Source organism: Columba livia, chromosome 10 (assembly GCF_036013475.1).
Source record: "Columba livia isolate bColLiv1 breed racing homer chromosome 10, bColLiv1.pat.W.v2, whole genome shotgun sequence".
NCBI lineage: Eukaryota > Metazoa > Chordata > Aves > Columbiformes > Columbidae > Columba > Columba livia.
In genome coordinates this window covers 16,474,958-16,898,979 of record NC_088611.1, presented here as the reverse complement: position 1 = coordinate 16,898,979, position 424,022 = coordinate 16,474,958, and the positions used below count along the sequence as shown (strand labels likewise).

At 40.8% G+C, this 424,022-nt stretch overlaps 1 protein-coding gene across 1 annotated transcript; it reads left to right on the top strand.

The window, feature by feature from the left end:
- The first annotated feature begins 3,871 nt into the window (after window positions 1-3,871).
- Window positions 3,872-405,317, top strand: PTPRG (protein tyrosine phosphatase receptor type G). The gene is made up of 29 exons (XM_065075568.1): window positions 3,872-4,388; window positions 92,549-92,653; window positions 219,068-219,247; window positions 224,266-224,414; window positions 268,474-268,569; window positions 294,626-294,692; window positions 305,752-305,909; window positions 310,686-310,878; window positions 324,325-324,509; window positions 326,518-326,626; window positions 328,308-328,357; window positions 330,733-331,528; window positions 339,463-339,595; window positions 366,260-366,351; window positions 378,654-378,745; window positions 388,925-389,021; window positions 390,680-390,762; window positions 390,990-391,124; window positions 391,359-391,493; window positions 391,894-392,066; window positions 392,936-393,071; window positions 393,407-393,553; window positions 394,719-394,812; window positions 396,064-396,140; window positions 396,568-396,696; window positions 399,005-399,151; window positions 399,948-400,090; window positions 403,180-403,315; window positions 404,048-405,317. Exons 1-29 carry the CDS (start codon window positions 4,304-4,306, stop codon window positions 404,192-404,194), a joined length of 4,269 nt encoding a protein of 1,422 aa, XP_064931640.1. The 5' UTR covers window positions 3,872-4,303; the 3' UTR covers window positions 404,195-405,317.
- The last annotated feature ends 18,705 nt before the right edge of the window (window positions 405,318-424,022 follow it).

Below are 424,022 nucleotides of genomic sequence, written 5' to 3'. Positions count from 1 at the left end.
TCCTTTTTGTCCTTTCTATACAAAGCTAGACAGGAACTAGGGCTGCTGAATTAACCTGGACATTACTTCTAATATGAACTGTAGCTGTTTCTTGGAGACTTCATGTTGATTTATCCTTTCAGGGATGGATCCTCAGCTGGTACTTCCCCCACAGGCCAACCATGCCGGTGAGGCTGGCTGGATGTAAATCAGTGAAAACTCATCCCTTTCTTTCTAAACATAGAAAAGTGTAACTTCCTGTATCCGATTTCTTCTTTGATTTTTTATTTCCGCAATCCTTTATATAGTCATTATAGATGTTAAGAAGCCTGTTTTGGGAATGATTAATGCTATTAATATTTTTCTAATTCAATAAACCCTCTCATCTTTGAACTCCTTGCAATATTTTTCTGCTTTCCTCAGCTTTCCACTAATTCAAACATATGACAAATGCGAGTCTTAGTTTCAGTTTTCTATTATTTCTCATGTCTGATCAAATAAATTAAGAGACTTTCATTTCTTTCCCAGGAGTGAGGCCCATATGTTGATGAAGGCAGCATAAAAATACTACCTGTTCAAACAGAAGGAAAAAAAAAAGGTAGAAGTTATCTTTATTCACTGTTCCATGCAAACCAGAGATGCTAATCCTATTCCTTTCCCCTTGACAGCGCCTACTGTGTTTAACAGTAAATGTTGCAAGATTTGCAGAACACCCATCAATCTGATTTTACTGCACTGTATTCCAATGTCCATTTACAATCTCTTCATACAGCAGCAGTTATTTTAACCACACCACAGGACTTCAGTCACTAGGAAAGAAGCAGCTGTCCTATCTAACGCACACGCTCCCCGGGCACACGGCACCAGCCCGGCAGAGCAGCGTGCTGCTAATGCAGTTTTCTCTGTTTGGATAGTTAAAGATACAACTCCAGGCCAATTTGTACCTGTGTATTGTTGATAGACAGTGTGCCGCAGGCACAGAGATACTGCAGGAAATGGATTCTCATTTAACCGTGTTTAATTTTGTTGTCTGGATCTCCATCATGCGTCTTTCCATTTCCCTGCCCACCCAAATCGCTAATGTGAAATACAGCTACTTCCGCCGCTGCAGCTCCTAAACCGATGTGTGATGATGCAATGATTGATTTGTCACTCCAGGAAAAGTGGGTCATGGTACATGCTGTACCACAGCACGCTGAACCAAGCCGTCCGTGCCGACATTGGGGTTTTACAGATTTGTTTTTAGAACTTCAGACCTGAGGGGACTACTGTGAATATCCAGCCTGAACACTTCTGGTTTGTGATGGGAGCACTGTCACTCGAAAGGCTTCCTTAGCAGCTTATAGGGATCTGAAGTCACTATTCTGCTTATGTATTTTACATCTTACTTGTATGTTTGCTCCGAGGATGGAAAATATAGAATTCCTCCAGTTTCAAGGTATGGAGGCAGTTTCAGATTTGTAATTTTCCAGGATAGGAAACCCTAAGCTAATGTAAAATATATTTAAAATATACAATGATGTAATTAACAGCTTTTTCAAATAATTTTGAATTAGTGAGAAAAATACTCATGTAAACTGCTCTTTGAAAAAAAAAATCTATTACTTTTATTCTTCTTTTATGAGACTGCAAGTGTTTCATAAATTTTCTCATGTAATGAGACCTGTTGAACCTCACTTTAAAATTGCCTCTTACGATACCAGTGAGCATCATTTCAAGAATTGTCTCAGTACTGGAGGAGAACTTGCCCACCTATCTGTTGCATTCCATCAGTAAAGTAAGGGATTGATTGCTGAAAGGGGAATATTTTGCAGGTTTTTCTGGCGCTCAGTAAGTAACTGAGCACAGATGTCACTGCAGAATCCAAAAGGTCAAGGCAGGTGGGGATTTATTTTTCTGGTTTTCATAGGAACAAAAAATTCAGGGAAATTTAGCTCTTAAATTTTTATCTTTGTTTTTATGAGAGCTGAAACCAACCTCCAAACCCCACCTTCTTTTGGGAAATGATTTAATGAACAATAAGTTGGATAAGAACTTTCGTCAGGGCCTATAAATTTTTTGCTTTGATTTAGATAAATCCTTCTGCAAGTGCCTCCCCCACTCTTTGCACAGCCCAAAGGGTGGTGCCCTGGAGGGCAGAGAACATCTAATCAGGTCCTTCAATCCTCACACTGGTAAAATCCCTATTGGGATAAACAGTTTGCCTAGTTAGGACTGCACTTATAACTTAAACTGTAATTTTTGGCAGGCACAACCTGGGATGTGGAAAGTCAAAGGAAAGCCTATGAAAATGCAATGCCTCCCAATTAGGGGGCCTTTGTCTGCAGGGTGATCTACTCATTTGGCACCCTGTGCTGCATGGGGTAAACCTGGATGAACGCAAAGCCACAGCCTCCTCCAGAAAAGTCAGAGCACAGCAGTGGTGAGTACCCAAGCCCTGAGGGCTCTGGTGATCCCACAGTTGAGGCAGCAGGAGAGAAAATCACTGCCATTCCACTGAATAAATATGACTTCTTCTGAATTTTCCTGCTCTGTTCCTCCTCCTCCTGCTGCCCATCCCTCCTCTGGAAACACCACAGATGTGGAAGGTTCACAGGTAAGCAAAGAGGAGATGGTCACAGCAAATGACAGAACCAGAGCTGAGCACAGCACGCGCTGATAAACCCCTGCCAAATGCTTTCCGTTCTGAAACAGAATCCCCATAATGGAAATAATTACCAAAGTAACAGACAAAAACTACTTCTGAATGAAATTTAAGCTTCAGCAGACCACAGCACTGGCAGGAAATACCAAGTATAAGCAACTGTCTCTTCATCCTGAATTCACACCATTTTCTGTTTCTGTTTCCTGTGCAAAGTTATCAATCACTCAGGAACTGCTGTCGGGGGGGGGGGCGGGCTGTGGGTCCAGATTTGGATGCAGAGTGCCTTGGGACAGGCTCAACCTGACTCTGCAAAAATAACAGACAACTATCTCACTTTGAGGGGGCTCTCTGGAAATATGTAGTTATGATGCACAATACTGGGAGAAAAGCCAGCGGTTTTGTGGGGGACCTCTGGCAATACCCAGAATGATACATATTACTGGGGAAGAAAAAAGCTGTGTGATTTTGGAGGAGGTAGAGGGGGTCTCTTGCAACACCCGGTATAGTATTGGGGGGGAAAAGAGCTGCATGTTTTTTGGAGGACCTCTGGCAGCATCCAAAATGATGCCTAGTAGTGGGGGAGAAAAAATACTGTATTATTTCGGTGGGAATTGCTGTCGATTCCGGTGGGAATTTCTGTCAGTTTCGGTGGGAATTTCTGTCACAGCTTTAAACAAACAAGCGGTAGGATTTTGTGGGGGAACCTCTGGCAATACGAGGTGTGATCCACAGTATTGAAGGGGACGGAGGAGAACTATAGGATTTCGGGGGGCAGACGGACACCTCTGGCAATACACAGAATGATACACACAACTCGGGGGGGGCATGGAGAAAACGGACACCCAACACCAAGCCCCGTCCCCCCGCAGCATGCACCGAGGGCGGCGTAATGGCACAAGTAACTTCACAAAGAGACCGCTTGGTTAAGAGCTAAAAATCCCAAATTCCAAACGGCGAATTTCCTCGGCTCAGTGACACGTTTATCCCCCAAACCCGGCACTGTAACACCCCATTCCGCAGGCAAAGGGGCGGACGCGGAGAGTGAGCGGGGCAGCGCTCCGGTGCGTGCACGCGAGCGAACGCGCGCGCCCGCCCCCGCGCCGCGGCCGCTTTAAGGGCGGCGGGGACGCGCCGCCGGGGCTCCCGGCGCGCCGCCGCCTCTCCTCCTCTCCTCCTCTCCTCGCCGCCGCGCCGCGCTCCCTCTCCCTCGCCCCGCTTTAAAGTCTCCGCCAGGATCCGGGCTCGCCCGCCACTTCCTGTACGGCAGGATGGAGCGCGCCGGGGCCCCGGCTGACCGCCGCCCGCCCGCCCGTGCGCGGAGGCGGCTCTGAGCGCCCCGTCCGCGGCATGCCGCGCGCCCCGCCGCCGCTGCCCGCCTGAGCCGCGCAGCTCCGCGCCCCGCCGCGCTGTGCCGCGCTGTGCCGCGCGGGGGTCCCCGCGCCCCGCCGGCGCGTGTCTCTTTCACCCCCCCCAGCCCCACGGTTCTGGGGTTATTTTCCCCGTTGAGGAGGCGAGCGGGAGCCCCCCGCTTTCTCCCGCAGGAAGAGGGGTGCGGGGAGAAACTTATTTTCAACAAGTTTGGGGTTTTTATTTTCTTATTTTCTTTTTTATTTTTTGTTGCCATCCCCCTGCGTGTTGATTATTTTAGCCCCTCTCCCCTTTCGATGTGCGGCTTTGGACATGCGGAGGCTACTGCAACCGTGTTGGTGGATCTTTTTCTTGAAAATCACCAGCTCCGTGCTCCATGATGTGGTGTGCTTCCCCGGTAAGTGAGCGCGGCGCTTGGTGGGGGGGGGGGGGGTGGTCCCGGTGCCTCCGCCACGCGTGTCCGCGATCCCCCGGAGGGTGCCGGCAGGGCACCCCGTGAGTGCGGAGGATGCACTCGGGAGCGCGGGGGCCCCTTTCCATGGGTGACCCCAACGTTGGGTGTCCCCCGGCTCCGCAGCACTCTCCCGGCTGCGGGCAGCGCTGCCCGCGAGTGGGGCCGTCCGCAGTGCATGAGCTCGGTTCCGCGCTCCTGGTGCTGTGTCCCCTCTCTTCGGTGCACTGCAGCCCCCCACGGCGTGGGGCGGGCGAAGGGGGGGGTCCTTGTGCGCGGCCCTTCCTTCTCGGGGCTGTCTGGGGGCTTCCGTTGTGCTGCGGGACTGCCGCCCGCCGCCCCGAAGGCAGCGTGACTCCGGCTTCGATCCCTTGTTGTAGCCCCCTGTCCCTTGCCAAAAACTTAAGTTGTGCGCGGGTCCCTGCGTTCCACACCCCACTCGTGTCCGCGGTGGGTGTCTCGCCGTGCCGGCGCGCTGACCTTGGCAGGGCAGGGGGGCGCGGGGCTGCGCTCCCGCTCCGCATCCGCGTCTGGCTCTGTGCAACCACCGCCCCCCCCACCCTGTGGGAAAGGGGTTATGCGGGCGCGGGGTACCCAGCGCCCACCGTGCTTTCCACCCCCGCTTTGCACCCCATGGCTTGTGCATCGCTCCTCGCCCGCCCACCGAAACGCAGGGGCAGTGTATAATGGGTCCGGGTGGTCTCTCGCCCCGCGGTGGGACCCGTGTGTCCTCCCCCCGCCCTGGCAGCGCCCCCGGCCCGGGGGGAACTTGCAGCGCCCGCGCGGGGCTCCGGCTCCCGCCTGCCCCGCAGAGCCCCGGACCGGCCGCCAGGGGCGCTCTCGCGCCGCCAGCGCCCCCGCGGGGCCGCGCACGGGCCCCGCCTGCCCCAGCCCCCGGGAGCGGCCCCGGGGGGTGGCTGTGCCGTGACCCCCCTCACCAGATCTGCGGACCTTCCCGCGAGCGGCCTGGCAGCCCCGCGCGCCCCCCGAGTGCTTTATTTATTCATTCATTCACTTTTTTCTTGGGCTCCCCCCCCTGCTGGTAGCGGTGGGCGGGGGGGTCACACGGTGGGGGTGAGGGCAGAGCGACCCCCCTCGTCCCGCTGCTTCCCCGACCTGCTGTTGCTGCAGCCCGGGTCTCTGGCTGCATTCAGGTGTGCAAGTGTGAAAAGAAAGCAGCAAATTCTAGAAGCCTTACAGAACTTCCACTTCTGTTTATTTTTTGTTTATTTTTTTCTCTTTTTTTCCGAAAATACAGGTTTTTTTATTAACCCCAAACAGGCAGATAAGCAGATAGATCCATTATATCCCAGTCCTTCCAGCAGCTTCTTACATAGTAAAATTATTTGAAGCAAAAAGAAAATAAGTTGGAGAGAGGGTTAATACCTCTGCAGCTCTTGAAGAAACATTTATCTTCTTTGTATTGATTTCTTCTCAATTTCAGCCCTCAGAGTGAAGCCTTTCTCTCTGGTTCTGATATATATTGTACAGTAATTACATCTAGAAGGCAGGCTCCAGGAATGCTTCAGGAAAACAAGCTATGATGTAGGTTTAATATGACAGTATTGTACAACTTGCTGATTTAGATCAGTGGTGTTTGAACCAGATAATATTTGCATTGTGGTTTGAATATAAAGACGAGTGCAAGCAGAGAGTAGTAGATCTATGGACATTTGCTGTGTGTAGGTAAACTCTTCAATATGTAAAACAGCTGTGTAATACTTGGGAATGTTTCAGGGCTGTTCATTGCTCAAGATTTGCTTGGAAAGCAAGCTATTTTCCAGCAGGGCTTTTATGCATTTAGTTTTCGTACAGACCTCCCATGTTAGACCTCAGTGACTTGCTTACTCTTTTATGCCGTCTTCTGAAAAGCAGTAATATCTGGTGTGCGTGCGTGCACAGGGCTGGTAAGTGAAAGATCCTGATAAGCAGGGACTCCAGACTCTGATCCGGTACATCAGAGATGCCCGAGGCAGAAAAGCTGCAGGGAGGATCTGGGTGGACTAGAACAGGACATGGGTGATGACAACATCCAATGGCAGATCATCAGAATTTGTGTTGGCGGGGAATCCCGGCCAGATTTAACCATTTAGTGTCTACCACAAAGGTTTCAGTACCTTTTCATAGCATTTTCTAGAGAGGATTAGAGAGTGAAGGCTTTTGTTACTTAGCATGTTAATTTACAAACATCTTTCTTCCTTCTCCCCACTTCATATCTAGGTCTCTTTAAATAAAAGAGAGGTGACTATTTGTGTTCTCCCCTGCGAATCACTTCACTTTGTGAAAAAACACAAAGGCTATTTTTTCTTTGTTCAGGAACAATAAATGAACCGTGTAGAAAATAAGGCTTTGCAGTATTCCTTTGTTAAGAGGATGGTAATAGGTTTTCACTGCTTAAGTAGTTATTTTTGTTGCCGTTCCTTTGGTTGCAGTAAGAGGAAGGAGTCGAACAAAAAATATGTGGGCAAGGTTTTGCTCTTTCTGCAGTGTTAAGTTTAGTGCATTTCTCTGTGGGCTTGTCACTCGTAATTGCATTGCTTAATAAATCATCTTAAGACAAGGCGAGAGAGGTTGTTTCCATGGGGTGTGTTTGCTCATTAATCTAAATTCACAGTACCAAAAATTACCAGGAGATAAATATTAACATTTATGCAATATCCTTTCTATGTAGTTCCTCAGTGCTTAGTCAAGAGAGGGTAAATACTTTTTTTTGTGAAGGAAAAAGTAGTTCTTAGCTGTTGCTGTGACAATCCTGTCATCTAAGGAGCGAGAATTGTTAGCATTCTCTTAGGCTAGATGCATAAATGAAAGTAATTTTCCTGAGTGTAGATTAGCTGTTTGGTAATGGATCAAATTGATGCTGAGCTGGTAACTGGCTATAAATGGATTTTGGGTTTTGAGTCTCCATAGTTCTGAGTTGAGAGTTAATTTTCCTTATAAGTGTCTTCTGCTTGGAGTAAAAAATATGCTAGGAGCTTTTCCCTATGACCTAATCAAATGCTACTTCAGATATTTTTAAAGGTACAGAGAAGAGTGGTTTTGTTTATTAAACATTTTACGCAGGAAGGTGCGTTGTGCATGTAGAGAAATCCTGAATGTACAGGAGAGGGCCCTCCAAGACTTTATTTAGTCCTGTGGCTTTTATGAAGATGACACTTCTTACATTTTAATTATCTCTTATTTTCTGTGCCTTTTAAAAATATGCTTTATGTTACGGGAAGTTGCTAACGGAGTCCTTGCAGATACAGAATGTCAAGCGAGCCTTTCCGGGCTGCAGGAGTTGAGCTCTGTACACCTCTGGGGGAGGAACCCAGGGAGAGCTTTGCCAACCCTTAGCAGGGTTACAGCAGCTGCTTTGTGGTTGACAGAGCCTGGACGCAGCTTCCAAAAGTCTTCAGGTGGTGACAGGAGCTGCCTGCACTAGCAAAGGCTTCTCAAGTTGGGGAGGGAAAAAGGTATCATGGAAGGAAGGGATTTCATTATGTTCTGAAAACAAAGGAACACAATCTGAGGGTAACTGGAGTTCCCCCAGTCATACTGGGGTGTTTGCAATGTCTGCGAAGCCTGGATTCAGGCTGGGGAAGCTGCTTTGCTTGGAAGAGCGAGGAGGGTTTTTGCCTGTGTGTAGGATTTCTATTAGTGCTCTCCCATCTGCTATCTCCTCTCCTTTTTGTCTAGGAAATGGGGATGAAAGGAGTTTTGGTCCTGTTCAGAAAATGGATGTCTTGGTCAGAGCAGTGAGGCAGTTCTGTGACTCCAGCACAGAGATGTCACTTCGTTCATCTGTCCCTCCCTCATCCATGCGAGAAACCTGTGCTGGACAAACAGGTCCTGCTTGGTACCGTAAAAATCACCAAAAAACACCTGTTGATTTCAGCAGGGTGATATTTTCACTCTCCAGTTTCTGCATCTTTGCAGGGTTAAGTGTCTGAAGTTGTGTACGTGCACTTACTTAAAGCTGTACTGTTAACAAGTTGTGCAAATTTAGTAGCTGGAGTTTGTTTCCAGTTACAGAAAAGACAGATAAGAGTGAGGATTCTATCCATCCTATGATCAGTGCTCAAGACTAACACAGAGTTTTCTGAAATTAAATGTTATTAATGTTGACTCTAATTTCAATGTTCAAGTTTCATTGTTAAATTAAAGAAATGACTTCAAACTATTAATCTCAACTGTCTTTGGAAAAAATGCTAATCATTTAGTTGCTGCTTCTTAGCAGCCAAATGAACATGTGGCATGATGTGCTCTGAAGCCTGAGGGTATAGTAATAGCACTGCACTTTAGCTAATATATAAGTTTAATCTGAGAAATTATGCAAAAATGAGACTAATTTCTGTTTGCCTAAGTTACTGTGCTTCCATGTTTAAAGACCAGAGTTACTCCTGTGTGTTGATGAAATTGTAATTATTTATATTTACATGCCATGCTATTTAAAGTTTTATTCAAAAACAACAATTTAAAGTATTCCAGGAAGCGGAATCTCATCAGACAAATGTTCTTAAAAGATATGGAGTCATCTGAGGGTGCAGATAACCACCAGATGGATTAATTTGTGGCTCTATACATCCCTTCTGGAGGATATATCCCTTCAGCTTGCTGTTTTAGGTGCATAAATATCTTTACAATTTTTTTCCTTCTTCATGAGGTAAACTCCTGTCAATGTTTCTTTCAAGTGAAAATTATTGACCTACATCTTCTTACTCCAGATTGACGGGAGTGTGACTTCGATTGCCAGAGTTACTCCCTGGAAGAACTGGCCTTTGTCAGCTTTGGAGGGATGCATAGGGGCTGGAAAGCAAAGCAGAGAAGGAAGATGGATTTTAACACCCACTTTGGTACTAAGCAGAGGAATGTGGGGTGTGGGCAACTGAGATGCCCAGCTAAAGAATAACATTTGATGAAAGCAACTGGTTTTGATATGTGTGTGCCAATAAACCATTGGAGAGAAAAGCAATCACAGAGAAATGATCCTTGGTTGCTGTTAATTTTTCTGTTACTCAACATCCTGTGGTAGTGCTGATGATCATGTTATCCGTGTTGTAGGCTACAGATATGCATCTGCATGACTTGCCCTGGGGAAAGTCAAACTGGCTTATTGCTTTTAATGCTGTTAACGTGTGGTACGGCTCTCCAAAGTGATCATGCCTTACTTAGGTGAGGACAGGTGTACTCTTAGATGAATCAGGGCTACATTGGTCATCTCGTCAAGTGCTTGCCTTTCAATGTACGGTTGCCTTGTTGAGCAGAGCTGCCAGGGCAAAATATATTCCTGGTTTATGCCTCGAGCTGTCACATTTGTACCCTACGCAGAGGCTCTTCCCACCCAGAAACTGAACAGATGAACGAGGGTGCAGACTGTGAGCACAACAGTGAAGATACTGCGATGGTCCATGCGTTCTGGGCCCCTCAGTTCAGGAAAGACATTGAAGTGCTGGAGCGGGTCCAGAGAAGAGCAACACGACTGGTGAAGGGACTTGAACGTAAGACCTATGGGGAGAGGCTGAGGGAGCTGGGCTTGTTTAGTCTAGAGAAGAGGAGGCTTAGAGGTGACCTCATCACTCTCTATAACTACCTGAAGGGAAGTTATAGCCAGGTGGGGATTGGTCTCTTCTCCCAGGCAGTCAGCAATAGGACAAGGGGGCATGGGCTTAAACTCTGCCGGGGAAATTTAGGCTGGATATTAGAACGAAATTCTTTACAGAGAGAGTGGTCAGGCATTGGAATGGCTGCCCAGGGAGGTGGTGGACTCACCGTCCCTGGAGGTTTTTAAACTGAGATTGGACATGGCACTTAGTGCCATGATCTAGTAAACGGACTAGAGTTGGACCAAGGGTTGGACTCGATGATCTCTGAGGTCTTTTCCAACCCTGTCGATTCTGTAATTCTGTATTGCTGTTCTTGTTTCATGTTTCCTTTTTGATTGCTAGTAGTATTAATGAGAAGCTGAAGGGAACAGGGGTAGTGAATAAACTTCCCAGCTGACTGGAGGGAGGACACAGGGCAGTGAGGAAACTTACGCAGTTTGTGCAATCACTGTAAGATGTTTTTATTGCACTGAATGGGCTCAGCTTACAGCAATTTGAAATAGTCTTCAAGTGAACTATAGTTAAAGTAAAATCAGTTAAAACCAAACAAGGCCATGTACTTTTTTTTTAATGTGGTTTTATTATGCATCTCTAAGTTTGCTTGGGAGTTGAAGTACCAGTGTTCTTTAATTATCAAGTCATTTGAATAATGATGAACCATTTTCTGGAACTTAAAACTTGACCACATCGTGCACCTGCCAGCAGTACTGACACATAAAATCTCAATTTATGTGTGTGTTGCAGTTTTTCTATGCATAAATGCTGCAGTGATGCTCGAATATGTTTATCCTGTGCCAGTGCCCGCTTTGAGAGACTTTGCATTCATACCATGGAGGCCTTTCTAAAAGAAAATCTAGGTGTTTTCAGACTTGCATGCTTAGCTTAGGAAAGCTGCTTTGAAAAATCCTTTTCTCTGCTTGCAGGCATGTAATGAATGAGACCTTGAGCCTTGAAGAGCTGCATTGGTATTTAGGAGCCAAATGTGGGATGTTATTTGGTCTTGTGGCAGCTGTTTTGTTCTCTTCTTTGAAATAAAATGTGCTTGTCTCCCTGACAGAGTGCTGTTCAAGTTCTTCTGTTGGGATTTGGTTTATTCTGCTGACAGTGAAGGAAAGCTATCTGATAATTCCTCGCAGGCAAAGCGGACAGTTGTTCAGTTTTCCTGCACTTCACTCTTTCCATCTTCTGGCCTTGCAGGAGGCTTGTAAGCGACATACAAAGTGCTATAATGCTTGCCTTAATCAAAGCAGCACCTTGCTCTTTCCTTACTCCTATAGAATCATCTACCGTGTGGATTATTGTTTTGTAGCAGTCTGAAGTGTTAGACTTGGAGTTCCTTGGTCAGTCTGGCAGACTGGTTGGAAAGCAGTGTTAGGTGTCCCAGAGTGGGAAAGGACTTCACCATAGCAAATGCTGATCACTGGATAAGCAGGATACTAACGTGGAAGCGCTTGTGCCAATGCACTGGACAGGCTGGTTTTCTACTGCAGAGGTAAATGGAAACAGTTGTGTCCTGAACCTTGTGCTGATCCTGAATAGTAAGCAAGCTACTTTCTTTGGGCATTGTTTCATTTCTTTAAAGCAAAGATGGCTGTGAAGTTACTCCTGCACTGTTAAGCACCAGTGGCTGCCTTTGTGTCAGTTTGGTGTGTTCCTCTTAAATCTTGCTCTTTTTAAAATTCTTCTTCCTCCCATTAAGGATTAAAAAACCCCCTAATTTTATATTTTAGGAGGTGGTCAAGTTGGTGATATACATCTCAAAATAAGTAAATCTTGGCTAGGAGTTTTATAATCAAGTGTAGTGATTTATTTATTTGTTTATGTTAAATGGCTGTATTTTTATAAGCATCTCAGTGTAGTGGGCTCAGCAGGAGACTGTTGTGTGCCTCTGTCCCCCACCCCCTGAAAATTACAAGCAGAGACAAAAAAAGATACTTAGTAGCTTTCAAATAATTAGTACGGATCTACTTTGCTATTACAAGTGAGTTTAGGGATTAAATTTGCAATAGACTTTCACTGGTATTTATATTCCTAAAGTGCTTTTAGATTTCTGGAGATTGTGGTATAGATTTCCTGCTGTCCAAGTAGAAATGAGGGTTTGTGTGGCATGACTGTATCTTAAATGTTGCATCCATTTAGTGCAAAGGCAGAGAGAACCAGTATGTTTCCTCTTGTTGGCCTCCATGCTACCTGTAACCAGTTATTATTCTTATAGTGCAGTAGCTTGTGTATTTTGTATTTAAATTCGTGCTTAAAATACAACTAAAATTTGCCTGTTGACAGCAGTTGCATCATACTTTAATTGGTGAGAATTGCTAATGGAGTGTTCAGGTTCTAAAATTAGTTGTTTATTTTTCCTTTCTTCTTTGCCCAAGGGTTTTGCATCAGATTATATGGCTTCTATATAACTGTTTGTGTTCTGAAGCAACACCTTTGTGCAGTTTTAGCTATTAACACAAGTGTTAAAAGTACGGGCTCGGTGGCAGTATTTTCAGAAACTGTGACTTTTTAAATTGTTTCTTACTACATTGTTTATGCATTGTAAAGTGCCTCTCTTTTGTTTACTGTGAATTAATTCATTGTTATCTTGGTAAACCTGGGGTGCAAAATGTGCAAGTTTATAACATTATAATTTTGGCATAATGGGCAGGTCCTCAGCTGCTGCAAGTTGTCACAGCCACAATGGATTCTACTGTTTGTGTGGCAGCTTTCATCAGGTGAGGATTTGCACCATAACCCTGATCATCACATTGTTATGAAAAACTCCTGTGCGTGTTCTTTTCAGTATTTCCATAGGCTGGATTTGTCTCAAGGGTGCACGGTTTTGATGTTGTCTTTATGCTCCTTGGAGGGTTCTTCTTTTACTGTGTGGTAAAATGCAAACCCATGTCATTGTGTGATTCTGCTTGCTGTGAAGCAGAGGTGTCCACACCTTCCACTAACACTCTGGCTTTTTGGAGGACATTAGCCATGTGCATCAGTCCTTGGAATTGTTCTGTTGCATTGTACTTAGTTTTTTGACCATAACTGTGGCTGTTGCAAAGGTATTTGCAAGGTGTTTTGTCAAAAGCTGTCAGTTGTTTTTTTAAAATGAATGATGTTTGCCCATTTTGAAGCAATACTCAGCTTATTTTCCTTGAATAAAGTAGTTACCAAAATAAATAAGCCACCAAAATGTGGCTGTTTGAATTATTCCCTGTAGCTGTAAAGCTCAAACTGCACATACACAGCCACTTCAACAACTGTTTTGTATGCTTCACTTTTCTTTACTAGTTTAAAGCACCCTCTGATATTTTCTTACTGTGAGAATACTTGCATGTTACAATAAAACCATGTCACAATGTCCTGATTAACTCAATGACCTGAACTCCACAAGCCCTTTACTGTCAGATTTTATCCAGTCCTTGAATAATTTTGGTAGCAATCTTTTTTTGCTTGTTCTCAAATTTTTTTTTCCAACTTATTTTTAGAAAAGTGCAGACCAGAACTGAACACTGGTCTTATTCTTATCATATATGTGCAATGCTATTGCAAACAAAGCTTGTCCAAGGATTTTCAGTGGCCTATTTTTCTGCCACAGTAAGAAAGCTCATGTTGATTGTTTGCCTAGTATGACATCTAGAGCATTACTGGAGTCAGTACTGGACAAAATAGTCTGTTCAGTGGATGTGGCCTGGATCACCAGTTCAAAGGGTTTTTGAACCTTGTTAAAATAAAGTCTTTGAATGTATCTCATTTTTTATGTGACTGGAATACTGCTATAATTGCAATTTTAGCTAAAGAAAGAAAGGCAGGCCTGTCTGACTTATGTCCTCTGCTATCTAACTTAGATGCATCATTTGTTATGGTTTTGTTTGTTTCCTTTTGTAGCCCAACAGTTTTTAAGGGAGCAGCAATCAGTGCATCCCATAATGGTCCAGGTTCTTGTTGTAGACTTATCTAAAATGGTTATCTTAGGGTTTGACTTCTGTTAAGCGTTGTAAATGGAAAGCTTTGCACAGCTTCACATCATGACTGTGACCTCCTGGTCACATTTAACACCCTTGCATGATCATATCAATGTGGCTCACACTTGAGCTCACTGGAAATTTGGAATGGGGATTATTATTTGGGTGTAACCCCAAGGAGGCAATAGATTTCTTAGGAGTGTGGTTGGTTTGTTTGTTTTTTCTTCCCCCCCAAGTCCATTCCCTCACCCCATTATTGTTACTCACGCTGCTGTTTTCGGTAGAAAGCGTTTCTTGCGGTGTCCTAATTTTCTTCTGCTTCTGGATGCAGGTGGGTGGACTCAATATAGAGGTAGCTGCAAGAATGCAGAAGATCTGTTTTGTTCCTGTGACTCTGCTCCCATTAGGGTGGCCTCCCTTGGATGCTTTTAGCTTTCCACTTTGTTTGTGTTTGTTTTGGGCAAACTTGTACATCAAATGAGGAAAAACAATCCCTTCTCCCCCAGCTAATATCATCCTGTCTGGGAAGAGGCTGATGTCTGTGCAGGTAGGTGAGAAAGTGAAGAGATCCTTATGGCTAAAGTAGAGAGGGAGTCCAATCTTTAATATATAAGAGCCTTTACCAAAAAACCACTGAGAAGACGGGAGGGGTGAAGCGTCTCTGCGGCTGCTGCAGCCTGAGGGATGGGGAGCACGATGTCCAATGTTATTACCTGCTAGAGCGTGAAGCCAGCAAGTAATGGTAATACAAATGTATTTTAATTTGTAACCTGGCCTTCTGTATCAAGATTGGACTGCTTCTGTTGTCTTGCACATGTGCATCACTTGGGGAAACATGCTGATAGTACTTAACATTTAATTGCTTCTCTTGATTTTATTTGTAAATTAGAATCTAGAGGATCTGTAAGGAAAAAAACAACAGTGGAGCTTAATTGGACAACATTTTAGAGTAAGAGGGAAAAAAGAAACACAACAAAAGGACATGTAGCCTTCCAGATTTTGGAGCTGAGACAAACGTGAACTTACTTATTGATCCATACATATAATATAATATTTTAACTACTGTCTAAACTCGAGGTCATCTTGATACTAGATTGCTTAAGAATCTGTCTATCTTATCACATCTTGTACTCATTTATAGTTGTTTCCATTTCTGGCTTTGCTGGAGAGACAGCTAGTGTTTCAACCTAAATTAAAATCAATAAGAAGCAATTTTGTTTGTTTTTTAACTACTAGAGCAGGCTTTTTTTTTTTTTTAAAGTGAAGCTATGTATGTTCAGCTAAGTCACTTGGTTCTTTCCATCAAGATAATTGCCAAAACTCATTAATTCCTAATTTTTGCACATGTAGGAATGAATTTATTTTCCAGTGTACCTAACAAAATGTCAAATATGATTTAAAAATAAACATTTATTTTAAATCATCACTGAGAAATAGATGCAGTAAAGAATACTTGGCAGTTGGAAGTAGTTTAAAAACATCTTGAGAGGAAGCGGATGCTTGGGGGCCCTGGTGAAAGCTGTTGACCCAGGGGTCCTGCACTGGCAGGGTAGCACAGGCTTCCCCTGGTGTGTTTGGGCAACGTTCTGTTGGGATGGCTTCCAGTGGAAAAAGCAGAGTCTGGGTGTCTGGGCCCTCAGACCTTGGCTTGGGTATATCAGCATCACACCAATTTGAGTAAGAAGCTCTTGTCATGATGTCAGCTGGCTTTTACCACACAGCCAGCAGGTTGCCAGCAATAACAATTAACCTGGGTCAAATTCAACATGGAATTCTGATTGAAGCAATGTTGGTGCTTCCTACATAACGCAATGGTGCAGCATAACATAATATTAGAGTAAATAGCTGAAGGTAATGATCTGATTAAGTGTCTAAAATAGGATGTGTTGCTGCTCTGGTGAGTTGATCACAGGGTTCAGCAAATCATCCTCTAGTTGCAGTACAAGCTGCCCAAATGCAGAGATGGACACATTACTGTGCAATCATTGCCCTCTATGTTCATGCAGGTTCAATCTTCACAGGCAAAGGCTTTCTCTCACTGACATAGTTGGAAGAAATTGTTTGTGTTTTTAAGAAACGGTGTTTCCAGAAAGGGTAGACAATCTGCAATGGTATAGAACCTTGGCTCTTCCATGGAAGTTTTTGGTAAGGTGTTTGCTCTGCCTCTTCTGGGTTCAGTTCAGCATCTAGCAATGTTGTTCCAGTTTTTATATGAGCATTTGTATTCTTGTGCAAGGTGAAAATTTAGTCCCTGGAAAAGTGAAGGCCAGTATTTTTGTAAGGTGATTCTTTTGAGTTGCCATGATTTTACTTCTCATAATTTCAGAAATGTTTAAGAATTTTTAGAGTTCTTAATTCTGATTACAAGAACCTTTTGGATGGTCTAAATCTCATTTCCTGTTTAATTGTTCTTTGAAGTTTCTCACTATTATGAGCTACTGGTAACTTCAGTCTTTTGGGTTCAGTTTTCTCTCACCTTTTCTTTTGCTTCCACTTGCTTTGATTCAGATACGTTAATGAATCAAGGAAGGGGGCAAGCCAAGGGCAAAAAGAGGCAGATCTGGCTACCCTGGTATCAAAGCAAGAGTGTGTTCCCTTAAATAAACTGCTACTGCAGTGTTTTGTAGGAACAAAACATAATTAGTAACTAGATGACACTGATGGAGAGTCATCCTTCGAGGCAGCTTAAGAGTTGTGTGTTAATTGCTTGAATTTGATATCAAAACATCAAACCATTTCTTTTTAACTAATCACTTGAAACCACACAGAAATTTATGTGGCGAGAAGCCAGCTGTGTTTAAAAATACATGAGCGGACCTGGTACACGGTGACCCAGGAATATAAGGTAAAAGTGACTTGTCCATACGCTAGTGACGCCTACCATAAGTGAATCCCGAGCCATAGTTCAATGTGAGGAGTAATACATTACAGCACAAACAGATTCTGTGTCAGAAAGGTAATTAATACCTCATGTCAAACACTATCTGCATGTACTCCTTTCTCTATTTCATGTTATTAAGCAGTGTGACCTTTTCTCTTTCAAGGTGAAAACCAACTTAGGAAGAAAATTAACTTATTTTTCATTGGGTCTGAGGAGTAGTTTCACAGTAGTCTTGATGACACCTTGATGCTTTACAGTTTTGATTGCTATCTTGATCAACGACTCTTCATTTCTGTAGTTTGAGGTTGCATTCCCTTATTTACTGCTGTATTTGGGAGACATCAGGCATTTTGGGTGCAGACTGTGTCTACGGAGCCAGACAAGTCTTGTAAGACATATGCTGTCAATGGGTAACAACTCCAGCTTGTCTCATTTGCACTCTATTAGTACCAAGTTTGCTTGCTAAATAATTCTGTTCTGATCTTCATCTTCAGTTTTTAATTTACATGACAGTTGTGCTTTCTGTTGAACTGAGACTATGAGCATCCACTGTAATAAAGCAGTGCTCTCTTTCTTTGCAAGACTGGATATTTCTAAGCTACATACACTGGATATGAGAGACAGGACTTATAGTTTGATTTGTCTTTTTGCTTCTGTTTGAGAAAGAGAGGCTGTCCTGGAGTTTGCATTTGGTTGCATTCCTTGGAAATGTTGAAGCACAGGGGCCTTATGTAGAGCATTCTTCCTTGATGAGCTGGAAATCAAGTACATTGTTTTGGTTAACACCATGTCTGTTATCACTGACTGTCTGGGACATACAATACTGAGTGAAATAAAGGATCAAAGCTAGTAGCACTGTCTTGTCAGCCCTGGAGAGCTGATGAATTGTTCAGTGCTTCCTTTGGTGCATTTCAGTGATTTCTACCGTGATCGATACAAGCAGCATCAACAAAAACTGGACTCTTCTGTTAGCTCTCATACTTGCAAGTAAAGTGGAGAAAGCTTGATTTGTTTTGCTGCTTAAGCCCTTGCTGGCCTAACACGTGCTGTATGAGAGGCCTGTTTACCTCTTTGTGTTTTACTGTGCAACTCTGCTGTCCTACCTTTCAGGACAACACTTCAGTGGTGTCAAGCTGGTTGTGAAGGAGTGGATGCTGTGATATGGTCCATCTATCTATCTGTCTATCTCTCCAGAGATCTTTCAGCTGGACTATAAGGGTTACATACTGTTAGTGTCTTTAATATTTGTAGCCTCTCTCTGAAAGAGCTTGGAGTGCGGAATTGTCTATTATTCAGAACTATCAATACCGTTAGAGAGCTGCTTTGCCATCTTGTTCTTTCATCTCGGCTGTCTTCCACTGATGAATTCTTCTGATGGTCACTGGCCTTTGTGGTTATTCTGGTGGTCTTTACCATGTGGGTTCCTGAGCCATCCTCCTTGCTGCAAAACCAAAATACAGAAAGAGCTGTAGTACAGCCTTTTTCAGCAGTACATTGTCTTTGCTGGAGGCATTTGCCTCTCACCTGCCTGAATGCTCCCATTTGGACTGGGGGCTCCTTTGTTTGCCCCATCCCTCTCTGGTGTAGTTGGGCTCTTATGCATTGCCATCCAGGTCTTATGTTGGCTTCAAGCAGGAGTTGCTGGTGCCTGAATGCACAAACTGAGGCCAGCTGTGGCATTCATCCCCTTGTTGCTAAGTGGTTGGAACAATCCTCTGGACACTGGGAACTGATCTCTTAGATATTTTGTATTTCACCCTTATTGGTACGTAGGATGCTGTGATGGTCTAGGATCAGTCTTCTGCTCTGTCTAGTCTGTTGAGCACTTTGGAGGTGTTATTTTGCATTTGACTTGCTATGTGTTACTATATATATATTTATGTATGAATACTACTGCTTTTAAAACCTGGCATAATAGTAATTAAGCTTAGGAGTTATGTACCTGAGTAGCTTTCTTCCGTTAGTAAAGCAGTTAGTAGGTGGATTAGAATGAATATTCAGCAGATGTTTTAGTGGTAGAGTAGAACTGACTTCAGACTGGGGATTTATAATGTATGTCTGAAACCATGCTTATAGACAAAATTGTGAAATGAGATGTTCTTTTTTTTTTTAAAGAATAGTCTGGTCCAAAGAACAGGTGAGGTTACCTTATAGGGTAGGAAACTTCTTTGGTAGCTGATACTGAAGTCAGATGGCCTTGTGATTCCTTTGGCTGAAGTGTGTTTAGCTAATGCTTTTTTTGTAAACTTTGAAGCCAGAGTTACATGTAGGCATATAGAAACTCATAAATTAATTTTGCACCAGAGTTGAAGTGGTATGGAGAAAGGCTAAATTAAATAGTAACAAGTAATTAATTATACAGGACTGTTGCTTTTGCTCTGGAAAAAACCCTCCCTGTTCAGCTCAGTAGAGATTTCTACCTTGAGTGTGATGGCGCAAAATCAGATGAAATCTGACTAGTAGAGTGATTTATTGCAATGTTGACAAGAAAAAACTGTCTACTACAGGATGCATTGATGGAGGACAATGATAGTTCATTGCAGTTTCTTCCCTGAAAAGCTACAGTGGCATTGATGTTTTATTGTTTACATGTTGCTTCATCAGTTTGGGCAGTTTGTGTCATGGAGGGGAAATGTGTGGAGATTGTTTTCAAACACTGATGTCTACAGACACATTTTTTCAATGAGGAAAACCAGTGAAAAACCAAGCTATTTGTACAATGGTCTTCACAGTTAGATTGCTCCCTTTTCTTGACTATACTCCATTTTATCAACTATATATTTTTTTAGCATTTCAAGAAAAAGACCAAAAAGGCAATAGAAACAGTGGTAACAGTCTATATAAAACATGTATCAGTGTTCTAAAAATCAGTTTAATTTTAGCACATATTTTTATGTAACCTTCAGCTATATTTTTCTTTGCCACTTTTTCCCCAGCTCAGCTGTTTTCCGTTCCATGCCAGGAGTGTTTGTGAAGCTCAGAATTCTCACCGTGCAACACATGAAAATTCTACAAGTGACAATTATAAGGGATTTGGATGGTATAACATACCTGATCATAGGTGATTTGCCCAAGGCATAAAATACTTGAAGAGATAAGATAATTTTGAGGAAAAAAACACCTGATTCTGGGGGACTGTGAATTGTATAGTCTTAAACTTGACAGTTTCTAGTGTCCTGGTTTGAACCTTTGAAGAAATGTAGACCTTTAAGAGCTATGGGATGTGTTGCCCCTAAAGACCTTGATGTCTCCTGGTGTTCCAGAATCCCTGAGAAGGGCACCAATGGACTGGGCCATAGCTATTTTTGAAATGACAAAGCTGGACAAACATGCTAAAAATACCTTCTTAGGTTGGCTTGTGTGTAACCAGCACTTCTGGGATGGCAGTCTGTATTTTCATCACTTCCAGGATGTTGAACCAGCTTGAATTGCTGGAGCTTTTGGTACTGGAGTTGGATTTGACAGCTACAGAAAAGCTGAATGTGATACTCTGTCTTCCTTACAATGGAGGGCAGTGTGAACACATTGCACCTGTGACTGGCAAACTGAACTCCTTTGTTCTCCTTCGACCAAAGTCACTCCTGATTGAGAAGCATTTAAATTTAATTAGACTTGAACGGTTTGGACCATGTTCATCACAATGTACCCATACACACAGTCTGTCCCAGCTCCTTATTTTCCTGTATCTCTTGTGATGCTTAAAACATTGCAGTGAAAGGAGACACTCCAGAAGGCATCCAGTTGTTTCCTTGCATTCTGTGACATGGATTGTTTTGGTCAGGGAAATACCATGACGTGTCTCATTGCATTCTCCCAGCTGTGTGAGGGTGGTTTGAGGGCTCTGGTTTGGTTAATGTGGGAGCTCGGCTGACTGAAGATGTGTGTTTGGATGAGACGTTCTGAGGAGGTGGTGGTGCTTTCTCCCTCCTAGACTCTGGCTCAGCAAGATGCTGATGAAGTTATTGGATGGTACTTTCAAGACTTGCTGCACAAGGACAAGCAATTACATGCCCAGGCCTATGAAGTCCAGCTTGCTGAAGCTGGCATGGCTTTTCTTGCAGTTGGGGCGAAGGAGGAGGTGAAGTCCGGTGCTGTAGTTTGGTGGGCTCAACTGAATTTAGGTGCCGAATGGCAAGAATTCCCCCTACTTTGATCTCTGTGGAGACAACGAGTGAAGGAGCAGCCAGGGTACTGTGGAGCTCTTTGCATTGTGGCAGAGAGGAGGACTTTTCTGGTAGGGAATTTGGGGTGTGTTGCCATGCTGTCAGTGAGTTAGGCTGCCAGAAAGCTGCCTTGGCTTGGGAGTTATACCTGCAGGCATCACTCGAGCTGATCTCTCTCCTTGAGACTGAAGACAAGAAGTGTGTGTTGCACAGCAACACAGGTATCTGTTTGAGGGTGTCTAAGATGCTTGTGAGGACTCTGTGGTATGTATGTGTACACTGTTTATGAGGCTGAGAGACATCCTTAAGGGTCCTAATGTCTGATGGTGCTGAGTTTGAGTGCCTTGACAATGAGGAAGAGATGGTATATATTCCACAGATAAACTATTTTTTCCTTTAAAGGCTTGAATTCACTTTGGATGCACTTATCGGACCATGCTGCGCTTCAGAAAAAAGCCGTTCCTCAGTGGTATTTGAGTTTCTCTGACCTAGAGGGCATTACAGCTATACCTTCACCCTTTGAGCTTCTGTAAGGCTGGCTTCAGGATAAATCTGGTTTGCTCTTGTACTTCATGATCATGAAGTCAGTGTTGATACTGAGCTGGTGGAATTTTTCAGAGGACAAATAGCAGTACTCTCTCTATTTCTCTTTGATCAGATAGCTCTCTTCTGAGAGGCTGGGAGCTGGTAAAGTGATGTGCAGTGGCTGAGACAGATCAAAAAGGATACATCCACTAATTACTGAATAGTTTCTGAAAAAGCAATTATTTTTTGGTGTCTAAAATAAATTGTGTCTGGGTGATGGTATTGGTATGCTGCTGATCATGCAACAACCATCTCTGCAAGCCGGAGTTTTCATTTAAAAAGGCATTATTGTCTGTTAAATATTTGGGCATTCATACTCCCTTTGGGTTGATCAACTATTTGAAATGAATTATCTCACAGTGCTGTCACAATTAAAGAACGGCATGCTCAGGTGAGAGGGTTTATCTGTTTCATAGATTGGAGAGTTATGTTCAGTGAAAATGAACATCCTCCCAAGGTTAAATTATCTATTTAAGGCTCCTCCAATTACAATGTTGGATAGAAGGATATTTTTTTTTTAATGTGGATAAGAGCAGAGGGCAAATGACATAATTGGAGGGGGAGAGAGAGACTTAATACGTGCTTGCTTCTAGAAGAGTGAGAGGGATAAGGAGAAAACAATGCCAGGGAACTGCCTTCAGACATCTTAGTCTTTTTGGGTTGCCTTAATCTCAAGCAGTCTTTAGAGGTTGGGAAAGAAGAAAGAGTTAGTATTTGTGTAAAAGCTTCCTGTGACTTCTCCCAGGTGAGCTATGTAGGGCTTCATGCCATCTGCCATTGTTGTAAGATAAAGTGAAAAAAGCAACCCTTATACTGGGATATAGAAATAGTCTACTTTTTGCTCTCATATAGCACAGAAGAACATATTAGCTGGTGATTTGAATTGACATATTCCTTTGTGCACAAGTTATAGCAACTTAAATGAAAATTACACTCATAGTGAGAGAATGCACTCTGTTTAAATTAGATAAGGAGATTGTGACAGAAAAAGATTATTGAATAAAGGGGTTTTTAAACTAGCCAGTGAAATAAATGTATGGATTCAAACTTTGTCTTGCCAGAATTTATTAATAAAACACAATGAGGTTTTTGGAATACAATGAAGACCTCTTCCTTTGAAGGTTACAGTGTAATTTGTGTAATTGTGTTTGTGTAATTTGACTTCCAAGATATGTCCTTGTAATTTGGTAAACTGCAGATCTTGCTCCAATCTATTGCATTTTTCTTGTGCCTTGTATTGACGCATCTAATTGCCTCATAAGTGTATACTCAGTTTAAAGCCATTGCACTGCCCTCTGGACCTTGAAATATTCACCTTGTGGTCTGTAATGATAATCTCTATATGGATCTTATCTGTGGAGCAGCTGGCCACCTTTTCTTGCTTCCTTACTAAGCATACACAGCTAGCTGCTGTTTTGAATAACCTCATTTTATCATCGTACAGCTGAAGAAAACTTGCTGGATGATGCCTTGATTTCTCCCAGGTGCAGGATGCCCTCTCTGGGCAGGGAAGCCAGGACACAGCAGTTGGGGCATCCTCTTGGAAGGAGCTGGGAGAAGCCCAGTGTTGTACTGGCCAGCACCGTCTTGGCTGGTCCTTAAGTGAAAATGTTTCCTGCTGGCATTGGGCAGAAGAGCAGCTTTGGGCCAGGCAGTGATCAGTGTTGATAAGATGTGTATGTCATTATGAATACAATGTCCTGATGAAACTCTCCCGTTAAATGTTTTTTAAATTCTTAAGTTTTCTCAATACAAAATGGGTGCTGAAACATCTAGGCAAGACTCGGGAAAAAGCTGCCGTTTTATTCCTACTTTGTGCTGAGCTCCTTTGAAATCAACAGAAAATGTGGGCAAACAATTTATATTCTAAGGAATTAATATCATGTGTTGTGTTTGTTCACCTGGAGAATCTGAGGTGAGAATGCTCTTGGCTGATGAAGCAGGGAGAAGTTTTAAATCAGGGATGGAAGCTCAAAACACTGCAAAGGGAGGTAAAACCAAATGGGATAAGACATTCCTGGGAGAGGGTTGATGGCGGAGAGGCATGTTGAGGAGCTGAGTCACTGGAACTGTAGGTGTAGGAAAAGCTGATTTAAAGAAGCATTTTTATCATGTTGCAGTAATTTCTCCTTTGGCTTTACACAGCGGGGTGTGAAGAAATGGCTGTTAAAACCATTGGAGATGTAAAGTGTCTTTTTAAGTGTTAAAATTGCACAGAATGAAAAATAAGATATTTAGGACAGATACCTCTTCACTTATGTATTAATTTTTAAATGAACAGTGTGAGACTTGAAAAGAAATTGCACCATTTACAACTTATTTCTGTGTCCTTGAATTGAAATATTATGTATAGAGTTCAGAGCAGAAGACATTGAGTAAGTTATACAAGCTTAATAAAAATAAACCTACACATGCCTTTGCATAAAGGGGGTGGAAATCAAAGGACTAACAAATTTGCATAGATAACATTTGAATTGTTAATTCATATTGCACTTCATTGCAAGGATGTCATTTTTAATTAAGAATAAAATGTGGTAGATATTTTAAATGGGAAATGATTATAATTGCAGATGGAAATTGAGGTAATGAGAACTGGTTTAATTAATTGTTAAAACTTAAAGTTTTTGTTTTTTGTTTATAAACTTGTGGTCTGTGGACACCGACATTTGTTTTGTAGACATGTGTATTTAAACATACAATGATTGTGGCATGAAACGTTGGCAGCAAACACAGTTTTAGTCTGAGTTGTATTTGTTACTTGAAAGGGTCTGTTTGTATGGATGGACTTTGAGTATCTTCAGTAGACAGACTTTGCTGTTTATGGGATTGGTGTGAAATTACGGTGTCAAGTCTATTCCCAAATATCCTTTTTAAACCATATTTGTTTTTTGCTATGAGTATCATAGACGGTGGTGATACTTCATTGGTGAAAAACAAGGTGTTGTTTGTACCAAATGACAGTGGTTTTTAGAGAGAGGGGAGCTGTGGGGTGACACACAATTTCTCAGTATGCACTTAATTTTTTTTCTTGTTAAAAATTGTCAAGGTCTCTTAAGATTTCCAAACATGTTTGGGGAAATGCAGCATTAAAACCTACAAAACTTTTTCCTATTCAGATAGATGCGACGCATAAGATCAAGAACAGTATTTGTGTAGAGTCCTTAGAAATAGAGGGTGTTTCTGCCATTTGAGAGCTTGGTAAACTTATTTACCAAGCTTAGAGCTTTGCATCCGAAAACGATATTGAAGTGAACAAAATTAGTGTTGCCACTTATGTTGAGAACCATGTATGAAGTCTCTGTCATCTCTGGTTGCAGAGGGACTTGGAGAGAACTGCAATTAGCACTAATTGGAATTGCGTCTGAATTTTCTCTGTTGATGTGAGAATGGACCCTCGAAGTGACTGGCAGGAACTACCTGCCTGTGCTAATTCCCTGAAGAGCTGCTCTGTTGCATCGCAGCACATCAGAAATGAAACAAGTGTTTACCAGAAGCGACCAGCTCACATGCCCACATTATCCATGCAGCACAGATGCTGAAATTTAATGCAAGTTAACACAGTGGGCTGGGTACTCATAGCTGTAATAAAGATGCACTAGATTGTTTTTTGCTAAGAAGCCTGGAGTTTTGATTCCTGCAGATACCATTGCTCTGTTGTGATGCTCTGCAGAATGGGTTGGCATATCAACAAGTTGTGTAACCTTTTCATTATGAGTGGTGTGCCTATTTATTTGTTCTCTTTTTTTTTTTTGTCTTTTCACGTGGAAAGCAGTGTTTCAGCTGAAATCCAGCTTGTGTTACCTGTGTTGGTCATGGGAAAAAATTTTACCAAAGTAGATAAAAACCATATATGCAGAAAGACATATCTTTGCTTGGTTTTGTTGCCCCTGGGTAAATGAAATAGAAACCTTAGAAGTAAACTAATATTCAGTAAAATGATAAAAGAATTTACTTGAATGACAACGTAGTATTTTTTTTCCTCTGAAGCACACAACCAGAGATATGAAGTATGGTAATGTCACTAGGGTAATATACAGCTGATAGCAGTGCATTCATTTGCATTTCTTCCCCTTACCTTGTGTTTCTTTTTTTCCCTGAAGCACATGTGTTGGGAATTGAAAATGCAGTTTGCCTATTATACACTGGCAGTAATATTTCAATTTTTTATGTAAAAAATGAGGCCACCAACACGAGCAGCCACTGATGTATGGGGCTATTGATGGGAATTGAATTTGCAAAGGGAAAATGGGATTTGGTTGTAGTCTGAAATGATAATGATGTAGCCCAAATGGATTTGTAATGGTCATTCATTCATTTTTTTTTCCCTGCGATTTTGTGGTTTGACAAAACATATTTATGCAGGTGACTATGAAAGTAGCATAGGTTCACTCTGAGTGGGCGTTAATAGCTAATGGCAAATAATAAGTATGCAAAGTCTGAGTTGAGCCTGTTCCCACAGACTTCATTAGGTGAAGGAACGGATGCTGAGATTTATTTTCCTGAGAGAGGGGAAAAATAGTTGGGGTAGTGCTTCGTTGTGAGATTTAAGAACTAAGAATTCATGTCAAGGTATATTTTTATTAAGTATGTATGGTTGTGTAGTATCAACATAGAGAATACTTTGTGGCAAAACAAATGTTAGACACACTTTGTACAAGGTCTAGCTAGATAAGCCAAGACTTTGCCCTGAGGAGTTTCCAGTCTAACTGTGATCAAACTAATGTGCATTACGTTGAGGTGCTGTGTTAGATGCTTCTGTTCTGTAAGCTGTCGCTGTACCCATGTGACATTGTCACCCCGAACCTGGAGTCTGAATTTTCTCTATATCTTAGGTGCAGTTTTATGGGCCTTATGATAACTTTACTGTTGGTCTGATTTCAGTGGAGCTCTGTCTTCCATCTTGTGAAAGTGAGGGGAGAATGATATGCCAGTGTTCATACGGTCAGAACAAACCGGTGGTGACAGGAAAATGATAATTGCATGGTCTAGATGGATTTCTGGCTTTGTTTGTCTTTTTTTTTCCTTCTTTTTTTGGACCAGTGAACGTCCCACTTGTAAACTGCCTTCTAGTTTATCTGCAGTATAATCTTTGTTAAACACTGTGTAATTTAAAAGCATGAACAGAAATAATTACCAAGTATGGGAAGAGTGTTTCTGGTTTTATAAATGTATTCCTTGTTATAAGTTTTCCATTTAAAGTCAATACACCCAGAGGTTCAGATGCAAAGGTTGAAACACATGCCCATGTAAAGGAACTTGCTCTTGACCTGTAGACAACAAAAAAGGAGCGTGCAGGGGAAAAATGGTGCTGGTTTACCTGAAGTTAATATTGTGCCTGTTTTCATCTTGCTGCTGATTAAAGCACGAGCTTTCAGAGAAAGATCTCGGCTTAACGTTCTGAAGCCAGGCTGTGCTGCAGTCCTTGAGGGGCTGTCCTGGGGGTGAGCAGGGACTCGCAGATCTGCTGATGTGCGGCATGAAACCGCCTCTTGTGATCTGAATCACTTCAGTGTTTCCTGCAGTGTAACTTCAGCTATTTTGGCTACAGGCCTCACTGATTTTGTAATTTTTGGTTTTTTTTGGTAAGCAGTCCATGAATGGTCCTGATGCAGAAAGGCCGGGAGCATCATAAGTCTGTTTCTTTTAATTGGCTTTGCTGTCCTGATAAGCTAATGGCAGAAAGAGCCAGGCAGCTCAGAGGGCTGTGAGTGGTGTTTCATTTGTTTAAATGTTGGCATTTGCAAACTGCTGGTTTGTTTTAGAACTGAGCAAGACTAATGTGGGCTGGGTTAGTGAGACATCCCGTTTGTGTGAACTGTTTGGGGCAGAGACTGTGTCTGTGCAGACAGTGTGTCCCTGTGTGTCCTGGGCTCATCACGCTGCAGACATCTCCAGAGCTTTTGAGTGCTGTGGCAACATAAATAGCATTAAGGGACTTTTTTTTCTCTGTCTCCTTCCTTTGTGAAGAGTGGCAGTTTCCTCTCCTGGTCTGTTGTTTTGGTCCATTTTGCACAATGATAAAGAAAAAGCTGTAAATACCAAGACATACCCGTCACTCTAATAGTCACCTTTGAATCCAGGAAACCCATGCTGGGTTTGTCCTTATAGGAGTGCTTAAAGAATAAGGTCTGAACGAATTGGAGAGTTTTGTTTTGACTATGAAATTGCTAAACATTTCCCCTCTGAATTTTCTAATGTTTAAGTAAAACTAGATTTGCCAATGGTTCCTTTAAAAATACTATTGTACCTTTTAAATGTCTTGCATTGGTTCTAATGGAGTATACTTCCTGTGAGAGATTTAATCTCATTTTTTGTCTATTTAGGGCTGGCTGCTAAACAAGCAGATTCCTTCTTATTATATAGTAATTCACATTTGTGATGAGTCTAGAGCTATCTGGATTGTGCTGTAATTTGCACATTTAATGAACATGATCTTAGGGGAGGTGGACCCCTAAAGTTACTTTGGAAACACTAGGAGAGACATATACTTTATTATTTTAAGTTTCATACTCTGTGATTGCCCAGCTAGGTGTGTTGGGTTCCAACTGTCAGTACCCTTGGTTTAATTCTGTGTTCCTTCTACATTGGTTCAACAGCCCATTTTCACCTCTAGGCTTTAGCTCTGGAATGTACGTGAACTTAACTCTTAAGTGTGTGATTGAATTGGAGCCAGAATGGTCAAGTGAGAAGTTTCTTACTAAACAAGTAGATTATTGTTCTTTTAAATATTTTTACAAAAACTGTAAGTAAATTCTTTCTCAAGACATGTAGCTAATTGTACTGCTCCGTGGTTCCCTTCTATTTTAACAAAATAAATCTTTGTTGCTGTAATAATTTGCTGTATGCCTCAAATGCCCTTTCACACACTGCAAAGGGAAGGAAATTGATGTGCCATTACAACTAAATTTGCTCAGAACTCTCCAAGTCTGTTTTGTTCTGAGGTGGGTTGTGTTCAGTCTTCTGTCTCCCGCAATTCAGTAGAGGTTCGCAGTGCTACAGCTCCCTTCTGAAGTGTTTTGGTGGTGCTGTGTTAATAAGATGGAATTCACAAGTGTAACCCAGCAATGTTCTGGTTGATCAGCAAAAGTATTTTTTTTATAGTGTATCTATGGATGTGCAGACATTTGTTCTGAATACTTTTATTCAATGGCTCAGGGTTCAGTTATTTTACTGGAAGTAGCAAGTATTTTTTTTTTGTCTTTTCCTTACTTAGCACCCACATAAAACATTATGCTCATGAAACATTTATGGTAGCAATCCATTAACAGGAAGACAAAGGTTTTCCTCTAAAGAGGATTGCCAAAATGTCTTGCTGAAATGAAACCTGTTCTCCAGCTGTTTTGTATGCATTATTGCTGCCTCTTACTGAAAGTTTAAAAGGTCTGTGTGATGTAATGCAATGATACCTTTGTGTGCAAAGCTGCTTGGAAGCAATCTGAGTCAACAGGAAAGCAATATCTTCTTAAAGCTTGTGACTTATATTAGTTTTGTGATCTCAGGTATGAAGGAGATAAAAAGGGCAAGGGTTTACTGTAGATTCTCTTGAAGGCATGTAGAGTTCTTGAAGTAGCAATAAATGGCAGATTAAAATTGATCTCACCGAGACTTCCAATGTTAACCAGTGTTATGGAAGTAAATGACTTCAGCTTTTTGGCCGCTTCATCAAACGGATCATGTTGTATCGTGCTGTCAAGAAACTGCTTTACCTGATAATTTCAGCTACTGAAAGAGCCTTTCCAGAGTATCTCTAGAATAGTAAGCTTAAAACTATAATGAATGATTGAATGACTATTTGTGTGTATATACACACACATCATTTTAATGGAAGAGATAATGTTCCTGAAGACAAGATTAAGGATTCAGAGGAGCATTAAAAGCAGAAATATTATTTCTAAGTGAAAGAGAGATGAGAATTTATTATTAAAATGTTAAAATAATAATTAACACTGATAGGAAATTGTAGAAGAAAAACTGTCTCATTCAGCTGGTATAGATGAGCCGTTTTAAAACCACAATATGCCATGAATCACTTCCTCAAAGTGACAGGATCTCTTGGTGCATTGTTACCAGTGTTGGTTCTGTTGACTTGGGTGCTTTTTCAGTGAAAGAAAGGGAGAAATGTGTCTATATATATTTATATCTATATATAATTTTTACAGTGGAGGGCAACTGACTTCACAACTGCTCGATGAACATGGTGATAGGCCTAAAATAGGCAGCTGTTTGAATACAGAACCTGCACAGAGAGCGTTGATCAAATTTACCATCAGCCAAAATAAGCACATTTCTGCTGAAGTCAGTGGAGTTGTGCCTATTTTCACTCCTTAAGAAAGTGGCAGACGGTTTGCTTTTCATGTGCAGATATGAACTGTAATAAGTGTCTGGAGCTGTATGAAGAGTATGGGGGGACATTCTTGGTGTTCTCTGCTGCTGCAGTATCATTTAATTGCTTCACGGTTTGCTATTAATTCGTGCATACTGAAATAGTTACATGGAGAAGGGAAGTTTTTAAGAAATAAACATGAAGGATTTTTATGAACATTTTTCCAGTTTGGTTTAGTTTTAGTTTCTTATGGATGTGAGGACTGTAAGAGATGCTCTAATAGCCATGCATCGTCTATTATTACCTCAAGAACTGTTTCCAGCACTTTTGTCCTTCACAGAAACACTCAAAGGTTTAATCTTGTTGTCCTGGCAATTGCTCAGAGAGCCCTGAATGAAAGTTTTTTTATAAAAAGTATGATATACTACGTAGGTTATGTGTTTTGCCAGGCTGTTTAGTTTCCAGAGGAAAGAAACAAAATTTTGTGAGTTCCCAAGTGCTTAAAATGTCCAAAATCTGATAGAGGAGTGATTGGTTTTCTAGTGAAGGATAGAACTTAGTATAATATATTCCATGGACGAATAAAGCTATTCTATTTTTGTTCTGCCACACTAGTGTTAAATTCATGAAATGCAAATCTGAGGCGTACGTACTGTGCATATTTGCCTTAACCCTGGAAAGGAATAGAAGTTTATTACTAAGCACAGAACAATTTTTCAAGGTGTCGGTTTACATTCCTTTTGCTTACTAATGAACTATGGAAATTGCTTACTAATGAGCTATAGAGATGGAGATTCTGCCTTCTCCCAGGTATGAAAGTGTTCTCTACACAGTGAGTAAAATGACTTGTTATAGGTGTTGGAGAATATGGCTGTTGGGCATCTTGCTTTTATGTTCTGTGGGGCAAAACTTCAGCTCCCAGCCTTGCTATTGCTGTCTGCACTTTTATCGTAATAGTTCTGGAAATCAAAGGTGGTTTATCATCAATGCATAAATCTGTAGCACTCCAATAAGCAGGGCCTTGCATATAGAAATAAAATGCCAAGAGATACTGAATCAAAACTGAACTCAGGTGATTTAGGTTTGCATGGAAATGCTGCATTTCTAAGCATTTGCTATACATTGATCCTTGTGTGATGTTTGAGAACAGCTGAGGTACTCTATATGTTAGTCTAGTTTATTTTAGTGCTTGAGCACAAAAACTATGAGATAGGATTAGGGGCATCTGTAGCAGGAGGTAGAATGCAGGTTACTCTAGCCATTTGCAAGTCTGCTGCAGATATAGAAGACCTTTATTGGGTAAGAGCATTTCCAGTTCCATATGTGAATTTCAAGTTCCATGAGCTTGAAGCCGGGAAGTTTATATGCAAAGAAAATGTTAAACATTAGAGATATTGTATGTCAGTATATCCACATGCATATAGTAACATGCAGAGGCTTTAGAAGTGTTGTTATTTCTGTACTTAGGAAGAGCCATGAAGAATGTACTGATTGGGAGGAAAATGTAAACAGAAATAGCTTGAAACCATTTAAAATGCTTTGTTATGCAACCTCCAAACCCAAATGTTCTTTTCAGAGAAACAATAATGTATGTTTTCAAAATAAGTCTTGGTTTAAAGGGTCTGGAAGGTATGAATAAGAAAAAAGAGAAACTGACAGGAAAAAATATCAACAAGACAGTAGCAGAAACAGCAGCTGATAAAGGAAGATAAGTGTCAATGAAGAATTACTGGTCAACTGATTTATGTTTAGAGAAGAAATATTTTGAATGAAGTGAGACAAACCAAATATGAAATGTTATGAATGAGGATGTTAAGTTTTGCCAGTATCCACTCATCTATATCATATTAAATGAATGTCTCTTTTGTAGTAAGAAGGGAGCCAGATGCTGTGTTCTCACATATATATTGCAATAATAATAACGTAACTTTTCTTCAGTAAGTAAAGAGGACATTAAACAATCACTATCAAGGTTAAACATTTCTAGATAACAGTTCATACCCCCAAAATATTAAAGATGTCTAATATGTTTCAGGATGCTGGGAAGCATGAGGGAATTAGAGAAAACCATTATTTTTAGGTGGCTAAAATATGGGTGAACCAAGGACAGTGTGTTGGTCTGAAATCCATTGCAGGCAAAATCGGGAAAAGCGGGTGTGGGAAGCAATGAATGGTATGACTAAAATGCAGAAACATAATTCATGGTGACCACTGCTGTTTTATGGGGACCAGTCAGGCTTTCTGCAGTGGAGCTTCAAGTTTGACTGAAGCACAATGATATAATATACTTTGATTTCTATAAGACATTTGATGTAGTTGTGTGTGACAGCTTAGCTTCAAGAGAATGGGGTAGAAGGGGAACAGTAGCTAAAATTGGGCAAAATCAGTCTTGAAATAAAGCAAAAAAAGCTTAGTCTGTGAATCCCCACTGCATTGTAACTGAGGTTGGGTGCTGGCCCAACAGCACTCTGCAGTATTCCTGGCATAGCAGGATCACATTCGTTCTCTAGAAATGGCGATTAACAGGTACTTTTTTCCCCCTCTTACGTGAGTAGAAAGAGCCAGTGCAACAGGAAGCGACGTCCGTTGTGAACACCATCGGTTTGTTTGTTTTGCCAGTGTAATACTGTCAAAGCTTTATTGAATGAGCCGACTTCAAGCTGTTGATGTAGTTCAGACCTTGGCAGCTCTCTAATCTCCTTGAAGCTTTAGTGTTTGATTGCATTCGTTTGCCCTGCAAATAGTCAACTGTGTAAGTTATCTCAAAGTGGGAATATATCTAAAGCCTGTATTTATAATGGACAAGGTTCACGAGAGTGCAGAGACCTTGTAAAGCACACATGAGCTCGTTTTTGAATATGCTGTGAAATCTTGAGTTCTGCTTCCTGAAACCTATCAAACCGTGTAGTTACAAGAATCCTTTGGACACTTAACTTTAATTATTTAATGGTATGTGAAATTACTGTCTGTTGTTGGCAGGTCACTGCTGTAGTTTTAGGTTGGTATTACATGGTGGTGCGCTACCTGCTGGATTTGGTCATTATTGGAGGAGTGAACGATGATATACGTCAAGTGAATTATTTTTTTTGTATTTTATTAGATGGTTGTTTGAATTTGGTTGTAACTTTCATGTTTTGTCATCTGTATCCAACAAACATTCCTTTGCAGGTTTTGGTAGGGCAAGGAGTTTGGGGAAACAAATGCATGTAGTCTGTTCCTCATCAAGAAACCATTTACTTTCAAATACGTGATAGTCCAGGTACAATGCAACTACTGCTGCTGTTCAGGCTATGTAAATAGTTTCATTCCAAATGGCCTTTCCTAGGCATTATATCTTCTTTGGGGTACCAATTTGACAAATATGTGCTTAGTGTAGAATAACATCGAGAATTTGAGTAAAAATATATTGGCTTCTTTTTGAGACTATAGAAAAATAGACTATCTGTTTTAAGAAATGCAAGCTTTTTTGCTTTCTTTTTGTTATGAATATGCAAGCTTCTTAGTGGTTAAAGCTGCTTTGGAGGGGAGAGGAAATGGTAGGAAAGACTCTCCTCTACTTCATGGGAAAGCATTCAAGCAAGGATGTTTGTCCTCCCTTTCCTACCCACAGTTTCTTTTGTGGGGTGGTTTGTTTTGTTTTGTTTTTTAACTATTGTCATTCTGGAAGTAGTGGCTGAGCAATGTTCACTTGAAAGCTTTCTGTTCTAGAACCAGTGGCAGGTAGCAGCAGTCTGTGAAAGGAAAAGAATGTGGCTATTAAGTCCTCTGCTTATGCCTTCTTAAGACTCTTGAGAAACAAGAAAACAATTAAAACCAACCAAACACAACCCCATAGATGTTGACTGTCCAGGAGTCTTGATTACCCTGTATCCAATCAACACAGGCTCTAGCAGTTCTTACTGCAAATTTATTGTTTAGTGTCCTGAAGGAGAGGAGTGAATGGATGCTCTTTCTTTAGGGTCTGTCACTATGTAGTTCTGTGTAGTTTTTGCCTGAGATTTCGTTGCTCTGACTTGTGCTGGGTATTCACTCTTAGCTCTCTCTACAGTCTTCTATGCTGTGTTGGCACAAGTATTCTCCATGCCAGGGCAGTGATCAGATTTTGGGGAGAAACACCAAAATCTCCAGAAAATGCATGATTTTCCAGCTGTATTTCTAACTATGTGGTATCTTGCACAGCTGTTTGAACTGCTGTGTTGAAACAGTGAGGGAATTAACTACTGGAAAGGTGTGGGAGGATGTCTGCTTCCAAAAGTCTAAATGTAGCATGCTGTTAAATTTCTGTGGTGGTTTCTCATTCAGCTCTAGTAGGTCACAAAGCTGCTAATCAGTAGTACAAGCTGGTGATGATGGGTTGAGTTCTGAACACTTTTTTAATTTGGTTGATGCAGTATGCCGAAAATTGAAGGATACAGTAAAAGGCCTAGTGGTGGAATGAATGAGGAAAGGAAAGAAGAATTTGGGGTGATTTCGTGAACTCAAGGGCTCTTTAGTTGTCAAATAGGAACTTGTTTTATGTTTTAGAACCAAATGACAATCACTTGGTTACTCAGGGTCATTGGATCTGCCGAGGTCACTCAATGTGGCACTGAAGGAAATATTCAGTGTTTGAAGACTGGTTCACCGTATCAGATTGTACAAAGGAATTGTTTTCCCATTGAGAATATTTTCATAGAGCACTGAGCATTTAAGTTTGTTCTTCATGCTTCCTTGTAGTGCCTTTAGAAATTCCTTCTCTTCAAGCAATATGTAGATATGTCAAAATTCAACGTATGGGGTGATAAAACTAATAGAAAAGAAGCTGAAAAGAAGCTGCAATGTGAGGTCTGTCAAGGATGAGCTTTCTAAAATGCAGCACAACTTGAAACAGGTTTAGAATGCCCTGCTAGAATATTCCTTTCTACAGGTATAAAACTCGTAGGTAGTTTAGGATGTGGTGGTGTGTTCTTCAGTGCTCTCATTCCAATTATGCATTGATTTTGGCATGAATATTTTGAAAATATATAATTCGATAATTCATCTAAAGTCTAAAGTATCATGCAAATATAGCAAGCTAAAAAGTCCCTTTTGTCCAAATTGCTTTAATGTTGCCGCTTGAACATTTCAATCTGTGGCCTTAAAATAGCTTTTAACTATAGCTGTCTGAATGGAATATATAAATAAATAAATGCACTCTTCCTTTCCCAGAGAGGCAGGAAGGGTGTGTATGAGTTTAACTGTTTCATAATTATTTCTCAGATGAGTTACTAACACAAAACAATACTTCCCCTCTGCCCCGTACCAGGTTTGAAAGAAACACTGATTTCTCAGTGGGACACGTGGTTGTATCCTGATGTAGTTAAACACTTATTTTAAAATTCATGTTTCCCCCATGCAAGTAGAAGTTCAAATTAACACTAAAAGTTTGAAACAGCAAGTACAGAAATGCATAAAGCCCTCAGGGGGGCTGTTATATACATATATATATTAACCTAGTTCAGAATTGCAGTCCCATTGGTCAGCAGCTCATGATGCCGATGTGCAGGCCCTTCTCCTGCGTGGCTCCTTTTCTCTCATTGCTTTTCCATTCCTCAGAACTACTGAAGTAAATTGCTCTCACAACATGTGAATTTCTACTGCTTAAAAACAAACTAAGTGAACATGAAACGTTTATTTCAGTTTTGCAACCCCAATTTATCTGATAACTTTCTCCTTTCTTCCTTTTTCTCTTCTTTCTGAATGTTCAAGGTTTGTTATCACAGACGACTTAAATTCCTTTTCCTCCTAATAATCTCTTGCTTGCACACGCAAGATAAGTCATATGTGGTTTTGCTGGATTACTAAATTGACAAAGCACCAGAATAAACAGCAATGTGTTGCGAGTAGAATTAGCTGATGTTTAACGTCCTTTTTAATTTATTCAGGTTCTATAACTCTGCTTGGCTTTAGTAAAAGCAGCCCAGTTGCTTGTTTCAGATCATTCTGTGGCATACACACCAAGTACACTAACCAATCAAGATGAATGCTGAGAGTAATCAGGAGCGCCTAAAACCAGAATATATTCAGGATTTTTTCGGCAGACATCCAGGAAGAACCTGCTCAGTAATCCCTAAATGTGTAATCCTTTTTACGTGTCAACTTTGTTAGAACACATTAGTGTCAAATGTTAAGTGTAACATTTTAGTGTGATTGTTCAACAAAACTGCAACTGTAAAGATAATGTGGTGAGAGTGGGGAAAAATCTCTGAAATCTTTTGGAGAGTAACTGAATTAGCTTTATTAACTGTTCTCCATCAGCCTCTAAATGCTAGCGGCTTTACAGTTGCGTGTGTGTAGGTTGAAGACGTTTCACCTTGAACCTAATGATGACTGCATGAGACCTCATCTGGTTTGAACTAACCAATGATGAGGGTGTGTTCTTTTGGGTTTTCTTGTTAATCTGTTAATCCACATTGGCAATATTTCTATTGGAAATTCAACTAGTTAATGGAGTTGCTTCGTTGCTAAAGGCTTCAGTTACAAGAATGTCGCTTTCCAGTACAGTGCAAGGAAACTGGTGGAGTTAAAGCTGTTATGAAACTTTTGAACTGTATACTTTCAGCTTTGTGTTTTTTTTCAGAAGGGCTGGGGGGGGAAGCAGCTCTTTTCAGACCTGCAGACTTTTCCTTTCCTTGTAATTTTAAACCCATTTCCTCCCCTTTTCCTTCCTGTGTGGCTGGGTGGGGAGAGAGCCTGTGACAGGTGTCCATACCAGACTGGGGCAGCCAGGGGCCGTAGTCGCTTGGGCAGTTGTTGTTCTGTACTTCTGTTGTACTCATTTCTTTCTGTCCCTTCACTAATTTACTTGGTAGTACCGAACCTGTATCTGGGCTGGATTATTGACAGTTTTCCCAAGATTTGTATAGGTTGGGGATAACTCTACCATCCTCCCAGCCCGTAGTGTCTCTTCAGTGAGTTGACCAGTTAGTGTGCTGGCAGCTGTTAGATAGGCACAGAATCTTTAAAATCAGCAGGAATTAATATAAATTGAATCTTGCTTGGATTTAAGCAGCACATTAGATTCAGCCTCTTTATCCTTAATACTACATCCCCCAGCTCTGGCCAGACACTGTAAATCTGCAAGTTGCTCCGACTGCCTTGTGTAGATACTGAAATACCCCAGCCTTTTCTCTTCAATTTATCAGTGTCTTGACATTAAATATTTCAAGTGGGTTTTGTTGAACAGAGTGTGCCTTTTTTGTGTGTTCTTCTTAAAGGTTATTTCTTGTTGGAGTGGAATCGAAGGTTGGGAGTTCTTAGCAGATGTTATGATTAAATCTGACTGGTTGTAGGCTCCTTCCTCCCCCAGCTCCCGGATGTAACGTTTGGGATGATGAATAGCAGAACTTGTAAGTGATGTTGGTAGCTCTAATTGTTCAGATTTTTGTGTGTGTACATGCATAAATTCTCCCCTGTGAGCAAAAGCTGTGCTGCAAAACTGATGTCTCATATCTGGCTTGTAACTGTATTTATTGTCAGTAAGTCCCCTTCATATGGGAGCATCCTGATAATTGTGAATGAATAGTTTGATACATGACTTCAGTAGCCTCAGCTGAAGATAAATCACATAAAGGATGTGTGTTAAGTCTTTTCTGTATGTCTGGACAAATTTTATGTGCTTACACATTTCAGATAGATTTTGTTCTTTTTAAGTGCAGGAACTAGATGTTACTAAATCTTACCTCCAGAACAGTTCTCCTTATTTCTTCGTCTTCTTTCAGTGAAATTGCCTGCTATCAGGCTAGCGTTGACCCAGTCGTCTAATATGTGCCTTTTTTGCCTCCGGCTCTTCAGCCTTCGATTTGTAAAAGCATTGTTAAATGGAGCTCACGCTGTTCATTCAGTTTCTCTCATTGTGCAGTTTGTCAGTTCCATGCTCGCTGCCCTTGTGTAAGGACCTTTCTCAGCTTTTCCCCAAGGGAGGCTGGATGTTTTCCACAGATGCCTTTTGGGAATCATGTTGGGATTGTCTCGCAGTGAAGGGCTAGGCAGAGGAGTCTCTCTCAATCAGCGCACCACAATTGAGAGTGCTGTTGTGGAGCACCTGGAGTACAAAGCCCTTGTTTTTCAGCCAGGCTTGTTATTCAGGAGCTGAGTGGCAGCTCTTCTGCCAGCAGCAGAAATGCACCTTTAGCATCTGAGCTGACACAGAAACTGCTTTACCAGAGTTGGCCTTTCGCACGAGCGGGGTAAAACAAACCATACATGGAATTTAGAACATTTCTGTTGGCTACTGATTACTTAGTATCATTTAGTTTTGTTATTCCCAGGTAAAAACACTGTAGTGAATTCAAGCAGCTGCTTTATTTACATAGCAGAGAGCCTGGGAACTGAGTTAAGTCCCATCCCACTTGAACATATCTTTCTCCACTCAGATATCTGTATCGTGCCAGCACTGGGACAAAGTGGATTGTTGTGGCAGTGCTGGTCTGGAGAGGTTTGTGTTTGACACCCTCTGGATGTTACACCAGAGTTTACCTACTGGGAATGTGGATAGTGGAGATGTGCTGAGGAAGAGCAACTGAGAATGGCCCAAGAGCCCAGCTGTTCCTCAGCTTGCTGCTGATAATATTTCAGGTTTCTGCTAGACAATTAACTGTTTAGAAATGGTTATTAGAGGTGCTCACATAATACTACTTTGTACCATTTTTCACAGATGTTTCATGTAAGTCTGAGTAGTCTACCAACTGCTAATAAATTTGATCATCTTCCATGTACCTTAATATGTCTAAAGTCTGCAGGATATTGCAGAAAAATACATTTTTTTTCTTTGATATAATATTTAACTTCAGGTTTTAGCAGCACTGCTGTGTAATGAAAATGAAATCAATGCCCCTATATCTCAACCCTAGAAATAAACATTATTACTATACTTAAAACAAGATTTCATGTGTGCGTGAGTGTGTGTATAAAAGCTTGTATGTTCAGATCAGGTGAAAACTGGGCTTGGCTTCCAAAGAAAGCCCAGAACTTCCAGATTCTCAAAATGGAGTCAGAATCTGCTCTGTGCATTCATAACATCTAAGCCTACACAGGTTTATTTGCCTCAACTGTTTGGTTCTTTTTTTAGTTCTTAGACTGTTAACAATTTGTTTTCAATGATAATTGCACTTTTTTTACTGTGATGCGAGAACGTACCAGTATCTCCCACGTGAGTGTAGGTCAGTAGGTCTGTTGGTCAATGATATGAAGCAACCACAAAAGAAAGCGAGCGAGTGTTTCTTCGTTCATGAAGTCCCTGGTCTTCTCCTGCCATACACATCAGGGGGGTGAGCAGAGCAACAAGTATCATTATTGTACCTCATTACTTTTTAAAATTGGTTTTATTTTATGTAGAACCAGCTAAGCTGTTTGCAGCCACTGCAGTGAGTTTCTAGTGCCAGCAGAGATTTGTTGGGTGATCTCTGTGGAGCAGAAACCTTTAGTTATGTTATGTATAAAGTACTATATCCTCCCAGTGGAAGGGATGATTTGGGGCCGAAGTCCATTATTTCTGGACCAGTTTCATTTAAAGCTACTAGTTCATCTTTGAACTGCTGTTCATTGTTTGGTGGCTTTACAAAGGAGCAGCTAAGGCTTATTGAAACTTAAAAATCAATTAAAAAAAAATTCCTGCATTGCTATATATCCGTTTGTGACCTCAAAGTGGAGAAGGCACACAAATGCCAGATTGATTCCATTTTCATCTTGGATAAATATTGATACTGAAGTATGCTTTACAAAAATCTGCTGAAATTCCTAGAAATAATACCTACTTCCAAGAGATTGTTAGTGCCCTGACCCAGCTGAAGAGAAAGTATATTAAAGTATTATTAACATAGGAAAAAATTAACTGGCTGAGTACAGTGGGTTCCAATGTCATCTCTTTGTCTGGAGGAGCACTGAGAAGGCTGCTAATGTGACTTAAACACTGCTGCTGATAGTTCTGGGGCTGACAGTCCGAACGGAGCAGGATGTTTTCAGTTGTCAGGATGACAGTAGACTCAACATTTAATTGTCTGTTTATACAGCAACAATCTATATTTAGTAATCTTGAATCCTAGTTAACAACCAATACTGCTTAAAAGGAAAACATTAAAAAAAGAAAAGGAAGAAAAAGCTCTGTGTCTGACAAATACAATAGGCCATAGTCTGGTGCCTTACTGAACTAGGATGGGGCAGGTACAGCTGGAGCAGGGTCAGACCTGCTAATCCATGAACTGCCTCAAGTAGAGATAAAATAGCACACAAAGACCCTGAATTATAAAGCAAGATTCCCAGCTAGGAATGATGATCCTGTTACTTATCACTAAAGTATTTGTCCAGCTTCTAATTTTAATAATTCTAGAAAAGTCATATGTTACTACTTTTAGTCATGAAGTGTTTATTAAATGGAAAACATAGTATCAAACTGAGTTTTTTGTTGCCTTCAATGCATCCAGGGTTTCATTTGGTTCTTGGTACTTTCTTAAAAAGCTGTTAAGAAACAACAATAGTCTCTACTGATAGACATGAATCTCCCTTGTACTGCACATGCAGCCTCAAAACAAGCTGCCATTTTAGTGAGACAGAACGACTGATCTTGGTAAAAGCATGGCCAGGACCTTTCCATGTCAATGCTTCAGTGGGGGCTGCATAAAATGGTTCTGTTCTTTAGGATGCAGAGGACATGTGCTTCTGGGAACATCTGGCTGGCTGTTTAGAAGACGCCAGTGATCTAAGAGTTTGAATGAGACATCCTTTGGGGTAAATCTGTACTTGTTATTCCTTTAATATTAATAGAATGAGACAATGCATGAAATCCTGGCTCCAGCAGCCTGGATGGCAGAACTCCCACTGATTTCAATATGCCTGGGTTTTTCCTTCTGTGTCTTAGTTGCTGTGACTTTTTTTCCCCCGTCAATGTTGCAATGGAATGTTCAAGGAAAGGAGAAGAGCAGGCAAACTCCACGTAATTTAAACTGTCACCCGGCAGTCATCCTGCACGGCAGCTGAAGGAATGGGACACGCTGGTGGTCACAGGCCTTGACGGTGAACTGAGACCCACAGAGACCTCTCCAAGAGTACACTTAATCAATGTTCCTCCAGAGAGCTTTGTCATTCTTGTTTGCCTATTGCTTTTGCCACTGTAAATTAGAAATTACTCTACTGAAGTTGAAGTAACTAAATCAGCATTCAGTGAGAAGAGAATGATGCTTGTGCCTTTTGATTTTAAACAAATAAATATAACAAAACCTTAGTTTTTCTCTAACACAGTTCTTTGAAAAATAGCATGTCTGGTAATTTGCAACTGAGAACAAATATTTTCCTTTTAAACTGAATGACATGTTTAACTTCATCTCCTTCAGACTATGAAGTATTGTCAAAACTGAAGTTAAACGACCAGTGACATTTACTGGTGACCTTGTTAAACATACTGTGAGTGGTTGTTGACTTGGTGAGTCCTTCGAGATCTTGCCTTCCTTACCTTCAGGGAACTCAAAAAGAGTTTTCCAGTATGTGGCAATCAAGAGTCTATAAAGGCTATTTTAATCACAAAATACACTCAGTGCTTTTTTGTGGTAGCCACATGTGAAGGATCTGGCCATGCTTGAGAATTACTGCTGTGGATACAAAGCTAAATAGTTTGAGGTGTTTGGTTTCATCTGTTGTGCCATTGAGTTAATGAACTCTTGACTAGACCTGCTGGGCTTTGTACTGCTGTGCAATTTATGGAATTGCTTATTGCTCCAAGTAAATGTAAGCTGGCTGGAAAAAAAAAATGTTATATTAACTTAGCACTGTTGAAAATAATACAAGGTGCAAAGGTAATTTGACCTCTGATTTCCCTTGGAGCATAAATTCAGGAACCTGTACTGTGCTGCTTTGGTCTTTTGTGTTTGTGTAGGAACTTTGCACATCTAAGCTTCTAATCTTTGCTGGAAACTATATTAAAATACCAGTACAAGTGTTTTAAAAACTCGTTCACATAAGAACAGTGATTCAGCTGTCTAAAGTTTCTTTTTGTGTGTGTGTGAGGAACGTAGTGGCAATCACTCAATGGTAACACTTACTCTAATGATGCAGATAAATTGTGCTTGCTCTTCTCTCTTTATATACATTTATATTTCTTCCCTGCTGTGCACAATTTTAGCGCCTGATTTATCAACCTCAATTACCGGGGTAGAGCTTGATCTTTCTTCCTGAATCACTTCTATATGCAGCCAGATGGGTGCATTGGCTGCCATGTTTTTTAAAAACCAAAAACACTCAGCAGCCCATCTGGAATCTCGGTTGGCGTTGGCTAAAGCCAGTATCGAGCAGAGATTCCAGATAAGTGCCAGCAGCAACACATTTCTCACTTTAAAAAAAAAAAAATACGTCATTTTCTTTCAGTTCTTGAGTTGAAACTTAAGGTGGAATCAAAAACCGTGTTAGTTCCAAAAATACAAATGCATTGCAATGTTAATACAGATGCTTTCTGAAATATTCAGGAACCGTTCTGCAAATGTGCTGAGAATCCTGCAGCTACTGAAAGAGGCTGTAGTTATGCTGCACTTGATAACTGTATTGCAGCATATTCAGACATTTGCATTGTATGGGCTTCCACACGGAATATATTAGTCCAGCAGGGAATCTGATTATAACTTTGGGTAGCTTTCCCAAAGTAAAAATTATTATTTTCAAGTGAGGTGGAGCGTGTTTGAAAAATCTGACCTTCCCTTTTAGCTGTGTAAGTAGTTGTTCAGTGGGGAGCTAGAAGTTTCTTTCTGCTCCCCAAGTTACTGATGGCATATGCACAATTTAAGTTGATAAAATAAGCAGTGCGTGCATGGGAAGTAAGAATGTAGGCAGAAAGCAAAAACAAGAAAATCACCCCTGGTATCTTTCATTTAGAGCAAATATCTTAAATTTATCTTGGATTCCATGTGAGTGGAAAAAAAGGTGCATGCCTGGATTTTTGAATATTTTTTAGGAAATACTGTTTGACTATAGTTAATTGCTGCAAAAAGACATGTGGATAGAGTGGGTAACTCTCCAGGATCTAGATTTTTTTTTTTTCTGCAGGTTTTACTCTTATTTTTAATGTGAAGTAAAATGGGAAGCTTTGTTTTGTGACTCTGGAGCAAAACTGACCATTCTGAGTAGGAAATCTGCCTAGCAATAGAGGGAATGCAAGGCAATTCTGTACTATCAAAGCACAATTACTGTTGTAATTACTGCTGTTACTGTAATTCTGCTTTTGGACATCACCAGAGTGTTTCAGCATGGATTTGGGGTAAAGAGATAGTAGAGCAATTTAGCGTAGTATATAGTTATTTTGATCTGAATTTGGATTCTTTAGTGTAGTCATACCCTTAAAAACCAGGCTTTTTTCCTCTGAACTTAACGTTTGCTTTTGGATGGTAATACTCAACCCAAAACCAACCAAAAAAACCCAAAAAAGAAATTCTGGTTTTCTTTCCTCCTTAAAGCTTGATGCTTAATTCTAAGTTGTTCCAGCTTTATATCCAATTTGTCAACAAGGAGTTTAAATCTGTGAATATGTATTCTTTGAGTACATTGCAAAGCCTTATTATCATGTGCTAGGGGTTTTTAAGTTGTTTCTATTTTCATCCATGGTGAAGTATTTGGAGACTGTACGCTAACACAAGAGCCATAATAAAGTTAGCTTTATTTACATGCAAGTTACAGGGTATAAAATCCAAGTTAATTCATACTGTTTTGCTGCATTAACTTCTCTCCATCCTCTTTAGGATGTGAGAGTATTTTTTGTTTCTTTGGATGAAAATTTACTTGTGCCTTTTAGATGATAGAGAATAGATGGCAGTGGAGACAAACACTTAGTCTGCTTCATGGAACAATGCTGAAACCAGTGCTACACACCTCTTGGATTATGCTAACAATTTTGAAATTTTTTTGAGCATTGGCTTCCAGTACATCAGCTCGAAATCCTCCCCAGGCTGTCCTTGTACAGACTTTTCATTGGAAGTATGTGCATCTCAGTGAAATACAATAGCTAATACTGTGTAACTTGATTGTGTAGACTGGACTGCTGTGTTCAGTGGAATGACTGGTGGAGAGGAGATGACCTGAGAGAAGATGCTCTGTCATAGGGCTCAGTGGCCCATACTGGGAAGTGGTGGGTGTCCTTGGTAGGTTAAGGAATATGCCTCCTGTGAGTGCTTTCTTGCCTACCTTCTTTCACTTTTTCCACATAAAGTGGGCACAACATGTTCATTGAATACTTAAGGAGGCACTGGTTAAGGGTGGAGGGGCTCGATTTCTGTTTGGAAAGGGAAGTTTAGATGTTGTGGACAGACTTGAGTCTTCAGTCACTGGCTGGTTTTGTGAGTGCTGTGCTTGGGCAGACTGGTGTGAGATGTGATACTGGAAGTTCTGGTGTCCTGTGAAATAGGCTGGGCTGCTGGGTCAGTTCGTAATAGAAGTGATTTCTGCCTGGTTATTGCAAACCAAGTAAAGCTTGGAGGATTATGGACTGAGCTTTTGAAACGTGTCTGCCTTGCTATCGAAGTGTGCCACTGATGTGAGACAGTTCCCTAGCCACAAAATATTTTATTGTAATTGTCAAAATTACAGTTTTAAACAGTACTACAGAATGCGATAACCCCATATCTATTTACAGTTTCATTTAATGTTCTTTGTAGTTCGTCCATTTAGAGTGGTATTTGTCTTGTACAGCAGTGGAGAAAGACATTTGAAATTAGGGTGACATGACTATGAAACATGAGAACTGGCTGGTGCTTTGGGAATACAGATAGCGCCAGAATCTTCCACCTTGTGTTTTGAACTTTCCAGGTTGTGTTTCTTTAAAACTGGAATTACTGTGAACAGCCAGAAAATGCTAAAGCTTCAGCATAATGATGTGTGGGTGTGGTGGCAGGAACTGTTATTTCCCTTGAGAATATTTGTCATCCTTTGAATAAGATCAGAAATAGATTTGAGCACTCGCTACTATAAGATTTTTCTTCTTGGTATTTATTTTATTCTTTTGTTAGATGCTGTTCACCTTATTGTTTCCTCCTCTTCCCAATACCTCTTATCCTTTCTGCGTGTTTAGTCTCCAGCTTGTCCTGTCTGCCTTGTGGGTTATGACCTGTCTTGGCCAGGAACCAGTGAATTCCTGGAAGGGAAGCAGAGCCGTTTGTTCTTCCTCCTGCACCTTGCACAGTGGGGCCTGGAGCTTGCCAGGGCGCTCCCAGGCATCGCTCTAATGCAATGGTAAATATTCCTGCCTACTCTTTGGCTGTATTTCTCATCTTCTAGCTTAAAAGTAAAAGAAAACTAAAACAAAGTGCCTACCCAGAAACAGCTCCATACACTCAAACTAGGAAATAACCCCATACACGTATCCTTTCCGAACAGGGATTGAGTCGGTTCACTTGAGAAACTTCCTGAAGAACAATCCTGTTGTTACCACCAGCCTCAGCATCCGAAGAGATGTGGAGGGTGCAGTCTTAGCTGAGAGTCTGTAACCTCTAAAACCTCATCAACCAGGCTGTCTTGGGTGTTACTGGGGAAAATTTTGCTCCCAACTTCTGGCTGGAAGGAAAAAGGAGAGGGGCTGCTCTCAAATTGTTTTTCTTAATCTGTTCTGGAAAGCTAGTCTTAAACCATGTGTACACTGCTCAATCAGTGTTCTGGGCACAATTCTGCCACATAAGCATAGATGAGTGCACACTACCTTTTGAAATGCTGTAGGATATTTGAGACAAGGCCTCACGGTCAGCAGATCTGACCCAGGACATATGAGATACCCAGGTCCTTCTGGAGCAGCTTCTAGAGCCCCGCTGAGTTCTCTTAGAGCATCTCAGATGGCGTGTGAATGACAATCTACATAGTTCCATTGTTTTCTGCCCACAATATACATGCAGTATCTGGATTGTGTGTTGATGGAGACAGGAAATATCTTCATCTGTATTTCAGAATGAAGCTGGCACAGCTTGGGTACCACATAAACAAAACTGGATCTCATCATACATAGCTCTCTTTTTTTTTTTTGTACCGCTATCAGCATTTCATAAAGGAGAAAAGCATCTTGTATCAAGCCCAGCTCTCTGCTGCTTCGTTGATGGAATCTGGGTGGCAATGGGCCATTAACTCAAGGCATAATCTTGGTTAATACTGCAGCTTGATTTTTCACTGTTCAGGAAGTACTATCAATATATACATGTTTTTACTGGCCTCTTCTGTTTACATGGACGTTTTTTTCTTGCCCATGGCAAGTTGCTCTAAGAACTTTCTCAAGTATCTGTATTTTTGGTGCCTCTTCTTTATTTTTGTTACAGGGAAGGAATATTCTTTGTGCTTTATCTCTGGCAGAATTGTTAAAAATGGGGCTGTGAGCTTAATTTTTTGCTTGTAGCAAGCTTCTTGCTCTCAGGTAGAAATCCTTGTTCTTGTGTATATAAATATATATGTGTGTGTGCGTGTGTATGTATATCTCTACCTTGTGTTTGTTGTGGTTTTGGTGTTGTGGCTTGTTATTTTTTCTTAAAGTGTCCCCAAGGAATTTAGAATATGTAGCAGTTAATCACGTCCTATTTTTCTATGCAATTGCAGCTTTGCAACTTGGCAATTTTTTTTGTGTATAGACTCCCACCACACTTTTGTAGTGGTGTTTTGAGAGACGGAATGTGTGTGTGTTTGTATTTGGTAGCAGGAGTTTACAAGACCCATAAGTGGCTACTTTGCATGTCTGAAATTGGAATGATCCCTTGCATTAGTGTGATTATTTGCCTGTAGAAAACCTGGACTTGTTGTGACAACTGCCATCCTGTGTAGACACAATGATGTGCCTTTTGTTTAGAATTGCTCTCTGTCTGTTCAATAATTAGTAGATGGAAGAACACTTCTAAACCATGTTTTTTTAAATGTAAAAACTTAGAACAATCAATAGACACACATTAGCATGGAAGTCAGATCTGTAATGCACAGCAGATATAGCCAGCTCCCAGGCAGCATAGGAATGCCTAATAAATAAGCTCAAATCCCTGGGAAAATTATGCTGTGTTTGAGGGGATATGTGTTATCTCCTTTTATCAGCCTGTGATCTGCTGTTGTTGTGCTCTCTACATGAGATTAGTAATAGTGGGATTAGTAATAACATACTATAACTAGGTGAAGGGAAGGGAGACACCGCATGCTAAGGCTGCACGGTTCCTCCAAGAGGAAGGGTGATTTGAGTGGTTAGAGAGCAGCTGCTTATACTGTGTTTGTGGGGATTGTTTTGAGGGCACAGAGGACAGCTGTAGTGGTATGTTCTGTTGCCTTTGTTAGTACTAGACATATATTTTTGCTGGTTGAATATGTTGTAATAAAACTCATAATAGGCTTGTTTTGAATGGCCAGGTGTTTGGTCCTTTTCCTCTTCTACAAGATGCTGTAATTTTAAATTGCTACTTTCCCCAAGGATTTTGGGAGGGAATAAGTTCTTCCTGAAGGCTTTGTTCTTGGCCCCTTTGCTCTTCACCTTGATCTTCAGGTAATTTCTTCAACTCATAGCTGAATCAATGATAGCTGAGGCTATCATGTCTCTGTGCAGATGATTTGCTAAAGTGTCACATTTGTCTTCTGCAGAGCTTCTGCGTTTTGATCTTGTATATTGGCTTATCTCTATAAAACGCCTTACAAATGTCTTCTCAGAGGAAATAGAGTGTTACAGAAGCTTCAATACCTTCTTTGGCTCAGGACCACACCAGGCAGGTTATTCTGAATTTCCTCCATCTCTCCAGGGTATTTCCTTGTTCAGGCTTTTCTCTGCTAACCTGTTCTGATTAATATATATTAAGTAAATTTGTCTTCTCAGTCACACTCATTATGCCTGTTGGTCCAGCCAAAAACACCTCTACTAACCTCCTTGTCCCTGAAATTCCTTTATCAGAAATCCCCTGTAAACTTCTCATCGAGTTATTATATCTGATGGATACTTTTTGTCAGTCTTGAAAGCTATACATAACTGTGACCCTCTCTATTTAGCTTCACTTGCCAGGCTTTCCAAGGTCTCTTGTCACTTCTGCTCTGCTACTTGCTTGTCAGATGTTTCGTGATCCATCTTTGTGCCACCTTCTCTGTGGCTCCCTGTGTGTTAATTTGTGACCTCCCTGCATTCATCTGCACAGGTCCCAATCCTGTCTGCTTTCTAAGTCCCTTCTGAAGACCTGTGTGTACCATGCTGCGCAGTGAACCGAGCTGACAGATGTACAAATTGCTGACTGTTCCCTGAACCACGGTTCAGAACAGTGTTTGGAAAATGCCTCCTATCTATATTTGCTGGCAGCACCCACAAGCAATAATACTTGAAGTGGAAATCAGTCTGACTTCTTGGTACAACTTCTCCACTTGTAACTCCCTGGCATGGATGGCTGAATCATCTTCATCTAAATAGACAGTACTGCGAACAGATGGTAAATAATTTACAAAAAGTGATGCTATGAGCAGGCCTGAGATTGAACTTCATGTCATATCTTTCTTACTGTCATAGATTGCGGCTCTGAATTACAGCAGACTATACTCCATTTATAAGATGAATTCTAAATCATTTAAGAGTAAATGAGACAAAGCTGAATTTCTTGAATTAGGCTAATAACAGGCAATGATCCCCCAGAACAAAGGGCTATGAAGGACCTGAAAAGTATTGCCAGAAATTCATCTTCTGCCACTACCCAGAAGCTCAGGTCCAAAGTAATGCTGAAGCTGCTTATCATTTTCACTTCAGCCGTTCCACTGACATGTTCAAACCCAGCACTAGATGCCGTGTCAGAAAGTTTCCTGATGTTTGAAGAAACAGCAATAACTGTGAATTCAGGAAGATGCTGCAGGAGGAATAAATTCAATTATTATAGAACTAGGGGAGCATATTGGTAACTGTGTGCTTTAGGACTGTTTACCAACGGTGATACCTGTGTAAACTTGGGGTGGCTTTGATAGCGGTCCCCACTGTCCAGGATCCAATTCAAGAGAAATGAATGCCAGCATTCAAGAGAAGTGCAGTGGTCCCCAGTCCTGGGTAAGTTACAAACCCGGTCCTGGTTGTAATACGTGACTGAAGGTACTAAATGATGTTATTCCTCAGTTTATTACGGTTAATCTTGTAAACATATTTAGCTTCTTTGTTGTTGGGTTTGTTTTTGTTTTTACCCCCATACCCTTGCACTAGTTAACTGAACTGTGGTTCTCTCTGAACTGTTTTAGGGGAAACACAGAGAATTAGTGCTTGTTTGATGTTTTACTCCAGTATATAGAGCACTAATTATCTTTCATTCCTCATGTGATTCCTTTGAAAGCAGAACCAGGATAAAAATGAAGGGATGCTTTGACAGCCAGCAATGCACATTTGCAAGTAACCAGTTGAATGCTGCATCATTTCAGTGTTGTATTTTCAACATGCAAAATTCTTGCTAGGGAGAAGGTGGTGTGGGCCAGTATAACAGACCTTGGAGGAAAAAGGGAAAAAAAAAATAGGTACCTTTTATGGCTTGAAGGTGTTGCAATTCTTTTGAAAAATTCCCTGTTCTAGAAGAGACCGTTATTGACCTTTGGAGGATTCCGCCATTGCTTTTCTCCTAATGTAGACACCTTTTCCAACTGAGATCTCATTTTTGGCAGTGTCTGTGGATCTGTTGACAAGACTTAGTGGAACCATTGCTTAATTCTGTGGCTTGTAGCACAGCCTGCCCAGACTAGCTGTGCTGTGCACCGATACCTGCGGTTGCCCTAAATAACTGCAGTTTTGCTGACCTTTGGGTATGTGTACAATAGGAACCGTGTAACCCCTTGAACAGGTGCTTTCTTACTTACAGAGCCACAACAGTCCAGAGAGAAAATAGTTGCTAATGTTTGCTAGACACATACTTAGTCCAGATGGTATCTGATGTACTATAGTCCGTGTTTAGCTTTAAGATATAATACAGGAGGGAGTTTAGTGGTGATTGATATGTGAAATGTCTTAGATTAAGCTCTGGATTATACACTTCTTTTAGATTCTTTCATAAATATTCTTTGAACTTGCTCTCTTTAATCAAAAAAAGTCAGTGGTAAGGCTGTTCTGCAGTAGTAACAACAGTTCTCCTCATTAGTCATGAAGACAGACTTAGATTTCAGTCAAACTGATGAGTAGAAATTTTGTTTGGAATATCAAAGTAGTGATAATGTGGAAGTTTTATCACAGCAGTGGGTGATTTTATTTTTTTCTCTTTAGTCAGTCTTGTGGTTAATGGTACAACTTAGACGATGGTTCCTGCAGAAACAGAAAATGGGTATAATTCTGCCAAATGAGAAGTTACATGATTCATTACAAGGACCCTTAATTTGCCTTATTAATTTTTTAGGAGTAATTTGTGAAATCTATTAAGCATGGTAGTCTTGCTGAAAACCTAGTGTGATCTCAAAATTGCAAAAATTCTCAGAATTATTTTTGAGATGAGTGCTATCCTGTGCTAAAAATATGTTGCACTACTGCAATCATTTCTTAGCTGGATTCACTCCATCACACAAGCTCTTTATCTGAAATTGCTATAAGCCATAACATAAAGCTTTTTACTTGCACACATCTAATTGAGGGAATATTTATTTGGTGCATATTAAATTCAAACTGGCCTACTTCTGAAGGAATATTTATTACTTAAAGTCTCAGTACTTTGAAGAGAGAAGTTTTAGAACAGCTCTTATTCATATGACAAAGTTAATTAGAAACTTGTATTTTAGTTCCTGTAATATTTGAAAGGCAGTGGTGTAGTGTTTGACAGATAGATACAGTAAATCATGATTTGTTGACAAAATTAAACTGTAAATGAAAATTTAACTTTTATTGGGTGCATTTTGAAACCGTTTACAGGATACGCATGGAACTTCACAGACAAATCTGGTGTGTTATAGCTTAGAGCTTATAGCACAGCAATGTCTATTCTGGCTTTTACAGCTTGATATCATGCATTATGGATACATCATAAAATGGGGACATGTTCCCTGTTGTTGGCTTGGGGAAGCAGTGTGGCCGGCAATCCCCATACCTTCTTATAAACTCTTGATTTTTATGCGTACAGAACAATGTCAGGAACCAAACTGTCAAGAACTAAAGCTGTGTCTCAAATATTCATTAAATACAAACGAACCCCTTAGCTCTCACTATGGCCATAAAGCTGTGCTTGTGATTTTTAGTTAATCTTGTAGCTCAAGACCTGGCTCCTTCCACTGGGGATTCACCAGCTTAGTGCAATCACAGCCACTCGTCTTCTCCTCCATAAGCCCCTCTGAAGCAGGACTATACGTGTATTTTGATGCAACCATTTCCAGTAAACTGTGCTCTCTTGCTGATGATGAAGATCAAACTTAGGTACTAGAAATCAGCAGTAATGAACAGCAATTATTGGGCTGAGGCAGTTGTAGTTATATGCAGCACATGTTTAAAAATAGGTGAGAGAAGTAATTCATTGATCGTTACGTAATATTGCAAAAATTTTGATGTTGCATGTCTTATGTGTCTGTGTAGTTGTGTCGCAATGAGCTTTTTGTGCCTTATAAAGGGTTATGCTTAAGCATTAGAGCTACTTGCTCTATGATTACAGCTCTCCTTCACAGAACCAAGAGCTTTTAACCTGGAGTGCACTAAATCCCAACCAGTGTGCTCGGGATGTTACTCGTTCATGGCGGGGTGGGCTTGGAGGAAGTCTTGGTGCAGCTCGTGTGAGGGTTGCATTTCAAATAGATCACTTGTGAATATTTTGGCTAATTTATTTATTTTGCTTGTGATGTTTCTAAAATTGGTCAAAGTTTAAAACATATTCTTTTGCTTCTACTGGAGTTCCTAGAGAATAATTGTTTTTGCTGACCTGGACAGACCTCAGGCTTCCACTCAAAGGATTCTACTTGATCTAGGCATGTATAGACACATATGTGCAACTGTGTGTGTTTTTTCGAGAACACTCTGTTTCTACTTTGTGTTTCTGTGCTGTGTGCAAAATGTCTGAGGTGTTGTGTAAAGTCAAAGCAAGTTACAGATCACACAGTATCAGCAAACAATTTGAAATTGGATGTTATGTCTTTGACTCTGCTGAGATGCAGCGGAGAGAATAACAATACTCTTAGCTCCTTTTGCTCAAAATTATATGAAAACTATTTCATATTATTTAAAGTACAAAAGCAAATACAAATCTTGACCCACTTATGAACTAATACAGGCCAAGGAAGAGATGACTATTGAGACAGTATCTGCTCAAACGATCCAAAGTCTTGACCTTCTGTCAAAGAGTTCTGGAGTGTAGAGGTGCACCTTATACTCTGAATGACTTCTAAATTATTAAGAGGTCATTAATGTATGTTGGAAGTTTTTGAGACTGATTTTAAATATAAATGCAACAATTCAAAATTTAATGGGAAATAGGACATGAAACCAAAGTGAAGGTTATAGTAAATGAAAGGCAGTTTTGGAAAGAAGGGGTGCAACAAAAACACCAAGAAAATTGGACACTAGTGAGAGTTTGTGCAAGATTGTTTAGACTTTTTGCTCCTGTGTTTTCTTGTATATTTTTCTTCCTCTGACTTAGTAATCGACAGTGTAGTCATATAACTCTAGAACCATCAAGTGCTAGAGAACCTGCTCTAGAACCACCACCCTCTTAGAAGTATATGGTACTCCAGAAATCTTGCTGTGTTCAGTGGGATTATTTGTGATGTAAGGTAGTATGTAATACAGGGAAGGGGCATCACAATCTGTCTCTCTAAATTAGCAATCTGTTACAAAGATCAAATTAAAATTAAGGTCGGATTTCCATTCTCCCTTGCACGTATTTGGCTGACATGCAAGTCAACAAGAGTTCTGTGTTCGATGCAAGATGCAATTTGGCCCTAAATTAATTTCATTAGTAAAACTGAAACTCAAACATGGTGTGAATGAGACATCTGTTAGTCTGCTGATTCATGTCTAAAGAGAAATGTCATAAGGAATTTTAGAATGTGATACTGCATATGAGGCAGCTGCTCTGACGTCGCGGATCAGTCTGTTTCAAATGAAGTCTTAAACAATAAACCTTCTGTGATTCTTTTTTGTTGTGGATATATGTCTTTAAAATGCAGAAAAATTAACGTGTAACAGTGAAAATGAGATAGGAAGGCAATGAAAGAAGCATGGAAGCTTTCCATTAGTGCTGACCCATTAAGCGCAGGTAAATTGTCACTGTCCTTGTAACTTAACTCCCCTTAAATCCTCTTGATGCTTTTCTTCTCCACCTTTCCCATGAAGAGAAGGATTAAGTTAGGTGTGGCAACATACAGTAGTAAAGAAATCATGTACGTGGGAAAAACTAGCTTTAAATGACAGCCTGTTACCCTCCTGTCTGAACTGGCATTTCATCTGCTTTTTCCATTTAATTTCATTGGATGTATTTTGTGCTGGTGCTTTTTTTCTTGCTGGAAATATATTTGCTTCTATTGAATACTCACATAATCGCAAACTTTCACTAATGGTGACAAAATGTTATTTATTTATGTTTATTTGTTTTTTATTGGCTTTTATGGCATCTGTTTCCTTTGGCGTGTGAGCTTCCCTGCTACTAAAACTGGGATTTCAGGAACATGAGCTGAAACTGCAGTGGAATTACACTTAAAATTCCCCCACTTTTCTTTTTTTCCCTTTGTTTGTGGGAACCTGGCTATGCAGGGATGGCAGGGCATGTAGCATGTCTCTTTGAGTGTGAAATAAGCACTAGGAAGACAAGAATGTCAGAGCAATAACACTCCTGTTTTCATGCAAATTTCCCGGGAGTATGAGAGGCATATTGTAGATGATACATTAACAGGCTTGTCTGTAAATAGAATGTTGGTTTTTTATCAAAGTTTTCCTTGGGGCAGCAGTGACTGTTCAATGCAACATTAATGGATGCATTCTCTTGATAGAATAACAAGAATTTGGAGACTGAAAGAGATATGACACTTGCCTCCTGCCAGATTTTGCATATCTTTTGTTTTTTCTCTAAATATATACCTAGATTTGAGGGCTTACTGTCTCATAGCAAGGGAAAACCCTCGTATCTGCAGCGCTGGTCACCTCTTTTAGAAGTCTTCTACTGTAAGTTTGAGAGACTGTGTGTAATGAGAGCAGTAAGTGGATGTGGAGTGTCTTCTGAACATCGCTCTGGTGATGGAAATATAATAGAGAGCCTGTACATTAATGCAGTTCCTATTGCCCACAAGTACTGTCCATTGGATCTGTTCTGCTTCATCATGCAGAAGTTTCATGGCTGCCTGAGAGCCCATGGGGCAGTGAAGAGCTGTACTGCAAGCAGTGGTAGAAATGAAAAGCAAATGCAAAATACCATTTGGCCTTATTTTGAAGAGTGAAGTATATTTACTCTCCTCCTTGGCCCCAAGGGTAGTTGTCTTCTTCCTCCTCCTCCATATGATTTGGTAATTCAAAGAATTTAATTCTGCTTAGCAAAATATTTTACTATTTGTCTAGTCATCCTTCATATTCTTTGTCCTTGCTCTCCTTTTATACCTGTTGTCAAGATCAGGAGCTTTAAAGGGTGCCTCTTTTCTTATTCAAGAAGGCACTGCAAATCAGTTTGGGCACTAAAACTCACCCTTTCACTCATCTTTTATTCCTTCTGTGTTGTCATTGCAGCACCCTGTGATACGTATGGTCTCTGATCAGATTGTAGCAAGGCTATGTAGAATTATGTTTTAGCCTCAGCAGATTTCACTGGCTGTGATTTGGCACAATTTCTGTCTGGGTTATACATGATTCCCAGGTCTCTCCGTGGCAGAGGAGCAAGAAATGTTTTGTATTTTGACAGGTCTTTTGTTTTTTAATTTATTTACTGGGATGAAGTTGTAAAATTGTCTGGGTGATGGTGGCGTAAGTTAGCACATCGCTAGGAAACCTAGATTGCCACAGTAGTGTTCCAGGGACATGAGCTATTCAAGCCTAGCAAATGTGTTTTCTGCTCTTCCAGGTGATTTACTTTCCACTGAAGCCATCCTACTCCACTTAATTTAAATACACGTTTTAGCAGAACCTAGAATTTGAGTCCTTTCTTCTTTTTTCCTTTTTCTGCCCCAAGCAGATTCTCTAAGTGCCAGGCAGTTGAGCCTTTCTCTGATCCAATGAATATTTAAATATTTTATACAAATATTTGCAATAGATTAATTGAGAACAAGTGAGCAAACAAGAATAATTCCATATGCTGATGCTTGCTATAGTTTACTGGTAGTGGGGAAACATCGCTGGAGTTCCAGCACATGCCTTTGCAAGTACTTGTTAGGCAGAGTGAGTAGCTTTGTGACTGCCTGCCCTTTGAATATTCTGTAGCTCAGTAGTGTAAGGGCACTCGTTGAGTAGGAGATCCGGATCTGCCACAAAGGAGGTTTAAACCTGCTAGTCTCCAGGTGAATAATTGCTTATTTAAATTTGACTTAAGTTAATGCACACTTTTTGGTCCTTAAAACTGCATTTTTGTCTTTTTAATTCTTGGAGGTATGAGGAAGAGTGATTTTAGTGCTGAAAAGGACCATTTTAGACCTTATCAGCTTATACTACAAGAGTCACCTGTACTTCTGAGGCCTTCTGTACTTCTGCGTAAGCCTGGAAGAGCCTGAACAGAGTCAAATGCCATTGTAGCCATTAGTTTCTTTGCAATAACTCCTTTCTTTCTGAAGTAGTAAGAGGGAAATAAAAGAAATTAAATCGAAAAGGAGTGTCTAAACTTTTTGTATTGTTTTACATGCTTGGCTGCTGCAAAAGGAATAATTTATGTTACTGCTTGATGTTCTAGTATGTAGGTGTGTTTAAATGTCAGTCTCTTGTCAAGCAACCACTTCTGGCTAGTACCAAACTGTTAAGTTAAAGAGTGAACAAAAAGACTTTTGAGGAAAAGGTAATGGAGCAAAGTTCTCGTTTGTGTGGGATTTTGTTCTACTTGGTTCTTTTATAAAGCCCTGAGATAACTGATCAAAGAGAGTGCATGGCAGAGCACACTGCAATAGGCCACAGGGCTTTTTGTCTCAGAAGGTATCTCAGTTATGGAAGAAAATTGCTTGTCCTTGTTGCCAATCATTATTCTTCATTTGATGACAGGGTAGAATCTTCTGTATTTTTCATTCTAGTCTTGGTGTTTCAGGATTGAAACCTCTTATCTTATTGTCTATTAATTATTCTTGTTAATGGAGGTGAATGTAGACAATTCTCAGCAAATAAGCAACATACCTCCATGAACAAGCAAATCTGGCAGTCATCATCCCGGCAATGCTGCAGGAAACAATAAAACATAACAGTAAGCACATTACTCTTTCTGCATACCCTTGAATTGAAATCAGTGGCTCAGACTCATCAGTCACTGAAAGAAGGTGCTAATACAATATGTTTATCTTCTGTTATATCAGAAACTTAAAACCTTTTTCTTCTGAAAACTGTCTATTTATCTTGGATGAAACTAACAGTAATTCTGAACTGTTTTGCCAAGATGGGGGTGGGAAATGACAGACATAGCAAAAACCCTTCCCAAACCTAATCTCTAATTTGGTAGATGTCATCAAACTGGAAGAGAGGTCAGAGCTGGCAAGTTTTGAAACATTGTCTTTTGAAGCTTAACTAAATATTTTCTTCTAAAGCTAACTATTCCCCAGTCCGGAGTTAAACCTTGCCTTCAGCCAAAAGCAGAATTGCAATAACACACTTCTACAAAGCCGAAGCAGCTGCCCTGGTAAAGGAGTGGAGATTTTGTCCTTGATTTTCTCCTCTGACCACCCTCCGGAAAAGTAATCCAGAACATTCCTCGTATCTTAACACTTCAGCTCACTCATTAAGAACCGAACTATCCAATAAGTAGTCAGTTGTATGTTGATAAACCATGGTATCTCTTCAGAGGACAATGAGCAGGACTCCCCAGTTGAAGCGAGAAACATTGGATTTCTGCTCTCAGCTCTTTTTCTGGATCTCCGGTAGAGTTGCTTGACCTTCATGAGTTTATTGAAGGGAGCTTAGTCAGTAATTTTTAAGCATCTGTCAAGGTGGAGCAACTTAGATTCAGGTGGTAGAGCTTCTTCATTTGAATTAAAAAATAATGAAAAACTGATCCCTTTTTTTTAATTAGATGAATAAAAGCCTGAAGAATTTTTAGGTCAATGCTTGTAAGAAAACTTGTTTGGCACAGAGTATTAGTAAATGATAAGAACTGTTCACTGAGACTGCCTTTGAATGCCTTCAGCACTCTTATATAACAGATGAGAGTATTACAGAAACAGTTGAGGTATTATATTAATATTAGGCAGTATATGATGTAATCTCACAAATCAATTGGTAAAATGGCTTGCAAATAAGAAAGCTTAACTTCCTTATCTCTGGTAAGAGCCTTGAAGCTGTTGACTCAAATCCATGTCAGTGTGGGAATTGAGCTATGAAAGGTCTAGTGATACAGAGCAAGAATGGAGTATTTTGCACTGCAGTTCAGTTTTGTCCCAGTTTTATATTAACATTTGGTAGTCTGGTGCATCAGGAACAGCCTTCTAGAACCAGCAGTGAGTTCTGATGCTCCTGGATTTGCCTCATTTGCTTTTTTTTTCTTTCATGCCTTACTATTTGAGAGATCTGTCAGACAGCAGAAAACAAATCTAATGAGGAATGGTTGAAGGAGCTGGGGCTGTTCAGCCTGGAGAACAGGAGCTGAGGGGAGAACTTATCGCTGTCTACAACTGCCTGAAAGGAGGTTGGAGCATGGAGGGTGTTGGTCTCTTCTCCCAAGTAGCAAGTGATAGGACAAGAAGAAATGGCCTCAGGTTGTGCCAGGGGAGGTTTAGATAAGTTATTAGGATAATTTCTTCACCAAAAGGGTTGTCAGGTATTGGAACAAGCTGCCCAGGGCAGTGGTGGAGTCACCATCTCTGGAGGGGGTTAAAAGACACATAGATGAGGTTCTTAGGGACATGGTGCTGGAGTTAGGTTATGGTTGGACTTGATGATCCTGAGGATCTCTTCCAAATGAAATAATTCTGGAAATGCGTTGCTGTGCATTGTTTTGATGCTTTGAAGGTCGGTATGCTTAAACAAAATGGGAAAGCTAATGAGAAGCTCAGGTCGTCTGGATGGTGAGGATTCAGCTTTGCTCAGGATCTTGCCTGGTGCACAAACTCAGCTCTTCAGACCGAAGGCTTTGCAGGTCCCGTGGCACAGCCAGCTCAGGGTGCGTGGCTGAGTTCTCCCTGAGCCAGGAGCTTTACCATGTTTGTTCTGCTGGTTGGTTGTGCTGCTGCTGGTTAGAATTAGCCTAGAAAACCATGACACCGAGAGGGCTTTCTGAAGGGAATTAAAACATGATTTTGAGTTTGACTAAGCCAAGCATTTGCTGGAGCAATTACAGAGCACGCACTCAGCAGACAGTCTTTGTGCAGCGTAGGGCTGATCTTCTTGCCAAACTGGGGGAAGAAAGCAGCAGCACCTACATAGAGTGGGAAAGCAGCTGTTATTACCCATAGGTACAATTGAAAAAGATATGAGGGAGATGACAGATGTAAAGAGAACTTATGTCCTAGTAGGGTCAGTTATATTTAGATGCCTGGTATATTTCTGTTTTGAAATGGCTTTTTGAGAAATAGCAGCCTTAAAAGGACAACCAAAGCCTAGCTGAACAACATGCTGGGTGATTATTAGTATTGGTTTTTTTTTACATCAAACCTTTAAGACAGGATAAGATTTACTCCACAGAGGAAGAATGGCTGAATAAACGTGTAGAAGCTTAAAGGTACTGAGGTTTCAAATAATCAGTGTGCAGTGTCCAGTGATGTCAGCTGAAATTTATGAAACAGCTCTGTAAATTTAGTCAGAATGGAATTTAACCTAAATTGTAATTGCAGAGCTGGGGCTTTTGCAGAGGCAGTTGCCTCTGACAGGTTTGTACCAAAGTTTGAGGCTCTGTGGTGGTTTCTCTGTGTGTGGGTGTTTTCTTGTTGTGTTTTGGCTTTATTTTCTTTTACTCACCCATGATGCTGCCCCTTGTAATTCATCAGCTGTTGAATCTAAACCTCCAGTGAATATTGCCAAACCTTTTCAACAAGTCCTTCAATCCCTTACCTTCTCCCTGGCCTTGTTGACCTAAACTGAGCACTTACACAACTGCATGATGTGGTCCTGTGTTCCTGCTCCCCTCTGGCACCTTCACCTATTACCTTTTCTTTTAAAGCACAGGAGTAGTTCCTTGGGAGGGCACCTGAGTGTCTCTGTAGCTGCGTAAACCCGAGCCTGGCGGATTTCTGGTTATGGGCAGGGCCAGTGAGCTTTGATTTTTGAGAACAAGTTTTATTTGCTAGTGAAATAACTAGTAGGAAACAAAAACCAAACAAACAAATCAACTGATAGAACAAAAATAAGTGGCAAAGTATTAGAAAAATGGTATTAGGAGAGAAAATGGTTGATGCATCTGTGTTCTTTCCTTGCCAATTTAATATTTTGGTGTAGATAGTTTTGCTTTTTGTTTGTTTTTTTTCCCCATAATGACGAATTCTTGGCACTTGCATAATGGTGTGGGGTTTCTTTTGTTTGTTCACTTTAATGTAGGGTTAGCCTGGTTTTATTTAGTTAGTGATTTTTCTTTTTAATTTATGTGCCACCAAATTTAGGCTGTGTGAGACTCTCAGAGTTAAAGAACCTTCCCCTCCTCTCTCACCACTCTGGTACGTCCTTACTTGCTGCCTTAGGTCTCTTGATTAGTAAGAGCCTGTTGGTTTTGTTTCTTTCCTCCTGTCCATCCCATCAGTACTCCCACAACTCCCTGTCTGTCCATTGGAGAAAAGCCTTTGTGTGCAACCAGCCAGGTGTGTGCAGCACTTAGTTTTCCATCTTTTCCAATATAAACTACCAGTAGAGATTCAACGTGTTTCTGTTCTCCCTGCACCCCTCTATGTCCAACTAATATTTTGCTGGTTCTGTGCTCAGTTTTATTTACCACATGTGGCTGTTTCTTTCTAAGTCATGGAGACAAGTTTGGGCCACCCTTAGTGCCAAAGTTGTTGCATGTTCTCCTGGGAAGTCCCTGGTGTGGTGTTTCTGATGCTACATCGCGCTTTTCCCATGTGTCAGTGCAGAAGGATTCATTGCAGATGAACAGGACAGGGGGATGTGCAGGAAGCTGTTCCAGGGTTTCATGGTCTACTGTGGATTGACTCCTTTGTATTGCTTGAGCCAATGCTTGTGATATTTAATCAGAAACCTACAGTACTGCTTCCCTGAAAGCCCTGGTTCCTGGAGACATGGGATTATACACAAAGGCTCTCTGGGTTTTTTGTATTTCTGTCTGGGTTGTTCGCCTTTTAGTAGAAGTAGATCCCTTGTTCCTTAGAGCTTTAGAGAAAAGCTTAAAAAATGTCACCCAGTAAGGTTCAAAACCTGAAGGGGAAATTAAAAAAAACTGTATTTCTGTATAAAAACACAAAAGAATCCTCCTGTGACTGTTTTAAGCTGTTTGTGAAAGGTCGGGGATGTAGTATAAAATGGGAGGTAAGTGTGGAGCAGAACCTGCAGATTTCTATCATCTTGTATTGCTTTACTCTTTTTCCCAAAAGAAAAACGAGAGGGGAGAAATAACAAAGAAACCTTTGAGGTGAAGTGTTGTTGAGGAGTGTATTGTGCACATGCTAAATAGACACAAAAAACCCCAAACCAAACAAAAACCTGAAAAATAACAAAACCAACTTATTCCTCTGCAAACATCTGCTGCTCTTCTTTTTAAGTAGCTTTAAAATCATGAGCTAGATAGTGAGGAGGGTAGAATCTCTGCCTGCTTCTAGCTCAGAAATGAATATTTAGTCATGTAGAAAGGGTTTATGAAAGCAGATTCCCTTTTCAAAGATGATTGTCACAGTAGCTTAAATTGTCTGCCAAGCATCATAATAGAGTTTTACTACTGTAGGAAAACAAAAGCAAAAGATAAGCTTAACTCACTGAAACAAAAAGAGAACAAAGGGAGAAAAACATCAAAACAGCAAAAAGTCTCATTGATGACAAGGGAGCAAAGTGATTTCCATGCAAGCAACAACTTGAAAGGGGCTCCTAAAATAAGGTTAATACACTGAACAAAAATTCAGAGGTGTTTCCATTCAGCAACAGGGCTGGGATACTGTGGTAACCAGTGTGGGGAAATGGGCTTGTGGGCTCTGGAGCAAACGACCTTCTGTTGTCTGACGAGGGGTTCTGAAGGCAGCAACTGGGGCCGCATGCCCACCCAAAAAGTCTTGTCAGACAGAGAAGGAAGGAGATTCCTGAGTGGGAGGAATCAGTAAGCGATGCAGACATAGCCCAAACCAATTTCTGATAACTTCAGCTGGATCACTTGGCAAATCTTGCTCTTTTTCTGTTTTCAGTTGGTACTAAGGGAATGGTATAAGAAATTATTTTCCTTTCAAGGAGAAAGGAGATGTTTCCCTTTGAGATAAGCAGTTACGAGGCACTAGCACTATGAGAAAGCTGGAGCTCACTACCAGTCTTAAAATGTCACATAGTTTTTTCTAGTTCTTGCAGTCCCTAAGGCTTTGTATTTTGTTTTCATTTCTTAAATTGTTATAAATATTCATTTTTGGATATTAAGTGAATGAGTGAATATCAACCAGGTCAATAATTCCTGGGACTGTAAGACATACTGTCTGTTGGGATGTAGCAAGCTCTCTTAATTTCCAGAAATGGAGCCCTGGTCCTACATGCACTTAGACATTGAGGCTTCCTGTAGTGAATATTTGTGTGTCTAGGCTTGAACACAGGATGTGAATCTGTGTGTTACAGTATTAGGATGAAGTATGGAAAGACTTGCCAAGACCTCACTGCAGTGTGCTACCGAACACCTTGTGAGCTCTGCTTTGCGTATGAAAATGGGGAAGGATATATTGTACAAAGGTTTAAAAATAGCTTGACCACACTATTTTTCATCTTGTGTTTGTGGTGGGATTTTTTTTGTTGCTTTGTTTTTAAGTTTGCAAACTACATGTAGAAAGAAATGACTGAGGCTCACACCAAGTTTTTCTGCCTGCACTGCCCCTTGGAGTCAGTGGTGATGCTACAAGTAGGCAAATTGGATGGTTGAACTTCATTTTTAGACTTGTATAATTAATTTGTGTCTCTCTTTGGAAAGGTATCACCAACATCTATTGCAGAGCAGTGACCTTAAGCCTGCTGCTGCCCTTCTCTTTTGGCTGCATGAAGGACAGAGATAAGGATTGATCAGGTGGCACCTCCATACGGTGGGGCCATGGGTGAGCTGGAGCACCTGTGTGCCCCAGGCTGCTCCTGGGAGACTTCTGTTAGCTGCCTTACTTTGGCCATTTGTCCTTCATTTAAATTTTCAGTGTAACTTTATAACCAACTTACATCTGTGCTACAGTCATCGTGGCTTGCTAGTGCAGATGGATGTCAAGCCAATCTAACTTTTTATACAGGAGGATAATGTGCTTTGCAGATAAAGGAGAAGCAGCTGTTTACACATCTAGACTTCAGTATCTTGCTATGGAACTACTGGTAGGTGTTGAATGCAAACCTGGCTGGACTTATTGTTTTTTTGGGTTTTTTTTCCAGAAATGTATGGGGTAAAATACTGAGCATGGCTTGGAAAAGGTCTGTCCTGGCACCAGTTCTGTTCATTCTGTTCAGTATTTTCATTTCTGGAATGATTTGGATAATGCAGAAGGGAGTGTACTTATTGAGGTTGCAGATGACGTGAAGCTGGCACAGGATATAAATACATCACATAGTCTTAAAAATTTTGGATGTGACTCATTGAATATAAATGTAGGAACAATGACTTGTATTTGTGTAGAAGGCTTGCAAAAAAAAACCCCAAACCACCAACATCTGGATTTGTGGTATGTCACAAGCTGATCCTGAGTCAGCAATGCCATTGCTCTAACACTTTTCACAGAAATCAAAACTCCCTGTTGTGAGAAATGCAGTGGGCACGTTGGCTGTGGTACCTGCAGGTCACCTGGCTTCGTCCTTCTGCATTGTGCTGTTCCTGGGGCCCCTGCTACGTTATTGTGGCTGGTTTGGGACACTGAACTTAAAGGGAAGGTGAGGTGACTAAGTTGAGGCTGTTTACCTTGCAGAAGTTTGCCAGGAGGTGAGATAATAGGCTTCAAGAGAAATATGTGTTCTCTCTATTCCTGGTGGAAGAAATATGTGTTCTCTCTATTCCTGGTGGAAGAAGCTTAAATGTAATCAAGTGTCAGGTACCAGGAAAAGCCAAATAAGTCTGGGAAGATTTGGGCTAAATACCTTGAGAGCCCGTGGGGTCTCTTTGTCAGCTTTTAACAACCGGCAGGTGAGGTCTGTTAGGTTTATGGTGAACTTGGTGTGTTTTGGCTGTTTGCTGTGGATTACAGTTGCTATTGCAGCCCTGTTGAATCACTGCCTTTCTGGCAATGAAAGCCACATTAGAAGTGCTTAGTGTGTCCTGTGCCTCCTGGACGAGTGCTTGCTAAGCCTGTTCCCTTGGGAGCTCGAGGAACCGTGCTGTGAATGTTGGGCAAACTAAAATGAGGGAGTACATGTTTTATTTCTCTATATCCATTCTTTTGTCTAATCCCAATACAAACAATTGTGTTGAAAGACTTTATAAAATCTGTTTCTCTTTGCTCCCAATGTTGTGCGTATCCAAGGACATCACGGTGAGTCTGTATTTAAGTGCTGGAGCACTGAGAAGGGTGTACTTGTGTCTGTGTGGTGTGTGTGATAGACAGCGCTTGTCTTGTGAACTTCTCATTGCTGAGATTGGCGCTGCAAAGGTGCGGGAGGGAACTCTTATCCACTGCAAGAAGGCTTGTCTAGGGGCAATACATGAGTTGATTACCTACCTGCTCATGGTTTGCTGCCTCTTGTTCCTGGAAAGGGTTGTCAGGCATTGGAACAGGCTGCCCAGGGCAGTGCTGGAGTCACCATCCCTGGAGGGGTTTAAAAGGTGTTTAGATGAGGTTCTTAGGGACATGGGTTAATGCTAGATTTGGGTTATGGTTGGACTCAATGGTCCTGAGGGTCTCTTCCAACCAAAATGATTCTATGATTTAAGGTTGGGTTCCCCACTCGAACTCACAGACAGCTGTACCAGCCCAAGTGGGTTTTTTGAGCAGGGAGAGGAATGAATGGAGTAGGAGGGCTTGAAGGATGCCTGAATTTCTAGTTCTGCCAGAAAAAGCACGGCTTGCTGCAGCACAGCGGCTCCCGCACCCCCAGCAAATGGCTCAAGCACAACAGCTTTGGAAGCTGTCAGCTTCAGGTGTGCCACAGAGCCTGTGTGTAGCAGGCAGGTATTATTGTCTGTCAAGGAGCAAACATGTAATTTGTATTGTCACCTATGCAAGCAATAAATTGCATGCTGTTATAGTCTTGAAGGAAGACATTTAAAGTCATCTAAACTTTAATGGAAACAAGATTTCAATTATTGTTGTAATGATAAGGATGAAAGTTTTCTAGTTTATCTAGAAAAAGCCCTGTTCTTTAATGAACCTCAGTAATTAGAAATGTACTAGTCTATAACTGAATTTCTAATGAATAATCTATACATGTAGCAGCTTCTGTCTTCTTTCCCCTTGTCCTTTATAAAAAGTTCCCAGTGAGCTATGTGTTTCCCACTGTGCACTCATCGAGCGCACTACTGTCTTGCCATATGGTTGCCTTCCTCTAGCAATTAATAGGATTGTATGCAAAGGCCCCTGAATCTTTGGGGACTATATATTTGCTTGTGGTCTTGTCAGAACATGCAGCATTTCGATAGGCAATTTCTCACGTTTATGTCCACTGAATAACAAGTTGCCCAAAAGACAGCATAGTTAACGTAATTGCGCAGAACTTAAACAGAGCAATTTGGTTTACTCAATTAAAAAAAATAGAGTGGATATGTCTTTTCAAGCTTCTTGGGTCATTTTCTAGAACTGTTTTTTTATGGCTGGATGCATGTTTCATGGGTGCATGTAATCCGCTTCTTGGCAAATGCATTTACAAGGACATTATTCACAGGACATTTTTTCCCTGCATTATTTAAAAATTAATATGACACCAAATAAGTAAACTTGAAGGAATCAACTAACATAGATAGAGATGTAGTAAGGGAAGGAGGAGAAAGATTATGGAAACAATAGTCAAAGGACTCTATTTTAAAAAGGTATTAAATAGCAGTGTATTGATATTGCTAACCAGTGCACCTTTACCCCATTTACATGAGCACTGAAGCATTTGAAGAGTGTTTTAGATAATTTCCACACAGGCTTTTCTTCAGAGACGAAAAATATAGGCACCTTTTCAGAACAAATTTTGTCGGAATTGTCACTGCTTTGGGCTGCTGGAGCCTACTCGCGTGACATTTGGAAGTGGCCATGCATGATTTCCCCTGCTCACGGCTCTAGTTCCGTGCCAGGGCAGCGGTTCTGTGCTGAGACCCCCAGCACTCGGGGTTTGAGCTGCCCTGTGTCACCTCTGCCCTGTCTGTGTCACTGCAATATGTGTTTCACTGGGCTCCCAGTTTTTGTAGGGGTTTCCAGGGAGTGACTGGTGGTTGAATCTGCCCTGGGCTCAGCGAGACAAGTGTTGTGTTCTTGTGTCAATGGGGCATGGGGTGCTCTTGTGGAAGAAGGAGTTTCAAGGGTGAAAATATGGTTTGATTGCTTTAATGGATACTGAATAATTTGGGCCAGCTTCTGAGTTTGTGACAATTCTGAACAAGCCTTTTGCTTTATAACTATTTGGACTGTAAACCTGTGGAAGGTGGAGCATGACCCCACCTGTATATAGTGTGGTGTCTAGTGAAAAAAGGACTTGTTTTCTGCATGTCTCTGAGAATAATATTAAGTATTATTTCTCGGGGATATCTTTTTGGTTGGTGTTTATTCCTGCCAAAAGAAATAGGGTGTGGGGAAGATGTATTGCATTTCCTGCACAGAAATCTTAACAGCATTGTGGACATAGTGGGCTGACAAAGCTGACACTCCAAGGAAGTCAGTAGGTATTATAGTGCACTGCTATTGTGGTGACTTAAGAGCTCACTTACCTGCCGAGGAATTCGGGAGGTTGTTCAAACCTTATTTTCCTTCAGCATATCAGGAAGGGGAGGCAGAGAGAGGATGATGGCAACTAATCCTCTTGTGATGCTAGAGATGATGGTTTTACTAAATCTGTTAAGTTTCTGTGGGTCTGCCTGCAAACTGGCTTAGGGCAAGGGATTACGGAGCTTGTAACAAGGATCAGATGCAGAGTTGCAAGGGACTGCCACCGTGTCCTCGCCGTAGAGTCTTCTAAGGTCATGTCAGCACGTCTGCTTTACGTGCATGCCTTGATTCCAGGATACCTTCTAAGCATCTTGGGGAAAAGTTCTCCCCACTCTAACAGCTTAAATCTGAAAGGTCAGTATCTGTATTTGTGTGGGGTTTTTTTACTTCTTTTCCCTTGCCTCCCCTCATTTCACCCTGGAATGGAATGCCCCATGAACATCAGATAGGTTTGAGCAGATACAAAGGATGCCGGGTTCATTTCTGTCTAAAAACCTGTTGAAACTACATCAGAAAATTTGGCCAGGGGTTTTAATACAGAAAATGCAGCTGTCACTCTGTTGTTGCTGTTAAAGATGCTTATATGATCTGACAGCGCTAATGAGTGGGTAACATCAGCTATGTCTAAAAAGCTATTGCACAAGAAAAATGTCTTAAATTTCATGACCACGGACACGTTTTGGCATTTTAGTTCCCCTAAGGAGGAGGGAAGCTTATTTATTTTAGAGTAACCCAAACAAATTTCGAATAACTGATCAGCTTGTGTTCATTTCTCATTAAATTGTCTTTAGGTAAAATGAACAGTGACTGTACCTGGACTTGAAGTAACTAGAGTGCTGTGGTGCTCCAAGAAAGGTTGATCTGTTTATAAAATGTGTCTGGTACAGGAAGATCAAACAGCAAATGAGTGAATAGCAGCTGTACTAATAAATTTTGGGCTTTCTATTTGGCACGTGAGTAGGTGGGGAGGCGTCGGCCCCCCTTCTATTGTGGCTAATTACATTTCCCACATGACATTTCTCTCTCCTTGACATATCCCATCATTCGCATCAGTGATGATTGTCACCAGCCCCCCTGGCGTCTCCTGTGCTTGTTAGAGAGATGAAGCCATTTGTTTAGGGAAAAAAATCCCAAGTGTTGGTTGTTTGTGTTTTTGGTTGTGGTTGTTGTTTTTTTTCCCACTGTCCTATTTTTCTCACCAACTTAGTTGAGATACTCTGTTAGGTTTTTATTCTTATAAACAAGCTTATTCTCCAGATAGGCTTTTCCCAGATGTCCCAGCCCTATTAGATACCTTGGTTTCCATGTGTTTGTTACCTGCGAGAAGAGTGTGTTTGACATGGTATTTAAAACACATTTATATTCCATACTTAATAGAATACAGCTGTTCTGTGTATTGAGTTTGAGCTGGTGAAGCTTTTTTTGAGTAGGCATTCTCTACATGTCTAGTTGTCCAAACAGAAATATTCTGTGTACATAATGTATTAAAAAATGTCACCAGCTTCTTGTCTTCTGGAGGACAAGAAGGCTTTTATCATTTTAAAGGCCTCTCAAGGAAATGAAACAATACAATTGTACTGGTTTATTTATATTGCTGCTGTCGTACCAGTATTCCATTTAAATGGGTTTATTCCAGAATAAGAATCCACATGGAGGTAACAGCAGTACTAGTAGCCATTCCAGGAACTGCTACAACCAAAATGAACACAGTGAAGCTTCCTGGGAGGATGTTGACCTTTCGCTCTGGTACGAGGTGACCATTCTGCCTCATCTTACTCTGTGTAAAGTCTCATAGGAATGGGATCAAGATTGTGACTTGCAGGAGGGTGCTGCTTACTTTCTGTGGCTTCAACATGAACATTGCTGCTGAACATCATCCAGATAAAGTCTCTGATCTTGTTTTTATTAATGAAAATAATTTTTCCCATGAAGTTGTCAAACGATGTCGAAAAGTTGTTTTACCTTTGCTTAGGCACTGCTGTGCCAGCAAATGTTCAGTTTCTGCCTCTCTAATTGCCTTTTAAACTCCTCCCCAATAACTAACTCTCACCTTGTTAAATATTCTAGGAGATTTGAAGTTTCATGGTGTTTTTACCTCACAGCTCAGGACTGAAACTTGGCCAAGGAATGGAAAATTAGATTTAGATGTGGGAAAAGGCTATTAGTGAGGATCCTTGTGTTATCTGTGAGCTGAAGAAGGGCATAGGAAATTATACAGAATTATTTAGGCTGGTTGATATTGAGGAGCAGTGGAAGGAGTGTCAGGGAGACCTGGCAGTGGGAGGGCAGCAGCGTGGTGGGTACAGTCTGGGGCATTCAGCATGGGAAGAATTAGACCTATGGCTGAACCTGGCTGAGTGCTGGATTAGCTGTGGTCTCATGGGAAGAGAAGACTTGGCCATTAAGGTGAGCTGCTCAGCGTAACATGGTGGTGAATGCTAGATGGCAATTATTGATTCGGGTCTCAGAAACTGGTGTATATATTGGATTTCAGAAGTGATGTGTTGGGCTGTCGGAGAGGAGCAGACAGTTTCTGCTTTTCCCCTGACAAGCGGATTCAGTTGTAAGACCAGCAATTGCAAAGCATTAAGCGTGAATGGATCTACCTGCCTGGGGCAATGAGGGTGCTGCTCTTCTGGAGGGTCTGCTTGTCTGAGTGGGAAGAAACTCTTCTGAGGTTAAAAAAACCAAAGCAGAACTTAAAACCTTTTTAAGTCTTTGTCCTTTGCCAAAGGCACTGCTGAAAAGTACAGTAAAGGAAGATGAGGGAATGTCATACATATTTCTCTATGTATGTATGTATAAAAATACATAGCTATATTTATGTGGGGGATGGCAGAGGGGAATTTGAAAAGGTTACTACTCTTGAAAGCTGGCAACAGATACTATGTGGTCCCATCTCTTGGATAGGTGAACTGATATCAGGTGAGCGCCCAGCCTCTAATTGAAGAACATACTCCTGAAAAAGGTCTGTCAAACTTCTCTTGTACTGAAGTGTAAGATACACAAGATATCACATATCTGACTTAATGTTGTTGGTTTTTTTTTTGATTCTTTGTTAAACAGAAATACTGCAATAGTGCTTTAAATCTGTCTGACATTGGGCTCAGGTTCCCAAAGGAGCTGTGCAGCTAGTCAAAACCTTGTTGGACTTACATGGCGGTGCCTGATACTCTATCAGGATGGTGTACTTTGACCAAGTTCTAGAAATGAGTTACAAGTTAACCTGGAACTTCACAAGCAGGTTCCATGATAGCAGTGGTGCCCCTGGCTGTAATATATTGGTGGCCCCAGGGACTCAAGATTTAGTTAATGAAAAACTCTGATGTTGCCCTCGTTTCCTCAGCTTGCACTGAATGGAAAATCCTCCAGGATTTTTAAAGAGATGACAGCAAAGGCTGGTAGATACAAAGGTAGAGGGACTGGAGGTATGAAAGCAAGCCCAAGCTGCTCTTGCAGTCTGTGACATTTTACATAATAGGAAGGCACACCAGTGAAATATCATTCAACTGTAATGCAATAAACTTTAACTGAAGTATAACAATGGTTTGGGGAATTCTACTCTTATTGGTATAAATCTGGTGATTTCAGCAGGGTTATTCTGATCCAAAATCGTGCAGTTTAAAAAAGCTGTGGTCCTCTCTTTAGAGCTCTGCATATCAGAGCACTTAGGATGAAATCACATCCTTGTTGAAGTCAATGGCAATGCTCCCACATTTTTTTATGGTGTCAGATTTCATCCATTGCAAATTGCCGAACATTATAGAATTCAGTCAGATGTAATCAAAATATAAATGCAAATTGATATAATCTCATAATGTAGCAAATACAGGGGGAGTATCTTGCTAGTGGTGGTGTGAAAGTCACATCTGTGCATATTTTTAATGCACCTATGCTGTGATGAACAGATTTAGATACCATGTCATTATGATCACAGGGGAGATACATTTGCACTGTCATTGACTGATTGCCTCTGCTTATTTCTTCTTCTTTCATAGCAAGAAATCTAGGGATCATGATGGACAAGGCTGAAAAAATAATCTAGCTATTTGTGCTGTGGTTTTGCATGCTGGTGACCTTCCCTCCACCGCCTGCATGTCAGATGTGCTGCTGGATGGTGAGAGGCAGTGGAGCCTCGTTCTTCAAGGAAACCGAGGGAGGGGAGAACAAGCACCTCTCCATTATCAGGGAGTTACTGTGGTGGTAAAATTACGGAGTGCTGATTAAGTATTGGCTGCTTCAGAGCCCTGTGTAGATCTTCTAAAATCAGTGTTATATTGGATAGTGTTTTGAGGTAATATCTTGAAATACAGGAAGTACTTCCCAGAAGCTTTTGAAAACTCAACCTGATTTTCACAATGCTTTCCAGAGAAAAACTTCATAGGAGAGTGAGTGCTGATGATGGGATTTAGGTGATTTACTTAGTACAATCAGGCAATTCACTGATTAAATAGTTCTTGAACCTTTAAGATAATCATAAGTTAAAAAAGCAGAGCTGCTATTTTAAAACTCAGCCTTTAAAAATATTGAGGGGGAAGACAACCACTTCCACATCATCTGAGTCAGCCTGGGAACCTTTGTTATTCAACATGATTCATTTTAACGAATGCGGCTTGTGAATCAGAATGGGGCTGGGGTGGTGAAGAGGGGGAAAAGTATCCCAGTTTGTCTTCCAAGCAATAATCTTCCCTTGAAAGCTGGTTCTTTCCTCTCCTTCCCTGCTAACGTAATGGGATGTAGCAGTGGATGAAAAGGATGAATAAACTAGTTGGTGGAGTGGGAGACAAGTGGACAGTGATGAGGTAGTTTTGGAAATGGTTGTGGAGTTGCAGAACTGTCAAGTATTCTAAAAAAAATGGGAACAGTGTGTTTCTTCAGTGTGAACCAAAAGGCTTATATTGATTCTGAGGAGGAGCACAGGTGGGGTCTGCAGGCAGTTCTGGGTAAAATGAGCTATATATTTGTGGTCCATTATTTGGGAAGCTTTGATTAACAGCTCTCCATGTGGTTTTGGAATCTGTTCAGCATTTCTTGTCACCAACTATTATGGGACTGAGGAGAATGTCCCTGCTGTTAGGGCAGCCGTAAAAGCAAATGTGAGGTAAGTATTTCAGGTAGCATGGTGAGTCTCTTCCCCTAGGGTTTTGAATTAAAATTTCTCTGTGATTGGATATGGTGGTCAGAGGAGAAAAGTCTAGAAGACTTTCTCAAAAGAGCTAATTCATCATGCTGATGCCTGTTACAGTGTGACATGAGATTCCTTTTATGCTGTATCACCGTGACTAGAGGTGTTCCCTTCCTTTGTAGTGGTGGCTGGAAGCTAACCAGGAGATATGAGCTTATGTCTCATTTATGTAATGTAAAGCCTAAGTGCTACTGTGGGGCCTTTTAATAGTTAACTGCTTCTGTGTCAACATATTAAGCTGCAGGGTGTCCCCTAGGTGTTGTAAATTATTCTAATGACAAATTTAAAAATATTTTGTAGGAGTGTACCTGCACCAGCAGGATGGAGAGTGGGGAGAAGGAGGAAAAGAAAGGCTGTGGGTTTTTGCCTGGGCTTGTAATAAAACCTGTATAATTGAATATGTAGTAAATGAGAGCATCCTCTAAGGAGAGTTGATGAGCAGAATGACAATTTAAGCTATGCAGTTCAAGCTTAAAACCATGAACAAGAGCAGTAAACATACCTGGTATTAGGTAGCCAGATCACAGAAAGTTTAAGACTTAATAAAAATGAGCAATGTTCTTTCTTTGGGAACACATAAAAGAACGGTCTCGATTCCTGTAGCGTTGTATCATGTCCTTTCTGTGTCCTTAATCAGCTGCAGCAGAGGCTTGGAGTTCAATACATATTGACTTAGAGCATATGCTGAAGTCTAAACTACTTGGGTTTCAAAACTTCAGTTGTCAGGAGTAGCATACAAATCTGGGTTAAGCTCTCTGTTCTTTTAAAGTTACTTCTGCAGTGTAGTCACACTTTTAATTCTAACATATTAAACTTTGAGATGTTTAAAAATCCATGCATCCCTACCAATGAGCAGCATATTGGAAGAGCAAGCGTGTAACTTATTACAGAACTCTGCCTTTAGAACGGCTTTGCCTATGTCTATTAATCTCAGTAACATTATATACACAAAATATATTGATAAAACGTTAATGACTTAACTTAATGCCAATAAAAGCAGGAAATGAGGGTGTAGGAGTTCAAAGTGTAGCGTTCTTTAGCCTTCAGTCTTTCTGGTTGGTTTATTTGTTTGCTTACTGATTACATATCATTTTTTTAATTCCCCCCCTTCCTCGCATTGCTCCAGACTGTACGCAGAAGCACACGTTGTGCCCAGATTCTAAAGTAGCTATTCACACATCAGAGGATGAGAAATGCTTTCAGATTGGCCAGTGCACAAATGTTTGGATATTCTGATCTCCTTTGGCAATTTGTTCTGTTCTCTGGGCACCTTCTGTGCAGGTTGCCTGTTGCACCACTGCTTCAGCCAACAGTCGGTGCCTGCCCTGCCCTTCCTGGCAATGGCAAATTGAGTTGTCTCACCGCATGACAATCACTTCTTGCTTTATTTAAAAGGTACCTGGTACCTTCACAGGTTTTCCACTGGGAGTAAGAGCACACCAAGTTGAATGATCTTATTTTGGAGCTTCTCAGAATATCTATACCTATGATCAGTAAAACCAACAGCAAACACTTTTAAATGGCTGCTGAGCCAAATTTTGCTGCTGGAACCTGCACAGCACTGTGAAACCTGATAGATTTCTGTAGCTGGAACTCAGAGAGAAATGAAGTTTGGTAAGGTATTAAGTCTTCCAAGTATTTCAATTAAAACTTAAATCTGAACTCTGCAGCGCATCAAATGGACAGAGGAGAAACAGAGCAACAAAAATCAATATAAAAAATAGTTCATGCTAATGACATTTAACAGCCGTGCCCTGCGGTGTGTTCTCATTCGGGGAGGAGGCAACCGTATCAGCTATTGAAATCTTACATAAAGTGTGAAATGAAGAATGTGTGCTGGAGGGCATCAATATAAATCTCCTATATTTTAATTTTTTCCCCTCGTAATTAAACCAAACAAAGCTTATGGTGATCCTCTTGAGATTTTTCTTGAGAAGAAGGGAAAAATGAACTGAATCTAGAATCTGTATATTGAAGGTTAATTCTAATAAATCAGAAAGCAAAGATCTTGTAATGGGAAAGTATTTTCTGCAGTCACCCAATTAGATGTTAGAAGCTGGATAATGGAATAATTGTAGTTAGTCAATTGCTACAAAGTCGTAAATAGCTAGAGTACAACTAAGACTCCAAGGCAGTAAAATGCCAGTGGTAAAATAATAAAACCATTATTTCAATAATAATCTCAAGTTAATTAGAATAAGGCAGTGCAGTGTATTTTTAATACTAGACAAAAACAATTAGCATAGTACTTAGTAACAACAATAACCTTATTATCTGAAAGACAGAATAGGATTAATACAGCACTAAAGCCTTGAAAACCCTATGTCAACAGAGGAACACAGAGGGAAGAGTAATTTGTCAATAGCCCAAGCCCCAGCACAAGTTATAGAACCTTCCACCTCCAAGGAAAGGAAAACTTGGTTGTAGCAGATGTATAGCTGAGTTTCTTAATAAGAATGTGGTCTTTGTGCCAAATGTTTATTTGTGTGGATTCATTCTTCACAAAGTGTCTTGAGTCTGTTCTGATTATTCCTCCTTTTTTTTTTTTTTTTTTTTTCTTGGCAAGATTAAGACATGATATATCCCCACGTGCCTGGCTGAGTACAAAATAACTAAAAGTTAAGGCTAGAGGGATTATTTAAATTACAGTTTGACCTCCTGCAAAGCACGAAATGGAGAATTCTGCTGAATTCTGCGCTGTTACTCCTGTGTTATCAGGCTGACATTGGAAGCAGTTGTGTTGTAGATGCCTCAAGTTTCGGGACCACTTTACACGTGCACCGTCGGTGTTCTGACCCCATCACTTCCTAATGATAGGGCAAAAAACCTGCAGTATATTTTGTTGCAGTTGCTCTGATAGAGATCTGGAAGGCTGAGGTTACTTTTAGCATTCAAAACAAGCATCATCCTATGGCTACAGCAAACTTTCCATGGGGATGTGCAAACATGACCTTTTTACTTGCGGTCAAGAACAAAATGCTGATTTCTTTTTTTTTTTTTTGTTCTAAAAATCTTTATAGTTGCTTTCAGGATGATCCACTGAATGTTACGGCATTTTTATTTTGGTGCTTTTGTCCCTTGTTGGGTTCTTGGATAGTTACATTTTCAGGCTCTGAGATGGAGGAAATAATCTCCTGCTCACCCTGACCTGCACTGTTACTCAGGAGGAAGGTGGGGTAGTGCTTCTCCATGAGGGCAAACAGTGTCTAGCAGTAGTTTTTGCATTGGTTCAAGTCCTCTAAGTTTCACTGTCTCCCTGCCTCTGGTTTGCATTTAGCTTCAGGCTAATCTTGGATCAAGAGGCTGGTCAGCCTGTCTTCTCACCACCACCCTCCTTTTGAAATTTTAGGAAGGCTTTAAAGTCTGTGCTTAAGTATGTCCAGACGCTATCCTTGCAGGGCAGGATAGTTTGCAGTTTTTGTGCTGAAATCTCCTTTCAGTGGTGCCCAACGATAAGATGAGGGGCAACGGGCACAGGTTGAAGCACAGGAGGTTCCATCTGAATATGAGGAGAAACTTGTTTACTGTGAGGTGCCAGAGCCTGGACCAGGCTGCCCAGAGTGGGTGTGGAGTCTCCTTCTCTGGAGACATTCAAACCTGCCTGGGTGTGACCCTGTGTGATCTGCTCTGGTGAACCAGCTTGAGCAGGTGGGTTGGACTGGGTGATCTCCAGAGGTCCCTTCAACCCCAGCCATGCTGTGATTCTGTGGTTATTGTGGAAGATCACAGGGGAGAGGTTTTCTGCTTGTGCTGCCTGACGTGTTGCTCAGCGAAGGCAACAACGAAGGTCTTGCTGGCACAAAGGGCTGGGAGGTGCATTTGGCTCCCCTGCTGGGACACCCAACAAAAGCTAATCCACACTGTTCATTACTAAATGCTATAGTGCAGCTGTCTCATGATAAAGACTGTCAGCTCAGCTGAGCCAGAAGTGGTGACCTGAATGGGAAAAGCCTTGAAGAGTTGTGTAGAGAAGGGATGGGGAAGGGACACCAGGTGACTGAGAACATACAGATCTCCTGACTTGAAAGCTGCTTCTCATTGTGGTATAAATCAGGAGCATTGGATGTCTGTGGGCTAGCTACAATACTTAATTCTTCCTAGCAAATCTTGGTCTTTCTGTAATATGTTTTACACATGCTTGCATTCTGGCAGATTTGCTCATTAATATTGGTAAAAGAAAGGCAGTGGTTTTGGAGAAACTTGGCTGTTCAGAGAAATACCAAGCATTCCTGCATAGCTACACATATCTGGATTATATCTGCCACATTGCAATAATATTTTGCAATTTAAGCCCTAAGACAAATTTGGGAACTGCAGCATAGCCAATAAAATAAAAAGTTGCTTGGTGTGGATAATTATGGCACTGATCTTGCATTACATTTGAACCTACATGAGACCCTGCTGACTTGAAAATGTTAGTTATTTCCTTTTCTTGTAATGCATGTTGCACTGCTTTGGTCTAGCATACTGGCCAAAAAAAAGGGCCATGGATTTGTTCCACTGTGTCTATTCCTATTTTGCAGTACAGCTATTTGATAGTGACGAAGTAGTTTGTGTTCTGAAACCATCTAGGAGAGGCACTGTAGGAAGAAATGCTCTAAAAGCATAACTTCAGTTTATTAGAATGGGGTCTTAGCATTTTATTCCTTTTTATTATAATGTATGATTTTGCTGTGAGTTGTGCATTCCTCTTGGGTTTTATCACTGGGAATAACAGCTGACATTTGGTTGGGGAGCGTGGGCTAGTGGAGGACATTAGGAAACTTCCCTATTTTCTGTCAGGACAGTTTCCTCTTTAGATAAAATAAGAATCCTAATGAGATGTGTCATGTGATTAATTTGTAGCATTTTACCTCCTGTTAATTATAACTTACCGTCTGGGGAATCAGTAAGAGGGCAAAGTCTCACGTACAATCAAGCATTTGAAAGAATCAAAATATATAAGCTAATTCCCACAAACCTATCTCAAAAGAGAGAGGCATCTCCCAAAGGCCCTTTACACGATGGGAAAGCTCTTATTTTCAGCAACATCCTAATGTCTGTGTGTTGCTTGAGATTGTCACGATGCTGTCAGCCGCTGCAGACATATGGCTCCAGTTGATTTGTCCTGACAATAACAGTTACCAGCACTCATTTCTCCACGCTAGGAATGAGGCACATCTGTTATAAATTTGTTGACTGTCAAGGACCAGTAAAGACCTATCTGAAAAACATCCTTTTTTGTCTCATACTTTCCCTACCCTCCCCACCCCCTATTAAGCACGGCTGTGGCCTGCTGTCCAAGACCCTGGCTATTTAAAGGTCATTTCCATGGTATGGTGTACATCATGGACATTGATTTTCATCAGTAATATATTGCTGTGACAAAATAATTCCTGAGCACACTTGCTCATTTTATTCTGGGAATTCTCTGTTGTTCAGAGAGGGTTCTGCGGCTGGTTTGGCTTCTCCTCAAAGACAGTAATTCTGCCCTTTAGTCCCATCTCAGACTATAGATGATTATTGTAGTGTGTACTTTTGCCTTTGAACAGCTGACAGAGGTTTATTTTATGTTGAGTCTGGGCTAGAAGAAACCTGCCAACTATAGTGGGACCTTACAGAAGAAAAGGTGTAATCTTTTACAATATGGCAAATATACACACAAGTGCTTTTCTTGCTTGTAGGTAAGTGTTATAAGGGAATATGCAGCATAAGGTTATCCCCCTGCCACCCAAACCCCCTGTGTTTCATGTGTGTATTCTATCAGTTTCTTCTGTGCTTAAATACCTGAATGCACTTTCTGAACTAGTGCAGTTGTTGAACTTCTGTCATCACCCTGTGTTTAACTTCTGAAGGACAAATCTCTGCAACTGCCTGAATGGAATATTCCACTGGCGTTCAGGTCTGATCCTGCATTTTAATCCTGATTTGGCTGATGGCCATCAGATGATACTGAGTAATGATTTCTCCTCTCTGCACCTCTCTTTTTCCAATGCTGACCACTTTTGCAATGGTATCTAACATTGTACAGGACTTCTTTAGAGCAGTTTTATCTAGCTGTGACGGAAGACTTTCCACGTGGTGAGAAGTGTGAGCCGTGTGGAATACAGCGATGCTTAAACATTTCTAGAGAAGCGTGGGCCAGGTTTTGAAGTGCTACATGGGACTGCTTTTTGGGTTCTGCTTTGCTGCCCAAGCAGTAGAGTAAAACAAACTCTAAGGCCTTTTGCTACTATTTCCCAGTCTGTAAGCCACACTGTGTTCCCATTGCTTGCATCCACCAGAGGCAGAAAATGTGCATATCTAAGAGATAGGGGAAGTTGACCTCTTGGTGCTGCAGGCGAGACGTGCCTTCGGTCCAGGTGGAAGAGGCAGTAGGATGGATGGGCACTGCAGGTATTTTGCTGCTGCTTTGATGGGCTTGATGGCTGTGTACTTCACCTGGCATGATGGCTGTGATAATCCAGAGCAACAGCTCTACCTGTTACCCTCTGCTTCAGCTGGAGAACATGCACCTTGGCTTAGGACCTTTGCCCTTAGACTATGCGAAGATGCACGTTTGGCTGTCTGGTATCGATGAGGCTTAACAAAGTTTAGTTTTGCGTTTTCTCTGAGTTTGCAAAAAAATGGTTAAGTTTCCTTCCTTCTCATTCACTAGCTGAAGCTGGAATTCATAACCCTGCATCAGAAATATTAATTTAAAAGAAAAATCCTTTTCCTCCATTTTAAATTAAATTTAAAATGAAGGAAGACATCTCTATTCCTCCCGTGGTAATCTTTCTTTTGTTTTTAATACAATGTATTATAACATCATAAATAGAAATGTAATCTTATTAAAAGACATGCAGCAAGTGCTACTTTATTAGAAACTTTCTTAAAAGAATAATTTACCAAGTTGAAATATTAATGCAGCTGGCTGGAAATTGCAGATTTTTACTAGGGCATTGTCATTTTTTAAAAAAGCAAATTAAAGTAGATATATTTGAAAGAATTCAAACTTCTGATTGTGCAAATCTTTTACTAGCATGTTGTGGCACCACTGTATATTTTAAATAATATTTTTTCAATTAAAAACCCTCTTTAATTTAAAATTTATTGAAATATAAATTAAAAAAATATATCTGCCCCCTTTTTCCCCAGTAATTGTAATCTGCATTGTTTGTAGGTGGAGTAGGATCAAAATTATTGTAGTCTCGTTTTGACTGTCAATTGACTTTTGTATATTACAAATAAACTTCCATCAACCCAAGGCCCTTGCCTGTGAATGACATAGTGTATGTGTAACACCTTCTCACTTATTGAATTCTAAAGGGCATGAATGCGGAGTGTGCTGAATATCTCAGCTGTGTTAGACATTAGTGGCAATTAAGAACTTGCAGCCCTTTCAAGGATTTTTCTCCCTGACTTGACATATTCCTTTACTGTGTCCTGAGAAGCACCTTTTTCCTTTCCTTACCTATACAGAAAATAACAAATAGTTATTGATTACTTGTTACTTAATGGGCTCTAATAAATCTACACTTACAGTAAAATTTTCAAATGAAGTGTTTCCAGATTAATTGGGGCTCAGCTCATTTGCGGTTAACACTGCTCTGCTGCAGTGGAGTGGCTAAAAATTGCAAAAGCAGCCTCCTACTCTGGGTCTTCTTTTTTTAAGTTATTATAATATTTAGGCTTGTGTGAGTCAGGTTATTGATAAGTAAGTAATCAGTGCTATGACAGATTCATGAAGTGTACTTTGCAATACCGGTCTATGTGATGTTTCTATGCGATTTAGCCTGTGTTTGGGCTCTCTCCCCATCATCTCCCATCTGCTATGGCCATGCTTCTCTGCAGCCGTGGCTTCACGTTGCTTGTCCTTCTGCTCCAGCTACCTGGGGCCAGAAGAGGCTGTTGTGTTCCTGTCCCAAAATATTTGATTTTTCTTGACTGCCGTGAGCAGTGTGTTTTGTCCTGCTGACCTGTCAGACCTACCACCTGAATGTGTTCTTCAAGCCAGACCTTTCTCAGTGCAGCCAGGCTGTGTCTGAGTGTTTCACGTCCTTCCTGCACAACAGCTCTAAGCAATAGTTGTCCTTCTCCATCCACCCAGCTACGTACCTCCTCAGGGTTTTGTCCCTGAGCAGTTTTAATGACCTTTGCTGGTCTTGTGTCCATTTAAAAAGCTGCTGGGAAGGCTGGTTTTCAAGCCTGTCTTTGAGTCTGGGACCTCCTTCCTCTATGGCACCCACCTCCTTCACATTCCCTGCGTCTCAGTTGTGTCACACACGTCCTGATTGCAACTCTGGCCTGTTGATGCCCGTCAATTGTGAAGCTTCAGCCTCTGTGTCTCTTTTCTGTGCATTCTGTGTTTTTTGGGGGTGAAAATTAGGATTGTTTGCTGGGATTTTTGTGGGCATTGGGTGGTTGTGTGTTGAACTTCCAAAATCCTCGCAAGTCCTAGTAGCAGTCTTAATAGGATAATGGCTAGAGCCAGCTCTGCCAGAAGCTAAGCTTCTTGCAGTTTCTTGGTATTTCAGCAGATCTACTTATACTAACTTCTTATCTCATATTTATATCTTTTGGTTCCTTTCAGAGCAGTGCGATAATGAGGAATATACTCCATGTGAGCAAAGACGGTCTCTGTATGTGCTGTGTTAACATGGATAATGTCACTTGCCGAATGTGCTCTACATCAGTCTTTAGTTTTCTGCAACTTTAAATCTAATCATGTACAGTAGATGATATTTTACTAATCATTGTCAAGTTTTTTTTTTTATAGCTATTTCAAGTCCTGTGTTCAAATCGGATTTGGTTGTCAGTTGGCAAGTAGCTTGAGTATATAGATGCTTCTTTGTAATACATCAGTGTGTTCATCAGAGAGAACTACAATGTCAAGAGTCCTTTTCCCCCCGCCCTGAAATTTTGATGCATGTTTTTTTGAAGAAGTCATGAAAGGATTTAAATCCAAAGCTGAAAAGCCTGACTGGAACTGATTGCTTTGAGCTTCTTGTTTACCAAATACAGATTGGGGGTTCAAAAAAGAAAGACAGGAACGTGAGGTTTTCGTAGGAATAGTCTTACTTTTGATTTCTCTAGTGAAGGCTGTGGTCTATACGGAGAATGTAAAAAATAATAACAATAAAAGCATATTTAATGGTGACAACTTTTTTGGTGGAAAACTTTTTTTAATAGTCTGTGCAGTATTGTCAGAAGTTCTTTATAGTTGTAAGATGCAGGTTTGCAGGTCCGTTTCATGGGTAGGACAAATACTGTCACAGAACAAGCACTGATAGGCTGTCAGTGTTGAATGTATTCATTATTTAAAAAGTAATTTCCTTATTATAATGCATTTTTAAATTGTTTAGTGTAAGAGAGAATATCTGTTGTGATATTAATATCTCCTTTTTGTGCACAAACTAGAACATAGGATATTGCCATAAAGAAATCTTTTCAACATTGCATAAAAGGATGAATCTGTTTTTTAACACTGACTCTGGCTATACAGGAGATGGAATATTGTTACACTTCACAGTGAAAGCATAAAAGAAGTAGTCTAAAATATGGAAATAGCAACTGTGGAACACAGACACACACTTTGGAATTAATTTGCCTGGGGAAAGTTATTTTCTTGAGTAATTAAACTTTCTGTGGGTATTGAGGACCTTGCTGGGGCTTTTTGAGTCAAGTGGGGACTAAGTACAAAGCTGTATTGTAATTAAATAGGCAAACCAATCTGTCTGGGAAGGGAGAAACCTGCAGCAGTCAACAACCTTGCTTGTCTGCAGGTAGGCTGAAGTCTTTGTGAAGATTCTTATGATCCTTAAGAAAACAATTACATTTGTCAGGCTGCGGGCTGTACACTAGATCCATCTTCAACTGCACAGTGCTTTTGTTGTGTTTTTTAGTAATTTAAGTGCTTGTAATAACTGTAGGATTATTAACACTGGAAACTGGGGAATGCTGCAGCGTGGTTGAGACTGGAGTAGGAAGGGAGTGATGTTCTGTGCCTGAGCCTTCCCAAGAAGGGCTGCTCTGGGGAATCGGAAGCTTGGGCAGCTTTCTTCTGCCCCTGCCCAGCTGACTTCTCTCCTGTTGGCCTGGCAATGTGGGACCTGTTCAAACTGGTGGGGAAGGCTGTATCCCTCTCTGCTCGTGATCACTTAGACTATGGTCTCTGTTCTCAGCCAGAGGTGACCTGCAGTGGCACTCGAGCAAAGCGTGTGTTGTTCCCAGCACTTGTGTGCACTGAGCGTCTCCTCTCAAACCTGGCTCTTGCTTAGAAGATGGTGTGCATCTGAGGTTCTGCCGTGCCCACCGCAAGGTGAAAGCATCCCTTTGTTCCTTATGGAGCTCTTCTTTTCCTCTTTCACTCTTGTGCTGTGAGAGCACTTCTTGTCTGAAGATCAGCAATTCTGAGTGCTCTAAAAACTTACTCTTTATGAGGCCTGTTAAGAAAATTTATGTATGAAACAAGGAGGTAGAGAATGGACGCAGCATTTGAGACTGGAGAGGTTATGAGCATGAGCACGCCAAGGCACGGCCAGGCAGGACTGAGCAGCCTGTGCTTGGCTGTCCGGGCTGGCATAGAACAGGGCACAAGGTTGGTGTTAAAGATGCTTTGATTCATTCCACAAGTAATGTGTGATCCTGGATTGTCCCTTCCTTCCCCGCACCAGGTCTTAGTTATTTGGTTAAGAGTGATTTTTTATTTTTTTTTTTCCTTTTGGGTTTTTGTTGAGTAATGGGCCTCAAACAGCATGTGGCACTGCAGTGACAGTCTTGCCAAAGACTGTCTAAAACTGAGTTATTGCTTCCAGTATCTCTGTGCATGTGCCCCAGGATAGCAATTGCCTTTTTCTGCAGTGGTATTGCAGTATGAACTTTCATCTAATTCATTATCCACCCTAATGCCCAAGTCTTTCTGCATTACTGCTTTCTAAACAGCAGTCTCTCACTTCATTCCTGCACTGATTATTATTTCTCCCCAACTGCATTGCCTTCCATCCATCTTCAGTGGAATGTCTCACATCAGCCCATTTCGCTGAGCTTGCCAGACAGCTGAATATTTTTGAGGCATTCCCGCTTGCTTCTCCTCCTTCTGGTTTAGCATCATTTACATTTACTGAGTGTGGCATTACTTGTGTCCTCCAGATGGTTAAATTGGTTGTATAGGAAAGAAGTGACCCTGTGGCTTTTCAGACTGTGCTGCATACCATCGCTCTATGATTACAAAGTGTGCGCCATTGCTGGCAATTTTTATCTATTTACTTCATCTGAGCTCTATTACTGCTTTTTTGTTCTTGCTGCCAAAGGCCTTAGTGCTCTTGCTCTCAGTAGTATGAGGTTTTGTGTCGAGATCTTTATTGCATTCTCCGGAGACGAATGACCAAGGAACCAAGTATTAGTTTTGGACACTAAACAGCACCAGACTCTCCTGCTGGGAAATTTCCAGAAAAATTCTTGCCTGGGTGAAAAACTAATGTGGAACTGAACAGCAAAGATGGAAGTTTGATTCATTTTACAGATCAGCTCTGTAGTATTTATAGTGTCTCTTCCCTTTGAACAATGCAACTTATTGGAAGGAGAGAGTTCTCAAAATGGTAGGTCACGTTTTTGGGGCATATATCTCTAACAACTTGTTCAGTCAGCGCAAAAAAAATCTCTATTTATCTCACTCTCCACTTTAGATTTATATTTTGGGAAATAAATGTGGATGAAACCCTTTGCTACAAAATCTGTATGTAATGCAAGCTGTCAGCATGTAGATCATAAGCCAAATTAAATACATTTTTACACAAATAAAAATGAATGCTTGTTTTCTTGGTTCTACTCAGCTTTTAAGTTTGATCCTAAAATAATTTTTGTGGATCTGGCTGGAATTGCTGTTGCATGCTGGAGGCACTAAATCTGGCTACCTGAGCACTACTCATCTGTTTCAGTGCAAATATCAAGTTACTTCTGCTCGGTTTGGGGGAACATGCTGGTTTATGCCCTTCCATCTTTCCTCCAGGAGATTGTGCAGCAATAGATGGCGAGACCTGACTGCAAACTGAGAGGAAGATATTTCACAGTGGGACCATAGCATTTCTCCTTTTTTTTTTTAAATAGTTCTTTATTGAGCTTTCCACCTTCTGCATTAATTTGAGAGCCTGAACCAAATAACCAGGAAGAGATTGATGTGTCCTCACTTTATTTCCCACAGTCAATAAACTGTTAAATGGGCCAAAGGACAGGGGTTAAAAAAAAATCATTTTGTATAAAGAATGAGGGATTTTTATTCACTGACAGAGCCCCTGTCTCTGAAGACTTTATAATGGGGCAAGTTTGATGCTGCACAGTGGGAGCAGCTCTGTTGGCTTGATAAAGTGCCTCAGTGTTCTGTGTGTGAAGGAAATCAGTGCTGTGCCCTGCATTTTCTGCTGGATGAATGCTGGGCTTGCTGCTCCTTTGGTGTTGGAGGCAAGTGGGTTTGAAGGGATGCCTCCAACTGAGGCCATCATGCGGTGTTGACGCCAGACTCTAGCCCAGGAGAGATCTGGCATGGTCTTATGCAAGAGCAAAGAAGTTCCTGCTTCGTAGATATATGCTTATCTTTACTGATACAACTCAAAGATGGCTTTAATGGGATGATGACATGAGTAAATGAAGTGTAGGCTACCTACGGGGAAGCATGAGTAGATCTGGCAAGATGGCAGCCCAGCTGGACAGAAGTTGTGCACGGAGCAGGTCTGCATCACAAGATCCTTGCTATGGTTATTTGGATGAGTCTAGTAAATATATATATATCTGTGTGTATATATATATATATATATATATATATATATATATATATATATATATATTTGTATATTTTTTAAACCAAGATACTTTTTGTTATGTGACTTTGGGAATCTGTTTTGAAAACACAGTAAGGCTGCACTAAGACAAACACACATAGTGGATACAAGCAAATTATTTCCAGAGCAGAGGGGTGGAACTGGTGATTTCGTGTGAGTTTGTGTGTTTTTGTGAGTACTGCTGGGTTTAGTGAAATGAAAATGGTATGACTCTGCATTAAGCTCGGAATTGAAGGTACAAAATACTCCATTAAGGTCACATTTATTTGCTAGTCAGAGGCTGCTCTTAAAACAGCTGCGGCATGCAGCAGTGTTAGAAAACCCTGAAGGTTTAGGTACTTGCAATAAGGCAGGAAGTGAAATAAAGCCCCCTTTTGTCGTTGCTAACGCATCATACAAACAAGTCTCCGTTTTGTATGTGTGGTTTATCCATTTCCCACATAAACCATGCCATGAATGAGGAGACCAAGATGGCTCCTTCTCAGTGCGCCTCTGCTGATGGATTCAAGTCCCTTCTGTACAAATACACTGCTTTGCCTTGGATCGCAGCTTGGTTTGTTTTCAAGCCTGCGCTTGGGGAAATAGTGCAAAGAGAGAGGAGCTGTGTGTGAGCAGTCATTCTGCACTGATGCCTGGGTTTTAATTGCCTTGGTTCACTCTGACCGTGCTACCTTAGATACCAGAGAATTGAGTTTATCTGTTTTCTCCCCAATATCTGCCGTGATTCAGTCAGCACTGGCCAAGAGAGCATCAGCTTTCCTGTGGAGGTGAGACTTACTTATGAACCTCTGTTCTGAAGTTTTATTCCTGTGCTTGCATCATACACTGTTATGAATATAATTCAGAGGTGACATGACCCTTCTGAAGGACAGTATGGAGAGGTGATGAACAAGGATGAGGATTCCTCCTTTTAAGAAATGCAGATAATGATGGTTAACAGAAATCTGAGGGACTGTGAAGGATGCACAGACCAGGAGTTTTCAAGGTTAGAGTTTTCAGGTGCTCCCAATTATTTTTCTGTCCGACTACTCAAATCAGAAGCGTCTAAAAGGAGTCAGATTTTTAGGATGTAATGTGCATTAGTTGTCTTTAAGGTATCTCAACTTGGATGCCTGAATACCAGTCCGTTTGAAAACTTTGTATTAAAGGTGAATGTGGTATATTTCAGCATGCAGGGAAGTGTCAGGGTGGGTCCATGTTTTACTTTGGGTTTGAATCAAACAGCTGGATTTGATATGATTGGGGTTCCCAGTGATGGGGGATGATAGTTTCTGAAGCAGAGGTCCTCAAACATCATTGCCACAGCTGTTACAATCACACGCTGTTTGCAGCATGACACAAATAGCAGCCCCTCCATCCTGGGAGAGAAATGCAGTTGTCTGGGCTACTTTTTTCTGCTCAACATTTCTGCATTTTGTTAGGGGAAAAGATAACAGACTTTTTTTTTTTTTCATGATATCTTGCTCACACATGGGTAGATTTGAGCTCATGTACTGTGGCCTGAGAACCTTGGTCTGAGAGAGTTCCCAAGTTCTCTGGCAGAAGCTTTCCTGCAGGGTGCCCTCCTCCTGGAAGGGCTGATGTTGCAGTTGGTTTAATTTGTATGTTTTTATCTTGAGATGGAAGTTGTTGGCACTGTTGGTTATCTGGCTGACTTTGCTAATTCCTAGTGGAAGTGCTGCAGGTGATGCCAGTTGACATCAATGGTCCAAATTCACCAGCTATGTCATATCTTGCACAGCTGGTGCCAGCAGAGTGTAAGCCACGAAAAGGCCAAATCAAAGCCCTTTCTAATCATCCGGCAGCATCTGTCTCTTCCTGGCCTCCCAAGCTGCTTTTTCTGAGTCCCCTTAATGGGGCATCATTAATGCAACTTGAAGTTGCCTTGCTGTCTTGCTAATGAGCTTTGCTCATCTTGCTTATGAAGCCAGGCAGGCTGAGAAGGATGCCTGGGCACTCGTGACAGAGGAGCCAGGTTTGCTTTTCTTGGGGAGGACATTTGCTGCGCTGGAGAGCAGCTCATAGCACTGGGCGTTGCGGGGCACTTTGCGTCCTTGTTCTGGTTTGGTATCTGGCTAGCTCTGAAGTGGAAGACTTTCCTGCCACCCTTAAACTCCATCCCTTGTAATGTAAGGAAAAGACTGCACTGTAAATCTGTTTTCTGTTGCTTATCTACGTCAGCTCTAATGCTTTGGGACTTGCATTGTGGTGATACATTGGAGTAATACAAAATTGTATTATGCTTAACTTGCTGGCTTTGAACTCAGCAGGTTACCAAGGGTTAATGCACCCAGTGACTGCTGTATTCATGTTTGGGATAAGGGCTTTTAATTCTGCTAGTTAATTTAATCCCCACAGTTTGACAGTGTGTTCCCTGGACTATTTTTCATCTTTGAATTGCAGTCTGCTGGTTAGTTCCTGTAAAGGCCTGCTGTGCTCTGCATTTATGTTCTTGTTCTTAGGATTTGTGCTGTTATCACATCATCTATCAGAGAATGAATGGTGTGAAAAGTCCCCATGTCACTTTTAGGACTAGATCTGTGGATTGTGATCATACAGGAATTAAGGGGCTGCCTGGGTGAGTGTCATCTGGGAAAGGGATATATAGTGCTTGGCAGATGTCGCATCCGGGTTTCTGTTGTTTCACTTAGTTGTGAGAAACTTGTGATTTGTAACCCTCATATTTCTTTAATGGAACGGTGTGAAAATTACGTGTGCATTCATAGGAGAATGGATTTTGTCTTTTATCTTATAATCAGAAGAAATCTCTGTAGCATAATCAAAGGAAGAAGTCTCATTCAGGATAGAATTTGTTGATGCTGTAGACCACCATATGTTATTTTAACTTTCATCCTTCTTTGGCAAGATATAAAATAATCTGCAAAATATGGGAATCTATGGCTGAGGAGTCTGCTTAAAAGTAATACACTCTCAAAATGGATTAGCTGTGCCTGAAATATTTCTAGATTTATTTGCTGTCAAAGGGTGGTAAAATATTTAAGGCAAATAGCCTAGTTTTGTTTAGCAAGTTTTCCATGAAGGAGCTTAAAGAGATGGATTTAACCATTATTTATTTTAATAGTATAAAACCACTTTAATTGTTTATTATTATTAATTTATTTCATATCATTATTTTTTCCTCCTCACTTTTTCCCTTCTGGCCCATTTGACAACATTTATCTTAAGAAGTTGCCCAGGAGCCTAAATTCTTTTCAGCAGAGCGTGTGTTACAGTGCGTAGCGTTGCAGTGTATTCAGCTCACCTGCCTCTCTTTAGCGCAATCCAATTAAAATACAGTAAATACACAGAGATCAAGATGCTGCTTTTTTCAGTGAGACTTGCTTGGAGCTTTAGGCTTGCAGATGGCTAAGTGTCTTGGCTCACTGATCTCTTAAACTCCACTTAAGAGATGATACAAAAGCCCTTTGGGTAATATTTCTGTGCCCCCTCCCCCTTTTAAAATGCAGCGTTGTGCAGTCTTTGAGAAAATAGTGGGTTTCTTGTTTTTGAAAAGTTTCCGTTGTACAGGTACTGATTTGATAAAGAACTATTTGCTAGCATTCCTTATGATTTAGTGTTTTTTGATATACACTAACAGGAGTTTATTTTTAACCCACCTCCTTTAAGTGTTTTCATAGTGTGTCATTACTCCAGATTCCAATAGTCAAGACTCTTGCCTCCCAAGTCTGGCTTGTTTTCCAGCCGCAGCACTAGGTTGAACTACATCAGTTAAGAAGCATGTCCACATTACGGCTAAGACTAAAACTGATTCTACTGCCAGTATAGTCCACAGTGGCAAGTCACAGAAAGATTATGAGCTGAGCAACGTGTGTACCTTTGACTTTGTACCATTCTTATCATAACAGCTGAAAACAGATTTGCGTGCAAGCCTTGTCTTCAAAGAAGGCTTAAAAGAATCTGAGTTTGGCACACGATCTAGTTAATTTGCCATCGTAACTAATAATTTCACCATTCAGACATAAAGTATCGACCTTAAAGGATTTTTCTTACATAGCTGATGGCTTGATACCTTTTAAACACTAATGCCGAGGGTATAATCTCTCTGAATAGTATAATAGCTTTATATTTAAGGTAGATTGGGGATAAAATTTTGTGTTTGCATGTGAACTATGAATACCAGTAGGGTATTCAGGCAGGAATTACCTTATCGTACCTTTGAGGGCACTTATCAAATAATTTTTATTGGAAAGTTAATACATCGAGACAGAGGGAATGGAAAGCTGATCAGAATGCTAAGGCGGATCGCAGCATTGCATTGCTTTTGCTGTCTGCAGATATGCGGCATGGGTTGATTCATTTAGCACATCATCTAAAATCATGTAGCTTTCAGTACCGATGAAAATTATATGAAATTGTGTGTAAGAGATTCCTCCATGTTAGCTGTGAAGAATCTTCTGTTCCTCGCAGGACTCGGATGGGCGCAGCACAGCTCTGCTGGCTGCAGGTGTTCCGCTCCATTGACACCAATGCTGCACCGGCTGCCAGGGGAGTTGCTCAGGATTTAATTTCACGCTTGTGTATCTAAGTGTAAGATCGGTCCCCTTCTCTTTCAATCGTGTATCTGCAAGTCTCACACCATATATTAGGGTATTCATTACTCCTCTGCCATCAGCGTTGGCATGATGAATTAAATAAGCCTTGCAGGGCAAGGGCTTCTGCTGTCCCTCCTCGTGCTCTTTGCCTCCTGCTCTGTGTGTGCCTGTGTTTCACCCCACCCCTCTATTTTGGCTGCACCGTTTTCAGCCTTCCTGCAGCATGTTCCTGCCCCTCCTATTGTCCCCATTTCCACTTCCCCAGCTTTTCCAGGGTTCTCACAAGAGAGGAGCCTCCCCGTGTTTGCTCCATGCCGGACCCGTCGGTCTAATTGCTGGCTTTTCTCCAGCATCCAGTTCTGCAGGAGTGGAGCAGGAAACCACTTGGCTGCTCGCTGTTCCTGAGCTGTTAACTGTCTCCCAGCTGAAAAAGACTTGTGGAAACCTGTGGTGATTGGTACTAATGTAACTTTCCCAAAAGATTTTCTCCAAAGCTTGTTTGGATGTTAGAAATGCTGAAGATGTTGGTTGAGTTTGAGTACCTTATATGTATAGCTTCTGAAACCGTGGAATGTTTCAGAAAAATTGATAAATATACTCTAATGGCTGGGGCTGAACAAAATATTTTAGCTGTAGGTATTTTCAGTGAAAGGAGCAGACTGAGCAACACATAGGTGCTGGTTAAATTTTGATTTGTGGTGTCAAGTTGTTTTAGTTGGAATGCACATGTTCAGCCCCCCTCATTCCCCAAATCTGGAAGAAGTAACAATTCTGCCTGAAATGTAAGATGGTTTTGATAAAACACTTTGTTTTTCTGAAATAACTTGACTTGAATGCTTTGGCTCTTCCAGACTTTTATCCGAAAAGCCGCTGTGTGCTCTGTTCTCTACCTTGTCCCTCTTCAGTATGAGAGAGCCCATTGACCCCAGTTGACACCACAGAACAAAAGCACCATGAAATTGAGTCTGTGATTTCCTGATGACTTTACCAGTATAAGATATTGCCAACAATAGCTATTTGTTCCCACACTGTGTTGTTGGAGTGTTTGTGTGGCTTCGCGCAGGAATACGTGGCTGTATGGGCTGGGGAACTGAGCCAGCTTAGGGAAGAAGGTGGTGTCATGATTTTAAACAGAGACAGACCATTACCTTTCTAGTTCACAGCATGGCCAGAGATCTTGACCTGTCATCCTTTTCCCAGAGTTTCTGCAGCTATCCAGTAAACATATATCTTCTCTAAATTGCTAATGACTACTGAATTATTGCATGTTTGCAAGGAAACTATCAACATTAATGCTGGGCTGCCTAACAGTGGTGCAGGATTTTATTTAGAACAGGATGTTCCAATTTGTTTCTTTTTTCAGTCTTACAGAATATATTTAGGGATATAAGCAGTGAGTTCCTTCCCACAGTTCTCTTGACAAATACTTGAGGTCCCATCTTGGTTTGTAGCATCCTTTTTGGTGGAAATAAATTTGTGTGCAGCTTTGGTTCTTCACCATTTTTAAGTATAGATGAATGTATAAATCTATTAAGTGTTTATGCAGAAAACTAAAACTGCATAATTTCACAGGAATGTCAGGTTTTTAATTGCATAAATAAGATGCTGACTGAAGCAAATGTTCAATTTCACATTGAAGTTAGGCATTCATAAAGGCTTGGATTTGCATAACTTAATTTTCTGCACAGAGGATACTGCAAATCAATGGTATGATTCATAGCCATGCCGTGATTGCCATGTGGCTTTTTGACGATTCAGACTCAGAGTACAAAGGGTTTTACAACTTCAGACGTTTTGCACTGACTCAGAGCCTTTTACCTTCAAGAAAAACAGATTATTTAAACATTTTCTTTCTTCTGATGGTAATGATGGCACACAGAGGGGCTCACTGAACAGATACCTGCAGGAGGACTTATTCCTTGGAGGAGGCAGGGTGGAATCTTCCTTTTACCTGCAGGAATCAATTTTTCTGGGCAACAAACCCCCACAACTATTTGCCTCCTCTATGTAGAGGATGCTCAGAAGGAAGCTGCTGTTGTCTTGCATTTTGTAATAGGGAGGGACTTTAAGTGTATTTCTCAGCATGCATGACTTTGAAGTGAATAATTGGGCTGCTTTTTTCTGATAGCCTTTCCAGCCATCAACTGAGGTATTTCTGTGTTCTCTTCCTTGGGATTTTCATGGTCTCTGATCTTTGAGGTGTGGGTGTGTTGTGTTTGGGGTTTTTTGTGTGTTTTCCCAAGAGGGTTTGGGTCTCCACATCCCTCACCTATTCTTGCCCACTTAAATGAGTGCTTGTTCCTTCCCAACCAGTTAGATGTATTAGGGTAAATCAGAAAAAGAAAAAAAAAAAAAAAAAAAAAAAAGGAAAAGAAAAAAACCAAGGTTATGTGTTATACCGTCGCTTACAAATCCTGCTAGCATGATGTGTTCCAGTGCTTCTAGTTTGCATCCTGGAGTGAATTAGCATTTAGAAAGTTGCCAAGAAATCTGCAGAACTCATTCAAATCAGAGGGTCGTAATAAATGGTACAATTAGTACCTTTGCTCACACAAGAGAATATTTGGCAGGGGCAAACCTGTAATGCCTTTCCTGAGATTGCATGAATTTTCCTGCCTCTTCTGGATTCCAAAATCTGCCCAAGTCCGTGATCCACGTTGCAAAGTGAAGGTTGTCTATAGATATGGGTAGCCCTCAGACACAGCATGTTCTCTGCTACCATGGCACAAAGGGGTGTCACCCAGAAACTCTTCTATAAGGAAAGAAAGGCAAATTCTGAGTTACTGGTGCTTGATGTTCAATGAAGTTCTGTTACCAGCTTAGTTTCAGCGCAGCTGTAATTTGTCAGGGAGTAGAAGGGAATACAGTACTCGGTAACTGCATGCGGGTAGCAGCGCTTTACATGGTTTTCTAAATCTTTAATTTTAATTATTCAGCTAGTTTCTTACTGATCATATTAGTGGTTTGGGAGCAGTTGGACTTAAATTTCCATAAACCAGTGCTGTGCCTGCTTGTTATTCTCATTCCATATCTGCAGATCTAATGTTTTTTTTGGTCTGTGTTTATTATAGCACAATAGCTTTTGGCTGCGGTGCTCTGAGAAAGTTAGTTTAATTTATTACAGAATCTTTACTGACATTTGTGAATCCACACACCTCTGGTTTAGTTCAGTCACATGCATAAAAACAGTAAACAACATTTGTACATAAAAGCCCCAAACTAGCCATGACCTCATGGAAGCTATGCATTTCTTTGCAAGAAAATAAAAATAAATATTGAGGTATAAAAGAGAAATGCTGGGATGCAAAGCAGGATGCATTCTTTTCTGTTTTGGTTGATGAATTTAATTCCTTTTAGCTTGTAAAGTTGTACAACAATTTTTTCATTACTGGCCTCTCCCTTTCGTACCGTAAGGCATTGGGATTGCACGTGGGATACTTTTTCTGATAAACACACCCTTCCCCTGGCTAGAAAGCTGTTCTATGGGCTGCCTTGCTCCAGTGAATCGTGTGAGGCGATGCTGCACCAGCGTTGCCCATGTTTAGGCTTTGACCCAGGGAGTCTGCAGGCTGCATGGGGAGGAGATTCATTTGGTCTTGACCGAAACTGCCCTAGGTGCGATTTCCAGATGTGGTTTAAAATAGGTGCAGTTACCAAAACCAAGATAACACCATAACAGCGTATTCCACATGCTTCCATCTGTTTTCTTTTAAGGATATTGATAATTTGTGTTGAGCTACCATTAGTAGTTTGGTAGTCACTAGCAAAATAACCCAACTTTTGGGTCTAGACAGAGAAAGTTTAGTCATGTCACGGCTCATACTTGTTTGCTTCTGTATATCAGAATATGTTTATGGAAATTACTGGAGTTATGCAGGCATGTGCCAGATGACAATAGTGGCATCAGTGAGTCCTGGCTTGTCTGAGTCATCTTTGGATGTTCCAGGGGTGAGGAACATGCCAGTTGATTTTTTTTTAAGTAACGCCAAGTTTGTAGTCTCTGCTCAGCAAAGGTTTAAACTTCACAGTGTAAAGTCCAGGGAGTAAATACCACTTTTCTAACAATGCCCGCTTCTTCTCTTCACAGCTCTGACTGAAGGTTATGTTGGCTCGCTGCATGAAAACAGACATGGGAGTTCTGTGCAGATACGGAGGCGAAAAGCTTCAGGGGATCCTTACTGGGCATACTCAGGTGAGTTGACTTCTTCAGAGGCCTGAAACGTCTCCAAAATCAAATTGTTTACTTGCTTTTTGTTTCTGCTACACTCAGAAATAGTTTCAATTAGCTTTACAGTGTATTTTCTTTTGCCAGCTCCTTTGCAAAGTCCCTCTACACACATGCTCTCCTTTCTTGCATTCCTGCCATTTATCTGCAGGATTTGCCTTATTACTCTGCTCCTTCTCACACTCTTCTTTTAGTTTTTCAACATGCCTTGAAAAAGGAATATTCCCACAAACTTTTCCTTACACTCCTTGTCCAACCAGTACATTCCCGAGCTCACCATTTGCTACCCTATCGAGTTTTCTAGAAAGACTGTGAGCATCCATATATACATCCAGATAAAAGAAAACCTATAAATTTTACAATTATTTCTTTGCATGCATGTGTATTTGTGGTTGTGTATAAGGACAACAACAAGACCTGTCAGTGCAGCATCACAGCAGGATGTGTGATGCTGAGAAGGTAGGATATTGGGAGAGTATCTTGTTTGTCCCACTGCTCTTGTAAGTCTTATGGAAAACCTGATGTGTCTGCACAATTTTGAAATGCCACAAATCAAAATTTACTTTGGAATTATGTCTTTGTATGGTTTGACAGTTGGTTCAGGTCTAGAAGATTCCAGGTAGGTATTTGAAGTTGTTAAAAAACCCACCAACTTGAAGTCATGTTGATAATCTATGTCCTCTGTGGAAGAATGTGTAATATGTAGAAAGTTTTTATGAAGACTTCAAACATCGTAACAAACTTGTGGAAGATCTGAGATGCATTTCAAATATTTGGTGCTCAGCCAAGAGGCATGTTGTGCAGGTCCAGTTTTAGCTGAAGAAGTTCTTTCTAAGAAGTCTGAATACTGATACCAGATAAACAGACAAATGTTAATTTTAACTACCAACTCCTCTCTTTGATACAGACCATAATTTTAATTGAATACGAATTATAGGTAAGCTTAGAGTTGGGGTTTTTTTCCATTAATACACAAAGTACCAGACGTCACAAGTTTTCTCGATTAGATCTCAAAATACAAGCTGTCTCATTTGCAAATGAGGTCACACAAGTGAAATACATCTAAACATTTTGGTAATGTAGGACAAATGACTGGTTTTTGTTTCTGTTACTGAAAAATGTATTTGAAATATTCGTTATGGGCAGTTAAATCAAGATGTTTTAAAAAAAGGTGAAACACTGGTGGAATTATTCTGTTGTCATGTGTCAAAACTCTTTGCCTGAGCTACTGAACCTTTTTTTTAAACTTGTCCTGCTTTATAAAAAAAAAAAGACCCCAAAACAAACAAAGCAACAAAACCCCACAAACTTGCCACCCATCAGTTTATGCATAGACAGTTTTCCTAATTTTATTTTTGTGATTGGTGTTCTTCCTTTATGAGTAATATCACTTGTTCACCCCTCCAAAACAGCTTTTACCACCCACGAATCCTTTTAGATTTATGTCAAAATAAAATATGTAGTCCTCATGTGTAATTATACGTTACCTTTTGGGGTTTTGCATCCTTTTGTCTATTGATAAATCTCCTGCTTCTATGAGGAAAATAGCCAATCTGTTTTTCAGAGAACAGATAGTGACTTCTCAGCTGTCAATCACATGCCATTCTACCTGATTAGTGCTCTCTAATTGGAACCTTTTTGTCACTGTTGCTTATAAAAGGAGTAAATTAGGAGATGAAAAAGGTGGGAATGATATATTTACCAGCACTTGTCAAGAAGACAGAAGAGGGTACAATATCGTTTTCTCAGGATGCTTTGTCAGGCTACTGTTTGAATGGAGTGACTTGAGATGCCATTCCAGGGGGATGTGGTTCGGGACCAAATATTCCAGCTGCAAGAATTCCTGCCAAAGGTTTAGTGACATGAAATACTGGTGTGAGCAAACAGATTTGGTACTTAGTGTCCTGGCTGTATGGGTTGTGCGTGTCCTGCATCTGAGCAAGCCCATCCTGGAGGGGGATGGAGGTCTGGGCTCCTCCTGAGCCCTCTTGCGGTCTCTAACCTGGAAGGAGGAGCCAGGGCCACGTGCTAAGTGTGGATGCTGAGATGCAGGCAATAATTTGAGTTGTGTCTGAGAGGGAGAAGGCAAAGGTAAGTAGAAGCTTGGTAAAGACATGGTTATTTGAAAGGAATTTTCCAGTGTTGATGCTCTGTCCTGTAGGAGTTTCAGCATTGCCAGCGTTTCATTGAGAAAGCGAGGAAAATAAGATGAGCAATTAGGTGGGGAAAGGAGCCTGTGCTCTGTTAGAAATTCAGTGTTTCTACAGGCGCTGCTGCTTTGTCCTAGCTTTTTATATGCAGAAGTTTCTTTCTCTTTCCTCCCCTCACTTGGTTCTTTCCAGCTCCATGCAGGATTTTCAGCCAGTTCAGCTTGTCTTACTTGTTATCTTCTGTCCCTATTTGCTCACTAAGGGAATGAGAGGTGACGAAAATGCCTAGCTGCTGTGTTTAGGTTCAAGATGGGAAGAAATGGTGGGTGACAGAGCCCAGATGCCAGACAGATGTTTGTTTCTAGCAGAGCACAGTGAGGAGGATGATGATTGTGTTATCTGATTCTTTCTCCTTGCTTCCTCGTTCCCTAGAATATTTCCCAGGAACCCTGAGCAGGGCTTGGCTAAGCAGTTTATGTACTAACAATGTTTGTCCTGAGGGTAGGGTTTTGGACATGACTAGGAAGTTTACATCAAATGAGCCTACAGAGAGTGGAAACTTTACTCTGCAGTAAGCAATTAGCCTGTGTCAATGAATTCCAAGCTCTTTTACAGGCATTATCTGGTAGGCTGCTTCCCTTCCTTATCCTCAGATGGTTAGGCCAGCTCCCCTCTGCTTAGTTGTACAACATCTGCTGGTCCGGCCCCAGCAATTATGGTCAGGGAAGAAAGTTCTGCTAGACTGTGCTGCTGAATCTAAAGTTTCTTCCAGGGGAGTTTGCCAACTGGATAGATAAGACCAGGACAACTTCTGGCAGCCGTCAGTAGGCAGGCTTCTGTTGAACCCAAGTATTGACCAGCTCACTGATGTCTCTGCTGGGCCTATAGTAGGCTGAACTATGGCTTTATATTGATTTCATTTGAGCTGTACTGATTTATAGCAGTGGAGGCTTCTCAACATTTATGTCTGTGCCTGCCTGCTTGCAGAGCTTCTGTATTTTTGGGCTTAAGTGTTCTGTAGTAAATCCTGAAGCGGGGATGGAGAGGTCTGGAAGCAGGCAGCCAGTTGTGGTTTTCCTGCCTGGAGGTGGAAAAAAAAGGGCACAGCCATATTGCAGCGAGCCCTCAAGTCTTTATCTTCCACAGAATATATCTGTCCTATATTGTGCTTTCAGAGTAATTCCTCTGCAGCCTGTAGGAAACTCTTCCGCTGCTTCATGCTCTTGTGGAGGGTGGTCTAGGGATTGATTTGAACTCTAGAAATCAGGAATTTCCCTGGTTTTGTAAGTGATCTGTAGAATTACCAGGTACTGCCTGGGAATATTACTCCTCTCACACACAAGATTTTAGAGAGGTCTTGTAAACATTTGTATAAGGCACCTACCTACCTAAATGACCCTGTGAACTTTGGTGCCCTGTGCTCATACTACGTGTGCCCTGGATGAAGCCGTGGAGCTCTACCACAGAGCTCTCGCTTCTCTCTCTGATTGTAAAAGAAAGGATTTTAAAGCCTTATAAAATAAGCCTGTTGTGTACAGAAGAAAATCTGACTATAGCATTTATTCCAATTCAGAAATAAAACTCACAAAAATAAAGACTAGATAATTAAATGAAGAAGGCCATTTCAAATGGGTTGTGTCAAAAAGACAGAAGGAAACACAATCAGCCTTTCAGAAGAAACTTTGTTAAGTCTATGCTAGCAGCTCTTTAAACCAATTTCAGAAGTGAGCAAACACTGAAAACAGAAGACTAACTTGTCTTTAAATAGGAACTGCAAGACGTAACAGAAACTGAGATCTCCTAGATGTTCATTTTAGGATTTTTCGGGAAGCTCAAACTACACTTCTAGGGGGATTTCTCTGCTCAGTGTGTATTTGTGTATGTTTTGGCAAAGTATTTATTCCATGATCGTGTCCTATGGTTTGCCAAAGACTTCCGAAATTGCAACTGACCATGTTATTTGCAGTGCAATGTGGAATAGGCACAGCACAGTGAAAGCAAGAATTAAGTGTGGATCCTAAATTTGCTTCAGTGCAGTCTTTTCACAGCTGTCTCTTCTGTTAGGCTAATCACTGAATGGATACATTTGAAATGATTTTTAGCACATCCTTATAATTGCCACAGAACTCTGTGGGCTTCTAATACCTGTAACAGTGAGGGCTAGTAGTTCAGGTATCTTGTCATCACTGTGGGAATATTTTTGTAAATGTATGAGCTGTTTATAAAACAAAACAAACTTGAAATCCTACAGCAATATGCAATTGAAACATCTACCAGATCAAGGGCTTTCTGACTTGCCCTCCCATGTGTAATGTGAGTCTTCACAGAGCATAATATTGCAGACATTTAAAGTTGCCTCTCAGTATCAAGTGTTGCATCTGTCAGTGCTGAGAACACTCTGCTGGTGACCTAAGAAGACCCTATTTTGCCTTGCAATAGCCCAAAAAATGGGTAGTAAGAGGGTCAGGACTTTAGGAGGAATTTACGGTATGAGACGCTGACGCAGATGCTTGTATCTTAAGTGATAGTAGCTCTGAATGGCCTATACCTACTCATGTCTGTTTTTCTGAGACGCTAGTATGTAAAATTAATATGACAATCACTGCATGAGATTGTGGAAAACCAGTGGCTATGGGGAAATATGCTCCTTCTCTTACTCAAATCGGGAAACTCCTCCTAGAGCCTTCACATATAAGATGTGATGTCTGATCATTCCCAGTATTAACACATGATCAATGGGTGTGGGATGGGAGGTTATGCTGTCCTGGGGCAGGATGTTGTAGGCAATGGTGCTTTTGTCACTGGAGTTTCCATGTTGAGCTCTGATGCTGGGACTGGTGTACCCTGCTCTCTTGATGAGTGTTCTGCTAATCAACCTCAGTGTTGCAAGCCAACTTACTAAATAAATACTTCTAAGTAACCAAAACCATTTGGGCTTCCTGGAGAACAAAAAAGCAGACACTGGCCAACGACATATACATGTTCTTTTTACTCATTTAGCAATGGCTTTGTAAAGAAAACCCTATGCAGAAAATGCACACAGTTTTCTCTTTAATCTTATGGTGTATCCAGGCATCTCTTTTCTCTTTATACCTTTGATCTGTCACTTTCTGTGTGATGCTTCTTTTCTTTACGCGTGTCCTTACTGATGTTTTTTCTGTGTAAAATGTTGGATCCTTTCTCTCTAAGATTCTGTGCAGTTACCATGAACATTAATAGAAGTTAATAGAAGCAAAATAGGCTTCACAAGAGTAGGGATGACCCTGTGAGTGGGGGAAAGTGTCCATTAAGAACAGGAACTGTGGCCATGCTGTCATGCTAGTGGACACTATCAATATGTGAATGCTTTGTCCTACAACACTTAAGAGGTTATTGCTGTCTTTTAAGGTGCTATTATTTAAAATATAACCGGTTGTGAATATAAGAATTGAATGTTCTTCTCAAAAGCAATTGCTGGCATTAAAACAGGAAAGATCAGTAAAGGTTATTTCCTGAAAGAATAGCAAATGGTGTTAACTGTGATGAAATGTAACTTGGTGATGTCCTTTGTAAATGTGTGAATTTCTCTCTCTTTGCTTAGATTGTTCTCATTAATAAGCTGCTAATGCGAATTGGACAGGAAATAATCAGCACATAGTAAGGGAAAGCATCAAGACTTATTGAACTGAGAGGTAACTAATGGCCTATTTGCCATGGTCAGTATTTCACTCTTTCTGTCCCTCGGAATAATAAATCTTGATATTGACCAAAACTCTGGCATACTGCGTGCATGGTTATCATTCCACTGTAAAAGTAGTCACCTCTCTTAAATGCAGGGTGGTCAAAATGAGCATGTTCTGTCTCTCTCTCTTCTTCACTCTTTCAAGATGACTTTCTAAAGAGGAACTAAGCTGAGAGAACTAGGAAAAATATTCACATTAATATCTAATCTGATCAGTAAACTGAGCTTTGAATATTTTATCTGTGTTCATCAGAGACGGATGTTGGTCTTCACTGAACCCTGCTGAAACCAGCTGTGATGCGTTCATTTCCATGTGCAATCTTATTAGAGTAACAGTTGTTCTAGAAATCAATGCTGCACTCTTTCATAAGAGAAACATAGAAAACCGTAGCTTCAGAGTTTGTAGTTACTGTCAAAGCATGAACCCTGATTTTTAAAGTGCACAGCTAAAGCAAATGGTACTGCTGTGTGTTTTCTCAAACAGACAATGCCATCTGTATATTTTGATTGTTTGTATTCTGATACTACTGGGTCATGAGTCTTCATGTCCATGAGCAAGGAACGCTACAAATGTCTTGTCTGCAGAATCCGTACCAAAATGTGTGCTTGCTAGGAGAATGTCAAGGAGAATGCTGTTTATCTTTCTTTAGCTTTTTTGCATTGTGAAGTAAGAAATACAAAATACTATTTTTTTGGTGTTGTTATGAGAATGAAGAAACAAGTTTTCAAATTCCCATCCCTAAGAGCAGGATATATCTTCCTAACCGTAAGCTGGTGTGAATGAGGAATTCACTATCACATGTCTGTGGCAAGTATTTGTAATAACATTAACAGTCTAGTAAGGAGAGCCAGCCTTGCCAGCAGCAGTCCAAGTAGTCTGCATCATTCTTACGAAGCCATATTGCTGGGGAACACAGCTCTGATTGAGAGTCTTGTCACTTACTTTGTTTGTCTATTGGCATGTTTCTAAATAATCTGCTAAGAAAACCTCAGATAGTAATTTAGTTTCTACTTAGACACAGACACGATTTCCTTATTGAATACCATTAATACTGTTTTCTCTCTATTCTTTCCATCTTTTCTTGTGTGCCACACTTACAGTTTACTCCAAGTACTGTCATAGTCAGTCCTGGTATCCAGTCTGTAATGAAATGGTTGACTGAATTTTTAAATGTTGGACATGGTAATGGTAAAATTGCCTTCTATTTTTTTTTTCTTTTGGCAAGGTTTTTTCTGTAAGTTGATTGTTCCCTCAACTTTCATTCTTTCATGAGGTGTTTCCCTACCACAGCACAAAAGTATAAAATAACTGTATCAGATGCTAGATGAAATCTTCAGAGCTTCAGATACAGTTGTTCCAATACTGCGTCGAAGGATTTTTACTTTGCACTGCTGCAATCACAGCTCTGTCTATCTGTGCTGAAATGAGTAAGTACAAAGAGCTGCTTTTGCTGGGGAGGGGAGACTTCTCACTTCTTTAAGCGTACTGTGCTTTTTGTTGCATTTTCTTTCAATGTGAACACTGGGACATTTGTAAGAAACCTCTGGAATGACAACAACCAGTGCACTGTTTCATAAAACTGGAAGTATGCTGAAGTGCAGCAAAAAGTTGTCAATTTAGCATTTCTAGGCATTGAAATAGGAAACACTATAAAATATTTCAGGCTCTTCAGACATAAAAACATGTGAAATGGCTATATATTAAACATACAAAAGAAAGATGGAGTATTTGGGTAGCAGCTGTGATACAAGCTCAGCAAATGGACTGGAGAATATACAGAAGGTTGGAGTCTGTTGCCTTGAGGTTCTTGAATGATTGCATTGAATTTCCAATATTGATTTCATATGTATGTATGTAATTGAACATACATAGGAGAATAAGAATGGGGAAAAAAGGATGCGAACAGCAAGGGTACTGCCGTGAGAAACAAAGCAAGCAGGGAAGCTCTGAATGGCCTTGTAGTGTGTGGCTACAAAAAAAAAAAGAGTAGCTTGGCACAAACATTATTGCAGTAGTCCAAGCACGAAATAGTCAAGGAATGAATCAGAATTCTAGTTGCATGATATAAGTGGAGTCTTTGTATGAAAGGGCTGAACAAGGCCAGTTCTGCAGTTGATGCAGTAGATGTAGAATTATTTCTGTTATTTTGAGATGTCAGATGGTTGCTGTATGTCATTCCCAGCCACTTTTCAGAAGATAATCTTCTTTTCAATATCTCTGCCCCAGGAATTGCCCCATCCCTCCCCTTTCCCAGAAAGTGTCTCCATCTTGCAGAATGCGGCATTGAAGACTTGCAGCTTTTAATCATTATGTTCCTTGGAAAAAACAGCTCCTGCCTGCAAGAGGAGTTCACCCACCACTCCGGGTGTCCCTGCAAAGGGAGGAGAAGGCGGTAGCAGAGCTGCCTTCCCAACAGTGCCTGCCAGTGCTGCAGCATCTGCCCTGCGTGGGTAGAGGTGCCCCATGTTTCTTCTATGTTGAATGTCACGTGCCTGTTAGGGAGAGGTAGAATTAAAGACTCTCATTATGTATGTTCTGAGGTGTTTTGGTACTGCAGTATGAGTGCTCAGCAATTAAGCAAGTTCTAATGTTTACAGTATCTCTGAGGTAGATGTGTTTACCTGGTGGGAACTGAAGGACAGGGCAGTTTAAGTAACTTCTTTGATATACCCCATGTGGCGTAGATCAAAGTTGGAAATTCAGCCTGAGTCGTAGTGCTGTGCACTTTCTTAGGCCACACAGCCAACCTTATCAAATGCTAATTGAGGAGATCTTGGTTGCCTTGGAGACTGTCTCTTCTTGGGGGAGACCATGTCGGTACCACAGATGTTGTGAAGCTCCTGAGCTAACAGGAGGCCTCCCTGAAGGTGATCCAGCTATGGAGCTTAATTCTTCCTTCAGCAGCAAACTGTGGTGGCTGCTCTCTTGAAGCTCTTGGTCTGTTTGTTTGGTACTCTGTTTTTTCCAGTGGAGTTGGGACAATGTTTGGCTTGAGTAAGACGACATTCTTTTCCTAGTCAATGCATTGACCATTTGACTCTGAATTACTAAGTTTTTTATTAAAGACTGCATGTGCCCAAAGAGTTGGATAGGCACACTTTTAACCATCAAATTAAATAAATATGAAATCCTGCAATGGAGTGCAGAGCTGTGCATATAAATTACATCTTTAAACAGCACTTGAATGATTTTATGGAAATGTTTTTAACTCTCCTCTGAACTCCTAAGGGTCATCTCTGTAGCCTTCCTGTCTGAGGGAGGCTATTGGCACTGGAATGATTTATTGAAGAGGTATATTACTCTCTGGTATGAAAGTAATGAAAGCCTTATTGAGGACCTGAGTATCAAGCTTCTGGTTTTGTAGAGCTGGAAAAGCAAGTGGGTTTAATTCAATTGAACCCTGAATGAATGTTTCCTAACTATGTGTTCCCACCCGCTTCCACCTCTTGACACTGCCCAGTTCTGAGGTGAGTGGGATTGTGGGTTGATAATGTTTTCAGGGCAGTTAGTGAGATGACTGATTAATTCATGAAGAATTAGGAGCCTTGTGTCCCTGTTGCAGAGAAATGAAGATTCCAACTTGAACTGACACAGTAAGGACTGGTGGGCATTGCTAACTCATGGAGTCCTTATGGTTGAACCCTCAGTAGGGTGAGATACCTTCGAGACACATAACTGCTTTAAAAATACCTAAGTTGGCTGACTTGACCAGCAAGCAAATCTTCCACCAGAGGAGTCTTTGCTACAGTGAGTTTTAGGTCTTTTATATTTCTCCATCTCAAAGAAAATCCTGCCTTTTGCCTTCTGAATGGTACTGCTGAGTTTAACCTAAGCCAGTCTGTTCTATCCATGGCTGAAGTAAACCCTCCCTCCTTTACATTTCATTTTGAATGCAGTCTTACTTCATGCATGTTTGCTCCACACTGCTATAGGATTACGGCCTTGCAGGCACGTATGCAGATACATGTCTAACCTAGCATAGCTGCTCTAAGGTAAGATCATGTTGTAATCACGGTTGTAAAGACCAGGAAGGCACGAGAGGCTGGTGCCGTGTCTCAGATTACCCAAGTGTGCCTGAACTGAGCTTTCTGAAGCTGGCCTGTACTGCTATTTTTTTTTTTACCATGCTGTAATTAGAGTATTCATACCAACATCTAAGTTGTCCAGCTGCCAGAAAGCTCACGAGGAGCTTGTTTCATGTGGGGCTCTTTATTTCTGACTCACTTCCGAGACTTTCTCAACTGTCTTGATGTATATGAATTTCCTCAGAAATAAACTCAAGAGGAAGTGTCCCTACAGTTGCGTGTGTCAAGGTGATGAGTATTGGCTTGTGGACTGCAGTTCCTATTGCTTTTCCTGTGTGGAACAGTGGGGAAAAAAGTCTCCTGTGTCCTTCCCAACTCACTCGTAATACATTCACACCTAGAGCTGAGGTGACAAAGGTCCCTTACGTGTTGATCATGTGCTTTTGTACTGTGCTGGACCAGGACCTCGCAGGACTCCTTTGGTGTGTTTCACATCATCTGGTCCTTGAGCACTGGGGTTAATCCCATGTGCCGAGCTCCTGTACAAACAAACGGGTAAGTGGATGCACTCAGAATGAAGAATTGAATGTAACATGATTGGCCTTGCATTTGTGTGAATATATATTTCTCAAGTACAGAATTAAGATTTACCCTGAAGTAACAATGGCAGTGAAGTCATGGAGAGTCTAGATCACTTCACGTTCAGTTTTACATGCTGTCTTTTGCTCCCGAGGTGTGGTGGTGTGTCTCAGGCTGCCGCTGAAGCCTTCTGGCCCCTTGGGGTATGAAAAGCCATTTTACATGCAGATGCTAGTCTGCTCCTAACCAGAGGCGACATGAACTATTCAGATAGATTCCAACTTGGAAGCTTCTGTGGCACTTCAGATGATGGTTTTAATTTGTAGTTCTGTTGCTGGAGATTTGAAATTGAGACACTTATCTACATGATACAATCTTCTCATATGGTGGTCTCTGTGCAAGGGGATTTGCCATGTGAACGTAAGTTTGCAGTGAGAATTGGATGTGACTCAAAGAAGGGTTCAGTGTATGTAGTTCAGTTACTCTTTATATCACACAAGGGCTTCCCAGATATCTGCAGGACTTAATTTCTCTCACTACAAACACAGAAGAGTTACCTCTACCTTAAATTTGTACAGGCCATCTGAGAGATGGCTTGGTGTTAAATGCATGAATGGCTGGAGCAGGATGTAATGAGGTGAGGAGTATGAACTGGCGAAAGTACTGAGAGCCTTCTCTTTCTCTGCTGCTAAAACAAAACAGAGATGTGTAGCTCTATGGGTAGCTAAGGGCTTCATATTTCTGTGAAAAGTCTCCAAGGTCTATGAAGCTTTGAGCTTTTCGTGGCCTGCCTCAGTTCCCTCTGGTGACATGCTTCACAAAACTGGTGGCCCTGCTGTAAGATCACCCACTTCTCTCAGGTCTGGTCAGAGTTAGACAGCAGGTTTGAAAGTGGTGGGGGAGGGAAGAGGAATTGGTAGACCAGATGCAGCAGAAGGCTCGAATCCATAAGCCTGTTTCTGCAGGAAACTAGGCTAATCTGTTATGGGCCCCAGTTCAAAATTGCAGGCTCCCATGAGTAGCTTTTCAGAGTATGTGCCAGTTAAGTCCCGCTTCTGCAAGGAAGTCCTTGCAGTTTCAGCAGATGAGTTCTTCAGACTGGAGAACATCTGGGTAGCTCAAATGATCCAAATATTAGTCACAATTATGTCTTGTTGTGCTTAGTGAAGTATAACTCTTCGAGGAAACAGTCCAAGCCCCTGAAACCTTTCCATTTGTGTCCTTCCATGGTCTTGATCATACGTGCCCATGAAGGTGTTCTGCACAGCAGCCCTTGGAAGAGTGCATGTTAGACAACCATCCAACCTTCTGTTTGGCATTAAGAGAAGACCTGAAATTAGGGAAGGTGGTTGTGGTGTGGTACCTGGACATGCATTGCATCTTGTGATTTCGGTATGAACTGGGGTGCAGAGTATGGTAAACATTTTTCAGCTTTTTCCCCTAAAGTACTATTGGAAACTGCAATAAAAAGTAACTGCTGGGAAAGTAGTTTTGCTGAGTTATGCTATTTTGGAAATGCATAATACTCCATAGGCTTTTAAGTGATACTGGGCATATTTGACATTCTTTGATGTTAATTTCCTGGCATATGGACATCTCGACTTATTAAAATAAATAAGTACTTTCAAATTTAATGAAATGATGGAGGAAATGGCCTTTTTTCACATTCACGTCCGCTTCGCTGGATAATTTAATGTTTTAAAATGTAAGTTCATATTAAAGTTTAAAATTCAAGTATTGGTTTTTGAAATTCTGTAATAAAAAGGATTTGCTGTAGGAGAGATGTATGAATTAGTGCGCATGATAACACGATTAACAAAGTCTAGCTGGTGATTTCTTCTGTACAAAACGCTGGCTGTAAATCCTCCTGCTAAAATCTGCAGTGCTGGTCTGGTGGTGGGATCTGCTGGTACCAGGGGCTGTTCCTTTCCTGGGGCAGTGCTCTGTAGCCTCTTGGACTTGCCAGTTACCTGTATTCCACAGTTGAAGGTACGTCCATGGAAGAGGTCTCATATTTTGTTCATTTTGTCTTTTTTTTCCCACCTAATACTGCATTTTACTGTCTCTCAGAGCTTACATAGTAAGCTGCTTGGAGCAGAGACTGTCATTTGTTTATGTTGGCTAGCAACAGAATCTTTATATCTTCTTTTATACTAGATTTGTATATTTGTTTCCAAGGTCTTTGCATCTAGTGAGAAGGAATTCTTCATAGCCTTAGGTGTTACTGTGTTATTAGTAAGTATAAGAAATGCACTTTGGTCCTCTCTTCTGTGCTGAGGGAGGGTAAGAATTCCCTGGAGGATAAGTAATGCTTGATTTAATTGACTGGATATAAATATTTGAGTCCTAAATATTTAATGGAGATCATTGTGTTTGAATGTAGGCATGTGCAGATGATGGAAGTGTACTGTGTGTCTCACATTTCATGAGAGGCTGCTTATGTGCTGTGTTGAAGCCAAGGATGGCTTTATTTCATTTCGAGGAAGACTGGAAACCGAAGAACTTATTTTCAGGGAGAAAAATGGCAAGGGACCCGAATGAAAAACCCACTCAGCTGAAGCAGAGGTGACAAAGTTCACTGTGATTATATTGATTTTAAATTACTGTGTAGAGCTGGGACTAGCCTATGTCTAGTCCTCCTCATGATGAGAAGAAGAAAGGGAGAAGGCATGAATACTCGTCTTTCCCCTGCTTCCAAATATTGTGTTACCAGTGTGATAACTGAGAGCAGTCTTGTCCTCCTGAAGTTCCCAACATGCAAAGGCGTTCTGGTATCCTCAGTGCACTGAGTTGAAAGGGGTAAGAGGCACAGTGAGACTAAAATGTGGTGTTTGGGGGTTTTTTTGTTTGTTTTATTTTTCCCTTAGCGGCCTACCCCTGCACACTGGCTGCCTGAACTGGAGAAGCACATGGTGCCCTGTTAGATGTGTAGCAGATGCCTCCAGTCTGTGTGCACCCCCAGCTCCACCAGAGATGACATTAACAGGAAACAGAGCACGTCTGAGTTGGATGCGTTTTTGCATCAAAACTGCTGCATTGCCTATACCACAAATTATAACTAAGCTAGAATTAATAGCAATTAACAGCACCAATATTCAGCTAGTAGAACTTTCACAGAAAAGTCACTACTGTTTAACTTTGTGTAGTTCGCATTAGTTTCACTGTCAATGAGAAAATTATTCAGTCAATAATAGTTAATGTTTTATTTTAGACCAGTCTTACCTATTTTAGTATCTAGTGTGCCTTTTGGGAAAAAGAACCAAGAGCAAATAAAGCTAATTGCAAGAGAAGTTTTATACGTTATTGTAATGAAACTCTTAGTTGCTGCATGACTCAAAGAGCACAGAAAAATGTCTTGTACCTGCGCTAAATCCAGCTAAGTTGTGAAGGAAGATGTTGTGTCTCCTTGTTTGGTGTGATGGAGAGAATGCCGGAGGCACTCGGGTAAGGAGGATGACTATTTCTGTTTCTTCCCCGTGGTTTTTCAGCAACCTGACATAATGTGCATGCCTGGGCCTATGCCAAGCAGAGATACAGCCTCCAAGTGAGACTTTATTACTACAGTCTTAGATGATTAATTCTGTACCAAATTGTATGGACCTGATTAACCCAGAACACAGCAATAATGCTGTTTTAAAGACCTTTAGTGCATCCATTACTTCTGTTTCCAGTGTACTTCTTCACGAGGAAAATATTTGTTTCTTACCATCAAATCTTCAGGTAGACTCTGGGCCATAAAAATCACCCTGAGCTCGCAGTGCCTTGTGCATTCGTTATGTTTAACTTTGACTTCATTGAGGTGATGTCTGAGATATCCTTACTTGTAGCGGTTTTGTAAGGCCAGAGATTTTTGTCTCTTTATTCTGTCCATCTTTTGCAAATCACTGAATTTTAATGCCTTTATCTAAAAGCATTTTTTGGGCTCTGCTTGTCTCTCAGAAACCCTCTGTTTGTTAAATCACTCTTGAGGTTTTGCATAATTCAAGTCTTTAAAAAATAAAAATAAGTTTTCCTATTATTCCTGGGGAGGCATTGTATCCTTAACAACATCCTCTGGCTTGTCTGAGGAAAGCAAATACACCCCCTTATGCCAATGGCAGTATAAAAACACAGTCTCATATTATTTCTGTAGGATCATGACTTCTGTGACCCTGTGCAGTGGAATGTTTGCATGAATAAATAACATGAAAATGTGCTGCTGGCTGAATTTCCCTACGCTGGCGGAGCAGTGATGGTGTGAAGCAGGGAGCACCCAGTCAGGCACTTGCGCTTCTGGAAAGAAGCATGTTTGCCAAGCCTGGAAATATGGGTGTGCAAATCCTTTATCTGTACAACATGTGTAGCCCAGTTGTCACCTGTGTAGCCTCATCAGAAGGCTCTTGTCCTGAGCAGAGGTTTTGTAGCTGGTAGACAGACAAGTCAGACTTCATATAGGCCTCATTGATGTCTTTCGAGATGAGGGCGCTTCGCAGGGCCAGCTGAAGTGACCTTTGTTTGCCAGCACCTGGCAGTTCTGCTTTCTGCTGCTTTTCAGCTTAGGTCAGACTTGAGCTGGAGGTGATAGACCTGGGTCTCATTATCTGTTCTCATCAACCCTCAATTTCCTTGCCTCTGCACATCTTTCTTCTTGAATATCCATAACAAGGCAGAGCTCTCCAGCCAGCTGTGCTGTTCAGTCTCTCCTGCAAACACTTTTTTGAATAATTGTGCCCTTTCTCCCCAAGACTCACTTTCACAAAAGGATATATTGCCGACTCTTTAGATACTAGATCCCATTATCTTGATGCAAAGAGATAGTCTCCCTTGAGCAAGGAAAATTATTTTTAATCAATGAAACTATAAATGCCATTCCTGTATGGTTTTGAACCAAAGTACTGGAAACAATCTGACAGTGTCCTGCCAGCCAGTGCCTCTGAGAGGTTTCTCAAGCGAACTGCGTACCTGGAGGCTGACAGGGAAAGCTTACTGCTAAAACAAAATCAGTTCCAAAAAGTCAGGTTTTGGCTCCCTGGAAGCCCATATTTTTGCAGCCACCTGCCTTGACTGCTTCCTGGCGTGATTTAAACCCGTGCAGTCTGCCAACGCGTGCTGATAGAGCTTGTTTTAGGGTAGGCTGGGCTGTGGGACCATGTCAAGATGTACTCTAGGATTATTTCACTCCCTCTACTACGTGGAGGTGGGCAAAACCCCAAAATCCTGAGTTGAAACTCCGTGTGGATCATATGGAACTGTTAGACTGTAGATTTAAGCGGCACATAGATCGAGCTGTCAGAAACTGGGTCACTTAATAAAACGACAGATAAAGGAAGAAGCATCTCCCACAGGCAACTTCTATAAGCAGAGTTTTATTACATACCGACCTGCAGGACAATCAGACAAGGATTTTGATTTATGAGATAACGCTTACCTTTAAAATACTGAAAGGAGGATTCAGGAGAAGGTTACTCTTAGATTAATTAGTGTTGATAGAATTGACACAGGTGTAATGTAACATTGTCATGACAGATGGAAGTCACCAGACAGGCAGCCAGTGAACATGTTTGTTTAGTTTTGTGCTCACCTGATCTCATTTCTTTTACAGGTAACTCAAGAACAAACCCGTTTCAATGTGAAATGAGGTTTATTGTGTTTAAAGCTCTGATAAAGAACTAAATATTGAAGCTTTTATATAGGAAATGCATTATAAATTAATTAAAATGAAGTTATTCCTTTGACAGTTTTTGTCCTAATATTCATTGAACCCAGTTGGGGTTTTTTTACCGAATATGGATATTAAAGCAAAGCCAGTTGATGGAAAAGAGGAATATATATTCTGCAGCACTAAAATAGATTGAGAGTGTTGTCTTCAATGGCTTAAGAAGGCACTTTGAGACCTTACTGTATGAATAAATTCTGCAGACTTAAAGCTTTTTTTGCTTGTTTAATCCAAAATGATACCAGTGTCTCCTACAGAAATTGATAATGCAGAGAAAGTGTAGGACTTCATTTTCAGGGAGATGAATTTGGATGAATAAATGTTACTGGAAGGGAGAATTTAGAAGAAATCTTAATAGAAATCTCCAATTAGTTGAATGGTTGGTTATCTGTGACAAGATGTAATATTTACTAGACACTGGAAGCTGCATGAGTACTTAACAGAGAAAAAGGTAAAATGAGATTAAGGTTTGTGTACTGTCTGTTGCAAAACCTGGGCAATCTTTGCAAGGCTTTATGGTTTAAATACATTTTTGAGAAAATATTTAAAGTAAGGTATTAGTGAAGCATAATATTATGAAAATGATAGTGTTTGGGTACCTTGTTAAAATTGTTTGTCCAACAGCCGTTTTAGTGCACTTGGCTCTGATAAGCAAGGCTGGCAGTATTGGGATCTTATATTTTTGTTAGTATAGATAGCTCTGTGGAAATGAAGAATAAAATCTATCTCTTTCAGTGCATAAATAAGAACAAATCGAAACAAACTGAAAGCTACATGATAAGTGGTATGAAGCATGACCCAATAAACTCCTTTCATCAAATACTTCAAGTTTAAAAAAATAATTAATGAAATTCTACAAGAAGTAATTGTATGCAAATTACAAGTTCTTTTCTTAGTTCTAGAGATGGCTTGAATCTAGAATTGTTAGGTGTGAGGATCAGTCAAAGTGGCATTAACTCATTTGTAATTGCAGAGGGAATTTTATGATGTAAAATGTCTGTATGTGGCTGAAAATGCCAAAGGAAAAAAACCCACCAAACAAGATAGCTCTTGAAACTGAGTGCTACATGTGAAATATGGCTCTTTATCCATCACTTGCAGTTTTCCAGGTGATCTGCAAAACATCTGTCAGTCCACAAGCAGTGACATTTTCTCCTGTTCATATTGTGGTGCAAGGTTAATTTGGGGTTTTGTCACCTCTTCTGAAGCCAGTTAATATCAGACAGAATTACCCATCTGGGTGTAGCATGTCCCCCTGATTTTGCATCTTGAGTTTTGTTTCTCAGTAGGAGGTAGAGATCTGTGGTGATTTATGTTCTACAATCTTGATAATAATATTTGTCACCTGCTGAAAACAGAGGACATGCAGACTTCTGTCGTACCCTGGCATGGCTGGGAACTGAAGCAGCGAAGGAATGTTTAACCAAATAAATGAAATGCTGCAAGGCCAGAGGCATGTGATAAAGGGCCACTGGAACAAAACTGGGGGATGGAAGTAAACCAGAGTTGCATCTTCTTTTACTATATTTGGCTTATTTCAGTGTTGAATTGTGGATGTTCCTACTTTATGTACCAGTTGGGAAGTGTGCCGGAAGATGCTCCTGCAAAGGCCTCAAGTGTGTGCTGTCTATACCGTTGTATCTGCTGTGCAAACATTAGAGAGGGAGGGGAAAGGGATGATATTTTATTTTTTTTTTTTTTTTTTTCCCTTTTCTAGAAGACTCGGAGAAGAAAATAAGAGGCCACTGACTTGGTGGCCAATAACTGATCATCACCTGGTGCTCCCACGAGAGCCGAGCAGGGGATTAGCATTTCCCTGTGCTCCCCCTGCTACTCCTGCCCTCAATCTGAATTTTTTTTCCAGCCCCGTTTGTGATGAAAATGCAACAGTCTGGCATGAATGAACACTGATATAGATCTGTCTAAGCTCCTTTCTCACTTCAAACTCGGTGATAGTTAAGACAGGATTATAAAGCAGCAAGAAAATTCAGCTCAGAAGTCTTGAAATCAAAGCAGTTCAGTAAAACTAAGGTATTCTCAAACCTTTGTGCCAATTAACACCGGGCTGTGACAGGAGAGTCTCTTTTACTTCATAAAAATTCTAACTTGTGCTTATTCGGGTGGGTGGATTTAAGTAGGGGGAACCTATAAGACTTCCTTTTGATTAGCTTTCCCCAGGCGTTACGTCAGATCAAGCAACGCTTGACAGCTGGATTTTTATCACTTCAAAGAAGAAAATATTTAGCATGATACAGATATTAGATGCCCGTGCTGATGCTGTTAACTGTGCTGAGGACAAGCTTTTTTTCAGCCAAAGAAGTGTCTCACTGGGGGTGTTTCGTGCAGAACAGAAGCATTTTAAATTTTGAAAAAATTTATATGGATTTTGGTTCAAATCCGACTTGTGTAGAGTAAATTCATGAGCTCAAATTTGCAGTCACTTAAGCAATCACAAAATTTAATTCATATCAATAATTCTTTGAAAATCACGTGAATTACTCTGCATGTATGCTCTTAATAAGGTCAGGACACTGGTGTCCAACTATGCATGAAATAAATCAGAATACTGTTGTTATCCTTTTCAACCTTGTTTAAAAATTATTGATTCAACCCAAGTAGTGTCATTACTGATACAGTAGGTGTGGACTTTTTCCATTTTAAAACTGAACATGGCATGGCATAATTAATTTTTTTAATTCTATTTCTTCCAGAGAGAGAGAGAGATAGTTGGCTGCTCTTACAAAACCAAAATCAAATTACAATGTTTTCCAACTACCTAGGATACTCTGAGAGTAATGGCGCCACAATATACAGAGCTCACTCTATGGGCAGCTGAAATTTCCTCAGCCAACTCCACGGTGAAATTAAACATCCTTTTAACAACTCTTAAGAACAGCACAAAACAGATCAGTATGGGAAGTGAAGAATATTAAACGTCACTAAAAGTTTTAGGTGGACAAAGTGTCATTACTGAAATTGAAATTGTCAGGCTCCTGGGATTAATATCCCTGTACTTACAAAAATTGCTGCAACGTCAATGACCACAAGTAGTCACGACCTCAGTTCTATTTGGAGAGATTTTAAAGGTCTTCTACTGACCTTAAAAACCCAATTTCCAACGTTTTAGATAAGCCCATTATTGCAAAGATAGGAACACCAAAGAATCCCGTACTGGAGCAACAATTAGGTGCCTTAGTTCAAGATTACATTTCCAGCTGTGGCCAGTGGTTTGTGCTTGTGATTTTTTTATTAAATAAGAATAACACTACCTGACTGCAGGCTTCGAATTGCCTCTGTATGCCGCTACTTTGTGTGGTGTTAAAGCTGCCAGCAGATCAGAGTTTGCAGAGAGAAGGAGCTGTTGCCATGGGAATTTTGAAAGCTGTCGTTGTTCCACCCTTTGCTCGCAATTGTGGAGAAACGTGACTCGCTGGAGCAAATTCTTCCTGGGGTATAACTCTGCTCGCAGTGCCCAGATGTGCAGCAGATGTGGAGTCTGGGATAGCTGGAGAGGTGGGCAAGAACGGGAACGTTTTATTTTCCCCTGCCCAGAGCACTAGCAGGGTTTGCAAGCTACCAGACTGATATGGAAATTCACTACTACTCAGGTTATTAGGGCATCTTATTCTTTCCCCATGGCCTGTGCTTCTGCGACAGCCTCAGAGAGGAGGTTTTCAAAGGAGTTCTCTGTTTCTATAGAAAACAGGTGTGAAAATTAATAACTCTTTCATAAAGGTCAGCCTGAGCGGGATGCTGAATTGACATTTATGCCTTTCAGAAGTTCCTCTGAGTTGTTGCTTTTTTACACATTTGGAGAAACTTACAGGCCACTAAGTAATTTTTGTTTTATTGTTTTGTTTACTTGTCTTGTTTTGATTATAGCACCTATTCAGTACCTCTCTGGGCAATACTGTTATAGCCAGCTGTTCTTGTTGTTGAAACCCAGATATTCCTGGCAAAATTCTCCTTCAGTCTGACACTTCACTATCTCTTCCCAAGCTGGAGATGAATGAATACTCTTGGAAAGTCTGCTAAGATTCTTTAGCCCTCTATTTTCTGTGCTGTCTAAGAATTTAATCCAATAACCATATCTAGTGGCTGTGTCAGGCTTTTGGATCAGACCCAAAGCATGCCAAAAAAAAAGAAGTTTTGATGTTTATGAGAAACAGCCTTCCTTGGCAGCGGAATATTGCACATAAGTTTGGGTCTATCCCACTAATTTCTTGCATGCCTTTGTGCTCAGAAGAGATAGACTGCTGCTTTTCCTTCCCTGTCACCTCTAGTGTCCTGACCAAGTGAGGGTTTTACTTCATATTGTTCCTTCCTCTGCGCTCCCACTTTTCACTTCTTTCCTTTCCCAGTTTGCTTGCTGGCACTGAATGTATAAAGTAGTGATGCATGGAAGTGACTCCCCAGTTTTTATTTAAACCCTGAGAACTTCTTGCAGATCTTTTTTTAACCTGTGTCACCAGAGTGCGACTGGATGTCATCATGAGGCTGTTCACTACAAGTCTGGTCCCTGGCTGTTCCATTTTCTGTGACTTTATGGCTGGATGGAAGTTTTGGGCTCACTGTCAATGCATCCTACATTTGAATACAGAAACCAAAAGAAATCTGAATCTGTTTCCTCGTTCTGCTGCTTCTTTCTTGATCTACAAATTATTCCTGGGCAATGAGATAAAGCAGGTGAAGCGCCTTATCTTACATTTATCTGTGAGAAAAGGTAGAGCTCTGCCTGTGAAAACATCTGCTGGGAACACACATGTGTTTCTGAAAAAATCAGTGCCTGATCTGCTAATTTTCTGCATGTACTTCTTATTTGCCCGTTTATGTTCCCCCAAGTGAAGGACGACTTCTTCACTGAGGGCTGTTTTTCCTCAGTTATCAGAGCACAAAATAAAGCAGCTGTTTATACCAATTTCTTTCGTACTGTAAGGATCATTTAGTATGCAGGAGACCAAAAACTTCACATGGACCACAAGAAATCATGTGAGTCTAATGATGCCATTTAACAGACAGTGTTTTTCTTGGCATAAATTAAGACCCTTTAGAAAAAGGTTATAAAAATTGGAAGAAGCCTTTTTGTCTGAGGAAGATGCTGAAAAAGAGAGGAGTGGATTAAGGAAGACAGTTTCCTAGTTTTAAGGGCTGATAAATTTCTTGCTCAGCTGAAGATTTATGTTGCCACACACTGAAGTTCAAGAATTGCTGTAGTTTTCTGAGTTGAGATTAAGTTCCTGTGCGTATGGAAAGGCATTAAGTAGAAGAGCTTTTTAGCCTAGATTCCTGTATTTTAGGGCATTGACTTTTAGCTCTTGGGAGACGCCACTGCGGAGGAGACACAGTGTCTCAATTAAAAGAACTTTTCAGAAAGCAGTTAGGAAGAACTCATGTTTCTAATAGAGACATGCAAACTATATGCTAAGAAGGTTGATTAAAATGGCCACCCACCTAAACCTGACGACTAGAGCTCTGCAGTGCTGAATTCTTAAAGGGAAATCCCTCTCTTGAGTTCATGTTCTTTCTTTTTATAATTAAAATACACTGACATTTCCCTTGGTTTCTGTTCCCTTTTTCACTGGGCTGTCTAGGATTTCATAAGATTTCCTATTGCTATTGTATGTGGTACCTTCCTTACAAGGCAATCCTGAAATTCTCTTTTCTTCTGCTGTTATTCAGAACAAAGTTTGACTGATTGACTGATTTGTTTTTAATGGTAAGGCCCCAGAATCCCATTGCCTATCTTTCTGCATCAATTAGCTCTCTGCTTACCAGGAGGTACTATTACTTTCAGTATGTCTCCAGAACTTGTAAAAAGATAATTGTTAACCTAGATGCCAATAGGACTTCAGTGAAGTCTTGTTTAGAGCCCAAAGGTTTCAGCAGTAATCGATTTGATAAAATAATGGCTTCTGTTCCCACGTGGATATATTTCTGCTTGTTCAGGCACTGTTTTTTGGATGGAGGGAAATGATCATCAGAACTCTAGCCCTTAGAAGAAGGCTGCTGAAAGCAGTTGTGGCTTGTTCCCTGTAGCTTGCGTCTTTGAATTCTTAGGATTCTGGAAGGGAAACAGAAGCAAAAATTTCGTTATTCTGTCAGTATTCTTGCGATGCTTGTCAGAGCATTTTATGCCATGCCTGCCCATCCAATCCCTTGTGTTTTGCAGACTTCTTTTTATTAGGTTTTCACTGTTTAAACTTTAGATGGATGTAGTTGCTGGCTGTTTTAAGCATGTTTAAAAACCTGGCAAAAAAGTCTCTCTAATTGGCACCTAAATGTTGGTGCAAATCTCCTGCATAGCCTTTTAGGTATGTCTCTGTGTTGCCACAGCAGCCTGCTGGTGTTAAACAATTAACAGCAGTGGCCTGCACAGGTAGGACGGCTTGGGAAGCCAAGGGGATGTGCAGCTCTATTTAAGTGCTATATTGGCAGATCCCCCTGTATTAAGTGGTGATGCTGCTGCTCCTTTCCTCTTTTAACTCTTAAATTGCTGACAGAGTTTAATAATTCACGGCTGCTCATTTGCAAGCAGTTGGTATTGTTCTGAGGGTGCTTTTACATTGTTTTGGCTTTTTGGTTTTAAATTCATTCATTGTAGTTCAGAAAGATAAAACAGCCACTTCTATCTAAATGCAGAAGAATGTGTCAGTTTCTGTAGGAAACAACTTGTCTGCCTTTTAATTGGACCAAGGGGAAAAGTGAGTATGTTGAGACATGCTACCAGGTTGGGAACTTACTAGAAGATTTGAGGGCAGCAAACTGAGGAAGGAGGCTTTTCTCAGCTCCTTGATCCTCCGTTTGCCTGTAACGTGTTGGGAAAATGTTCCATTTAACCTGTTCCCTTTGCCCCTTCTCTTAATCTAGTTTTTTTCATTTGAGACTTGCTCAGGAGAACACGACATACTCTCAAGTTCAAGATTTTTCAGTGAGGAGCAGGTAATGCTAATGGTACCCAGATTTCGGTCTTTGTCAGAACAGCTGAGCTTCCTGATCCACAATCAGGTGTGGCAGGAGGAACAGGAATCAGTCACACACCGGGCACTTCTCTGCTTGACTGCTCAGGGTCAAATCACAACCACAGGCTACAGAGTTCTTGCAGATTTTTTAATAGCACAAATGTATTTTTACAAATTTTACTAATACATCCTAGTTTCTTTTGACTTCAATATTGTATGGAAAACTTACCCTCACAGTGTTGATTTCTGTGATGTGATGTAGAAGAATTTAACAGTTTGAAAATGAACGAATTTAAAATTGGATAGTTGAAGGTCAGAACCCTATAGTGATAACTCAGCTAATGTAATATTCATACCTTGGTCTAAAATAGTGTTGTATATCAATATGTTGTCCCTGTCTACCATGATTATATAGGGTAGAAATGCATTTGTGCACTGACAAATATCTAAGGGAGAAAGAGAGAGGGCATTATACAGCCAATATATAGGGAAATTCAGGAGTGAGGTACCTGAAAGAATTCATAGGCCATGAACCATTATTCTCTTCTTACTAAAGCAAACTATATCATTTAAGCATTAACTGCTGTCAATACTTGCCACAATAGAATTGCTTGGACCATCCTTCAGTTGTTTCTGTGAATGAAATTAATGCCTCTTTAAAAAAAAAAAAAAATGCACTGAACTACAAGGGGGAAAATACCCAATTTATTTTTAGTGTGCTTAGGTCTCTAATAAAAAATGTGTCCTAAAGACTGAAAGTAGTTGCTGTCCCTCCAATACGGATGGATCAAGTCAAGTGCAATGAATGATATGGATACACTAACACCAACTACTAGCTTAATACGTGTCAGCATTCAATCTGTTCCTGGTCTGAGAAGCAAAAATTAACGCATGCATATTTTACATGGCAGAGGGTCTGCTTTGTGCTGCTAAGAACTTCTTGGACATGGGTTCATTGGATGCTATTTCTGTCTTTTCTGAGCTGTGGTGCATGGCTAGGGAAATTTTCAAGTTACAGTGTACAAAAGCTTGATTATTCTTTGTCATTTGGTGTATTGTGTCCAGTTCTGAGCTTCCCAGTATAAGAAGGATAAGGAATTACTGGAGGGAATCCAGCAGAGGGCTGTGAAGGTGATGAGGGGCTTAGAGGATCTTTCTTGTGAGGAGAAGCTGAGTGAGCTGTGTCTGTTCAGCCTGGAGAATAGAAGGCTGAGAAAGGGATCTTATCAATGCTGATAAATATCTCAAGGGGGAGTGTCAAGAGGATGGACCAGACTCCTGTCATTGGTGCCCAACAATAGGATGAGGGGCGATCAGCACAGACGGAAATGCAGGAGGTTCTGTCTGAATATGAGGAGAAACTTCTTTACTTTGAGGTGCCAGAGCCCTGGCCCAGGCTGCCCAGAGCAGCTGTGGAGTCTCCTTCTCTGGAGACATTCAAACCCCCCTGGACACATTCCTGTGTGATCTGCTGTGGTGAACCTGCATTAGCAGGTGGGTTGGACTGGATGATCTTCAGAGGTCCCGTCCAGCCCCAACCAGTCTGTGATACTGTAATCCTGAAAAAAATAAATAATGTATTAAGTTTTGTGAGTTGTTGTCCATCAGTTGGATGATCTGCCCCCTTGGTTTTAAGAAGCATCATGCCTTGCTCTAGGGAGGCATAAGATAAGACTAAAAGGACAGGGTTGGCTTGGATCCTTTGATTAGTAGATCAAGAATGAGTAGCCACTGCAGATGTATTTGCAAACATTTACTTGAGGAAAAACATATTAAAATTAACATTAATCTGCAAACTCCAGTGAATTGCTTACCAAGTAGACTTAGCTCCTGAATTAATTGCAAGCACTCAAGCTATCGCTGGCTAAATGAACCTCTTGTATGCATTTGCACTGTCCTACTCTGAAAAGAGCATTTTGTCCTTTGCGCTGTATCACAAGCAAAGGCCTGAACTGTAGAGTTGAAATCTCTTGAGAGAGGAGGTGTAGTGGTTCACTGAGTGAATGTGGATCAGGGTTTGGTATCCCCCACTTGGTATGCTGCTGAATATACAAGGCAAAAGGTGAACTTATGTTGAGGTGGTTTGTGTGTGGTGTTGCCTTTTCTTTTTTACTTTATGTACCATTCCCATAGATGCATTGCAAACCACATTAATATGGCCATTGCCAGGCTAAAAATGATTTCTCTCTGCTCTCTTGACAAAAAAGGCTAGCCTGTAGGAGCTAATCCACTGGATGAATAGGAGATGATTTCTTTTTTTTTTTCCTGGCTTTCAAAAGAGCACTTTTTACAGGAACATATGGTGGAGGATCTTTTGCAAAGGAGGACAAGCACTTATATGCAAAATGAGAGCTGAAAAAAAGAATTTCTTCAAACTTGTTAGACAAACCAATTTATAAATACAAGTGTTCTTCCTCTGTTCCTGTTAGCAGATTTCTCAAGAGTCAAGAAAATTGATCAAAAGTAAACTTACTTAAGAGGATATCTAAATAGATATTGATTTATTTTTTTTTTTAAATGCGTTTTGTATTTTGCACAGTTTTGTAGTTTATAAGCCCTTTTAACTCATGAAATGGAGGAAAACTCATTGTGATATTTGACAGGTGGTTGCAATAATGATCAAATGCCTGTCACTTGTAATAGTGCAGCATTAAGGGGGGGACAGGTTTTTGTGCTTTCATGCCATTGCTGAGACTAGTACAGAATTTCATTTTTTTGTATGAATATGTTGAAAAAACTATTTGAAGTCCTATATTTTGTGTCCAACTAGAGTAAAATGGTGTGTTTTCTTTGAAAAAAAGGATAGTCAGCTGCTTTAAAAACAACATTTGAAATCATCATAATTTCTGGGTGTTTATCTTCTGGATTTATATAAACAAACCTCTATCTGTTAAAAAGCTATTTCCTTGTACAGCAAAGACAGAAGTCAAATAAAAATGAGAACAACAGATTTGTTAAAATGTCCTTTTCAGATTCTGGTGACCGGTAGAGAAGGAAGAAATGAGTAGCTTTGCCCCAGGCTCCCCGGTTTGCCAGCTTAGCGTGTCCATGACGTACACGCTTTTGCTCCAAGCCATGGGAAAGCTGTGGACGTGGTTTTGGATAGCTCAGTGTTTTGATTGCCTTGGTGTAGGCTCAGACGTAAGGAGTTGTCATCTTCCTGTTTGTTCATTTGTTTTTAAATGGTTAACAGATGTCCATCCCAGGCTTAGGCAAGTTGTATAGATAACTAAACATATGAGGTTCATCATACACACGGTGTAGCTGAAAGATAGATCTCAATAGGTGGCAGGTCTATGCTCTGTGACACTGGGAGATGCTCATTACAGCCCAACAGGGAAAAGTTCACTGAAAGTAAGAAACCCTTAGAATAAGGAGATTCCTTCTTCCACTTACTGTAAGGAATGAGAGTTCACACTCTATCACCAGTGGGATCTGTCTCATGTGGCTGTGTTGGATGGAGATCAATAGTGTCCTGTCTTTGACTTTTCTGTTCTTACTTAGTGTAAACAAAACTCATTTGTAATTGCAGCATAGGGAGAAAACTGATATGCAGTCAGGAGCTGGGTCTTTGGTGTGACCAGCCTGGTGGTGCTCTCCTAATGCCTCTGACCCTACAGCAAGGATCCCCACAGTGGAGACTTAGTCTCAGCAGTAGAAGATCACGACCCACCCATCATCACGATCCTCACATCCCAGACACCATTGTCATCCCTGTAGTGGAAGCTGAATGTTCCACTCCTGTTAGTGGGCTGTCTGTAGCTGGCGGGGCAGCTGAGAACTCCTGCAGGCTGACTTTGTGAATGAGACTTTTATAACACCAAGTATGGTTGATGTTTTTTGTCTCTGTTGTCAAACAGGAGAAAAAAATAAATAAACAAGGCCCAAAAAACTAATCTTGTGAATTTCTGGTTGGCATTTTCAATAGGGAGAGAGCAGCAAAGTGGTAGATAATAAGTTCTTAATGGATTTTTTTTAAACTTTTTTTGGCTTGTTTTTTGTTAAATGCAGGCTGAAAAGTCATTGCTGTAAATGTATTTGAGAGCCATGAGAGATAACAGATAATTTTCTTTTACGTAAAGCTTTAATGTTTTCTTTTTCCTTAAGTAAATAACACCTTGCTGAGCTGTATTTAAGTGTGCCAATTTCTCCCTGTTAAGAAGACTGTGAAGGTGTTAATTACAGTGAGCAAACTAGTTATTAATGATATTTTTACATTCTTGTCATCTCTTGGTGGCTAAAGGAGGACAGGGGGAAGAGATGCTGCATTTGGAATATAGGTTCCTTTCTACCAGCAGAAAAAGGATAGCAAGAACAGGGAGGATGTCAGATTTTTCTGTAAGGGTTAAAGGAGCTGGCATTCATGCATGGATGGCTGGTTGATAGAAGTTCTGAAGAGTTGCCTTTACTGCCTTTCACTTAAGCGATCCGTGAACTAAAGTGTCCCCAAGTAGGATATGACACAACAACCTGTGACTTGCTCATTAAAGGCTCATATTAAGGCCTGTCTGGGAGCTCTCTAATGCCAGATCACCGAGACTGTGGACCGGAACGGTGCCTTTAGAGCTCCTATGATCCTTAATGGTAATGCCTCAGTATCTGGCTCATGGGCAGAATATACAGCATAACTGTCCTGTGGGGTTGTTAAAGACTGTTCTCAGAGACCCCTTAAGATGAAGATGATGGATACAATGGGCTTAAAGTGGTTACTGGTCTTTGTGTCAGTAATCTTCATCAGGTGGCAGTTGGAGCCATGAGTTGATAGGCTTTATTGTAGCATATTAATGCTATATGTGTAACTAAAATTCCTGCAAGTGAAATATGGCCAGCCTAGGAGGTCTCTGAAAGACTTATCTGTATGTTTAGCTTATATTGCTGCTACATCAAACCTTGGTGTGACTGTATCTTGAGTCCTCTCTGCAATTCTGGTCTTTGCACTTCAATAAAGGTATAGTACAAAGAAGGGTAATAAAAAGGAACAGACCTGTGGACAAGAGCTTATGGCGATTGCCAGAGATGCACCTTTTACTACTCCTGATCCACCATGCTTTTGTGTAGCTCCTAAATAGCTCCTCTAGTTGCTGCTGCTGGAGAGATGTCAATGGGCTGGCTGGGCATCGCACTGACCTGCCAGGACATCTCTTCTGTCTGTACAGCCCATTAAAGACTGTTGTGCTGGAACCCTGTCACACTAAGATTTGACCAAAGCCAAATGAGAAGAAACAGCAGGGAGCTACTTATGTTTGAACATTAGGCTGCTTTGATCATCTATTTCATCTCAGTATTTTTGAAGATATAGTTGTATGGTCAGCAAATGTGTCTGGCAATGTCATTTCATGCTGATGGAGCATAGGATACAGACTGATTTTACTAATAGGCCTTTTTCTGTGAAGAGATGCAACAGAAATTGGCTACAATAAGTTATTCAGCTCAGAACAAAGATATATGGCACTGTTTTTATGTACGTGTGTTTTTTAAGGAATTCTATTGTATTACAGAAGGATTAAATGTGCATAGAGTACAGATGGGTTTGGGGACCTTTGAGCTTTGAGGGCAGTGTGTTTTGTGTGTGTTTTTTTGATTGGTTGTGGGTTTTGTTTTTTTTGTTTTTTTTTTTTTTTTCCACAGGATAACACCATGGGTTTGTAGCATATACACATTAGAAGGAGCAAGGACAATCACTTACCTGCAAGTGTAAAGCTGCATTTCTGTCATATTTATGCTGTTGGTGTGTGTAAACTGCCCTGTGTATGTATAAGGAAAAACTCTCCAAATTGCTTCATATTCAGCAGTTCCTCAGGCCACAGCTAGGTGCTAGTACTGAAGGAACAACTGAGCTAAAAGCTGTTGTCACAAAGTGAATATTGGGAGTCTTGAACCTGGCTTGTCCAAGTCCCAAGTGTTGGGATGGGCTGGGTGAAGCTCTGAAGGAATGAACTGTGTTTGGCACAACAATCGACTCGGGCAGTGATGCTACTGAGGCTAAAGCACTAAAAGGGGGTGGACGTGTCTGTGAACTGTGAGGGTGGATGCTCATACTGGCAGAAGTTTAATAGAAATACGTATCAAAAGGGATTTTGAGGACTGTGGTCCTTAGTCTTGATTTCCTTATTTAAAACATAATGAAGAACTATGTTGTACTTCAGTATTAGGTGTAACTGTGTTGCTTCAGGATCAGTGTTGGACAGCCAGTCTCTTCACTTTTTTCTTTTTCCCTTTGTTTTTGTTTTTCCCTCGTCCCGCAGAGTTTTCAGATGTTTTCTCAGTGTATTGTATTTTCTTCCTACTTTTAGGTTTGTTTGGTTGGTTGGGTTTTTTTTCTGTTTTGGATCTATATGAGTTAGGCATGTGTATTGTTTATTTTGTGCTGCTGTTACTGCATGGTAACTGGTTTTGATCCCTCTTATTTTCTTAAAGATAGTTATTGTTTTGATAGTTGTTTGGGTTTAGTTAGAGGTTGTTTAGCTCTAGCCCTTCCTGAGAGACTGTGGGTCAAACCTTTAGCTGGGTAAAATCAATGTAATCAATAGAGCACTGCTGATACACATCAGTGCAGATGAGCCCTTGAGTAACATCAGCTCCACAGAATCCTACTCGAACCTTTTCTTTATTTCCCAGTTCAGCTTTTGGAAGGCGTTTATGGTCACAAAACACTTGTTTTCTTTCTGCAAACCCTGTGGTTTTCAAAGGATAGAGCAAGCAGAACTCAATTAAGAATGATAGCTTCTCATTAGACATGCCAGAAATGTACCCTTTTTTTCTGTACAAATAAATTGAAGCTTGGAATATTTTGTAGGAAGAATTGTCATCTTTTCCCCAATGACTGAATATATTAGTTCACAAGTCCCATATTCCAGGCGTTAGCCATTTGCCATTTCATGACACTCTTTCAAACAATGGTAGTAGCTGTTTATGAGGAGTATAATTAGGAAAAAAATCTGATGCCTTTTTGCCTTTGCCTTGGCAATAAATCCCATATACGTTTGTGGGAACAAGGAGAGCCAGCAATACTTGGCCAGCCAATTTCTCAGAACATCAACCAGCAAATGTTCCTTCTGCAATTGGTGTTCCACTGACCACAATTTAAAACCACTGGTTTAAATACCTGACCCAACTACCGCTAAAGAGGCAACAAGAAAGCTACCGGTGGAGCTCAGCAGTGGTGACTTTCAGGCTCCTTCTCTAACCTTTATATATGCTGCCTCTGTGTGTCAAGAGACAGTAATACATCTTCCTAAAATAGATGGCTGCAGGATGTGCTGGTAAATTGGGTGACTGACAACATGAGCAAAATCTGCAAGAGATTTTCAATGAATTTGGGAGATATATCTTCTTTTTTAAATGTGCATTGTCTGCAAAGGAAGCTCTTAGGGTGGAAAGGGAGGATCTCTCAAAATATCACAGTAATTATGATTTGTTCTTGATGAAAAGCCTCTTCACTAATGGGTGGATACCCTGCATGGTTCCTCTGTGTAGCACACCCACTACCTGTCCCTGTTTCAAATAGGAAAAGCTTAAAACAAAGAAGGGAAGAGCATTGATTACCAGGAAATTGCAACACCTAATGAAGGAACAGCAGAAGAGCATTTTATTAGAAATTTCTCTTTCTGACTGTGATGCCACGTGTCACAATGTGGAGTCGAGTCCTTCATGTACAGTTGCTCCTGGGGTGGACTGGACAGAAGTTGAGCAGGTCTCTTTTCGTGAGGGTCATATGCCAGATGAGGTGACTTGGCATGAAAGGAGCAAAAAAAGCTAAGTTGAGGGATGTGAAAGATATAGACAACATATGAAATATTTGTTTTGCATTGGTAAATTCTGGGTTCCCCCCTTGCAGTATCCTCCAAAGTCCTTACAAGAAGCAGGGCCGTTGTTTTCCCCAAATACTTGTCGTTTTGAGTACCTCTCGATACACTTTGTACATGCGCGTGGAAATTTGGGGAGGAAAGTTATATCTCCTCTACGTGCCTTCTCTTTCTGTCTCAAACTGGCCTGTTGTTAAGTTTCCACAACATTTTTTAGAAATCCTGTATTTTCCCTCAGTTTGTCATGACCAGTAGTCGAGGTTACATTGTTACCAGTGAAGGAGCATGGTTACACCACTTATGTGATAGCTTAAGAAATTAGGATATGTCCATGAGTTATGATTTATTAAAAGCAGTCCAGTCTAATGCATAGTTGTATAAAACTCAATGCAACATTCTCTTGAATGTTTATAAGGCATTGTATTCATTGGAGGCTGCTGGTGGACCTTGCTCGGCTCATCCCTGAAATCTAAATCCTTTGTGTATTTCAGCAACTAATGTGCAAATAACAACTAAGTGTTTACCTTATGGATATAAGCCTGGTGGTTTTGCTGTTCTAGAACATTTTTTCCCTTGGTTCAACTTTTAGTTTTGGTTTTAAGTGGAATCACACATTAAAGACATTTTTCAGCTTCAGAGAAACTATGTATTTCAATCTGCAAAACAGTATCCTATCTTACATCTCAGGCAATCTTTGAAGATACCCTTGATTTAATTCATTAGTACCTTTAAGGAAATAGAGAAGAGGCTACTCTCAGTACTTTTTAAAAAAAAAGTATAATTACCTAGTCATATACACATAGGAAAATTTCAGAACCTTCAGGGTGATAAATGATCCAATGTATAATACTTGATAATTGGTGTAGAAGTAGGGGCCTGACTTTAAAGAGTTTTATGTCAAAATTGTTAGGAAAACAGGAATAACAATGTTATTTTTTAAAAAGTCTTATACTTTAAGAGAAATACATTTGTTTACATATTTTAAAATACTCTTTAGAGCTCTTTTTAGTGTCTGAGTGTGCATTACAGACCTGCCGAGATTCTCTCTGCAGTTACACGTTCACTTGTTAATGACTTTGTCTTAATCAATACTTTCTCAAATGGAGACGCTCAAATATTCCAAGAGTCACCTTAGAAAACCTCTGGCAGATAAATAATTAAATGACCCACTGGCTGCCTTCCTGTGTGCAAAGAACTTCTGGTAGAAGCCTAATTGTTTGATTTCAAAAATCAAAACCTGCCAACCTCTTGAAAAAAGGCAGTTTTAGCTGTTTGAAGAATCTAATTTCTTATAAAAGGTCATTGTAGTGATGGGCTGTTGAGTGAAATAAGAGATACTTTTATTCTTTAAATTGTAGAATAGGGAAAAGAAGTGGAATGGAGGGGGGGAAATGTTGAAAACTCGTACATAAAATCTCATCTCGTCAGGTCGCTAACTAGGAGCTTGATCCTGGAATTGCTCAAGTGTTTGTACAAGTTTGCTAGTGTCAGTTGTGTCAGCTGCATTATGCATGTGCATACATATTTGAAAGGTGAGACACATGGAATCTGAATCTGTTTCCTTTATTGCCCTGACATTAGCTTCAGCAGTAACAGGAGAGGCTGAGTGGTGGAGTTAATTGTCTCTCTCCTGAATGTCCTTCTGACCAGTGGATCTTCTTCCTCGACTATTTTGAACTTGCAGAAATAGCTTGGACATGGTGATAGGATGTGTGTTAAGCTTCAGAAATGTGCATATTAATTTGGTAATGAAACAAGTTAATGTTTGTCATTGTTACTTGTTAGACTGATGTATAATCTATCTAGACAGAAGTCTGCATCTTTGGGAGCCAGTGCTTGAGGATGACAGCTGCCGGCACAGAGGAAGGATGGAAACTGGGGTCTCAAATTCTTTATCATTGAGAAAAAACACTTGCCAGCACTGGTCTGTTAGTAGTCTCTTTATATTAGCTATGTCCTGTAGTTTGTAAATCATTGCAGGCCTAACCAGATGAGCTTAGTCACCCCGGAGAGTAGATTGGGAATTTAATTGTTGTGTATATTTGATTGAATGTTAAGGTTACTTGGAAAATGTGGTGGCTGGTTCCTTGAGGAAGCACGGTGTGCAAGTCTAGATTGATTTTAGGCAACATCTGACACAACATTCGGCTTGAGAATTATATGAGTACAATTCCTGCTACTTTGAGGCTGTTCTGAATACCATAGGGCTCTGCTGTCACAGTCTGGACTTCAGGTACCATGTAAGCTGGTGGGATCTCTTAACTATGTCCAGCTCATGTGGGTGATGGTCAGATCTGCAGCACCGTGCTGGTAATGTCTTTCCCATCAAGAATGCTTGTAGTGGGTCAGGTAGTCAACTGTGCTAGGGTGAAAATAAGGCATGTTTGGGATTTACTGGAGAACCGTCGCAAAGTGGTGGGTTGCTGTGGAGTTTGGTGGGATCAGCACGGGTAAGCTTAGCACAGAATCTTGATGAATGGGGGTGATTCAGCTGATACTAGTAAGTATGTGTTAGCAGAACTGAGGTTCTTCGCCCCCTTTGTGTTGGATTAGTTTTTAATTTTGATTACCAGTTTTGAACTTCTTCATTCATGTCTGTTTTCATCATGTATAATATAGTACAAACACTGTCTTTGCTTTACATTGAAGAGCAAAATAAGTGTCTCAGATTTCTGGAGAAATTAAAATAATAATATTGTGTAATATCTGGAAGTAAAATAATTTGACAGTCAGTTAAGGAGAAAGAAAGAAAGAAATATCTGAGAATGAATAAAGGATCACATCACTCTGAGTTTTGGATGTAAATGTAGTTGATGAGAAAATTCTGAAATTCATCAGGGTACTAAGACTAGGAAGAATTCAATTCTTTTACTTTTAGAATCACAGTTTGTATGTCATAAGATGATGTGTGATCCTCCTCCCTTTGACATATCCCCTTTCTTGTGCACCTCAAAAAATGGCTGTGAGGTTGCTTTCTCTGTTCAGCTGCCAGATTTCTCAGATAAACTGCACTTTTATCTAGCTAGTTTATACCTTCATGGTTTAGTTCCCTGCGGATATCATATGAGCATACTGGCTATGGCAGCTGAATATGTAAGCTGATATTTGTGAACTTACAGAGGTTGGAGAAACCTGAAGTCCATCCACGCACAAGATCTGCAAAGCTCTCAGTTCCAATATTTCTGCCATTACCAAGAAAGCAGTTGCATCAGACGTTTCCTTCTCCCCCAGCCAAGAAGATTCTACTTTAAATAGAGCTGAAACTTGAAAAGGGAGAAATGCTTTCGAAGTCTCATGTCCACTTGTCTGCAGCAGTTTTGTTCTGTGCAGAAGCTCCCACATCCTACAGTGATGAGCTGCAGTAGCAAAGCTTGTGACGGGGATGCATAAATAAATGTTACTTTTTTCTGCTACTTTTAATAAAGAGGAATGGCACTTAATATTTAAATCACAAAGATTCACTTTGTATGAGTTTGATTTTTGAATTCTGTCATCCATGTTATGCAGAAATGTAGTTGCTGTTCAAGGAGAACAGTTTGGCAGGTACAAGTTGCATTCAATGTACCCTCTAAAGCTTCCCAGAGCAGTGCTTTGGTTCAAAATTCAGCAAATAATGCTCAAAAGATCCCCCAGAACATGCCTTAGGGGAGCTTTATGCTTAAAGCTGGCATCAGGTTTGTTTCACACCCTTTGAATCTGACATTTGATCCTTATGAGCATATTTATCACTTGGCAACTGCTTGTCATTGCTTGTAGGAGCAAATATTCTCCATCAGGACGCGGCAGAAGCACCAGACTCTGTCCCATTCCTCTCTGTGATGGGCCTGCAGATGAATATTTTTCCCTAAACTGCAATTCTGGCTTTGAAAGGTGCTCACTTTGAGGCTGTAGTGTAGTCCTGTGCAATTAGTGATTCATCTAGAGCACCAGTAGTAGCAGAGACACACGTAAGAACCATCTCTCTGCTTCCTTAGTGACTTTCACCACTGCTTTAGGACTAGGTTTCATATGTTCTCTTCTGAGACTATTTAGGTAGCACAGGATTTTCCTGCCCTGTCTTTAGCTTATTTATTCCCTTAGGTACTTATGTGGAAGTAAAAGGATCTTTGCACACCTGATAATCCCATAACAGAGGTGAAAGATGCCTGAAAACTTTCCTTCCTCCTACTGATGTCTTTCCCAACCCTCCAGTGAGGTTGAAAGTATTCAGATTCTGGCAGTGCTCTCAGCTCTAATCCTCGAAAAGCCCAATCTTTTGGGAGACAGGTATTAAAAATTGTACTATGGAGAGGAAGGAATTAAAAAATAATCCTCTGATTTTCCTTTTGAGTTCTTCTCTAATTCTTTTTGGGTGGTATTTCGTCAGCTTTTCTGTGAAAGCTGAAGGGTTGACTTTTATTTCTCTCACCCCATTTTCTATCTGGATGTTGATAAGGTCGTCCCGTAACCACAAGATCCCAGAAGCTGGCACATATCTACCAGCTACGTTTCTGAAATGTGGCATGAAATACCTTCCGTTAGCTTCATTTGCTGTCACAAGCTTGAAGAAGAATTACTCAAATCCTAAGGTGGCCAGCTCACGGCCATGACCGCTGTCTGTCTTGCATTTGGGCAAATGATGGCCCTCAGACCATGTCTTATGGGGAAGCTCCACTGTACAAAACTCTGGGTGGACTTCTCCACAGCTGCAAGCCCAGGAGGGAGAGGATCAGGCTGCTCTGCTTCTCCTGCCATGGCTGGGCAGGGCCTGGAAGGACCTGCTGGTGTTGTGTGCGCCCCACAGGTCAGCATCATCAGCCTGTGTCCACTGATGTTCTCACAAAAATAGTCTAAGAGGCATAATTTGTAGTGTGGAGGGAGAGTTTAGGTACAGAAGGCTCTGGTTCTCTGGTTTTCTACTGGTTGTTCCCCTCATGGAACGTTCAGGGCTTTTTGCCTCTTCCTAAGCAGATTTTTCTTCTTTCTTTGGAAGCCTTCCAGGAAAAAATGCAAATAGAGCAGCATGATGGAGTGCATGGTAACACTGATTAGTTTTATTCTGGAAATGCCATACACACAATCTCAGCTAATCATTATATGTATTTTCAAAAAAAAATATATATATATGCTGTTTGTCTGTAAGGAGAAGGGTTTATTCCTCTAGAAAATTAATTTTAATTCCTTATACTTAATGAAAAAGGTGGCATACAGTCACAGATTTAATTAAAGGTATAGCAGGCTTTGTCAATCAAGGGAGGCAGAATTATACTTTGGCCACCTTCCAAAATGGCAAATGCTTAAAAATCAAAACCCAAAAAAACTTCCCTAAAGTGTGTTAACACACCTTGACCATTATAATTATGTGTTTGTGGTTTTGTTTCTTGTTTTTTTTTTTTTTTCTTTCTTCTGCCAATAAGAGGATATCATACTGCAAATCAGATCTAACAGTTTCTAGTCATCACTTGCTTGCAGCTTTTACATCTTCATCTGTTGCTCTGTGTAGCTTTAATTAAGCATTAGGTCCATCTCGTAAGGAGGAAAGCCTTCCATAAAGTAACATGTAGGGAACAGTATTATAATATTTCTTTCATTTCAGTAGCTTTTACTTCTTGACAGTGTAAGAGGTGCATAAAAATAATGGCAAGTCTTCAAGGAAGTACGTGTATTGTTATTATAATAATTGAATTTTGTTTACCTGACCTTCCAATTAGTCAAATGTGGATTCTTGTTTGTATCCTGATTACCTGATCTCAGTGGATTTAGCTGGTTCATGAACAGATGCAGTTGAAAAAAAGAAAAGCAACCCCCTCAAAATTGGTTTCCTACGCCCACCAGCTTGTAAAAGCAAATAAGATTTCAGAGTGATATTAATGGATAGTAACAGAGTCAGAATAATTGGTACCCTCCTGGCTGTGATTAGGATTCAGAGGAGTTACTTAACAACCACTGGTTTTTAAGTATGAATTCTGATTAATAAGAGAGACCTCTTTCTCTTGTCTGCTGTGCCTGTTACTAACACACTTTGCAGTTGTGGCACTCTGAAATTATATATTTCCTTTTATGCACTGTCATATCTTGAATTGTAATAAACTGTGAGAAGTTTTGAGCAGTGCGTGTCAGTGTGACCCTTGATGTTTTATTATTATTTTCATGTATTTATTTGCTTTTGCCTTTGTGATTGCGGATTACACTGGTACTGTTCAAATCTGCTGTCTCTTGTTGTAAGAGACACTGAGATAAAGGTTCTTGATTACCTTTAGCAATAAACATCCTTAACAGAGTGATGGTTATGTAAACACATGGATGCTATAAGTGATTTCATTGTACCCAGTGAGTCATTATGCATAAAATGTTAATGTCACGAAAGTAACTTAAGAAATAAACTTTATTGGGATGGGGGTTTTTGTTTGTTTTGGTTTTATGGAGGTTATGTAGCTCAGGAGAAGTGTTGGAGCTTTGACAGCAGTCCTGGACATGTGTGACGCATTAATCCCAAGCTGGCTGCCATGTTCACTGCTCTCCTTGCCGTTACCGTTTGGTGCATGTCAGTCTTCATTAAATGACTATTTTAGGAATCTCCAGCCATTCCCAGGCTGCAGCTAATTACGAGAATTCTAGTGCTAGGAGTGCAGGAGGTCAGATGCTGTTTTATGAAGTGCAGTTATGTGTCCAGCAACCCTCCAGCTGCTGCTCAAATGTGTTGTGCTGTTCTGGAAATCTGCGTGAAATGAGGAGAATGAAAGACTCTGTCAGTGCATTTCATCTGTTGTTTTATTCCTGGGACATCAGGCAGTGTTGGACAGAGCAGGGAGTGCTGGCAGATTTGCCCGTTCATAAGATTTCTTGGTGGTCTGGAGGGCCAGAACTGTTTCTGCATCTTGGGTTTTTAGAATTAGGTTTTGAGAATGTTTGAGGAAAAAGTGCAGCATGGCAAATGGATGTTTCTGGGGTTTGCATCAGTGTGGTAAAATTTCCTGTAAAAAGAGCGAAGCAGTGGATTTTTCATACCTTTTGAACTTGCTAACAGGTTTTCATGTAAATTTAAAAATTTCCCTACTGATGTCAGCAACAGATATTTCAGAACTTACCAGGTCAGTAACAAGCAAGAAGTACTTACTTAATAATAAAGTATTAATATTTATGAGAATTGCATATTTATTCAGGGATCTCAAATCGTATTACAGATTAAATGAATTACTGCACACACCACGGGCTTGAGGTATAGAGAGGTTAAATCAAACGCAAGTCATCCAGGCTTGGAGCTGCTGAGGTTCTTTAGGGAGTGCAATCCACATCCTGAGTGTTTGCAGGCGCTTTGTGGAATCGGGTTTGGTGAGTCATTGGCAAGGCCGGGGACTGAGCATTGCAGACCTGTCTCCCAGGCCTGTGCTTTAACCAGTAGATCATACTGCTGCACCTTACTTCAGCTTCTTTCAGTGCTCAGCTGAACTTTGAGCTACCCCAAGCAGAAAGTCAATTTGCCATTGTCAGACCTCCCTATTCTACATCTCTAGTTGATCAAACAGCGAATTCTACTCCAGATGTAACCACGTTGCGTTAGGGAGCTTTTATTTCTAAGAGGGACTGGAAATGAAAGGCTCACTCACCCAAATCATGTAGAGATGACTCAGATAGCAAACTTTTTAAATCCTCAGGCTTTTTTTTTTTTTTTAATCCGTGAACAAACTCCAAAAGGGATATCAAGAGACTTGGACTGAAAGAAAAGTGTGTGAGCCATTCAGACTACCATTAAAAGCTGGTGGTGTGCCAGCTCGTGGTCAGGCACTGTTCTTCACACCGTAATTTATTTTACTCCTAAAACAAATCACCCCTACTAATGGCAAACAAAAAAAGCTTCTTTCTTCCAGATTTTGATTGTTGAATGAAAGGATTTGGGAATAAGCAAACCTAACCCACTTGAATTTCATGGCATGCCACCTTCATTGGAGAAAATTGTTGTGTGTGTTTTTTACAGCCCGGGATTTTTTTTGTCTCTCTGTTAACTTTTCCACTGTATGCTTGTGTTGCTGTAACTATGTCAGTAATATCAGAGTAATAACACGGAACCTAATCCCAGTGTATTATCCACATCTCACCTGGGCATTCTGGCCCTGACTTTTGAAGTGGGTAATTGACTCATCCTCAGCTGTGTGAGTAAACAAGTATTTGTGGTGATCATAAATCCCATTGAACTAAGGGGGCTGCTCACACCCTTGCAGTTGAAGCACATACTAAGAAGGATTTATTCGCATGGGGGGCCAGAGGAATCTGTCCTCTCAGCTTTGCTCACGTTACAAACTACAAACTGAGTTCACTAAATAAATTAATTTAATTAGGATCCATGTTTGATGGTATATTTTAAAGCAGAGCATGGCTGAGACATTCAAGCTCTTGAAAATATAGATTTGTAAAACAATAGTGAAGGCTTGGAAACCTTGCAAGACTTGGAGTATGTAGAAATTGTGTATGAAATTAGTTTTTTGAGTCCAAAAATATGCCTCTGGCTGTGTTGCCCGGCAATATTCTGAAAGGCGATTGACCTGAACTTTTTCTACATTATTGTTTTGCTCCAGAGAACCATCAGAAGCTTTGCGTGGATGTTTCAGCTCCTATCTTTTAGCAAAGATTTGAAAACCAAGTGAATACGCTTGTTAAATAAGGGTTTTCTGCAGAAGGATGTTATGAGGAATTTTAAGCAAGGTACAGATTAAAGTAATTTAAAATTCTGAATAAGAACTGTGTATCTTTGTATGCGTGGTGTTGGCATTGTTTTGATCCTTTGTACACATGTAATTTACTCCCACACATAAGCCATTTGTGCTGCTCTTTGCCCTTTGGGAGTGGTTTAAAATGATCTTAATGTAAATGAGAGCCCTACCCTAAGGTGCACACTTTGCCAGCCTGCTCTCTGCATTTTATTGCCTGAGGCTTATTGCAATCAACGTGGTTGCAAAGTGTGTATTGGGTTGCAGCTCTGACCCCTAAAACTGTACTTCTAAGAGTTCTGCAAAAAACAACCTCTCAGCACGGCACTTCATTACTTCTGCAAATATTTTTTTTAGCAAATGAAAGGAGGATCCTTTGTAGCCTCCAAGGAATCTTTCCATGGATCAACCAGACAGGGAATGGAAATTGGGTATTGTATGCGTTAGAGTTAGTTGTTCAAAGATTCATTACTCTTATATTGTGTGGAAGAATACTTTTCGAAACCTTGGAAGGTTTTGGGGTTTATTTTCTTTAACTTGCCCATGGCTTTCAGGTGTCAGAGAGATTTAATGGCCTTTTTTTTCGAGTCCTCAAATCTGCTGACAAGTAAAACACTTTCTGGCTGATCTGCCACATGAAAAAATAATTTAGCCTATGTCCCTGTTGCTTTTCCCCTGATACTTTTACACCTTGATTTAAGAAAAGCAGGGGGAGGAGGTTGGGGTAGAGGCCTTTCTAGAACAAGAAATAATTTGTGCATTCAGTGCAGTAATATGTGTGTCCTACAAAATGCCATGTTTTGGTTTTACTGATGGATGCAGAGCCAGGTTTCTCAGCTGGGGTCTGAACTAGAGTGAGCAATATCCCGCTGCAGGTCCTTGGATCAGTGAGGCTCTCGGATCTCTTTGCCTGGAAAACCAGAGCATCCTGAAATTTAGTTCTTGTTGAACGAATCAGAGTTTCAATCAGAGAATTTTCAGTGTACCAGTTTTTCCAGGTTGTGGTGGTGTGGGTTTTGTTGTTGTTGTTTGTTGTATTTTGGTTTTTGTCGGTTGGTTTTTCTCTACAGTGCCTACAGGACGGAGAGGTTGTTTTTTGGTAGAAGCTAACAAGATTGCCATGGTGACCCCTCCTATTGAACGTCAAATCACTGGAGCCACTCTTGGCTTCTATTTTTTTGCTGGTATCATTTGACCCTCAGAAAGGGATGGCAGCATTGGCAACAGCTTCTTTGTAGCTGGATCCAACCTTTTCCTTCTGACTTGCAATTTATCTGACTGGATGCTCTAGGGTAACTGCCACGTGCTTCTTACTGACAAACAAGTAAACATATTGGGGCTAAGGTGTCACGTAAGAGATGCCAACCCACTGCAATAAGTAGAAGGGGTTTTTTTGGCTCTGCCGTAGGCATTGTAGGGGTGAGCTGTGAAAGTGTCAAGTGCACCTGAGCTGTTGCCTGGCCTGGGTACCTTCGGCAGAAGCTGTTGCCATTGCAGCCATCCCTTTTTGCAGGATAAACCATACTGGAAATGTACACTCAGACTCCTGAAGTTCTGGTGCTTTAAAGCTGAGTGTTGTGACAGCTGCCTTCTCAGCAGCAAGACCAGGCTTTAGTGGCTCAATATGGAGCTGAAGTCTCCGTGTTTTGGGCAAATGCTCCTGTTCCTTTGAACCTCCTGTTATAACACCATTTGCAGAGAAGTGCAGAAGGGAAGTCAGGTGAAAAGGTTTTTGAAAGCCTTTCCATTAATTACACATCAAAAATTTGTTTTGCTTCAAAAAAACCCACGAAAGTTATGAGAAAAAGCCAGTTGTGTACACTTGTGTGCATATACATACACATATATAGGGATGCTATGTGGATATAGAATAACTTACATGCATATGCTACATAGAGATAGAAAATGTTATATGTAGCTACCAGACAGTTTTATAATTGAACATTGTTTTTGTACTATTTCCACAGAGAACCAGATAAAGATGTGCCTAACAGAAAGTAAGCTCTAGTTTTCTTTGTGGTAGGGTTTTTTTTTTTAATAGAGCTTGCTTTGCCTCTAGCTGTAAAGCTTAAAATTTAAATTGCTGCAGGCTTCCTTGATTTCCATGGTTGGAATAAATGCTCTGTATCGTTTTTCTATTCATGTCATTACTCCCAGTAATCACCACACTCATCCTGGCACGCTGTGTAGTATGCTCAGTTGAATATCTCTGACTTTCAGGAGCTTTCGTTGCTGGCTGTTGTTTGTTTCTGAAGCTGCACAATGACATAGTCTATTGGGCTAATTTGATAGTTCGCACTCCAGTTGCTGTGAGTTACAACCTGTGTTTTCTGTTTGCTGTGTAAATGAAGGACTGAAATTTACAGGGAACCGTTTGCTCCTCTGGTCTCTTCATCTGAATTTACAGATTGTGATTAATGGTCTAAGTTTGGTGAAAGTTCAAAACTTTCACCCCTTTTCTCCTCCCTCCCCACCTCTGTAAACGTTAATTGCTACTGCTGCATATTCAGCAGAGACCTGGGATGGAAGTGCCGGAGAGTTAATTTCCTGGTGAATACTGGAGCCTGCAGCTGCTCAGACTCTCTGCCTGTGATCAGATTTGTGCACTCAAGCGTTCATGTCCTTGCGTTCACTTGGTGACCAGTTAATTCCCCTTGCATACGTCTGGCTGGAGGTGTTCGTCGTGCACGGGGCAAATTGTCCTCCACAAAAACCACACGGCTGGAGGCCAGCAGGGCTTGCAAGATTATACTTCATGCTGCTTTAAGTGCAAGCGGTATTGTGAGAGTGAACACATGCAATGAGGTATGTTGGTGAGAGAAAATTTGATCCTAAAGGCTTTGAAAAATCCTTCCAGATTTTTAATATGATTTGAAAAAGTTAGTTGTCCATCTACCCCGTACTCCTGCATTGCCACAAAGGGCTCAGATTGTGGCATAGGTAGCAGAAGCGCCCAGTAAGGTGGGGTGTTCAGGGAGCCAGGACAGCTGGCAGATTTGTAAGTTAAATTGATATGGTTGAAGGGGAGATTATTTTCTTCATGCCGCCAAAAGGGCGAACAGGCAGCAACACTGCAGACACTTCTGCTTACTTCGTACTGAATGAAGGTAGATAGATAGAAAATGTATTTTAGTATATTAACTTTCTGTGGCAGCGATTTACTTCACAAAAATGTCTCAATCCCTTTATTTTGCTAGGAACACTTGAGAAAGTACAGTGCTTCTCAGGGTGAGGAGACATTTTAGACTGTGGCTTTTGCTTTTGTGAGAGTTATCATAGTTAGGACGATCCGTCCATTCGCAGTGTCAGAATGACTCTGCATTTGCCGTGCTTACTGGGTTTGAACTTGTATTAAAGTCTTTCATACTCTTCAGAAATGATGTTTTATTTAGAAAATTGACCAGCAAGTGAGAACTGTACTGGCTTAACCTGCCCTTCTGGTGGTGGTGGGAGGGAAAGAAAACCTTTTGCGGAGGTGGTTTGCTTGCTTGATACCGTTTCTAATACAGCCACTGAGAACTGACATCTTAGGAGTTTCCTGACCTGGCTCACTAATTACTGTTTCTATTATGATCCTGAGATCCACATAATGACTGATGAGGGAAGTGAAAATAAAGGCAAATATGCCACTTGTACCCTGTTTATTTTTTAGTAGATGAGGCAAACAGTTTTGTGCCCCGCTTACCATAACCAGATAAATGGTTTAAAACAAATATATGCATGTATCTACATGTATGCACACATGCATATATATTCATCCTTAGGTTTATGAGTTTAATCCATAGCAGTACAGGGGGTCTTTATCAAGGAAACTAATTTTAAATAATTATATTTAAAGAGTAATACAGGGGAAGTCATGCACAGCAACGAAGCAGAAAGCCTCAGTGTGTTTTGTAGCTCTGTAATAGCTATTATTTATCACAAATGTGCCGTCTGTTTGTTCACACTGAGTAATGAATGACCTTTCTGTTTCCACAGCTAGACCTGTGCAGGCTTCAGCTGATGGGGGTGCAGTGCAGTAGCTGTTTATCATGCTTCACTTATCCTGATCACTGGTTTAAGCTGCACCACCAGGGAAATATCTTGGACTTGTGTTAAGGTTCAGAAAAGGAGCTCTTATGGGGTTAACAACTAAGAAAAGCAGTTATTTTCTGTCTCTGGCTGCTGTAATTCAAAATTGACTTTGTTGGAATTTGAATCAAATTACTGCCAATATTGTCATAAGCAAATTTATCAACCAAGGGCTTGTTTACTGTGCCTTAGCAATGCGGGGCCTGTTCTGTTGACTTTTTTGGTGATTCCTTTGTAAAGCTTCAGTTCCTTACGTTGATAAATGGGATGGAATATATATATGAGAACAAGGTAGCTCAGAAGAAGTAATGCATATACTTTATAGCACAGAAAAAGGTATACAAAGAAGTTAAATTTTTAGCTCCTCATACTGTTCAGAAATGAATCGTGAACAACCAAAAAGATTGTACTTGGGAGGGCAGGGGAGAGTTTAGCTCGTGGTGGGAGGGTGAAGTAACTGAACCTTTCTTAGGAACAATCAAGGTCTCCTATTTTGTTCTTGCAGATTGCACCAATTAGTTATGTTTTACTGATGCAATCCCTGGATGTCAGAAGTCAGTCTTTTCCCATATGGCATATTAAAAAGTAAAATGCATTATTAATGCTTGAGATGGGACCTCTGGAACTGTGGTATAAAGTGTTAAATGACATTAATTTAGACAATAATACTATCATCACACTGTTTTATAAGCCAATAACCCAGCTCTTGTTCCCCCTAGTAGTTTATCTCAAGGAGGGAAGTGGATTATTGCCTTATAAAATAGGCACAATGAAGTTGGTGTCATTATGCTGCTATTATTACAAATGTTTCAGATCCACTAAACAAGAGGTAGCTGAACAAAAGTAGAGAGGGATGGAAGACTGCAACAGAGCTGCATTTACCCTGTGCTCTGTATGTGAACTAACAACTCCAGGCAACATTTCACATGTGCAAAGACATGGAGGATGATGTCTTCTCCACTGTAAGAACGTGACCCAGGAGACACTCACACTAATTTCAACACAGACCATTGAATTGGAAAGGTTACTGAAAGAATTTTGGTCCCGAGGCTGCGCTTGCACTTGCAGCAGCGTGCATGGTCTGGGCTGAATTTGTGCAGATAATAAAGAAACTTTTTACTACCTGCCTGTTGGCAAAGCTGTATCACCCAGCTTGTTCCTGGAAAGCTTTTGTTATTTCAAATAACACTCGCAGCCTTGGACCAGCAAATTCCAGATTCTGCAGGGTGTTCCCGAAGGACATTGAGGCTGAGACCAGCAAATTCAGCGCCTGAAGCTGAGGTGTTGGTGATGAGGAGGAAAGCTGATTCTTACCCTTGGTCCTTGTTCTGGGACTCAGGGAGCTGGCTGGGTGCTGTTGTGGATCCTGCTGCTGAAGGGATGAGGCACATGGTGAATTCTTCAGGGGGAGGAATTCACTTTTCAAGGTACAAACCACTCCTCTGTTTTCTGGCAGACGAGCAGTGTGTGGTTTGGCACAAACTGCCTCGTAGCAGTGCTTTTCGCATGTGAAATTAATGGTCTCTATGCTCATTTGATCTTGAACTCCTTTTCAGTAAAAGCTTTTCAATAAAAACCTTTACAGTATTCAGTAAGATAAGTGGTAAGACAGCAGCATTCGATTATCTAACCTTCCCTGTTATTTGGAACACGGTCATGTCCCCTGACATTAGTTAATTACTCTGAAAATTACCTCGGTTATCCAAAACCTCAACTCTCCACACACATCCTGTGTCTCTGTGACATTCAGATACTCAAGGTTATTCTATATTAGCATAAATATCTGACCAGCTCCCAGGAACTAAACAGACAGATTTTGGCTCTTATTTCATCTATGTGTATTTCTGCCAACCTCAACAAGTCTGCTGTTTTATATTGATCAGTTTAACCTGGTGATTTTTGTGTTGTACTTAAAGCCTCTCTGTGCCACCTATTGCAGAAAACCATAGTATTATACTGTCTTCACCTCATTTTGTGTAACATCTGGTACAGAGCCCTTTTTCCTTTATTTGTCAAGAAAAACCTAATAATTTTCTTTAGCCACATTTAAAGTTAAATTATATTGCTGCCACTGCTGCAAAAGTATCTAGCAGAGCTGGTTCAAGAACAAGAAACTTAAAAGTATTAGGTATTCTAAGTGTCTTTTAATGTTTCACTTTTCCTTTGACTGTTATTTGGAATTAGTTTTTGCCTTGTTTTTAAATAAATGCGTTGGATAATGTGACTAGTCCTTATTTTTAACATTTTATATGTTTCTGTATTCAAAAACATTATTAAAAAGATGAATGGTATGAATGTACATCTAGGAAACATTTCACGTAGTATACAATTTCCTCTACTTCTGAGTCAGAAGAAATGGGGAATTAAAAAGGAACAGGGCTGATTTTTCTCTTACTAGTTTTGGGCTCAGGAGGGTTGTACATTTTGCAGTTTACCAACACGTTACTCAGGTTGGGTGAGGTGGTTTCCACAAAGCAAAATACCCTGTATGCTTTTTAGGTTTCACCATAAATTACTCAAGAGGAAGTAACATGCAAGATTTGTGGGAGAACACAAAGCATTATATTGATACATCTGGCGTTGTGAGGAGATGGAGAGATGATTTAGAGTAACATAGATTAAATATGTATTTTTAAACCTCAGTATGATTTGAGTGAATGCTTTATTTCTTTCCCCATAAGTGATTGCAACAGTGAAAATACATATTTACTAGGAAGAGTCATGCTGCTGGTGGTTTGGTTTATTGGGATATTTTAGTTTTATTTATTCTGTTCCCTGCTCACACCCAAACCACTTGGAGTTAGAGGTGCCTCTTATTGTGAAGGTCACACCCTATGTGTGCAATTATGCTTTGAATAAATGTATCTTGATTATTAAATGCATCTTGATTGTTATTTTTCTGCTACTGGAATAAATAATGAACTGGTAATCCATAAATCTGTTGACTTAACAGCAGTTAATAAGTGTTTTATGTGGATGAACTGGGTTGTCCTACAAGTGATGCTTAAGTATATAACTCTGGAAGTGGTTTTGTTTCAAATGAATTAAAGTGGAGCTGCCACGTCCCTGCTTGTTTTGATTCTTTGTAATGTCTCAGCAAAAGAGCTGAATTCTTTCAAAGATACATGCCTTGAAAGAGGGGCAAGCATCTAATTAGGTTCAGAAATGCACTTTCACATTCTTGATCATAGCTATTTTAAAAAATTGTTTGAAATCAAGGGAGCTTGTAGATAAGGGTATGTAGTGATACTTATGTTGTAATTTCAGAAGCAGGGTGGTGTTACAATCCTTGTCAGAATACAAAGAATGTATTTACCATTGGATTTTGTCTCCGTACAATTGTTCCCTGCCAACAGGCTGCTCACTGCCATGTACCTCTGTCTCCTTTCTCACAAATGGGTTCGCAGAGGGTGGGAGCCATAGCTTTCGCTGTTCTGCCTTGTGGGCTGTTGCAGAGATACCCTCCCTAAATGTGGAGCTGAAGGTGTGGGTGTCCCTCCTGCTCTCTGGGAGACCATCAGTGCTGTCCCAGTGCTGGTACAAGGGAGCAGGACTGATCCTTGGCTGCTCCATGACACCTGGGCTTCAATTGGCAGTGGTGGTACAGACTTGTATTAACAAAACAAGTCGTGAACCAGGGTACTGAGGCCTGGGCTCCTGTCCCATTTTGCCATTTCTTCCTACATCCAGCTGAGAGAGGGTGCAATAACATCTTAAACCTTGCAGAAGGACAACAGTCAGAGCACAGCTTTGATTTTTTGCATTGCAGTGATTAATAGCGAGGATGTTCCAGCCCTTGGCCTGCTGCAGAGCAAAGAACCTCCTCCTTGCTCATTCCAGAGCTGAGCACACAAGTTCAGTTTTTCATTGCTGGACAGCAGACATTAAACATGTCATGTTTTCTGCTATTCCTACTTGGTCTGTGCAGTGAAAGGTGAGAAGGTGGTAGGGATTGGAAGTTGTTTCACTGAACTATCAGAATAGATGAGGAACAAGGTGAATTCCTGCTGTGGTTCTCTTTGGGAAATATCAGTTATAAGCAGCTTAGTCTTGGTCATAAGCACCATAGAATGGGATCTGTTACTGTAGTAGAACCAGAAAGGATTATCTTACCAAAACCAGTGTAAAAAACAGTACCTTTCTTTTATGTGAGGGCAATGCAATGAAGCTGCTGTGTAAGATTTCAAATACCAAAATACGATAATTTCTACCACCTAGCAAAAACACTATGGAAAAAGGTACTCTCCTAAGATAAATGATGTATTATGTTTTGGTTTTCTGTTTGTGGTGGTTTTTTTTTTTTTTTTTTTTTTTTTTTCCTCTAAAGCAATTTCTCAATTTATTGGAACTCTTCATCTCTCTGGGTAGGTGGTGTCTATTAATGTCTTAATTGGGACGAGTTTTTAACTCTGATCAACAGTGTTGTTGATAACTAAAACATGCATGACTGAATAGGTAAGCTCCAGGAAGACGAGTTCTATTCCCTCAGCCTCCATGCCTTTCTTTACATTGACTTCAGGACACCCACACACAAGCTTGCTGATGAGAAGCCATTAGATGGGCTAATGGGGCATTGAACTAACCTGAGGCAATGTACGTAGGGAACTGCTTCTCTCTTAACATCTTATTAGAACTCTGTCAAGTATAACAAGAGACTAGAGGTAATTAAGCTAAAAATGCAAATAAACATGGTGTGATCATTTTTATGCCAAGTGACCAGCTAAAAATAAGTATCTGCTTGGCATACTTTGTTTCCATGGAGCAGGGTAAATACAAGCTTGCTGCTTATGGCACGGTCATGGTCTCCTGCTGTGGCCCAGATTGAAAGGTGAAGATTCACCATATTTATCCTTTCAGCCGGTGTCTGGGGTCCTGTTACAAGAAAGAGAAAAGGATGGACGATTTGGTAGGTTGCTCAAGTAGTCTTCCCACGTTGGACCACTAGTTCACCTGCAGGAGAAGGAGGACAACTGTTATCTGTGCTGGCTCTGTGGGGACAGTAAAAATGAATTGGTGGCTCTACTCCAGCTTTTAATAGAGGAACTTGCTTTAATTGTGCCTTTTTGTAGACTCTGTAGAGAAGGAGCATTTGGCAGAACACAGAGGATTAACTGTTCTTCTACCACTGGAAGTGAGTAACTCTGAGAGGGCATGAGCGGTGTTGGAGGCAAGACTGCCATGCAACAGCTTGTATTCCAAGCTCAGAATCAGTTGAGAGCAAAATCAATCCATCGCTTTTCACAGGCAATGTAGCACTTTTTTTGAAGGCTTTTCTCATGGCCCCTGGTTCTCCATAAACCAATGGAAGCTTTGCTGTGTCCATGGATCTGGAATTCAAGATCTTTAATTTTGGTCATCCAACAGCTATTGATGGAGCTGAATGATACTCACCTTGCAAGCTCCTTTTGGCAGTGACTTCATATGCTGCACATGTTCACAGACTCATGTCTTCTCATCAGATATTTCGGGTTTACAGTGCAAAGCCCATGGTGTGCTAGTTTCTTATTGCATTGGTTTCAAAGAAGAGCAAGCAGTCTTCCTGGTAGCTCAGACCTTTCTTGAGCAATTGAAAGATCTGTGCAATTTTTCCTAAAAGCAAGCTTTTTTCTCAAGCTTGCCAATTTGTTATTTGGGCAAGTTGTGTTTACATTAATTTTTATTTTCTCAGAAGGGTTTTTTATTCGGCAAATGACTAGTACAAGTTCACGGTAGAAATTTGCTTGATGCCAAGTGCCCCTTACTCCTCTTGGCTTTAAAACGACTTATGGATATTAAGCTTCTTGCAGGATCATGCACCATCATTTATTTTACACAACAGTCTGTTTTACATAATAAGATTTACAACATCAAAGACAGCAAGAATGTTCTTTTTAAGAAAAAGAGTGTGAACCCTTTACACGCTTAGGACAAACATTCATATCCTGTATGTATTTCTCACATAGTGGAATGCCTGCTATTTAACAGCGTCTAGGGATATAAATGAAAGCTGACAACAGAAATATCCCAGACATACCTCTTTTGTAAATACCTTTAACTTCTTTTAGCTGCCTGTCTTTGGGCTTTCCTTTGTCACAATAAAAGCCAGAATGTTAAAACTACTTTGTTTACAGGATTTCTAGAATGCTCCAAGTCATTTCTGTGCGTGGTGGAAACCCAATAAAGATGTATGAGAGCACTGTCAAAAATGCACTGAGGGAAGGATACCTGGTGTGTTTTTAGCCTTTCAGTGAAACAGTTGCATTCCTATTCACTCAAATTCAGGCAGGACCAAGCCCTGTCCTTTACAGCTTTTGCCTGAGGAAGGAGCTGTGGAGGACAAACCATGTTTCTTTAATCTTGTGGCTCATGCCAGAAGGGCAGAGGCACCCCCGAGAAGGATTTAGAGAGCAAGGTGGGGACATCTGCTCTGAATTGCCCTAGTGAACACAGACCGTGTCTGATCCATTGGTTAGGTAATATTTTCTTGCGTGTTAGTGTGGGGGGAGGTGGAAACAATACAAGAAGATGAGTAAGATGCTTACAGGTGAAGTGATTAAATGCACATAGTGTTAGATCCTTGTCTTATTCTCAGAAGGAAGATGGTGACATACAAAGGGTAGAAGAGGTGGACTTGTAACTTCCATGTACAAAGAAGTAACTTCCAGGAAAGGGCCACTACACACTGCAGGGATTTTTGTACGTTATTTAAAGAGCTGTTCAGTGAGTAAATTACATACTGGGAGTAACAGGTTAAAGTTACGTGCCAAAGTCTGACCAGTTGATTAAAACAAATCATTTGCAATGTATTGGTCTCTGAAAATTTTAGACTCCCCATTGACTGTAGTCCTTTAAAGACCTTTGCTGTTTCAGTGTCCTCTGTCGTGCTTCTCATAACCTTGTGAAATGGGCTGGCTCTGCAACCTGAACAGACTTTCTGGCAGCTACAGTATCCCAGAATTGTGCATTTTGGGATTTCATAGCCTGAACAGATCCATGGCAAGCAAGATCTTTACATTTTTTTCAATTTATTTACTTTTAAAAAATTCCTTAATGGTTAAAACCATTTCTATGCAAGAAACCGCTTATTCTTGTTATGTTGCATATAGTTATAGGGTTAACTAATTTTGCTAAGACCTACAATATGCTTTTAAATATACTCTGGAGAAAAATTTTGCCATAGCAGGAAATGAGGAAGATGAACTAATTGGTTGTCTTTTTCACTGGGTTTACAATTCATTTTTATGGTGCTCTGTCTTTATGAAATCATATGAAATTGTCCTTGTTTGCAAGAATCTTTTAAAATGTTTTGGAATTCTTATTTGCAAGCCATGTTTCAGCTATAAATACATCAGCAGATTAGAATTTCATTGCTGCGGTTTTTCATAACTCCTTCAAGCACAATCTTCATGCAAATGGAGTAATCCCTTCGCTTTGCAGTCTCTAGGTCAAAACTGGAGGAATGTTTGTAGGGACCTGACTGCCTTTTTTAGCTGGCTCCTATAGAAGAACAGACAGACAGTCATTGGAACAGCTCGTGACATATGTTTGGCAGCAAAATTACCCCTGATTCCAAGTTCCAGATTATACTTCTCAGCTATGGCTGGCCCTCTTCCTGGGCACTCATTAGCTTTTCTTTTAGTCATTTTACACCCTGTAGAGGCAGTCTTCTGCTGCTGAGATTTTCCTGTTTTTTTTTTAATTGCAGAAGATCTGATCTCTCCTGTGTAGTGGTATGAATGTGCTGGGGTTTCCTTTAGGTCAATCAAAGGGTATATATATTCATTTTTTCTTAATGAAGGGGGAAGTGTGAGGTGGGGAGGACAGTTATGAGAAATGTCAAGTGTGGCCTGAGTCTTACCTTGCATGCATGTTTATGTGCTTCTGTGCTTGGCAGAACCATCTCATCCGCTGTCTCAAACACCTGTGTACGTGGACCGATTGTTTTGTGCCTGAACAGCAGGTTTCTCTAGGACCGTTTGGGTGGTGGCCGCTTCTCAGACTTGGGGTCATCTTCCATTCCTGGCTGCAGCATCCTGTGTTTCTGCAGAACAGCATCAGAATGACAAAAACCACCTCCAACATTTAAAAGAAGAGAATAAATAGCAACAAGAGAAACCTCAGAATGCAGAGAGATGACTGGCTGGGGTAATTTAAAATAAAAAATAGCTCTTGTCTAGCAGGTCCTTTATAACACATAGTTACTGTCCAGAATATCTCAGGAAACCATTTTGTATTCTGCTAGTGTAAACCTAGATAGCAGTTTTATCTTCAAAGATTAGGAGTTATTTGGGAAAGTTTCATTTCATTGTTGCATTTAAAATGGAACATTCCTGCTGCTTTGTCATCTAACTGTGCTGTATATTAACCTAATTACTTTAGTGAAGCTGCGTTAAACAAATATTACCCAGACTGCATATTTAAGTCTACTTATGGCACCAAGATAAAAATCCCGTCATCCCATGTTATAAGCACTTCCATTCTCTTCACTTGACTCCCCCCAAAAATGTTTAGGTTCTTAGGTTTTTTGTGTTCTTTGAAGAATATGAAAGTTTTACACTTCAGACAAGCCCATTTCCTTTTTTAATGGGAAAAGCTCCAAGCATTTCTTTTCAAACAGAACAAGAAAGATTATTTTTACAGACTTCTGTTGAGCAGTTTTGGACAACACCCTGTAACAGGAAACCATGGCTTCTCCGAAATTTCTTCAAGATGAAAACAGATAACATTCCTGTTTTAAATTACTAGCCGCAATTAATGATTTGAGGTTGTGATAGTAATTTATAAGTTGCTTTACCCTTTTACCCTTTTCATATGAATGAGTTCAGTCTATTGTCCAACTTGAAGTTTGTTATTGAACATATGGTATTTGAACTTGCAGGTTTTTTTATTACAAAAAATGGCTAAGACCACCAACTCCTTATGTAAAAACAACATTGGAGCAGTTGTAGTGTTTGGCTAGTGTTGAGAGTAGTGGATTTAAGCATAAGTTAGAAAGAAGGTAAGATCTTCAGTTATAGGAGATAGTGTGAGCCCTTAAAGAAGTGATGGAATTAAAGGAACAAATATTCACAGTTGTATTGTGTAAAAATATTTTGAATTTCCTCCTGAATATTTTGATTATGTATCTGCAGATGAGTGTAGGTCAAAAAATATTTCAGGAATGCAAACAGAACAGAACCTCAACTTGACAAACTAAATGTAACCACAACTTTACAAAATAGCAAAGCGTTTTTTGCACATGGAATTATTCAGTGTGCTCTGAGGAAGGATAGAAATAATTTCTAAAAACTTGAGTTTGTATCGGAGAAGTAATAATCACTAAGTACACATAATGCTCACTGATAGAAACAGCCGTCCAAGTGGTGTTGCATGGGCAGAGCACCTCATATTTCTTCATTCTGTTCTGGGTGTTGAGGACTGTGGGTGACTAGACAGGAACTAAGACTGAAACTTCTGTCTTAGCTCAATAGGATGACAAATAATTTCGTGACGCCTTTTTTTTCTTAGCCCATACAGTAGAACAACATGAGTCAGCACTTGAGCCAAATTCCTAGTATCTGCCAAGTTTAGACTAGCCATTTTAGTCAAAGTGGATGCTTTTGATGATGAAGTGTCAGGTCAAGATTGCAGGACATGCACTGAATGATTTGAAGATAAAAGTGCTATTATTGAAAATCTTATGGACTGAGGAGTTAGAAGAGTTTGTACTGTTTTATTAATCAGAGGCTGTTAGCTGTATCCAACAGGCCCAAGACAGCCAGAAACATCTTAGTAAGAACCATTTCTGGAGGAAGCGGAACATTATCTATTGAACTTTGCCTCCAGTATGTTCTTGGTTCCTTTCATTCCATGGAAGACTTGTAAGAAGAGTCCCTACTTTCTATTAGTTTAAAAAACAAAATGAAACACACACCCCTGCACCACCCCACCCCCCAAAAAAAGTGTTATATCGTTTTTAGATAAACATGTTTTTAAAAATAGCATATTTTTTTGCTGATTTCTGGAGTTCCAAAACGTTATGCTAACCTCTTTTCCCTTTTCTCTTCTTCTACTCTTGTTTATTTGAACGATGAGTACGAAGCAGAAAATAGCTTTCTGGCAGTAAATGCTCTCTGCCATTGGGAAGTATTTGATGGTTAAGTTAAGAATGAAAAATATGGGGTTGGAAAATGTGGTGGTTGAGCTGCTGTGCTGGCTGAACTCCTTCCCGGATGGCCAGACATGTGTCTTGCTGCCATAGATTTATGCTATGGTGTTTCTGCACAAGGGGGAAGGGAAGAAAAGACTATTCTAAATAGGGAAGGGAAAAGCTTTGAAATGGAGAAGCTGTCTTTGGTTTTTAGATGCTTTCTGAAGTCATCGTTCATTTGTTGCCTTTTAAAAGACACCACCACTGAGTAACAGAGTAAGACCTTACAGATTACCTCGCACTTGCCCTTCCTTCTGCAGAGTTCATTGCTGTACCAGAGTTTTCTTCTCGCATGTTTGTAGAGCATCTAGCCCATGGAAGCTCAATGCCAACTGAGTTATATATACTACACTATATTAATAATATTAATGCTATGCTACCACATCTGTTATGTTTTCTGTACTATGGAATTACCCTCTTAGCCAGATAAGTGACTTAAGTGCCTGCTTTCCTCTTCTCATTCTCTGTGAAAGCAAGACTCATTTCACTGCTCACTAGCTCAGGAAAAGGGCTTTGAACATGAATTCCTTTTGCAATGGCCACAGTGGGACAGTACTTGCATACGAGTGTAGTTTGCATTGCTGTCTGAGGACACTTTCAAGGCTTAAGCACTTCAGGAGCCACCAAAGCAATTTATGCACTGGGCAGCCAAATGCATTCTTTCCTGCACCCTGCTGGGTAACATATCTCCCAGTAAAACAGAAATCCTGGGTATTGCCCCACCTTCCTCCCACAATCTCAGCTATGCTTATTGCTTATGAAATCAGCTTTCCAGCTAGAGATATCTGCAGAAGTGACCATGGCTTGGATGGCCATACTCTTCACTGCGTAAAGTGGTTGGATGGCTGTGCTGAGAGCTATAAAATGGTGATGGTCTCACATGCCTGTGCAACCTGACCCATGGAAGAAACTCGTACATAATTACAAATGTCAGCTTAGAAAACCACTTTTGTTTATTTGTTACTAAATACAGAGTTTAATTGCCATGGTAAACTAGTTATGCGTTCTAGTAGTAAAGTGCAGCTTATTTTTAAACTGAAACTGACTTCCATGAATAATATCCTTCCTACAGCCTGTTTGCAGTGCTGTTGCTGAGCAGCTGGAGGAAAAAAGAATGTGCTATTTCCCATAAATAACTGCTGCGCTAACAGGAGCTCTACTAAAAACAGAGATATGGTGGGGCAAATGATAATATGGATGCCTACACATTGATTTTTTCATTTGATAGGAGGAAAGTAACGATGACATTAGAAGATTTGGCAAAAGGAAAATAAATATAAAGGCAGCAATTGGTTTACATGGAAATAGTGTCTTCTTATCACATAGATACTTGATATTTTATAAGAAGAGATGCCAAGCTAGTACTTAAAGCATGTACAGCATGATTTACATAGAGGGGCCTAGTGACTGGTACTGTTTTAGAAAGAAAATGCATATGGTTTTAATATGTTAAAATTTGTCTTCAGCAGCAGAATGGTTTTTAAATACTATTGCCTTTTTCTCTCTGTAAACCGATCTCATTTCCCGAATTCTACAAGATCTAGCCATATGGCTTCCTCATTATCTGACCCACTGTGTATTGTTAGCCTACCTTTCTCGAAAGAAGGGGAGAAAAATAAATTCCGTATTTAGTTTTGAGTAGTTACTCATTCCCTGTTTGAAGTCAGATTCTGGTTTAATTTTTATTTCTTGGTGTGGTTCTTGGTCCTGCCGGCTTGTACTCTGTTAGCGCCTGCTGATGGTTGCCAGCTCAGTGTGGAGGAAACATGTGCATTGCTTGGGGAGTCCTTTTTTTTTGCTTGGTGGCTAAACTTTGGAATTTTTTCGCCCTTTGTGCAGCAGAGGGACATACACTTTTTCTGTGGCTTGAACACTGGTTCAAGAGCTGCAGCCTATAGCCTGGCCAGCCTTGGGAGGGGTCCTTGTGCAGAGGTGCGTGTTTGTTTTTGGGAGCTTGGTCCTAGAAACTCTCCTGACTGAGAGGTTTCCTTTGGACCTCTCTGCAGGGACAAGGCAATGACAGCAATTGCCCATACTGAAGGCTGTATTAACCTCCTTTGCTCCCCTGTAGTGCAGGGAAGGGGAGAGTGACGGCTGCGATATGAACCCTTCAGAGCGGCTGGTGGTCAGGAGTGGGAGGTATGGGTCTCTATAAATGAGGGTTTATAGAGAAATCTAGAAGTCTCCTCTGCTTTATTCACAGAATCACAGAATGTCAGGGGTTGGAAGGGACCTCAAAAGATCATCCCGTCCAATCCCCCTGCCGGAGCAGGAACACCCAGATGAGGTTACACAGGAAGGTGTCCAGGCGGTTTTGAATGTCTCCAGAGTAGGTGACTCCACAACTTCCCTGGGCAGCCTGGTCCAGTGTCTGTTACCCTAACTGAGAAGAAGTTTCTTTTCAAATTTAAGTGGAATCTCTTGTGTTCCAGTTTGAACCCATTACCCCTTGTCCTATCATTGGTTGTCCACCTGAATGTCTTGAAAATTCAGGTACTACTTAGAAGCTGCTTGGAAGGACTGAGCGTGCTGGGTTGGGCGGGAGCATCACAGTGTGTAGTACAGGCAGAGCCATTTTTGTCTCTGCATATCCAGGTTCTGTTCCACACAAACTGGAAAGGCCTTTATGGCCATGAGAAAGTACACAAGTCAAGGACTGGGGTAAGTTAGTAAAATCCATTAATCCAAATTAACCTTTGAACACCTCACATTTACTGAATGCAGGTTTTTAAATGGCAGCAGACAGCGGTAAATGATCTTATTTAATATCTCTGGGCTTCAGTGAATGTGAAACATTAGTATGAAATCTCCTTATTGTTACAATAAATATCTGGTTTAGCCTGATAAGAGGTGAGATGGTTCATAAAATGCTGGATGAGTAAGCCTAAAGAATCTGTTTAATTGAATCTTCTTTCTTACAACATCAGAGTAGTCAAAAATAGAGGTCTGGGGAATTGTGGTAAAATGCTGCTTTGGCGTTTTCTCATTGTTGGGCTGGGCGGGTGATGATCCTGCTTTGGGTCCCCATGAAACCAATTGTAGGCAAGTCACTCGTAACAGCAAACGATGCATTTTCATATAAAGCTTGACTGTATGAAAATGTGCGTGTGTGGGTTGGGAGGCACATAGCTTAATTTCATAGGTCAAATAAGGAAGCGAGGTTGAATTTAACTGCAGTGTTTGAAGTAGCAGGAAATGTGTTTCTTAATGTCACCATTTTTCCTTTTCTTTTAGAAACTCTGTGTTATATTGCATAGGGAACACTTAACACTTGTGTCTCTGAGTCCCTGTTGTTTACTGATGTGACCTTTTATATAGCTCTCAAATGTGGTGGAGTTTTTTTTTTGCCATCTAAAATGAAGCTGAAATTTAAATTTCCTGTACCACTCACTTGGCATGGTTTGGTTTTGCACAAGCTGAACAAGTATCCCTGCCTCGAGTGAGTAATCTGCTGGAGCTAGTTATATGAGAAAAGGCTCTGAGAAAGCTTAGTACACGCTACTTTAAAATACTGTGTTGCATATACGAGACCTTTATTTTAGGTGACAAAAAATAAGATAGAAGCACCAAAAAAAGTGATAAGCTTTTATGTTATTTACAAAATGTAAGCTCTTCAAAGCAAGTTAAGAAGTAGTTAAGAGGATCATAAATCTCATGCCTAGGTAGTAAATACCCACATTATATGTACCAAATACAAAGAAATGCTTATTTCTTCACACAGAGGTCTGAGCTCTGACCTAGAGATTTCTGAGTATTCTTAGAACTTACATCTCAGTTTATGTCATGATCTTACCATTTCCTGCCATGCTGCAGCCTTCTCATCATCTGGGAAGAATCATGTCAAGTTGTCAAACAGACTAATTGGTTTAATATTTTGCAATTCTTTCACTTGAAAACTGATTCTTAGCCAGTGATAAAATCACTTTTGTTTTAAATGTTAGTGTCTTTGGCAGAGAGAAGTATTAGATACTTTGATAGGATTTTCAGAATCGCCCATGGGTTTTGGACATTTAATTCCCATTAATATCTGAGAGGTTCTTCGCTTCCCTCAGGACACTTTCAAAATCTCAGCCTTTGTAAACCTTCTGGTAATGGCTGGTTTTAAGATCTTTTCAGTTTCAACTTAACGGCAAATCTCTTTCTCACCCAATGTCACAACTATAAAAGGAACAGGGGGCTTTCCTTGGAGTTCTGGATGAGGGAGGCAGCCAACACAAGCACAAACGGGATCACAGTGACAACCTCGCCAAGATCCTGTTGTCTCTTTGGGAGGGAGCTGTGTTTGCTTTTGCAGCACTGTGGGCAGACGGTACATCTTCTCCTCCAAACAAGCTGTTTCCCACCGGGACCCGGTGCTTGTGAGCCAGTGAGGACAACTGTGGCTCCCACTCATGTGCTGCTCCTTCACATCTCCCCATGCGGGGAGCCAGGCAGATGTTCTTGGTAGCGTTGCTAAAATATGGTGGTTTAAGAACTGGGGTAGATCTCCTCTCCTTTCATTTGTTATATTTCATGTCTTGGCGGATGAGCCTATAATAGGACGCTCAGCTGGAAGGCTGCAGCTCTGCTCGGAGGGGATTAGGGAAAGGCTGGTATTAGCTGCAAAACATTTCTTGTGGTTTTGTTCAGAAACACAAAGCTTGAGGAGCTTAGTATACTCTGGGTTAAAACTAGTAAGTGAATTCAGAGGCAGACAATATGGCCTGTGAAATCTGGGCTGATGAATGTGAGAAAGCAGAATGTGTAAAACAATGGGGCTGGAAGGCTGGGAGCCCAGCTGTGCAGCCTTAGGCGAGCCTGGGAGTTGTGATACACGTGATGAAGCAGCCTGGTCCAGTAGGGAAATTCTGCCTGCAAACTTCACTTCTGCCCTGAAATCATCAGCCTTCATCTCTGGATTGCTAACATTTCTTGGCTCAATGGTTTGACTTGTCAGTAGCAAAAGATAACGTGAGAAAAAACATTTTGCAATTCATGTTGTTCCTTTGCGTTTGTTCAAAATGTCTGCTGGGCAAGGGAGAGAAAGTCTTTTTCCAAAGTTTAAGAAAGGGAAACACAGCAGATTGGCCCTGGGTCATGCTGTATAGTCTGGCTGTGTCAAGCGTTAGCAGTAATCCTCCTGGAGTTACTCTGGAATGCCTTGAAGCTCCTGAATGGTTTCCTTAACGGGCCTTTTCCTCATCACAAGGAAGGGTGGAGAGACAAAAATGACCTTTGACGTGATCTCGTCAAACCAGGCATTGCAAAATATGAGTCGCTGTTGATCAGAGACACCACTGTAAAAATCAAGGGCATCCAATACGCCGTCTTAATTTTTCCGACTTGCGTTTGTCTTCTGTTAATAAAGTCCTGTCCTTTGTCTTCAAAAGCACTGGAAAGACGTGCAACATAAAAGGAATGATCATGGGGCCACCAAAGAATCTCGTCTTTGTTGTTGTTTATACCAAAGTATTATGTTATGCTATTGGCAAAGTAATTTTCAGCTCCAAGTGAGACAAGATCAGTCACAGTGGTTTTCACAAGATTGATGTGAAGAGCTAGAGTGGTGCTAATTAATAAGAGATGGGGAGAGCGTGTGCCTGCATACTCAATTAGTGTAACACTTCCTAAAGTGGAAGGGAGCTCTGCTATACAGTAATACTATAGGAAAGCCTGAAGGGTGCAGAGATACAGTTCGTAATGAGCCACCTTAACCCGTTACTTGAACACTTGCACACCCAGACACTATTGAATGGTGAGCACAGAGTGATTTTCTGTTGTAGGTACTGCAGTGCTGGGAATCGCCAAAAACACTTGAAAGGCAGCATTTCCTTTTATTTAGAGGTTGTTATATAACTAGGCTCCTTAATTATATTTTTACTTAAACAGAAAGAGGAATGGGTGTTTGTTACAGTAAATCATCTTTGACATAAACAGTACTTAGTTGCAGCTGGTTTTCACTGTTCTTTGAAATCCAGTCTCTTTTAAGAAAAACTGCAGGTTGTGATAGCTGCTACAACACTATAAATAAGAATAAAATGGTAGTTTCAGCTTTGTTCCAATACTCCGCATGTAAGCTTGGAAAATGGATGGAAATGATGGAAAATTATCTCCACCTACAAAAAAAAATATAGATGGTATGACAGAATACTGTCATTTGATACCTAAATTCATTTCACTCTTAAAGTCTACTATTTATGCTTGTTTGTTCTTATATTATCGCAAAGTTTTTTTTTCTTGCCTATAGGCAGAATAACCTGTAAGCCATTGTGATCTGAAGTAGCAAAGATTTCTGTTAAGTCTTTGAAAATAAAGTGATTTAGTGGTATAGCAGCTTTAATTTTATCCAGATTTGTAGTTTACATCGGGCGCAGCTGTTGAGTAAACCTGCAGAATGAATTAGAAACGGATTAATGAAGCTCTAAGACAAATACATTAGAATATTTTAAACAGCTCTCAAGGAAACAGTTTTGTTTAATTTTAGTCATGTAATGGCTTTATAGTTTAAGCAAAATAAAGTAAAACAATAGACTCAAATTCTAAATTGACAGCCAATGTATAATTTTTTTCCACAGGCTTTTGAAGTACGCAAACCCGTATAATTATTTTCTGACTAGTGAAATTGATTCATATGGTTCATGAGGGAAAGAAGCCCTCCCTAACAAATACAGTCTGTGGCAGCTGGCCTGATACCTGCTATGCCACTCCAATGGCTATAAAACCAGAGATAACGGTCCAATTTCATTTGTAGTTATGCTGCTATAAATCTAGAGTAAGTTCATTGGTCTGATTCCAGCGTTAGAAACCTAAGTTACTTTTCCTCCCCCAGTCTCTGTCATTTCAGGCCACGTTCTATGCAATATAGCGTGGATGAAATGTGTCTCGTATCTTTGATGTCTTAAGTCAGAAATAGGTCACTGATATTTGATTCTTCAGGGGAAAAAATACTTGGTTCAGCAGCCAGACAAGGGGAGAAGAGGGATGATCTGATATACTTAAGAAATCCTCAAGCTGATTATATGCCTTATTCAAGTTTCTGCCACATTTCTGCTGAAACAGGCCTTGAAAACATAAACTTCTGATGCTTCTGGGTTTGTGGAGGAACCTGGGAACTAGTTGCTATCTTAGTCTTTGGGTTGCTATCATCGTTGGAGCATGTGTTACTCCTGTAGCATGGCTAACACAACAGGAGCTGCCTAGCAAATTTAAGGAAGTGCCAGCAGGTTTACTTATCTTAATCATACTGCTGTAGTTAAACTGCTGCACATCTCTTATAGTTCAGAATACCCTCCTTTTTGCAGTTTAGCTGAAGTGTTACTACCCGAGAATTTAATTTGGCAGGAGGAAAATTGTACCTGTATGGAAGTGGTGGACTCCCACTGACAGACACATGCTTGCCGAGTTGCTCTGGAGCTGTTTGCTTGAAGTAGGACTGTTGAAGCTGGCTAGAGATGGATTTATTCTTTATTCTGCTTATTTGTGGTGTTTACTTGCTTTACAATCGAACCTATTCCTGTAAAAAGTTGAGAAGGGATCAGGAATGCTTAGCAAAAGCACAGGTACTTGGCAACCTGGATAGAACAGTGTTTGTAAGAAATAATTATTCTTGTCTTGCACTCAAGGCACACAAGGGACGTTCTTCACCCAAACAAACATGTCAAACTGAGCTTAGCCCATCCTTGAGGTTTGAAAAGCCTGTGCATGTAGTTAAACTCTAGTGCAGTGGAACAAGTCTCTGGTTGACTTCCTGGGGTAGATTGTTATTTTGAAAATGCTACTGAACTTACAGAGTATTTGTAGGAATTTGTCTGCTCTTTGTTGTGTTGCTTGAAATTTCATACCCTGTGGCCACTGAGCTTGGCTGATCTGCCTCAGAGTTACCTGCTCTACACCCTGCAGAAACACCTGGAGCGGCATATAGATTTTTTTCTCTCACTGCAATGACTTGACTGTGCTTAAAGGCTGTATGAGTAAAAATAAATAAAATTCAAGCCATTGAAAGACAATAAATAGCATCCCTGCTACAGGTACAAAATGATACTGCTGTACCTCAGTCATGCAGTTGTGCAGCAGAAAATGCTTTTTAGACAAAAACATGGTCTTTCACAAGCCAGAATATATTTTTTCTGCTGCTGTGTGATTTCATGGTCTAGTCAAAAAAAGCACCCAATTTTTCTCTTAGACCATAATTTCTCTTTGTTCCTACTTTGCTGAGTGCTGTAATCAATCCCAATTATCTCCATGTCTCTAGATTTTATTTGGAAGGATGGTATCATGCCATACCTAAAACTATTGAGGTTACCAATTAAAGAAAATACTGCAGAGTGGGTTACCATATTAGGAACCTTTGTTCAGAATATTTTTGCAAAGATAATCTGAGTTATTAACTAGCTGAACAGGGACTCAAGTTTTGTCATTAAATGCAGCTGACTGAAAATTGAGTTAAGTCTTCTAATTATATGGACAAACAGCCCTGGAAGCTGTTTCTGTTCAAGCCATTGTTCTCTGATCAAAAGGAGTTTGTGATAGAGTTGTATTTTTTATGAGATGGGAAATGTGAGTTGTATGAAATGTGCTACTTTAATGTCATCTGTTATGTATTGATGTTTTCAAACTTCTCAGAATGCAACATGATCCTATAGGAGCTTATAATGATAGATTGTTTGGTTGTGTGTTTGTTGTGGGTTTTTTTGGTTGTTTTGGTTTTTTGCTTTGTTTTATTTTGTTTGTTTTGGTTTTGTGGGGTGTTTGTTTTTGTTCTTTTTTGTATAGAAATCACATTTTTCTTGTGGTTTTGTCACTGCCTTAACTTTAACCTTCATGTTAGCGGTGCCATTCTGTTGTTTTCAGTTACTTATGTGAACTGGGGTGATGTTTTATCCCCCTTTCCAAAGGAGCAAACAATAACTTCCCATGAATGCAACCCTTCAGGGAGGAAACACTGCAGGCCTTTTAATCTGTGAGAGGAGGAATGAAAGCCAGCACTGGGAAGCTGACGTCTCACAAATAAAAAAGATGCACAGTTGTGGAGCATTGGTACGAGCCAGTGGGACATTTCTGAAGTTCCTGAGGTCTTATGTCACCTCTCCAGGAGCTAAAGTGTCAGGGTCCTGGACGTGTGTTTTGCTGATGGATGCACCGAAGGATGACTGTGCAGCAGTGCTGTGACATGGAAGAACTAGGAAACACGCTGCAAAGTTACCTCTGCTCATTCAGTGCAGAACAGAGCTGGGTATCTCTTACCAGCTCTTTTAAGTCTTAGGGAGCAGAGTTCCTGTTCAGGACCATTTGTTTGTGAAGCCCTTGAGCTGATAAGCCTCCTTATTAACCAGTAGCTCTAGGTTATCTAATCCAGACACGTGAGCTGCCTGCCTGGTGGGACTGCTGATGTCCTGGACCAAAGGTAGTGGTTTTCTTTGGGATTTTTCTTTGGTCGCCAGCTGGTGGGAAGCTTGACTGAAAAGCACAAATTAAAATCTGAAGCGAGTCTTAATGGAAGGGCCAAGCAGATGGAGATCAGCATGGAGACTGGTAAACGGGATGGTAAGACATAAGACACAACGTTTACTGTTGCCCTCAGGCTGCATCTGTTGCTGGAAATAAAACTTGGGGTTGTCATTATTTTAACTCACCAAATATATATGAGCTGAGCAAAAAAGCATTTCTTATATCTCTAAGCATTTTCATGATAATGCATCTTTTGTTTCTGCATAAGGACACAACCCTCTAGCTGCAACCTCATAATGCAGACACCAAACACAGGAAGGAATTGCGGGTATTCACACCCGTATTCAACATCATACATTTGCTGCTAATCGTTGATAAACTGTGTGCCAGGCCAGCTGTACAGTTTAATTTCTGCCCTCTGTTTGAAAATAACGTGACTATGCATGTTGAGTCATATTTCAGATACTTTATTGACAGTAACTTTTTATAACCTTATACCACTGGCTATGTTTAAGTGGTTTATCATTGGCTGTATATCTACAAAATAAATTAAACACAGTTATTTATAACAAAATGACTCTAAGTAAAGCTGTGAAGTGATTATGGTATTTTTCATAAGCAAAGGATTTGGAAACCACTATGGTTTCCATTTTTGCAAGTGAATTAGTATAATTATGTGTTTTAGTGACTAAAATAAAAAACAAATTGCGAAGCATGTTTTTATTCTATTAATAAGCTTGGCTAAAATGCTGATTCTTCAAATGCATTCTACTAGGTAAGAAGTATGAGGTTAATAATAAGATAGAAGCCATTCATCACCTCTAGTTCAAAAGCCTTGTTGATTTGTTGATTTTAACTTTTTTTGATGGATTTCCTTTTATTGTTTCATTAGGTTTGTTAGGTTTTGATTTTTTTTCAGTTTTAGAATGGAATAGTGGAGAAAGCACCATGTAGATGTAACTATACAAATATAGTCCTGTTTTAAACTGACTAAAAATTTCTAAATTAGTTCTTTGAGTTACAGTTTATTCCTGTTCATTCCTTGCAGTACAAAGTACAAATCACCTGTACAACATTTTAAGCTTTCAACTTTAGCAGCTATGATTTGAAACTATTTTCCCCATCTGTTTTAATGAATATTTTTGCTCACGCTTTTAATTTGGAAAAGTATGGTAGAGAAATGTTAAACACAGGTCAAATGCAGCAAGGATGATGTATAAAGGTGTGTTTCGATGGAGGCAAAGCTGCCTGTAGGTATAAGGTCCTTTCTTGCACTGGGACCTTGACCTTGAGTCTCTTCTCTGCTTCCTGTCCTGGTTCTCATGTTGGTAAAATGGATTCTCGCTTATCTCTCTGAACTCCTCTGAGCTTGTCAGGGGGAAAGTGGTGGATATTTTATGAGTGAAGTATGTAAGGATAAGACACCTGGGAAGTGGTGTAGTGTCCACTGAAACTGATGGATGTCTTTCCTCTAAAACAGAGGTTGAATTGGGAGCTTAGACACACAGCCAGCCCTGGGCAGGAGTTCTGCACAATCCACCATGTGTGTCCGTGTGTGCTGATGGTCTGATTGTGTTAGAAAAAAAATGGGCTTTTATATGAGCTGTGGTTAACAAAATGTTTCTAACTATTAGATTTTTATTACATAAACTCTTTTCTGCTTTTGATTAGTGGCTGGGTGTAAAGACTTAGTTTTTATGTGTCTGTGTCCTTTTGTAATTTTATATGGAAACAGTCAAAACCTGAAGGGATTCTGCACTGTTGTATATTGGATCAGTCATGATGGCCTTAATTTCATCAGTAATTAAAAACAAAGTTAACTTGGTACTTGATTGAGATGTAAGTATGTTGCTAATTCAACATTTCCCTCTCTAGAACAGTAAAGTTTTGGACGTTTGCTTTCTAGCAGCATTTCACAGTCATTCCAAGAAGTTTAATCTTTAATCCTTGGGGTTTTTTTTAAAGTTGTTTTGTTTTGTTTTCATTCAATAAACTGATTTTGACTTGAGCATACAGGTGGCAAGATTCACTGTGTTTACTGTGTGTCGTGCAGTGAGCTGTGCAACTTTTTGTAAGCTTTTTTTGGGGGTCAGCATCCTGAAGTAGATGGTTGCAAGTGGTTGTATAGTGAACTCGACAGAGCTGCATTGTTGCATAGGGGACTGGATGCCAATGTGTTCCTATTTGTATAAATTCTAGAGGTACTGAAAGTATTGTGTAGTTTGAGTCCCTGTGTAAGATAGGCATGAAAACCTATCCAGTACTTCCAAAGCCAAGAAGTTCTTGCTAATGTTTGTCCTTTGCATAAGCGCAGTTTTTATCTACAGGCTGACTTTAGGACAGCTTGGTTAATTCCCCTTGCTCCAGGTTAAGCTGATTTCTGCCCCAACCACTTGGGGGTAGGTTAAAATTGGGTGTTTTCCAGGAGCTCTTAAAGCCACCAGCCAGCCAGTGCTCCAGGAGCCTGGAGGGCTGGCAAATTAATTTCTGCCCTATCGAAATGGAAAACAAATAATTGCTACAGGATGGCGGTGCATTGTAGTATAAGTAATAAATTAACGGTAAATTATATTTATACTGAAACAAGGAGGCACCATGTATCTTTGGTGATTTATACACACAATCTGCCAAGTTACTCAGCTAATATTAATTTGTGGGAGACGTCAGCCTTGCTCTGCAAGATAATTTAGATTATTCCTTGTATGATTCTAATGCATTCGCATGAAGCTGTGGAAACAATAAAAGCATTAATGAAGGACTTAAAAATGTGAATGCTTATGGGAAGGAAAAGCCCCATACATCCCTGAATAAATATTGTTCCTTACATTCAGATTTCTCTCTTTATTCTTATTTCTATTCTAGTGTATTTTCTATAGCTTTCTAGCCTTTGTTCATCACTATGGTATTTGAATACTTCCAGGTAGTCCATTAAGTAGCATGTTCATCAGATCATTATACCCTGTCACTGAGGAGAGGATTAAACAGTGATATTGTATCTATTAATCTGGGAAACTGTGCTTCAATTACAGCAGACTGGAGAATGGATGAAGAGATGAGTTTTATTGGTGTATGGCTTTGATAGAATATAGGTGTTTTACTTAATTTGGTATTTTTTCCTAATGTATTTGTCTTAATAAAAAATTGAAAGTCCACATACTGCTATAGGGGAATTACCTGTTTCTTATTAGGTAATTATCAAATGACATATAATAGTCATCTAAAGAAAAGAATGTTAGAACCTGTCTGTTTATTCAAGAAGAAAAAAAACAAATAAAAAACCAAGCAACAACAAAACCCAACTCAAACCTTATTTAAAAACTACCATGCAAGTAAGCAGTCAACCTCCAAGGAAGAGGTGAGGCATAGAAAAATTACTGAAATATATTTAGGTAAAAATGTATCTGCTGTAGAGGAAAACAAACCAGAAAATTCCATCTTCTGGTAGTTAAAAAGGACAAAATTGCATCTTTCAACACCTGAGATTGGAGGGGACATAAATGAACATCAACCAAATTTATGATAAAATATTAAAGAAATATTTTAAACTATTCCCATGCAGCATTCGCACTTCACTGCAGGTCTGTGCACAGAGACATGAAAGACTATGTAGTTAAATTCTATTAGCTTGCTGGAGCTAGATAGGAAAATTGAGAAGTTACGTAAAGGTTTTCAAACACAGATGTTGCGTCCGGGTAGGAGAAAAGACTGTTGGGAATGGTGATGTGGAAGGGTTCTATAAATTTTTAATTGACCAAATTCATTCCTTTTTTAAAATCTTTTGACTACATAATTGAGAGGAGAGGTTTCCAGAGAAACAAAGATTTAATGAAACTTACATGTTAAGATACTTGTCTTCATCAAGTTATGCATTTTTCATTTATCTTTATTTTAAAAGCAATCATTTAAAACCTAGAAGGGGAGAAACTAGGGAAACTTGTACATTGAGCTGAGACAACTTTGTGGCCAGAGTTTTCCAGGTGGCATTAATAAGATCAAGATTCTAACAGCAGCTGAAGGGTTTTAAATGTGTGTTCTGGGAGGGCTGTTGGTAGAGCAGAAGGGGTATTGACAGTGGAGCTGCACCCGCTTGGATGTGACTCTTCCAGAATTCACAAGGTACAAGTTTAAAATAGGAGATTGTCCCACAGGCTTAATGCTCCCCAGACTGGAAAGGGAACTGGTATCACACTCAGGGTCGTGGTACCTGGGTTTGGTGTCCCTGCTCTGTTCCCTGCACCTTGTGTCATTGGAAATACGGGAGCCAGGGGGTGATGTGAGGAAAAGCAAAAGTAAATGTGAAATGTCCTTTTGGGTTAAAATAACACCGTGGGGAAAATGCAGAGATTGCTTCCTGAATGCTTCAGAGTGTGAATTTTTCTCATAAATGGAATGAGATTTAGTGAGTGTGTTATATGTGCCTGCTTTGCAATAGAAACAAAGCTATATGAAGAACAAAGTGCAAGCTTAGAAAATGCATTAATTCAGCGTACTGCTGTACTATCTGTTTCTTGACACTTGTAATTTGTTTATCTTCTGTTTTTACTAGAACAATTAGCTCACCCTCACTCGTCTCTCTAAAAGTGTTGCTGATGAGCAGTTAATTATGAAATCACTTTATCAGTTTTTTAAATGCAGTTTGTTGATTGACCGATGACAACATACTAATAATTACCTGTAACTTTCTGATTTATCTTGTTTTACAGTAAGCTACATTTAATAATAGCAACCTTGCTTTGCCTCCAACCCTCTAGAGACTTAAGTAATAATTACTTGCAGATGCAGCTCATTTGTGCCCTGATTCACACCCGGTCAGGCCTTTCACATTTTTGTGTTCCATCTTTAAGCAAAACAATATGTTGCTAGAGAACAGAATATGAAAGAGAATTACTGAAGGATTTGTGTATGAATGCTGCCTCCAGGGACAAGGGCTTTGCTTCATAAGCTCTGGAGAGGCTTCCTCAGGGGATCCCTGCTGGCTCAAGGTAATAGGGGCTGCCTACCTTCTTCTAGGTGATTTTTTTTTTAGCTTAAAACTTGAAAAATTGCTTTCAACCAGTACCACAACCTGAAGTGCAGATCTGGTGGCTTAATTTTTCAGGCTGATGCTTCGGTCCACCTGTCTGTCCTCCCAAAAATCTGTTCGTCCTCTGGCAAGGCTCCTGAATGTGATGGGGCAGGAAAAGCAGGGTTGGGAGCATTGAATGCACTGCAATTTGAGAAGTTTCACGAAAGCAGAAGCCACAGTAGAGAAAGGCAGCTCTGTTAATGCCTCTCCCTGAACAGAATGGTGCTGCGGGGACTGCGCTATTGTTAGACATCAGCGAATCCCCCGGGGAAACAGCTGTTGAAGTGCCTTGACTCAGGAAATGGGGGAACCTTAAATCGGATTACACACACTATTAGACACTGGCGAAGCTAACTGCGAGACAGAAAATCCATTGGAAACCCAACTTGTATTTGTTTTGCTGCCCAGCTTCCCATTGTGTGTGCAAGGGTCTGTTCTTAGGAGACGCCGAACACCTTTAGCTAATGGAGAGTCTGATCATTGCTGTTCACTTGCCTTCAGTCTCTCCTGGCTCTTAGGGGGATTTAAAGGGTTTTATGTTGCATAACTGAACCTCTTCTGAGTAGGCATTAGTGAGGGGGACATAGGAAATCATCCTCTGACAGGTTTTAGTCATGAAATTTCGAAAGTGCTTTTGCGTGTGTGTGCCGACTAAGGAAAGCTCCATATATTTGGACCCATTGTCTTTGGGTAGCAATGAAAAAGATAACTGACCACTTGGTTTTCTGGGAAAGAAAGGGGCATTATCAGGGAAGGTACTGGAAAAGTTAATTAGAATACTAAATGAGCAAATATTTTACTGTCATTACTTAAGCTTTCCTAGGAAAAGAGATAACTTTACATTAATTGCCTAGCAGAGAAATGGTGGAGGATTATGACAAATGAATATGTAGGGTACAGGATGAACATTCAGATACCAGAGAAATAAGGCAAAACAAATAATATTAATAACAATAATTTGTGAATGTATATGTGTCGGAAGTAGTTGAAAAATGTTTCAAAAAATTAATTGATCTTGTATGTGTATGCATGCACATGCAATTTTTTTATTGGATTAGTAGGGACATCTTTCAGAATTATGAAATACAAGCTGTATTCTCCAATACTGAGAGCTCTTATAATTGCCAGAAGTACAATAAATGTCCCTATCATTCTCTGGGTTTAATCTCAGCATAATTAGCTCCTTGCACAATAGAGTGTTTAATTTGAATGGCTGCCAAGGCTCATTAAGTTAGAGAAGTAGTTCCCGAGATCTCTGCTGTTAAAATTGGGACTCTCATATAAGAGAATTTTCACTGGAGGTGTTACAGGCTTCTTTTTGATATACCAGTATTAATTTTAGGCAAGAAACTAAATATTTAAACAGATATTGATACGTCTTTCTACCAGGTGCTAGAAGTTGGACTTCACACCTTGTTCAGAAATGTATCTGCAATCTAGCAGATCTTTCAGAGCAAACTGGGACAAAACCAGTGTGCAATTAGTACTGCCTTGAACAGTGAAAAGGAATATTTTTTTAGGAGTGTATCTTCATTTTTGCTGGTGATAGTTGCAAAATAATTACTCTTCTTGATTTGGAGAATAGGAACCCTTCCAGTGAATATTGTTGTGATTTATTTGTAATAACGAAATCCTTCCATCAAATATTTTCCCTCATATTAAACACCAATTCAGTATGAATTCTTAACTCTGATTATCTCTGTTCTGCTTCTCCGAGTTGTTTTCCCACTGCAGAAAACCATTTCCAATGCGTGTAGCTGGCAGTGGCACTACAGTGCTGACTGAAGGTAATTGTGTTCCTCGTGTTACCTGCCAATTACCTGTGACTCATTCATATTGTCACCTAAATTAAAGCAATGCTAGACTGCATCATCTTGATGGATCTCATATTTCTGTTTTTTTTTCAGACTGAAATACTAACGGTGCTACTTCATGTCACTTCTAGACTGTTTGAAACTAGATGTCAAAGGCTGCACCAAAAATGTTTGAAAAATATTGAAAGCCAATCAGGCTGTTTGCAGAGTTTGAGGCTGGTTTGGTGCAGAATTACATGCTGCTTTACACCATTGGGACCTCATCTGTGTTGCCAGTTGCTTAAGGTGTAAATACAAGGTGATATGAAGGGAAAAAGCCCCTAAAAAAAACAACTGACATGTCTGTGGACCCTGTTATTTTTCTCTGAGTTTGGATATTTTGTTTCTGAAGCCTGATCTTTTTTTGATTTATAGAGCAGGCACTGCACATTCCTTTATCATGTGCTTTGTGATAGTCTCAGGACAGTAGAAATCATATGATAAAAACCAATGAAGAATTAGACCCCTCAAGAAAAGAAACCTGCTGTGTTGATTGCTGACAGTGCTGAAGTCTTAAATTCCAGAAAGCTATACCAGATGTCTTTACATATACGTCTCATATGTCTTTGTACCAACTTGTTTCCTATCTCTTGAGATTTCACAGCACTAGCCTAAGACTAATGGACAGAGTTTCCATTTAAATTGCCTGAAATATACAGGAGGGTTACTGTTGGGGTCTGTCATGGTTTATGCATTTATGAAATAAATAAAAATGTTTCTCTGGATCACATTTCTTCAGATGTGGCACATTATCTGCATGAGAATCTTCAAATGCTTCTCCACGGTAGTTAGTATGCCTCTGTGGAAAATCCTGTTTTGTTTCTCTTTGAGACAGTTTCAGAGAAGTATACAGGCATCAACTTAAAAAACCCTGAATTCTGTTTCTGATGCTGTGTTTGGAGGAGGAAGAGCTATCTTATCTCCATTTCTCTTCTGCCTGTGATCTTACTATATTTTTTTAATGTTACTTGCTGGCTTTGTGACCAAGAACTGTCTGTTCCTCTGTTTGCACAGGACATAACAGACCTTGGGCTTAGCTGGGCCTCTCACTTCTACCAGAATACCAGCATAATTAGTACTGGCTTCAGATTGCAGAAGGATGTGGAAGACGAATTATTTGTTTATTTGAGAAAAGCCTCAAGAGCTTAGATGGCAAAATTTGCGAGAATTATATATCACTTCGAAGTCGCTCTTTACATTTCCTGCTTATTCCGGTGCAGATGATGGGGCTGTGAATATCAGAATTTTTATGGTGTGATCACATCGCACCATGATTAAATATGTCTCAGCTTCATCTTTAGAAAAATACTAAAATGGCCATACAAGTTAAGGTAGAGGTCTGTTTAGCCCGGTATTTTGTGTCTTTTGGTAACTCAATAAGATGAAGGTTAGGGAGGAGTGTAATGGGGTGGAGATGTGTCTGCAGCCTGCCCTGCCGGGGGGGCTGGTCTGAGACTGAGGGGCTTCTTCAGCGAGAAATGTGTCTGTATAATTGGTTTTAAGAGCCCTTGATTACATTCTCTCTCAAGCATTTGTATGATTGACTTTTTGCACCATTTTAGTATTTTTGGCCTCTGCGATGTCCTGTGGCAACACGTGCATTAGGCAAAAAGGAAGAAGCGCTTATTTGTTGTAAACCTGCTGCCTCCTGATTCCACCTGATGCTCCAGAGCTCTTGTGCTGGCACAGTGCGTGAACAGCAGCTCTGTGTTCATCTTCTCCATGCAATTTCTGATTTGTAAGGACTGCTGGTATATATTCCTCTCTCCCCCCTGAATCATCTCTTTTTCAGGGCCGGGCACTGTTTTCTCCTTTTTGAAACAGAAGCCATTGCAGACCTATGCTGGTCCTTCCTGGCTTTTCTAGTAGCTCTTTTCCATCCTTTTTGAGAAGAGTGAGCAGAACTGCTCCCAGCACTTGGGACTTGAGTTTCTAAGTAGTTGTGAAAATGTTTCACTCTTCTCTAATTCTTTGGTAGTAATTCCTTGGGTCCTGTTTGCCTTCAGCCTGCTGTGTAGCATGGAGGTGACATATAGAGAACTGCTGGCTTAAAGCGATTACTCTGAAGTCTTCTCTGAATATTAACAGCTAATTTCAAGTCCATCATTGTATATATAATTAGGGTTGATTCTGCATCGATTGTCATTGAATTGCGTCTGCTAATTATTGCGCAGTGTTGCGAGATCCTTGTACAGCTCTGCAGTCATTTTTGGTGCAAGACAGTTGGCCAGATCTGCTGATCACCAGACTTGTTTATTTTCAAGTTATCCGGAGATAACTTTTAAACTGCTTTTCACAGTTAAGATTTGAGCATCTCTCTTGAGTGGGAATCCATTCAGTGTCAACTTCCTCCCATTGAAAAACCTGTCCATTTACCACTGTTTACTATTTTTAAACAGGGTTGCATCAACTTAAATCTGCCAAGTGAATGTGTATTTATTTTGATACGTTAATGCTGTCCCACTTAGGTTATGCTTGTTTTAGGTAAAAGTAGGTTGTATTGTTGCAAATTGAGTGGGAACATGTTTTAAGTTCTTTCACCCTCATACTTTGCCTACCAAGATTTGTACCAGTTTAATGGCAGTGGATTAGAATTTAATTTGATATCATAGTACGTGAGAAGCCTTTATAGAGATGAGCATATGTGCAGCCAACAGTAACATGTAATTCAAAAATGTGGAAAAAAAAATCAATAAAATTTATTTTTAAATAAACTGGGGCCTTAAGGCAGCTGTTAAATTCAGCGCTGTCACTCTATATATTAATATTCCCTAGATTTGTCTGTCATTGAATTCAGCTAGATATTTCAACATTTAATAAAGCCCTACCATATATTATTTGTTAAGGATCTCAGAAGCTGTTATATAGAGATCTCTTTCTCTTCATCGAATAATTAAGAGCAATGAACTACAGCAGCAAATTTCAAAGCCAGGATAATGCTGGTCATTATGTATTGTTATTTTGAAAACAAAACTGAATAAAAATAACCAATGACACATGGATGCTTAAAATCTTCGGCTCTGCCTGCTCCGAGGCTCCAATTTAGCCAGTGATGCAGACTGCATCTGAGAAGGTTGGGGAGGGAAATGAAAGGTCCTCAGAGAAATCACAGAAGAAAATTGCCAAGTTAGAAATCTGTGAGCTGAGGAGCTGTGAAGGAGACACAGCTTTCATCCTAAGTGGATACTTAAACCCAGGAATTGTCTCACAGTTTGCAGAAGTGAAGAACAGAGTTTCCCTATGATGGTCCAGCTCAGAACATAGTCCACTTAGCAGTCCTTAGACAAGTCCAAGGCTGAGGGTACAAGAGTGCAGGTGGGTTCTCAGGCCTTTTGCTCCACGTGTCAAGCTTGGGAATGGCTGTGGGAACATCTTGTGGGGAAAATGTAGGTCTGGCTGCCTGCAGACAAGTAAAAAACCTGCAGGATCATGTGATAAATTGTACTTTATTTTAGGTTATAGTATTTCATGTTTGAGATTTAAATACAAGAAGTTGCCTGCAGCATTGCAGAAGTATGAAAACCCCAAGGTGTAGGTAGAGCTGTTCTTACCAGCACAATTTTCTTTTTAATGTATTGTGTACTCTTTGGGGATTTTTGTAGAGATAAGGCAAAGTTTAATGTGACCAAGGGATTCTAGGAGAAAAACAGAAGTGGGGTGAGCTTTGTGACTACTAATAGTTTACAAGTAGAACCTTGTCTTTGCCTTTTGCTAGAACTGTTCTTCAAACCAGTGCTGAGGCTGTTCTTCCATTAGCCCAGTGAGACAACTGCAAAATATAATATTGATTAGACATAAAAGAGAGCATGGCCCATAGTCCTGCAGTTCTGGGTAGACGAATCCTGCCGTTCCTAGCGCTAATGGCTAAATTATGACCTCAGCCCTGTCAGCCTGAATCTCACCCTGCTGGAATCAATAATGCAGTTGGAGCTGAGCTATATTTTGCCTTTCATCTCCATTAGGTCTGGGGGTTGACAGTAGAGAGCAGGAACTGGCGGTTTGCCTCGGACTACAGAGATGGCCAAAAGTATGAAAATACGATCTTGTTGTTCGCTTAACCGCCTGCCACAGGCTACTGAATCTTAGCGCACTTGTTTTGCTTGTGAAACACTGGTTGAACTGCAGCAATTACTTAGCCACTCTTTTATTTCCATTCATATTTTATCTATGTCCTTCCCAAAGGAGGAGGGGAGTTATTTTATGCTTAATTAAGTGTAAATAAGTGATTGCCTGTTTCTTTTTGAGTTTTCTGGGCTTTTATCTGTTTATTTACATGCCTGTTTTTGGTCTGTGCTGGAAAACTGATTTATGGAGGGACTGGCCTCTTTTGAATAAGTGAAAGCTTGATCAAAGCACTGATCGATACACACATGCATTTCCTGGGTGCTAAGTAGACTAATGAAGTGCTATGCGTATCCTGCCAATAGAAGGTGAAATATGGTTCCTGTTTTCCTAATATTACTCTTGGAGCTTTGCAGCTGGAACAAAACTGCCACTTTTCTTGTAAATTGAGTTGTAAAGTGCTTGTGCCAAAATGACGAGGAGTTGCTTGAGAAGTTGGATGAATGCAAGCCTGCCTTTGGCCAAATTACTGGGAGCCCAAGTTGAAGTGTATTGTGAGGGTGAAGAATGTGTCTGTTGTTGTGTTCGCTGGGTAACGTGGGCTGTGTTGGCCAGGAGCCACTGAACTCCAAAAGGGATTCTGTGGCGTTGAAATTTATAGAGGAATTGGAGTCTGCAGAGAGGTTGACAGAGAAGGTACAGCAGAAATTGGAGACCTCTCCACTGCTCTTTTCTGACACTTTTTAATCATTTTGTTTCCGGCAAAGAAGTTGTGTGGAAAGCAGCCATAGACTGCTTGGATGTAGACGTGTCCTGTAAGAACTAGTATGGTATTAAATACAAAGCCTTTTTTATCTTCTTACTATCCCAGATAGTATTAAAAATGGGAAAAAAAAAAAATAAGTTCCTTTAACTTTTTATGCTCTACCTAGTTATTCCCAAATTCTTCACAGTATTTTCTTTTCCTGTATCTCAAAGTCGAGCAGATGACCTCCTTTTGCCCTTGTCTAGATTTAGTGGATAAGCATGTTCATGTCTTTCACTAGAAGTAGTTCACTTACGTGAAGGTTTTGATCCTTGTTTTTTGCAGGCTCTCACTTCTCTATATTCAAGTGACTGTACAGGACTGTTAGCTTTCATTTTTTAATACATAAGTTGTTTCCTGGCTTTCTGATTGGAAATATGTCTGCTGTGCACTTCTCAATTATGTCCTTTGATAATCTGACGGTAATATTCCGTCTTATTTTAGCATTGAAAAGTCTGTATATTATAGTTCTACAGGCATTAGACTATTGCTGTAGTTGGTGGTGGAAATTTAGCAGTCAATCTCTAACGTGAAAATATAAACTTCTGCTGTTGAGAACTTTTGGAAAAATAAGTGACGGCTAACAAAAGTGGCTTTCATATTTTTCACATCATTAATAAAAGTGGGCATGTAATCAAGATATTTCATACTTGTAATGCTACAGCTTTTCTTTGTGCACAGCTCATGGCAGGTCCTTTGGGTTGTTCTGAGCTCTCTGTTCCTGCAGCTTCTGTGTAAGGTGATTCCTTGGTGCATTATCTGGCTGGCAGGTGGTCCTGGTGGAATGTGGCTCTTCCTTCTTGTGAAATCGCTGGAGGATTAGGTGTTGGCGGATGTTTTAGAAATTGCAGTGTACTGTGCTGTCAAGCAGCGAGGAGCTATCAACAGAATTGCTGTGCACAGAGAGGGGGTTCGTAACAATATTATCACTTCAAAAAGTATTAATGTAATAATCAATTTTTAGTTCAATTTTTTGTATGTGTCTGTGGGATTAAGACTGATGAAGTTTAAATCTATCCAACATAAGGTCTTTGACATACCAGAGTTTGAAATAGCCAACTACAGTAACTGAAGCTGACTACATTTCGATTGAGTGTTACCATATTAGCAGGAAATTATGGAAACACCTTTTTTCCCTAAGGTAACATAGATTTAGATTGTCTAGGTTCCTGTTTCTCTCTGCTGGGTTGGGATGAAGCCTGGATGCCCAGTGTGGACGCTTCTCTAGGGCAGCTGATGTGCGTCTGGACCTGGGGTTGCTTTGTGTGAAATGAGGCCGAGACAATACGATTGTGTTTGGCCATGGGGCTGAGAGAAGGGATTTGGGATCTCTAAGTGAGCAGCTCCCCACTCAACAGAACTAATTACTACAGCACTAACGTGACTGCAAATGGAAAATCCTGTATTTGTGTGAAGTATTTGTTGTAGTAATTTTTTTTCCTTGAACATTTTTATCCCTTAAATCTAAACATTATTAGGTCAGTGTGGTCCAAATGGCTAGTTTTCTGTCTATAAATGTATCTGTTTCAAAAAGACTGCTGCATATGGTGATGTGATGGAAAAGTAAGTTGAACTGTGCCATGTTGTGAGACTGGCGTGTGTGCTTGGTAAAAGGCACGTTGTTGGGGACACAGGAGAATAGAGTTGAACAGAGTGGTAGAAGAGAGACCATGGGGAATGGTTCTGTCCTGGCAGGCGTCTGCAGCAAATGGCACAGCAAATCATTTTTCTCATACTACTCTAAGACATTATGTTGTTGAAATACACACTCGTGCTTTTAAAGTTGTTGTTTTTTAAGGCGTTGCATTTATTTGTGAAGCATTCCAACACCTGCTTGCACAGAGTGGTGTTCTGCGTAGTTGTCTGTTTGTTATCACTGTAATTATGAATGGAGAACTCAGTCTGAGTAATAACAAAGGGAATAACAAGGGCCATGATTATAACATATGTCACTTCTTAATTTGTACACTTAATTGTTTAGTTTCCTGCTTGCTGAATATATTTCTAAAGGGTGTCTTTATTATTAAGGAAAACTATGAAAAATTACTCTGTGCTATTCAAGTTACTGGGCTGTGTTGTTACTTGAACTATTTCAGTTAAAGTTTACCACAATATTTTTGTCCAATTGTTTTGCCTAAGGTAGCAATGCTTACTTTGGGCCAACATAAAAGCAGAAGTCGTAACCTGAATCAAAAACTACAAATAATATTTTATATTAAGATTTCTCTGTTTTGTTCATATGGAAATGTTGTAGGAGTAAGTTTTATAGTTCTTAATATGCTAAATGTCCTTATGGCTCAATGCTGGTTAATAACTGAACAGAAGGTGTAAGAGGGTAATTAAAAGTCAAATTTTATGTGTTCAAAAACTATGTTACCAGTTTCCTAACAAAGGAATCTAACAGATGTTTTTGCATTCAGACTTTTATCTTGATAGGTGACACATCATTATCAGCAACTGTTGATTAAGAGCATTTAATACCCTAGGGACATGATGTTGTAGAGGTGAATAAGCCTTCATTGAAACACTCTTACATCTGTGTGTGTTTAAAATTTAAAAGCTGTTATCTGAGTTATTAGAACTTTGTTCCTTATTCTCTTTTTTTTTTTTTTTCCGCGGAAAAAGTGTATGTATTCATTTGTGTGAAGTACCAGCACTGGAAAATGTTATATAAAACCAGCTGATCTTGGCAAGTTTGGTAAAATTAAATGTCCCATTTAACTTCCCACACCAAGTCTTTTATGTTTGCAAGTTATCATGATCTTGGAAAATAATCAAAAGTTTGTCATGTATATTTTTCCTTTTTGTAGGTGTTAAAAGTATTTCCTATGGTTTTCTCTTGCTTTCAGATTAATGGATACAAGTCATCCCGTTTGTTCTCAGTTCTGATACGGTGCAAATAAATAACGATCAGTAGCTAATTTTGTAAATTGGACCACAGTGCATGACCTTGCATTTTCTTAATGAAGGCCTTGAGTCTAGAAAACCTAGAATGTATTTCAGGAACTGACTTCACTTTGGTAGAGGGCTGGCATGTTGCCTTGTTGTCAGAAAATAACACACAGTAAATTTTTTACCATTGAAGTTGTGGGCTCTGTGTCACTTTTGGTTCATTCTAATGGCAGGTCCATAATGGCTGCTGGGATATACAGCAAGGTATAGGGGACAGCCAGACTGTGATTTGAGAGAAATACACTAGCTCAGGGAATTCATTAGGTTGGTTTTGATCATCTTCAGTTATTAAAGAAAAAAAAAACGTATATTTATTTTGAAAGCTTCTTTTTTAAAAGTGCTTTATAAAATTACTGCTTTTTATGAAGCATTGGTTTGCTATTATGCTGAACTCCTCATGTCTCAGTTATGTGTTTTTGCTTATATAAGGCATTTAAGAAAGCAATATATGACTTGGTTGCTGCCTATAAATTCAAAGAAATCCTCAGCTGAACTATTTAGGGGCAATAGACACTGACTTTCGGGAGGAGCGGGACTTCATTACATTCCTGAATGCTTTTAGGTATATTCAAGCAACATTACAAGTTTTGTTTAAACTGACAAATGCTGGAATATCTCTGAGCCAAAGCAGCAATTAGGGCAAATAGACTGTGCAGATAGAGACGCGAATCCCTGCAGATTCGGATAAAATCCAGTTTTATGACCCCATATGCTTGTATACAACTTTCTGACCTCATGCAGATGGAAAATGATGCCGGAGGATGAGTTCTGATGCAAGTTCCCACACCCACTGGATATGGGATGTGGGAAAGTGCCGCTGTGGCCTGTGAAAAGCTTGACAAGCCCTGAGCCGGGCCTGGGGATGGGCAGGTGCATGGGAGATGCTGTGAGACCCCTTTTTTAGCCCCAATGTGCTGCTTGTCTCTGCCTGCAAAGGGGTTTTCTCAGGCTGGGACATTTCTGAACAGCGTTGGACCCAGAGGGCAGGGATACTTTTAACTGATGGATGCGAGTTCTTTAGCCAGGTGACTTTGTTGGGATAAGGAATGGAAGAGAACGATCTCTACAGCGATGGGAGAGGGAAATGGAAGGAATTGCCCACACTATTGATGGCTTTCCTTTGCTTTGGTGCTGGAGTGTAGGGTGACTTACGTGCTTATCTGCCTAAGAAATCTTAGGGAAAAAAACTCAGTAATAGCAGTATTGAATTATTTGTATATGTGATTGGAGAGACTGGCAGGAAATACTTTTCCTGAAGGGCAAGAGCAGATGAGCAGTGAGGGCAGGAGACATTCCTTTTTTCACTTTCCTAACACCCACAATTTCTAACCTTGTAACCTTTGAGGATGCCTGTCGCGACCCATAGAGTCATTGTGCTGGTCAAATACTGCTCTGTTCAGACTGCGGATTTTTGACTAAAACACTAAAATCCATGTTTTAGTAGTTATTAGCAAAGTGTACATGCAGATGTGTAGGACATTCCTGCAGAGTTAATGCAGCTGGCAGAGTCTGTAGTATGTGGATGTGAATTCTTGTTCCTCTGTCACATGTGAAGGTCATTTGGCAGCCAAACTAAACTGAGTATCTATACCCCTAATGCTCTATAGCCCTATAGCAACTATGGCTACCGCAACAAAAAGGGTCTTGTGGATGGATATTTCTCATTCCTAAAGGGCCAGAGTGCTGTAAAAGTGAATGTTAAATTCATATTGTTCTTCTTTTCATGTCTAATTTAGGAGAGTGAATCCTGCCCGGGCTTTTCACAGTATAGAATCATGGAATCATTTCTGTTGGAAGAGACTCTCGGGATTGAGTTCAGCCACAACCTAACCTAACTCTTGCACTAAACCATGTCCCTAAGAACCTTGTCTAAATGCCTTTTAAACTCCTTCAGGGATAGTGACTCCACTACTGCCCTGGGCAGCCTGTTCCAATGCCTGACAACACTCTTCATGAAGTATTTTTTTCCTAGTATCCAATCTAAACCTCCACTGGCGCAACTTGAGGCCATTTCTTCTTGTCCTATCACTTGCTACTTGGGAGAAGAGACCAACACCCTCCATGCTTCAACCTCCTTTCAGGCAGCTGTAGGCAGCGACAAGGTCTCCCCTCAGCTCCTGTTCTCCAAGCTGAACAGCCCCAGTTCCCTCAGCTGTTCCTCATCAGACTTGTGCTCCAGTAGCAGGGTTTGTTGCTAATTCCCTGCCCATAGCCCTTGTGAGACATGGTGAAGTTTTGCTGAGGGGATGTGCAGGCATTGCCATGGTTGGAGTGGGGTGACCATCTCCAGACCCTGCCCACAGTCCCCCCTGCAAGAGCTGTTGGCCAACTGTGTCTCCTTATTTGTGCCTTAGTTGCCAAATGTTATTCCATTGAGGCTGACTGGTTGATTGGCATGTCACATTCACCCATAAAAAAAATAGATCTTTCATCTTGACCTAAGGGGGTGGTGGAGTCCCTAATCAAAGGAAATTGCTTCTGCCTTAGTGGAGAGGAAAGTAGAAGCTTTGGGGTCTAGCATTATCTCACAGCAAGGATTCTTCAGAAATCCTGTTTCAGCATCCCTTAAATGTGCCTTTAGACTGAAGTGCTTCCCTGGAAGAGTTAAATTTATCACCAAGTCCTGGTGCTGTAGCTGTTTTCCTGTTTTCTTGTGCTGCGAGATGATTAGCTACCTGGACAAGCTTGGCATCTTGAAATCTGAAACTGTCTCTTGGTGGCTTTTTAGTGCTTTGAAATATTCGTTAACATTTAGGACATAGCATTAAGTATTCCTGTACCCTGGGTGTTCTAAAAATTGATAAACCCATTAAGCAAAATGCAGGGCAGGTGAGCTTTCAGATGATGGTTTCTCAGAAACATTAAGTATATTTCATATGTACTGAAGACTATTTTTCACATGGTAAAACTGCCTGAGAATGATTTGATTGACATGCTTGTTTAACTGCAACTCTTGGTTAGTAATGCATCTTCATGTAAGTTTAAGTTAAAATTATTTCAGATGATAATTAAGTGGGTTTTAACTGACCCGAAGGGCAAGCCTCCATTCCCGATGTCGCTACAAGAAATACACATCCTCCTTTCTTTCCATAATAGAGAGATTATGGAAAACAACAGTTGGAAATACAATTCTGAAATGTTTCTTTTTTATATATCTTTTTGTTCATTTTTTTCCGGTCTGTCACACTGAAACTCTATGCAACAAGCAGTAAATCAGTTGGCTCTGTTAAATATTATATCTTCCTAAAAATATTGAATATTCTTCCTTCATAGTTAAATATGAATGTTAAGATTGTGGCTATGAATTATTTACCTGCACTAAAAGCATTATACTAACATTTTTTTTAAAGTTGTTTTTCATCTCAAACTTGAAATTTTTGCTTTCTTTTTTTTTTTTTTTTTAAAGAAGTGAGCTGAATATCCAGTTAACTTCAGTGATGTGAGATTAATGTCTCGTTTCTTGGTAGTGAAGTATTTTTGGGAGGTTCTACTTCCATCAGATTGCATTAATATACCTTACAATTATCTTATTTTACTAATAGTTACAGAGGTATTGAATTCTTTACATGGTCTTGAGTAATTGAGGAATCAAAGGGATGTGCCATTGTTGTATTCTTTCAGGTAAAGCACTTAAATTTTATACATGTTTCCATACGTCACTTTATGACAGATCAAAGTCATACTGTGATCCTTATAGTGCAAATAAGATCTTTCAACCTTGCCTGAATCAGAGCAGTTTTTCACATCTACCAGCCCCTGCATTGCTCATCATGCAACACTGAGCTGATTTCCCAGAATCTGAAGATCTGTCAGAAACACCCTGGTGTGGCAGGTTTGAGGTTTTCGGGTGCTGGGCACACAGCAGCCTGTAGTAAGGAGTGCGGCACAGTCGGGTGAAACCTTCCTCTCCCTTTCCCATCTTGCACTTTGTTATTCTGAAGACTGAAAGGTGAAACCTTCTTTCAGACCGATATTCCCACGCACTGCTGGCAATGTGAGCCAAAGAAGGAAGCCCTTTAAGCCAAGCGTTGTACTAATATTCTTTCTATTTATATAGCATGGGAAGGCCAGTTCTAGTGCTCGCACCTTGAAGATGCAAGCTAGTAACTACTGAAGTTTTATAAATTACAGGTTTCTTGGATGTGATTTTTGAGTTAATAAAGCATCAGTATTAATTTCTGTGTTCTCCATAAATGCATAGGCATATATTTATGCAGACAATCACAGCTACATGGGATATCAACCATGCTATTTATCGTACAGAGAGATGGCCCTTTTCTCCCTAGTCTTTTTTACTAACACAGTTCAGCAACGAGCCCTAAGCATCGATCAGATAGAGCAAATAGGAATCAATTATATTTTATGAGGTTAAATGGACCATAATGAAAAGTCTGTGGATATAGCACATATTTATTATAATTAATCTACCTAAAAATGAATGATACTGATATAAAAATAATGTTAGCCATATCAGTGTGACCTGAATACTAAACTCGTTTTGAGGTCACACCATTGTATCTGCTCATCTCAGACAGCGAGGCAGGGATGGAATAGTTGCGTGGTGTATTCACAAGGTCTGCTTTTGGATTTTTGTATTTATGTGGTTATTCATTAGAGAACTCAGCAGGAAGCGCCTACAAATTTTGTAGCAAGGGTTCTGTGAATTCTCCAGTTTTGTCCACAAGATAATGTGCCAAGAAAGCTCATCAGGAAATGTGCCAGATAATTTCATTGCCCTGGTAAGAAAGAGATGCTTATTCTGTAATGGTTTTGATGCTTTGCATCTGTTTCATTTTGTCATCCAACAGCTCCAAGTAACTTTGCAGGACCAATTTCTCAGGTAGCTGTAGCTCCATTTTAAAATATGTTGAGCTATTCTCCCTTTCACTCTCTTCAATCAGATTTATAGGTGCTGGAAGTAAGACACGTGTTTGCCAAATTCTGAGTTCTTCCTGACCTGTAAGTCACACTAATGGCCACCAGGAACTGTGCACTTAGCAGAAGAGCAAACTAATTTGATTTTGTATGCTGTAAAAATGCAAACCAAGCAAAGCTATGAGGATAATAATGCCAAGTGTAACAGTAATATTGTATTACACTAACCCTTTGACCCAGTGGCATTTATATCTTAAATATTTATGTATTAATGTTCTTCGAGAGGTTTCCTTCAGTATTGGAAAGCGACATGTTCAGGGGAGGAATTTAGGGATGTTTTCGTCTTAAGTTAGAAGAAAGATTTACTACATAATTTCATACTACTTCTAGCTACCTAGCATCTAGTGTTTTTATTTGTTAATGTTATTGCTTTACTGAGAAAGTAAATATTAAACAAACCAGCAAAAAGACCCCTACAACATTTGTTTGTAAAGCAAACTCGTACTTCATAGACTTTTTTCCTTGCTTCTTTTTTTTTTTTTTCAATTAAAACTGCATACAGATTCACATTCCAGAGTTTATAATTTTTTAGTATTAGTATTTCCTTGTTAAACTCTAACCAAAAATTTCACATAAGGACAAAGCAATTGTCCTTTAATTTCAGATTACAGATTTTTGCCATTATGGTTGACTTGAACGTACTAAAAATTTGAGATTCGAAGACACCTTGTTTGTATTTCCTCTCCGGATGGTGCATAAAACAATAAAGACAATTTTCATTCTTTTGTTCCTATCCTAACATTAAATCAAGACTAGATGCTTTAAAGACAAATAAACATTTATGTTCATTCTTTTTTTTCTATTTAACAAATCATCATAGATCTGTAAAGTTCTGAATCATTACAGAAGTTGGCAGAGTACACAGTCACAATGACTTCTGCAATGCAGAACATAATGAAGATCCTTAAACAAAAAGCATAAAGATGTGGGAGTCCCATATTGATTTGATTTTTCTGAATTATGTTTAGCTAAGCTCTCAGTCACTTTATCAGTTATTCAATAAATACTATGTATTAGTATTGGTTTTTCAGTTACTCTCCCTCTACACTTTTGCAGTTTCTCTTTATCTTGATTAGATTTTTTCTTGCTATCTGCATAATCATCTTTATAAAATATACTGTTAGCACATTTGCTCCTCGCTGGTATGTAACAAAAGGGCTTATTGGGAACTTGGGGCATGAATACTTGAGGGAATATCCAGGTAAAGTCAGCTGCTCTATGGTTTTATTCTATGTACAACCCTTGCAGTAACCACAAGCCGTGTTAGGAAGCAACGGAGGACCTGCTTGCTTTGTACGTGGCCTCTGAAATGATTGTAAGCACTGGCAGCTGATGTTTTCCAAGTTCATACCCCCACTCACCTTTTGTTAGTGTTTTGTGTGTCCCTGCCTGAGGTTTTCTTTGGGTGGGCTCCTGTCTGACCTGTTGCTGCCTCTGTGCTCTGCCCTTTACTACTCTATTCCCTAGAGCAAGTCTTTGGTTCTAGCAGACCTGATGTGAGCACACAGTTGCCCACCTGAAGCGCTGCTCCCGCTTTGCTAGATGCTTTTGCTGATGCCTGGTGAACTTTTGGAGACTTAATAAATGAAAAAACTAGTCAATCCATGTTGCAGTATTTAAAGTGTGGCTACAAAGAAGATGGAGGCTCCTTTTGTACAAGGACTCGGATGGAAAAGACGAGGGGTGATGGCTACAACTTATTCCTGAGAGATTCCAGGTGGACACAAGAGGAAAATTTTTCACTATGAGAACCATCAGCCATGGGAATAAATTCCACATAGAAGTGGTGGATTCTCCAACATTGGACACTTTTAAGATTCAGCTGGACAGGGTGCTGTGCCATTTTGTGTAGACTGTGCTTTTGCCCAGAAAGGCTGGACCAGATGGTCCCTGTGGTCCCTTCCAACCTGGTATTGATTCTGTGATTGATACGAAAACCCCTCACAGCACACAGGACTGTGTAGAAGGGTGCAGTGCAGCTTCTGACCAACAGCTTTGTGTTATCACCTGCCAAATGTATTGTTGAAATGGAACATGTTGCGTGCAAAAAATTGACTCTATTCTAATAGTCTGATAATAAGCAGACTCTTAAGACATAGCTTATTAATATAGTGTAATAGGTTAATCTTGTTAGCACAAGATTTGTCTGGTTTCATAATTACTGAATTGGGTGATTTTTTTCTCTTTGCTGCTCCTCTTCCTCCTGTTCTGTGCATGGGCTGCAATGATTTTCCCTGTGTATAGTCAAGAGCTGGAAATACTGAACAGTTGCCTCCTCTTTCTGCACAGTTCAGAGCTGCAAAAGTCTGTAGGGGGAGTTCAGGACTGTAGTCCTGAAATGTGCTGTGCCCTCTCAGCTTTTAATGATGTGGAAGATGAGTAATTACTCTTTTTTTGTGGTACAGAGCTGTCCTTATAGCTGAATAAATGGTGCTGTGTTGCAAGTGTCCCAGGGTCCTGCGTGCAGAGAGCAGCCGTGGTGCTGCCCTGGAGGGACTTGGTGCCTTCCCCCCTGCTCAGGCTCAGCGCATTTCGAACCCCAGTCTTTGACTTTTTGAAGTTTAAGTAAAAAACAGCCATGAAATTTTATTGAAAGCATTAGCTTTCTCTGTATTCCTGCAGTGGAAAATAACTACCAACAAGATTGGACTGGGCAGCCAGGCCATGATTCTCTATTACAATGCGTGGCTTTTCATCTTCATTTTAAAAAGATAGATTGATCCATTAAAATGTATGTTTTAATTTTATCAAGAGTGCTAGTTGCAGCTAAAGAGCAGCTGAAGGTCAGTGGTAAAAGGCTTGGAAGAGTGGGAGCCGACACCTGAGAACATCAAGATTATAGCATCCTGCAGTAAAACTGTGGACATTTGAAATGAGTGTAAATAAAAACTTATTCTTGGCGGACCTCTTTCAAGCTAAGATGTTCAATTCTGCCCTGGGGACCTCATTATCTCTTGAGTGTGCTTATCTTTACATGGGCGGCTTTTTCACGTGGGGAATGTATCTCTGCTGTTTGCAGCTGCCTTGTGGTGCTCAGCCAGCGTGTGAAGGGCTGTCCGTATTGTGACCGCTACCAAATTTTGGCAGCATCTTTTCCTGCTAACCTGATAGGAACCTGTGGCTGTGAGTCTTCAGAAAGTAGTGAAAAGCAAGCTCCTGGCTGGGAGCTATAATAGCTGTTGTTGGGAGCATCCCAGCAGAGGGAAGATAGATGGATTTTGTTTGTTTGTATCTTTTATTTCTGTGGGGAGGGGAAAGCAGTGAAAGTCTTTTTGAAACTCATAATCTCCTCCTTTAATTTTTCCCCAGCATCTAAAATGAACAAACAGAAATGAGTAGAAGATGGCTGGCTGCCCTCAGGGGTGTTGTGGTAATGTCCCTCTTTGGGCTACAGCAGCTACAGATAATTGGTATTTTCAGTTGTGGTTACATCTACAGCAGTGAGAACCTGGAATATCTGTTCAGTTCCTGTGCTGTCCCACACAGCTTGCTCCTTGGAGAAGTAGCTTTTGTGTGATAAACAGCAATGATATTGATCTGCAGATAGTCCATCCCCCTAAACAAAAAAAACCCACCAAAAACAAAAACCAAAAAAAAGGCAGTAGCAATACGTTATCTGCATTTCTTTTAAAAGACAAAAGAATAATCTCAAACAAACGCAGCAGAAAAGGAGAGGCTGCCTCTGCTTGTGATTTTTGTTGTTGTTGTTACTTTCAGTGTTTCCAAAGAGCAAGAGAATTTCTTGATGATTTGTTTGAGAACCCAGAGAATTGTGCTGAAATCCTGATTAACACACAAGTTTTTTCCAGCCTCTCTAGTGCTTTCAGCGTGAAAGGAATTGGCATTTGCAAGAGAAAGAATCATTGTTTAAATAGCAATGTGAAATATCTTATCATTCTCACTGCCTTCATGATTAAGGTGAATGCTTGAAGCTTGCAGTCTTCTTTTCACAGTGCACTCTGAGCTTTATATGAAAAATGAACAGCTGAGGCATTCTTTCCTTTTCAAATTTTGGTGATGGAAGAAGTGGTCTTAATTCTGTAATTCTATGATTGTTTCTAGGTAAAAGGAAATTAATTTTCCAGCAAGAAAACTGAACCTACTGGGAACCCATTAGAAAGTGCATAGGATGACACTGTCACTGTTTTGATTTAGCGTTATATACCCTAACATCTGCATCTAAGGGAACAATAGAGCAAATCTTATGCAATGACATTGAACTGCAGCCAATTCTGTTTGCATTTACTGCCCCTAGCTGAATAGCAAAAAATAATTGCAGCCAATTCCTGAATTAATGTTCCTGTGCCTCTGTGGATTAGAAAATATGTGGGAAAATAAAATACAGTAAACTGCTCATCTACTGGAGATAATTCTAATAAATCCAGAAGCCAAGAAGCAAAGTCAAGTTAGGGCAGAAATTTTTAATAAATATTTCTGTTCAGTAAATCAGATTATGCATTCACATTAGATGTTGGTGATTAACTACGAACCATCACCCTGACAAGTAGGCATGATATTGGACAGAAGGTATTAAAATCCGTCATTTTTATATCAGTGGGGACAGATAACTTGTATCCAAGAGTTCTGGCAGAGCTGAGGAGTTGTTTTCCACTAAGGCTGAGTGCTGCTATATTGTTTTCAAGGAGATGCGCACCCAGCTGAGCGGCAAGATGTAAGATTACTCTCTCCTATTCTGAGGCTCTTGTCTCTCCAGCTCGGTGGGACTGGAAGTCTGGTGGTCTGGGTTCAGAGTTCAGTGACCAGAAATTAGGTGTAAAATTGCATACTTTGTAAGTGCAACGATGTATGTGCTGTTTGAGTCTGGGCTTTATCGCAACTAACCTCAAGTCCTATAAAACTCTCAAGTCTCGGGGGAGTTCTGGATAGTCTGCTGTGGTGGTTGTGCAGGAGAATTATGGTGTTGTATTAAAAGTCAGGAATATGATTCATGGATGGTGTGGTTTTTTTTCCTTTCCATTTTGTGATTCATTGTCATAACCTGAAATTTTGAATCAGAAGAGACCCCCGTACTTTACTTTCTCTTCCTTGCTGGCACAACAACAGATTTTTAATACGTTTTACAGTGAAACTATATGTTGAAAACCACTTTACACATAATTACTAAAAATAATTGTCTTTTGAACTGTGCGCTATGTGCAGGACTAAGCAGTAGCGCAGAAGTCCTTCATTTGCATTTGTAATTCATGCTGCTGTAATTGCACCAGAATAAAATGTAACGCTCTAAACGTCTGTCTCTTCCCATCCCTTAAATCTCTGCGAATAAATGTGACATTCTTACCCTGCCAACGAAGGTACAGACTCAGTTGGTTAAATATTTTAAAGCTTGTGGTTAGATCAATATTTCACAGCCCTGTGTAGTGTACATAGGATGTCGCAGGTACTTAGTCACTTTGAAAGCCAGCAATTAGAGTGATATGGCCTTTAAAGGTGTGCTCAGAAAAATCATCTTCTAATCAGGTGTGCGGGCTGACAGTGGCTGCGTTCTAGGTCAAAGTATTAGTTAATGCTTAGTGGGTACGCTACTGTTGAAACAGTATGAATTTGGTTGGTGGAGACACGCCAAGCAAGACTTGCATCTCCTTAATATGCTTCAGGAACTGTAGCTTTCAACAAGCTGCCTGCCCTGCAGTGGCTCAGATCATCGCATTGCTATGTCATGCTGAATAATTTGCAGCATTTAGCAACTAAATTGGCTCATTGCAGACAATCCAATTAGAATAAAGTCTATTATCATTTTGGAAGCTTGGGATGCAATAGAGTGTTGAAGCGCTGAGCGTGCCGTACAGCCGCCTGCGCTCCCTGCAGCTTCCCCGGGTCCCGCGGTGCTGATGTGGTGCATGGTGCTCACAGGGCAGTTCCTGCTCAGCCCAAGGCTGCATGCTGCTTTTTTGTTTGAAGATGTATGGGAAACCCACAGTCTCGAGAGAGACCTGAGGTGCTTCATCTTTTTGTCTGTTCATATGTAAAACTTTCTAAGCGTTTGTCTTTTTGTCAAGGCAGACAAATTAAAAGAGCTGGTGCTGTGATGTGAGCACCGCGGCTGGTGAAATCTGGCATGTGGCTCTGCTGGCTTTGGACTAAACCGGTCTCTTTCCCATCCCAGGCTCAGGAAGCCACATGTTGTGCCGTGAATTTTGCTGTTGACCTTTTGCTCAGACTTTGGAAGTCAGTAAGGGCAGGTTTGCAAGAGGTGCAGTGAGGTGTGTAGGGAAATTCACAAACCACCTGAATGATTTGGCATTTAAATCCCATAGACTTTTATGGAAACAGTGCCTGAGCTGCACAGGTGAACTTGAAATCCCACCTGGATATGTGTCTGTACCATTGGGTGTCTATGCTGGGCCTGTGGCTTCTTTTTGCTTTGGGACATGTTTTTTTGTTGTATTTGCTGGTGACAAATTGAGTACAAGTGGTTTTTACCCCTCCTCCCCCAGCTTCTACCCAGCCATGTGCATTCATTTCTCTTGTGCCAGTTTTGAGTTATGCAATGAACTGATCTTGGAACTGTCCCAGATTAAAAATCACTCTTTTCTTCACCAAACTTTGGCAGATGACGTAGCTGAGGCATTCAGATATTTCTTTTCCTTGTATTCAGTAGAAAAAGTATAATAAGATAGATGAGAGAGCCATAATATGAGGAAATGCTTGCATTGAAGTGTTATATATAAGATAAAACACTGATGAGAGACTTAATATATGAATATTACATTATAACATTAATATTGATTCCTAATGCTTAGATAAGTCTCTTGGCACTCAGGATGCTTTAGCAAGAGAAGATAACGGCCAAATCCATTAGCTCTGGTGAGATTTGGATCTGCTTACCTTTGGATTTCGTGCAGTCAGGCAGTTGCATCCGGAGCCGCCACTGTGCTGGGTTCAATAATGCTGTGCTGAGCAGGGATGTGAGGAGCTCGTAACAGAGAAGGGAATTTGGCAGTGAGAGCATCTTCAAGCAGGGAGATCAGATGTGTATTCTGTGTATCGTTCATCTTGTTGAAAGGTTTTTCTTTACATACTGTGGATCTGATTGTGTATCTAAACATACATGCACATAATAATGTTTTCTCAGCCCTGAAAAATGTAGACTGGGATAGATTTTTGTGGTGCTTTGTATTTAAGCGTTTGCCTTATTCGTCGGTAACATCAAAGAAATTGTCCACAGAATAACAGTAAGCACATTAATCTTCCTATCCAAGAAGGTATATCATGCACAGTGTTTGGCAGGCAATAGCTGCACTTCACTGAAACCACTTTGATAATAAAATCCTTTTTCTATTAAAAAAAAAAAAAGCCCAGTGTATTTACTGGATGACATTTATACATTGTGATATATTGAAAAAATATATTTTAAGATACTAATTAAAAATATGTCAACTCTACATGTTAGAGTAGCCCATAATCTTGTAGTTTAAGCAGCTCAGAATTTGTGGATAGAGATAGCTGATTGTGTTGCAGAAGCTGGACTAGTTTTCCTGCCCAGTCTCATGGTGTATGTGGTACCTGAGGTGAAATGCTTTAGCTTTTAAGCCTTAAACACCTAGGTGTATCTGAAACATTCCTCCAATCCCCTGTTGGTTCATCAGTTGCAAAAGAGCATTCCATTACATGCAAAAGCTTTTTTTGTTGTTGTTCAGTGGGAAATTTTAAAAATATAATTACCTTAGAGTCAGAGTTTTATGGTGGACCTGAGCCAATTCAAGCGTAAGCTGCTCCTGCAAAGTACAGTTCTGTCCTCTGCCCCAGCCACGTGCTGCTGCCTCTCTCTGGGCTCTGTCATCTGCATTTGTCATACCCTCTCCTAGTGTCTTTAGGAAGAATTAACTTTTGGAAAAAAAAAGAAGGGAATAGTTTCAGGCCCCTGTGGGGATCAGCCCAGCAGCTGGAGCGATGAAGAGGGTGGTAGGTACATTGGAGAGGAAGGTCCAGTCCTTTTAGCAGTAATCCTTGCTTAGGATGGCTCAGCCATGTGGTTGGCTACCATCCTTGGGTACCGCTGCCTTTTCTCAGTATTTTGTCATGGTTGGTATTTCATCACTGTGCTGGGACCCTGTGGAGTCAAAAGAAACTGGAGTTTTTAGGGTGTAAATATCTATTTTGTGTTTGAGACAGAATGGTGCTTTGAGGGGCTGCCCAGGGAGGTTGTGGAGTCTCCTTCTCTGGAGACATTCAAAACCCACCTGGACATGTTCCTGTGCGACCTCACCTAGGCATTCCTGCTCCAGCAGGGGGATTGGACTAGATGATCTCTTGAGGTCCCTTCCAATCCCAAACATACTGTGATACTGTGAGTGGGTAGGATTGAGGAGCAGCGTTTCTGCAGCACGGCCTTTTCCTCGCTGCTGCCTGCAGTACAGCACTAGGAAAGGTGGTAAAAGGATTGTCAGGTTCAATGAACACTGGTTTGAAAATGAGTTCAGCACCTGCTTCTTTCTTCCCTGCTCATCAGCGTACTGGTTCCATCAGGTGTATACTGGGCGATGCATGAGTCTTCTACTGAGGTGGTATTTTGTGGTTGCTTTTAATACACCTCTTGATGGGAACTGGGGGAAACACTACGTGTCTTCTGGGTATACATTGCTGTAAAATGCAGGAAAGAAGTGAAGTTTATGTTGATTAAAAAGCCTCTTTTGTTTATTCAACAGTGATTAGCTTCAGAGTAGTGGTTGGGTTTTGTTTTTAATTTGTACGTTCAGAGTTTCTCATAGAATAGGCAATTAAAGAAAACATACATAACAAACGCTTACTTTTAACTGTCCTAAAAATAGAGGTTTAGATGGGAAGTGTTATCTTAACTTTAACTACACAGTAGCATAAGCTATAATAATGTGGTAATAGCTGGAGTTGACGCAGCAGGTAATGAATCTTCAGTTGGATATGAACTTTATTATTCAATGTATGGTTTCAGCTTGAGTCTGTCTCTTGTTGTCACAAGAGTAGCATTTGCATAATTAAATAAATGATCCTAAAACTGTCTGCTCCTGTGTGGCTGTGAAATACAACGCTTCTTTCTGTCAGTGCTCGAGCTCATACTCATGGATTATTGGAAAACGCATCACAGAAAATTAACATCAAACCTTTGGTCTTTCTGAAATATACAGTAAGCAGAAGACTTACTGAACCAACAGCCTGGGTTTTGTTTCTCATCTCACTTAATTGATCTTATCAGCAATTTTTCATTGAAGAGAGTAATTGAAGAGGGTATTTTGAGGGCCTTTTCACACTGGCTGAAATTGGAAAAAAGCATGCAGTGGGAAGGAAGACTGAAGGCCTGATGTATTCTTGAAAAGTGGGGGAAATAAGGTTGTGTTCCTGGTCTTTATTGACTTCCAGTATTTCATGAAGCAGATTATGCTAAATCTCATTGTAGTGTATTAACATCAAAAGGCATTTCAAGGGCGTAGCTTCCACTCTCCTCCTGTGTGTTTTGGTTTGGTTTTTTTCATTATTGTTATTTATTTTTTTAGTACTGTGTCTGTTGTTCCTAAGGGCTACATTTTTGGCTTTCAATGGAAAAATTCAGTGCTGGTGTGTTGCCATGCCATGCCCCTGGAGAATACTTGCCTGCCATAGCTATGTTCCAGAAGGGTTAGGTCTTTAGCTCGGATAGTCTCTCATAGTCATTTTAGTTTTGCAAGTAGCCAGTTCAGTCCTTTGTTTTGGCCAAAGCAATGTTAGAAACTAAATAGTATGATAGCATCATTTAATTTTCCGGTTTCTTTTTGTTGTAATGGCGACTGTGTTCTGTTGCAACAAGGTGTAATCCCAGGGCCTTCCCCTTCAGTGCACTCTCCTCACTTGGGAGGTCCTTGGATCTGTCTCCTATGGGTGTTGGAGAGAGCTGTGCTCAGTAGCTTTAATTGCTAACAAAGCTTGCAAGGCACAGGGCATGATGATTGAGAGCAGTTGTGTTGCTGTAAGAAGGGAGAGGGTGTGTGACTCAGCACACCTTCAGAATATCATGCTTTGGGATGCTTCTAAAGCTGGGAGGTAGACCAGGTTTAAATATTGTACCTCACTTTAAGGTACAAAATGAATAAACAAATTCATGCAGAATTTCACAAATGAGATTTCCTAATGGCTAGAAACAGTAATTCAGGACATCGAACACAGGAAAATAACTGGGCAGGGAAGGAATGTCAGTGACATCGATATTCTCCTTGTGTCCTCATCCAGCACCCACTGAAGCCCATGGGAGAAGTTCAGCAGGACCTGCTGTCAGTGGGTTTGTGTCACTTGTGAATCGTTACACAGGCATTGGCGCTTCTCAGGGAGAGGGAGGGGTGGAAAAAGACAAAGCAACACTGCTAAAATGCCGTATATATTTCCGAGCTTTGTGTTCCTGTAAAGGTGTCAACTGTACCATGGTATTTTCCAGGCATAATAGAATGTCATAGTTCTACCAAAAATCTGTGATTGATTGCCACTGTAATGAAAGCCAGTGTACACTGATGTGCAGATTTTAAACAATTTTTGCCTTTATGCTTTCCTTGTTTAACCTGACATTTCTGATTACTGTATCTAGGTGCCTAAATACGTCAAATGTTTATAGGGCGTAAAGAGCTTTTTTGTTGTTGTTTTTTAAATAGCGCCAATCCTGTTTGAACCTGCAGTTTTTTGAAGGTTTTTCTCTGTCATTGGATGTGATATTCTGTTAAAAAAAAAGAATGTCAAATATTGCTATGTGGCTTGTGAAAGGAGGATGACTGATTCAGAACAGTAGTCCAGTCCTCTATTTTAATCCATTGACTGAATTCAGCTTGTTCATCCTAAATTTATTTCCCAAGACACAGAGCAAACATTTAGTTGAAAAGTGAGTAGCTTATTCCATTTCCATATGTTTTTAATTGTCCAGTTCCTCAGAGAAAAGACCATTAACTGAACCAAATTACAGTTTGGATGTGAATTTTTCAGCATGGATCTCTGCCCACAAGGTGATAAATTAGATGCTAAACTGTCTTTGATAGTGACCTGGGAGATTAACACAAAACTATTTTGAAAACAGAAGGGAAGATTTGTTAGCCAGTCAGTGACTGTCAGGTTTGGGCATTGTAAATTCCTGCAGTACTTGCCTTATTTGAAGCAAATGACGATAAATAGGAAAATTTCAAGCAAAGTTAACCCTTTGGCATCCCCATAAATCTTGGAATTAAACTCGAGCAGCAGTAATGTTGAAACTGTAAGGAAACCAAAAACCTTCTGCAGATTACTGTTTGCTGGTTAGTGTTTTGGTACCTTTGATTGGTGCAGGAGCACATACAGGGCTGATGGGAATCTATAAAGGGTACGGATAGCTGTAATCCTGGGGGCTTCACATTTCCAATAAAGCAATAACAAAATACAACTGAACAATTAAATCTCAAGTCCTTTGTGGGTTTGGTTCTTGTGTTTTGATTTTATGCATCAACACAAGTGACAGAGAGGTATGTTTTTCCTCCACCGATTTTAACAGCCCTCAACTTAAATGAGAAGTGTTTAGAGTGGTTTTTTGCAGCTGTGTTTGATAAATTAAATGCACAGACATGCTGGCTGTATTGACCTGAAAAAGGAGAAGATATGCATTCCTGTAATTTTAGCTGCTCCGTGGTCATTAGGAAAATGTCATCGTTTCTATGCTTACATCTGCTGTTTGATGATGACCTTTGGTGAAAGCTCCCAGGACATCTCAGCCCGTTAATGTGTGCTGCTGTGTAGCTCAATGCTTTGCTGCAGCGTGGCCCAGGCATGGTCTATCTTCTTGGTGGTGGAGAGTATAGATGTGGTCTTTTGGGTTCTCTACTTCTCATAACCATGCTTTAAGAGATGCTTGCTTAAAACTTACGTGTAACTGGGTCTTGATTCCAGGATGAAACTGGGAAGAAACCCATTTTGAAGGACGTTCATTCGCCTCTGTTAAACATGTTCCTCTTTAGAGAAGATGTCTCCTCCTTCAAGGGATTTGTAGAAAGCCTGGGCATGACATTGGAGTGGATAATCTTTGCAGCTGCCTTTTTCAGCAAACCTCCAGGGAGCGGGGGGTGAAGCAAGCATCTGGGAAGCCGGGAGACAGGATATTTCTTCAGACGAGTTGAGAAATAATCAGGGGCTATGGGAGGCTTCCCAGGATGAGAATGAAAAGGAACAGATGGATTCTGGAGATTACCCAGTGGGATTTAGTGACCATGTCAACATGTAGGGTGGGGGGAGGTTATCTGGTTTTAAGAAGTGCTCTTGTTTAAGGCAGCCCTAAAACTAGTGACGAGGCTGGTGCTGTGTGGTACTTGGGTGCTGTTGATCCTTTACAGGGTTTTGCCTCGGTCAGTCTGAAATGTGAGAGTGAGAAAAAGAGGGGAGCTGCCAGCAAGGAAAAGTACCTCTTACTTTGAAGAAAAACATTGGATTTGAAATTATCTTGGGGCAGCTGGGAACTCACATTTGTTGAATGAAAGAAGAATTATCTTCTCTTTCCATTGGGAGATTGTTGGGATTCAAAGCGTGGAGCTTTCTTCCAAGTCTCCTTTTTCTGGGCTTCTGTTGTTAAAACCCTTGTCTTTGTATTTCAGTGTCTTGGGCAGGTGTGACAGCAGCAGATCTGGAGCAGCGCCCATCTCAACAGACGGGTTAATGCAAATCCAATGCCACCTTGTCTGCTGAAATGAAGGAAAGAGATCACAATTTTCAATACCTGAACAGGGCAAAATTTTAATACTTCTATGTGTGAGGCACCTTTTGTGATTACTTGGGTTTGTACTTTTTCTTCTTAAAATAAATAGTTGAATTTTCTTTTGCAACAGAAGGGTGATAAAAAGCACAAACTAGTGAGATTTTTTTTCCTAATCTCCCAAGAAGAGTTGAGAATGCTGAACTTTGAGATAGACTTTTATTTTTTTGAGAAGCTTAAGCTGTAATATAGAGCCATACCTATCAAACATTGAACAGCACTATTTTTGGGCTGTCAGCAAAGACATGAAGGACATGAGGAGACACATTTATCCCCTGCTCTCTTCCTCATGACCCTATTCAATATAGCTGTGGAATTCCTACATTTTTTCCTACCCATTTTTAGACATGGTTATTGTTTTGTTTCTTGCTGCTTGGCAAAGCCACTTGAATGAAGAAAATCTCTGCAGAAGAATGATTATAATTACATAGAAGCAAGTGCCTACAGGGTGATGCTAAGAAATTACTTGAAATGCTTGCAAAATAGTTTGGATTGATTGGCTGAATTGGTAAGTTACTCTAAAAGCATAATGAAGAGCAAATGTAAATAAAATAGGAAACGCTATTCTCAAAAGACAGGTAGCACTGATGTCCATTCTACTTAAAATGGGCTGTAAAGGGCTTGTAACTCTTTGTGTAAATCATGTCCCCTTCAGCTTTGTGAAAGCTTTCTGTGGAGCTTTTGAATCTTAAATGGACAAAGCAGTCATGGCAGATGTGGGCTTCTTTTTTTTATTTTCCTCTTTCTCCTCCATCGGGCCCATAACAGTTACCAGATATAGTAGCAGAGGCTGAGCAGACAGCTGTAATCCCGCTGCCTGTGTCACTGCTGTTGCTCTGTTTTATCATGTAGATAGTTCTTGGACTTTATACAGTTCTAATGACCCATTACTGAATGTCACTTTTAAACTGCAAGAACCTCCTTCTGGGTTTTCTGCATGTTATTTCCCCTTTTGGCTTTGGTGAGAATGTCACATACTAGATACAACTCCTAAACATCCTGAATTACAGTTCCTCTGACTGCAACTGGATTTAGTGCTGAATGTGTTTATCAGGTTGACTTTTGTAGTGGTATCAGCCAAAATAGCGTGCAACTGTAATGTAAGAACGATGAAATGTTTATGTTTGAGACTGAAATCCCACCTTGGCACTAGGCATTTTTGCTTTGCAAGTCTCCATTTGTAGTTGTAAGGGCTTTTTTTTTAATTTCAACAGCCAGTATTTTCTGTATAATAATTGATATGGGACAAATACATTTTGTCATATGGCTGGCAACTATGTATGGAATTGACTTCTGTAGCACCAGTGGCTTTGAATGAGTGAGTGTTCCTCTTCCAGACTTCCCTGTGTATTTATTAGCAGTCCCTGAACCCACTGTGATTACCAGTTAAACAGGTTTTTTCATCTTTACAAACTGCTGCTGCTACTAAGGAGCTTTCAGGCAATGTAATGGAAGAAACAGGAGTCCTTGATCTTAATTTTGAGGAAGAACAGGTTATTTGCAGTCAGTACTTAATGATAACCCAGAGGACACTAACATTTCGTCCTACTTGCTATCCCATATTGGTTTCCGGTTTAAATCAAGATTAATTTTGACATGGTGTCTGTTACAGTGTTCTGTTTCCTTCTCTAGACAGTTAAGTTTATATGAACTGCTTATTCATCCTTCCAGTTACTGTTAGGTTCTTATATTTTATATTTGACTGGATTTTGATGGTGGATTTGGAAATAACTATGAGTTTGATTGGAAGTTCCACCAGCATTCTTATTTTGCAAATACTGAGGAGAAGACATGAGCACCACTCTGGTAGACAGATGGCAGAATCTCTCATTTGGGACAAACAAAAACTTCTGGATTCAATTGTAACAGGTAAATAATTTTGACCTGAAGTGTTGAAATACCTTAATTCAAAATGTTAAATCAACTGATTCTACTGATGGGGAAAAGGAAAAGCTTTATTCTACTCCAGCCTACCCTTGTCTGTTTCCAGTCAAGATATCTGCCAGATTCAATCAGAAGTGGAAGCCCCTAGATGTGATGGCTGGGCAGAAGTGCAGAAGGCAGCTGTTTGCAGCTGTGCAGAGCCTGTCCTGGCAGTGCTGTGGAGACCAGCCTGGTTTCCCCTTCATCTCTGGGGACAAGTCATGCAATTGATACTGATCTTTGTGGTTTAGGGCCTGGCTGGCAGCGCCGCTTCTTGGGCCAAGAGCTGTCAGGCTGGAGGAGATCAACAGGAGCCTGGTTTGTTGTACATCAGGAGGAGGGTCCGTTCACTCAAGCAGCCTTAGCTCGGAATTACCTTCCCTCGGTGGTTTGTCAGTTGGTACCTGCTGGCATTCAGGAGACTCTGGCAGGCTCATCTGTCACCCGTGCTTTTGCTCTCTGGGCTGATTGCAGAGATTGTGTTAAACTTAATCTAGGGTGGGAAGTCTATTTTGCCTGACACTAGTCAATAAACCACATATATTCGTGTACACAGGTCTACAGACCACACAGGATGATGCATTAACAAATCCCCAAATAGATGGCTTGCCTTAAACTTAATGACCACTTTTTATGTACATGGGGAATGTAGCCACAGACTGCTTTACCGCTTTCCCTTTGCTTCCCACAGTTGTGTGGACTGACTTGCTGACCCCTCAGTAGGTGGATATTGGCTTCATCAGACAGATCTTGAGCAGCAGCCCATGGCCAGGGTGCCGTCAATTGGGTACGAGAGGAGACTTGCCTGTGGTCACATCTGCTGGCACTGCCCCTCCTGGGATCCAGCCATTCAGCCAGGCTGGAGAGAGGCTGCAGAGGTTTAACACATCTTGTCTTGTTGGAGGAACCTTGACAATGTTGAGTTCCTACCTCATGATGGTGACAGTGGAGGAGGAGGTGATGGTACTTTGTAGGTTGACTGCAGCCTATGGGGGCAGAGCATCCCAGGGAGAAGGGCCGAGTTACCGTAATATATTTGTATATTGAGAAGTTGCCTTAATATATCAGCTGTCTGCCATGTTGCATGACTTTGCTTCAGAAGCCTCTCCTTTTGCTAGCTGCTTTGTAAATGCATAAAACAGGAATGTTTGCAAACCAAGTGCTTGCAGTTTGCGCAGATCCATATCACACATTAAGCGTTCGCCAGGACCACTGACACATGGCTCCCCAGGCAGCCAGCTGGCCACTGCCATATATAAAAGTTTTGGCAAAATTGTAGAAACAGATTTCACTCGGGAGAGAAAGATGCCTTGGCTTGAATGTGTCTGATGAACAAGGCAGAGTCACAGAAACAAAACCCAGCATTCCTGTCCCCATCTCCTTCTCCTCTGCTGCATCTTGAGCACTTTTTGGAAGGTGATATAGTTGTTTTAGTAACTTCTCCAAGCATACAAATACATACATGTACGAGCTTGGGGTGTATCTGCTTTCTAGCACTAAGGCTGTGAGGTTTTTTGAAGGTGTGAGCCTTAATAGTACATGATGCTCTGTGTGTATACCCTTTTGCTCTTGTGAGACTCTGAAAGTAGGTCAGAGATGACTTTCAGCAAGGAAAAAAAAATAGCTATCAAAGGGACTGCTGGTGTGAATCTGTATGGATGTTTTAAGTGAGCCTTTGAACCTCTAAAATACGAAGTGCTATTCTGATATATTGGACTGTGTGCTTTTCTTCAGCTGTGAACCTGCCTCTGGTGGAGGTAGCAGTTGTTCATACCAGTATATACTGGTATTATTGGCATACGCAGCTATTACTTGGAAGATTGTAACCCAAAAATAGGTATTGCTTGTGTCTGGTTGGGGATTTCTTTCCCATTTCCTACCAACATGTGCAAACAGAAGCTGCAACGTTGTCAGGTAACCTTTTTGTTTTTCTTTTCTTTTTTGACCATAAAGAGAAAATTAATTTCAGAAGCTTCTCAGGGAGAATTCCTTATGGTGTTTATGTTGTGAAAAAGGGCCTTATTTCCCATCTTCAAAGCCAAACTTGACAGAATGGTGCCACCTATGTGAGACTGAAAAATATAATACTAATATGGGTAAGATTATCACTGCTGGGAGAATAAGCAGGAAGAGAAGAATGTTGGAAAGCTCAGATGATAATGCAGCTCCCAAAGGAACAACAAACACTAGATGTCACCTCCTTGGCTTCTTGTCTCAGGACAGATGCGTTTGTAAGTAAAGCAGGGAGGCAGAAGCAGGACTGAGCGTGTTGTATTTCACCTCGTGTAACTCAAGGAGCAAAGAAAGATCCCTGATTCATTCTTCCTGAGCTTCAGTGTCCTCCCTCATTCTTTATGGTGCCTCTTTCCACACCAAAACAGACCTCATCCCATCAGACCTCTTCTCTGGAATTAGCCATCATCTTCTGTGTGATAGTGTCACATTTCCAGGTGCTCTATCCCAGCTACAAGAAACTCCCTTTCTGCATGGTCTCTTGGCTCTCTAATTGTCCACCAGCTGTTGTCTGCCTGTCCTTGTCCTGCACCCTGGACTTTTTTGTTCTTTTTCCTTTGGAGAGGTCAGCAGTAACATCACGGCTGCCCTAAGCAATGCTGCTCTTGCAGGCTTTCAGTGTATGGGGAATCTTCTATAGGAGTCATCAGCCAGGCTGGAGACCTTGGCTGACCGCTGGTGGGAAGCTGCTCTGCTGAGCTGGCTGGGATGGCAAACTGCCACATGAAGTACCTGGGCTTAAAATGTCAAGGAAATTTATTCAGTTCCAATTAATCTGTGAAAATAGAAGCTTATATGAGAATCGGAATCTGATGTTGTAAAAGGATTTCACATGATGGGATGCTTGATGCAACAGAATGTCAGAAATCTTCTCCATTGCCAGGGAATTTAGGTGCCTCTGTGAAACTGGAAGGGCAGGAGACACGTACAGGGTTTCTGTTATTGCAGGAGCAAACGTCCAGGGACTGGGAGGATGGAGAAATGGAGCCACCTTTTTTAACAGTACTCAGATGTCGGATGATCTCTGCTGGGTCATTGAACTGTCCTCTGAGTCTGTTTCTGAGAATTCAGAGTCCTGATTTGGGTGTCATAAGGTTTGGGATTGTTTAAGGACAGGAAGTTTTACTGGGTGTGGGATCAATTTCATCTCGTTTCCCCAACAGTGTGTTAATATTTTCCTCTAGTTAATATTTAAATACCCTGATGATTACTTCTAAGGAAATGAGATTAAACTATTGGTAATGTTGCTGAGGAACAGAAAGATTTAGAGTGTGCCAGAATAACTTCTTAGGTTGTTTTTTTATTGGAAACCACGATTTAAGTTTTACCAGAAAGCCAACGTACAGGGCAGCTAGCGGCGATTTTGTAATTGTTAATTACTGTAGATCTGGTATATCTGTTTGTTGCTTGATTCCCTCATCTGCTGTTTAGTTGACATAGTAGAAACCTGTATATTTTTGGTGCTGAGACGCATGATTTGGCATGAGGGGAAAAGGTTCTGGCTCTCATCTAACTGCGAGAAGGCTGAGGTGCCATCGATGGGGAGGAGGACGGAACCATGTCATTTGTGCCTTCAGAGAGCAACAAATGTGCGGTCTCCTACTCTGCTCTCCATAATCCCTGACTCTAATGGATGTTTTCCCTGTGATTTTTCTTTTTCTTTTTTTAAACACTAAGGCTGTTTAAAATGAATCCGTTGTAATCCGTGTAGCAAAGCTGTGCGAGTTCCTCATAATGCCTTTTGGGTTGTTTTTTGAATGAAGATCCCTAATCTTTTATCTGACTGTGTCTTTAGACTAAATTTTTACAGCTGGGATTATCTCTTCTCTGGGTAGCTGTGTCAGTACTTGATTTCTTGAGACGCTGGCCAAACAGAAAAATAAGGGAGAGGAGGTTGGTGATGGGAAATGCATTGGATTGATACAAAAAGAAGAATACCATTTTTTTATGCTGAAAAGTAAAACAAGCCAAAATGTTTTCAGCTGAACAAAATATTCATTTGAAGGGTGTTCTTAATTCTTTTCCAAAATCTAGCTCCACTTAAAAGAAAAAAAAAAAAAGTATTTTCAAACCAATAAAACACTTAAGGCTGGTCAAATTGAACATGTTAACTTTTCAAATTTATTTTATAGCTGAAAATACTCAGTAGATCAGACTAGTTTGAATCAGATTTGTCAGATTTCAGTTCAGACTGGCTTTTTTAGGCAAATAAACTTTGCATGTTAACAAATCCCACAGACTCCCTTGTGTGCTCCCATGGCAAATCTTGCTACCTTTGTCTGAGAATAAAGTACCATTTTTAAAAGGGAGAAATTCCAAGTGATCAGTACAGTGTGGGTTAGAGGGATTCAGCAGTCCTGTGTTTCTAATTGAAGATCAGGTGGAGGTGGCTTTGGTAGCAGGGTGGAAATATTATAGTTAAAGTGAACCATCTGTTCCCGCATTAGAAGGAGGGTTGCAGGAAAGGTCTGAAATAAGGTGTCAGTCACTGCCAGTGGCTTAACGGAGGCAGCGGATGGTGATGAGAGCCGTGGTGAAGAAGCCCCACAGAATTTGTTGGCATTTCTTCCACCTTTGAGTCTGCCCGTTCACACCGAGGTCAGGGAATAACAGCACCGTGTTTAGGAAAGGCTCATGTATGGGAGGAAATTGTTCTATTAATTGCCATCGAGGTTTTAAAAAAACTTGTATCACCTTGATCCAGGAAACCGAGTGGTGTTCAATAATCTCAGACCATGCCCTGGAGAGATGTCTTCAAGAACAGAAGCCAGGAATAATTAAATTTATGGATGACTTTTTTCTTTCTTTTTAGTTATGCTACAAGCACAGTAAAAGTTTTATAGGCTTCATAAACCTGACTGGCACATACCTTTCTTCAAACCTGAAGGATCACTGTATATTACACTGCTGGGCAGTGATCAATAGTACAACAATACCAGTTATGAAAGGCTTGAGACCCGAAAGATGTACTAATGAGAAAGCACATTTTGCATCTCTAAAGGTGAGTTACACTCCTGCAGCCTGAGTGCTGGTGAAGGAGAACTTTTTTCTATTCAATTGATCTTGCATCACGTCAGACACTACAATTGAAGACTGAGGCTCAGACTGTTTTTCAGGATGTTTCTAGTGTTGTGGGATTGCACAGTGAGTGGGTTGAGGTCAGCCCATGTTCTGTCTCCAGTTTAAGTGTTTGGGAAAGCTTTCAGAAGCTGACTTTCCAAGAAATCCCTTAACTATAGATACTTAAAGGTATGAACCTTCGTCTCTGGTCATTTAACAGAAGTGTCCAGGTGGGTAGATCCACCTCTCTGTATGTACAAGTAGTAAAAACCTTTTTGACAGGACTTGCACCTCTTCTGAACAACAGGCATGTGGAATGACATCGGTTGAATTTCAGGAAGTTTCTTCCAAGAGGTCGAGTTGTGTACCAGGAATAATCCAGCCCTGGGAGTGACACCCTAATAGTGTAATAGTCAAGTTGTCAATACTGTCTTGTGCTGGAATGTTTATCTACAACTTTAATAGAAGATCCTTACCAGAACAGTGTAATTTAAGAATGAAAATGCTATGAAAGGATTTAAGTAATTGCTAACATAAGAATTTGCTTTGTTGCAAAGAAACTATTCTGTAAAACATTTAGAAAAGGGTTTGGAAAACCTTAACTAGCAGGTTGTTTCAACCCTATCTTATTCCATACCAGGAGGGACAATTTCACAAACATCTTGTGGGTGTTATTTTGGTTTGATTTGTTTGTTTTAATTGAAATGCTACATTCTGCCTCTCTTTTTTTTGTTTCTTGCTGAAAAATATTAAACTGAATGATAAGAATAACACACAAGCTGCTCATTTCACAAAACTCCAGCTGAAAATGATTCTCAAAAGCGAGCTTATTTCTATTCATGGATAACACCAATTTTCCTTTGGTATTTGAATATAAAATCTGAAGGAGGGTTAGACTTGCTTTCAGCATATTGCAATCTCTGGGCAGCCAGCTGTTATCAGCGAAGGTATTTCCTCTATAGATCTTGTGTGTGCTGCGCAGTAGGAGAGCAAGCTGAGGAGTTAGGAGAGAGCTATGTGATGCCTCTACCATCTGCTATAATTTTTATGTCGTCTTTTTCACTACTTTTATTTTTTTTTTCTTTAATATTTGTGTTTTAAAACTTCAACCTAGTGAAAAAAAATATCTTAACGGGTACTTCCAGATATACTGAGATTTCTCCCCGCTGCTGACTCTGGAGTGCGTATGGGACAGACTCCCATGTATCATCTTTTCGCAGTTTTGTCCCTCATGGATTTTGCTGTTGAACTGTGCATCATCTTCACTTCGCTGGTGAACTATTTTCTGTAAAGTTACTCACTTAGATTAACAGTCCAATCCATCCTGATGTTCATGGGAGATGTTTTGCAGACTTGGTGGCAGTCGAAGATGGGTTTTCTGCTAAAAGGGTATATGTAGAGTAAATGGCTTTCTGTGTAGCTCTATTTTTCACCTATTTCAGGAAGCATTGTTACTACAGGTAGCACGCAAGAAATATGTTTGTGAATACTAGCAGACCAGATGGCTATCTGAGATTTAAACAATTTTCTAAACATGAGCTAGGAAGGCAAGTGAAAACAACCAATTTACTTGGATCCTTCACAGAGCTGTTAAGAAAACACTTTGTCTCTGAAACTGAGAATTAAATGGGTTTGCTATCGTTTGGCTTATGAGATATACAGATGGGTATAGATGTAAGATAGACCTATATAATGTATGCATACGTGCACAATAGATACACATGCACATAAACATTTACAGTGTGCATTAAACTTCTGATTTAGGCTTCAGAGAGAAGCCTGGAATATGGATTTTTCAGTGCTTCTCACAGTAGTATTTCTCCTTTTGTGTGGAAGCAAATAGCCACTGTAAAAGCAGATTCTACTGGAATAATTAAAAGCAATTAGGTCAGTATGTTTATAAGTAGTATAATGAAGTGTCTGCTGAAAAATAATCAGTGAAATCATGTTAGTCCTGCAGTGGAACCTATAAAGAGAAGGAATACACAGGAGAGCACCAGTCAGCAAGATGTGCCATCTTCTAGCACTTAACAAAAACCGGCTGACAAAGGGAGCTTTGAAAAGAAAATCAATTTGGGTGAAAAGAATGCATTTATCAGAGTTTGATTAAACGATGCAAATATATCACAGGGGAAACAAACGTTTTCACACAGCTGTTAAAAGTCATGGTTATCATAAGGACAGTTGTGTGTGCTGGCGTCTGTGTTACGGATGTTCTGCAATGCTGGACACGCACAGATGTTAAACCTGCTGCAATCTGTCCCAGCTTTGGGTCTGTGGACCCTCGAGGATCCATAGGGTTTTGATAAGGGGTCAATGAATGGTATATAAAAAAAGAAAACCTATTATCAATGGGCTTAAATCCATAATTACTGGGCTCTGCCCCCTCTTGGGAGACGTTTTGCAGTGTACAGATCAAAACAGTTGAAAACCTTGGGCCTTACAGCATTTGCAGCAGCAGGAGAATTAGTAGCTGCAGGATTAGGCACATAGCCCATATAAGAGCTCCTGTGTATATTTACATCCTTTCTTCAGTACCTCATTAGTCTTCAAAAGTGGGTGGGTATGGCTTTGTTTTGTTGTTTTTAAAACTGGTTCTCATGAGTTTTGTGACCCCAAGAGTTTGTTCTTGTAGCAAGGAAATGATGCTCTTTCTTGTTTCATGAGAAGTAAATGTTAAATAAATTGAATTTTAATGTTTACTATGGTCCCAAAGGAAGATAAAACCATTAGCTAATGACCATAATGATGAACAGATTTTATTTAAATTTGGAGTAATATTTGATCTGCTATGCTATTAATGGTAATTCTGTTTAAAAAAAGTCTCTATAAATATAAAGGAATAAGTGTGATTAATGCAAGCAATGTGAAGTTGAAAGCAGCATAAAGAATCTGTTTAGACTCAAATCTATTAATATGCAAGTTTGTATGCTGAATATAGCTAGAAAATCTTCCTACGTTGTAAAAACAGAATAGCAAATTACCTTGCAGTTACCTATTCCTTTGGAATATTCTTCCCTTAAGTTTATCTGAACTGTAGAAAGGGATTAGTAATTATCACAGAGTGATCTTTTAGGAATAAAAAAATCATATTTCTGCATATTAGAGCTTGGATTTTTTTTTTAATTGGAGGGATTGCAAAATCTACATTAAAACATTTTAATGATGTTTAAGGTGTATAGTATTTATACGTTTCCATATACCATCGCAGTGTAAATCTCCAGTGTTGTTTTTTTTTTCTTGAACATGTTTTCAATTGATAAAAATTTGTGCAAGGTTTAAAAAAAAAGGAGAAGAAAAGCAAAGTACCTGTGTGGTGTCAGTTACCAAAAGCTGCTCAGAGAGAGATTGTTCACATGAGTTCCAGGATATTTATGTATTTCCATGTAGGGCAAAGCCTTGGGCCGTGTCTGTGGGGTTATTCTGGTTATACTTGCTGAAGAAAGACAGAGCGCTGTAGATCTGGGCTTGGTGCTCCAGCCTTTAGAAGACCCTGCCCCGGTCCTTTGGGTTCAGAATGCTGCTGATCTTATCTGCTCGCACCAAAACGAGGGTTTGCAGAAGACCCTCTGTGCTGTTAAAATCTCATTTAAATCTTTGTGTGGCGCTTGGGGCTTTGTGCAGCTTTCACCACTGTTGTAGGCTTCCCTTGTGCTGTTGAGGGAGCGAGAACAAGGAACCTGGGTCGTAGGAGCCTTTCGGGGTCCTGGTTAACATCTGGAATTGCACATGGAAGGAAATTGCAAGCCCTTAGAGGCTCTGGAGAACAGATGGAGCATATTTCCTACAGTTAAAGGGGTATCATTAGCTTGAAATACAATCAAATTAAATAAAAACTGGCCTAAAAGACTTTTATTGTTTCTAACCTTGGCTGTCCTGCCAGTATTTGTTTTGTAACAATGATTTATGAGTGAATGAAGTGGTACATATATCATCAAATTGGTTGTACTTCATCTTGGTGCTGCTGATCCCAGTCAGATACTGATGATAAATACAAAGAAGCTTTACTTTTACCTTTTTTTTTAGTATTGGTGAAGTTTTTGGGATAGGAGTGGGTAGGGACATGCTTTTTATGCCTTATGTCCTTGTAATGTGAAGGGAGCTTGGAGCTTCTGATGAAGAGTCCTGCACACGTGTAGGAGATGGAGTCTGTAGCACCTACCCAAGCCTTGGTGAGTCTGCAATGGAAGGCAGATCTGTGCTGCCTTTGTTAAGTGCAGACCATTGCCTGCTGCAAAGCTTATTCATCACTTGAAGACACGCTGCACCAAGCGAATCTGGCGTGAAAGCTTCCATTAGCATGGGAAGGATGAACTCCTTCATCCTGAACTTTGGCGGAGCTGCTCATGGGACCGTTGCAGGGTGAAGCCTTTCCAGGCTCAGCACTTGCACACAGATTTAATTTGTGTATCAATTCAGAAGCTGCCTTTTAAGTGACTCTTTGAATACTCCTGTAAAGAATTACTGGGTGACTGTAGGAGTTGAAAAAGTTGCAGTTACTATAATGTCACCAAAATGTCCTGGAAAGTCAGCTCTGCTACAGGAATTGGTGAACAGCAGCAGGGATCCCTCCAGACTGTGGCAGGTGAGCAGAGAAGCCACTTTTCTGTAAATGTTTGCTCACGTAACCTGGCAAAGAAAGCTGAGGACGTTCAGCGGTAAGGACTTGCGTGTTAAAGCGGAATTAAAATATTGTCATACAGATTAGAATGGAAAAACACACAGCCAGATCTCTACTGTCTTCTCTTTGCTGTGCACATTGAATAATAATTATTTTATGAAGATAGCATATGGTAAATATTTATAAACAAAACAAGCAAACAGTGAGACCACAGTGAATAAATAACTATAAATGTATTGAAGTCCTGTTTCAGAATCAGCTACAATTACATTCCTTGCTGCAATCAATACTTCTTTTTTCCTTTCACGGAGAGTTACACAGTTGTCAGTGTTCAGTTCCAATGGGATGACGCTGGATATGTTCTGTCTAAATTTTGGGTTAATATTAAAGTAGTATTCTTGTTCCATGCATAAAAACAAATAATCTCTAAATATAGATCTTTTTTGGGTATAGTAATTACTGCTTCCTCACCAACTATAAGAGCAATTAAACCCCAACTAATGAGCAGTTTTCTACATTATAGTTATTCTACTCTGTCTTACTAACACTTATCTCATTAAATAGCTTTCTTCCTTTGGAAAAGGAATGTCTAAATTCAGTACACGTTTTGCAGCTACTGGTCAGAAGAGCTTAATCCTTTTATCTTTTAAGGCAATTTTAGATTTTTTCTTAGGTGCATCTGTTTCTGTTTACACTTTTTTTACGCATTCTAATTTGGCTTCTCCAGCCAGCTTAGAATATAAACTTGCTTTATGTGCAGGGCTTGGGCAGGGGCTCTCATCTGAAACAGTGGGACTTGACTTAAGGGAGGCGTTCTGCTCTGCGAGCAGATGCCTGGAAAGTGTGGATTTCATTCTTTGCATTTTATCTAACAAATTTAGAGAGATAGATTTTCAGAAAGTTGTGCTTTTGGCAACCTTTTATTTATTTATTTATTTTTTTGCATGTCTCCTTCTAATAATTTAAACCACCATATTTTGAAACATCTGAAGCAGTAGCTATTAATAACAAACTCATAAGGGGCCCTGCATTGTGTGGTTCCAGTGAGGAGCCTCTCGGAATGGAAATGGCCCAAAGGGGTAAGGCAGCGCTGCCAGGTCTGGTAGTTTTATTGTTAGTCTCACAGTATTTGGTGGTTTATTTTTTAAGCCACAGCTGCTGGAGTCTCCTAATGAGAGGAAAATTCATCAGCTTCCATGTGAAAGCGCAGCAGTGGTTATGGGAGAGGAACTTGAAAGTGTGTCCCACGTATTTCCTTCTGACTGGACAAGAAAAAAAGTCATATAAAAAGATCCTCAGAACATTCTGGTCATATTTTTGTGATCAAACATGATTATTTGGAGACTGAAGTGCGTGGTGGGACTGGGGATACTGTAAATCAAGAGGCAAGTTCTCCAAAGAGAATATTGCCTTCCTGTTCCTCACGTAGCACCGGCTGAAACCCCTGCAAGAGTTGTGGCTCTGCGTGACCTGTGGGCTGTGGAGAAAAGCCTCTGCAGAGCTACTTTTAAGACAGGATATTTTTTTATTATTATAATTTTGTAGTTTAAGGAGCAAACACGTCTCTTAAAACAGGTGTGGGGGGGAAATCCCTAATGCTTCATTGAACCATGTTGCCACAATTGTGGTCAGGGCTAAATCAAGGTACAGATATGAAAGAAATTGCCAGAAATTTTATGGTTATTTAGTTTTCTTTTTTAAAATGCTTGACAGTTTAGAAGTGAATTTGGAGAAGTGTTATTAAATAAACTCTGTGGCGTATTTGCTTTAGGACCCTGTTTAGTAAAGCACTTAAGTAAATGCATAATGTGAAGCCTGTGAATAATATTATATCTGTGTGATGAATAGAGAACATAAGTGAGCATTCATTGTCCAAGCTATGAGGAGCCCTTGAACTGGAACTATTCACACAACTGAAGTTAAACATGCATTGAAAAGACATTGGATTATTCAGCTATTTGGAGTAAAGCATGTGCTTAGGTACTTTGCTGAATCAGAGCCTATAAAAAGAAATGTTGACAAAAACATGTGAATGCTGAAAATGGAAGCTAATCGCTAGTTAAGTGATACCGTGTCGCAAATGCAAGCAAACTAAAGGCAGGTACAAGGCCACTGTCGGATGTGTTAGCGCCAGGCGTCTCACAGCAAAGCTCTGGACCGTGAGCTTTGCTCTTGAGGGTGTTTGGCTGCCCTGGGTGAGTACAACTGGAATCGCTTCTAGGGTTGCAAATCAACTGCTTAGTTTGCAAGTCATCATACCCAGAGCATCATGCTACATGATGTGCTTACTATAAAATGCAAGGCTTCTCTGAACCGCTTAATCAAGGCATAAACTGGAGCTGTGAGGTGAGCTCTAGAGGCTGAATGTGAGTAGAGAAGATCAATAAGATGTGTCTCAGTAACTACTAAATTAATAAACTTCTATTGCTGATTTACTAGCTTCTTTGTCTTGGTGGAGTTATAGCTGGTTTCATCTAGAATTTACTTCAGAATAAGCCCTGCTTGACTTTTTGCTGGTGTGAAAACCTGATAAGACCAGCAAGACCAGAAGGCATATTTTGTGGGCAAAAGCCAGCTAGCATCAGTCACTGATAAAGAAACAAAAAATGTGGTGCAACCACTTCAGAAAATTTTACTCTTTGTAGGAGCTTCTGTCCCTCAGAAAATAATCTGCTGCACCCAAAGGTGTGTACTGGGTTGTGTTTCTGAGAGCACTTGTGGAGAACATGTTATAACTAAAGAAGAAACGGGAGAGTTTCCAAAATATTATTTTAAAAAGGCCTGGGAAAGATCCAAATAAATCCAATTTTATTAAATGACAAACCAAACCAAACCCCAAACAAAAACCACCCACAAACCAAACCAACTCTTTTCTTGCTAGATAGTATGAAATATATAGGTGTTATCTAGAATAAAGACATTGTGAAGTATGTAGCAGTCTTTTTTTTTCACCTATTTGCTTATAAAGATGATGGAAGTGGATCTGAGCTGATCATTGAAGTGTGGATGGCATTTAGGCACCTGTGTGGGTTGTGTGTATTAGCCCAGATTTTGGTATTGATTGTTTTGGTTTCTGTTGTTATTTCCCCTGGCATGAGATTCTGTTTCATATTTGTTAATAAAGCCAGGTATACTGGAGTGCTGCCAGGATCAGTTGCTCAAAAGTAATGAGACCTACCAAAACAAATCAGGGGAGATGGAAAAAGGACAGTTATTTTAAGGTTCTTGTTTGCCCTCTGGCTCCTGAACCTTTTTTCTTTCATGTTTTCAGATTTTCCTCTGAAGCCACAGAGCCTGGAAACTTTCTAGTTTAAAAAGCAGGACATAATTCATTCTCATGAGACCAAGGCAGCAGTCTCTCAAGTCCACCAACTATGGCTTTAATAAAAGCATTAAATTACCTAAGACACGCTCTGTAATCAGGAATCTTGTGTTTAATTACTTATTTTGGTCCATGTTCCCAAACACTGCTTCTGTGATTGCCTTAGAACATTCAGAATACCCTAACTCATTGCTATAGGTTTGTACTGGCAAGAAATTCCAGCCATGGATTGAAAACTGTTAGATTTTTCCCTGAACAACACAAGAACCGAAAGTCAGTCTGCTCCTCAAAAAGCTCTTGGCTTCAGTGTAAGATAATAGATAATGCAGGAATACAGAGAAGTGCAGTGGGAGAGCATTGCTTAGCGTAGTAGGAAATTATCTCACCCTCACAGTGAGCTTAATTGGCATCCGGATTTTTGTAGGTGAAAGTATAGAGGGCCAACCTAAAGTAAAAAAAGAACTTTTATGAATATTTAGGGGTGGTACTTAGTCTGGATCTGCTTATCTGTTTAGCCCCTCCATTGCCTTTTGGATGCTGTAAGTCCATTGTCAAGTTCCATCAGACCAAACAGAAGAAAACTAGGCTTTTGGAGGATAATTGTGATTTAGGAGGAACAGGATCCCTTTACCCATTTTTGATCCAAGGAGCATCCTCTAACTAAGGGTTCTGCTTAGGTCTATTAAGTATTTCCGCTGAATTTCTAGCCTGGCTGACTTCCTCACTGGATGGTAGTCCTGGGCAGCATATGGCCTTCGGAAGGTTGTCCAGCCCCAGCTGCAAGTGAGTGGATAAGTCCCTTGAGAAGCAGGCATCTCCATGAAACAAAAATGTAGTGTTCTGAAGGCCTCTTGTCATCTATGACTACAAGGCAAAGAAAGACTGGGCTGGAAACCTGATGAGCTGGCATTGGAAGTAAACTGCAGATTGAAACCTGGAGAGCAATTAAGCACTGAAACCACCTTCAAAATAAACAAACCAAAACCAAAACCCAGTGACTTCTCAAGTCCTGATTTCTTCAACGCTGAATAGCTTTCTGAACAAGGTGAAAACTGTTTTTAAGGCTCTGTAGAGAGGCAACTTTATGAAGTGTGATGACTCATGATTGTCATGTCAGTATGTGTTATCTGACCGTTTCTTCTGGCATGAAAATCTATTACTTTTTACGGGTACTGTAAGTGTAGAAAACAAAACAAAACCTGAGATTCCATCCCTTGAAACACCACAGGTTTCAACAGCCTTTTGGAGATATAATGAGGTTTTTCTTGACACAGTGAACTGTGTACAGACCTGAGTAACTATCAAGGATGCCAGTGGCTACTAAGTGGGGTCATTAATTTCTGATGAAAATTAGAAATAACAAAAACTTATTTCTATTCCACGCATTAATACGCTTGTCAAGCAAATGGAAATATTGTTCAAGGAACATCTTGTTTGTAAATGAATAAGAACTTCAGGCCTGGAGTAGAGTTAGAAACTATGCAGCCAAGGCAAAGACTGTTCTGTTGGAGGGTGGAGTGTGTGGTTCTGCATAACAGGTGAACTGAAAATGATGGATGTGACAGGAGCTATATTTAAATGAGCCGAGTTGAAAGCAGTGCAAGAATAGAGGAAAACGATACACACAAATCACAGTGAATTCTGTCCTCCGCAGATCTGTTTCTTTTGTCACGCAAAAATTGCTGCGATGGAACATGAAGAACTAACTTGTGTGACAGAACGAGTTGAAACAACAGTCTGAGTTTGGCAAAGATAATGTGTCTTGTGGCATATGAAGAGGAAAGGATCAAATGTCTTCTGGACAAAACTGACCAAAAGAAGATTTTCATTTTCCCAGGACTTCAGAAGGATTTTTCCTTTTGTAGAAAGAAAATTAAAGATCACTGTTTCCACTGGTTTAGGTCAACGCAATCATACAATTTCTGAGCAAGAATCTGTCACGAAAGGTCAAAGTTGGGATTAATAATACTGTGAATGGGTCTTTATCCTAGCCAAGTTCCTGATTTTTTTCAAGTATTTTTATGTACATTTTGGAGTTTCAGCTACTTTTGACTTAAAGGAAGGACTGGGGCAGCATGGAGCAAATGGCATTGTTTTGTACAACACTAGCCAGACCGCATCAGCATGACATGAAGATCATGTACTTCCTGGTCTCTGGTACTGAGCAGATTATTAAGGTAATTAAAGTCATAGTTTTGAGCGTGTTCAGATCAGAGGAGCACTCCCTAAAGGCTCTGGCGTCTTTATATGCCCAAGGGAAAGTCCTGGTGTTACCAAAGTCAGTGCCAGTCCTGTCACTCCAGTCAAAGGCCACTTTTCATCTGTGATCTCACCAACCTGCACTGGGGCAGCCCAGTGTCCCTGCACTGCTTCTGCACTAGTTCACCATCTATTTGTACCATAACATTTAATCCTACAGATAGATAAGTACGTGAGTAACTTTACTCCAGTTTGACCTTCTGCCATTACTGAGACCACCTGAATATTTGATGTTCCCATGTAGAGTCTTTTAGATCCGATGTATAACAAATTGCATGTTTTTATTTATGGAGTTTTCACAGTCATTGAACTCTAGGCTTAAAAGCGCTCTAGGCCTAAAATAACAAATTTTTTTAAAAAAAATTGATATAAAAGTTGAAATGCACTGTTGTTCACTAGTTCCAGACAACAGTAATCTCAGTAATGCTGCATTGAAGTGAACCTCCTCTTTGCTTTGGGGTTTCCACCCCTTTTTTCTTCTATAACATGTGGTTCTTGTGTTATATCCTTGTTATGTCAGACTTTCACAAGGGTGACTGAGGTTGATCATTGTGCTCATCCTTTCAGTGACCACCTTTACTGTTTGCCAGCTTTTCCCCCCTAAGTAACTTCCTACATATTGACCAAAAGTGATAAAAAGGGTTTATTTTTTTCTTATCACTTGGGAAGCTCCTGGTGCATATTAGCATTGTATCAGAAAAAGCCGCATTTTTTCTGAAGTAGCGCTTTGTTATGAAGTTCATTTGACTGAAAATATTTTGCATGCTTAACTACCTGCTGGTGAATTTTTCTATGCCAAGTAATGTGTCAGGAGCTAGCAGAGCATAGTAAGTTAATTACTTGTGTGCACACTGTGAAGGAAAAGCAAACAGCAAGGCACCAGTGATACGAAGAATGAGACTTCGTTTCAGTCGCCAGAGATTGTGTTGTTAATGAATCTGCTCAATCAGCAGGGAATTGGTAATGTAGATAAGACCAGGTATGGCTGTGTACCGATATGAAGATTAGTCCCTCAACCAAAACATTGTTTTTAGTGAAGGTTTGCTAATATTAAGTAGTTTTTCAAAATCACCGGTGTGATAGAATAGCAGCCTGAATAATTATGGCCGTCTTGAAAAAGACATGACGATGATGATCTTCTAATGTGCTCTGCAGACACCATATAAATCCAATATCTCACAGATTTCACAGTTAAGTGATACACTCCAGATTCCATTTTATGCTATATGTCACTGTGGGCTGCCCAAATGCTGCTGTGACTAACCAGCACAGGGAAGCGTGTTCAGAGCTGGCGGCTGCCTTCCTCGCATCGGGCTGAGAGGGGCAGGGAGCTCTGTGAATTCACCTGCCTTGCTCCGCAGCATCCTCGGTGCCGGTACATGGAGATGCTCCCATCAGAGGAGCGGGCAGCTGTGCCAGCTGCAGGCGGGGAGGTGAAGGGACAGGTGATGCTCTTACCCTGCCCTGGGGAAAATTCATCTTGGTGACAAGCTGTGTCTGAAAGCCTGCAAGCTGTGCACTAGGGTGACCGTGCCTGAAGTGACAGTCCCTAAATAAAATGTTCATGCGATGCTGGTGGAAAGCACGTTTATCCCAGCCTTTTGTTTTGTTTTGTTTTTGTTAAACTCGGTGTTTGAATGTGCACCGCTGGTACTGTGGGAGTGAATCTCCCGCAATGCTCACCGTGACTCCATCCATCACCGCAGCCGCTGTGCTGCCGGCTCTCTGCAGCAGCTGGATTTTCCCCACAGCAGCTGCTCCACCGCTTTTGTGCAGGTTCCCCACCGCAGGGCAGGGCCAGCAGGAGGAAAAGAGTCTCTGTCTGTCCTGGCCAGAGGAGGGGTGCTGCTACTTCTCTTCTCCAGCACGATCCTTCTTCTATTATACCTAAAACTCATCCAGCCAGGACGGGTGTGGTGAAGTTCCATCTCAGAAACATCATGTCCTTTTCATCACTTCGGCTTGTTGCAGTTTGTTGTTTTTTCATTTGTTTTGGTGTGCCTTTTTGTTGTTTAACTCTGGAGTTTCCTAATTGCCAAGCTAAAGCTGGTTTAAAATAGTTGGAGTCATTTAACATAACATAGCGGAAATGGGAGATATATTGAACAAAAATGAGAAGAACAGTTGTAAGTGCTGCTTGCTAGAGTACCTCAGGCTGGATGCTGTAGCTGCTTATTGTCTTCCTATTTATTCTGACTCCTGATGCTCTTAAATTAATGGTGGAAACATAGACTGAATGTTAATGCAAGTTGAGGCCAGGGTTCACAATGTGTCGTTAAGTAAAAGCTGGCAATCTCCCAGCGACTCTCCCGGGAGCTATTTTACTGGTGCATATTAGTGAAAGGGACAGCTGGATCGAGAAGGCTTCTGTAACAGGAATGCCATTAGGAACTTAGTTGGGCAAAAGTTGATTTTCACCTAAAAATGAAGTATCATAGCATAGCCAATGTTTGTCAAGGTTTAATGAGTGATTTTGGGGACTGCAATGTTGTCTCTGATAGAATTAAACAATAAGGTCCCGGTATGGTGACTGTCTTATGGTCAGTTTAGGATCAACAAGGGGTATTGGAAAGCTGAAGGTGACGTGTGTTTCAGCAACAGGTAATTTTATCTTCCTGATTTTTTTTTTTTAGGCCACCCTCTGCTTCTGTGGTTGTTTTTTTTTGTAAATGTTAAACCTGAGCCAAAGCAACAAGTGAAAATCGTTTTTGTAGGAGGTTTATTTTGAAATCATGAGTACTTTCACTCCACTAGTGCCTCTGGATAGCCTTTATTGATATCGGCCCTCCCTCCCTTTATTCCCTTTCTATGTACTCTCTGTGGGTGTTTTATTAACCTGCATCCTGCAAAAATTCAATAAAAATATACAATTTTTTTTCCTTTCTTTCCTCCCCTTTTCTTTTTTTCATGCTGGTTTTCAGAGACAGAGCTCTGGGGAAGGCTCCTTTGGTTAGTTACGAGGAGCAGATGGGAATCAAGAAAAGGTACTTTCTGTTCCCTTACCCACCTAAATTGAAGGTAATTAAGTTACAGCGAGGCATCATTTACGTTAGCAGTTTCTTTGGTGAGATCAAGGCTATTAAGGGTACACGTGAGAAGAAGTAGGATTCAAGTCTGTGGTGCTTTGAGAAATAATTGGAACTGTTTGGTTTGTTTTTTTCCTAAATGCATTTGCAGGCAGCCTGGCACTGAGGTCTATAGTGGGCCAGTTGAGTCTTGCACAGTTACTGCGCTTTTTAACTCTGCAGCTCTGCTCAAGTTTTGAGCAATCCTTGCAGATGCTCTGATGAGACAGGTGAACTTCTCCCTTTGTAAAGGAAGGGAGTGAAATGGAGCGCGTAGCTCTTGGTGGTAGGAAGGAGACAGAGAAGCAAGATGGGAATTTGAGATTTCCTGACTTAAATGTCACAGCTTATTACTGTCACTGTCGTTCAGTGTTCATCTTGGAGCCGCTGGGCAGATGCAGCAGCACAGGAGCTTTGATGCTTCAGTGGGGTCTCCGTCAAGCCCGCAAACAAGCCAAGATCTCTGTTCTAAGGACAAAATGCCCCCACAAAAGGTTTCTTTAGCCTACCATGTCTGCTCTGGAAGGTTCTCCTCTCAGCTCACTTGTCCTGCAGCCTGAGGTCTCTCTACCACAGTTTGGGCTCAGCAGGTGCTCCCAGGCTGCTGCCCGGTTTCAGCCCAGGCTGGGTCCTGCAGGGACCATCGCCCACAATCAGTGGTGCAGTCACAGGCACAGAGCAGCAAGCTGTCTGCTGCCTTCCCTGCTCTGGGTATTGCCAAGGGACACTGTAATTAGCACCAAGCCAAATTCAGATCCTCTTCCTTCCTCTTCTTTCAACAAAGTCTTCTTGAAGCCTCCCAGGCCTCCATCTGCATCTAACAACTTTTAGGTGGGAAAATTTCCTGCCTGGTTTCTTCTTGTTTCCTCCGTTTTGTTTTATCAGTTCTTTTTTTCACACTGTGCTTTCTCCTTGGAGTGGCCCGGGTGGGACCATGGTTTACATCAGCATTATACGCGCTTGTACTCCTTCTGTTTAATTCCATGAAGCACCAGGGTCATTTCTTCTTTTATCTTTCCTCTTTGGAAGAATTGTTTTTTCTTTCCTATCCCATGGGAAGGTCGATCACCTGGTGTGTTAGTGGGTTATCCAGCTCAGGGAGATGGCTTTGGAGAAGAGAACATGAAGCAAACTTGTTACAGAATAGAAGTTAGCCCAGAAGGGCTGTGTGTTTTCAGATTTGAGGTGCTTTGTGTTGGGTTATTTCCAGCTCTGTCTTAGTTTGATTGGTCGTAAGCTTTCCAAGGCAGGAGCTGTTTCCTGCGCTGTACGTGGAAGAATGGAGCCCCTCTTCCTTCTGCTGTATTTGGTCGCTATAGCAATATACATATTTCTGCTGTCAAGGTCCATCATTTTGCAGCTATTACCCTGTAAAGTGACAAAAGGGTAGTGAGAGAGAGAGACCCTTCTGCGGTGGATGTTGACTGGACATGACCTGTCCAAGGCACCCGTGTCCTGGCTCAGGCACCCGTTGCTGAAATGTATGTGCTGTCATTGAGCTACTGCATTGATTGATAATACATCTTCATTCAGTAATTTCCATTAGAATTTATACTTTTAAAATTATATCTAGGAAAAAAAAAAAATCTATTTTTATGTCTGTCCCTAGCCTTCATGGAACTTTACTCAACTAGTATAGGAATAAAAGGAAGTTAATTTACGACATCTTCATATAAATTAATCTTCTGTTTTCTCCTTATATATTGTAAGTTACCACCTCGTTTATTATATGCAGCTGAAGGGTGAGCAGCTTTAAAAAGGCCTCAGACAGTTATTAAATGAATGGTGTGAGATGTCAGATACATTTATTAAAAATGCAGAAAATTATAAAAAACAGAGGATGGAGATGTATATTGTCTCACTTGCCACCAGCAGGCACCTTCTATACCACAATTTATCCTCCCACTCAGTGAGTTCTGCATAATAATGTAATTGACATTGTGGGGCTCTGTTCTTAATATAAATGTTTTTGAATTATTAGATTTACAAAGCTCAACAGCTCATTAGTCAAGTCTATCAAGTGTTTATTGTGTGAGGCACCCCTTAAAAACCCCCAAACTATTTTGCCAGCACAGCTAAACTTAGTACCATTTTCACTTTTGTGCGGTGGTAAATTATTCAGCTCACAAATGCTAAAACTTGAAATGTTTATGGAAAAACCTTGTTTTAGTAATTACACTTACACCACTTTATTGTGAGCTTCCTGCAACATTTGTCTTAAGGTCCTGGTGTTTCCTGATGTTGGATATTTATCATACGTTTGTGCCGCTGGCAGGTTGATGGGTACAGTGGGAGCTTCATACAAGATTCATGGCAGTTTCATACTTTTTAGAGGAACAAAATTAGGATGCAGAAAGCATGTATATGTGTGAAGTATACGTATATATTAAAAACCCCGGAAGTTTGTGGCTATGCAATACAGATGTTCACATACATACTGAGGAAAGGTTTTGAAAACATATACATAAAAAAATTTGCCAAAGATAATTGAAGGTTAGAAGGTTTAATGAAAGAACCCAGTAATACTTGTAGCATCTGTGGATATGAAAATTTAAGGAAAACGTGCACCTCACTCTGTCTTCAGGTTTAAAAGCTGCAGACATTATAAGATAGAGTATATTTAGGAGTGTGGTTTAAAGTCTGCCTTTCTCTCTGCGTCTGCCACATTTTGGCAGTGAGACAGTATCACTGACAAAATCAGTTTTGAAGATCAGCTTTGTTTTCACAGCCCCATGGCTGGGTTTTTCTGTAGGGGTGGTGGCATCGGTGCAGAAAGGAGTTAGTGCTTCTGGTGTTGCTGCGTAGCAGTTGCTCAAAGGTTATCTAAATCCAAACCCTTTTTGTTCCGTCTTCCTGTATTTGTGTTTGTTCCAACAACTGCCGGTTAAGATATCTCTTATCAGAGATTGTTCTTGGGGAAAATTTCTTTCAGCTTCACTTCTCCAAAAAACTGTCCGTGGCTGTTTACAACTCTCATGTCTCACACACAGACTGGATGGTGCTTTAGACCTGTTTGGGTCTCAGCAAGATCTTCAGGATCTTGCTCTTAGTATTCAGTCTCATTTATCAAGCAGTAATTGGAATTTTCTGCAGGTATGAGTGTCTCATGTTAAACAGAGTGATGACAGAGAATAACAAAATAAAAGGCCCTTTTCCCTCAGGGTAGGAAATCCTGAAATCTTTGTTCACAACAGCACTGTGAACTCTATTGCTTCTCCTTCTCCATCTCTTTGATTTGGGTGTGTGCCATCATTTTAAAGCAACACAGTATAATTTCAGCAACTTTTCCCCCTAATATAATGATTTGGCAACTTGATTGCTTTCTCTGCAATGGAAAGGCCCTTGAAAGATGCCACTGATTTTTATGAAGGCTTTCAGGCATTTTTATACCTTTATCCCTGCAGCCTCATGGTAAATCACTCAGCAAGAGAAATGTCATTCAAATCATTATTTTCTGCCTTATATCTAAATGCAGTATTTAGGCTTCATCCTACGGGGTTCACCTTATTTCTTTGTAGGAGGGAGCTGGAGGTGAGAGGAGAGGGTGAAGGGAGGCTGATTTTTTGGCTCATCTGCATTTGCAGTATGTGCTTTGCCTCCTGTCACAGCTCACATGGCATAAGCACCTTCCTTTGGTGTCCTCCTGGACTTACTGCTGAAGTTACTTTAAAATAGCAAAAAGTAATGGTGAAGTTTTAGTTTATGGTATCAAGTAACAGTTTTATTCTTTTTGTCTCAGGTAACAGAGAGAAGCCCCAGACTGAGATTTTGGAAGAATCTTAAAGTGCATTCAGTTCTGCAGTGAATTTCATTGATATTTGGTTGTTTTATATTATTTGTTTCCTCTTTGAAAAACTCAGCCTGCTGTTGAAGTTCATTGCTTTGTAGCTGAACAAGGGCTCGCTTCTTGCTCTTTCTCAGTGTGAAAAAGGAACTGGTTATGTTTACTGCTGGTGACATTTCTTTTCAGTGCTCTTTGAAATTTGGCTCGTGATGGAGCAATTGTCAGGGATGACATAGAATCAGACACAGAGATTTATGGCTTTAGTGTTGCATAGCTAAATGCTGAGACAGTCAGGCAGGTCATAGCTGCCAGTCCATGCAAAGGAAAGCATCCCTATTTATCCAGAGCCTATAAAGCTTGCAGAGGTTCTTACCTGCTGTGCTCCTTCAAGTTAATCTACCCATCCAGAGCTGTGCAAGCAAAGGTGGGGGGGGGTGGGGAGGTGGTGAAGAGATGCTATTTCATTCCATCCATACTTAATAACTGATTGGATTTTTGCCATAAGAGAAGCCTGAAATTTTCCCTTTTATGTCTGTTTGCGCTGACTGCCGTGATGCTGTCACATATCTGAAATAGTGAGACACTTTTGGAAATTCTGTGTCAGAAGTTGTTCTTGTTGACTTTCAAGGGAGATGTGGCTTTTAAGTACTCAAATCCTTTCTGATTTTGTATCTTGTGATTTAAGCAGGAAGGCAGCCCGTGGCAGATACTAGAGGTAACTTGCTTGGTTGGCATCACTAACATACTCCACCAAATACCACTGCCTTCCAAGAAAGACACCAAACCACTGCTTGGCACGCTGCTTTTTCCCTATTTTAGATTATGTAGTCCCACAACCTTCCAACCCAGCAAGGAAAGAGCCTTTGCTGCTTTATATGAAACCTCAACATGCTGCCTCTGGTATAGATCGTGTCTTCAGATAAGGATAACTGTTCTTGGAGTTATAAAACTGGACGTGAAAGTGAGGAAGAGCCATCAGCATGTGGAGCAGTGAGGACAAAGCGGGTCTAGAGAGGGCTGAGCAATAGAAACCTTTTCTGCAGTGCCCTTTTTCTTACAGCTCTGTGAATATCTGCCTTGCACATAATCATGGAGGAGTGATCTCCCATATTAAGATGATGGGATAGGATGTCCCCATGAAGCGATCAAGCTAATTTGCTTTAATTGCGGAATTAAGAGGTTTTGGTTGCTTTGCAATCATTATTACCATTTTAATTCAAAGATAAAAAGCTAGGAGGCATCAAATACACTTAGATTAGTCTGAGATAATTTTGTTAAAAAATCCTACCACAACAAGAACAAATAATGAAAACCCCTTCCAAAATTAAAGACCCTAAAGTAGTTCTTTGCATGCCAGACCTGGGTTTTAAAGTCAGATTTCTGTGAATATGTTAAACCAAGTGAAACTTTAAAAACAATGTGTTGATATTTCTACCTCTTTCTCAACTTGTAAATAAATTATCAAAATCACATTACTCATAAATTACTAATGTCTATTATATCTGGATGTTGTGGGAGACGTGTGTTGCACACCTGTCTATATCAGAGTACCTGATCTGTTGATTAGAAAATGAATTAAAATAAAGGGAATGCCAGTGGTTTAAATAAGTAATGATGTAAACAAAAGATTGTGGAAGGAAAATAAATATATATATATTTTTTTTAAGTGGAAATTTTTATAGGAGCTTTAATTAGATTTTGGCAGAATACGTTATTTTAATGGTTTTTCATTAATGAAGACTGCTCATTGTTTAGCTTGTACAGTAAAAAGAAGAAGAAAGTAATCTTGGATTCTATTTAAAGAGCAGCCTGTGTATTAAAAAACTATTAAAGCTACTGCGGTCATTGACAGCAAGATTTTGCATGAGAAAAGAATGCAGAATCCATCTAGGAAGCATCAGGTAATTTCAGACAAGGATGGGTGATAACACCTCTGGTGTTATGTGGAGGATGAAACCTCACACGTAAGAATGAGCCAATGTTGTTGAAGTTTGTGACCTCGGCTGTGCTCTCATGCCATGAATACCAGTGAACGCTTTTGCCCCTGATTTCAGCGGGGATAAGATCAAGTCCCCAGAGACTGGTCTGCGATCCCAAATGAGCTCAATGGGCTCCGCATCCCCTGAGCTGGAGGGGCTGCAGGGCAGGGATTCGGTGGAGCTGGAGATAAAGGGGCTGTGGTGGAGAGATGCTCTGGGCCGGGGATCAGAACACGGGTCTGTCCAGCTCTGCCTGTGGATGCTGGGTGACAAAACTCCCACGGCAACTGGGTGAGGGTGGTCTCGTCCCTTGCAGCCCCCAGGGGCCACTGGGGCCAAATGCTCCTTCCTCACAGCGTTCCTTGGGGAAGGACGGGACTGTCTGACGCTTGGGTTGTCCCACCATTGCAGTGGAAATGTGGATTATTTATTAACACAGGTGAGGGCTCTTAAGTTGTTTTGGGTTTTGGAAACTGAATTATTTGTCAGCCTTTAAAAGGCTGATTCAAACTCATTCAAAATTTTATTTGATTAAAGCCACGATACTCACTATTGGAAAAATGAAATACAAATAGCCATAAGTTACTCTTGTTTCAGGTGGGTAGATGTCACACACAGAATGAAGGTGGTTTTTTTTTACTAGGTTTAAGTGAAACAGAGTCTTTATGTAGTGTCATGTTTTTATTTAAAAGCATTTATTTAAAGTTCTAAAAAACAAAGAATTCAATAAAGCAAGACAGGTGAAACTGCAAATGATTAATGATATAATTCTCAGTACTTTATAAAGTGTCCAGCACTGAAGAGATTTATACAGTGCAGAATGGCAATTGTGCTTTGATGGAAGGAATAGGTAATCAATACCTGCAAGCTTAGAAAAAGTGTTCTATTTCCTCCTCTAATGATATAGGGTTTTTTGCAACGCGAGGATGTCTGGAGCATGAGACACTTGGAAGAAGAATTAATTTGAAATCTGTAGTGGAAGATCAGTTTCAATTAAAACTGCTCTTGAATGTCCATGGAAAAAAGCAGGCACTTAGGCTTAAACCTTCTGATGGCTACCAGTGAATAAATGAATCCCACTGCACTATTCTTGATTACATTTTATAGGTTGTTGAGCTTATTTTTTTTAGGGTATGGGATATAATTCATTTACTTTGGTCTCAAAATAAAGAAAATTTTCTTCTCGTCACCCCAGCTCTGCTTTTGCATTTTCATGCTAATTGTTAAAACTGGGATGGCCCCAATGCTGCGTTGCTGGGAATGGAGATGTTGGGGTCACAGCCTCTATTTCTGTCTAGAATTGCTGCCATAATGGTGTAGGTCATGTTGCATGTAATAATTTGCATATCAAAAACTTGTGAAAGAAATTAATGGAAAACCCAGACGTTTATATAATCCTGTGCTGATTTAAACTAGCAGGTCTTGAACCTCTAAATCAGAGCTTAGCCTTATGACTGCAATTTGGGATGTCAGGACTTGGAATCACAGCACCAGCACTAAGTTGGGGTTTTGAATTGCTGAGAGAGTTTCATTGCATTAGATTTTTCGTTAATAATTCAGCACCAATGCAGAAACATTTTATGCATGAAAACTAATACTATCTATCCCATGAAGAGAGCAGATACTGCAAGGCTTTTATTTTGTAAATTATAGATTTAGAACCAAGTGAAGCTGCTGTATTTATAGAAATAGATGAATTGCTATTAAACTAATCCAGACAATTTAAATTTATTTTAGAGAAAGCAGACTTTTAATTTTTTTTTAATGTTACAAAGCTATAAAAGCATTTAAAGGTCTATGAAGAGCTACATTTCAGTGACAGTCAGTCGAGATACCAAAGTCACTTGAGGTTTTAATTCAACATGGTGGCTGCTTGGTTGGTTTGTTTACCCTTAGGGCTTATTTTATTAATTTTGATAAGACAGTTTTCAGTGCAAATTGGTTGAGAGCTAGCTATACTATTTTTTTGAAGTCTTTGTGACAAGATGCATGGAAGGAACCCTACAGTCCCTGATAAAATAAATCCGCCTGCTCAAAAAAATAAATAAATATCCCCATTGACTGAAGGGTCACCAAAATGCTTTAAAAATAAGAATTTGAGTGTGCGGCTCCTTTTGAATGCACAGCTGGAACCACTGCGATAGCCTCTGTGGGCAGAGTGCTTTTGAAAAGCTCACCCCATGTTTTTAACAAAGCCAAAAAATGGGAGCTGGCAGGTTTGATTATGTGTAGTACTAAACATTTTGAAGCAAACTCCTAAATTTCGTGGAGTAAGTGCAAGGTTATATGACAAGCAAATATGAATTGCCAATTAATTCACTGTGAACCAATTACTAAGAGCATCCTGAATCAGGAAAAATATGTGTTTAAGTGGGAGATGTTTGGTTTTCCCCATGTAGGGTTTTTAATAATTCTGTTCACCTTGGCTGTGGTATATTGGGAAATTAACTGGAAGTGGCTTTTGCTGACAATACATGTTGAACAGTGAGATAAGTGAAACTGATTTTTAACCTGGACAGATGATGTAAATGATTTTTAGAGGTTGTTGTAATTTTGTCTAATTGTAGTTGAAAGTAAAACACTCCCTTGTTGGTTTGGTTACCATACAACATTTGTGTGTGATGAGTATAGCACGGAGTCTTACTATTGATTAAGTGTCCTGCATTAGCCCACGGGACGATAGGTAGAATGCTTTTTGCAACTAGACAGATTGAAAGCCAGGGGCCAAAGACTCTGGCTTTCACAACTGCTGGGTTTGCATGGCACTAATTAAATTTATATATGCTTCTCAGATGCAAGGGTAATAAATGCATATTGGTGCATCATTTACTGCTGTCTGCCTATCGAACAGCCATGCTGACTGTGTAGTTCAGAGGTACAATACAGAAATGACATCGGAGTCTCAGGAGAGCAGAGTTCAGCTCTGGGTTGTAACTTGGTTTTGGTAGATGAGCTTGGGCAAATTGCTTCCTTCCTCAGGCCATCAGTTTCCCTGTCTTTACATGAAAATAATGGTGCTGATCCATGTTGTAAAGCACTTAAAGAACTGTGAGTGAAAAGTGCTGGTTTTTTCAGGATCTTAAACCACTGTTTGCACTCATAGGAAAGTAATCTCTTAGTCTCTGTTAACACAATTTAAGAGTTGGAGAGGGAGGTCACAAGCAAAATCTGAAATTCACTGGAGATCCTCCTGTGTGTGCTGTTGAGGATCCCTTGTGTTCTATAGCATCTAGAGCTGGTATGTGGTGGGGATTACAAGGTCTTTGCCCGAAACCTTTGATGTTTACTTATTTTTTATTGACTGTTCGTGCTGTAGAACCTCGCAGAATAGGCAGGGCGAGTTAGGGCTGTGCCAGATTTAGTGATGGTTTGCGATACTATCTCTTGGCACTCCACTGTCACACCCTAAGACACTGCTGCTTTCCTTCTCCCAGCAGCCGCGCCCATGCAATCCTGCTGCAAAATTCAGTTAAACAATTTGGGGGTTGAGGACTCTTAATACACCAAAAAGTGATCTGGAGCCTGGCAGAAGCTCTGGAACAGGAGCAGGATGCATTCCTCCTCCTGTGCCTGGGCAGCTGTGGTAACAGCAATATCTTAAACTACTGAAAAATACTTTAAAGCATTATACTGAGCCCATGAGGACTCTGCCAAACACCTGATGTGCTTGGACAGAGGCTGCTGGAGTCACTTCTCTGTGCAGCTCTAGCACTCTCTTCTCCTACTGACCTTGCATGGTGGCAAGCGATGGACTCACAGATTATAGAAGCTTATATTGCTTTCCAGAACTTAAACTCCTCTCTGTCATTTTTTTTAAATCAAACAAAGAAGAGAGGAGGAGAGCTGACAGGGCTTGGCTCTGTGTCAGCTTTGGGCTAGCTGTCATGCAGCATGGATGGCTCTGACGTGCCCAGGTACAGACACACATGCTGCCCATCAGTCCTTGGAGCATCTCATTTACTGCTGTTTGACTTGACTTGTTTTGAGGGAGTCCTTTACATCAGATGAGAACAGGCTGTGCTAATAAGAAAAACAGAAAATTCATGTAAGAGCAACAGCAAAAGACAGTTACAGTATTTTCCTGATAGGTCATTGTCCTCTTTACTTCATCCAGAGTAAATTTTTTTTTTTTTCATTTTTCGTTTTCTTCAAATTTACTAATAAACATTTAGCTTAGTTCTTCCTTTTAATCATTTCTGGCTTCAAAACCTTCAAAAGAAATTAGGTCATTAATAAAGATCATATTATCTAAGCAGAGTATTGCACAAGCATGACTTAATGGATAGCTGTTACATTATTTGCCTCATGTGAAAAGATAAACTATATAGTAATAGATTAAGGCTGAAGGTGTAGGAAAGTTTCTGTAGCACCATGCTAATTCAGAACATACGCACAAGAGGAACTTGGGAATTGCAGATAGTTTTATAGAATAGTAATTAAAAAAAAAAGGGAGGGGGGTGCATTGTTCATTACTGCTAGAGGCAAAGTTGGAGTGGTGTGCAAAGATAATGGATTTCAATCTCCTCGTAAGTTTACAAGTCTTAACCTCTTCCAAATGCTGGAAATGTAACTGTGGTGGAGTTACCTGGGGAGCTTATGTGCTTCATCCTCTTCCTTAAGAGTTATCCAGAACTGCTGAGCCACTGGAATGTTAATTGGTATTGGTATTTTTTGACAGGTACCTATGGTCCTGATCACTGGGTTACTTCCAGTGAGAAGTGCAGAGGGTCTCACCAGTCTCCCATAGACATCATAGACCATCAGGCACATGTCGGAGATGAGTATCAAGAGCTGCAGCTTGATGGTTTTGACAATGAATCTTCGAACAAGACTTGGATGAAAAACACAGGAAAAACGGGTATGTTCTTTTCTGTTTGTCTTCGTAGCCTGCCTGCAGCCAATTAAAAATTCAAGCCATGTTCCACCCTCCTCTTTTTTCGTTGTTCTGTTGTTTGGATTTTGCTGCTTGCTTTTTTTTTGTTAATATAATTTTCCAGCAGCAGTCACTATCTGCCTCTGCATTCTGTGCAAAGCTAGTTCTGCAGGTTGATTTTAAGGGTTTGTTGTTGTTTTGGTTTGGTTTTTTTAAGGGATTTTTTTTTAGTTTCTCAGTATAAAATAATTCTCTTGGTAGTCAGTTGTTCCTCAGAATAAAAAGCTGCATAAGTGTTTCAAGGTGTAACCTTGAATTATCAGCTTTGGGAGGCTGGAACATCTAATCCAAAAGAATGCTGAGATGCAAGGTGCTCAGACTTTCGTAGGAAAGGGGAAATCTTAGAAATTGGAGGGTTTTAGAAAAGAAAGAGCAATAACTACTCAGAGTAGTAGGGGCTTATTAATGTGTTTCTGATATGATTATAGCACTATGTTCTTCACTGAAGTGAATCCTCTTCTGCTTTGTCTGTTCTGGCTTTTATAAAAGAGAACAGTCAAAGTACTGCTTATTTTCACCAAAACAGTTCACCAAAAGGTCAAGGTTGATTTATATGCAGAGCTGTATGCATTTGATTACTCTTTAATTCTAAAAATGTAAAAAGCAGAAATTATAAGGCCACCCTCTTCACTTGACAAGGTCAGATATTTTTAGGGAATTGGATTAAACCACTAATTAATTCAATTTTATTTATTGGGAGTATATTTTTATCTTCGTTAACATTCGACACGCATCTCTATAGAGCTTTGTGTAATGTGTCTCTAGTCGGAGGTCTGCTAGCAAAACCCAGGGCAGGTACCTGATCCAGGATTTTGGAACGCAGCTGAGCATGCAGCGTGACCTCTGAACACCCGCTGTGTCCAGGGGACCTTGGATCTGAGCCCGACCTGGAGTCCAGCAAGAGCTTCAGATCCAGTTCCAGCGATGCAGGTTCTTAGCAGGAATTTGGAGTTATTGCCCCCAAGATGACATGGAGTGACACACTGTGATCCTGGTTTCTTTCACTGCAAAGCAAACCCAATTATAGTAAACCAACGCCAAGAGTAGAGTGGGTTTCTGATGCATTACTGAGTTTTTTTTCTCCAGCTTCACTAAGAAATGTTCCTGTTTGCTTTGAAATCCTGACTTAGTTGCCCTTTGTAGCAACGTGAGGTTCAGGCAAGGCTGAATGCTCTGGAAGTTTGGGGTTTAATTCGTCTATTCATGTTATGCACCCTGCCCTTTTGGTCACAGAGGGGTGTTTGTAGTAACCAGCAATAAACATAATTAGAAATATTACTAGAAAGTGATTAGTCTAAGGAAGATGCTAATGCTCTACTGTACGTGTAGTAGGAACATATTTCTGTGCGTACAATAGGAAACCATGTTGAACCGAAACGTGCCAACAAATTTTCCAGTCTCCACGCAGTTGGCAAAGAAAGTTGTATCTTCAGTCTCCTCTGCTGCATGATTTTAGCACTGCTGCTCTATTTGATTTCCTCACCCATCGGGGTATGGATTTTTGCTGACAAGTTATTGCTTCGCAGAGCAACAGTAACTGTCACTTTTCTTGGTAACTTACGGCCTTTTACTGGTAACGTGAAGACTCTTTTTGCCTTGCTGTCGTCCCTGATTTCTTCTGCTGGGCTCTTAACTCCTCCCTTATTTTACCAAGTCCTATTCCTTTTCTTGTTTTTCTGACCTTTTGAAGAAACTTGCCTGGGTTTAGTTTTTAAGATGGGTAAGTGGTAGAACAGCAAAGCATTAGGATGTTTTGGTTTGTGGGTAGAACGTAGAGACAGGTTGTGCCATAAATTGCGATGCATTTTGGCAGCAGAGTCTTGGAGCAGATGGCCACAGGAGACCTTCATATTGCAGACTGGTAGAGATAGTAAACTAAATATCAGTTTAAGCAGTGGTGACGGATGTAGAGGTCATTCCTCAGCAATTAATGACTGGTTAAAGGAGACAGGGGTCTAAGGGAAAGCTGAAGGCCCTTAACCTTGATGCTCATTAACTGGCAGAAAATGTATTGCTTGGGTTATTGTTATTGCTATTGGACCTAGTAATTTGGGGGGGGGGGGGGGAATAGAATAATTAGTTATTTTTATGCTCTGAAATGTTTAAAGGTAAAGATGTTATTGCTCTTAAGATTTGTTGCGCTCTTTCTTGTTTCCCCCTCACTCCCCATCAGGTAAAGGGCAAACAATGTACAGAAAACAGTGTTTCTTTCAGAAAATGGAAATGGATTCATTAAGCCCCTGTCTCGACTAGAAATGCTTTTGTGCATGATTACACTAGCAAACCACTAATGTGGGTTCCATTTCATCACCGTAGTAGCTGGTTCCCAAGTGGTACAGATCACTTTGAGACTATAAGCACATTTCATAGTTGCATTTGCATTAGTTGTTTTTATTTGTGCCACCGCATAATTAAGTGCTCGCTGGTGTCAGCCAGGCCTGAGGCTGATGAGGCTTCTCCAAGCCTGACCTGCCCCGTGGGAAGAGAGCACCCGTGGGAGCAATGCCCACACCAGCGTTACACGGATATCACCACTTCACTCCTTTTTAGGTCACTGAGAGCTTCTAAAAACTCCTTCCACTCAGAGAAACCTACCAAAATTTCTGCCAGAGGTGTGTTTTTCTTAAGTAATTTTCCTACGTGATGTGCATTGTTCTGGCTGGCCCTGGCCCATCAGAGCTGCTCTGCTTTGGATCCAGGTTTATTTTTTGCTCTCATGAGGGTGATGAGCATAGAGCTCCAGCCTTGATCCTGCAAATGGCATCAGAGAGTTGTGATCCTGAGGGCTATGCAGCACCTCCTTTGGGTCTGAAATCTCAGTTACATAGTATTTTAAATCAGTGGGCTTTGGGGGTTGATTCCTTGCTGTGCACTGTACAGAAATCATTGGATAAAACCAGTGACTCCTGAAACTCAGTAAAGTGATGTTTGGTTAATTCCAATCTTGAATATTAGAAATGATGTGAAGGAGAGGGAAGCCCCCAAATCAGTGGCAATAAGGGGATGCTGCTGAGATAGGAAGGTGATGGGAACATGTGTTGTACAGCTCAGCAGCGTCGGAAATACTGTAAAATGAACAATTAGATGAACATTTCAGATTGTACATCCTCCTAATTATCCTTTTAATTATTCATTTAAAACAAGTAAAATGACCCCTGACAGAGCCATAAATGATTTAGGAACTATCAAATATTTATTAGATGCAACTGAATCCCCACAGAGGTTTTTAACAGATGCACACAAATCTGCTTTTCCTGTATTCCTCATCTCCTACAATTTTATCTATGGAATTTATAACCAGTTGAGTGAGACTTTCAGTATTTAAAATGCTGCTGAGCTCATTGAGAGTTTTTCTAGGAAGGGAGAGAGCAGTGGTACTTTGAGTCACGTTTCACAGATGTGCTGTGAGGCAGTGGCCGCCAGCTGTGCCCTGGCTGACACAGCCAGTGTCCTATAGCCAGTCCTACACCTCTCATCTTCCTACACAAACGCGTTGAGTGCTAAAAGAACCAGAAATCGTGGAAGAATATAGCTTTGTGATGTCATTGTCACAATTTAGAAACGTGTGAACATCTCATGCAATTTAACATTTAGAGGGTTTTAGCGTAAACAATTTAAAGTTGAGATGTTTCTACATTGCACTATTGCACCTGAGATGAGGCTGCTGTACCCAGCTGACTGTATCCTGGAAGGGCAACCGCGGTGTGCAGAAAGCCCAGCCTGCAGCAAAGCCTGCCGCTCGGTCACCAACAGAGGAATAACGTTTATTTCACAACTTTTCTTTTTTTTCCCCAGCAATGAATAAAATCCTACTTATTACATAATAAATTTGGATTGATATTAATGTTCTTATTGTGATGACACAGTTGGCTTGAGAACACAGAGAAATTCTTGTGGGTTATGCTATTCCCATTAAACAAAACCAAAAGAACCAACCTAAAAACTTTAATGACAGAATTCTGGACACAGCAAGCGGTGGTCTGCAATGGCTTTTACAAGAAAATAGTTCTGATTTTAGTTCTGGTTTTAAGCAGCAGTTTTATAAGGGATAAGAAGAAAGGATTTTGTAAGGAGTAATTTTTAGAAATCATGCATGTTAAAAATGGGAGATGCTAGAAAGGCGGGTGGTCTTGTAGTGAGAGCAGCAGACAGGGATCTTTGGAAAGCTAGATTCAGTTCTTAGCTGGACTATAGACCTCCCCTGTAACATGTACCAGCCTCCACCATATGATTTTGCCCTCTATTTGGACCTACAGCTTTTATTTTTACATAAAATACAAAGGAAAGGAAATACAAAGAAGATCCTTTTGACCCTTATTGAATCGTGTAATAATAATGTTGAAGTTACTGTAATAAAACCCAAGTTCTTATGGAGAACTTCTGATGAGTGGTTCTTAAAAACTTTATTGTCACTCTTCCTACTTTACAGAAAGGAGGAGCAGGGAGATTAAGGCAAGTACATGCCAAGTCCAGCAGTAGAGATGGGACAGGGCACTGGGGTTCTCTCTTTTCCCCCCAACAACACAGAGGAAATCCAACAAGCAGAGGATCCATTCTTTTCCTAACTTGTGATCTGCAGACCTTCAGTAATTTTTCAAGGCCAAGAAATGTGGTCAGCCATTACTCCCTGGAACCACATTAAAGAGGTTCTGATGGAGTTTGCCATTCAAATTTCAATCAAAGTCCAATAAAGAGGGCAAAAAGTCCTTGAGAAATTTGGACTTTGTAATTTTCTGTAGTCTACGTAACTTCATAATCACTTCCGTAATTAGCCAGCATTACTTGCAGACTTTTTTTTTTTAAACCAATCCCTGTAAAGAGGAACATGATGACCTGACATTTTACTTGCATTAGAAGAAGTATTCTAATATAATGAGCAAAAACTGTAAATGCTTCAGAAAAGGTGTGCTAAGAATGCGTTTCTCCTTGCTTTGTGTGTGCAGTTGCTATCCTGCTGAAGGACGATTATTTTGTCAGTGGTGCCGGGTTGCCAGGCAGATTCAAGGCTGAGAAAGTGGAGTTTCACTGGGGTCAAAGCAACGGATCGGCTGGCTCTGAGCACAGCATCAATGGCAAGAGGTTCCCCGTTGAGGTGAGTGGAAAGACATGCGCTTATGTTGTCGGGGGGGGGAGGGGATGGAAAAGTCGTAATGTATTGCTGTAGTTTGAGATGACTGTGAAATAGGGCAGCGTTTCCTTTAGTGAACATATCACTTTCAAGGCCCTTCCGGCCCTCGCAGCACTCTATCTATCATCTCTTATGTGCTTTTGCAATGTCAGCTCTGAGCTTTGCTTTGCTAGCATTACCAGCTCTCACGTCCCATGGGTTAAGTTGCAAACAGCCACTTTTCTGGTTTCTCCCATAAGCTTTTCATGTGTGGGAGGATCTCCTTGCAAATATCCACAAAATGACCTCGTTGTCCTCCAAATCTTCCTTTCCCATGAAGCTCACAAACAAATAGCAGCGGTTTGGGAGCCGTCATACCGAGACCGCTGTCTTTCATTAGTATTGCTTCCTTACACACGTCCGGCCCTCGCTCTACCTGTATTCAGCTGCGGTCTCATGCCTTGCGCTAACACGGAGCTGTGCAAACAGCTGTGCGTTGGCTCTGCCCACGCCGGAGCCAGCTGGAGCCGAGCCAACCGCGGAGATGCCGTAACAGAGCAAGGCATCAGCTCGGGCACAGCACCCCTTGAACGCAGCAGCGTTCAGGGCACGGGGCTGGGCCACCATCTGCAGCCAAGCACAAGGTTGGGTCAGTAGATGATGGGGGGAGAGTCCCGGCGCCGCAGGCTGCTGCGGAGTCTGGTGCGGTTGGGTCTTGGCTTGTGCTCGGGAGTCCTGGGTCGCTCTGTCAGCTGTGCAATGTTTTCTGTGTCAATACAGTTTGTTGATACTTTTCACTTTGTATTCAAGGTTTTGCATGGTGAGATAAAGCAGATGTTATCTGGGGTTACCTTTGCCTGTTGGTAAGCAGATAAGCACTTCCAGAACGTGGCATGTGGACGTGAGCAGGTTGAGGGGAGCTGTGCTTGCCCAGAAAGTTCACGTGTGGGCAGAAATGGTTGTCTTGTGAGCTGAGTCTTGCAAGAACTTGATTCAGCCCCCAGCTTACCATAATTTGTCACACGTGGCTTTTGCCAAGACGTTTTTCAGAGGCGAGAAGGAGCTTCCAAAGTGTAAAAGGAGGTTGTAATATCCTCTAGTGCATGAGCAAAGTCTCTGATTTTCACCTCCTTACTCCAACTGCCCCATCACATGAGAATCAGAAGCCATTTTTGTCTCCCAGTTCTAAACCTGTGCATTGGATGTTCTATTTTCTTACTTTTTAGAGAGCTTTTCCAACTACTTCTGGCTTGATGTAGCTGTAATTTCTTACAAGGGGCAACGCCTGAACACATGGAGCAAAGGCCCAGATGTTGTCAAGCAGCCCTGTTGGCAAAACTGATTTTTTGTAACCCTATTTTTGGGTGGCAGAAGGAGCACTCAGGAAGTCTACAGAGCCAGTCAACTCCTCCTGTGAAACTGCAGGGAGTGGATATGGTAAAGAAGCTTGGGCTGCCTTGTTTGTGTCAGAAATAGTATTTCCACTTCACAAACCCTTTCTTATGATGCCAAGGCTATTAGATGCTGGCTTGATGAATGGAAGCTATTTAACTTTGGAAAAAGGCAGATTCCTAAGAAATAATTTCACTTTGGTTTAAATATTCTTCATTTTCTTTTCAATTGGTTTGGATACTAATTTTCTCTGCTTTAAAAATAAAAAAAAAATAATGACGCTGCCTTTTTGAATTCAGGTCATTTGTTTATTAAGGCTATCCAAAATAAATTGCCATATCAGATAGGTTTAGTGTTAATCCTAGTAATGAAAATATAATTTTCCAAGTGATTTGTATTCATTGCAATGAGATGAACTTCTGTTCTCTGACCTTCCTGCATATGATGGCATTAGCAGAATTCCCACAGCCATTCCTTTACTATTTTTTAAAGGAAGACCAAGTTCCAAACCAAGCCTTTCCCTGTTGTCATGCTCTCTACCTCCTGCCCAAGAATTAAGCATTTCAATCATGTACTGGAAGGGATTTTCATGGGTGGATTTTGATGGGTCCAATAGATCTCAGGTGATGAAACCAAGTCCTTCTTGCCACTGCATGCAAAAATAGTCCTCATAGTTGGGCTTAGACCTCTCAAACAGTAACTGCACAAGTATGCATAGTGGAGCTTTTAATTTGCAATGCAAATTGTAGGACGGCTTGCAACTGTCTGGTGCAACCCTGATTGTGTGATGCTGGGAGGTCTGTACCACAAATACTGTACTTAATTTGAGAAGTGGCATTTCTAGGAAGGCTGTAGAAAGGAAAAACCAAAATCCTGTCCTCCCCAAAGCAAAGCCCAAACCATTCTGATTATTCTGAGCCTGCAGACATAGGTAAAGCTTGTAAGGAGAACATGGGTATCGACATTCCAGGTCTGCAGCAGTTACAGTGGAGATGCAGCTGAAGGGAAACATTTTCTGAGTCTAATTGTGCAACCAGATGTGGACTATGCAAAACCCATTAGTTCCAAAGCACATCCCAAGGGAATGCAGATAGATCATCTTCATCCACAGACTGTGCTCTGCGCATATGAAGTTTGGATGTTTTTTCCTCTGGGAAACAAACTGCTTGCTGGTAGTCTTTTTTCTTGAAGAGGCTGCAGAAACTAATTAAAAATGTCAGATATAATACAGAGCGTTATTGTTTGACCATGTTGTTTGGTTTTTATTATTACAACTAATGTGTCAGATGGTAAGACTGTCTACGTTAATTGGTTTCCTTCATTGAAGCCCATCTGGATCATATTTTTTTTGTGATTTATATGTTAAATTAGTTGGTAAGATATATGAGAACATCCTTTTGTTTCCTGCTTTAAACGCATGTTGGATCAAAGGCATATTATCTTGTAGTACTTTTATGCATATGTAGCATATTGTGATTCCTTTTCAAACCATGACATATGTAACGGTATTCTTTTATTATGTGGTCTTGATTGCTTAGTTATTGATTAGATTTTTCCTGGTGATACTTGAGCTTTATGTAGCCATTATGAGCTTGGCTGATTCTGAAGTAACATTTATGAACAGAGATGTCGATGTGCCTCAAACTTTTATCCGCAGCCAGGTTCCAGTTTGCGACACCAGGCCTGGTCCACCTTGGCTTGAAGTTTCCTTTTTGCCTCCTTCTTGCCATTTTAGCACCATCATCTGGGTGAAGCCAGGAACTAGTGCTGCGATGCCGAAGATTAAAGTGATGCCATTAGTGTATTGCTGTGCGAGCGGAGCGCGAATCCTAATGAGGACGTGGGCTCTGCGCCAGCTTAGAAAAAGTCTCTCTCCTTTTCCTTCAAGTTAAGAAAAGTTTTTAACATTGCATTCTCTAAATTTTAATGAATTGCTGACTCCTTTGTATTTTGTTATTGTTCTCCTCCGCTATAATTACTCAGGTTTTCTTTTTCTCTCTGAAGTCAAAGCGCTATATAAATGAACATGCAAACGCTAGAAACCACTTAAATAGTGAAGTGACAAAATAAAGAAGATGAGCTTCCCTCCGGCCAGGAGAGAACCAAGGTTCCCCTCATTAGAGCCAAGAGCGGTAATTGCAGTGTTTTAATCTCCAGTGTCACCGCGCCGGTTACCAGCCCTGCCTGCTGGGAGGGAAACCCCGTGCCGAATATTCCATTGGGGACTGAACGGCTGACGTGGCAGCGCTGGGCTGGCGGAGTTTGGTACCACCGGCCCAGCATAACTGTGATTTTTTAAAATTGTATTTATTTTATTTTTTTTTTTAGCTGCTTCGTACTAATTTTTATGCAAAATGCTGATTATTTCTGTGAAGAGCAGAAATCAGAAGAGTGATTTTAATCATGACTGTGTTAATTTGATGTGAGCTTTGGCTGTTTATGAGCTTTCTCTTTAATGGCGCTAATTGTCAGTTATAATGTGAACACCATTATACAGTAATATACAGTAATTTATTTAGTAAATGAGAATCTTATTCCAAGGACCATACTGCAATATGCCGTAGAGACCTCATCCCTTTAATCTTACATGAACAAACTTGCACTGTCTAGGCCAAATTGGTAATAGGAACATCAACTTGGCTACTGAAAGAGCAATGTGATTTCATACCCACAAGTGCCAACATGCGTGGTTTTGGAGATCTTGAGTTCTCCATTAAAAAAAGAAAAAAAAAAGTAAAACAAACAAGAAAACCTCACAAACCATCCCAGCAGAAAATGAAGCGCTAACACCCTTTCATGTCAATTAAGAAGCTTTTACATTATGTTGATAGATTCATTTTACTAAATTATTACAAAACAATCATTTGCATTAACAATTCTTGCTCTTTAAGCATGTTTCTTAGAACGCTTTCCAGGTTCTAATGGTGTCTTTGTTCTTGCTATTTCTTTGATTTTCTTCTTTTTCCCTTTGAATATACATACTAACTTCAGCGTGGTCTACATCTACATCTAGTTGCTCTAATTTGAGTGCTCAGATCTCCGTGCCAAAGTTTATCACAGTGTGTTATCCTCCCTCTCATACCACTTAAATTCTGATGGTTTATGTTATCACAGGTAGAAGACAATCAATGTCATTAACGTAGCAGAAATGCGTGGTATTCAGTGCACAAAAAAACATACTAGAGAGAATAAACTGAGACAAGTTAATGTTTTTTTATTTTATCCCGAATGTTAAGTCTTTCTATCATTCCTGGAGTCATCTACAGTGTATTTCCAGCCTTTTGTCCACCTGTGGTTGGCAGGGGATATTTACTTTTTAATGTTAGAATTGTGGCCTTTTCTGTTCTTTAGTTTTACTCTTGGTGCATTTTTAAGTCTGTTTAGATTTGTGTGTGGTTTTTTGACATATTAAGAGTTGAACGTACCACAGTATGTTTTCTTCATATCCACGAGAGAACTAACGCCCTGTGTTGCTGTGTTGCAGCTGGGTTTATTATTTCTGGTATCCAGTATATCTGGTAATTGTAATTTTGCAAAGATCTTGTGTTGGCTTAAAGCACAAGTAAAGGCTAATTGTGAAACAGGGACCCAGCATTGGTTTTATTTCCTTATATTTTGTTTACTAGTTGCTCTTCAAATTTCCTTGCCTCCATCTGGCAGGATGTAGCAAAGTAGAAGTCAATAAATGATGGAGGGACCTAAAGAGAGCCATTGAGAATATATCACAGTGAGAGACTGTCTGTCTGAAGTAATTTTACTGTAATGTTCTCCCCAGGGACCAAATCCACTCTTAGAGAGGGATACTTAGATCTCCCAGTGACTTTGATGGGAGATGTGCTGGTGGAAACTCTGACTGAGGATTTGGCTCCGTACTCACGCTGTCTGTGCTGTAGAGTGCCCAGGGAATTTAGTATGCACTGCTTATTCCATCTACATCTCTTACAGCACCCCTGACTTAATCATTCAGACAAGGAGATGGCTTGGGGATTTTCACATTTAATTAATTTTTTTCAAACTGACAATTAGCATGTTTTTTCCTTTCTGTTTTCTTACAGTCGTCTGTCTCCTCTCTCCCCACAGTCTTCGGGGGTTCCGATAGCCATAAAATACTCTAAAAATACAAGATGCAGGAGTCTCCAAACCTTGCTCCTCTTCGCTCTTCACCACTTTAAAAACTTGTTCAAGTTTCTTATCAAGAAATGTGTGTCATAGTTTTAAAACATAAAATGGATGGATATACTGAGCACATGGGTGAGTTTCCATCATGTTGCACTGCAAAGACAGTGAGCAGTGTGAGTTAAACATCGTGTAACTCTCTCTGGTTTACTGTTTTATTTTCCTTAGTGTAGCTGATACACTGTCTTCTCACAGTTATCTTTAGTGCTTCCCATATACTGACAGGAGACTCAGTTGAGGCTCTAATTAATGACTTTATTGCAATCAAGGTTCCATTTTAGTGCAGAATGCTTCATCTTGCAGTAGTGAAATATTTAGTCTCCATCTGGCTGATCTTTTCTGTGGATGCCCTGTGATAATTAAGAAGAAACATGAGGGAATGGTCTGAAATGAAAATATGTTTAGTGGAGGGGTTAGCGTATCTTGGGACTGCTCGTGTAGAGATCCAGACAAAATTTAGGGACATAACAGCAGTTTGGGTTTATGGCAGCATCTTCCTGCTACTTGCCAGGCCCCAGTAATTTCTGGAGACAGTTGCAAGTGTTACAATGCACCCAGAGTTTTATTGTGAGATAACTATCCTGTAACAAAAAACAGATATAACTCTTTTCATGTTGGATGGGAATGTCCTGCTTTCCCCAAAGGATTACCAGTCTTGTTGGAAAGGTCTGAGGTAGTAGCACTACACTGCAATTACAGTATGTTAATGATGAGGTAAGAGTTGTACATTCCTCTTAACATAAATCCCTGATTTTCTGCATGATTAATTGGAATCTGGAAAGACTAACAAGGAGAAGGAGGATCAGATCAGGTGAAAGTAAGATAAGAGGCTGACAACCAGCTCCTGTTGTAAAGGAGAGTTATTTTGAATAGGAGAAAAAAAAATCAATACAAAGGTTGGAGAATTTGACAGAGTTATAAGAGCTACTTTAATGAAAGGTAGCAGCTTCAATAGGATTGTTACTTGAAATGTGGGATTGTCTGAGTTAGAAAAAAGGCGCTGTCTCTCCCCAGCTGTAAAGGTGAGCTTTACGTGCTGAGCTTACTGGGTACTTAGGCCGCTTGGGTTTACTGGCATTCATTCTGGGTGCTCAATATGGCAAGAAAAGGGAAAAATAAAGTATGTATGGGACTTGCTAAATCTGTTCTTCTGGAATAGTTATTTGATTATGGGAGGCGAAGGAGGAGGGCAGCAGATAGTAGCTATTTCTGCTCCTTTGCTGTGCTGGGTAGCTACCAGAAAGCATCTGACAGACCTCAGTAAGGTAAAGGGTTTCATTATGAGGAGGTGAGTTCATTTGGCCCTAGCTGTAGGGAACAGGCTGGGACTTAGATATACACAAAGGTACATTTACCCGAAGCTCTTCTCTGACATGCTCATGTCAGCCTCCTTCTGCCAGCAGTGATGCCAAGAGGTGGGCGCAGTTGGGGAGGATGGACATGGAGGTCTTCTAACCCGGGTTAGAGATGAGGAATCAGCTGAGCCTCAGAATCCTCCCCTCTGTGCAGATACATCCTGGACAGAAGCACCACTTTGTTAAGTGTAACTAGATACGATGGCTTCAGTAAAGCTGCAGAAAGAAACTTGCTCCTGTAGCTGTTAGAGGGCTATTTTACTGCTCTCAGTGGAAACGGCCACCTCAGTCTTAAACAGAGGAGCCATGTTTCTCAAATTGCTCATAGCTTTTTAAGTTTGAGAACTTAGAGGCAGGATGGCAATTTTTTCAGAGTCAAAATGCACAGTCACGGAGTGTGTGAACCTTACAGAGAGGTGAGCTGCAGGTCAGCCCAGCATCCCTGGGCTGCGGGCTCTGAGCATGGGTCCCCTGCGTATGTGGGTCAGGGGCTTTTTGCACGTTGTGCTGGGCTAGTTCAGCTGTGCAGGAGGGTTCTGGGACACTAATAAAAAGCACATGAAATTTTGTAAGTGCTCAGTACTTCCTCCTTCCTTCAGGCAAGTCTAACAGTGCTGGGACATCAGGGCATCTTCCCTTGGAGATGTATGAACCTTCCAACAGGCCCTCTGGAAATAACAAACACAGATAACATTTGGAGAAAGAAAGAAACAACAAAAAAAAAGAAACATTGCACAAATGTGTTAGGAAGTGATAATGTTTCCTTGGCACACACAAAAAAATCAAAACAAAACTTTACTGTGGTTAATGGGCTTGTTGGTAGCCTGTCTGCCAGTATTTCCCATGGAAGTCATTTCAGTGGGTCTCAAACAGTGGGAATAGATTTCACCAATGTTAATCATGATTTAAGGCAGCAAACAGGAAATTATTTAAATTGTCCATTATACTGGTGCGTTACTGATTGCATTTTTGTATTTTTTTCCTGTAGAATTTTAAATAGTTGCTGTAGTTTCATGCCAAAAGAATAAATTACATCAGACATGTTTTTCACAGTTAGAAAACTCAGTACATTTATTCAGGTTTTACTTTTTTTCTGTTATATCACATGTTAAAAACCATTTTCTAAGGCATGATGACCAGGGGCTTCCAGAAAGGAAGATACATCTTGCTGTCTGGTTATTCATGTGTCCGAAAAAGTTTGCGTTAAAATTGATTCTATAATGCGGTCACCGAAAAGGCTTTTTAATTCCGAGGGGAGGCAGGCTGTGAAATGCATTCACTGTGGACTATGCTGATCAGTAGTATCGTGTTTACATTCTTGCCCTCCCACCTGAATCCCTCTGCTGTCTCATATTGAGTTTAAAAGCTCTTTGGGACTAAGAATGTTTCTTTGCTGGGTTTATACAGCTCCTGCCCCACTGGAATTCCAACTCTGGGATACAGCAGTGCTGCTGCTAGAACCATGGGCTTTGCAGGGATGAATTGCTTTGTTTTTCTGTGATAAAGCTTCACATGATGTAAGAGATCGGCCAGCAATATGAACATAGTCCCTGTTATTTCCCCAGTTTACAGGCATTGTATTCCCAGACAGGATGGGAAGGTTGACTAAAGTTGAGAAAGGATCTAAAACACAGCAACAGTTTACTGTCTGGTAGAAATGAAATAACAATCAAGTGGTTGAAATGAGACAAAAAGGTATGTGTTTGCTCATGCTTTGAGACACACAGCACTCATATCTCTGTAAAGAAAAAACAATTTGGGTAAAACAGTTGTATCCCTGTGTATGGTGTGTTCTCTTGCTGCCTATTTTTCTGCCAAGCTTAATAAGCAGAATTCTGTGTTCTCTAATTAGTTGGGCTTTACAGCACATGCCTCGAAAGGCCAGTAACGTCCTTTGCTATCACCATCCCATCTAGGCTGGCCATCCTCAGAGGGGGCTTTCCTTTATCCTCTGGCTTCACAGCGGAGGTGAAGCAGGTTCATACTTCCAGGAAATCTCCAGCCCCTTGAGTTTCCTGCCCGCAGCTGCCGCCCGTGCTCACTGCTGGGCTGGAAAGCCTTTGTTACCGTATCCCTCAAAGAGGGCTCAGGTATCGCTGTCCATTGACCATTCAGGAGGGCTTTTTATTAAACATAGCTCCTCATCTACATACGTGTAAGAAAGACAAATTTTTGGCTTCCCATCAGAATGAGAACTAGCGTTACCAGGTGGGAAAGAGCTTTTCCCCCCTGCAGTGGGCTTAACAGTTGGTTAATAGTTTATTCAGGCACAGAAAACTGTACCTGGTCTGCCAAAACAGTGCTAGATTCTCCAGAAGGGACTGTTAATTGTCTAGGAAAAGAAGATTGAAAGTATCTCCATAATAAGTTATGGATGAATCAGTCTTCTCTGGGACTGGGGGCAAATATGATTTTTGAGCAGGCTCTTAGATATGAAATAAAGGGTGAAGGCACAACCTTGCTCACCCCAGGTGCTGAATGTGACTTGCGAATTAAAAATACACGTTAGCACAAGATCTATCGAACATTTGTTATGGAAGGGAGACAAATCATTGGGATTTGATCATGCCAGGGATGGATTAAATTTCTTGTATTTTGTCATTTTTGTCTTTATAAAGCTTTTAACTACATTCTGTTTTGAAGTTCATGCCTGCAACACTGCTTGTGTTTGCTCTTTACCTTAACCAGATTGCTGTAAGGGTGATTTTAGTTGATTTTTTTCATTCCTACATGAAGCCTTTCTGTTCCTTCAGGGTAGTGGTGTCTATGACTAATAACAAATTCAGTGCTCAATGCCTGCATGCAGCGCATAAGGGTTTTCAAAGAGTAGCAGGTTTAACTTCTTAAAATGCAAAAGTACCCACAGATGAATAGCCAAAATTACAAAATTCATTTGAAAACAAGATGAAACCTCTTTTCTTTAGTTTCTCATCACCCTTGGTTGAGCGGGAAATTCTATTCTCCTTTCTGTGAGCTCTAGATCCTCTTAGGGCAGGCTGGTGCTCTCGAGAAGAAGGTGGCTTGCTGAGAGTTGAGTGACACATTTAATCTTGTGGTGGCACATATTAGGCAGCACCATAATATGCCTTAAGAAAACAAAATGTCATTACATCCAGTTCAAAATAGGAGATTGGAGATAATGGGAAGGTTTTAGAAAAGATTCATTTGAAATTCTTTGCTTGAGAGGGCTCATTCTGTTTGGGAGGCAGGGATGTGAGCGCTCAGTTAATGAGCTACATTCAAAAGATGAAATTTCAAAAGAGTAAATGTAAAACCCATTATTTCCTGAACATAAATGGAGTCACCCATCCTCAAATCCATAGTCGTCATCTTTCTCCTCAACCTCATCTAATATTCCCCTTGCTCCCTGTTTAACTAGGAAAAAATTTAGGGGCCTTTGCCTCCAGGAAATACCCAAAGTAGATACCTTCAATCATATCAGTCATTGATGTTAAACCACATGCTGTTTACTAAGTAATGCTGAAAGCTCCATGCTGTTGTTGCTGGCATACCATTTATGAAAGGTCTGTTAGCCCTCCTACTGAACCATATGGTGATTTATCAGACAGTTTAGTAGTAGGAAGACCAAGACCTGAATTGGTAAAAACTAAAAGTGGATATTTCTTAGGCTGTCTCTGATAAAGCGTTCCTGTTCCTATTCTCTTTGTGTATGGGGAATGTGTGTGCTGAGCTGTGTGTCCCCTTACTGGGCACAACGTGGAGGGAGCTGCTCTATTTCCAGTGTATAGGATTATTATCTTGTAAATTAGTCTTTCAAGAAAGTGAAAACAGGAATTTCTGGATGCTTTCAGCTCAAATAGCTGCAGTGTTGGTCCATTTTAAAGAAGAGAAATATGAAATATACATGAAACATATGAAAGCTCAGTTGTGGGATGCAACTCTGAGGAGTCTGAAGGTGAGACAATGTAAGAGGAAATTAATGTTTTCTAGAAAACAAACAAACAAACAAACAAGCTCTCATTTCAAAGCAAAGCTTCCTAGCAAACTCTTTTGGCCTGCTTAACACTTGAGGTAGCAGAACATCCACATGTGATCTCTGACATAGTATTACTGCATTAGTAGCAGAGTTAGTTCAGATGCTTTCTCATCATGATCAAGTAAGATAGAAGTGGAAAACATTTTGGTAATGCTGCAAGGAATAATTTGGCAGCAATCAGATGCTGGGACTGGAGAAGGGCAGTAGAGGAGAAATAATTAGCAAGAATCATTTTCAGGCCTTTACAACCTGACATGTCTTTCTAGCAGTGAATGGATTCACCTGACACCCAGAGATAGCCATCTGATAAAACAACTCATAAGATCAATACATTGATACTTTATGCTTGAAACAGTATTTAAAATCTCTTCTTAGGTTCATTTCTTCTGTAAAGTTATAGCAATCTGGGACTTGAGATAATGCGTTCATTACAGTCTTATCAGCCCTTCTTCATTTACTGTATTTTAATGTCTCTACTGCGGTTGCTGAAGAAGGATACTCAGTGAGCTTAATCTGCTCATGCTTTAAAAAGAAAGGATGCTCAAAAGATTAAAATGGGGCCTCATACAGAACAGGTTTGAGAGTCTGCAGTGCTCACAATGGCTGGGCATTTTGTGCAAGAGGTATTTTGAACATAAAGCTTCTGTGGTGCTGGCTCTGCAGACCTCATATTGCGGAGAGAGGGGGAGCTGAGCACAGCTGAGATTTTGCTTTTGTAGATTGAGGTTTTGCCAGGCTCTCGCACGGCTAATAATGCCAAAATGTCACCAGGTTAAACCTAATGCTGCTTCTTTCTGTTAATGTATCTTGCGGTCCACGTCTCTTCACATTGTGGGCAATTATTTGTGTGATTGCAATGCACATACACCCCAGGACACAGAAATAGTGTGTGCATGCTCAAAATAATGCTCATGCAGATAAGTACCATGTGTGTATGTACGGAGAGAGATTTAGATCTGTTTGTATACACTCACCAGATTTCCCCGAATGCATGTGTTTTTAAAGAATTTAAAAGGCACTGGAAATTTTCTTTTTAATGAATGCTGCTTTGAAGGCAAAGAGACACACAGCAGGGCGGTGTTTTCTCTGTGATTGAACCATGTATATGTTCCATCTCTAGCAAGGGAGAAGCTCATGTTGAAAAAGACTGATTTATCTAACAGCATCAACAACAATGTTTTTTCTGATAAAGACTGGAAAGATCAGTGACTGCCCTTTGAGCGCCCAGGAGGAATTATTTGTACATCGATGTGCTGGTGTTGGCGGGTGCGTCAGTGCGGCAGCCTGAGGGGCCAGTGCCATCCCTGTTGTGGCACTGCCGGCCTGACTGGCGGGTGGAGAGTTCAGCACTTTCAAAACCGGTGGGTGTTGTTCGTTTTAAGCAGATTATGGCATGAAAGATGGACGAGAAGATCAGAACTGGCAGGAAGCTGTGATTTGAATAGGACCTTCAATTTGACACATGTTATGTCCTTAAGAGAGGACTTGGCGGCTGTTTTTTGTTGACAGGTGTGGCGACGGCCTTGAGGGATGATGGGCACTTTGGTGAATTGCTAAATTGATTTGATAATCAGTAAGTGAATTTGCTAAGAGCAGGTACTACGTGCCTTCTTGGGGGCTTGGTTAACCTAGTGACAGCTTGTTTAAATGTACTAGCAGGTTTTAGTTTATTTTCCCTTCTTTTTTTTTCCCAGTGAGAGCTCTGCAGAGTTACTGCTAAATAAGAGAAGTAATTTCTCTTCTTCAGTTGTAAAACTAACCCGAAGACAGGCAGACCTCACTTTTACAAAAAAAAACCCTGCTATCCCGGGTTAAATTATCTGGATTTTCTCCAGATATGCCCAGAAAGTGGCAGTTGTCATCATCAGGTCTGTAATGTTTATGTCCTCTCAATGGGGCTATAGTGTTTCATCACCCTTGACGTCTCTAGGTGGAGCATGTTGGTGTTGCAGCCCAGCCTTTGAGTCGCCTGGGGCCCATGTTTTAACTGCCTTGCTCCGCTTTCCAGCTGCTCTTTCCCAGCTGGTTCTGTGGACCCTGGACCATGGAGGGAAACTCTGCTGGGTGCACAAAGGGAGGTTTTTCCTTTCCTTGGTGGCACAGAGGGTGGGGGATACAGGGCAGGAAGGGCAGGCAGAAGCGGCCGTGCCGGGGGTGATTTCCTCAGGTGTGTTTCTGTGTCGCCTTGAGGCCATTTTGGCAGCTCCCGGTTGGGTTTGCAATTGTCTCCCCAGTAGCCCTGCTATTGACTGTGGGAACTTGGACAAATCTAATAAAAACACTGTCTCCAGCATCAGGCGTACTTCTTGGAGTTTATGCTGGTTTATGTTGGAGGTATTCAGAATGGGCATTTTTCCTCAGGTATTTCTGAAAGGCGTTAAGATTTGTCAAAGTTTAATATGTATTTATTTTCTGGTTCCCCAGCAATGTCTGTATTGTTTGCTCAGATTTAGATTAGAAACGTTTGTGTTCTAGGTAACTCACTTGCCCAGCTATTACAAAGAAGAGGCTTTTTTTCTTACATGCATTCATAATTGTTCTTCATTCTTAAGACATAAATTTAAATTGTGTCCTTCGTACCATGATGCTCCAACGATTTCCTTTTCAACAAAGAGTACGTAATAAAGGTTAAAAATTATTTTTGCAATCTGTGCATTTAAGTATACATTACTATATGTTTTAAAGATGGATAATCAATGTAAAAAATTATACTTCCGTGTATTCCTAATAAGTCACTGTGTAAATATCCATAATGGAATCGATTCCTTAGGTTATAGCAACCATTAGTACAGAAGGGGGTTTCACAATTAGCGTATCAAACATTTGCCTTTCATACTTACACGCAAAATGATTATTTATTGATTATTTTCAGTCCAGGTTAATGATGTCGAAGAGGTTTCGATATCTCAATTTAAAGTACTTAAAGTGCAGTTCAGACAGAAATATCATATCCCTTTCAAGAAGTTGTGACTAATATCTGATAAGTGATTTTGTTCTACATTCTCTCTTATATATGCATACATATATATTACATATAAATTAAGGATGTTTGTGCAACTAGAAAGTCTTGGTGACACATTCAGTGTTAGCCTGGCATGGTAGGTTCTACTGTTTCTCTAGTTTTGTATTTCCGTACAGCAATAGGATATTGCTATAGCCAAACATTCAGGTTGACTCTTCTCGAAGTGTGTGTGACTCTCATTGGGGTTAATGGGAGTTGTGCATTTGCCACAACAGGGAGGAGGATTTTCTTGTTGAGTGGAATTTATTTTAAAACTGCAAATGTTTCCACAAGTTGACTAATGGATTCCAGTACTCCCGTTAGAAATATCCACCTAAGCATGGGCATTATTACCTCAGGTAACCAGCTGAGGGAGCGGGAGCAGAGATGCAGCTTCTGGAAAGAAGCCAGTTCCCCCAACATCTGCCAAGCAAATTACCTTGCAAAGCTCTGTGCAACATGGGGGGGTGTGAGTATGGAATGGTAGCCAGGATTAGGCTGTGACTGAAAGAGTACTTAGCTGGGGAAGTGTAGTTATAAGGAAGGAAAACTATTGTATTTCATCCCAGTTCAACAGAAAAGGGTTCCAAAGCTGTCAGCTGAACTGGTTTTCCTTAGCGATCAACTTTTGGGTCAGGAAAAATGATTATATTTTTACTGTTCCTACTGTTTTATCTTTAACAAACTAATTGCTGCCTAGAGCTGTTAAACGCTATGAGCATGAAAAGCACGTATAAAACCAAACTTGTATGCTAAACAACTTGCTTGATTATCACAGACGTTTTGCATTTGTAGAGCTTTCCAACTGAATATCATAGAGCTCTTTGGCAATATTAATGAGCAGTGGGAAGAACTTTAAAAAACTGTGTAAGTGACTTAGGGTCCTGTGTCCCAGTTGCAAAGTGACTTGGCACATGGCTCTGAATACTTTCAGGTGGATACGTGGTGGCTTCCTCAGTTCCTGAAAGTTGAGCCCATGAGTATCAACGCAGCTGTTAGTCCACAAGGAGGTTTATCTCAACCTCTGGAACCGTGTGCCCCTTTGATATGCATTTGTGTTCATAGCCTAGCTCTCCTGTGCAAAGTATCTAAAAAGAGAAAGATCCTTCCCAGGCACTGTGTGCCATTACAGCCCAAAGCGACAAAGGATGGGTGAGATGAGACAAGGACAGAGTCTATTTTTTAATAAAAGTGAGGTCATTTTCTTCCTCTGTAATGCAACCCCAGAGAAACTGAATTCTAGAAAGTAGCTCGGTTTCAATTCAAAGGGCATTTAGCTGACACGTTTACCTCCACCTGTTGTACAACCAAGAGGTGGATGCTCTGTGGCAGCCTGGCCAAGTGGTCACCTTGTTGGTGGAGGAGTGGGCATTCATGGGTCCTTCCAGAGGCAGAGCTGGCATTGTGAAGGCTGCTGGCATGTGCTGCTACAACTGCTGCATATAAGCACTGAGCCTATATAGCTGACATCTGCTTTTGAATAAAACTCTCTGTACTGGAAGCTGACATCAACCCTCTATGCTGCTTTAAATTCATATTCTCCTTGGAAAAAAATTATGTAGTATTTCAGTGCAGGTTTGAATTTTTATTTGTGAGTCTCCTAAACATTTTCCTGCTGCAGTGTAGGCCCTTTTTTTAGTGAGTTTAAGCCTACTGACAGTAGACTGACTTTTCTTAATTATCTTCTCCAGACCCTTTTAAATTAGTCCTCCAGGGGTCTGTGAAGCTCCTATTGAAAATGACAGCTTTAATATTTCTTTACTAAATACTTACAGGGAGTTGTCCAGAGATGCTGATTCACATAAGATTGCTAATTCCTACTGAAAATCAAAATAGTCTGATTTTAAGTGGTAATACATCTGAGGGAACAGGGCACAGTATGGAGGAAGAGGAGAATGGCCATGAGGAGTGACCATGGCTTTGTACATACTGAAAACAGGAGAGTGTGGGAGGGGAAAAAGCATAAGTGTATAGCTTTTGAATAGCTAATTTTTTATGTCATAAAAGAAAACTGGTTAGGGCTGGCTCCTTTTTTATAGCTCTGTCATAAACTCTGAAAAAAACGAGGTTTATAATTTATGGTCTGAAACCACCTTAACTATTGCAATACAAACAGCATCACTATACTGCAGTTTATTTCTAAAATGCCTCCGGTGAAAATATTGCAGTGCCATAATTAACTAATACCAAGATCCTGTTTGTGGCGCTTTGTGCTGCTTTCTCCAAAAATATGCAGTTAGTATAAATCCTCAAGGCTCAGAAGATGGCAGCGCTTCAGAATAATCTCACATCACCATGTCCGCTAAGACAATCACTAATATTGTTTGTGTGGCTCACAGAACCCATCCCATCACTGCCTGGATTTATGAGGAGGGTATGTAGTTTATATATAGATGTGTGTGTTTCTGTCTACGTAAAAAAAGCACAGAGGAGAACAGCGTGCATGCTGTCTCCTAATTACTTTGTTTTCGGATATCTCAGCAACATTGATCTTTCAAAATGATCTCTTGCTGGTGGCATCAGTTTTGTGTTGGAAAATATTCCTGCAATTCTGGCAATGATAAACTAATTACAGACTATACATTTTTAATGATTTAATCTCTTGTCATATTCCTAGAGAGAAGTGATCGCGATTCCAAACAAATCTCCCATGCATGACCAAACACTCATCATGAAATGTATGGTTTTCATTAAACCCTGTTGTTAATACAGGCTTAGGATTGTTTTGTTAAAATGGGGAGAGGTTGGGGAGTAAAAGCATGCTGAAAGATTACTGTAATAATGCTGCAGTAAGCGTTTTGAATCACAGAGGGCTCCCAGCAACATTCCACTGACATGTGCCTCCCATTACAGAAGGCTCTTGACAAGCCATAAGAAACGCCGGAGCCACATATGTCGAAGGGGCTTTTCAATATGTGGCAACTGCCCAGGGAAGTGCTCAAGTCACCAGCCCTGGAGGTACTTAAAGGATGGGTAGATGTGGCACTTAGGGATGTGGTTTAGTGGTGGACTTGGCAGCGTTTGGTTAATGGTTGGACTCAATGATCGTAAAGGTCTTTTCCAATCTAAATTTTTCTGTGATTCTGTGTTCCTTATTCTGTGCTAGAAATCCAGGTTTGTGTCACTCACCCCGTATATGTTAGTTTTAAGGTTTAGAAATAATGATTAAGTAAGTGGTGGGTCAAAAAAACAGCTTCAAGTGATGTTCTTTTGTTTTTTGTGCTAAGATTTCTGCTCTGTGAACTGCAGTTGCATGAGTGCAGTTTATATCCTGTTGCCACCCCCTTCTCATTGCTGTGTGCATCTGCTTTTTAATCTTGTGCAAAGACTAAAGCAATGTGCTTTGGTCTCTGACTAGAGGCTGAATGTGGTGCTGCAATGGGGAAACATGAAATGATCATCTTTGCGGTTACTGGAGAGACTGGGTCTGTAATCCTCATCGGTAGCAGCTCCTATAATTGTGCACCAGACCCAGAAATGGAAGAAGTACTTGATTCTCTTGATAGCGCAGATGTAAGAGGTGTTGGAAAGATGACAGGGAAGAAAAAGTGTTAGGAATTTCTTAGGGGATAAATTACAAGTAATTTCAGTGAGCTGTAAACATTCCCGCCATTTTGCTTGCTTTCCGCTGCCTTTGCCCCTTTCCCAGAGAGCTGTTCTGTTGATTTTAATGCTTGCAGTCTTCACGAAGTCTGATGATAAGAAGAGCATTTAGAGGAGACATTTAAAGCAAATCTTAGTATATCTGGATCAACGGTGTGCATGCCAATACACTGTAAGAATTTGAGTCAGATGCATGCACATTCACATAGCTAATAAAAATCATGGCCTATAATTGCTTAACCCGGAGAAGTGAGTATGTGGAGGGTGAATTAAGGTTCCTGTGAACTTTTTGTGGTTTTCCTGGCACAGCGAGGATGAAACTATTATTATGAACTAGAACTCCAATTTTATTAATGTTCTGAAGTATGGAAGGAAGCAACAAATCTGATTTAAGTGAAGACATTTGTCTTGGCAGTGTGATTTACTCCAGGGTTGTAAATTTGACACGATGGAGACTAAAATGTACTGAAACTTAAATTTCTCCCATATCTCACTCAAAGTCAAATGATTTAAATAGCATGATATGAGAACTGACATGTATCCTTGGATGCTAATATATTTTCTGGTGCTGAAGATTTTAATTTCATGTCTGAGAATATTTATCAGCTTGAGGACTACACTTTTAGGAAAACAAGGGTCAAAGTTTCAGGGCATGGTGTGGGGATGCAGCTATAATGAGTGCATCACCATATTATAGTGAGTGCATTACCATATGCTGCAGTGAAGGTTTCCTGCCTGGTAGCCTCCTATCCAAGGTCCAGTGATGATAAAAGAGGTATTATCGAAGGTGAAATCTGCTTTGCTGACACAGATCCTGATAATGCTTCTGTCCTGCAGTGCTCACCATGCTCCTCCCTGGCGCTGTGCCTCCTCCATCTCCTACACTGTAAAAATCTGTTGAGGACAAAACATTAAAACACGTTAAAGGTACAAAAGTGTTAACAAAATGGAGCTGGGGCTGAGTTATTGCAGGCAAAGGGCCCCAACATGGCTTAGTGCTGAGCATCCTGCCTGCTCTCGTCTGGGGGAGATTTTGTTGCTCAGGTAAGTGGACCAAACCAAGGTCTCTAACTTAGGACTCTTTACCCTGGGTTTCCTTTTCATTCTTTCTTCCATGATATAGCAACTTGAATCTTCCTGAGGGTCACAGAGTCTTTGGGATCATTTACCCTCTGAAGGGACCCTCTCCTTCCACCAAGATTAAGGGAATTTATGTGAACTTCACTCTTCACTTTCACACACATCAAAGTTGCCTGAAGTTAATTTTCAGGCTTTGACTTTTTGGTAATCAGGGAGACTTTTTTTTTCCTGACGAACATGTATTTAACCCAATGGCTATATGGTTGATTTGGCATACCTTCAATTCTCCTATTCATTTCCTGAGTAGCATCTTTAAAAAAAAAATCCCCATATTCTGGAAGAAAAAATCATAGCTAGATTTTAAATTTTTTATTATAAGATAAACCAGTAGCTTCTGGTGCCTCGCTCTGTGATTCCGTGAAATGGGATTAATTTCTTAGCAGCACTAGACCTGCTCTGTCAGTTCAATAAAACTAATGTGGACAATTTCACTCTATTACTTTTAAATTAACTCAGCCCATATGACTCTTCCTAATACACTGCCACCTTGTGAAAAACAGGGTTGCATTTTATTGATTCATGTGATAGATGAGAATATTAAGTGTTCCCTGGCAAACAGCACCCCAAACAACACAAGGCTCTTAGGCATGCCAGGGCTGGGGAACTAATTATGCTGAGACAGAAGAGGTTATTTTACTCATATGTTGTAAAAGGGAAAAAACATTAAAGTAACTTTATAGCTTAAAAAAACACACCAGCTCTCCTCCATCCTTCTACTGTCTGGCTGATACATTTTGTCTTGATGTATTTTAAGTTGGTTTCTGAAAATGCAGAATTTAAGAAGATCATTGGGGAATGAAAATAAAGAAACCAAAGCAGGGAAAAGCTCAAGCCAGTGAAAATATAAGGAAATTAAAAGGGGCCCTTGTAACATAACACACCTGATACTTCAGTGTATGCAGTAGCCCCGTTTCCCACAAAGGGAGAGTGACGAACAGGCTTTGCCCCTTCAGAGATCAAAACTTTCCAGAAAGGTTGCTTGTTAAAATTTCACTGAAAAATGAAGCCTGAAAAAGCTGGTGTGATGATCCTTTGAGGTCATTTTAGAGTAATTGTAACAATAATGAATTAAAATGTCACTAGGAGAAATGATTAATTGGAATTGCCTTCATTTTTCTCCTCCATTTGCTCGCATTCCTGTCCTTAGTTCCTCGTATTAAAAAAAAAAAAATAAAATAGTAACATCCACTCCTAGCACTGTATCTGAAGTCTTTTATTGCTGCAAAGTGACATATGTGAAGCCTTGCTACTGACATTCATGGACTTATACACCTATTACTTCAATTGCTTTATTAATGTTTTGGCTTTCAGCATTAAAGTTAAAACACTGAAAACCACTGAAAAATTCTGACCATGGCAGTGACATATATCATTCTGCAGCAGGGATTGCGGGAGCTGGTGTCCTGGCTGTTGGCTTGTTCTTTCTGAGGCAGAAAACCTAATTTTGAGTTATTTTTCTCGCTTCCTGTCCTCATTTAAGGACTAATCAAGCCAGCACACTGTACAAAACAAAGAACAAACATAGAGGTGACTTTTGTTCCGAAGGGTCTTAAACACAAAGCGGGAGTGAATGACGGATGTAATAGCAGCAAGAGAAATTGGGAGCGGAAAGTTTATTTTCATGAACTCTTGCCCGTGCTTGCTGGTTAACTCCTTTAGATGATGAGCTTTAAAATAAGCAGCTGGGCCAGCATCTGAAACCTAAACTTGTGTGGGTGCATCTTCCCTTTCTGCATTTGCCTTTATAAAATCTAGATGGCATTCAGGATTGAAAACTCATCCCAGTATTTAAAAATATATGGTTCTGTATTTCATCAGAAGAACTAGAGGAGAGGAAAAAAGAAAAGAAAGCAACATTACAAATAAGTAAAATAAGTAATCTGCTTGTTGCTTTAGGCATATTTCTACTCATTTTAGTTTGTTGTCATTCAGTTTGATTCACTGAACTGATTCAATTTTAATGGTTCACTTATGCATGCAACTACCTGGAAAAAAAGAAAGATTAAAAAGTGACCCTAAAGCAAATCTTACTTAGGTTTTGGTCAAAAAAAGGATCATAAATAAGCAGAAGGAAGAGCAAAAGCTAAAACAATATGGGACACATCAAGTAAAAAGAAAGTACAATATGTGGACTGAAGAGCAGAAAACAAACATGAGCTACAAAATAGAAGTTAAAAAATAGTACCTAGGGTGAAAAAAAAAAAAAAATCAAATGCAATATGTTTTACAATTACACAGGAGAATGACTTTCTTCAACCTTTAAATTCTTTATTCAGTTAAAGACACCAAGGCTGGAAGGGTATCTCTTCCAAGGCACCAGCAGTTTCTTAAAGCCCTTGCTGAACGCCGGAAAATTTAGCAAGGGGGAGAACTGCATATTCTAAGAATATAACATGATGAATATGTTGTGTCACATACATACCATCTGCGAGTTATTCTGATAGACAGAACAGCTTGTCTGCCAAATCCTAAAGCATGGTTTTGATTAGTGTATATGTTGTAAAATAATCATCTTGGGGACCTTGGGTGAATTCAAGTATGATCTTGAACTTGTACTTTAAAGGTCATGCCATCTAGGTCTGGACAGGTAATTCCGTACTTCTGTAATTAGGTCTTTCGTTAACGAGTGCTGTAGAACAGAAGTTTTCACAGATGAGGCTGCTGGCAGTTACCAAGGAGAGGAGAACATCATCAGTACAGAACTCCTGGAGCACAGGGATGGTGGGTTCTTTTTCCTGTGGACTTTGCGGTGGTTGTAAAATGAGATGTTCTGTATCCAGTGCATGATAGTGGGGGACTTAATGAGGAGGGGAGTTTGAAAGTTGCTGGGGATGCAGCTGCTCTAGAAAAGAGGTGTCCTGTGCGTGGTACTGGGTTAATCATCTGCACAGCTCTGTAACTCGTCTGCTTGGGTGGTGGTCACAATGTTCCCTACTTCTTGGCCCCATTGCGGGTGGGAGGATGATCAGCATCTCACAGATTTGGTCCTTGCTATTCTGTTTTTACTATTGCTGGAGGTTAATTTCCTATGTTATCATTTACTTGAAGTTGTTGAATGTTAGCCTGGGTTAAAACAACAACAACAACAAAAAAACCTTCTTTTTGTGCAATAACATGATTCAGCTGTGATGGCTGCTGCAGTAAATGTCTTATAAAAGAGGTCCCTTCCTGAGCTATACTGCCCATAAATATTAGCTTTATTTTTATAAGTAGTTGCTTTTTCAGCAGCAGAGTAGCTGTAACCATAAAAATGCTTAATAAGAAATGCTTTCTCAATCGCTGTTTATATGGTTAAACATTTTAAAAACACCATTTTGCATTTCCTGAATAGCCCTTAACATTAAATGTAAGTTCTAAGCAATTGTTTTTCTGTGGTTTGGGGATTTTCTGCCTTTTTTTTTTTTCCTTTTGAAGCTACCGAGAGGCTCTGAGTGTTGAAGATTTAGATTTTGAGAATGAAGAAACTTAAAAGCAGCTCTGTGCACATCTTCTCTCAGCAAGCTGTGTTAATACACACGTTGCCAAATGGAGTCGAGGCAGTTTCAAAAAATGAAGTTGCTGTTTCTAATTGGTACCTGTTCTGAGTCACCCTGACTCACTGTTGTGGTTTGAAAATTGCGTTTTCCTGTCTTTCACCCTTTTCCATGTTGCGTGAAAATAATAGAGAAAACAAATAAATTCAGGCTGCCTTTTGCTAATTCAATGGAGTGGCGTGTGTAATGTGGTTCAAGTGCCTTTCTCCATGGGCTTCAGTGTGAGCAAGCAACCAAAAATCCTGGCATGTCAAATCCCTTTCACCTTTCTTAGTCCTTCCATGGGTGGAGAATCTCCGCACCTTTCTGTAGCTCTTTGATTGGTATAAAAAGCTGCGAGCATTGCTCACGACTCTCTGCAAGCGGAGCAGAAATCCTGTTAAGTGATTTGTGACTCATCTAGTAGCACTTCTCCGTATTCAAGGTTTAAGAGCTCCCCAAGCCTGGAGAAACCTTTTAAGCGTAGCAGACTTCAGAGCGGGTAGGGACAGACTTAGTCGAGTCTGCCATTTGAGTCCAGTCCCAGGGCACGTTGTGCTTTGCTGTATGAAAAGGAAATGATCCAACTGAATCCTCTACAAAAATGATACCCTACCCTGTTCTGGAAGTGCGATCGTTTGTAAGCTTTTTCAGAGAGAGAAGAAAAACCTATTTGTAAAAGTTTCACTCTGTGTGTTGAAAGTGTTTTATTTTGGAGGCTGCATTAAAAGAGGAAAAAAATTGGTCATTAGCTAGGAACTTATCACTTGATAACCAGAAGGCACAGTGAAACTGCAAAACTCATTTCCGTTGTCTGTTTGATTTCATCCTATAAAAATCATGACAATTAACACAAAGCAAGCATAATATATTCTTTCATTATGCTTCCATATTTATTTTGTATAATAGGCAGAAAAAAATAAGTATGTCTTTAGCAGTTTCCCTATTTAGAATATAATTGATGATTAATATATAGATACATACTTAAATAAAGTTATGTATAGATAGTATGTTTTCACTTTGGAGGGTTTTGTTTCACACATTCATGTTTTAAATCAGCATTGTTTCCATCAGAGGTTGTGATCTTTCCTGAATAATACCTTTAAAGAAAAACTTTACTCTTAGTGGCATGCAGAAATGTCTAAGTTTCCTTCAGTCACACAGGGTAAGTCAGTAGCTGTCCTGAGTAAGAAAGGTGATCAGAAAAAAGTCATTGTGATGTTCTATTAGGTTTCACTTGCAGAATACCCAGAAGATCACCAGGTAGAAGCTGGGGTTCCTTATGTTCTCCACGGTGATTTTTATAGCATCAAATCAAATACTGTAAATGAATTTTGTGGTTTCACTGCTTCTATGTTCCCTCCCCCCCTATTTTTTTGCAGGGTGCAGTAATTGTCACAAATTCTGCAGAAAATTTCCAATCAGATGTATTTTCTAACAAGTGGGCCCACCTTGAGTGCCATTGCCAGCAATAGATCTTGGCAGCAAGTCCTTAGGGAAAGAGTTGTTCCTCAAGCTTTTCCTGGACAGGAGACCAGCTCTTAAAATGAATCAGTAGTAGGTGCAGATATAAGAGTATTAGGGTCATATGCCATAATCTGGTATGAAAAATGCTACAGCTTCTATCTGCAAATGCCTTGGTCACAGCACAGTGTAAATGTAAAGAGAGGAAAAGGTTTTACATATTCCGGTTAGGACAGCATGGGAAATGTGAATTCCCACAGATAAATGAAGGTGTTAAAGTCAGATCCAGTTAGAGTGGAGACCAGTTCTGTGGAAGACCATGTGTTAGGGAAAATGTTCTAGTCTGGCATCAAAAGAACTTTCTAAAACTATGTCTTAAAATATGCGCTCAACTCTAGAATAACAGATGCTTTCCACTCCAGATGCAGTATATTGGAAGAAGTCTGCGTTTTTTTAGTTGCTGCTAAAATGATGTCTATTGCATTTCAGATTGGAGACATTTTGCAATTCAGGAAGAAGTTCCCCAGATGGAAGGATGTGAATTATTTATACAATGTTTATCTCAGGGTTTACTTCCCATCACAACCAATTAAGGCTATTTCATTTCATTAAAACTAACGTTTTCACATTGGGGAAATCATTTATCTAAGGAAAACGTTATGGTTTCCACTCCTTAAAAGCTTGGAAGCTTCCATCAATCATATAATCTCACATTCTTCTAAAAACTTACAAGATGGGAAAGTAGAGACATTTTTCTGTATTAAGGCTTGCCAGATTGAATTATAATTAATTCAAATTTAACAAATTAAGATCTTCATTCTTTTCTTCCTACTTAGTAGGAAACGATGGGGTTCAGAAGTAATGCCCTGTGACCTCAGTCTTGTAGACCCTGGACAAGCCTCAACTCATTTTTATCTGCAGAAAAGAAACCTTTGCTCTCACTGAATTGTCTTAGGAATATTTTCTGCACAAGCAAAGACTGAGATTAAGCCTCATAGAAACAGCATGTATTGTGAAATAAAATTCACTGCTTGGTATGTAACTGCATTTAAAGCAGCTGTATTTGTATGGCAGTGAAAAATCTAATTCTTGTCTTGGCTTTTCTCCTGCTGCCAGTGTCCAGGTGTGACTTGTACAAAGTGCACCATTAGCTACCTGTGATAGCCAAGGCATTAAACGGAAAGGTTGTCTTAGTATTAATTTTAGTACTGTTTTCCAGTTGAGATACTGACAGGTCTCACTGAGATTCGGTTAGATAGTCTTGTGTATAGACCTGCTCTAAATGAATAGCATCAGTCTTGGGGAAGAGGGGAAGGGAGGAAGCAAGCCCCTTACTGTCACTTAACAACTTCATTTCAATTGTTGCCCCAAAGAAAAAAGGGGCAAGAACTCCTAGAAAAGCCGAATTTTGGAATCCACGGAGTTAAGATCTGGTCAAACAAATCACTGCCTGTCACTGCCTTTTTGAAAGACTGGAGTGACAAGGGTACCAATCTGTGAAATATGCTAGGAAAATACAGGTGAGAATAAGGAAAATAACGGGTATGCAGCTTGATCTTGGTCTATGATGGGTTTAATATTACAGAATATGCTGTAGCTAACTTTACTGATGGCTCTTTGTGAGGTCTGGATTAACAGTATGGTGTTAAGAATGTTAAAATATCGATTTGATCTTGCGGTGGACAGGATTCCTGCATTATCTCCATCCTCTCTGGGGACAGTCATTAACAAAGGCCTTCAGAAGCTATTCAAGACTAGTTTGCAAACAGCTGAAATTTCTCAGGGTTTTATAAGCAGACTGTGGTGGTCTGACAATCACTTATTGTAATTTCACGCATTTAAGGGGAAATAAACATTGTTTTTCACGGCATCCTGCTGAAAAATAATCTATTGTTTCCCTAAGCTTGTAGGTGTATGTGTGTGTTTATTTATATGGAAGCTCTGAATCTTTTAAAACCATATGCATATAACTACTATTTCTCAGTGAGATACGACAAAATTGTGCATGTGATAAAGAGGATCTAACAGTGGGTGAAATTTCTTTATATCACGAATTTAGTAAAATGCCTGACATTATTACTGTGGAGGAAAGTTCATCCTTATTTATGCCTTGCTGCTGTTAACATGGAAAAGAGCAAGATGATAGTGATTACAAACTCAGATTTGTATGTGACTGTAATTTGGTTGTGATGTGGAAGGAAAGAGGAGGAAATCTCACCTAAGTTGGCTCCAATAGTTTGTTATGTTACGCGTTAGGTCGTCTTTAAACCGTCTTCTCCCAGAAATGTTTGTGTGTGTAGTTAGGCCAGAGAAAATCCAGGTAAATTCTTGCCTCTTTTTTAAGGTTCTTTTATCTGAGCTGAACACACTGTGCAGAAGTCCTGTGGTTTGCTGGCTTCTGCGGCTGCAGCATCTTTTGAACCAGACTCCATGTCTGTGGGGCTGGATCCTGTACAAACACCGAGTGAGGAGGCCACCCCAGGTGTGAGTAGTTTACAAATGGGTGGCTTCAAAGTGAGCTTCCAGCAGTGAGCCCTCGCTCCCACTGACCATTGATTTTATTCGCAGCTTCCAGCTTCTAAGATTTAATCCCTGTCTAGCACAGCACCATTTTAACTTGGTTTATCTGTGTGGAGGTAAAAAAGGAATATCTAAGTGATGCAATTAAGATAATGTACCCAAACCACCAGATTGTGCCATGTTACTCTGCTTGTAACTTACTGCGTTCATCTGGCACTTGTCAGGTTGCACTGGTCAAACACTTTACATTCTGAAAAGTCAATTTAATAGAGGCAGGAGTCAGTATTTGTGTCTGTGACCACTCTTGCATTTGTCTAGAAGATTAAATGTGATTTCATATAGTATAGCTTGTGTGATTTTTTTTTTTGGTGTGGAGGCTGCTAGTGTTACAAGCTTTTGAACATCTGCAGGTGGGAGTGTGACTTCTGAGGAGTGACCTGTAGTTATGGAAATCTCAGGTCTGGAACCTCACAGGGTGGGTCCAGACATCAAAATAATAAAATTGCTGTATTGAGGATGTAGTCTTCCTTCATATCCTCTCTTACTGAACCATCATTAATTGAAATGCTAAGATAGCATTTGCAGGAGGTTTTATCTGTACAGACTTACATCTGAATACACCAATGCTTCGTTCCAGTAGGTCTTAGCATAACAGCTCTAGAAGCGTCTTCCGTGTAAGGCTCTGAACATTATCTTAGTGTTTATTGAATCTGAATTAATTTCAGGGTGGGAAGACACAGTGTTTTGCTGCTGGCGTTTTTCTTGATGACTTACTGACCCACAGTAACTGAAGCCAAGTATAATATAGTTGTTTGGAGGGAAAACCCTTCACGGGTCAACGTGAAGGCCACACTTAGGTCCAGGACACGAGATTACATCTGGTTTAACTGTGGCCTTGTATGGCCGTATCCATCCAGTTCTATTCCTGTGGTGGCCATAGAAGAAGCTCTTGTGACCGAACCACACACACAGACTGTTCTTCCAGGATTTTCAGACCTTCCTTCTTTCACACAATGGGGTTTAGCAGAACAGCCACACAGCTTTATTTAGTATTCAGCTGGGCTTCAATTGTCAGTGAGATACTAATGGAAATTTATCGCACACTGAACCCAAAGTGACATATATATATGTTAAAATGCTGTGTTTTATTGCACACCTAAAAATACTTCACTATCCTTACTTTTTGAGCTTTTTTTATGTAAAGTCCTCGATCATTGCTTAAAATCTGGCACGTCCGTATTAATCTTTCTCTTTTTTTAATGTAACTTTTTCTAACGGGGAAGAAAGTACAATGGAAATTTTTGATCACAAAGTTATCAAATAATTAATCTTATTTTCATTTGTCATTCAAAGCAGAATTAAGTACAGGAGCATTTCATGATGCACTGTCAAATGATGATGAAACTACTTGATAGTGGGGATCAGATAGTCAGCCACTGCAAATTGGCTTTATTGCAGTAATTTTAACTTCTGCTTTCTCTGTATAAAGAAATGGCCTCTTCTGTGTACTACTGATGGCTGCTTTTGAAATTAAGCTGGGACACTGGGTAAACATGATCTGACGTGGTTTGCTTTGAAGAGCTCATCACCTCTAAAGAGTTCTAAATCCCCCTGGGAGGTAAAAGGGTATCAAAATGAGGAGACAAGTATTTTTATGCCTTTTGCTTCCATCTTTTTGCTCTCAGTTGTGAAAAGACAACCTTCTTCCCATGCGACACGCTGAGTCACTCCATTCACAGACCTCTGGTGACCAGAGAATGCAAATTTCTTTCCCTAGGGTCTTTTATTAGCGGTAAGTAATATGCAAGCAGGTGGAGTTTTAGGAAAAACATCTTTAGCGAACATGAATAAAGGCCAATCTTTTATATAAACAAGAGGTCTGCATTTTCCTGATATTCTGGAGTTTTATGTGTTACGCAAAAGCAGGTTCATCTGAAAATTCTCTCCCCAGTCATGCCTAATTCACTGGTGTGAGTTTGGATTCAATACTTTTTCTGTTCCTTGTATTTTTCTGCTCAGCACTTCTTCCCTGGAATGACAGAGGGATGTTCTGGAGGGACAGCCCAATTATTGCTCACAAGTCAGTCCGTAAGGATTGTGGCATTTTCAGGAGTTCCCACTTCACCATCCCACCTAGTTATTCTTCCTCTGATATGTTTTGCTAAGACAGCTTTCCCTGTGAGTCTGAGAACTAATTTTGCTTGTAAGAGACCTTTGCTGATGTCTGGAAGAACAAATTTGCATACTCTGCCTTATTAGAGCAAGGAGGAGGGGCTACTCTCTAATTTTCTTTCCTAATTGTCTTTGAAGTCCAGCTAACAGGTGAGAAAAATCTGGCCTATTTCTCATGCACACAAGGACTAAAATGGAATGTAATGTATTTATCACCATCTTCGTTATGTTTCTTAGTGATTTAATAGTCCCCAGAATTGTTCATTTCTTAAGAGCTATGTGCTATTAAACAGAGGCATTATTTAGCAATTGGTGCTGTCTCAAGAGGATAATTACTCAGAAGTATCTATTTGAAAATTCATCTACTGCTAGTTGTATAAATGTCTACAGTGCCTGAAGTATTTAAATACTGGGAGGCTTTATGATTAAAGTTACCATATTACAATATTTAACAGAATGGTGGATTTCCATTAATATTGTGTGTGCTCAGATCCAAATGCTGGTATTTTCTCAGTGACTCGTGGGAATCCACACCTACTGATACCAGTCCCGCTGAGGAAAAGACAGTTGGGTACGTTGTGTGTCGTGGTGCATGCCCGGGTGCAGAAATTAATGCGGTACAGCCCTTGATTCAAAAAAGCCCCGGCTCACCTGTTTACAGCTCTGCTGTGTATGGAGGGAATGTGACAGCTGCTGAAATGCCTGCTGCCCATGCCAGACGTGATGATGAAGCGTTTTGTGAAGGAGGACAGGGAGGGTCTTCAATGTTTGATCCATACCAGTGAAAATAAGAGGGTCTCCCTTATAACTTTGACATCTAATTGCAAAGGAACTTGCATGGGTGCAAAGTCTTTGCGAACCTGAGCGAGCGTTCTGGTCCTGATGAAATTGGTCAGTGCGCTCTGAAGTTATGAGAAGGGACTGACATGTCATATGCAGACACACACACAAAGCAGGATCGTATAAATCTCATTTTCTAGTTCAACTAGGTTAAAAAGAAGACTCTGAGTATGCACATATAGTAATGAACATTAAATTAATTATTGCCACTCAAGGAAGCGGTCCTGGGGTCCTTACAGAGAACTCTCTGAACACGTGAGCTCAGTGCTCAGCAGTAGCAAAAAGGCAAATAGGAAGATGAGAAATTATTAGGAAATTAGTACAATCAAGAGGAAAAATCTTTATTCCATGGTACATATGACTTGGGCAGTTCTGATTTCCAAAACTCAAAAATGCTTTGTACGTACCAAAAACATAGAGGACCTTCCGTGAAATGAAACACCTTCCTTGAGACAGGAATCAAAATAGTTGTGACATCTCAGCTTAGAAAAGGTGACTCATGACACATGATTACAAAGCTACATGAAATCTCAAAAAAGTCAAATAGATGTTACTTGTTATACTTCACGATATAAATAAGGATCGTGAGCCCAAAAAGGCAGAAGGTGCACATTCAACAGAAGGGAACATTTTTAATGCAGTGCATCAAACTGCATCAATTGTGGAATCCCTTATGAAATGATCTTTCAGTGGGCAGCAGTAAATACAGGTTGGAAAGAGGATTGAACAGTTTTGGACAAGCCAGTCGAAGGATGATCCTCGTGCAGCTTCCAGCTCAGAAATGCCTCCGAGGCTCATTCAAAGCTGCAGAGCTGTAACCAAGGGGACGGTCACTGCTTGTCCGTGTGAACGCTCACTGTCTCATTTTTACTTTTCATGGTGCTTGGTACTTGAGACAGGATACAGAGCAAGGTGCACCTGTGGCCTGAAGCAAGTGTTTTTATGAGGGCTCTCCATGGCTATATTGATGCAGCCTTGGCTGTCAGACAACATCTGTGGCAACGCTACTCTAGAAAAGATCAGTATGTGGCATTGTTAAGAAACTCTACAGGAAGAGGGCAGATGGAAAGAATCTAAAATACATGAAGATACCTTTCCGAGGTATATGTTTAAATGAGAAGGGAATGGAGCTGGAAACTAGCAGATCAAAACTGGTGTTTTGTAAACCACCGATGGACGTAATTAATGGGTGCACTCGTGCCATCTGTAGCCCTTGGCTGGCAGTCTGTGTGAAGGAAGCGCTAGAGAGTGAAAGGGCCAGATGATGTATTGGTGAAGGGAAGGAGATAAAATGCAATGTTTGCGATTTCATGTTCTCCTGGGATCTCTAGACCCCGTAATACCACCACACCAACCACCACGTGACTGGGTGTTCTGGGAAGACAGTCGTGATCCTGAACGTGTTTTGACCTGCTCAGAGCAGCAGTGTGGGAAGCTACCAGAGCTGCTCCTGACTTTGCCTAAATCTCCTTTGCCGTGAGAGATAGGGATGCTTGTCTCCTCTTTGTTTGTCCTTTTCTTCCCCGATCTCACTTCTTTTCCTTCCTATCTCTTTCCCCCTTCTGTTTAATACAAGCCTGTGACGCCACGGCCAGTGAGGCCGGGAAGAGCTGTGCCCTTTGCCACCTGACGGGAGCTACCGCCTGTCGGAGTGCCTGATAACAGCCGCTTTCATTGCCTGTTTTCTGTGGGAATGAAGTTGCAAGTATCAGTCGCAGAAGCCGTGTTATCTGTCTATGCGCTTTTTTCTTTTCACTGTTACTTTTTTGTAAGTTAGGTCTGGACTCCAGAAATACCTCTAGCCTATATCACCTCTTTTTCTGAAGAATATTTTTCACTACATTTAATGCCATCCAAAGATTGACCTTGTGAGAAAAAACATCTGCTAACAGAGATGGGGATAAGGCATATGGTGAAGCTTGGAGATTTAATTGTTTATAATTTAAATTTGTTATTTTTCTGCACTGTTCTTAACTTTTATCCTGTATCTTTAATAAAAGGTTATAAATATGTTTAAATCATTAGTGTTGCCATGGAGCTGAGCAACCTGGGTATGTGCTCTCGACTCAAACCAAGTTTGACTGTTCAGTATTACAGACAGGGTCATGTTAACACCTTAGCCTATGACTCTTCGTACTCCCTTTTATTAACATCAGTGAGCCAAGATGTTGGATGCTTTTCCTCTAGAGTCACAGTCTCTGCTGCCAGAGGGCAGAATGAGGCTCTGGGTCGCTGGTGAATACTGTCATATGAGCAGGGTAGTTCAATTCCCTCAGGATCAAGTGGATGACATTGCAGCTGTTGGATTCAGGTCGCATTCACCATCTTTTCTGCGTAGCTAGAAGACCGAGATGCAGGCTTTTAGTCAGTGAATATGGGGATTATTGAGTAAACACAAGACTTTCTTATCTAGGGCTCTGATTACAAACCTGCAATATTTCTGTCATAAATTGACCTGGAAGGCTTCTCTTAGTGAAGTGTTAGCATTAGACGCTGACAGCCTTTGGAGTGTGTGTGTTTGATGGGCGATGCTGTGGAAGAAAACCAGGCACGCTGGATTAAAGAATTAAGCCAGACAGGGTGGGAGAGGAAAACACTGAAAATAGGACTGAAAACTGAAATAGGGCATGAACCTTCTATCAGAGACAACAGGCCCTGAGCCTCTGCAGCGAGCATGACTGCTCCTGCGGTGCTGACACAGGAGTCAGGAGGTGATGCCTGGACCTAGTTCAAGAGAGAAAATACTGTGATACGAGCATGACCTTTAAAACATGCTGGGGTGTGATTATTTCGTGCATCTGCTGAAGAGGACCCTGTTGTTCTTTTTCTGAAACGCCCCCAGTAACAAACAGTAGCACATTAGTGATGTTTGCCAGTTGAGTGAGAAAATCATAATCTTCTTAAAACCAGACATTTTGGAATATCCTCTGGCTGTGCCCTCTTAGGTAGTCGGTTATGATCAAGGGTGTATGGTTAAAGCACCTTTTGTATCATGTCTTGTTACTATGTAGTAAGTTAAATTTAAAATTCTCTTTGAAATACTATTCTGGGTTTAATCTCCTTTCAGTATTTAAGTGCAGCATATGCTCAGCTTTTTCTAAACCTTTACTACAATAATAGGAAAGTTTAAAATTTAAATCAAGGCTTTAATTCTGTTCCTTGAGCCATGGTGTATTTTAAATAGGTGGTGGTATATTTGAACAATCTGTTCGGCAATACCTTGATGACCAAGACTGAGATTTATGCAAGTAGTTTTATCTCAGACTTGTGATTCATAATGCTTCTTGTTATAAATAGGTTAAATGAAAGAAATATTAGAACATAGGCTATAAACAGGCTCTTAGATGAATCAGTGATTTGTAACTTAATATGAGAATTTTTAACTTCAGTGCCACACTTTTAATGTATTTCAGGCTTCTTGATCCAAAGCTTACTTTATATTCTGAAGGTGTGCAATTGTTTGCTGTAATCTCAAGAGGAGATAAGCATGACATCTGGTTCACACCTGTGGTTTTAGGGATAAGAGCATAGCTGCTTTATGTATTATTCAGGGCACGCTGTTGAAACCGCAAGGAATTTGACTCTTTGAGGCCCTTTGTCCCTAGGTTTTTATAGTAAACATGAAATATAGGAGTCTTCTCTGAGTAGGCACTGAATAGACTATTTATTCCAACCTATGCCTGCTACCAGAAGGGAAATCAGTTATGCAGGTTAATTACCAGATTTATGATAAAGACTTTACTTGTGCAACTCCCATATTTCACAAGTTCCATTGAGGCATTTCGTGCTGTGACAGAACAACGCCAGGAGAGGTGAATGTACTGGTAACACATACAACAATGTGGTTTTGTACGGTGGGCGACACCCTCCCTGCCCCAGCCCTGGCCCCAGGCAGCGGGGGACACGTTCTCCATGTTATGTGATGGGGAAAGGCTGCACCAGTTTGCAGCATTTCCAGTTTCTATTCATGGTTGCAGGCACGACTCAAGTGTCTGGGGCTGGTGGAGACGGCAGCGGCATGAGCAAGAATTAATTTGGTTGGGCGTTTCTAGAGCCAAAGACACCCACAGTCTGGAGAAAAGCCAACAGCTGTCCTACTGAAAACCAGCACTTAGATGGTGTCGATTACCCAGGTGATTTGTTCACATGTGAGATGCTGAGGCAGAAGAGGTGCTTTCAGAAATACAGTTGTGAGCCAGGGTGGAAATGCGAGTCTTTGGCTTGAGACTCATTTTTGTTATTAAAATGTAGAGTAGAGGGAAGGGATGAAGCTGGCACAGAGCCCGGCTGAGCAGGGACACAACTGTGCATGCCTCCCAAAAGGCAGTGTATACTGAAAACTGTACTAAATAAAAAAAAGGCCTGTAATATTTGGACTCAAATGCCAATCCAGTAGCACTGCTGTGTTCGTCAGGAGGCCAAAGAAGTTCAACATGCTTCTCTTTCTACATCAATGGGCCCTTAAAAAATTGGAAGTGTTAAAGCTGAGAGGTTGTTTTATTCACAATATATAAGGTCATGCCACAAGCGAGCAGCAGAGTCAGATGCACCGGGGGAGTCTTGACACAGCATCTGCAGGCAGGTACCTGCGTGGGAGGGGGTGCGAGATAGATTTGTTTTTCTATAGGCATGGAAGAATAACTTTGACATTTAGCAAAAGACCATTACAGAATGTGTTTGCAAATGTGTTTGCAGATGTGACAGTGGACAAGGTTTTTTGCACTTTAAAAGGCTACACAATTTCTAGTACTTCAACCATTCAGTCACTTTTGCTGCTTACTTGAATATCTTGCTTCTTGCTGTGCTGAAGTCCAGTTTTGGTGTTTTGTTTGTTTGTTTTTTCTATTTGCTAGTGTTAATTCAGATTTGTGTGCTTAACAATCTGGTGCCATTAAGGTGGTATATTCAGCTACTCTGTGTGTGTGTCTGTACACAAGGTGGCTAAGCCAAGAAGTTTACAAATTTCTTAACACTGCACTTCAGATATGTGCAGCCTTTACTTTCTACTCTGGTAAAACAGCCAGAGGATAACGGTGAAGAAACCTAGAAAATTAGAGACAGAGTACAGAGATACTACGTGCAAGGTTTTCCAAGAATCTGAGGAATTTGGGTAGTGCCCCATGGTAGGGAAGGATTTCAGTTTCAGGTATTTTCGAGAGATCCTGAGTTTTAGAAGGGATATAATGTACTTAGTCCTTGTATATTAAGCCCTTTGAAGAAACTCGAAGTGGAACACATGCATTAAGCAGTTGCATTGGAAAAATCCCTCTGGTGTTCGAACAGGAAATCTGTGGCAGAACTAGTGCTGTCCCAGGGCTGTCCCACCTTCCCCCAGGAATCCGCAAGTAGCTACAGAGACCCTGCTTGCTTCATCTTTGAGATTATGATGTTGCCTTAAATAGATGTGTATTCTGCAAAATATGGGAAAGCCTGTATTATTTTTACCCTCTGTTGTGAAGCCTTCCAAGTCGGCTCTTCTCTTGGGCTGGTTCTGCTGTAATTGCCCGTATACTTTGCAGTTCATAAATAAAAATAACTCTGCAAGTGTACAGCCCGAAGGATTTAACATCCCCTCAGAGATAGGAATGGCCTTTCGCCCAGCAAAATGCTTCTGAAAACGTGCCCCATCTGCTGCATGGCTTTGAATCCAGAGATTCAACGAAACTATAAATATCTCGAAATTTGTTCTGAGGCATTTTGAAGATCATTAAACCTCATGGCAGAGCTTGCCTTCTCCCATAAAAAAGAAGAAAAAAAAAAAAAGAAAATAACCCCCACACCAACAAATAAACCACACAGGACATTCTGAATTCCACAGTACTAAAAGAATAATTTGAGCTGAGATGTGAGCTCTCAGAGGAATGAATACTTGTGCTAGTGCATCTTTAAAGTGAATGCTGTATGAAATTGTATTAATCACACATGCTAGGAAAAGTGTGCTTTTGTAGGATTTATTTTTAAAGTGCAGCTCCTTTCTTTTCTCTGAAGAATGCTGGAGAGGTTTTGCTAGGAAATCCCAGCAGTTCTCTCCATTCTGGAAGCACTTCTTGGTATTTAAGAAAGTAAATCGATTCTTAAGTATGCACAGTTTGGGTATTTTGAAGCTGGAAACTTTCTTCATTAGTTTATTGCTCCTTGTAGGAAGACTGTGAGAAATGGATGAAGACAACATCTGAAACAGTCACTTTTAGGTTTAATTCAGAGCTATTCTGTTCATACAGTCAGTCCATCTGGCTTATTTTTAGTTGTTGTGACATTTGGTGCTTAGCCACTTCCTAAATTGCCTGTTTCAGTTTTCACCCCTTCCAGCAGCTAAGTATTGCTTCTAATTTTTCCATTCGGACAGTTTTAGAACGCAAGGTTTGCCTCTTGCTGAAATGGGAGTCTCAGTGTTGCATGTTCCTGCGTGTATGCACTTGCAGTCGTTCGGAATATGCCATGGTTAGACAAAGCCACTGTGGGCGAGGCTTGGAATGACTTATTAAATAAATCAAAAAGTCTCTAGCAGCGTCAGAATCTGGTAGCAGAGATTAAGACCAGTGAATAGACCTCAGGTGACCTCCAAGAGCCTGGGAAGATGCCCTTGGGTGTGTGGATGCAGCACCTTGTAATAAGTGTCTGTGCCAAACTCCTGAGACATCAGCTCTGTGTCAGATATGAGCTGTTCAGCACTTGGTACGAGCACTAAGAGGTGATGTACTTTCTCAATGAGGTACTTGTGTGACTCTTCCCTAATTGCAGTATCAAGCAAATGAACCACCACTCCCAAGTTTTTTTTTTCTCCAACACCACTCCAAATTGTAGGTTTTTTCACGTTTTTCAATTGTTTGTCATTCTTCCCATTTATTTCCAATCTTTCCTATTCCTCTTCATAAAACATCCCATTAAAGGAGTGATAGGTAATGACCACAGTTTACGTATGAGGAAATGAGGCCCAGAAATGGGCAGTGATTTGTGCAAGACAGCAGACACACTCTAGTATCCTGGAAGATGAGCCTTTGCAATCCAAGGACTAGTAGGTTGCTGCTTCTTCTCAAGTTACCAAAAGGCCTGATTTGTAAGAAATACTGCTACCCAAAAATCAGAATAATGAGCTATTTGTCTCTCATTTGGTTTTATGGGCTGCTTAATCTTTTCAGGATGGAAGGTACTTCACATTTTCAAGGTTTTTCTCACAGATATGAAGGCAACAACCACAGTGATTTTTAAGTTACAGTGAAGGTCCTCCTGGAATCACTACAGGGATTGGACTAGATGATCTTTTGAGGTCCCTTCCAATCCCAAACATTGATACTGTGATACTGTGATACATTCCAGGTCCTTGGACTTTAAGTGAAATACCATGTGTCAGGAACCCTCTGATGGAGGGGTACGAATGAGCAGTGCTGTGTGGTGTAATCTTTTATTCTTTTGTTGTTGTTGTTTTTACCTCCTCCTCTCCTTCAATCTCTTATGTCCCTTGGGCGTGTGGTTCAGATCCTTTTTACGAGCTGATTGAACACCCTATTGTACACTTAACACTCACGTTCCCAGAAAAAGAGCCTCCTAAATTTGTGATTCTAACAAGATGCTGTGATGTATCTGGATACGCAGGTATAATTACCACAGGATGAAGGTATTTAAACATTTTTAGAAGACAAGAAAAGGAGGAAAGTTTCAAAAAAGCCTCCTGCTCACTTTGCTTCAATTCTTGTTTACATTTTAGTATTAAAGTGTTAGTATTATAATTTCCTGTGTTTGGAAGGAGGTCAGATATGAAACAACACTTGTAACAAGGAAGCAGATCAGAAATTAAAGGCATTGCATGGGGAGGTAATAACCATAGCTCTATAATTCAGGAGTCTTGTGTGTTGTGAAAGAGAAGACTTACTGCTGATTTTTTTGTTGGTTTTGAATGATTTATAACATTTTACTTGTGGCGGAGTGTTGCAATCTATGTTGTCATGGAAATTCTATTGAATTTATAGTTCCATTTATCCAAAACGATTTTGCAGACTTCATTTCATGGTGAATCATATGGCTGTTACTCGGAGTACAAAGCAATTGCAAAAAAGTTTCATGTTATGGAAAGCATAAACACTGAAACCGTTATTTTCATATTATGGAAATACAAATGAATGCAACATACAGCTTTTTAGCATCAAATATACCTTCATTGTGTAATGACTCAGTGTATATACATGAGAGTGGATTTTTCTTGTTTGGGACAGGAGCAGGCCTGTGGGCTATTTATTTCTGGCAGTAGAAATCAGACTCACCAAGGTACTTCCCGCTTAATATTCAGGACGTAACACTCGAGATACTGAGTGAAATGGCCAAGATCCAGCAACACACTGAAGCCCAGGGCAATCCTACGAGCATCGTGTTGCCTCCCGGTTCCTACCAGGCTGTTACTGGACCACTCGCAGGTTTAAACACTGCTCAGGGTTAGGAGAAGAATGTGCAGCAACTACCAGCTTTTGGGTTGAAAAGGACTATGAAATCATTTAATCTTGACTTATAACATAGATACACCTACTGTGTTGTTTGTAGACAACAAAGCAATAATTAATGCCTACTATTAAAAAAGATTAAAGGGAAATTTAACATAATTCTAAGGCATGCGAAAGTCTAAATTGAGTTAAATTTTGTTATTTCACTTGCATGATCTTTGCTCTTCCTGTTGTTTCAACTCCTTTTATTTTTCCAGCCTAGCATTGTATTTATTATCAAGTTGCAATTACTTGAGGGCAAAGACCCCGTCTGACTCTTTGTTTTGCAGTTTACCTAGCACACTTACAGGCACTGTGAAAGACTAAATTATGACATTCAAAATACATCTTTGTACCTGCCTAGCTATAGTTAAAAATTCACTGATGAATAATAGACTAGGCAGGAAAAACATGCCATTATCTGCTCCTGTTCAACTTTATCTTTTAAAAAGAATGCAGTATACTCTATGTTATTACATCAACCTCTAGTAGGAGAACTGGAAAACATCACGATTTGCTCTTCCCTCCCCCCTTTTCTAAGCAGATTTAGAATATGTTATAAATGATAAGTTTCATGGTTTTTCTAAAGAGAATATAATGAGAAGTCAAACATCAGACTTTATTACCCCAGTGTACATCTCACACTCCAGTAAACACACAGACTGCAGGACAGTTATTCTGAGTTTTCAGTACTGCAGTGAAGATTACATTATGTCTGTAGAAAATTTTTATTCCAGCCAAATGGATCACATCATCCAGTTCGCTAGAAATCTATGCACATATTTGAAGCAGAAATAAGTTACATACGGGCTTTCAATTAAGAAAAATCATGTATGATTCGTAGTCTGAGCACAGAATTTGGTTTTGTGCGAGAGTTTTTAAATCCAGCCGTAAATGTGGCTGAGAATGATTTATTCTTACAATATAAGCAGCCAAGGTACTAATTAAGAATTCGTATATTCAGTAATTAACTTCGTTGTTTAAAGCAAGCATTTAAAAATTTTTGGTTTGCCAGTCTGCACAGATTTGCAGTCTACCTGTGATGCCTGTGTGTTTTGCTCTTCTGAAAATACTTTCAGTCTCTAAAGCAGCACATAATAAACCACATATCTGTTGCCTCTGCGTCTTGCCGCCTGATTCATCGAAAAATTGGCTGGCCTATAAAATCTTTTTTTTTTAAGCTTTAAATTGCACGGTAGTCCTTGGATTGCTGGAAGGAAATGAGCGGAAAGCTAATTCTGATGATCTTCTCCCTTCCACCAGAATTCTGGTACTATTGAATATTCTGTACTCCACATCTGTGACAGCACAATGAGCCTTTGTTCATTTTTTAATCTGAAGAGAAATCTGCTGTAGGAGGTTGCACAGGGTGATAGCAGCCCAATTTAAAAGTCTCAATTATTTATTTTTAAAATACTTGGCATCTGTCTATGGAAAATGTACTTGCTTGGTTTCCAGTCTCTTAGAATTGCTTTGAACTCGCTCACATCTTCTGGGATCTATCAAATGCTCATTGTGGCTTTTCTCTCGTAAGTGCTGAATGAGTTTAGCCGTGGTAGTCTGCATTGGATGTAAGCTTTCTGTCTTTGTAGTGGGGTAATAAGAGTGAAAAGATGTCATGCACGGGAATGCTGATTTCTGTCTGGATGTCTGTCTTGCCAAGCAGAGGAGGAGAATCCGAGCACAGAGCCAGAGCCTTTTATTTGTGGATGGGTGGTGGGGAGAAGGCATTTGTTTGAAGCAGGCTCAGTTTTTGCAAGCCAGCGACATTTCATAGAGGGTTTAGCCATTTAGAGGCAATTGTACTTAATGAAAACAGAACTAATCTCTGGTGGGCAGTATTTCTCAGTAACACACATTTAGGACAACCTGTCCTCATAAGATCGCTGTGGTGGCAGCCCAGTTTTGGGTCGAAATCTCTTCAGCCCAGAACAGGGCTTGACGTTTCGCCAGCTCTGAGGAACACCAGATTCCTGTAGAGGTTGGAAGAACAGGGCTGAAGAAAGGTCTTTCTGCAGAGAGTAGGTTGACCCCAAGGAGGAAGGGATTGTCTGCCCCATGGTGTGGTGGAGGGGTGTTGTAGCTGGTAGAATCATGGAGGTAAAAGATGCTTTAGGCTTGGGAATTACTCCGATTTTGGATGTATGTGGTGTATTCATTTGTGTAAGTGCTGTCAGCTGGAAAAAGGCCTGGAGTGCTTGGAAACTGTAATGGCTGGGCACTAGATCTTTCTGGACAGAAGAGACTGGAAAACATGACATGGTTTTACAGGGTGACTGACAATTATCTCCTGGGTTATGGCAGAGCGATGGTTTTCTCTCTAATCCTCTGTTTTAAGGCACTTGTAACATTCTGAAGATTTTCCCCTTCAGTGAGATTTTTTTCAGGCTTAAGCTGTGCCGTACGGCAAATCTCTCTCAAGTTTGAGTGAAAACAATTCTACTCTTTTGGAGTGTGAAGAGTGTCAAAGCATAAAGTTTTTCCATTAAAAACAAACTCTTGCCCTCACCCCGCCTCGGTAAAGCTCTGTAGCTGCAGTACTTGTTGGTAGCATTTTAGGATGAAGAGAGTCTTCCTGCGAGAAAAATGCCTTTTTCTCTCTAGAGACGGTTTGTTTCAGCCTAGCCTTATCAAAATACTGAAAATTTCAAGTTGCTTGGACAGGACATTTTTTTAATAATAGATCTTTACAAGATACATGCAAGCAATACTGCTGTGTTGCACATCTGAGATTAAGGAAGCCTGTGTAAGCCTTTCTCAGCCTTGTTAGCTGTAACAGGGCTAGATGTGAAAGACTTGTAAATCCAGTATATTGTGCCATACAGAAGGGGACTCGTATGCCCTCTGGGACCTATGCCACTGGGAAGGCCATTTGCAGCACTATGAGCTGTGATGTGTGGAATGGAGCATTCTGACTGCAGCCAGTTAGTATCACACTGTAGAAACTACAGAGAGTATTTCAAGCTTTCCCTTTGCTGAGGGGTTCAGAGCCTTTAAAAATATGGGGGTTTTTTTAAATGGAAAAGAGAAGCTATTGTGAAATCACATGCAAAGATGTCCAAGAAGATGGTGCTGGAGACAAGCGGTGCCACATTTCAGGTCGGATGTGCAAGCTTGGATGATGCTCTATTCTGTATTTCACAAATAACGTATCATAATAAGATCCAGATTCTCCTTAGCGTAGATGCTCCCATGTTGCATTCTGCATGACTGCTTTCTATGTACCAGGCAGAGACAGTAGAAATTATTTATATGCAAGATGCACCATCTATTGTATATACTAATTACGTAATAAGGAGTAATAGTGAAAACTTTCTGGCATGTTTAGGCCACTTAATTATGCAGTGAAAATCATTTTGTTGTTAACTGTCTTATTCCTGATTTGTACATAAAGAGCATTATGCCATCCATAGAAAATGTTAAATATCTACTGATAAATGCCTTCAAGGTTGTGTATTTTATGTATAAAAGAACAAAAATGTTACATACATTTACATTTTATTGTAAATTGAGGAAAACATGTGATCATGTAATTGGAAAATTGTCATAATACTAATGCTCGGTGGTGTCCAGGTGTGGTTTTATGAGCAGCCTGAACCATATATCTTTGAGGATGTAACTTTGCCATCTTCTTAACATTGTTTTTGCAGTGTATGCATGTTTAAATTATATAATAGCAATTCCTGGGAGATTCTACTCCTAAAATGTTCCTTCTAGCTGCATGAACACATAAGGAAGCTACTGTATGACAGATGATGATAATTTTTCATACAAGACAGTTCCTCTTGACTTGATGGATGCAGAGAGAGGAGCCACGCTCTCTGGAAAAACACCAGGGAGCAGTGGGAAAATGTTTCAATGTGTATGGTAATCAAGGCAGAGTGTGGTTCTTGATTAGTCTGTGAAATTGCCCTGCTGAGACGAGGGTTCTGAATTAAGCACTTTTTTACCAAAGCCCTTTGCACCTCTATCCAGAAGTGTATTGTAAAAATTAATTTCCTTAAAATGCTGTGAGCAAAATTGATCCAAAATGATTTTGGCATATGCTGAACTCACTCAGTGATACTTTTCTTCATAAACTCCTCTGAGGACTATATAGTGAAGTGTTTTATATGAGGTATACCTAATTTTAGGCTTTATTTTAAAGGGGGGCAAAATGTAATTTGTGAGTGGTTTGTGAACTATTGTCTGTGCTGGCTAAATTGAAGTTTAAGCAGTTCCACCTGAAACAAACTGCTTCTAATTTCTACATCAATGAATGGCTGTACCTCAGTCTACGTTTGTTCGAAGCATGCGTTGTCAGAACCTGGAGGCACCACCACCTTTGTGAGATATTGCCAGCATCTCTGCGTATGCTGTGAGTACACTGGGAATAGGAAGGCCAAAATAGGGGAAGAAAATTGCTTTCAAATGTTATGAAGCTAGAGAGAGCGCCAGACAATTTTTTCTTGTGAGCCATTTGGAGTGTGGTTTTATTCTATCTTCCTTCTGAAAAAAAGTACTTCTACCTCTGAAGAGACTGATCTTCATCTTGGCCTTTTCTCTATATGGTGATGTTTTATTGAATGTATAGGTAGTTTGCCAGTATTATACATTGCAGGCAATATATACAGTCAGAAGCCTGGGAATCAGTAAATATGAATAGAAACATACCTGAGCAAGATAAAAGGGTATCATTTCATCTAGCAATATATAAAATTTTAGAATATTGGGAAAATGGTTGCATTTGTGAATATGGTAGGATTTGACATGCAGCATGGTCTTGGAAAAACTCAAAGAGCCCTGAAGAAGCTGTTGGTTCCAGCAGACTGTTTGCCTGCGGACGGACCTGCAGGAGGGACTGACGGTCAGACCGGCGATGTGCTGGGAGACGCGGGCAGGCTCAGCCAGACCTGACATGTCCAGTTAACTATGTGCTGTGTGGTTATTTCTTATCACCTAGTGATGCTGTGAAAAGCCAGAATAGGTCGGGTAATGCTGAATGGCAGCAGAGAAGCAGGAGTGAATGTGCAGTTTCAGGCAAGAGGCCAGTGGCACAGAAGCCTGTTGGGTCCATTCCTGTTTCATAGCCAGGAACAGGTTTTTTTACTGGAATAATTGTGCATGAGTGAGTGTACACGTTGGCCAACTGTCCTGGAGTAGTGTTGCCCCACAGATGTGCTGGTCCTGGTTCAGGTTGTGAAATCCATCCAGGAGGATCCCTGAATGGCCTCAAGAGCAACTGCTGCAAAGTCCAGTTCTTGTGCTTGGCTTTTACCATAGAATCATAGAATAATCAGGCACATGTTTTTAATTTGTAATGTGTAGAGCACGCATACAACACATGTTACCAATACTGAATTTATTTCATGAAAATGTGCACACCTGCATGGTGTCATGTTGAGAAGGGTGTGCTGCATGTTTTGGATGTAAAGCATGTCTTTCAGAGCAAATCGTGGCTGATACAGATGGATTAGCGCTAGGGGCTGCTCTGGGAGTGGAGAGGCTGAACACGTGCTGGGGAAGCAGCGGTGTGTTAGGACAGCGGGGTGAAGTGGGAGCTCAGCTAATGTGGGAAATGCAATGAGAACCTTAAGGGAATTAAAAGAGCAGTAGCGCCCACAGGCCTCTGTGTGTTGCCCTTTTTCATGGCACGTGTGTAGGAAAGGGGGATTGTTCGACAGCAGAATGTCTGAAGGAAGCTGTTTCCTCAGTCCTCCTGTATTTGTGTAGTTCAGACGTTTGCTGTTTGGGGGTAATAATTTTTCTCACCTGCTTTCACTCTGGGATTGCCTAATTATTAATATTTATTATTAGTCCTAAAATGACATCAAAACATGTGGTTTTGTCTCACTTATACTTTTTGCCAAGTGCTGACGCTTTGGAGATAAAAGTCATGAAATTTAACTGAAGTCAGAGAGAAGTCTGACCCTAACTGATAGTCCTGAATATCAGAGCCTCATAAAAATGCATTGCTACAGAGACGGGCTTTTATCTTACAAATTGCTTTAGGAGTAAAGAAATAACTCTAAATGTTGAAATCCTTTTCAAACATTCTCTATGGTTTTTGAGACAAATATGTTTAGCACATTTAACAGAGCAGAAGATGAGCCTGCAATGAGTAAAGAAATGAAGAGATCCTGGCAGAATGCGCAAAGTTTACCATCTAAACAGACTGGCCATACTGTTTATCCTTGGGTTTGTTATTAAAATGCATTGCATTGACTCTGTTCCCTGGTTACTGTCCCAGTAGGGCAGTCATGCTATTAATCAAGATGCTAGTTAAACAATATTGTTCAGCAGAATTCCTTTATCTCCGATTCATAACACTGGGTTTATGTATGGTGTATATGCATTACCTCATTTGAAAGCTGTATGAATCAACACTAATCTGATTTTGTTGTTGTTTTTAATTTTTACAGATGCAGATTTACTTCTACAATCCTGATGACTTTGACAGTTTTGGAACAGCAGTTCTAGAAAACAGAGTAGTAGGAGCTATGGCCGTGTTTTTTCAAGTAAGTTTAAACAAGAGCTATATCCATAAACCAAAGCATTCACCAAGCACTATTTAATTCATTGAATTGTTTCAAGCTTAATGGATGCATCTGTTTTCTTGTTCCCACCTGTCTAAGTGAAAGATATTTCATATTGTCTGTGTGTGATTTAAAATGTAAATAAGTATATTTAGAAACATAATGAAAAATTTTGCATGAATTGTTCTGATTTTATAGCTACTTTACAGATGCAGATTGAAGAACACATTTATCATGGAACTTCCTTCACTGCTGAAGCACATTGCTGGGGTCCCTGGAATACTAACAAACCCATGCAAAATGGTTCTGTTTAGAGAAAACTTAAAATTCAAACGTAGCTTGAGAGAAAATTAATCAATAAGTTTCATCAATCTTATCTGTAGCAGCTTCTTCTAAATTGTCATAGTAACAAGTTCTTGAGGAGACCAGGTTTCCAAATGAGTGAATTTATGCATCTCCTTTTTAAACATGCATCCTCAAGAGCGTGACTGCCTGGTTAGCTCATTTGTTGGTTCGACACGCTCCAGAGCTGCAGTGCGGGGTACAGGCTGGTGCTTGCGCTGGCTGGCAGGTCGAACAGCAGTGGTGCTCAGCAATGGGGGCTTTTTGTCATTTTGCATCAGAAATAGTTTTTCCTTTGACTCAAGGGTGAATCCAATACAGAGCGCTGAAGCAACTCCATACCACCGTACAGAGAAGCGGCTAATGAAGAGTTTGAGATATCTCAAGGTGTTGCTTGTTCAAAAGGGAGGGAAGAGCAAGGGAAAATGCTGGTCTTCCATGAGGTTTCACACTAGTTTTTGCTGAGGAAGAAAATGATCTTACTGTTATCTTTGTGAAGTCAGATAAAAAAGAATATGCAAGTACCCATATGTAAATACCTCCCTCTTTCTTATGATGTTAGAGTGACAAGTCTGACTCTCCTGTTCAAATTAAGTAAGGTTGTCTTTTTTTCCATGTCACTGATTTTGATCAAGTGCTTTAATAAGGAGAAAAGGGCTGATCCTTGTATTGCATAAATTGCTGTATCTCTGCTGACATCAGGCTAGTGGAAGTAGGCATGTTAAATTCATCACCGTTGAATTCTGAGCACTTCTGTGGCGTTTCATGTTAGGGTAGATTTGGTGGAGCTGCAATAATTTACAGTGGCATAGCAGGATGATTCCCCAGACTTCTTCATCTTGATGTGCTGTGGGAAGCGTTGGGCAAATTGAATTTGGCCTTACAAGACAGAAGTTTAGAAACAGAACGACCAGAGGCACTGCTGCTTGATTTATACCACAGTGAAGAGCGGCACATTATGCGTGTGTGCCGTGTCAGAAGGAGCATGTGTTATGCCGTGGTGTGCAATACACGTGGCATCATCAGTCTGGAGTTTAATTGCTAAAATACCCTGATGTGCTTCACATAAACCACGTGAAGCACTGCCCCATGTTGTGCCATTTCCTAGTCTGTATGTGATATTTATTCCATAAAAACTGCTTTTAGAGGTTCTTAAAACTGTAGTGGGACTGTGTTTTGTATTCCCCACCTGCAAAGGCAGGTGCTGCACTTACTGCAATTCGCACTTTGCACAATTCTAAGGGAGCCGTTAAACTCACTAAAAATAACCTAAGATAGTTTGTAATGCTGTTAAAAAAAAAAAAAATCTGTGATTGTAAGAGACCTCAGGCTCTTTAAGACCACAACCAAGTGTTGCGGTCCCCTCAGGGGAGCAGAAATCTATACTTTTCATCATTTCTAGCCCTGCAGGCCACAGGACATTAGGCTGTAAAGTCTGGATGATGGTGCAGCTGGGCTCCTCGGCACCAGGAACCATGAAATCTGAAGACATTACTGATAAACAGTCTCTGATCTCTTCCAGAGAGTGGGGCTAAGATAATTCTTTAGCAAAGTGACCCAGGGACAACCTCCTTTGCGGCTGCAAGGAAATGGTTTTCTCTTTTTTTGGGTATGTTTTTCCTTGCCTTTAGGTTGAAATGATAAATCAGTGGCATGCCATTAAACTTCTGCAGGTATCAGCTCTTCCCTCTGGGTAGTTCCGCTCTGAGATGGAAAGCTGCCAAGGAAGGTTTGTAGAGCCCAAAGTCCCCATTCTGCAAGGGCATGTGCGGAATTCTGGCCCGTGTAACTAAACTCGAAGGGCTTCAGCATAGCTGCTTCTGTTCTGGCCATCACGAGGATTTCCTAGAGTTTGCCCCATAGAACTTGAGTTTCTGTACATAGGGTTATTTATTGATGGTGACAATCCTTTGCAGATCCATGCTGTGTTTGACCAAGGTGCCATTTACAGACAGTTGCGTTCAGAAATTCTTGGTGTTCCTTTGGCCTTGCTCCCCAGCGCCATGCAGATAAGCTTACTGTGGCTAGTATTTCAACCAATTAATTTAAAAGCTGTCTTTTAAAACTGATTTTTAGCAAGTTCGAATGAAATATCCCTAAGATGTCCATGGACACATTTTGACTGGCAGTTTTGACTATTTTGTAGTTTGAGCTGTAGTCTCATCTCTAACTCATTTATCTAGAACACAGCTTTAAAAAATTGTAGTAATAGCAGTCACACTGTTTTTTTACAAATACATTGGAAAACTAAATTGTGCATGCTTTTCTATGTAAATATTTTAACACGGAAATTATTGGATAGATTTGCCATTAAGTCAAGACTTGGATTTTTGCTAATGTGTTAATGCTGTGTTGTAATGAATGTGTATCGCACTGACTGAATTTATAGTCTGGCAGGTGTTTTTTGTTTGACTGATGTTCACAAATGTTCCTTTGAAAATCAGGCTCTCCAGTGAATGAGCATTATACTGAACTGTATAATTATTGGTGAAACATTAAATAATTAAGAACCCTCTTTCCTCCTTTTTAAATAATTTAACTTGGACTATATAAGAATTTTCCTTATTGAATTCGCTATTTCAGGGGCAATTTCCAGACAGAGTATTCTGGTTCTGAACTTGGATAATTGAAGCATTTGGAACTTGGTTGTAATTGCTAATTATGCTTTTCTCATTGTTTTCATTGTAAACTCTGTTTGATAAATTCTGTTTGCATGCTACAGGTCAGTTGACCTGACAAATAATAAAAAAAAAATATTAGTTAAAATCAGGAAACAATTCTTGCAAATACAAACTGCTATAATTGCTCATCTCTGTATTTCATTGTGGATAGACACTTAGAGAGTCTCCTGTACAATAACACTGTGGGGACTCTATAGCAGGTATTCTCAACTTGCAAATGAGATGAGCTGGCCTGAAATCTCTAGCTAGGCTCTAAAAACGGATTTTTACATTGCGGTACAAGTTGTAAAGTGAAACAGGTATGTTGAGGAAAAGGGTCCCATGATGCTTAGTCCCTTTTCTGACCATGGCAGCACTTCAAGCATCATGCCAAGGACTAATTTATGTACAGGGGAGTGCTGCTGAAAATTTTTGCAGACTTTTGTTCTGTAGCTGTGTGTTTGGGGCAGAATGGAGTGCCTCACTGTGCAAAAAACAAGGAGCAAACAAACAAAACCGTGCACCATGCTGTGGTGTTTCCTTCAAGATCCTCTCTCATCCTCAGTGACGGCACAGTGAGTGTAATGGAGCAGCAAAGCGACTTAGGAACCTCCCATCTTTGTAGTTCAAATTATTTTAAAACCTGCTGGTGACTTTTATAATGGTATTAAAGCCCATAAACATGTTTCACTGGAGTGGGGGGGAATCAGTGGGAAAAAGTTTCTTTTTCTTGAAGTGGGAAAGTTTGTGGGAAAAAGTCAGTTTGTTTCAGGAGAGAGAGGGGATCAGAGTATTAAACAGTTAATGTGAGTAAAAGAAAATTATATTTGTTGTTAAAGATAACTCACTTGTTATTTTAGCAAAAATCCAGATCTTCTGGAGACAAACGAAGTTCTCTTTGGCTCCCAACAAGTTTTTCAGGAGAAAACAACATGACTGTTGCTGTTAGTATTGGGGTTACCTGCTGTTTCTCAAGGTGAAACTAGTGCTAGTGTAAGATGTTTAACATCACAGATCCGTTACCTCTTGCCACTGGTATCCTCTTGGTCTGCCCTAAAACCTTCTGGATTTGCAGAAAAGGTGACACCACAGTGACAGGACCCATCTGCTGGGGCTCACTGCTTTGTGGACCTCTTAATAGTTGTCTGTGGCTGCACGTTGAGACCCAGCGATCTGCTGAAACTCATGGCAAGTCCCAGTCCAGCAGGGCACTTCAGCCTTGATTTAAATGACCCTATGCTGAGTGGTTGGTGCACGTGCTTAATTTCAAGCCACAAAAGGTTCAACTTGTACTTAATGATATTCTGGCTCTGGGCCTTGGTTAATTGTCAGATTGAGCTGGTTTTGAAGCAAGCCAGGAGGGGGAGGGAAGGATCTCAGTGGTTCCTGAGTCATCCATTCGTATATATGCTTGTAATACATATTTACAAGTCGCATTTGAAATGAGTACTTACTTGGATTAAATGCATTCAGACATATTGCACGGCTCTGTTTTAACCATCTAACAATATAATTCATTGCACACTTCACTACTTGCTTTATTAAAGCCAAACTTAAATGTGTTCAAAACAAACATATTGGTTTTGCATTTGAAATATTCATCGTTTGGGCCTGAGGTAGATTCATTACGGCAGAGAATACTTCATTCCTTGATTACTGCTGTGAAAAGACACAATACTGATTCCCCAAGCACTCATCAAATATTCGATAGCTCAGAAATTCAGGAGGAGGTGATGGAATTCTCATTCCTACCAGGAAGGCATATAAATCTATTTTTATTATTTGCAAAGAAAACCCTCAGTGATTAGTTACTGTGTCTCAAGTACTCAAACAAATCATCTCTAAAGAAGTTAAAGTAAAAATGAATTTTAAAATAACTTCTAGCAATGCTTTCATCATTAAAATTATCTTCATCATGATGAGTGATGTTGATACCTCGATCAGTCAAGCTGTAGCAGTGCAGGGCTAGATGTTCAAAGGTAATTAGGTGCTTGGCAGCAAATATGCAACTAATGGTATTTTCAGAAGTACCTGGGATAAAAATCAAGGGGTTTACGGATCTTTTCCTAGGATGCCATTCTTAATTCTCTTTTCTAATACTAATGTGTTTTAACAGTTCTTGAAAAGAGTACTGTGTAGAACTTTTAGCTGTTAGATATGTGTGTGTTGTTGGTGTGTAAATGTCTTTATATTTGCTGTTAACTCATGTATGCGGTGATTTGCTCTTCAGTAAAACAAATAGTAATCGTGGCCTTATTTTGTGTACATTTTTTGGTAGTAGTTCTTGGTGCACTTTGTGAATTGGTTATTTGGCACAAGTACGCTTTTTTTCAATGTGTATTTCTCCAATAACATAAGTCAGTTTTTTACTTCCCTAGAAACCCTTTTTTCCCCCCTTATTCCCTTTCATTAAGTCCTTCATGCGTTTTGCATCGTAACCAAATAAATTCAGTGAATACATGCTTCAAATGCAACAGCTATCAAGAGAACCACATCTGGTGGGAGACCAGATTCCCATGTCCCTGCCTGATTTCTGGTGATTCCTAATTCCTCCTCTCTCTTAATATATAATGCTTTGTGAAAGTCTGAGCAAAACTACCTTGATTTTGAAAATGAGAATGGAGGGGGAATGTGTGCGCTTTTCCTGAGACGTTATATCCACCTACATGAAACATAATCAGTGCTTCAGTGTTTAGGCAATATCTTAAAAGCGATTTGCAGTAGTTCAAATAATGTGGAGCACCATTAACATGCAGGGCATCATCCGGAGTCATTGAGAGGCTTTTCATTTATTTTAATAGACTTCAGATACATGTAAAGACCTTAAAATGAAATTACAGTATTAATTCTTTTAATGGTTACTTTAGAACCCATGGTGTTTTATTAATTATAGCTTATGAGTAATAAAACTATTGTTATTGATTAGATGTATTATTTAGTAATTAGTACAGGTATTTTTTTATCATCATAACATGAAAATGTGTGTAGGCTAAAGCTACTTATTCAATGGCTTTACAAAGTGTAATTTATATTTGTCAAAGTGTGTCCACATGTACTAGTACTTCTCCGTACAACAGAAGACAAGCAGAACAATTTGAAATGTGTTCTTACTCACTGGATTCCAGTTTCTTCACATTTTTTAATCATTGCAGCTATTTAAAACCATTAGTTGTTACCAATAAAAGCAGTACTAGGCCCTTTAAATAGATGGAGAATAATGGAGACATACAAAGTCACTACTCTGACACAAAGGATGAGAAAAACAGAGTAGGTAGATACAATCAGTACAGTACTGAGAGTAAATTTTTCTGAGAAACAACTTGTACAATACATGTAAAGATGTGTAGTAATATAAAGCGTCTATGGACGTCTGTGGAGCAGCAGATTCTCCTGATTTTCCAGTAAATAAAATGAGATAAAATCATCAAAAGACAAAAGTGATTTTGAGTCATGGAGAATTTAAATATGAAATTAGGAGAGCTTCTCAAAGTCTGTTAGATTTGGATTGAGTTCAATATCTGAATGGCACTGAACTGTCTCCAAAAGTGGTCTCTTTAGCCAAAACATGCATGTCTAAGTGCCTAACAATAAGTATTCTTGCTGATCAAAAAGCTTGCACTGGAACCCTCTTGACTGGATGTTGAGTTTTGGTAGAAGACAAAAGCTCTTGGAAGGTGTCTGTTTCTAAAAAAAAACATGTTCTACCTTTCCGTTAAAGAAAACAAAAAGTATTTTTTAAACTAAGTCCAAAATTCAGATTTTTACTTCAACTTATGTTGAAAGTTTCATTTGAAAATATGAATATTTTTGAATATTTTATGTAAAAGAAGAAAGGGGAGAACAGATGGGGAATAGCTCTGTGAGTAAAAATATATATATATATCTAGTCTCAATTTTGGTTCTTACTGAGTTTCAAGTGCTTAACAGTGAGGCTGTAACTTTATTCTGATCCATACGTTTGTTCTGATTTATCATGTTTCAGATGTTATTTAGTAGTCAAATTTCTGTGTGCAGCCTAAACTTAAAAAGAAAAATAAAAAATTCTGTAATACTGTTTTTCACCCTTTGTTTCAGTACATCAATGGGTAGGCTGACTCTCAAAAGTACTAAGCAAACAGTTCCCGATGAAGTCCTGAGTTTAACAGAGAAGCTTCAAAAGGTTTTCAGCTGAGGGACAGAGCTGCGTCCCTTTCTTACAGGGCAGAGAGGCAGCGGAGGAAGCAGCAGATCACTGGGGTGAACCCTGCGACTTCACCGAGCAAAACCCAGGAGCACAAGGAGCCGGGAAGGGCTCGGGGCTGTCAGCCCAGTGATGTTCATCACTCACATACTTCTGGGCTCAGGAAACAAGGACTTTGTTAGTGAGCTGAATGGCACTGAAGAATCATAGAATAGTTTGGGTTGGAACGGACCTTCAAAACGCATCGTGTCCAACCCCCCTGCCATGAGCAGGGACATCTTCACCAGCTCAGGCTGCTCAGAGCCCCGTCCAGCCTGGCCTGGGATGTCTCCAGGGATGGGGCATCCACCACCTCTCTGTGCAACCTGGGCCAGTGTTTCACCACCCTCACTGTAAAAAATTTCTTCCTCATGTCCAGCCTAAATCTCTCCTCTTCTAGTGTAAAACCATCACCTCTTGTCCTATTGTAATAGGACCTTTTACAAAGTCTATCCCCATCTTTCTTATAGGCTCCTTTGAAGTGCTGAAAGGCTGCAATAAGGTCTCCCTGGAGCCTTCCCCAAAGAAATACTGACCCTTTCACCTGTGGGGTTTTTTAACTGATTTTCACTACTCTGTATTTTCTGTCCATTGGCAACAGCACTGATCACACCTTTGCTGCTGGGCTCAATGTGCAGAGCCTGGTTAATCCCTTCCTTCAAATCCCGTACAAACAGGAGCAAAGTTTCTCTTAATTTGCAGGGTACCATGGGCTCAGGCTTTCTCATTGCCATGGCTGTACATTTGTCATGGCTTATCCATGTGAAGGAGCCCATGTGGCTAAATCCAGGACTGGTAGGAGAAGAAGTGTTCACACAGCAGCCTGAGCATCCCAAGCAAGTGTGCTTGAAGAAATGAGGTACAAACTCGTGAGCGAAAGTGGGGCTGGATTTGGAGGCAGCCAGACTGACAGGGCGGCTGAAACAGATCGTTCTTGGAAGCAAACACACCATTCCGCTTCTGCTCGCCCGTGTTCTGCCAAGAGGCATTTGCAGTCTCTAGATCATGATGGCTGCAACCTGCTGTGTTGAAACTTTTCTATCCACAGGCTGACTGTGCAGTGTAGAAAGATAATCTACCTTATGTGCACTTATCTTGTTTCTATGATTCTGTGTTTCTGTGATCTTCTTCTGTGCCCAAGCAATCGTCCTTTCCCTTCTCCTCAGTTCTATGAGCTCATTCATGGTGTTTTCCAGTAAGGCAGAAGAGCAGGAAGCCTGATTTTATGACAGATGACCTTCAAAATTCAATACTTTCAATTAAAGCCTTTTTGTTAGGTTGAGTTTGAAAGGATATGGGCTGTACAGAAAGCGGTGTCATACAGTTCTTTTTATGGCGCAGAGAGAAATACGAGAATGCACAGACAGTCTTTGACTTCTATTTTGTTTTTAATCTCAGATATATCTAGAGGAATGCAACTTCCAAAGTGTCTGAAAAAACTTTAATTGAAGGTAAAAATTAGATCCCTTTTTTTTCCTCCAAAATGCACTGTACGTGCTTTTTTAACTACAAAGCCTGAGATCATAACTCATGACTTATGCTGTTGCTTCTCTGCTTTGGATGCAATAGCAAGGAGGGTGGCTAACAATAGTGATGCGTTGTCGAATGACTTTTGCTTTTTGTGATAAATCACAGTCCATTGCTCAGATTTATTTAATGGAAACATCACAATTATTGATGCTAGGAAGGGTCTGTAAACTTTCTTGCTGTTAAGAGGACTTGGACTCCAAAGTTGTGCAACACTACAAATTTGAAAAATACTCTGTGTATCTTTTATGGAGTCTCTCCTTGATATCTTGAGCTGTCATAACCATTAATGAGAGCTGGTTGTGTGCATTGCACGGGTAATAAATCTCTGCACTCTTCTAGTTTAATGTTCATTTGAATGTCAGGATCACTATATTTAAGTTTACAACACTGTAAATGCTTTTAAATTGCAGCTTTTTTGTTTTCCTGATGCTCCTTAATTGATTAATGTATTAGAATTAATCCCAAGTGGGATACCGGTATTAACTTGCTTCACTAAATTGCATACCAATCTTTAGCCTTAATTCTCGTATTTGTCCCCTTATATTTTAGTGTTTTGAGTAACTTGCCCTAAGGACTTGATCAGCATGCTTTTGTGTGCTCTTTTGCCTCCCTTTCCTTCCTCTCACCCTTGATCCTCAAAAGTGGAGTCAGTTTAGGAATACTTATAGAGTCTAATGTCAGCATCTTAAATACAGTAATTTACTTCTCTGTGATTTAAAAATATCCTGTCTTTAAAAAAAAAAAAAAAAGTAATCACTTTTGTAGCAATGCCGTAAAAATCTTTAAATTGATAGAAAAATATCTGGTGGAGTTTTCATCACCAGACTCCTGAAAATGACACTTAGATGTCTAATACGTAAAAATTACCATTGTCAGTCTATAATCTCACCCCCTCTGTGGCTCAGGAAGATTGATACTCAGGAAGTCTGCTGATTATAACCATTAGACTAAAAAACAAATCAGTTCCCTAACTACAGTAATGCTTGTTGCGTTTTACTCTGGTGTGCTTTATCGATGCATCACTTTGTCACTTTATCGCACATCACAAAGCAGACCTAGAGCTGGATGCCAGGAGCTGGCTCGGAGCAGAGTGACTCCCCAGCCTTCACACTGACTCCTGCCACTCGCCCCTTATCTGCTGCAGGGGAGGGACAGCAGCCCCTTCTAGAGTCCCTGTTTGTGTCTTTGGACGTCGAGAAGCCGTGGAACGTGGCTTGCTTCCTTTGCTCCAAGTACCTTTTCTCCTCTCCGCGATAGCAACGATTGCTTCATCCCCAGCCTTCTTACATGTTCCAAATCTGGTGCATTTTGACTTGACCTTTTTTGTTTAAGAATGAGAGAGAGAAGCTGGAAGTAAAACATCTATTTTTTGCTCTCCAAGTCTTCGAAGAGTTTTGCTGGAGTTTGACTTAGATGCAGAATCAAAGGGGATGTAAAGCTATATGTTCATCTCCTTTCCGTTTTCCTCTCAAACACAGCAGCTGCATCTGATAACTCACTGTTTTCACCCTTTTGTTAAACATCCAGCCTGAATTCCAGGAAGATCATTTTTTATGCCTGTCTGCCTACCTCTTTTTTGAATTTAATTTGATTTCTTTTTCTGCAAAGACTATCCTCTGTAGCCATCCAGGATATACACTCCATTTGTCTCTCAGAGGACTAATCAAGTATATGTAGTTTACATTCTTGGGGCGTAGATGGTAAAATCTAACATTTCCATTAGGAAACTCCAGCTCTTCAGTTCACGTGTTGCCCAGTTCTTCAGGATATTGCACAGGATTTGATTACCCCTTAGAAAAATTACACTTGTTTTCATCCTCTGTATCTTCCCTGGCAATGTAGAGTCTTCATATGTCTCTGGTTACCAGTTAGTGTTATGGCACATTTTAAGTGAAGGTGAGCACAGGATCTATTCATAAATAATTGCGTAGTTTCACTTTGTACCATAAAAGAGAGATTGGTTGTAAAGCCTGAATATATAAAATAGATGGGTAAAATTGGGGCTTCCTTTGCCTTTAGATCTTCTGGCTCAGATGAAAAAGTTATTCTTATTAAATTTAAGCTGTTCTGCCTGAAGAATTATTACTGTAGTTCTCAGATATAACAGTGCCAAGTTTCTCCTAGTATTGGCAATAATAAACAATGCAAGCTTCAGACAGAATTTCCTGGGTAGCATACCAAATGTTCTAGAAAACCTTCTTGGACAGCAGCTAATACATTTTTAATACAAATAAAACATAATTCTTTAGTCTCGTTTCAGTTCGATCCCTAAGGTAAGAAAAAGTTACACTGACTATGCATAATTTATGTATTTGTTTGAAGTGTTTACCCAGCCACTCCATTCACAAAGTCGCTTTTTGTTAATAGGTTTCTGTGAGATGTAAGAATCACTTAGGTCTCACATTGTACAAATAATGGAACATGTCATTTTTGTACAATCAGTGGGATGGTTATGTGGTCACCCGAATTCTGTCTCCGTCTGCGCTGCCCACCACGTCCACCTTTAGCCAAGTCACAGAACAGGTCTGGCGAAAATGTCAGGGTGTTTTTTCCCAGATCATATGTGATGTGAAAGTGTGGAAGTGTGCAAGGGAGGTGAGGGGAGTGGAGGGTGCTGCCCACCCCTTTTGGGGACAGTGTGGCTCGGTGTCAGGCTGGTGTGTCCATGTGAGTGCCACCCCAGTTATTACCAATGACACGCATGGTTTCCTCTATAATTCCTATACATTACACATGATGCAGAGTGAGCATGCAGGAAAATATCCCTCTGTAATTTAATTATAATCTATCCTTAATTACCATAAATCCAGTGCTACAGGTTACTGCCAGAGGGTTGAGCTGTTGCTGGTTTTTGTCATCTGTAGTTTCTACGCTGCAGAACGACTGTGGGAGAGATGATTATCGAGGGTTTTCTGAGCTGGTGGTTTTCTTTCCAGGGGTCAAAGAAAGGCAATGGAAGTAAATCAGAGTCTAGTCTGGTCCCTTTCTTTATGTCTTTGTATGGAGGTAGACATTTGTATGTACGGCTGATGGCTTAACTGATAATGCTGATGGCATATCACCCCCAAAATAATTCTGCAGTTGAGATGGCGGCTTGCCCAGAGCAATCCTTATATCTGATGTTTTACCTCCTGTGAATCTAAATCAGAAATCTTTGAGTTCATGGAGTGGAGATGAGGGTGTGTAAACCTGGCAACCCTTTTACAGTATAATTTTAGTAACTTTCAGATATATCTTCTACATCGGAGATTCACTGAAAAGCACACTAATCCAACTGAGGTAATGAGTGTGAAATGAGCTAAATGGTCCCAGTTTGAGTAACATTAAACCCCCCTTAGGTTTAAGTTCAGGTGTGCTTGTATCAGAGTTCCCAGAACAAAACCAGCAAAAAAGCTGGGATGTACTTTTACTCACATTAAGCTCTACTGGAGATAGATAGGAGTCAAGAATGCCAATCACCATCTTATTCTCTGCTGAAAATTGAAATACGTGTTAAATAAAGATTGTATAAATCTGTTCACAGCACGCCTGAACAGTGACTTTTCAGAGGCTCGCAAGATGGAGCAGGATTTTTTCCTATGAGCTTACGGTGTTTGCAACTGTTCCACAGCTCTGGGAGCACTGAGAAAACCAAAGAAAAGCTGCCTGGCTGATAGTATCAGAAAAGTATTGAGCCGCTGATTGTAAGCGTACCTTTTCTGTGCATCAAAAATGCATTGTAATGTAGTCATTATCAGAGTAAAGAGACTTTCTGAAAGAAGCTATTGGTTTTGCAACATCTGTACTGTATCAAATGAAGCCTAACCGGAGATTTGGCAAACTGTTCTTTATGGGTAAAGTAAAATGATGTACCACATTAGAAAGTAGCTTGGTTATTAGAAAGCTCAGTCTTGCTCCTGATAAAATGGATTTTTTCAGTGTAAAATTCATCTTTACTTGCTGCAAGAATATTGCTGAAACAGATTAACTTTGGATCTCAATGTATTTTATAGTGTGTCTCATGTCATTTTAAGGCTGTAAATATATTAAGTGATCTGTAAGCTTCACTTAAGTTACTGCTTTCTGGGTTTTTGAGGAAATAGGATCATGTTATGAAGAAATCAGGATGATTGAATTAAATCACCCCTTTTGATATTTACTTCCCCTCAGGGTCATGTTACCAGATCAATATTTAAAAACAGCTATATAGGTAAGTGTTGATTAGAAGGCAGAGCTCTGTAACCCTAATGGCTAAGCCAGTAATTGTTTTTGTGGTTTGTATGGCATTGTGCACATGCTGTGTATTAGAAGCAGTCAGTATAACATTTTTTCAGTCCTTCCTCCCCCTTGCCTACCTTGTCACCTGGCAAACTTTCTTTATCATATCTAGATCCTATAAAAACATCTAACATAATTTGAAATGCTCTTGTGCGAGACATGATTAGACTACATCGATCACTTTTCAAAATTGTTTTTTTCTTCTTCATTTTGCATTCTAAACTACTAAAAACTTTTATATCCTGCTGCGTGTTGTGGAAGACCTGAGCAGACAGATAGTCTTGGGTGAACCAGTCTTGTAAAGTGCTCTCCCCAAGTGCATACCAGTCAAATTAAACTTCAGGTTAACATTTTGGAATGCTCTCCTCTTGCCAACTCATTACCAGTGATATGGCTAAGCAAACTGTTGCCTTCTGCTGTTCCAGATATCTACAGAGATTTATTATATTTCAACTAATAAGCTTACCTTCTCTAATAGCACACAGCCCACCCCACCTTATGGCTAGACTTGTCTCTTCTCATAACTTGGGCAGAGAATTAAAGGCTGGGAGTAAAGCTGGCTTTTAAACCTGTCTAGGTAGAGCCGTTTGATGGTCCCTGTGTTGTGGATAGAAACATCCATCATTTTTGAGCCTGAACTTGCTCATTATCTAGACCTGCTCCTCACTCCCCCTGGGGTTGATACCACATGGCTCTGTGGACAGATGGTAGTGGGAGAGGGAGGTGATGCCGGGGCAGGTGGCACCACCTCAGTGTGCTGCGGGGCCATATGGGCACTCGGGTGTTAGAGAAACTTGGTCTGTGCATGCAGGACAGCTGGCTGCTGCCACACCTGTCTAATGGAGTTGCTGAAAGGCTATATAAATTCATGCTGAGCTATGGAGATTATTTCTGTCAGCTGGTTTTTTTAGTGCTGCATTTATGTTGTAAGTGCCCAGCCTATGCCTGCCTTTTGGGAAATAGTCTCTTTCTTACTTCGTTACTGCTTGCATTGCATCTGAGGCATATAACTAGGGTCTTACCCCTAAAATAGAAGATTTTTTTATGCCTTCCTTATCATGACATATGTTAAAATGTTTGCTGCCCTCCTTAAATCTGAGTGTAGACAGAGCTGCAAACGCAGATGTGTCCTACCAGAGTGCTGGGTTACAGGCCAGTCTGCAGAGAACACGGGATGCTTCAACATCAGGCTTCAAGCACTGCTGCTTGCTGCCGTTAGCTCTGAAAATCCTCGTCTTTACAGCAGCCACAGTGCCATGCTCCTCGTATGAGTGGTACAGCTTGGCTAGAACTAAAACTGTGTTGGGTCTCGGGCATTTTGGGGACAGTTGCCTGTGCAACCTGGCAGTGAACGTGTCCCTCTGTGCCAGCTTTCTGCAGATCATCCTTACAGAGCATTGGATTTTTAGTTCACTCCATAGCAGCTCAGGCTTTTGGCAGGGGAAAACCTAACGCAGGTTGTGGTGCCAGTCGCAGGTGGTTGTATGAGGGTGGTGCCATCAAAGGATTATGCAGCCTGCCAGGTTTTGAGAAGAGAGATAAGAAACTTTTCTAGAAGTAGATACCAAAACTGGGATCATGGCAAATCATATGCCAGGAGCCCGGCTGGTCCAGCTGACTGACCACAGCGTTGGTGATGGGTTCGTAACCAGTGTACGTGAGCTGTGGATGCCCAGGAGTTAAAGTGCTGGGCTGTGAACAGAAGAGGTTAAAAAGAATGAAGTAAATAGCTCAAATTAATAGGCAGGTTCTCTGACAAGGAGATTCAGAGTGTGTGTGAGAGGAGAGGAGATGGAAGACTTCCTGAGAGCATTCCTGTGTGCACCCACCTGCAGGAAGCATCTTCACTGCTCTGGGTCAGACTAGACTTGTTCAAAGAGCACCTTTTGTTCTAACCACATTTTAAGTTTTGTTTTAAATCACATTCAGTTGCATTTAATTTCTTCTCTTGTACCTTTGCCTGGGATTTTGAGATTCTGGCAATTTTGAAGTTATATCCTGTGTAGGAGGAAGGCTTCCTGACCAGAGACGGAGCTTGAAAACCCCCTCCATAGATGGGTCACGCTCCGCAGGAGCACCAGAAAGCTGTAAGAAGCCTGTGGAGCAGAGGCATGAAGGCTAGAGCATCCTGAGGAGTTCTGTGGCTTTAAGACTATCACCTCCTCACAGTGATTGAATAGCATTCACTTTGCCACTGCAGAAATGTAGAACATCTTGAAACAAGCGTACATGTCATGTTATTTTTTGTATTTCGTTGTATTTCAAGAAGAAGAGACTGCTGCCACGAACTGAATGTTTCCCGGGCTTTTAATGCACTTGTATTCTAAGTGCTTTTCTTCTACACAATAACTCCCCCATTTCTTCTAAACACAAGCCATGATACTTGTTGAAATGTTTTTGTAAGGAACGGAGTGAGTTGTTGGGTCATTCTAACCAAGTGAAAAATAAACAGCTTGACATATGATCCTCAGTGTTGTGTGTAGTGTTACACCTGGTGAAATAAAGGGGGTTTGAGCTGTACTTTTGTTGCTGCAGGAACCTGAGTAGCTTAGAAGCAGCTGAGAAGAAAATTGCAGGCCATATCCTGCCACTCTTAACTCAGTGGCTGGAAGGAGATTGAGATGAGGACTGCCTCCTATCACTTGCTTCTTGGAGCTCTAGTGGTGCAAGTGCCCTTCTGCTGGTACCCACCTTGGCTCAAGGATGTGGCTCTTGGTGCACTTATACTTCATGCGCACCAGCTATGGAGTCCTGGGCAGTCCTGCAGTTGGTGTCCTTGGCACCCTGTTTTCTTGTGGCCAAGTTTCCCCTGGATGAGCCCACTTCTGTAGTCAAGATTACTTCTTTTTCCCTGTCTCCATGGAGGATGTTTGGGTGGGAGTGAAAGGGCACAGGTACTTCCTTGGTGATGTAGGGGGTGGAGAGGAGGAGGTGGCAGAGTCATGCAGGGGTGCGTAAGGGGATACGTGGGATGGTTTGGGAAGAGAGGATGCTGTAGGAGATGAAGGAGATGTAGGATGTTGAAGGAGACAAAAACAGCTCACTGGGTGGGAAGAGAGAGTGAAGAGGATGTGGCAGGTGGGCGATGGAAGAGGGAGGCAACTCGGCAACGAGAGCGGAGGCAGAAGTGAGGAAACTCTGAGGATTAGCTGGTGCTTTCTGCCTTAGGTACCGTGACCACTGAACTGTGTAAGTTCACAGCATTTTGCAAAGCTGCACCCATCTGCAAGAACTTGAGGGACACTGAATATTTACAAAAAATAAGTAAAAATGGAAGAACTTAAATTAAAGAGAATTCCAAATACAGAAATACATCATAGTTGACAGACTGCATCTTGTGCCAGAAAGCTGTTAATGAACACCACTGGTCTAATGTTGGGTTCTTGTACTGCAAAGATGCCTGGAAGCCTGAGAGCCTTCCCAGCCCATGGCTGCTACATTCGACGTAAGGAATTTGCTGTAGCAAAAACTCCTGCAGCAGTTTCAGAAGATCAGTTCACACCAACCTCCTCAAAAATGAGGTGAAAGGAACAGCGAGCAAACTTCATTGGAGTTTGATGTTTCAAAGCAGGAGATTAAAAAAAAAACACTAAAAAAAACCCCGAGCAACCTACAATAACTTGTTTTCGTTGAGTTTCTAATTTAATTGTGAACTGAGGTGTGGTTGTCATTGGGAAGTGGCTGTGTAACTTAATTGACATTTCTGCATCCTTTGCATTTGTGACTCATAGATGCCAACTTGAGTCATCTCATACTCACGGGCTGGAGGGAACCGCTGCTGTTGTGGGGAATGCTGGGAGAGAAACAAATGAGGACTTTTCATGTAGAACGAAAGAAAGATGTTCAGAAGCTGAGAGGTCTCCTTTTCTTCATTTTAAAGGGGTGATTGTTGTGACTGCTCTCACCAAAATCCTTTGTGTTGGCTGGAAGAGAGAGAAAAGGCTGGAAATCTCTGCTGCATCCCAGGCAAGCTCAGCTGGAACAATTAAATTACAATCCCCTGCAAAATGCTGGGATTCCAGATGCCCATCTGAGCTGTTCCCTTTTACCCTTTGCATTTTGCCCAGCATATTTTCTCATGTAGCCCCCAGATTTCATTGCTTTATTTTCAAAACAAAAACCTGAAGGTATTTTTTTCTCAGTTGGACACATTTGTATCAAATTTGATACAGGAAAAGAAGAAAATGAAAGCTAACTTCCATTCTTGGTTTCACAGTTTTGAGTTTAGGTTCTCCAAATGTGTGAAGCAGTATATCAAAGAGTGGGTGCTGTAGGATGATCTGGCTGTAGTGCTCGTTATATTTTTTTCATTACACCATTTCATTTTCCTCTCTGCTTAGGTCAAAATGGTTATTTTTACCTAAACACTCCCATAAATCGGGCAGATTGTGGAAACTATAAAAGAGACCCAACTCCTTTTTTATATATATATAGATATATTTTTTTTAACCTCAGATAGTGAGAACAGTTTATAACTGATGGCAGTTTTTATAAAATAGCCTCCATCCTGATAAAATGTTACCCCCCAGTGTGTCATTTTTCCAGCTGAACTACTGGTTGGATTGAGAGATCTTGCACACTGCTGCTTAAATAAGTAGACTACATGCTCTATGAAGACATCATATTATTTTCTCAAAGGAGAACAAGTAGGCTCAGTGCACCAAAATTGCTTTAAATAAACTTGCAGCTACTCTAGCCTTTTCTGCGCAGCTGCAGATGGTAGAGTCTATCAATCAAGCTTTCCCAGCTTTGAGAATCTGCCACTGAAGCTGTCTCTCCTCTGTGTTAAAATTACATTTTTGTCTTTTACAGAGCTTTATATCTTAAATATTCTATTGCTACTAATCAGATTGTGCTTTTGGGTTGCAAATATCTTTTGCTTCTCCTCAGATATATGCTTATTAAGATCTTTCAATAATTTGTTAATTGAATGTGCTATTCACTTGCAGTAAATTAGCTGCATCATGCTTTCAAAGTGCAGTGCTTTGGGGAAATTAATGCCTACCTTATCAATGGAGTGAGCCATAGTTTGGGCAAATGAGTGGCTTGCAAAAAGAAAGGAAAACACATTGCTGGCTGTTTCTTCCCATCCTGGTGGTTGCAAATCTTGTGGTAGTGAATGGAGGTAAGGCTGCACGGGGAGGCTGCAAAGTCCCCCTCAGCCCCGGGAGCTGATCAGTCAGCTGCCAGCACGGGTACAACACAGGATCAATGTTTCTATCCACTAACAAAGAAACTCGGTGTGCACAAACACAGCGTACTCTGAGCTGCCAAACAGTACTTAACTCCACCTCTGAGTTTCACGCTCTTGCTTTTCTTGAGACAGTCTCTTGTATTTGCATGTTGCTGTCGTATGTTCTGCAGCATCCTATGCTGTCCCTCTGCTGTTTTTGTAACACTGATATTTCAGCCAACCTTTAGTGTAAAGGTGACTATTTATGCTTTGTGTATTTTTAAGCATCCCTACTGAACATAACGAAAGTGGAAGTTGCTGATCTATCACCTACTCTGTCCCATCCTTGTCCTGGGATGTCTGTAACTGGGGTCCAGAGGCAGCAGGTACAAAATTAAGGCTGAGAGGAGCTGTGGTTGCAAGCAGCTGCATTGCACTCAACCACAGATGAGGGACAGCCAGAACACCTGACCCCAAAGTCAGCTCAATGCTTTTAAAACCATTTTGGATTTTTTTTTTAAAAAAAAAGCTTCCTCTTTGGCACTGCTAGTTAATATCTCACTGTAGATACCCTCCAAAGCTGTGATGAAATATGAAGTTAATACATCACTAGCAAGCTTTCAGTCAGAATGATGTATTATTCAAAGTGGAATTAGCTAGAAGGATCAATGCACACCCATTACTCTATTTAAAATAATCATTGGAAGACTCATTAACTTTTTTTTTCCCCCTCTTTTCAAACAACATAGTGAATGAGACGCTGAGGAACATCCCCTCTGACAGTGTAGGCACCTCTGTGACTTCAGTATATTTTCATTCATAGCAGGATTATTAAACACCTGAAGGCCAAAACCCAGATTTAACTCAACAGAATTTCCCTTCAAATCACTGAACCTGAAACCGGTTGCCATAGGCAAAGGCGAACTCAGCTCTAATGCACATTTTTAAAAAATCAAAGGTCATGACAGTATCTGTGTGAAATAGCGTGTGTGCCAGCATAAGGTTCAGTGTCACATCTTGCCTGGGTACCTGCTATCCTCTCTGATTTTACACATGAGCAGCAATTTGAAGTATTAAGGGGGTTGTTTCCATTTCTTGTTTTCCCTTACAAATATATTCTGCAGGATACTTACTTCGGGCAGTCCATTCATTACACGGCAAGTGCTTTCCGTCTCCCAGCTCACCTCTGTCAGGCTGCAGGCTCTTGGCCAGATTTGTCCTTTTGCATTGACTCGTACGGGAGATATGCTATTACAGCATATATGGGGGTGATGGAAGAAAATACCATCTGTGTAGGAGCAGGGATATATCATTCTTTGATCATCTAGTGCTTGTGAAGGTGAAAAACAGAGCACGAAATCTAGCTTTGTGTTGGGAGCTCTGTAGGCATTTTGTTGCCTTCACAGCTAGCTCAGTGTGCTATAGTGTCAACCAGTATCCCTTCTCAGCCATCAGTTCTCCTGAAAAGGTCCAAATAAGTATTTCCTGCTGTATTTCAAAGCAAAGCACATGTAAACTTTTCATATCTATTAATCCACATTCCAGATCCGTCTGAAATCTTTCACTTCCTTTTATTCAGAAATGTTTAAGAAATGAGATACTTATCCACAACCAGCTTTTACAATGTCGACTTCACAAGGGAGAGAAGAGAGAGGTGAGACAATACATGTTGTGTGGAGCAAAAGGGTGCAGAGCACAAAGCCAGGATGTGCATCCTTTCTCAGTGCTGCAGACCAATGTGGGGTTAAAGCACCATCGTCCAGAAGCATTAGGAGCAGCACCTATGCAAGCTGTAAGCTAGCTCTGAAATTATTTGGCCCCAAATACATGAATTTGGAGAGTTTCACAAGCGATATGCCGAGTACTTTCCCTTTGCTGAGAAAAATATGTTTCTTTTGACTGTGATTATCTTGAATTCTTTGAAATGCTGTTGCTATGATGTTAAAACACATCATGTTTGCATTAATGGGATTCTTCTCATTTCTGTTCTAAAACAGTGAAAATCAGGTCCTTTCCCGTAGAGATTGAGGGCTGGCATCTGTCCAGCACTACAGAGCTGATAAGAGAATAAATTGTTTAACTATGTTGATTGTCCTGAAACCCTACAGCACAATTTAATCTCTGCAACTTAGTTAATTTATATTAGTTTTCTTTTCTTCTTAGTTGTTTGTACAGAGCGTTTGGAGACTTGAGTATTTGACTGGTGAGCTGTAGATCTTAACCGCAAGCTGAATGGGAGCTGAAGGCATGCGGGTGGGGGAATATTACCCCCGACTTTCACCGTTGTAATTGAAAGCAGAATTTGACACATTGGCATCTCTCCGTGTCGGCCATTGTCACTGGCTTCAGCTGCCACGGTTAAGTACGTAGTCCTTCATCCTTGGCAGACACCGTCCGTTACAGCCCAGGAGGATGGTCTCTGGATGTTAATGCCACAGCACTGTGGGAGCAGCTGCCCATATCGAATTCAAGGCATGCAGATTGTCTTGGCCATTTTACTTAGCAGATGGGTAAGGCTTGATAGATTGAAGATTTAGTTTCCAAGTCAAGGGCCAAATGTTGCAGTGGGAGAGAAAAGTAAATTATATCACTATTCTGAGGGGAAAGGCTCAGGTACTGTATCACAAAATTGTTGCCATTCATTTTCCTCTGACTTGCACAAAATGCATGTCATTTCGCCTTTCAATATAGCCGACTATGGCTTTCTCCTTCGTTTTGAGATGCTTTGCAATACTGTCTGTGAGCCCATTTAATGAGCTTGAAAGCAGTTGCTGCAAATTTATGACAGTTTAATAAGTCTAACTGCCAGATTTTTTTAAGGTGGAAAGAAGAGAGAAATTTGTATTTCGTATCACTCTGAATAGGTGGTTTTTCTCCCCCCCCCCCGCCTTTTCCCCCCCCCCCCACACCCTTTTCTTCAATACAAAAGAACTATTTAAACATGCACTTAAAAGGCAAGTGTATTCCTTACTCCTGAGCTATTCAAGCTATTAATGCTCACCTACTTTTCCTAAAGCGACTGGTACAAGGGATCATTGGGGAGCTTTGTGGTGCTTTCCTCAGCTGTTTCGCGTTGGCTGGTGGGAGGATAACCTGGTTTCAGAGGGGCTGCCCAGAGCAATGGGCAATGGGGGACTCTGGCCCTTCGGGCAGGGGTCTCAGAGGTGAGATCTGCTGTTGTTGTGTGGCCTTTCCAACTGCCTCAATGCTTATTTGGATGTTACCCTGTTTTTCTGGTTTTGTTATTTTTCCTAACAAGGCCACTGTAAACTCAGCATTTTTGCCTGAGACTTTTTTTTCCTGCTTTATAGAACTGTTTCCAGCAGAAAGACAGGTTGTAGTTTACTTACATGATTTTAGCATATGGTTTAAACTATATAGCATGTGGTATAAATTTTAACACTTTACGGCTCTGCCTTTTTTTGTTTGTTTTTAATCAGAGACTTCAGGAGGTTCTGATTTGCCCTATAAAATAATCAGATGAGCAGAGAGCTTCAATTACTTAATGTACAATGAATGACAGAGAATGAGAACTGGTGGTTGTTTGTTTGTTTTTCTTTAACTTGCACACGCTGAGCGTAAAACTGCTGTAACACAATGGCTTTCTATGGAGTGGTGCCTTGCCCAGTGAAGTGTGTTCTTACATGCTGTGGCTTGGTGCCCATATGAGCATGATCAGCCTGGCTGTGGTGCTGTGTGTTCTCTCTGCTCTGCTCCTTCTCTGGAACTTTCCTCTTTAGAGTATTAATAACAATCTTGTGAGAAGGTGCCCAGCTCCCTGGCCGGTCAACTCGAAGGGCAAGGCTGTAGGAGCAGCACTTTCAAGCAAGGGGACAACAAGTTGTGCTGTTGAAAGGTGTTAACGCTGTTGTCAATAGAGTTCATGACTGATCAACCTTGCTGTTCACTGAGGAATGAATCATTTCTCAGTCCCCACATTAGGGGCGGGAGCTGTAAGTAAATGCAACCTGTCTAGGGTAACGATTTCCACCATGACTTCCCTCAAAGAATGTCTCTGCTTTATGACTGCAGAATGGGGTCACTTGTACATTACCTTTCCCTACATTGCAAACGCTTGTTTATTCATTGCAGTAATGTCAAGCTGTTTGTTCTACTCGGAGTGGCATGTGCACCAGGTATTAAAGTCACCCAAAGGGTATGATAAACAAAGAGATTTTGCTTCCTCGTGGCACGTTCATCCCGTATTTACTCTATGTAAGACCTGTGTTAGCATAAGAAACTGCTTAATGATATCTCCATGTTTATTTTTGCCGTGCGCTTAGCATGATAGTTACCTATTTATTTCTGCTGAAGAGGATTACAGGCATTTTTCAGTTATAAATGATGCAGCAAGCATTACTTATCCTGTTTACTGCAGACCTATAAAGTGTTAGTCAGTCTTTAGCAAAAGCATCTTGTTCAGGAAACAACATTTGTAGTAGTGGTGCTGTGGGTATTTTAGGGCAATTTCAGGATGGTTTTCCATCTGTCCCATTAATACTTGCTGTGCAGCACGCTCGTGACCAGCAGCATAGCAGGGTTGTGTTTGTGCATGAAATTCCTGTGCTGGAGAATATTTTGTGTGTGTGTGATGTTTCTTCTCCGTTAGCCTCCTGAACGAGGAGGGGGAAACTTGTTGCTCTTCTCTCACAAGAAAAGAGAAGCTTTGCGCAGCTTTGGCAGGCGTGTGTTGGGTGAAGTCTAAATGCTAAGACCCAGTATGGTCTTTAACTCTGTGGCCAAGGCATCATAAGAGATGTGGTGTGTAAAGTCAATCTGAAGAATTCAGTGCTGTTTTCCTCTGGGATATATTCATAAAATAGCAAAAAATACAGTGCTTTAATACAGATTATATAACAGAGAAAGATAAAAACGGTTTGTAGAAGGATGTAAGCTCAAGCTTCATGACATGGAATCATAAAGGAGGTCAGGAGGACACTTCCTATTCTAGAGATTTTTGTCCTTTTATTCCTTCTGCTTTTTTTTGCCCTTCTTTTCTTTCAAATATCAGCTGTTGTCAGAGACAGGGCTCTTATATGGGTGAATCTCTGATCTCAACCTGCATGGTAGCTCCCGGCCGGTTAAACCAGAGGTGTGCAGCAACGGGGATAGAACTTGACATTTTGGGTTTCAGAAACTTCTTTTTCTCTATGAACACAGGCAGAAAAAGGATACAGAGAAGTGAAAAAAAATAGAGAGGAAATTCAAGTTTGGGTTTTTTTTAAAAGAACTTGAAGAAAAAAAGATGTGAGAAAAGTTTTGCGCTGAAGCCTGAACCATTCCACAAAATGAGGAAACTTTTGAGCAATTTTTTCGTGGTCTTGCCAAGATCCTGAAACAGTTGTAATGAGGTGTGGGAGAAGTGTCTGAGTATAAGGAAAGGGAAAAAGCATCTGGAAGGAAAATAAGACTATATCCCATTCAGGTCTGAACTGACATCTCCACAAGTGGTACTCGTTTGTCTCTGACTTTTAAAGTAACATGAGATCCTACTCCCCATACCTTGAGAACAAACATGACTCCAGATGCCTCAAGCATTTGCTTGCCAGCCCCTAAAGAAATAACGTGACCGCTGATTCCATGCTGTTGAAGAACACAGCATGTTTGCAGAATATGCTATCAAAAACATCGCATAGCTGGATCTGCATAGACATACCACCACCTCAGCAGATTAAAGGGGAGCTGCCAGGGCTGACGTTAAGAATTGATCTACTTTGACAGAAAATCCCAAAAGGAAGCGTTTTAACCTTTAGGATTCTTTCCATCTATTTGATTTCTTCAAACTGATTGCAGCTGTCACCAGAAATAAAAACAAAGCAAACAAAATAAAACTATTTACAATTTATGGTTAAGCAGCAATAAAGAAAACACTGTTCCCATCCAGTGCAAGTTTTCCTTACAGTTTTGTACTAAATTGCTGGTAGGTTTTTAATGATTTATTTTATTTTTTTTTTTAGTAGTAGCCATAGCTTGGAGAAACCCGAATAAATGGAAAAGATGCAGGAATGTGTCTTGCAACAGCTCTGCATTTTTAGTGCGTACTGTTGATTTGCCAGAAGCCAGACAGAACCTACAAAGTGGGTCATTGGGTTCAGCGTACTGTGATTATTATTTATACAGAATCCAAAGTGTACAGAGCACCCCTTTGGGCATATAGAAGTTCATGCTTCAAAGAGCTTGCAGCCTTCAGGGCTAATAATATTATTGCCAGTAACATCTAAGCTGTATATATTTCAAAGCTACGGTTGCTACTTTCATAATTTTCTTGCATATCTTGCCCTACCCGATCGTTAAAAGTTCTGGAGTATTGTGGAAAGGATCTTCAATTTCCATTTAAAACGCCAAACGAAAACAAGCCAATTTGTCTCTAGACAAGAGCACGAAAATGTGTCCTGGACACAGCAGAGTAGTTCAAAGGCCAAATAAACAGAAAAAAAAAAAAGGAAGGTGGTTTGGTTTTTGCTTTTTTCAATGCAATTGGCTGAGAAGATAATGAGGTTTCTGAGATTGCTAATTAGTCATGGGGAGGAAGGACAAGAAGAGACATGCTTGTGCTTGTGAAACTTTGGTCAGTGGATTCCAGTTTTCCTCTCAGCCCATTAGAATTTGTGATTTTTATTTTTATTTTTTACAATAATACATTTTTTGGATGCGCTGCAGTCAATGATCTCCTCTTCCTAAGACTGCACTCCAAGCTGGTTCTACGCTTCACATGCAGTGTGTTCCCTGTTGGGCACAAGGTCCTCTATCAGGGATTTCATCTTTTGTCTCCACTCCTTTCCTCTTATGTTAATACATGGCCTTAAAGTGATTAAACTCTGTTTTTCCTCATGCCATTGAGATCATGGGCAAGCCACAAAGTACATTTTTTGCATTCGATGTGTTTTCCCATTGAGAGCTGTCCATCCAAAAAAGATCAACACCACTTAGGCTACTGATACTGACTGGTGGCTAAATAAAATAAAGATGTACCACATGAATGAGGTACGTGGCAGTATTTCTTTCCCAAAAGTCAATTCTCAAATATCTTAAATAATGGAATGTGTTCAGAGAAATTGAGAGTTTATTCCTTCAATACCTCTGAAGCGGCAAAAAGGTTAAAAAAAGCATCGCATTATTGGTTGTAAATTCCTTGGCTGTGTTACAAGTAAGTGGCTGAAGTGGTGGGTTTAATTTGGAAGTTGTGGAGCTCAGCAGGGTTAATCCTTCCTGCTGGCTTTCCCTTGTCTCTGGTGCCGGGTCTCACCATTGCGGACACAGGTGGTTGGTGGCTGACAGAAGAAATGCTGCGGGAGTAACGGGTTGTGGTCTGGCAGTGCAGGCAATTGCGTTGTCAAAATCAGAGATTCCTTCTAGATACTCTCACAAAGAGTTTTTCCCTCTCACTTGTCCAAATAACACTAAATTAAATGAATGTAAAAATATGAATAGCAAAGAGATGACAAGGCCCAACTCCATTGTGGCTGAAAGGGGTCCAGCTTTACTGATTTCAGATTTATTCCCATATCAGGAAGGGATGGATTGGACTGAGATAACTTCTGTTTATCACAGCACTTTCCCCATGTGAAAGCAGAAATGGATGGAGAAAAATCAGCTCTCTGCTTTTAGGTTTTGCTGGGATGATAATATGGCTAATGTTTTAATGAATTCTGAGGACACTTTATTTTGATTTAACCTTCCTTCCTTCATTTTATTATGCCATGTGTCGTTGGCATTTGGGGAAGAGCCATTGTAAATGTGAGAACTAAGCAGCTTGTTAGATAACATCTTTTTTTTTACCTCTTTAGAAGATTAAACTGAGACTGTTCTGCCTGATGCCAGAATAGATGTAACCAATCCTGTATCCTTTGCATGTAGGTCAGTCAGAGGGACAATCCAGCACTGGATCCCATTATCCATGGGTTGAAGGGCGTTGTACATCATGGTAAGTAGCTGCTTAAACTTTCTTCTTGCCAGGAAGGGGAGTAGGGCAGGAATATTGTCCTTAAGGGATCAGGTCACCCCTGGAAGGACACGCTGAGCCTGCACATTGCTCATTCATTAATGTTTAAGGGCATCACAACCATTATTTGATTAGTAAAGATCAGAGCCATTTGTTACCTGAAAATGGGTTGGGGTTAACAGTAAATAATTTGTTTCTATTCAGTCAGTGCTCTAGAATGTGTAAGTTATCAATCAAAACCTACTACAATATATCATTCATATTAGTACTTCGAAAGCAGCGTTGATGCTTCACTCCTGCTATTTATCTTCTGTTTGCTCTAAAAATACTCCTTTCCAAAGTTTCTATTTGTTTATAAATTATTTGTCTTTCGAATTTAGGGAGCTGATAATGAAACAGAAAATTAACTATCTGTGAAAATTAATTAAACTTAGCAGCAGATGAACATCTTTTTAATGCTGACATAAATATGATCATTCCGCTGTTCTCATGCATATAAACCTATTATCCTTGAACTTATAGCAGGTACTGAAATAAATATTAATATATTTTATACTTTCATAACCAGTTTTTACTTAGGAATTTTCCTGAAACCTTATCATGGGTGATGCATCATTAGCAATGACATCAAGATGCTCCAGTTCCCAAAGTACTCTTGTCAGGTTTTAATATAATGATTTGTAAAGTTTTAATAATCTCATTGTAATTCAAAAGGCATCTGCTGGAATGGTGCTAGGTGCTATAATAAATCTCCGTCCCATCTATCGTGCTGTGATAAAACATCTTTGCACCTTTTCCGAGGATTGTCTTTAGACATTAGCTAGTGCTGTAGAGCTTAACAAACATTTTTTTCTCTTGACTGCAAACCTAAAACTAGTTGACAGTGTTAGATTAAAACAAATAGGATTTTGGATTAATTGCTCTACTTTCAGAGTCATTTAACATCGCAACGAGGAACACCAATAAATCCAATGAAAGTGAAAAATAGGGGTTAAATGATAACATATCGTAAAGTCCTTCATTTAGAGAATCTTCTATAGGTTTTGCTGCTTATAAATTGCAGTGTTCTGCTGTGAAATAAAAACAACACCCTGAGCTGAAAAACTGTGTTGTTTTCCACAAATAGATGTTATTATCTAGCTCCCACTGGGTAACAAAACAGGCCAGCAAAAATAAAGTGAGGATGAGTTGGTCTGCAAGGGTTTTTCAGTGGCTGAGTAATTTGACGGTGAAGTCAAGCTGCCATTTAACTGAACCAGGATCTCCTTTTAGTTTTCTTTTCTACCTGACTTCTATTTCAAGACTCTTTACCCCCTGCAAGTATGACAGTGTTTTAGCCACCTCATCGGGTTTTTTCTGCTCCCTCTCTTGCTCCTCGCTGCTGCAGCCGAAATAGCCACTAGTGGATAATCATAGCGGTGTCTCCTAAGAGTATTATTCCATTTCCAAAAATAATTGTTTGGGTAGGATGTGCCACGGTCCCGAGGTTGTGATTCCCTGACCACATAATGATTAGTCCATCTTGGTGCTGCCTACCCGCAGCAGAAATCTGGGTGGATAAAAGGCGTTTATTTTTGTTTTGCTCACAATGCACAGAAGGCAGCTAGTGTTTCAAGTAAAGGAAATCGCTTGATATATTTCAATAGCTTGTTTCCTTTTCAAAACATTAAGGAAGAAAAAGAGGAAAATCTTGCTTCCTGTTTCAAAGGCTCTGATTAAAGGTCTTTTCTAAGGCTCTTTTGGTGGCTAGAGTAAGGGAATTTCCTCCTACAAAATAGTTGTTCAAAGAAATTGTTCTCTTTAAGTTAAATATTGATGGAACGCTTCAGTGAAGAATTCTCATACCGTATCTCTCTTTTAATGTTATTATATAGCATAATAGTAAAGATGTGAGCTTTTATTCCAGACACCCTTGTTTCTTTCCTTGATGTAATTTACTTACATCTTGCACGAGCACATTTTTTTAAAATTATCTGAAAAGATTCTTCCTGCCTTCCATTCGACTGGGAGCCTAAGGCAACACAGACTCTTTGGCTGAAATACAGTGGAAAAGTCTTGTGGTTTTTGGATAGAGTGGTTGGATCAAGCAGGGATCCAACAAAAGAAACTAGAGAAAGGCAAAATTGAAACCTTAAGTTTCTTTGCATTTTATAACATTTCCATGCCCACGTTTTTTTTAGGTGGTCGTCAAAATACAGAAACACTTGCCTATCATGTAGACATGGAGAATGTACATGGATGTTGAGATAACCACCTTGCTTTCAAATTAGACCGTGTTCGTATATCATCTGCAGACTGGAGAAATCACCAGCCCTTCAGCTTTGCTCCTCCCACGTGCTTCATCTCAGCATGCCTATTTAAGATTTCCTTGGTTTTCCATATCCTTCTCCCTCCAAACGGCAGAGCATCCTTCCCAAGTTGTGCTGGACTGTCTCTTCTTCCTTGCAATCATTCAGTTTTCAAAGAGGAAGTTACACACCCACACAAACACTCACTTCATTTCTTCATTTGCCTCGTGGTGGTTCTGCATGTTGTGATCCTGTGTGGAGACCCCACTCTGCACCACACTGTACGGGGCACCCATGCTGGCCTGTCCCCGTGATGGTGACAGATCCATTGACCCTCAGTTAGATGTAGGGATGGTACCTGTGAGTGGTGAGCTGTTTTTTCTTTTTTCTATTTTTTTGCATAGCTTTTTTGGGTCTTTTTCTGTGAAGTTCATGTATTCTTACAGTGCCCTTCCAGGACTAAGTGAACAATTTAAGTGTCAGAAGGACTTTCTGTGGAAGTGAAAGCAATTTTTACTTGAGATTTTGTCAGGGATTTGAATTACTTACTAATTTGATGGAACATAAATAATTGTGCCCTTCACAGTGTTACCAGCTTAGTAACAATGATGGAGAAACACATGCATAAAAATCAACACAGGCTTAGTCGCTACTCAGAGTTCACTTCGCTTCTTCATCTCCAGGCATAATTTTCTAGAATCTTAATGCCACATTAAGCTTAATTTTACATGAGCAACCATATAAAGTTTCTTAGCTGGAAGGAAAACCAGTGATATACCAAACAGCCTAACAATGTTTGGATCAACGATAATGCTTTTCGTTTGCCCCACATCTTCCTGCCGAACGGTACGTTCCCATCACATTGACGGTCCCCAACTCCTGCATCCGCCCTTGCAGAGCATTGTAAAGGCACACGAACACCGAGGCGGCTCTTTTCAGAGCTGTCAGATGCCTGATGCTGATTTTAAAATTGCTTTCAGTTTTGTGCTCTGCCAAGAATTTCTCACACCTCCCGCCAGCGAGGTGCTTGCTGTTCTCATCCCGCTTTCCCTGCCGTGAAGCACACGGCGAGTGTGTGTCTGCCCAGGGACTGACAGCTGGGAGCGTGCAGCCCTTGCTCTGCACAGGGGCTGGAGTACAGGCAGGCGTGATATGAATTTTCTGATGCTGACTTGCTGGTGTCTTTCCGCTCTGACTGCTGGGGGTCTTTTTTAGCTCCTCTTCAAATGCTCTTCTCATCACGGAAGCTGATGGGAAAGGTCTCCAGCAATGCTGGTGGCATGATGCACATCCTTAGTGGAAGTTGGATCATTAGGTAAAGTAATAAAGTCACTAGTGCCTGGCTGCACTTGCGCCACATGTGGCCCAGACATGGTGCTGCAAATCAGACTTTTCTGCCTCTGTTTTGCTGCTGATGAGCTTAGCTGGGTGCCCTGCCCTGAGCCCCTACTCTGCGCCTTGTCCTTCCTGAGGAGCTGCTCCTGTGCAAGGGCTGAGGAGAGCCCTGGGGCCTCAGAGAGCATGGTTATGTCCTCGTGGGAATAGGAGGATATAAAAGACCAGGTTGTGCCTTATTTGCATTAAAATGGCTCCTAAAGCTTTTGTCTGCCACAGGCTTCAGCAAGATCTCAGAGGAGCACCAAGCAGGATGGAGATATTGCACAGAAACTTTGCTTTTCCCCACCTATGCTGTCTTTGACTTGCCCTTTTTAGTACCATGTTGTATGTAAGCCTCTCAGAGATGCCTTTTCTTGTTCTTACCAGCTCCCTGAAAGGCATTAAAATTAGTCTCCTTCCCTGCTGTCAGTTCTGAGGGCAGCTCCCCATGCTGGAGGCTGCGCAGCGTTTGCTCTCTCCATCCTGGGCACGGGTGTTCTGCACCGTCCTCTTTTACCGTGCAGGCAAATGGTTGTTGGGGGAGCAGCAGCCCACGCTCCCCCAAGCCCCTGGGAAATCTTTCACAGTGATGGGAACCATGTTTTGTCACTCTGTCCTGTTCCACATGTCTGCCACCAAGAATCTGCATGGATCAGCAGAAAATTATTAGCAGAGCACAAATAAATTACCACAGCAGAAAAGCCTCTATTAATGTCACAAAAATGGGGCTCTTATTCCCTTCCTTGTCAAAAGTGAGCACTGAAAATCAAAGTGCAGCCAGATCAAAAGCTTAGGTACAAAGTGAATCAATGGCATCTGTTGCTTGTTTGCAAACATGGGATAGGGTGAGGGGAAGAGAGAGACCTTTGTTTATTTAAAAGGGAGTTTGGTAAAAAGCTCTTGCTTTTTTCTTCTGCCTTTGTATTATTAAAATGCCATAAATTAAGCTCAGCACGGAGCAGAGTGTGATCTTGGGACTCCATCGAGATGGGCAGAGGGTGTTCAGGCAAGTCAGTGGTGACCACCAGAGGTTCAGGGGCTGCTGGGGGGACCGTACCAAAATACAGTGGGAACAGAATTGCTTTAATAACAGAAAAGGATAGATAATAAATGTGTTGCACATCTCTCCAGTTGTCTAGGCAAAAAGGCAGGGAATAACCTGTTCAAATAAATCAGCACTAAAAAGGAAGCAATCCAGACAGTGTTAGTCACCCTGTGGATCTATCACACCAGAAGGCATAATAACAAGAAAACACCATTAACGGCGTGACAGGTTTTTTCTTTTGTTTTTAACTTTAACCATAACACCACCTGACAAGCTGTTTGCTTTCTCCACCAAATATCCAGGGGTTGTAGAGAAGAAAGGCGGGGGAGTGGGGTGAGGGTGAGATGTGATACCGTGGGACCGCGTCTTTTAAAGTAAAACTTTGAAGAAAGCGGCAGCCCGATTTGGAACAAGAAGGCCATCAAAGGGAAAGCAGCACGATGTGTTAAACTGAGAATGAAATCCCTTTTTCCTTGGGGATGATCTGGATATATTCTTATGTTTTCTGATCTGTTCTTGTGTTCACAGTCAGAGTGGCCGTGTGAAAGGGGCCAGGACACGATGGCTGTGCAGCAAAGGGGAGGAGGAGGGAAGTGGGAAATGAAGATGAGAGCAAAAGTCATAAGTTCACACCTTTATATAGGGCAGCTCTGTGCATAGCTGCAGGGGTCTCTATCATTTAAAAGAAGAAATGATGGAAATGTTGGAAATCTCTGGTCCTTCACCTGTCTGCTCTGCAGAAAGCAGTGCTGGTCATGGCTGAGTAAAGACCAGCGAGCTGACATAGAATTAATACATTGCACAGAAAAACTAATTCAAACTAACAAAAAGAAAATTACAGTGTTTAGAAGTTAAGAATTAAGGTTGGTGGTGAATACGAACAAAGCACCTCCAGGGAGAAGGAGCTGGTTGCTTTGCTGGTGGGTTTTGAGGGTGTTTGCTGCGAAGAAAGGGGTGGTGAGGTCTAAGGACGTGCGGTTTTGCTTGGGCTCTGCTGGAGCACATGTGAACAGCCCACACTCCTCTGGCTGCTTTTGCCTCACTTCATCCTACCTCTGCCAGGGTCCGGTTGACTGCAAGGATCCTCTCCCCCTTTTCTAAATTCCTTGTCACAGTTTCTTTTTCCTCCTACCACTGGTGCGCATTCTATATTTTCTTAGTTTCTACATCCTTCCAGCCTTGTATCCTCTGCCTCCAGTTGGGTTTTGTGAAACCTGGAGAAGTCTCATCCCAGTCCAGAATGGCAGCAGCTGCTCTGCCAAGCTCTGTATCTGCAGTGCTTAAGCATTAAATTCAGAATTATTTCTTACTTCTTTAAAGAGTTAAGACTTCTCCTTCCCAGCTAAACCTTTTCCTTCCAAGCTGTTTTAAGAGAGAGAGCAAGAAAAATTAAACCTGAGACCAACAACTGGCATGGAAATGTTCAACTTCAATTTTTTCGCGTAGGAGACTTGCCTTTATTTCTTTTCTCCTGTTTTTTTGTACCACTCACTGGTTGTCTCAGATTAAATTAGTCTGCAGGACTGTGTTATTATCTTATTCCCTTCCTCCCTGACATGCTGTGATTTCTGTGCCCTTACGGTTCCTTACATTGTTCAGCAGAGTCTCTGGTTTTTAGAAAACTAAATACAAGTGAGAAAAATAATTGCATAATAAATGACAAGAATTACCCTGAGTACAGAGGACTGTCAGAAGCTGCTTGTCATGCTGGATTTACACAGCAAGTACTCATCTGCTGATCTTTTCAGTTGAAGTAACATACAATATTTGTAATCTCGTCTTTAAAATCACCACCGTGAGTCTGGTCCCTGGCTGTGATGTGCAGTCGGCTTTATATGGGAAGTTCTGGCTCAGTGGGTGTGCGGCATGGTGTCCTTTTGATTATTTTTGTGTGTTTGCTTTTTAAATGTTTGAATGCAGAAGCTTTAGAGTGACTTGGCTCATTGTGAGAATGAAATTGGCAGTAACATTGTTTAACAAATTTGGGAGACTTTCAAAGCTCTTCATATTGGTTTTGCAGATTTCAGTTATTCAAAGTATAGCTGGGTAACGTTTCCACCTATCAGGCGTTGCACATACGTTAATTTTGGAAATAAGCTCATTTTAAGATATTGTTTTTAATGCAGCCAAGTTCCTGTTTTCTTACAGAAAAGCATGATGAAAGTCCCAAAGCATTCCACAAGATATAAATGGACTTGGCATATAGTTGTTTTCTTGTGATCTCCAATCCAAGTTCCTGTTAGATTTAAAAAGGGTTTTGATCATAGATAGTTATGTGCTGTTTACCTGCATATCTCAAGAAGCCTCTTACTCTACAGTGGTCTGGTTAAAATTCAGGTCTATCTTTATCCAGCACTTTGCAGAATGTATTTTTAGCAAGTCAGTCTTTGAACTCAAAATGTTCAACTGATGGCTGTTGCAATATAATATTTGTTGGCATCACCTTGTGAAAACTGCAGTAGCTGATGGAGATCTACTACTGTTATCTGTTTTAAGATCTGGTTTTGCTTAGAAAGCTACTGTGCACAGATCAGGATTAGTTCACATCTAGTGGTGGTGCATTAACAAATAAAGAGTGTAAATAGGTCAGCTTTTTAAAGCATGCCTGCAATTGCTTTGCCGTTGGGTTGGGTTGTACAAGAAATTGCCCTTTGTCCTGTGCAAAATAGCGGGGAGATTTATCAGCCCAAACAAAGGATATACTGGGTGCTACTTTTTACGTTGCTGTTATGGGAGGTAGACATGAATGTTGTATCAGGTCAAATATATTACCAGCTGGCTCTGTTAATTCTTTTTTTGTGACTCGGAGAGTTAAGATACAGTATTGCCCTTCTATGCTGTGGAATACTCAGTACATTAAATGTCACATTCATTGCCTTAATTGTCAACAATGAATCAGTGGTACTTGCTGCTTTTTTTGTCACTGGAAATATTGGAGTAAACTGATGGTTTTGCTGGTGTGTGATACTGCTTTTGTCTGCCAGTTACTGTTGTGGTACCTGTCAGCAAATACTGTCTTGTAGATCATGCAGTTTCCAGCCTTGTCCACTTTGTACCTCCCATGAACTCCTCACCCTGCGCAGTCTGTTCCCAACTCCTGCCTTTCCCAAGCACTGAAGATGGGAAAGAGGAGCTGGTCAGAAAAGAGAGTAAAGAAAGCTTTGATATTATTTCTAACCTTGTTCTTTCCCATTTAGTAGGGATGATGTCTATACACATATGTATGTATATGTATATAAAATATTTCTTCCGTATTCAGTCAACACAGTTGCTTAGCTTGCAAATGATTCTCCTTACATTTTTATCAACAATAATAACCGATTTAAGGTTAAAAGTTTTAAAGTGACATGACTTCAAAATCCCGTTTGCAGAAGGGTCTCAGGCTCTTAGGAACATAACTTCATGGCATTTACTGTTTCCATGTACTCTCGAAGGATATGGGAAATAGACTCCTGAATTTGTGAGTCCCTTTTTCTTTAAGCTTCACACCATACATCTCAATGGAAGTCATACAGAGGAATGATATGTTTTCAAAAGTGTTAGGTTACTAAAGCATAATCAATTGATTATCATCTGGTTTAGTTGTAATTTTAATCCAATTATATGTAATTTTTTATTTTAATCTTTGGAATTCATTAATGAAAATTTACAGCGTTGCTTGTAGCCATGAAAAATTAGTTCGAGTACACCCTGCCCTACTTAAACTGTGTATTAGCAACACTACTTTTTCCTCAAGAAATATTTCCTTTCACAGCTGACTATGACTTTCAAACTGCTTAGCAAAAAACCCTTCCTAATTGATAACCGAAATTTAATCATAGTCGGATATTTCCAGTTTGCATTCAAATAAGGTATTTCTCTGTCTAAATAAGCTTCCCTTGGTTGATTATTCATATTGTAGTTCAAAATGTTTAAAAGTGAAAGACAGAGTTGGATGAAATGTAGACTACTTAATACAGTGTGTATTTAATATAAAAGTCATGCATTATTCATTTTTGCAATTTGAATAACTTTGAATTTAGCATCCCTGTTCTTCATCTTTTCCTTTGATGAACAATTAATTATTAAAATATAATATTGTCAGCATATGGCACAAAATCCTTGAAAGTGTAAAATGAGCTTCATTCTGTTGCCATCCTTTGATAAAGAGATATTCCATATTCTCGGTTTCACACAGAATGTTTGTCCAGCATCTTAAGTGATTCCATCATTCTAAATAAAAGATTATAAAAGTTAAAAATAGTTAAATTGTTAATTTTAACCGAAACATTTTTTCTTAAATACAAGAGGAAAGCCCTTTTCAAAATGTCCCTCTATCTCCCATCTATTTAATATATAGTTATTGGCTGTTAACACAAGGAGAATGTTTGCATGTTCAAATACTATTTCACATTCATAGCGGTCCACCATGTGCTCAGCTTCCATATAGAGACAGACAGTTTCTTAAACAGAAAACCCATGTCATTTCGCAGTGAAGATGTATGTGTGCTGAATTTGGAAAGCAAATCCTGTGGCTGAGTTTGCAGTTTTTCTAACCAATTTTTCCTGCATGAAAATAAGCCAATCAAATTAAATATGACCTTTTGCTATGATTATGACTTCTTGATTAGAATATCTTTGAACTTTGGCCAATCATATATGTTTTACTATTTATTATCTAAGCACACTTTTTTTTTTCCCAGAGGTATGATGAGGAAAAGATGTAATTTACTGTTTGTTTCATTTTGAGGTACACAAAAGTGGCTGATACCTGCTTGGATTAGAAGGAAAAAAATGTTAATTAAGAGATTGCAGTATTATTTTGCGATGTATACTTTGACTTTAGTAGAATTACTCACGGTTTGGAACACTAAAGGCTATGAAAACATAGCACACCTGTTGATATGGTGCAGAAAGGTGTCTGAAGTGCATCATGTATTTGCACCTTGCAGCAACAGTGGAGGAAAAAGAAAATCCCCCCGATGATCAGACTGCTGCTCAGAAGTGTAGGCAACTCTTGATTTGATCAAGACTCCTAGAAAACCGTGGGGTGATGTGGAAGTGTATTCCGCAGACTCCATCCTTTATCTTTTCCTTCTGACTTTGGAAGACGTGTCAATCACCAGCCTACCTGCTTCTCCGCTTTGCTGCGGGGAGCGTGGGTTTGCTTGGCAGCTCTGATGAGACAGAGAGAGAAGAGTTCCTGCTACCCAAATGTGGACTCTTGTTCGAGGCACAAAGTATATAGAAAGTGAGGAACAGAGATGTATGGGAGAGCCTCGCGTGTCAGCGAGCCCTGAGGCACTGAACACCTTTGCACAGACTGAGCGGCAGCTTCGGCCTGTGAGTCAACATAAATTGCAGAGGATAAATGCTCAGGGATGGCAGGGAAATTGTCTTGCCTGCAGCTGTTCCCTCCTTTCATTTATTTATTTTTCTTTGCAGTGTTAAATAGTACCAGCTTGTCACCGTTACTTGAAGTTAATGCTTTCAGTGCTTAGGTTTGCATTTCAGGCTGTCCAAGGAGATTCTCAGGAAAGACTGTGTCCCCAGACTGGTGGACCCTGGGAAGGAGTTTCTTGGGTTAGTGAGAAGAGGCAGCGGTTTTACCTCTGAAACGTGGTTCTGGTGCTGTGCTGGATGCACCCAGCAGCACCCAGGCAGCACCTGCACGGCCGGGTGCGGGTGGTCCTGAACAAGCACTGCCTGGATGCTGCTTCAAGCACCACATTGAGCTGGAGCTCAGCTTCAGAGGTGTCCCGCTGCCCTCCAGCCCTGCTGCTCAGCTCACCCCCAGCACCTCCTGAAGAAGTCTGGCTGGGCAGTGTGGCTCTGCCTCCTCCATCTCAGCAACCCATGGGGCATTGATAGAGCTCCCGCATCTCTTTCCCTTGTTGTGAGGATGCACTACCCCAGGCTCTTTGGTCAGGCAGCAGTAAGCAGGACCAGCTTTGTTCTCGCTGGGTCTTGGTGAACCCTCACTGCTATCAAGCTGAAGATGCGTTTACTGAATGCTGAAACCATGGAATATGGTGTTATTTCTATGCTAACACAAACCGGTGGGATACCAAGGGCATTTTGCACCTGCACGCCTTCTAAATAGGAGTGTGCGTGTTCGCTGTAGAGTTGACTAGCATTTTGACTGCTCTTTTAAAAATCAACACATCAGCTTTTATAGAGCCTTCCTAGTAGGGTATTTTCATCTTTCATTTTATATATATATATATATATATATATATGATAAAATATGTTGTTGCCATTACACCTTGTTAGACTGCCTATCAATGTGATGTCTGTTTTAAAGACACGTTAAAAAAAAATGTGTAATTCTGCTTGTCAATCTTCCCCACAGAGAAGGAGACCTTTCTGGATCCCTTTGTGCTGAGGGACCTTCTGCCGACATCGCTGGGGAGTTACTACCGCTACGCAGGTTCTCTGACTACTCCTCCGTGTAGCGAGATCGTGGAGTGGATTGTTTTTCGGAAGCCCGTTCCCATTTCTTACCATCAGGTGTGTTTATTTTGTTAGTGAAGTCCATCTCTTGATATGCGCTCTTGAAGAAAATGTTTTAAAACCTGCCATTTTAATTTTGAGAACAAAAATGTTTCTGTTGACAAAAAAGGAAGTGGCAGTGATTTTTTTTTTGTCTTAAGTAATATTGTTTCTGAACGTGAGCCATCAGTCTTATGAAGACAGTACAACATGAAACCCAGTTTCCTTTCAATGATTTATTTGGTATTGTTTTTGTTAAGATTAAATTAAGCTATGGTGTAAATATTTACATGGAGTCCCTTTTTATTCTTTTTAATTGAAACTTTCTTTTCAAAGTAAAGTGAGTGATTTCAGTTCTGCTCAGATTTAGTAATTTGAACTAATTACATTAGAAAAGACGTCTTTCCATTAATTCTCCATGCTTAACTGTTTTTATAACACAGTAAAGCTGCCATTATGTGCTTAGAGAGCTGGTGCACAAATCTTTAAAATTAGCACATAGCAGCTTTTAATGCAAATAGACACAATGTCTGGGATTTGTCTGCAGGAGAATGGTCCCGATAAAGTAATGGCTAGATGGAGTCAGATGTTTACCAGTTAAGTGTATTTTGACATTTTAAGATTGTTGTCCTTAGAAAGCCATCCTGCTGAAGTTAGTCCTTCCTTTTGTTCATCTGGCTTAAGCCACTGAAAACAAACTTTTTGAATGCACTAATTCTGTAAAGCATGAGTGGATAGTTCGCTGGGTGGTCGTGACTGGCAGATGCTGGTTCTCTGTGTTTTCAGAAGGGTGGAAGGCGATCACCATGCCCCTGCTCCAGGCTTTTTTTCATGTTTTCTAGACTCCATTGCTCCTCCCGTAGACTCTTTCATATTTTTTTGAAGTGCCATGTTCAAAACCGGTCACAGTGCTTCAGCTGGGGCCCTCCCAAGGCTGAGGGACACGGCGTGATTCCTGTCTCTGACCACCCGTGCTGGTGTTGTTTTGCCTTTGTCACAAAAGCATGATGTTATTGCCCACGTTCAGCTCCTGGTCAGCAGGAACCCCTTTGCTGGAGGCTTTCCCCAGGGCTCTCTCTAGCAGCGCTATGCACATCATGCCTTCACGCAGCCCTTGGTTCTGGCCAAAGAATGGGACTCTCTGCACATGGTCCCAGTTGAATCGGACCCTTTGTTTTTTTCAGGCTATTTGTCTGATTGTTGAGATCATTTTGAATTCTGTCCTTGCCTGCAGGATACTTGCAATCCCTTGTAGCTTTTCAGTACATTAATAAGTTTACTGTTTATATGGTGGCTGCAAGGCCTGGCCCACGCTCAGTTTTATGCCCTGTATACACATCAGGTGGGTCATGACTTCTTTTTTCTCTTTCAGCAAATGCAAATTAACTGATAAATACCAATTATAGCCATCACTATAATGGTATAAGGGTACTTTATCCTAGCATAGCTTCTTTCCTGTGCTGTACAATAGTAACTGTGCCAAGTCAAGCCTTTAAAATTTGGCGTTGTGCTGCTTTACGCATGCATGTGTGGTTGAAGGGCTGGGAATTCTGTGTGCAGACAGGCTTTCATTGATGCTACAACACATGTGGAATAAAAAATAGTATTATTCCCCTTGGCAGTTCTAGACAGTTGTATTTTAAGAGCCCACCACCCTGCCATTGCTATGATTATTATTTGTTCCTCTAACAGAAACAGTGCAACATAATCCATTGCCATAGTTTAACCTCCTTTATCAGAAACCCCGTGAAGCAGCCTCTAATCCCAGAGGAGGAAAGTGATATTGTTTAAGCTTTGTTGGTGTTCCAATTAAATCCTTGCTTTTGTGCAAAATACCTTGCTGTAAAAAGGACAGTACTGAAGTGGTCCATTTGTGGAGGCTTCTCTATTTTATTCTCAGTGCTCCATCATCATCATCTTTCCCGATAATTAGACAACAAAATAGGACAAGCCGTGTCACCCTGCCAGATGCATTGTAAAGCTAAGTGCATTCAATGACCCAAAGCACTGCATTATCTCTCGTAATGCATACCTCAGAGTATCTCATTGTGCTTATAACGGTTTCAGTATTTTTAATTGCCATTTGTATATCCAACCCTTAGAAAACTGCACATCAGGCTTTAATGGTTTGTAATTACATGACTTGGAATTTTAGATCAAGTTTCCCTCTATCTACAATAGTCTTATAAGAGCTTTTCATTTCTTCTTCTGAAGGGGTGCGCTTGTACTCCTTGAAGAGCATGAATGCAGCTCCTTGACTGCAGCTCTTATTTTTTTTCTGGCAGCTACAGATAAATTAATTTCTCATTTGTGGTAGATAATATTTTTATAGTAAAAAATGAAGTTGAAGTGACTTATATATACTTCAACACATAAAAAGGGGAAGGTTAAAAATCATATTTGAATTGGCAGTTGTTAAAATGCAATTATACCTCCCCAAGGTAGCATGGCAGAAGAAAATATTTTAAAAGTTCTCTCTGAAAGTTTAAAAATTCAATTAATGCCATGGAAATATAAGCCTAGAGATTTGACTTCAGAGGAGCGGTTGCTATCCAAGTTCCTGAGCTTTTATAAAGTAACCTTAAGCCCTGTTAGCTAGCTTCATCAAAACTTATTCCAGTGCATGAAGTGCAAAAGATCTGTGAAGATGTACAAGAATTCTGGTCTGTGCCTTCATAGGAGGGCATAGCAGGATCATCTATTGGTTTCTTTTCTTAAGACAAAAGTGTGAGATAATAGTCCCTTTACCCCTTTTTTAATGCTCCCATCAATGCTTCTGAAGGGCTCCTGCTAATCAATAGGAAATGGTTTTCAAGAGTTTTCAGGTTGTTTCTCTGAAGAATCAGAGAGACAGTTGCAGCTGAGAACCAGGGAGCAGGACGTGCATCTACGGTGTAAAAAAAATTACAGTCCAGATCTCACCATCAGTATTTGCAAAACTGGAAGTGGTACCTGGGCTTGGTGCCTGTGGTAGGAATGGGTTGCTGGCTGTCACCTCTCCCTCTGGTCATGTGCTGTCCCTCTGCCTCAGTTTCCCTGCTGGTACACTAAAAGTTATAATGATTACGGGGAAGCTACGGCTAAAAGTGTACAAACCTGAGTTGTGCTTTTGTCTTGGAGGTGATTGCCTCTAGTAGGACTCAGTTCCCTTGGTTTTGTGTTTTGGTGCAGAGCTGCCAAACTTACGGTTAGAACTTTGTGGTCCATCCTTTCTCCCTCACACTCTCCATGTGCTGCTCCCAGTGATAACATTCCTAGACTTATCTCCACTATCCTCCAAAATGCACAACCGACTGCAGGGGGACTTACTTTTGAAATGAAATCTGTAAAATTGACTCTCTCCTGCCCTGGTGGTCAGAGAAGTTTCATAGATTTAAACCTAATAATTGGGATTGTCAAGCCCAGCAGACTGAGCCAGTCGGATGGCAGCAGTAGATGGGGGGTTCAGTGTACTAGTTTGAAGGGAAATTAAATAACGGTAGCGAGTGCCTCTTGCTTCAGTGGAGGATGCTTATCTGCTCTGTTACACCTTACTTTGATTATTTTTATTAGTGCTATGAAACAAGGCTACAGTGACCGTTTTTCCTGTTAGCAAGTTTTGGGACTCTCACAAACTTCTTCATGGCTTTTAGAGCAGATGCACTTAATGAAAAGGGTGTAGCTTTCAAAGTGACCCGTCATTGAGCTATGACTAATTCAAGCCCTTTTTAAAAGTCTTGAACCAGATTCTGTACTCCCCAAATCCATACTGTCAGTATCTGTAGCTGACGTTGATGTAAACAATATCAAGACTGAATCCTTCTCTGCTCTGTCTTACTCAGTCTTTCCAGCAGCATCATAACTAATTCTAGTTCTTGACCTGAATGGTAACAACCTATTAGTAAATGCTGTACTGACCTTGATAGCTGTGAGAAAAACATTAGCTGAAAATATTTTCACCTTAGTTTGCTAGAAATTTCTTTCTAAGAAATACTAAGATATGAAGTAACACAAAAGTTTTCCAATTACTGTTCCTTCTTACAGGTTAATACATTTTATTAAAAATAGCTCAGATTTTAATCCAACAGAGGAAACTTATTCCCAGAGGAGTATGTGCTAACTGTGCCTAAATACATTTATTCTGTATTATTTTTTTCTCACCCTGTAGTTGGGTATGATAGGGAACAGCGGGTGATAGGGAGGTCAGGACACTTGGAGCTGGTTGTCCTGGGGTTGCTGCACTCTGCTGCTGACCTGCTCATGGACAAGTGAGCTCATGGGTTTGGGTGTCCATCCCATAAAGGTGTGACAGCTGTGGTGACCTTCCTGCAGAAGCTCTGGAATAGCTGTCTGTGAAGCTTAGCCTGGCAGCTAAACTTCATAAGGTGTTTGGAGATAAAGTAGCATTGCCCTGTCCTGGAGAAGACTCTTGGGGAGGAATGACTTGGAAGCACTTTTTGAGACAATACTGTGAAACAAAACGGTGCCAGTGGGTGCCAGAGGGTTTGACGTGGCTGTGTCGCACATGGAATCCTTCCAGACAAGAGGTCTAAGGGCAAGTATTTCCTTGCCCATGACAGACATCCATGGGTTGCTAGAAGGCCTTCTCTCTTGTTGTGCAGGATAAGCGCTGTGCCAAGATAAGACAGTTGGCAGTGATTTCAGTGGGCAGCCTGACTTCCTCTGTGGTTTATCAGTCTTGGCATCAACATTTTACTTCCTGCCATTTTACTTTCTTATCAGCCACCCAGATTTCACGACATTGTTTTTCTAATTAACATCCTTTTTCTTCCCTGCCATGATGGCTGCGCTCAGCTGGAGGCATTCTACTCCATATTCACCACCGAACAGCAAGACCACGTCAAGTCCGTGGAGTACCTGAGGAATAACTTCCGACCGCAGCAAAAGCTGAACAACAGGAAGGTGTCTAAGTCTGCGGTGAAGGATGCGTGGAGCCAAGATATGACAGACATCTTGGAAAATCCACTTGGCACAGAAGCTTCCAAAGGTAGATTACACTTAAGAATTTTACATTGGTCTAACAGTATAATTTTTTCTGTCTACTTTGTTATCAAATGGTGTCAAGGATAGCTGTGAGCTACCAAAGAAATAATGCAGGTTATGCAGGCATTTCTTGTTGGTATGTGTCAATAAATTAACTTATCGTGTGGGTGCCTGCAATTACCTGTTAAACTTGCTGTCACAGGGTGCCATGGCAATAAAGTCACAGAGTATGTGAGTCAAACTGGCGATGTCCCTGTTTCTGCTGACTAGCTGTAGGGCCTATTGATGTCTGACAAAAGGGAAACATGAAGGGAAAAGGTCAGAGGTAAAATTTCGGCCCCATTAGCACTGACTCGTTGGGTGTTTTAATGGGAATAGAGTATCCAGATGTGGTTATGGGTTTCATTTTTACAGTAACAAGACTTTTGAAGAACCATCGACCTTTTAATTCAACGTTTGTATCAATCTGTTGGTAATGGTGATGGGGAGAAAAACCTCTTCCTTATAGGCAAGTGATTTTCTAATGTCTTGCTGAAGTGTTTCATGTGCCTTTTTGTAGAGCAGCTGGCGCTTGCCTGTGTCAGACACTGGATAATGAGTTGGATGGAGGGGGCAGGAGGGAGGTTGCAGTCGTGTTGGCACAGACAGCCCTGGCTAGAGGAGCACATGAAAAATTCTGAGAGAAATGTGTACTGGATAAAATAAGACTAGAAATAAATACCATTTACTACCTTTATTTGCCTTTATTTTATTGAATGGTGTTATTTATAGGTAGGAGGAATGACATGTGCTTCCCAGTCTTCAGCCTTGAGAAGTGCTTGGTGCTTAAGCAGTTCTGGGCAGAGGTAAAGAAGAGTTTGCCAGAAGGAAACAGCTAAGCAGATTTACAAGCTTCCCTTTCATACCTGGCATTTTCACCTGGCCAGGCACAGAGAGTGTAGTTTTTAGAGGATGTGAATCATGAAAACAGCTGCGTTCAGCAGCCTCACCCTCCCAAGAGAGTGCTGGAAGAGTGTATTTCTCAGGGCTCATTATTCTGTGAGTGTGCTTATTTTTATATATATAATATACACGTACACAAACCTCATGTACATTAAAGGCAGCCTTGGGACGGAGAATTTACATCAGAAGTGAGGAGGAGATCTTGGGAATGAAGAAACCCTGCTACACTCTCATTTTCTGGCCTGCAGTTTTCAATCAGTGTTTTAACAGCAACATGTGTCAATATTTATTTCTTCAGTTATATCCCGTGTACATATTACTTACCCAGAACAGTGATGAAACTTAATAGGTTACATTATGTTAAAAGTGACAAAACTGACTAGTTTTTATTTTGACTGCAGCCAAGGTACCTCTGGTAAATGTGGTATAATATTCAAAAAGATTTTACTGCTTTGGCCACGTGCCTGCATATTCCTTGCCTCACTGGATGGTTTTTTAAGATTATGAAAATGCTTAAGGTGATTTTCACCCCCATAGTAAATAGCTGAAACCCACAATTTTGACAGAGCATTACAAATGCTAAGGTCTCTAGTTAACAGGCTGATCTTAAAGCTGGAAGTGTTCATGCTGAAGGAGCACTTGAATAACTGGAAAGATTCACGTTGACTTTGATTCAACCAAGGGCACATGGCTTAGTGAACATGTGAGTTGGTCTCCAGGAGCAAGGGAGCTGCACAAACATTAGTCCATGTTTAGATAGCTTGGTACTTGGTGCTTGACACTTTACAAGCTTGGGGACTGGTTTTCGGAGCAAACTCTCTCTGGATCCTCTCCCAACATGTCCAGGTGTTGTAACACTCTGTACTTGTACCTGTCTTGAGCTTACAACATACTCAACTGAGACCCACAGGCGGGGAATGTGCATTCCCCCATTTCCCATGACTTGACAACATTCAGTGTGCCATCTAATGGCAGGGGTGATGCTAGAGTCAGTGATGTATTGTTTTTCCTTTGAGCTTTTGCTATAGGAGGCTAAAGGCTGGGCAGCCGGTCTGTTTTTGTACTGTCTCTGTCAACTTGTAACTTTTTGGTTTGTGTGCACACCAGAGGACACTGAAAATAGGTGCATTTTTTTTTCATGAACTTAAATAGATTGCTGCAGCATTGCTAACACAAAATAGATTGTAGCGTATCCTCCAAAGGTTACTGGGATGAGTTAGAGCCGTTCCAGAGACCTAACAGCGTGGATGTTTCTGGCCCCTTCTTTGACAAAGGTGAACAGTGATGATGTGCCTGGTCCACAGTGATGATGTGCCTGGTCCACTGCACATTCTGAACTACTGACATATAAATAAGATGAGTTGAAGTCATAATACTTGAGTGAAAGCAAAACCTATTGTTTATTCAGCTAGTAAATACAGTACCTTTTTATATAGTGTCATTCATGCAAAAGCACTGAGAAGCCGAGTGCACAGAGCGCTCCTCAACCAGACAGTCTAGCGTACAAATGTAAGAGTGTAGGGTTAGCACAACAAATTTATTTTATGTAGATTCTTCTGCACGCCTCATGGTTCTATCTTGATGCTTTCCACATTGCATTAAGCAATGTGACCAATGGCTGTCACATGTTGGCTCCTCTCTACCCTCCCTGTGCTTAGATTTGTGTGTTGTAGAAAAAGGCGAGGTCATGAAAATGTGTCTTTTACTTGCTGCAAGGTGATACAGTTTGTGATGGTCTTCGGCTCTGGAGGGGAAGTTTGGATTTGTTTGTCGGTGTGAATTTTTGCAATTTGTTTCCTCTGCCACACTCTATTAAGTCTGTGGGCAGTATTGCTAATCTAGAAAACAGTGTAGCGTTCGTTATGTAAGTCTTCCTTATTTTGGAGGAAAATGTGCCCAGAACAATTTGCATAATTTTCAGAGTAATTTTCAGAATTCCCCAGTGAATAGGGTATTTCAGATCAGCACAGAGCGATGCAGCTCTGCAGTTGTCCATTGTCAAACGTGTTATCCTAAACAGTTTTGCACCAAACAGGAGTCTCTTTTTTCCCAGCTATCAAAGCTATCTCAGGTCACAGAACTGTGACCAATGGCATAACCTGCAGATACACCAGTGGAAAACTATTTCTCACTTTATGCCAGTCTCTTGAGTATTTTCTTAGCAAAGCCCTGTAAGTGCTGGCATTTGGTAAATAAAATGTCTTGTGGGAAAGGCTATTTTAGGCCAACCAAAATTGTCACTGCATTTAGATCCAGTTTGTTAACCAATATGAATGTTACCAGCCTTTTGTTTTGAGGTTGCTCTCCTCTCCCTACTTATTTTGGTTTTGAGAAGACAGTGAAGGGAGAGAAGGTGCTTTCAATCATTGGAACACAAAGTGGTGAAAAAAATTTAGCTAATTTGAAATAGTGTAGAGGGCTAATTTTTTGCTTGGGAGTGAAAACTCCAGTTTTCCTTTTGTGTTAGTATCTAGCAAGAAGGGATTTCTTTGGTTCCATTATCTCATTCCTTCCTTCTGTTGGCAAAAGCTGATTTAAAACAACACTCTTGAGGACTGCTTGTATGCCTAAAATAAAAGCATATACATAAGACCTCTGCTGAATCAGAGTCCATGAGCTAAGCTTAATTCTTAAGTTGACCCTGGAGCTATTTCAGGAAACCATACAAATTATCTTTAAACATCTTATTTCTGAAATATGCCATTCGGGATAAATACTGTTCAGCTATGTAATAGTAGCAACTGGTGGATTGATAATAAACCATCATACAACAATATTTTTTAAGAAGATGAAACTTCCACAGTGGATCTTGCTGTTAAATCTTGTAGATCATCAGGCCTGTAAAATTTACAAGAGGGCTCACCAGTGTAGTGTTGATTTATATAAAGTTTTGAAAAGTTAGATGTTCTCTGTGCAGACATATTAAATCAGAAATGTATTTGTAAAGTATTCATCGAATATGGTAAGTATGAGTGACATTGGCAGTGCTTGATTTTTTGCACATGACCATCTCTATTACAATTAACTCCTTTCTCCTCTGGCCTGTCCTCTGTGGCTCAGGACTGTGTTGCTCTTTCACATCACACATTGTGCTCCTGTCTCTTCCTGGGCTGCTTTCAAGCGGCTACACTTAGAGGGATTGCTAGTTATTTGTCAGTTTAATAGTGTACATTGCTCTTTAGGGACAAATGGACAGAGTTCTTACATGAAAGTCCATCCAGTTCAAGGCCCTAAGTCTGCGTGTTCCTTACTACTTTCACATATTGGCCCATCAAGCAGAGATGTATTTGCAAAACATTACCTGCTTCAGTAAAGGTGCAGGCATGGAAGCTCAGGAGGAAAAGGTGTTTCATTTCCTTGTTTCAGGTTGTATCCCATGTGCAACAATATTTGCTCATTTTATTTTGCTGCTGAATAGGACCATCAGATGTTGTTTCTTTCTATTAATGTTTTTTTAATGCTGAGGAAAAAAATAACCAACTTTAACCTTTCTGTCTCATTAAATGTGCTGCAAGCCTCACAACACTTAAACAAGCGTCCCATGTGAGGGGCTCTTGACATCAGAGTTTTCTTTCACAGATGCCTGATTACTTCCCCAAAGGTGTCTGATTACTCTTTGCTGGAGTCTCAAATGATGCTGTTTCCCATCAGTGGGAATTCGCCTTAGAGTACCATCTTTAATTATGATCCTAGACTAAGCTAAATAATAAGCAGTCATAAATTCACTCTAGTAAAACTTACTTAGCTTTAGACTCTAAATTAACATTTGGGACATTTCTCTAGTAGTGTACAGGCGATCATTTTCCTTACTATCCTTTGTTAATTGGTAGTGATATGCAGTTTGGAAGACATTGTAACTTAATGTCACTAAAACATGTGTAGAAGAGATTTGGATTTTCTCTCCTTTCATGCTTTGCACTAGAGGCATGGCTCCAGCTATCGACCTGCAATCACAGGCAGAGCACTGCTCAAGCAAAGCAGTTTCACTCTTCACTGTTTCACAGGTCATGATGTCAGAAATGCAATTAAGGCCTCCTATGAAGGTATTGCCTTTTCTGCATGGTGCGGCATCCTCGTGTCCGAGTGCATCCCCGCTGCAGCAGCATCCGAACTCCAAGTTCCGGAGGTTCAGTGCAGCAACATCATCATTTTGAGGCAGAGAGTTCAGAGCATTTGCAGCAATGTTTCTGAATGAGAACAAGATATTTGTCTCATTTATAGCCTCCATTATTACTCCCAGTAATTTGTTTTTGCTTTCTAAATGCCCATGTTTTACGAGAACTCTCTCAAAACAACTTTGCAGTCTCTTTGTGCCTTCGGGTTCTTTCTGGGAGGCCAAAAAGCATTCTGGGCAGAACAGTTCTACTCTTGCAGATTGTCGTTTATGTATTTTAGTCAAACCTAAATAACCACAAAATACTTTGTAGCAATAAGAGTAATCTATCCAAAACAACAACATGGTAAATGTAAATTTAAAATGATACATTGTTGAAATCTTAACTTGGAATTGCTAAAGCAAAATGATAACTATTTATTTTCTCTAAGAATCTTACTTGGGGAAAACAAAAATAACCAAGAGCCTTTTGTTAGTTAATTTACTATATGTTTACCATTACAGCTTTGAAAGAATCTGTTTACAGGTTGATTTCTTCATAGATTAACAACTCCTTCCCTCTTCCGTTGGATGACTGAACTTTTCCTACTTTCCTTTTTAATTTCATTTTGTTGCGAAGATTATCCCTTTCCAATTCCATTCCCGTTTCATGGACTGTGCACTTTAGTCAGGTCAGCACCCTACTACGGTATGCTGGTGCCAATGAATCTCTGCATTGTTATTAGGATTTGTGCTGGTGCAGCAGCCTGGCTCAGTGCAAAGGTTGCACTTGAGGGTGGTAACACTGAGCTGGTAATTGCTTGCCCTGCATCTTCTTTGCACTACAGACCTGCCCAGCTGCCACTATGGCTCAGTGCTCCAAGTAAATGTGCTCACCTATTGCTGCAGGAGTCTCTTTTGACGTGCACCTTGAGTACCTGCTGTAATCACATTTTAGGCAGAAATCAGTGTGCTCCATCTGAATCGCACCCCTTCTGTCACATCCATGTATTGCTCTGCAATGCTGGGTCCTCATGTGCATGGTTCTCTTGGAGCACATCATGCAAAACCAGGAAAGGACAGGCTGCTGCCTCCCAAAAGAGTTGCAGGTAGAAAGCAAAGTGTTTCAGGAAAAAGCCTGACCCATTTTGAGGGTGAATCAGATACAAAATGGTACATATACCTGAAATAGGTCTCATGCTTCCCCTTGTAGTGGCTCCGTTCTGCAGACTTCTGTTTTCACCCATAGGATCTTCTGTGCCATTGTAATGTGAGCAGCATGTGTGTCATGCCTGAATGTAGTAGACATCGTGACACTAGATTTCGTAACAAACAATAAGTAAATGCTTGCACTTGTTTAGATATTATGAAGGGGCCAAACCAAAAGAGCAAGAGGAATTCAGTGTGAAAGTCTAAGTATGGTTTGGGTTCACAGCTTCCACTGAAGCTGGAAGAGCTAGTTACTTGTGAGGGAGCTTGATGATTTATTCCATTTACACCTGCAGGGAATTCCTTTCTGCACTATCCACCTACTGGTCCAGCTGTTTAGCCCACAGAAATACTCACTTTAATTTCAGTCTTGACAGCACTTTGGACCACGAATGCCTGTAGCTCGTCCCTTGTATTGGAAAAAGCCTCCAAAAGCCATGAAAGGGCAGCTGCTTTCCGGGTCTGATTTTGGGCATCCATCAGGCACATATCGGGATGCTCTACCTGTCCTGTTGGCTTCTTCCTCCTGTGCTCCCTAGTCCCAGCAACCCTCGCCAGGACATGGGGAAGGATGTGTTGGTTAGAATGGCAAATACGTGTCCTTCCGGCAGGAATCCTCCTGTCTCCCCCTGTTGACACAGCACGTGATGCTGACTGTGATCACATGTGTTGCGTCAAACACGCTATATAAATAAGGACACGGGTGTACATTTTAAACACAAATCACTCTCTGTGTGTGCAGTATAAACACAGAAGCTGTGGGGCAGACCCTTGGCAGACATCAGCCCAGCATGGCATCCGATGGTGCAGGGCTGATCTGCACACACTAGGGATTCAGGCCACAGCTACAGAAATGGTATTTATGAAATATATGAAATATTTAGGCTCAAACAGAGAGTAGTAAAACACACAGTCCATGCCTTTCAGTAAAACAGGGTCTTTTGCTTTGATGCCATGGAAACTCAAATGCTACAAAGAAAGCCATACAGGAATTAATCCAGATGCTGGTTGTGCCTTCACCTCTGGAAATGGGCAGGGGGTAGAGGGGCAAAACCCAGTTTGCCCAGAGCCCCTCCATCAGAAGTGGTTATTTCACAGGGCTCATAAAACAAGCGTGCGGTCTGTCGATGTCCCTCACACCTTAAGAAACAACCCTGTTCTTAGCATAGTGAAAGGTAAGAGCAGGGAAGATAAATAGTCTGTCTTCTAGCTGTATTCTGCCTGTGGATTGAAGTAGATCAACACAAATATTTGTGTGTAGAGCATGCTCTGGAGCCTGCCAATGCCTGCTGGCAAAGTGCAGGCAAAGGTAAAGGAAAAATGTGTGCTTCTCTTAAAGCAATTATCCTTATGTATTAATAATGTCATTTATAAGCACTCTGAGAAGTTAACAACGTACACTAAAGCAAAGCAAAAAAATTGCAAACGTTTAGTAAAAGGAGAGGGGGAAAATGTTTTAAGTATGCCTCTTAGCACTTTTCTATGTATTAAAGCCTGTGTTGTTGCTGTGTATGATCCTCGTAGTCTATTTGTTATCCTTTGGGAGCACAGCCCTCGCTGAACTCCAAGATTGAATCTGACAGCCCAAAGAATGCCGTAGTTTGTTATGGATCGAAGTCTCTTCCCAGGCATCTCCACTGAGCCACCCCAGTGCAAGGCAGCCAAACCTGGCACTGTGTCACTTCCGTTGCCGTGACACGGGTGGTGTGGCACTGAAAGCAAGTGTTGAGTTTTCTCATTGCAGTATAACTCATACTTCTACATTTCAGGGCTTATCTGGAGTTCTGAGGATCTAATAATGAGGAGGAATATATGTGTGTGTATATAGATATATAGATAGTTTGAAGTGTTTTTCTTCCCTTTGTTGGTGGCATTGCTTTTGTCTTGTCTGCACTTGGGTTCCTGGGGGCTGCAGGACTGAGTGAACTCAGTGCAGTGTTTTACCAATAGCACAGACATCCATGACAGTTTTCAGGCTTCTCTGAAATCAGCTTGGAAACTTGTGGCCGAGTTGGGCATTGCTTACAGCAGTGACAGCAAGTGGTCCGTCTGTCCTGAAGGATCAGCCCTTCCGACTCCTTCCCAGTGCTGGGGCAGGGGGGAAAGAAACAAAACACCCTTCCTCCCTTAAGAGCTTGGCCACCCACTTTTTTGCCCTTATGGGGAAGAAAGGCATGAAACCCCATACTGACCTCTCAGTTTCTCTCCTACTGAGCACATAGGAAGAAATGCCCCATCTAGAACCCTCTGTGCTGCTCCTTTGTAAGGGGGAAACACTGTTCCCTGCCACCTGTCACATGAGTTGCCTCAGAAGATCCCTGCCCATCTCACCATTAGGGATTCAGGACTTCACTGGCACGTTGCTTTTCTGTGCTTAAAATTGTCAGGTTTTTATCACACGACGTGGATCCCCTGGTACCCAGGAGAGGAATGGCAGTTTTGCATTGCTGAGACATGCAGCAGGAGGGAGAGAGTGGGATTTTCCAAAAGCGGGCATAGCACAGCTAGAAATAACTGCCTTTAAAGTGGTGACATTTTTATGCATGGAAGAGCTAAGTTAGAACATTTTTTAGGGGATTTTGTAAATCCCTGTGAGCCCAGTGCCACTGGATTCATCATATAAGACACCTGTTTTACAGGGAGAAGGTATACAAGAAATAACCAAATAGATGGTTCTTATGCTCGCTGTAACTTTCCCTAAATAGCTCTTTTTGTAGCTGCAGGTAGCATATGCAAAAGGCATGATGGAATCCGGAAAGTTTGGCTGGTTTTGCGTTTCTGTCTTTGAAAGATAAATGTGGCTGTTCTTCTTAAAAAAAGAAAAGCTGTAATATTCTCTTACATGCCCTTTCTGCTTTCATGGGTATATCTTAATATCAGTGGTTAATTTTTGCAAAACAATAAGCCCCCTTTTTGTCTTTCAGCACTCTGAAACAGAGCTGCCAGGAGCTTTTTGATTAAGCTTTATCAGGCTTCAGTTAGGAAAGCCTCGTGGAGGTTGCGTAGCCAAATACAACATACAAATCAAATTATAGGAGAGATGAATGTGGAGTTGTTAAATTAATTTTGTTTGTTCCAGCCCATTGGAATGTTTTTAACATGAAGAAAATAATTCTCTGCTGTATGGCTGGCCTGGCCAGCATTTAGGACTGTATTAGTATGCAACATTTGTCTGCGAGTGGTGAACAGGTTTTCTCCAGGGTTGAGTGAGCCCTGGAAGACAAGGCGAGCCAAGATGCTGGCTTGCCCCCTGCCTTCCCCGGCGGGCTGATCTGCTGAGAAAAGATGGTGTCGAGCTCCCAGACATCCCCACACATGGCCAACAGCTGGAAACACTGCTGAGACCGCCCCGTGTCAGGTCAGAGGGCTCCTTGTTCCAGATGCACCCGCGCAACCTCCCTCTTCTGCAGGAGTTTTCTGTAAGGCAGGAACCGGCGCATTTGTCAGGATCACAGTTCAGGGAGGTTGAGCGTTTGGGTTTTTTCTCACTTTGAGAGGTCAAAGATATGCCCTGCTCTGGGCATCACTGTAAGTCATGTCCCTGGTACCACCAACATCCTTGCCCGTTGGGTGCCCCTGGTACCATCAATGTCCTTGCCCATTGGGAGTGACTAGTACCATCAATGTCCTTGCCCATTGGGAGCCCCTGGGACCAGCAATGTCGTTGCCCATTGGGCACCTCTGAGCTGTAGCCTGTGGCCCTGACAAGACCTTTCTGCCTTCAGGAGCCCTGGCACCAGTGGTGGGCTACCAAGACATCATGGCTTTGTTGTCCTGCTGGACCTATGCAGGGCCAGTTCAGGTATATCTTCTCAGTATTGCACTACACCACAGAAAGACGTCGTGAAAGCCCTCAATATTTTTATTATCCTTTGGGATCTGAATTTAAAAGAGAGCATTAGTAATAGGGTTTTTTTTTCTAAAAATGGCTGAGATCTGCTGTTTCAATGTGAAATGATGCTGGCTGTTGATTTCAGTTTTTTATCAAGCAATCCTGAATTCACAGGTTGTGTTTCTCTTTAGTGTGTCCTGATTCAGTTCAGAGGAGGATGCAAAGTTCTCCCTCCCTGTCCCAACCACTGTCTGTATTTCTGTTTGTCCTTCAGCTGGACATTTTGCAAACTCACTAGAGGTTCTTTAGCATCCAGGAAAAGAAAAAGGCAAGCAAGGAGCCTGTGATTCTTTTAATCTTCTTTTGAAAATCCAAGGCACACAGAGTATTGAAAGGAAAATTAGATGTCTGGAAAATGCCAGTTGTTTTATAGATGGTCAAATCATTGCACCTTTTTTCCTTGCCTTTCAGACATTTGCTGTGTTATTATGTATCACTTTAATTAAATCATCAAATTGAATTATTGGATCAAATGTGGGTTTTTATTCCATTGTGTCCTGAGAAGGTTTGGTTAAATTAATAAAACCATATGTTTCATTTTTATAAAAAGATTTCTTTTTTTTCCCATTTATAAGCTGTTTAAAAAAAAAAGGTGGCTGAACAGAAGAGGTTGGTTATTACTTAATTACATTAGGTGCTGCGATGTGCCTTGGAGTGATTGGAAAAAAGTCATACTAAGTCATGAAGATTTTGTAATATTTACGTGAAACAGCAGCATTTTAAATCGGGTTTCCTTTTAGCGTGCTGTGGATACAATTTATCTTAGTCAAAACTTGTCTCCGTGAAGCCATTGGAGTCACTCAGCTGCAGAGAAGTGCTCTTGTCCCTCTTGGATCCGGGTGCAGGGGAGGGAGGGTCTCCTAAGTTGGAGCCTGTGAGTCTCCTATTTACCCTTGGGAAATACCCGCTGCTTTCCTCTGATTCGCATGAATGACATTGACACTGGCAGCAAAGTGGCATGGAATAGAGGAGGTGACAGTCCCCTCTCCCTGCAGTGGCTTTGGGTCCTTGTCTGAAAACCAGCTGGCTTGCCATGGTTCAGAGGGGCATTGCAATTAAGGTAGATCTCTCTGCCTCTTGTGAAGGTTACCTGTGGTTGAATTATTTCTAATACAATTTGATGCATGACTACTTTAAATATATAAATCTCTACCTGTCCTCCTAGAGCAGGAGGACCGGATAGGACTTTCAGGTCTGGGTAGTCCTTCACCCTGGGCTCCCATCTCTGCTGTGATTTGATTAGGTGGAGCAGTAAAGGCTGGCCTGGCATGTTGAAGTGTAATTCTGTGATGACAAAGGGCTTCAAAGGGAGAGTTATGATTTATTGGTGCAGTTATCAATAAACAGTGATGTCAGTGGGAATTGATCTGACTATCTCAGCGGAAAGAGCTGAGTACAGAGAGGCAGCCAAGGCTTGTGAAGCTCTGTAAATAATGACAACAGTGACTGCTTTCAGCTGTGCCCTCTTGGCCAGGTCCCCACAGAGACCAGGAGAGAGCAGGAGGGAAGGGGTCTGCAACAGCAAACCAAGGCGTTGCTTCTGGCTTTGTGGTACTGCCAGCAGAATGCCATTTCGGCCCCTTCTACTCAGTGTAAATAGAACCTCTTACTCATTTTGTCAATAAAAAGTGATTTAAAGTATTGTGGGATTTGTTTGCTTTTCTGAATCATCCTTCTGGGCTGAGCAGAAGGATCTGCTGTGAAGCTGCAAGATTGTCACCACCCTTGGCAAGGAGCAAACACCAAAGATCTTTCCTGCCCAACCATATTTCTGCAATACATGTTCTCTTGTTCAGGCTGGCTACCAAAAGTGAGTTATAACTGCACAAATGCATTTGACAGGTATTTTTCTATTGTACTGGTAATACTGGTGTTTACAGCATTTAATCTTTTTTATTTAGGAACTGCAGCTATTTCAGGAATGCAACAGCAGAGCTACATGACCAACCTGCAAGTTCAGGCATAGGAATAGACATTTCTCCCCTTCAGTGTTGCCAGGACTCTTTAGAAGTAAAATAATGGCCAGATATACATGCAATCACATACCTGCTGAAAGCAAACAAGCTGAATGTGTTGGCTTTAAATGGAAAAGTCATATTGGGAAAAATAATTCTGCAAACAGTGTCATTGTGATGGGCTGGGTGACACTTTGACTTTCCCGTGCAGAAGAGACCATCTCCTTTGCCATGACACATGTGTTTAGGTATCATTGCAAGTGATTTTTCTTGGTTTAGAGTTTATATTGGGAAAGAGAATGTGAGAATCGGTCCTGAATTGTGTATTTTAAACGTGATTTTTAAAGCTTGGAAAAAATCTAAATTCCTTATCGTTGGGAAGTGCGTGATGTACTTTTTCAATAGCATATGAGTGCCATCTAGCGTTCTCCTTCCATACCCTGACATTTACATTTCGATGGCTTGAACAGCTCTCAGCAGCTGCGAGTTGCCTGTGCACACCCCACTCCTGAAGTGTATGGGCTGAGTTTGGTGCCTGGGTTTGGTCTTCCCTGGAGAAGTTTGGGTTTGGTGGCTGCAGCAAACAGAGACTGTGGGTTTGCCCGTTGGTTAAGCCGTTCCTATGCTGACATCCCCACCAACTTAAGCTTGGGTGAGGAGTAACTTCTGTCTCCCCGCTGCAGACAGGGTGAGGAAGGCACAGCTTTGGGAGCCTGGCTGGAGGGTTCCCCTGCCTGCTATGAGAGGGAAATGGCCAAGGGCCACCAAGTGCCACTCTGCCCTGTGCTGTTGATACATTACTGCCAAATGGCTGAGAATCTGTGAAGGAAAATACATAGAAAGAGGAGTGTAAAGTAATTTCTGCTCATGTACAAAAATGTACTGGGTTAAGAGAACAACACCTACTGACCCAGCAATGTCACATTTTCAGAGATTCCAATGATTTCTGGGCCCGCAAAGCACACCGGAGTGTTTATTACCTTCATACAGCAGGAGACTATGGGCCGGGGAGGCTGGGGCTCTAGTGTAGGTGAACTTCTTGATGTTCCAGTGTGGAGCTCTTAAGTGACCAAGTTAAAGTGTATGTGCAAATGTCAGGACTGAAACTAAGTCAAGAACTAAGCAAGCTGCCTGCAGAGAATGGATTCTCTCGCTCCCTTTACTCTGGAGAGCAGAAAGCAGCTGCAGGTGGTATTAAATCCCATTGGTCTCAGTGGATTGCAGGCTAAGCTATTACTGTAGGCCAGGGCATTAAAGAGAAAACCTGGCTCTTAAAGTGAGGTACAGTTCTTCCTGTCTGTTCTCTCTTATTTATTTAGGAGAGCTTCATATTTATTCCTTTCTTTTTTTTTTTTTTAGCTTGCAGCACTCCCCCGGTCAACATGAAAGTGCAGCCTGTGAACAGGACAGCGTTACTTGTAACCTGGAACCAACCAGAAACCATCTACCACCCTCCGATCATGAACTACATGATCTCATATAGTTGGACTAAAAATGAAGATGAAAAGGAGAAGACTTTCACCAAGGACAGTGACAAGGACCTGGTAAAACCACAGCATCAACCCCAGACATATGTATCAAGTTATCTTTATATTGTTATTTTCTCAGTAGAAGGAAGTAGAGGAGGAAAGTAGTTGTTAGCTTACAGGCAGGGTAGAGTTTAATTCTCAATGAATTGCTATGAAAATGTTCAGCATTAGCTGAATGTTGCCTAACAGACTACGCAAAACACTGGAGTGTGAATTTATAGTTTATGTGAGCGCATAAAGGACTAAATCCGCAGATACTTTTTCATATACTGTTGCTGAGAAGCAGCTGGCTCAGGAAATAGTTAGGCTCTTAATACCTTTTGGCTTGTATCCAGCTCACAGATTTTCACATTAAAAGCCCAATCCCCCAAAATCTGTTCCTGGGCTCAGGCTTTTCACTCTGTAGCCCCTTGCAGTCTGTGGAGCAGTATTCTGTCAGTAGGTGCTGCCAGCAGTAGAGTTGCATGGTCAGGGCTAGAAGATTATGGTGGAATGCCCTGTACAAGCACTGCCTACATCTGCAGGGGGAGAAAAAGAGGGAAGGGCAAGACAGTTCCAGCACAGATGGAAACACTGATCTATCTCCTCCATTTAGGATTTGATCTGCTTGTCATTCTTGTCTAAGTGGAAGCAAGTATTGTACCAGTCTTTAACATTCCCTGCATATAAAATCAAAGTGACATATTCAGGTCTGAAAGGCCTCCATTTATTGTTAATCAAAGAAAGCCTCTAGAATAATGAAATCAGTAATTGTATATGCACATGAAAAATGCAGCAGCACAGAGTGTTATTCGTAATGACTGTTATCGTATATTTTTTTTTCAAATACACAGTCCTCTGGGCCCATTCAATCAGTTACACAATGATACTTCTCTTATTCCCTTAGATGAAGATTCTTTTACTTCATTTCCATTTATATTTTCAATTTCCCCACTAGACATTGTTATCTGGGTCACATTAGGGAACGATGTGCCTCACAAAATCAGAAAGGAATCTATTGAAAGGCACCCAAGGTTATGATGTATTGTAACCTCTCTCTTGTCATAACTTCACACTCTTAAGGGAGATTTTTTTTAATCAGGTATGAGGAGGAGAGCCTTAATCAGCAAAAATGAGGTGGGCATAGTGACAGCATCCTGTTTTATGAAAAAGAAATAATTAAAAGTGCAGGGGATGTGATGGAGTGATAGCTTGGAAATAAATTGCAATGAGACCCTGTGCTGTGCAGCAGAGCTTGGAGGTAAAGAAAGCAATGACAACTAGTCTATTTTAGAGGCAAAAGAAGGAAACTCTTTTTCAAAGGAAGGGGCAATTTGCTTTCAGTGCTCTGGCAGAGGCAGCTGAGCTGTCCTGTCTTGAAACAGAGCTAGACAGTGTTTTGCTGAAGAGATCACTGGTATTTCATGTCTCCCACACAGCTACTGCTGCAAGACATGAGCTGATGTGACCATGGACTAAGGCAGGACAGGAGTAGCTGGGAGGCAGCAAGGCAATGTCTCAGGTGTAAGAGTTCCAGGGACATCCCAGTCCAGGGTGCCAAGCCGTCATGTTACACAGGCTGCCAGCTTCAAATTGCCACAGCCAGTTTGTTGCAAAAGAAATCGTCACTTTGAACACACAGTGATTTTTATGGGCTTATCCCAGGTTTGGGGCTTGGATCTCCACCTATAAAAATCTCATTTTAATTCCTAAAAGACCAAATGATTTGGGGTTTAGATTTTTCGGAGGAGAGCAGAGATTTTCAGGCATGAAGACTGTAAGGAGAGTAGGTGTGGGATGTGTTCATTTCTTTCTCGTGGGCAGAGTCAGCAAAGTCTGGGTGCATCACTTTTATGCCAGGGAAGTCCCTTGACCTTGGCCTTGCCCTCTTCCCAAGGACCATTGAATATTTCTGTTTAGAAATAAGTTTGTCTTTATATGGCAGAAATGTCCTGTGTTAGCACAATGCTTTATATATTTCAAACTGATCATGGACAGTACTGTGGGGGTAAAAAACTGAATAATATCTATTTTTTTTAAACAGAAGGCCATCATTAGCCATGTCTCACCTGACATCCTTTATCTGTTCAGAGTTCAAGCAGTTTGCCGAAATGAAATGCGTAGTGACTTTAGCCAGACTATGCTCTTTCAAGGTAAAAAACCCACATATTTTTACATTATGACTATTTGTGTGTTTAACGTTTTCTTTGCAGAGTGCAGTATGGCATGGGATGATTTCAGAAGGTGTTTGAATGCATGTAGACATGCTAATTTCAGATTGTGGCCAGTGACTTTATCAGAGCCCTGTTTCTAGTGACGGGGGTTTGTGCACACCTCTCTGCTGCCAGGGTTTGTCAGGTTTTAGGTGAATTCAGAGCTTTTCTAAAACAAATTCATCGGAGACTGCTTATGCATCAGAAGCACAGCTATAGCAGAATGTCAGTCTGATCAGTGTCTGTTTCATGTAAAGAGGAAAGGAGATCACTCTTACCTTGACAACCACATGTGGAGACATTCAGGTTTTACCGTGCACACAACCTCAGTGATTTCCAAAACACACATATTTAAGTGAAAGCTAAAGAACTGGATGCTAAGCTGTCCTTTGTCATGGATTTCCTCTTAGTTTTATTGCAGAAATCTGGTAAAGCTGAGATTGGGTAGAAGAACATGATGCTTTTTAAGTGCTAAAGTTTCCCTCCTTCCTAGGAATTTATTACTACTTTTTTTTAATTATGTAAGGCAAAATTCACTTCTGCTGAGAGCACTCCTACTACAGTTTACAGATATATAAACCACAGAATGGGTAATGGAAAAACAAAACAAGCGAAGAGTTAAACAATTCAATCCTTAAGGTCAAGCAGAGTTAAGTCACTTGGGTCTGATGATGTATGTGGAACAAAATAAGAGGGTTTTTAAGTGTGATTTTTGGAAATTTTTTTAAAAAATGTGGAGGTTTTAGGCATACTCTCTTAGCACTTAGCATCTGGAAGATATTGAGCTGTGGACACCATGTAGTTCTGTTCCAGTGTCATACCACAGTGTTAGCAGCATAGCAGGGATCAGACAAGAAATGTCCTGCCCAAGCAACATCTTGTGTGTAGCTCTCAGTTCCTTAGTGTCTCAGCATAGTATTTTGGGCTTCACATAAGTGCCAGGCAAAGTCAGAAACTTGTGTATTACTCATTATGGCCTCTTTCAGCAGATACTAGAATGGAAAAATTCTTTTAAATTTGGCTATGATACCTATTTAATTATTGACAGTTTTGCTGGATACTCTTTGCATACTCTTAGCCAGTGTTTAAAACAGTGGAATTGCTCAATACATGGATCTGCAATGGGAGTAGATGTTGCATTTCCTTCTATGTCTCCCCAAAAAGGAGCTGCTGTTCTGATCTTTGGCTGTACCCAATACCAAATCTACAAAAAGAATCTACCAGAGCTTACAAAACATCCTTCAGAGTCTGACTGTAGCTGTAGTTGAGATAAATAATGATAATATTATGATAAGGGCAGGAAAAAAACTTACCATCAGATGCTCTGGCTTCTAGTGTAACTCAGGACGCTTCATCCAAGTTGGGTTTGAAGGATAAAGTGTGTCTTCTGACAGTGCACTTAAACCAGTATTGCCAGGCCTGAGTAATTAAAGACAAACGAATCTGTCTTTAGACACAAGTACCGGGTAAGGTGAGTAATAACAAACGAGCCGAGTTGCCTCTACTCCAGCGTGAGCCCAGCACACGTATTTTGTCGTAGCAATGTTCAGCAATTGCTTAGCAATTCTCCCGATGCCTCCCTTCCCAGTGGGCTGACACGCTGTTGTTCTTTGTTTCTCAGCTAACACTACTCGAATTTTCGAGGGGACCAGAATTGTGAAAACAGGAGTGGTAAGTGGTGGCCGGGAATCCCTGCGAAGCGCGGAGGGGCCCAGTGGTTTTGGGGAGCCGTTCCCACCAGGTGGCAGCAGGAGGTTGTAAATCTGCGGCAGGACCAGGGTTTCCTGGGGAGGTGGTTGTTCAAACCCACCACAAAAGGTTTTAGAACATACCGAAAACATTTGGAACGGCTTTGGTTTTCTGTCTTTGTGCTCTGAGAGGACTTGACCACTGGAGAATCAAGCGTTAAAAAAAATCTTCCCAAATATGTATTGAATTAATTTAGAGGGGATTTGTAATCTTAATGATGACTCTGGAAATAAATTTAATTTCTTCTATTAACTATATGACCAGAAGAAAATGCAGCAGGAGTAAGGCTTCATGCACAGCATCTCTGCTCTTCTGGTGCTACTAGGATATCTACTATTGTGCGAATAAGGCCTTAACAAGCTGTTTGTTTTCATTTCAATTCAAGTGAGACTGTTAACAGGCTACTGAAGCTGACTTTTGTATTCGAGAATTAGAAATGTTGATACATGTACAGGAAAACTGGAATACACTGTTTCAGTTTTGAAAGCACCTTATTAGGTTATTTAGCATAAACTATCCATAACCTGAATTTCTTGGCATTTGGTATACTGAATTGTTCAGTCAAATTTATAGATTGAATCCATACTATTGAATTTATTCTAAAGTACATTGCTTCTGGTTTTATGCTGTTCTAGTTTGATATACTCTCCAGTAAACAAGTAACACATACAAAGCTTGAATTTGAATGATTAATGTTTGTTTAATGATGTATAGAGGTATTCTAGACATATAAAATTTGCTGTCAAATTTTAATACTCAGTCCAACTTTGAGACTGTACATGCCAGCAAAAAACAAATCTCACAGTGCCTTAGGGATTAACACCAATAAGTGTCTGAAAGTTTAGATGCTTATTTAAAGTTTTGACTTGAAATCTCTAAAGCACAGGTTTTCTTTTGAGATCTCAGGTTCTCTGATTGCAGCTGGTCAAAAATAATGTGAGAAAGCAGTCTTTCTTGGTTTGCTGCAGCATTTCAACTACATGGCCTGACTGAAACTGGGAATTGCAGAGAGATATAGAAATACTGTTAAGTTACAAATTTCAGTTCCAGAAAGAAACATTTTACAGTTTTGTTTGAGGTTCAGTAGCACCTATTTAACCTTTGTCCTTATCTGATGTGTACCTTTCCAGCAAATGCTCCACTTGCTGATTAATTCAGTAACATGCGACATTATTCAGTAAGTCTGAGAGAGCATGGTCAGTTTGTCTGGGCAGAACTGCTGACCCCGGCTCTTCCACAGAATTACTCCTTGTCCTTAGCCAACTCACTTAACTCCAGTGTCTTTTTCCATATGTGCTTTAGGAAGGTGAATGACTTGTCTAGTTCTTTAAGTATACATACCAAGAGTTTTTCTTTCCAGTGGAGCATACACACATGTGCACAGAGACCCACGTGTGAGCACGCATGTATCCAGTTGACCTTGTTAGAGTAACAGTGGCAGGTTGCAGAGGATGCAAAGTCCATGTAAAGTTCATTCCCTGCTTTCCCACAGCTCCCCAAGGGAAGTGGCTCCTGCTCACTGGCGGTGGCCGGGAAACGGTACAGGGAAAGCCAAGTCTGTTCATGGGTGCCACAACCTTGTGCTGGTGGTAGAGCCAAAGGGCTCTTGATGCTCTAAGTCCTTCATGAGTGACCAGCTGTCCATGCTGCAGGTCTTTTCTAATGAAAGCGAAGCCTCACTGCAGCATCAGTCCTTAGTCCTTAGGAGAATACTGCTGATGGGTAAATTAAGGAAATAAAAATAGTACTGTTTGAGGCCCTCACAATATGTGTGTGGGAAGACAAGAGTTCCCTGTCAGAGCAGATCCACCAGCCACGGATGCACATGTTGGCAACACAGCCCGTATTTTGGGACAGCCCTTATGTAATGCTGTATTTTTAAGCTTCTGTATTCTGAGGATTAAAGCCCTGTGAGTAATGCAGCTAAACTCGTTAAACCCCTGTACATCCTGCTCACCTCTGAGAGGAAACGTTACTCACAAGTTACTAGTGATGTGGGTGGAGAAGGTCTCACTGCAAAATAAATACAAGGGTAAAGAGTTTTTTTATGATAATGATTATTTGGAAGTGGTGAATGCAGGAGAGTTTCCTCTTTCCATGGTTTGTTGTGTAGCTTTGTAGCATGTCCCATTCCTGGCTCCAGCTGGTGTAAGTCTCTCATTTTGAGAGAATAGCAACCATGTGTGTGGAAAGGGAGGGGGAAGCAGAAGTAAAACAACCTCAGGTGGCATATCAGGGCCCTTGCTGATGCTCTCTGCTGTGTTTTCTTCCCCTCTGCTGCTGGTGACCTCCTCAAGCCCACAGCATCTCCTGCCTCCTCAGCCGACATGGCTCCCATCAGCTCCGGCTCCTCCACCTGGACCTCCTCGGGGCTGCCCTTCTCCTTTGTGTCCATGGCCACTGGGATTGGTCCTTCCTCCAGTGGCAGCCAGGCCACCGTGGCCTCAGTGGTGACCAGCACCTTGCTGGCAGGCCTGGGCTTCAGCGGTGGTGGCATCTCCTCCTTCCCCAGCAGCGTCTGGCCCACCCGGCCCCCCGCGGCGGCCGCCCCCAGCAAGCAGGCGGGACGGCCGGTGGTGGCTGTCACTGAGGCCGCCGCCGCCTCCCCGGGGCCAGAGCGGGACTCGGCGCTGACGAAGGATGGCGAGGGAACTGAGGAGGGGGAGAAGGATGAAAAGAGTGAAAGCGAAGACGGGGAGCGGGAGCATGAGGAAGAGGAAGAAAAGGATGCTGAGAAGAAGGAGAAAAACAGGGCGACAGCGGCCACGGAGGCACGCAATAGCACAGAGCCCAACATGGCCACGGCTTCCCCCAACCGGACTGCCGAGGAGGAAGGAAATAAAACCATATCGGGTGAAGAGCCAAACCAAAATGTTGCCCCCACGGCTGGAGGTCCGGAGGAGGAGAGCTTTGCCGAAGCCGACACTCAGCCCCAGCCGCTCCCTTCCACCCAAGTGCCACCAGCCTTCACCAATGAACTTTACCTGGGGAAGATCCCAAGAAGACCAGAGACAACAAGAAAACCTCCTCCAAAGGAGGACAGATTTCCAGAGGAATACCCCTCAGATAACAAATTCATCACCATTAACCCAGGTGAGTGACCTCCGGGGAAAGTCTTTTTACTGACACGAGAGTGTTTGGAAAATTACACAATCCAAATTCCTTACTGATTTCCAGTAGATACAACATTTTTGTGGTGCCTGGCTTCATCTGGTGGGCAGGTCATCACAAGACCAAACCCACAAAGTAGCATCCTTTTATTTTCTTAGTACAAATTCCTGCTCCTTGTACTGCTTATTAGAAGAGAAAATTTGGAATAATGTGAACTCTCAAGATGCTGCATTAAGAATTTTGATTAAAAAAAGAGAGAGGAATGCAGCAAACTATAGCTGTGAAATTAATTTGGAAGAGCGGTTGCTGTGCCGAGCTGTTATTTCATGGGAAGGTTGCTATATATGCTGTAAGCTAATTTAGTTTATCTGCAGGATTCTCCTGATTGGGCTTTGAGATATTTTCCCAAATGCGAGATCGTTACTGGTTTATTTCTTACCACAAAACCCTACATGCTCTGATCTTCCAAGACAAAGCACCTTTTACACCAAGGTTTCCTTCACTTTCTTCTGTGAAAAAAAAAAGGATGTTAGCCAGGCAGAGTTCACATATTTTCCATGTTTGTCGCGATGAGAATTACTGATTCTCCTATACACGCCAACTCTGAATGTATGCACCAACTGCACAGTAAATGTGACCTTTTGGAAGCAGGCCCAGGTGATCTGCATGCACACCCAGCCCTGTGTGCTCAGGATTTGCTGCACAAACCTGTGTAAACAAGCGTCTCTGGTGCTCCCAGACCGCTGCACAGAAAGTTGGGTACGTAGGCACATGTTTCTGCTTGAGAAGCTCCAAGCACTTGTGAGGAAAACAGATCTTAAAACTGCAAGGAGCAAATGAAGTACATTTATATGGATTTATTTGCGGAGTGAGGGCTGAGATTTAGATACAGTGATGAGTTTATCTGCGTGATTTCTTATATTACCACAGCATTTGTAAGACAGTACGCGTCTTTTGTTTTGGTTTGGTTTGTAACTGTTGTTGTTTATTTTGCTAATCTATAGACTGGTTTGTAATTTTGTTTTTCCATCAAAACTGCTCTAAAGTTAGAGTATTATGGAAAAAACCCACATATTTCTTTTCCCCTACATTTATAAACACAGAAAATGCAGACGTTGTGCACTCAGTTATAGCTCAGAACCAATTTAAAAACCAAAGCTAAATCCTATCTTTAATAACATTTGTTACAGAAATGCTGACCTGACTCTAATGCTGTGAATCATAACTGTTCTATAAGAGAATAGATTAACAGCGCAGAAGCCAAGAAACCTGCATCAGGTTGTGCTGATTTTTTTATTTTTTTTTAAGTATGCTGCTGTTTTTCTTACTCTTCAACTGCAAATAATCTTCAAAGTCCAGTGCTCCCATTGAATATGGTCTGACATGCCTGTCAGGCAGCTTTCAAGATGACAGTTGCCCTGATCAGCTCTTTATCAGGAAGGATGGAACTTGTCCTAACCATACTTTGCAATTTTGGGAGTAAGTATTCAGCACCACTTAGGTTCAAACCCCAGCAATTCAGTCTGCCTGGGTAAACCTGCCTCTGAAATAGGTGTCTTTAGTTCTTCCTGCCTTCTGCTTTGCTGTTTCTCATGTGACAGTTTCTTGGATAGCCCAAGTACAATGTCCCTTACATAAGACCTAGAAAGGGCCTCTGGCTTATTCTCAGCCTAATAAATTGGAGGAAAGATGAGTAGTTGGTTTTGTTTCTTAGCTCATGACAAAGGGATTGTTATTAGATTGTTTCTTATTATGTGGTGAAGCTAAGAGGAAAAAGATGAAAATCAATGAGATGGGGAAATATTGTTAATATTGCTAAGAAGTACTTACTGGTTATTGCGAATTGTATCCGCTTAGTCTGCAGTGATTTCTGTCTCTTTTTAGCATGCAGAGAACTGCCACTGAACATGGTTCAGTACATCTTTGCCTCCTACTAGACAGCCTCTTTTCAGAGCTCTGCTCACTTGCAAGCTTGGAGGCTTGAAGAGACTCTGCCTGAAGACTGCACACAACGACAATCAGTCCTGAAAGAGCTCTGCAAATCAGGGTTTCTGTGCTTATATATGGAGGGAGGATACCTTACTCAGATCACTGCATCTCACAAAAATGGCTTCCACGTGTAGGAAATCAGATCTGAAAGACCCAGCACAAGTTAACTGGGGGACAAGATAAGTGAAAGAGTTGCCTGTTTCACCCAAATTAACCTTAGTTAACTGGTGACGTACTCAGGATGAGAAGGCACTGAACCATATTTTCAGCTTCCCAGACAAGCCTCTCCCAGGCCCCTCAGTGTTCTGAAGAGGACAATCGGCAGCAAAAGGGCTGGGGAATGGCCCTTCAGAGATGAAGATGGGCCCATTTGTGCCGTTTTCCTTGGGGCAGAGTTTCATTCCCTGTCCTTGACCTCCAGGTGGAAGAAGTTAGGTTGTTCACAAGCCTGGTGGCTTCCCTGTCCAGACACTGGGAAGGTTTTTCAGTGTTTTTCAACCCTGAGAACATTTTGAGATGTTTCTTATTGGCTTTGCGACAGAGGTTTTCAGTCTGAATCTCTCTGCACCAGGTGTGAGGACCTTGTCCTCCAGAGTCTCTCCAGGCAAGTCTTTTGCAACTTTTGTCACCTGGCTTCTGGATAGCTGAAGTCTACCGAACCCAGAATTTGCCCAAATATTTTCCAAGATGTGTCTGAGTAATGCCTGGCTGGCCTGTTGGGAGGCTACCCCTGTGAGCAGACTCTTGGGAATGCGTGAGGAGTTTTCCTCCAGGCTGGATGTAAGTTACCAAAGACACGTGCCAGCATAAGCCACAGCTGGCAAATTGGCTTATCAATCAAACACCAGCATGAAGCCCAAGACCACTTGCTTCAGCTTGTTTTTCACAGTAATAGGGAAATTTGCAATTCACACAGACAAACCTGACTGAGCTCACGCAAGGAGTTGAGTTCAGTGAAACTCCAGACATAAGCAAGACCTTTTCCTATGAGAAAGGGCTTTACAGGTTTTCCACAACAAGGCAAACCTGAAATCGAGACAACAACCAGCGAAGCCAAGACATTGCCAGAAGTGTCTGAAAGCATTCCCGAGCATCAGAACGGATAAAGAGGGTGATGGCCACTTCCAAAGTGAGCAGAAAGAACCCCTGCAGCTTATGTAGTGGGCAGAAATTTTTTGGGATGTATCTTTTCTCCAAGAAAGGATTTTTTTTTAAAGTTGTCAGGGTTTCAAAAACGTTTTTGTGAGTAGAAAGTTTAATCATTTTAAAGAGTAGAAAATTGTTTCATAACAATGTACGCTTGTAAAATTAATTATATAGCATCAAATTAGCAGTTGTAAGAAGATAACTGAATGGGGAAGTACTCATGAGTGTGGATGATTAGAGGAGAACAGGGAACACACCAGAAATTACAGGGAAAGTGCGAGGCCAATTAGTACAGCAAGGCTCATTTTCTTTTAGTGCTTATTTCACACGCACATACACACACACCTCTCCTGAGGCCATGTCATTATTTTCCAAATGGCATTGGCCTCTTCTCCTCTGGTGGTATAGGCCAACGCTAATGATTTTCTTCTGTCACTGAATGCTTGCTTGCATTCTCCTCTTTCATTTTCCTGATCGTCCTTTTTTCTGTTTTGGTGCCCACATTAGGCTAATTGTACCTTTGATCTGCAACTGTTACACACACAGCTGCTCAGCATTGTCTGCAAATCTGAAACCTGAAAATTAGAAAAACAGCAATTATAATGGTGCTTTACTGAAAAAACACAACCAAACAAACAAAGAAACCCCGCCCTGGACTGTGCTGGACAGTTAAACAGATCCTTTGTATTTGACAGGAGATAATGTATGGGTTGTTGTGAGCAAAGTAATAGGTGTCTGGTGAGGGGTTTTGCTTGAGTCATGAGAGAACAGAGATGTGGGTTTGGCCCTTGATCCAAACTTCAGCCAAGTCCTCCCACGCCTCAGCGTTCACCCACTTGGGCTGAGTTTCTCCCTCGAGAGGGCTTTGTAGGGACATCATGATATGCAGGGTTAAATTTCAGCCCCGGTATATGCTTTTAGCAGAGACTGAATTTTGGTTTTTAGAACAGTCTTTGCCAGGCCTGAGGTTACAAAAGCCTTTTGGGAATAACCTCATTAAGATAATTAAACATCTGTGTAATTCTTTCTTTCTCCATACGTGGCGAGGATTATTAAGCTGTATTTTCATGCGGCACTTGAGCCATTTTGCATGGCAACTTACAGGAGCAAACAGCAGAATGGCTTGAAAATGAAAGGACTGAATTATTTGATGTTTGCAAACATTATGAATTTGAGATATCTGACATCGGGATTAAATATGATTGGCATCTGTTTACAAAGCAGTGTAAAGCCATGCTTAGTTGTGCACAGCCTCTATGCTGCAGGAATGACTTTAAAGAAAGAGAGAGAAAATAGTTGTGCTATGGCATGAGGCTTGTATCAAAGTTAATACTGCTTTTTTAAAACATATGTTTTTTTCTTTTCATAGTTGAATATGATTGGACAATATGTTTTTCCAGAATTACTTGATACCTTTGTATAAGTCCATAATTTCATTTACTCAAAGGAAGGTTGAGCAGGTGGCTTTAAGTGACCAGATGATGTGAGGCAGTTTGACAGCGGGGTTTTTCTTTTGGCCTGCAGAACGTGTTTATTGCTGTAGTTAACAGTTTCTGTAACAGTACAACAAACAGAACTTCGTCCTGGCAGTTTGTGCAATGAGTGATAAAGGTAGATAGGTTATATATTACAGCTATGGTCACTTATTATAGCAAGCAGTGTTACTTAAGGGAAATAAACGTGTTTATTCTCAGGAGCCAATTACCAAGAATACACAGAAAAACAGTACATTTCACAAATAGTAGAATTCCTCTTTCTTGCCTTGACCTTTGTGCAAGAGCTGCCCTGCCAAAGCCTCCCTCGCTGCCTGGTGCCCAGCCCTCATCCATCCACGTATGTCTGGAACTGCCGAATTGGGTGGTTTGCAGGAATTCGGGATTTTTCCAGACACAGGAGTGTATTTAGCAGTGCCAAGGCTTGTATCGCCTGGGACCTCCTGAAACAGATATGCTGTAATAATTTTTATTCCTTCCTACTGGGATGAATTCCAAGCCAGTAAAAGGCAAACTGAATTAATTCAACGAAGGCATATGCCACTGGAAACTGTTTACATTTCTCAGCAAAAATGGAGTTTCCTGGTCCATTTTTTAAGCTTTTTTCTACCACCACTCCCCCCAAGTACAGTGTATGGTGGGCATCATTACAAGGATATACCGTTGATGCTACCGAGACTCAACATTCTTGCATTGGAAGAGTGAAATCCTGACAATTTTTTATTTTATAATATTTTGTTATGTAGGAGAACAGGAAGCTGCAAAGGCCCAGATCTGTCTTTTTTTGTGTCTGTATTTTCTTCAACTCTTTTTCAAAGTTGCCTTTTCTTACGCTCTTCTGCAATGACCCTCGAGACGGGTGCCAGCACTCCGGCTGTACTTCTGGCCCTACTGTCATTCTAGTACAGTTTTTATTGGTATTAGTTTGTTTAAGCTCTCTCAACACTTTCCTTGAGCAGTGGAGAACACCTCAGACTTTTTCTTCAAAACCAGCACAGGAACAGTCCCTTTTTTCCTGAAGCACATCACCGCTTGGGCATTCCCAACTGGAATTTTGGGGCCAGCCATCAGCATGTGGGAATGGCATTTGCTATTCTGGCACTCAGCACACTGAACGCTTTCTTATCCTCACATCTGTGGTACGAGGAGTTGGCGGCATCAGATAAGTGTGTTCTCCACAGTAGACTGAGTAAGAGGAGCATCGTGAGCACTGCAGAGTTTAATAGTGTGCACTGGGACTCCAGCCCATGCTGTGCTTACAATGGAATTTAATTTTCTTCCCATGCAAACAGAAACATATGTTTTTGTGTTGAAATATGCGGAGGTGAAACTAAACAGAATACTGTCCTTGGAGAGAAATGAAGCAACACCCTAACGGATGTAAGGTGGTGATGCTATTTGGCTCTCCTACAAAGTTTTATTACATTGCATTGTTTTTTTGTTGCTTTGTGCCTTTTACCATTCTGATTAGTAACACTTACCTCACAGGCTTAATTTTTTCATGCTGTTAAATTATTTGAAATGCACTGATAAAAAGCGATGCCTCAGGGGTTATTATTTTTGCAAGTTTGGCAAACACAGAGAATAAGCCTTTGCTCTAATTTTGGGGTTGTTCTTTTCCTATTCTGTGCTAGTCAAGAAAATCAAAGACCTGTCTTAAAAAACAGTATGCTGTATATTATTAGTATGCTGTGAAGATGAAAGCTTGCCACACGCTTGAGGTACAACACTGTGTGCCTGTTCTGCAAAGTGGCACTGTTGGTAACCTCGGTAGCCTTTCCTACTGAAGTTGGAGACAAGTGGCTACTCATCTCTCTTTTGATCAGTTCTACACTCTGTGCACGTTCACTTCCCCCAAACATCCCTCTGATTAGCACCTCATTTAGGCTGCTTGCTAAAGGGCATTACCTCCATCAGCCTAGTTCTTAAAACTAGAAAGATTTCTTGCTGGGCTTGCAGCAGCCTGCAGCCTTCCTCTGTTTTCAGCAGTCAGGCAAAAGCATTTACAATTAACCTTTACTTCCATGTTAGTTGAATTTTACTCCTGCCTATGGAGGAATATAATCTAAATGCTATTAAAATAGAGTATGACTTCATATTATGTGACATCTGGTAACTTCCAATTATCTGTGTTTTGCCTGCCTACGGTGAAAAGGCAATTATGTTCTTTGGGTAGGATTTGCAGCAGTTTCAGAAGATACGATAATACAATACTGAACGAGGGCGAGGAAGCACATTGGTAAGGAAAGACTCACGTAGGCTAAAAAGTAGCAGTCAAGTGCGTACATTTCAATCCTTGTTGAAATCTGAAGCTGTTTACACTAATCCTTTCCCATTATGTCCTGTTGACAGGTATTGATCAAATACTGCCTGTTTGTTAAGAAACTTGAACAAGATACAGAATCCATTTCTGTATTTTTCTTTTATCATTCTATCTAAACCAATTTATTCATCAAGTCTACACAAATTTGCACAAATTACACGTCTTTTGAAACACGTTGGTACAATGTCTATGCTTCTTGGCTCCAGTACTTGCAGAACCTCTAGATATTCATCCTATATGTGATACAGTAATTTTAACAAGATGTCATGCAAAAAATGAAACGGGGTTACTTGGCCAGATCTCGGGGTATTGACCAACTTTAATTTTGTTCAAAAGCTGTGGCATAACGATTTCTTCTGTCAGTTACAACAGATCCTATCCATTCATTCATCCATCCATCTTGACAATCCATATGCTGAAAAGTGCTTTCCTATGCAGTAACTCACCAGATTGTGACAATTCTGCAAATTATGTGACATGACACCCAACATGTTGAGGATTTTTTTATTTTATGATAGTTACCAAGAAATTTATTTCTGAAGCAAAGTATTACATTAAGCTTTGCAAACAGGGCTGTCCTGTAGTGTTGAGAAACAGGGGGCATTTATCAGCAAACACTGGGGACCGAGCAAATCGTTTACTTTGTTACTGTGGTGAAATGACTCGGTGGGGTACTCCACATCTGATAATAGGTGCTTGCATGATAGACTCCTAAAATTGTCTACGAGACTGTAATTACAAGCAGTAGTAAAATCCAAGCCATATGTGGCAATAAACACCATACTTTTGTGCTCTCATCTCTCAGACTAAAGACAAATGGAGTCCCTCCCTGCAGTTAGAAGATCTTTGCTCTGTTTACTTATACCATGTAAAGCGGACAAGCTATTTGTTTTGCTTACACGTTTTTCCATACAGTAATTCTCTTTCCATTGAGTGATTGTTTTTGTTATGTGTTCAATACACAGCTGACAAGAACAGCTCCAGCATGGCCACAAGACCTTCTCCTGGTAAAATGGAATGGATCATCCCGCTTATTGTGGTCTCAGCACTCACCTTCGTGTGCCTCATCCTGCTCATTGCTGTGCTTGTCTACTGGAGGTGAGCCTGGTTCCTTTGGGTTGGAAACTGATTATGATTTAAAACACGTTTCAGGTGGTGTTCTTTAATCTGGTCCTGTGTTTTTTTATTTTATTAGATGGTATGGTGATAGATGCATTAGATAACTCGCTGGATGCTAGAATGGCTCTGTTGGTTAACTATTCAGCTGTCTTAAATATTGATTTTTGTGTCATGAAAATGAGCTTGGTAGAGCTCTAGCAGTGGTAGAGCCAGCTGTAATACCAACAAATATTTTCACAATTAGTCCCTCTGATATAGCTATAAAAAGGTATCTTTGCCTTGGCCTTCAAGAAAGGTGATCATGGGAGAAGAGCCCAGTGGAACTGGACTTGGTTCCATGGGTGGCTTTACCACAGACCTCCTGCGTGATCTTAAGCAATTCTTTTCTTCCTTTGACTGCACTTCAAGAAAGGGGGATAAGCTTGTTTCATGTGACATAGCAATGCTCTGAGTTGGAGTTCTTCAGCAGTGGTGAAGTGTTTGGAAGCACAACCTGCAAGGTCTTGAATTTAGAGATTGCCTCTGACAAAGAGATACTGCAGTGGAGACTAGGGTTAGCACCAACAACTCCATCTTTTTTTGATTTAGAGTAAATTAAAACCTGCAGAACCTTCTTGCGCTAGAACCAGAACCCAGAGACACCTCATTTGTCTGGTAGTGAAAATTAACCAGGGATTAGCCTTATAGAAGGTACTTAAGAATTCAGAATCTGATTAGATGGGACACACAAAAACAGCTTTGGTGAGAAATAGCAGTCCACTGATCATTATATCTGCAGAATCAATTAAAAAGCTACCAAGCTGTTTTTCAGCACACCCATTTCACTGACAGTTAATTGACCAAATTGTTGATGCTGGGAACATTTAAAAGAATGTTAATAAATAGATGACAATCATATTATGAAAACAATTTCTATTAACATTTGCAAGTAATTAGCATCATTGCAATAAGACAATGAATAAAATTGCAGTGATACGTACACAAAAGCTGAAATTGGAAAGGTTCTGAAGACCCCGTTGTAGTGTCCTGTCCTTCTCTGCGTTTCTTCATTTGAAAAACTCAGCTTGGTCAAATTGCCACCAGGCAAGCCCATGAAGGATATGGTATATCCTGGAGGACTGTAATGAGGGGTTAGTAATATTTACTTTGTGTTGATACAAAATGCTCTCCCAAGGAGGAAAGGTGTCATGCTAACAGCTCTTATCCAGAAGAATATTGGTAGCTTTCATTGTTTGGAAAACTTTTCTATTTCTTGCAATTCCACTTATGGATCAAGGGAAGTAATTGCAAAATTAGTGTTTAATTCACTCAAAGAGTACCAATACCATCCCCAAGAAGATATTAAAGTTGAAAAGCACTGGCTTAGTGACCAATAGTTAGGGACTAATTTTTGATAAATATTGGCTTGTATTATATGCCATAATATTACTTCAGTCTAAAATTAAGATATGTTAATTAAAGTTAAGTACTTTTTATCTTAAAGATTCCTAACCGTGGACCTCATAATTTTTTATTTGCTTTGTAATAACAAACATACACATAAATCCAGGAAGATGCATGAATAAACCTTTAAGCAAAATCAAGTTACTTTTCCAGTAAAGGTTGTTATTTTGCATACAGACAGAATTTGTTTCTTATCTGCTCCCCATAATCTTTAGGAGTTGTTAAGATTCATTAGTGGCTTTGGTAATATTGCGAGCGTTGTCATTAATACCCTTTACAGCAGTGAGTCAATTTTTTTGTGTACAATTGATACTAAAAAAAAAAAAAAAAGGTGGGGATTAAAAATTAATTTAGACCCGGTAAGTATGTCTTGTAGCAGTCAAAAGTTTTGAAAAATATGAAGCAAAAATTTGAGGAACAATAAACAAACTTGAGAGCGTATATGTGCTACCTTCAAACTGATCTCCTGTATCTACCTTCATAGTTCAGAAGATTTTCTTTTAACAAGTACTAAGAGTTTATAAAAATGTCAACATATGTTTTAGGATAAATCAACAAGCAGCTAGAACACAAATCATCCACAGTAACATTTCATGGTGTGCAGACCATATCACTGAAGTGAAAACAGCATTTTGTGTGCCCTTTCCAGTGTGATTACTTTTCCTTAGGAAAAATAAAATGTTTATCTCTGTGAGTGTTTTAAAGTAAGAAAAAAAACAGATCCTCAAACACTGCAGAGTCTAATTTACAAGTCTGAAAGAAACAGTGATATGGATTTTCAGGAAGAAATACTTAGCTTAAAATGTAATGGGCAACATATGGAATAATTTGCTAAATAACACCATCAAGGCGAATGGCATGAAAACGAGTTTGAGACAGATTTTTCAGTAAGGGAAACATGGTATTGAAGTGCACAGCAGAGAAACACTTGTTATGAAAGGATAACCCTCAAGGGGACAGGCGTGCTGGACCAAAGGGTCTTTTCTCGCACAGCAGTTCTTTGTTCTGGTGTGAGAAAAAGCATTACAAAACAAAACTCAGAGAACTAGAAAATGCAGAAGAGACATGGTTACCCCTTTGGCAATACATTTTGAGGGTAAAACAAATGATATTTTCACTTTTGTGTTTTTGAGCATTTGTGGGATTAGATGATTTGAGACCAGAGGTGACATAAGTAGAACAGTGAAGCAGAGCGAAGCCTTCTGCTTGTTTGCATGGCATCCATGCCCTGTTATCCAGGGACTGAAATAAGGAGTTAGGGAGGCTGCTTGTGAAGGTTGGGTAAAGTGTTTTTATCTCGCTTTGGATCCTTTGTAACTCATTCTGTGACACAGCAATGAAATAAATTTTGTGATGGTCTCTTGTTGTAAGGAAGCTTCATTTTCTGTTCCCTTTATTGGAAAAGCACGGTGATAGGAAGCAGTCACTGTGTGATGAAGCTTTTCGTTTCTTTATCTGTTGAGCTTCCATGCTGTGTTCATTAGAGACTTCTTGTAATTGAATATATTTGGAAATGATCTGTGCAATTTCTGAATGAGACTCCCTTATTTGCAGAGGTAATTTGCTGTTCCCAGTTCCTTTTCCAAGTGAATCCTGGACAAATAGCGAAAGAATATGTTTGATGTTGAAGAGAAAGGGTCACTTCCGTCTTTTTAGCGTGATGGCCATCTCGGTAATGAAAAGGGATGGGACCTTGCAGGCAAGCAGCAGCTCTGAATTGCCTTTCTGCTAAAGTTTCCTGAAATCAGTACTTTTAATGGCTCTGCTGTGCAAAGAGCACTATGTGATTTTAAGTTGTTAGAGTGGAAAAATAAACTAGGTCAGCATAATGAAGCTGCAAAAATTGTGCTGTCTCTTATCCCAGAACGATGAGGAGAGCATCAGCATAGGATGACCAGAAGCCACAACGTCTTCTGGGGCTGGTGAGCAGCTGGGGAGGGACAATGGTGGCTATAACTTAAGCTTGCTTCTGTGCATCTTTGATTCCTCTTGAGGAAAAGCTGGTCTGGCTGATCCTTGAGCTGTCGGGGGCATGACAAAGGAGACTTGCTTCCAAGACCTTTAGTGCTTGAAACTGATTTGTTTTAGCATTGAGTCAAGAATCAGAGTCTTCACAAACAGAAAAGGTGAGGAGACCAGATCCTCATTTTACTCAACATCTAGATTTGCCATTAACTTCTGCACTGTCACAATGGTATTTATTTTTCTGCTCTCATTCCTTTCATACTGATTCCTGAAATTGTGTGCCATAAGGAAATATACGAAGTATTTCTGAGAACTATTTGCTGGGATTTTAGGATCTTTTAATGGAGCACTACTAGCTCATCTAGAGCCCATTAAAATGTGCTGCAGACTTTGCCACTGTTATTCTCACAGCCTTTTCTATAAGCTCTGAGAATTGCAGTGTGTTTGGTAGTGACCTCCAAACTATTTAGGGATTGAGTGTGACTTCGGGTTTTTTTGCAACAAAGCGAGTTTCTATAGCATGCTGAGCCATAATATGGCTTGAAAGATGTCTTTTCTAGCAATTCCTCTGTATTCTATTTCAAGTTGAACAGGTCCTGAGTACTGACACTTTAAGGGAAACCAGTGCCACTTTCTTTTCACAGAGGTGCAGGAGAGTGACTAGAGTTGGGAAATAAACTAAAATACATTGATACACATTAAGTTCTGTCATTTTAGGGGGAAAAAAACATATTTTAGGAGTGAGTGGTGACCTTCCACTGTTTGTTTTCTGTTCTGATTTTTAATCTAAACACTACAACACTATAGACTGTGGTTTCAAAGGAACAAATAAGCAGAGAATATTAAGAAGCAATTAAGATTGTAGAGTTTAGCCAACAGCAACTTTTAAATGGGAACTAAATTATAGCCATTTCTCATTTTCAGCTAAGAGGAAGAAATTAATTCACAACTATAGCTGGAGAGTTTTCTTTTTCTTTCTTTTGAACAGATACCATAATTCACCTCTGAATTATTGCCACCATCAACATCGTGATCCCTAAGACAAAGCGGGAATATTGTATTGCATCTCTTATTAAATCAAGCTGTTTATACAGTGCTAATATGTTTACATTCAGGAGGGATTTTTGGAACAACACAGCTGCTGCCTTTCAAAGAGCAAGCAAGCTTGCGTTGCTTGTTTATAGTCATGTGCGTATATGAGACAGCTTGGGAGAAAGATGCCTCTAAATTTCCTCAGGCAAAACCCTATAGAATTTAGTAGACAATAAGAGTTTTCTTAGTGTTTTGTCAAGCATCCTGTTGAACAGAATTCTTGGGACGGGTCCTGTGGCAGAGCCTCAGAATTCTCCAGCAGTGCCTTTCTGTGCAGAAGAAATAGCTTGGAGCACCAGATGTGGGTTTTCTCTCTGATTCAGTCATTGATTTTCTGTGTGACCTGGGTCCAAGTCACTTACAGTTTGACAGTGTTGTTATTGAACTCAGTGGCAAAGACCTCACTGGGAGCAAGCTCAGGTGTTCAGTATTTTAGCATCTGAGTTCTGTCACTGGATTTGTAAATCAATTTGTAATATGGAAATAAAAGCTGCAACATAAGACCAAGGACTGTTGTAGTTACCATGTCAAATAACCATGTATTGGAAAACTGATTTTGGTGTTAAATTCTGGGGAATTTGCGCTGCTCCATAGCTAAGACGGTGTTAAAATTTCATTGGGGAAAAAAAACCCAAACAAACAACTTCTGCCTGTGGCAGGTTGTAAAAAGTGCTGAAATTGTTATTTGAACCTATCTCTAGGTTTTATTTTATGAGTACACAATGTGCTGTTCATCTACTGTACTGATTGAAAAAGGAACATTGCAAATTTACAGACCATTGTAAAATTGCTTGCTTACAATGATAAAAGCTGCTTTCAGCTTACTCTAAAATATTCGTGATTCTGCTCATTTTCTCACCTCGTGGAGAATGCTAGGTGGTAACACTTTCCAAGAGCCTGCGTGTTGATTTTAAGAATGCCTCGGGTGCAATTCCGAGAGTATTTATTTCAGCAGCAGCGGTTCAAGCAGCCACCTCCGTTCCTGCCCTTGTTCTGCCCTCTGATACCAGTGCAAATGTTTGTACAACCATGTGAGGAGCTGGATAGAGAAATTAAAAAAAAAAAAGAGAGAGTCTTTCATGCCCGGAGTTAAACCAGATTAGCTCCCAGTCGGGTTCATACAGTGACCAGACAAAGCTGTACCTGCATAACCAAGGGACCAGCATGAGGCAGGAATGAGCAGGAGGGATGGGATGCTCCCACTGACACTGCCCTGGTGATGCCCGAGGACCAGATCCAGCCAATTGCGCTCTGCGTGGGGATGGCAGTGCCCCAATGTCCAACTCCTGTTATCACAGGCAGTGAGATTTCCTGAGATGGGCAATGCCCCCATCAGACATGGGGAAATGCAGAGGTGAGTGGTGTGCATGAACCTCCTTGCAGCTTCCATCTTTTTAGTGACCAGATGGGCCCTGCTCACACCGAACAGGCCATGCCTTCGTTTTCCTCTGGGAACAGCCGTGTCTAGTCCCATATGATGACAAACAGCCACAGAGGGATAGCGATGAAGCAGACCATGCCTGGCAAGTGGGGTGCAGCCCATCTTGATTCGGAGCTCTCTGATTTCCCTGCCCTAACCCAGGCAGTGCAGGAAAAGCACTTCAGCTTTTATTGCAAAAGATCGAGGTTGTATTTGTTTTTGCCAGTGCTGGAGGTAAAGGTACTGAAATACTGGGCCCTTTCGTGTGCTGTATCTCAAAGCGCTGTTCATTTTCATTAAAGGGGAGCAGGTCTGTGATCAGCTCCCTCTTATCCTACATGGGGAACTGAGCTCGGGCTTTGTGCCGATGGCAAGCAGCTTGCTTTCAAGCCTGAAGCTTAGGGCAGCTGCCGGTTGCTTGTTCTAGCTGTTGGTATTGTTCTTTGAGCGCTTGTCATTCTTCCATTACGAGGTAAATCAATATGAAAACTTCTCTGGCAGCATCTCTGCTCTTTCATCCGGCAACGTGCAGCCTGGGGCGAGGCGGGGAGAGCCTGAAGCAGATCTGCGAACGCCAAAGCGTGGCGTGTGGCTGCTGTTCCTCCCCTTGTTGGCTCGTGAGCTTTTCTCTTCTCTTCTTGCAGGGAGCTGAAAAGCGTCCAGCCCAGCTGTTTGCAGGGGTAATGGGGTGCCGGGGTTTTCTCTGTAAGTGAAGGGCTGAGGTGGAGAGTGCAGCTGTGGGCAGGGGAGTTCAGGACACCACGGCCATTCCTCCCATTCCTTCACAACTTCTTGCTCAATAACCATTTCCCAAATGGCTACTTTAGGGCCTTTCAGAAATCACAGGAGTTGTCAGTTGTTATAGTAACAGACCCCCTGCTGCTGAATTGGCCCTGTGAGATGCCCATTTGGGCTTTTGAACAGACTAACTCATGCTCATTAGACAAAAAAGAGAGAGAGACAGATTTGCAGATGGAAAGTTGCTTTTTAAGCATGCTGGATGATCTGTTAAGAGTTAGACTGTGGAAAGGGGCATGTTCTCTCATTATATGCCTGTTACTTTTACTCTTCTTTAATTAACACTAGTTTTACTTTTTCTTGCAAACCAGAATTCTCTAAGATTTCTGTTTTCTCACTGGTGAGGCCAGTAGTGAGCTGCTGCTTTACAAACCAACAAATTTTGTCTCGAGAACACAAAGAATTTGCAGCGGGATTTGCCAAGCTTGAATGCAGATCATGGGTGACTTCCAGAACTCTCAGGATATCTACAAAGCTCAGAAAATAGTACTTCTAGTCCTAATTATACAGCATCAGGAACAACATGAAAAATCAGTAATCACATTTTAACCCGGGAAATAGCACAGTCTAGATTTTGCTTTAGGTTTAAACCTGATCAGTCCTATTGACATTAGCAGGGTGACTCCTGAATAGCTGATAGCAGCTAAATCAGGCATTGCCCTTGTAAATTTGAGTCCACATGACCATAGAACCTGTATCACCTTAAATGGATTCTCAAGACAAAGCCATTACAATAACAATTTAATTCTTGCCAGATATGTGAAGCCAGCTTCTTCCTGTGTCATGCATGTCCAACCTTCATCTGAATTTCATGAAGCAACGTTCTCCTCTCAGCAGTCCTATAAATGAAAAGCAAATCCAGATTTATAGCAGGCTGGCGTATATCCAGATGTAAATAAGAGAGGACTATGGTTGTTCTTGTACAATATACTTTTTCTATGAGGAAGCTGGCTAGACCAGATGGGCAGGCAGGTTGTTGGCGGAGAGGGGTAGTAAGTGCTCATACATGAAAGGGGTCTGCAAGGAATACATGATCTTCTGCACCCATAGTGCTGCAGATGAGGAGTCTTTGGCTTAAACTGCAGGAAGCGAGAAATTTAGGTTTGACATTAGAAAAATCTTCATGATAGGAAAGCCAATAAAATGGTGGTCTACAGAATTTCCTTCATTTCTAGGTTCCAAAACAAGGTTAAGCAGCACCACAGGAGTCATTGATCCTGCACGGGGGCTTCACGGCCCGTTCTCCACAGCTCTGTGGTGCAAGCTTTAAAGTGTAAATGCAGGTGTGAGAGAAGAGGAGGAATAGTGTAGTGTGATAAATTGTCTTGTAAATCACAGACTAGAATCCTGAAAAAGCATTTTGAAGACACAGTTTTAAATGCATCACGTTTAAAGCGAATAATGTGAAGCCGATAAAAGAGCACATCTAAGAATTGGAGGAAGGAGAGAGGGAGGGCTCTGTCTTTGGAGAGAGAGTGAAAAGGAGATAGAAATGGGCAGGAAAGAATCTGCAAAGGCAGCTTGCAGAAGACCACTGTGTCAGGAGACCCACAGGTTGGTGGAAAAAAATCTGTTTGGAGTTTTGTTCCATCTGTTCTCCTGCAGCAGGGAGCCTAGAAGTAGGGAAGAGTTAAGGGTACAACAATGATTTGAAGTTTAAAAACAAAACAGAGGAGAATGGTTTGGTATAGCTGTGTTTTGTTGCCCCCATTGTATGTTATCTAAGGCATCATCCGTACTGCACGTGTCCCTGCTGCCCCATTATCAGCAGTGAGTGCCAATGCAAGGCCACCCTGGTGCCAAAGGCAAAGCCCCTGTGACCGAGCACCCAGGGTGACCAAATCCATGGAGAGGCTGTTATGTGGAAGGGTTTTCTTGCAAAGGAGACAGGGAATGGCAGTTGCTCAGAGAACCAGGATTTCACAGCTGTGAAACCACCCGTCCCAGCACCAGGCCTGCTGGATTGTGATTATTTTTAGCAGTACTTTCAGATGAGAACTCTCACTCTTGAAATGTGCATGTTCCTCAGCTGCCTGGATGTTCATACCATGTGGGTCAGTGTATAAGCATCTTTTCTGCAGGCACTTTAATGGATATGATCATTGAACTCAGTGGGAGACCAGATCTGTATCACCTTTATTTTAAAATATAATGTCAAGCATGCAATCGTAAGTCAAACAACAGGAGAATACGTGCTTCGCTTGTGGAAGACTAGAATTCAAAATATCATGTTGGTGACCTTGAAAACTCCCAAACAAAAAGTATACTTTTTAAAATTTTTAATTTGCTATACAATGTGTCCTATAAGAGCTGAGATATTTTGGCTATCCTTTGTCCACAGGCCCACACAGACCATACTGTTCATTAAAGGGGATGAAGTTTATGCAGAAGTCTTGGCAGCAAGTTGGAAAACAGTTGTTGATACATTCCTCAATGCTTTGTTTAGAGATGTAACATTTGCCCAGCATTTCCAGAAATACTTTCTTCTGCAGGGAGAGCCAAGGGGAGCCGGGAAGGGCAGCTGAGGTCAGGCAAGGACGGATCCGCAGCACAGCTGCAATTGATCTTTCTGTTTTGTTTCTGTGGAACTAATTAAATGGATTAATTGCAGACATTTTTCTCTGGAAATGCCTTCCCCAGTGCTGCTGTAATGGTGAGGACTTGAAAAAAAGAGCAAAATTTTACCTGGATTAAAACTAGTAGTTTACAAGGTGCAATTTTGAACAAATATTTTTGAAATATTCAAATGTTTAGTTAAGCTCCATTAAGAACTGTTTTGTAGGTGCTGAGAAATAACATGCTGTGAAGAGTATGTGTTGTCTGATAAGCACAGTGGTGGAAGATGCCAGGTGCCTCTGGTTCTCCTACTCATCCGTTAGGTCTTTCGTAAGCTATTCTACAGTAAACTTTTATACAACTTTAAAATTTTGGAACTCCAGCTTTTAAAGCTATGAACAGTATTTTAAAAGACAAATTTCACAAATGCTTTTTGTGAAATTATGTCACTTGAAAAAAAAACAAAACAAAACCATTTCTTAGGAAGATGGATGTGGGTTTTTTTGTTCCCCTCCTCAGCGCAAAGAAACAATATATTAACCCGTTGTTGTTTGATCTGTTGCTAGTTTGTTTTCTGTTGATTAATTGCAAGTGTCTGTCTTTTCTATAATTTTCTTAGTATGTAAAAGGATGTGTTAAAGTGTACACTGGTATCTCTGGAGTAGGTTCACTCTCATAAATCGGTAGGTTCAGAGCTAGAGGAGCGTCTCGGACAAACTGTGAATGAAATATCCTATAATACAGGTAGATGTACCCTGAGGGAACAGTATACCTCTGCTGTGAAACTGTGAATTAACCACAGCAACCAGATAAATTATATTTTTTCTCTCACCTTGTAGCCATAAAATATAGCTATTGAAGGGCCCTGTGCTGCCCTAAGTCCCACAGCAGCATTTGGACTAACATTAGCACCAGCTATTTCACAGCAGGATGTGGTCTGAGCATAAAATTATAGGGTAAGAATATTAAATCAATTCAGCAATCTTAACTGCTTGGATAAATACTAGGAAGCAGCGGACTAGTAAAACAATAACAAGCAGGGGTAGAGTTAATTTTACTTTTCTTAAAATAAAGTACCAACCTGTGCAACTCTGGAAAAACCAATGCCTTGAAATGCATGACACATGTTGTGCTGCTATCAAAAATGTTGCAAGTATGTGAATTCATTCAGTTTGTTATCCAACACCCAGTTTAATTAAAATAAAATATTTCCTCTGTTGCTATGAACAGCATGTATTTTATTCTACTGACTTACAGGTTAAAATCCATTTGAGTTCTAAGTTTTAAGCTGAAACAGACGTAGGTGGTGTTCCTGGTTCTTGATTGGTGGGTTATTTCATGTTTTGGAAATCCCATCTTTTCCAAAATAGAACAAAAATGTTTTGAAATATCTGTCAAAGTTACATTTATAAAGTAATTGAAATAAGCCTGATTTGAATTTTTAAAATATTGTTAATATTAAAAGCAAAAGGAAAATAAATCAAAACGTTTCCCAATAATGACAAATGTTCTATTCCCTGAAGTTTCACATTTGTTTTTTGTTTTCCTTTTGATCAAATTATCACAGTGATTCACTCTGTAAAACAGTTTTTCAACCACCATCAGGAAGCTTTCAGTGAGTGCTGATAAAGTTCCTCACATTTTGTAGCAGCACAGGCTTATCTCATTCACCCCCATAACAAATACATTTCAAACCATTACAGAGCAAGGCATGTTCTGTTGTGCCACAGGTTGGACCCAGGGCTACATTGCTGAATCCCTGTGGATGGGACTTCCCAAATTCCTGTATAAAGGGATGTCCTCCGTTTGCACAAGCGTGAAGTTGGTGATCCAGGTGCTCCTGAGCTAGAACAAATCACTCACTAGCCGAGTGGAGATAGATGGGTGGAGTTTACCCCTGCTGACGGGTATTTGGCATAAATGTGGGTGTTGAATGGGGTGAGAAAATAGCCCTCTGGAAAGCAGGCAGAGGGAACGCATCTCCTGAACCCATCGCAGGAAACTACATCTGCCAGCCTCACAGTTGATTAGGAGCCAGGCTGTTCATCAGTGAAGAGGATTTAATGCTGTTAGAGACGTGATCCAAGTAAACTGGCCTGCGAGCTTTCCAGCTGCTTTCCAGCTTTTCTCAAGGTATTTGCTTGCCCAGGCCGGTTCCTCTAATACTGAGGAGGCGTGTGGAGGGATGGGCACCGCAAGAGCAGAGGATGCTGAGTGGGGACCAGGCAGAGCCTCGTCTTCCTCAGTACCAGGCTGTGCTCCCTGGCAGCAGTGACACGGATGGAGACTGCAGCGGTTGTTCAGTGCTGGCAGCACTGAGGGCACAGAGGACTCCCAGCCACAGCATAACTCAAAGCGATGATCATTTATTCTGCAGAGTCTTAGAAGTTTCCTAAATGTCAGTGTTCATTGGTAATAGCAACTGGCATTACAGACATCAAGCGAAAGCTGTGAAGATGCAGTCCTCATACCTGTCATTTTTTAGATACTTTTTTTTTTTTTTTAACAAAATGGGTTTCCTTTGCAGTTTGCTTTTCAGAGCCTGAAAATGCTGGTTTTGTGAGTTAAGGCTGAATCTGGGCTTCTTTATCCACATAGCAAACATTTACACACAGAAAAAAATATATATTCTTCTGGCCTTGATATCATTATAGGCTTCAAATTCATTTGAATGAACTCTTTTTGACCACTTCCCTCATGGTTGTAGGTGCAAACAAGCCTTTTAACCTAAAAGTGCTTTTTCTGCAATCTCTTTATTCTTCAGCAAGCCCTTCTGTATGCTTTGCATGGCAGAAGTTGTAGTCATATTTTGTGCTAATGTTTTGTCTCCCTGCAACTATACCCTTGTCCTGTGCCCTTGTTCTGTCTAATTTTGGGGGGCAAGAGGAGGAAGGGAGAGAGAGATGAACAACCTGTCAAACATCAGGGACATTTCCATGGTTTACATCTGCCAGAGTTAATCTGAATATGCTTTGTGATATTGAGGGTTAGAGACACCTTATGTTTATTAGCATTAATTACTTATTAGAGGAAAATCTAATGATAATGAAGAGTTGCCACCATTTGCATGCACAAATCACCACAGTTTGACTTGGATGATATTTAATACTGAATCTATCTAGGCAAAGCAATTGTATCTCTGTAGAGATCAATCCTAATGCATAAAAAAGCTGAAAATATTTTTAAAATAATTTCAGCAAAGTAAATATTATCTTTTTTTTTTTCCCCAAGACTGTGGAAATAAAGTTTCTGCTTTCCAAAGGAAAATACATTAATTAGGAAACTTGCAAATAGAAATTAGCCTCTGTTGGTCTTCGTCTTTATTTATGTCATTAAATGGAGTCTTTAATTAGCATATATATTATTCATGTTTCAATATAATCCATTTTATAAGTCCAATTTCAAATATAAAAATCAAAATGGGCTTGATGCACCCTATTGTTCACATGCAAAGCAGCTAACATAGATGTGAAGATATGAGGTGAATTGAAACATTCATATTTCATAAGGATGCAGTCTACATTTTCTGAAATTATGGCTTGAACTCTTATTTTAACTTTTTCTCATTTGCATACATATTAGTCCCTGTTTAAATGATGTGTTAATTCTATTCATTAGTTTTCAATGAATGCTTCTAGCTCTCCTGATTATCAAGCATAGGTCCCTGGAAAGCAAATTGTGGACTTTCATGTTGCAAAACCCTTTGTGAACGTGACATTTACCACTGCAAAGCCAACTTGTGTGAAGCACTTGGCTGCAGTCAGCAGGGCCAGAACCCTTGTTCTTCTGCTTATGGTAATGATTGTTATCTGTGAATAAGGACCTGGCACCAGGTCCCCGAATTCTCTTCAGAAATGATTGGGCACTTCACAACTGTACAACACTCTTGACGGTAAAAATGCCCATTCAGTTCTTTGGGGGAGAAAGAGTAGCTTGACTCAGGTCCTCAGACAAACAGCTTCAAGAAAATGGGCGATCGAGGACCTTGTGTTCCACATAACGTGGTGTTGGAGGTGTGAATTTGGGGACTAACAAGGGCTCAGCAGCTCTCGGGGGTGTATTTGGCTCTCAGAGCCTGCAGGCTGGGCTTTGCTGCTGTCCAAACTGCATTTCTGCTTCAAAATCTCTAAAATATCATGATCCTTACAGCAAAAGCACGAAGGTGACGAAAGAACAGTGGGAGTCCTTCCTCTGGGCTTCTGAGCCAGATCTTGTAGCAAATGTGGGAACAATCTGTAGGAAGAAAAGGGGCAACAAAGTAGTATTGGAGTTAGGTGTCTGCGTGGCACATTGACTTGCCAGGCTGTGACAATTCATCTTCTTAATTCTAGGTATAAAAGCATTGTTATCCCAGTGGTAAACCCGAGGTGATAATTTCGCAAGTTTTTATGTTGATGGGGTGAGCCTTGAGCGGTGCCACACAGGGAGCTGCCATGTGTGCTCTGATTAATAAAAAAATTGATGGGAGGAAGAAAGATTCTTATGCTATCACTGTAAGGAAATGCTTAACATCTTTAAAGGCCCATGAGTTTAGTTTCCATCTGTTTTTTGCAGAGCCTGGGCCTTTTCGAAAGCAGTGCCGATGTGCTGTAGGGAATTAATTTAGCTCTTTGTGGTAGCAGAAGGTTGAAGTTCAACATCAATGTTTTTGCTATCCACAGAGCTACATGGAACAAGATCCCTGTTGTATAGTTTGAAGGAATAGGTGGAGACTACTAGAAAGAGACCTATTGTCCCTGCAGTTTAGTTTTATTCGAGATGCATCAAATAAGAGAGCAGAAGAGAAGATGTCACAGTATTTGATGTATATTCTCAGCAGCTGCTTCATCTCACTATGTCTGAATGTGTAATCTCACTCTCAGGAGCATTCTGCATGAGAAGCAGCTGGGTGCTTCTGAATTAACAAGAAATGCTCCCATTTCACCAGCTTTTGTGATAATCCAAGCTGCAGCTAGGCCTACAGGGAAATGAAAAGTCTGTGTTTTATTGTGACTTTGAGATTTCGATGTGTTGCAATGTTGTCTATAGGATTTGAGCTTGCACTTGGACGTCCTCTCATTCCTTAGCCATGCTCCCTTGCACTGAAAGTGTGCAAGAGAATGCCTGAGCTTTATACCAGCTTTTTAAACACACTTAAACCATCTGCAGCCCTCTCCTCCTTCACTCCTTGGCTGGTGAGTTGGGAGTCCCGTTGACTTCCTCACTGTCAAGCTGGGGCAGGCTGTGCTAATTCCCTGTGTGCTGAGCACAGAAAAAGATGCTGAAGAAAGGGGCTTTAAACCAACACTAGCCCAGGGTTTAAGGTTATCCACAGGTCTCTGGGTTTTTTGAAGCCTGCAAAGGAGACAGCTCAGTTCACAGGGGAATGAGGCAGCGGTTGAGTGTTCCCATTTGTCCTTCCAGCATCTTTTTTCCTTGGTGTGCCAGACCGCAATGCCCCATCCCAGAGAGAGATGCACTGGCAGCCTTAACTCTTTGGTTTTTTCTAGTGACTGAATTAACTCACATAGTCATTGGTCCCTACCAACCTTATTGTATTTACTCAGCTTTCTGTGAAGGAGTTAAATTCATATGGGTTGAATGTTTTCTGTTGCAGCTCATGTTCTGTTTTGACCTTCTTGGCTTCACATATTTTCTCCTTTTAAAGTTGCTAGCTCTATCTGAGATCTTAACATCAGTGGGCCGCTTTGTGGAAATAAATATTAATGAGATGGCTGCCGATAGCATCGTATGGGCAACAACAAATGCTTTTATAGTAAATGGAATTTAATATTAATTGAATGGTTTGGAGTTAAAGCAGGATATAAAGTGACAAGCTCATGGCACAGCAAACTGCCCTTTGCAGGAGTCCAATTAGAAGAGTGAGCAGCAAATTGTAAGCAAACTTGCTATAATCACATGGGGGCAATACAAGAGTGGATTGTAATTTGGAGCCTGGGACCTGTCCCCTTGAATGTCTCATAATTTCCATGAATCAACATTTAGTTACTGTGTGGTGCCAAGTTTGCATTCTTCAGCTGTTTCCTGGCAATGCTGCATCCCATTGCTCTAGTCAAACTGGAGGGAGACAGTGTGTCTTGCAATAAAAGGGCACATCAAGTAAATGCACCGTGCTCTGCTACACGTCTGTCAAAGAAAAGTGACTCATTTGTCAGGCTGCTGAAATGGCTTTGCATTGAAAATCTTATGCTGATGTTACACACGTGAAGCTGTTACCTTTGCCATTTTCTCAGTGAGGATGATCAAGAGTTGTTCGCCTTCCAAAGGGCAGCGTTTGTTCGTGACTTGGAAGAATAGATGAATTGCTGAGATGTGTCGCAGATAAATGGTTAAATGCTGCCTGGAGTAACCAGTTGTCACAGATATATCTCATGTCCTTAAGAGTGATGTAAAGTGTTCATTGGGTTTGAATTGTTCAAAAATAGTTTCTCTAAATACTGTGTATCGCTTTCATCTGGCAGATGGAGTTGTAGAAGCTGCTATAGCGAGAGTTTGTTTGTGGCATTTCAGACAACCTGAGTATTGTGTGAAATCGGTTTAGCGACCATCTGAAGGAGGGTGCAGGATGCAAAGTGAAGGCTGCAGGAGTGACAAAGACCTAAGCACAGCATCTGGGAAATTGGGGCAGTGCTTCCAGGATGATGGAGAAGTATGTGGGAAAGAAAAAAAAAAAAAGGAAGAAAAAAAAAAAGAGCAAGTCTATTTATCTGTTCTGTCAAAATGGCTGCGATCAGCCAGGAGGCAAATGAATAAATGGATCAACAAGTATTTCACACTTTTGTGTTCTCAACAGGAAATCACAGATCTGAAACCAAATGTCTGGGACAAAACTACCAGAAATAGTGGCAAAATACTCTGCTGTTTAGTCTGCGTTTTAAACATTTTTAGCTCACAAAACTCCTTGAATTAAAACACTGGAATAAAATAGGAACTTGTTACTACAGTTCCCAGCAAAGATGGAAATGGTTAGAACGAGTCTAACAGCAGCACCTCGGTCCCTGTGGAATCTCCTTTGCCTGCACACCCACACCGTGGTGTTGGCCACGGTGATTGCCGTTGTCTTTTCCTCTCCGGAGCTCACTAATTGCTGCACTAACGGCAGCAAAAGCACCACCAAAGATCACGTCAGAGCATGGAATGAAATGCATAAACACAGTAGGAGGAAAATGAATCTGAATTGCTGGAAGTGTCAGCCATGCACAGTTCACCTAGGAGAAGACGTCCTACGTTCCTCAAGGATGGTGTGTGTCTGTGCAGCCATGTCACTTCATGAGCTGTGAGAGAAAAGGAAATACTGAGCCAAGAGCTTCTGTTTAATTTACGTGTCTGCTTCTGAGCAAGTGCCTGATGGATCCAGGCGCGTTTCTTCATACATTAAAAGGCATTTATATGTTTTTGCTAAGGTACAAACCGCAATTCTTGTGGGCTTTTTTCTCCTTTTCCCTGGTCTCGCATTTATCAACACTGAAAGGTTATAAAGAGCTTAATAAAAGGTAGATTCAAGCTTTGGAAATAGTGCAAGGAAGGAGAGCAGTCCATAAATAGAAAATATATTAAACTGTATCTGGTGTTAAGAGATCTAATAATTAACATAGGTTGACTAAATTTCTCCTGTTTCGCTTATCTGCAATGAACTTTTATCTTGAATCAAGATGTTCTCCTCCTGTGATTAGTTTTGTTATTAGGTGTTTCTACACACTGATTAAGACAATGGGAAAGCAATAGTTTATTTGCCCAAGTGTGTACTTATGGAAAAACAGTTTGTCATGAGGATGAAAGCAGTTTCTAATTTTCAGAATAATTTTGACTGATTTCTTAAAGGCATAATCTCTTCTACGTCTGTTACTTTTACGATTTTTCAATTCCTGACTCTTCTATATAATTGGGGACCTGCTAATAGACTTCATGGTGAGTTTTCTGATATGCCTCATACTTTGAGTCCTTTTAGTATAACAAATATGTGTATTTCCCTGACACTAAAATTCAAGAATCTTTGAATGGATTATAGGCCTGAAACTTCAAAGATGTCCGTTTCTTAATAAGTATTTTGAAAAGGGAATTCTTCCTCACTTCATTTCAAGCACTTTCAGGATCATCCTTCTATTCCCCTCTGCCTCATGGTGTAGTGGATTCTACCTCCATTATTTGCTTTTAACAATTTTTATTAAGGCTTATTTGGTCTGTGGAGATAGTAATTTGAAACACACGTGTTTTTTTAATTTCTATGCTTCTTTGTTATGCCTAAGTATGCTTAGTACTGCTTGCTGCTTTTTGGTATTAATTAGATTTTTCTTACAGTATTAATTATCTTGAGCTATCTTTGATATTATTGCTATTGTTGATACTATTTATTTTTTAGAAACGTTCCCAAAAATACTGCGCTGTTTGATTTAGATGACACTGGAAGGATCCTACTGACGCAGGGACTTTTAATTCTGATCTAGTAATTGATGTGGGTCTGATGTGTTCAGCAAAGGGAGCCCAGTGGACGTGTTCACACCACATTGATTGTCCGATTTAACCAGAACACCACTTCAGCGAATACAACTTGCATCTCTGTGGTAAAGCTCTGTTAAGGCAGAGCGATGCCTGAGGTCCTTAGCCCAGCAGATAAGGAGTATCGGAGTGGACAGAGCTCACACGAACATCCCTGTGCATCTCCTGGCATTGGAGATGGGTCAGTGGGGTCTGACCCGACTGTTTTTACGGAGCTGGTTAGAGACATATTCAGCATTCCACAGCAGAATGCACAACTTACTATTTCTCAGTGGTTTGGTTCCACGGATGGTAGTTTATTATCTCTGATATTTGTGTTTCCTTGTCACATTTGTTAACCGTTGAATGTAGGAAACTCATTAGAGCAATTCCTCAGACACGCATACTCCAGGCTTCCCCAGAGCTCTCCAGTCACTACCAGATTAGTATCAGCGACAGCAAGAAGCGACTCTCCAAAGGGGTTGATTGATAGCGAGATTAATGATCCTCAAGACTTCTGTCCAGGTTTATTATTTGGCGGCTTACAAATCTTTGCTTTTAGGGAGATGGGTGGGGAGGGAGGACCAGCTGGCTGCCACCCGGGCTGTCTGTATTAGCGTGATGAGGGGACGTACGTAGCCCTGTCAGAGCACTAGCATTAAGGAGTGTATTCTCAGTGTTCTCATTATCTGCCAGGTACTAAATAATTTGCTTCTCTGCTCTTGGTGCCAGCTGCTCTTTTCTTTTTCATTGTGCTGTGCTTCCAAAAGTAGCTTTTTGTGCCGGTTCTAATTGCGTTCTAAACAGAGTTAACAGAGACCATAAAAAATTTTAAGGAGCTATTACTTTTTGAAATGGCCAATGAAAAAAACATCCACCCTTCAAATACACAGTGATGAAAAGAGAATGGAAATAATCACACTTTTAATATTTTATCCTGGCCTCCAATAAGTTGAACATGTCCAGCAGTTTTAGGAAACCTTCCTATGTCTCCCGTGCAGCTTTAGTCCAGGTATAAGTACACACATCAGATGAGAAAGAGAGAGCTTTCCATTGAGTTTTGCATTATAATTAACAAACCAGCATTTCTGTCTGAAGATGGGCAGGACCATCAAAACAGAGGAAAAACCTGTCCCTACGTTTTTAACGTGTTTTTGTGTTATGCCTAGGTCCCAGGCTGTGGCTTGGAATATCTGAAGTAGCTGTCACTTGAATGTCCTGATGTCCCATTCGGAGAAAGGACAGAATATTTTTGCAATTTTTCCATTTTGAGAGTAATAATGTGGGAGTACTTAGGGACATTTAGGGGAATGTTGTGAAGAGAGACACAGTTTCTGCTGTCCTCTCGTGTGGGATCGTCTCTGGATTGTTTTTCTTATAACAGATTTTCAATCCAGATGAATTACACTTTGTGTTTAAAAATACTTGTATTTATCCTCCCAGTGTGCCACCCTCTTTTTATTCTTTCCTTTCCTGAGATTCATCCCAAAGGGAATTCATGTCCTGAAATGATAATATCAAGTGTGCCCAATTTTGAATTCTTAGAGGTGCTACTAAAAGCTCCTCTCTAGTAAGAGGCAATCTTCATTGATTGCTGCAGTTTTTGTGATTACGGAACAACCCTTCACTTGGTTAAATTTAGCTTCCTTCTGTGCAAAAGTTTTAGGCTCCTTTTTAATATTTCATGATGTTTAGGGCATTGGAAGTACACATTTTATAGGAACTGCCTAAGGGATTCTTTGATTGGAAAAGGCATGTCTTTTGTCTTACTCTGTGATTTTCTAGTCTTTGTTATGAATGTTGCATTGAATAAATGGTTGGTTCAGGGAGAGGAAAATTAATGCATTGAGCTTCCCTTTGTTTTTTAAATCATGCCTAATTTTTAAACCATTTTAAGACCCCGCATATATGTTTCTCTACCCCATTTTTGCCTGAAGACATTAAAATTTTGAGCGGTAATGCATATAACCAGGGACCTTGTTCTCCTGCAGTAGAAAATACTGATGAGTAAACCCGTTCAGTCATCTGTAAAATTGCTGAGTGTATCCAACCCAGCTGTTGTGAGTATTGATTAAAGCAGTAGGGGAAGGGCTGATGCTGCTGGCCCTGTCAGAGGTCACCAGGAGAGTAATTAGCTACCAAGTGTTACAGGGCCAAGTGTCATCACAAATAAGGTTTCACCATCACCTTCGTTGTTCTCCAGGGACACCAGGAAGATGGGACAAGGAAGCGTGGAAAATGTTTGTGCTGAGTTAAACTAAGATTTATCCACTTAAATTTGCAGTTAAAGAGCTTTCTAAGTGCATTTCTGCATTGGCCACCTGGGCACTTTCTGGTTGCACAGCTGATGAAGGGGGGAGGACTGGAAAGCAGCTCATCTTGGTGTGTGTTGTTATCTGCTTAATTGACTGCCCTTCTAAAAATTATTGTTTCTTGTGTTATGTCCGAGTTGAATCCCATATGTGATGAAAATGGGTGTCTAGTCTCTGGTGCAGGATAGGATCTCAGAGGATTGGGAGAAGAGGATTTTTAATTTTGTGGAGAGCTGTGTAGTCAGCTGGCAAATTTAGGTCATAAATATTAAATTAGCTGTCTTTCTGTGTCAAAAATCCCTGGTTTTGTTGCAAATTAGTTTTTCAGATGGTCAATTTTACTAGTGGTGTGTTCTTCATCACCAATATCACCTCTAAGTTTTGTCTGCCTTCTTTTTTTTTTTCCATCTGCCTTTTCCTAAGCTTTTTTCCCATCTTTATTTCTCTATGAAACTTCAGAATGTGTGGCTGTAAGTACACCTGGTTGGACTGATTAATAGCATTTGCATCCTTTCAGTTTTTGCGGGACTGTGTGGGTGTACAACAACTCACTGGTATGAAAAAGCCCTTCTCCTTGCCCAGAGGAGGCCCATTGAAAGGGACAGTCTACTTTTCACCATTCTGTCTAGGAAAGAAAAGGATACCAAGGACCTGGCACAATGTGAATTTCTGAAGCCTGTCCATGTATCATCCAGACCTCTCCAGTGATCGTATCTGTGTGATGCTTGACACTGCCCAGGAAGATTACAGGCAGAAATTGCTTTGTGGGGAGAAGGTGAATCATCTTCGGGAGGGATATGCAGGAGAATCAGCATTACTGTAGGGAAATTTTCGTTGTTTTTCAGCTTTCCTTTATTCTCTTGGTCTTTATGCATTCCCACTTTGTATATCCTCCCGTAGCTCGAGTTCGGTCAGCCTTCACTGCCTTACTGCTCCAGTATAGCATAGGTTCTTTTATACCTCAGCTTTTGAATTCTGATCGTTAAGCATTAACACCTGGGAAGGAAAATAATTGTAGAAAATTGGGGCAATATAAGCTATTTTCTGCCCAAAAAAGAGTAAGTGCAGATGCCCCTCTGATACAATGAGCATAATATCACTGCTTCATGCTGGTCACTTATGAATAAGATCAGATTTTTTCATGTGGTTTTCTCTTCTCTTTTTCTTCTTAACGCTTCAGTCAGTTTTATTGCTCATAAAAATCAGTGACTGATGACCCCGGCTGGAGCAGTGCAGACTGCAGGCAGCTGTTGTCCAGGCTCCCATCCACTGCCCTGCTGGTGACATAGTCGTGATTTGCAGCACTTCTGTTGTTCAGTAGTCTGTGGCTCTTTTCTGAGGAGCCATTGCCAATTCTGACAGTGACAAATGCTTGCCAAGGAATAGTGAAGCTAGTTTAAAGTGCAGAGCCATGTGTTACTAGTACACTTGACTGCATACATGCTCTGTTTTTGGTGCCAGCAGAAGCCAATCTTAATTGTGTCTCCTGGAAAACATGCAGAACTGTTCAATGAAAATCTGAGGCATCTTTTCTTCTGTTGACAGTGAGAATGAATGTGCAGAGGTAGTGAAAGGGACCATTCCCTGTCTTTGGATCCTTGTTTGGGACTTATTTGCAGACTCTCCTGTGATGGAGGAGTGTGGTGAATGAATGCCTGTATCCTGGTTGTGTTTGATAAAGAATAAGCCATGTACAGACTGGTTTAGAGGTCTCTTACAGATCCTGGTTTGACTCCTGTTTGGTCTCGCCTGTTCTGCACACCAACTAGGGACTGTGTGGGACAGTAGGGTGGCTGCAGGGACTATTTGCCTCTCTGTTAATGAATGCACATTCTGCAGCACTATCGTCTGTGGGAGGCTGTTTCTGGAGGAAGGGTACCCAGAGGACAAGATTTACCCTGCTCTGACAGTAGTGAATAGGCCTCCAGGACCCTTTCAAGCCATCTGCCCATGAATTGGTCATGCTTTCGGAGGTAATGACCCAAAAAGATGGTAGTTGCAAGAAACTAGGAGCCTAGAGCTCCTAGATCTTATTACAGAACTGAAGCAGTATAAATGGAGAGGGAATTACACACTGCTCCAGCCAACAGAAGTGCCCAGAAGTAGGTCCCTAGTGAACAAGGGAGCAATGAATGTGCTGGTCACTTCAGCGTGTGAGGCAGGACACAGCACTTGGGTGTCCCCAGAAAGTGAAGCGTTCCCCTTTGTTTTTCCCTGTGCTCGGCCACTGTTCTGGTGGTTCAGCCAGCCACGTGGGGCAACCACTTGCCTCTCTGTGATAATTCCTTGCTCCTTTTCTCCCTGTCTCAGCTGCACCACAGCAGCACCGACCCCTCTCCTGTCAGCTGGATCGGGGGACGCTGCCCACTCTAGAACAAGTACGGAGGAGTAAAGGCCAAACGCTGCTCTCAGAGTGATTTCCAGCACTCCCATCATCTGCAGCACGCTGTGTGTTTGTTTCAGAGATGGTATTAACTAAACACTAAGGTGCTGTCTTCTACGTGAAAATAAAATGCATCCTTGCTTTCAGGCCATTAGGTGATTTGGTTCTCCCTCTTGCTTTTAGATGAGTATAAAGGAGAAGCTGCTTGAGGTTTGTTAGCTAATAACCAAGGAAAACTGGTTTGAGTGTCAAAATCTCATGAGGCATCTCTTCTTCTACAGAAGCTAATCTGCTATTTTGCTCAGCAGAGATGGAACAAGCATTTAACCCAGTTAATCAGGACCATCTCTTGTCATATTTTTATGCTTGATAATAAGATGCTGCTGCTCCAGACTTCGCATCCTCTTAGTTTGCTTTAATAACTCACTGCCAGTATCTCTGTAGAAAGGTTCTGGGCAGGAGGATGCTCTTTCCCATGTCCTCTTTGCATTCCAGACCCTGCCTCTGCTCCTTCTCCGGGGATATGCTAATCTCGCACTGGTTTACCTTCTGCATTTTGGTCCATATGTGACAATTGCGTGTCTGATCACCATGATCTCGCACAGTTATTGTACCCCAGGGAAAGGGAGCCAAAAAAAACACATATGGGGCTAGAGAAAACGGTGTGCTTCACTGCACACAGGCATATTTCAGAAACAACAGACTCTTCGGTGTTTAGCAGAAAAGATGTGGGCTCTCCAAAGTCTTCTGAAGTTAAATCAAGGCTGTGATTCGCTTTTCCTCAACCAGTGCTGCAGAAATGCAAGAATTACTTTAAAATTAGTGATTCAGTTGTTAAGATTTTAATAATCATTTATATCATTGACAAATCCCCATTCCTCATTCATTAAGGACTGCTGCCATCACAAAAAAAAATTGTTATTTTATTCTGCTGATGGTGGTGGTGTCCTGAGCAAATGGGCACACAAATGCAGACACCTGCACATGTATACACACCGGGCTTAAAAGTTACAGGCTGAAGTGCTCATCTGAAAACAGTTGTAGGCTTGCACCCTGTCTAGCCTGGTGTCCATTCCCACCTCTCTCTGTGGCTGCTTCTCCAGTGACTCGAAACAAGCAATTTTCTGCTCTCACCCTTTTCCTTTATCCAGCCCTCCCCATACACGCACACAGATTTACCGCAGCCTCTTGTAGCCTTAGCAACTGCTGCCACTCAAGGTTTGTGTACTGAGGGAAAGGTAATGGGTAGAAGAAATGCCAGGGAATAGAAAGGAGCATCTTAAACTGGGGGAGAACGCAGATACAAATTGTTGGAAGCGCTTTTCAGTAGCCTGGATCCCAGCTGTATCATTATTTATTACTACAAACCAAACATGAGTTTGCAAAAGGCTCTTCTTGGGCCCAGGCATTTCCTTACCCCATCAGTCCCAGGCTGAAAAACTGACATTATCCAACCTGGGGCTCTGGATGCACCTGCCTGGTGCCCCGAGACGTGTGGTCCCTCCTGGAGCTGCACAGAGGAGGGGTGCGACAGTAGGAAACAGACCCAGTAAGCCGAACTCACTGGAAAATTCGTCCAGCAACTTTGTGAAATCTTTTGTAAAAGGTCTTTTAAAGATCATTCTGCTTTATTCTGCTCTCAGTTTTGAGCCTGCATAGTCCCATCAGTGCTGCCTTCTGCTGTCACCAGGAGCCTGTGACACATGGAGGGGTCACCAGGACAGGGATGCGATGACCTGGGCACAGTGAGCTCAGCTGCAGAGGCTGAACTTGGAATATTTACAGCGATTATAAGCAAGTGAATAAAAAGCATTTGAGAGGCATGTCTTCACCTAATGTGCCAGCATCCAGTATCATAAAGTAATGAACTTGCTCTGTATATACGTATATCTACATAAGAATGTATTTTACCATGATTGTGACTTGGGGAAAACTTTAGTCAGATTCCATGGTGACTGCCTTTTAAAAAAACCTTCGGAAAGTCTTCCAGGAATAAAATACAGAATTGTTAATGACATTAATGATTGCAGAAAACTTCACTATGTGAAATATTCATTTAATACATTGTTATTCCAACATTGTGTTCAGCAGAGATATGCTGGACTGGGTATTCAGCTATTGCCATCCCGAGCCTTACAATATCACACAATGTGATTATCCAACACAATTACATGTTTTGAGGCTATTAAGAAAAAGCTGTCTTATGGCTGCATAAAAAACCATAATGCCAGCCTATCAGAGCCTCTCAGAGTATAAAATAACAAATTACAAAAAATAATTGCTTTTCTTAAGTATCATCAGCTTAAAAAAATCCTGTAAATCCCTATGTAAAGGTCTGTCTTTTTATCAAACACCTTCTTAAGGCCTTCATTACCGGGAGAAGTGCTCAAGGATTTTTGTAGTATTGACTCAAGGGGAAGAGCCTCAAATACATCAAGATCAGGAACATTTTGCCTGTTTCATATTCATAGTTTCTTCTTTATGTGTGACTGATTTATTCTGCTGCGTGCCCCCAGGGTGTGCATTGTCCAAAATAAAGGCTGCCAAAAAAAAGGAGAACAGGGAGCAAATAGAGTGGGGGGAGTTCACCCGATGTTTTTTAAATGCTGTGAGACTATTACACATCTTGCATCCTCGTGTGTGAATTCACCTTATGGTGTTTCTTAACAAAAGCACACTCACTAAATAAATAACTCCAGCACAATGCAAGACATCGTGCCTGAAAATAGAAAGCTGCTCCAAGACAGTTACTCTATGCTGTGAAATCTGCTCTCTTCTGCTTCTGTATTGTCTTAAGTTGTACTTGTGCTGCCGTGGCATGTGCTGGCCTTGTAAAGCCCTGTGACTGTGCAGTGGACAGCACAAACGCATCGAAAGCAAGGACCCATGATTATTTTACGTTCTTGTTTTGCCTAAAAGTGAGGGGTTTGATTTTCAGTGACTTTTTTTGTGTGTGCATGTTGAAAACAAAGGGAGTACAAATTGCTTTGGTGAAGTCAGCAAAGCCGGCTCTGCCGAGCGGGCTCTCCATGGAGAGCACAATGCCCGAATTACAGAGAAGGAGACTGCAAAGCAGAAACTTATAAGCCACTACATGCAAATACATTTCAGCAAAGGAACCAGCAACTCGACAAAAGGCACAGCCTGCAAACTTTGCCCAGGTGTTGAGGAGCAGTTCATTAGGGGCTGCAATGAGGGGGATCTCTCTGCAGTGGGAAGCTATTGTTAAGCACCCCGATAGATGAGAGCAGACCCTTCTCCTGCCACAATAGCTGCTCACACCAAGCAAGACTCATTAAATATTCAGTTCCAGCCTCAAGCAGCTCATTAAGTCAGCAATGAGCAGTGACGCTGGTGTTGGAAAACCCTGCCTCGGTTAACATCACCATGCAGAGTCTCCTCGGATCTCTTGATGTTATTCTTCTCAGTACCTTTTCTGTGATGACCAGCTTGTGCTCTCTGCTTTGCATTAAATACAGGTAAAAAAGGAGTCAGGTGGATTTAAGTTCTCCTATTCTTTATAGGCCTTTTCAGAGATGAGTCCTGGGGCCCAAGCTAAGTGTGTGTTGCGTTTTTCTGTAGCAGCATATGTAATACAAGTTTGCAGAAGGAGGATGGGTTGAGGGTTATATGGCTTCAGCATTAAAAAACAAACAAACAAATAAATGTAATGTTTAAAGGATAACTTTCATAGCAGAACATCGTGACATGCAGCAGTTACAGATGCTGAATTACTGTCTGTCAGCTGTTACACAGCAGAAACTTTTACAGTAAATGTATTTTCCCTGGAAATGCTAATATCTTAGGTGGATTTTGGCTTGAACTGTATGCTGAATGTGTTTCTTGTGTGCAGAGTTTCTTTCTGAATGATGTATTTGAAACCTGTTTTGCAACTAACTTTTGTGAGTGTGATTTCATATTCCATAGTACTTAGCAATAATATATAGAGGTATTTATGATGGGTGGATGTCAGATGTCAATGAATTAGAGCACACCAGAATCTGAAATTAAGATTGTGATTGTAGAAAATGCACATAGGTTTTCACACGTAGATGTTTTAAAAATATAACGTCTGAAAGTATGGATCAGAAATGAAACAGAAATGAGGAAGCAGAACATGTGCAAAAGTTTTTTACTATTTTTTCAGAGAACAGTTTTTCACACCTTGAATCTGTTTGTTTTTCTTTTTCCTTTAACAGAAAGTGTTTTCAAACTGCCCATTTCTATGTGGAGGACAGCAGTTCCCCCCGTGTGGTCCCCAATGAAAGTATTCCCATTATACCTATTCCAGGTAAGATGAGCTAAATCTCCTCTGTGCTTCTTGGAGTCTGTTTTAGTTACATAAAGAACAGAAAGTTGTGCTTGTGATAAATCATGGGTTTTTTTGTAGAAATTTGTTGTATCTGTGCTGTTTTGCAATGGGGTTCTGAGTGCCAATGCTGTATTTTTCCATAGGCACCTCACCCACATTATTTTGATAAAAATTTCAGAATAACCTTTGTAAAATGTCAAAACAAGGAACAACACTTCTTAAAAACACTAAGGCGTTGCATCCAGGGTGAAACCAGCTGCTCCTACAGCACAGGTTGGGGATGAGGGGCGTGCAGCTCCACTGCTCTCTTGAGATGGGGGGACTTGCCCCCCACTTTCAGCATGTGCGGAGGTGGCGTCTGCCAGGTCGCGGGGAGAAAAGCAAGACACAACGATAAGCAAACAATCACAAGTAACGTCCAAAGCCATCTGTTAATTTGGTATTAATCAAATTACCAAAGGTCAAATTCTCCTCTCAGCTACACTGAGAGTGAAGCTGGAAGCAGAGTTCAGTACTATACTCTCTTCATGAGGCATTTCCCCTGGGAATTATTAAGTGCAGGATCCAGCTCCCATTAAGCTGTGATGACAGAGAGCAGCTTGGTGTTACGGTGGCCTTTGCAGCCGCTGCCTTGTTTGATGTTGCTCAGTCGCACAGGCAGAATTAAGATACCAAAAATGTTGTATTGACTTCAGTCTGTCAAATGTTCGCACTTGTTGCTTCAGGGTGTTTTACATTGCCCTGTCGTATTCTGTAATTTGTGTCATTGGTCTGGGATTCAATCTGCAGCTAATTAGATTCATTTTACCAAAAAGCATTTAAAGTCGTATCTGAAACACTAAAGAAACCTGCATCCTAGACAAGTGAAAGAATCCAGTTACATTTTCCTTTATTTCATTGAGTAGTTGTGTAACTTCTTTCTAGACAGACTCTTTCAAAGTACCCATGGGAACTAATATGAAAGGTTAGCTATTACATTGCTGCAGAAAATGTTAGGCAGTTTGCCTTGCAGGCTGATGCTGTGCCACTGAAAATAAAACATGCTATCATCTCTCCTTTCTGCAGCAGACTAAGTTCTGTGTCCTGGCCACCTCACTTCCTTAGCAAGAAGCCACCCTTCTTCTTCTTTAGGGTACCAGGAGATGGGAGGTTTTAGTCTTAGACCACTTGTGATGAGTTTTCACAACCTAAATAGTTGGACAACACTGTTCTTTCTACTCTGAAACCAGGAGGAGCACGTGCCTGTTGGGGCTGGTTTTGGCAGTCATTTAGTGGTCCCACCATCTCGTGTGGTATCTCCTTAGAGCTTGTGAGGAAGGGGAGGGTGGGCCAAGCTGGACTCTGTGCAGAGCGGTGTCAAAACTTGGGGGGTTATCAGCACAAGGCAGTGGAAGGAGAGAAATTCTCCCCTGAGAGAGAAGTTTCTCTGGACAGCGTGTAGGGGTTTTTACTGTAATTCAGATAAAGTTTATTAGATAAAGAAACCAGAAGAAAGCTCCATCTTTTCATGCTTCAGTCTGTGTTATTGAGATGGTAGTTCTTCTCTGTTTCACAGGGATATTTTGATGGTCAGTCCATTAAAGACTGGATGGCATTTGTATAAGTCGTAATATAGTCTGAAGAAGTCCCATTGCAGGTGGTGCAGAAGTACCTGTGCAGGTGGCAGGTACCATAAGTCCAGCACATGCACTAGTGCTTCTCCAGCAGCATTCTAGCATGTAACAAAAAGAGACTGAGAACAGAACATTGCATTTTGGGGACATCTTCTCATGACTAGAGCAAGCCAAGCTGTTGGACCACAGCAGCTTTGGGACTGACATGATGCTACCATCACTGCAGTGCACACCATGGTCTGCTCAGGCTCGGTAATGCTAAGAAAGAGCTGCTTACCCCTGATAATGGACACTGCAGGTTAAGGAACCTGCTGAGCAAGTGCTGCAAGACACTTTGAGATGCTGTGTAGTTAAAAATCTGCAAGGACTGCTGCTAAGCTCTAAGGCACGTGAAGAACTGGGCCTTAGACAGAAGTTTAGTCTAGTTGGATGCATAGGTGAATCCAGCCCTCAGATTCCCAGTCTAATGGCAAGGTTTTTGAGGATATAGAAGTGCCTTAATCTGAACCTGAATCATGCCTGGAAGGTCTTAAGAGAGAATGAACTGATAAACTTGAAGATCTTGACACTGATAAAAAAAGCTGTTCAGGCCACCAAAAGCCAAATCACCCTCTGGAAGTACCTGTCTTTGTGTGTATTAACTATTACCTGTACAGGGAGTCTGTAATAAGACTCAAAGTTAGTAGAGATAAATTCCAGCTATGTTGGCTTTTTCCAAAGATGGGACATACTGCCTGGAAAGATCTTGATGCTCTCCTAAACATTTTCCTTGTTTGGAGGTGTAGAAGAGGCCTACTGTCCCCCATATACATGTTGCTAAATGACAGTCTTCTCTGGTGTCAGCTGCTGCTCCCACATAGGGACCCCACTGAAATGCCTTAAAAACATTAAATGACAAAACTCTCCTTTGAACTGATTGCAACTGACAAAATGATAAGCCTTTGAACCTTTCCTCTGGAAGCTGCCAGGGGGTGTTAGAAAGTCTTACTTGCCATGTTGATCCTAGAAGCAAAATGTAAGTGGCGTTTTCACAAAAGCAAGTTTTTTGAAGTAACCTTGTTAGGTTGTGAAGCCCTGTCCTTACGGAAGGAATTTGAATAGATCCCTGTGGAACCGTGCATCTACCTCCTACAATTCAGTGGACCAACTCCTGCTCTCTATTATGTGCAAGCAGACACAGTAATGGCAATTTAGAGCAGCGTGTCTAAAGAGATTTAGTAGATTTGCCAAGGCCCATCTACAGCATGCTGCGAGCTGCTGGTCAGAGGAAGCTGAGGGGGTTTGGGCTGGCTGGTCCTGGCCCAGGTGTGGGGTGGCTTTGCCAGGTGTCAGGAGCCAGGCACAGTGACGTCCTGATGCAGATCGAGATGTTTCAGAAGCGATGCTGGTGCCTCTGCACGGCACCGCTCTGCTCCATGACATGTCAGCAAGCCCAGAGGTAGCTTTTGTCTTTATTTCTGCATCACATTCTGCTCTTGTTTAGGCAAACCCTCTGTTTTCTCAGGTCTATGAACTCTAAAATCTATCTGGCAGCTACCTGCAATAAGCACACAGTACAGCTTTTCAAGTCCAAAATATAAAACGATCTTCTTGTAAAGGAATGATTTTGCCCATTTTCTATTTCACTTCCCATGGCAGACGTGCTTAATTATTGTGCATGAAGCCACATAACCATAGGCGTGTGCTTATCTGTGCAAATTTGCTCCGAGACCCAAGTCATTATCATTATTCATAATTATCTGCTCTGCTTGATCTACAGAAGCACAGGACAAAGGAGGTATCATTAACTGAGTCACCCACTGTATATTACAACTGAGGTATAAATCTAAACTCACATAAGCCCCGTACCTGACAGTAATGCATCTGTAATCAACGGCAGATTTTTGAAACTCCCCTGCCATTCGATCAAACAAAATGATTTCTCCACATCATCTCTCTTTGCCTCCACACTCAGTTAATTTTGGCCATGTCCGTATCATCTTTCCCTGGATCTCTTCACTATAACGTTTGGTCTTAGCAAGTTCTCTTTCTCAGCAAACCAGCTCCTGTTCCTGTTTGGTTTTTGGTGTATTTTTCCATAGTTGGGTCAGTATCTGGTTAAAACATTTCTGGACTTGATTCTTTTCAGTAAAGTTGGATAAGTAAGAACAACGGCAACATTGTAGCTGCAGACCTGTATGTTTTGGACCAGTGCAAAACAAAATGAATCCCTTATCAGTTTTCCTTTCTTCTCATCACAAGACCTGCTCCATGTGCAGAAGCGCACCTCTGTTCAACTTAGATGACATCAAATAGTGGAAGTAGGACAAATTCCACTTCTACCCTCCTCCTCTTATCCTTTGCTTCAGAGCTTCCCTGCTCTCAGGTGGTGCATTGTTCTGGAGCTTGCTGGGGCTTCACTGGTTCCTTGCCCAGCCCATGGGCACAACAGGCACCGTGGCACTCGTGCCACCAGGATGGCTTGTGAGATCAGTACAGACATAGCTGAGGCTTCACCCTATGGTAAAACTCAAAACTCTGCATAGTCTTGACCACAGTCCAGGGAAACATGTCTCATTTATAACTCAACGGCTGGCCAATATAGCCGATTCCTTTTGCACATTATTCCAGATGTCTTTCACATTTTTAGTGTAAGTAAAATGTCTCAGATGTGAAGTTGGTCATTTCAGCTGTGTCTAGACTGGAAGGCTCAGGAGCGTTTCACAGCGCTTGTATCAGGGTGCGTGCAGTTTTCGGGCATAAAGGGCAGTAAACTAGTTTTTTAACTAGTGTTGGAGTTTATGAACACTGTATTTAAAACAACCGGTGGCAGAATCTGATGGAGAAACACTCTCATGCTTCTTCAACAGTGACTCAGTGTGGGTGCATGAGCCCAGGAAATAAAGGAGCAGCCAAGTACATTGCAGTGAAAAGGTGTCTTAACCATCTCATGCAGTCATGCGAGGGTGTGAAGGCCACTGCATCTGTGACCCACCTTCATTTCCCTCTGTCTTCTCATGGTTACAAGGAGTCCCATTAAGAGTCCATCTTATTAATTCTTAGCTTCTGTTAAATCTCTGCAGCATTTTGGAATCTTATTCCTTCATTAACTGTAGCTGCCTTCAGCTTTTCCTGATGAACTTCAGTGGTTAGACTTGATGTTTTTTACAAGCCCAGTTCCTGCACTTCTGATATCTTCTGGTAGCATCCATTCTGTGACTTACTGTTTTGAGAGACTGTACCAAGAGGTGTCTCATTTGACAAGGACACTACAGGTTGCCAACAGAGGCTTGGTATCTTACTGTTTTCTGCTAAGATGTAGCTATCTTAAGTTGCGACCCAAAAGCTAAAGAGCAGAGCACCAGGACGTGTCTGTGACCACCCCAGTGACAATGTACTGAGCACAGTGATCCTCTGCTAGAGGCTGGCGAGGTACAAGGAAAACTGCTAACTGCAGCTGAGGACTTATTTCTCAAGGGCACGAAGCTCTTCACTGAGCACAGAGGTAGCGCTCTTCAGCTGTTAAAGACTTTATTTCTGCTTTCTGCTCCCTGCGGATTTATGTTCCAGCACCATATTGTGAATTGTACCTATCTTCAGCTTCAATTAAATTCATGAATGCAATATTGCAAACACAGCCGTCCTCTGAAGCCAAGAAAATATCAAGATGTTTTAGGGAACATCCGCCTTCCTTTTTAGCTGCTACAGACTGCTGCTCCTGCAGCACACTGAAAAAATTACGGTATGGTGTCCAATCATGGTACTTGTAATGGGGGCTTCAGGAGTTGGCTGAATCACCCGAAAGCATGTTTTCATGGTGACCATGTGAAATGCAGATGGATCCTTTCCTGAGAGTTTTCACACTGGGCTGCAGAGCCCTAGAGTTGAACCTCCATGTGCTTAAATGTAAGGCATGTATGTTAATGATGGCACAACTGGGACCAGAGGATGGAAATGTGTGAGATTAAGATTCTTTTCCTTAGCAGACAGTACCAAATAAGATAATGTTTAATGTCTGTGCTAAGCGAAAATTCACATTACTTCATTCTCTTAGGCTGAAATTGGTTTTTTGCCTAAAGGGAAGAAGCGTATTGCCTATTATATTTATAATTAATGATAACCTAATCTAAGATTTGTGCAAGCAGATTTAAACTGAGCTCTTATTTTGACACATATAGAATTTTATCATTAACATCTTTATATGCCTGACTGACACATGGCTAATAGCTTTGTAGTAGATTAAATCTTCAAGCAAGAGAGATGAATGCAGCTACAATATTACACAGGTGATTCTTCTTATTCTGCTTTTTCATGTGTCTCCCCTTTATCCCAAACCTGCCCTTGTGTTCATTTGACTTGATTGTAACAAATAGATAGCAATTATCTTGCTGGAATGACTTCTGTGTTTTTCTTTCAACATGCCCATGTATCCAGGACTTTCAAATGTATTCATAGTGTTTTCTGTGCCTTTTCACTTGGAAAGGCATTTTTATTAAAAATAATACTTGATAAACACAATGACAAAAATGTGAGCGTTAATGAGGAGTAGTGTCCCCAGTAATCAACTCTTAGTAATTTCTTATTTATCTTAATATATTTTAATAGATAATTTTAATTAATTACTGAGGTCAGTGACTTCAGGATGTTGCCATCCTCAAAGGGCTTCAGCAAGTAGCTTGATCTCCTAGAATGAAACCTACTGCATTGCTTTTTTAGTATTTATGCAGATATGATCTCCACAGAAAGCAGACATCTTCTCAATACTAAGGGGGTTTTAATTACTTTGTTTTATTATAAATTAATTGATACTCATATTGTACAAATAAAACTGTTCTTAATATTTCTGGTCATTTTTTACACAGCAAGCAATGTGATTAGTCAGAATAATCATTCCAAATGAAACATGATGGCTTCAGTTGCATTCTTATTTTAAATAGTTAAGCAAGGAAAGCCATATACTGCCAAGTTAGAGGCTCTAACTATATAAACGTGTATCATTCCAGTGCATTAAATCTAAAATGCTATGAGGAAAGCTGGGCAACACCCATTTTTATGTGTGGAATTACTCATGGAGTCCAGCGTTTGCATGAGTTAGGGCAAGATCTGACTGTGAAGTTGCCTGCTCAAACATTTCAGCTTTAGTCAGTGCCAAAATCTGAGCTGCATGTGGGGTTTCTGGCCCCTGTGTGTGCACTTCAGAGTATACGGTCTGTCTGTAGGATCCAAGATTTTAGTCTAAGCTGCTTTGTAGAGATGAACACCTGAACTTAGTGGAGTTGATAGGAGTGTTTTGATAACCTCTACTGGGGCAGCATTTTTACCCAAGGGTATGCTATTAATCCCTGCAATATTGAGTATGATTAGCCACTTTTCTAGCGACAGACCCAATACAGATGCATTTGGGCTTTACATCCCCATTTAGTACTGTGTGTTGTGTGCACATTCACATTGTGCAGTACAGCTACATAGATCCTATTTAAATCTGGGCTATGAGTGCCACGTTGCCTGCCATGGAAATGAATCTGTTGGAATTGTTCTCCACATTGTTACTTGGTTACTGTGCTCTTTGTGAAGACAAGCTTTTGCTATAGCTCTGCAGCCCTCTCTCTGATATGTATTGTAGCTTATGCAATGGCTACATGAATCCTAAATATTGTTGCTAGGTATTCCAGCTGCTTGCAGAATTTTTTACTTTCCTCTTTATAAAAACTAGAAATCTATGAACTCTGCTGAATGTGGTTAACAATTTAATAAATATTAAAAAAACACCAGCCTGGAATTGCATTCAATGTTGTCTCTACCAGTGGAGAATAAGAAGTTGGAAGATGAATTGACATCCCAGGGTTGAGTGCTGCTGGGAATAGAAAGGTGCTGGTTTGCAATGGGTATGGGACATCATTTGTCAAACATGTTGTTTTTCAGTGAGTTAAGAGGTCAAATCCAGTCCTACTATGAGCCTACTGGTAGATATTTCTGTCTAGTCGGGAAAACCTTTTTGCAGAAGATGAGAACTGTGAGGATACACTATTGTGAGTGGATTCCCCAGGATTAATGTCACCAACGATGTCATTGGTTTCATGATTGTTATACACCAGGTTAGCTTTGTGCTGCCTTCAGAAAGGGCAGTTTCCTTGTCACTTAGTAAAAATTCCTCATGGCAACGAGTAGGATCAACTCATCTACCCCACTGACAACTAATCCTTCTTCCCCTTCCCCACAAATCAATTAATCCTTTCTTACATTCGCCAGCCAAATGAGGAGGCTGATTCCATTCATTGCTCAGCCTCGCAGGCCGGGAGGAGGGAGTGGGAGAATCCCCTTGTCCTCTGGCTGAAACCAGCTGTGAAGAGCATGCAGAGAATTGATGGAGGTGCTGCTGAGGTGCCAGGGATGGTGCAGGGCTGCTGGGCAGCGCAGTCAGATGCTGCTGGTGGAGCAGATGGGCCAAGGCACGTGACAGCTATGGCACGTGAATCCAGGTGGCTTTGCAAATGAGAGGCTGAAGCGCAGTGGCCAACAAACAAATGGAAGCAGCTTTCACGTTAAAAGTGAGGCATAAGAAACACAGAGTATATTGGATTTAGTAGACTGGGTTAGGTAATAGCTGAAAAACAGAAAGCATTTACAAACAGAATGAAAAGATGGGAGAATTTTCTTAGGAAGCTGTCTTTGTGTATGTTGTCTGGTCTTCAGAAACACCAAAACTTCAAATTAGACAAAGGTAATATGAGAAAGCGTTTTGGTTTTGACCTTCTGGATGAATTCCTGATCCAAAACCATCTATTCCAGTCCAGTACCACTGAACTATCCAGTGAACTCTTGAGCTATAAATTAATCAAAATGAATCTGAGATCTTATTATGTGGAAATGCCATCTCTGATACGATATCTCATTTTTCTTTTCAAATTGGCCCCTATAGCTTTCACATTACAAAGGCAGCCTATTAAATGGGAGATAGGGGAAAATCCTTCCTGGTAGGATTACTAATAATCCAAACTTTAAAGGCAACCCTGTTCCAACTTCATTGCTTCTGTGCACTTTGGGCTTCTTCTGAAGATGGTTTTCTTCTGAACGAATGTATTAAGTATTGTGTATTGTCAGCTGCCATTTCTTAAAAAATTAGGTGCAAGTAAAGGCTTCCCTATACAATCGGTTTTTTAAAGAAACATGACTTTCTTTTTGGCATTCTCCCTTTGTGGTAGGAAATGAGCTCCGTTGTGTTCCCCTTTGATTTTGTGGTTTTGATAGTCCTCTCAGGTGCTTGTCTTGGACCAGCAAGTGAAGACGGGAACTCTACCAAAGTTTTAAATATCTAGCGTAGTGATTAAAAATACTCCATATCTGTCAGCTTCTGTAGCATCTGATTATAAAGAATATTATTATAAGTTATATTGTTAATAAGTATATATACACAATTATTTTAAAGTTCTGGAGGTCTTTGCGCCATCCATCTAACATTACTTGTTTTCCTGAATAAAACAAAGGGTTAGTATGTTAGTTACTAAAAAAGGGTTAGTGTGTTACCCAGATTCAACTCATAATTTGTAGTGACATAAATCCAGAATCACTTTATTGACACAGATAAAACAGATGGCTAAACGCAAGCTAGACAGAACTGTAATTATATCTGTGGTGTTAGAGGTGAAGGTATGTTATTAAAGCATTTTCCTCTTCTTTTTGAATAATCTGTAGGTCTTGCAAAATGTAAGCATCATACTGACAATATCAAATGTCACTCTAGCTTTTGGATGGGAAAAAGTATATAGTACAAAAGGGAATACGTGCAGAATAACTATGAGAGCTCCTAATTAGCCATTATAGGATTCCATTAATCTCTTCAGTCGTCTAAAAGAATTATAGTCATTGAAGTCTATTTGTCTTAAGATGGAAAGAAGGCTTAACCAAAGCCTTTGGACTGACAATAGTGCAAGGAAAAGCATGTTCTGTGCATCTAGCTACATCTGTTGGGTTTCTTAGAGAAGGTCCCAGCCATCTTCAGAGAACGTTGAAGCAGATGATAATTGAAGAGTGCGGAGTAGCTTAGTACATATTTCACCAGAGGTCTGACAAGTTGCCTGTGGCTAAGGGTGCATATACCCCACCTGGAGTAATTCGTGTTCCTGGGTGGGGGTTTGGGGTTGGAGGTCATGAACAGAAAAATACAGGCCCAAATTAACATTTCTCTGTTCCTAATATGAAACAACTACATTTGCTCCAACATGGTTTTCCTGAGATTATGGGCAGCTTCAGTATCATAAGCTCCCTCTCATTCAGTGAACTCATATGTCAACAGTGTTTCCCATTTAATTTATTTAATGTTTAATTGTTGCCCATGTGATCAAATAGGGGAAGAAACAGCACATGGTTAAGGCTTTTGGGGGGAATCGGAAGTGAAAATGCAGAATAGAAAAAAGGAAGGAGGAACAATAAAGGATAGCGAACATCAGAGGAATGAATTGCTAGTAGCTGTAAAGGTGGACACCTGCTGCCGCCAGGCAGAGATGATAAAAACTAACCATATTTTGCCATGAATCTCTGGTGCAGACCCATCCTTGAAATTGGTGGGAATTCAATGGACCAGAGAGCACGTTATCTCTAATGTATTTTTTGGCTCACAGATCACAATTAAAATGAAATTCTGCCTTCTGCAAAATTAAATTGGACACACTGGTCTGCTGCAGTGAATCCTTGATCCTGGTTGGTCTTAGTTGAGCTAGACTACTCAAGAAAAAAACCAAATGATAACTGCAGAACTTTTCTTGTGAGTGTATGGGAAATTGCTATCATAGCACAAGTTGCTTTCAAGGAAATCTAGGATGTATGGGTCCCTTTTCAGGAGAGGAAAGATTGTTTTACAGGCTCTCGTTATTGACTGCTGTTCCTGTGGATCGTTCCATTCAAGTATCTTGGCTGCAAAAATATTAATACAAATGTTGTTATGAGATGGTGGTGTTCTCAATATCACGTAGAATAAATGTCATCTCTTAAATATCGTAAAGTGCCAGCATTTCTGCACGCTGCAGGTTTTTGCTAAGATGAGCATACACTTGTCAAACGTTTTGAATTCTGTACTATTCAGTAAATGAGCATGTGGCTAATTAAAGTAGCATTACTATACTGGGAGGTGATCAGATTGCAAACATATCTTTAACAATTGGCTCTTGTAAATAAAACAGAAGATAGCTGATTGAGATCTGAAAATGTCGATCCATGCCACAAAGCCACCTTAGAGCCTTACCTGATAAAATAAGAATAAAGAAGTAATTTCATGGCCAATATTAACTGCCACCAGCCAGAAAGAAATCAGATTGTCGGGGATCTATAAAATTCTTGCCAAAGTAGAACCTCATTTACACATACAGATCTTCATACCCTTTGCAAAGAAAAGCATATGTGACAACTTAGAGGTTTTAGCTGCCAAAGATCTTTCACTCTGAATACAGTAAATGTCACATCTATTTATTTATCGTTAAATTTTGCTAAGTATCTGTAGAAATATTTGGATTTTTTCTATCATAATGTAGATGTTTAAAAGGAAAAGAATTCAGATTATAATGCAGCTGTAGCACCAAACCATATGGCTGCTAAATGGGAGCAAAAATACACCATTGAATTACTGGGAGTAAACATAAACTGGATGCGATCTTCAGAAGAATATTAAATGGGATATATAAATACCAAAGTATTGCCATAAAATCATGCAGTCAGACAGTAGTAGCCATCAGGCAATAGATTATTTCACATGCTGAAATTAATCACAGTTGTATAGCAATTTACATTTTCTAAATGCCAGACTGAAAATATTAACTAATGAATCTTGGCAAGCATGGTGTTTCTACCAACTGCAGTGGTGGTTATGACAACATCTAGGCCTTTTTTGAGAGAGAGAAAGAAAGAAGACAACGATCCTACACCTCAGCTTTATTAGGATCTGTCCTGAGTCCCAGGTGCTTGAAACAGTCTTGTTTGTCTTTAATTCAATTCAAGCCTTTGACTTCTTTCTTTTAAGAAAATGTCTATGGGTGATTTATTGGTATATTGGGTGGAATTTGCACTGTGCTGAGCAAGAACAAATGGTCCAGGGGAATACATATCCAATGTTATGAATAGTGTCTGGCATGAGAGAGAACTCAAATTAGTGTGGGTGGTGTATTGCCTGTTCTTTTACTCAGAGCTACTTTCATGATAAGTCTATTTGGATTCTACATCCTTACGTAAAAAGGAAAAAGTTAATAACTTTCAGGAGAAAAGCCTGCGTCTCTGCTCTGTCTGGTAAAAGCTTCCTGGGGGCAATTGTCAATTGTACTTTCATACTTTGGGTCTCTCCTGTTCTTTTTATACAATGTGGAAGGAGAGGAGGCTTCTTCATCCCATCAACAGCCATCTTCAGACTGAGAATAAGAACTAAGCGATCCTTGAACTTCAGTTGGACTTTGTAAATTATCATCGCGGGGAATAGACTCTCAGTATTCGTAACTGCAGTGCTTAGAATTAGAAATATAATATGAAGAGTTTACCTCAAAATCAGCCACATTCATCAGGATCTCTTATTACCGTGTACTGAACTAGCTGTGCCCCTGGGAGCTCAGGTCTAAGTGATACTAAGGGAAAACTTTCTCTCCTGAGTTTGTAGCTGAAATTTTACGTATGAAACAATTAGCAACTCTGAATATCTCTTTCTTTCTACAGATGATATGGAAGCAATTCCAGTCAAGCAGTTCGTTAAACACGTCAGTGAGCTGTATTCTAATAACCAGCATGGGTTCTCAGAAGACTTTGAGGTACGATTTAATGATCCACCAATAAAATGTTGTTTTCCTAAAGTTAATTGTGTACTAATACTTAGGGACCACACGACATCTGTGTGATTGTGTGATGCTCTCGTGTCAAGTAAATGCAATGCTCAAATGTATCAGAATTAATAGAGAAATACCAATTTGCCACCAGGTATGAGCGATGTGGGACTGGGAATTTACAGTTGTTTTCTTAACCACCACAGGTTTGGTGTCTTTAAGAGGGGATCCTCCTAGGTTTTTATTAAAAAGGAAGAGCTGTCAGGAGTCCCTCAGGAGTGACATGAAGATACAAGCAGTTAACTCCAGACTTTTCTTATAATCTGCAGTTTATTTTACTCTTCTTGGCCCAGAATTTGCTCTTCTCAGTCACATACCCCTTGAGTAGCCCAAAATGAGGAAAATAGTGCTCACTATGAGTGAGGTTAGTAGAATTTGGTCCTTTATGAAAACCCAGACTTTGAGTCAGTTCCTGGAGTTCTTGTTCATCCTCTGTTCAGCCAGCAGAGATCGCTGTTGCAGTCATCAGTTATTTTGTTCCAGTAAAACCAAGGAAAAAGGCTTCAACATTTAGTTGGTAGGATTTACCTAATGTAACTATTTTAAAGTTTGCATCTTGTTAGCTGTTTAAAACAGATTCTGACCTATAAATCTGCCATAAATTGGAGGTAATTCCAATTAAATGGAAATAGTTTTCCACCTCTGGGTCACCAAACCCATATTGTGCAAGCATGGTAAACATCATACAATATGAGGATGGGCTGCAGAGTCAGGTCCTAATATGCTCGAGTCAGTATTCCTTGGCTAGTATATAGGCATTTATTTCATTCAGTCTAATCGCAGTCACTGCTGAACTTTTGGAAGTACTGAGAAGCAGGAGGAGGCCCAGGAGATTGCATGGAGCTGTGCTGCTGTGTCCCCACCAGCAAAAGGTGTGTTTGTGCAATGCATCTGAATCAGAGAGGCAGCTCTGCTTACAAACAAAACAATGAAACAAAATAGGTGGCCTAATATCTACAGCTTCTTCACTTACTGCAGTAAAGACAAGACTGTATGCAGGACTTGTTTTTAATGAGATCATTTAAAACATTTATTGTTGCTGTTTGGTTACTGTCTATAAAGAGTGGCTGCTTTGCTGGTGCCCAAAAACCGTTGTGTAAGTTAGAAACATTTTGTATTCATGAGGGAGGCAAATGTGTAAGGTGTTAAAGTGATTTAGTTCAATTGACTGCTGGCTGGATGGCTGAGCAGGGATATTGAGGCATTTAACAATGTTGATGGTATTCAGGACAAACATTTATTCTCCAGAGAGTAGAATTTGATCAGGATGATCAAATGCGACTCACTCTTCTCAATTATTTATGAATTGCGACCCCGGTGCTATTCATCACAGCTGGGTTTTACACCATTTAATTATTCAAAATAATCAGCAACACATCTGTAAACTTGGTCTGGCTTTAAGCAGGTTTTGCTTCAGCTGTCACAAAATCACTGCTATTAACAAATGTTGGACACCTTCCGCCTGTGTTTTAGCAAAGAAAAACACTGCTCTAATAGCCCTGTATTTTTCCTTTCCTCCTGGAGCTCCCTGCTGTGAGTGCCAGGCTGTGGCAGCCCATCGGAGAGATGGCTTGGGCCAATTAGTCCTGTTCTGGGGAGCGCGGGGTCCCCTCTGAAGGGAAGTTAAACTCCTCCGACTGCACCACACATGCCAAATTCTGTTCTCTGCGCTGGCTTAACATTTGGAGTGTCTTCTTTGAAGTCAGTATAGCTGCTCCAGAAGTATTTCTCTATAGCTGAGGTCTCGGCTTCCTAAAGAGTAAATGAAATCTCCTCCTAGATTAAGGAGAAGGAATACGAACAATGCAATCACTGTCTGGCCTGAACCATCCAGCTCCCTTTCATTGCTTGTGTCCTGCGCTGCTGATGCCTTGTGGGCCTGATTTTCTTCCTTGTGGTTCACAGTGGTGGGACAGAAGGGTTAAACCCAGGGTTTTTCACAAAACCCATAGGTAAAATGTTTCTCAAGTGCCTAAACTGACTCAGAGATCAGAATGCCGGTTCTGAGAGTGGCTGAGGGATAGAGGAGCCTGAGGTTATGTTTGTACAGTAGCTATTGGAAGCAGCAAGTGGTGTAACTTCTCACATCTGGTCAGATCCAGCCATGGTGTGTGTGCTGGAATTGCATCTGCCAGCTACCGTGAAACTTAGTTAATGTTTTATGGAGAAACAGCAGGATTCCAGCTGAAACGGAAAATCCAGTGTTACAGGGCTGCTAGTCTTGGGTGGAAAGTACCGCAGCCACATCATGCCTTCTTGCCTGGGGAACTTCTGAAAAGAGGTATTAGGTTCTGCAGTCATATGGGCTTTTTACAAAAAAATCTGTGTTTTACATCTAAGAGAAAGAGAGAAGAGGATGCCAAGGGGATGCTGAGAAAAAGTCATCGGTACTACAGAATAAATAAATCTTCTCAAAGATAGCCAGCACATGGGATTTTTTCAAAGGAGAAAAGGATCAAAAATCTCTTCAGAAATTTCTGTTGTAGGAGGTTTTATGGTGGAGCCTGTGAAAGGAAAGACTAAGCTAGGCACACATACTTTGCCTGATGTATAAGGTAAATGTTCTCCATTCATTGATTGCTAGTTTTTGGTGTTCTTGTGGTTTTGGCAGCATGTTGTGGGATTGTATTGAGTTGGTTTTTACATGAAGAAGATTCCTTTGAAAGTAAATTGTGTGAATACCCCCTCCTTCTCTTAAAATAAGCTGTAATTAAAGCTAAATATTTTGCGAATGTGCTTAGGAAGTGTTTTGTGTGAGGAGGAAAAAAAGGACTTTCAACGCACAAATCTTTCCTTGGAAGGCACATGCAGAATGAATCCTTATTCCCTCTGGGTAATCATAGTGCAAGTAGCCAGCTTTATTGTCTGGTGATAGCTGGGCTTTCTTGTATATACAGAATTGTTAAGATTTCCTTTGAGTCCTGTGAATTTTCTATTTTTGATATAAACTAGAAATACAAGACCCAGTGTAATACTGAACAACAAATAGCTTTTTAAAATTAAGTCCACGATCTTGCATCGCCAGTGCTGGTCTCTGATATAACTCTTTGTATTCCGTCTTGGAATTCGTTCAACCTAATACTGTAGAAAGTTCAAGGAGGTTTCTTGGCTTGCTCTTGGGCAGCTCCAGCACCCTCTTGCTGTGGAATACAGGGGGAAATACAGCCTTTTTATAGGGTATCACCAGGGCAGAGTTTGGTGGCAAGGCTCAGCAGAGATTGAGAGGCTTCCTGAGCCAGAGATTATATCTACTCCTTGTCTAGCAGAGATTTTCCTGGCATCATTATGTTTAATAGTCTTTGATAGATCTTCCACAGATTTCTGATTGCCTCTTGAGCCTTTTAGACTCCTGGTGTCCAGAGCAACCCGTGGCGATGAATTCTGCAATTTGTTTCCCAAGAATGGACTTCTTTCACCTTTAACTCATGCCTATTAACTTCTCTTTGTGCCTCCTAGTGCTTGCATTAGAAAGTACATCCCTGTTCACTTCAATGCCTCACTTGATCCTGTCTGCCTCCCTCAAATTCCCCATTAATAATCTGTTTTCAAATCTGAGGAAGTCTAAATTATTTAATTTGTTTGTTTGAGGGAGCCATTCTAGACTTGCAGTGACTTGTTTTCTCTGTTCCTTTTTTCCTTCCTTTACCATACCCTTTTTGAGATAGAAAGGCCAAAACTGTGCACAGTATTTAATGAGTGGGTTTACTGCAGAGTTCTGCAGGAGCACAGCGATGTTTTCTGTTTAGTTTTCTATTACTTTCCTCCTTCCTAACATACTATTTGTTTTTTAACAACTACTGAGCACTCAGCTGACACCTCCAGAAAACTATCAGCTGTGACCCCAAGGTCTCGTCACTGAATGGCAATAGCAAATTGGGAACCTGTCAGTATCTATGTATAGTTAGGGTTGTTTTTCCCAAGTACATCACTTTGCATTTATCAACATTGAATTTCATTTGCCATTTTATCATTCAGCCACTCAGTATTGCAAGATTGTTCTGCTTCCCTTCACAAACAGCTTTTGTTCTAATTATCCTGAATAATTTTCTATCATAAACACGTTTTATCTCCTCTGCAGTCCATTTATGAATAGATTAGGTCCCTGTAAGGTCCCACTGGTAAAATCTGAACACTGACAATTCCAGGGTGGAGTGTTCTACCTTTAACCGGTTAGTATACATGGCGAGTTTTCTTTTGCTCCAGGACAGATCAATCTTTAATGTTTTCTGAGAGGCCTCTTCACAAACATTTTGGAAATCCAAATATGCTATTCTCTTCCAGACTGTTCTTATCTACAGACTTCTTCAGGGACCTCTCCACTACTATTTATTACAGCATCTAGCAGTTTGCCCCACAGATAAGTCAGATTTAGTGGGCTCTAGTGCTTGAAATCCCTTCTGAATCTCATTTTAAAAACTGATGTCACATTTGTCATCTTCCATTCCCCTGATAGCCTGACTATGTAAGGCATGTGCCCTCCAAATTCTTGTATCAAAGAGAGCGCGAAGTGCCACCTCCCACGGTAAAGCTTTTCCCTCCCTCCTGGTTACTGGAATAACACAGTAAGTTTTTTAAGTAGTTGTGTCCTTTTGCTCTAAGAAAGAAACACTAAGTCAAGAAATCACCCTCCATCCCCAAAGCTAACTGTGAATTTTTATAGTAGAATGCAGTATTTGGATTTCTGAGATCAGACCATTTTATTTCTTTCCTCCCTCATTCTGGAGTGGGTTGGTCAGTGCTGCGGGGGTGATTGGAGGGGGTCAGCGCAATCTCTGCAGACCTCTCCTGCCTGTGGCCATGTGAGCCTGATGATTCATTGCCAATTTGGAGTCTGAACAGGCTTGCTGAACTTGGAGGCAGGCTGTCTAGCTCCCTCATCACATAAATTGAAAATATCTTTATACTCCAGTGGCACCTTCTTCTAAATGTCCTGAAATAAAAGAAAATAACATAAATCTATATCTTCAGCGATGTGGCAGGGATTTGCTAGCGTTATTCTCATGGTTTCTGCTCCTTGGGGCAGGGGTCACTTGCTCTTTTTAACCGGTGACCTCAGAATGTTATTCTCTAGCAAAGGGCCGCATTGAAGACAGATAATGCTGCCCTTTGCACATTTCTTGAGACACTAAAATCACACTGTAGTTATACTGGCATCCCTTACAGATTAGACACATCTTACACCAGACACATTATTATAACTGCATCTACACCGAGAAATTTGGCAGTAGAAAGATGCCGTTTCAAAAGCATGCTGCTAGCAAACGTTACTGCGCTGGGAAATGTTTTATAACCCAAAAGTGCCGTAATGAGAAGTGTTCTCAGCCTGTGTGTTGCTGTGCTGAGCCCAAAGGAAGCAGCGCTGTGACGCTGGAGGAGGGATTGTTGCACCAAGGGTCTTCCTGGAGTTCTCAGTTTTTATCTCATCAATTGACCTGGCCTAATAAATTGACATTGTGAATTAAGAGATGAAGTTGAAGGGAAGCAATAAAAGAAGTTCAGATATCTGGGCTTCCTGTTCCTAACCCTAGTACTGTATCCATACCCAAAGTTCCTGCCTGGAAGACCCATTTGGAGGAGCTGTAACCCCTCATGGACAATCATAGAGTCATAGAATGTCCCGAGTTGGAAGGGACTCACAAGGATCATCGAGTCCAACTCCTGTCCCTGCACAGGACAACCCTAACATTCACACCATGTGTCTGAGAGCATTGTCCAAATGCTTCTTGAACACTGTCAGGCTTGAGACCATGACACCTCACAAGGTTTAGGTTCGACTCTGACACCTCCCTGCAAGCAAACAGTCCTCCACCGTCCTCTCCTCTCTCGTTCATTTACATGAATTTTTAGCTATCTATTAATGATTCCTCCACTGTTATGCCTGTGTTGAGTCCTTTTGGTTTGTTTATTTTTCCCTTCCTTTCTAGTCTGTCCCCAGCTCACCTCTCTTGAGTGCTGTCGGAGAGTTTATACTAGTGCTAAATTATTGCAAAAATCTACACTACTCCTGTGGGATATCTTCAAATGCTATCTGCTGTCTCTGTTGGTATGCTGTCTTCATGTTTGCCGTGATAAAACAAACAGCAAGAATACTACCGTAGAATTCTCTAATTCGGGATTAAAATAACAGGTCAAAAACGATTTTAAGGGTGGATGAACTAGGTGCTTTCATGCTGAAAAATATCACAATAATATCAAAACAGAGCTATGGGTCTTCTCTAATTTTTTAGTCCTTCAGATCAAGGTATTTCCTTTGTTCATGATTCTTCCTCATTGCTATTCATAGGCTTTCACAGTTCAGCCCCTGCCAGGACATCAGACTGAAGTAATGGGAAACAACAGCCGCACCGCATAAGGCCAAATCAAGAGACCGAGTTCCCGCTCAGTCATTGTAGCAAAAATTCTTGCTCAGAAGCTTATATTGCCAGCAAGACACTGGAGCAGTTTGATTTTACACTTAAATGGAAATTCTTTGAAGTTTAGGAGAAACTAATCTGTAACTTGTTTCATAAAGGCAGCGAAAATGGGTCGTTAAACCTGGGTGTATCAAATTCCAATTAGCATTAGCATGGACAATATAATTAAAAGGTAAATTAGCCATAATAGCATAGACTAGAACACTTTTTACAGTAACTAACGGTCAATTGAAACCATGTACTTTGGTTTCTTGGGTTGTCAGTGATAAGTTGAAAGGACAGAACAAGAGCCTGTATCCATTCGTCTTTGGACAGTTCTGTGTTCTGCAAAGTTAAACACGAAGATCAGCAGTGCACTAGCCCGCCGCCCTTAAAATCAGTGAGAGAGACTAAGCAGGATTAAGAAAAGCCAAATAAAAGACTCTAGAGCTGAAAAGTTTGTGGCTGAATTACAGATGTGGTGCTATGGACATTATCTGTCCTAGTGCAAGGTACCAGTAGCAGTTTTGTGCTAATTGGAGAGGAGTTTGTTTAGGCTGCACTGAAAAGCCTGGGGTCAGACCCGGCCTGGTGGCCCACCTGCAAACTTCAGTTACAATAATAATAATATAATCATGGTGGTGTTTTAAATGTAAATGAAGGACTTGGTAGCCAGTAAGATTTAGAAATCCCAGGGTGTTCATTGCATAAGCAACAGAAAACGCTGGGAAAGTAAATATGTCATATACATAAATGTGGTAAAATGGCGTAATTAGGATGGTGACTTTTTGGAACTTTCTCCAGGGTGATATTTATCAACACTGGGCTGTCCTCTTCTGCCAAGGCGTAAATAATGCTCTGAACAGAGGCACAGGTAACAGGCTGCAACTGGTCTTATCTTCTTTTGCAGCATTTTGCACACTGATGAAAGACAGACACCTTGACTTTAATAACAAAGGAATGTTAACTTAAGCCTTACTGACGGGTGTAGTGAGCTTGTGGTTTAGTAATTTGCTGTTAGAATTTGGACAGATTGAGCTAGGAGGGTCAGAGAGCATGGATAACCACCCCCTGCTCTCAACCCCATCCATCCATGCAGCACATTCAGACATTGTCTGTGGCCAGCACGGAGCTGGAGATGTCCTGAGCTCCCTTCTCAGCCTCAGCATCCCTGAGCATTGTTTCTGTCCTGGATTGAGGAGAAAAGGGGAGACTGAAGTCAAAACGGTCTTTTGTTTCTACATTGATTTCTAAAATGACAGAAAGAGTTGAGGTGCATTGCTAACAGGGAGCTTGTCCTGGACAGGCTCCTTTTGCTATGCTTTTGCAGTGCGTAGAGATAGGAATCCACCATTATAGCAGCTTTCCAAAATATTAAAAATCATTTAGAATGTTATGTGTTAAGAAAAGCCATTTTCAGATGATCAGGTCTCACAGCATCAGACCTTCTTTTCCATTGCTGTGTTTTTCACTGTCTTAGCTTAATCTTCCTCTTCTATTAACTTTATATTGGCCAGCTGGGAACATGTACAGTTGAGAAAACAGTCAGCATCAACATAAAAAGGTTAATTAAAATGATTAACCTCACCAACAATTCCCTTATGAAAAAATCCTATAGAATTTAATAGAAAGCAATACATTTACTATGTAGTATTTAAACTGTCAGAGAAAATTCCTTAGCAGGGAGGTAATTCCCTATTAAATTCTATAACTTTTTAGAGTATTCTCCACAGAACCTTATTGGATTCATCTGTATTAAATTCTACACCATTTGGCATAAATATTTCAATGCTAATAACTTCTAAAAAGAATTTTTTAGTGATGCAGAGATATAGGATTTGATGTGAGGCTTTTAAGAAGTAGGGGGTTATTTTTTAGGAGTGACCTACAATGGTACATCAGTGATGTTATATGATTTCTAAATGCAAAAAAAAAGGTAAAACGAAATTAGATTAAATCAACCTAACATGTAAGTAATGCTGCTTTTCCAGTTATGACAGGCTGAACTGATCCTGCCCATTGTGTAATCAGAAGTCCCTTGCTTACCAGAGCTGACAGGCAGAATTAAGGGAAGCACACACTTTAATGTGTTTTTATATTTCTGTGATAGAAATGGAACTATGAAAATTCTATTAGGGCCAGCTGAGAGTTTTGCTTGATTCTTCTTTGTCTTTGCTCAGCTCATCTCCTTGAATGTGTTGTGCTTCTCCCTCTGGGGAAGTTGGGAAGGAGAGAGGCAAGCGATTGTTATTTGGGAGTGTCATGCGGATATAAAAGCTATAAAATGTTCAAGGTTTTAGTATACTTTGCACTTTTAAAATGTAAATGCTGGGAAAGATATCAAAATTGCTATGCAAGTCCTTTGTGAAATGTCTGCATAATGCTGAACTCTGTTACATCTGCTGTTTGTATAGCATTTCTCTTGATAATTTTTCTTTGTCACTTAGCTCGTGATCTTTGTAGCAGCTGTGAGCTCCTAATGACTTTCCCTCTTAGGCAGGTTCTATACTGTTATTTTTAAAGCCTAAAGTACCAAGTAATTTGGCACTTCCCCGTATATCCTTGGGGGAAATTGGTTTTGTTTGGTGTGGTTTCTGAGACTCACAAAAGCTTTTAATAAATATCATTTCGTCCACAGCTTTGTAAATGCCAAACATCGAAATGTTTTTCTAAAATGTGTTTTTAAATTAAGAATATTTATGTTAGTGATAAAAAGGAGTTTAACTTTTTCAGGAAGATTGTGGTTAAATAGATAGAAAAAATATCTTGGAGGTGGTGTGATACCTGAGTTTTAGTGATTCAGTGTGCAAGAAGTGTGTAACTCTCTAGGACAGCCTGGCCAAAGGGAACAGCTGCTTTTCTCTAGGGTCAGAGAAAAGACCCTCCACTGCCCCATTTCAATAGCCCTGTATTCTGTTGTTGGTCAGTGTGGGTAAGGGATAGGTTAAGAACTAAAAAAAAAAAATCAATGGGAATGAGATATCTAACCTACAGCCTCCACTAGACAGAAATCTGCATCTCCAGCTTCATGAACACCTTGGCAAGCCTGACCTCTTTCTGCTTTGTAAATGTATATATATATATACATGCATACAGCCTTTTATCTTCTTCACAATATCCTAGGCTGTTAATCAGTGTCCAAGCAGTGGTATTTAAAGCACTCACTGTTATCTTCAGAGATCTATTTTATTTATATTTTATAAAAGGCATCTCTCTGCAGAGAACTAACAAAAGGTCAGTGCCAAACTTAAATGTCAGAAACCCTGTTTTGAGAGGTTATAAGCAGATAAGTTGTCCAGCGGTCAAAAGTCTTCTGTTGAACTGTTTTTTCTGCTTAGTTTCTTACACCGCACAGGGCACTCTTGCCTTTGAGGGACTCTGTCTTCCCTTCCCAAGGAGGGACAGAGTGGGGCATCACAGGACATGCGGTCCAGAAGATGGATGGACTGCTGGGCCAGGGGACAGCTGGCCCTTGGGGTTCCCAAAGTGCATCTGTCACCGAGTCTGTGGAGAGGAGCATAACCCAGGGAGCAGCTGACATAGCTCGGTTGAAGCACACCATGCCATACAGGACAACACTGAAAGGCTTTGTGTTTAATCCAGCAATTAAGATACCAATATTTTAAATATGGTTTCTGTGAGCTGTTGCAAAAGGAGATGAAGCTCATTGTTCTTGGACTGACACATTTACCGTCTGAATAATTTTTATGCCTAGGAAGTGCAGCGCTGTACAGCTGACATGAACATCACTGCAGAGCATTCCAACCACCCCGACAACAAGCACAAGAACAGATACATCAACATCCTAGCCTGTAAGTAAGCACTGGCCAAAAGCACAGCGAGTCAACCGAAAAAGGCGCTTTCTTCTCACAGTGTGTCTGTGTGTGACTGGAAAAGGCACGTGGTTTCAAGTTACATTATTACACAGTAATTAATACACATATGAAAGTGTGACTGAGAGATCATTTCCCTACTAAAGACAGTGGATGTTTTTGCTTCTCTGGGGCCAGGATTTCACTCCAGCTTTTGTTTTAAAATTTTTTGCAGTTTGATGGTCCAAGTGTAGTCTTAGGAGTATCAATTTTGTGTGAAATTTTGTGGAGCAATAACTGATGATCAGAGCTTTTCTACCCGCTAATGTCTGAAAACTGGCCTAGGGGAAGTGCGTGGTGGAGCGAAGAGTTTTATTGATGATCCCTGGGATTCCCTTACAATCCCAAAGGTGCTAAATCTTTACAGAGTGTATCTGCTGTATTTCAAACTGCTTCAGCTGCATGTACGACTTGGACAAACAGTGATCTTTGTAGCACAGGGCAGGCTTTGCCTGCATTCCTCTGAGAACTGCAAATCTGGACTCTGGTCTGAAATGCAAATTACTACAGGTTTGGGATGGAAATGCGGTAACCTTTTTCTATGTCATTCTCTGATGTGGAACAAATGGCAGATGCAGCAGTCGCTGTGGTTTAGGATCAAAGATGAAGAGCCACTGATAAAAAGTTCACAATGCTCATAAACATTGCAATAAATCTTGAATGTTTTTGATGGTGTAGGAAGGAAATGCATGTCTCTAACAGATTCTCAGAAGTAATCAAGGTGCCAGCTGAGAACCAATTCCCAGACCTATAAAAGACTTACTGTGTGGCCTTGGGCAAGGAGATTCATTGTGATTGTCCCAGCTCTGATGTTAGACATAGATGTCTGGTCCCTCTGGGCACTGGAAGGCAAGTACCATTGGAGGAGAGCTGAGCAGGCACTCCAGTCCTCCAGATAGCCCCTGGAAGAACCTCTCTCTCCATTGACACCCAAGGAAGGCAACTGAAACAGATTCTTCATGCTTAAAGTTAGACCTCATGTCTCATCTTTGCATGTGTTGGAAGTGCCACCCAACCCAGTGCTGCTGCCTAGGAGCAGGAGGAGGACTGCAATTTTTTTCCTGATTTAAGCCAAAGTCAAGCATTTGGGTGGAAGAAAAAGAGTCTATCCTGTCGGTGTGATGAGGGTGGTGAAGTGAGGTCACTCAGCTCCCAGAGCTGGTGAAGCTGGTGGAGCCCAGGAGTGAATGGCAGGTAATGAGCTCAGACACGGAGCAAAGGCAGCATAGCTGCCTGAGGAGCTGCACCGGTGTCTGCGTGGGGTTGCACAGCCCCAGGGGTGTCCTGGGTCTCTGGATCACAGGACACTCTGTCACATGGATGATCCTAGAGATCGTGCTCCTGAGGCTCCAGTATCCTTTAAAGTTAAGCTGTCCCCACACGAACTACATACTTTAAAGGATGTGAAGACTGAGGACCTGCAACGGTGAACAGATGACCGAGAAGAGAAACTCCCATCTCCTTCTTGACTCCAAGGCAAACTTCTTCTGTCTATTAATAAGGGCTACTCCAACACCTAGAAAATGAGATTTTTTTTTTATCTGTAGTCCTGCACTGTTTTTCTTTAATGCTTCTCTGCTCTGTTTTTTATCCTACAGATGATCACAGCAGGGTGAAGCTAAGGCCTTTACCAGGAAAAGATTCTAAGCACAGTGACTACATTAATGCTAATTATGTCGATGTAAGTTGTTTGAATCATTTTTTCCTCTCTAGCTCTGAATCCTTCCACAAGGAGGAAGTATTGCCACTTGTGAAGTGGTTGTGTTTTCCAACTTCATCTGATAATTTTCTTACTAATTCCTCACTATTCTGAATGAGAAAGGCACATTTCTTTGTTACCTTTAAAATATTAATATGTCTGCGATGATATTGCTTTCATCTCACTTGGCATTATGGTTTTCTTTGAAGGGTTACAACAAAGCAAAAGCCTACATTGCTACGCAGGGACCTTTAAAGTCTACCTTTGAAGATTTCTGGAGGATGATTTGGGAACAAAACACTGGAATCATTGTCATGATCACAAACCTTGTTGAAAAAGGAAGAGTAAGAGTTTTTCTAGTTTGTTAGCAGTTGTTCCTTACCGCCTTCCCAAATCACTTGGGCAAAATTTGGTTTTAAATGGTTTGGGGTAATATATATTGATGTATAATATATAACTAAGATAACAGAGGGATACATAGCTAGCCATGATTTTGCTTTTTTAAAAAAGCTCTAAACACAAATATAAAGAAGCAACTCAAACCGTTAGCCAACCCACTCAACTATGTCTTTGTTCAGAGAAAATGCGATCAGTACTGGCCGTCAGAGAACAGCGAGGAGTATGGCAACATCATCGTCACCCTGAAGAGCACAAACATTCATGCCTGCTACACTGTGCGCCGCTTCACGGTCAGGAACACAAAGATGAAAAAGGTGAGTAAAGCCTTCATTGTTCTCATCCAGATGCCTTCTGGCTTGTGGGGGGTGCAAGGCACACAGGAGCAAAACTCAGCTGTTGCATAAGCAACTTGAAGTAGTAGGTGGATGGGAAATAAGGAAGCAAAGCCAGGCTTACAAGGAACCTGGTGAAAGGTGTAACCTGTTTCTTTTTTGCACCTTCATTGCTGCTTTGTTGTCACAGTTATTGCTGTTATTACTTGTTCCCACATGTATTTTTTTCTTGAACTCTGTCTCCACCTAGCAGGAGGCAGAGCTGCACAAGATTTCTTCTGTTAGAGTCCAGCACTTTTTCAGCTGAGCAAACCAGTAGGATTGAGTATCTTTCCTTGCTTCCCTTCCCTAATCCTTCTCTCTGCACACATTTTGCGCGCAGGGTCAGAAAGGGAACCCCAAAGGGCGGCAGAATGAGAGGATGGTTATTCAGTATCATTACACTCAGTGGCCTGACATGGGTGTGCCGGAGTACGCTCTGCCCGTGCTCACCTTCGTGAGGAGATCCTCGGCAGCCAGAACCCCAGACATGGGACCGGTGGTGGTGCACTGCAGGTATGATGGGTGGGATGAGCTGCTTCATGGCAAGCATAACCAGAGCACAACGTGCACTCTTACATGCCAACTGAGATAAACGCCGTAAGTTATTATTACAGGAGGAATGTGCCAGCATCATGGAGTGCAGGTAGACCTGAGCTTGCTTTGCCTACATCTTAAGACAAGTCCAGTGCAAAGCTTCCCAGTTGCATTGACAAAACCACATCATGATCCTGAGCTGCTGAGCATTGCACTGATGTGGTTGTGCAGTTCCTTGTTCCAAGTCCCATTCAGTAGGCAGAGCAGGATTACGTCTGCTGGCAACCAGCCATGTGAATAGATGGACACCTGAGCCTGCGGTTGCCACTGAACCACATTCACATTCACCAGCACTTGCAGTCAACAGAGGATTTCCCTTAAATTAATTAAGGGATGTGATCTTCATCACTGCGTGTGAGGGGGCTGTACAGCACCATAGTGAAGAGGAGAGGATGATGGGAGTTAAAGCTCCTTCCTGAGCAGAAATTGAGAAGCTCTGAAGAGTTCCCCTCTCCGGTGGACTGCTCTCCTCCCATTCAAAGAGTCCCACCTTCACAGGATTAGCCCCTTCATATGCCTTTCAACAGTGCTGGTACCACTAACATTTCCAGAGCAGGATCACAGCTCCACTGTGAAGTTCAAGCCTTACCTCAAGACTGAAGCCAACCAGGGCATGCCTGCTAAAATTCCAAAAAAAATGTAATATTTTGTTTAGAAAATTTTGCAGTTGAGGCTTGCAGGGAAATGAAAGTCTGTGAACAGGAGTATTTGCTTAGTTCCGTTGTGCTGTTATGAACATTTACTTTGGTCCAGATGTATTACATGGGTTTCTCTTATGTCTTCTATAGTGCTGGTGTTGGCAGAACTGGTACCTACATTGTGATAGACAGTATGCTGCAACAGATAAAAGACAAAAGCACAGTTAATGTCCTGGGTTTCCTGAAACATATCAGGACACAGCGAAACTACCTCGTCCAGACAGAGGTAAAGATTGCAGTGGGGTTGAATTTAAAGCCTTTTATGTTATAATCGAAAAGAAAATGGCTTTTTCATTTACATCCCTGTAAAAATTGAATATATCACTGGGCATTTTTTGTACTTGAATGTCTCTCTTTTCCTAGATCAGAAACTTCAGATTTTGCTTTTGACTTATTCAGTGTTGTATGTGCTACACTTATACATGTTTATTCTGGGTTTGGCAGTATTTGCATGGGTAGCTTGTTTTGCACACCGTTTCCTTTAGTGTGCTCTACCCCTCAGTTAAAACAGCTGTTTAGTTTATTCCAAGCACCTACGTGACATGCAGGTTTTTATTCTAGGAGCAGTACATTTTTATTCATGATGCCTTGTTGGAAGCCATCCTCGGGAAGGAAACTGAAGTATCTGCAAACCAGCTGCATAGTTACGTTAACAGCATCCTCATACCTGGCATAGGAGGGAAGACACGACTAGAAAAACAGTTCAAGGTACGGCTTATCACTGCCATCCAGAGGGACTTAATTTCCCTACTGTGTTTTGTACAGCCTGTCTTCACTGTCAGTTGTCACAGATAAGGAACCAAACCAGCACACTTGATTAGCACAGCATCACGAAAAGTTCGTTGCTCCGTCAGTCTTAGCTACACTGTTGGAAATCAGCGCTAACACTCTTGAAATCAGAGGTGAGAAGAGGGACGCGGACACTGGTCTGAGTGTGCTGCTGGTCTCCCTGTTCCTGAGGGAACGTGGATGTTCCCCAGTCTGTGGTTAGCCTGTCGGGAAGCCGCCCTCCAAATCATGGCTCTGATGCATATATATGGAGAAAAACTTGAAATGCTATTTCAGCACTGTAGATAAAGAATTAAGAACGTTTTAAGACCAGGAAACACAATACGCCTTTCTCATTTCTAATAACTATGCTTGCTGCTTTTCCGTGCTATGTCATATCTGCTTTCACCCTGGCCAAAGTAAACCGTTTTGCTCAGATCTCCCATTTGAAACGTAAGGTTTTCTGACTGCATTTTATTTGAATGCATTTAAAAATATTCTCTGAGACTATGTATCATAAGAAGATTATACATGACATCTATTTTCACAGCTAAACTCACTCAGTTAATAACTACCTAAGGAACTGAAGCTGTTAAATTACACCAGGTGCCAGGCTATATGAAAATGAACAGGCGCTTCTCAGAATTCACTTGTAGAAATCTCAGTACTTCTCCATCAGTCAAGGCATTCCAGATGCTTAATTACTAAATTAAAGAAACAAGCGCTAGCATGCTCACACACACACAAAATGCAGCAGGGGAAAAAGATTTCTTAGTTTAAAAAGTGTTGCACTTTATGACTGAACATATCTGCAAATCTTTGAAATATATTCTCAAGGATAACTAAACGTAGTGTTCTGTGAAAATATATTTTGATGGAACTGCGTTTTTAGGATTTTTCGAAGCTGAGCTCTGCAGAGATCTTTTTATCCATTAAACATGTTGTACGAAAAGGATGATTTCCATTGGCATCTTGAGTATTTTAAACAAGTTTAACAATGCAGTTTATTCTTCTACTGATACACCTTCACAGGAGTTGGCAAAGATATCTCCTTTCTTCACTTAGAGTGCTGTGAGGACTGACTTACTACTTTATTCTCTTTCAGCTGGTTACACAGTGTAATGCAAAATACGTGGAATGCTTCAGTGCTCAGAAAGACTGCAACAAAGAGAAAAACAGGAACTCATCGGTCGTGCCATGTAAGATCACATCTTCGGTTTGATTACTGCCTAGCGTAACTTTTTGTACTGAATTTTCCCGACGTTATGCACGAAAAGGCATCGCCACTAGGAAAGAAAAATGTAATCTTTGTTCAGACCAAACTGTCTTGTCTTTCAGAATTACCCTGATGAAACTGAACAAAAGAAAATAGTTACAGTGTCAGCCAGATATACTGTCCAAGTGAAATGTTAATTTAAGGTGCTTAAGAATTTGAATAATTAGGTAGGGGAGACATCTATGGAATACTGAGATAATTACTTTGATACTGCTCCCAGCTCAGGTGAGATCTCCCAGGCTGGTTGGCACAAGTTGTTTGTAATTCAGCCACTGCACTCAATTTCTGCATGTGAGCCTCCCCCACATTTGAGGGTATTTAGTGCCTGAGGCCGCAGTTCCACAGTCACTAATATGGAACCTGTGTGTGGCTGCCAAGTGGTGTGAATTTGCACCAGACCAAGTGTGGGCACAAGGTCATTCCCCTGCCATTACCCAGAGTACAGGACACCCAGGACAGATGATAGCCAGGCTAGCACAAAGTGATAATCATACAGATACGGTCCATCATGAAGTTTGTTACTACAAAGGCAGGTCATCAGGATATATTACATCTTAAAAAACAATGTAAATGGGGCAGAAACAATCTATATAACTTTGCACTTCATGTCATGTAGCTGCAGTGATTTTGGTTTGGTGCTTGGAGCATGTCAGTTGGTTTGAAGATGTTGATGAACCCAGCCCTCAAACACAAAGTGTAGATCTGCTGAAGAACACACACACGCTTCTGGTGGTTCCCATTAGGGACGGGTTTTGTCTCTGGAGGTTCTCTCACCCTCCGGCTGGGAGGAGTGAGTGGTGGTAGGGAAAACAAAACGCATCAGCTGGGTTTGCGTGCTGCTGGAGACAAATGGAACACTACAGTCAAGAATTACCTGAAATCCCCTGTTATCAGTGCATATACTGTTATTTGGTAATTCAGCCTGCTGTGAAAATCTTTACTATAGTAAAATTTGATTCCTGAAATTACTTTGTCCTTGTGGGAATATTGTGCAACATTCTGTTTTATATCCTGTGTTAGCAGGCAATGCTTTAACGCAGTTAAAGTGCTGGCCTGCTCCTGCGGGAGAAGGGAGCTGCACAGCGTTTGGTTTGTTAACGTCTGAGAAATTCTTACTTTCTGCATTGTGCCATGACCAGACTTTGATCCTATTTTTTTTTTACTAATCTTACAGCTGAGCGTGCTAGAGTGGGCTTGGCACCGCTGCCTGGAATGAAGGGAACAGATTACATTAATGCCTCTTATATCATGGTGAGGAAGCCAACACCTAATTACAAAGTAAAATAAATTCTAAGGTGCTAAATACCAGATGCCTATAATTGTCTTAATTCTGTATGTAATGGCTGTGTATTAACAGATGAGATTTTAACACCTTCCCCATAATGTAAAGCTATTAACTGTGTTTTATTAAAGATTGCTGCCTAAAAAAATTAAATACAAGATGCATTTAGATGGAATGTGTATTTCCATGAGATACAGTCAAATAAATACTGGGATTTAGAGTAAATGAAAACAACAGGGACTCTGCAGAATGGAAATGAAGTTATAAAATTATAGTCTGTGTGAAAATATTGTGGAATAAAATGAAATAGGGTCATTATGTGTCCCCAAAGATTAAATTAATGCTTTAAAATGTTGAAGGCAGCAAGTAACTGTGTGGTTTGTTTTGCTGCAAAAGGGCTACTACAGGAGTAATGAGTTCATCATAACCCAACATCCACTGCCGCACACGACTAAAGACTTCTGGCGAATGATCTGGGATCACAATGCACAAATCATCGTCATGCTGCCGGACAACCAGAGCCTGGTGAGTTAAAGGTGTCCCTCCCTGCGCGGTACCACCGTCACTTAGCCCAGCAAGGCATTGGCATAGGGTCACTGAGTTACATGCTGTGGCTGTTTTCTGGTTGAAAGCTAGCTAGTTTTTGAGCCACCTTCTCAAACTTTGGCATGAGCTTGTTACAAAAAGACAAGTTCCGTGATGTGGGGGCGTGTTTTTTGCTCTCCCCTTCTGCACTCACCCCTGGGAAAGACATCCTCACCTGGATGGACCACAGTGCCCATAGGCAGCACAGCAGTGATGATGAGCTCTGCCAAGCTCCTGAGGGCTCCCTGGCTGGTGGGATGTGAGGCACTGAGGTTCCTGGGTGGACATAGGCCACAGGTAAGGACTTTAAAAGGTACAGAAATGAAGCAGGGACAGTAGGATAGTTGGATTTTTGCCCTGAGGGCTTGAGGCTCAGGCCATGCAAGACTACAGCTGTGCAAAGTTTACAAATGCTGTTTTTGATGAAAGTAAAAAGCAAACATGTATGTTAATTTAAGTGGAAATAATGAGGCAGAGAGAGAAGTAGACACAGGTGAAGTGGTAATCACTACTTCCAGATTTACTCGCACGCCTCAAGAGTGCACGTTGAAAGGGATTAAGAACTAAACGGTTCGTTTTTTCATGCACGCACCACTGAGGTGAATAGACAATTGTAGCTGAGAGTGGAAGAGAAACAACCTTCATTACAGCAAGAAAATAGCAGTCATGAGGGGCCAGTAAAGAGGCACCAGTCAATACGCTTCCTGCATGCCGCGCGATGAAAGGGATTGCAGGCACTGCAAGGCAAAGAACGTTCAGAGAAATCCGATCGAATCAGAAAGCGCTAATGAAATGAAAGCGTGTCAGGTGGAAATGAAGAGGCTGATCTTGTCTTTACAAGTACATGAAATTGCTCTGCAGAACAATAGTGATTAAAGGGTGAGGGAGAAACGTTGGACTCGGCCGCATCCCTCGCAAGGACACCTGGTCCCTTCTGTCACCTTTCCTGTTCCCAGGGCAGAGGTTGGCCAGGAGCATCCCTGCCTTGGCTCCATGTTTGGTGTGGGTTGAGTTGGCTGGCACGGGACTGAGATGGTGCCAAGGTGCTGAGTGTGTGATGCCCAAGGACAATACAATAATCCAAGCTACCTGCTGCATGAGGACCTGTCCCATGGCAGGACAGGTCACTTCCCAGCATGCAGTGACATTACACTGCTTGCTGGTGCCTCTGCTTTTTGAGGGCATAATTATCAAGGACTTAGGACCCTAAGTCCTATTTTCAGAATACACATTTAAGGCCCAAATCTCAACAGTATCCTGTGCATCGCATGCATCAAGGCTCCAGGCCTACAGAAATAAGCCGGGTTTTAGAGACACACTCATGGCTGCAGCGGGATGAAGTGGGTTTGTAGCAGGTTTGTAACTCATGTTTTCTCATGAGTAGGACATGGGTTGTTCAGAGACTCAGGCTGCAGTGCTGTGCCTGCTGCCAGAGGAGCTTTGGTGCTTATGCTCCAGGGACAGCAGATCCCTGAAGCCAGGAGGAGAAACAGGCTTTGCGTGCATGTGGTGACAGAGCCTAATTTTCTTTCTCTGCGGGAAATCAGGAATTCACAGTTATTCTTTAAAGAATGGCTTTGACAGAATGTTATCTACATTCTGTCAGGCTCCTTCAGCACTGAACTTCTTCCACCATTCACAGTCTCACCGAGATTTTATAGTGTCCCTTCAGCAGAGGAGTTTTGCTGGAGAACTTGCATTAAGTTAAGCCAGTGGTTTTTTTCAATGCTAAGAACATTTGGGTTTCTTCCTTCCTCCTCACTCCTCCCCTCACTCCTAAAAATTCAAGCCCTATGGAAGTATCCATCAATCTTCCACCTCGAACTGATCCACTGACCTTGACTTTTGGATTAGACCACAATAAACACCAATTAAAAATAATAAGCAATTAATTTTAAAGGTCAATGAGTTTTTTCTAAATAGATATCTGACTTTCATGCAAAAGTGTGTAGGCAGGAGATAATAAAGCCTGGTATACAATACAAAGGTTAAGTATGAGTGAGCTAGGATAACCATTTCCCTATGAAACCAATTAAAAAGCAGACATTACCTGTTTGGACACACAAAGGAAGGATCTGGCAGGCTTACTGCCTACTGTAATAGTGAATTTGGTTTAGACAGAAATGGCTTTTAAAGGTCAGCTCCAGATCATCTCTATTTATCAAACCAATTTTTTGATCCACTGGATTTTTCAGTCACACACAAGGTATCCAAAAGGCTGCAGTAGTGTGTTGTTTCATTCCTCCAGGCAGAAGATGAGTTTGTGTACTGGCCAAGTCGTGAGGAATCCATGAACTGTGAGGCCTTTACTGTGACCCTTATCAGCAAAGACAGACTGTGCCTCTCTAACGAAGAGCAAATTATCATCCATGACTTTATCCTCGAAGCTACCCAGGTAAAATAAACTTCCAAGTGTGGGTCTTGGCTTTTCACCAAAATGTTACTCATGTCATGTAAATAGGGAAGAAGAAGAGTTCAGAAACAGTTTTGAAAAGGATTTGCTTGTAAATGCATGTGCATGCATATTGCTCACACAGGAAAGGTGTTCTTGTTGGCTCCTTCTGCCTCTCAAGTCTTCTACTACCAGGTAGATTCCTCTAGCTAGTGAGACCGTAGTGTTGTGTGTCTTATTTGAAAGTGAAGGCATTGTTTTTAATTTTGAAATCACACAAGTAAATTCAATTATTCTTTGTAAAGTACAGCAAAGTTTATTGACCTATTTCTGTTTCTAAAATTCAGCATTTATAGTTTAAATGTTTGGGGCTCTTAATTAAGGGATTTTATGTAAACACATTTCTTTTGAGCTATAAGCCTGCCTCTGATTTGCTATCCAGATTGCAGCTGGATATTTCTGCAAAACATTAATTTGCAAACTCCTTTTGAATTTGAATTCCTGGGTTGCTCTTCTCGTTTGACTTTTGAGCTTTAAGGGCTCTGAGAGAGGTTTACGTATATATAAGCCCGTAACTCAAAGTATTTTATCAATGAAACATGCTGTTAAAGTTGCACTATTTTAGGGTGTTTCAGTGTTACAAAGATGCTAGAGCTGCATGTCTGTTATCTTTCTATACAAACTGTTTGGAAGAAGAAGGTACCTGTTCAATTTGTAGTGAGTCTCTTCCCTCTTCCTACCTGGAGTGGATAAATGTGGAACTGAAGTCGCTAATACCCAGGCTGGTTTTTCATTGCAGGATGACTACGTTCTGGAAGTCCGCCACTTTCAGTGTCCTAAATGGCCAAACCCAGATGCTCCCATAAGCAGTACCTTTGAACTTATCAATGTAATCAAGGAAGAGGCCTTAACAAGGGATGGCCCCACCATAGTTCATGATGAGTATGTCATCTCTTTTCTCCCATTTATGTGCGGGTTGTACAAGGAGTTACTCAGCTACAGGACACTTGTTAGGACTGATGTTCATTCTTGCATGGAGCAGATGGGGTTTAGTGGTCTATGGAACAGAATCAGAAGATTTAAACTTCCGTGGATGAGTTTTCAGTTGGCATCTGAGGCCAAATACCTTTTGTTTAGTGTAGGTTTTACAATGGTCATAAACTTAGGTGGACTCAGAAAGCGAGGCTGTGTTAGCTTTGTAAGCATTTTGGGTTCTTCTGCACCTGGAATTATCCCAAACAACCTGTTTCAGAACCCAGCAGAGCCCAGGTTTAGATCAGGCTCTAAGCAGCCCAATATGGGCTTATAGAAACCAGTTTCAAAACAGCCTGAGCTCATGTCTAACAGCTCAGGTTTAATGTGCTGTGTAAGACAGAACAAGCTCAGCTCAGCTGTGTCTCAGGATGAGCAGCAGAAGTATCTTGTGACAAAGGGCCTGGATTTTCTGAGAGCAGATTTATTTTTCCCCCTTCTGCTTCCCCAAAAACACTCCAAGGGGCCCATATGGTGCCCAGGGGGAGGGAGGGAGCCCGCTAACACGGCCAGCATGCTCCAGCACTTGTCTCTTTTGTAGTGCAGTGGTGGGCATTGTCTTGCCAGCTATGCTTGAATGCTCAGTTATAAAGGGTGCTGCTAAATATTGCATTGCATATTATTACTTTGCACACATTATGGAGCTGCAAAATACTATTATAGTGAAGCTGGTGCCTGGGTCCAACAGGATCTCTTTGAGGGACAGTTTCCTGGCAGGCAGAGCGCTTCCTGGAGTCATTCTGCCCTTAAATTCCCAAGGAAGCCCAATTTCAGACACTGAGCTGCCCTTAGAGCAAACACCAAGCCAGCGTAAACAACTGCTACACCTGCAACCCCCCCGCACTCCAGTCCATTAGACCTCGTGTCATTAGTACACAACAGAATTAGTGGGAAAGTCCTGGCAATCTTCACCTTCCCTGCAAAAGCTTTATTAGCGTACTCTGGTATTTCAGTGGTCAGATCAGCCTTTGTGCTGCTGTGTGATCATACGCTGGGATCTGCCTTTGCTGAAGGACCTTTTCCTTCACATCGGTGTTTTGCTACTGCAACAGGTTTTTCCCAACCGGCTCCTGCACGTGGTGCCTCGGGCTGCAGCAGGTAGTTTTTCTCCCGCCGCCTCCTGCCCTGCTAATGCACAGTGTAAGCTCTGTTGCCTTTTGCCAGCACTGATTAATTCCAGGCGAGTTTTAATATTCATGCTTTGGGTAGTCTGGAGTGAGGTTTTGCTACTCTTGCAGTATTTAAGATTATGTTTTACAAAATTAGAACTATTATTGATTTGGGCATTTCATGCTAGGCTGAAAAAAAAATAATCAAAATCACATTCCTAACAGTGCTGAGTCATTCTTTCTGTAAATTGCTTTTTTGGTTTATTTGTCATATTCAATGATTTTATTCTTATGCCTAATACATAATGTGGATTCTGCTTTTCATTGGAGCCTAAGCAAATGTAGCTGAAAATGAAAATTTCCCTTTACTACATGCAACAACTACATCACATAATCCACTAATAATTACAACTGAAGATTAATTCCAAATATATGGATTCGCAGATACTAAATGCATGTGGTATTTAGGAAGTACATGGTGGGATGAACTTGATACCAACATTTCAAGTTCCAACTCAAGACAGTTGTCAAGATTTTTTAAATATAACTGCCCATATATAGGCAACTAGATAAAGATTTGCTGCATAGTTTTTTGCGAGAAAAGCCTTCAGATTGTTGGGAGCTGGACATTATCCGCCCAAGTAAAAATGAGGCCATTAGGCCCTCAGAGGCATTTAGTTGTGTCCCATCAGGCACAGGCACTGGCCGCTTTGTCCTCTCTCCCTGTAGATAATCAGCCACAACCGTTTATATGGTTCTGCTGCTTCTTCTAGAGACTTTTCATATATAGCAGATCTATTGTCATCTGATTTCTGTTTCCCATTTCTAGGCAAATTGAGTTTGCAAAAATCATACAAAATTAAGTCAGCATATGTCTCGATTTCCACAGGAATGCTGTAAAAAATCCTGGTGGTAATCTTATGATACCAGATGGCATTGCAGCACTTGCTGATTGTTGAAGTTTTCATGTACAGCTCTCCAAATGGTTTACAGAGCAAGTCAGCACCAATGTCCTCTTTTACAGGTGGGGACATTTAGACACAGAATTTCTCAAGTCACAAAGCAAAAGCCATAGCATGGACAGGACAGAATTTCAGTCTCCTGAGTACGGGGAGAGCAGAGGACAGTTGATGCTCCTCAGAAGTGGTTACAAGCCCCTGTTGCTCAGGATCCTTTATCCCATGCCCCACAACTGCACACACGATTCAAGTACACCCACAGATTCAGCAGCAGGAAGATTTCTACCTGACCAGTATCTCAAGGACGCATTGATTTGTGCTCCTGATGAATAACCGTTGCACAGGTTCTTATTAAATGACAGCACAGCTCAACTCTTCAGAATCTGTAATGTCTCTTGGGTGCCCAGCTCAGGGATGTTGCCTTTTGCCGATGAATCAGACCTAAGGAAGGCTTTGAGATGTGCCCCATTTACTTGTGAGCACCTCATATCCGTGTTAGTTTTATATAATTGTCAGATGTGGAGGAAGAGGCGAAGTCTCATTTCTCTCTAATCGTTTATGTTTTGCTTGAGCTCCCACTAATGAATTTAAAATACGCTCAGCTATATTGCAGATGCTTTCAGCACATGTGGCATGTGAGAACTGATCTCTGTGTTACAGTCTCCAGGCTGGATATTTTTAAATGGTTCATGTTCTTCTGCTGTTACAGTTCTTTGTATTGGATACTGCAGATATCCTGACATGACTGGTGTACCATCAAATTTCTTCTATAAATTAAAATGAGTAAAAATTAGCCGGTATAAAACAAGCATTTAAGAGATACAAAGATGAACTACAGTAATCAAATAAGACCATATCAACATTTTCATGGCTCCGTGTCAGCGTGCAGGTTTATTTCTGAGTAACTTATCATTTTGGTGTGGTTTTTCAGGTATGGAGCTGTGTCAGCGGGAACGCTATGTGCCCTTACCACCCTGTCCCAGCAGCTGGAGAATGAAAATGCTGTCGATGTTTTCCAGGTGGCAAAGATGATAAATCTTATGCGTCCTGGAGTATTTACAGACATTGTAAGTCTTTAAATGGATAGTTTACAAGGTTTTCATCTGAGACCAAAAGCATGAACTGAAACATACATTCTGTATGTTATCAAGCCCTACTAGTCTGCTACCAAGCTGAATTTGCATTTGAGCTTTTTTTGTATAGTTGTCATTTTTTATGAACCTCAAACCCGCAGTGTAAGTCTCTGATTTGCAGTTCAGCTTATTTCTCGTACAGTCACAAGGGCACTGCACAGGCAGCCCTAGTAGACAAGGACCTTTCAGCTTTTCGTCATCCCCCCGCCAGCCCTGTAAATTCAGATACACTATTTAAACCTGGCACATTGTGATCTGAAAGGCTGCAAAGGGCAGGTGGAGCTGCAGGGAGATAAGCTTGTCCATGGCTGTGCTGGTACGAGGGGACAACCTGGGGCCGAGCTGTGGGCTCAGGTGTTGTCCTGTCCTCCTGTAGTCTTTAATAATATATCGGGAATAAAATTATCCACCCCAAAGTGGAATTTTGGGTTGACAAGGTTAAACTAGGCTAACAGAGATAATTGCTCTCATTTTCTTTGCTATATGTATTCTTCTAGTCATGAATATCCTTCACCTTCCCTGGAAATGCCATATTTAAGTGCCATTGGCTTATGTACTGAAAGGATTGTCCCTGTTCGTGGCAGGGAGTTGGACTAGATGACCTTTAAAGGTCCCTTCCAACCCAAACTATTCGATGATCGAAATAACTTGTCTTTTCTTTTGCAGGAGCAGTACCAGTTTCTTTATAAGGCAATGCTAAGCTTGGTCAGCACTAAGGAAAATGGAAATGGTCCCATGACACTGGACAAAAATGGTGCTGTGATGGCCAGTGATGAATCTGATCCCGCAGAAAGCATGGAGTCTCTTGTCTAATTGGAAACCTGAAAAGGCACTTAATTTGTAGAACTTCTGAACACTGAGTGAACTTTTTTGAGGCCTTTTTGCCAGACTCTAGGTTATACAATAACCCAATTACTTTTTTACACTGATAAAAGTTTTGATATTTATTTTTTGCCATTTTATGTCTTAATGGTATCCTACTGAGCATTTGCACCTCTGTTTATTTCACACAGTGAAACGCAATTTTATCTAGTTTGCACTATATGATCAGTGTTACTGCCTATAATATTCAAATACAAGACAAGCCCTGATGTGACATTCCATGACAACAAACATACGCTTTTTCTGTTTTGTTTAAATGCAGTGAAGTTTTGCTAACTACAGTGACCCTCGAATCTTAAATCTTGAATGCTAGGCCAGATGGATTATTTCTACGACAGATACTGTACCCCTTCATACCATATTTATTATTTTAATGATCACGTCACAGTTTAGGTAATGGTATTCTGCATTCCAGTGGAGTGGATGAGCAGCATTCATCCTTTCTTGACAAAACATGGCAGGTGATTATTAGGTACAGTGAAGGTGTAATAGCCTTGTGGAGCTGAAACAATTATTTCTGTATTGTTTCAAATTGCTGTTTCGTACACTTAGAAGGCTAAGACTTGCCTCACACGGAATATATAAATTACATACAATCTGATTATAAATTAGATGCAACCCATATGTGGGATGCAGCGATAGGTTTTGAATTTACAGTTTCAAAGTTTCCCCACGTATTCAGAAAAATGTTGATTTTAGTTTTTCACCAGCCCTATGATGGGAAAGTATTTTGGTTTTACTCTCACCAGAGCCAATACAGTGAGAAACCTACTACAACCCCAAATCAGACCTGTTTTCAGATATATTGAAGGTAGCAATATTTTACATTACTAAGCTATTCAATATTTTAAACGCATTAATTTCCTTACTATTTCTTGAATATGACCTCACACCTAATGGTATGTTACATGATGACAGGCGTTTCTTAATTTCATAATTGTTAGATGCCATTTTTATACAGGTGTGTAATTTTCATACTTTAGTGCTAAAACATAAAGTACTGATCCATATTTACTGGTGAAGCAAACTAATAAAAAAACTACCTATAAAGTTACATTCTCCCTCTTTTTTTTGCCAAATTAATTCTTTAGCGCAAACCTAGCTTATCGTGTTTTCTCTGCCATGCCAACAAAATTGTTTCCCTCAGATTATATAAATAACTGAATTATTGTTTGGAGCGTTTAAGTATCCATCCTCACTGGCTCCCTTTTCCTTTGTGTTTGGTCACAATTCAACAAGGTCCATCCCTGTTTAACAACAGAATTAAGCACATCCGTAATTCTCCTGAAAATTAAAGCTAATTGTGTCCTTCATAGCTCGGTTAAGTAGGGAGGGGTTATTGAATCTGCCTTGAAAAGGAAATATGTCGTTTCAGCCGTCCTGGTGTTCGGTATACAGTTAAAGGCACTATCCCTTATACATGGCATTGGTTTCTTTACTGCTAAATTTCACCTGCACAAAACATGCATTGTAATTTTTCAGGACTTGTCAAAATGTTACAGCGTGGGGTTTTTTCCATTTAAATGTAAACCTATTAATTTCTGCCAGTCCAGTCTTGCTGAAATACAGACGTTTGGTGAGGCAAACCCAGCTTCTTTTGTTGGAGGGGAGGGCAGGGAGGAAACTTGGCTAAGAGGAAGGTTCTGTGCATTTTCACATGCAAGGAAGCTGACAGTGAACTGCTTAAAATTATCCTGAGAGTAGGTATTTTGGTTCAGAACCCCCTGAGGTAACAAGCAGATACGGCCTCGCTGAGAGCAGAGGAGCTATGCAAACTGGTATGTGCTAACATCTGGCCTTTTATTTTTAATAAGGGGAAGATTTCCTACTATGGATACGCTTGATTAAAAACACCAAAGTATTTAAGAATTCATCAGCAACCTTTTACATAGTTAACTTCTCCGTTTGCTGACTCCCTCTATACAAGTGACTGAAATAACTGCTGATGCTGAACAGTATAATACATCTGTGGGTTCAGTCAGGAAATCCCATGTCCAGCAACAGCTAGTCCAAATAAAAAATGTGCAAAATATTTCAAAAGAATGCTTTATAGTGTGTACCCGCTTTGCACTGGGACAGCCCAGCACCCAGGATGGAGTCAGTTTATCTCTGGTAGGAGTTAGGACTGGCTCTCCAGTCGCTACAACCCAGTAATGAGAATTGTTTAAGTCAAGTTTCAAGTGCTGCTGCCTGCGAGGGCTGGAAGGTTTCGCTGTGTGGCTGGGGAGCCCCCGCTCGCACACCAGTAGCCATCCTGGCCCTGGCAATTCCAACTGGTAGCACAAAGGGGCTCTGACGAGTTGGATCAGTTTAATCTGAAGTCTGTAAGTTCCGGGGGAGGTGTAGGGAGAAGTTAAGAATGCAAAGCCTGACAAGAGCGAAGTGACACAAAGATTACTGCAGGCATTGAGAGGGTTGGATTTGTTCAGTACTTGCAGCTGATTACTTTTCATTTGACTGGCATGATGGAAGATAACTGTGGTTCGTGACACACTTCCTGAATATCCTTGGTTTAATCCCTTCTCACGAGTTTTTTAAATCAATGAAAAAAAAGAAGCTGTGGCGGGTTGAACTTGGGTGGATGCTTTGGAAATCCATGCATTTGCATTGGGATTTTCCTACACCTGGAATACTTGCATGGGGTTTAATCCATGGGGAAATAATTGACGCTGCTGTTCTATGAGTTCTCCATGGATGTTTTCTTCGGGAGGCTCAAGCTGTATGTCAGGTGCTGTGCTGCCAGGCAGGGAGCCAGTGGATGGTAGTGATGCACTAGGCTTGAAGTGGATGAAGCTGGGAATTGCTTGGAAAGGCCAGGATTAAGACCGTGGAAGAGCCCGATCTATCCTGCTATAAGCAGCTGTGGTTCTGCTCTCTTTCATGGATTTGCGGCTCTTTCCGCGGGACAGAGCGAGGCCGGCGGAAGGAGCGAGAGTGTGTTCGGAGATCTGCACTTGCAGAGCTCTGCTGTGATGCTCTCATGAATCTCTCCGGCCCAAGTCCCCCTCAGTGCATCACAACCTTGCTTTTGCCACACCAGCCCCCTGCTGTAACCTCTTTTTGGCATTCGGTCGGGATGTCTTTCAAGCAGAAGTTCCCAGACAATGTGTGAGCCTGCAAATTACGAGAACGTGAATATATCCCACCACTATAAAATGCGGTCCTCAGCACCAGCCCTGAGAAATAAGGAAATAAAGGACTGAAGTGCATGTGCATATGTGTGTCTACATTTAGAAAATATTATTTCTCCATGTCTTGCGTGGGTACTGCACCTGCAGACCATGTGAAAGACATAAAACATTTATGTGCGTTGAGCCCGCAAGAGCAGCCAAGCTTTCCAACAGGGAATGCTTGGGAAGCTGCTCCATCGTCTTAACATCTAAAGTGGGTGAGAGTCTCAGCCGAATGTCCCATCCTACAAACACTACGTGAACTTGGCATCGGTAGGAAGGTCTGGGGGAGCCAGTAGCACCACTCGGGTGCACCGAGCACCGATTCTTCTGCAGGACCAATGTCTGATGAACATTCATTTTAAAGAGCGTTTGTCCTTAGTATTTCACAGTGTCTGTTTCCAAATATTATTTAGGAACAGGAAAAAAAAACAATCCCAAACTCTTAAGCTACTTCTTGTGTGTGACTGTTTCTGTACTGTGGGTCTGTTCTAGGTTAGTGGAATCCTTTACAGGATCTGCAAATTTTCAGTTGTTTTTCCAGTTTGTGACTGCTTGAATTGCTTAAACCCAGAGTGATACATTGGAACATTAGGAGAAGAATCTTTATGACACAGCACAACTGCCTTCTTATTAATCTTTTTTTAAGCTGATATATTTTATTTAAAAGCTAGAAAATATAGATATTGATTCTACCAAAGATACATACTACTAATTCTCAGCAGAACAAAACCAACGTAATTTAAAAAAATAAATAAAGCATAGTTGTCTTAAAGATTTAGCAGTCTTTCTCAAATTCATGTGTTCTGACATCAGATCTTGTGTTCTGAAGTTTAAGTTCAAATGGTGCCAGTGAATTTTTATATGAAGGGAAAATGCCTATTTGTTAATCCACTGCATTGCTTTTCTTCTTTTTCCTTTTTTATGTTTTTACAGACACAATTCAACTCTTACTGTTACCCCTTTGCTGCTCTTCTCTTTGTTGCCATTCTAACAATGTGAACTACATTGGCTTTGCTTATCAAAGGAGAAGGAATGCAAAAATAATAAAGAAAGAGAAGGAACTGTAATGGAGAGATTTGGCCTCTACTTTGTCTTAGCTGTTAAACTGTTTTTAGCGTTTTTGTTAACTATTTGCAAAGGGAAGCATTTTCTACAGAGGATAATTAATTTCAAGAAGAATGTCTTGAGTTTTAAGAATAAAAATGTCTCCAAAAGAGGAGATAGTCAATTTTATACAACGTCACAACTCTCCAACATTTGGGGTAGTGACTCTTCTTGTTTTGTTAGAACATTTGAAACTAGCAAGCAGCCATTGTTTCTAAAGACTGAAGCATTCATGTGTACTCCTATTTTCTTTTCCTTCATTTTTAAAATAGCAAAGTCATTAAAATTGTAAATATTTTGTTGCTTGGATAAGCATCTTCTGGGAACTTTGTATCTATGGTATATAATCATAGAATTTTATATTTTCATATAAAGGTAATTTTTTTCTAGTTTCACCTCCTTCCTAGTTCTGTGGTGGCTATGTGAATACATACCTTCTGTGTACTGAGGTAGTGAGACACCATCATCACATTCCAAACAAGATTTCCACACGTGTCATTTCTTTGGGGCAGTGATTGTGAAAGTTGGATTTTATTTTATTCCATTGTCAGTGTGTGCAATAGGAATTAGACTTAGCCAGTCACTGGATACGTTTGTCTCATTGATCCATTCAGACAAAAAAAATGTGGTGTTTGGTTTGGGGAGAGGGTGGGAGGGAGCATTCTGAGGGAGAATTTTGGTTTGGTTTGGTTTTTGTTTGGGGGTTTTTTGTAACTTGAAGAATCTTCTTTTTGTTATGTTAAACTATATCAAATCATTCTATTATAGTGTTATTTAATATGTAAATTGTATTGCTATACATAAAATAAAGTATGGTTTTTGATGTATTTACAGACTTCTTCCTTATTTGCATCAAACACACATACAGAACAGATGCACGACTCAGTATTTCATTGTCCCAGGCGTGCAGGAAGAATGATGAGATCCAAGGCCTGCTTTAATTAGATCTCAAATTTCCAAGCAGGACTCAGCTGGGAACTGTCTCTCAGTCACTTGACAGCGGAGATTGTTGTCCCTTCCTTAATTGTCTCCGATTGCAAGAGAGCTGCTGGTGACCCCCTTCCCTCCACCCCTGGGCCCCCCCAGACTGGTGTGACCATCCACGTCCCTTTTGGAAGGGGGGTTGTCTCTGTTCAGAACCAGACCTCAGCACCTGAGCTGTATTGGGTGCGCTCTTGCAAATTTTGGTTTATCAGCAAGTGTCTGCCTGGAGGAACACGGGCTTCCCCAAAACCACTGTCGTCTGATTCACTGGGGTAACCGGCATCTACTCACTGCTTACCTAAACACAAACCTATGGTAGAAAAAGCAAAAGTGCTTGTGCTCAGCTCAGGCAGACTGGTAGGGATAGACGGATGATCTAAGTCCTCAAGATAGAGCAGCAAATATTCCCCATAGAGCACATTATTAGCTGTACTTCCCTGCCACACCGGAGCCAAGAGCTGTCATTGGAACAGGCACAGGTTACACCATCGACGCTCGGTGTTTTGCAACAAAACCTTGACAGCTCCACGTACCACCTCCTGTGATGATTCTGCACTGAGTGCATATGTTACTTTTTTTGTTGCTCTTGTGGGAAAACCGCTTGGGTTTGTCGATGCATCCTCGTTCAGACCTGCTGGCAGCAGCCCGCCATGCAGTCACCTGCTCACAGTGGGGACACAGCAGCTGCCGGAGCCTCCAGAACCAGGGCAGCACCCTGTATCACCACCCTGCACATGGACAAACAACATCCATTGCTGGTTAAAATCAATACACTGTACGTCTACTGCCTTTTGTGTTGCTGGATTCTCACCTGTAAGGTCCATATTCTTGTTGACTGGGGACTCTGGGAGCCTGGGACTCTAGTGGGGACTGTGGTTAGTGTGACAGTGCAGTGCCAGCAGTCACAGCCTGCTGACTCCTGCAAAGCCCCTGACTTCTTAGTATGGGAAGGCTCCTCTGCCCAACCTGGCTGCCCTGCCGCCAAGGAGAAGACGGCAGCCCCTGCATACACAGGTAGGTGGGTACACAGCACTTTGTAACAACAGTCTGGGTAAAGAGCTGATTAAATACCACTTGTCTTGAGGTGCCTGAAAGATGGAGCTGACAACAAACTGAACCTGAGTGAACACCACCAGCTGCAAGAGAAAAGACCAAAGTGGGCCCAGAAGGTCTAAACCGGACCAGGTAAGGAAACCCTTCCAGCCTACTCACAGCAGGTCCAAAACTGTCTCTTGTAGGGAGGGAGAACCACACAGGAAGAAAATGTCACCCCGCTAGAGACAGGCAAAAGGAGAGCAACAGGAATGGTCAGTGATCTGGAAATCCTCTGTGCAAAGACAGGATGAACTGGGATGCTGCCTAGTGAAATGTGAGAGAGGAGCAGGGGTGGAGGAGAGGCTGTGGGGCTTGTCTCCTGATGTTTAAAACACCACTCCTAAAGGAAGGGTGTAATCTTCCTGCATCTTTGGTAGATAACGACAAGAAACAGAGCTTGAACAGCCACGTGGAAGGTAAGAGTTGGGCAGCAGGAACATCGCCTGTGACAGTGATGCAACGAAGATCTGTCTGTAGCAGCTACAGAAATCAGGACAACCCAAGGCAGCCCCTTAAATGAAAAACTGCACTTTGATTAGACAGCAGGAGCTCTGAGGTGGAGCTCCCACCCTGCCACCAGCCAGACCATCACGTATATGCACATAGAACACACCAGGCAGAGCTCACTGCGGATACAGGGTGGCTGTTCTCTGATTTACCCTCGCCTTGAGCCAAGCCCAGCAGCAGCCCCCAACACTGCAAACCCTATCGCTGTCCTGGCAGCACAGCGTTTGAGTCCCTGGCCTTCCTGAGCCATCTTGGTGAGCAATGGAGGCAGGAGCGGAGGACAGGAGAAAAGGTAAAGCCCTGGAGAAAGTGTTTGGATCCTGTGCATGTGCTGGGGAAGAGGTCTGGCTGAGACCTGTATCCAGTGGAAACATGTAGCAAGTAGTTCCTTAATGGTTTGGCAGCAGATATATGATTTACCAACACTTCCCACTACTAACAATATGCCTGAATTAATTAGTGGTATCAGGAGATCCCAACTTTTTCTGTAATAAATAGCTAACAAGTTCAGCCTTCAAGGCTTCCAGAGGCTGCTAGCAGTCGTGTTAAGCAGGCACAAATAATAGCAGCATTTTTATTAAATGGATTCAAATGCCAGAAGGTCTGCTTTCAAGACCTTTCGCAACATAAAAATAATTTTGATCAATGGTTTTGTCCCAGTCCTATTACTTAGCAACTTCAAGATCCGTGAAGCGCTTCATGCACAGAGGTGTCACCCCCACCTGCTGGCAGCTGCCTTATTGATCACTTGTGTTTTCTGTTTCCCCTTTGCTGCCAATCAATGTTTTTGATGTCTTTCTGACTTTGTCATGCTTTAAGAAGCAACACTTCACAAAGCAATCTTTCCTGACACTTTGTTCAATTAATCTGACAGTCATTGGGCTCGCTTTTCTTTTCCAAGCTTCCTTATGTCTCGAAATCCTTGTTTAGGAGTTGATGCCTGCTTTGCTGGTGTTTCATATTATGTTTTTGAATTTTGAAAAGATTCTGCATTCCAGTTCCACGTCTCTTATGGGAGCAGTTTCCAATATTTCATATTTCACTGTCTGTGTCCATAAGCCATGCTTTCTGTATGGCTCATAATTTCTGTCACTCCCAAATTCAAACAGTGTTGGTCATATGTCCTATATCACAGGATATTCTTGCACAACATCTAATCATAAATACTTTTTTTTTCCTTTATCTAAGGAAATGCTGAAAGAGAGAGTTTCTGAGACAACATCAGAAGAAAGCCAGAAGGTATGTGTGTTTTGTCTTGGAAGGATAGCTGTACTGGCTGGAAGCCCAAGGCTTGATAGAAGGGAATGTGGCACAACCCTCCACCAGCTGTTTTGCTGTTTCTTTATGATCTAAAATGATGCCCCATCTGAAAGATGGGGATCAGGAGGCTCTGATTGCACACGCTCCTATGTAATGTAGATGTTTTTCTGCATCATTTAGGCTCTATGGAGCTTTCTCTGGGTCCCTTAGGGCCTGGTGCCTGTAACCAGGAATAAGCAGAGCACTAAAATTTTTCCTACACATTAATCTGGCGTAGGATGGGTTTGAGACAGTTGATGGCTTCTTTTGGTACTGCTCCATAAAATGTATTGCTGCTCTGGCCATAGGTACCATATCTATATGGAAGGCAATGTGCAGTCTTGTTAGCTGGTGTCACAGTAGCCCTCACAAGAGAGACCTGGGGGAATGAGACACTAAGGCAACAGAGGGACCCTCCACATAAAACCCAGACACTGTAAGAAATTTAGTACAGATTCTTGAAAAATATTTTCACACCCTAATAGGGAAAACGTGGCTTCTCATCCACCCTTCACACAAACCCACAGTCCCTCCCTGCACCATCCACTGCCCAACTCCTTGCCCCATCTCCATGTGCTGTTACAGAGCATGTCACAGCTCCAGCAACTACTTGGGTGGAAACAGCAATAACATTTGACCAGCCCATTTTCTATTGATTTACACTAATGTCACACTGGGTGAGCTATGGGCTGTGTGTGGGACATACATGAAGGCTTGATAGTCCGCTAGAGTAAGAAATCACTGTGCCTCACAGTCACTTCTGGTGGTCAGTGTGTTCTCCTCCATTGGCTGAAGTGCTTCCTTCACACAGACTTTTAGTGAGGCAGGAAGTGCCAATGACAATCGCCACGAATTTTGTAGAATGAGACTTAAGGGAGGGAGAAATCTATTTCAAATAATATCCATCTTGCACATGGCACAGCAAGTGCTGCAGTTCAGCACCCGCGCTGCGATGCTGCACACCCTGTCTATCTGCGAGAGGGGAAGGCTGCAATCCTCTTGAGTTCCGTGCTGCGAAGGAAAAGCAAGAGCTGACGAGCTTGATTGCAGGATGAAATGAGATCTTTAGCATTCTCTCAGCCAGTGCATGGGAGGAAAATTATGATCTTTTAAAGAAAGCCTGGCTGTTTTCTCTCTGCAAAGGGATTCCTACGTGGTGCACAAGAGGGATGGAATGGGGGTGTCCTGCATGTACTAGATAAATGAGCAATTTGCTGTAACATGGTGCTTATCAGGTTTCATCAGCAGATGAATAGAATAGAAGAATAGAAAAACAATAAATTGAGGCCTTCATTACCTGCATCCTGATAGGACACAGCTTTGCCCTCCAAGAATTTTTCCCAACAAACAGGCTCAAATCAGTGATGTTATTGGCTCAGTGTCAGAACTGTTGGACAAACTCTGAGTCTGATCATCAGATGAACATTCTAAGATGTAGCTTTATTTTAAAGTACCACTTAATGTCATTTAAATTAAATATAATTTCATTCATGACATTGTGAATTGACATTTGTAGAGAACACTGAGTTGCAGAACATCCAGCATGTTCAAATGCCACGGGTGACTGTGACCAAAACAAGCTGTTGGCTATTGTAGCTGTATATAAATAGGTGATGCAGAATAAAAGGGTTAAGCTATTTAACACTTTCTTTAGTTATATATAGAAAGGTTATCACACTTTGCCACTAGCAAAGAATATCCTTAGTTTTGCTTAATATTAGCCTTCCAGCTGAAAACTACCATTAGTGGAGATGAAACAATAATAAAAACTCTCAAAATTTCAGTAACTTAGATTACGAAAGGCTCTGCCTTCTGAATTTTAGTGCTTTAAATAAGCTTCCTTATTACGTAAATCCAATTTTCTAGATAGCCTCTTTGAGCCTGTTAGACTTACATTATACCTTTGCCTGAAAGTCTTCTAGTGACCTGTAAATTGATTGCAGCCTGTGAAATTTGCCATAAGTAAATCTTTGCTCTTTTTTTACCCCCTATTTTCTTTTTCTGTAATAAAAAGGATGCAGGTGGCTTTTCTACTATCAGGCTATAGATCCTATATGCACTTCAGAAATGCTATTGACCTCCTAGTAATGATGTAGCTCCCAAAATCTGTAGCAGTGGGCTCTTACATGATGAAGCCGACGGCATCCATTGATAATGCTACTATAGAACAAAAAGCTTAAATCCTTCTCAATCTTTGCTTTTTGTCGTCAGAAATACATTTCACAGTATCACAGTATCACAGTATGTTTGGGATTGGAAGGGACCTCAAAAGGCAGGCTTTTATTCATCTGATAGGTTTACATATCTCATAGTAGTCTAGTCTGTAATGTATTTGGAAAGAATGAGGCTCACCACAAATGTACCTTATTGGTTTCATGCAGGACATGGGTATAAAGAGTTTTACATTTGTTTAGCTCATTATTTGTGTTCACAATTCACAGTTGTTAAAAAATGTCATATATCTTGCTTGTATTGTAGCAGTTCCACAATAGCAGAGTGCCACAGCCAGCTGTCGTGCCATTGTTTCTTCATAACATTCACCCAGTAAACTGGGAGGCTATTTTATGAGCGTGTTAGGAAAAATAACTAACTCAGGCTAACCTGGTCAGATGAGCAGAGTCCTACTGCAACACAATTTTCTGCCAAAATTCTTCTCCTAATTCCCCAGCTTGAGTCCTGAGCATCTGATCAGCCAGGGCTCAGCACCTTCCAGTCCCCAGTAACGATCAATGACTGGTCTCTGATTCATCAGCTTTAATAGTTTCTGAAACACAGTGCTGTGCTGATATCCACAGGAATCGGGAAGATGAAGTATGTAACTGCCCCAAAAATATATTAAGCTGGAGTTTGTCACACAAAAGGTATGACAAAAAGAAAAAGAATAAGCTCCAAAATGACAAGCAAAAAGAACACAGTGATTTAATACAAATGGCATAAAGTTGTTCAAATTACACCAAAATTCGCAAACAATGGATATTAATAGTTCTTCCGCCCATGCTTTTTATGCCTTTATTTCTTTCAGATGATCCCTGGAAAGACATGCTCATGTCACTGCATGTAACAGGGAGGAAGACCACAATGATCGCAAGGTCACAGACACATGGTACAAGGTGTTGACCCAGCCCAATGCCCTTCTGGCGGTTTCCAGTTTGTTTGACCAAGTGTTTGGGGGAAGCTGTATCCCCACAGACTTTACACCACATGAGGAAACTCTGTTCTCTCATAACTGGCACAAAACCCACCACTTTAAGTGCTTTGACCAGGTGTTTTTTATTAACAAGCACTTAATCACAGCCTCAGCAATGAAAAGCCCTGGGTAGGGCTCATGTTGTCTTGAGCACACAGCCACCTCTGCCCAAATTTTCTGCCTTAATCATCTCTCTCTTGTCTTTCTCTGACTACACAGCAGTCCCTTTCCAAGATAGAAAACAAAGTCCTATTATGTTATTTCCTTCTTACTAAGTCCAAAAAGTGTGTCCTGAAAAGGTAATATTAACTTTGGCAATTGGATTCTTTGTATTTGGAGCTCTTATTCCATATTCTGCCTGCACTTATAGAGACTTCAATCTTTATTGATTTTTCTGTGCCACCTCTCAGCATCCTTCCTAGGCAGCATGATGCATTAACTCTCCATATAATGAATATTCCTGTTTGGTTCTTTACTCTAAAATACACCCGTCTCTCAATGAGATTTCAACACTTTGCATTGCTGATTTTCAGCTGCATGCTATATCCCTTGTTTTTCACAGGTTGGGAACACCAAGAGAGTCCTTCAGGTCTTGCTTTTAAGAAGGGGAGGGAGGAAAGCCTTTATATTTTTTAGACTAGTTCCAACAATGAAGTTATTTAAGTGATTTTCCACCTTGCAAGAAAGCTACCTGATCATGATATTGTTCCTGCCTTTTAAACTAATTTTATTTCAATATGGTACATTTGCAGTCATCATAATCCTATTGTTGCATGTTATTCCCAGTATAATGACTGAAAATGCTATTGCTTGGGGGGAAGGGGTTTGTTCTAGTTTTTGTGTGGGTTTGGATTTTTTTTCTGTTTAATTTTGTCTACTGCTATAGTATGAGAAGATAACCCAATTTATTCACTGCAATCCCTCCTATCCATTCCTTTATTTACTTGAGTTGCTGGTGGATACAAGGTGCTTCTACAAAGCAGTATGAGGAAAGACTTGCAGTTATTCCACTAACCGCAGGCTGCACGCAGGCTGCTGAGTGTCTGTCCCAGCCATAGTGCAGAGCAGGCAGTGTCCTGTGGTTCAGCTTCTCACAGGACACGAGAATATACATGCAGCTGTAAAGCTCTGTAGCCACCTCCTCCATGCTGGGTTCAGAAAATAGTGGCGCTAAATCCATAGCCTCTCCAGGGTGGCACCTCCACAGCACTGGGGACACCATCATCTTCCTGAAGTGAATGGCAGCAGAGCTCCAGGTTAAAGAATTCCAGATATTTTATTTCTACTCTTAACTTCTCACTGGATTTTAAAAATTTAGTTTTAACTTGTGTAAAATGGATGATGATTGGTTTCACACCAGGTCATTACAACTATTATAGCTTCCATCCTCTCTTCCCAAAAACACTAGTTAGAGCCCCAGGCTTGAGTGAGTTTAGAAAGCAATGAGCTTCAGAAAAGCAGACTTTCAGCCTTCTTGCAATTGCCATTTTTGTGTTAAGCACAGACACCCCAAAGTCTTTCTCAGAACCTGAGATCCAAGGTGGGTTTGAGGTACTTAGTGACCAGGTTGGCACAGGAGGCCACTGCCCTCTTTAGAGCCCCAGCTTTCCACCGACAGTTAGGGAATATGATTGGATTGACATGGAATCGCTGTTGTAGAGGGGTGATTTCCAGAGGATGTCACTTCTGAGTAACCCAGCTACGTGTACAGCTGCTCTGTGTACTGCTGGAACAAACAGTTTCTTCAGGAAACCATCATGGCCTCTGCCCAGCTCAAAACCTGGGCTTCCTAACAATGCAACAGTACAAGAAAAAGAAATTCCTCTCTTCTTGCACTTGAGTTCTAGCTGACCTATTCCCTATTTACAGAAGGATCTTGTCAAGAACAAGCAAGTGCTGAAAGACAAAATAGTATTAAAAAAGTGATCTCATATTATATGCCCATTATTGCCACATTTTATATTAAACTTCTGTTTATAATAGTTAGTAAGAATGAATAGATATTTTCACAAATAGGTCTCAATTGTTATAGGCGATTAGAGAGTTCAGCAAGTTCATTATTACTGCAATAGAGCATTATCTGCTGATGAGCTTGTAACCCATGTTATTCTTATCTGTTAGGTGCTCGCATTATCTGTTAATAATTTATAAACTAACCTCATTATAAAGCTGCAGTATGGACTGCGACAGACTACAGCCCAAACAGGTGGTACTTGGGCACTAAGAAGTTTCTCTGTGCAGCTAATCCCAGCTTCATTATGCATTCCTTATTTAGATTTTATCACACACTGTTGATACTCTGGAGGGCTCCACTTCTTCCTAAGACATAGTTATTATATCAACAATCCATGTACTGCATTTCCCCACGTGGCATTTGATGACTGTGGCAGAAGCTTCGCTCTTGCCGTTGTATCAGTGTAGACAGATTTGGGAACAAGACCAAGAGTCCGCAAAAAGTCAGCGGGGCTCTAACTCGGTTGTGGGTGTGAGCACAGTGGTCACAACAGTCACTTTCCAGCACCATCTAAACAGCAAGTGTCGTGGTTGAGACGGACAAATGACATAGACCAAGTTCTTCCAGGATGCAAGTAGTAGTTGCCATTTATTGCCACAAGTGCATTTTTATACGGTTTTACCAGTTCATGGGTCTCCTCACTATTGGTTACAAGTTACGGCAGTAACATCTCCTTGGCTAATTTTGCTATCATCGATGTTACTCTTCTACTCCATCCCTTCTTTCTCACGGGTACACCTTAATATCTCCACATACTCCTTTACTCCCATCTTTCTCACGGGTAAACCTTAATATCTTCATGGCTAATTTCTGTTCCCATGCCCTCCATCAGGGAATCCACGGACCCACCGTAGTCCCCCACAAGCAAGCCAACATTTTTTACAAAAGCCTCTGTACTTGGATGTTTTTTGCCAGTTCTCCTTCACAGGGTGGAATGTAAACACTGACAACCATGAGCACTCAGCTGCAGTATTTGACTTTGTGAAAATTAATAGCAAAGCTGGAAAGAGTAGGTTATTCACCAAAAAAAACCCCAAAAACCAGAAAGAGTAGCATAGCCATTCATGGTACACACATGCTTGTTAAAATCCATTTTTCTGAATTCATGACAGCACACCTTTCCTCGGAGCCCCTTCAGGCAGGAGACACTTTCAGAAAGCCCAGGAAGAGCAGCTGGTCTGGGCAGATTCTCAAGGCAAAACTCTGGGCTTTACTGAAGCCAGTGGCAAAGTTCATTCTGACTTTAGCAGAGCCAAGATTTTACTGTCACCTTATCACTAAATCACTTGGCTTTCATTATTACTGCCTATTTTCCTCAGCACTTTTAGGCATATATATTTCAGCCTTCTGACACAGATATTTATGATGAAGAGTAATTATTCTGTTGTAGTAGTATCCTGGGACCTCAGCTGTGGACCCATGTGCATCATCAGTAGCAGTGTGTGGATGCATAATAAAGAGATAGGTTTGCTCATTATTTATGTATGGTGCTCTCTACCTTACCCTCAGACATTTATGCAAAGGAGTTTAAACTGAGGAGTAAACACGAAGCTGTGGATATGATCTCTGATTCAGGATGTGCCTGGTCTACAGACTGTCAGAGCCTGGTAAGAATTAACGTGTATTGTGCTTTATCACTTCCCCTGGATATCTTCTATTGTCCCTTCTTAGAAATAGGATACAGTATGAATATTCCAATCCTACACTCTCAGTAATATGGATTTTAACTACCTGTGTTATGTTGGGAAGGTCTGTCTGGAACTTCAATGTTGTCGTGGCAAACAGATCTGAATCCTGCAACCTGACTGCAAATGGATGGTTCCTTCTAAAGCACTTAAATGACGTGTGCCTTATTTTGGGGGCTTTGTAGAATATTTCGACAGCGTAAAAATAATTATGCCAACTTAGTGTTTCCACTGAGATTAATCTAGTTTTCAGATGTATTTTGGCCTAGAAAGTAGCTAGTAATCTAACTGCCTTTTAGAAATTTTACTCAAATAATTTTCCCAAGCCACATTTATTATAAATCTCAATCTCGTGGCTGTGAGATCTTTCATTGTCTCTTTTCCTCCTCACTCCCATATCATGCTGAGTCATTTTCTAAAACAAATCCCATTGCTTTTCTATAAACAAGTGGATGAAATCTAATCACACACTGCACCAGGAAGACAAGAAGGAAGACCCACGTTATCATAACTTCCCAGCCTTCCAAGAGTTGTATTTCCTCGTGGTTTTCCAATCAAATGCAACGAGACCAACCAACCAAACATTGTCAATAAGGGGGAAGGAAAACCTCGGGGTTTTTTTCTCAGAACTTGTGTGGGCTTTGCAAACACAGGGTTCATTAGAAGATAATTTCTTATACAGGGTTACTTATCAGGCTGAAATAGGAGCCTTTAAGTTCTGCAGTAAAAGCACATCAGCTGGGAAGAACAGGGCGAAAGGTCAGAACAAGGTAGAGAGCACACCCTTAGATGGATATTTCCTTTCTGCCCTATTCTAAGCACTAGCAGTTAACGCTTTCTTAGCTGAGAGGAGTAAATTCCGCGGTATTTGCTGGTTCCAGTGCACGGTGCTGCACAAGTTGCGGTCCCAAGTACCTCCTGCTGTACATTGTACCAGTGGCTGGCAGCCTTTGAGGTCTCCCTTGGTTTGAGTGTTATGCAGAGCACAAAAAAAGGATGAATATCAAGAGCAATTAAGTTGTTTTTATCACAGAGACACTGGTGTGAGGTGGTGTGGGATGACAAAGTGGGGCACCAGCTGCAGCTTCTGGTCAGCATGGGTGGCGGGTGTTGGTGTGGGCATCATCTGGTTTGGTGTGTGGGCTCTTCTCCACTCCTACCACCCCACCAGCTGAGACTGAAGGCACATGGAAAAGAGCAGTTAGCTGAAGACCCAAAAGCAATGGATTAGAGCTGAAATCATTTAAAAATGCTCTTTTCTGAAACACTTTGGTTCTCTCTCATATTGCATCCCTAAAAAAGACTCAGTGACTGAATAGTTCCTGACTTGTATAATTCCAACTTTGCTGTCCCAAATTAACTGTCTCTTTTTTTTTTTAATACTCAGTTCCCTTTTTGAATGAATTCTTTTAGTTTATTTTCTTCATCTGGTCTCTAATTTTAAATGAATGTTACTCCTAATTCTATACTATATCTACAGTGGGAGATGTGCCCCAAAAATTACACCTCTGGTGTCTAAAAGTGCTTGATAATTAATACTCGGGTTACACTGAAAATGATTCTTTACTGCCAGAGATTACAATTTTGGGAGGTACTGTCAGCATCTCATGGTGACGTACCTTGCTACATTCAGCATGCTGTGTGGGATTTAGCCCATGGATCCCAACAACGTTTCCATGATCTTTCCTACTAGTAACACCCACAGTCATACATGAACAGAGACTAACAACCATTTCTTCACTCTGCTCTGCAGAGACAACAGCCCCTTCTCAGAGTCTGTAACAGTCTAAGCCAACTCAAAAGTATATAAAAGTTATTAACTACATTTTTAAAATAGAACTGAGGAAGCATCATTTTAATCAGCCCTGTTTGATTATTCCAGTTGGCACAATGTGTAAAAAGGTATCACAAATTATTTTGAGAGATTAGCCAATTACAGAGAGCCATTTCCAGCGAGGAAATTTAAGGCATCTCACTAACAGTTTGATTTATACATCAGTCCATATTTTAGCAACAGATCGCTTGATTGCTTATATAAACTGGTTTCATTTCACTTGCTTTAAATAAAGAAAAATGGTAAGTAAAGCAGCTCTATGAATAACAGAACCAAGGAGCCTGATTTCCTACAGCTTTGAGTTGGTAGGAAACAAATCCTACATGGACCCTCTGACATCTGGCAGGTGGTAAATTCTCCTGATAGCCTTTCTTTTCTCTGGCTAGCCATCGATTTTCACAAAACTTTTAGAACTGCAGTGTTTTGGGGACTAGTAACCATGGTGCTGAACTTGGCTGCAAATGGTTAACTTCAAAAATTACTGAAAAATTGAGACGCAAAAAATGTGTGTATGCATGTGTGCACAGTTACACACACATAGAGCATGATCGCATAAGCCTCACTTAATTAGAAAAATATGCTCTTTAAAAAACTGATATAAACTGCTGTAACTCTACAGCTTTTGCCAGTCATGTCCATTTTCAGAAACTGAAGAGCTAATCCTCAATTGATATCCTTTTGCGATATGGTTTAATTAGGAAAACAAATGATATTCCCAAAGGAAAGTAATTCTTCTCATTCCTTGGAATAAATCTCTTTTCTCCTTTTTCTTATTGAACTTATTGCTTCATCTTTCCAAATAAAATCTCCTTTACTATGTTATTGCAAAGCTGAAACATAAATGACGGAAAACCAAGTGTTGACCCTTTTCATGTCAATGGCAGCACTGACATTTTTACCCAGTTATTTTAGAGCCTGGACTCTATAGTGCTGTCCATAACTCTGATCACAAATAGAGCCCTGTTCTGAGAATGTTGTTAAAACTTGCAGTTGTTTTAATATTTTAAACTGACAGCATTTGAAAACCAACTTGAAAGCTAAAATTTAAATTCACCTGCCTTTCTGTGCCTCAGGCTATGAAATAGGTTCAGACAAACGTCCAACTACAAATCACAGTGATAGACGTTTACATTAGGAAGCCTATGCAGAGAGAAAGATCTTCACAACACCGAGGTATTTTGTTAAAAAGTCTCTTTCTAATGCCTGGATGGTGCAGCAATACTCTACACACCTACAGAGCAGTGGTGTCAACTGCAAGCAGGCTGCACAAGTTCTGCATTACACAGTTTATTGCCCATTTTCCCTCCGTGACACTATTCAGAGGCACAGAGCAGCAGGTGAGTTGGAGCTTTAAATCCCAGGTTTTCTCTCAGACTACTAGCAGCTGATTACAATGTTGATGCTGGTGGTGTGATTCTGCTGGGAAAGACTTGCTGTTGGAAAGGCTCCATCAGGCTTCCCTTGGAAGGTCAGGGAGAAAGCCACATTGCAGACTCCCAGCCACAAACTGATGAAGGTCTGTGGGAAAATGAATCCATTTTCTTGCCCTCCCTCCCTCTCTATCCTGTCTAGGAGACTGTCCAAAAGTTCACTTGTTTGATGCTTAAGCACTTTCCTCAAACTTCTCTGTCCAAGAGAAGGTTTATTCATTATATGCATTTGTTCTTCTACTATCTCTACCTTTTTGCTTAAAAAGCCTTTTTTTCTCTGATGTTAACACTACTCACGTATTAGTAGAAAACAATCAGATACTCTCTCTGCCTTTGTTTTGATAAATAAGACAAACATTCTAATCTCTTCTCACAAAACAAGCTCGTTCCACTATCTTGATCGTCCTAAAAGCTTTTTTTATACCTCTTCATTTTTCTTCAACTCAGGTGACCAGAAATGCACCATAACCATCACAGCTGCTCACATAAGTGGAATGACCCACAACAGCCTTGCAAGGAGCTCAGCTGAATGACTCTCTCAAAAGAAAAGAAGGGTGAGGTAGTCTGGTTTTTTCCTCCTTTTGCTGATCATGCTGAGAAAGGGGTTAAACTGAAGGACAGAGCATGTGCTGTAATTTGGGATTAGTGTGGATTATTTGTGTCCCTTGGAAGTACTCATTAATTATACTTTTATATTACATAGATAACCTTTGCCTCTTTCTGCTTCCCATTCATCCATACAAAGCAAATACTATGCATTACTATTTATTCTTTACACAGTGTTATAAAACAAAGTTGATTCATTCTATGATACAGGGTTTGAGATATTTAGATTCTGTTTGCTTTTCTTAGATATACGTGGTCACGCTGCTTGCTTCTTTGTTTTTAGTATGGTTATTAATGTTCTAAAGCTTTTGGTACATTCTGTTGATATTCATTTATTTAATACATGTCCTGAAGAGAATTGTTTATCAAACCAGTGTTTTATGTTTCCAAAAAAATGTGATGTCTCTCCTAAAAAAAATAAAACAAAAACCACAACAACAAAAACCAAAACCCAATAACTAAATTTCATAGAAGCAAAATAGAGGAAAGAGATTAGGCAAAAAAATATACTTGCATATCTTCTAAAATTTGCTATAAAAGCCACTTCTAAGGGTCTTCATTTCTGGTTACCTAACAAGATGCCATTAGACATTTTTTTAGCAGTGCTAAGTGCACTGCTCAAAATTATTTAAATTGCAGTTCTGAGCACTCAGCTGCTCTGAAAATCAGACCACATATGGGTCAAGTTGGTCATTTCCTCTGGATGAACACTTAGGAAAACACTGGCTTTAAGCGAGTTGGTTCAGACTATGAATCTACCCTGGCAGAGACGGGAACAGAACTCGGGTTTTCTGACTGACTGATCAAATGACTCGACTGTGCTATCACGAAGAAAGAGAGT

What these genes read in the sequence shown, in the direction of transcription:
- PTPRG (XM_065075568.1), top strand. Translation starts at nt 4,304, where the DNA reads ATGCGGAGGCTACTGCAACCGTGTTGGTGGATCTTTTTCTTGAAAATC. An exon ending in GAAAAACACAGGAAAAACGG is followed by an intron (nt 219,248 to 224,265) that starts GTATGTTCTTTT and finishes TTGTGTGTGCAG; the next exon opens with TTGCTATCCTGCTGAAGGAC. An exon ending in CCGGTGGTGGTGCACTGCAG is followed by an intron (nt 392,067 to 392,935) that starts GTATGATGGGTG and finishes TGTCTTCTATAG; the next exon opens with TGCTGGTGTTGGCAGAACTG.